Below are 467,204 nucleotides of genomic sequence, written 5' to 3'. Positions count from 1 at the left end.
GTGGGAATGAGGAGGATGGGGAAGGAGGGGGCAGGGCCAGGCAGATCCCTGAGAGGCCTGGAAGCACTTATCCTGTGGGTGGACTTCAGGGCTGCCCAAAAGTCCCTCCAAGTTGTCCTCCCCACACTGCACATGGGTCTTGGTGTCCAGGGCCAGCCTGGTAGCTGGCATCACATTCATGACAGGAGTTCAGTAAATGTTTATTGCCCATAAGAATACATGAATGTGGCTCACACCTGTGATCCCAGCACTTTGAGAGGCCGAGGCGGGTGGATCACAAGGTCCGGAGATCGAGACCATCCTGGCTAACATGGTGAAACCTTGTCTCTACTAAAAATACAAAAAATTAGCCAGGCATGGTGGTGGGCACCTGTAGTCCCAGCTACTCGGGAGGCTGAGGCAGGAGAATGGCGTGTACCCGGGAGGTGGAGCTTGCAGTGAGCCGAGATCACGCTACTGCACTCCAGCCTGGGCAACATAGCGAGACTCTGTCTCGAAAAAAAAAAAAAAAAAAAAGAACACGTGATACATGAATAAAGGCTGGGTGCAGTGGCTCACACCTGTGATCCCAGCACTTTGGGAGGCCGAGGCAGGCAGATCACAAGGTCAGGAGTTCGAGACCAGCCTGACCAACGTGGTGAAACCCCGTCTCCACTAAAAATACAAAAATTAGCCAGGCGTGGTGGCGTGCGTCTGTAATCCCAGCCACTCAGGAGGCTGAGGCAGGAGAATCACTTGAACTCAGGAGGCGGAGGTTGCAGTGAACTGAGATCGTACCACTGCACTCCAGCCTGGAGGATAGAGTGAGACTCCATTTAAAAAAAAAAAAAAAAAGAATGCACGAATGAATGAACATGTAACATCAGGAATCACTCCCATGATTTCTTTTAAGGCATTAATAAAACAGTCTGAAAGACTGTGAAGCTGTGATGATGGGCAAGACAGGAGGGGAATTTAGCCTTTTTTGGGGGGACATGGTCTCACTCCGTCTCCCAGGCTGAAGTGCAGTGGTGCAATCACAGCTTATTGCAGTCTCGACCTCCTGGGCTCAAGCCATCCTGCCATATCAGACTCCTCAGTAGTTGGGACTGCAGGTGCACGCCCAGCTAATTTTTTATTTTTTGTAGAGACAGGATCTCACTTGTTGCCCAGGCTGGAGATATTTTCTTAAGTGAGAAATGGAGGTATAGAATGCCTGGCTATGCAGCAGCAGCACCATCTGGGCAGAGGGCGGAGAGGAATGCTGTAGGGTGAGGGTTTTGCCATGTTGAATCTTCAGACATGAATTCTCTTTTTGTCCCCTTCCTTTGCTTTTATTCTTCATTCAATCAACAAACATTTGTTGTGACCTGACGATGTACTGGCCACCATCAAGGGTCTCCCAGGCAACCAAGGATGACAGATGTACACTGACTTATACAGTAGCAGAAGAGGTGTATCCTCTCAGCTCTTCTCTGTAGGAAGGAGACCTTCCTGTAAGAGGTGATGTTTAGGCCGGGCACGGTGTCTCACGCCTGTAATCCCAGCACTCTGGGAGGCCAAGGCGGGCAGATCACGAGATCAGGAGCTCGAGACCAGCCTGACGAACATGGTGAAACCCCGTCTCTACTAAAAATACAAAAAATTAGCCTGGCGTGGTGGCGCGCCTGTAATCCCAGCCACTCAGGAGGCTGAGGCAGGAGAATCGCTTGAACCTGGGAGGTGGAGGTTGCAGTGAACTGAGATCGCGCCACTACACTCCAGCCTGTCACCGGCTGTGACAGAGTGAGACTCCATCACTCCATCTCAAAAAAAAAAAAAAAAAAAAAAAACCAAAAAAAGAGGTGATGTTTAAACCGAGTCTTGAAAGAAAAGTGGGAGGCTGCTCAGCAAAGCAGTAAGGACAAGATGTGGAGCAGGGGAAATGGATTTTGGAAACATGTAACCTCTCTGAGCCCCCGTTTCCTGCTCTGAAGAATCCTACCTCACCACTGAATGAGATAATATATGCAAGGTACCTAGCATGGGGCCTGGCCGATAGTAGGTACTGAAGAAGTCAGTTCTTTGTCCCTTCAGTATCAAAATCAGTTCCTCTTTGAAGTTTACTTTCCGTTCACATTTTGTTCTTTTCCCCAGTTCCTCTAGATATCTTGACTGTTGGCTTGGGCCTTAAAGTTACTCAGATGATTTTCCAAGATCTGGAAAATAATTTAAAACACCTATCATATTTTCCATCACAAAGAAAATCCCAATAAATTTGAAAACACAGGTGTCATATAGATCACATTCCCTGTTCACATATGCTAAAATTAGAAATTAATGTTAGAGTCTGTGTGAAATTTGTGACTGAAATTTGTGGCAGTGAAAACAATTAAAAAATAAAAATAATTAACTTCAGAAATCAGCTATTAAAAATTCTCCAGACCAGGCACGGTAGCTCACACCTGTAATCCCAACATTTTGGGAGGCCAAGGCGAGTGGATCACTTGAGTCCAGGAGTTTGAGACCAGCCTGGGCAATGTGGTGAGACTCCATCTCTATAAAAACAAAAATACAAAAATTAGCTGGGTGTGGTGGTGCACACCTGTAGTCCCAGCTACTCAGGAGGCTGAGGTGGGAGCATGGCTTGAGCCTGGGAGGTTGCACAGTGAGCTGAGATTATACTGCTGCACTTCAGCCTGGTTGATAGAGTGAGTCCCTGTCTCAAAAAAATAAAAAAAATCTCCAAAATTGCTTTTGGATAAAGTAAGAAATCAAGAATAAAGTGTTTTTTGTTTTTGTTTTGGAGACGGAGTCTTGCTCTGTCATCCAGGCTAGAGTGCAGTGGCACGATCTCGGCTCACCGTAGTCTCCGCCTGCCGGTTCACACCATTCTCCTTCCTCAGTCTCCCAAGTAGCTGGGACTACAGGCGCCCGCCACCATGCCTGGCTAATTTTTTTTTGGTATTTTTAGTAGAGACGGGGTTTCACCATGTTAGCCAGGATGGTCTCGATCTTCTGACCTCGGAACCCACCCGCCTTGGCCTCCCAAAGTGCTGGGATTACAGGCGTGAGCCACCGCGCCCAGCCAAAAAAGTGTTAATTTAGAAAATAACACAGGCTGGGCACGGTGGCTCACGCCTGTAATCCCAGCACTTTGAGAGGCCAAGATGGGAAGACTGTGTGAGGTCAGGAGTTCCATACTAGCCTGGCCAACAAAGCAAGACCCCATCTCAACAACAACAAAAAAGAGAAAATAACACAAACAAGAATTGTACCTGTGAATGGAATATTGTTGACAATAAAAAAAAGGACTGGGCTGGGTGCAGTGGCTCATGCCTGTAATTCCAGCACTTTGGGAAGTCAAGGCAGGAGGATCACTTGAGCCCAGGAGTTTTAAACTAGACTGGGCAACATGGCGAAACCCCGTTTCTACTAAAAATACAAAAATTAGCCAGGTGTGGTGGTGCACGCCTGTAATCCCAGCTACTTGGGAGGCTGAGGCACAAGAATTGCTTGAACCAAAGAAGAACAGGTTGCAATGAGCCAAGAGTAAGCCACTGCCCTCCAGCCTGTGCAACAGAGTGAGACTTTGTCTCAGAAAAATAAAACAAGAAAAAGTAAAATATGGCCCTATTTAATGATTATTGGGAATGTTGCAAATTGTATACAGTTAAGAATGTTCAAATAAATTAAAAATAAAGAATTTTTTTTAAAAAAGAATTGCACCCGGCCAGGCACGGTGGCTCATGCCTGTAATCCCAGAACTTTGGGAGGCTGAGGTGGGCGGATCATGAGCTTAGGAGATCGAGACCATCCTGGCTAACACGGTGAAACCCTGTCTCTACTAAAAATACAAAAAATTAGCCAGGCATGGCGGCGGGTACCTGTAGTCCCAGCTACTCAGGAGGCCGAGGCAGGAAAATGGCGTGAACCCGGGAGGCGGAGCTTGCAGTGAGCCAAGATTGAGCCACTGCACTCCAGCCTGGGCGACAGAGTGAGACTCTGTCACAAAAAAAAAAACAAAAAACAAAAAACAAAACAAAACAAAACAAAACTTCACCCATGAAAACCAAAAGTATACATGCAAAACTTTACTCAAAAATGTATTTAGCCGGGCGCGGTGGCTCACGCCTGTAATCCCAACACTTTGGGAGGACGAGGCAGGCAGATCACTTGAGGCCAGGAGTTCAAGACCAGCCTGACCAATATGGTGAAACCCCGTTTCTACTAAAAATACAAAAATTGGCCGGGCGAGGTGTCGTATGCCTGTAGTCCCAGCTACTCGGGAGGTTGAGACAGGAAAATCACTTGAACCCCGGAGGCAGAGATTGCAGTGAGCCAAGACATGCCACTACACTCCAGGCTAAGCAACAGACTGGGACTTCACCTCAATTTAAAAAAAAAAGTATTTAGATTTTAAAATAATTGTATTATTAAACCTAGAAAAAGTTAAATAAACAAAATAATCATTCATGTAACAATCTAAAATATTAAATCTAAAAATATTAAAAAACAAAATCCTAAGATGAGGAAGGAAGACATGAATAAATTAGAAAATAGAAAAACAGAATTAACACATATGTCTTTCAGCTGGTTTTTTGTTTTTTTTTTTTTAAGAGACAGGTCTTGCTCTGTGGCTCAGGCTGGAGGGCGGTGATGAGATTGGAGCTCACTTGCAGCCTCAAGTTCATTACCTGCTTTACCTCACTATCCTATTAGGTGGATACTATCAATTCCAGCTTCCTGGGACCATCAACAAGTTAATTAATTAATTAATTAATTATTATTGTTTAGAGACAAGGTCTCGCTCTGTTGCCCAGATTGGTCTCAAAGTCCAGAGCTCAAGTAAGCCTCTCACCTTGGCTTCTCAAAGTGCTGGGATTACAGACGTGGCCCAGCAAATGTTTCATTTTGTTTTGTTTTGTTTTTGAGACAGAGTATCGCTCGGTCACCCAGGCCGGAGTGCAATGGCATGATCTCGGCTCACTGCAACCTCCACTTCCCAGGTTCGATCGATTCTTCTGCCTCAACCTCCCAAGTAGCTGGGATTACAGGCGTACCCACCACACCTGGCTAATTTTTCTATTTTTAGTAGAGACGGGGTTTTGCCATGTTGGCCAGGCTGGTCTTGAACTCCTGAACTTAGGTGATCCACACCCCTCCCCACCGGCGTCCCAAAGCGCTGGGATTACAGGTGTGAGCCACTGTGCCCAACCAACAAGTGGATTTTTAAAGGAAAATATGAGACAGTTCCTAAGTTGTTTACCAAGAATTTACATTAAAAAAACATTAACTATTGATTGGCTGTACATTTTTTATCACAAATTCCAGCAACATAGATATGATGGTTAAGGCAGGTATTCAGGAAACTACAGGAAAGAAAAGAAAGAACAAAATGCCAGACTGCTCTAAGCTGTTTTTCTTCTCTCAATTCTCCCTTTTGATAGATATATTTCTCTTCCAAAGGCATTGAGGATCAACATTGTAGGTTTAAGTTTGTCCCGCATCGTTGGGAAGGCTCATTCCCAGGTAATATTGTCCCACATAGGAGGGAAAAAGGAGAGATACTATTGCTTAAGAATTTAGTGAATTCTTGGGCCAGGCGCAGTGGCTCACGCCTGTAATCCCAACACTTTGAGAGGCCGAGGCAGGTGGATCACCTGAGATCAGGAGTTCGAGACCAGCCTGACCAATGTGGAGAAACCCCGTCTCTACTAAAAATACAAACTTAGCCGGGTGTGGTGGTGCATACCTGTAATCCCAGCTACTTGGGAGGCTGAGGCAGGAGAATTGCTTGAACCTGGGAGGCGGAAGTTGCGGTGAGCCGAGATCACACCAGCCTGGGCAACAAGAATGAAACTCCATCTCAAAAAAAAAAAAAAAAAAGAAAGAGAAAAAAGAAAAGAAAAAAAGAATTTAGTGAATTCTCAAGGCCTAATTGATTAGCAGCACAAAGGGACATAGCAATGGGCTCTCAGGCCAGTCACCCTCCACCTACAAGCGAGCCAAGGCATGTTGGTTGGATCATTTCTGTTTTCTTTCTTTCTTTCTTTCTTTTTTTTTTTTTTCCTGAGACAGGGTCTTGCTCTGTCACCCAGGCTGGAGTGCAAAGTGCGATCATAGGTCACTGCCACCTTGACCTGGACTCAAGTGATCCCCCTGTCTCAGCTTCCCAAGTAGCTGGCACTACAGGGGCATGCCACCATGCCTGGCTTATTTTTAAATTTTTTGTAGAGATGGGGGTCCCACTATGTTGCCCAGGCTGGTCTCAGACTCTTGGGCCCAAGCCATCTCCCACCTCAGCCTTCCAAAGTTCTGGGATTGCAGGCGTGTGCTAATGGCACAGCTGAATCATTTCTAAGTGTCTAGCTATCACGATATCGTGACTAGTTGTTTTCATTGTTGACTTTAGATATCTAGAAATACAAAGCATTGTCAATTTAAGAGTAAAAAATATGATGCAAATAAGGACAATTATTAACAAAACAATTTGAAATCCAGATTTGAGTAATGTTCCTATTCCTGAAGGTAACCAAATAAATATTTCATCTACTTCTTGTCCTGGTCTGAAGAACAAGGCAGTAAAGACCTCCAGTGATGAAGATGTCCACTCAGGTTCAGCTGCCTGATACGGTGCCTTCCAGTGTGGCTGAAAGTTCTTTATTTGATGTTGTTTTCTAATAAACAAAATCTCCAGGTTGGAGACCATAATGTTTGATGTCTTCATCTTTCAGGAGCTTGCTGTTGCAAGAATCCTTCATTAATTTAGAATTTTTAATGAGAAGCTTATAAGGCCTTGGCAATGAAGAAGAATATCACCTTTAAGGAAAGCTGGTTAGTAGCATGGCCTTCCTGTTTTTATTTCAAAGGAAGAGAGCTGAAGTTTTCTAGAGTAGAATATAAGTTAAGCAAATGGAGGAGCCTTAGGCCAGGGAAGGTTAAAGGTTTCTGTAAGCTTTGCCAGTTGATTGTTGTGGGTTTTTTTGGTCTTCTTTTTTTTTTTTGAGACAGTGACTTGCTCGTCACCCTGCAATCTCTGCTAACTGCTGCCTCAAACCTCCGGGCTCAAGCGATTCTCCCTCCTCAGCCTCCCAAGTAGCTGGGACTACAGGCATACACCACTATACCCGGTTAATTTTTTTTTTTTTTTTTTTTTGGTAGAGATGGGGTCTCACCATGTTGCCCAGGCTGGTCTCAAACTCCTGGGTCAAGTGATCTCTTACCTCTGCCTCCCAAAGTGCTGGGATTACAGGCATGAGCCACCATGCCCAACCTGCCAATTGATTTTTTATGATGTGTGTTTCACCAGTTGTATAATGTCACAAGTTTCCCACATTATCTCTTTCCCCAAGTTTCCATATCCAATCAGTTTTATGTGTCATTCTTTTTTAAAAAATCTCTTCTATTTAAAACAACATTTAAAAACCTCCAGACAAGGCTGGTGTGGTGCCTCCCACTTGTAATTCCAGCATTTTGGGAGGCTGAGATGGGAGGATTGCTTGAGACCAGGAGTTTGAGACCAGTCTAGGCAACATAGTGAGACCCTATACCTACAAAAAAAAAAATTAGCTGGGTGCAGTGGCACATGCCTGTAGTCCTAGCTGCTCAGGAGGCTGAGGCAGGAGGATTATTTGAGCCCAGGAGTTTGAGGCTGTAGTGAGCTATTGATGGTGCCACTGTACTCCAGCCTGGGTGACAAAGCAAGATCCTGTCCCTAAAAAAAAAAGAAAAAAAATCCCAGACAAAATTACTTTTCCTTGAACAAAAACCACACTGTCATGCCTTCTTTACAATCTTCTTTGCCAAAAACACATCCTATTTTTCTGATATGTTCTGTATAAATAATTGCTTCTCTTAGAACTAGTAGTTTTAATTCCACATATTAACTACAATTTTATCTCTTAGTAACCTTAGTTTCTAGTGAAAAACCTATAAGTTATTTTGAACTATTTTATATCATTATTTATAGATGAAAACCATTTCATAACTTTTTAGGAAGATGTTACTTCATTTTTTTTGTTTATTAACCGATCTAAATGTATTTTAGCTTTTCTATACCATATGAAAATGAGATGCTGCCCAGGCATGGCGGCTCAGGCCTGTAATCCTAGCACTTTGGGAGGCTGAGGCAGATGGATCACTTGAACTCAGGAGTTCAAGACCAGCCTGGGCAACATAGTGAAATCTTATCTCTACAAAAAACAAAAAATTAGCTGGGCGTGGTGGTGCATGCTTGTGGTCTCAGCTACTTGCAAGGCTGAGGTGGGAGGATCGCTTCAGCCAGGGAAGTGAGGTTGCAGTGAGTTGGGATTGTGCCACTGCACTCCAGCCTGGGTGACAGAGCAAGACTCTATCTAAAAAAAAAGAGAAGAAAAGAAAGAAATAAGATGCCCAAGTACATAAGCTTATGTTTAATATTTCAGTATTTTAACTTACTTAGAAATGACTTAGACATTTTATGATTACATATTCATTAATTTAAGATAAGATGACTTATAATATACAAGTACCCTCCCCAGTGTCTTCCTCAGTCATCTTGGGTCCCAAGTACCCATGTGGCACCAAGGATGGCAATGAAGGGCGAGCCCATCTCGATCCTGAATTTATATGCCAGGTGTAGAGCTTAGGATGGAGCTGTGAAGACAATGCCTGGAGGATCTGACCCTTTCCCACATGGGTAGGAAACACAGCTGGGCCAGGGAGGACATATTGGGTTTGTCTCTGCCCTGTCACTGGTGGCTTAGGTGCTATAGACATACATATGTCTTCAGGGCTTACTATGGCCACCTGTGTAGAATCCAGACTCTAAAGGTGCAAAACCAAAGACGGAAGCTCACAGTAAGATGTATGCAATGCTTCAGGGAAGCCTAGCAGCCACTCACACAGCTTTAGCTCACAAATAAATCAAGAAAGTATAAAAAAATTACAGAAGCAACAGCTGTATGACCTTAAAATATCTAGCAAAGACAGTAAAACCCGTCCAACCCATAGACCCAGGCAAAAATGTCTTAACTATATTTAATACCGACAATTCTGAAAAATCCTAATTTCATATTACCAACGATTTTAAAACTAGTTTTATTTATAAAAGATGACTAAAGTCACATGAACTTAAAAAGCATTTGGTAGCCAGGCATGGTGGCATGTACCTGTAGTCCTAGCTACTCAGGAGGCTGAAGCAGGGGATCACTTGAGCCCAGAAGTTCAAAGATGCAGCAAGCTATGATCACATCACTGCATACCAGCCTGCGTGACAGAGTGAGACCCTGTCTCAAAAAAAGAAAGAACAAAAGAAAGAAAGAATGAAGGAAAGAAGGAAGGAAGGAAGGAGAGTGAGAAAGAAAGAAAGAAAGAAAGAAAGAAAGAAAGGAAGGAAGAAAGAGAAAGAAAGAAAGAAAGAAAGAAAGGGAGAGAAGAAAGGCATTTGGATTTACGTATTTAATTTATGAACATTCATTTATTACAAGTCAACTTGGAACCATGTAGACAGTATACAAACAAAGACATGTATGCTGTATACATAAAAAATACAGACAGGCCAGGTGGGTGGCTCATGCTTGTAATCGCAGCACTTTGGGAGGCTGGGGCTGGAGGATCACTTGAGCCCAAAATTTGAGGCTAGCCTGGCCAACATAAGGAGATCCCATCTCTACAAAAATAATTTTTAAAAATATCAGCTGGGTGTGGGTGGTGCTCATCTATTGTCCCAGCTACTTGGGAGGCTAGGGTGGGAGGACTGCCTGAGCCCAGAAAGTCAAGGTACTCCAGCCTGGGTGACACAGTGAGACTTTGTCTCAAAAAACCAACAAACAAAAAATCCAAAACAAACAAACAAAAAAAACCTACACAGACACAAAAATAATGATGTTAATGCTTTTACTTAAAGTTTTAGCCATAAAACTGGTAAAACTCACTAGTTTAAAAGGACAGTTGGATTAAATTGTGCCTTGTTAAATGGAGTAAGTTAAAGCTTATTGAAGCCCTTGTCAAGTTTTTGAGAAAACAGAGTAGCAAACTTGCATCTCAATGCACAGAGAGAATTTAAACATTTTCAGGGAGTTTGGGTGTATTAGAAGAAGATTAAAAATGGATGCCAAAGCCAGGTGTGGTGTCTCACACCTGTAATCCCAGCACTGTGGGAGGCGGAAGTGGGCAGATCACCTGAGGTCAGGAGTTCCAGACCAGCCTGGCCAACATGGTGAAACCCCATCTCTATCAAAAATACAAAAATTAGCCGGGTTTGATGGCAGGCGCCTGTAATCCCAGCTACTCGGGAGGCTGAGGTAGGAGGATCACCAGAATCAGGGAGGCGGAGGTTGCAGTGAGTGGAGATCACACCACTACACTCCAGCTGGGCGACAGAGCGAGACTCCGTCTCAAATAAATAAATAAACCCACAAAGACAACTTACCTTCATGCATCTTTCAGTTTGGAACGGGAATTAGTCAGAAATTCAAAGACAAGTCTGAATTACAATCAATAGGAGGGCTGCAATTTTAAAAGCAATGCTACATTATTTTCTGCCAAGAGAGGTGAAACCACCAGCACCTGACAGCCGATAACTGGATCCTTTTGCCCTGAAGCAGAGTTGGAGAAGGCAGAAGTCCTCAGCAGAGCTCTTTTCCTGAATCTTCTGTGTAGAGACAGAGACCAAAGCCCTGATTCTTAAATGAAAGAGAGGGTTTGAAATTACTGGAGTCAAAGGAACACAATAGAGTGAGGCTGGCACCCAGCACTGAGTCTCAGAGGGAACACTGGGTAGTCAGTGGCGGTCACTCTGAATCCTGTGGATCTGTGCCAGATACGTTAACTTACAGAAAGAAACTGAGGCAAATTAATACAAGTAGAGAATTTATCTGGGGCTAGTTTGGAAACTGCAACTTGGGAGCATAGATTCAAGTTGCCCTGAATATACACTCTGATTAGCAGAAGTTACAGGTGGGTTTTGTTGTTGTTGTTGTTGTGTGTTTGTTTGTTTTAGTACTCAGTGGTTATAGCAACTAGTGGGTTTTTAAATGAAAAACAAAGAGGCAGTTCCTAAATTGTTTACCAAGAATTTGCATGAAAATAATGGCAGCCCTGCGCCGGTGGCCCACACCTGTAATCCCAGCACCTTGGGAGGCCGAGGAGGGTGGATTACAAGAGGCCAGGAGTTCAAGAGCAGTCTTGGCAACATGGTAAAACCCTGTCTCTACTAAAAATACAAAAATTAGCCGGGCATGGTGGCACATATCTGTGGTCCCAGCTACTCGGGAGGCTGAGACAGGAGAACTGCTTGAACCTGGGAGGTGGAAGTTGCAGTGAGCCGAGGATGGCGCTGCTGTACTCCAGCCTGGGCGACAGAGTGAGACTCTGTCTCAAGAAAAAAAAAAAAAAGAAAAAAGAAAAGAAGAACATAGCTATTAATTGGCTATACATTGCTCTTTGTATCACAAATTTCAGGAACATGAAGATAATGGGTGAGGCGGCTAGTCAGGAAATTACAAGGGAGAAAAGAAAGAACAAAATGTCATTGAACAATTGCCGCTGGGCATGGGTGACCCCATCCCATGGGCATGGGATGCAGGACTGAAATCCCATAGTCCTGTCTCTCTAGACCTGATAAATTTTGCATACCTCACATAGCTCGGACTGCTCTGAGCTATTTTTCTTTTTCTCACTGGTAAGCCCCTACCATAGCTCCCCAAACTTCATGGCAGCATTTTGTGCACTAGTAACTATTTAATTGTTTATAACACTGTGTGTCCTGCCCCTCTCATCCTGGCTTGCGGTTCCAAAAGGATAGGGACCATATCTTCCTTCAAACCTCCGAGTCCCAGTGCTCAATCAATACTGTGAAATGAATGAATGAACAGACGTGCAGGCTTCAATCGCCCAGTCAAATAGAGACTGCAAAGTTGTTTTCTAATAATGAAGGAACTGGTAGGGGGCGGGATTTGATTGGACATCCAAGCCAGGAAGAAGATGTTCGAGGAAGCAGGGATTCACTGATACAGGGGCTGTGGGGGCCAAGTGGAAGGGAGTATCAGAGTGTAGCAAGCACCAGATTCATAGTTGGTGTCTTGCTCCCGCTCTAAGGCTGGGGTGCTTAAGTGGAGAAAGCTGACGGTGGCAGGTAGTAAGTGCTTGGTAAACGTTGGTCATTAAAATTAATGCAATAGGCCAGGTGCAGTGGCTGACACCTGTAATCTCAGCACTTTGGGAGGCTGAGACAGGTGAATCACCTGAGGCCAGGAGTTCGAGACCAGCCTGGCCAACATGGCTGTATTAGTCCGTTCACACGCTGCTAATAAAGACATACCTGAGACTGGGGAATTTGTAAAGGAAAGAGGTTTAATTGACTCACAGTTCAGCATGGCTGGGGAGGCCTCAGAAAAACTGCAATTATGGCGGAAGGGGAAGGAAACATGTCCTTCTTCACATGGCAACAACAAGGAGAAGTGCTGAGCAAAAGGGAGAAAAGCCCCTTATAAAGCCATTAGATCTCATGAGAATTCACTCACTGTCACAAGAAAAGCATGAGGGAAACCGCCCCCATGATGAAATTACCTCTTAATGGGTCCCTCCCATGACACATGGGGATTATGGGAACTACAATTCAAGATGAGATTTGAGTTGGGACACAAAGTTTAACCATATCAATGATGAAACCCTGTCTATACTAAAAATACAAAAGTTAGCTGGACATGGTGGTCGGCACCTGTAATCCCAGCTACTCACGAGGCTGAGGCAGGAGAATCGCTTGAGTCTGGGAGGCGGAGGTTGCAGTGAGCCAAGATCAAGCCACTGTACTCCAGCTTGGGCTACAGAGCAAGATCCTGTCTCAAAAAAACAAAAACAAAAAAACACCCATAAAATTAATGCAATAACCATATAGATGGAGCTCCTGGGAAAAGCTGTTTCATTTGCTGGAAAAGGGAAGGATGGAAGAATAATCTAAACAAAAACATAGAGAAATGAAAGTACAGGCCAGGCGCGTTGCCTCATGCCTGTAATCCCAGCACTTTGGAAGGCTGAGGTGGGTGGATCACTTGAGGTCAGGAGTTCGAGACCAGCCTGAACATGGTGAAACCTTGTCTCTACTAAAAATACAAAAACTAGCCACGTGTGGTGGCACATGCCTGTAGTCCCAGCTACTTGGGAGGCTGAGGCAGGAGAATCACTTGAACCTGGGAGGCAGAGGTTGCAGTGAGCTGAGATCATGCCACTGTACTCTAGCTTGGGCAACAGATTGAGACTCTGTCTCAAAAAACAAAACAACAACAAAAAAGATTTGTGATTTAGGCAAAGAAATGTGGCCTTATTGTGGGTGGGAGAAGAAGCACAAGGGAAAGGAGAAGGAGGCAGATATACAATCTGCTTGCTTCAGCTGGGCATGGTGGCTCACGCCTGTAATCCTAGCACTTTGGGAGGCTGAGGCGGGTGGATCACCTGAGGTCATGGGTTTCAGACCAGCCTGGCCAACATATTGAAACCCCGTCTCTACTAAAGATACAAAAATTAGTCAGGCCTGGTGGTGCTAGCTACTTGGGAGGCTGAGGCAGGAGAATCACTTGAACCTGGGAGGTGGAGGTTTCAATGAGCCGAGATTGCCACTCCAGCCTGGACCACAGAGTGAGACTCCGTCTCAAAAAAAAAAAAAAAATCTACTTGCTTCATGGGAGTGGAAACTGCATACAGGTATGTCAGAGAATTGTCCTTAGTGACCAATGTGGAGGAGGGGGCAGCTATTCCTAGGGATAGCTTGGTGGCTGCCCCCATACTTCTAGATAGTCTGAGAGAGGAAATGCTGAGTATTGGGAAGCATGAGTTTTTTGTTGTTGTTGCTTTTGTTTGAGACGGAGTCTTGCTCTGTTGCCCAGTCTGGAGTGCAGTGGCTTGATCTTGGCCCACAGCAACCTCTGCCTCCTGGGTTCAAGTGATTCTCCTGCCTCAGCCTCCAGAGTAGCTAGGATTACAGCCATGGGCCACCACGCCCAGCTAATTTATTTATTTATTTATTTATTTTGAGACAAAGTTTTGCTTTTGTCACCCAGCTGGAGTGCAATGGCACGATCTCAGCTCACTGCAACCTCCGCCTCCCAGGTTCAAGCGATTCTCCTGCCTCAGCCTCCCGAGTAGCTGGGATTACAGGCGACCACTACCACGCCTGGCTAATTTTTTGTATGTTTAGTAAAGACGGGATTTCACCATGTTAGCCAGGCTGGTCTCGAACTGCTGACCTCAGGTGATCCACCCGCCTCAGCCTCTCAAAGTGCTGGGATTACAGGCGTAAGCCACTGCGCTGGCCTTTTTTTTTTTTTTTTTTTTTTTTTTTGTATTTTTAGTAGAGATGGGGTTTCACCATGTTGGCCAGGCTGGTCTTGAATTCCTGACTTCAGGTGATCCCCCGCCTCGCCTCCCAAAGTGCTGGCATTACAGGCATGAGTCACTGCACCCAGCTGGGAAACGTGAGTTTGAATACATCTCATCACAGTGATAAAGAAGGCGGGGACATCTTGCAGCAGGTGCAGGTCATTCCTCTGCAGACCCAGCTCCTCAAGTTCACTTCATGCTTTTCTCCTTCTTCTCAGCGCCTCACCTGCCTTCCTTTTGCCACCTCTTGCCCAGGTGCTGTGAGACAACCTCCTGCTCTCCCCTCCCTCCTGTGGAGTCCACTTGTGAGTAAAAAAAAAAATGGCTGGAAACATGGTGGGGTTGCAAAGATTCACATTTTCTTTGTACACCTGTAAAAAGAAAATAGGAGAGGTGTATTCTCCTAGATACACCCATATTATATATATATAAAAAAAAAAGGAAAACCATATCACATGAAGGAAAATTAAGCATTACAAAGAGACCCGTGTCAACCCCCTGAGCCCTTGGACATGCTCAGAAGCCCCCTTCAGATCCCCTCTGGAGCCTCCATCTGCCAGCTCATTCTCATTAATTAAACGTGCTTTTCTCTAGCATCAGCACTCATAACAAATGATGACAGGGTTTCGGATCCCAAATCTTTCTTTTTTTTTTTTTTTTTTTTTTTTTCTGTTTAACAAAGCACATCTTGCACCGCCCTTAATCCATTTAACTCTGAGTGGACACAGCACATGTTTCAGAGAGCACAGGGTTGGGGGTAAGGTCACAGATCAACAGGATCCCAAGGCAGAAGAATTTTTCTTAGTACAGAACAAAATGAAAAGTCTCCCATGTCTACTTCTTTCTACACAGACACGGCAACCATCCGATTTCTCAATCTTTTCCCCACCTTTCCCCCCTTTCTATTCCACAAAACCGCCATTGTCATCCTGGCCCCTTCTCAATGAGCTGTTGGGCACACCTCCCAGACGGGGTGGTGGCCAGGCAGAGGGGCTCCTCACTTCCCAGTAGGGGCGGCCGGGCAGAGGCGCCCCTCACCTCCCGGATGGGGCGGCTGGCCGGGCGGGGGGCTGACCACCCCCACCTCCCTCCCGGACGGGGTGGCTGCCGGGCGGAGAGGCTCCTCACTTCTCAGACGGGGTGGCTGGGCAGAGACGCTCCTCACCTCCCAGACGGGGTGGCGGCCGGGCAGAGGCGCTCCTCACATCCCAGACGATCGGCGGCCGGGCAGAGACGCTCCTCACTTCCTAGATGTGATGGCGGCCGGGAAGAGGCGCTCCTCACTTCCCAGATGGGATGGCGGCCAGGCAGAGACGCTCCTCACTTCCCAGACGGGGTGGCGGCCGGGCAGAGGCTGCAATCTCGGCACTTTGGGAGGCCAAGGCAGGCGGCTGGGAGGTGGAGGTTGTAGCGAGCCGAGATCACGCCACTGCACTCCAGCCTGGGCGCCATTGAGCACTGAGTGAACCAGACTCGGTCTGCAATCCCGGTACCTCGGGAGGCCGAGGCTGGCGGATCACTCGCGGTTAGGAGCTGGAGACCAGCCCGGCCAACACAGCGAAACCCCATCTCCACCAAAAAAATACGAAAACCAGTCAGGCTGAGGCAGGAGAATCAGGCAGGGAGGTTGCAGTGAGCCGAGATGGCAGCAGTATAGTCCAGCTTCAGCTCGGCATGAGAGGGAGACCGTGGAAAGAGAGGGAGAGGGAGACCATGGGGAGAGGGAGACCATGGGGAGAGGCAGAGGCAGAGGGCAGAGGCAGAGGCAGAGCCCCAAATCTTTCTTATTTATCATCCATGGTTGTAAGACTTGCTTTCTGTTTTTTCATTTCAAAAATTCAGCATTTCCACTATATTACACATTAAATAAAAATCTCTTAGACTGGGAATTTGACAATTGAAAATTCCACCACCCTTTTCTCCACATGGGTAAAAAAGGTGCTAAGTTCTAAACTGATTTACAAATGAATTTTTGGACCATAACCTGTCTGTAAGCTATTTGGCGTATCTGTATGTAACCACGTGTTTGTATGTGAATTTGCTTACCCCAAGTGGGGTTTTTTCCTCTCTTTCTTTTTCTTTGCTTCCATCCTTCCTCCCTCCCTTCCTCGCTCCCTCCCTCTCTTCCTCCCTCCCTTCCTTCCTTCCTTTCTTCCTTCCTTCCTTCGTTCCTTCCACATGCAGCATCCGCTGATCTTGCTTCTTTTTTTTTTTTTTTTTTAATTTTTGAGACAGTTTCACTCTTGTTGACGAGGCTGGAGTGCGATCTCGGCTCACCGCAACCTCTGCCTCCTGGGTTCAAGCGATTCTCCTGCCTTAGCCTCCCGAGTAGCTGGGATTTCAGGCATCCGCCACCATGCCTGGCTAATTTTTTTGTATTTTTAGTAAAGACGGGGTTTCACCATGTTGGTCAGGCTGGTTTCGAACTCCTGACCTCAGGTGATCAGCCTCCCAAAGTGCTGGGATTACAGGCATGAGCCACCATGCCCAGCCTCATCTTGCTTCTTATAATGCATCCCAATTTTGGTTTGAGGGCACTATCCCTTGCCTACTCAAAGTCCATGCAGTTGGGTGGTGTTGATCCAGTCACAAGTGTGGCATGGGCCCATGTCCAGCCCATTAATGCATCACATTTCTTTATGTCACTTTTGAGCCAAGTCAGGCCAGCTAGGGACAGTAGAATTCAATTAGTTGTTGGACTTATTGTACTTACCTTTTCCCGAGAGAGCGTAAGGTTTGGAGCTATGGCCACCATCTTGCAATGACAGGAAAGTGAAACTAGTGTGGAGTAGAGCAGAGAGGGGAAGTAGAGACTTGATTCTTCGATGAAGCTGCCCCTGAAGATTGACTGTACGCTTAGGCTTGTCTGCTTTATGAGCGAATAAGTCCACTTTTTGCTTTAACCAAAAAAGTTTGGGTTGGATTTCCTGTCACTTGCAACCAAAAGAGCTCTCACTGGTTCTCTCTCTACTCCTGCATTAGTGAGTCCCATGGCAGACTCATGGATCCCCTGCTGTTGACCTAAATACCCTGCTCTTCTCCTCCTCTTTGGAAAATGAGCACTGCACACATGTCCTGCTGAAAGAAAAGGAACTGTTTTTAAACAGTCTGAGCTCCAGTCTTTTCTGTACCTCCAAATAGGGAAGTCACATATGTTCCCAGAGTTCTAGCAGACACTCTAGCTGTCATCTGGCACCATCCTGAAACTCAGAGCCGTTCTCCTGTGGGGAAACGCAGCCAGCCCCAGGTAGAACCAAAGTGACAGCGAATTCAGGGTGTTCCGAGTCTCCCGATGGCCAAATTGACCAAACCTGCCTCTCCTGGCCGATCTCCAGAGGCACAGAGAATTCATGTCATGTTTGAAAGAACAGTAAACCTGGCAGGCAAGGTGGGGAGAGAAGTGGTTAAAGACAAGGGCATAGGCATCAGCCAGACCTGGGTCTAAATCCTCAACTCATCACTCACAAGCTGGGTGCTGGTAGCAAGTTACTGAGCCTCCTGGGCCTCAGATATCTCATCTGTAAAATGGGGATAGCAGCATCCACTTCACAAAGCATTTGCAAGGACTGACTGATAAAATGAGGCGACAATGCCTGCATAAGTGCTCAAAATATGGGAAAAAATAACAATATTATTGTCATTCGATAGCTCCAAGCCTGGCCTAACTTACAAGCATGCTAAAGCTTCTTTTTAACTGGAAGGATCCTAAAATGGAGAGAGCAAAAGCTAGTTATAGCTTGGGTTCCCCTCAGTTGGAACCATGGCATGAAGAACATGGGCATTAGCTTCAAGTAGACTTAGGTTCAAGTCTGGCTGTCACTTATAAGTTGTGTGACCTTGAACAAGCCATGAGAGACCTTCTGAGCCATTATTGCTCCATCTGTAAAGTAGGCAAATGAAAACTGACTTCTGAGACTTGTGGTGAGAATGTCAGGTTGTTAACAGCTCAGTAAGTGGGTGGGCTGCGGTGGCTCACGCCTGTAATCCCAACACTTTGGGAAGCTAAGGCGGGCAGATCACCTGAGATCAGGAGTTCAAGATCAGCCTGGCCAACATGGTGAAACCCCGTCTCTGCTGAAAGTATTTTCTCTACTGAAAAATTAGCCAGGTGTGATGACGGGTGCCTGTAATCCCAGCTACTCGGGAGGCTGAGGCAAGAGAATCACTTAAACCTGGGAGGTGGAGGTTGCAGTGAGCCAAGATTGCGCCACTGCACTCCAGCCTGGGTGACAGAGTGAGAATCTGTCTCAAAAAAAAAAAAAAAGCTCAGTAAATGGTGGGTATGCCCTGGGCGTGTCCATGGCTGGCTGTGCAAGTGATGGCCCTCAATTAGCTGAGTGCAGGGGTGAGGCTGCTGTTATCTTTATTTAAGCAGAATTAATGTATTCCTTAGGCAAAGGATATAATTTATGGTGAGAGAAGAGGAAGAGGAAGCAAAAAGAGGAAGAATAATGAGCAAACAACAGTGCTACCGAGGAAGAGCTATGTGGAGTGACATTGCTTGAGATCTTTACGCACAGATGGTTTGCCACTCTGGGAGCCTTGCAATATGAGGGCAGGGCATTGGCAGTGGTGTCAGAAGAGCTGGGTTCTCCCTGGGAGGCAGAGGTTGCGGTGAGCCAAGATCATGCCACTGCACTTCAGCCTGGGTGACAAAGCGAGACCCTGTCTCCAATAAAAAATAAAAATAAAAATAGGCCAGGCACGGTGGCTTATTCCTATAATCCCAGCACTTTGGGAAGCCAAGGCAAGTGGATCACCTAGAGTTAGGAGTTCGACACCAGCCTGGCCAACATGGTGAAACCCTGTCTCTACTAAAAATACAAAAAATTAGCCAGGCATGGTGGCAGGCTCCTGTAATCCCAGCTACCTGGGAGGCTGAGGCAGGAGAATCATTTGAACCCAGGAGGCAGAGGTTGCAGTGAGCCGAGATTGCGCCATTGCACTCCAGACTTGGCAACAAGAATGAAACTCTGTCTCAAAAAAATATATAAATAAATACAAATAAAAGTAAAAAGAAGAGCTGGGTTCTCATCAGTAACTCTGGGCCACCCAGAAACTCACGCCCCTTTAGTTCTGGCTGAGCTGCTTTCCTTACCTGTGTGACCTCAGACCTCTGACAGCTTCTCTGAGCCTTGTGTCCTATTTGTAAAGTGGAACTATTAACACTTAACATCTTTCCCAGGATGGATGTGGAGGTTAAATAAAACATGGAATGTGGAAACACTTTAAAAACTGTCTAGAATCTCCAGGCGCAGTGGCTCACGCCTGTAATCCCAGCACTTTGGAAGGCCAAGGTGGACAGATCACCTGAGGTCAGGAGTTTGAGACCAGCCTGGCCAACTTGGTGAAACCCTGTCTCTACTAAAAATACAAAAACAAAAAAAAATTAGCCAGGTGTGGTGGCGCATGCCTGTAATCCCAGCTACTCGGGAGACTGAGGCAGGAGAATCACTTGAACCTGGGAGGCAGGGGCTGCCGTGAGCCGAGATCGTGCCATTGTACTCCAGCCTGGGCAACAAGAGCAAGACTCAGTCTCAAAAACAAACAAACAAACAAACAAACAAACAAAAACAGAAAACTGTCTAGAATCCTCTTCTGGCCTTAGATAGCCTTAAGGATCTATGGTTTGGGTCCTGCAGCTTTACAATATACATGACATATTTCCTTTTTTAAAAATTTAAAATATTTTATATCTTTTTAAAAATAAAATTTAAAATAATTAAAATAATTTTTAATTTAAGACTGGGTCTCACTGCATTGCCCAGGCTGGTCTCAAACTCCTGGACTCAAATGATTCTCCCGCCTTAGCCTCCCAAAGTGCTGGGATTACAGGCATGAGCCACTGCACCTGGCCACATGACACATTTTCAATGTACTTTTCCTGTGTCTGTTTCATGCCCTGAAGGACGGACAGGGTAGGAACAGAGCAGGGAGGGTAGCAACACAGAGTTTGGCATGGGCTGGCCTCCCTGATGGAGGAGGTGGTTGGGGTAGGGCTGTTAAATGGGCAGAAGTGAGGTGGCAGAAAGGCAGACAGTCTAGATGACCTGAACCTGAATCCTGGCCTGCGACTGGGAGACCTTGGGCAGGTCACTTATAAACTCTCCAGCCTCCCTTAATTCTTGAGGATGAGAATGTTATTGTGAGGATTAAAAAGAAACATGTTTAAAGCACTTAGCATGGTCCTGGACATGTTTTCAATCTCCATGAGTTTTATTTAATTATTAAATAGGAGAAACAAATTAGAAACTCAGGAATACCTGAATGCAGTCTGGGTTCATTCAGAAATGAACATTTGATCCACTAAGGGAGTGTCTGATTTTCAAATGACTTATCTTCATTTAATAATATTTAATTGGCTTAGAATGGCAGAGTATGGGTTCTCTAGGTTGGAAAGGACATTAGGCAGGGCTTGCGGTGTGGCCCCAGGAATCCTGGGCTCAGCAGAGCTGCCTCAGTGTCAGGAAGGCCCAGTGGGCAGAGTTCCAGGGATTTGCCCCTGAAAGAAGTTTGTAAACCCCACAGTTCAATGCATAAACCCATTCTGATATTCCTGGTACGAGACTGAGGCCCTTCTTTGAACAATTCTGTAACATTAGACATCACTACCTTTCTTTATTGGAACAGGAATCTACTGCCCTGTTAGGGCCATCTGTGTCCAGCTTCTAGATCTGATTTCCAGAATTCTCCATTCTTTTTTATTTTAACTTTTTTTTTTTTGTAGCAATGGGGTCTTCCTATGTTGTCCAGACTGATCTCAAACTCCTGGGCTCAAGCCCTCCTCCTGCCACAGCCTCCCAAAGTGTTAGGATTACAGGCATGAGCCACCACACTTGCCTGAATTCTTCATTCTTAAGAAACAGCTTCCAGCATAACCCACAGGAACTGCAGGGTTCTGCCCCATGGGCCCTCCTGAGGAAGCTTGGGGACTGACGGCTTCTGCTGAGCCTCAGAAGAAGGAAGGAACCCAGCATCCTTGAGAATCCGTTTTTAGGCCGAGGTGGGTGGATCACTCAATGCCAGGAGTTCGAGACCAGCCTAGCCAACATGGTGAAACCCCGTCTCTACTAAAAATATACAATTTAGCTGGGTGTGATGGCACATGCCTGTAATCCCAGGTACTCTCAGGAGGCTGAGGCATGAGAATTTCTTGAACCCGGGAGGCAGAGGGTGCAGTGAGCTCAGATCATGCCACTGCACTCCAGCCTGGGCAACAGAGGGAGACCCTGTCTCAAAAAAAAGGGGAAGTCAATTTTTTTTAGAAATTCCTGTTGAAGTCCAATAACTCAGGGACCAGAGGCCTTTGAGACAGTGAGCTCTGTCCTCTGTGAAACCATAGCTTGTTATACAACAGGCTGTAATTAATATCTCCAGGAGTCTGAAAGACACCCCATCACTAATAAAAAATGAAAGCCGTCTGGGCCCAGTGCCCAGAGCCTGCAGACTCCTGCCAGGCCGGGATCCTCCAGCAGAGAGCGCTCACAGGGACAAGACACGTCAACCATGCCCCTACAGTCCCAGCCTCCAAATTGCAGAACACAGCTCTGTCCCACCTGGTTTTGCTCAGCCAGAGCAGGGCAGGCACCAGAAGACCTGCTTCTTCAGGGTGTGAGCCACTCAGAGGACAGACCTGGGCGTGTTGGGGTCAGGTGGGGGAGAGGGAGAATGGGGCACCTGCTTCAGGAGTGAATTTCCTTTGATTCCCAACTTGCACATCTGTTTGTTGCCCATTTTGCAAGGATTGGGCTTCCACTCTGGTGTAGGGCACATGGGTTCAGCCAGAACTTTCCTGCACACTGCTGCTAGATTCACTTGCTGAAAACACCTCTCAAATCGCACCACTCTTTTACTCAAGAACCTGTAACGACCCCATGTCCATGGTATCAGGTGGACTTTTCTGACTGGTGTCAAGGCCTTTGGTAATTTGCCTTCTCTGTTCCAATCTGCATCGTCTCTACATAGGCAGGCTGGTCTCCCTCTCTGGCTGCCCCAAACTGCCACCCAGTTTCTATTCCATAAAATGGCACCAGTAGTGCCCACCTCCTAGAGTTACCGTCGTGTGGCTTAAACAAGAGAACACATGTGAACCACACGCCTGGCATATAATAGGCACTTATAGTATGTTAAATGTTTGTGATGTCGCTGCTGCTACTGAACTCATTCCTTCCTTTGTAACTTCCCCCTTCCCTTCTCCCAGCCAAAACGTTTCTGCCCTTTACAGCTCAGCTCAAAGCTCCTCTTCTTCTTGGAAGTCATCCAGGATCATCATGTAACTGTGTTTCCAAACCTGGGGCACTTCGGAATCACCTGGGGTTTTTTTTTAATGTCTTTTTTTTTTTTTTTTTGCTTGGTTAAACATTATTTTAGTGGTAACAATGCTTTTATTACTTTTTTACCATTGTAATCATTTTTAATGTAAAATTTACCATCTAAACAATTTTTTTTTTTTTTTGCAGACGGAGTTTCTCTCCTGTCACCCAGGCTGGAATGCAATGGCATGGTGTCGGCTCACTGCAACCTTTACCTCCCGGGTTCAAGTGATTCTCCTGCCTCAGCCTCCTGAGTAGCTGGGATTACAGGCACCCACCATCATGCCTGACTAATTTTTGTATTTTTAGTAGAGACGGGGTTTCGCCATGTTGGCCACGCTGGTCTCGAACTCCTGACCTCAGGTGATACATCTGCCTTGGCCTCCCAAAGTGCTGGGATTACAGGTGTGAGCCACCACGCCCGGCCTCTCATAGAGGTTTTGATTTTCACTTGCTGGATGATTAGTGATGTAAGCACCTTTTTATATACCTGTTGGCCATTTTTATGTCTTTCTTGAGGAAATGTCTGTTCAAGTGCTTTGGCAAATCGAGTTACTTGCTTTTCTGTCACTGAGTTGTAAGAGTTTGTTGTTGTTGTTGTTGTTTTGTTTTGTTTTGAGACAGAGTCTCGCTCTGTCACCCAGCCTGGAGTGCAGTGGCGCAATCTTGGCTCACTGCAACCTCCGCCTCCTGGGTTCAAATGATTCTCCTGCCTCAGCCCTCCGAGTAGCTGGGATTACAAGAGCCCGCCACCACACCCGGCTAATTTTTCTATTTTTAGTAGAGGTGGGGTTTCACAAAGATTGGCCAGACTGGTCTCAAACTCCTGACCTCAGGTGATCCACTCGTCTCGACCTCCCAAAGTGCTGGGATTACAGGCGTGAGCCACCGTGCCCAGTCATTTTTTTTTTCTTTTTGAGATGGAGTTTTTGCTCTCTCGCCCAGGCTGGAGTACAGTGGTGCGATCTTGGCTCACTGCAACCTCTGCCTGCTGGGTTCGAGGGATTCTCCTGCCTCAGCCTTCCGAGTAGCTGGGATTACAGGTGCCCGCCACCATGCCTGGCTAATTTTTGTATTTTTTGTAGAGACCTAGTTTTACCCTGTTGGCCAGGCTTGTCTCAAACTCCTGAAGTGCTGGGATTACAGGAGTGAGCCACTGTGCCAGGCCGAGTTGTAACAGTTCTTTATATATTTTGAATACTAATTCCATTATCAGATACATGGTTTGCAAAGATTTTTCTCAGTCCATAGACTGCTTCCCATTTTGTCTTCTTTGCTGTGCAAAAGGTTTTTTCTTTAATCTAGTTCCATTATTTATTTTTGCTTTTATAGCTTGACCTCTTGGTATTATATTAAAAAATAATTGCCAAGACCAATGTCAAGGAGCTTTTCCCCTGTGTTCTTATCTAGGAGATTTATGGTTTCAAGTTTTACATTTAGGTCTTTCATCCATTTCGATTTGATTGTTATGTATGGTGTATGATAAGGATCCGATTTTGTTCTTCTGCATATGAAAATAGTTTTCCCAGCACCATTTATTGTCTTCATTTCTGATTTTATTTTATTTATTTTGTTTTATTTTTTGAGATAGGGTCTCACTCTATTGCTCAGGCTGGAGTGCAGTGGCGATATCATGGCGCACTGCAGCCTCAACCTCCTGGGCTCAAGGGATCCTCCTGCCTCAGCCTCCTGATGAGATGAGACTCTATCTATTAGATTAGATAGAGACAGGGTCTCGCCATGTTGCTCAGACTGGTCTCAAACTCCTGGGCTCAAGCAATCCTCCCACCTCAGCCTCCCAAAGTGCTGAGATTGCACCTAAGCCATTTCTGATTTTAGTTGCTTGAATCTTCTCTCTTTTTTCTTCGTTAATCTAGCTAAGTGTTTGTCAATTTTGTTGATCTTTTCAACAAATCAACTCTTAGTTTAACTGATTTTTTTCTATTGTTTTTCTGTTCTCTATTCCCTTGATCTCTGTTCTGATCTTTATTTCATTCCTTTTGCTAGCTTTGTGTTTACTTTGTTCTTCTTTTTGTAGTTCCTTGAGGTGTAGAATTAGGTTGTTGGTTTGTGATCCTTCTCCTTCTTTTAAAAAATGTAGACACATTTTTTACATACATGTCTTTCATTTTCTTTCTTTTAAACAGAGACAGGGTTTTGCCATGTTGTCCAGACTCTGGTCTCAAACTCCTGGGCTCAGGTAATTCTTCTGCCTCGTCCTCTCAAAGTGCTGGAATTAAAGGCATAAACCACCATGCCTGGCTCTTTCTTCTTCTATTATTTATTTATTTATTTTAAGACAGGGTCTCACTCTGTCACCCAGGCTGAGTGCAGTGGTGCAATCATGGCTCACTGCAACCTCAGCTTCCCAGGACCAAGCGATTCTCCTGCCTCAGCCTCCCAAGTAGCTGGAACTACAGGCCTGCTTCACTGTGCCCATATTTTTTTTTTTTTTTTAGTGGAGATGAGGTCTCACTATGTTGCCCAGGCTGGTCTTGAACTCCTGGCCTCAAGCAATCCTCCCACCTCAGCCTACCAAAGTGCTGGGATTACAGGTGTGAGCCACCTCGCCCAACCTCTCCTCCTCCTTCTCCTTCTCCTCCTCCTTCTCCTTCTCCTCCTCCTCCTTCCCCTCCTCCTCCCCTCCTTCTCCTCCTCCTCCTCCTCTTCTTCTTCCCTCTTCTTCTTTCTTCCTCTTCCTCTCCTCCTTCTCCTCCCCCTCCCCTTCCTTCCCCTTTCCCTTCTCCTTCCCCCCTCCCCCTCCTCCCTCCTCCTCCTCCTTCTTCTCTCTTCCTCTCCCTCTTCTTTCTTCATCATCATCATCACCTTCTTCTTCTTCTTCTTTTTTTCTGTTGCAACAGTCTCGATCCATCGCCCAGCCTGGAGTGCAATGGCACAATCTCTCAGCTCATTGCAGCCTCTCCCTCCTGGGTTCAGGCGATTTTTGTGCCTCAGCCTCCCGAGTAACTGGGATTACAGATGTGCACCACCATACTAATTCTTGTATTTTTAGTAGAAATGGAGTTTCACCATGTTGGCCAAGCTGGTCTCGAACTCCTGGCTTCAAGTGATCCACCCACCTTGGCTTCCCAAAGTGCTGGGATTACAGGCATGAGCCACCACGCCGGCTGCTTTCTTCTTCTTCTTTTTCTTTTTTTCTTTCTTTCTTTTTTTTTTTTTTTTTGAGACAGAGTCTTGCTCTGTCACCCAGGCTGGAGTGCAATGGTGAGATCTTGGCTCACTGCAACCTCTGCCTCCTTCTCCTGGGTTCAAGCAATTCTCCCTGCCTCAGCCTCCTGAGTAGCTGGGATTATAGGCTCCCGTCACCATGTCCAGCTAATTTTTGTATTTTCAGTAGCGATGGGGTTTCGCCATGTTGGCCAGGCTGGTCTCAAACTCCTGACCTCAGGTGATCTATCCCTCTTGGCCTCCCACAGTGCTGGGATTACAGGCATGAGTCACCTTGCCCAGCCTCTTCTTTTTTAATGTAAGCATTTACAGCTATAAATTTCCCTTATCCCATAAGTTTTGGTATGTTGTGTTTTGTTTTCATTTGTCTCAAGATATTTTCTAATTTCCCTTGTGATTTCTTATCTGACCCTTTGGTTATTTAAAAGTGTGTTGTTTTATTCCCACCAATTTATGGATTTTTCCAATTTTTCTTCTGCCTTTGATTTCTAGTTTCATTCCATTGTTTTGAGGTGGAGTCTCCTTCTGTCACCCAGGCTGGAGTGCAGTGGCTTGATCTCGGCTCACTGCAACCTCCCCATCCTGGGTTCAAGCAATTCTCCTGCCTCAGCCTCCAGCGTAGCTGGGATTACAGGCATGCGCCACCACACCTAGCTAATTTTTTTGTATTTTCAGTAGAGATGGGGTTTCACCATATTGGCCAGACTGGTCTCAAACTCCTGACCTTGTGATCTGCCTGCCTCAACCTCCCAAAGTGTTGGGATTACAGGTGTGAGCCACCGCGCCTGGCCTCATTCCATTGTTATTAGAACAGATGCTTTCTATGATTTCAATCTTTTAAAATTTATTAAGACTTGTTTTGTGGCCTAACATGTGGCATATCCTGGAGAATGTTTCATGTGCACCTGGGAAAAATGTATATTCTGCTGTTGTTGGGTGAAGTTTTCTACAAATCAGTTAAGTTGAATCGCTCTACAGTGTTGATCAATTATTTCCTTATTGATCTTCCATCTGGTTGTTCTATTTTTTTCCTTTAAAATATTATGCTATAAATTGAAAGATAATACATTGACATCAGCCGGGTGTGGTGGCTCATGGCTATAATCCCAGCACTTTGAGGGGCTGAGTCATCCTCAGATCACTTGAAGTCAGGAGTTTGAGACCAGCCTGGCCAACATGGTGAAACCCCATCTCTACTAAAAATACAAAAATTAAGGCCAGGCGCTATGGCTCACGCCTGTAATCCCAGCACTTTGGGAGGCTGAGGCAGGTGGATCTCCTGAGGTTGGGAGTTCGGGACCAGCCTGGCCAACATGGAGAAACCCTGTCTCTACTAAAAAATACAAAATTAGCCAGGCATGGTGGCACATGCCTGTAATCCCAGCTATTCGGTAGCCTGAGGCAGGAGAATTGCTTGAACCTGGAAGGCAGAGATTGCCGTGAGCCAAGATCACGCCATTGCACTCCAGCCCGGGCAACAAGAGCGAAACTTCATCTCAAAAAAAAAAAAAAGCCAGGTGTGGTGGTGCGTGCCTGTAATCTTAGCTACTCAGGAGGCTGAGGTACGAGAATCACTTGAACCTGGGAAGCAGAGGTTGCAGTGGGCCAAGATCACACCACTGCACTCCAGCCTGAGCAACAGAGCGAGACTGTCTCAAAACAAACAAACAAACAAACAAAACAAAACAAAGATAATTGGTTGACATAACTCAGACTTTTTTTTTTTTTTTTTTTTTTTGAGACGGAGTCTCACTCTGTTGCCCAGGCTGGAGTGCAGTGGTGCCATCTTGGCTCACTGCAACCTCCGTCTCCCGGGTTCAAGCGATTCTCCTGCCTCAGCCTTCCGAGTAGCACCTGCCACTACGCCCAGCTAAATTTTTGTATTTTTTAGTAGAGATGGGGTTTCACCATGTTGGCCAGGCTGGTCTCGAACTCCTGACTTCATGATTCACCCACCTCGGCCTCCCAAAGTGCTGGGATTATGGGTGTGAGCCACTGCACCCAGCTGACTCAGACACCAGTTCTCCTCCTTAGAAGCGTCTAGTGTTACCTGTTTCTTAGGTCTATTCTTGAGCCCTTTAAACAAAATACATATATCTGGTGTCCTTCCTAGAGTTTTTGATACAGTTAGGTCTGGGATGGGTTTGGAAAACTGTGTGTGTGTGTGTGTGTGTATAGAAAATAGAGATGGGATCTTGCTATGTTGCGCAGGCTGGTCTTGAACTCCTGGACTCAAGCAATCCTCCTGCCTCAGCCTCCCAAATTGCTGGTATTACAGGTATGAATCACTGCCCCCAGCTTCCTCTGTCATTTGTTTTTTTTAGAGACAGAGTCTCCCTATATTGTCCATAGTGGTCGTGAACTCCTGGGCTCAACTGATCCACATGCCTTGGCCTCCCAAACTGTTGGGATTTCAGGTGTGAGCCACTGTGCCCAGCCCTCCCGTGTTATTTTTGATGGGAAAAGAAACTGGAAGCATTCTGAATTCTTTGTGAGGTGTGTTTTACTGTGGGTCAAGCCCGGAGACCTGTGGAATTGGTTTATCTCAGGGAGAGGCATGACTTGGGGGGGTCACAACTGCTGACTTCTAAGAGTCTGAGGAAGATGGTACAGGGACATTTAAGATCTTTGAGGTCCACAGACACATTTACTTTTGGAGGCCCCACCCCAGGTCACACGAAGCATGTTAAAATGCATCTGTACCCACAATTAAATAGAATCTATATCTAACAACATAACAGTCACATTGCCATTGCCTATTTGGCAAGTGTTACATTTTGCAGACAGTTAACATTTATTGTGATTGTGCCATTTTTATTTTTCGGAGTCAATCTTTTCTGTCTTCTTGTTGGTTGTTTTTTAGGTTGCAAACATTTTGTTAGACCTTGGCACTTTGCCACAGTGCCCGGTGGATGGAGCGGTGTGGGGTGTGCCAAGGCCAGTGGGTGGCACTTTAAGAGAGCCTGTGTTGGCTCAACAGAAGGAGCTTTCTAACCATGAGAGAGCTGCCTGTACCAGAAGAGCTTCCTGTTCCTGGAAATAATTTTATTTCAGGCCAGCTAACATCTACTTAGCACCTGGTGCATGCCAGGCCCTGTCCCACCATCAGAAATGCTGCAGGAAGAATTACTGTCCTCAATGGGAAGCAGGAAATGTGGTCTCTGGAGTCCCTTCCAGTCCAGTGATTTCATAGGTATGGGGGCATTGTCTAGCAGCTTGCCAGTCAAAGTGTGATTCCTGGGGCAGCAGCAGCAGCAGGATCAGTCAGGAGCTTCTTATAAATGTGAATCTCAGGCTTCACTCAGACCTACTAAATTAGAATCTGCATTTTTACAAGATCCTCCATGATCATGTACATATTACAGTTTGAGAAACAGTACTCTCACTCCCAGACAAACTTTGTTGATCTTACCAGCAATGCCATTCCTGGGCTGAACACAGCTATAAGTTTGAGGGCTCATTTGTAATTTAGGGAGGAGCATTGCCCTAATATTAACTGATAACCACCAGTGCGTGTCCCACGGACAACTCAGGGCCCCAACAGAGCCCGCCGAAGGCTCAGCCAGGGACCTATATTCTGGGGTCTAGGGTGTGCGTAGGGAGGGGGACTGCTGAGGGCTCACTGCCAGTCTCAGGGTACCCTCTGTGTTTGCAGAATCCCATTCTCTCCTGCCCAAGAAGTCTCCTTGGCTGTCCTGGGGTTAGCATGCGGCAGTCCATGGCATTCTTTGATCTGTAGGCCAAGGGCAGTTGCTGCTATGAGAGGTCTGTCACTGTGGGAGGGCAGAGCAGTGGGCACATGGAACCTGGGCAGGGTAGAATCCTGAATTTCTGTGCTACATTTTACATGCCATACTTGCAGGATGGAATGCCAGTCATAGTCACCTCCTCCCTAGACATCTGTTAACTGCCCTACTGTGTGCCCAGCACTTGGCAAACATCATCTGATTGATCTGCGTAACTAACCTCCCTAAAGTGGGGTGGCAGCTGAGGCTCACATGGGTGAGGTGACTTGCTCAGTCTGCACAGGGGCCTGGACTGCAGGCCTGATTTGAAGATGCCCAGATGTGGAGCCTGGAAGGGCTCAAGGTGGTCAGAGGCAAGCAATGGGGAAGTTATAGATAAAGCAGGAACATGAGCATGTGGCAGCCCAGCACTGGCCCTTGAAGAGTTTGCGGTCCTCAGGGTGTTAGGCAAATGCCCATGTGACTGAAATAGGGTGGAAGAACTCAGAAGGTGAAGCCTTGACTGCTGGGTGGCCACAAAGTTGCCAAAGAGCTGTGATCTCCCTCTCAGGGAACCCCGTGAAGGGCCCCGTGATGAAGAGAATGCTCTGGGCCTTAGCCGGGGCCTCCTGTCTGCAAGGCCTGGGTAAGGCTCCCCACTTGAATGCTTTCTAGTGGTTTCTTTTTTTTTTCTTTATTATTGAGACAGGGTCTCACTCTGTTGCCCAGGCTGGAGTGCAGTGGCACGGGATCATAGCTCATTGCAGCCTTGACCTCCTGGGCTCAAGTGATCCTTCCATGTCAGCCTCCTGAGTAGCTGGGACTACAGGCACATGCCACCATGCCTGGCTAATTCTTGTATTTTTTGTAGAGACAGGGTTTTTCCATATTGCCCATGCTGGTCTCAAACTCTCCTGGGCTCAAGCAATCCTCCCGCCTTGGCCTTCCCAACATGCTGGGATTACAGGCATGAGCCACCGTGCCTGACTATTACTCTTAATATCTTAGCTGATTCTTTTAGATTATTTTAGTATCTCTCTTTTTTTTTTTTTTTTGAGATGGAGTTTCGCTCTTGTTGCCCAGGCTGGAGTGCAATGGCACAATCTCGGCTCACCGCAACCTCTGCCTCCCGAGTGCAAGCTATTCTCCTGCCTCATCCTTCCGAGTAGCTGGGATTACAGGCATGTGCCACCATGCCTGGCTAATTTTGTATTTTCAGTAGAGACGGGGTTTCTCCATGTTGGTCAGGCTGGTCTTGAACTCCCGACCTCAGATGACCTGTCCGCCTCAGCCTCCCAAAGTGCTGGGATTACAGGCACGAGCCACCACACCTGGCCTATTTTAGTATATCTTACCGTTCTGATTTGTATTGTTCCGAATTATTTTTCCTTACTAAATGGTTTCATTTTCTCGTTTATCCTTTCAAACCTTTCAAGCTTTCTGGTTTCCTTTCACGTATCCTTAATTATCTGTTTTTATTGTTATATTTTCCTTTAATTAAAAAAATTGGCCAGGTGCAGTGGCTCACGCCTATAATCTTTGGGAGGCTGAGGTGGAAGGATTACTCAAGCCCAGGAATTGGAAACCAGCCTGGGCAACATAGGTAGATCCCGTCTCCACAAAATATCAATTAATTGGACATGGTGGCATGCGCCTGTAGTCTCAGTTACTCAGGAGGCTGAGGCAGGAGGGTCACTTGAGCCCAGGAGGGTGAGGCTGCAGTGAACCACGATCTTGCCACTGCACCCTAGCCTGGATGACAGAGTGAGATCCTGTCTCAAAAAAAAAAAAAAAAAAGTTATTTTTTCTGACTAGAAAAGTGTAATCTATTTTTATTTCTAATGTTTGAAAAATACAGGAAAGGATAAAAAACAAAATTAAAATATGGGGATAACAACCACTGTTGTTTTATTCCATTGTCTTCGAATATTTTTTTCTTTTTCTCTCTTTTTTTTTTTTTTTTCTTGAGACGGAGTCTCTCTCTGTCGCCCGGGCTGGAATGTAGTGGCACGATCTCAGCTCACTGCAAGCTCCGCCTCCCGGGTTCATGCCATTCTCCTGCCTCAGCCTCCCCAGTTGCTGGGACTATAGGCGCCCGCCACCACGCCCGGCTAATTTTTTGTATTTTTAGTAGAGATGGGGTTTCACTGTGTTAGCCAGGATGGTCTCGACCTCCTGACCTCATGATCCACCTGCCTCAGCCTCCCAAAGAGCTGGGATTACAGGCGTGAGCCACTGTGCCCAGCCAACTATTTTTTCTACTCATAAACACAGACATCACTTTAACACCTTGTCTGCAATATATGTTGTAAATAGTTTTCTGTGATTTGATGTTTGTAGAAAAAAACGTTTTGTTTGTTTGTTTTTGAAATAGAGTCTTGCTCTGTCACCCAGGCTGGAGTGCAATGGTGCAATCTCTGCTCACATCAACCTCTGCCTCCCAGATTCAAGTGAATCTTGTGCCCCAGCCACCCATGTAGCTGGGACTACAAGTGTGTGCCACCACACCTGGCTAATTTTTGTATTTGTAGTAGAGACAGGGTTTCGCCATGTTGGCCAGGCTGGTCTCGAACTCCTGACCTCAAGTGATCTGCCCGCCTCAGCCTCCCAAAGTGCTGGGATTACAGGCGTAAGCCACTGCACCTGGCCGGAAAAAAACTTTATTTATTTATTTGTTTGTTTGTTTATTTATTTATTTTGAGACAGAATCTCACACTGTCTCCAGGGCTGGAGTGCAATGGCACTATCTCAGCTCACTGCAACCTCTGCCTCCCAGGCTCACGTGATTCTCCTGTCTCAGCCTCCCCAAGTAGCTGGTATTACAGGGATACACCACCACACCCAGCTAATTTTTGGTATTTTTAGTAGAGACTGAAAATACCATGTTTCACCATGTTGGCCTTGGCTGGTCTTGAACTTCTGACTTCGTGATCTCCCTCGGCCTCCCAAGGGGAGGATTACAGGCGTGAGCCACCGCACCTGGCCAAAAACTTTATTTTTAAAAATAAAGTTGCATGTGCTTTCTATGGAAACTTCACACAATACTGATGGGTGTACAGCAAGGAGGAAATACTTTTTTCCCTGGGAAAACCAGCCCCAAAGTAACTAACCACTATGAACTAGAGTCTATCTTCCAAATCCACAGATTCTGTATCCATGGCTTCAGCCAACGGTGGGTCAAAAGTATTCAGATAAGAGCACTTTTCAAGGCAAAAGCGGCGGATCGCTTGACACCAGGAGTTTGAGACCAACCTGGGCAGTGTAATGGGAACCCATCTTCACAAAAAATACAAAAAATTAGCCGGGCGTGGTATGTGTGCCTGTAGTCCCATCTACTTGGGAGGCTGAGGTGGGAGGATCACTTGAGTCTGGGAGGTTGAGGCTGCGGTGAACTGTGACTGTGCCACTGCACTCCAGCCTGGGTGATAGAATGAGACCCTGTCTCAAAAAAAAAAACCTATATAAACATATATATAGTTATATATATATATTATATATAACTGTAACAATACATATGTACTTCAGAAAAAAAGAAAAATAATATAATTTTTAAAATGTAAAAATACAGTAAAACAACTATTTACATAGCATTTACATTGTATGAGATATAAGTAATCTAGAGATGATTCAAAGTATACGGTAGGTTGTGCATAGGTTATATGCAAATAAGGGACTTGAATATCTGAGGATGAGGATTTTGGTATCCATGGAGGTCCTGAATCAATTCCCCGAGGATTCTGAGGGATGGCTGACTGTATGTAGCACACATCCTTCTAGACCAAAAATGCATTTTCATGTATGTTTTAAACACTAATTATATTAGACACATTGTTCTACCTTTTGCTTTTTCATGTAACAACACATGAGGAGCATCTTTCTGGTTTTTTGTTGTTGTTCTTGTTTTTTTCTTTTTCTTATTATATGATGAGCCTCTTTTCATGTTGGCCCTGTGTGGGGTGGAGGTGGGGTTTTGAAGGGACCACTGCTGTGTTGAGGCTTTTGCCCTGAGCCAGGCAACCTTGGAAGGCTGCCCTTGCCAATCTCCAGAAAGGTTCCCACAGGAGCCCATGTACGTGGATCAGCAGTCAGATGAGGATCAAAGCACAATTCATTTCATTATTAGCTGAGCAAATGCCTCACACCAGAGAGGCCTGGATTTGAGAACCAGCACAAAATGTGCCCCCTCCTGACACTTCCATCTCATTTTGGTTCCATTTGACTGCACTTAGTGCACAGGAGGCCGGGAGACTGGCGTGTTAGAAAGTGGTTTCTTCAGGCCGGATGCGGTGGCTCACGCCTGTAATCCCAGCACTTTGGGAGGCTGAGGCAGGCAGATGGAGTTTGAGACCAGTCTGGGCAACATGGAGAAATCCCTTCTCTACTAAAAATAGAAAAATTTGCCAGGTGTGGTGGTGGAGGGCCTATTGTCGCAGTTACTCAGGAGGCTGAGGCAGGAGGCTCACCTGAGTCTGGGGCGCAGCGGAGGTTGCAGTGAGCCTAGATTGCACCACACTACTGCATGCCAGCCTGCAGCCTGGGCCACAGAGCAAGACCTTGTCACACACACACACACACACACACACACACACACACAGGCAGTTTCTCCAGTTTCCTGGTTCTCGGTAGAAGTGCTAGGGCAGCCTGCCAGTCCATGGGGTGGAACTCTGCCTGGGAAGGGGTTTTCTGAGACTCTTTGATAACAACTAACTTACATAGTTATGTGCCAGGCACAGTTCTAAGTATGCTTTAGGACATACTCATAAGAGCTCTGGAAGGCAGATACTTTCATAATAGTGTTTTAGTATAATAGTATCTAACAGAGGAGAAAATGGAAACACAGAGTAGTTACATGACTTGTCAGAGCTGTGTTCTGTAGTCCCAGCTACTCAAGAGGCTGAGCTGGGAGGATCACTTGAGGCCAGGAGATTGAGGTTGTAGTGTGCTATGACTGCATCTATGCATAGCTACCGTGCTCCTTCCCGGACAACATAAAGGAGGTCCTGTCTCAAAAATTAAAAATTAAAAAAAGTTGAAAAGAAAAAAGATCACACAGCTAACTAGCAAACATGGAACCTGGATTTGAACCTAGGCAGTTTAAAATCTGTTCTTTGCGTTTTTGTTGTTATTGTGGTTGTTTGAGACAGGGTCTTGCTCTGTCGCCTAAGCTGAAGGGCAAAGGTGCAATCACAGCTCACTACAGCCTCGACCACGGGAGCTCAAGCGATCGTCCCACCTCAACCTCCCAAGCAGCTGGGACTACAGGAATGTGCCACCATGGCTGGTTAATTATTGTATTTTTTTGTAGAAATGGGGTCTTGCTATGTTGCCCAGGCTGGTCTTGAACTCCTGGCCTCAAGCTGTCCTCCCACCTTGGCCTCCCATAGTGCTGAGTTTACAGGTGTGAGCCACCACGCCGGGCTTGTAGTGTCTTTTACTATAAAGTGATGACTGGGTATTGCCTGTTGCAGTCGCGCTGCGACAATGAGTATATGCATTTTCATTTTTCTTCTGGGTCAGGAGGCCGTGGGCAGTCTGAGCTTGCAGGCCTGGCCATGTCTAACACGGCCTCCCCTCCGGACACCGGGATAGGATAGAAGCTGGATTGGAGCACCGAGCCTGGGCTAAGCCTGGGAATCTGGCCAGCCCCATGGTAAGGGAACTTGCAGCTGATCAGCAGTTCCCAGTGTGAAGGCAGGTGAGGCAAGGCCAGGCTTGCCCCAAGGCAGCCTGGGAGCTGCTGGAACAACAGGGCCAACAGGGCAAACAGGGCGAACAGGGCGGGGCAGCCTAGGGAGCATCGGGCATGAGGTATGTTCAACACAGTGACCCCATCCGCTGCCAAACAGGACCCAATTAACACTTAGCAACTCCTCCTCCAAGCTTAGAGCATGTGGGAGGAAGGGGCAGAGAGGCCCTCCGGACAGGTAGAAGAGTGTGCACCAGTAATGCGTTCCTTCAAATTACTGCACGTCGCTCAGTCGGAAGGGTTAACTTACTCATGAATATTTAAGTTCCCTTCCCTGCCCTTTAAAAAATATTAGCAAAGCTGCTGGGAATCAGCCCTCCTACCCTCGACAAAGCTCTCTCTATTTATCTTCTTTTATGTCCTTCAGTAAAGTTGTATCGTTTTTGTCATATAGGCAGGCCACGGTTTTTGTTAAATTTATCCTAGGTATTTCACAACAGTTATTATTGTAAACTTTTTGCATGCACATATATTTATATTTTTATATTGTCAAATCTGTTACTTTGTGCCTGCCAACTTTGTTACTAGGCTTAGAAAGGCCTTCTCCACTCCAAGATTATGGAACTATTTGCTTATATTTTCTTTTAAAACTTTCATGTTTTTACTTAAAATACATACAAGTTTTTTGTTTGCTTTTAAGGAATGTAGGGGCTTTTCTTAGCATCTGGTATGAGATGGAGCTCAACTTTCTCTTCCAAATGGTTAGCCAATTGAACTAACAAAATGTATCGAACTACCCATCTTTTCTCCATTGATTCAAAATCCCCCCTTTATCACACATCAAATTCTTACATCTACTGAATCTCTTTCTCAGTTTTCTATTCTGTTCTATCGATCTGTTGGCTTATTCCTGGGTCGATACTACAAAATGACTTTATTTCTTATTAGAAAAGCAATAAAGGCTTATTACAGAAAGATCAGAAATATATAGACACTAAAAAACAAACAAACAAAAACACTTGTGCTTGCACCCAGGGATTACTACCATTTTACCTGGATGTTTATCACTCCAGATCATTTAATTTATATAAATGTGTATAAATATGTACATTCATAGAGTAAAATTGAGATCACACCATATAAATGGTTTTGTAAACTTTTTTCATTTCATAATACTTCAGGAATATGCTTCCTTGCCAGTAAATAGTCTTCTTTTTAAAACTTCTTAATTGTAAGATATAACATGCATACAGAAAAGTACACGAAATAAACACATTTAGCTCAATGATTTATCACAAAGCGAACACCCATGTAACCACTACTCAAGTCGAGAAGTACAACATTGTCAGCATCCTGGAAGCCCATCCTCTGTGCTCTGTGCTCTCTCTCTCTCTTTTTCTTTTCTTTTCTTTTTTTTTTTTTTTGAGACAGGGTCTCACTCTGTCATCGAGGCTGGAGTGCAGTAGCATGCTTGTGGCTCACTGCAGCCTCGACCTCCCAGGCTCAAGTGATCCTCCCACCTCAGCCTCTCAAGTAGCTAGGACTACAGGTGTGTGCCACCACACCTGGCTAATTTATATATATTTTTTGTAGAGATGGGGGGTCTCACCATGTTGCCCAGGCTGGTCTTGAACTCCTGGGCTTAAGCAATTCTCCCACCTTGGCCTCCCAAAGTGCTAGGATTACAGGTGTGAGCCACCACACCTGGCTTTGTCTATATCTCTTGGTGTATATATGTAAATCCTTCTATTGGTTGTGTACCTGGGAGTGGAATAGCCAGGTTATAAGGTTTGCCTATGTTCAGTTTTCATAGATACCAAAAATAGTTTTCTAAAATGATTGCATCCTTCTACCACCTGTGTAAGAGAATTCTGGTTGTTAATTCTTGATATTGTCAAGAATTTTAATTTTAGCCATTCTGATGATGTCTCATTGTGGTTTTATCTTATTTTTCATGCATAGGCAAAATACTTCTTGTTTAAAAAGATGCCCCCCCCCCAATTTTAAACTTTTTTTTCCCCTTCCCAAATGACCTAATGACTTGTTAGCCTGATGCCTAATAAACAAAATCCAAGGTGGCTGTGTGGATTTCTACTTGGTAGCCTCAATACCGTTCTTGCAACCCAGCATTCACACATGTGCAGTGAGTTTATTGAAAAATAGTCTGTTCTGGTCTGGGCGCGGTGGCTCCCACCTGTAATCCCAGCACTTTGGGAGGCCGAGGCAGGTGGATCACAAGGTCAAGAGATCGAGACTATCCTGGCCAACATGGTGAAACCCTGTCTCTACTAAAAATAATAAAATTAACCGGAAGTGGTGGCACACGCCTGTAGTCCCAGTGCAGTGGCGCAATCTCAGCTCACTACAACCTCCGCCTCCCGGGTTCAAGCGATTCTGCTGCCTCTGCCTCCCGAGTAGCTGGGATTACAGGCATGAGCCACTGCACCCAGGCTGATATGGTTTGGCTGTGTCCCCACCCACATCACATCTTGAATTGGAACTCCCACAATTCCTATGTATTGTGGGAGGAATCTGGTGGGAGGTGATTGAATCACGGGGGCAGGTCTTTCCCGTGTCGTTCTCGTGATAGTGAGTAGGTCTCATGAGATCTGATGGTTTTAAAAATGGGAGTTTCCCTGCACAAACTCTCTCTTTGCCTGCTGCCATCCATGTAAGATGTGACTTGCTCTTCCTTGCCTTCTGCCATAACTGTGAGACTTCCCCAGCCACATGGAATTGCAAGTCCGTTGAACCTTTCTTTTATAAATGGCCCAATCCCAGGTATGTCTTTATCGGCAGTGTGAAAACAGACTAATACACAGCCTAACAAGAATTCTTATGTTTGAATCTTGCACATTTAACCAGCATTGAACCAGAGACGGGGTGATCCAAACTCATCCATGATTCTTGTACAGTATAGCCCATGTTTTCCACCATGTCATAAAGGAGATAGATAAAGGAGATTTTTTTTCACGTTTGCAACTAAACTTGTCTGCCAAGTAAGGACTAGTAGCCAAAAACCTCTTCCAAGTATAAATTGTAGGTTATTGGAACTCTATCACCTTCAAAATGAAAATAAATTCAAGCACTTGGATCAAGCTACACAAGTGTTTCCGCAGTAGAATCAGGAATTATTACAAACACCTAGCACCAAGTAGAGATATGCATTAGAAGGCTACCCAGGACAGCTATAATATTACATTTCATTATGAACTCACCGGTTGTATTATCAGGGATGATATTATGTTTTATTTCAGGATAAAACAAACAAGTAACTATAGTTTTAATCAAGAGTTTTAGTTAAGGCTTTATAAAAGGACTTTATGAAAGCAAAAGGATAACACAATTAGATGCTGTCAACAAAAGACTTTTGAAAGATTTCCATCCCCCAGTCGGGATGCATTTGTCCTTTGATGGTATCAGGGCCACAAACTTCACTGGCCACATTATAAAGGGGATCTGCATCAGCAGGACCTTTGGAATACAAAGTAGGATTTTGATAAATAAACAGAACACATCTTTCACAAGAGCCTAATTTGGATGGTCAGATGCTTTTTAGTTCAGTCAGCAAAAAGATGGAATCCTCCTTCGGCAGGGTCAGAACCCCTTAGATATTCTCTGCAGATATTTATTAAATATAACCAGTTTAATTGATCTATTGAGCATACTCTTGCATGTGGTTTTGAGCACACTAAAACGTTTTGTTTGAATATATTGATTATATTTGAATATAATCACTATATTCACAAGAATCTTCAACCAGTCTGTGAGAACCCTGAGGACACAATTTTCCTTAAAACAACACTGCAAATATATTCACTATACATTTTTTTCTTATGCTAAAAAATGGAAGAATTTGGAAACCACAAATAATAAATAAAATGATTACCTATAGGAGACGAAGGAGACAGGATGGAATGGATGGGGTAGAAAGTATACTTCCTGGAGTATACCTTGTTTTGTACATTTAACTCTAGAATTATGTGAATGTTTAACATAAGAGTAAAACAAACTTAAATCAACATGTATCGGTAATTTGTGTCTTTCTTTTTTCTTGATCAGTCTATCTAGAGGTTTATCAATTTTATTGATCTTTTCAGAGAACCAGCTTTTGGCATCATTGATTTTTCTCTAATGTTTGTTTGTTTCTTATTTTATTGATTTCCTCTCTTATCTTTTTTCCTCCCCTCTACTTTCTTTGAGTTGAATTTGCCCTTCTTTTTCTAGTTACTTAAGGTGGAAAGTTAATTTTAAAAATTTCTTCTTTTCTAATGCTAATATTTGCACATCTATGAACTTCCCTCTAAGAATAGTCTCTATGTGTGTGTGTGTGCATGCTTGCTTGTGTGTGTGTGTGAGTGTGTGTGTGTGTTTGATAAATTGTTTTTGGTTTTGGGTTTTTCTTTTTTCTTTTTTTTTTTTTTGAGACCAGGTCTGGCTCTATTGCCTAGGCAGGAGTGCAGTGGTACAAACTCTGCTCACTATAACCTCTGCCTCCTGGGCTCAAGGCATCCTTTCACCTCAACCTCCCGGGTAGCTGGGACTACAGGGGCACACCACGATGCCCGGCTAATTTTTGTAGAGATTGGGTTTCACCTTGTTGCCCAGGCTGGTCTCGAACTCTTGAGCTCAAGCGATCCTCCCACCTCAGCCTCCCAAAGTGCTGGGATTACAGGTGTGAGCCACTGCATCCGGCCTGTTTTTTGTTTTTAAATTACAAATTCAATTTCTTTAACAGATACACCAATATTCAGATTGCCTATTTCCTCTCAATCCCTTTGGTAATGTGTGTTTTTAAATGACTTTTCAAAGAATGCCAGGGTGTTTAAAGAGATCTGTCTACTCTGGATGGCTAGAACTCAAACATCCCTGAACTCTCATGAACCTTGGGATAGTTAGGCTTATAGCTCTCTGGTAGTGGTTCTTTGCCTGCCTTCCATATCTGAAAATGACACATGTACATAGCTTTAAGGGCCTGCTTCTCCCAGGGCCTCTCAGTGGGCAAAGCTAGGGAATAAAGTGTATATCTATATATGCATATCTATATTCATTTTTATGTCTGTATTGAAAACCATGATTCACATAACACCGCCAGTTCCAATCCAACCCCACAATGTACACTGTAGCTTTCCCCTTTCCATATTTGTAACTGCCTTCTCTGACAATGAGAAACTCTACTCTGTTGTCTTTGACATATTACATGATTTGATCAATTGCCTTACATGTAACCAGCCTCTGACTGCTGCCGCCTCCCTCCCCGCCCCCATGTGGATGGCTTCCTGTCTCCCAGCAGAAGTATCACCTTCCCCACACGAAACTCTCCTCTCCCCTCACCTCATGCCAGGTTGTACTTGGCAGTCCCCTCACCCTGTTTAGACTCCAATGCCCCCCACCAAGCTGTCCCCAGTGGGTACATCTCCTCACCCTGCTCATGCTCTCACTTTCCATATACACTGCCTCACTCTTGTGGACTCTCGGCCCACTCGGACTCTGATGCCCCAAGCCAAGCTGCCCCTCCACGAGCTCCCTGCTCTGCCGGTCCAAGTGTCAGCACTGAATTTTTCTGAAAGGGGAAGGCTGTTATAATGTTAGATATGATTGGGTGTTAAGTTTCTTCCACTATAGTTTTCAATTCATTATTTCCAATTAGTAAGTAATTTTTGTATGTTGATCTTGTATCCAATGATACTGACAAACTCACTTTATTAGTTTTGGTATCTTTTCTTTTTTTTTTTTTTTTTTTTTTGAGATGCAGTCTCACTCTGACTCCCAGGCTAGAGTGCAGTGGCATGATCTTGGCTCACTGCAACCTCCACTTCTTGGGTTCAAGCGATTTTCCTGCCTCAGCCACCTGAGTAGTTGGGATGGCAGGCATATGCCACCATGCCTGGCTAATTTTTGTTTTATTTATTTATTTGAGACAAGGTCTTCCTCTGTGGCCCGGGCTGGAGTGCAATGGCACGATCTCGGCTCACTGCAACCTCTGCCTCCTGGGTTCAAGTGATTCTCCTGCCTAAGCTTCCTGAGTAGCTGGTAGTATAGGCGTGCGCCACCACAGGCCGGCTAATTTTTGTATTTTTAGTAGAGACAGGGTTTCACCATATTGGTCAGGCTGGTCTTGAACTCCTGACGTCAGGTGATCCGCCTGCCTCAGCCTCCCAAAGTGTTGGGATTACAGGCATGAGCCACTGCGCCTGGCCTAATTTTGGTATTTTTAGTAGAGACGGGGGTTTCACCATGTTAGCCAGGCTGGTCTCAAACTCCTGACCTCAAGTGATCGTCCCGCCTCGGCCTCCCAAAGTGCTGGGATTACAGGCGTGAGCCACCTCACCCAGTGGTATCTTTTCTTTCTACTACATTTTATTGGGGCTGCTGGTGGTATACAGAAAACTATTCGTTTTTTCTTTTAATAGAGACGGGGGTCTTGCCATGTTGCCCAGGCTGGTCTTGAACTCCTGGGCTCAGGCAGTTCTCTGGCCTTGGCCTCCCAAAGTGCTGGGATTACAGGCGTGAGCCACCGTGCCCAGACTCTTTTTGATATTTCAACAAAATATTTATACCACAGAGCAGAGAAGAAGCAAAAAAACACAATGAGCAATGTGCATAGGTCCTGGCCCCATGTCAGGCATTGCAGGGAAACTGCTGTTAATGCATCTGGCCTGTGCACTTGCCATTTATGTCCTTTGTGGCTGTGCTTGGGTGGGGGAATCTGGACATGTAGGGAAAAGATATATCACAGCTGAAGGGGGCTGGGAGGACATTTTTTTCCATGGGGACACTGAATAAACACTATGTTGTGTGCCTGCGTTTTTGATTGTGACACACAGGAGGGCAGGTGTGGAATTTTCCACTTGTAGTGTCATGTTGGTCCTTAAAAAGTTTCAAATTTTGGAGCATTTTAGATTTCCTATTTTCAGATTAGGGATGCTCGAGTCGTGTTAAAAATGAATAGTGGCCTGGGCACGGTGGCTTATGCCTGTAATCCCAGCACTTTGGGAGGCCAAGGCAGGTGGATCATCTGAGGTCAGAAGTTCGAGACCAGCCTGACAAATGCAGTGAAACCCATCTCTACTAAAAATACAAAAATTAGCTAGGTGTGGTGGCAGTATGGTCGCCCCATACCAGAGAGCAGGGAACTGGTCTAATTCCTTGCTGTATTTCCAGCACCTAGGAGAAGGGACAGTGAAGCGCTCATAAATATGTTAAAATGAATTAATGGAGCAACAGTTGGCATGGGCCTTGAAGGCTAAGAATACACTAGACAAAGTAAAAGAGGAACAAACCGGCTGGGCGCGGTGGCTCACGCCTGTAATCCCAGCACTTTGGGAGGCTGAGGCGGGCAGATCACAAGGTCAGGAGTTCAAGACCAGCCTAGCCAAGATGGTGAAACCCTGTCCCTATTAAAAATACAAAAATTAGGCTGGGAGCGGCGGCTCACGCCTGTAATCCCAGCACTTTGGGAGGCCGAGACAGGCGGATCACGAGGTCAGGAGATCGAGACCATCCTGGCTAACATGGTGAAACCCCATCTCTACTAAAAATACAAAAAAATTAGCTGGGCGTAGTGGCGGGCGCTTGTAGTCCCAGCTACTCGGGAGGCTGAGGGAGGAGAATGGCATGAACCTGGGAGGCGGAGCTTGCAGTGAGCCGAGATCGCGCCACTGCACTCCAGCCTGGGCAACAGAGCGAGACTCCGTCTCAAAAAAAAAAAAATTAGCTGGGCGTGGTGGCAGGTGCCTGTAATCCCAGCTACTAGGGAGAATTGCTTGAACCTAGGGGATGGAGGTTGCAGTGAGCCGAAATCGCGCCACTGCACTCCAGCCTGGGCGACAGAGTGAGACTCCATCTCAAAAAAAAAAAAAAAAAAAAAGAAGTATCAAAAAGACTTGCAGATCTCCCTGTGGGTAACAGTAAGAAGAAAAAGAGGATAGGCCAGGCACAGTGGCTCACACCTGTAATCCCAGCACTTTGGGAGGCCGAGGCAGATGGATCACCTGAGGTCAGGAGTTTGAGACCATCCTGGCCAACATAGTGAAACCCCGTCTCTACTAAAAATAAAAAATTAGCTGGGTGTGCTGGCGGGTGCCTGTAATCCCAGATACCTGACAGCTGTTCTGCTCATCCTCCCGCTGAAGTTCTCATCAAAAATAGTATTTATCAGCCGGCCGTGGTGGCTCACACGAAAAAAATATTTTTTGTATTTTTTTGTAATCCCAGCACTTTGAGAGGCCGAAGTGGGTGGATCACCTGAGGTCAGGAGTCCGAGACCAGCCTGGCCAACATGGTGAAACCCATCTCTACTAAAAAGACACACTCACACACACACACAAATAGTGTTTATGCCATGTACTTTCCCCCAAATGTGATTTCATCAATTCAGCCACGTGACCAGGATATCCTTAGATCAATGAAGAGTAATTATGAAAACACTTTCTTGAACAATATGCTAGCAGCAGTGAACAGAGGCATGGGGAAGGAAAGTTTTCAAAAGGCGTTTAGCAGGAAGGATGCCATATATGCTATTGCCAGCGCTTGAAACAGTGACCAAAGACACAGCTGTGCATGCCTGGCAAAACCTCTGGCCTGGGACTACGTTCAGTGATCATGATGAACAAAGTGGTGACTTTGAAGGATTTTTTTTTATGTCAAGTGAGAACAAAAATAATGTTTGACCTTCTTACATACGCCAAAAATATATCTTCAGAGTCTGTCAGTAACCTACAAGGAGTGGATATCAAGGAAATTTTTAACACTGCTAATGAACCTCCCGTTGTTCATTCATTGACCAATGGTGAAATAGCTGAAGTGGTTCTGAATCAAGGTGATTGTGATGGTAGTGATGAGAAAGATGATGCTGGCTAGGCATGGTGGCTCACGCCTGTAATCCCAGCACTTTGGGAGGCCAAGAGGGGTGGATCACCTGAGGTCAGGAGTTCGAGACCAGCCTGGCCAACATGGTGAACTCCTGTCTCTTCTAAAAACACAAAAAATTAGCCAGGCATGGTGGCGGGTGCCTGTAATCCCAGCTATTGGGTAGGCTGAGGCAGGAAAATCGCTTGAAGCTGGGAGGTGGAGGTTGCAGTGAGGTGAAATCGTGCCATTCCATTCCAGCCTGGGCAACAAGAGCAAAACTCCATCTCAAAAAAAAAAAAATGACTATAGACAACATGGTGAAAATATGTGATGGGCTTATTGGACGACTAGAGCAGTGTACATTCATAACCGAACAAAAAATCGTGTGAGTTTGTAAAATCAAAGAGAGAGTTCTAAGACAAAGAACCGTTGTTAATGAGGCAGATGACTCCAGAGAAAACATTCAAAAAAAGCCATCCAACAGAGTGCCTCCTTATCCCCAGAGGACCCACTTCCTGGTCCCTTAACTGCTTCTGATGTTTCTTCTCATCTAAAAAATAAAATGCGAAGTACAATAACCTTTTAATCAAAACACAGCATCGTAGGTGGAGACTGAATGCTGTCGTTAGTTGCTGTTGTTTCACAGCTGATACAGATTCTGGTGATGCTACGATGCTGCCTAGTTACCGGGAACATGTTATTTTTTTTCATTGTATTAATAGTGTGTCATATATATATTTTTTTACTGTTAAGTACTTTTGTGTGAATAAGAAAAGACTGCTTATCGGTAACATAAAAATTCAGAGTCAAGAATGGCAGTGATGCCAAACAACCACAGATTGTCCAGATGGGTGGCTGAGAGAGTGACACCTTTGCTTTTTATGGTTCAATATATAAACTTTGTTTCATGCACAAAATTAATAAAAATATTCTATAAAATGATCTTTAAGCCACGTGTATAAAGTGTATATGAAACATAAATGACTTTCATGTTTGGCCTTGGGTCCCATCCTCAATTCCAATATTCCAGGATCCAAAAAAACCCCACCAAAATCCAAAACACTTATGGAACCCAGGCATTTCAAATAAGGGATACTTAACCTACATACGATCCTGTATCTAGCTGCATTACTAGTTTTACTTATTACAGGGTTTTGTTTTGTTTTCTTTTCTTTTGTTTGAGACAAAATCTCACTTTGTCACCCAGGCTGGAGTATAGTGGCGTGACCATGGCTCACTGCAGCTTCTACCTCTCGGACTCAAGTGATCCTCCCACCTCAGCCTTGCAAGTAGCTGAGACCACAGGTGTGTGCCACCACGCCCGGATACTTTTGGTAGTTTTTGTAGAGACGGGGTTTCGCCATGTCGCCCAGGCTGGTCTTGAACTCCTGGGCTCTAGTGATCCACCTGCCTTGGCCTCCCAAAGTGCTGGAATTATAGGGGTGAGCCACCAGGCCCAACCTACAAAATTTTAAAGTTGTTTCTCTTGGAGTGATACAAATAATGACAGCTTTATCTCATCTTTTCTAGTATTTATACTTAAAAAATATTAATGAATTAGCTAGAATATCCAGTACAATGGTTGCTTTTTTTCACTGCTCTATCCGCAGCACCTAGCACAATGCATGGCCTATAGTAGGTGTTCAGTGAATACTTATTGAATGAACAACAACAAAAAAAATAGATTTAGCTGATTCTTATTGTACTATTCAAATCCTCATTTATTTTGGGTTGGAAGTTCTGAATAAGTTTTTCCTGACAGCTGGCATTCACCTTTCGTGTTTATATATCTAAGAGCATAAATCAGCTGTCTATGTGTCTCTGCCCACAAGCTTCATGCATTATTCACAAGTTACTGGAAAGGGGAAGATAAAGGGCGGTTTTTATTGTACCAACATTGCTAGTGCTCAGGAGCCTTAGGTTAGAGAACAGGTTTGGATAGAGAGCAGGAAGTGCTGTGTGTCAGTAGGAGACACTTGCAAAATATGCCACCACAAAATGTGCCACTTTGGCATAAGGATTATTTTGAGCCGGAGGTAAATGAGAATCAACAGATGCAGAAAGAAGCCTTCCTGGAGCTTTCCTTATCTGACTAAAAGCAGAAACTTCTGAGAAAAGAAGACTGCCATAAATTCCCTCTCCCAGGGAAGTTTTATGGCCATGAGAAAGAGGGGAAATTGGCGCTGAGATGGACTTGCACACACAAACCTTATTCCATTAGTTTCCCCCATATATTTACCTTCCCACAGTTTGCTGCCCAGGGAAGCCTAAAACCTATCTCCTTTGTCATGTGACTTCTCTAGAAATTCATTGTTTTTTTTGCTAAGGTGCTGTATAAGCCCAAGTCGTAACCACCAATGTGAGTTACTCATCACCAAGGTTTCTTTCACATCATGTGCACAAGTTAATAAACTTGTTTGTTTTTCTCTTGTCAATCTGTCTTCTGTCAGTCTAGTTTGCAGCGTCCCAGCCAGAGAATCTAGGAGGGTAAAGGACAAAACACTTTTCTTCCCTTAGAACTATAACATCCCAAAGTTTGCATTTGAATATTGAATCCAGCAGTTTACGTAGCCCTGCAAGACTTGTTGCGTTGCTGAGTGACAACCTTTGGCCACAGGCAGTGGGAAATTGTTAAAGTAGAAAGACGCCTCCCCCAAAGCAGGAAGTTTGTTAGGAGAAACAGTTGTCTTGAACTTGAGAAAAACTTCCAACAGAATGTTCATTTTTTGTCTTCTTGATCTGATGATTTCTAAGGTTCTCCCACTATAATGACAGTTTTATCTGCTATTTCTCAAATTTCCGTTTTTCATGTATATACTTGGTGGGATTTTTCTTATTTTTTTAAATGCAATCAGTTTTGTTATTGTTTGTTTTTGTTTTTGCTTTTTTTTGAGAGAGGGTCTCTGTTGCCTAGGCCCTCAACCTCCCAAGGCTCAGGTAAACCTCCTGCCTCAGCCTCCAGAGTATCTAGGATTACAGGCATGGGCCACCACGCCCAGCTAATTTATTATTATTTTATTTTTTGAGATGGAGTCTCGCTCTGTCACCAGGCTGGAGTGCAGTAACACAATCTCGGCTCACTGCAACCTCCGCCTCCCGGTTCTGAGCAATTCTTCTGTCTCAGCCTCCTGAGTAGCTGGGACTATAGGCGCGTGCCACCACGCCCAGCTAATTTTTGTTTTTTAGTAGAGGCAGGGTTTCACCATGTTGGCCAGGCTGGTCTCAAAGTCCTGACCTCAAGTGATCCTCCCCCATCAGCCTCACAAAGTGCTGGGATTACAGGCATGTGCAGCCGCGCCCCGCCAAAAATAATTGTTTTTAAGGATTATTTTTCTTGTTTCTTTTCGTATCATCTGCTGAATTTATCACATTTTCTTTGTCCCATTTTTTTTTTGCAGTTGTGGTTTGCAAGTTATGTATGCTATTTTTGTTATTCTGCTAGTTATCCTTAATTTTTCAATGTTATGCATGAGCTTAGTGGAACAGCCAAATCATCGAATTAGTCTTGTTATGAGAAACAGAAATCTCCATCCTCCCTCTACCATCTCCTTCTCCCCAGAGGAAATCACTCTTATTCCTTTTTTTCTTTTTTTTTTTTTTTATTTTGAGACGGAGTCTCACTCTGTCACCCAGGTTGGAGCGCAGTGGCACGATCTCAGTGCACTGCAACGTCTGCCTCCCAGGTTCAAGCAATTATCCTGCCTCAGCCTCTTGAGTAGTCGGGATTACAGGCACTCGCCACCACGCCCGGCTAATTTTTGTATTTTTAGTAGAGATGGGGTTTCGCCATGTTGGCCAGGCTGGTCTTGACCTCCTGACCTTCAGTGATCCATCCGTCTCGGCCTCCCAAAGGGCTAAGATTATAGGCGTAAGCCACCGTGCGCGGCCTCTTTTTTTTTTTTTGAGACAGAGTCTTGCTCTTGTCGCCGAGGCTGGAGTGCAGTGGCGCCATCTCGGCTCAATGCAACCTCCACCTCTGGGTTCCAGCAATTCTCCTGCCTCAGCCTCCCAAGTGGCTGGGATTACAGGCATGCGCTGCTACGCCTGGCTAATCTTTTGTATTTTAGTAGAGACGGGGTTTCACCATGTTGCCCAGGCTGGTCTCAAACTCCTGAGCTCAGGGAATCCGCCCGCCTCGGCCTCCCAAAGTGCTGGGATTACAGGCGTGAGCCACTGCACCCGGCATAGGCCTCTTATTCCTTTTGATGATTCTTCTCATATTTACTCCTTTATCTCTAAATATTACACATATATTGCTACTTCTTGATCATTTTCAATTTTAGTTATCATCTGTTGATTTTCAACCATAGAGGATGAAGACTGAACTCTTTCACTATCAGTACACATTCACACACATACGCACACACACATGCACCTTCCCAATTCTCCCAAACTGGTAGGAGAATGAATGAATACATTTTGGTACATTTGCACAATGGAATATTATACAGCTTTGAAAGTGAATGAATTAAAGAACCAGGGAACAGCAAGTATGAATCTGGATGGTATCATAATGAGTGGAAAAAGCATGTCTCAGGTGACCACACAGAGTGATACCCTTTTTATAACATTCTAAACCAAGTGAAAGGAAACAATTCATTGTTCAGGCCCCTATAAATGTGATGAAGCTGTTTTTAAAAACCAAAAGGGCCTGATGCTGTGTCTCACTTAAGGCCATGATTTCAAGATCAGTCTGGGCAATATAGCAAGATTCCTTCCTACCAAAAAAAATTTTTTTAAATTAGCTGTGCGTGGTGGTGCACACCTGTAGTCCCAGCTACTCTGGAGGCTGAGGTGGAAGGATTGCTTAAGCCCAGGAGGTGGAGGCTGCAGTGAGCTATGATCACACCACTGAATTCCAGTGTGTGTGACAGAGTGAGACCCTGACTCATAAAATGAAATACTTAAAAAAAAAAAAAAAAAAAAAAAGAAGAAGAAGAAGAAACACCAAATTTAGGATGGTGGTTATCTTTAGTTGGGGGAGGCTGGGAGATGGGAAAGGCAAGAAGCCCATGGATATTATTGGCTAGTTGGGCTGTGGATTCAAATGAGGGTTCATTATATAAATAAATGCATGCATAAATGCACACATAAGCAAATCAAAGTAAACAAAACGAAAGAGATAAAGCATGAGCTGAACAATGATAATGTGTTCTTAACTACACAGACTTCATAGCAGTGCTGCGCATCATGGTAAAAATTCTGGAAATTTTTATCAAATTAAATTGCTTTGAAAATAAACTTCCCCACCTCCACTTTCTCTGTTTCTTCTTTCTTAACTGCTTATTATTTGACCAGTGGACCTCCTGTATTGATTTTTTTTTTTTTTTTTTTTTTTTTTGGCAAAGTCTTGCTCTGTTGCCCAGGCTGGAGTGCAATGACACGATCTCGGCCCACTGCAGCCTCTGCCTCCCAGGTTCAAATGATTCTCCTGCCTCAGCCTTCCAAGTAGCTGGGACTACAGGTGTGTGCCGTTATGCCTGGCTAATTTTTTTTGTTTTTTTTTTGAGATGGCGTCTCACTCTGCCGCCCAGGCTGGAGTGCAGTGGTGTGATCTCAGTGGTGATCTCAGCCCACTGCAACCTCTACCTCCCAGGTTCAAGTGATTCTCCTGCCTCAGCCTCTTGAGTAACTGGGATTACAGGCATGTGCCACCACACCCAGCTAGTTTTTGTATTTTTAGTAGAGACGGAGTTTCACCATGTTGGCCATGCTGGTCTTGAACTCCTGACCTCAGGTGATTTGCCCGCCTTGGCCTCCTGAAGTGCTGGGATTACAGGTGTGAGCTACCATGCCAGGCTTGATTTTATTTTCTATTTTCTCTTCTATTTTCCATCTCTTTGTCTCTGTCTCTTTGCTCTATTTTCTGGGAGATTTCCTCCACTTCAATTCCAACTTTTCATTTCTACCGTCATGTTTTTAATTTCCAAAAACTCATCTTCAGAAAATTCCTGAATGTTCCTTTTCTATGGTATCCTTTCTTTGCAGTATATCTGCCTCCAACTCCTGCTCTAGGACTCAGTCTTCCTGGGTATGCTGCATCATTTACCAGCCGTCCATCTATTTATTGTCTTACTATTGTCCTCTCCACCATTCTCCACTTCTTTATGGGTATATGTCTCTTAAACAATACTTTACCATAATTTAATTGTTTTTTCAGGAAGTTCTCTACCCTGAAATTTTTATGTAAATATTTACAATTGGCTGGGTGCGGTGGCTCACGCCTGTAATCTCAGCACTTTGGGAGGCTGAGGCAGGCGGATCACTTGAGGTCACAAATTTGAGACCAGCCTGGCCAACACGGTGAAACCCCGTCTCTACTGAATACCCAAAAATTAGCTGGGCGTGGTGGTTTACGCCTGTAGTCCCAGCAATTTGGGAGGCTAAGGCAGGAGAATCGCTTGAACCTGGGAGGCAGAGGTTGCAGTGAGCCAAGATTGCACCATTGCACTCCAGCCTGGGTGACAGAGCAAGATTCGGTCTCAATAAATAAATAAATAAATAAATAAATATTTACAATGTATTTATATATCAACCTCTAGATTTTAATAAGAATCTATATCGTACCTTCAAATAAAACAAGAAATCTTTTACTCTCTTTCTTCCCTCTTTCATTTATTCTCCTCTTCCCACCTCCCATGTTGAAATAATCAGAGATTCCCATTGCAGAGTTTTGTTTTGTTTATTTTTAATCCACACCTTCTTGGACATCAAAAAGTTTTACTGGCTTCTTTACCCACCACTCCTTATATCTCACATCTCCCTCTTGGATTCTGTCTTATCAATTGCTGCATTAAAAATTATCAATATTTGGCCAGGGATGGTGGCTCATGCCTGTCATCCCAGCACTTTGGGAGGCTGAGGCGGGCGGATCACAAGGTCAGGAGATCGAGACCATCCTGGCCAACATGGTGAAGCCCCATCTCTATTAAAAGTACAAAAATTAACTGGGCGTGGTGGCACGTGCCTGTAATCTCAGCTACTCAGGAGGCTGAGGCAGGAGAATCACTTGAACTAGGGAGTTGGAGGTTGCAGTGAGCTGAGATCGCGCCACTGCACTCCAGCCTAGGCGACAGAGTCAGACTCTGTCTCAAACAAAAACAAAACAAAACAAAAAATTATCAATATTTAGTGGCTTAAAACAAAATATGGCTGGGCGCTGTGGCTCCTTCCTGTAATCCCAGCACTTTCGGAGGCCGAGCCCAGTGGGTCGTTTGAGCTCAGGAGTTCAAGACCAGCCTGGGCAGCAAGGCAAAATTCCTGTCTCTACAAAAAATACAAAAATTAGCTGAGCAGGGTGGTGTGCACCTGTAGTCCCAGCTACTCAGGAGGCTGAAGTGGGAGGATCGCTTGAGCCCAGGAGGAGGAGGTTGCAGTGAACTGTGATTGCACCACTCCACTCCAGCCTGGTTGACAGAGTAAGACTCTGTCTCAGGTAAAAAACAACAACAACAACAAAAAAGAAACATGTATTATTTCACAGTTTTCCTGGGCCAGGATGCAAGCATAGCTTAGCTGGGCCCTCTGATTCAGGGTCTTTTGAGGCTGCAATCAATGCTGGGCTCTCCTCCAAAGGGTTGACTGGGGAAAGATTCAGAATTTAGTTTATTCAGGGCTGTTGGCCTCAGGGTCTCAGTTCCTAGCTGGATGTTGGCTGGAGGCTTCCCTTGGGCCTTTGCAATATGGATATCTCCATAGGGTAGCTCACAACATGTCAGCTGGGTCCTCTGAGTAAGCAAAGGAGAAAATTTTCTAGCAAAATAGAAGCCAGAACTTTTGCTGTCTCCTATCGGCTAGAAGCAAGTCACAGGCCCACCTACACTCATGGAGAGGGCATTACACAAGGGAGTGAACACCAACAGGTGGGGATCACTGGGGACCCTCTTAGTGTCTGTCTGCCACAAATTCCTAATTTTTCTTGTTGAAACACATCCTCTAATAATTCTTTCATATGTGGTTCTTGGCTGGTAAAATGTTTTAGATCTTGGCCGGGCGCGGTGGCTCATGCCTGTAATCCCAGCACTTTGGGAGGCCGAGGCGGGTGGATCACCTGAGGTTGGGAGTTCGAGACCAGCCTGACCAACATGGAGAAACCCCGTCTCTACTAAAAATACAAAATTAGCCGGGTGTGGTGGTGTGCGCCTGAAGTCCCAGCTACTCGCGAGGCTGAGGCAGGAGAATCACTTGAACCCGGGAGGCGGAGTTTGCGGTGAGCCAAGATCACGCCACTGCACTCTAGCCTGGGCAACGAGAGCGAGACTCTGTCTCAAAAAAAAAAGAAAAAAAAGTTTTAGATCTCAAAGGTCTGAAATGGACGTGTTTTGTTCTCCACTTGGTGGATAGTATATGTGGGGATAGATTTCTGGGCTCATAATGTTTTTCCCCCTTGTAAGGCCGAGGTGGGCAGATCACCCGAGGTCAGGAGTTTAAGACCAGCCTGGCCAATGTGGTGAAATTCCGTCTCTACTAAAAATACAAAAATTAGCCGGGCATGGTGTCAGATGCCTGTAATTCCAGCTACTCGGGAGGCTGAGGCAGAAGAATTGCTTGAACCCGGGAGGTGTAGGTTGCAGTGAGCCGTGATTGCACCATTGCACTCCAGCCTGGGCAACAAGAGTGAAACTCCATCTCAAAAAAGATAATAAGAAAAATAAAAATAAACGTTTTTTCCCCCTCAGACTTTGTCATTATCTTCTTGCATCCAGTGTTACCAAAAGAAGAGCTGATGCCAATCCAATTTTTTGTCCCTTTTTAGTTGATCTGTTTTTCCTCTCTTAAGGAAGGATTTCTTTAAAAAAGTATTTTTAGAGATGGGTGTTTCACTATGTTGCCCAGGCTGGTCTTGAACTCCTGGCCTCAAGTGGTCTTCCCGCCTCAGCCTCCCAAATAGCTTGGATTACAGGCGCATGCCGCCACAACCCACTCCAAGACTTATCTTTTATCTCTGATATTGTGAGATGTCACCACACTGTCACTGGGTACAGTTCATTTGTTTTTTTTTTTCTTTTTTTAATTGACAAATAAAATTGTACATATATGGTGAGCAACATGATGTTTTGAGATATGTAAACACTGTGGAATAGCTATATCAAGCTAATTAATGTATGCATTACTTCACATACTTATTTGTACTAAGAACACTTAAAATCTACTCTCTTAGCAATGTTCAAGTATATAGTACGTTGCTTTCGACTATAGTCACCAGGTTGTACAATAGGTCTCTTGAACTTATATTTTCTGTCTAACTGAAATTTTGTATCCTCTGACCAACATCTCCCCAGTCCCTGGCAAACACCATTCTATTCTCTGCTTCTATGAGCTTGACTTTTTTACAGTTCACATACAAGTGAGATCATTCAGTATTTGTCTTTCTGTGTCTGGCTTATTTCACTTCACATAATGTCCTCCAAGTTCATCCATAGCAACATAGAAAGACTTCACCTCTACAAAAACATTGTTTCTTAATTAGTTGTTGCAAATGACAGGATTTCCTTGTCTTTAAAGGCTGACGGGTGCAGTGGTGCCTGCCTGTAATCCCAGCACTTTGGGAGGCCGAGGAGAGCGAATTGCTTGAGCTCAGGAGTTTGAGGCCAGCCTGGGCAACATGGTGAAACCCTGTGTCTGCAAAAAAATACAAAAATCAGCTGGGCATGGTAGCACATGCCTGTAGTCCCAGCTCCCCGGGAGGCTAAGGTGGGAGGATTGCTTCAGCCTGGGAGGTCAAGGCTGCAGTGAGCTGTATTTGTGCCACTGCACTCAAGCTGGGGTGACAGAGTGAGACCCTATCTCAAAAAAGAATAAAAAATGAAAGAAAGAAAGAAAGAAAGGAAAGATGGAAGGAAGGAAAGAAAGAAAGAAAAGAAGAAAAGAAAGAAAGAAAAGAAAGAAAGAGAGAAAGAGAGAAAGAAAGGCTGAATAGTATTCCACTGTGTATGTATACCAACATTTTCTTTTTTTTCTTTTTTTTTCTTTTTTTTTTTTGAGACAGAGTCTTGTTCTGTTGCCCAGGTTGGAGGGCAGTGGCATGATCTCAGCTCACTACAACCTCCGTCTCCTGGGTTCAAGTGATTCTCCTGCCTCAACCTCCTGAGAAGCTGGGACTACAGGCACATGCCACCATGTCCAGCCAATTTTTTGTATTTTTTGTAGAGATGGGGTTTCACCATGTTAACCAGGATGGTCTTGATCTCCCAATCTCAGGTGATCCGCCCACCTTGGCCTCCCAAAGTGCTGGGATTACAGGTGTGAGCCACCACGCCCTGCCTATACCACCATTTTCTTTAACTATTCATCCATTGACAGTTAAGTTGATGACCTATCTTGGCTATTATGAATAGTGCTACAGGAAACATTGGAGTGCTGGTATCTATTTAACATACTGATTTCATTTCTTTGGGATATATAAATCACATATGGTAGCTTTATTTTTAAATTTTTGAGGACTCTCCATGGGTTTTTTTGTGGGGGAGACAGGGTCTTACTCTGTCACCCGGGCTAGAGTACAGTGGTGTGATCATAGCTCACTGCAGCCGTGGTCTCCTGTGCTCAAGCAATCTTCCCACCTCAGCCTCCTGAGTAGCTGGGTCCACAGGCACGTGACATCACACCCGGCAATTTTTTTTTTTTTTAAGTAGAGACAAGGTCTCAATATATTGCTCAGGGTGGTCTTGAACTCCTGAGCTCAAGCAATCCTCCTACTTGACTGGGATTACAGGTGTGAGCCACGTAGCCTAGCCATCTATCTATATATACTGTATTGTAGTGTATATAATTAATCTAAAGTCTCCCTGATTTCTCTGTTTCCTGAGTTTGGTATCTCTGTTTTAAGGTTGTGTTTTTCCTCAAATATTTTTTGATTCCTGGATGTGCGACTGTCTTTTGTATTTGAGCATCCTTGTTAGCTTTCACAGAAGACCTTGACAATGGGCTAGTCATAGGTATTGCTCACTTCTTGCTTCCTAAAGAGCAGAAAGTTAATTCAGTTTGGGCAATTGCATGTTCAGCCAGCTCAGGTAACAAATCATGATTGTTCTAAATCAATTGTTGTAATTCCAATTCCGTTTTTTTTCCAGCCTCTCTTGCAGCAGGGCTGATGTGTGACAAAGTTCTGGCCAATGAGATGTAAGTGGAAGCCTACTCAGGAATTTCTGGGAAAACTTTTACTTTATCATAAAAGGGACACTTTTATGAGTGAAAACTCAGTGACACCACATCTTTCCCTTCTTCCTTCGACATGATGTTGTGTCCGGAGTTGGTTCCTTCCAGTGGGTTTGTGGTCTGGCTGACTTGAAGAATGCAGCAGCAGACCTTTGCGGTAAGTGTTACAGCTCTTAAAGGCAGCACAGACCTGAAGAGTGAGCAGCAGCCAAGATTTATTGTGAAGAGCAAAAGAACAAAGCTTCCACAGTGTGGAAGGGGACCTAAGCAGGTTGCCACTGCTGGCTGGCCGGGCGGGGGGGGGGTGTGGGGGGGGGTGTGGAGGGGAGCTTTTATTCCCTTATTTGTCCCCACCCATGTCCTGATGATTGGTCCATTTTACAAAGTGCTGATTGGTCCATTTTACAAACCTTGGGCTAGCTACAGAGCGCCAATTGGTGCATTTTTACAGAGCACTGATTGGTGCATTTTACAAACCTCTAGCTAGCTACAGAGCGCTGATTGGTGCATTTTACAATCCTCTTGTAAGACAGGAAAGTTCTCCAAGTCCCCACTCGACCCAGGAAGTCCAGCTGGCCTCACCTCTCAATGTTATATCTGAAGTGCGGCAGCCATCACATGACCATAAGGAAGCTGTATACTAAGGATGATGAAGTGGAGAGGTAGAAAATCTGTTTTCTGTATAGCTTCCTTGAGTTAGAGACACTAAACCTGAAACCACCTATCTCTAGACATCTCGTGATGTAATTTAATTAAATGTCTTTTTTGCTTGAGTCATTATTAGTCAGATTTCTTATTATTTGCTAAACATTACTAACTAATGTGACCAGTGTGTGACACTGTGACTGTTTGCTACATCCTGAATCCAATTATTATGGTAGAGGAATGGGATACTTTGCTGGGTGGGTTGAGCAAGTAGCTTATGTTTTTCTCGTGTTGGTGGTCTTCCAGAGCACTGCCTTACTTTTTGAGCTCAAGTTTTCACCCTGCTACTCCTTTTTTGTTGTTGTTGTTACAAAATATTGAAAACTAATAAGATGTTTATTGAAAGAACAGCAACACAAGCCAAAATAAACCTATAACAATAGACATAATGAAACAAAAACCAAAATTCACTGGGGAGGAAAAAGATTTAAACAAACATCCTGGGAATTCCTATCTAGGGCACTCCTTTGTGTGCCAGGCGCCCATTATGTGTCAAACGTCATCTGATAACATCGGTGAAAAATCTTCATTCACACTTTCTTGGTGCAGAAGACATAGACCTGATGACGAAGTCACTGCGAAGTGGTTTCTGGAAGTGTTTTCTGGTGGCGTCTTAAGGTCGCGGGCCGACCGAAGGCTCTTGGACGCTTGGAACATATTTGTAGGATTTCTCTCCGGAGTGGATGCGCTGGTCCTCCTTCAGATTCGTCTTGTAGGTGAAAACTTTCTTGCAGTCTTTACATTTGAAGGGCTTCTCCCCTGTGTGGCTTCTCTTGTGGCACTTCAAGTAGGACTTCTGGGTGAACTGCTTCTGGCAGACGTCACACGTGTAGGGCCTCTCCCCAGTGTGGGTTTGCTGGTGAAATTGCAGGCCTATGCCCTGCCTGAAGCGCTTCCCACAGAGATTACATTGAAAGAATCTCTTTCCTGTGTGTGATCTCTTGTGGATGGCTAGCTTGCCTCAATACTTAAACCTCTTATTGCACACCTCACATGCAAAGAGCAGCAGTTCCTTAACTTCTTGGCCATCGGGGTGACTGACCGGGCCCGCAGGGCCTGGGGGATAGACTGAATTTATCTCAGCTTGTCCCTGTCACCCTGCTACTCCTGACTGCAGGCAGAGGCCTCTGCTGTCCTCTGTTTGGTACAAGCAGGGGAGGAAAGCAGGGAGCCAGACCCTTGTTCCTACTGTGATGCCTGAATTAACCACCTTCATGGTGCCCCAGAGCTTCCTCCTCTTCCCCGTATCTACCGTCTCCAAGCTTAGAGCCCCTAAGATGCTCTTGACTTGTAGAGCAATCTTTTCTTGCATGTGGTTTAGGCTGTGGTTTCCTCCTGTAGTCTAGCTTCATTCTCCTTCTGCCTTTCAGAGGTTCCTGATCATTTATGGTCTACTGAGAGCACTCTGTTTTCCAGTGTTGCCACTGTGTGTGTGTGTGTGTGTGTGTGTGTGTGTGTGTCTGTGTGTGTCTGTGTGTCTGTGTGTATCTATGTGCCTACTTCACATCTGATCCAAAAAGTGTGATTTGTATTCATGAAAAGAATAGGCCGGGTGCAGTGGTTCATGTCTGTAATCCTAGCAGTTTGGGAGGCAGAGGCAGATAAATCGCTTGAGCTCAGGAGTTCGAGACTAGCTTGGCCAACATGGCAAAACCCATCTCTACAAAAAAATACGAACATTAGGCAGACGTGGTGGTGTGTGCCTGTAGTCCAGGTACTTGGGAGGCTGAGGTGGGAGGATTGCTTGAGCCTGGGAGGCGAAGGTTGCAGTGAGCTGAGATCACGCCACTGCACCCCGGTCTGGGCAACAGAGCCAGGCCCTGTCTCAAAAAGAAAGAAAGAAAGAAAGAAAGAAAGAATAGTCAGCCTTATTTTTAAATATCTAAATTCTCTCTTCTAGGACTCTATCTGAAGAAATAGCAGAATTATAGTCGAAGTTTTATATTCAAAGATTTCCTTTCCAGCAGTATTTGTGTAATAGGATTAATATCTTACAAAGTATCAAAGAGCCTTTCCAAGTACAGAACCTTCTGTGTGTGGCTTGAAGCATCCAGCCTGCCTAGAGGCAGAAGAGGTGTGGGAAGTAAAAGTATTAAGGTTTACTAGAATTCATTATTTCTTTGAAATTGATACGTGTCCCTATAATCAATGTTTGCTGACAATAGCTGTTGGCCAGGCAGTAGTTTCGATATGGTTGTCATTGTCTGCATATATGAAAACTTGATCTGAAAACCTTCTATTAACACCTTCTATAAGATTAAAAGAAGAAAAAGGGACAGGAGGTGCAGCATAAAAACCTGCAGAATGAGGCCAGGCGCAGTGGCTCACGCCTGTAATCCCAGCACTTTGGGAGGCTGAGGCGGGTGGATCACTTGAGGTCAGGAGTTCGAGACCAGTCTGGCCAACATGGTGAAACCCTGTCTCTACTAAAAATACAAAAAATTAGCCAGGTATGGTGGCGGGCACCTGTAATCCCAGCTACTCAGGAGGCTGAGTCAGGAGAATCGCTTGAACCCGGGAGGCAGAGGTTGCAGTGAGCCGAGATCGTACACACTGCACTCCAGCCTGGGTGACAGAGCAAGACTCTTTCTCAAAAAATGAAAAACAAAAAAACTTGCAGAATGAGTGTCAACAGTTGGGAAGGCAATCCCAGAGGCAGTGGTGGAGCACTGGATGAAGAGATCCCGTATCAACAACTCTCTCAATGCACAGGCAGCAATGCTGTATAGAAAGACACGGTCATTATCGACTTTGATATGAAAAGGGGTTCAGAAGAATCAATGTCTACATCAGTCTCTTCTGTAAAGAAGTTATAGAAATACCTTCCAACTATTTCACTGAGATTTTCCTTTTTACATATGCACAAGATGATATATAAAAATATATGTCTAAATAAGTCTAAAAAGAGCTTTTTGAATGAGTGTAAACCAAAATTCTAAATAAGAATGCATTGTTCACAATTTAATTGGCAGTTTGTTTTTCTTTCTTAGGAGTACCTAAAATAACAGTGCATCTTACAACTGATGGTGCTAGTTGTGGTGAAATGCAAAATTATAGAAAGTATGAGGAGAGGAGAAGTAATTAATATCTAGTTCTGACATTCAAAATAGATTATGCAGCAAGACATTAGCCTTGCAAAATAGGTGTTTGTCTTAAGAGATCTTCCAAATTATTTTCTTTTGATCCTACGCACAGATATCCTTTAGCACTTCAACAACCAAGACCAGAGGACTTAGCCTGTAGAGTTGTCCCCTAAGTGGAAAAGAGAGCCCTTTCAGCCTAGATTGTGGGCCTCAAGGCTTGCTGCCTCGCTGGAGGGATGTGTGTGGCAGAGCAAGGTGGAAGCCTGCCTGTTTGAGGCCATGGGGAAAGTGGGAAGAAGAAAGCAGTGAAGGGCCGGGTTCGGTGGCTCACTCCCAGCACTTTGGGAGCCCAAGGTGGGCGGATCACTTGAGGTCAGGAGTTCGAGACCAGCCTGGCCAACATGGTGAAATCTCGTCTCTACTAAAAATACAAAAATTAGCTGGGCGTGGTGGTGCATGTCTGTAATCCCAGCTACTTGGGAGGCTGAGGCATGAGAATAGCTTGAACCCAAGAGGCAGAGGTTGCAGTGAGCTGAGATTGCACCACTGTACTCCAGCCTGGGTGACAGAGCAAGACTCCGTCTCAACAACAAAACAACAACAAAAAAAGGCAGCAAAGGAGGAGAGGGATTCAGGCAGAAATGCGACCAGAGTTAGAGAAGTCAGTAACTCAGCGATACCCATGGTGAGGGGGGCTTTGCCTCTCTTCTGCTTGGAGCCCCTGAAGGAGGCTGCCTTAGAGGAAGCCCTGTAACTCTCCGAGGCACAGTCTCATCAATTAAGGCACAGTTTGAGCAGGCAGAGCAAGGATCTGAGCTTCAGCCTTCCTGAACTTCTGTACAGCCCCCATGGGGTGAATGGGATCCTGATGTCACTAGGGTGGGCTGTGAAGTTGCCAGAGGGGATCACCCTGGATTCAGAAGAGGCCTGAGCAAACCCACAGCCAAAGACCCCTCGGCCTCCCTCCCACTCCTGCCCCTGGGATCTCAGCAGCCACAGTCCTGCCCCTAATACTCCCCGGCTGCCACTTGGGACAGGAGCGGAAGCTGGACTGCTTTTCTTAGAGAGACTGAGACCTGTGTATAAGGCTTACTGGATAGGACTAAGTTTTCAAGGTAACTTTTTCCCCCCACACTAACCAGAGAAGAGAACTTGGGAAGTAGAAAAAATAAAAGAACTGCATTTTTTTCTTTACATCCCAGATATAGTTGAGCTGCATTTTAAGACCCTGCTACATTTAGAAAAATGAAAGTGTGGAAACAAATATGTTGTGATAGGAGAATGATTTAACAAGTTACTACACATGCATAAAATGGATTTTTACACAGTTATTAAAATTATGTTTTTTAAATTTTGAATTTATTTAATTTAATTTAAAAAAACTAAATTATTCAATTTAATTTTTTTAAAAAACTAAATTAACTTAATTTTTTAAAAAAACTAAATTATTTAATTTAGTTTAATTTTTTTGGTTTTTTTTTTTTTAGATTTTAGAGACATGTATGTCTCTCTCTGTTGCTCAGGCTGGAGTGTGATGGCACAATCACAGCTCACCGTAGCCTTGAACTCCCGGGTTCAAGCGATTCTTATGTCTCAGCCTCCCAAGTAGCTGGGACTACAGACACCCACCACCATGCCCAGCTATTTTTTGTATTTTTAGTACAGACGGGGTTTCACCATGTTGGCCAGGCTGGTCTCAAACTCCTGGTCTCAAGTGATCCTCCCACCTCTGCCTCCCATAGTGCTGGGATTACAGGCGTGAGCCACCGCACCCAGCCCTGGCTAATTTTTTAAATGTTTTGTAGAGACAGGGTCTAGCTATGCTGCCAAGGCTGATCTTGAACTTCTGGCCTCAAGCCGTCCTTGAGGATCAAAAAGATAGAGTCCTTCTACAAGACCACTAGCCTGGACTCTGAAAAAAATGTCGATGACATGAATGTTAAAACAAGGCTGTGGGCTCTGAGCTCGGAGATGGTAGGTACAGGGAACAGAAGGAAGCTCTGGGACACCGGGAAGGTGGTTAATTCAGGCATCACAGTAGGAATAAGCGTCTGGCTCCCTGCTTTCCTCCCCTGCTTGTACCAAACAGGATAGCAGAGGCCTCTGCCTGCAGTCAGGAGTAGCAGGGTAGGAACTTGAGCTCAGAAGGTAGGGTAGTGCTCTGGAAGACCACCAACACTTAGGAGCAAGAAAAAGCTAAAAACATAAGCTGCTGATTCAAGACATCTTGATGGAGATGAGTGCTCCCAGACGATGAGGAAGATGACATTGAAGCAGCAATGCCAGAAAACAAATTGCCATTAGACAGTCTGGCAGAAGGGTTTCCATTAGTTAAGACTGCCTTGACTTCTTTTATGACATGGACCCTTCTATGATACAGGCACTGAAACTCAAGCGAATGGTGGAAGAAGGATTGGGACCATATAGGAACACTTTTCAGAGAAATAAAGAAGCAAAAAAGTCAGACCGAAATTCTGATGTATTTCTGCAAGTTGCACTGAGTGTGCCTGCCTGTCCTGCCTCCCCTTCCACCTCTTCCACCTTTGCCACCCCTGAGACAGCAAGACCAACCCTCCTCTTCCTCCTCCTCGGCCTAATCAATGTGAAGATGACAAGGATGAAGAACTTTATGATGATTTACTTAATAAATGGTAAATATATTTTCTCTTCCTTATGATTTTCCTAAAACATTTTCTTTTCTCTAGCTTACATTATTGTAAGAATACATCATATAATACATATAACATATAAAATAAGTAAAATGTTTATGCCATTGGTAAGGCTACCAGTCAACAGCAGGCTATTAGTAGTAAAGCAATTTCTGCTGTTCCAATAAAAAGAAAGAAAAAAAGTAGTTAAGTATCTGGAGAGTGAAGAGTTATATGCAGATATTTTACTGCACTGGGGAAGGGGGATGTCAATGCCCCAACCCCCCGCATTGTTCAAGGGTCAGCTGTATTAAATTGTAAACCTCTTTTTTTTTCTTAAAGAGATGAGGTCTTGCTATGTTGCCCAGACTGGTCTCAAACTCGTAGGTTCAAATGATCCTCCTGCCTTGGCCTCCCAAACTGTTAGGATTGTAAGCATGATCCACCACGCCCAGCCTAAAACGTAATTTCTTTTTTTTTTTTTTTTTGAGATGGAGTCTTGCTCTGTCACCCAGGCTGGGGTGCAGTGACATGATCTCGGCTCACAGCAAACTCTGCCTCCCGGGTTCAAGCAATTCTCATGCCTCAGCTTCCCAATATAGCTGGGATTATATTCTCACGTCACCATGCCCGGTTAATTTTTGTATTTTTAGTAGAGACAGAATTTCACCATGTTGGCCAGGCTGGTCTCGAACTCCTGGCCTCAAGTGATCCAGCCGCCTTGGCCTCCCAAAGCGTTGGGATTATAGGCGTGAGCCACCATGCCTGGCCTATTCACATTGTTGTACAACCATCACCACCATCCATCCATGGAACTCATTTCATTTTGCAAAATGGAAACTCTGTGCCTGTTAAACAACATCCTCCCTTCCTCTTCCCTCTGCCCCGGCAACCACTATCCTGCTCTCTGTTTCTATAAATTTGACTACCCTAAGTACCTTATGTAAGTGGAATCATAGAGTATTTATCCTTTTGCAACTGGCTTTTTTTTTTATCACTTTGCATAATGTCCTCTAGGTTCATCCATGTTGTAATATGTGTCAGAATTTCCTTTGTAAAGCTGAATGATATTCCATTCTGTTGTGTATACCACCTTTTGTTTATTCAATCATCTGTTAATGGATACTTGGGTTGCTTCTATGTTTTGGGTATTGCAAATAATGCCCACTATGAACGTGTATAGACAAATACCTCTTCGAGCCCCTACTTTCAGTTCTTTTGGATATATACCCAAAAGTAGAATTGCTGGACATATGGTGGTTCTATTTTTAATTTTTGAGAAACTGCCATACTGTTTTCTATAGTAGCTGTACCATTTTACATTCCCACCAACAGTGCACAAGGGTTTCAATTTCTCCACATTCAAACTTGAAGACTGATATATACAAACTTATCTGATGAACTAGAGTCTTCCCGCACATGCAGGAAAGAGAATGAAGCTCTGAAAGAAAATCATCATGTGTAAGGAAGATGCTGGCAGACAGGATACAGTAGCAGGGTCAGAGGGCACAAGGATTTCAGGGACCCCATGTGCCTGTGCAGGTCTACCCTGACTCAGACACTCCACGAAGTTCCTGTGGGTAACTGCAAAGCCATTTTTGTGTCGATACATTGATCTTTCTCTTATTAATCAATAACAGCTTCTCATATTTCCCAATTTGTCATTATATTCAGAACTAAATACAACCCTGAAAGTTTATTTGAAATGCCATCTTTGTAATATCCTTTTAAAAAAAGATATACTCTTTTTTTTTTTTTTTTTTTTGAGATGGAGTTTCGCTCTTGTTGCCCAGGCTGGAGTGCAATGGTGCAATCTCGGCTCACCGCAGCCTCTGCCTCCCGGGTTCAAGCGATTCTCCTGCCTCAGCCTCCCGAGTAGCTGGGATTACAGGCATGTGCCACCATGCCTGGCTAATTTTGTATTTTTAGTAGAGATAGGGTTTCTCCATGTTGGTCAGGCTGGTCTCAAACTCCGGACCTCAGGTGATCCACCCGCCTCGGCCTCCCAAAGTGCTGGGATTACAGGTGTGAGCCACCACGCCCAGCCAAGATATGAATACTCTACTTGCAAATATTTCTTGGTTTTTTATTTTATTTTTAAGTAAAAGCAAGTTTATTAGGAAAGTAAGGAATAAAAGAATGGCCACTCCATAGACAGAGCAGCCTCTTGGCTTTTTATACTGGTCCACTGATGTGTACATGTAATGCCATGGTTTACATTTTTTTAGTTTTATGAGATAATCTAATAACCAACAGGGCAAGTTCCCCTTTGTGAGTCCTATCAATCTGAACTTGAATTTTCCTGCTGCACTTATTTTTCTAGGTGTATCTATTCTAGAACGATTAGAGCCCCTGGAGTGACAATTGCCAGGGCTTAGGACATAATGATGCTGGGCCTCCCAGGCAGGTCTCTCTCTGCCCAGCAGGAACCTCCATGGTAATCACAGTCAGTGATGGTAACTTCCCCTAAGGTATTCCCATTATGCCAGACTGACTTGGCTCTCTCTTTTTTTTTTTTTTTTTTTTGAGATGGAGTCTCACTCTGTCACCCAGGCTGGAGTGCAGTGGCACGATCTCAGCTCACTGCAACCTCCGCCTCCTGGGTTCAAGCAATTGTCCTGCCTCAGCCTCCCAAGTAGCTGGGATTACAGGTGTACACCACCACACACGGGTAACTTTTGTATTTTTAGTAGAGACAGTGTTTCACCATGTTGGCCAGGCTGGTCTGGAATTCCTGACCTTAATGATCCGCCCACCTCAGCCTCTCAAAGCGTTGGGATTATAGGCGTGAGCCACCGCACCCAGCCAAGTGCCCTCTTTCAGTGGATCTCTACTGCTGCTCCACCCAATGCGGCTGACTGGACCAGAGCACCTGAAAAACTTCCCTGTTTCCAGGGACGAATTAAACCTTCTTTTCCCTTTGACTAGAGGTCTCCATACTGGGCGCAGGTCTGTCAGTGGGTGGCTGTGGTTTCAGAGGTGCCTGAGACTCCTGTCGGCTGGTATTACATTTTGTTCTTTATCCCTGAAGCTATCTGAAGACAGAGTTTTAGAAAATAATACTTTTCGTAGTCAAAGTTGGAAACATTTTAAGGCTGACTGTAAGGGAAACCCTTTGACAGAGCAGTGTGGCCAGTGTGATTTCTGTGGGCATTGACTCAGGGACCTTCTCCCGGCTCCTCTGCTCTAATTACTGGATATCGTTCTGCCTGATCAGACAGACAGGCTGTCTGCTTGGACATCTGGTCACATTTCGATGGTATTTAAATATTTATTTGTCTTATCTCTGAGGATTAGAATGTCAGAATCAGGGGTTTCTCTTAGAGCTTCCACTGCAAATATTGATCTAAATGAACAAATCCTCAATGTTCATAAAGAAACAGGCTCCTTTGCTAAATGGGAACAATCTTGGAGAAACTCTACCCTGGTATTTCTGCTTTGAGGGCTAGCGTTAGGGAGGTATCCTGTCAACATTACCTTGCGAACTGTCATACTTGCACCAAATATCAGGGATCAGGGAGAAGTAATCATTTCCCAAATTCTGTCCCTCAGCCAAGTCATCCACATCCTGTTGTAGTCAGGTTATGTTGACTGGGAAGAGTAAGGGTCTTCAGAATCCATTTGTAACATTTGCTATATGAAATTATGTTGGTTGGGCAGGGTGGCTCACACCTGAAATCCCAGCACTTTGGGAGGCCGAGGTGGGCGGATCACCTGAGGTCAGAAGTTCAAGACCAGCCTGGCTGACATGGTGAAACCCCGTCTCTACTAAAAACACAAAAACTAACCAGGCATGGTGGCAGGCACCTGTAGTCTCAGCTACTTGGGAAACTGAGGTGGGAGAATCTCTTGAACTCAGGAGGTGGAGGTTGCAGTGAGCTGAGATGGTGCCACTGTACTCCAGTCTGGGAGGCTGAGGTGGGAGGATCACTTGAGCCCAGGGGTTCCAGACCAGCCTGGGCAACATAATGAATCCTCATCTCTACAAAAAGTAGAAAAAATTAGCTGAACATGGTGGCGTGTGCCTGTAGTCCCAGCTACTCAGGAGGCTGAGACAGGAGGATTGCTTGAGCCTGAGGAAGTCGATGCTGCAGTGAGCCATGATCACGCCATTGCACACTAGCCTGGATGAGAGCAAGACACCGTCTCAAAAATTTTAAAAACTGGCTGGGCTCAGTGGCTCATGCCTGTAATCCCAGCACTTTGGGAGACTGAGGCAGGTGGATCACCTGAGGTCAGGAGTCGAGACCAGCCTGGCCAACTTGGCGAAACCCTGCCTCTACTAAAAATACAAAAATTAGCTGGGAGTGGTGGCAGGCACTTGTAATCCCAGCTACTTGGGAGGCTGAGTCAGGAGAATCGCTTGAACCCGGGAGTTGGAGGTTGCAGTGAGCCAAGATCATGCCACTGCCCTCCAACCTGGGCAACAGAGCAAGACTCTGTCTCAAACATAAATAAATTAATTAATTAAATTAAATAATTAAAAAATTAGCCAGGATTGGTGGGAAACACCTATTGTCCTAGCTACTCAGGAGGCTGAAGCAGGAGGATTGCTTGAGCCTGGGAGTACGGGATTATAGTGAGCTATGGTCACACCACTGCACTCCACACTGCACTCCAGCCTGGGTGACAGAAGGAGACCCTGTGTCTAAAAAAAAATAAAAAATAAAAATGTGAATGCCTCAATGCCACATAAATGTACACTTAAAGATAGTAAAGATGGTAAATTTTGTTATGCATATTTTACCACAGTTGAAAAAATAAAAAATTGGCCGGGCGCAGTGGCTTACGCCTGTAATCCCAGAACTTTGGGAGGCCGAGGCTGGCAGATCACGAGGTCAGGAGATCGAGGCCAACCTGGCCAACATGGTGAAACCCCGTCTCTACTAAAAATAGAAAAAAAAAAAAATAGCCGGGTATGGTGGCAGGCGCATGTAGTCCCAGCTACTCAGGAGGCTGAGGCAGGAGAATGGCGTGAACCCGGGAGGCGGAGTTTGCAGTGAGCCAAGATTGTGCCACTGCACTCCAGCCTGGGCGACAGAGCAAGACTCTGTCTCAAAAAAATAAATAAATAAAAATAAACAATAAAAAATAAAAAAAAGCAAGGGACTGATAAACACAAAATTAGGATGGTGGTTACTTTTAGTTGGGGGAGGATGGGGATGGAAAAGGCAAGAAGCCATGGATAGTTATTGGCGATAGTTATTTGCAATAGTTATTGGCAATGTTGTAGTTGGGTGGTGGAGAGTTTATTATAAAAAGTATTATTATTATTTATTACTATTGCAAAAATAACCATGTATGGGGCAAATAATGACAGTGGGCTCTTTAAAATTTTTTTTCAAGTTTTTAAAAATTATACTTTAAGTTCTAAAAATTTTTTTAATTTAATATTTTTTTTTAGGCAGGGTCTCACTCTATTGGCCAGGCTGGAGTGCAATGGCACGATCATTGCTCACTACAGCCTTGACCTACTTGGCTCCCCTCCCACCTTCACCTCTCAGAGTGTTGGGATTTCAGGCATTCACCACTGCACCCAGCCTATAATGTGTTCTTAATTAAGAATTACAGTCTTTTTTTTTTTTTTTTTTGAGACAGAGTCTTGCCCTGTCACCCAGGCTGGAGTGCAGCGGCCCAGTCTTGGCTCACTGCAACCTCTGCCTCCTGGGTTCAAGCAATTCTTCTGCCTCAGCCTTGCAAGTAGCTAGTAGCTGGGATTACAGGCTCCCGCCACTATGCCTGACCAATTTTTGTATTTTTAGTAGAGACAGGGTTTCACCATGTTGGCCAGGCTAGTCTCGAGTTTCTGACCTCAGGTGATCCGCTCACCTTGGCCTCCCAAAGTGTTAGGATTATAGGAATGAGCCACTGCACCCAACCTACAGTCTATTAATTACATGCACTTGAGGCTCAAAAAGTAAAAGTCATTTATAAAATGTGTGATAATAAAGAGACCATAAATCACCCATGATTTATTAGCTCTTGCTAATATTTTTGCAGTCTTTTTTTTTTTTTAAAGTGGAGATGGGATCTCATTGTTGCCCGGGCTGTCTTAAACCCCTGGGCTCAAGCAATCCTCCTGCCTTGGCCTCCCAAAATATTGGGATTACAGATGCGAACCACCATGCCCAGGCTTTTTGTAGTCTTCATATGTGTGTGTGCTAAAATTGGAATGTGGAACATTCTCTTTTGTAACTGTGTTTTTCATCCAACAGCAAATTGATAATATTTTTGTATGCCATTAATATTCTTTGACAGCATTTAAAATATAGTCATACAATTCTATTACATGGATATACCATAGTTTATTTAAATAAATGACTAGTGTTAAAATTTAAATTGTTTCTATCATTTCCCTATTATAAACCTGCTGGAATGAATATCTTTGCAGCTTGATCTTTGCATCTGTTCCTGATTCTTTGGGGAAATTCACGGGCATGGAATAGTTAAGGCAAGGATATAGTAAAAAAATTAAGGCCTTTGATACCAAAATAGTCAAGTGATCCTCAGGAAAGGTTTGCCAATACTTATTCTGACAAATAAAATACACAAACAACACATGAGTCCATTTTCTCGTATCCTTATCAACGATGAGCTTTATGAGTTTTTAAATCCTTCCTGAAATATCTTATTTCCCTGATGTTTTAATTTGCATTTATCTGATTACAACTGAGATTGAATATTAAGATGTTTTCACAGTTTAAATATTAACTAGTTTTTAATCGAAGAAGTAATTTATGTACATGTTAAAAATATCAAACAGCATAAAAAGTACACTACAAAACATAAGTCGCCTTCCCGCCCTGGAGCCCCAGTCCCCCAGAGGCAGCCACCATAATCAGTTTCTTGTTTCTCCCTCCAGAAATATTATGTACATAAAGAAGCAGGCCAGTCATGGTGGCTCACAGCTGTAATCCCAGCACTTTGGGAGGCCGACGCAGGCGGATCATGAGGTCAGGAGTTCGAGACCAGCCTGGCCAACATGTTGAAACCCCATCTCTAAGAAAGATACAAAAAAGTAGCCGTCATGGTGGCACATGCCTGTAATCCCAGCTACTCGGGAGGATGAGGCAGGAGAATAGATTGAACCTGGAAGGCAGAGGTTGTAGTGAACCGAGATCACGCCACTGCACTCCAGCCTGGAATGCAAGACTCCATCTCAAAAAAAAAAAAAAAGAAGTATACATGCAAGAATAAATGCATTTATATACATATATATACAGTTTTTTATGCACTGAGAACATGTTTTCAGAATAAAATACAAATTCTGAGCCCTGCCTACCACTCAGATCTCATCTATGCTGGACTCCCTAAGAGTCACTGTGCTCCATCAGCCTTATTTCTTTGCGCCCTCAACACTTTACATTGTCTCTTGCCCCCTGGCTTTTGTTCTTGCAGGTCCCAGTGCCTCAACTCAAAAGGCACCTTCTAGAGAGGTCTTCCCTGGCTACCTGTCTCCTGACCACCCCAGTGCACGCAGTCTCTCCCTTCCCCATCCCTTTGTTGAGTTTTCTTCATAGCATCTACCACTGCCTGAACCTCTCTCATTTCTGGGTTGCTTTATTTGTTCATTACCCCTCTCCTCTACCAGGGTGTCTGCCTCATGACAGCTTGGATCTGATCTGTTCGGTTCACCTCTATATCACCTAGGACAGTTCTCAGTAGAGAGGAAGTCCTCCGTTAATATCTTTTTTTTTTTTTTTTTTTTTTGAGATGGAGTTTCACTCTTGTCGCCCAGGTTGGACTGCACTGGCGAGATCTCGGTTCACTGCAACCTGCGCCTCCCAGGTTCAAGCAATTCTCCTGCCTCAGCCTCCTGAGTAGCTGGGATTACAGATGCGTTTCCCCACTCCCAGCTAATTTTTGTGTATTTAGTATGGGGTTTCACCATATTGGCCAGGCTGGTCTCGAACTCCTGACCTCAGATGATCCGCCCGCCTCAGCCTCCCAAAGTGCTGGGATTACAGGCATGAGCCTCTGCGCCAGGCCAATATCAATTAAATAAGTGGCTGCTGAGTACACTGTACTGTACTTTGCTGCTTTCAGTTAACAGTAAGTGAAATCATTTAATATTGTGCATGCACACACATACGTACAGTATGCCATGTATGCACATGCTTCATTCTTTTTTATGGTTGCATAGCCTCTCTTTGAATTGATATTTCATTATTTGTTTAGCCAGTCCCCCACTGATGGACATTTAAGTTGTTTCTAGTATTTTGCTATTTCAAACAATACTCACGTACATGTCATTTCGCATTCAAATATTTCTTTTTTAAATAATTAAATTAATTATTTTTATTTTTATTTTTATTTTGTTTGAGCCAGAGTCCCACTCTGTCGCCCAGGCCGGAGTGCAGTGGCACAATCTTGGCTCACTGAAACCTCCGCTTCCTGGGTTCGAGCAATTCTTCTGCCTCAGCCTACCGAGTAGCTGGGATTACAAGCGTGTGCCACCGTGCCTGGCTAATTTTTGTATTTTTGGTAGAGACACGGTTTCACCATGTTGACCAGGCTAGTCTTGAACTTCTGACCTCAAGTGATCCACCTGCTTCAGCCTCCCAAAGTGCCGAGATTACAGACGTGAGCCACCGCACCCGACCAAATTAATTAATTTTTGAAACAAGGTCTTGCTCTGTCACCCAGGCTGGAGTACAGTGGCACAATCAGCTTCAATCTCCAGGGCTCAAGCAATCCTCCCACCTTAGCCCCCCGAGTAGCTGGGACTATGAGCACACGTCACCACGCCTGGCTAATTATTAATTATTTGTAGAGATGGAGTCGAACTATGTTGCCCAGACTTGTCTCAAACTCCTGGGCTAGGGCGATCCTCCCACCTTGGCTTCTCAAAGTGCTGGAATTACAGGTGTGAGACACCGAGCTGGCCTTTTTTTTTTTTTTTTTTAATAGCTGAAACTTTAAGTTTTGTTTACAACAGCCATCCCAGGCCTGGCACAGTGGTGCTACAAAAAGTTTAAACATTACCTGGAAATGGTGGTGTGCACACCACCATTACTGGGGAGGCTGAGAGTTGAGCCCAGGAATTCAAGGCTGCAGTGAGTTACTCCAGAGTGAGATCCTGTCACTTTAAAAAAAAGGTCAGGCACGGTGGCTCATGCGTGTAATCCCAGCACTTTGGGAGGCTGAGACGGGCAGATCACTTGAGGTCAGGAGTTTGAGACCAGCCTGGCCAACATGGTGAAACCCCCATCTCTACTAAAAATACAAAAATTAGCCAGGCATGGTGGCACATGTCTGTAATCCCAGCTACTTGCGGGGCTGAGGCACGAGAATCACTTGAACCTGGGAGGTAGAGGTTGCAGTGAGCTGAGATCACGCCACTGCACTCCAGCCTGGGTGAGAGAGTGAGACACCATCTCAAAAAAATAAAAATAAAAATAAAAATATGAGGAAAGAAATAAAAAAGGAAAAGCCATCCACAATGAAACTATTAAAGTTATTTATTTATTTATTTATTTATTTATTTTTTAGTATTTTTACAGTTCTTTTAAATTTGTATCACTTATCTATTTGAGAGTCAATTGTCCTGATACACTTTGGACCAACTGAAATAGAATTGGATCAAAACTCCATTCACTGCTTAACTTCCATATTCCTTTATTAAGAATGCCATGATGGCATTTCAGGTTTCCTGGTATCAGCGTCAGCTCAGACCCATATTTAACAATCCTTTAAAATTATGGGCCAGGCGCAGTGTCTCAGCCTGTAATTCCAGCACTTTGGGAGGCCAACCGGTCAGATCACTTGAGTCCAGAAGTTTGAGACCCACTTAGGCAACATGGTGAAACCTCATCTCTACAAAAAATACACAAAAATTAGCTGGGTGTGGTGGCATGCACCTGTAGTCCCAGCTACTTGGGAGGCTGAGGTGGGGGGATCACCTGAGCCTAGGAGGTTGATGCTTCAGTGAGCTATGATTATGCCACCGCACTGCAGCCTGGGCGACAGAGTGAGACCTTGTCTCCAAAAAAAAAAAAAAAAATTTTTTTTTGAAAAAAAGCATCGGGCTGGTGGCTCATGCCTGTAATTTCAGAACATTATGGGAGGCTGAGGCAAGAGGATTGCTGAGCTGAGGAGTTCAAGACCAGCCTGAACAACATAGTAAGACCTTGTCTCTATTTAAAAAATTAATAATATAAATAAAATTCTGGGTAGTCTCTTTTCCCTTGTGCAGTTATTTGATTAAATGACCATGATCCCTCTAGGGGCAAGTCTAGAGAACTATTTTTTTTTTTTTTTTTTTTTTTGGAGACGGAGCCTCTGTCATCCAGCATCCAGGCTGGAGTGCAATGGTGCAATCTCGGCTCACTGCAACTTCTGCCTCCCGGGTTCAAGCAATTCTCCTGCCTCAGCCTCCCAAGTAGCTGGGACTACAGGTGCATGCCGCCACACCCAGCTAATTTTTTGTATTTTAGTAGAGACTGGGTTTCACTGTGTTGCCCAAGCTGGTCTCGAACTCCTGAGCTCAGGTATTCCACCCGCCTCAGCCTCCCAAAGTGCTGGGATTACAGACGTGAGCCACCACGCCCAGCGAGGACTATTTACATATATACATGTGATGGTGTTCCTCGAGGGGGCACAGCCTCTCCTTCAATCAATGGACTCTGTGTCTGAAAACTGACTCAGGCCTGGAAATGGATGAGGGAGTGTAATTTTCTATTGTAGTGAGCATCAGTCTTTTACCCATCAGGTCTAGTTTTTGTTTTTATTTTTATTGAGACCGAGTCTCACTTTATTGCCCAGGCTGGAGCACAGTGGCATGATCTCAGCTCACCGCAACCTCCGCCTCTTGGGTTCAAGTGATTCTTGTGCCTCAGCCTCCCGAGTAGCTGGGACTACAGGCGTGCGCCACCACACTGGGGTAATTTTTATATTTTTAGTAGAGACGGGGTTTCGTCACATTGGCCAGGCTGTCTCAAACACATGACCTCAGATGATCTGCCCGCCTCGGCCTCCCAAAGTGCTGTGATTACAGGCATGAGCCACCGTGCCCAGCCTGTGTTTGTTTTTTAATACAAATTGAACATCATGCTCAGAGGCAGTCCACCTATCTTGACCCTGGTACCATAAAGCTTGTCCAGGCATCCTAATTGCCTACTCTAGCCTGGCTGCTCCTTCTGACAATTACATCTACCTTGCCTGGCAGGTAAGTGTGGCCACTAGGCCCCTGCCATTCCCAAATCCCATCATCTCCTTTTACTTGGGAGTCTAGTTCCATGGTAGTATCTATTCTATCAACCCCACAGGGCATCTCAAAGATACCTGACTTCCCTTGTTGCCTCTGGGCTGCCTGGGTATAGTTAGATGGTGGGTCCTCAGGTCCTAGACAATAAATCCATTTTAACATTGCTCTCTCCCTGAGTCTCATAACCTCTTCTTCAATACTGTCAAGGAAGTTCTGGCATCTCCACCTAATTGTTGTGTGCAAGTTTCATATTCAAGTTTTCCAGTTCAGGCTTTTCAGGGTTTTCAGGCTCATCCACCCCAGGTCCCCAGCCCAGGGCCTCACTTTTTTCCTAGAGGAGCCGTGATTTGACAGGAGACCTATCAAGGCTGCACACTCAGGCTTCTTTGACAGCTCTGTCGTCATCAGATACTGAGCCCGATTTTTAGCAGTTGTCCCTGAAGCTTCAGGAAATGAGTCTCCTTAAAAACTGCCACAAAGCTCCCCATGGCTATTTTTTTTTGAGACAAAGTCTTACTCTCTCATCCAGGCTAAGGTGCAGTGGGATAATCAGGGCTCACTGCAGCCTCTATATCCCAGGCTCAACTGATCCTCCACCTCAGTCCCCGAAATAGCTGGGAACCACAGGTTTTTTAATTTTAGTAGATATGAAGTCTTGCTATGTTGCCCAGGCTAGTCTTGAACACCTGGGCTCAAGCAAGCCTCCTGCATCAGCCTCCCAAAGTGCTGGGATTACAGGCATGATCAACACCATGCCTGGCTCCTCTGGGCTCTCTTAATCACTACTTCCCCTTCCACAAAGATAACTTCCTTGCTTTTCTTTTAGAATATAACCACCCAAGCTTTTATTTCCAAACAATATAGTTTAGTCTTACCTAACTTTTTAACATTGCATAAATGAAACGATATAATCTACAGCTCTATGAATTCTTTAGTGACTATCTTCTTTACTACAACATTCTATTTATGACAGTCCTCATGTTGTGAGTTGCAATCAGTCATTCATTTTTATGGCTGTATCATATTCCATCGTAGGACTACATGCCAATTTATTTATAAATTCTACCTTCTCTAGACATTTGAATTGTTTCCAGTTTTGAACTATTATGAAGAGTGTTGCTATAAATTTTCTTTCTTTCTTTCTTTTTTTTTTTTTTTGAGACAGAGACTCGCTCTGTCGCCAGGCTGGAGTGCAGTGGTGCAATCTCGGCTCACTGCAACCTCTGCCTCCCAGGTTCAAGCAATTCTCCTGCCTCAGCCTCTTGAGTAGCTGGGACTACAAGCAAGCGCCACCATGCCCAGCTAATTTTTGTATTTTTAGTAGAGATGGGATTTCGCCATGTTGGCCAGGATGGTCTCCATCTCTTGACCTCGTGATCCTCCTGTCTCAGCCTCCCAAAGTGCTGGGATTACAGGTGTGAGCCACTGCACCCAGCCTCTATAAATTTTCTTGTATATATCTTTTTTTTGAGGTGGAGTCTCGCTCTGTCTGCCCAGGCTGGAGTGCAATGGCACAATCTCGGCTCATTGCAACCTCCACCTCCCAGGTTCAAGTAATTCTCCTGCCTCAGCCTACTGAGTAGCTGTGGGTTTACAGGCGTGTGCCACCATGCCCGGCTAATTTTTTATATTTTTGGTAGAGACAGGGTTTTACCATGTTGGCCAGGATGGTCTCGAACTCCTGAACTCAAGTGATCCTCCTCCTTTTTTTTGAGATTTGGTCTTGCTCTGTCACCCAGACGGGAGTGTAGTGATGCAACCAGAGCTCACTGCAGCCTCCATTTCACTGGCTCGGGGTCCTCCTGTCCCAGCCTCCTAAGTAGGTGGGACTACAGGGATAATCTACCAGGCCCAGCCAATTTCTTTTATTTTTAGTAGAGACTAGATTTCACTATGTTCCCCAGACTGGTCTCAAACTTCTGAGCTCAAAGGATTCTCACACCTTGTGTGTTGGGATTACAGGTGTGAGCCACTGCACCTGGCCTTGTCTATATCTCTTGGTGTACATATGTAAATGTTTCTATTGGTTGTATACCTGGGAGTGGAATAGCTGGCTCATAAGGTTTGCCTATGTTCGGTTTTCACAGATACCAAAACAGTTTTCTAGAAACTGATTTGAGTAATAAATAATAAGGCTCTGGTCTCCCGCAAAAAAAAAAAAAAAAAGTTTTCTAAAATGATTGTATCCTGTCCCCACACCCGGCCTCCCCATGGCTTGTACATATCTAAAGTTGGCTGTTAGCTATCCTGAGACTATCATTTTCTTTTTTGTAAGGTTTCAATGCTGTTAATAAAAGCTGGTCTACCCTACATTTCTTTTCTTTATTTTTTTGATGCAGAGTCTCACTCTGTTGCCCAGACTGGAGTGCCATGGTGCAATCACAGCTTACTGCAGCCTCAAACTCCTGGGCTAGAATGGTCTCGAAACCCACCTCAGCCTTCTGAGTAGCTAGAACTACAGGGATATTTCACCATACCCAGCTAATTAAAAAAAACTTTTTTGTAAAATTACCAGTTTCAATAATAGCTAAAAGTGTTCAAAATGTTAATAAAGGTTTTTGTTGCTTGGCTAAATAAATAAATAAATAAATTTTGTAGAGACAGGGTCTTACTGTGGTGCGTGGGTTGGTCTTGAATTCCTGGCCTCAAGTGATCCTACCTCCTTGACCTCCCAAAGCACTGGATTATAGGCATGAGTCACCACACCTGGCCAAATAAAAGCTAGCCTACTCAACATTTCTTGTAATGATCATTGCTCCATACCAGTCAAATGCCACAGATGCCCCGTTTACCTGCCCAATTTCACTCTCCACCTACAGCTCACCCCCAATGAACTACAGGTGAGAACCTTAATAATTTTGTTGCCACTTCGTGCCAAGGGTTATCATGAACCACTTACCACTAGTAACAATGCTCATATTGCTGTCATGAGGGATTGTTTCCATGTGAAATCAGTGGAGCCCTAGGCAGAATTGATCACTACAGAGAGGTGAAGACAGAATAGGTCAAAGGCCTGGGAAGAATGTGAGGCCAAGAGGCTCTGAATGGCATTAAGAGATGTTTGATCTAGGCCAGGCATGGTGGCTCATTCCTGTAATCCCAGCACTTTGAGAGGCTGAGGCGGGTGGATCACCTGAGGTCAGGAGATTGAGACCAGCCTGGCCAACATGGTGAAACCCTGTCCCTACTAAAAATACAAAAATTAGCTGGGTGTGGTGATGCACGCCTGTAATCCTAGCTGCTTGGGAGGCTGAGGCAGAATTGCTTGAACCTAGCTATTGGGAGGCTGAGGCAGGAGAATTGCTTGAACCTGGGAGGTGGAGGTTGCAGTGAGCTGAGATCACACCACTGCACTCCAGCCTGGGATACAGAGCAATACTCTGTCTCAGAAAAAAAAGAAAAGAAAAGAAATAGATGTCTGATCTAAAGGCATATCATAGATTTTCTTTCCAAACTAGGCTTACTCCATTTGCATTTATTGATGTGATGTGATGGATAGGTTTGGACTTCATTCTGGCATCATGTTATGCTTTCTCTCTTCAGCGATTTCTTTGTTTTTCTTTCGCTCTGTGGTGTGTATGTAATTTCTTCAGGCTTTTTTTTCACTGCCTTGGTGGCAATTTGGCATGCTATTTCTTCTGGAACCACCAGACTTTGTCAGGACAAGATGTGTCAGATATGCTAAGATGCGATCTGATGCATACAGTCTAAGACTCCACACACAAATGCACTTTCTGTTTGTTTTACTGCTAGACATTTGTGTCCTACACAGGAATCCTGATAAATTTGATTTTGCCTGATGCCCATCAAAAGACAGGGAGAAAAATGGTTGGTATGTGTATAATTACATGCGCAGTTTTAGGGAAGACATTCCTGAGAGAACTTTGATTTTGACTACAGTTAAGGAGAATCTTCTGCTTATAATTTCATCTGTCTGATAACTGGAAGAATTTTCTTTTCTTTTTTTCTTTTTTCGAGACAGAGACTCGCTCTGTGCCCCAGGCTGGAATGCAGGGTGCGATCTCAGCTTACTGCAACCTCTGTCTCCCCAGGTTCAAGCGATTCTCATGCCTCAGCCTCCTGAGTAGCTGGGATTACAGGCGTGCACCATGACATCTGGCTAATTTTTGTATTTTTAGTAAAGACAGGGTTTCACCATGTTGGGCAGGCTGGTCTCGAACTCCCAACCTCAAGTGATCCGCCCACCTCAACCTCCCAAAAGTGCTGGGATTACAGGCGTGAGCCACTGCGCCCGGCCCAAAGAATTTTCTACTACACACCAGCTTCTGGCACATTATGATTCACACTTTGTTCCTTCTCCAGCACCCACAAAATCTCAGTGCCAGGCACTGTAGGGCACATTTCTACTGAGATGTGACCTCTGGCCCTGCTCCTTCATGTCACCCACTTTGTGCTCTGTGCCAGATGAGTTGGCACAGAGGGAGGTAGGATATTTCTACACCAGGATGGCTGGCTATAATTTAATTATAGGTGGAGAAGAGTACAGACCACATAAATGTATTCCACTAAACCCAAACTAAATGTATTCCATGTCAGTTTCCCCTCATTCATATTTTACACCACCATCACTTGACATGAGGCAAAAGAGAATTCTGAGCAAAAAAGTAGTCTCTGCTTGAAGCAAAATTGCCTTAACTATGAAAATTTTACAAAAGCGGATGCCCATGTGAACACATTATGAGAACCTTCCAACACTGGCCTCAATAGGGGCTCATGGAACTGAGAGGCCCAAAGTTTTGGTGTCTGTAGCTGTAAATTTGCTTCTGCTAACAATTAAAAAAAAAAAGAGGGCCGGGCACCCTGGCTCATGCCTATAATCCCAGCACTTTGGGAGCCTGAGGCAGGCGGATCACCTGAGGTCAGGAGATCGAGACCATCCTGGCCAACATGGTGAAACCTCGTCTCTACTAAAAATACAAAAATTAGCGGGGCATGGTGGCACATGCCTGTGATCCCAGCTACTCGAGAGGCTGAGGCACAAGAATCGCTTGAACCCAGGAGGCAGAGGTTGCAGTGAGCCAAGATTGCGCCATTGCATTCCAGCCTGGTGACAGAGCAAGACTCCATCTCAAAAAAAAAAAAAAAAAAAAAAAATTAGCTGCACGTGGTGGTGCACGCTTGCAATCCCAGCTACTTGGGAGGCTGAGGTGGGAGAATTGCAGAGGTTGCAGTGAACCAAGATTGCACCACTGCACTCTAGCCTGGGTGACAGAGTGAGACTCTGCCTCAAGAAAACAAACAACAAAAAACTGGACATTTTGGAAAGTTTGATGATGAGGAGGAACACAAAGCAAGAGGAATTAGTGTAGGAATCAAATGTTGAATGGTGTTAATCGAAGATAACTTGATACTGTCTCCATGGTACCTTGTGGTTTATAATTTAATATAGAGACATTATTAAACTGCAAAATACATGGAAGAAAGTCCAACAAAATTCTGGGGTTTTTTCCCGTGATGATTGATGCTTTTTAGGAAATAAATGTCAAAACCTTTCCAAAAATTTTCCTTTTCTTCTTTTGGGTTCCTCTGTCTTGCTGGTGCCTGGCCTGCAGATTGTGCCGATGGGGTGAAGTTGCAGAGCCTAATAAGCAGATGACTCTTCCTGAGAGGATTTAGAGCAGCCCTGTCCAATACAACTTTCTGCAACAAAGAAATGTTCTGTGTCTTGTAGTCGCTAAACACACGTTGCTATTGAGCACTTAAAAATGTGGCTAGTGAAAGTGAGGAATTGAGTTTTACATTTAATTTAGGTTTAATCAGTTAGAATCGAAATTTAAGTAGCCACATGTGGCTAGTGGCTACCATGGATGGCTGTGCAGTTGGAGCCACAGTGAGGGGGAACGTGACACAGAAAAGGGAAAGAGGAGGAGGACATGCCAGCCAGGTGGCTGTGAGCAGCTGGAGGGTTTTGAGCAGAGAGGGCCAAAGGACAGTTCTACCCAGAGGGGCTTTCCAGTAGGGCTTTTCTATGTTTTTCCTTCTCAGACATACACCGGGCAGCCAGGTAGGCCAGCTAGGAGTGGGGCTGACTCATCCATTAGGCCCATCATACTTTTAGCGGTCCACAAAATGTTTTTATTCTTTTAAAATTTAAATTTAATTTCATTAATTTTTTTTAATAGACAGGGTTTCGCTATGTTGCCTAGGCTGGACTCAAACTCCTGGGCTCAAGTGATCCTCCCACTTCAGCCTCCTGAGTAGCTGGGACTACAGGTGCTCTTTCTTCCTAAAAATATGTTTAGTAATGGATGATTGGATGCAGAAAAAAAAATATATGTTTAGGTTGAAGAAAACACTTTAGACTGGGAGCAGTGGCTCAGGCCTGTAATCCTAGCACTTTGGGAGGCAGAGGCAGGTGGTGACATGAAGTCAGGAGCTTGAGACCAGCCTGGCCAACATGGTGAAACCCCATCTCTACTAAAAATACAAAAATTAGTCGGGTGTGGTGGTGAGTGCCTGTAATCCCAGCTACTCAGGAGGCTGAGGCAGGAGAATCACTAGAACCTGGGAGGCAGAGGTTACAGTGAGCCAAGATTCACCACTGCACTCCAGCCTGGGCAACATAGGAAGACTGTCTCAAAAAAAAAAAAAAAAAAATATATATATATATATATAATTCATATATTCATCTTTATGCCAACCCAGTGGTAAGATAATAATTTTTTAAAAAATTTTTAATGGAGAAAGGGTCCTTTGAAAACAAAAGTGCCTAGGACCCAAGAAAGTCATTGTCTGTGTGTGTGTGTGTGTGTGTGTGTGTGTGTGTGTGTGTGTAGCAGGGAAGGGAGAGGGTGCTTTCTTCTTCCAACATTGACAGCTCATGCTAGACTCCTAGGCACCTGCCTGGCCACCACCCCCTTTAAATGCCGCCCCCTCTCCCGGGGTACACCTGGCCTCCCTGAATGGGCCCACCTGCCCCGAGGCCTGGCACGAAGAAGCCAAACAAAAGAACAAAGATTCCTCAACAATCCCAGGGTCAGAAGAATCTTCTGTACCAGGCTTGGAAAATGCACCTGCGGACTATGACATACTTGGGCAAAGGGCATTGTGGGGCCAGGGAGGAGTTCAGGAGCTGTGCAGGAAGAAGGAGGGAGGGCAATGCTATGTTGTAGAAAGGGTGAGCTCATTAAACTTTACAATCCCCCTGATACTGACCCCATTTTACAGACGAAGAAGCATGGGCTCAGAGAGGTTGAGGAGCTTGCCCAAGCTCACAGCTGGGATTCAAACTTAGGCGTCTTTGGTCCGACACCCATGCCCCAGCTCCCTCGTCACAGATCCCTGGGATACCTGACTCAGCCATTGTAGGGCCGCGGGCGGGGCATAATGGACAGCTTCTAAGCTGACCACCCAATCCTCCCCAGTGGCTGTTCTCCATTCCTGCTTCCCAGAAACCCATCCTTCCCGGGCTGATCCTACAAAGGATCTTCTATAATAGGATCTTGGGGCCTCAATTTCCCTTTTGTGCGTGTGCTGGGGCAGGGATCTTCCTCTAGGAATGAGGAAGAGAGAGAGACAAGAGAAAAGCATGGCCTTTCTGCCCCACTGTGCTAAGCCCCCAGCCAGGGTCCTCCCGGAAGCCCAACTCCTGCCGCGCGCGGCCTGGCGTGCAGGAATGGAGCTCGGTCCCTTTAAATCCCGCCGAGGAACGCCTGAGGGCCGGGCCGCGCCATTCCCGGATCCGCCGGCTGGGAATCGCGGGTCCCCGCGCGTCCTGCAGCACTTCCCGCGCCGCGCCCCCAGCCCAGTGCGCCGGCTCTGTGCCGGGGTGCCCGGGCGGTCGGGAGAATGAGCCGCATCTACCACGACGGCGCGCTCCGGAACAAGGCGGTGCAGAGCGTCCGGCTGCCAGGGGCCTGGGACCCCGCCGCCCACCAGGGGTAGGCCTGGGCTCACGGCCTCGGGTCGGCCTCCCCTGCCCCGGCTCGAACCCCGCAACAGGATCGGGTGGGGGGGTGGGATGCGGGTGGGGGAAAACTGGGGTTGCCAAAGCCGCCTCTCCGCCTTCAGTCCGCCCCTCCAGTCCGCCGCTCCCGGCGCCCCTGCCGCCGCGCCCGCCCAGCGACCCCATGACACAGATCGGCTTAAAGCTCCCCGCCTGTCCGCCTGCCCTCGAGAGAGGGTCCCGACCCCCAGACAGGTCTCCGAAGGCTGGGCTTCGCCTCACGCCGACCTCCGGCCCCACCCCACCCGCGTAACTATAAACTCCAGCTACTTGCCGCGCTGCTTTTGCACAGACTCATGCCCTGCCCCAGAAGGGACAGTGGCCGTGCTGTGGCGGGAACAGCGGGCGGGCTGGTCCAGAGCAGGGCCTGCCTGGGTGAGGAGGATTTGGAGGGCCAGGCCCTGTCGTCACAGGGTTATGAGGCCGAAGGGACCATTCCATTTACAACTGCGCTGAAGAATTGTGCTAAGTGAAATAAGCCAGATACAGAAAGACAAATACTGTGTGATCTCGTATATGGAACCTATAAAAGCGTTGAACCATAGAAACGGCAGAACAGACCAGGCGCTGTGGTTCACGCCTGTAATCCCAGCACTTTGGGAGGCCGAGGCGGGTGGATCACTTGAGGTTAGGAGTTTGAGACCAGCCTAATGGTGAAACCCTGTCTGTACTAAAAATACAAAAATTAGTCGGGCGTGGTGGCAGATACCTGTAATCCCAGCTATTTGGGAGGCTGAGGCATGAGAATCGCTTGAACCTGGGAGGTGGAGGTTGCAGTGAGCCGAGATTGTGCCACTGCACTCCATCCTGGGCGATGGAGCAAGACTGTGTCAAAAGAAAAGAAACAGTAGAACAGTGAACAGTGATTGCCAGGGGATAGTGGATGGGGATGGGGTAATGATCAAAGGTACAAACTTTCAGTTATAGAATAAACAATTTCTGGGGACCTAATGTACAGCATGGGGTCTGGTGGGTGTGTTCATTAATCTGTGGTAATCATTACATAGTGTGTACTTAAATCATCACGTTGTGCACCTTGAATATATACAGTCTTTTGTCAGTTAAATATTTAGAAAAATAATTGTGGGGGGTGGGGAAGAATTGGATAGAGACCAGCTAGGTAGAGTTTTCACTTCCCACTCCCATCCCTATTCCACTGTCATCTTCAGCTGTCCCCATGCTTCTCCATTTCTGTGGATGCAAAAAAGGAAGCCTCCACGTTCTGCTTTTATGAAAACCAGAGTCGAGAAGCCAGGGGTCCACTTCCCCTCAGTGAAGGACCGTGTGATCTTGGACTAGTCTCAGACTTCTGAGTTTTGGTTTCTTCACCTCTCAGTAATAACCATTTCCTCGGGTTAATGACCACCTGGATATGAATGAGAAAAGGAATATGAGAGTGTTTAAAAACAGGTGGAAAGGGAAAATAGTTTATTGCAGCTTAGATACCTACCCTCACATTTGGACCAATAAAAAAGTAAAATCTTTTGTATTTAGTAATCACTTAATAGCTTACAAAACACCTTCACACACATGATCTTGTGTCAACATCAGAGGAGCAGAGTGAGGCAGCTGTTTTCCTCCCCATTTTGTAGATAAGACTGAGGCTCTGGTTCCAGTAACTCCCAGTGGCCTTGTAGGAGGGGGCCATAGCTTGATCTTAGGGCAGCCTGACAAGGTTCCTCCTGGCATCTGGGCAATGCCCCAGCCTTTGGGACCCTTTGGAGATCCCTATGTCGGAAGCACGGGGAAAGGAGCTGCTCAGTACCCAGCCTTCTCAGGGCTGGGTAAATAGGAGACACGGGTGAGATTTGCTGAGGACTGACAAAACTGGCTATCCTTTCTTTCCCTTTCATCCCCAGGGGAAATGGTGTCCTGCTGGAGGGAGAACTGATCGATGTATCTCGGCACAGCATCTTGGACACTCATGGCAGGAAGGTGAGGATGCTTCCTCGGTGCTAGCTAGAGGGCACTGACTTCACGGTCATCATCCACTGTGGCATCTCCTTGTGCTGGGTCCTTCCAGTGCCATGAGTTGGGATTCTTGATGGGCTTAGAAAGCAAGTGGGAAGTAGGTCAGGAGATTTATAGCCAAATGGGACCACCAGCTGGAAGAATAGTTTAAGGCTGTGTTGAGCAGCAGACAGGTGGGAGGGCCTGTGTTCTTGCCAGAAGAGCCTGGGTCATGGCTGAGAAGGCAGACCAGGCCCTAAACCCCAGTCTTGCCTGAATGTAAACTCTGACAGTGTCTGGGGCTTCAGTTCCCATGTTGATGTCCTGGCTGCCTTTGCCCTCTCAGCCTCCTGGGGTCATGTCCTGTATCACCACCCCATCTCAGGTGTCTGTGGGTACACCTGGCATTTACCATCCAGTACTAGCCTGTGTCTTTTTTCGGAGCGCTAGTTCCGACTTTCCACTCCCCCTTCAAATAGCCCCACCTAGATGTGCTGACCACCTTATCTCCTTGATCTCTATAACTGAGCTTGGTCTCTAAAAATGCCCCCTCCAGTAGGGCCAGAGGCCTGGTGCTACATGGAGCCTGCATGTCCCTCCTGTACCCCATGAGAACAGCTCAGCACTATTTTCATGTCAGGCGGTATTTTGCTGCACCCTCCCCTCCTTAGCACACAGTGGGCAGGTGGGAACACCCATCAGAGCCCCTAGCTAGCCTGCCCAGGAGAGCCCAGCAGTGTCTCCATGCTGATGTGGGGCTTGCTTGCCTCATCTGCCGTCAGGCAGGGCCTTCTCCTAGCCCCTCTTAAAACTTGCCTCCTCTGAGTTCCATTCCTGGTGATGGTGCAGTTGCCCTCCCAGCCACCGGGCTGGGAACCCTCACTGTCTCCTCCCCAGGTAAGCAATGCCAGGCCCTGCTGGCATTGGGCCCTTGCCCATTCCTCCCCCTCCCTTGCCTTCCCTTCCTCTTTCCATGGCTGCTTACCTGAGATGGGCCCTCAGCCTGTCCTGATAAAACCTTGCACCTGTCCCCCTGCCTTCTGGCTGTCCCCAGAACTCATCCCTGCCCTGCTGCCAATAGGACAAATGTCTTTCCAGAAATACATCTCTGAGGGTCTCACTGCTGCTCAGAAACCTTTCAGGATTCCTTGTCCATCAAATAAAATCCAAACTCCGAATGCCAACTCAAGACCTGTCCTGAACCAAGCCCACTTGCTTTCCCAGCCTGGGCTCCCAGAAGGCCTCCAGGTGCCCTGCGTGGCTCAAACATGCACAAGGGCCTCTTGGCTTTTATTTCCTATACTGTCCCAGGCTTTTAATATTATTCCTACAGCTTCTTATTCCCACAGTTGGCAGACCTCCCTACCCTCCAAGACTTCATCTTTCTTGATTCCACCAGGATGTGGCCTCCTATTCTTCAGGCCCTGGGAGCATTTCACCCACCTGCCTTGAACAACTGGCAAACAGCACTTATAGCACAGTTCACGCTTGGCACTGTGCTTGCCCCTCTGTTATCTCATTGAACCCTCATAATATTCTTAAACACAGACATCACGTTATCCCCATGTGATGGGGAAACTGAGTGGTTTGTCCCAGGCTGTTGGAAGGGGCAGAGTGGCTGCCCTCACCCAGGGCTCCTTTTCAGTGCCCTTTCCATTGCACCTTGGCAGCGCCCATTCCTGCTTCATGGTATTTGCGGTCCTCGGGCTTGGGTTATGGTTTTGTTTTGTTTTGTTTTTGTTTTTTGAGATGAAGTCTCATTCTGTCTCCCCGGCTGGAGTACAGTGGCAGGATCTCGGCTTACAGCAACCTCCGCCTCCTGGGCTCAAGCGATTCTCCTGCCTTAGCCTCCTGAATAGCTGGGATTACAGGCACATGCCACCACACCTGGCTAATTTTTTATATTTTTGATGGAGACAGGGTTTCACCATGCTGGCCAGGCTGGTCTCGAACTCCTGACCTCGTGATCCACTCGCCACTGCCTCCCAAAGTGCTGGGATTACAGACGTGAGCCACTGTGCCCAGCCCAAGTTATGGTTTTCTATATATACTTTTTGTCTTTGGCTGTGTGGAAGCCCTGGGCTTGCCCTGTTAGGAACTTCTAGCAGGGCTCATTATATGCGGCAGGTGCTCTTGTGAACCCATGAATGCATAAGTATTTGGGGGCAGAGGGAGCATCTGCCTAGCTTGAACATCTTTTGGAGCTGAGGTGGGCTTCTAGGGTAGATGTGAGGTTGGCGGGGCTGCAGCCGGAGCCCAGAGTGTGTGTGTTGTGGGATGAAGCCGCCCCCTCACTCTCTGTCTGCCTGGCCCCAGGAGCGCTACTACGTGCTGTATATCCGGCCCAGTCACATCCATCGCCGTAAATTCGACGCCAAGGGAAATGAAATCGAGCCCAACTTCAGCGCCACCAGGAAGGTGAACACGGGCTTCCTCATGTCGTCCTACAGTAGGTATCCTCTGCCCTCCCTCTCTCCCTCAGGGCCCTCCTGCAGTGTGGCGGCCTTTCTCTTCTGAGCCTCTTAGCCCCTGGAAAGTGTCTCTTCAGCCCTCTTGATGTTGAAGCCCTGTATGTGGCCTGAGGCTTCCACATCCACCCCTGGCCTTGCCTCCCATTTACTCAGAGGATCCCCGTTCCCTCCCCTCCATTCCAGGGGCCAGGCTGGCCTTCCCACCTCCTGCCATTTCCTGTATCTGGCAGAATCACCCACAAACCTGGCTTTGGGCTCTAACTGCCTTTGTGCAGAGCCCAGGCCAGGCCCTAGGCGGTCTCTGTTTTACTGCCCAAATCCTCTTTTGGTTCTGGGGTCTCAGTCCGTGCGTGCTATATAACAAAATACCTTAGGCTGGGTGATTTATTAACAATAGAAATGTGTTTGTTTATTTTATTTTTAATTTTTAAAATTTTTGTTTCTTTGTGCATTTTTAGTGGCTGGGTTTTGCTATGTAGCCCAGGCTGGAGTGTAGTGGTTATTCTCAGGTGCAATCATAGCACACTATAGTCTTCAAGTGATCCTCCCTCCTCAGCCTCCAGAATAGCTGGGACTGTAGGTGTGTGCCACTGCACCTACTTAAGAACAGAAATGTCTGGCTTACAGTTCTGGAGGCGGGGAAGTCCAAGGTCAGGGTGCCAGCAGATTCAGTGTCCGGTGAGGGCTTGCTTTGCGCTTCAGAGACGGTGCCTTCTTGCTGAGTCCTCACATGGCAGAAGGCAAGGCGGCTCTCTCTTCAATCTCTTCTGTAAAGCACTCATCCCACTCGTATGCCATGACTCACCTCCTAAAGGTCCCACCTCTTAATACTATCACATTGGTGATTAAGTTTCAACATATGATTTTTTTTCTTTTTTAAAAAAATTTTAGGGTGAGTGTGGTGGCTCATGCCTATAATCCCAGCACTTTGGGAGGCCGAGGTGGGTGGATCACTTGAGGTCAGGAGTTCGAGACCGGCCTGGCGAACATGGTGAAACCCCAGCTCTACTAAAAATACAAAAATTAGCTGGGCATGGTGGCGTGCACCTGTAATACCAGCTATCTGGGAGGCTGAGGCAGGAGAATCACTTGAACCCAGGAGGTGGAGGTGCAGTGAGCCGAGATTGCACCACTGCACTCCAGCCTAGGCAACAGAGTGAGACTCCGTTTCAAAAAAAAATAGTAATAATAATAATAATACTTTTTGATGGCCACTTTACTTCTAGGCATTATGTCCATACTCCATCAGTGGAGGAAAGGCAGCTGAGTTTGACTTTTTTTTTTTCCTTTTCTTTTGCTGTCTGAGACAAAGTCTGGCTCTGTCCCCCAGGCTGGAGTGCAGTGGCTCAATCTTGGATCACTGCAACCTCCGCCTCCCAGGCTCAAGCGATTCTCCTGCCTCAGCCTCCTGTTAACGTACGAATTTTGGGGGATACATTCCAACCATAGCAAGCCCTCCATGATCTTCTTCTTCTTCCTGATTTTGTCTCTGGTTGAGCCTCTTTGCTGTCTGCCCCTGGGTGAGAAGGTTTTGAGGTTGAGTGGGACTCTATCACTTTATTCATTCATACCTTCAGTTACTCATTGACTCTCTGAACATTAGGGACCATCTATATCATGTGCCAGCCCTTGTGCCACATGCTGAGAGGTCCAGGGATGAACAAGACCCAGTCGTATACTTGAAATGTTCTTAGTCCAGTAGAGGAGATGGACAGGCCCGGGCCTGGATCCCGTGAAGGGTGCTGAGCCCAGGCAGGCATGGCTGGGGATGCCCTAGAGCAGGGAATAACAGGACTGAATCCTGAAAGATAAGCAGAGGTCAGCCAGGTGCCAGGGATTTGCAGGGTGTTTCAGAGAGGCAGAGGGTGCCCAATGCCTGGCAGTTGAAGAGTTCCTGACCCAGGTATGAGAAGCCATGCAGGGCAGGCAGCAGGAGGGGCGGGCACTGAGGAGCTCAACTCTAACCAAGGGTGCAGGGCAGCCCTGTAGTGAGGTTTTAAGTAGGCAGGTGATGTGATCAGGTCTGTGTTTGAAAATCTCCAGGGAGGCAAATAGCCTGGAGCCCAGCGATGCCTGTGAAAAAGCTGTTAGGGTCACCTAGGACAGAGATAAGAAGGCCAGGATTAAGGACCTGTCAGTGGGGGTGCAGAGACTGGAGGAGCTCAAGCTAGAGGAGGCACAGTGGCCTCAGTGTTGGCTTGGCTACTGGGGAGGAAGAGGAAGGAGTCGTGATGATGCCAGGGGTTGGGCATCGGTGCCAGACTTGGGGAAATGGAGGGGCGAGAGGTTTGTGGGGAGGAGGTCTGTTTGGAACACACTGAGTTTGAGTTGCCAGGAGCACTGCTGGGTAGAGGTCTACTGAGGCCTTGGAGGATAGTTCTAGAACTTGGGGAGAGAACTGGGCTGCAGCACATCGAGAGTATTGAAGCTATGGAAGTGGACCCAGTTACCCAGGAGGAGAAAAGAAGTGGGCCCAGGAGGTTGTCTTGGGAAATAGCAACAATAGGAGATGGATGGAGAAGGAAGAGCAGGAGATGGAGCCACTGAAAGGTCCGAGGGATGGGAAGGTGTCATGTCTCTAAAGCCCCGCGAAGCCAAGGGGAACAGGCGTGAGGAGCTAGCAGTGGGGTCAGGCACTGCCCACGGGTTAGTTAGGTCTGAGATATGGAGCATCCAAGAAGTTTGCAGGTTAAGAGCTCACCGGTGACTCTGGTGGGGGTACATGGGGTCTGGAGCAGTAGGTGTCAAAGCCAGAACGCAGGAAGGCCTTGAGGAAAGGTCAAGGAGTGGGGAGAGAGAGACAGGTCCTCAGGAGGGGGGAAGGGGTCTATCTGCAGCCCAGATGGAGGAGCTGGCTTGAGGCAGGAGGAGAGGCCTCCTATCCTTTGAGACAGAAGGAAAGAGGAGATGTTTTGTGTGGTCAGACGTGAGTTGATGGCTGGGCGTGGTGGCTCACGCCTGTAATCCCAGCACTTTGGGAGGCTGAGATGGGTGGATTACCTGAGGTCAGGAGTTTGAGACCAGCCTGGCCAACATGGTGAAACCCCGTTTCTAACAAAAATACAAAAATTAGCTGGGTGTAGTGGCACACGCCTGTAATCCCATCTACTCGGAAGGCTAAGGCAGGAGAATTGCTCAAACTCAGGAGGTAGAGGTTGCAATGAGCCGAGATTGCACCACTGCACTCCAGCCTGGGTGACAAAGCGAAACTCCATCTCAAAAAAAAAAAAAAAGGGTTGACAGGTGAGTGGTCAGGGAAGTGAGAGGTCTCACTTGATGGCTTCTGTTACCTTGCAAAGAAAGTGAGATGCTCTGTCTAGAGGGTGTCAGGGCAGAGGGCTGAGGAGGATGGAGCAGTCCTGTGGGAGCAGCCACCTGTGCAGTCCCAGAAGGCACCCCTGGCAGAGGTTGGCTGAGGTTGTACACCATGAATGGAATGTGCTCCATGAAATGTGTTCATGGGTTGGCTGGGATGTTCTCCAGTGAAGTGCGGCCACCTGGGCTTGGCGTGGCGCAGGCAGCCTGTGGGACAAGCTCCGGGGTTGCTGTGCTGGGGTGTGGCCTTGTGAACACACAGTCCTGGGAGGCTGGGCCCACTTCACAGTCCGGGAGTGCCCCTTCCCTAATCCAGCACCTGGATTTAGGACTCCTCCCTTAGTCCATGAACTCTGCCAGGGCCAGGAGAGAGGAGGGGGACTACCAGAGTTTACTCCTGGTTCCAGTAGACCTCACCCCAGCCAGGTAGACCCTGAGAGCCTGGAGAGAACCCTGCCTGGCCACCGGGGTCTCAAGATGGAATGTGTTGGGGTGCTTTGAATCCTGCCTCCTCTACTACTGTGTGACCTTGAGCTAATTACTGAACTTCTCTAAGCCTTAGTTTTCTCATCTGTAAGATGGGAATAGTGAAAACATATGAATGCTTACCTAGGGGTCCATGTGCCAGGCGCTGTGCTACATGCTTTATTTCCTTTATACGTCATTTCAGTCCTGTCAGGTAGGTTCTGATTTTATCCTATTTTTCGGGTACGGAGAGGTGATGTAACTTGCCTAAGTTATTGTGGAGCCCAGATCTGCACCAGGCTGCCTGTCCCCAGCTCATGCCTGTCCGCCTCTGCTGTGGAGTTCCTTGATGAGGACTCGCAGAATGGGCACTGAGTCCCAGCCTCCGGGTGACTGAGCTTGGAAACACTCAGCCCTCACCTGGCTCCTGAGAGGCCCTCCGGAAGTTCTTGCTGCCACAGTGATAATGACCCTCCTGCGCTCTGTGCCTGCAGAGGTGGAAGCCAAGGGGGACACTGACAGGCTCACGCCCGAGGCGCTGAAGGGGCTGGTCAACAAGCCAGAGCTGCTCGCGCTGACAGAGAGCCTCACCCCCGACCACACAGTGGCGTTCTGGATGCCCGAGTCAGAGATGGAGGTGATGGAACTCGAGCTGGGGGCCGGGGTACGGCTGAAGACTCGGGGCGATGGTCCCTTCCTGGGTGAGCAATGCAACCCTCACTGTGGCCCACTGTTCCTGTGTGGCCCATGGGGGCTCTTGGCCTCCCTTCTGCCTAGAGCTCATGGGAGCAGGCAAGGGCTGGCCTCCATGGGGACACGACCAAGCCCTTGAGATTTACTCCTAAATCCCTGCACAAGTGCCCTAGGGCCATTGGGCTCGACAGCCTGGATCCCCGGGTGCCACCCAATCCCATGGTTCCTGTGAGCGACTCTCCCACCATACCTTGGGGGTCCCACCCAGGGGCTCATTGACCACATCTATGCCTGGAGAAAACAGTGGTTTAACCCAGGCCTAGGGGACCCCACCATAATGGGCCCAGCCCTCACTATGTTTCTGCCACAGGGACAGAGGACATTCAATTTCATCTCTTCTTTCAGATTCATTGGCCAAACTTGAGGCTGGAACAGTGACCAAGTGTAATTTCACTGGTGATGGAAAGACAGGGGCATCCTGGACAGACAACATCATGGCCCAAAAGTGTTCGAAGGGGGCTGCAGCGGAGATCCGAGAGCAGGGGGATGGGGCAGAGGACGAGGAGTGGGTAGGTACCTGGTGTTGGTGCAGTTGTATCTCCTGGCAGGAGCATGGTACATACTGGTTGAGGTTGTGGGTAGGATGAGAAGACGACAGGATGAATCTTACCCCCCAGCTTTAGTGGAATTCTGTGAAACACCTGGGAATGTGTTAGCATCAGGAGAATTCCTCTAAGGTATGAAGAATGACAACCTGGGACCTTTCTTGTAGGTGGCTCTGAACCTAACTATTCCCCAAAGATTCCCAAGTGGTAGGAAGGAGGGGGTGCAGAGGGATATTAATCATGGTCATTAAGTCTCAAAACATTTCTACTTCAAGTGAATACATTAACCATGCTGAGGCAGTTGAACAACTGAATGCGTAGTTTTTCCTCCTTTGGTTTGGGCTCCTTGCCTGAAGTGTCTGGAGAATGGCTGACCTGGTCCTTACTGGTTTTTCTTTTGATGAGAGTCAGTCCCCACGTTGATCCTCAGCCTATTCACAGTTGCTTTTCTTTTCATTTCTTTTCTCTTTTTTTGGGAGATGGAGTCTCATTCTGTTGCCCAGGCTGGAGTGCAGGGGCACGATCATGGCTCACTGCAGCCTCGAACTCCTGGGCTCAAATGATCCTCCCACCTCAGCCTCCCAAGTAGCTGGGACTATAGGCATGCATCACCACGCCTGGCTAATTTTTTTATTTTTTGTAGAGACGAGGTTTTGCCATGTTGCCCAGGTTCACAGTTGTTTTTCTGAAGTATATTTTACCCAAAGACTTGAATTGATGTCATAAGGCCCCAAAATGAACATTTATTATTTTATTTTATTTTATTTTTTTGAGACGGAGTTTCACTCTTATTGCCCAGGCTGGAGTGCAATGGCGCCATCTCAGGTCACTGCAACCTTTGCCTCCCGGGTTCAAGCAATTCTCCTGCCTCAGCCTCCCAAAGTGCTGGGATTACAGGCATGCGCCACCATGCCTGGCTAATTTTGTATTTTTAGTAGAGACGAGGTTTCTCCATGTTGGGCTGGTTGGTCTCGAATTCCCGACCTCGGGTGATCCACCTGCCTCAGGCTCCCAAAGTGCTGGGATTACGGGCTTGAGCCACCACACCTGGCCTCAAAATGAACATCTGAAGCAACGAAGTCACAGAAAAATGCACTATTTATCTAGGTAATGGAGATGATGTCTTTTGCCAGAGAAAGCAGGCGCACGCAGATGAGAGTGTCTGGATTCCTTTTTGTCTTCATAAAGCGAATCTTGGACTGAAAAACAGTCCAAGAGCTGTTGGAGCTGCCGGGCCAGCTCTAATGAGGCGCCCAGGCAAGCACTCATGGGCCCCACAGGTACCACGCAATTGAACCCTTGTTTGTCTGATAACTTGCAGTGACGTTTATGACATGTGCTGTCTCCACATCTCTTTACCCCTTGGATTTCTCTAGGATGACTGAGGGACGTGGCTGCCTCTGGGGGCACCAGCACCTTCTGTAGCATTGTGGAACATTTCTTCCATGAACTTCTACTCTGGAGCTGGAGAGAACAGTCTGCCAAGTCTTACCTGGTTCTTCCCCATAGCCACCTTGGAATACTCTTTGAACAAGCTCTGCTAAAACCAAACCCATGACCACTGTGTTGGTGGTGGGGCCTCATGCTGTGGCTCAGGGAGGGCCCCTCCCTGCATGTGAGTCTAGCCTTCCTAGACATTACATGATGACCCTTTAAAAAAAAATTAGAGATGGAGGTCTCACTATGTTGCCCAGGCTGATCTCAAACTCCTGGACTCAAGCGATCCACCCCCCTCCACCTCCCAAGGTGTTGGGATTACAGGCGTGAGCCACTGCACCCAGCCTCATGTTGACCCTGGCCCTGGATAGCAGCTTTGTTTGTAGAGGCAGGTGGTGGGAGAGACCCTAGGACAGCCTGAGAGTAACTGGACCTGGTATTGGTGCGGAGTGGGGAATATCCCTTGTCTAAATGCAGAGCAGCTGAGAGAAGTTAGCGGGGCTCTTCCTCCGTTCTCATTGTTTCCTGCTTTCCTTCCCCACCCACCCCTTCCTCAGCACTCTGTGTTGTAGCCTGTACTATCCTGCTTCAAGCCTCCGTGTCCCTTGTACCTTCCCCCTACCTTGAGTTGCCAGTTCTTTACTCCCTCAAATGTTCCCATGCCACCTCTGGGGTTTCTGTTATCTGACATCCCTGGCTGCTTTCCTGGTAGATGCCATTCCCAGAGAGGCCAACAGCGTTCCCAGGCGTGGCTGGCTGGTCCGCATCTCTCAGACTCACTCTGCCAGGCTACAGTTTTGAGAATACCTTTTTTGTTGTTGTTTTGTACCTGGAGAACTTTTTATGAATGAGTAAATCTTCAGAAAGGAATTCCTCCACCCTTACTGGGTTATTGTCAGGTGTAAACGGCCTTTCAGCTGAGCAATGTTCCTATGAGAAGGAAGCCATTTCTCTTGGCTCATGAACACTGCCTTTTGGGTAGTATACCCACACCCAGATCTGTGAAGAGACCTGGAATTGAAGTCTCCATGTCGTCAGGACTTGGTGGCATGTGGATCTTGCTTGACTTGGGAAAAGAGAGGGTGGTGGTGAACTAATAATTATGGAGTCCCCCTAATGTGTCGAACACAATGCTAGATGATTTCCATGATAATAATTACTCATACTTGTGCTAAGCACTTGCGATATCGTACTTCTCACAACAGTCCATGAGGTACTGATTATTATTCCCATTTTCTCATGAGACTAAAGCTCAGAGCTCTAGGATAGTATACAGTGGCAAGAGGAATTTACATCCAAGCACTCAGATTTCAAAGCCCACATTCTTAACTACCGGACTATTCATATTACAGAGCAGGAAAAGGGTCTCAGACAGGTTAAGCAACCTGCCCAGAGTCACACAGCTAATGAGTAGCAGAATCAGGATTCAAACCCAGAGCTGTCAAAAGCAAACCTTATGTTCCTTCCACTGTCCCCTGCTTCCTTGCCCTTCAGAAAGGTCTTGGAAACAGGGGCCAGAGGATGTGGTAGCCACTTCACTGGTGTTCTGTGTCTGAATGGGACTTTCTCACAGGCAGGCCATGCTGGGACCTCAGCCATGGGGGTGGCCAGGGAGGTGGTTGAGCAGAAGGATAGCTGGGGACACTGACTGGGGGTAGAGTCACCCAGTGTCTTTAGACATCCTGCTGTCTAAAGCACTGTGTCCAAAGGGTATGGCACACTTATATGGACAGGTCACCATTCCAAACAAGGAGGCCCAGTGTGTCAATAGGAGAGGTCCTAAAGCAACAAAAAGGGCGGGGTGTCTTGGATGGGCTTCAGGAAGGGAAAGACCATTGTGTCTGGAGCTCAGAGAATGGGGGCTGGTGTTTGAGATGAGGCTGGAGATTGGGCATGGCATCCTCACGCATGTTAAGGAATTGGGGACTTTATCCTTAACATCCTGGAAGCCAGTGATCCCATGGAGAGTGAGAAGATCTGATCTGTGTTTCAAAGGTCACTTGACTGCCGAGCAGCTGGAGGCGAGTTGCTCCTTTAGGAGACTGCTGCAGTTGCCTGGGTGAGAGGCTAGAGGGGTCTGGTCTATAGCAGTGGCAGGGGAGATGGAAAGAAGAGAATGATTTGAGGGGCATTCGGGGGGCAAAATCAACAGGACCTGGGGGGAGACGAAGGGATCAAGAATGATGCCCAGATTCTGGGTGAGTGGCAGTGCTGTGGTGCACAAGTAGTGATGTTATGTTTCCGGGTGACCTGCTGTTTAGCAGGAGCCCAGCCTGTGGCTAAGAAGTATAGAGAACTGAAACTAGCTCCCTAGGGATGGGAAAACCAAGTGGGCTGAGGATAAGAACAGGGCCCCAGGGCTGGGTGCAGTCGCTCACGCCTGTAATCTTAGCACTTTGGGAGGCCGAGGTGGGCGGATCACTTGAGGTCAGGAGTTCGAAACCAGCCTGATCAACACAGTGAAACCCCGTCTCTACCAAAAAATACAAAAATTACCCGGACATGGTGGCACATGCCTGTAGTTCCAGCGCCTTGGGAGGCTGAGGCATGAGAATTTCTTGAACCCGGGAGGTGGAGGTTGCAGTGAGCTGAGATTGCCACTGCACTCCAGCCTGGGCAACACAGTGAGACCCTGTCTCAAAAAAAAAAAAAAAAAAAAGAATAGGGTCCCAGGCTCAGCAGGTAGGGACACTGAGGTAAAATCCTATTCCCTAGGACTAGGGACTAGGAAGGGAGAAAATAGGAAGCTGCTGTGGCATAGGCATCTGCATGGGCAGATGGTGAGGCCAAAGCCCCTGATTTTGCCATACCTCCTGCCCTGGTCAGGACTGGTTCAGGCATTAGGGCAGGCCCAGCCAGGGCAGAAGCCTTCCTAGATACACCTGTGGGGAGTTGAGGAACTACAGCAGGGCTGAAACCCTGCTTTCAGGGGCCCCCATGTGGCTGGTAGGGGCAGCTTTTGGAAGCTAGACTGGATCCTATTACTCCCCAGATGAAAAGTTCAAATTCCTTAATACAACTCAGAGCTCATCACAATGTCACAACCCTCCTTTCTCGGCTCGCTTCCTCCTTAAGAGCTCTGGGGCGATTCTTTCAGACCAGCCTGAGGGATCTTCCACAGGTTGTTAATAGGGCTAGAAACAAAAAGTGGTGGTGTTTCTATGATCTAATTTGTTGGAACAAACGTAGTGTTAAACTCAAACATTTCTGTAGGATTTCTTGGAGCTTTAACTATACTAACATTTACTGTAACTCTTCAGGACAGGGTATGATTACGTATTTCCCACATTTCTTTGGTCAGAGAACCCGTTTTTGTGAGGAGCATTTCATGGGACAGCTGTTGTGAGAAACAGTTTGGGAAGGGCTGTGTTGGTCCCATGGAGGGGCTGGCTGTTCCCAGAGCAGGTCACTCCCCCACTTGCATTGCCTTGCCTGGACTCTTTTCTTGGAGGGAGGTCCCTTTCCTCTACCCATCTGAATTTTTTTTTCTTCCACCAGTGTCCAGCTTGCCTTTCACCATGGGCCTAATGATGGAAATTACAGTTATTTTGTATCTTCAAACAGAACCAAGCAAATCCTCTGAGCTTCATTCATATGGGAAATTTTCTTTCTTTCTTTTTTTTTTTTTTGAGATGGAATTTCGCTCTTGTTGCCCAGGCTGGAGTGCAATGGCTCAATCTCGGCTCACTGCAACCTCCACCTCCCAGGTTCAAGAGTTTCTCCTGCCTCAGCAGGAGGATTACTGTAATCCCAAGTAGCTGGGATTACAGGCCTGCGCCACCACGACTAGCTAATTTTGTACTTTTAGTAGAGATGCGATTTCACCATGTTGGCTAGGCTGGTCTCGAACTCCTGACCTCAGGTGATCCACCCTCCTCAGCCTCCCAAAGTGCTGGGATTACAGGCATGAGCCACAGTGCCGGACATTATGGGAAAATTTTTTGAGGGACTAAACTAATCTCCACAAATAGCAATGCATTTAGGAAATATATTTAAAGGGGAAAAAAAGACTCATAGTTTCACTCAGTCATGTTCATAATTTTTAGTATTTGGGTTTTTTAGCATGTAATTTGTGTACATAGTTTTGGTTTTTGTAAACTTGCATAGGGGTTTTCTGGTACAAACTGGAAAACCTGCTAGACAAATTCTGAAACATCTGTAATGCTTGTAGGTAGTTGTTGTAACACTATGCCCACACATAATCACTTTCCATATTGCTGCATAGTCTTTGTAACCATTTTTCTTCTTCTTTTTTTTGAGATGGAGTTTTGCTCTTGTTGCCCAGGCTGGAGTGCAATGGCGCGATCTTGGCCCACTGCAACCTCTGCCTCCCGGGTTCAAGCTATTCTGCTGCCTTAGCCTCCCGAGTAGCTGGGATTACAGGCACACGCCACCACGCCCGGCTAGTTTTTGTATTTTTAGTAGAGACGGGGTTTCACCATGTCAGCCAGGCTTTTCTTGAACTTCTGATCTCAAGTGATCCTCACTCCTCAGCCTCCCAAATTGCTGGGATTACAGGCGTGAGCCACCACGCCCACCTGTAACCATTATTTTTAAGATTGCTACCATTGGATAGTTCTGTCATGGTCCAACTTTTGGATATTTAAAATTGATCCCTGTGTGGCTAACAGAATTAATGTTTCCAAAAATGTTGAAAATTATATAGTTCTCTTAATTCCCCACCTCTAACTATATTTTTGGGTTATTTCTTTAGGAACAGATGCCCAGGAGTCATATTACTGAGAATCTAGAAATCTTTTGCAAAGTTCTTGTTATATTGCCAAATTGCTTCCCAAAAGGGTTGTTCTAAACCATAATTTCACCAGCAATGTAGGGGAGAACCATTTTTATGCTGCCCTTGTGAGAATTGGGTATGAAAACATTTTTAAAATGATTTTTGATGAGGTGAAAATAATATTTGAATATATTTTAATTTGCCTTTCCCCCACTTATAGTGAGCTTAAACATTTTTTCCTTTTCCTAGCTGTATTTCTCCCTTTGTTATTCGTTCTTTCGTCCATTTATCTACTGGGGAGATGGGGAGTGTTATCTTTTTAGTTTATCAGTTATTTGCATTTTAAATATAACCATTTGCCATATTTTAACAACGATTTTTCCATTAAATAATTCTTTTTATAAAAAAACTTTATATATCTGTTGATGTTTTGTGATTTTTATTGCTTCTAAGCTAATACAGATTTTTGGATCTTATTCAATTTCGCTTTCTTCTGTTTAGGTTATTATCTGGTTTTATACCTAACTACTTATTTTCAAATTGCTAACCAGTTATCCTAATAGTATTTACTGAATTCCTTCCCACTCCTACATCACATATTAAAATTATTTTATGCCTAAATTATTTATAATATTTCAGTTATTCTTCCTATAATTACAATTTGAACCATCAAAGTAGGTTTTCATAGTTGGCAGAGCTAGTTCTTCTTCATAATTCTGTTTCAGAATTTTCTTTGATATTCTTCCTCAACATTTTAAACATTTTGTCAAGTTTCAGTGCAACTGACTTTTGGTTTTTATTTATTTAAAAACTGGGCCATGCCGGGCGCAGTGGCTCACGCCTGTAATCCCAGCACTTCGGGAGACTGAGATGGGTGAATCACTTGAGGTCAGGAGTTTGAGACCAGACTGGCCAATGTGGTGAAACCCCATCTCTACTAAAAATACAAAAATTTGCTGGGCATGGTGGCATGTGCCTGTAATCCCAGCTACTGGGGAGGCTGAAGCAGGAGAATTGTTTGAACCCGGGAGACGGAGGTTGCAGTGAGCCAAGATTGTGCCACTGCACTCCAGCCTGGGCAACAGAGTGAGACTCCATCTCAAACAAACAAACAAACAAACAAACAAAAAACTGGACTAGGCGTGGTGGCGGTTTGGGAGACTGAGGCTGGAGGATTGCCTGAGGCCAGCAGTTTGAGGTTACAGTGAGGTATGACTGTGCCACTGCACTCCAACCTGGGTAAGACCCTATCTCTGAAAAACAAACAAGCAAACCCCAGAACTCTGGCTGCAAAAGTAGTACATATTTCTTTGAAGGAAAAAAAGGAAAACTTGATAATCCTACCACCCAAAGATGTTTTTAAATCACTTATGTGGTACTCAGTTATGTGCCATGCACTGTCCAAGTGCTTACAAATATTATACTAACTCCCTTTGTGTTTATAACAACTGTCTGAAGTCAGTAGACTCATTTTCCAGTTTTCCAGTTTAGGAAACTGATATTACACCTTTTCTACAGATGGGGAAACTTGCCCAGGGTGCCCAGGCAGTCCGCAGAACCATGCTTTGAATCAGGGCAGTGTGGTTCCAGGGTCCTGTACAGATCAAACACCCTGACTCTGCCATTCCATCAGATACATGATTCATATTTTGGTGTATTTGCCTCCAATCTTGAGCAAAGTGGGTTGTCCCTGTACATACTTTGTGTAATCTTTTAGCTTAACAGGTGTCATGAACACTTCCGTATCATAAATCTTTCCCAGCATGATTTTTATTATCTATTTAATATTTCTCATATTCAATGTAGAACAATGCACTTAACCAATTTCTCATTTTTGTAATAATTTTCTTCCCATTTTCCCCTGTAATAACACTGCTGAGATATATATTTTTTTCTTCTTTTTTTTACTGTTCTGAAGATACTCTGGCAGAAATGTATGTTCCTCAGGCTAAATCTTTTCACACATCCACAATCATTTTATCATAAATTCTAGAGCTGGAAACGCTGAGTCTAATGTTTTATATATATATATATATATGTTATATATCTGTCACCCAGGCTGGAGTGCAGTGTGGTGTGATCTCAGCTCACTGCAACCTCCGCCTCCCGGGTTCAAGCCATTCTCCTGCCTCAGTCTCCCAAGTATCTGGGACTACAGGCGCGCGCCACCACAACCGGCTAATTTTTGTAATTTTAGTAGAGGCGGGGTTTCACCTTGTTGGCCAGGCTGGTCTCGAACTGCTGACCTCAAGTGAGCCGCCCGCCTCGGCCTCCCAAAGTGCTGGGATTACAGGCGTGAGCCACCGCGCCCGGACTGTTATATATTTTAAAGGCTTCTGATCCATATCGCCAAACAGTCCTCTGGATCGATTTGCATCTGTATCCGCTGCTCCATCTGCAGTATACGGACATGCTCCACTTCACCCACACTGGGTCATTAAAAGAACAAACAAAAATAAGAACTTGATCGATTTGGGATTTTAAATGGAAATGCACTAAAAATTCCTTAATTCCACCATTCACCGTCTACCATAGAGGAACAGCCCATCTGCACGGAGAGACAGCTACGTAATTCACTGCAGCATTATAATACTGAAAAATTAAAATGAACGAAATGTTCCATAACCGACGAACGGCCGAATGACCGGCGTCTCCACTCCGCGGAACGTTCTGCGAGCGCTAAGGGGATGGCGGGAGTGCATGATTTGGAGCGGGCGGTGAGAAAAGCAAGCTCCCGCCGCCTCTCCGTTTTGGCAACCCGGCTGACGGTCGTTTCGGCTTCTGGGGCCAGCCGTCGGTCTGGGCGAGGGACATAGATCCGGATTCGCATCCTGACTGGCCAACCAACGCTGGCCGAGGTGACCACTCTCCTCGGCATCCGCACCTGCCCTCCAAGGCGTCAGAGAGGCCGGACCCTTGGGTGCTAGGGCTCGTGAGCGCCGGGGCCAAGTTTCCGAGTGCCGCTCTCAGCAGCGCACCAACCGGAAGTGATCGTGTTGTGGCGGAAGGAGGAGCTTTCTGGGAGTAGCCGGTGCTGAGAGAACCGTGGCTGGCAAAGATGATTCAGGCGATTCTGGTTTTCAACAACCATGGGAAGCCACGGCTAGTCCGCTTCTACCAGCGTTTCGTGAGTGCGGCCCGGCTTCACCACGCCCCTTCAGGGCGCCCACTATGTCTTCCCTCCTCTTTGGCCTCTCGGCGCCCGGGGGCACCGCTCTTTGGTCACCTGGGGCTCCTGCACCGAGCATGACCCTCGCCCTACTTAAGCATTTAATCTAGGCGCAGGCTGGTGCCAGGCCTTCTGTCTCCCGCCCTACTGCCCCGCTCTCGCTGACCCTTTTCTTGATCCTGGCATTTCTGTGCCATTTTGTGACATTTTCCCGTGGGTCTCTGGGAACGAGATAGAAGCGACAGTGGGGAGTGTGCCTCGATGAGAACTTGAGTGATTGAAGTCACATTCTGTCATCTTTTTGGTTGTTGACCACAGTTTCATGAGGAAGAAATATTAAGTTTCTGAAAGTTTTTGTTATAGCCAGAACTGGAAAAGTTCTTTTTTTTTTGGAATTATTTTGCTTCAGTGTTGGCTGGGACTTTCCAGAGACTAGATACCCTTCACTCTTAGGGTTGAAGAAAATCAGTTTAAAAGTGGAAAAATGATGAGAAATTATAAATGCTGCCGCATAAGGGCTCAATAAGTGATTACGTAAATTTGAATTTTCCCAACACGTTCCTTTGCAAACACATAAACATCAGTATTTGCTTCCTGTCTTCGAAGATTATATTTCTTCATGGCAGGGTTTCAAAATGTTACATAATTGGGGGACTGGTGGAACTGAAGAGGGGAAAGAGCCAGAAAACGTGTTCAGGCTTCAGCTCCACCTTTTCTACTCTTGCGTCTGTTGACAAGTTAATAAACCCTTTTCAGACTTTTATTGTCTTTTGTCAATTAGAAATGAAAAAATAATTTTACTCCTTCATAAGATTTTTAAAGCTAGATTACATTTTATTAAGTAGATTACATCGAGGTAAAAATATGAGTATTCAGGCCGGGCGCGGTGGCTCACGCCTGTAATCCCAGCACTTTGGGAGGCCGAGGCGGGCGGATCACGAGGTCAGGAGATGGAGACCATCCTGGCTAACACGGTGAAACCCCGTCTCTACTAAAAATACAAAAAATTAGCCAAGCGCGGTGGCGGGCACCTCCAAGTCCCAGCTACTCAGGAGGCTGAGGCAGGAGAATGGCGTGAGCCCGGGAGGCGGAGCTTGCAGTGAGCCAAGATAGCGCCACTGCACTCCAGCCTGGGCGAAAGAGCGAGACTCCATCACACACACACACAAAAAAGTATATATATATATGTATGTATATGAGTATTCAGCGTAACTATTTGTATTTGCATTTGTGTGTATGCAAATTTCCCCCCTAGTTTTTTTCTAACAGGGTTACTGAGATAAAACTAACATGCCATACTGTTTACTTATTTATTTTATGTTATTTACTTATAGAGACGGGGTCTTTCTATGTTGCCCAGGCTGGTCTTGAACTCCTGGGCTCAAGCAATCCACCGGACTCAGCCTCCCAAAGTGCTGGGATTACAGGCATGAGCCACTGTGTCCGGCCCCAGTTTACTTATTTAAAGGGGACAATTCAGTGTTTTTTAGCATGTTCACAGAAGCTGTGTAACCATCACCACAATCAATTTTAGATCATTTTCATCACCCCAAAAAGAAACCTCTGCCCATTAGCAGTCACTCCCTATTTCTCCATGACTCTCCCAGCCCCAGAGAGTTTCTTTCCCTCTAAATTTGCCAGTTCCAGAATGGCAAATGGAATTTGCCTATTCCGTTGCCTATAAATGGAATCATAAATAAGTGGTTTTTTGTGTGTCTGCCATGTTTCATGTAGTATAATGTTTTCAAGATTCATCCATGTTGTAGCATGTATCTGATGTTCTTCATTTCTTTTATTGCTGAATAATATTCCATTATATGGATATGCCATATTTTGATTGTCAATTTATAAGTTGATATTTCTGCTTTTTGGCTCTTCTAATTAATGCTGCTATGAACATTCTTGTGCAAGTTTTTATGTGGACTTATGACTTCATTTCTCTTGGTTATATACCTAGGAGTAGAATTGCTGGATCATATGGTAACTGTGGTGAACATTTTGAGAAACTGCAAACTATTTGACAAATTTTCCAAGTGGCTGCACCATTTTACATTTCCATCAGCAATGTATAATGATTCCAGTTTCTTCACATCCCTGCCATTCGTTATTTATTTATTTATTTTTGGTTAAAGACATTTTAGTGGGTGTAAAGTGGTATCTCACTGTGGCTTTTTTTTTTCCCTCCGAGACTGAATCTCACTCTATCTCCCAGGCTGCAGTGGCGTGATCTCGGTTCACTGTAACCTCTGCCTCCCGGGTTCAAGTGATTCTCCTGCCTCAGTCTCCTGAGTAGCTAGGATTACAGGTGCCCACGACCATGCCTGGCTAATTTTTGTATTTTTAGTAGAGATGGGGTTTCGCTGTGTTGGCCAGGCTGGTCTCGAACTCCTGACCACAAGTAATCTGCCCGTCTTGGCCTCCCAAAGTGCAGGGATTACAGGCGTGAGCCACCGCACCCAGCTCATTGTGGTTTTGATTTCAGTTTCCAAAATGACTAATGATGTTGAGCATCTTTTCATGTGCTTATTGCCCATTCGTGTATCTTTGGATCATAGGATTTTTATAAGACCTCATGAGCTCATGGATGAAAGTACCTTGAAAACTACAGAGTACTAAAAAGATATGAGGGGTTATTAAAATCACTGAGGCATGTAAGCAATTGGTAGTTTACCTTTTTATTGAACTAGAAATTAGGTAGCCTCATCATTTCGTACCACTTCCCCACTGCTGCCACTTCCCCCAGAGTCAGATAAAAGGCTTTAGTTCAAAAGATGTCTTTGTCAGTTTTAAAAAGTGCTGATGCTTAGCATGTTTTGTATTTTGCATATATAGAGTTCGTCTCCTACAGCATCCTGTCATCTGTGAGCTTTGTTTGTTCTTTAAATGGAAATGAGGAAAATAGTGATTAATTTACTCAAATTTGTAGTGACCAATGATTAGCAAGTTTTCATTCAGTCAGTAAATACTGTGAGCCATTCCATACCCATGTGAGTCAAAGTAATTTCCCCACAATTACGTTTTCCCTTTTTTCCCCTCTCTGTTTCTTTTAAATAACCATTTCAAAGCTAAATTCAGGGCTATAGAAAGAAAGGGATTAAAATTACTTGAACCTATTTTCTAACTCTTGGGGCAAGTCCAATTTGAAGGTTTTCTTATGATTCGTTACTCAAAGTGTGGTCCCCAGACCAGCAGAAATGTTATTGCCTGGGTGCTTACTAGACTTGCATCTCAGGACTTAACCTATACCTGCTAAATCCGAATCTGTATTTTAACAGCATTCACAGCTGATTCATTGCAAATGAAGATTTGAGAAGCAATGCTCTAGAGCTTTAAGTTATTATCTGTCTTAATTGCTGGTTTCTCCCTCTCTTACCCTTTTAACCATACTTCTTCTGAAACTCATATGTATAATTAGAAATCAAAGGTGAGTTATCAAAGTGATTTCATCAGAGTTGAGCTTTCTTATGCACGTAGTAAGTGAAAAAATAAGGCCAGACATGGTGGCTCACACCTGTAATCCCAGCACTTTGGGAGGCCAAAGCAGGTGGATCACTTGAGGTCAGGAGTTCAAGACCAGCCTGACCAACATGGTGAAACCCCATCTCTACTATAAATACAAAAATTAGCCGGGCATGGTGGCACATACCTGTAATCTCAGCCACTGGGGAGGCTGAGGCAGGAGAATCGCTTGAACCCGGAGGTGGAGGTTGCAATGAGCTGTGATCACACCACTGCCTGGGCAACAGAACAAGACTCTGTCTAAAAATAATAATAATACATTTTATTTGTAACTGTTCAAAATTTTAATCTGTAATCTATTTTTCTCAATAATACTTTGTTGGTGAGTAACACAGCATCTTATATGTAGTATCTATATTACCAGTACAAAAGATGGCAGCTGTATTTGCCAATATAACTTTTTAAAACATTTACATGATTACTTCTTGACCTTTTTTTTTTTTTTTTTTTTTTTTTGAGATGGAGTCTCACTCTGTCGCCCATGCTGGAGTGCAGTGGCGTGATCTCGGCTCACTGTAACCTCCGCTTCCTGGGTTCAAGCAGTTCTCCTGCCTCAGCCTCCCGAGTAGCTGGGATTACAGGCATGCGCCACCACGCCCAGCTAATTGTTTTTTTGTTTTATTTTGTTTTGTTTTTTTTTGTATTTTTAGTAGAGATGGGGTTTCACCATATTGGTCAGGCTGGTCTCGAACTCCTGACCTTGTGATCTGCCTCCTAAAGTGCTGGAATTTCAGGCGTGAGCCACTGTGCCTGGCCCACATCTTGACCTTCTTAAAATGTTAGACCTGTTGAGATTTATTATATCTTTGTCATAGATGTTTTCCAGGGGAAGACAAAATATTTCAGGATCAGGCCTTCCAGTTATTCTCTGACTTTGTATGAGAGTTTATCAATGTTCCTTTTCTTGTTTAAATATCAGCTTACCTATAGGACAGTAATGGTTAGTGACTTAGATATTTAGGTAAATATACCCTATCTTAATTCCTGTATCAGAGCATTGTCACCCATCTTTCATAGATTCACTCCTATTTTTTCTCATCATTTTTATCATTTCTAGAAACAAGTACTAAATGTTTAGATGTTCCCAGCTTAGAAACACTTCTTCCCTTGTCCATCCCCATGGATGGGATGTAGTTTTTCAGGCTTGCCCACTGATTCACTTATCTTTTTGTTTCATAGCCAGAAGAAATTCAACAGCAGATTGTTCGAGAGACTTTCCATCTAGTCCTCAAGCGGGATGACAACATCTGTAACTTCTTGGAGGGTGGAAGGTAAACTGTCAGCTTCATTTTTCTCCCCATATATCCACTTGTGAGTGGCCTTCATTATTGCATCTTCTGACAGTACTCAAGTGTCAGGTGGGTACTTGATGCAACTTTAGCTGGTCTCACCATGATCTGCTCAGGGAGAGACACAATTCTCTTTGGGGCGCAGTTCAATTATTGTGCTTCTGATATTGCTCATTTAGATGATTGATCCCCGGGAGGATAGGCAGGAGAAGAGGTGAGGTAAGGTGGCTTTAGGTACCTCTGCCAAACTTGGTTGCCATTCACCTAGTAAGAATGGCCTGCTTCTAGCGTTTGGCCTTCTCCTTTCCAGTGGGTCCTTTCTCATTCTTTGGCACAAGGTTTCTTTTTGATGTGTTTAATTAAGCTGTGGGCATTTAAATGTTTCCCATCTTCTGCAGTTTGATTGGTGGCTCTGACTACAAACTGATCTACCGGCACTATGCTACCCTCTACTTTGTATTTTGTGTGGATTCCTCAGAGAGTGAACTTGGAATCTTGGACCTCATCCAGGTATGTGTAGTCAGCTAATGATGGCAGCAGCTTTAGAGAGTTTCCACGGGATTTTTGAGTAACCAGCCTGTAGAACCTTGTGTCCATCTCCTTATTGATACTAGTAAAAGTTGCCAGATGTCCACCAGATGGTGCTCTGGGAGAGCTCCTGAGAAACCCTCAGCACTTTTAGATTTATTGGTTTCTATCTAGCCCTTGCACTGCCCTTGGTTTTCATTTACAAATTTATACTTTGGCCGGGTGTGGTGGCCCACAGTCTGCTTACAGATTGTCTTTATTACCTTCATGAAAACTGAGATGTGTAGGGACCCTAGCTTGGGAACTATTTATTTAGCATTATTTCATCGTTTTATATGTGAGATTCTAGATGAGCTTCTTTTAAGTACTTGAATAAGCCCATAGGTAGAAAGCACTCAAATAGATGCTACATTGAAAACTTAAGTAACAACAATTGTGGAAAAGAAAATTCTATAGCTATAAAATGTAAACTTTAAATGCTTACAACAGGCCAGACATGTACATTTTACAGCTATAGAATTTTCTTTTCCACCTATGGGCTTATAGGCTCATGCCTATAATCCCAGCACTTTGGGAGGCCAAGGCGGGCGGATCACTTGAGGTCAGGATTTTGAGACCAACCTGGCCAATGTGGTGAAAACCCATCTCTACTAAAAATACAAAAATTATCCAGGCATGGTGGTGTGCACCTGCAGTCCCAGCTACTCAGGTGGCTGAAGCAGGAGAATTATTTGAACCTGGGATGTGGAGGTTGCAGTGAGCCGAGATCATGCCACTGCACTCCAGCCTGGGCAACAGAGTGAGACTCCGTCTCAAAAAAATAATAAATTAAAAATAAATAGGCCGGGTGCGGTGGCTCATGCCTGTAATCTCAGCATTTTGGGAGGCCGAGGCAGATGGATCAAGAGTTCAAGACCAGCCTGACCAATGTGGTGAAACCCGGTCTCTACTAAAAATACAAGAATTAGCCGGGCGTAGTGGCACGTGCCAGTAATCCCAGCTACTCGGGAGGCTGGGGCAGGAGACTTGCTTGAACCCGGGAGGCAGAGGTTGCAGTGAGCCGAGATCGCACCACTGCACTCCAGCCTGGGTGACAGGGCGAGACTCCGTCTCAAAAAAAAAATAATAATAAAAATAAATACATAAATAAATGCTTAGAACAAAATTTGTTTTCTTAAGATAAAAGTTTAAAAGCTAAATATATCTTGGAACAAATAAATTGAAATTTTGAATATATAGTTTTGTAGGATAATTAAAAATTTCATACGTCGTATTCACTTATACATAAAAATATAAATAAAGATGAACCCATCTAAAACAGATGCATCTCGGAGATAATTTTTAAATACTTTCTTAAAACCTGAGTCAGATTGGACATTGATAATCAGCATAATAGAAAGAGCTCAAGGCGGGGTGCAGTGGCTCACACCTGTAATCCCAGCACTTTGGGAGGCCAAGGTGGGTGGATCACTTGAGGCCAGGAATTTGAGACCAACGTGGTCAGCATGGTAAAACCATGTCTCTACTAAAAATACAAAAAATTAGCTGGGCCTGGTGGCATATGCCTGTACTCCCAGCTACTTGGGAGGTTGAGGTGGGAGAATCGCATGAACCCAGGAGGCGGAGGTTGCAGTGAGCCAAGATTGTGCCACTCCACTCCAGCCTGGGCAACAGAGTGAGACCCTGTCTCAAAAAAAGAAAAAAAGCTCAAGATCTAGCATCAGAAAATCTGGGTTTGGGTCATGAATCTACCATCTGAAAAGTGATATTAGGTTGTAGAATTCAAATGTGAGAATGTGCTTTATAGTACTGTTAACTGTATGTAGCAGGCTATAGAAATGTGTACATAATACGAGTTTATTTGAAAATTAAGGAAATATAGTGATAATGTATTTTAAAAATTGGGATGGAGTGCTTGCCTCAGCAGCATATATTCTAAAAGTGTACCAGTGCAGAAAAGATTAGCATTGCCACTATGCAAGGATGACATGCAAATTGGTGAAGCATTCCATATTATAAAAAATAAAGAAAATTTTTTAAAAGAGAAAAAAAAATTGGGCCACAGTTATTAGAGAAAATGGACCTTGGAGATTTGTATTAACAATACAAAAAGACTAACTTTATAACTTTTTTTACTTTTTTATTTATTTATTTTTTTTGAGATGGAGTCTTGCTCTGTTGCCAGTCTAGAGTGCAGTGGCACGATCTCAGCTCACCACAACCTCCGACTCCCTGGTTCAAGCGATTCTCCTGCCTTACTCAGCCTCTCGAGTAGCTGGGATTACAGGCACATGCCCAGCTAATTTTTGTAGTTTTAGTAGCGACAGGGTTTCACCATGTTGGCCAAGATGGTCTCGATATCCTGACCTTGTGATCCGCCCGCCTCGGCCTCCCAAAGTGCTGGGATTACAGGTGTGAACCACTGCGCCCGGCCTCTAACTTTATAATTTAATAGACACTTATTAAATATTTAGTGTACATTGTACATTGGATTTGGTAAGATCAGATAAGTAAAATGTAAAAATAATAGGAACTAAAAAGTTTGATTTTTTTTTTTTTTTTTTTTTTGAGACAAGGTCTTGCTCTCAAACTGTAGTGCAGTAGTGTGATCACAGCTCACTGCAGCCTCCATCTCCCAGGCTCAACCCATCCTCCTACCTCAGTCTCCTGAGTAATGGGGCCTACAGGCATGCGTCACCACATCTGGCTAATTTTTTGAATTTTTTAGAGATGAAGTCTCACCATGTTGTCCAGGCTGGTCTCGAACATCTCAGCTCAGGCAGTCTTCCCACTTTGGCCTCCCAAATTGCTGGGATTACAGGTGTGAACCACTGGACCCATCTGATCTTTGAAAAGACAATAAAAATTAATAAATAGTTGGCCTAATTGATATAAAGAAGATAGAAGTCAGAAATAGAAAACATTGTTTTAAAGGGATGATATATACATAGTTATACTACCAATATATTTGAAATAGCCGACTACAAAAATAACTGCTCTGGCCTGGGGCAGTGGCACATGCCTGTAATCCTAGCACTTTGGGAGGCCAAGGAGGGTGGATCACTTGAGACCAGGAGTTTGAGACCAGCCTGACCAACATGGTGAAACTTCGTCTCTACTAAAAATAGAAAAATTAGCTGGGCATGGTGGCACATGCCTGTAATCCCAGCTGCTTGGCTGTTTGGGTAGCCAAGGCATGAGAATCACCTGAACCTGGGAGGCAGAGGTTGCAGTGAGCTGAGATCACACCATTACACTCCAGCCTGGGCAATAGAGCGAGACTCTATCTCAAAAAAAAAAACAAGAACAAAAAACTGCCCAAATGAGGTCAACATAAAGGCACTGAAATAATATTAGGATGAAATAATAGATGTTAAAAAAAGAACTGACTCCCTAATGGGGTCACAGTAGAATTTTTTAAAGTTGAAGTACATTAAAACCTGGATGTTACATTAAGTTATTTTTTAAAACTTAGAACAAGGAATCCTACTACCTAAGCGCATTTTATGGAATAAATTGGTTATCATCCAAAAACCTGACTCTAAAAAGGAAGATGGGCCAGGCACAGCGGCTCACGCCTGTGATCCCAGCACTTTGGGGGCCGAGGCAGGAGGATCACGAGGTCAGGAGTTCGAGACCAGCCAGGCCAATATGGTGAAACCTTGTCTCTACTAAAAATACAAAAAAAATTAGCTGGGTGTGGTGGCATGCGCCTGTAGTCCCAGCTACACGGGAGGCTGAGGCAGAAGAATCGCTTGAGCTGGGAGGCGGAGGTTGCAGTGAGCCGAGATTGCGCCACTGCACTCCAGCCTGGGTGATAGAGTGAGACTCTATCTCAAAAAAAAAAAAAAAGGGGAAGATGTTCGTCAAATATTGCGTATTAGTACTGGTACAAAATTACTTACTAAGTAAAATCTTAGCCGACAATCAGTTGAACCAAGGGATTGTGAGACCTGCCTTTTTTTTCTTTTTGACTCTGCCATTAACAAGCAGTGTGACCTTAAACAAATCATCTAGGCTTTATTGGCCTTAAGGGTTTTTGTTTGTTTTGCATTTTGTCTCTTCTGTGTGTTGAGTGGTTTTTTTTTAATCTACAAAGATACTAGATATTCTTTTCTAGCCCTAAAATTATTTCTTTAGCAGGAAAACTGCATACTATTAAATAGAAGAATTATACATTGTGTCCAAATAGTATTTATCCCAAGAATGCAAGTCAGTATAACAAAGAAAAATTAATAGTCTATTATAGCAGTAAGAAAAACTAATATAATAAAAATTAGTAGTTGCTGAGAGGAGCGATTATACAAATTATATTAAATACACTCAAACTGGAATAAGAAGCATTTTTGATTAAAAGTACACATTTATTAATGTAACTGTTTACTTTCTGAAGAAATGAATATAGTTATGTGGTTCAGAATTCAGAGGCACACTATGAGTATACAGGTTGAATATCCCTTTGAAATGTTTGGGACCAGAAGTGTTTTGGATTTTGGACTTTTTCAGATTTGGGGATATTTGCATTATACTTATCCTAAATCTGAAAGTCCAAAACCTGAAATGACCAATAAGCATTTCCTTTGAGCATCATGTTGGCACTCAAAAATTTTGGATTTTGCAGTGTTTTGGATTTCAGGTTTTTGGATTTTAAGTGTTCAACCTGTATAGTGAAAAATATCCTTCTTCCCCTTTCCCCTTATCACCTAGTTTACTTTCCTTGAAGCAATCAATTTTAGTTTCAAAACCAAGAGCCAAGAACCAGAGCCAATGTTATCTCAAGGGTGAAATCTGTAGGCATTTATGAATGCTCTTGTTGGGTGTTTCGTCCAGGTGCAGTGGCTCATACCTATAGTCCCAACCCTTTGGGAGCCTGAGGCAGGAGGATCACTTGAGCTCAGGAGTTCAAGACCAGCCTGGGCAACATAGTGAGACCTAGTCTCTATAAAAAATCAGGTGGTGTGCCCCTGTGGTCCCAGCTACTCATGTGGCTAAAGCAGGAGGACTGCTTGAGCCCAAGGGGTTGAGGTTTCAGTGAGCCATATTCATGCCACTACACTCCAGCTTGAGTGACAGAGCGAGATTCTGTCTCAAAAAAAAAAAAGGAGTATCTTTTATTGTTTACTCTAATTTTAACAAACATTTGTAGTGAGTGATACAAAAACAAATGAAGAAGTGACATAGTAAAGAAAGAAAGAGAGGTAAGTTATCAATGTAAGGTGGCCGGATTATGGACATAGAAAATATTTTTAAAGAATTATAAGTAAGGAAATGATATGAGCAAAATGACAGAATATGAGATAAAGCCAACAAAATTAAATTTCCTATTTCTGAGAAAACAGCTAGAAAATTCATAATTAAAGAAGTCTCATTTACAGTAATAATAAAGGATAGTTAGTGCTTGGGAATTAACTTGGTATGGAATACTTGACATTGATTCCAATAAAATTATAAAATCTTAAAGAAAAAACAAAGGAATAGTTGGAACAAATGGAGCTACAAACTCTCCCGTTGTTGGGAAGAGTCAAGCAAAGATGACAGTAGTCCCAAAGGTGGTGAGCAATACATCAAATGGAAAACCAAGTATAATTCCGTCAGGAGAGTTTATAGAACTCAGTAAAGGCAAAATTTATCAGGGAAAAGGAGTGGCCAAGAAATGCAGAAGTATATTTCTAGGGAAAAAGGACAGTGATGGGAGATTTGCTTTACTAGTTTTCAGAATGTATAATAGTTACAGATGAATTGATTATCTAGAAAATCCAAATCAGTTGGAAACAATTGGAACTAATAATAGAGTTCTGTAAGGTGACTAAATACAAGTTTAACATATGGAAATTAGTAGCTTTTGGCCAAGCACAGTGGGTCACGCCGGTAATCCCAGTCCTTTGGGAGGCCGAGGCGGGCAGATCACTTGAGGTCAGGAGACTTTGAGACCAGCCTAGCCAACATGGAGAAACCCCGTCTCTACTAAAAATACAAAAAATTAGCCGAGTGTGGTGGCACATGCCTGTAATCGTAGCTACTCAGGAGGCTGAGGTAGGAGAACCTCTTGAACCCAGGAGGCGGGGGTTGTGGTGGGCTGAAATTGTACTCTGGCCCGGGCAACAAGAGCGAAACTCCGTCTCAAAAAAAAAAAAAAGAGTAGGTCAAAGCAGAACAGGGGGGTAAAATGAGTGTTCTCAGCTGATTCAGGTAGCAGAGCACCTAGGATAACAGACACTGGATACTTTGTTTCTTTTTTTAATTAATATGAATAAAACTACTCTAAGTCTTTATGCAAACGGTTGTGCCTATTCTGCTAAAAACAGAATGCCTGGATCAAAGGGAATTAATATTTCTAATCATAATGCATGTTGCTAGATAGATATTTAGAAAGAGTATGTTAGCCAGGCACGGTGGCTCACACCTGTAACCCCAGCACTTTGGGAGGCCGAGGCGGGCGGATCACCTGAGGTCAGGAGTTCAAGACCAGCCTGGCTAACATGGTGAAACCCTGTCTCTACTAAAAATCCAAAAAGTTAGCCGGGCGTGGTGGTATGCACCTGTAATCCCAGCTACTTGGGGGGTTGAGGCAGGAGAATTGCTTGAACCCGGGAGGTGGAGGTTGCAGTAAGCTGAGATCGTGCCATTGCGCTCCAGCCTGGGCGACAACAGTGAGACTCCATCTCAAAAAAAAAAAAAATGAAGAGTATGTTAATTTATAATGCCTCTAGTACTATATAAGTTTGTTTCCTTGTAACTCCAGTACTGAAATGTGTCATTTTAAATTTCTACCCAGGTAGAGGTACCTCACACATTTGAATTTTTATTAATCATGCTTCCTTTTTCCACGTGTGGGTTTATAATTTTGTTTTCCATGTCAGCCTTCTATAATATAATTGAACCACTTGTCCAGTGAAATCTAGATCCTGGCTTATAATGTCATATTTTGTATATTCTAAGGTGCGCATTTTATCACACTTCAATAACTCTAAAATCTGGATGTGTGTTGTAGTGGGTGACATCTTAACAATTATAATTGGCAGCATTTTTTTTCTTTGTTAGATAAAATAATGGTTTGCCTTATCATCAACAAATAAGTAAATCTGCGTATTTTGAGTTTATTTTAAAACTTATTTAACTAATTATTGTCTAACCTATTATATTAAGTGTAAATAATCCATTTTTACCTCCCCTTGTTGAAGAAACTCTAATGTTGTATACTGTATTAAGTTCAGAGTGAAACCCAAGCCCCCTATTACAGCCTGTAAGGCCCAACATGGTCCGGCTCCTTTGCCTCTCTCTCCCCTCACCGTATACACGCTCATCTTCACTATGCTCTAGGCTTCTTGCTGTTCTTCAAACACAAGTACATTTTTGTGTCTGGGCCTTTATACTTGTTCTGTCCCCTGGAATACTCTCATCTAGGTTCCTTCACTTCAGCTCTTTCAATGACTGACTTTTACCATTTATGTCTCAGCTCGAATTTTAATCCTTGGACAAACTTTCTTAGCACTCTATCTGAAGTAACCCCTGTCACATCATCCTGTTTACTTCCTTCAGGGCACTTAGGACAATAGAAAATATCTTGTTTCATTTGCCTCCTTGTTCTTCCCACACCCAGAATATAAACTGGATAAGAACATGACTTGTTGACTGTGGTGTCAACAATGGTATGTTCCTAGCATGTAGTCATCACACCTTTAACAATGGTTGAATAAACATTTAATACATAATTGGATTTAGTTTTTACCCTTCATTTCTTCATTTTATTCTACTGAGTTAACTGAGTTACATTTTTCTTTCTGCATTACTTTCATGTTGTTTTATTTATTGTTTCTTTTTTTTTTTTTGAGACGGAGTCTTGCTCTGTTGCCCAGGCTGGAGTGCGGTGGCGCAATCTCGGCTCACTGCAACCTCCGCCTCCTGGGTTCAAGCGATTCTCCTGCTTCAGCCTCCTGAATAGGTGGGACTATAGGCGCCCACCACCGCACCTGGCTAATTTTTGTATTTTTAGTAGAGTCGGGGGTTTCACCATGTTGACCAGGCTGGTCTCAAACTCCTGACCTCGGCCTCCCAAAGTGTTGGGATTACAGGCGTGAGCCACTGCACCTGGCTATTTATTGTTTCAATATAGTTTCACATACCTAGTAAGACTAGTTATTTCCCCTTTGTGGCAGTTGTTTTTCAGTACGTTCTCTGATATTTATAACTATTTGTTCATCCATATGTATTCTTGAATAATTTGTAAAGGTCCCAAAAAGTCCCTGTTGGATTATAATTATAATTAGAAGTGAATTAACAGTTAGCATTTCCCTCTTGTTTATTCATTTCTTCTTTTGAATCTTACATTAAAGTTTCTTTTATTTATTTTTTATTTTTTGGAGACAGAGTCTCACTTCGTCACCCAGACTCCAGTGAAGTCTAGATCCTGGCTTATAATATCATATTTTATATATCCTAAGATGCACATTTTATCACATTCTAATAACTCTAAAATCTGAGATCATGCCACTGCACACTGGGCAACAAGAGTGAGACTCCATCTCAAAAAAAAAAAAAAAATGAAGAGTATGTTAATTTATAATGCCTCCAGTACTATGTAAGTTTGTTATATAATTTGGAGTCTCACTCTTGTCGCCCAGAGTGCGGTGGCGTGATCTCAGCTCACTGCAACCTAACTTTGAGGTTAGGAGTTCAAGACCAGCCTGGCCAACATGGTGAAACTGTATCTCCACTAAAAATGCAAAAAAATTAGCCAGGCGTGGTGACAGGTGCCTGTAGTCCCAGCTACTGAGGAGGCTGAGGCAGGAAAATCACTTGAACCCAGGAGGTGGAGGTTGCAAAGAGCCGAGATTGTGCCACTGCACTCCAGGCTGGGTGACAAAGTGAGACCCCAAAAAATAAAAATTAATAAAAATTAAAAGTAATCATACTCTATATATAGTTCTAAAACTTTCTTTTTCATCATTTAAGTTCTGGAGCTTTTTCCACATGCAGTTTTTTTTGACGGTGTGTGATTTTCCATAATATGGATGTATCATCATCTTTGATTCATCATGCTACTTGTGGGCATCTATGTTTTTCCCAATTTCTTGCTATTGTAAAGGATGCTGCAATGACATCCTTCCACGTGCATCTATATGCACATATGTTAATTCCCATAGTACAGATTTCTCAATTGGAATTGCTGCTTTAATAAGGGCATGTGTTTTTTAAATGGATAGATACTGCTGAATTGCCTCCAAACAAAGGCTTTGCCTTTGATACTTGTACTAATGGAATGTAATAAGAATGTATCTGTTTACCCATAACCTCACTGACTTTTGAATATTAAGAATATTTTCACACTGGGTGCAATGGCTCACGCCTGTAATACCAATACTTTGGGAGGCCAAAGCAGGAGGATCGCTTAAGCCCTGGAGTTTGAGACCTTCCTGGGCAGCATAGTGAGACTTTGTCTCTACGAAAAAATTAGCCTGGCTGGGTGCGGCGGCCCACGCCCGTAATCCCAACGCTTTGGGAGGCTGAGGCAGGCAGATCACTTGAGGTCAGGAGTTGGAGCAGCCTGGCTAACATGGTGAAACCTCGTCTCTACTAAAAGTACAAAAATTAGCTGGGCCATTGTGCGGGACGTCTGTAATCCCAGCTGCTCAGGAGGCTGAGGCGGGAGAATCACTTGAACCTGGGAGGCGGAGGTTGCAGCGAGCCGAGATCATGCCACTGCACTCCAGCCTGGGTGACAGAGCGAGAGACCCTGTATCAAAACAAACAAAGAAACAGCAACAACAACAAAAATTAGCCTCGGGTGGTAGCATGCATCTGTGATTCTCAGCTACTTGGGAGGCTGAGGTTGAAGGATTGCTTGAGCCCAGGAGATCAGGGCTGCAGTGAGCTATGATTATACCACTGCACTCCAGCCTGCATGACAGACCAAGACCTTGTCTCAAAAATAAGATAAAAATAAGAATATTTTCAAATGTTTGCCAATCTGATGGGTGAAAAAATGCAAATTCATTGTTTTCACTAGAGTTTCCCTGAATAGTGGTGAGGCTGCGTATCTTTGGTATTTGGAAATGTCTACGATATTTGTCCACTTTTCAAAAGGCTCATTTGTTTTGTTTGTTTGTAAGTTAGATTTTTTCCTAATTGTATGCATATTCTTTTTTTGTTATATTTATTGCAAATATTTTCTCCTACTCCATTGGTCTTTTTGCTTTATGTAGGTACATCTGGAAGTTGTTTTCTTCATAGCTCCCAAGGTATGAAAATATTCTCCTACAGTTTTGCTGTTGTTTTTTTTTTCCTTTGGAGAAAACCATTTTTATTATCATCACCACCCAGCTTATTTGTGCTGGATTATGTACCAGTGGCAAGATCTTCTAACGAACATCTGCATAACATTTATTTTATGTTTTAAAAGATGAAAATAACTGTACAAGGTTAAGTACAAAAGTACACAAGATAACAGACACAAAAAAATGCATGTATGAGATTTCATTCTACCTACAGCACTTTATGTTCAAAAAGTAGAATTCACGAACCAAAAAATATTGTCCTTCTATAGTCCTGTCAGGTTTAGTGAAAGCGAGTCTAACATGATTACAACACCTATATCACTGATCTGATATTTATGAAAAAAATCTTATTTTTCAATAAATTAAAGCCAATGCAAATGGGAATAGCATTTCAGTTTTTTGGTGTTTTTCTTTTTTTTAATTTTTTTTATTTTGAGACAGAGTCTCACTCTGTTGCCCAGACTGGAGTACAGTGGCATGATCTTGGTTCACCGTGACCTCCACCTCTCAGGTTCAAGCAATTCTTGTGCCTCAGCCACCTGAGTAGCTGGGGGTTTTCACCATGTTGCTCAGGCTGGTCTTAAACTCCTGGCCTCAAGTGATCCACCTGCCTCGCCCTCCCAAAGTGCTGGGATTACAGGCATGAGCCACCGCGCCCGGCCATGTTTCAGGTTTATAAAATAGAGATATGAACATGGATGGTGGTGATGGTTGCACATTATGAACGTTATCGAATGCTACTGAATTGTACACTTAAAAAATGGCTATGATGGTAAATTTTATGTTACGTGTATTTTACCACAGCTTAAAAAAAGAGAGAGGAAGAAAAGCCAGTGCAACACCCTACAAACTGGAACACTAGCTCTTTGGGAACAAGGACCTGACATCAGAACAAGAAGGCTATAAGTTCCCAAACCTTAAAAGTATGATCTTTTTCAAACTGCATCCATTTCTCACGTTGAAGATGTGAAACCCAATCCCGTTCCTCTTTATGTGTGGGTCTGTGATCTTGCCTTTTCATACTGAGCATCTAAATTTCTAAATACAGTACTTCCTATTGCTTCAAAGTCTTCTAACTTTCTTCATCAAGTGAGCTACATCTAGCTTCATCTTCACTCTTAATACCCACTAATTTCCATATATATGACATTTTGGTCCTTGTTTCCCAAAGTCATAGTTCAGCAGACGGGGAGTTTGCCCAGTTTTTCTTGCCTTGACTTTTTTCCTCTTGTTCAGCAAATTTCACTGGATTTCCAGCTGCTGTGTCATAATCCCTAGGTACAGCTGTTCTGTCTCTGCCAAAGCTGTTGCTTGCAGGGCTCCCATTTGAGCTGCCATAGCTATCTGAGTTACTGGCATTCCTGATGCCAACAGGGCAGCAACATTGAGAACAAAATCTCTAGTAACTGGAGCTATTTCTTGTTTTTGTTTTTCAATGATTTCTTTTTCTTTTAAAAAATTTTTTCCCAACACCCATCCCAACTATTTCTTTTTCTTGCTGTTCTTGTAATTTCTTTGCCTAGTCCATCCTCCCAGCTAAAGCTTCTTATGCATCCTTTGCTGTGCCTCTGCCTCTGAAGAGAGATGAACTGGAAATCTGGCTTAAACTTCTGCTAAATCTTAGTTTCTCAATGCTCTTCTTTCTCTCTTGTCTTCTGCTTCCTGTACTACTTCTGCTTCTTTCCTATGCATGTCATATTTATTTATTTACTTATTTTTCACACGCAACACAGATGTAGTTTTTATCTTGAACAGGAGCAAGATCTGATCCATGGTTTTCTTTCTTTCTTTTTTTTTTCTTTCCTTTTTGGAGACGGCGTCTCACTCTGTTGGCCAGGCTGGAGTGCAGTGGTGTGACCTCAGCTCACTGAAACCTCCACCTCCTGGGTTCAAGTGATTCTCCTGCCTCAGCCTCCCAAGTAGCTGGGACCTCAGACATGCATCACCACGCCTGGCTAATTTTTGCATTTTTAGTAGAGACAGGGTTTTGCCATGTTGGCCAGGTTGGTCTCAAACTCCTGAATCTCAGGTGATCTGCCTGACTTGGCCTCCCAAAGTGCTGGGATTACAGGTGTGAAGCACCATGTCCAGCCCATGGTTTTCTTTTCCTGCTTCTAGATCATGATCGTTCTTCTCTCTGCTTCTGGATTGAGACTACTTCTTTTCCCTCTACTACGATGATGCCTTTCACGAGACCTGTATCTTGAGTGACTTCTGCTTCTTGATGGCTTTCTTTGTGTTTGTGTCTGTCCTCATCATTTTCAGATGAATGTATTTATTTATTGAGACAGCATGTCACTCTGTTGCCCAGGCTGGAGTGCAGTGGCACAATCACAGCTCACTGTAACCTCTGTCTCCCCGGCTCAAGCTTCTCACCACAGCCTCCCGAGTAGCTGGAATCACAGGCACACACCACCACGCCTGGCTAACTTTTGTGTTTTTTATAGAGACAGGGCTTTGCCATGTTGCTCAAGCTGGTCTCAAACTTGTGAGCCCAAGCAATTTGCCCACCTTGGCCTTCCGAAGTACTGAGACTACAGACGTGAGTCACTGCGCCCAGCCCATTTTCAGATGAATTTAGTCCCTCTCTTCCTTTATCAGAATAATGTTCTTTGTCATTATGCTCCTCAGAAGTGTATTTCTTAGAGGATTTGTTGTAGGATTCCTGTCTTCTTGCCTCATCATGAAATAGGCTTATTATTTTCCTACCTGAGTCTGCAATGTCTTCAGTTCAGCCTCTTTGCCCATCAGCATGCGCTTTGTGTTTTCGTCCTTCGTTTTCTTTCTTGTTTTCTTTCTCTTGACCTTGATTGTGATCTTGAATAATATTTTGAGTAAGAAAAACAGATGCATCTGACAGTTCTTTTTCCACCCACTATCTGGGGATGTCTTTTTCTGGGGCTAGTCCATCTTGTCCTGGATAACTACCCTATCTTGAGAACCCAGTCTTAGTTTCATGAAACATCTTTAATGAAAACAGCCTTTTGGGATGGTGCTGCTGCAAACTGTGGTCTGGCTCTCCTCGCATGTGCTCTGGCTGCCGCAGAACAGAGCTCAGGCCGCTAGGGGGCACCTCCACGTGCCGCTTTTAGCAGTACCAGCCACCTCAAAGCTTTGCCACAGACTGAATAGCTCCTTCCGGGGGCCTGGATGGCACCCAGGGGATCTGCCGTTGCTTTTTTAATTTATTTTTTTACATTTAGCTCATTAATATCTGTTAGATATTTTTATGTCTGCATTGAAATATGTAACTTTATTTTTCCCCCAAAGGATAACTGTTCCAACATTATCAGTTAGCTTGTCTTTTCCCCACCAACTTAAAATACGACTCTTATTTTTAAAATTGCATTTTATAAACATGTATGTTTCAGTAATTTATATTCTGCCCCACTGATCTATATTCCCATCTTAGAATTATACTTTTATTTTATTTTTAAAATTTATTTAGAGACAAGGTCTTGGTATGTCACTCAGGCTGGAATGCAGTGGTGCAATGATAATTCACTGCAACCTTGAATTCCTGGGCTCAAGCAATCCTCCCACCTCAGCCTTCCAAGTAGCTGGGACTACAGGTGTGTGCCACTATGCCTGGCTAATTTTTTTATTTTTATTTTTTTGTGGAGACGATGTTTTGCTATGTTGCCCAGGCTGGTCTCAAACTCCTGGGCTCGAGGGATCTTCCTGTCTTGGCTGCCCAAAGTGTTGGGATTATAGGCATGAGCCACCTCACCCAGCCTTAGTATTATACTATTTTAGTTAACAAAGCTTTACAATGAATTTTGATACCTAGAAAGACTGCACCCAGGTGAAATAAACAGCCTTGTTTCTCACACAAAGCCTGTTTGGTGGTCTCTTCACATGGACACGTGAGACAGATTTCGCTAGGGAAGCAAATAACCATGGAGGTGGGCAAGAAATATCCATGATTGTAGAGCTTTCAATCAGCCTTTTATTCTTGTAACAAATGAAAAACAAAGGATTATCAGACATCTGCGGAAAACCTCTAACATAGAAGAAGGAGATAAAATGAACAAACAATAAAAAGCAACTTAAAAATGGACACCATATAAAGAAAGGAAAACAGTTTAAAAAAAAAAAAAACCCAAAACCCTATTCTTAAGCTACAGAGAAAGCCTGGCCAACATGGTGAAACCCTATCTCTACTAAAAATACGAAGTATTTTAGCCAGGCATGGTGGCACATACCTGTAGTCCCAGCTGCTCAGGAGGCTGAGGCAGGAGAATCACCTGCACCCGGGAGGCTGAGGCTGCAGTGTTCTGAGATCACACCACAGCACTCCAGCCTGGGTGACAGAGTGAGACCTTGTCTCAAAAAAAAAAAAAAAAAAAAAAGCCACAGAGAAATAAGACATTTATTTTAAATAATAATAAGACCCATTTATTAATTAGAAATAAAATAAGACCCATTTATGTCTTATTGCTAAATGGGTGCTAAACAAAAACACTCACAGCCTTGTTGCTCACACAAAATGAACAAAATGGTCTCTTAGAAATAAAAAATGAGAGGAAATGGAAACAAACAAAAACCCACTTCAACTGAAGTATTAGAAAATCAAGTTAATCAATTGTCTCAGAATGGGCAGAGATGGAAAATGGGAGAGAAAAGATGAGAAAATAAGACAGAGGCCGGGCACAGTGGCTCACGTCTGTAACCCCAGCACTTTGGTAGGCCAAGACAGGGGGATCACTTAAGGTCAGGAATTGGATATCAGCCTGGCCAACATGGTGAAACCTCGTCTCTACTAAAAATACAAAAATTAGCCAGGCGTGGTGGTGCATGCCTGTAATCCCAGCTACTCAGGAGGCTGAGGCAGGAGAATTGCTTGAACCCAGGAGGCAGAGGCTGCAGTGAGCCAAGATCGTGGCACTGCACTTCAGCGTGGACAACAGAGCGAGAGTCTGTCTCAAAAAAAAAAAAAAAAGAAGACAGACAGAGGTCCAATACTTGAATATAAGCAGCTCCAAAAAGATTGATTAGGAATGTGGAAAGGAGGGAATTCTCAACAAAATAATTCGATAAAATTTCCCAGAACTGAAGGACTTGAACTGCAGGATTATAAGGGCTTACCAAGTACCCAGCATAGTGATTGAGAAATAGACCCATTTAACTATGTGTCCTTATAGTGAAATATTCTGGCACTGTTAAAAATGTAAAGATTTATGAATGGCACTAATATGAAATTATTGTATGTGGTTTTTGGCATACATGTATATATCTGTTAGATATGTTATCTGGGAGTAGAATTCCTAGATCATAGAGCATGCATACATAATGTCATAGTTTTCCAAAATGGTTGGTATCTGGCAAAATACAGTGCACTGGTTACCAGTCTCAAGAAAGGAATCTAAATGCTCTTGCCCATTGCATCTTGGTATCAGAGTCGGCAAGGAAAAAGTGCAAACACTGGATAAAGCTTTACTTACATAGAGAAGAGACAGAGCAGGATCAGCTCCAATAGTGTGCGTTGGTTCCTCATGGCAAGTGGGTCTGTCTCCCCAGCAGCCGCTGCAGGGTGGTTTGCCTATGAGCACCCATCTTGTGCTACAGTGGAACGGTGTGCCTGGTCTCTGTCACTTGCTGGCCTCAAGTAAGACCCATTTTCATGCAGTGCCGAACAATTCATGACACTGCTGACAATGAGATTGTTTAAATGAGGTCATTGTCTGAGAGAAATTAAACAGTTATAGATAGATACCTAGGTTGTAGTTACATGGTGTGTTCATTCTGAAAATTCATTAAACTGTGCCCTTGTCATTTGTACACTTTTCTGTTATGTTTTATTAAAAGTTAAAAGGTTCTATAGAGAAGTAAGCTCAGGGCTTTTAAAAAAAAATTTTAAGTTGTAAACACGTCAATTAAATTTATTCATAGGAAGGTATTTTGTAGGCTAAATAACTGACCAAAAAAATTAAAAAGGGAAGATGTTTTGAAGTTAATTTTGGCTGAAATTAAAACACAGCTATGTTAACCCTGTAATAATGAAAAATTTTTTGTACATGTATTCATTGAGGACATAGTATTGTAAGTAGTTGGTTTTTTTAATTTGTTATTCTTTTATGTAATTTTTTTTCTTTTTTCTTTTTTTTTTTTTGAGAGACTCTCACTCTGTCACTCAGGCTGGAGTGCAGTGGTGCGATCTCTGCTTATGGCAACCTCCACCTCAAATGATTCTCATTCAAGCTATTCTCGTGCCTCAGCCTCCCAAGTAGCTGGGACTATAACAGGCTCGTGTCGCCACACCCAGATAATTTTTGTATTTTTAGTAGAGATGGGTTTTCGTCTTGTTAGCAAGGCTGGTCGTGAGCTCTTGGCCTCAAGTGATCCTCCTGCCTTGGGCTCTCAAAGTGCTGAGATTGTAAGTATGAGCCACCATGCCCTACCATAAATTAGCATCTTATAAAGGGGGAAAGAGCCACATGTGTCTGCTGGTTGTGTTGCTATGCTGAAAACAAGGTTTTCCTGTCCTAGATTATTCCCTCTAAATCGAGATAAGTAGGGTGATCAGCTAATGCTGGAGACAAAAGGTAGGTGTTTTAATTTTTGAGATTTATCATAAAGTAAATAGTATTGTGACAGCCCCTTTTACTTTCAGATGTGACATTGATAAAGCTGTGAATGTGTTCCTATTTCTCTTCTTTATCTATTTCTCCTTGTTTTCTAGGTTTTTGTGGAAACTCTGGATAAGTGTTTCGAAAATGTGTGTGAATTGGATTTGATCTTCCATATGGATAAGGTATATTCTCTTGCAGTTCTCTTCCAAACTAGGGTTACTAGAAAACCAAGAGCCTTGGGCATCTGTAGCCACCTCTACATCTTCATATTGTTTCTTGTTTTTTTTTACTCTTAAGATAGTCCTAGAACATGTTTTATTTAATAGATTTAATAGTTTGGGTTTTGTTTTGTTTTTGCTAAGATCTACTAACAGTTTTAACGTGCATAAGATTATTACTAGGCCTATATCGTGGTTCATCTGTTCACAGACTGATTTCTTGATATAGGAGAATGATGTCACTGGCTACTTGGCCAAAGGTGAGATAAATAGTTTTATGCTGATTATAAAATTAGTTTCCTAGTCATAGGCCAGTGACAATGAAACTTTGGAATAATCATGACGCAGGGGCTTTGACTTAGATAGTAAAATTTATATCTTTCCTAAAGAGTAATATAGTGACTAAGAGATCTGTAATGTAATTCAAGGTCAGGTGATATTCTATAGGAAGGTAGACTATCAGAGGCAGAATTAAAATGGCCCCAAGTAGGTGTTCTCAGATTTGTTTTGCTAGGATAACTGTGACATGGCCTATGTCCTCATATGCCAAATTAAACTTGGGCAATAGCCAGCAAGGGAATAGGAATTGCCATGTTTATTTTATTCAACTTACCACATGCTGTCCCCTGTGCAGTTTACTGGTGCGTCTTTGGTTTGCTTGGTCCTGGTTTTTCTTCAACTGATTGTTGTCATTATGATCCCTGGCCCTTGGAGAGAGATGATTTTTTAGGAGACTGCTGCTCATTGCTAAGCCATGATCCTTTATTAACCTTTTCATCATGATGAAGTAGGAGTTTTTAGATCCATCGTTGCTAGCATTGCTGTCTAAAGGACTTTCTTGTTGTTTTTCAATAGGGTCTTCAGTCTTAGTTGACTCTGTTGAGGTTGGCAGATCCCCACTTTCCAGGCTAATGTAGTGAATGCATTCTTGAGTTTGGATGACATTAGAATGGAGTAAAGTTTTGTCTCTCACCATCTGACATGGCTCTGTGACTCTATCAGCATCCTAGTGCAGGAACATCATGGAACCCTTTTCCTTCTTTAGATACTTAACTTTGGACTCCCTGACAACCTCACGGGGCTTCCAGTATTTACTGATGCTTTTGAGTCACCCTCCCTTTCATATGAAAGGGTTGTATACTTTTTGGAAACTTCAGCGATCTCTTAGCACCCTTTCTTTGCAAGCACTTAGAGTTGTTTTGTACTTTTCATATGTTAAAGATTTGCTATTTTGCAACTTCTGTCAAGGAGAGCCATAGCTCAAATCTAGTTCCCTTTTGTACTAGAGGAACTAGAGTCCCTTTCAAGTATTAAAGAGACTTGAAAATATAGGGGGAATGGAGAGGTGCCTTCTGTAGGCCTTATTGTTATGATTTTAAAATAATATTGTTAAATACAGGCCGGGCGTCGTGGCTCACACCTGTAATCCCAGCACTTTGGGAGGCTGAGGTGGGCAGATCACTTCAGGTCAGGAGTTTAAGACCAGCCTGGCCAACATGGCAAAACCTTGTCTCTACTAAAAGTACAAAAATTAGCCAGGCGTGATGGTGCACGCTTGTAATCCCAGCTATTCAGGAGAATCGCTTGAACCCGGGAGGCGGAGGTTGCAGTGAGCCGAGGTCGCGCCACTGCTCTCCAGCCTGGGCAACAGAGCGAGACTGTGTCTCAAAAAAAAAAAAACAACCAAATTGTTAAATACAAGGTGTTACTTTCGAAGTTACCACCTAGTGTGCAAAGTGGGTTCTTTGAAGATGCCACCTGTTGCTCACCAGGCTGCAAATGAATTTCTTAACATCTCAGGTGTAGATTCAGGGATTCAAGGATAGATTTTACTAGGAAAGGGGGAGTTTTCTTTTTTTTTTTTTTTTTTTATTGATAATTCTTGGGTGTTTCTCACAGAGGGGGATTTGGCAGGGTCATGGGACAATAGTGGAGGGAAGGTCAGCAGATAAACAAGTGAACAAAGGTCTCTGGTTTTCCTAGGCAGAGGACCCTGCGGCCTTCCGCAGTGTTTGTGTCCCTGATTACTTGAGATTAGGGATTGGTGATGACTCTTAACGCGCATGCTGCCTTCAAGCATCTGTTTAACAAAGCACATCTTGCACCGCCCTTAATCCATTTAACCCTGAGTGGACACAGCACATGTTTCAGAGAGCACAGGGTTGGGGGTAAGGTCACAGATCAACAGGATCCCAAGGCAGAAGAATTTTTCTTAGTGCAGAACAAAATGAAAAGTCTCCCATGTCTACTTCTTTCTACACAGACACGGCAACCATCCGATTTCTCAATCTTTTCCCCACCTTTCCCGCCTTTCTGTTCCACAAAGCCGCCATTGTCATCCTGACCCGTTCTCAATGAGCTGTTGGGCACACCTCCCAGACGGGGTGGTGGCCGGGCAGAGGGGCTCCTCACTTCCCAGTAGGGGCGGCCAGGCAGAGGCGCCCCTCACCTCCCGGACGGGGCGGCTGGCCGGGCAGGGGGCTGACCCCCCCACCTCCCTCCCGGACGGGGCGGCTGGCCGGGCAGAGGGGCTCCTCACTTCCCAGTAGGGGCGGCCGGGCAGAGGCGCCCCTCACCTCCCGGACGGGGCAGCTGGCCGGGCAGGGGGCTGACCCCCCCACCTCCCTCCCGGACGGGGCGGCTGGCCGGGCAGAGGGGCTCCTCACTTCCCAGTAGGGGCGGCCGGGCAGAGGCGCCCCTCACCTCCCAGACGGGGCGGCTGGCCGGGCGGAGGGCTGACCCCCCCACCTCCCTCCCGGACCGGGCGGCTGGCCGGGCAGAGGGGCTCCTCACTTCCCAGTAGGGGCGGCCGGGCAGAGGCGCCCCTCACCTCCCAGACGGGGCGGCTGGCCGGGTGGAGGGCTGACCCCCCCACCTCCCTCCCGGACGGGGCGGCTGGCCGGGCGGGGGGCTGACCCCCCCACCTCCCTCCCGGACCGGGCGGCTGGCCGGGCAGAGGGGCTCCTCACTTCCCAGTAGGGGTGGCCGGGCAGAGGCGCCCCTCACCTCCCAGACGGGGCGGCTGGCCGGGCGGAGGGCTGACCCCCCCACCTCCCTCCCGGACAGGGCGGCTGGCCGGGCGGGGGGCTGACCCCTCCACCTCCCTCCCGGACGGGGCGGCTGGCCGGGCAGAGGGGCTCCTCACTTCCCAGTAGGGGCGGCCGGGCAGAGGCGCCCCTCACCTCCCAGACGGGGCGGCTGGCCGGGCGGAGGGCTGACCCCCCCACCTCCCTCCCGGACGGGGCAGCTGGCCAGGCGGGGGGCTGACCCCCCCACCTCCCTCCCGGACGGGGCGGCTGGCCGGGTGGGGGGGCTGACCCCCCCATCTCCCTCCCGGACGGGGTGGCTGGCCAGGCTGAGGGGCTCCTCACTTCCCAGTAGGGGCGGCCGGGCAGAGGCGCCCCTCACCTCCTGGACGGGGCGGCTGGCCGGGCGGGGGGCTGACCCCCCCACCTCCCTCCCGGATGGCACGGCTGGCCGGATGGGGCGGCTGGCCGGGTGGGGGGCTGACCCCCCCCACCTCCCTCCCGGACGGGGTGGCTGCCGGGCGGAGCCGCTCCTCACTTCCCAGATGGGGTGGCTGCCGGGCGGAGAGGCTCCTCACTTCTCAGACGGGGCAGCTGCCGGGCGGAGGGGCTCCTCACTTCTCATACGGGGTGGTTGCCAGGCAGAGGGTCTCCTCACTTCTCAGACAGGGCGGCCGGGCAGAGACGCTCCTTACCTCCCAGACGGGGTCTCGGCCGGGCAGAGGCGCTCCTCACAACCCAGATGGGGCGGCGGGGCAGAGGCGCTCCCCACATCTCAGACGATGGGCGGCCGGGCAGAGACGCTCCTCACTTCCTAGATGTGATGGCGGCTGGGAAGAGGCGCTCCTCACTTCCTAGATGGGATGGCGGCCGGGCGCAGACGCTCCTCACTTTCCAGACTGGGCAGCCAGGCAGAGGGGCTCCTCACATCCCAGACGATGGGCGGCCAGGCAGAGACACTCCTCACTTCCCAGACCGGGTGGCGGCCGGGCAGAGGCTGCAATCTCGGCACTTTGGGAGGCCAAGGCAGGCGGCTGGGAGGTGTAGGTTGTAGTGAGCTGAGATCACGCCACTGCACTCCAGCCTGGGCACCATTGAGCACTGAGTGAACGAGACTCCGTCTGCAATCCCGGCACCTCGGGAGGCCAAGGCTGGCGGATCACTCGCGGTTAGGGGCTGGAGACCGGCCCGGCCAACACAGCGAAACCCCGTCTCCACCAAAACCAGTCAGGCGTGGCGGCGCGTGCCTGCAATCGCAGGCACTCGGCAGGCTGAGGCAGGAGAATCAGGCAGGGAGGTTGCAGTGAGCCGAGATGGCAGTAGTACAGTCCAGCTTCGGCTCCGCATGAGAGGGAGACCGTGGGGAGAGGGAGAGGGAGAGGGAGAGGGGGAGGGGGAGGGGTAGGGGGAGAGGGAGAGGGAGAGGGAGAGGGGAAAAGGGGGAGTTTTCAAAGCAAGAGAAGAGCCCATGGAGAGGTGTATTGAGGTGTCTCTGCTGGAATGACTCCCATCACCCACCTCCTCCAATGCTGTCTTTTTTATCAGGCACCTGTGAGAGTAGCTTTGCTAGTGGAGAGATAGGCAGAATGCTTAGACACCACGAAATCTGTATTTGTGTGCCAGCTGCTTATAGATGTTGTCTAGGGGCCGGGTGCGGTGGCTAACGCCTATAATCCCAGCACTTTGGGAGGCCTGAGGTCGGGAGTTCGAGACCAGCCTAACCAACATGGAGAAACCCCGTCTCTACTAAAAATGCAAAATTAGCTGGGCTTGGTGGTGCATGCCTATAATTCCAGCTACTCAGGAGGCTGAGACAGGAGAATCACTTGAACCCAGGAGGCAGAGGTTGCAGGGAGCCGAGATCATGCCATTGCACTTCAGCCTGGGCAACAAGAGCAAAACTCCATTTCAAAAAAAAAAAAAAAGGAAGTTGTCTGGGAATGCCAGCTGCCCAACACCTGGAAACTTAGGGACCTGTGGGATAATACACACCTGGAGAAGACAGCTGTAGGTGCTGTGGGAAGTTGTGCTTGGGTGCAGCCCCTCTCACTGGGAGAAGGGGTAGCCTCCCAACCCCCTAGTCTAAGCTAGTTCATTGTCTAGGCAACGTGGAGTATACCTCCATGGTGACTTTTTTTTTTTTTTTTTTTTGAGACGGAGTCTCGCTCTGTTGCCCAGGCTGGAGTGCAGTTGTGTGATCTCGGCTCACTGCAACCTCTGCTTCCCGTGTTCAAGTGATTCTCCTGTCTCAGCCTCCGGAGTAGCTGGGACTACAGGTGCCTGCCACCATGCCCGGCTAATTTTTGTATTTTTAGTAGAGACAGGGTTTCATCATATCTGTCAGGCTGGTCTCCAACTCCTGACCTCAGGTGATCCACCCACCTCAGTCTCCCAAAGTGCTGGAATTACAGGCGTGAGTGAGCCACCGCGCCCAGCCTCCAAGGTGACTTTGAAAGTCAACATTTGTTGTTTTGTGTTTTACCTTCTTTGCTCCGTGTTATTTGTAAGAATCACCCATTTTGTTACATGTGGCCTTAGGAAGTTTAATTTCATTGCTGCATAGGATTTCATTATATGAATTTATCCATTCTATGACTGATGGAATTAGATTGTTTTGAGTTTGGAGCTTTTATGAAATATGTTGTCATGAATATTCTTGAAAATGGATGCTATTGTACATTTTTGTACATTTTCTTGAAACATCTATTTCTCTTAACAGTGCAATTCCTGGGTCATAGGTGAGGCCTCTAGAAGGAAGAAACAGGCCTCTAGAAGGAAGCACAAAAGCACCAGCAGGGCTGCAGCACTGGCAAAAGAAGTCTGAGGCTCAAGGCCTCTGGACTGTAGACCATAGTATCTGCCACTTTGTTAGATAATGCCAGAGTGATTGTATCCATTTATACTTCTACCAATCGGGGGTGAGTGTTCCCAGTGCTCTGTATGCTCACCAAAGGTTTATATTCTCAGTGTGGTAATCATTAGAACTGTTAACTAAATATTTACAGTTCTTTCCCCTTCGAGAAACATGGTAAAATTATACTAATATGCCTTCCTGAAGTTAGGTGTAGCCATGTGACTTGCTTTAGCTAATGAAGTGTGAGTGGAAGTGCCATGTGTCACTTCTAGGCAAAACTTAGGAGCCAGTGCTAATATATATAATAATGGAATATATATATATATATTCCATTTGTGGAAGCATGGACACACAGCCTTCCAGGGCCTGGGTCCCTAACTGAGGATGAGGTAGAGCAGTGCTCCCCAGTGGACGCACAGTGGATGTGTGCATAGTATGAGAGAAATAAACTTGTTACTTTAAGCCATGAAATGTTAAAATTGTTACTGTGACTTAACCAAGCCTGTCCTGACTGATGGATATAGAACTTAATTTTTATCCAGCTAGTAGGTATGTACTGGCATTTCATTGTCATTCCAATTGCATTTCTTATGAAGATGAGCATCTTTTCTTGTTTATTGCCTATTAGGAGGTCCTCTCTAGTGAAATGTTTATTCAGGGCCTTTGTTCTTTCTTCTGTGAGGTTGTCTGCCTGTGATTTAAAAACGTATTTGTAAGGACCGGGCACAGTGGCTAATGCCTATAATCCCAGCACTTTGGGAGGCTGAGGCGAGTGGGTCAACTTAGGTCAGGAGTTTGAGAACAGCCTGGACAACATGGTGAAACCTTGTCTCTACTAAAAATACAAAAATTAGCTGGGCGTGGTGGTGTGCCTGTAGTCCCAGCTACTTGAGAGGCTGAGGCAGGAGAATCACTTGAACCCGGCAGCCGAGATCACACCACTGCCCTCCAACCTGGGTGACAGAGCGAGACTCCGTCTCAAAAAAAAAAAATGTGTTGGTAGAAGTTGTATTGAATAGAAGTAGTGACAGTGGGCATCTGCTCTGATTCCTGGTTTCAAAGGGAAGCTTTCATCCTGTCACCATGAAGTAGAGTATTTGCTATAGGTTTTTTTGGTAAAGATTGTCAGGTTAAGGATGTTTCTTCCTTTCTCTTCCTACTAAGGATTTTTAATCATAAAAGGATGTTAAAATTTATCAAAAGCTTTTTTTCCAGTTCCTGAGGTAATCATGATTTTTTTGCATCATCATTCTAATACTGTTTTGTAAACATCTGTAAGGATGCCTGCTAAAGCAGTAAAGTAATTCCAGTTCCAGCCATTTTATTGGATGTGGCTTTTAGAAGGAAATAAAAGGCCATAAAAATGTTGTTCTTCCTCATATGTCTTATCTTCAGATAAGTTCCATAAAGTATTTTGCTGCCACTGCAAATTTTTTTTACAGTTTATGAAACTATGTATTTTTGTTGTTCATGCAGTATTAGGAAATAACTGTTCATATCTCCTGAGATTTTTGAAAACAAGTGATGCAAGGAATCAGAATCCTACCCTATTCAGCTTTAGAATGTCTGAGGCTTCCAATAGGTGGCTTCCTTTTCATAGGATTTCAAGCTTATCTTTGCCCTCATAGAGAGCAGTTGCTAATTCAAGTATAGCTTCTTCTGTTGATAATAGAAAATGATCTTTTTACTAAGATAGGCAAAAGCCTTGTCCTAAGACAATAGGAACATCACCTTGAACTCTGTTCTTTTTAACTAAAGAATCTCTTCACCTTGAGGTCAGAAACTCTCATCAGTTCCTAGGTCTTTAAGATCTTCATTAGATAGTCATGGATAGATGCCCCATCACCTTAAGCAGATGTGGCCGGAGTAGTAGGCCTGTGTAAAGACCAGCTATGACTGAATTCCTTGGCTCTGCCAAGTTGTTTATTCCTAATCTTGTGATTTCTTGTTTAACCTCCTAAGTTGTTTTTGTATACTCTTTTTATCACTGCTTCTCTCTTTTTCACCTCCTCTCTCTCCTTTTCTTCCTGTGTTAAAGGAGGGTTTATTTCATTCCATTTCTAGAGCCAAGTTATCTTTCTGTCTCTCCCCGACACACACCATAATGTCACTTCTTGCACTGGTCTCTAAGGTGTCCTTAGTGTTTGTTCTTCTGTGTCTACACAGAATGCCCTGGTCTCGGAGTGAATACAGCCCTTCCCATGGCTCTACTGCCCCACTAACTGTAGTTCCATTTCCATTGTTCTCATGCAAGGTGAACTTGAATTCGTGGGTGATTTACGCCCAGTCTTTAATTCTACTTTCTCTGTTCTCTTTCTAGAGTCCCATAGCCTGGTTTTCAGTCCTACCCAGAATTCACTGATGATTTCCCAATTTTCAAATCCTGTGGCCGTTTCCTAGTCATCACCTTTTTTATTGTTTCTGTGGTATCTGATACTGTTAACCCTTCAGTGGAGCACTCTCTTAATCTTTTTCCACCTTTCTTTCTGTCATATAGAACCCTGCTGATTTCTTTCCTATTCTTTTCCCACTCTATCAGGAAGTTATGTTGTCAGTCATCTCTCACCTCTCTCTTCTCCCTCTCATATTTCTAGCATAAATCTCATCCATATTTCATGTTCTAGGTCTTGAAGCAAAACTTGGGTATTTAAAAAAAAATTTTCATGCTCACACTATTATCTATGTAGGTAATTCCCAAATGGGTAATTCTAGTCTTGATGTATGGCTCGAGTCCTATTCCTGTATTTCCAACAGCCTGAAGGCATTTCTCCCTAATGTCATTCTCACATCTAAATTTCTTCTTGCCACGTATCCAGAGCCAGCTTCAGCATATGTCTTCTGAAAACCATTTCTCCCTGCAGCTTCCCTTTTCCAGGAGTGTTACTACCATCCTCTGTCATCTACATTCAAAACCTTTTCTCCCTCTTCCTCGCTCCCAAGGTCCAGTCAATCACTAAATCTGTTGCTTTTTTCTGTAATGTCCTTCTTTATATCTTGTTCTTAGATTCACCAACTATTAACATTTGGCATACTTGCTTTTATGTCTATATACATATATACTTTTTTTCCTGAACGATTTTGAGAATTAGTTGCAGACATCATAACTTTTCATCCCTAAATATGTCAATAAATATCTCCTAAGAGCAAGGATATTCTTATATAATACATTGTATGTAATTCTCTAATGATGCACAACACAATTAACATAGTTGGGAAATTTAACATTAATAAATATTGTTTTCCAATATATAGTTCATATTTAAGTTTCCCAATTGTCCCAGAAATGTCCTTTAGATCTTTTTTTAAATCTCAGTTTCAGTTATGAGTCAAACATTGTCTTTAGTTGTCATGTCTCTTGATTGTTTCTGGCAGGTTTTCTAACCTTATTCTCTCTTCCTTCTTGTTGATCCCACATACTGAAATTAGTTTTTCTAATGTACTTCTTAGACTAGCCTTGACTCCTTGGCCGGACACATTCAAGGCTCTCCACAATTTGTGCCCATCCTATCCTGGCTTTACTTCCGTAACTACTGGCCAGACACTTTCTGCTCTAGCCACAGTGGACCACTCCTACTTATTTTGTAGTTCCTGCCTCAACTCTCTGCCTGAATTGTCTTTTCATGTACTAAATACTGCCTGTCATTCAAGTGCTGCTCAAATCCTACCACCCTAAAGCTTGCCCTCATGGTCTAGCCTATTGTGATCTCTTTGAACCAGGTATAGTATTATTTTTATCCTTCTGTGACCTTAATTTATGTACCTTTCTATGTTTTCCCTGCTTGGTTAGACTGCCTTATCTTTGTATTCCTCACTGAATCTAGTGTGGTACCTTTTACTGACTGGGGTAATCTTCAGGTGACTGTCACTAAAGAGTTCCCAGGACTCTAGTCTCATAAGGTTGCTCATGATTTAAACTGTTGGAGGCTGGAGTAAGGTCTGATTTCATAGTCTCTGGGGTAACCATCAGCTCTCCTGGCTGTGCCATTTAGAGCCTAGGGTACTTGGTTCCCTTTTGCTTTCAGAAATCCCTAAACACAGCTCAACATTATGACTGAGCTGGGTGTTGGTGTTAATTATGGTGAATTGAATTTTGTTCAAAGAAAACTGTGTGGGTGACCTAACATTCTGATCTACCAGTATCTAATAGCAAAGCTGGATTTAGAATTCAATTGGGCTTTCAAGATTTGGTCATCAGAGTCACAATTCAATGGCTATGTCAAGGGAATTTATCCAGCGCTTTATTTTTTTTTAAATAGATTTCAATTTGCAGTGGGCCCTCTCAAGAGAATTGAAACATATGCTTCTGAATGGTGCTGAACCCAAGAAAACCTCATAGTATGGAATTTTAAATCTCTGCTAAGCATAGGCTGCTAAAATGGAAAAATGCTGAGAGTTCAAAATTAACTCGTGAGCACTAAGATGAAAGGATCATAAACAGTAATATTGGGTTTTGTTTGCCAGATGTCCCTTCTGTGAACAGAGCTTGTGATAACAAAGCTCATTAATACCTGCCACACCCTGTGACGTTGAAGCAGATGTCCTGACTGCAGGTCTCCAGGAATGGAGGGACAAGTGAGGGACAGACAGTTTGTGTTTTTGATGATGAAAGAGGAGCTATTTGGTCTGGAAGAATAAGGTATTCTGTTTGAGTTTTAGTTCTTGTAAAAGGTGCGAGTTAACATACCTGACTATCCCTGGCTGCCTCTGTTTCTCTATCTGGATGTGCCTAAGAGAAGAAGAGAGCTGAGACCAGCCTTGTGTTCCATTGCATCTATAAAGCCCTTCTTTACTGATGCTTGATAGGTAAGAATTTTGTGGCAGAATTTTTTTTTTTGGCTTAAGTAATAAGGAAATTTATTATCTTACATACAGAAAGGCCAGTTGTAGGGCAGAGTTAAAGCGTGGTTAAGACAGACAGTTTTATCTGCAGTTTCACTTTCTGTAGTTCCAGTTATGCACAGTCAACCATGGTCCAAAAATATTAAATGGAAAATTCTAGAAATAAACAATACGTTTTAAATTGCATGCCATTCTGAGCAGCATGATGAAATGTTGCTCTGTCCTGCTCCAGGATGGGAATCATCCCCTCATCCATTGTATCCGTGCTGTGTACACTAGCTGCCCACTGCTTACTTAGTAGCCATCTTGACTGTCACAGTGTCACGGTGCTTGTGTTCAGGTAACCTTTATTTTACTTCATAATGGCCCCAAAGTGCAAGAGTAATGATGCTGGCATATTGTCATAATTGTTTTTATTATTAGTTATCGTTGTTAATCTCTTACTGTGCCTAATTTACAAATTAGACTTTATCCTAGGTATGTGTGTATAGGAAAAAATAACGCATCCACTGGGGGTCTTAGGACATATTCTAGGCAGGTAAGGGGGGACTACTGTACTTTCTGTATGTTATCTTCAATTCTTAGTGTTGGCTGTAGAATATTTTTTTCAGAGGCCAAAATCTTATTCCCTCAGGGTAACATAAAGACAGAGATCGGCTGGTCATGATGGCTCATGCCTGTAATCCCAGCACTTTGGGAGGGCCAAGGCGGACAGATCACGAGGTCAGGAGATCGAGACCAACCTGGCTAACACGGTGAAACCCTGTCTCTACTAAAAAATACAAAAAATTAGCTGGGCATGGTGGCAGGTGCCTGTAGTCCTAGCTACTCTGGAGGCTGAGGCAGGAGAATGGCATGAACCCTGGAGGCGGAGCTTGCAGTGAGCCGAGATCGCGCCACTGCACTCCAGCCTGGGTGACAGAGCGAGACTCCATCTCAGAAAAAAAAAAAAAAAAAGATCAGCAATAATGATTTCTTAAATTTCTAAAATCCCTGTAATTTGTTTAGAAAAAAAAAGAAAGAAGGGCTGGGCGCGGTGGCTCGAGCCTGTAATCTTAGCACTTTGGGAGGTCAAGGCGGGTGGCTCACCTGAGGTCAGGAGTTCGAGACCAGCCTGGCCAACGTGGTGAAACTCCGTCTCTACTAAAAATACAAAAATTACCCAGGCGTGGTGGCGTGCACCTTTAATCCCAGCTACACGGGAGACGTGAGGCAGGAGAATTGCTTGAACCTGGGAAGTGTAGGTTGCAGTGAGCCGAGGTCGCGCCACTGCACACCAGCCTGGGCGACAGAGCAGGACTCCATCTCAAAAAAAAAAAAGAAAGAAAGAAAAGGAAGGAAGGAAGGAAGGAAGGAAAGGAAGGAAAGAAGGAAGGAAGGAAAGGAAGGAAAAAGGAAGGAAGGAAAGGAAGGAAGGAAGAAAAAGAAAAGAAAAAAGGAAAGAAAGAAAAGAAAAAAAGGAAGGAAGGAGGGAAAAAGAAAGAAAGAAGGAAAGAAAGAAAGAGAAAGGAAGCAAGGAGAGAGGGAAGGAAGGAAGAAAGGAAGGAAGGAAGGACACTTGGGCTGGTTGTGGAGGCTCACGACGATAATCCCCAGCACTTTGGGAGGCTGAGGCGAGAGGATCACTTGAGCCCAGGAGTTTGAGAACAGCCTGAGCAATAAGTGAGACCCCATCTCTTTAAGTAAAAAAGAAAAAAAAAAAGAAAAAAACAAAAGCAAGGATTGTTCCAGACTATACTGAATATCTGCTGCCATATACACACTCGCTTTCCTTACTTGAACTTTGGATTGCCTCAGTGCACAATCTCATTGATTACCTGCTGCTTCAAGTTTGGTGTGTTAGTCATTCCTTATTACTGGTTAGTAGAATAACAGTGTACACAAAACAGCACAATTTGACCTTTAGAGATATTCATTTGATATGCAGCCGTTTTCAGTAAAACCTAGTGTTTGTCAAGGTTGTAGTCAGTAAACAAAGCTTATTACCCATGGTATTACTTGGATATGTTGCAGATAAAACGAATTGTATTTTGCTTTGGTTGCTGATTTATAGGCACCCTGAAAGGCTGGAATTGAGATTCAATTTTATTGTTCTTGCTATTATTCCTTATATTGCAGAAGAGGATTAGCCTACTCTAAGATAAGAAGTAGAGTTTCTCTTTCTTTCTTTCTTTCTTTCTTTCTTTCTTTCTTTCTCTCTCTCTCTCTCTCTCTCTCTCTCTCTCTTTCTTTCTTTCTTTCTTTCTTTCTTTCTTTCTTTCTTTTTCTTTCTTTTTTTGAGATGGAGTTTCGCTCTTGTTGCCCAGGTTGGAGTGCAATGACGTGATCTCGGCTCACTGCAACCTCCACCTCCTGGGTTCAAGCAATTCTCCTGCATCAGCCTCCTGCCTAGCTGGGATTATAGGCGTGCGCCACCACACCCGGCTAGTTTTGTATTTTTTTTTAGTAGAGACGGAGTTTCTCTATGTTGATCAGGCTGGTCTCAAACTCCCAACCTCAGGTGATCCGCCTGTCTCAGCCTCCCAAAGTGCTGGGATTGCAGGTGTGAGCCACCACACCCAGCAAAGCAGAATCTCTTGATTCCTAACTAAGAACCCTTTTCCAGGCTTGATTTTTGTATCAATCAAGGTAGGCTAGGTAATGCATTACTCCAAAATCCCAATGGCTTATGAGAGCAAGGTTTATTTTTTCACTCGTGCTATGTGGCCATTGTGGTGTGTCTGCTGACTGTAGTTCCTCTGAGGTCCAGGCTGATGGAAATCTCCTCAACATATGCTTCTACCTGGGCATGTGTGTGTTCCGGCTCTTGAAGTGACACATCCTCGTACACTCACATTTCAGTGATCAAAATCAGTCACATGCTCCCACCCAAGGGATGGGGAAATGATCCTATTATGTGCCCAAGAGGGAGGAGAACCTGAACTAGTTGAATATTACCAATGATGACCATGGTTTTTTCATGGATTTTCTTAGAGGAAAAGTTAATGTTTGATTTTTATTATCACTTTGTAGAAGGGAAGCTAGAAATTTTAGTAACAGAAAAATAGAGGAGTGCTCTAATAAGAAGAAAACATGGTTGAATCTTAGGAAAGGTATCCCACATGGCAGCTTTTCAGTTTCTCTGATTATTGGGCATTTATATCTTCTATACTTCCCAAATGAATTTAAGATGACTTAAAATAAAATTTCTTAACAGAATAAATGGTTTTTATATGTGGGAGGCGAGTGCCTCCCTCCTTAGAGGCTTTCTGCAAATCATTTGTCTTTACCTTGGCTCTCTGACCTTGATGAAGTACTGATGTCTGAGAGTGTTTTTGTCTTTTCTCTGATTACCAAACAACAATCATTTATTAAGCATTCATTAGGAAAAAGACACTGCGCTAAATATAGAGATACAAAGATATAAAACTCAAATTTTCTACCTGTAAGAAGCTCATAAACTAGGCACGGTGGCTCACACCTGTAATCCCAGCACTTTGGGAGGCCGAGGTGGATGGATCACTTGAGGTCAGGAGTTCAAGACCAGCCTGACCAACATGTTGAAACCCTGTCTCTCCTCCACCGTGCCCAGCCCCAGCCCAGTTTTTACTTTTGATGAAGCTTTCTCTAAACTTCGGTATTGTAGTTCTCCAAACTGTTTGTCTTCTTGCTCATGCTCTCAAGTTTTTAATTCTAACTGTTTCTAGTAGATTGTAAACGCCTTTGGAATAGTGTCAGTATGTAATACTTTGTTGGTTATCCAAACAATACAGGACAGTCAGAGTTGATTAGTTGATGTGAAATAGATATGTGTCCCAATTTTGTGGGTTTCTTTTTCTTTTCTTTTCTTTTCTTTTTTTTTTTTTTTAAGACAGAGTCTTACTCTGTTGCCCAGGCTGGAGTGCAGTGGCATGATCTTGGCTCACTGTAACCTCTGCCTCCCGGGTTTAAGCAATTCTCATGCCTCAGCCTCCTGAGTAGCTGGGACTACAGGTGCGCACCACCACGCCCAGCGAATATTTTTTTTTTTTTTTTTTTTGAGATGGAGTCTCACTCTGTCATCCAGGCTGGAGTGCAGTGGTGTGATCTTGGCTCACTGCAATCTCTGCCTCCTGGATTCAAGCAATTCTCCTGCCTCAGCCTTCCGAGTAGCTGGGATTACAGGTGCGCACCACCATGCCTGGCTAATTTTTTGTATTTTTTTAGTAGAGACGGGGTTGCACCATCTTGGCCAGGCTAGTCTTGAACTTCTGACCTCATGCTCTGTCCACCTCGGCCTCCCAAAGTGCTGGGATTACAGGCGTGAGCCACCACGCCCAGCCCTAATTTTTGTATTTTTTAGTAGAGACAGGGTTTCGCCATGTTGGCCAACCTGGTCTCAAATTCCTGACCTCGAGTGATCCATCCTCCTCAGCCTCCCAAAGTGCTAGGATTACAGGCGTGAGCCACTGCACCCAGCCAAGGCCCATTTTTTAAAACCAAATTCTAATTAGACCTTGCCTTTGAAGGTTATGACTTGTGCATACTGGCTAGTTTCGGGGTGGGCTCACTTTTCACTTTGCCTTTGCTCCCTTGGGAGATAACCTCTGGGTGCACTCAGGAGGAACTAGGAACCCTGTGTTCCTCAAGTGGGATTCTGCATGAATTGCCTTTGTGGGCTTCTGACTCTACCAGATTCTAACTGTGTAATTTATGCAACCCTCTTAAAGACCTCTTTGTGCCTCAGTTTTCTTCAGTTGTAAAACAGGGATGATATCACATTTCATTGATTCTTTTTTTTTTTTTTTTTTTTTTTAAAGGACATATCATATTTATTCATACACATGCTGGAATTATTGGTGCAGACATTTAAATACATTTTCTTTGAGAAAGTCCTTTTTTTTTTTTTTTCTGATGGAGTTTCCCTCTTGTTGCCCAGGCTGGAGTGCAATGGTGCAATCTCAGCTCACAACAACCTCTGCCTCCTGGGTTCAAGCAATTCTCCTGCCTCAGCCTCCCAAGTAGCTGGGATTACAGGCATGCACCACCACGCCCAGCTAATTTTTTTTATTTTTAGTAGAGACGGGGTTTCTCCGTGTTGGTCAGGCTGGTCTTGAACTCCTGATCTCAGGTGATCTGCCCGCCTTGGCCTGCCACAGTGCTGGGATTACAGTCGTGAGCCACCACAGCTGGCCTGGGAAAGTCCATTCTTTTTTTTTTTTTTTAATTTATTCTTTTATTGATAATTCTTGGGTGTTTCTCACAGAGGGGGATTTGGCAGGGTCATGGGACAATAGTGGAGGGAAGGTCAGCAGATAAACAAGTGAACAAAGGTCTCTGGTTTTCCTAGGCAGAGGACCCTGTGGCCTTCCGCAGTGTTTGTGTCCCTGATTACTTGAGATTAGGGATTGGTGATGACTCTTAACGCGCATGCTGCCTTCAAGCATCTGTTTAACAAAGCACATCTTGCACCGCCCTTAATCCATTTAACCCTGAGTGGACACAGCACATGTTTCAGAGAGCACAGGGTTGGGGGTAAGGTCACAGATCAACAGGATCCCAAGGCAGAGGAATTTTTCTTAGTGCAGAACAAAATGAAAAGTCTCCCATGTCTACTTCTTTCTACACAGACACGGCAACCATCCGATTTCTCAATCTTTTCCCCACCTTTCCCGCCTTTCTGTTCCACAAAGCCGTCATTGTCATCCTGGCCCGTTCTCAATGAGCTGTTGGGCACACCTCCCAGACGGGGTGGTGGCCGGGCAGAGGGGCTCCTCACTTCCCAGTAGGGGCGGCCGGGCAGAGGTGCCCCTCACCTCCCGGACGGGGCGGCTGGCCGGGCAGGGGGGCCAACCCCCCCCCCCCCCACCTCCCTCCCGGACGGGGCGGCTGGCCGGGCGGGGGGCCGACCCCCCCACCTCCCTCCCGGACGGGGCGGCTGGCCGGGCGGGGGGCCGACCCCCCCACCTCCCTCCCGGACGGGGCGGCTGGCCGGGCGGGGGGCCGACCCCCCCACCTCCCTCCCGGACGGGGCGGCTGGCCGGGCGGGGGGCCGACCCCCCCACCTCCCTCCCGGACGGGGCGGCTGGCCGGGCAGAGGGGCTCCTCACTTCCCAGTAGGGGCGGCCGGGCAGAGGCGCCCCTCACCTCCCGGACAGGGCGGCTGGCTGGGCGGGGGTGCTGACCCCCCCCACCTCCCTCCCGGACGGGGCGGCTGGCCGGGCGGGGGGCTGACCCCCCCCACCTCCCTCCCGGACGGGGCGGCTGGCCGGGCAGAGGGGCTCCTCACTTCCCAGTAGGGGCGGCTGGGCAGAGGCGCCCCTCACCTCCCGGACGGGGCGGCTGGCCGGGCGGAGGGCTGACCCCCCCACCTCCCTCCCGGACGGGGCGGCTGGCCAGGCGGGGGGCTGACCCCCCTACCTCCCTCCCGGACGGGGCGGCTGGCCGGGTGGGGGGGCTGACCCCCCCATCTCCCTCCCGGACGGGGTGGCTGGCCGGGCTGAGGGTCTCCTCACTTCCCAGTAGGGCGGCCGGGCAGAGGCGCCCCTCACCTCCCGGACGGGGCGGCTGGCCGGGCGGGGGGCTGACCCCCCCACCTCCCTCCCGGACGGCATGGCTGGCCAGGCGGGGGGCTGACCCCCCCACCTCCCTCCCGGATGGCACGGCTGGCCGGGCGGGGGGGCTGACCCCCCACCTCCCTCCCGGATGGGGCGGCTGGCCGGGCGGGGGGCTGACCCCCCCCCCACGTCCCTCCCGGACGGGGTGGCTGCCGGGCGGAGACGCTCCTCACTTCCCAGATGGGGTGGCTGCCGGGCGGAGAGGCTCCTCACTTCTCAGACGGGGCAGCTGCCGGGCGGAGGGGCTCCTCACTTCTCAGACGGGGTGGTTGCCAGGCAGAGGGTCTCCTCACTTCTCAGACGGGGCGGCCGGGCAGAGACGCTCCTCACCTCCCAGACGGGGTCTCGGCCGGGCAGAGGCGCTCCTCACATCCCAGATGGGGCAGCGGGGCAGAGGCGCTCCCCACATCTCAGACGATGGGCGGCCGGGCAGAGACGCTCCTCACTTCCTAGATGTGATGGCGGCTGGGAAGAGGCGCTCCTCACTTCCTAGATGGGATGGCGGCCGGGCGGAGACGCTCCTCACTTTCCAGACTGGGCAGCCAGGCAGAGGGGCTCCTCACATCCCAGACGATGGGCGGCCAGGCAGAGACACTCCTCACTTCCCAGACGGGGTGGCAGCCCTCATTGATTCTTTAGACTCACTTTTTGGGTACCATTTATAATTTTAACATCTCAAATCAAGATTTTTCTTATAATCAATGGTATGTCATTTTTCTTTTGTAGTAGCACATAAAAATAGTATGTTTTACAATCAGTGAAGTCTTAGATTTGATATAATACAGTAATATCCACCATTCAATTATTTGAGGATCGGAATTAGTGAATAATTGCTTAGTTCAATAAATGGTGAATTTGTCTTTATTTTTACTTTTTTCCTACTAGTCTCTCTGCCTCCTATATTGTGCCTTAAGACTATCCTTTACACACCTTCCTAATGATATATTTAAAAATGTATTTTTTACTAACTCCCTTGCTGATGTATACCCCCAGCTGCAGTGATTCTTAAGGAGAAGGACATGCCTCACTCCCCTCCACCACCTTCCTCAAAACCTTATGATAGTTCAGTGACACTGAGTGATTGAGGGAAGTGTGTTATTTAAGTGAATTTTCATGAATTTTTTTTTAAGTTGGGGACCACTGCCAAAAGGGTGAAGCTGCAGCCCCTTCTTATGTACAAAGACCTCCATGAGCATGCCCAGCCTGCCTGTCTAGCCTCACCTCTTGCTTTGAACTTTACACTCCAGTGATACTGAACTATTTTTGTAACTTGTGTTTAGGGATGTTACAGCTTTGGAAGTCTTTGAGCCAGCATGTAAAGGGCGAGCAGGTGGACTGGGGCACAGGGCTGTTCCATGGGCAGTGATTTAGAAGGAGCAGGAACTGTGGGGATGGAGATGGTCTCCTTAGAAACAGTTTTATGGGATCTAGGTGTGGCATTTGGACTTTTTTTCTTTTTTTGTTTTATGGCCAAATTGTGCTTCACTTATCTGCCTGCCTATGTGGTTGCCTTAGGCAGAGTGATAGAATCCCAGGGTAGAGGGCAGGGACTTACTCTGTGTTGCTCCAGAAGACACAGGTAGGATCGGGGGTGGAAATTATTTGATGCTTGTTGTAGCTCAGTACAGTTAAAAACTCTCTGACAGTTGTTGCTGCTCAACAGCCCACTGAGCAGCTTGGAAACAGTAGTGAGCTCTCTTCATGGAGGCGAAGGATCTGTCACCAGAGTGAAGGATCTATACTGTTGCAGGAGCCAAAGAACAGAATCCTGCACTGGGAAAGAGGTTGGTCAAGATGACTTTGATTATAACTACCAAATTAACCAACATCCGAGTACTTACTAAGAACTAGGCACGTAATAGATAGCTAAGTGCTTTATATACAGTGTCTCATTTATTTCCTACATCATCTTTTTTAATCTTTAGAATAAGCCTGGCAGCTAAGAACTCTGGTTCTCCCCATTTTACAGATGAAGAAACTGAGGTTTATTGGTAGGAAGCCTCAGTTTCTCTAAGGTCACACAGCTGGTAAGTGATAGAGCCACATTCAGATCCTGGACTCTGATTATGGACCCGCTCCCTCTACACTCTGCAATGCTGCCTGTAGTATTCCCGCCTGCTTTGACATCCTAAATGTGGGGAAATGTGTTTGTGTCATGTTTTCTTAGCAGATAAGCAACCAAGGAAGGATGAAATTCAAAAGGACAAGGTCTGGATCTTTTTCTGTACTTAGCACTGTGCTTGGCATTTGGGATCAGCAGTGCAAACAGGTAGTAGCCAAAGGAGGATGAAACACTGGGTTAGAAAGAAAAAGTCCTGCTAGAACATTAAAAAAAAAAAAAATGATTTCACGGAGAACCCTGACTCATAATAGGAACTGGTTTTTTTAAAAAAGGAAGTAATAATATGTAGTGAGTATACTTTACTGCAGTCAACTATATATATTCAAAGAGCATAAAATATGAAGCCAGTGAGTGAGTGATCCTTTTATTAATTAAAAAAGAAGTTGAGTTGGGCGCGGTGGCTCATGCCTGTAATCCCAGCACTTTGGGAGGCCGAGTTGGGCAGATCACAAGGTCAGGAGTTCAAGATCAGCCTGGCCAACATAGTGAAACCCTATCTCTACTAAAAATAGAAAAATTAGCCAGGCGTGGTGGCACATGCCTGTAATCATAGTTACTCAGGAGGCTGAGGCAGGAGAATTGCTTGAACGCAGGAGGCGGAGGTTGCAGTGAGCTGAGATCGCACCACTGCACTCCAGCCTGGGGGACAGAGCAAGACTCTGTCTCAAAAAAAAAAAAAGAAGATGAATTAGTAGAGCATGAAGAATAATGAATGAGTTGCTAGGTAATTTGCCATTCCCTCTGCCTGGATGCCTTTTCCTCCAATTGCCAGTTAGTTTTAAGGCCACCCTTCTCTGAAATAACATAGTACTTTGTACTTGGGTCATGGTATTTATCACAGACTTCCTTTTATTATAGTTAATTCTGTACATGTTTAATCTTTCTTACTTGATTCTAAGCTCTTTAAGGACAGGGTCCACATCTTATCTTCATTTCCTTCTTCCAGCTCTTAACAATCTGTGATGTTAAGCATATTTGAAAATAGACATTGTTAGAGATTATGTTCTTTTAGTGAAAAATCGGCCAGGTGCTGTAATCCCAGCACTCTGGGAGGTTGAAACAGAAGGATTGCTTGAGCCCAGGAGTTTGAGATCAGCCTGGGTAACATGGTGAAACCCTGTCTCTACAAAAAATACAAAAATTAGCTGGGTGTGGTGATGCAGGTCTGTGGTCCCAGCTACTCTGGAGGCTGAGGTGGGATCACTTGAGCCTGGGAGGCCATGGCTGCAGTGAGCCATGATCACGCCTCTGCTCTGCAGCTTGAGTGATAGTGACAGAGCAAGACCCTGTCTCAAAAAAAAAAAAGAAAAAAATCAGTGAATGCCTTGAACCTAACACACTGCCTTTTATGTGGTAGGTACAGTGGGCTCACTGAAACATTCAACTTGTTCAACTCTATCCATTTGTCCAAAAACAAAAAGGAAATGAAAAATTCTAAATACAGTACGAATATGCCCTCAATTCTACTTAATTAGTATATGTCTGGAATGAGTGTGACATGGAAGATTTGAATCTGCTCTTCTTTGCCTCTGCTCTCATGTGCCTGTGCTCATGTGTATCGTAGAGTGCTTAGAGTGATTCTAATGCTTAAAACAAATTTTCAATCTCTGTGGCCCCTAAACCAGCCAGCCGTTTCATCTGATGTGTAAGACAAGGCTCCACTGGATTCATTCATTGCCCACTGAAACAATGTATGATCCTGTGAGTGAAAGAGAGAAAGAAATCAATGGCTAGGGATTGAATGTCTTGTGGAATTTTATGACAAGAAGACATCTAGGGAAAACCATGGAAATGTCCAGTCTGAAGATCAAACAGTTCATAAAAGTGATTCAGAAGACACTAAGAGCAGGTGAAAGGGAAAAACAGAACTTTACAAAGCAAAGTTGCTTTCTTGGCTTGCTTTCTTCAGAGCTGCTTAGGACCAGACAGCTCTATGTGCCTGAGAGTTCCTGAAGGAATCTTAGCATTAAAATACAATTTACCATGAAATACTATGCAGCCATAAAAAAAGGATGAGTTCATGTCCTTTGCAGGGACATGGATAAAGCTGGAAACCACCATTCTCAGCAAACTAACACAAGAACAGAAAACCAAACACGACATGTTTTCACTCATAAATGGCAGTTGAACAATGAGAACACATGGGCACAGGGAGGGGACCATCACACAACAGCACCTCTCGGGGGTAGGGGGCTAGGAGAAGGGTAGCATTAGGAGAAATACCTAATGTAGATGACCAGTTGATGGGTGCAACAAACCACCATGGCACGTGTATAGCTATGTAAAAACCTGCATGTTCTGCACATGTACCCCAGAACTTAAAGTATAATTTTTTTTTAAAAAAGTACAATTCATAGGCTGGGCGCAGTGGCTCATGCCTGTAATCCCAGCACTTTGGGAGGCCAAGGTGGGCAGATCACTAGGTCAGGAGATCGAGACCATCCTGGCTAACATAGTGAAACCCCCGTCTCTACTAAAAATACAAAAAATTAGCCGGGCGTGGTGGTGGGCGCCTGTAGTTCCAGCTACCCAGGAATCTGAGGCAAGAGAATCACTTGGACCTGGGAGGTGGAGGTTGCAGTAAGCCTAGATCGTGCCACTGCACTCCAGCCTGAGCGACAGAGTGAGACTCCATCTAAAGAAAAAAAAATACAATTCATTACTTAGATATTAACAATGAGCTGCAAAAAAAGCACTCCCCCCAAAAAAAGCCCAATTACATTTAGAATATTCTTTTTTAGAAGTCATGGGAGTGTGTAATACGCTTTTAAAGTTTTCTGTTAAAATGATTTAATGGTGATTTAATGTCTCTTTCATGCATATTGTTTTGTCTCCCTAGCTAGAAGTCAACTTTTCAATGAAGTCAAGTATGCCTGGTACTTGTTAATGTGTTCCATGTTGTTCACTGTAGTTACACCTACATAGACATCCAGCCAACAGTCATTGAGTCTAATTACCATATGTTCATTTTTAGGTAAAAGAGATGCAAGGGAATGAGGATAGTCAGTCCTTTGCTTGTCTTAAAACACCGATAAAACATTGGACTTTGGAATGAAAGTACGAGTAAGAGAGAAAAAGGCATATGTACCAGGTCCTCAATACTACTCATAAAGATATCTTCTTCCTCTTTTCATTTCTTTCTAAAATGTATAATATGGGAACTAGAGTCTGACTCTGGGCCAAGATGACTCTCAGATGATTTTCTCTTCCCGTCAGTGCTGAGTCACCTCAGAGCGTCGTTACCCTTTGGCTCATTAATAGCCACCATGCCCCCAAGTATAGACAAGAAAATGATGCATTTCCCATCTCTCAACAATCTCTTCCCTACTTATTTTCTGAAGCCCTTTCCTAGGAATTAATGAAACCAGCTATGCCACGAAGGAGTAGAAAAAGCTATCAGCCTGGGAGGCCAAGGCAGGCGGATCACAAGGTCAGGAGATCGAGACCATCCTGGCTAACACGGTGAAACCCTGTCTCTACTAAAAATACAAAAAATTAGCCAGGTGTGGTGGCGGGTGCCTGTAGTCCCAGCTACTCCGGAGGTTGAGGCAGGAGAATGGCATGAACCTGGGAGGCGGAGCCTGCAGTGAGCCAAGATCACGCCACTGCACTCCAGCCTGGGCGACAGAGCGAGACTCTGTATCAAATAAAAAGAAAAAGCTATCAGCACTCAGCTTTTTATATAGTAGACTAGAGTCTTGTCAGTGATTAACAATTCTTTTTCAAAACTTGAGTGTTGCAGTATTGGCATCCTCATGTTTTAATACAAGCACTGTGACCATGCTCTTTTATATTTGATTAGTGTTTTTGTCTTCTATGTATAACACAGTTATTTTGAGAAAGACTCCACAGTAGGAATGTGAGCCTCTGTCTTTTGTAGCACAACAGGCATTTGCCCTACAGTGCAAGGGACCTGGAGAGGGATTGATCTAGATTAGAGGTTTCTATGGATTCGATTAAGCTTGGGATGTGGCATGCATTAACATGCTGCTAGTGTCTCAAAAGATTTTACTTATCCTCTCTGCCTGTGAAATTTTCGGTTAGATGGAATCCTGCCATCCCAATACAGAACTGCATTTTATTATAGAAACAGTATTGTTCATATTAGGTGTAGTGGCAGGGGTGCTCTCTGGTACCACATTTTGGGTAGCTTTATGGATTTAAGTCTGCTTTCATGAGCTGCTAGCCTTGAAAATCTTACTTATTACCTTTATAGAAAAATGCATTGTAAATTTAAATACTTAAACATTTGGAACATGACCAATTTAAGGTTTGGAGACTGTGTTTTTACTAGAGTAAAAGGTAATTTAAATACCTTGCTTATGCCTTCTTGTTTATTATCTTCAGGTACCAGATCAGTCTGTTTTTAAGTGATCTCTGTTGACATGGGATTAGATTCAGAACTTTCTTTGATTTCAGTGAGAAACAACCAGGGATGGAACCCTTGAAGAGCATGGAATCCTCTGTCCTTCCGGAGGGTTGTTGCAACTGACTTGTCCCCACCCCTAGTAGTTCTAGAGCTAGGTTCCTGAGGCACATCTGTATCCTTGAAGAAACACTTTTATTTTTCTTCTTAGATTCAATTCTGATATGAAACTAGCAGACTCATTTTAATCTACTTTTTTTTTTTTTTTTTTTTTTTTTTTTGTAACAGGGTCTCGCCCTGTCTCCCAGGCTGGAGTGCAGTGGTGCAATCACTGAAGTCTTGACTTCCAGGCTCAAGTGATCCTCTTACCTCAGCCTACCGAGTAGCTGGAACTACAGGCTTGTGCCACTATGCCCAGCTAGTTTTTAAACTTTTTTTTTTTAGAGAGACAGAGGTCTCACTATGTTGCCCAGGCTGGTCTTGAACTCCTGGGCTCAAGCAATCCTCCTTCCTAGGCCTCCCAAAATGCTGGGAATACAGGCATGAGCTGCTATGCCTGGTCTTAATCTACTTTTGTCTGCAGAGGTTAACTTTGTGTTGCAGACAGTAAGTAGGTCCAGTTATAGAAGCAAGTACCTTCAAGGGATGGAGGATGAGGTGATAGCATCCTAGAAAAGAAAAAATGAGGCCAGGCGAGGTGGCTCACACCTGTAATCCCAGCACTTTGGGAGGCTGAGGTGGGCGGATCACCTGAGATCAGGAGTTTGAGACCAGCCTGGCCAACATGGTGAGACCCCATTTCTACCAAAAAATACAAAAATTAGCCAGGTGTGCTGGGCGCAGTTGCTCATACCTGTAATCCCAGCACTTTGGGAGGCCGAGGCAGGCGGATCACAAGGTCAGGAGATCGAGACCATCCTGGCTAACACAGTGAAACCCTGTCTCTACTAAAAATACAAAAAATTAGCTGGGTGTGGTGGCACACGCCTGTAGTCCCAGCTACTCGGGAGGCTGAGGCAGGAGAATTGCTTGAACCCGGGAGGCGGATGTTGCAGTGAGCCGAGATCGCACCACTGCACTCCAGCCTGGGCCACAGAGCGAGACTCCGTCTCAAAAAAAAAAGAAAAAAAATTAGCCGGGTGTGGTGGCATGTGGCCTGTAGTCCCAGCTACTGGGGAGGTTAAGGCTGTAGGATCGCTTGAATCTGGGAGGTGGAGGTTGCAATGAGCCGAGATCATGCCACTGTATTCCATCCTGGGCGACAGAGTGAGACCATGTCTCAAGAAAAAAAAAAAATAAAGAGACACAGATGTCCAGAGGTGTTGGGGGAGAGTGGAGAGACTCGATAACAGGTTAGATTGTCTTTAGAGGAATTGACATTTTGACTACAGTACTCATTCCTACTCTTGACTATTTTCAGGGGTTCCAAGAGAAAAATTTAAATAGGACAGAGCTAAAAACACCGACTTTCACTCACTAAAATGTTGTCATAAATTTATGTATCTTGATCTTGGAAAACATCAGTATCTATGCCTCATTTTACCTTTTAAGATTTCAGATTTATCACCCGAAGCATTTTCTCTATTGCCTTCCCCTTATATCAAGATATCCTGTTGGTTTATTGGGGTTATCCTAATCTTTATGTCAGATGAAACTCATCCTGGTTGTAATTATTTTTAGGTTGAATTACCATTGGATTTGCCAAGTACTGAAAAATCAGTAGCACTTTTGTTTAAACTCTGTTAATAAACACTTCTGAGTGAATTTTGCTAGTGTCATTATTTCCCATGCTTGCTGAGTAGAAGGTTGAATTATTATTACTTCATAATTCATATTTGTTCAATGCACACTGTGTGAAGCTGAGTTTAGGCCTCTCGAAGACTTAGCCTCTTTCTTTCTGTTCCTGTGGTTTTGAATACCATTTACATGACTCACGTCTCAGATTTTCTTTCCCTACCAGCCTCCCTGTGTTGGTTTGTGACTTTATCTGTCAGTGTTCTCTCAGGTATTTACTTAGATTTCTGCAGGCATCCTCAAGGTCAGCGCATCAGCCAACTTCTGTTGTTTAACAGAACCCTTCTTTGTGCCCTGACTCTATCTCCAGTTCTTTAGGTACATGAGTTCAGTGTTGATTCTTGACTGCTTGCTCCCACACCCATGCTTGGCAGCCTCCAACTTTCTTAAGTCCCATCTATCTCCAATCAGAGAAATGTTAGCCATCTTTCATGGTCAACTTCATATTCAGTGGACAAGGTCTGAACTGACTAGCAGGACTAACACGGGCAGCTGTTCGCTCATCCATTGCTCACTTACACTTGAGTCATTTTGCTTACCAAAGGTCAGTTGTGATGTTTCCAGATCTCTTTATGCCAGTAAACTGGTACTGTAATTATGTAATTTGATTAAATAATATACAGATTAAATTATGAGGGAGAAAAGAAAATTATTCTGGCTGTGCATGGTGGCTCACGCCTGTAATCCTAGGACTTTGGGAGGCCGGGGTAGGCAGATTGCCTGAGCTCAGGAGTTCAAGACCAGCCTGGGCAACATGGTAAAACCTCGTCTCTACTAAAAATACAAAAAATAAGCTGGGCGTGGTGGCGGGCGCCTGTAGTCCCAGCTACTCAGGAGGCTGAGGCAAGAGAATCGCTTGAGCCTGGGAGACAGAGGCTGCAGTGAGCCGAGATCGTGCCACTGCACTCCAGCTGGGCAACAGAGTGAGACTGTTTCCAAAAAAAAAAAGAAAAGAAAATTACTCTGTGAAAAGTAAGAGGAATGCTTTGGAAGGACAAGTACTTTAAAAAGGAAATGAAGCTGAATTAGGTTTGGGCAAGATAACTATGGAAGAGTAGAGGTGGAAGGATCTTAAAAATCTAGGATTCTGTACTTACTGTTTCACAGCAGTTTGAGTTCTAACTTTAAGAAACTGGAAATTGTAGATGATGCATTCTGGGTGAGTTTTTTGCAATAATGGCAAAAAACTCTAATCAGCAGAAGAGATCCTTCTAGGTTGGGCACATTGGCTCACACCTGTAATCCCAATGCTTTGGAAGGCTGAGGCGGGAGGATCCCTTGAGCTCAGGAGTTCAAGACCAGCCTGAGCAATATAGCAAGACCTCATCTCTACTTAGAAATTAAAAAAAAAAAGAAAAAAAGCTGGGCATGGTGGCACATGCCTATAGGCCCAGCTACTCATGAGACTGAGGCAGGAGGATTGCTGGAGCCCAGGAGTTCAAGGCTGCAGTGAGCTATTATCATGGCACTGCACTCCAGCCTGGGTGACAGAGCAAGACCCTGTCTCTAAAAAAAGAAAGAAAGAAAGAAGGAAGGAAGGAAAGAAGGAAGGAAGGAAAGAAAAAAGTAAAGAAAGAAAGAGAGAGAGAGAGAAAGAAAGAAAGAAAGAAAGAAAGAAAGAAAGAAAGAAAGAAAGAAAGAAAGAAAGAAAGAGAAAGAAAGAAAGAGGGTTTTTTGGCCCTAGCCAAAAGTTCAGTGGCTCTCAAAGTTTTGTTGTTTATAACAATGATGGTAGGCTTGAACATTCACGGGAAAAGTCACAGTAAAAGTCAGATTAACCATATCTTTATTACTTTAGTTTTAAATGCTATCCATGGACTCTCAGTTACTGAGGGTGAGGAAATCAGTGTTCGTATTCTACCTCCCTCCTTTTTCCCCTCTTCTCTTCCTAGTTTTTGCTAGCTGGAGTTTTATACATCATCAAAGCATATAGTATTGACGATCTGTTGTTACCCTAATCCTATTTTAGTCTTAGACCTACAGTTAAGTAGTTTTCAGTGCTCACCGTAAGTTTTTGCCGTAGTTTTTTTGTTTTTGTTTTTGTTTTTGTTTCTGAGACGGAGTTTCACTCTTGTTGCCCAGGCTGGAGTGCAGTGGCACGATCTTGGCTCACTGTAACCTCCTCCTCCTGGGTTCAGGCGATTCTCCTGCCCCAGCCTCCCAAGTAGCTAGAATTACAGGCACATGCCACTTCTGCCCAGCTAACTTTTGTTTGTTTGTTTTTTTCTGAGATAGAGTCTCGCTCCATCACCCAGGCTGGAGTACAATGGTGCGATCTCAGCTCACTGCAGCCTCCACCTCCCGGGTTCAAGCAATTCTGCCTCAGCCTCCTGAGTAGCTGGGATTACAGGTGCATGCCACCACACCTGGCTAATTTTTGTATTTTTAGTAGAGACGGGGTTTCACCATGTTGGCCAGGCTGGTCTTGAACTCCTGACCTCAAATGATCCACCCACCTTGGCCTCCCAAAGTGCTGGGATTACAGGCATGAGCCACCAGGCCTGGCCCTGCCATAGTTTTTCCAGTCACCTGTTAGTTGGCACAAGTGCTTCCTTTTGTAGATTCCTTAAGAAATACTTGGCTGGGTGTAGTGGCTCATGCTTGTAATCCCAGCACTTTGGGAGGCCAAGGCGGACGGATCACCTGAGTTTGGGAGTTTGAGACCAGCCTGACCAACATGGAGAAACCCCATCTCTACGAAAAATACAAAATTAGTCAGGCGTGGTGGCACATGCCTGTAATCCCAGCTACTCAGGAGGCTGAAGCAAGAGAATCGCTTGAACCGGGGAGGCAGAGGTTGTGGTGAGCGGAGATCGCGCCATTGCACTCCAGTCTGGATAACAAGAGTGAAACTCTGTCTCAAAAAAAAAGAAAAAAAGAAATACCTGGGAATAATGGTCCCCATTCTGTTACCCTTGCTGGACAGTTGACTGGGTATAAAGTCCTTGAGTCTTCTGGGCACAGTGGCTTACGCCTGTAATCCCAGCACTTTGGGAGGCCAAGGTGGGCGGATCACAAGGTCAAGAGATGCAGACCATCCTGGCCAACATGGTAAAACCCCGTCTCTACTAAAAATACAAAAATTAGCTGGGCATGGTGGCGCATGCCTATAGTCCCAGCTACTTGGGAGGCTGAGGCAGGAGAATCGCTTGAACCCAGGAGGTGGAGGTTGCACTGAGCCGAGATCGCGCCACTGCACTCCAGCCTGGCAACAGAGCGAGACTCCGTCTCAAAAATAAAAATAAAAATAAATAAAGTCCTTGAGTCACACTTTCTGTCCTTGAGAATTTTGTAGGTGTTGTTCCATTTTCTGTTAGCATTAAATATTAATGTGGAAATTTTCATTATTTTGTTTCTCTTTTAAGTGATTTGATCTTTTTGCCTGGTTGCAGGAACCCAGAAACCTTACCTAAAGGTGTATCTTGGTACTGCCTATTCTGAATTTGTTTCCCCTGGGATACAGTGTGACCTTTCAGTGTGTAGACCCCAATCCTCTTATAGTTCAGAAACACCTTAGATTCTATCTTTATGAACATATCTTTACATATTTTTCCCATTCATGTTAAAGTTTTCTTTTATGCAAATATTACATCTCCTTTGCTGTCTTTTGTAACTGTTTCTTCTCTATTTCTTTTAGCCCTTTTTGGTTTCATTTTTTTTTTCCATTTCTCTCCTTTTGTTCCTAGTGTGTTTTTAGCAGTTTCTTCTCCCTTTGCTTCTTCCAGTTTCACCTTCATTTCTGTAACAGTATTTTTCCTTTCACTTCTTTCCTCAGTTCTGCCAGTATGCAGCTTGTCTTCTCTTCTCGTCTCCCTACCTCTGCTAAAGTTCTTGTATTTCTGCTTTGAGCTCTCATTTCATAGAGACAACTATTTTATCAAGTTTTCTTTTTTTCTTTGTGTAAAATATTTTATTACCATTGTATCTAGTCCATGGAGGCCCTTTTCCAGTCTGTGGTCTTAGTCTGCCATTTGGTTTTCCTATTTCTTTCCTAATTTTTTCTCGTTGTATATTTATATAGATCCTGTTTAGATTTTTTGTATACTTATCTTTAAATAGGCAAGTTTTTCAGGGACCAGCTGTTTTGCAGGATGTTTGTTGGAGGAGCTACCAAAACTCTGTTCTGGGCTAGCTACAGTTGTTCCCTTGATTTAGGGTTCTGGGTGAGTCCGTTTACCCTTAGTCTCTAGCCAGCCAATCGAGATAGGCAAGGCGTCTCTTAGCATCTCCACAATGCAAAGGATGTCTTCTCTACTACCACAGACACCACCTCTGTGAGGCAAATGTAGCTTGCGTGATTTCTCATTTAGCCTCAACTTCAGGTCCAAGGAAGTTCCTGCCTTCCAAAAACAAGGAATTAATTTGGTGCTGGAGTGTGTCCTTTACCCACAGGAAGTACATATTTTTGCAGATCTTTCTGAGATCACCAGCTTCCCTGTCCTCTCCCTGTAGCATCCTTTCTTCTTTTTCTTCTGTGAAGCAAAGGAGTCCCTGCCTGAGCTCCCTGCTTTTGACAGCTTTTTCACCTGTTTGGGGGTTTGGAATTTTGGATATCCTGTAGTTATAACAAAAATGGAGTTTGCATTTTTATTTCTTCTTTTTGCATTTGGAACATATTTTGAACAGCATTTGAAAATGCTGACTTTATGATGCAGTGTTAAATAAGAAGTTTTAACTGACTTTTTCTGTTAACCAGCCACTAGTCTCCACGACATCATGTGTTAGGCCTTTTACTATACCTTCTCCAGAAAGCCCCCACCACCACACTGTTGTCTATCTTCGAAGTCCCTAAAGCCCAAGGAATATGCTACTTAGATATATGGAAAGCCTTTCATTCATTTAGCATGCCTACTCTGAGCGTTGTTCTAGGCCTTGGAGATAAAGCATGGAAGAATTAATACAAGATATTGACACACCAAAGACAAGTCTTAAATGATTTCATGTGGACTAGGGGTCAGGGATGAATAGAGTGGAAGACATAGTTTGGGATTCTGAGGAAGTATGATATAAAGGGTAGAACATGAGCTCCGGAATCAGCACCATTCTGCTGCTAATATACATGACATTGGGATCATTTTATTGCCTTTTCCTCATATATAAAATGTATCAATTTCTTCATATATAAAGTGAAGTCAGGCCAGGCGTGGTGGCTCACGCCTGTAATCTCAGCACTTTGGGAGGCCAAGGCAGGGGGATCATCTGAGGTCAGGAGTTCCAGACCAGCCTGGCCAACATGAGGAAACCCCGACTCTACTAAAAATATAAAAATTAGCTGGGCATGGTGGCGGGTGCCTGTAATCCCAGCTACTCAGGAGGCTGAGTTGGGAGAATCGCTTGAACCCAGGAGGCGGAGGTTGCAGTGAGCCAAGTTCACACCACTGTACTCCAGCCTGGGTGACAGAGTGAGACTCAGCCTCAAATAATAATAGTAATAATAATAATAAAGTGAAGATTATATTACCTACCTTAGATGAATGTTGTAAAATTAAGGTAAGTTACATAAAGTACTTGGTTCATAATAGATACTCAACAAGTACTACTTTCTACCCACACAGGGATTGGCTAAATAAAAGGAATAAATACTGAAAGTGCAGGTATAGAGGACTATTTCTCTCCTTTTTTGTTAAATTGTGGTAAAATATGTAACATATAGTTTCCTGTCTTCACCATTTTTAAGCTTACAGTTCTGTGGCATTAAGTATATCCACATTGTTGTGCAGTCGCCACCACCATCCGTCTCCAGAGCTCTTCATCTTGCAAAACAGCACCTCTGTACACATTAAACAATAGCCACCACTGTCCTCTTCCCCCTGCCTCATGGCAGCCCCCGTTCCAGTTTCTGTCTCTGAATTTGACTACTCTGGGTACCTCACAGGAGTGGAATCACACAGTCCTCATCCTTTTGTGTGTGGGTTGTTTCACTTATAGTATCTTCAAGGTTCATCCGTGTTACATTGTGTCTCAGAATTCCCTTCCCTTTTACAGCATCTCAATTCAGATGAAAAAAAAAAAAAGAATTCTTTTCCTTTTTAAGGCTGAATAATATTCTGTTGTATTTCTATGGCACATTTTGTTGATCCAGTCGTCTGTTCATGGACACTTGGGCTGCTTCCACCTTTTGGCTGTTGTGAATAATACTGCTATGAACATGGGTGTACACATTCTCTTCAAGTCTTTACTTTCAGTTCTTTTGAGTGTATATCCAAAAGTGGAATTGCTGGGCCATATGGTAATTCTGTTTTTAATCTTTTTGAGGAACCACCATACTGTTTTCAGAGGCCTATTTCTTGATGGGGAAGTATAAACAGTGGAATTCCCCCAGGGAATAATTTTAAAACCAGTCTTGTTTAACATTTTGTAAATTATCTAAATATGAGACTTTTACCATTAAATCTTCATTTGCATATAGCTAATGAATAATTCATATTGTATAAAATGTAAGAACACCTCGTGAGAGTGTGTGTGTGCGTGTGTGTAGACAGAACAGTGGTTAATAAAGCTCAATGTGGGCACACACGCAAGGGAATACATTTGATTTATTATACTCTGTCCTCAAGATCAGAAGTTCCCTGCACTTACTGAGGGCAAAATACAGGGAGCCAATGCCAGAGAACTTCAGATGTCAGAAGTGCACAGTGCCCAGATATGCAGACACATCTTTCTTCTTGACTCTGCATTGCTGACAGAGTAAACTGGTGGTTGACTCTAGACTCTGGACCAGTGGTTCTCAGCTGGGGTGAATTTGCCCCCTGGAACACATATGACAATTCTGGAGACATTTTTGATTGTCAAGCTGGAGGAGTAGAGACCAGGGATGCTAGAGAACAGGCCACAGTGACAGGACAGCCCCACAGCAGAGGATTATCTGGTCCCAGATGTCACTAGTACCTAGGCTGAGAAGCCCTGCTCCAGACCCAAATTACCTTCTCAGCCTTGTCTTAGCCTCTCTCCTGCATAAAGAAAGTTGCCATCCCAGCCAGACCCAGGAGCTCCCCATACCTGCCCATACACCAGCTGAATTGCTCCTTCCAACATCTTCTACCTGAAATTCTTTCCCCTACCTCTCTAATGTCAGAGCCCAGCTTCCATCCTCCCACTGTCTCTGTGAAGCTCTCTGATCTCTCTAGCCACTGTACCCTTTCTTCTCTGACTTCCCCAGGACTATCCCAGTCATTTGGCACTTAGTTAACAATAGAAGGTTGTACTTGCTGTCTTCCCAACTTGACCGAAAGCACCTTGAGGGCCATTTGATGTGATTTGGTTTGAAATATGGAGTACCATTCCTTATGAACCACAGTGGGCATCTCTGCTTTGACCCACCCAGGGCTTTCTGTGACAGCTTTCCTACCACAAAGGGGTACAGTAGTTGAGTCACCTCCGTCCCATCACAGCAGTTAGGTACACTGAGATTCAGCTTTGTTTAGATGACTGCTAGCTAGATGGAACCTAAGCCCAAATGTGACCCTTATGCTTAGAAAGGTGTTTATGCTGAATCTGCTTTCTAATCTAAGCAGTAAGAAATGAGGTGAGGAGAGGTGCAAAGGAATTGGGCTCTATCTTGCTCTGATCACGTCCCTTCAGTGGAGCACAGGCTGGAGGATCTGCCTTATAGAAGGTGGAAGACATTCATTTCAGTTGCTTGGACAGGGATTATTCTGTCATAGCTGGACCTACTTAATGACAGTCAGTGTTGATGATGGTAATATTAATAATGAAAGCCACCATTCCTTACTTAGAACCCAGTGTGTCCTGGGCACCAGGCTAGGTGCTTTACACACATTTATCTCATCCAGTCCTCACTGCAATCCTGGAAGGAGGCTGAAGCACTTTAAAGGTCATTTGCCCAGGGCCACCCAGCTAGCAAGTAGCAGAGCCAGAATTTAAACAAGAGCTGTCAGACTTTGAAGCCTGTGCTCATAGCTACCACCTCGCTGCTGAGGGGAGAGATTCGTGTTGCCATGTGCCAAGACCTGGGAGAGACCCCTCGTTGTGTCACTGGGCAGGGGGGTTTGAGTGTCTGAGTTGTGAGTCAGGACAGGTCATATCTGACCACTCTGCTGCTGCAGGAAAAGGAAACCTCGTGGGTTACACTCTGACCACCACAGAGTATTCTGACTCCTGATTTTTGCTTCCCTTTTAGGTGCACTACATCCTCCAGGAGGTGGTGATGGGTGGGATGGTGTTGGAAACAAACATGAATGAAATCGTGGCTCAGATTGAGGCTCAAAACAGGCTGGAGAAATCCGAGGTGAGTAAGCAGCTGTGCTCTAGCCCTGGCTGGGTAGAGAAAACCTGGGCAGAGGCAGGAGTGTGTACATGTGTTGGTTTGTGTTGCTGTGAAACCTCGGGAAATGATACTCATCTTCTTTCTTCCTTGAGTCCATTGAAACTCATGGATTTGAAGGTCAGCCAGCCCTGAAAATTAAACAGGTAACAAGTTTGAAATCTCAGATTTTCAGGGTAGAAGAGCAAATAGAAAAGCCAGATGGCAGAGGAAGGCAAACAGCTTCTGGCTTGGGGGTTATGGCCCATGTTTGTGGTTTGTAATTCCTCCTTTGAAAGCCACTCGTTCCCTGGAGGGACCCAGAACCCTCTTCCCTAGTCCAGTGTGGTTTCCTAGTTTGTGTGCTCTAAGAGTCTGATCTCCCAGCAGCCATTTCTCGTGGTGTCTTTCAGACCTCAGAGTTGCCAATTTCCTTATTTCCAGTTAGCTTTATAAAAAACTACAGTAGAGTTTGGGCTAGGCTTGAAAATAACATACCCCAGTCCACCCCCACATGGTGCTGGGCTTGATAGAGATGTTCACATAAATTCTGTCCTATCCCTCTGAGGTCTCGCCGTCCCCTTCCTCAGCCTTCCCAGAGCACAGAGGTTACAGACGTATACTTTCACATGCAGAAATAGCAGAACAAATTACCTCTTTAATTATCTGAGTGTCTTAAAGAGCTTCTTTGCCTTGTATACGGAACTTGATCTTGCGAAACCAGGAATTCTTCTTTCTGTGAGGACTGGCAGTCCTGTGGAAGAAGCTTTTCCAGACCACAGCTATTGGTGGCAGCTATAGTTCTTTTAGAAATGTAGGCTGGGAAGATTCCAGGAATAGTAAGTGAGTCAGAGGCAAGGGGGTTGGAAATGAGAAGAAATGGAGACTTGCTGGGTGAGGGCAGAAGCAGAGTTGGTATCCGGAAAGAAGGCAATAGGGGAAAAATGATTGTGAGAGAGTTTTCATCCACTTTTGCCGTTCCCTCCACGTGGGGGTGAGCCTGCCAGGTGGGGGTTCACTGTAGATGTGCATACTCTTTGCGTTTTGTCACCAGCTCTTCTTTATCTGTGATACCCCCCACCTTCTCCCAGCTTGTTGCCACATGACACTTCCAAAGCCAGCTCTTTTCATCTCACATTATTAGTTGGCAAGCAGTTGCCCTAGAGCTGTGACTGTCCTTTTCCTTTTAAGAACTTCCCGGTGACTTTGCACGTTTCAATAAGAGTCTTTGGTCTCTTGAGGAAAGGGTTTTGTTTTGTTTTGTAACCAGAAAAGTGCCCCTGACAAATCACCTTAGATTATTTCAGCATTTATTGGGTACCCACCATGTGCCAGGTACTGTGAGAGGCTGGGGCTGTGAAACTGTATAGGCCACACTCCGCCTCTGAGGAGCTGGTAGTCTAGTAGGACTGCAGGCTTTGGATCCCTGTGCCAAACCCCATCTAACCTCAAGATTGTTTTGTTGGCTACTTTTGAGGAATAAGGGGGGAAAGTTAAAACTTCAGTTGTGTGTGCTCAGTTTGGAATTTTTCTAGGCATCCTTCACCTGTTATTTTGTTTGTTTGTTTGTTTGAGACAGAGTCTCACTCTGTTGCCCAGGTTGGAGTGCAGTGGCGTGATCTCAGCTCACCGCAACCTCCGCCTTCTGAGTTCAAGCGATTTTCCTGCCTCAGCCTCCCTAGTAGCTGGGACTACAGGGGCCCGCCACCACTCCTGGCCAATTTTTGTATTTTTGGTAGAGATGGGGTTTCACCATGTTGGCCAGGCCTATCTCGAACTCCTGACCTCAGGTGATCCACCCACCTCGGCCTCCCAAAGTGCTGGGATTACAGGCGTGAGCCACCACACCCATCCTGCTTGTTTGTTTTTGTTTTTGCTTTTTTTTTTTTTTTTTTTTTAGCATTAAGCAGATAACAGTGAGAATTTGTCTCATACTCGCCTCTCATTTCTTCTTAGGGTGGCCTTTCAGCAGCCCCTGCGCGGGCTGTGTCTGCTGTGAAAAACATCAACCTGCCAGAGATTCCTCGGAACATCAACATTGGCGATCTCAACATCAAAGTTCCCAACCTGTCCCAGTTTGTCTGAGGATCAAGTATTGGCCTGAAATAGAGTCCTTAAGACAAGCAAAGACAAGCAAGGCAAGCACGTCTGGAAACAGAACCCATTTTGAGCCTTAGAAGAGTCAAGCCTCAGGACCTGGAAACTTTGTGTCTGGGGAAGACTGTTTGGCATGGAATAGGGAAGGGATTCCTATTGACACTGCTCGGGTGCACCCAGTTCTCACATGTGCAGTCATGCCGTTCTCTGATGCATACGGCCACTGCAGATGTGAGGGGCCCTGCCTTCCTCAGTAGGGAGTCAACATGCCCAAGTCATTTGCACCTTTACCTCTCACATGGATGCTCCCAAGGGTTAGGGACTGCATTGAGCAGGCCCACCTGCTTCCCAGAACCTCCTCACTAGGGCTGAGCACCTTCTCTGAGTAGAGTCTTCATCCTTAGCACCACAGACTTCTGAGGTCCTGTGCCCTTTACTTGCTGGTGAGGTGTCATAGGTAGAAAAGGGCTGGCCCTTCAGATCTGGGGGTGTGGTGAGTGGCAAGTAAGGGCAGAATTTTAGGAGAACCAGAGTCACCCGCTGGCTCTACTGAGATTGTTACACCCAGAATCCTTTTGTGTTTTTTTGTGGTTTTTTTTTTTTGAGGTGGAGTCTTGCTCTGTCACCCAGGCTGGAGTGCTGTGGTGCAATCTCGGCTCACTGCAACCTCTGCTTCCCGGGTTCAAGCATTTCTCCTGTCTCAGCCTCCCCAGTAGCTGGGATTACAGGCACCCACCACCATGCCCAGCTAATTGTTGTATGTTTAGTAGAGACAGGGTTTCACCATGTTGGCCAGGCTGGGCTCGAACTCCTGGACCTCAAGTGATCTACCCGCCTTGGCCTCCCAAAGTGCTGGCATTACAGGTGTGAGCCACCGTGCCCGGCCACCAGAATCCTTTGGTATAGCCAAGCCTTTTGGTTACCGCCTCATGAAGAATATGCTTCCCGCATTGTCCTAGTCCCAGTTGTATTCTCACAGGTGTTATGTGCAGGACACAATCCAAATCATAAACCTGGCTCATGCCCAACACATTTCTGCTAATAGGGAGAGGGACCCACCACACACCCACACATGCCAGAGGTCCCTCCTCACAGAGGAGAGGGCCTGTGTCTGTAGAAGGTTAAAGCTGACAACATGTGAAACATCCCAGAATTATGACTCTTCCCAAGTTTAAAATACATTCTCCTCATGAGAGCAGAAGGTTTGTTGCTGTGTTGTGAATGATGAGCTGCCTCCATAGGGAACCCACTGCCACCTGGGCCAGCTTCTGGAGCATGAGAACCTGAGCCAGGGTCACCCTTGTGGGGCCTGGACATGACGCACGCTGGCTGCGACTAGGAGCAGGGCTGCCTCTTCTCCCTCCCCAAGGTCTGCTTGTGGGCACGCTCTGTTCCCTCAGGTGCCATTCTCCCAGGGCTTAGGCGCCCATAAATGTTCTTTCTGTGGTGGAGTAGGGCCTCCTGCTTCCATACTGTCGCATGGGCTAGATCTCAGGTGTGGTGTTGAGCCACCTTAAGATGAGGGCTGCTTCGCAGTAAAGTTTCCAGCCTGGGCCCCTCTTGGGCCTTCTGGCTGGGGACCCTCAGCCTCCTGATGCTGTTGCAGGGCAGGTCTGAGAGGGTGCCCAGCAGCACCCGGTGTCAGGGCCACCTTGTTTTCCATTTTTGAACAGCGCTCCCTGTGGTTTGTGCCCACTGCTCAATACAGCCTCCGATCCTCACTCTTGAAAGCTCCATGATAAGCACAGAGATGGGCAGTGTGGGTCAGAAGGTGGGCCGCTTCCTGTGGAAGAGGGAAGTGTAGGTGAATAGATATCAAAACCCCTGATGTCATTCTTTTGAGGGGTTGGATTTTCTTTTTTCTGGCAGACATTTCAGTACATTCACATTTCTCTCACATTTGCTGAATGTGAGATCAGAATAAAGGAGATCGGCGTTTATTTCGTACCTTCTGTAAGTTGGCATGAGCAAGATCATTCAACTGTCCTTACAACAGGCATTCTTATCCCCATTTTGCAGATGACGAAAGTAGACCCAGCTCCAGTAACCTTCCCTTAGATTACACGGGGCTGAGATCTGAGACTGTTCACTTGACTCCACTGTCCTTTTCTTTCCTCGCTGCTTAAGATGGCTTCTCCCAATGTTATCATCTTCTTTTTTATAGATAAGGAAACTGAGCCTCAGAGAGTCTGACTTCTCACAAACCGTGGTCTAAATAGGCTTGATTTTCTAAGGTGGCCAGTGATCATGTCATAGAGTATAAGAGCCAAAGAGTCGTCTGTGTCCCTCCATTTAACTGATGTTGAAGCCGAAGCCCAAGGTGGTAAATGTTATGTTGAGGGTCACAAATCCAGAGCCACATCCCTCTTCTTGAGTTCGTTTGTTACGTGGTTTAATGCATTACTGCAGGACAGCCCTTATGCTAGATTTCCTGGGATAGCCTAGATTTTGAATGTTTTGCCTGCCAGAAACCAATGGTTTTAAAAAATCATTGAGTGGTCCTACAGATTCAAAGCGAGCATCCAAACATCCCTCACATGGCCTCTTACAATGACATAAAACTGAAGCCCACTTTTTTATTTGGAAAACTCAATCCCTTTGGACAAGCCACAATAATTTTTCATTAACTACTTGAGGTTGCCTGCAAATTCAGCTAGCTTTCCAGCCTGCTATCAGCAAAGCCATAAACATCTTTTTTAAAAATAGGTTAAGGTTGGCCAGGTGCGGTGGCTCACGCCTGTAATCCCAGCACTTTGGGAGGCCGAGGCGGGCAGATCACGAGGTCAGGAGATCGAGACCATCCTAGCTAACACAGTGAAAACCCATCTCTACTAAAAATACAAAAAATTGGCCAGCCGTGGTAGTGGACACCTGTAGTCCCAGCTACTCAGGAGGCTGCGGCAGGAGAATGGCATGAACCCGGGAGGCAGAGCTTGCAGTGAGCCAAGATCGCACCACTACACTCCAGCCTGGGCAACACAGCAAGACTCCGTCTCAAAAAAAAAAAAAAAAAAAATAGGTTAAGGTTGTATAGAATACTAGGCTTTCCTTTTTTTGTGAGATGGGGGTCTCACACTGTGGCTCAGGCTGGAGTGCAGTGGTGTGATCATGGCTCACTGCAGCCTCGAAGCCCCGGGGTCAAGTGATCCTCTCACCTCAGCCTCCTAGGTAGCTGGAACCACAGGCACGCAACCACCACTCCTGGCTAGTTTTATTTTTTTAGTAGAATAAGGTCTCACTATGTTGCACAGGCTGGTCTCTAACTCCTTACCTCAAGCCATCCTCCCGCCTTGGCCTCCCAAACATGTTGGGATTACAGGTGTGAGCCACTGGACCTGGCCAAATACTGGGTTTTCAGTGCTCACTGCCACTAATAAAAATCTGAAATTCTTTCATTATGCAATTTCTAAGTGCCTGGTGAGGGCCAAGCTCAGTTCTAGGCTCTGAAGATTAAGAGAGAAACAAGGCTCTGTCTGCTCCTGTTGTCTCTGTGAGCATCTTTGACAGAGTGCTCAGATTGTTGGGATATAGTGCATCGGACTGGCAGCCTGAATTTGTGGAGACCGCAGTCAGTAACTTTGTGATATATGGAATATTTAGAGGACAGTAACCCATTTCCCTACGCCCTACCTGATCACATCGTGCCCTGCTGGGCCATACCCCAAACAGCCCACCTTCCTCTAGGCCTGGCCATGGCCCTGTGCCTGCCACATTGAGGATTAAGTCAGGATATCTTGAGCCCTCTCAAATCCCTGTTTATTCAGGCCTCTGCCACATATAGAGCCAGCCTTCTGTCCCCACCACTTCCACTACCATGGAGCCCACTTAGTAAAACGCTCTCTGGGCCCAGCTTCGCCAGAAAAGACACCAGGGGAGCAAGGCTCAAACCAGGGGCAGCTAAATCTGATCTTGTGGACCAGTCTCTAGTAAGGGCTTTCAGCGTGGCTGTCTGTCCATTGCTTTCCAAATAGGATGCAGCAATGATTGGTACATGGGTATTAAGATCGGTAGTAGGGGCTAGTCCAAGTTTAGCAATAGCCAAACTGGAGAGCCTCTGAAGTATGAGAGTCCCAGAGGGATTTGTCAGCTCCTGGCAGACATCCTGATTTTCACCTTCCTGAGTCTACCCTACCCCAGAGGGTGCCAGTCTCACTGTGGTGATGGTTAGCCCAGTGTGTGCTGCACTCACACACCAGCACGGGGTCCGTGCTTGCAGGCTGGTGGATGCTGTCCTCTGGGTTAAGACTGTCTCCCTTCTCGGGAGCACTGGAGGGTTCTCCATCTGCGTGTTTCAGTGGAAGTTGGCAGATACGAAAACAGGCCCCTATAGGGAAGCAGTTCCATGAAAATGATTAATTCTTTCCAAAAGACTTAAAATTTTTTCCTATTTCAATTTTCCTTTCAAAAAAGGAAATACATTCATGTAGTTCAAAACTTAAGAAAACAAAAGTCTGTTCAGCAAAAGACTCCCACTCCGGTTCCCCAAACGCTGAGCCCCACCCCCCATCCCTGGTAGCAAGAAGTGTTTCCAATTTTAAGGTTAAGAAACAAAGTCCCTGGATTTGTGTTAGGGATGTCTTCCTGAGAGTGGGTTGTGTTCCGTTTGACCCTGGCGGTTGACCTCGGCCCACTAGGATCATGCCGCCCTCTCCAGGGAGGAGGGCCTCCCCATCACCCTGTACAGTGGCACCCCAGCCCTGGCACTGCCCGCCCTTGCTCAGCGTACCTTTCCCATGGCACTCTGACGTACTGGATGTTTGGTTTCTGAAGTTACTGGCTGTTTACCCTGCCGGGATGTAAGCCCCTCCAGGGCAGGGGCTTGTCTCGTGTTCAGTGCTGCATCCCAGCTGCTGGGCACGGTACCTGGTCCATGGCGTTCAATAAATAACTGTTGGATGAGTGAACGGTTGAGGCAAATGGCAGTTCATTCTAACAGTCTCAGCATGTGCTCTCCAGGTCCCTGTGCTCAGCACTTGGGAAGGAGAACCAGAATAGTGGTATTGGAAGCAGGAAGTGGGAAGGACCCGATGATGGCTCGTGGAGGCTGAGGGAGAGGAGAATGGCAGAGCTGGTGTTGGCAGGTGGAGCCCGTGTAACGAGGAGGCGCAAGGATGGGGCTCTCGAGAGAGGGAGGGGGTTTGGGAGGGTGGCAATCAGGAGTTTGGATGTGGAACGCATTCGGTTGGGGTTGTCCAAGCATCTCTGGGGGCAGATGTCCACCAGCCAGCTGGGAAACTGAGTGGGCAGGAGAGGAAATGAGTCTCCACCCAGAGATGATGATTGGAGGTGTGGGGGTGAGCGCTGTGGCCGAGGGACAAGAGGGTTGAGGACTGAGCCTGTGGGCAGGGGAGAGAGGAGCATCTGGACAGCGGGCGACTTCAAGTCAAGGAAGCACTTTCAGTGGGGAGGGGGACCAGGAAGAGACGGCCTCTCTCAGGCTTCCATTGGCCCCAGCCCAGCCCCCCGAGTGAGAACTGTGAAGAGATGGCTCTAGCCTCATGGTGGGGCAGGTCCAAACTTAGTGTGGGTCACAGTCCAGCTCTGCAATGTGCAGTCTGAACCTTCGGAAGATTCAGTTTGCTCATCTGAAAAAGAGGGTAATGATTCCTGCCTTGTAGGTTACTGTGTGGATTCAGTGAATCACTGATGCGGACGATGAAGGACTCACTCAGTCAACATTGGCTACTCTTATCACTGAGACTTGCAGAGGGAATGGGAGTTGAGGAGGTGGATGGAATAAGTTCGATGATGCTGGGAAGGAGAAAGAGCTCAGGTCCTGGCAGAAGGGGAAGAGGAAATGAGGGCAGCAGAAACCAAAGTGGGCCTTAAAGGAGGGCACTGCACGGGGATGGTGATGCACACTGGCCCTGGCCTGGCCTGTCAGTGGGGTCCCACACCCGTATCCAGAGGCACAGCTAGATAAAATGGTTGAGGAGGTGGTGGGGTCTGCAGAAAGTGAATCTTAAGATGGGGAGCGTCTGAAGACATAGAAGAGCAACTAGCAACTGGCAGGACCCACGGTATGGGGGTCAGAGGGGAGAGGAGCCTGGAACTTCCTTTCCCTGGAGTCAGGAGGGACATCTGGCAGTCCCAGCAAGCACGGCGGGAGCTCGAATCTGGGGACCAGTGAGAGGGCCTCTGACCTCGCAGGCCTGGATGAGAGTTGGGGCCCCTGCAGGGACTCCACGCTTCCCATGAGAAGTGGGATCTTTGAGCCTTCTCAAGAGCAAACCTTACATTTTAGTACAGCTCTGACAGCCTGGCCTCCCGGGAGCACTTGGAAACAGGGGTGTCCCCTCCCCCAGCCTCCAAGGACCAGGCTGCAATTTCAGGAGAGACAAGCTGGAGGTTGCCTTCTGCATTGCTGAGAATGAACGCCCTTTGCACACTGTGAAAGAAAGGCTAAGCTAAAATTGATAGACAGGAGTTCCAGGTAGTTTTCACAAATGAGTCCCCTGGTTCCGCAGAATGAGGTGATGCTCAAAATATTTACCAACCAGCATGGCTCAGGCATTGACCAATCAGGATGGAGGTAGCTGATTTAGGGGTTGGGGGTTACTGGTGTCACATGTGGGCTCTGCCGCCAGGATCCCTTCCTCTTCCTTCCGCCGGGATCCCTTCCTCTTCCTTCCAAGGCAACATTCCTTCCGAGGCAACAGCCACATCTCAGGGCTGCTGCAGTCTGCTCCTTTGCTTGCCTGGGAGAGTCAGAGATGAGGCCTGTGGGTTGTGTGTGTGGCTGCATGGGTCAGCGTGCCTCCTCCCACTTGGGCACTGTGGTGGGAGGGACAAGTCATCTCATACTTCATCTCTCTGGACACTCCCAGGCTAGCACTGAAACTGGAGGCCAAAGGACAGCCCCAAACCCAGGGCACTTTGTGCTGCCAAAGATCACCACCTTTGCCCTAGGCAACCTGGAACTGAAGGTTTTCTCCGGCCTCTTGGTCCGGGGCACTTGACATGAATGCCCTTTCCCTGACCCCTGTCCAGCCCTGAGTGGCTCCCCAGCTGGGTGTGGGCTGGCTAGAGGGAGCTGCGGACCGAAGCCAGCAGCACCGAGGCAAGCCAGGATTTAAACTGTCAACTGCCGAGCCAGCTCTACTGGAACTTCCTTTGTGTGGCTGGACCTGCTCCCACAACACCCGTCAGTTCACGTAGAGGGAGCTCCCGCAGGACTCAGCTCCTTCGGGGTGTTTTTTGCTGAGATTCCCCTTCTGAGTTCCCGGCCTCTAGCTGCCTCTTCTCCACCATTTGGGCCCTGCCTCAGCCCTAGAAACTGTCAAGCAGCCCAGTAGCTGTTTAAAGTACATAATGATATTACAGGGTTGGAAGGAAATCCTTGGGTCCAGACCCTGTGTCAACCAGGTGAGGGTTACGGTGACACTACCTGGCCTTGCAGCCTGAGCCTGGTACAGGTTGACACCCTGAAGCAAGTCCTCCTTGTCAGGTCCCGCCCAAGCCTTCTTGTCAGCCCAACTGGCTCAGCCCCAGCCCAGCTCTGCCCAACTGCCCTGGGCTCCCCTGCCCTGGAGAGGCCAAAGGCCACCCTTTCTCTGGGTGTCACAGCTCCCCTTTGCTCTGGGCCCACAGTCCCCGGCATCCCCAGCCCCTGTCTTCTCATCCCTGACACGAGTTTCCCTCCCTGAGAACTCACTGCCCCCCAGCACCAGATCCTGCACGATAGTCAGTGGTCCTGGAGCCCACATGTCACCACTGCATCCTCCACCCCAGTGTCCCTGCCCGGACACCACCACAACCCCTCAGGCCCCTCAGCAGTGTCTCTGCCTCCCCCTCTGTCTCCTTGTGGCTCATGTCATCGCTCCACCGCAGAGTGAACCACCTCATGCATTCATCAGACCCCCACTGCCCTGCAGCCTTTAAAGCCTCCCAAAAGCTTCCCACCAGCCTCAAAGAAACCCAAGGCCCTGCTTAGCTGCCCCCACCCACCCCACATCCTCATCTTGCACCCCTGCCTGGCTCCCTCCTTCCAGCCACACTGGCCTTTATGCTTCTCAAACCTGCCGGGCTCATTCCCACGCAGGGCCTTTGTCTTGCCATCCCCTCTGCCTCTGTCTTCAGGTCCCCCTTGCTCCTCACTTCTCTCAGCCTTCACCTGCAGAGGACTTCCCGGTCCCACCTGGCTGAAGCAGCCACTTCTCCCCTCACTCCCCATCCCTCACCCCACTTTGTCCTCTGTGGCGCTTGTCACCCGATATGACAGTGTGTGCCATGTCGACTCTCTTTTTCACTGTTGTTTTGCTGCTGCCTTGCTGGTGCCTGGGACAGTGCCTGACCCATATTCAGCTGTCAGTAAGTACGAGATTGCTCAACAAATCAATGAATGCATTCAACTCCTTCCATTTCCCTCTCAACATGCGTGAAGCTCCACGCTCTACTCAGCCTTGAGGGCAGGAGGCACTGTGTGGTGGGGGCACAGGCCCAGCTTCCTGTCTCACTGTGTGACCCTGAGCCAGTCCCTTATCTGCCCACTTCCAGGTGGTCAGAATGGTGTGTGAGAGGGCATTTTACTATGATACATAGTCCTAAAGCCCTGAAGGAGACGTGAACTTGGTTTGATCCTGCCTCTGCCACTTCCAACTGTGTGACCTTGGGCAACACACCTAACCTCTCTCTGTTGTGTTTCCTCAGCTGGGAAATGGGAACACAGCGGCTCCCTTGCACCAGTCAGGATTCCCAGTGCAAAGAGAACCAACCCAGAAAGGCACTCGCTGAAGGGCTGTGGGGAAGCTCTCACAGGCTCAAAGGGAAGGCGGAAAGCCTAGACTGAAACTAGCCAGGCTGCAGACAAAACCAAAAGTCCACCTGGCATGGTGGCTCACACCTGTAATCCCAGCACTTTGGGAGGCCAAGGTGGGCAGATCACGAGGTCAGGAGTTCAAGACCAGCCTAACCAACATGGTGAAACCCCGTCTCTACTAAAAATACAAAAAAAAAAAAAAAATTAGCCGGGCGTGGTGGCACATGCCTGTAATCCCAGCTACTTGGGAGGCTGAGGCAGGAGAATCGCTTGAACCTGGGAGGTGGAGGTTGCGGTGAGCTGAGATCGTGCCACTGCACTCCAGCCTGGGCAACAGAGCAAGACTCTGTCTCAAAAAAAAAAAATTCTACAAAATGCAAACCAATCTATAGTGACAGAAAGCAGATGAGTGGCTGCCTGGGAATGGAGTTGGGGAGACGGGTGGGAGGGAGGGACGACCAAGAGACTCAAGGAAACTTTTTTGAGGTGACCTGTCAGTGAATTATCCCTATCATACAGATGAGACAAATGAGGCTCTTTGGGATTAACTTACTTGCTGATGGTCACACAGCTGTGAAAGGTCAGGTCCAGAATGGGAGCCAGGTGTGCCTGAATCCAAACGCTGTGTGCTTTTTTTTTTTTTTTGAGACAGAGTCTCGCTCTGTCACCCAGGCTGGGGTGCAGTGGCATGATCTTGGCTCACTGCAACCTCTGCCTCCTGGGTTCAAGCAATTCTCCTGCCTCAGCTTCCTGAGTAGCTGGGACTATAGGCGCACGCCACCACACCTGGCTAGAAACCCTGTGCTTTTTAACCTTGGGTGGAAGGTGACTAGCAGACAAGGGGCCAGGAGTGAGGGTCCTTAGGATTGAACACGGGCTACACAAAGAAACCCAGAGATGGCCCCTGCTTAAACATGGTGTTCCAAAGAGTGACACGTGGGATGAAAACAAGGTGGGCTGAAGCCAGGCCCCACAGAGTTTTCAGAGCAGGTCCTGGTGCCCTGGGCGAGACGGCACAGAACAGCACCGCAGGGGGCTGGGGCCAACTTGGACTTGCTTGGGAGAGCCAGCTGTCCACATTTCAGTAATGTCATGGGTCAGTTGTCAAGCATAGCCATCATTAAAAATTAAATTGCATATGCTCACAAAGTATGTCAAAAGAGCAAAGGTAATATGCAACACTTACCACTTCCTGATTATGTTAACATGTTTGACTATCATTTCTGCTTTTGGGGTTATCCACGCCTCTTGTATCTGTGCGGTGGAGACATCATACCCTGGTGTGCCACTGGGCATCTGTTCCCAACTCCACATCCACAGCAGCTTGAAATTGGACAGGGCAGGGTTATTTATTTACACCATGGAAACTGGTAAATGCTAAAGTCAGGGCCAACGCCCTGCACCCTGCGCCCACTCTCTGCCGGTTGCTAAACACTTTTGTCATTACATCATTGAGCCCTAGGGTCTTGGGCCACCCCCATGGGGAGCAGGAGGCCTGGGACTGTGGCTGAAGGAGGACGCATGGAGTCAGAGGCTACGAGGCCCGGAACTGCCTGGAATGATGGTATAAGATGGCCAGGATGCACCGAGCCCTGCTGCCCGGCACGTTTCTCATGCATTTGCTCACTGCTCACTACCACCCTGAGAGGCAAAGCATCGTTACCATCTGCTGGTGGGGAAACTGAGGCACAGAGAAGTGACTTACCCAGGGCCACTCAGCTAATAAGTGTCACAGCCAAGATATGAAGCCTGATCCTTAACTGCCACGCTCTGCCCCCTTCAAAGGTACAAGTGTCGGACTGGGGATCTGGCCTAACCCTTCCCTGAAACCTCCAGCTGTGTGCAGGCCCCAGCCCCCAGAAGCCTGGAGTGAATTTCAGTGACCACTCAGCCTGTGGCCCCGCTTCCCCTGTAGGCAGCCAGTAGTGGGAGCCACGTTTCATGCAGATCTGAGGGCTAGGGAGGCCAGATGCAGGTGGGCCTCTTCCCAAGACAGTCGGGGTCCTTTCTCCAGGTGCCCTGGAGCAATATGGGCCAAGTTGGGTGGGTGGAACCGCTACGGCCTCCTGAGGGCTCAGAAGAAGAGAAATTCCAGGAATGCAGCCACCTGAGGGACCGCTCAGGTGACAGAACCCCCGAGCACCACCAGCCCGTCCTCAGCCCTCTTTTACTGGCAGTCTGCCTTATGCCGGTGCCGGGCACACTCAGGAGGGAGCAGACTCCATGCGGGGGAGCCTGCCGCCAGTCCCCCTCCCAGGGGAGAGAGGCAAGGGGGCTGCTGCAGGTCCAGGGAAAGGCTGATGCATTGATGGTGGGAGAGGAGGCAGCGTGATGCTTTGCATGGAGTTTGACCTTGGCATTGGTGGAGTCCTGAAGGATTTTCAACAATTTAGGGGAGAGAGAGGGAGACAGTGACATCTCCAAAAGGTCAGTCCGGCTGCCAGTGGAGCAGAGGTTGTGGTGAGGGCAGGGGGACCACCTAGGAGGCTGGAGTGGCCAGTGAGCGGCTGCCGCGTCCTCCCCTAAGGCAGAGCACAGGGCAGTGGCTGCAGAATTGAGCAGAATTGAGGCCTATTGGATAGGGGACAGGGAGGCAAAGAGCCTGATGGGCGTGGCACCCTTGGCCAAGGTGTAGGGGCAGGATGGCAGGGTCAGGTTTGGAGGTATATTTGAGAGCCCCCAGGATGCCCGGTTCAGATGACTACAAGGAGCTGGTTCTGTGGAGGGGGCTGGGCAGGACGTCTTAGGCCATGGGTGAAAATGGAGGATGGTGTCCAGGGAGATGGTGAACCCGTGGGAGTGGGTGGGACATCCGTGATGGAGAAGAGGAGACCTCATGCCCAGGACAGATCGGAAGGCATGAGGTCTCCTCTCCCACCCCCACCCAACCCCCTCTGTAGAGGGGACAGCTTGGAGGTGTGAGCCACACCACCTGGTCAAAGACCCACTAAGACAATCCCTGGGGGGCTCCTCTCCAAGGGCTTCTTAAGGGCTGGGCATTGCTAAATGCTGTACAGGATTTTTCTCATTTAATTCTTACAACAGCCCCAGGGATTGTCCCCATTTTACAGAGGAAGCTGATGGCTCAGGCGTGAGTAACCACCCCAGGCCAGTGCCCAGCTTGTGTCAGACCTTCTGAGGAAGCCAAGTCTGTCTGACCACAAAGCTGCCTCCTACCCAGCATTCCTCTGCAGGGTCCCTGCCCTGCCCTGCCCTGGGGGACTCCTGGGGGAACCACATCCGTGCTTAGGTGTGGCATCCAGGGGGCACTGGGGAGGGAGCCCGCCGAGGGGTGCCATGCGGGACTTGGCGTCCCCACCTGCCTGGTCCATTCCTCCCCCCACCCCACTCTGCCCTGCCCTGCTGCCACCTCAGGGACCTCTGTGGGCTCTAGGTCCTTTCCATCCCTTCCACAGCCTGGACAACAACAGGCCCTTTCCCACTTCCTGAGAAAGTTCCCAAAGAAGTTCATTGTAAAAGCTACTCTTTGTCTTTTTTTTTTTTCCAAAAAATGTGTTTTTAATCAATTTTATAATAAAATCCAAACTGAGTTCTTGAAAACAACAGCAATAAGAAATTGAAAAAAAAAATCTCAGTGCCAGGAAGTACTGACTCTAGCACTGCCCTCCCCAGCCCCAGCAGCAGCCCTGGTGCCCCATTCCCCTGACTCCCTCCCCCACTGCTGGTCACCAGGCCTCCTGAAGCCACCTCTGGAATATCCCTGAACTGCTCTCCTTCTGTCTCTGGAGGGCACCCCACCCCCCCACCCGCCACCAACTGCTCTTCCTGCCTCCTACCTGGCACCCTTCCAATCTGGTCCCCAAACTGTCCCCAGGGGCTCTCTCTAAAAGGCAAACCTAATTCCATCAGTGTCCTTTTCTCCAACTTCATCAGGGATTCAGGATTCCCAGGAATAGAGCTCAATTCCCTAGCTCGGCATTCAGGGCTCCACTGTCCCTGAGCACTCCAGCCTCCCCCTCGCCATGCACCGGACCCCCTGCTTTTGGAAATGTTGGTCCCTCTGCTACGGACACCCTCCCTCCACCTGTCCATCTGACAATGCACCTCATTCCTCAACAGTGCCCCATGGACACTCACCTTCTCCTGCCCTCCCTCGTCACAGTGTGGGGGTTTCTGTCATCTCACCATTCTATCCAGGCTGACCTCGAAGGCCTGGGCTCCAGCGATCCTCCCACCTCAGCCTCCTGAGAAACTGGAATGACAGATGCACACCATCATGCCCTGCTTTGGTTCTTTAGTTCGCCCTATATGTGCCAAGTCCTGTGCTAAGTGCTGCATACAGTGGAAAACAGCGCAGGCAGGAACCCTGCGCCCACGGAGCTTATTATCCCTGCTGTTGTTGCCCAGGTAGACCAGTCATCCTCGGTGCACGGGAGCCACGCATACACACAGCTGACCAAAGTGCCTGCAGGCAGCCTGTGCTGCTTAAGCTTGTGGGGAGAGGGAGGTTTAGAAACAGCTGCTCCCGTCCTCACCAAGGGACTCCAGCCTAGAGAAGGAGTCTTTGGGGAAAGTCCCCCACTAAGCTGCCACGCCCTGAGATCACGCACCCTCTCCCAAGGGCTCTTCCGAGCACCACGTGGGGCTGAGTTACTGAGATGGAGGTGGCAGCAAGGGATGCCACGCAGGATGAGCAGGGAGGCATCATTCTGAGTCCTGCCTGCCCCTCCCACTTCCACCTTTTCTTTTCTCTCTTTTTTTTTTTTTTTTTTTTTTGAGACAGAGTATTACTCTGTCGCCTGGGCTGGAGTGCAATGGCACGATCTCAGCTCACTACAACTTCTGCCTCTTGTGTTCAAGCAACTCTTGCGCCTCAGCCTCCCAAAAAGCAGGAATTACAGGTGCATGTCACCACGCCCGGCTGATTTTTGTATTTTTAGTAGAGACAGGGTTTTGCCATGTTGGCCAGGCTGGTCTTGAACTCCCGGCCTCAAGCAATCCAACCTCCTCTGCCTCCTAAAGTGCTGGAATTGCAGGTATGAGCCACTGCACCTCACCCTTTAAGCAGTATTTTAATGGTTTTGTAGTGGTGGGTGGTTGCTATGAAAATCTCACGTTTGTTCTAACAATTCAAAGAATAAACAAGCATATAAGGAAAAAATGGATAGTCTCTCCCCTGTCTCCCTCCCCCAGCCCACCCCTGGCTCAAGTCAACCTCACTGAGGCAGAGTGGGTTAATAATTTGGCAAGTTCATTTCCATTTCATCCCAGCACTCATGACAATACACCCGAATGACGCACCCAGAGAGAGGACCCTGCAGCTTTGCTGGGTCAGACAGATGTGGCTTCCTCGGAAGGTCTGACACAAGCTGGGCACTGGCCTGGGGTGGTTACTCACGCCTGAGCCATCAGCTTCCTCTATAAAATGGGGACAATCCCTGGGGCTGTTGTAATAGAGGGTGAGATGAAATGCATTGCTTGGAACTTGCTTTTGAACTTAAAAATGTACGAACAGACATCATTCCAAGGTGATACATACAGAGTTAGCACACACGCTCTGTGACTGTGTACACTGTTTCCTGTGGACCTTTATTCACTTGTTTAAAGGGTGCTCTACAGACATTTTGGCTTATTTTTCTTCTCGAACAAGGAATGCTCTAATAAGCCTCCTCCTGCATGAATGGTTTAAGCAGTAGTTTCGTTACTCCCTGGGTTTAGGATAAATTCCCCAAAACAGGATCACTGGATGAAAGGGTAGCTGTGGTTAAATTGTGAATAGGGCTTGCCATTTTATTCATAGCGATTCCCATGTGCCCCAGGACTGTGGGGGGATCCCAGTTCCCCACACCCTGGCCGACTCTAGATGTTATCCGTTGGTCTAGACCTTGGCCAACATCATAAGTGAAAACTGACATCTCATTGTTTTGAAATTGTGTTTCCTGAGTATGACTAAGGTTAAACATCTTTTCACCTGTTAGTTGGCTTTTAAAATTTCCTCCTCTGTGAAGTTTCAGATCTAATCCTTTGCCCGGTTTTCAGTTGTGTTGTTTTTATTTTATTTTATTTTCCCAAGTCCTATTCTGCCCTAATGTTTGTTTGTTTGTTTATTTATTTATTTTGAGACGGAGTCTCACTCTGTTGCCCAGGCTGGAATGCAGTGGCATGATCTCGGCTCACTGTAAGCGCCGCCTCCTGGGTTCACGCCATTCTCCTGTCTCAGCCTCCGAAGTAGCTGGGAGTAACAGGCTACCACCACCACGCCCGGCTAATTTTTTGTATTATTATTATTTTTTTTTTAGTAGAGACGGGGTTTCACCATGTTAGCCAGGATGGTGTTGATCACCTGACCTCGTGATCCTCCCGCCTCAGCCTCCCAAAGTGCTGGGATTACAGGCGTGAGCCACTGCGCCTGGCCTGTTTTTATGTCTTTTACAAACACCTTGTAGGACCTTTTTAGGACATTATTGATATTAATCTGTTGTTGTTTATATGTGTTGCAAATATTATTGTCCAGTGTAATATTTGGCTTTTGCCATACAGAAGTTTGTATATATTTAAGTTTTCCTTTTGTTATGGAAATTTGAAAACACACTAAAAAATAACAGTAATAATGAACCCTCAATATACCCATCTCTGAGAGTCAACAGTTAGCAACATATAGCTAATTTTCCCCTGTTATGGAGGGTTCTTTTTGACTTTGCTTGTGGTGGTTGTGCAATGCAGAGATTTTTACCTTTATGTAGTCAACTGTAGCGGTCTTTTCATTTGTGGAGTATGGATTTCATATACCTAAAAAGGTCTTCCCACTCCACGATTATTAGCAAAACAAAACAGAAAGTACTCTTTCAATACTTCTAAAATATGATTTATTATTATTATTATTATTATTATTATTTTGAGACAGAGTTTCGCTCTTGTTGCCCAGGCTGTAGTGCAGTGGCGCGATCTCGGCTCACCGCAGCCTCTGCCTCCTGGGTTCTAGTGATTCTCCTGCCTCAGCCACCTGAGTAGCTGGGATTACAGGCATGCGCCACCATGCCCGGGTATTTTTGTATTTTTAGTAGAGATGGGGTTTCTCCATGTTGGTCAGGCTGGTCTCGAACTCCCGACCTGAGGTGATCCACCTGCCTCGGCCTCCCAAAGTGCTGGGATTACAGACGTGAGCCACCGCGTCCAGCTATGATTTATTGTTTTTAGAATGGTAGCATAGTACTTTTTTCATATAGAAGCCCATAATTTATTTAACCAATCCTCCATTACTGAACATCTAATTGTTTCTGATTTTCCCCTATTTTAAATCATGCTGTATTGAGCATTCCTGACTTCTCCACCCCTTCTGGATTAGGTCAAAGCAAACCTGAGACATCAAATCATTTCATCCACAAATATAAGTTTATAATTTTTATTTATTTTTTTTTTGAGAAAGAGTTCTGCTCTTGTCGCCCAGGCTAGAGTGCAATGGTGCGATCTCAGCTCACTGTAATCTCTGTCTCCTAGGATCAAGTGATTCTCCTGCCTCAGCCTCCTGAGTGGCTGGGATAACCGGTGCCTGCCACCATGCCCGGCTAATTTTTGTATTTTTAGTAGAGACAGATTTTCACCGTGTTGGCCGGGACTCCTGACCTCAGGTGATCCACCTGACTCAGCCTCCCAAAGTGCTGGGATTGTAGGCATGAGCCACTGCGCCCAGCCAAGTTAAAAAAAGTTTTTAAAATAGAGATGGGGTCTTGCTATGTTGCCTTGGCCTCAATCGATGCCCCTGCCTCGGCCTCCCAAAGTGCTGGGATTACAGATGTGAGCCACCTCACCTGGCATTCAAATTTTTATATTATAGCCAGGCGCAGTGGCTCACGCCTGTAATCCCAACATTTTGGGAGGCCAAGGCAAGTGGATCACCTGAGGTTGGGAGTTTGAGACCAGCCTGACCAACATGGAGAAACCCTGTCTCTACTAAAAATACAAAATTAGGTGGGTGTGGTAGCACACGCCTGTAATTCCAGCTACTCGGAAGGCTGAGGGAGGAGAATCGCTTGAACCCAGGAGGCGGAGGTTGCAGTGAGCCAAGATTGCGCCATTGCACTCCAGCCTGGGCAACAAGAGCAAAATTCCATCTCAAAAAAAAAATTATATTATAAAGCCTGTTAATCTTCTGGTCTTTCGTCTTCACTTTTAATTTTATTTATATTTTGATTAGACACGGTATTCACATGGTTCAAGATTCAAGAGAACAAAAGGATATGCTGAAAAATGCGTTTCCCACCCTGTTCTCCAGCTCCAGTTTCCTTCCTGGGAAACAACTCGTGTTATCAGCGCGTGCACATATAAAAGCAAATTGTGTGTCTCTGTGCTTTTTCCATTTAAGTACAATTGATAAACGACTTGAACACGGCTCTGCGTCTAGGTTTTATTACTAAACAACCTGTCCTGGGGAGCGTTCTGTAAGGAGAATCCTAGTTATTTTTGATAGCCATATGCATTCCATTGCAGGGCATACAATAATCATTCATTTATCCCATCTCTATTGGTGGACATTTAGGTTGTCTCCAGCTATTAGATTGGTGCAAAAGTCATTGTGGTTTTGGCTCAATGTTGCAGCGATGCAGTGGAAAGCCTTGTGTATTCCTTTCACTTACGTGTGAGCATTATCTGTAGGATAAATTTCTGGAAGTGCCAAGTCAAACAGGACATGTGTTTATATGTTTGATAAATACTGCCCAAATATTCTCTTTTGAGGTCGAGTCAGTCTACACACCAACCAGCAATGCAGGGGGTTGCCTGTTTTCCTCCCACCCTTGCGAATAGTGTGTTACCAAACTTTTTTTTTTTTTTTTGAGACAGGGACTCACTCTATCGCTCTGGCTGGAGTGCAGTGACACGATCATGGCTCACTGCAGCCTTGACTTTTCAGGCTCAAGCAATCCTCCCACCTCATTCTTCCAAGTAGCTGGGACTACAGGCACGTGCCACCACGCCTGGCTAATTTTTTTTTTTTGGTAGAGACAGGGTTTTGCCACGTGGCCCAGGCTGGTCTCGAACACCTGGTTTTAAGTGATTCTCCTGCCTCAGCCTCCCAAAGTGCTGGAATTACAGACATGAGCCACTGTGCCTGACCTACCAAACTGCTTTTTATCTTTGCTGATCTGGTAAGTGAAGAATAGTATCTTTTGTAGTTATAATTTTCATTTTCTTAATAAGTGAGTTATTGAACATCTTTTTACATGTTTATGAGCCCATGAATTTTCTTTCTGCAGGAGCAAGCACTGTCTCTTCATCTTTTTTTTCACAGGGGGTGGACAGAGTCTCTCTCTGTTACCCAGGCTGGAGTGTAGTGGCGCAATCTCGGCTCACTGCAACCTCCACCTCCCGGGTTCAAGCGATTCTCCTGCCTCAACCTCCCCAGTAGCTGGGATTACAGGCACCCACCACCATGCCCACCCAATTTTTGTATTTTTAGTAGAGACAGGGTTTCACTGCATTGGCCAGGCTGGTCTCGAACTCCTGACCTCGTAATCTGCCTGCCTTGGCCTCCCAAAGTGCTGGGATTACAAGCATGAGCCACCACGCCCAGCCCACTTAGGCTATTTCTGATTTTCCAGTATTATAAGTAATACTGCAGTGAAAAGCCTTGCATATAAATATTCTATTTCCTTAGGCTAAATTTATTTATTTTTTTGAGACAGTCTTGCTCTGTAGTCGAGGCTGGAGTGCAGTCATGTGATCTCAGCTCACTGAAGCCTCTGCCTCCCAGGTTCAAGCGATTCTCGTGCCTCAGCCTCCCAAGTAGGTGGGACCACAGGCATGCGCCACCACACCTGGCTGATTTTTGTGTTTTAGTACAGACACAGTTTCACCAGGTTGCCCAGGCTGGCCTTGAATTCCCGACCTCAAGTGATCCACCTGCCTTACAGGCATGAGCCACCACGCCCAGCCTCTTCAGGCTAAATTTCTGAAAGTGATCTTCATTCCTAACCCCAAACTGCCCTCCAGAAAGCTGGGTTGCACTTCTGCCACAGCAGGATCTTTACTCCTCTTAAAATCTCCGCGGAGCCTGGGTGGGAGAGGCAGAGCTCCGGGGGGAAGATTCTCTCCTGGCCTGATGTAGTGTTTTCCTTGGCTTGTCAGACATGGAGGAGATTATGCCAGATATGATAGTGGAGAGAGTCAGACATGCATGAGACTGGAGAGAGAAAAAAAACAAAATAGCCTCTGAGGTCTCACTCACAGCCTACTTACTCTTACTTTACACACAATTCTATATTCCGATATGTTTGTGACCTGGTTTTTAAGAGTACAGAGCAAATTAGGAAGGAGAAGCAAGGCTGCTACCTAGAGGTACCCTGGTCCTCCATGAAGTTTCCAAAAGAAGAGCAAGTGCAAGTAAAATAATAAAACACAGCCAGTCACAAAGCCATCAATTTGGACCATGCAGTGCAAGGCTTTAACTGTCCCAAGGATTCCAATCATGGATAAGGAAGAGCTTAAATTTGATTATAAATCTGAAAGTCTGGAAGTCAGCTTGAATATTGTGGTAGACATAATCATATCCTCCTCCTCAAAAGATGCCCTGGTTCTAATGCCCAGAATCTGTGAATATGTTATGCTACCCCACGAAGGGAAATTACAGTTGCAGGTGGAATTCAAGTTGCCAATCCATTGATTTAAAATAGAAAGATTACCCTGGATTATCTGGGTAGGCCCGATGTAATCACAAAGATGCTCACCAGTGGAAGCAAGAGGCAGAACAGTTGGTGTCAGAGTGACAGATTGTGAGAGACTGGTGGGCCACTGCTGGCTTTGAAGATGGATGGGGCCACCAGCCAAGGAATGTGGGCAGCTTCTAGAAGCCAGAAAAGCCAAAGAAACAGGTTCCCTTCCAGCCTCAAGAAAGCTGTATCCCTCAACCCCCTTGCTTTTAGTCCAGCGAGACCCATTTTGGACTTCTGATTTTACAAAACTTGTAAGATAGTAAATTAGTGTTGTTTTATGTTTGTGTTACGGCAGCCACAGGGAACCAATACAAATATTATCTGGTACCGCCCATTAAAGCTGCTCAGAGACAGGGAGCCCCACCCTGGCGGGGCTCCGGTGGCTGCACAACCTCTGCAAGCAGGATCAAGATGAGAGGCGCAGGCCAGGTGTGGTGGCTCACTCCTGTAATCTCAGCACTTTGGGAGGCCAAGGCGGGCGGATCACTTGAGGTCAGGAGTTCGAGACGAGCCTTACATGGTGAAACCCTGTCTCTACTAAAACTCCAAAAATTAACCAGGCGTGGTGGCGTGCACCTGTAGTCCCAGCTACTCGGGAGGCTGAGGCAGGAGAATCGCTTGAACCCAGGAGGAGGAAGTTGCAGTGAGCGGAGAAAGTGCCACTGCACTCCAGCGTGAGCGACAGAGCGAGACTCTGTCTCAAAAACAAATAAAGGAAAAAGAAAAAAATGAGAAGCGCGTGTTCCCGACTCCGGTGCTTTTTCGCAAGGTCGTGCTACTGCGCCTTCTGAACTACGAGTCCCAGGTACCAAGAAAGTTGAATTGCGTGCTGTGGCGGGTCCGTTATCTGCACCACCCGTCTGCACGGGATGCGCTGGCTTCCTGCCCCGGATGCACAAGGCTCCCTGCGGGACACTCAGGGCGAGGCTCTGAGCCCCTCCCCCGCGGCAGATGCCGTCCAGATGTGGCCGGCGGGTCCCGCGGGCTGCGGCGACAGGGACCCCGTCGGGGGCAGCAGGAGCCCTGGTGCATCCCAGGCCCCGGGGGGAAGGCCGGGCCGTCGGAGGAGCGGAGGAGCCCTGGGGGGCTCCCGGGAAGCCGCGGGCGGACGGGGGAGGAGCCCGGGCGGAGCTGCGGGCGGGCGGCCCGCTAGGGGTGAATCGGGTGGAGTAGTGGTCGGGTCCGGTTACTTCCCTTTAAAAAGACGGGAAAGGAGGAGTCCAGTGCTGGAGGGGCAGGGACGGCGGCGGCGCAGCTCGGAACCCGCCAGGGTCCAGGGTCCAGGTTCCAGCGCCCGGCGGCCCAGGCAAGTGGGGCGGGAGGGCGGGGGCTGCGGGCGCGGGTAGGGGTCGTGGGGCAGTTGGGTGCGCGGGAACCGAGGGAGCTGCAGACCCAGCGCTTGGCGCGTGCGGAGCTGGACTTCTGCGGCCGCGACGCCCCTCTTCCCAGATGGGTAAACTGAGGGCCAGGGAAAGCGAAGAATTCTTTTGGCCGAGCTCCCACTACGATCTCGCGGTCAAGTGGGTCCCCAGCGGGCCTCGCAGGGGTCGGAGGGGCTCCCATCTGGGGAGGGGGCCCCAGGGTGGGCGAGGGCGACGGGAGCCTGGGGAGGACGGACGGGGAGGGCGGCGGAGCGGAGCTAAGCTGCGGCGGGTGGACCCGGCTCGGCCGCGGCCACTCTGTCCCTGGTGGGTGGGGCGCGGCCGAAGGCAAAGGGCGAACCCGGCCCGCCTGTGGGGTCTCTGGCCAACACTGGGCTCAGAGGCCCTTTCTTTAACCTTAGATCTCGCTCCTCGGTCTAAAGCCTCCGCCGCAGCTCTCAGTGAAGAGGAAGGGGAACTCTAGGTGCTCAACGCCCGCGTTACAGTCGCGTTCTCCCTCGCTCCTACAACCCGGCCAAGATGCCGGGGCATGGATGGGGACCGAGGTTTGGGGGTTGTGGAGCCTATTCCACGCCCTCCCTGGTGAGCAACTGAGACAGATCCAGGGCCCCATTGCAATCCACTCTTGGTCTGGGAAAAGGTCCCCTAAACAGGGCCAATGGGATCCTTTCCCCAAATGACTCCAGAACGCACCCCCCCCCCCCAGCAGTGCGGTGGGCAGGGACGGCCCAGGTGGGCTATGTCCTGGGGTTTTGTGACTGGATCCCCACTCCTCCCCCACCTCAGCCCCTGGACTGCAACCCACCAGGCCGTGTTCGGGGGTGGTCAGAGCCCTGGTCTCAGCCAGACCTGAGGTCTGATGTGGCTTCATCCCTGAGTCTCTAAACGCCCTGGCCTTACTGGGCCTCAGTTAATTCACCTGTGAAAGGGGAGGCTTGGACCAGAGGGCCCCTCAGGGTATGTGTTTTGTGGAGGGGAGGTGGGCGTGTGGGGTAGGGGTGACCAGGAGGAAGTGGGGACAGCCTCTGTCCCACAGGAAGGCTGGCTAGCCCCAGTGGGTATGGGGGAGCTGGGCAGGGAAGAGGGTGGACTCCCCTCTCCCTGTGGGAGGGTGTGCTGGGCCCATGAGGCCCTCATCCACTCTCAGCCACCTTCCTGTGGAGCCCTAGCCTCGAAGGCCACACTATGAGTGCAAGGAGGCCACCCACAGCGCTGCTCCCGCTTCACAGGTGGGGAAACCGGCCCAGTGTCTTGAGGCAGCCCAGCCGCCTGCCCTGTGCTTCCCCCAGAGCCTTCTGGGGAATGAGACCTTCGTTACACGCTGGCGCTCCTTACACCCCTACAGCCTTTAAGCTAAGGCCTCCAGCCCCATCGCTGTAAGAATTGTATGCTAGGCATTCTGAGGACATAGATGGGGGTCCCCATGTCGGAAGGAGCCAAGGTGTTGGAACTGGGTCCAGTTCCTGGGCTGGCTCTGGTGGGAGATCTGGAACCCTATGCTGGGGCTCCTGGACAGCCCTGGAGGCATGGCATGGACAGTGTGTCAGCCGCACACCGAGGCCCTGGGGTGTCCTTATTCACATAGGCTGGCAGCCATCTATCCCTAGCCCGGGCTTCACCCCGGGTGCCTGTCACTCCTGGCCCTACAGTGGTCCCAGTCACACCTTGGAGGCAAGATGTGGGTCCTCCACAGGCCTGTGTCTGGAAGCAGCCCCCAGCACTCCCTGGCTAACAAGTTCTACTTCTGAGAACTACCCCCAGCTCCCAGCCCTGGTCTGGCCAAATGGGTGCGTGTCTTCTCCTGTGGTCTTCAACTCCCCTTGGCACGGCCACAGTAGATGTGAGGGGCTGTATGGGAGGACATTTTTAGGAGGCATATGTAGTTAAGCTGTGGAACCTGCTGCTAACTAGCTGTGTGGCCTTGGGCAAATCACTTAACCTTTCTGTGCCTCAGTGTCCTCATTTGCCAAATGGGGGTGATTATCCTGGTAGGGCACATAGTAGGTGCTCAGTTTCACCTACCATGTGTCTCACCAGGATAATCACCCCCCATTTGGCAGACAGGAGTTGCCAGGCAGGATCTGTGGCCCCACACAAACCCTATGTGTACTTCCCCCACCCACAAATGCCTCTGCTCCTTCCTCCTGTGTGCCCTGCATTGGGCTGAAGAGGCTGATGAGAGGCAACTTCCCATTGGGGCCTTCTGAGGTTCTTGCAGGAGGGGCAATGTCCAAGGCTCCCAGAGGAAGCACCCTGGGGTGATGCAGCTATGGGCGGAGGCCTCAGAAGCCTGGGAGAAAGCCAGGGGCCTGCGGGGACAGAGTGTGCCCTGGCCCAGGCCCAGCCTCGTCCCTACCCTTCTCGCTCACTGCTCCCTCAGAGCAGACAATGAGCCCCAGGTTGTCCCTGAGCTCCCAGTCTCATAGTTCACAGTCAGGGACACTGAGTGGGAGTGGGTGGGGCCTACCCAAGGACCCAGTGGTCGGGGATGGAGCATGGATAACACAGCAGCTCACCCGGCCACGGGTGCTCAGCTCTCCCGGCCACAGCCCCTCCCAGGCTCCTGGAGTCTTCATATTAGAGTAGAAAGCCTCTTGCACTTCACATCTGAGACCAAGGAGCCTCTCCCCACCCACAAGTGTGGGTGTCTTCCACACTGTGACTGTGACTTAGTTATGCCCTGGCATGATCGTTGTCAACCTTCATGTTTTTTGGTTTTGGCTTTGGTTTTAGTTTAGAAGAACTTACGTTTTCTGGACTAAAACATAGGCAGGGAAGAAATACATAAACCCATAGAAAGGCTGCTTTAGTTGAAGTGGGTTGAGAGCTCGGCTTCTACCCCGTCAAGAAATTCACAGCGAAAGGAACACATGCATTTTGCTCACTGGCAGAAAGAGCCTGCACCAAAGACAACCCGCAGGGCCAGCAACCCCAACATCATACAGGGTGGAGCAGCAGTTCCCAAAGCGGGTGCAACTGGACAGGATCCTTTTAGGAGCTACCTAGAGGAACAATTTTTTCTTTTTTTCTTTTTTTTTTTTTTTTTACTTGAGATGGAGTCTCACTCTGTCGCCCAGGCTGGAGTGCAGTGGCACGATTTCGGCCCACTGCAACCTCCGCCTCCCGGGTTCATGCCATTCTCCTGCCTCAGCCTCCCGAGTAGTTGGGATTACAGGCGCCCACCACCACGCCCGGCTAATTTTTTGTATTTTTAGTAGAGATGAGGTTTCACCGTGTTAGCCAGGATGGTCTCGATCTGCTGACCTCGTGATCCGTCCGCCTCAGCCTCCCGAAGTGCAGGGATTACAAGCATGAGCCAACACGCCCGGCCCAGGAACAATTTTTAAACCAATAGTCATGAATTGTTAATATAAATTAACACATCCAACCATGATTTTATCGCTCAGAAGGAGGCTAAGAAAGTGAATTGATTTAAAGAAAAATACGAAGTAAATAATCACAAAGGTGGATCACGAAGGTGGTTTGTGCACAGCCCAGAAGCCCAGGAAGGAATGTCGGGTAGAGAGGGTGGAACCTGTCCCGAGGATCAAGGCTCTGAAGTTCCATCCTTAACTGCTGTCTCTCATTCTTGCACTGATGCCCCATTCCACAAGCACGTGTTGCCCTCCCACTGCACGCCAGGTGTAGAGGATACGGCACACCTGGTGCTACCCTCATGGAGGCACTTGGAGGGCTGCCTGGGGGCAGCACCACTGACTTGTGTCTCCAGGGCAAGTGGGGAGTGGATGAAGCAAAGGCAGGAAGCTTTCCAGGCCCAAGGATCAGCTTGTGTGTAGGGAGGAAGGGAGAATGAAGCGGGGAAAAGCAGGTTGGATTTGAACTGAAAGAGGCCACTGGGGTGGAGCACAGAAGTGACAGGGGAGAGCGTTTGAGATGAGGCCAGAGAATCACTGGGGGCTGGATCACACAGGCCCTGTAGGTCACGGCAAGGACTGTGGGTGTTGTCATTCATTTGGCCAACATGTATTGGGCTCCTGCCTTGTGCTGGGCATGGAGGGGCATACGATGCCACCAGGCCTTCCTTTGAGGTGCTTGGGTGCAGCAGCAGGCTTTTGAACACACTGGTAGCATTTTTCTTTTTCTTTTTTTTTTTTCTTTTTTGAAACAGAGTCTCGTTCTGTTGTCGTCCAGACTGGAGTGTAGTGGCACGATCTCCGCCCACTGCAACCTCCACCTCTTGGGTTCGAGCGATTCTTCCGCCTCAGCCCCCCAAGTAGCTGGGACTACAGGCGTGCGCCACCACGTCCAGCTAATTTTGTATTTTTATTTATTTATTTATTTATTTATTTATTTTTTGAGACAGAGTCTTACACCGTCCCCCAGGCTGGAGTACAGTGGCACAATCTCGGCTCACTGCAACCTCTGCCTCCCGAGTTCAAGCGATTCTCCTGCCTCAGCCTCCTGAGTAGCTGGGATTACGGGCACCTGCTACCATGCCCAGCTAATTTTTTGTATTTTTATTAGAGACGAGGTTTCACCATGTTGGCCAGGCTGGTCTCCAACTCCTGACCTCGTGATCTGCCCACCTCAGCCTCCTAAAGTGCTGGGATTACAGGCATGAGCCACCGCGCTCAGCCTCAGTGGCATTTTCCTAAGTGCTGTGATAGAGGTGGGAACTGGAGACTGGGGAAGCGCAGAGGGGAGTGGGGGCTGGTGTGCATGATAAGGCAGTGACATTGAGTTGGGTTTTGAAGGATGAGTAGGAGTTTGACAAGAGGGAGAGGAAAGGCATTCCTGGCAGTGGGAACAGAATGAGCAAAGTCACAGAGGTATGAAAAAGCCCCGATGATCTGGGGAGACGCTGGCAGCTGGAGCCACAGTGGGCAGTAGAAAGAGGACAGGCCAGAGGGTCAAGTTCACAGAAGGTATTAAGGCCCAAGCCAGAGTTAAGGTTTCACTCTGCAGGTTGGGCACCAGGTTTGAATGGGAGAGTCCCACCCACACTCTTAGGCAGAGCCCTCTGCTGACGTGTGCTGGTGGGGTTGGGTGACAGGGGAGGGTAGCATAGCCGCCACTGCCCGATGGGGTGTGGAGGTGGCCAGGCCTGGGCTGTGGCAGGGGACTGGACGAGGGAAGCCCTTTTGTGTGTTCCTGAAGGTGGGGGCTGCAGAGCATGGCTGTCTCTGTGCCCCCAGCCTGGGTTGGCCTGGTGCCTAGAGCAGGGACCTCTCATTATAGAGCCAACTTTGGGCTACCTGCTGCACCAACTTGGAAGACCAGAGGCCTTGTCCAGAAGAGTAAAGATTCCAGCCAGCTGGGCCTATGGTCTGAATCCAAAGCAAACAGGAAGAGAGTATGGTGGGCCAGGCAGGGCCTCTTTCTTTGTTTAGAAAAGGGATTAGTCCAGGCCGACTTGTGGGTCTTTCTGCTGCAAAGGTGGGAGGGGGCTGCAGGCTCCGTCAGGGACATATCAAAAGGCTTTTCAGGGGCAGGCATGGTGCCCCAGTGCCAGCCTGGGGGGTGCTGTAAAGATGGGCTCCCTTGGCGAATTCCATCCACCCTGATGGGAGGAGCCTGGCAGCATGTGCTGGGAGCCACTGCTCCTTCTCTCACCACGCCCAAGCTGGAGCCCTTCCTGACACCTGATTTCGCACGATTGCCCCTTGGGGTCATCACCCAAGCCTAATGGGGTGTCTGCTAGTCACTGCAGTGGGAGGTCCATCCTGGTCCCAGACCAAGGCCCCTTGGGGAAATGCCAAAGGCTCAGAACACCCTCAGTCTCAAAGGTGGGCACCCAGGACTCCCCTAAAGACCCTGGGCTCAGACTCGGCCTCCATACACCAGACGAGAGGCGGCAGGTATTTGTGTTTTGCTTATGCCTGATTGAACTAATCCACGTGTCCCTTCAGTTCACACATTGCATTTATTTAAGAAGCCTTCCTGCAAGCTCAGGGGTGGCAGGGGTGGCAGGGGTGGCAGACGAGTGAGGCCCTCAGGGAGCAGAGCTGAGGGAGCAGGAAGGCATGTGGGGCCCTGACATGCTGGGGCCTGGCACGAGTCCGGCCTGCCTGCCATGCTTGGAGAAGGGCTCAGAAGAGGCAGGCACTTCTTCTGGGGGCAGGTGTGGGGTGGGGACAAGCTGGGAGACAGAGGCCAGAAAGACTTTGGTAAGGAGTTTCTCCTGGACTGACTCATTCATTCATTTACTCAATCCTTCGTGCATGTGCGCATCCACTCAACATCTCAGTAATGAGGACCTACTGTGTGCCAGGCACTGTGCTAAGTGCTGGTGAGGCCCTGCTGTCATGGGGCCTGCAGTCCAGGACTCAAGTTATCACCACACAGATCAAAGGGAAAACCACGCTGAGTTCTGGGGCTTTGCAGAACAGGTCTGTGGAGCTAATGGAGCTCATAGGAGCTTGACTTGGTCAGGGAGGTCAGGGCGGCTTCGCTGCGGAAGACTTGTAGGATGGAAAGGAATTAACCAAGGCAATAGGGAAGAGAAGATCCAGGCAGAGGGAACAGGTTGTGCCAAGGCCCTGGGGCTTGATGAAGGCCAGAGTGGCTGGGGTACTGCAACAGGGGGGAAGAGGCCAGGAAATGGGCAGGCTGACTGTACCCGGGCTTGTGGGTGCCTTTAGAAGGTCTGGTCTGGACTCTACAAGCAAAAGGAAGGTTTTTTTTAGCAGTGGCATAAAATGATCCAATTTGTGTTGAGCAGGTTCAAGCAGGCCCGAATGGAGGCAGGGAGTCCATAGGGGCGCTGCTGTGTCCACATAAATGATGAGAATGGTTTTGACCAAGTGCATCTTGCGATGGGGGAATGTGGGTGAATTGGATGTGGAGTGAGGTCAGGCGGTGTCGAGGTCTGAGAAACTGGGCTGGTGGATGGGGAAAGTGACAATGAACATAATTTTCCTGTAAGGTGTGTATTTTATTTTGTATGGTAAGTAATATCTTCATTTCTACCAAGGATAGAAAGAGGCAATTGTTGAGCTTTGGGTAAGAAAGAAGGGAACGATTTTTTTCTTTTTTCTTTTGAGTCTCACTCTGTCACCCAGGCTGGAGTGCAGTGGTGCGATCTCAGCTCACTGCAATCTCTGCCTCCCGGATTCAAGCAATTCTCTGCCTCAGCCTCCCAAGTAGCTGGGATTACAGACGCCCGCCACCACGCCCAACTAATTTTTTTTGTATTTTTAGTAGAGACGGGGTTTCGCCATGTTGGCCAGGCTGGTCTTGAACTCCTAACCTCGTGATCCACCCACCTCGGCCTTCCAAAGTGCTAGGATTACAGGCGTGAGCCACCACGCCCAGCCGGGAATGATTTTTAATCATTCTACTATTTGGTGTTTAATATGTTTTCTCACTAAATCTGTTCAACAAACCTGAGAGGCAAATACTGTTATTTATTTATGAGGAGAGAGGTTCAGAAGGGTAAAGTTACCTGCTCAAGGTCACAGCTGGAAAGAGGTGAAGCCTTCAGCAAAAAAAGCAAAACAACTCATTTCATTTTATTCCGTGAGCTGATAATGGAGGAAAAAGTATTTGGCAAGAAGCGGCAGGGAGGGGAACCTGGAGGAACTCCCTGCTCTTGAAGAATGCAAGGGAGGCTGGGACCTTGTCACTGAGGAGCCCCTGGCATCCTTCCAGAGATGCAACCAAAGGGGTGACCCCAGTGTGTTCTTAATAGGAGCCGGGAACCCCTTCTCTGTGCACCTCCCACCTCTTGCCCCTGGGAAGTCCTTCCCTGACTCTAACCTCAGTTCTGATGCTGTTCCCACCCTCTCAGCTCTCAAGCAGATCAATGCAATGCCACCTGGCCGCTTGCTTTGCCCACTGGGCCTACAGCCGGAAGCCTGCCCTTCAGCCCTCGGGCCTGATCCCAGGCCGCCTGCAGCCTGTAACCAGACACTGTTTGCTTCCAGCAGGCACCCCCCGAGCCCAGCTCCACACACCGTTCCTGGATCTCCTCTCCCCAGGCGGAGCGTGCCCCTGCCCAGTCCAGTGACCTTCGCCTGTTGGAGCCCTGGTTAATTTTTGCCCAGTCTGCCTGTTGTGGGGCTCCTCCCCTTTGGGGATATAAGCCCGGCCTGGGGCTGCTCCGTTCTCTGCCTGGCCTGAGGCTCCCTGAGCCGCCTCCCCACCATCACCATGGCCAAGGGCTTCTATATTTCCAAGTCCCTGGGCATCCTGGGGATCCTCCTGGGCGTGGCAGCCGTGTGCACAATCATCGCACTGTCAGTGGTGTACTCCCAGGAGAAGAACAAGAACGCCAACAGCTCCCCCGTGGCCTCCACCACCCCGTCCGCCTCAGCCACCACCAACCCCGCCTCGGCCACCACCTTGGACCAAAGTAAAGCGTGGAATCGTTACCGCCTCCCCAACACGCTGAAACCCGATTCCTACCGGGTGACGCTGAGACCGTACCTCACCCCCAATGACAGGGGCCTGTACGTTTTTAAGGGCTCCAGCACCGTCCGTTTCACCTGCAAGGAGGCCACTGACGTCATCATCATCCACAGCAAGAAGCTCAACTACACCCTCAGCCAGGGGCACAGGGTGGTCCTGCGTGGTGTGGGAGGCTCCCAGCCCCCCGACATTGACAAGACTGAGCTGGTGGAGCCCACCGAGTACCTGGTGGTGCACCTCAAGGGCTCCCTGGTGAAGGACAGCCAGTATGAGATGGACAGCGAGTTCGAGGGGGAGTTGGCAGATGACCTGGCGGGCTTCTACCGCAGCGAGTACATGGAGGGCAATGTCAGAAAGTGAGTTCCGGCTGGGCTGCCCGGTGGGGTGGATCCGAGGTGCTGAGGCAAGGCTGGATTCTGAGGGCCAAGGAAGGACTTAGCTTGCAGGCCTTTGAACCCTGTGGAGCCCGAGACTGGCCCATTGCTTCACCTCCAGCTGCTGGCAAAGCAGCTGCAAATGCACCGAACTGGGAGGGCTTCCCCACCCCTCACCAGGGAGCTGGGGATGAGGGACAGAGCGTCCCTTGGACAGACAGGAAAACCGAGGCTCAGAGGAGAGAAACTCACCCGAGGTCCCTGAGAGCCTGCTGGCACCCCGAATCCAGAAGGAGCCCCAACCCCCACGAGTCAGCTGGCCTGGCAGGGCTCCGGAGGCTCCCGGCGAGGCGGGGGTGGGAGCAGGAGCAGGGGTTAGGCTGGGGCAGCCTTCCATGTACCCCTTTCCCTGCATGCCTGGTAGCATCCTCAGAGCCCCTCCCACACCCCCAGCTCTGGCACACCCTCTAACCTTCCTGTTGGGGCAGGGTGGTGGCCACTACACAGATGCAGGCTGCAGATGCCCGGAAGTCCTTCCCATGCTTCGATGAGCCGGCCATGAAGGCCGAGTTCAACATCACGCTTATCCACCCCAAGGACCTGACAGCCCTGTCCAACATGCTTCCCAAAGGTGAGTGGGCCCTGCCTGCGGCCACAGGGCCAGGGGGCAGGCACCCTGGGCTGGGGTGTGGGGCAGGAGGGTACGTCCTCACACACACATGCTCCCTGCCCAGGTCCCAGCACCCCACTTCCAGAAGACCCCAACTGGAATGTCACTGAGTTCCACACCACGCCCAAGATGTCCACGTACTTGCTGGCCTTCATTGTCAGTGAGTTCGACTACGTGGAGAAGCAGGCATCCAATGGTGTCTTGGTATGAGGCTGGGCCCATCTCTCCTTCACGTGGGCTGGCCCCGGCTTGAGGGGTCTTCCCGTTCTCTTCATCCCTGTGCCAGTTTCTGAATTGTTAGGCCAGGGTTGGAATCCCACCTCTGAGTGATTTCAGGCAAGTGTCTTGTTCTCTGGTTCTCCATTTCTGCACCTGAAAAATGAAAACAATGGTTTCTCTTCATGAAGGGAGTTCCTGACCCACCGGTTACCAGACAGACGGTGGCTATGATGATTGTTATTCTCCAAAGGCCCTTCTCTAGGACCCACAGCCTCCAGACCCCAGTAGCGTTCCCCTCTGCTGACCAGGCCTCTAGGTTTAGCTTGATTGGCCTCCAGCCCTGGCCCATCAGGGATCCCCCCAGCCCACTGGGCCCTGGGACCCAGCCCACCTGCCCCAGGATCAAACAGGAGCCCCTGGTCTGCTTCTTCCTCACACCTTGCAGATCCGGATCTGGGCCCGGCCCAGTGCCATTGCGGCGGGCCACGGCGATTATGCCCTGAACGTGACGGGCCCCATCCTTAACTTCTTTGCTGGTCATTATGACACACCCTACCCACTCCCAAAATCAGGTGAGTGGGGGTCCTTGAGGAGGGAGGCAGTGGATGGAGCTCCACTCCCGGAGTTCATCCTGCCAATGGCATCGCCTCCCCAGACCAGATTGGCCTGCCAGACTTCAACGCCGGCGCCATGGAGAACTGGGGACTGGTGACCTACCGGGAGAACTCCCTGCTGTTCGACCCCCTGTCCTCCTCCAGCAGCAACAAGGAGCGGGTGGTCACTGTGATTGCTCATGAGCTGGCCCACCAGGTAGACCCCCATCTCGGGGAGTGCGGAGAAGGAAACAGGGGCTCCGAGAGGAGACGGCGCAAGTCCAGGCTCTGCCCCGGGCTGCTGAGAAGGGAGGAGGGTGCCGCCTGGCAGGGCAGCAGGAAGGGGTCACGATGGTGTTGAAATCCCCACTGTGCCTGGCAGATGGCCAGCCCTGGGGAGGGTAGTTCTGGGGATTCTCAGTGCCCAGCCTGGGCGTGGCTTGCCCAGCTGACCCCTCCCCCCACAGTGGTTCGGGAACCTGGTGACCATAGAGTGGTGGAATGACCTGTGGCTGAACGAGGGCTTCGCCTCCTACGTGGAGTACCTGGGTGCTGACTATGCGGAGCCCACCTGGAACTTGGTAAGCCAGCTGCCCAGGGGTCTGGTGCGGGGGGCATGGAGGGAGACCTGGGCCACCGCTACCAGGCCAGTCTCCTGATGGCCCTGGGGAATTTGCAGAAAGACCTCATGGTGCTGAATGATGTGTACCGCGTGATGGCAGTGGATGCACTGGCCTCCTCCCACCCGCTGTCCACACCCGCCTCGGAGATCAACACGCCGGCCCAGATCAGTGAGCTGTTTGACGCCATCTCCTACAGCAAGGTGCAGCCCGCTCCTCGTGGGGCACGGGGAAGGAGGTGGGGACTTGGCCTGGAGGGGCCTCACTGAAGGCAGGGTCTGGGGGCACAGGGTCCTGGTGGCTCTGCACAGCCTTCTGAGCGCCCCCTCACCCCCACCCCAGGGCGCCTCAGTCCTCAGGATGCTCTCCAGCTTCCTGTCCGAGGACGTATTCAAGCAGGGCCTGGCGGTGAGTACTGCACCCTGGGCCAGCCATGAGGGTGGGTCTCCTTCTGCCCCTCGCCCTTGACCCGGGCCTCTGCCCACCACAGAGGGGGAGCCTGGGGGGCTCCAGCTGTGCTCTCACTGTGCCCCGTCTTTCCACAGTCCTACCTCCACACCTTTGCCTACCAGAACACCATCTACCTGAACCTGTGGGACCACCTGCAGGAGGTCAGTAGCAGCCAGCCCCTCCACAGCCATCCTGTTGGGGTCTTGAGATGCTGAAGGTACCTGGGGGCAGCACATGCGTAAGAGAATGGGTCCAGCTCCGCGGCTGACCAGCCCTGCAGGGTGGATGGAGCCTCTGTTGCTCCTCCCTATAGTGGAAGCCGGGATGGCTCCTTGCAAGAGGTGTCTGAGTGAGGCTGTGGTTGAGGTCCTGGCCAGCAGCTGACCTCAGGCTACAGCGGGCTTCTTGATGGGAGCTGTAGAGCCCCTTCCTGGTGGTGAGGAAACTGCCCTCATGGTTCCCGCCTCTGCCTGGAACTCTGGAGCCTGACATTCAACCTTCTCCCCACTCCTGGCTGCCCTGTGCCCCCCGCTGGCGCCACGGGCATGTCTCTGCACACAGCTCCACCACCCTCAGCAGGAACTCTGCCCTCTGCCCCTGCCCCGGCTCGAGTTCCTCTCCATCAGACCCCGCACAGCCCCTGTTTGTAGGGCAGATCCCCAGACTGCCACACCCTCCTGCCTTCCCCCAGAGGCCGCCGCTCCTCTCCCTCCCCCAGGGTTGGAGTCCACCTCCTCTCCATCCTGCCCCCATCATTTCCGCTGACATCATTTCCCTGACAGCTGCCCCCTACCCCTTCCCTGCAGCTCTGCCCAATGCTAGCGTCTTAAGCCAGAGGACAGACATGTCCTCTCCTCACCGACAGCCCCTCCAGAGTTCCGAGCCTCAAATTCCCGTCCAGCTTCTACCCCACTGTTGCTGCTGCACTTCCAGTCCAGGCCTGTCTCACCAGGGAAGCGAGACCCAGGATCTTGTCACAGAGTCACAGCTGAGGTCCGGGTCCCTGCTGGGCAATTTCCAACCCCCTAGACCCCAAGATGCTGCTGACAAAATGACACTGTCATTGCCTGGGTCTCCCCCACTACCTTCCTTGCCCTGCCCCAACTTCCCCTTTGCGTTCCCTCCTAAGCCAAGCTCTCCTCCCTCTCACTCCTCTTTCCTGAGACCCTCGGCCGGCAGCCCCCAGCTGGTTCCTCCCCACATGCTCTTCTGCCCTCTGTGTGGCCCCGTTCTTAGGTGATTCCTTTCTTCAGTTATTAACAAATGGGGTTGGCTTTCTGTTGTGATGACAAAGGCAAGGCAGGTGCATGAGCAAAGATCCAAGAAGACAAGAAGACAACAACAGTGCCCCTGAGTCCCGCCCCACACCCCAGTCCGAGTGCACTTCCCTCATGCGACCCCCAGGGCCCCGTCCCCCACCCCTGCCTGTGACACCTGAACACTGGCTTTCTCTCATCTCTGTCTCCTCTTTCTTGTCCTCCTCCCAGTGTTGTTCAGGAAGAGCCATGGGCATCCTGGGCACCCCCTCCCTGACATACACACCTCAGGGTGGACCACAGAATGGAGGGCCTCATAGATTTGCTGGGAAGTTCTCCAGCTCGTCCAGCACTGAGCAGCCGAGGAGAGGCAGAGCTGGACGGTACCCTGGCTCCCGGCTCCCAGCCCAGTGCCCTTCCCAGGCCTCCCATACAAGTGGCCCCCCGGGGTCGAGGCGAGAATCTGCAGGAGATGCCCTGGATGGCAGGGACTGGAGGGTCCCACTGATGGCCACGCCCTCTCGCTCCACCCACAGGCTGTGAACAACCGGTCCATCCAACTCCCCACCACCGTGCGGGACATCATGAACCGCTGGACCCTGCAGATGGGCTTCCCGGTCATCACGGTGGATACCAGCACGGGGACCCTTTCCCAGGAGCACTTCCTCCTTGACCCCGATTCCAATGTTACCCGCCCCTCAGAATTCAAGTGAGCAGATGGGGTCACTGAGGCATGGTCAGGTGGGTGGGGTAGAGGGCAGTTACTAAGGGACCATAGTAGGACTGGCCTCCTGTGGTCCCAGCCCCAGCCACTGTAGACAGACCCTCCCTCCAGAGCCAGGAGTTCAGGGGCACTCGGTGCCAGAGCTGGGCAGAAGCTGGGAGCCTGGGCAGCTGCTCCTCACTGGCAGTGACCACACCGCCATCTCTCACCACCTCTGGATCTTTAATTGCAGCTACGTGTGGATTGTGCCCATCACATCCATCAGAGATGGCAGACAGCAGCAGGACTACTGGCTGATAGATGTAAGAGGTAATCCAGCCCTGCCTTATGGGCAGCAGCCCCCACCCCATACTCCTAGCTCCTGGCCCATGTTCTGAGGGCTGTGATGGGCCATTCCATTCAACAAATGGACTTGACTTCTTTGGTTCCAATCTCCACTTTGCTGCTGCTTCGCTGTGTGACTCTGGGCAAGTTACCATCCCGCTCTGGTCTCTAGTTCCTCTTCTATAAAATGAGGCTAAGAGCAATACTCCATTAGTTATGTGAGGATTAAAGGAGAGAATCCTAGGCCAGGCATGGTGGCTCATGCCTGTAATCCCAGCACTTTGGGAGGCCGAGGCGACCTGGGGTCAGGAGTTCGAGACCAGCCTGACAAACATGGAGAAACCCCATTTCTACTAAAAATACAAAATTAGCCAGGTGTGGTGGTGCATGCCTGTAATCCCAGCTACTCTGGAGGCTGGGGCAGGAGAATTGCTTGAACCTGGGAGGCAGAGGTTGCAGTGAGCCAAGATCGCACCATTGCACTCCAGCCTGGGCAACAAGAGCGAAACTCTGTCTCAAAAAAAAAAAAAAAAAAAAAAGGAGAGAATCCACATAAAATGCTTAAAGTAGTGCCTGGCACATGTTATGAGCAGCCCTACTCAGCAAGGCACTGAAGAAGCGAAGGGCATGACAAGTCATCCTTTGCCTTGGCCAAGGCTACAGATGAAGGAAGGCAAGAAGTTGGAGGCATTCTAGTGCTGTGCTGAGTGCTTTCAGAGTGTATGGTTGGGGCTAGTGAGGTATGGGGACATGGAGCAGGGAATAAGGGAGATTCAAGTTCATGGAGAGGTCAGGGAGGGCTTCCCGGAGGAGGTGAGCTGAGTCTTAGAGGAAGAGTAGGAATCAGACAGGCTAATGTGGCAGAGAAAAGAATTCCAGGCAAAGGGAATAGCAAGTGCCAGGGATAGAGGTAGGAGAGAGTGTGGGGACTGAGTGTAGCTAGGGCAGAGGTGTGCCCAAGAGATAAAGCTGGTCCCCAAGGGCCCCAGGGGCTGCAGGAGACAGTGGATGGGGCAGGTGGGAAATGAGCAACCTATTGGCCCTGACCTCTGGCTGCTGAAACAAAGTATGAGAGGAGTGAGGGAGGAGGGGGACCCACAGGGAGGAAGGGGCACTAAGCCCCAGAAAGAGACAGCAGCACTGGGGGTCTGGGTGAATGGGAGGGGAAGGGAGAGGAGGAGCTGCCTGTGGTTCCCACTTGGGTGACAGGTGTGATGGAGTGTGGAGGAGGGCAAGGAGGAGGAACAGCCTGGATTGCTGAGTGTGAGCGGCCTGGCAGCTGGCCTGGCCGTGCAGAGCCTAGGGAGGCAGGGCAGGTTCTGAGGTTTGGGGTGGCATGTCATCTTCATGGGTTGATGGTCTGTGAAGCCACTGGCAGCCCAGTTCCTCATCCCTTCCTTCCCCACCCTTAGCGTCTCCCCAGCAGCTTGAGGGTGAGGTGGTGCCAGGCTGCGGGGGCAGCTGCTCTTGCAAGAGGTCCAGGGGTCAGCCCATGGCCTCTGAGCAGCCCTGCCCAGGTCTCGTCCCTCTCCACAGCCCAGAACGATCTCTTCAGCACATCAGGCAATGAGTGGGTCCTGCTGAACCTCAATGTGACGGGCTATTACCGGGTGAACTACGACGAAGAGAACTGGAGGAAGATTCAGACTCAGCTGCAGAGAGACCACTCGGTGAGTGTCTGCCACCCCTCGCCCTGCCCCCTGCCCCAGGACAGGCACCAGACTGCAAGGCCTGCCACCCACAGCCAACCCATGGTCACATGCTGTGCTTCGCATTCTAGGCCATCCCTGTCATCAATCGGGCACAGATCATTAATGACGCCTTCAACCTGGCCAGGTGAGTGCTCCGCTGCCTGGCTCAGCTGCAGAAGCTCGTGACTTCAGCAAGTCTGAGTCCACAATGAGGGCCCCTGCTCCTCCTGCTGCCCTTCCCATATGCCACGTGCTGTGCCCTGAGCTCCTGTGCTCCCTGGACGTCCCTCCCTGGGTCCCCACACACCCATTTCACAGATGAAGAATGTGACACCTTGCCCGAAGTCACACAGTAGTTCATGACAGCCAGACAGAGGCTTGTCCAACTCCAAAGCCATCCTCTACTCCACAGCACCAAGCTTTTTGTTTTTGTTTTTGTTTGTTTGTTTGTTTGTTTGTTTGTTTTGAGACGGAGTCTCGCTCTGTTGCCCAGGTTGGAGTACAGTGGCGCGATCTCAGCTCACTGCAGCCTCCACCTCCCAGGTTCAAGCGATTCTCTGCCTCAGCCTCCCGAGTTGCTGGGATTACAGGTGTGCACCACCATGCCCAGCTAATTTTTGTATTTTTAGTAGAGATGGGGTTTCACCATGTTGGTCAGGCTGGTCTCGCACTCCTGACCTTGTGATCCACCCACCTCGGCTTCCCAAAGTGCTGGGATTACAGGCATGAGCCATGGCACCTGGCCATGCCCCCCCGCTTTTTTTTTTTGAGATGGAGTCTTGCTCTGTCACCCGGGCTGGAGTGCAGTGGCGTGATCTTGGCTCACTACGACCTCTGCCTCCTAGATTCAAGCGATTCTCCCTTCTCGGCCTCCTGAGTAGCTAGGATTACAGGCATGTGCCACCATGCCCAGCTGATTTTTGCATTTTTAGTACAGATGGGGTTTCACCATGTTGACCAGGCTGGTCTCAAACTCCTGACCTCAGGTGATCCACCTGCCTTGCCATCCCAAAGAGCTGGGATTATAGGTGTGAGCCACCGTGCCCAGCTGCACCAAGCTTTTCCTGAAGGCTGACTATGCTGGGCCACTGTTCTAAGTGCCAAAAATCTGGGCTGGACAGGGCAGGAGGGATGCAGTATGGATAAACAGGTACTTATTGAGCACCTACTCTGTTTGGGGTGAGGTACTCTAAGCTCTTGGACATGAGTGATGTCACCCACAGACAAGGACATTTGTGAGCTAAATGTGTACAGAAGGCAGGAGGAAGAAAGGCCTAGAGTGCCCAGAAAGTCAGAAGAGGTGGTCAGAGTTAAGAACACGGGCTTCTTGCCCTTTTAAATCTCAGCTCTGTCTCTCGTGAGGTGTGTGACCTTGGGCAAGTCACTTCACTTCTCTGAGCCTCAGTTTCCTCATCTGTAAAATGGGGATAATAAGCAAAGGAGTGGAACTGCCAATGGGTGAGGGTGGGGCCTTGTTTGTGGCACCACCCAGCAGCCATGTAGCTCTTTTTCCATGGCAAATGCCTGAGCTGGCTCAGTTGGGAATCTGGGACCTCCGGCTCCAGGAGTGGATACAGGGGGCCTAGGGGTGTGGAGCATCTTTGAGGGCCTGGGTTGGGGTTCCCAGGCTGTGGCTGGGCTGGGTGGAGGTGCTTTACTTGGGCCCCTCTGTTTATTCCCAGTGCCCATAAGGTCCCTGTCACTCTGGCGCTGAACAACACCCTCTTCCTGATTGAAGAGAGACAGTACATGCCCTGGGAGGCCGCCCTGAGCAGCCTGAGCTACTTCAAGCTCATGTTTGACCGCTCCGAGGTCTATGGCCCCATGAAGGTACGGAGGTGCATGGTAGGGTTCAAGAACCAGTTCGCCCCAGTGCCTGAAAGTGCACTATTAGGAAGTTAATAGACTATTGCCTACTGGACTCCTGGTCAGGGAACCTTCAAAAGCAAAACAAAAAACCAAAAAAAAAGAAAGATTGCCTTGTCAGGTTCTCTCCTGAGAGCACGCAGGTGAAAGAGCGAGCCGGAGGGACATGGAGGTGAGTGAGCAGGCACTGAGGAGGTGAGTGAGGAGGCTGCGTGGGGCAAAACAATAAAGGTCGCGGAGACTTCAGCAACGTTTGTTGATTTGAAATATGGGGAATTAACGCTTTCAGAAGGCACAGAAAAGGCCACCATGCTGAGGGCCAGAAGACCTGTCTTTTGCCAGCTGTGTGGCCTTGGGCAACCCTTTCTCAGACCCAGTTAACTTCTCTGTCAGATGGGCAGGCCTCTACCTGCCCGGCCAGCCCACCTGCGCTATGAGAGAGATGTGGGTATTGGCTGCTTTGGAGTATCTTAAGGCTGAGCATAGGGGCCTATTTGAGGGCTGAGGCTCCCGCTTGGGAGACCAAAAGGAAACTCGAGCTTATTCTGGATGAATAAGCTACATCCATAGGATGCTCACTGCAGCAGTTTATAAAAGACAAAAAGCAAACAAAACACAAATACTTAAACGTCTAAAGGTTGAAGATTGGTTAAACTGTAGAATATCCATTTCAGGGTGTGATATGTAGTCATTAAATCATGCTTGAAGAGATCTTTTTTCATTAAAAAATGTTCAATTATCAGGCCGGGTGCAGTGGGGCTCATGCCTGTAATCCCAGCACTTTGGGAGGCCGAGGCAGGCGGATCACGAGGTCAGCAGATCGAGACCATCCTGGCTAACACGGTGAAACCTCGTCTCTACTAAAAAAAAAAAAATACAAAAAATTAGCCAGGCGTGGTGGCGGGCACCTGTAGTCCCAGCTACTCGGGAGGCTGAGGCAGGAGAATGGCATGAACCTGGGAGGTGGAGCTTGCAGTGAGCCAAGATGGTGCTACTGCACTCCAGCCTGGGCAACAGAGCAAGACTCCATCTCAAAAAAAAAGAAAAAAAAAAAGTTCAATTATCTGTTAATATCCATTATGGTAAATGAGAGATTTTGGTAAATGAAGTTTCAACCCTCTTACTGCTTTCCCCACATTCCCCATCCTCCTAATGTAGTTAAATCATAATATTTAGTCAAATCAGTGTTAAGCATTTGCTTTATTGTGATTATCTAAATAGTATTCTCTGCTGAGCCATGTAGAGCACTATGTTTATGTTTCCTTTTTTGTACACAGTTACAAATGTATCACACAATAGGTCAAGTTTTTGTTTGTTTGTTTAGAGACAAGGTCTCACTCTCTTGCCCAAGCTGGAGTGCAGTGGTGCAATCAAGCTTCACTGCAGCCTCAAATACCTAGGCTCAAGGGATCCTCCTGCCTCAGTCTCTCCATTAGCTGGGACCTCAGATGTGCACCACCATGCTCTTTTGTAGAGATGCATCTTTTGTAGAGATGGGATCTTTCTGTATTGGCCAGGATGGTCTGGAACACCTGGCTTCAAGCAATCCTCCCTCCTTGGCCTCCCAAAGTGTTATGATTATAGGCGTGAGCCACTGTGCCCAGCCCAGTTTTGAGACTGGACTCCTCCTGGAGTCCTATTCTGCCTGCTCTCTTCCAGAGCTGCCACACAGCTCCCATGCTTGGAGGTGCCTCCCTCTACTGTGTTTCCTGCATCCCATGGATTCTTTGATTTTTTCCCCTCTCATAGGGGAATACATCTTCCAGGAGTTTTTGAGAAAGGGTTCATGAGAGGTGACTTTTCTGGGGTAGATCATCTGAAATGTCTTTATTCCACTCTCACACTGGATTGAGCGTTCAGCTGAGTTTAGAAGTTTCAAGGTGGGAAATTATTTCTCTGAATGTTTAAGGTCTTGCTCCACTGATGTCAGGCTTGCCATGTTGCTGATGCGATGCCCAGAGCCATTCTTATTTCCAGTTATTTGAATGTGACCAGTTTTCCTCCCTTCTGGAAACTTTGGGAGCTTCTCTCGGTCCTGGTGGGCCTTGGTTTGGGCCTCGTCTCCATCTACCTTTTCCAATCAGGACTGGCATTCACATCATCTAGTATTGGAAGATTTTGTATTGCTTCTTTAAACTTTATTCCCTTCACTTTTTCCAGTTATCTCTTTCTGGAACCCCTGTAATCCAGCTTATTTCTCTTGCTTTCATCCTCTAGTTTTCTTTTTCTCTTCTGTTTTCCAGCTTGTTGACTTTTTATTCTGCCCCCTGGGAGGTTCCCTCAGCTTTGCACACCACCTCACCTAGAAATTGTTTTCATTTCTTCTGTCGTATTTTTAAATTTCCAAGTGTTCTTTCTGATTCCAGCATCCTATGCAATATCTTCTCTTCACTCTCAGAGGATATTTATTACAGGCTCTTATGAAGTTTTCCTTTTTTTTTTTTTTTCCATTGACTCGTTTCCTCTTGAGTTTTGTGTTTGTTTTGGCCTCTTTTCAAGTTGGAGGCTGAGCCACCCCTTTGGGTTTGAGACAGACACAAACAAAATGCAAGTGGAAGCTCCATGGGAAGGTGGAGTGTGTTGTCCGGGGGATCTCATTGCGAGGTGACTGGGTGGCCAAGTAACTCTTCACTGGGGACCCTCAAAAATTAGTCCATGGGTTTGTTCTCTCGAGACAAGGCAGTTTTTCCAGAGAGTAAGCCTCTGTATTGTGCAATGAGGCTGGTAGTACTCCCATTCTAGGACACAGGAGGGAAGGGAACTGGGGTGCCACCTTTCAGTATGGAAACTTTCACCTCTGACCCTCTTTGCAATCCAGCAACCCTCCCACTGTGGTCTGGTGACCCCACTTTCTGAGCCCCCTGGTTCAATCTCTCTCATGGGGTGGTGAGGGGTGCTGCCCTCTACAAGGAGGGAAGTGGGGACTTGGGGGTTGAATGACTCCTTCTGTAGACTTTGACTTCATCTTCCTGTTTGCAGTCCTTACCTCCCCTCTGTCCCTTGCTGACTTGTCCCTTTAATTTTTTTATTTATTTTTATTTATTTATTTATTTTTGAGACAGAATCCCACTCTGTCACCCAGGCTGGAGCGCAGTGGCCCGATCTTGGCTCACTTCAACCTCCACCTCCCAGATTCAAGCGATTCTCCTGCCTCAGCCTCCTGAGTAGCTGGGATTACAGGCGCCTGCCACCATGCCTGGCTAATTTTTGTATTTTTAGTAGCTTCGGGGTTTCACCACGTTGGCCAGGCTGGTCTCAAACTCCTGACCTCAGGTGATCCGCCCGCCTCAGCCTCCCAAAGTGCTGGGATTACAGGCATGTGCCCCCATACCTGGCCTTGTCCCTTTAATTCTGAGTCTTGTCACAGCAAGTTCCCTTGCTTCTGTCTCCCCTTCTGCAGATTCTCAATTGCAAATTCTCCCACTCTGCCAAGCCTGGTACATCTCCCTTTCTGCGCGTCCCAGCTGCCTAAACTATATTGACCTTGCATCCGCTGTTGCCTCTCCTGTTCTTTGTTATTGGGGGTTTATTCCTTTTACATTTGGACGTGGATCCAGGTGGGCACAGAAATCAACCTGCCATGTCAAACCAGAGTCCACAAAGGATTTTACTAGCATGGGGTGGGGCTTACACTACAATGTTAGGAGAAAAATGCCATGTGAAGAATATGCTAAGTAAAAAAGAAAAAACTATAGAAAAAAGAAGGTGTAAATGCATCAATGTGGAAACTGTAGTTTTGGTGAGCTCCTGGGTGTGTTTTATTTTCTGCATATACTTCTCTGTGTTTCCCAAATTCCCTACAATAAGTCATGGAATTTTTTTTTTTTTTTTTTTTTGAGATGGAGTCTCGCTCTGTTACCCAGGCTGGAGTGCAGTGGCGTGATCACAGCTCACTGTAACCTCTGCCTCCCGGGTTTAAGCGATTCTCCTGCCTCAGCCTCCCAAGTAGCTGGGAATACAGGTGTGCACCACCACACTCGGCTAATTTTTTTGTGGTTTTAGTAGAGACGTGGTTTCACCATGTTGCCCAGGCTGATCTCGAACTCCTGGACTCAGGGGATCCACCCGCCTCAGCCTCTCAAAATGCTGGAATTACAAGTGTGAGCCACTGCGCCCAGCAACTCATGGAATATTTATGATTGTGTAGGGAAAACCCAACATTTTATATTAAGAAATGGTGACCCGTAGACAAAGAATATTGCAACTGACTAAGGCTTTAAGCAGAAAGAAACTCAGCTCAGTTATTTGAACTCTAGACTTCTATGGGCCCCTTTGAGCACTGTTTGGCCTCAGGTGAGGCCCTGACCTCTGACGTCTCTGCCAGCGCCTGCCCCCCAACATCAGAGGCTCTGTGGGGCTCCAGGCAGGTCAGGCATGAGTCTTTGATGAGATTCATATTTTCTTTTCCCCAGAACTACCTGAAGAAGCAGGTCACACCCCTCTTCATTCACTTCAGAAATAATACCAACAACTGGAGGGAGATCCCAGAAAACCTGATGGACCAGTGAGTGGGAGCTCTCATGGGTTTGGAAGTCCTGGGCACCCCGGGGAGTCAAGAGCAACATCCTGGCAGTGTTCTCTGCCGCAGCTCTCAATGCGGGGGCACCAGGCAGGGAGAGACCCCCACCCAGGAGCAGGGAGGTCCTGCCCTGAGGCTCCATGTGGCCTGAGGGCCCATCGGACCTCTTTATACAAAGACCCAAACTGAAACTCTAGCTCACCCCACTGGCTTGAGGTTATACAGTTTCTAGGTGTTGAAACTGGGGCTGGAGCCTGTTCCTGCCCTTCTGGGTCACAGGGCTGCTTTGGGGACCAAGGAACCTCAGGCCCAAGGCACAAAGCACATACAGCGGGGGTCAGAGGGCCAGTTAGGCCACAGAGCCTTAGGCAGGGTGCCGGCCTGGGGTTGTGTGTCAAGAGGTGAATCTTGGCTGGAGTTCGCCAGGTGTGCTAACCGCGTGTCACCCCTGGGGCAGGTACAGCGAGGTTAATGCCATCAGCACCGCCTGCTCCAACGGAGTTCCAGAGTGTGAGGAGATGGTCTCTGGCCTTTTCAAGCAGTGGATGGAGAACCCCAATAATAACCCGTGAGTGTCTCCCCTGCGCCTCCTCTGCCAGTCTTCATCTGCCCCCAACAGCCCCGTCCTCAGCAGAACCCTGTCCCACCCTCCCCGCTGCTGTTCCACACCTGACCTCCCTACCCCACACCAGGATCCACCCCAACCTGCGGTCCACCGTCTACTGCAACGCTATCGCCCAGGGCGGGGAGGAGGAGTGGGACTTCGCCTGGGAGCAGTTCCGAAATGCCACACTGGTCAATGAGGCTGACAAGCTCCGGGCAGCCCTGGCCTGCAGCAAAGAGTTGTGGATCCTGAACAGGTGAGTCTTGGCGCAGGGTGGGACTGCGAGAGCCCTCTCCCCACCTGGAGAACCAGGCAGGCCTCCACACTCCTCGCCAGATCCTTCACGTGACCCCCACAGACCTGTTGAGGTGGAGGCAGTATTTCCAAAGTAACCGGTGCAGACTGGAAGCTTTAATAAGTGATAGAGACAAGATATGGACTCAGGTCTGGGTCCATGTCCTCTGTTCCTAGCTGCTGTGGCCTCTTAGCCTTTACCTGACAACAACTCGTCTTCCCTTCTGTCAAAGGCTCTGGTGTAGCTGGACCTGGGTCTTTTCAAACATCCAGCTGGGCACCCCCTCAAGCCCTTGGATGAGGGTCCCCACCTCCCACCATGTGCCTCATATGCCATTACCTGGATGCAGTAAAGAAGAGCCACCCTTGGGCAGGGTGTGGTGGCTCATACCTGTAATCCCAGCACTTTGGAAGACTGAGGTGGATGGATCACCTGAGGTCAGGAGTTCGAGACCAGCCTGGCCAACATGGAGAAACCCCGTCTCTACTAAAAATACTAAAAATACAAAAAAAAAAAAAAAATAGGCATGGTGGCACATGCCTGTAATCCCAGCTACCCGGGAGGCTGAGGCAGGAGAATCACTTGAACCTGGCAGGCGAAGGTTACAGTAAGCCCAAATCGCTCCACTGCACTCCAGCCTGGGCGACAGAGTGAGACTCCGTCTCGAAAGAAAAGAAAAGAGAAAAGAAAAGAAAAGAAAAGAAGGGCCACCCTCAGTGTCAAAGACGGGAGTGACCACCCACCTGGTGCCAGGGCTTGGGGCGCTAGGACTCCTTCCTTCATTGATTCATTGTCAAATATTTCTATGTCAGGCATGACACTAGCTTAGCCAGTGACCCTGTGACCCTGCTTAGGTGACTCAGTTTTCCATCTATAGAGGGAAGAAGGACCAAGGGGTCCCTCAGCCCCTGGCAGGCCGAGGGGATGTTGAGAGGATGCAGGCATAGGTGATGTGCGTGGGACAGTCCAAGTTCTCTCCTGAGTCACCTGAATTAGCAGTAGCTGAGACAGCATCTGGCCCTCTTAGGTACCTGAGCTACACCCTGAACCCGGACTTAATCCGGAAGCAGGACGCCACCTCTACCATCATCAGCATTACCAACAACGTCATTGGGCAAGGTCTGGTCTGGGACTTTGTCCAGAGCAACTGGAAGAAGCTTTTTAACGAGTGAGTCTGTGGAATGGGTGTCAGGGACAGCGAGCGCCGAGGCTGGGGCCCCGGGGGGTGGCCTGTGCGGGTAAGACACGCCGGGGGCACTAACCAGAAGTGGACAAAAATCAGCCAAGCCTGGGGGCTAGGGTGGGGCAGGAATGGAAAGACAAGCTGGGGTATGGGCCGTCCCTTTTCCCATTTGGAAGGAAAACGTGGCGTGTGGGCGTATTCTCCAGAAGAGAGGGGAGTGAGGAACTCGGCAGTCAGACCTGTGTTCAAGCTGTGACTCCCCCACATCCTAGTGGGGTCTCCCAGGGCGTGTCATTTCATCTCCTCTATAATCATGGCTCCCTACCCAGTAGGTGTGAGGATGAGCCTCCTTAGTTCCCGGCCTCCCTCACAGTTCACCTCTCTCCCTCCCTGCAGTTATGGTGGTGGCTCGTTCTCCTTCTCCAACCTCATCCAGGCAGTGACACGACGATTCTCCACCGAGTATGAGCTGCAGCAGGTAAGAAGTCATTCCCCAGACCTGGGCTCTGCCTACTTCCTTCCCAGGCCAAAGGGGCACTCCATTCTTCTCCCACGTGGCCCTGAGGGAGCACAGGCTCCACGCCGCCAGGCCTTCCTCATTTACAGAGGAAGCCGAGTAGCCAGACTTTGGAAATGTTGATAATTCAATTTAAAAAATTCATCTTGGGATTTTTGTATAGGCACAAAAGGGAAGAGTGGTATAATGAACCTCCATGTACCCGTTACCCAGGTTCAACAATTATCAACATTTTGCCAGTACTTTTTCCGGGCGGGCAATTTTTAAGCAAATCACTGATCATGTAATTTTACCTCTAAATAATTTAGTCATATGAAAAATAAACGCATTCTTTTATTTTTTTTATTTTTTATTTTTTTTTTGAGATGGAGTCTTGCTCTGTCACCCAGGCTGGAGTGCAGTGGTGCGATCTGGGCTCACTGCAAGCTCCGCCTCCCGGGTTCACGTCATTCTCCTGCCTCAGCTTCCTGAGTAGCTGGGACTACAAGTGCCCGCCACCGCGCCTGGCTAATTTTTTTGTATTTTTAGTAGAGATGGGGTTTCACCATGGTCTCGATCTCCTGACCTCATGATCTGCCTGCCTCGGCCTCCCAAAGTGCTGGGATTACAGGCGTGAGCCACGGCGTCCAGCTTTTTTTTTTTTTTGAGACTGAGTCTCGCTCTGTCATGCAGGCTGGAGTGGTGCAGTGGTATGATCTCGGCTCACTGCAACCTCTGCCTCTGGGGTTCAATCAATTCTCCTGCCTCAGCTTCCCGAGTAGCTGGGATTACAGGCATGCGCCCCCACACCCGGCTAATTTTTGTATTTTTAGTAGAGACGAGGTTTCACCATGTTGGCCAGGCTGGTCTCGAACTCCTGACCTCAAGTGATCCACCCACCTCGGTCTCCCAAAGTGCTGAGATTACAGGTGTGAGCCACTGCGCCCAGCAATAAAGGGATTCTTAAAACATAATCACACTGTCCTTAGCAAACCCAGGAAAATGATTATCTTCTTACTATCATATACCCAAGGCATATTCAAATTTTCTAAGTTGTTTATAAAAGGTCTTTTTACAATTGATATATATGCTTGAATTAGAAGCTTGACAAAGTCAACTTGGATTAAGTTAGTTTGTCTTTTTTAAAAATTGAGATATAATTTGCTGGGCGTGGTGGCTCACACCTGTAGTCCCAGCACTTTAGGAGGCTAAGGTGGGTGGATCACCTGAGGTCGGGAGTTCCAGACCAGCGTGGCCAACATGGTGAAACCCTGTCTCTACTAAAAATACAAAAATTAGCTGGGTGTGGTGGGGGGTGCCTGTAGTCCCAGCTACTCGGGAGGCTGTGGCAGAATAATTGCCTGAATCCAGGAGGCGGAGGTTGCAGTGAACCAAGATTGTGCCACTGCACTCCAGCTTGGGCGACAGAGTGAGACTCTGTCTCAAAAAAAAAAAATTGATATATAATTCATGGACCATCAAACTCACCATTTTAAGTGGTTTTCAGTAAACTAACAAGGTAGGGTGGGTGGGGTGCTTCATGCCTGTAATCCCAGCACTTTGGGAGGCCAACGCAGGAGGATCCCTTGAACCCAGGAGTTTGAGACCAGCCTGGGCAATATCATAAGATCTCATCTCTAAATAAATAAATAAATAAATAAATAAATAAATAAATAAGCTGGGCATGGTGGTGCATACCTGTAGTCCTAGCTACTCAGGAGACTGAGGTGAGAGGATCGCTTGAACCAGGAAGGCAGAGGTTGCAGTGAGCGGAGGTGGTGCCACCGCATTCCAGCCTGGGTGACAGAGCAAGACCCTGTCTCAAAAAACCAAAACCAAACCAAACCAAACAAACAAACAGAAAAAAACCATGTGGTACAACCATCACTACTGTCTAATTCCAGAACATTTTTATTACGCCAAAAAAAAACCTTGTACTCATTAGCAGTCACTCCTTATTCCTACCTGGTCCCCTCAGCCCCTGGCAACCACTAATATACTTTCTGTCTCTATGGATTTATTACCTATTCTGGATGTTTCATAAAATGGAATCATATACACACAGCCTTTTTGTGTCTGTCTGCCTTCTTTCACTTAGTGTAATGTTTTCAAGATTCATGCATACGGTAGCAGGGATCATTCTTTTTTATGGCTGAATAATGGTCCATTACATGGATGTACCACATTTTGTTTTCAGCTCATCATTGATGGGCATTTGGGTTGTTTCAGTCTTCTGGCTGTGATGAATATCATGGACCTTCACGTGCAAATTTTGTACAAACATGTTTTAATTTATCTTGGGTATACACCTAGGAGCGGAATTGCTGGGTCATTTGGTTACTCTGTGTTTAACTTTTTGAGAAACTGACAAAATGTTTTCCAAAGCAACTGTACCATTGTCCATTCCTATTAGCAGTGTATCACATGAGGGTTCTAATTGCTCCATGTCTACACTTATCTCTCTTTCCCTCTTTTTTTAGTATAGTCATCTAGTGGGTAGGAAGTGGTATCATTATGGTTTTCAGTTATATCTCCCTAATGAGTAATGAATGACATGATGTTGAATATTTCATGTGCTTATTGGCCTTATACACATTTGTGTATCTTTGGAGAAATGGGTAAAACTGACTATTTTTCTTTTCGAGAGAGGGTCTTACTATGTTGCCTAGGTTGTCCTTAAATTCCTGGGCTCAAGCAACCCTCCCACTTCAGCCTTCTGAGTAGCTTGGATTACAGGCATGTGCCACTGTGCCCAGTCTTTTGCTATTTTAAAATTGGGTTGTCTTTTTATTGTAAGAGTTCTTTATATATTCTGAATATTAGACCCTTAATCAGAGATAGGGTTTGCAAGTATTTCTCCCATTCTATGGACTGTCTTTTCACTCACTTAATAGGTCTTTTGATACCCAAAATTTTAAATCTTGATGAAATCCTATTTATCTGTTTTTTTTCCCTTTGGTTGCTTATACTTTATGTATCATATCTAAGAAAGTATTGTCTAACCCAAGGTCATGAAGATTTATACCTATTTTTTTATTTCAAAAAAATTTTTCAAACCCACAAAAGACCTGACGATGTTTTTTCTAAGAGTTTTATTGGCCAGGCATGGCGGCTCACGCCTGTAATCCCAGCACTTTGGGAGGCCAAGGCAGGTGGATCATGAGGTCAGGAGTTCAAGACCAGCCTGGCCAAGATGGTGAAACCCCGTCCCTACTAAAAAATACGAAAATTAGCTGGATGCAGTGGCGGGCGCCTGTAATCCCAGCTACTCGGGAGGCTGAGGCAGGAGAATTGCTTGAACCCGGGAGGCGGAGTTTGCAGTGAGCTGAGATCGCACCACTGCACTCTAGCCTGGATGACAGAGCAAGACTCTGCCTCAAAAAAAAAAAAAAAAAAAAAAAGAGTTTTATTATGTTTTCACTCAAACGTAGGCATTTGATCTATTTTGACTTAATATTTGTATATGATATGAGGTTGGGGTCCAACTTCATTCCTTTTGCATGTGGATATCCGGTTGTCCAAGTCCCATTTGTTGAAAAGACTGTTCTTCTCCCACTGAATGGTCTTGGCAACCTAGTTGAAAATCAATTGACGGTAAATATAAGGGTTTGTTTTTGGATTCTCAATTCTATTTCATTCATCTATATTTGCATCCTTATGCCTGTACCATACTGTCCTGATTACTATAGTTTTGTAGTGAGTTTTAAAATTGGGAAGTGTGAGTCCTCCAATTTGCTTTTTTTTTTTTTGAGAAAGGGTCTCACTCTGTCACCCAGGCTGGAGTACAGTGGTGAGATCACAGCTCACTGCAGCCTCAACTTCCCAGGCTCAGGTGATCCCCCCACCTCAACCTCCTGAGTAGTTGGGACTATAGGCACATGCCACCATGCCCGGCTAATGTTCTGTATTTTTCTGCAGAGACAGGGTTTCACCATCTTGCCCAGGCTGGCCAACTGTGTTCTTTTTCAATATTGTTTTGGCTATTCTGGGTCCCTTGCAATTTCTTATGCATTTTAGGATCACTGATCAATTTCCGCAAAAAAAAAAAAAAAAAAGTAGTTAAAATTTTGATGGGATTGAATCTCTAGAGCAATATGGGGACTATTGCCATCTTAATGATGCTAAATCTTCCAGTCCATGGACACAGATTTATTTGGGTCTTTTTTCTTTTTACTTAGGTGTTCTTTAATTTCTTTCAAAAATGTTTTGTAGTTTTTGGCATTCCAGTCTTGCACTTATTTTGTCAAATTTATTCCTAAATATTTTATTCTTGTTGATGCTATCGTAAATGGAATTGTTTTCTTAATTTCATTTTCAGGTTTTTCATTGCTAATGTATGGGAATACAATTGATATTTGTGTATTGCTCTTGTATCCTGCAACCTTGCAGAAATCATTAGTTCTAATAGATTTTTTAATGGATTCCTTAAAATTTTTATGTATGCAAACATGTCATACACATAGTTTTACTTCTTCCTTTCTGGATTCCTTTCATTTCATTCTCTTGGCTGATTGCCTGGCTAGAACCTCCAGGACTGATAACTCTTCTAATTTGTAGGAGTATTTTTTTTTTAAACCCATTTATTTACTGAAGCAACTGGATCATTTGTGGTATAGAAATTTCCACATTTTAGATTTGGCTGGTTGCTTCATTAGCCCCTCTCTACTCTCTTGATTGGATTGATATTATAATAAAATATTACACCTGAAGGCCAGAATCTCCCTGAGCCAGGTTTTGCCTGGGATTGTCATTTTGCAACCTCTGTGTTCACAAGGACTTTGCCCGGGAGCAAGGTGGACGTCCTGCCTATCCCTGGAACAGGGTGTGGTCCCATCCATGGGGACTCTAAAGTGGGAGTGGAAAGCCAGAGGCCTGAGAGAGCTCCTCCTCAAGGCTGTTAGGGACCCAGCCGGACTGAGAATCTTTTGTTTTTCTGGCAGCTGGAGCAGTTCAAGAAGGACAACGAGGAAACAGGCTTCGGCTCAGGCACCCGGGCCCTGGAGCAAGCCCTGGAGAAGACGAAAGCCAACATCAAGTGGGTGAAGGAGAACAAGGAGGTGGTGCTCCAGTGGTTCACAGAAAACAGCAAATAGTCCCCAGCCCTTGAAGTCACCCGGCCCCCATGCAAGGTGCCCACATGTGTCCATCCCAGCGGCTGGTGCAGGGCCTCCATTCCTGGAGCCCGAGGCACCAGTGTCCTCCCCTCAAGGACAAAGTCTCCAGCCCACGTTCTCTCTGCCTGTGAGCCAGTCTAGTTCCTGATGACCCAGGCTGCCTGAGCACCTCCCAGCCCCTGCCCCTCATGCCAACCCCGCCCTAGGCCTGGCATGGCACCTGTCGCCCAGTGCCCTGGGGCTGATCTCAGGGAAGCCCAGCTCCAGGGCCAGATGAGCAGAAGCTCTCGATGGACAATGAACGGCCTTGCTGGGGGCCGCCCTGTACCCTCTTTCACCTTTCCCTAAAGACCCTAAATCTGAGGAATCAACAGGGCAGCAGATCTGTATATTTTTTTCTAAGAGAAAATGTAAATAAAGGATTTCTAGATGAGTGAGACTCATTACTAAACTAAAGCAGGAGTGGGTCAATACAGCAGCTGGGGAGGCCGGGTGGGGGAAGCTGGGTGCATGCGGAGCACCGTGGAGTCTGGGACCCCAGAGCACAGGAGGGGAGACGTGCCCAGCCTGCCGGCCCTTCCTGCAGGTGCCCTGCGCCTGTGCCTCCATGTCTGCCTGCAGGACTCCGGGCTCCTTTTCATGCTCTATTGACTGAGCTAGCTGGGTGGTTTGCAGGGCTCCTTTTATTCCTATTCTGATGGCAGCTGGAGCTGCTGGGTGGTGGGGAGCTGTGGACCCAGTGCTCCCGCAGTGAGTGGTGAGAGGGGCCCTGGCAGAGCGCAGGGAGTGCTCTCCAGGAAGCACCCTCCTTAACATGAGGCAAGGGTGCAGGGTGCTGGCCGTGCCCCTCTTCCTGCTCCACGGGAACACCTGGGATACCTGGGACAATGCGGGACAGGTCTGTGCAGTGAAGGCAGCAAGCACAGGGTCCCATACCTGGTGCCACCCTTCACTGGCCAAGGGCACGCCCCACCGTCTTCCGTGGTGGAAGGGTGGAGTGGGGTGTGGGTACCAATGCATAAAGAGGTTGTTTTCTAGAGCAGCACACAGGGATGGGCTGGGCTGAGGAGCAGGCAAACCATGGGGTGGGGACAGCTTTGCCAGGCTCATAAAGTGGGGGCTGTGCCCTCCACATCGCCTGGGGCAGAAGATGGTCAGGGCCAACTCTGAGAAGGCCTGGGACCAGCGCAGCTCCACGCACACATTGGCCCTGGTGAGCATTTCTTGACAAATGGAGCCCCACTGTGGCAGGCTCCCCTCAGCCTCTGCCCCGCAAGGCCCAGTTGAACATCCAAGGCTGAGAGGAGGGGGAGAAGGCGGGAACAGCCACAGGGGTCCTTAGGAGTCACCTCCAACAGACACCCACAGCCAGCTCCGCAGGCTGGAATCATGGAGTCCAGCAGGTCTGGTTTCAGTTTCTTAGACAAGGGACCCACATGCCCAAGCCTAGGTCTCATCTGCACAACGAGGCAGTGTCAGAGCTGTTGGGCTGGTGTGTGGATTGAAGGAGATACATGTACTTAGCAAATGGCCTGACGCATAAGGAGAGCTGGGTTTTATTATCACCCTTGGCCCTCTTCCCCCTTGTGAGAAGCAGGCAGGCCTGGGGCCAGGAAGGCCCCCCATCCCCCACCACCATCTGCACATCAAAGAGTAGGGTGAGCTAAGGGCGGAGGCCAGCCCGGATGATGGTGCTCTGTCCCTCCACCAGCCAGGAGGCTCCCTGGGCCGCCCCAGATTAAGCTCCGCCAGCCACTTTGGGCCAACCCTTCCTGTCGCCAGTACCCAGCGGCCGTGGCTGGCACTTGACCTTCTGGGGACCAGCTGTGGGAGGGGCCGGCCTCACCATCTTGAGTTTCTAATGGGCTCTAGGATCCCTGGACATTGCAGAGGAGAGAGCTGGCCTGCCAGGGAGAAGAGTTTATGCACATTATTTCATTTAGTTCTAAACCGTACCATGAGATAAGGAATATCTTTATGTCAGCTTTACAGATAAGGAAACTGCAGGGCAAGGAGATGAAGTCACAACTCAGTAGAACTGAACTGGAACCACTGTCTGGCTTTACTCCCTGCACAGAAGTGGAAGCCAGTTCTCCATCTGGAGCTGGGGTGGAGTGCGTGACGTCTATACTGCCATGCTTGTGCCGTTACTGGAAAGAGGTCTCGATCCTTGGAGCCCATGCAAGAAAGAATTCAGGGCAAGTCCATAAAATGAAAGCAAGTTATTAAGAAAGGAAAGGAATCAAAGAATGGCTACTACACAGGCAGGGCAGCAGCATGGGCTGCTCAACTGAGTAAACTTAAGAGCTATTTCTTGATTTTTTTTTTCTTTTTTTTTTGAGACGGAGTTTCATTCTTGTTGCCCAGGCTGGAGTGCAATGGTGCGATCTTGGCTCACCACAACCTCCGCCTCCTGGGTTCAAGCGATTCTCCTGCCTCAGCTTCCCAAGTAGCTGGGATTACAGGCATGCACCACCATGCCCGGCTAATTTTGTATTTTTATTAGAGATGGGGTTTCTCGACCCCAGGAGATCCGCCCACCTCAGCCTCTCAAAGTGCTGGGATCATAGGCGTGAGCCACCGCGCCCAGCCTTATTTCTTGATTATATGCTAAACAAGGGGTGGATTATTCATGAGTTTTTTGGGAAAGAAGTGGGGATTTCCCAGAACTGAGGGTTTCTCCCTTTTTTAGACCATACAGGGTAACTTCTGCATATTGCTGTGGCATTTGTGAACGGTCATACGCTGGTGGGAGTGTCTGTTAGCAGCTAAGGTATTATAATCAGCGCATAATGAGCAGTGAGGATGACCAAAGGTCACTTTTGTCACCATCTTGGTTTTGGCGGGTTTTGGCTGGTTTCTTTACTGCATGCTGTTTTATCAGCAAGGTCTTTGTGACCTGTATCTTATGCCGATCTCCTGTCTCATCCTGTGACTAAGAATGCCTAACCTCCTGGGAATGCAGCCCAGCAGGTCTCAGCCTCATTTTGCCTAGCCCCTATTCAAGATGGAATCGCTCTGGTTCAAACACCTCTGACGATGCCACCTGGCAGTGTACAATGCTGGCACTCATCAGGACCTCCATGGCTGATCCTGGAATGCAGTGAGGATACACAGAGCCAGAGGAATGCCTGCAGAGCCTTGGTCAAGGTCAAAGAGCAGGAACCAACTAGAACTCTGGCGGCTGATTCCCTGCCCAGCGCTCTTGCCTGCCCTCAGCACTCAAGTCCAGCAGGAATGGAAGGTGCTGAGGCTCTGTAGGCAGCAGCCTTGGTGGCTCCTCTGACTCAGCCTTTCGAGACTGTGGAGTCAGCATAGCTAACGCAATCTTTCATTTTCTTTTTCCTTTTTTTGTTTTGTTTTTTTTTTTTTTTGGAGACAGAGTCTCACTCTATCGCCTAGGCTTGCAGTGGCACGATCTCGCTCACCGCAACCTCCACCTCCTGGGCTCAAGCGATTTTCCTGCCTCAGCCTCTTGAGTAGCTGGGATTACAGGCGCTCACTACCACGCCAGGCTAATTTTTTGTATTTTTAGTAGAGACGGGGTTTCACCATGCTGGCCGGGCTGGTCTCAAATTCCTGACCTCAAGTGATCACCCCACCTTGGCATCCCAAAGTGCTGGGATTACAGGCGTGAGCCACCATGCCTGGCCTCAGTACTCATTTTATTGAGCACTTACTATGTGCCAAGTATTAAAACCCTGAGAGGTAGGTCTATTATTGTCTCCACTTCACAGTTGAAGAAACTGAGGCTCAGGGAGGTTCCAAAGCTTATCTGTCAGTCTCACTTGGTTACACAGCAAGTAAGAGCCGAGTAGAATGCGCAACCTGGGCCCCAATGCTGTGTGTCTACTCTAACCTTGCCTGGATTTTTCTCATCCTTCCAGCTGTGGCTGACAGCCCCTCGGGACAGCAGGGCCCTAAGGGCAGAACCAGAGCACTTCTGGAAGGTTAGAGGAAGAAGGTACCTCAGCACCACCCAAGATAGTTCCTCCTTTAGGAACTGTGAAAACTGAAGCTCAGAAAGAGTGACTTGCCTGATGCCACAGGGCGTGTCAGAGGCAACGGGCAACCTTGCAGGATGAGAGGGGAAAGCCCCACACGCCAAGAGCTCAAGCCCAGGAAATCAGGCAGCTCATGCTCTGTGCTGCCTCTCCCTTTCTCTCAAGCTGGACTGTTGCAGTGGCCTCCTGCCTGGTTCCATTTCTATGAAGCGGCCGAAGGGACTGAGAGCAGACTTCTTACCAGCTCACCCCCAACTCCCAACCCTCAGTGCTGCCCATCATTCGGGAAACGGAGGCCAAAACCTCATCACCCACCACGTGGAACTCCCCACAAACTTGCCTCCAAGCCCCTTTCCGGCTCTGTTTGCCACTTTTCTCTGTCATCTCTAGACACTAGACGCTTCTGTTTCGACTTGGCTCATGCTGTTGCTCCTGCCTGGACCTCTCTTCCCTCACTCCTCTTGATAAACTCCTGCATATCCTTCAACACCCAGCTCCAAGGTCACCTCTTCTGCACTCTCTCCTCCCTGAGTCAGCAGATACAGAAGGAAGTTACCACCACTGCTGGCTCCCATGCCCACGGGAGCCTTTGCTAATAGATCTTGGCATCCTTTTCCCAAGATCCTGGCAGTGCCTCTTACTCTTAAGACACCGCAATCAAGGCAGCAGGACTAAGGAATCAGGTAACTCAAGAATGAGATGGTACTGCCAACCTCGCCTCCCACCAGGTTACCGCATCCTGGTCCCTAAGCACCTCACACAAACCCCCATCCTTGTGTTTAGGACCTGGGCTCTGATCATTTATTTCCCTGTAATTCACATTAGTTGGGGAATATTTTCTCTCTGGCACCTAACACATGGTGTTATGGGCTGAATTATGTCCCCATAAAATTCCTGTATGGCTGAGCGCAGTGGCTCATGCCTGTAATAGCAGCACTTTGGGAGGCTGAGGCGGCTGAACTGTGTTCCCATAAAATTCCTATGTCTGGCTGGGCGTGGTGGCTCACGCCTGTAATCCCAGCACTTTGGGACGCCTTGGCGGGTGGACCATTGGAGGTTAGGGGTTCAAGACCAGCCTGGCCAACATGGTGAAACCCTGTCTCTACTAAAAGTACAAAAAGTAGCCAGCCATGGTGGCAGGCACCTAGGCCAGCTACTAGGGAAACTGAGGCAGGAGAATCACTTGAGCCTGGGAGGCAGAGGTTGCAGTGAGCTGAGATCATGCCACTGCACTCCAGCCTGGGCGACAGAGTGAGACTCCCTCTCAAAAAAAAAGAAAAAAAAAATTTCCTATGTTTGGCTGGGTGTGGTGGCTCACACCTGTAATCCCAGCACTTTGGGAGGCCGAGGCAGGTGGATCACTTGAGGTCAGGAGTTCGAGACCAGCCTGGCCAACATGGTGAAACCCTGTCTCTACTGAAAATACAAAAATTAGCCGGGCATGGTGGCAGGCATCTGTAATCCCAGCTACTCAGGAGGCTGAGGCAGGAGAATCGCTTGAACCCGGGAGGCAGAGGTTGCAGTGAGCCGAGATTGCACCATTGCACTCCAGCCTGGACGACAGAGCAAGACTCTGTCTCAAAAAAAAAAAAAAAAAAGAAGTTTCTTATGTTTAAGCCCTAACATCCAATACTTCGGAATGTAACTGTGACTGTATTAGAAGAAAGATCCCTAAAAGAGTAAATACAGTTAAATGGGTCCCTTAGGGTAGGTCCTGATCCAACATGACTAGTGCCCTTATAAGAAATCAGGACACAGACAATAGAGACAGATGTGTGACCATGTAGGGGCTCAACGAACAGGCAGTCATCTGCAAGCCACAGAGAGAGGCCCCAGAAGAAACTGAACCTGCCTACACCTTGATCTTGGACTTCTAGCCTCCAGAATTGTGAGAAAATAAATTTCTGTTGTTTAAGCCACCCAGTCTGTGGTTGTTGTTTTTTTAAGTTTTTTGTAGGGACAAGGTCTTGCTATGTTGCCCAGGCTGGTCTCGAATTCCTGGCCTCAAGGGATCCTCCCACCTCAGCCTCTCAAAGTGCTGGGATTACAGGCGTAAGCCACTGCACTCAGCCCGTGGCATTCTAGTATGGCAGCCCTCGCAAACTAATACACTGGGCCTAGCACGTAGGAACCACTCCCAGTATTCTTTGAAGAAAATTTCATGTCATTGTGAAAGAGCCCTAAATGACAGGTCTCTGGGACTGTGGTCTCCCCATTTGGGGCTCCTGTCTGTCTGTCCACAGCTGCATGCACCCACCCCAGCAGTCACCAGGAATGCACCCGAAGAACACAAAAGGGCAGTGGTGATGTGGCTGAGGCAAGTGGGCAGGCCCAAGCTTAGCCCACCTGTGCTACCTTGCACAGCAAGCCAGGTGGAGCTTTTGGCCCTGGAGCTCCAGTGCAATAAATATGGTCAAACTGACAAATGAGGGCCCACCCAAACCTTGGCAGGCCTGGATTAGAGAAGGAAAGAGCAGCAGAACTTGTTCCCCACAGAAGGAAAACATGTTTCCTTTTCCAGAGGCAAGAAAAACCCAGGTTGATGAACAAAAAACAAGGCCAAACCAAATTTTTGTTGTGTGTGTGTGTTTTTTCTTTTTAAGTACAAAAAAATCAAAGCATACAGGGCTCTGGCCAACTGTCACCAAGAAGCAGAGCCTGGGGCCTGCCTCCTACACCCATTCTCCCACCTGTCCCTGCCCAGCTGCCTTTAGGGTAAAGGAGACCCCTTCTTAGAGCAGCTCAGACTGTGCTCTGCAGAGCGCCAGGCATTCTGGGGGTGTCTAGCAGTGGAGGACAGTGCCCCCGCCCTGACTCCATCCAGGGAAGGTACCCGCTATCTATTTCAAACACTGCTTCCCTGAAAGACATCACTTGGAAAAAGGGAGCCTTGGCTAAAGGAGAACATGAAAAGCCACTAATTAACAAATAAGGAGGCACCCAAGCTACAGGACTGATTCCTGGATGGAAAGAGGGAAGCCGAGGCCATTTAGTAGAAGATGCCCAGGCGGGCCCCCTCCAGATCTTCTTGCCAAAGTTCAGGGCAGCCACTGAACCGCAGGCCTGAGCTCTGGGGAGGGCTTGCTTCACTGAGCTGGAAGGCGGCGCCCGGTCCCTGGTCCTCTGAGTTGGGCACCACCTCTGCACTGTGGCTCCAGCACCTCCCGGGGGTCTGAGGCTGCAGTCTCTGGCATGATGGGTGGGGCAGGAGAGATGGAGCTCCCAGCGACAGACAGGGCTCTGGAGACACAGAGAGACCCTGCAAGAGAGATGAGAGCAGCCTGGTTAGTGGGCTACTCCCTGATATCCAGAGATCTTGAATCTGGCTGGTTGCCATGGTATGGCTGGCAGCATCCGGACAGCCCTGGTGCCATGAATGCAGCAAAGCCAAGTGGTTAAGAGGACTGGCTCGGGAGACACTCTGCTAAGGCTTAAATCCCAGTTCTGCTACTCACTAGTAATGAGAACTCAGGTAGCTTCTTTTAGTCTCAGTTTTCTCACCTGTAAAATAGAGATGCTGATAATACCTACTTCCTAGGGTCATTACTGGGGCTGAATAATACATGTAAGGTGCCAAGAATGATGATGGGCACATAGAAAGTGTTCAACAAATTTTGGTTAATATGATTTTTTATGGACGATGAGTCATTCATGAGCCTCATGAATGAACGAATCTTGAAGAAAACTTGAAATCACCAGCTCTAGGCCCATCTACTCAGGAAATGCTGCCCTTACCCTGGGACTTCCTTCCCCCACTGCAGTCTTAATAGCACTTGAAGCCAGCACGCCCACCCTGCTACTTTCCACCCTCTGAGAAAGTCGGCGGGCTCCCCCTCTTTCCCATGGCTGTGAAGACTGCTTGTGGTGACTGTGGAGATGGCCTTAACTTCCCAGGGTCCCATCTCTTCTCCCACGGAGCCGGGGGTTCCTTCCATTCTCCCCTCCGTTAGATAATCCTGGAGTAGATAAGCTGGGATCGAAAAAGTACGAGATTCTCTGCAGACTGGAGGCTGGGGAACACAGCAAGGGCCTCCACACATACCTGGTACACTGCGGCCAGCTCCAAAGTTGCTGGGGCCGCCGTCCAGGGCACTGGTGGGTTCCGGGGCTCTGGGGACGACTGCGTCCAGGGACAGCCTTGGGGTGGCGTCCAAAGAGACGCGTCGGAGGTTGTCCCTTGGGACGAATACGGGGGCGACTGTATCTTGGGGCAGTAAGGGGGTGTTGCCCAGGGATCCGTGTCGTGGACCCCCCTCCCCAGGCGCTCGGGTGCGGCTTGGGCTCCGGGGCAGGCGGACGGGGATCCCCAGGACGCCTCGGCGAGGACGGCGGAGACCAGGCCCGGCCTGCGCCCCTGCCCTTGCCCCTGTCCTTGCCCCTGTCCTTGCCCCTGCCCTTGCCCCTGCCCCTGCCCCTGCCCTTGCCCCTGCCCCTCCGCCTGCGTCTGCGCCTCTGCGGGGCCACGGTCGGGGCACAGCGGGCAGCCCCAAGGGGACCCCGCGTCCCCGCGCTGCCTGCGCCGGCACTGCAGACTCTCCTCGCTGAGACCCAGCACGGCCGATAGGTGGCCGATGTAGCGGATGGCCAGGCGCAGCGTCTCGATCTTGGTCAGGCTCTGGCCGGCCGGCGCCAAGGAGGGAGGCAGAAAGCGGCGCAACTCGTGCAGGGCGCGGGCCAGCGTGCGCATGCGCAGTTTCTCCCGCTCGCTGGCGCTCTGCCGCTGTCCGCCCGCTGGTCCGGTGCGCGCTCGTCTGGGCGTCGTCGCGGCTGCCTCTGCGGCTCGGGAGCTGCAGCTCGGAGGCTGTGGCTGCGGGAGTCCGCGGGCGCCGTCGCAGGGGCACGAACCCGACGAATCGGAGGAGGAGGCCGGGGACGTGGAGTCCCAGTGGCCGGCCCAGCCCCAGCCCTGGGCGAAGATCCAGTGGTCGTGGCCGAGGAGGCTCTGCGGAGGAGGCGACTGGGCCATGGCCGGGCTGCAGGCTCTGGGAGGCTGGGTTGGCCACCTCCAGGCCTGAGCTTTTATGTTGACCAAAGGTGCGAGGTGGCCCCCCGCCAGGTTGCAGAGAGGTGTCAAAACCCACAGAGCCCAGGGAAAGTCTGGGCAGGGGGCCCCTGGGAAAGCGGGCCCATTTGCGGAGGTGTGGATTCTGACTCCTTGGGGGCTCTAAATGGAGGCCCCTGCAGCCCGGGAAGTATGGGAGGGACAATTCGCATCTGGATGGAGCTGCTAAGCTTCTCACCACGCTCCCACCCACGCCCCTGCCCCGTCCACTGCTCACGGTGAGTGCCCGGGAGCCCAACAGAGGCGGGTAGTGCCATGGTCTGTGGGTGCCTCAGGGACCCCGTGAGGAGTGGGTGCCTCTCTCATCACTAACCTCCCGGAGGTCTGTGCCCAGGACGCTGTGCCTACTGTTGTATTAAATAAGGCATCAAGACAAGCCCGGAGGGCCCTGCCCATGGTGGCTGAGGAAGAAGTGCAGGTGGGCCCTTCTGGGGTCCCCAAAATCCACAGTTTCTGATTTGTTGAGTGACACACCAAGAAAGGCATCTCACTGCCCATGGTCTGTATCTACTCTTGAGAAATGGAATAGATTAGGTTGGGGAAGAGGAGTTGGGTACCCTAGGTGATGAAAACCGGCGAAAATGGGTCCCCAAGCCGGCCTCTTTATTGGCTGTGACCTTGGTTAAGTTATTTAGCTCCTCTGAGCCTCAGATTCCCTCATCGGTACCAATAGTGATACAAAATACCTATGCCTAGGATGGTTCCTGGACTAAGTACAGCGATCCCTGTAAAGCACTTAGGCCCTGGCAAGTGAGCTGAAGGTTTGCCATGATCGTTTTATAAAGAAGGTACTGGCCAGGCATGGTGGCTGATGCCTGTAATCCCAGCACTTTGGGAGGCCGAGGTGGATGGATCACCTGAGGTCATAAGTTCGAGACCAGCCTGGCCAACATGCTGAAACCCTGTCTCTACTAAAAATACAAAAACCAGCCGAGTGTGGTGGCAGGCACCTGTAATCCCAGCTACTCGGGAGGCTGAGGCAGGAGAATCGCTTGAACCCGGGAGGCGGAGGTTGCAGTGAGCTGAGATCGTGCCACTGCACTCCAGCCTGGGCGAGTGCGAGACTCCGTCTCAAAAATAAATAAATAAGTAAATAAATAAATAAATAAATAAAATAAAAGGAAAGTACTTAGATTTCAAGGCACTAATGGACTTTATTCATTTAATTCATATTTATTTATTTATTCTCTTTTTTTTGTTTTTGAAACAGACTTGGTCTATCGTCCAGGCTGGAGTGCAGTGGCACCATCTCAGCTCACCGCAACCTCTGCCTCCTGGGTTCAAGTGATTCTTCTGCCTCAGCCTCTCAAGTAGGTGGGACTACAGGTATGCACCATCACGTCTGGCTAATTGTTGTATTTTTAGTAGAGACTGGTTTTTGCCATGTTAGCCAGGCTGGTCTTAAACTCCTGACCTCCAGTGATCCACCCGCCTTGGCCTCCCAAAGTGCTGGGATTATAGGCGTCAGCCACTGCGCCTGGCCGAATTCATATTTAGCAACCAGTAAATGTCGAGCACACAGGGTGAATGAGCTAGTCATGGTCTCTGCTCTAATGAGATTTCAGTCTTGTGGGAAAGAAAAGTGAACAGGCCATTGTATGACAGTAGCTGTATGCCCTTAGGCAGAGCCCTTAACCTGTTTGAGCTTGAGCTTCTGCTCAGTAAAACAGGAATAATGATAGTATCTACATGGGATTGTGTAAGGGATAGTTGAGATAGTAAAATTTATAAAGTAAATGATATTCTCAGCAACAATTACAGTTTAAAGGAGATTGTCAATGTCCTGTGTGGTCTTGGGGAAAGGGCTGAGTCCTGAGGCTAAGAGTCAAAAGAAGACCAGGGACATTAGGGTTCTGGCCACAGAGGTGAAGAAGTCATAGCTGGGCCTTGAACCATGCGTAGGATTTGAGTAGGGAGAGAGGCAGGTGCCGTGCTTTCCGGATGGGAACTGCATAAGCAAAGACCTGGCCTTGGGACCTTCCAAGATGCCTTAGGAGCAGGGCACTGGGGTGGTGATGTGGAAGGCCAGAGCACACCTGGGCTGGGGCCAGGTTAAGGAGTTGGTTTTGGGAGCCATAGGGACTTTTGAGCGGAAGGGTGATACAATTTTAAAAATCATTAGCTAATAACTAACTAAAGATCAACATGACAATGGTGTTCAAGAAGAGATTAACCTGCAGCAGCCTGAAGTAGCAAATGGCTTCGTAATTATTTAATCATTATTATCATTTTTTGTGGAGTTGGGTTTTACCCAGGCTGGTCTTGAACTCCTGGGCTCAAGTGATTTGCCCTCCTCAGCCTCCCAAAGTGCTGGGATTACAGGCATGAGCCACCAGGCCCAGCTGCCTTGTAATATTTTTGTGGCTGATTTTATTTTATTTTATTTTATTTTATTATTTGTTTTATTTTTGAGACAGGGTCTGTCGCCCAGGTTGGAGTGCAGTGACAGCTCACTGCAACCTCCGCCTCCCAGGCTCAAGGAATCCTCCTGCTTCAGCCTCCTGAGTAGCTGGGACCACAGGTGCACGCCACCATGCCTGGCTAATTTTTGTATTTTTAGTAGAGATGGGGTTTCGCCATGTTGGCTAGGCTGGTCTCGAACTCCTGGCCTCAAGTGATCGCCTGCCTCAGCCTCCCAAAATGCTGTTATTACAGGCGTGAGCCACTGTGCCCAGGCTTCATTTATTTTAATTTTAGAGACAGGGTCTCACTCTGTTGCCCAGGCTGGAGTGCAGTGATGCAATCTTGGCTCACTGTACCCTAAAACTGTGTTCAAGTGATCCTCCTGCCTCAGCCTCTCAAGTAGCTGGGACTACAGGCGCATACCACTATGACTGGCTAATCTTTTTTTTTGTTTCTTTCTTTTTTTTTGAGGGAGGGCGTGGCTATTTTCAAAAATTAACTTTTAATTACACAAATTATGTAACTACTACCTTTCACTGTGAGAAATGGAAACATTACAGATAAAGTTGGAGTCTCTTTAACCAACCCCATAAACCCCCAAAAGGTAACAGCTGTTATTAGGCTGTGTGTGTAGTTCCAGACCTGGCCAGTGGGTTAACATAAACGTGTATCCTTAGCAAACACACAGTAACCCTCCAGTTACATTATGTACATTGTTATGTGTAAATGTCAGCTTGTAATTTGTTTTTCTTCTTTTCTTTTTCTTTTTCTTTTTTTTTTTTTTCATTCAACAGCATGTTTCAGAGCATTCCATGTCAGGACATATTTTGCTGACTCACCCTTTAAAAAAATAATGGATCAAATTTTTAGTGGGGATAATCCCAGCACTTTGGAAGGCTGAGGTGAGAGGTTGGCTTGAGCCCAGGAGTTCAAGACCAGCCTGGGCAACATAGTCAGACCCCGCATCTAAGAAAAAAAAAAATTAGCCAGGCATGGTGGGGTGGGCCCTGTAGTCCCAGCTACTTGGGAGGCTGAGGCAGGAGGATCCCCTGAACCCAGGAGTTTGAGGTTGCAGTGAGCTATGATCGTACCACTGTGCTCCAGTCTGGCCACAGAGCAACACCCTGTCTCAAAAAAAAAAAAAAAAAAAAAGTACTGCCTGCGAATACAGATTTAACCAAAACCTTGGTTATAGTTGATCTAAATGTTTTAAATGTTTATCTCTTTAAATAATTTTTTTCTTTAGACAGGGTTTCACTCTGTCACCCAGGCTGGAGTGCAGTGGGGCAGTCACCGCTCACTGCAGCCACCACCTCCCGGGCTCAGGTAATCTTCCCACCTCAGCCTCCGGAGTAGCTGGGACTACAGATGTGCACCATCACTCCGGCTAAAATTTGTACTTTTTGTAGAGACAGAGTTTCACCATGTTGCCTAGGCAGGTCTCATACTGCTGGGCTCAAGCAATCCATTCGCCTCGGCCTCCCAAAGTGCTGGGATTACAGGTATGAGTCACTGTACGCAGCCCATGTAAATAATTTTAACTTTGGAAAAAAGGTAAAATGGCAGAAGGTACGGATACACCTTCAATAATGAAATTATGTCACTTTTTCTCCTCAGAATTTATTTTGAAATATATCGGAGAAAATATGCCCAAGTCACTGCTCTAACGTTATGATGAAGTAACACTTGGTGTTGAATAACTCTGGGCAAACAACTATCGTTTAGTTTATTCTAGCTGCTATGAATAAAGAAGAGAAAATTTTAATTGGTCCATAACATGAAAAGAAGGTGGGATAGATTTCAAACAGGCTTTCTTTGGAGAGAAGCAGTTAGTTATGGAACATTTCATGGCTTAAAAGGGTTTAAACCAAAATTTAAAAAAAACAACAACAAAAAACAACTATTTCCTAAGGGGAAATAAGGGACAACTTGTAAAACATTCACCCCTAGACTTTTTGGGTTGAAATAATGGCACATGTAGTGTAGGTACATCATTTATTGGTCCGAGGCCACACAACACTATAAAGCTCTTGACATACTGTCTATCAGGGAACTTGCATGTATCCATTCAACAGTTATAAACAAAATTCATCAGGCTTCATAGATATGTCTTGATCTAGGTGCTGCATTTCAGATAGAGCAGGTGCTGTTTCTATTGGTGTTTCTTTATTATTTATTTATTTTTTTTGAGATGAAGTTTCGCTCTTGTTGCCCAGGCTGGAGTGCAATGGCATGATCTCAGCGCACTGCAACCTCCGCCTCCTAGGTTCAAGCGATTTCTCCTGCCTCAGCTTCCCAAATACGTGGGATTACAGATGCCTGCCACCACACCTGGCTAATTTTTTGTATTTTTAGTAGAGACAGGGTTTCACCATGTTGGCCAGGCTGGTTTTGAACTCCTGACCTCAGGTGATCCACCTGCCTCGGCCTCCCAAAGTGCTAGGTTTACAGGTGTGAGCCACCACGCCTGGCTTCTATTGATGTTTCTGACTCACACCTTTATTTTTGTTTATTTTTTTATTTTTTGAGACACTCTCTCTGTTTTGTCCAGGCTGGAGTACAGTGGTGTGATCTCAGCTCACTATAACCTCCGCCTCCCAGGTTCAAGCGATTCTTGTGCCTCAGCCTTCCAAGTAGCTGGGACTACAGGCATGTGCCACCGTGCCCGGCTAATTTTTGTATTTTTAGTAGAGACAGGGTTTCACCATGTTGGCCAGGCTGGACTCGAACTCCTGACCTCATGCAATCTGCCTGCCTTGGCCTCCCAAAGTGCTGGGATTACAGGCATGACTCATGCCTTTTAACTGCTATATGGTAGTCCATGGCATGCACAGCCACTTACTGATGCACCTTTATTGTATTTTTAGTTTTTGCCCAGCAGTGCTGCTTTGTGCATAAACAGCTAGGAATACAGTGGTGGATGGTCTTGTGATCTCCAGGAAGCTTCTGAATATCCAGAATTATTTCCCCCCAACCTCCTTAGAGCCAGCCTGAGGGATTTCTTGTGGAGGGATTTGGTATATAATGGGATTCCACCACAGGCACAGAGCCCTGCACATGGTACATACATCCTTTCCTCTCGGAGATTGCCTGGTCTCCTTCTACCTTGGTTTGAGCTAGCCTGGAGCCTAGACCCTAGGCTGACTGTGGGTTTTACAGTGTAAGTTCTGGAAGGTGGGGCCCTGGGCCTGGTTTGTTGTGGCCCCTGGCTCTTCCCTGTACTCCTCAGCTAGGCTCTGGAAGCACAAGGGCACTCTATCTGCTAGCCTCACTCACCAGGAGGGAACCCCAAGTGGATCCCCCAACTGGGCCTCCACTTAGCACAGGGAGGCAGTGCAGCTTAGTGGTCAGGTGTCTGGGCTGCAGAGTGAGACAGGCCTGGTTTCTTACCAGCTGGGAGAACTTGGGCAACTTACTCAATCTCAGTTTTCCCGTCTATAAGTGGGTATTCTGATCTCCAGGATAACTGAAGTAAAATAAGATAATGCATGTGATAACGTTTAGAACAGGGCTGATGTTATGCTTACAGCAAGTTCAGGAACAGCAGAAAGAAGTGATTAAAGGAATAGGTTGGACTGTGAGTAAGGGGAATGATATCTTCAGCCTTGGTCCCAGAAGGAAGTGATTCCTTGCTTTCTGGGAACTGCTCCCACACCAAACCAGGGCATCCTGCCCTCCCCACCTCTCCATATCCAGCCTTTCTCTTCTGTTGGGCCCTGGCAGGGATGCCTGTCCAACTTGCCTACAGCCCTGGGGCCCTTAAGGGGTCCACTTCTGGATGGGTGTGGGGCCACGTATTTACTCTGTGCTGGAACCTGCCCTAGGTGCCGAGCAAACAAGCCAGGTTTGGATCCTACCCTGCAGCCCCTTTTCAGTGTTTCCACCCTTCATTTGGTTCCCCTGTTAAAAAGAGGGCCTGTGGCTGTGTGCCATTGGGTAAGGTGATTACATTCTGGGCTTCAGTGTGCTAGTAGCACCAGGTTCACATCTTCCTTTCTGTGATAGGAATGGTGGCTAGATCAGGGAAACGTGATCAGAAGAATGTATTTGGGTTTCACAAGTGTGGCAGACACTGCTAGTTGCCCACACAGCCTTTATTTGCCTTTTTCTTTTAGTAATCTTGTGTTGTGCATGGTGATACACCCTGCTAAAAAAAAAAAAAAAAAAAAAAAGAAAGAAAAGAAAAAGAAAAATCACCATCTTGTTTAGGTCAGTGTCATTTTAGGAGGTACTATGAGCAACGAAACACAATTCCTACCCACATAATAGGGAAGTTCCCAGAGTTTCCTTATCACCAATGGGGCCATGTGAGCTGGATGACGGTTCAGTTAAGTGAATTCACAACAGATTCAGGGCTCCCACAAATGAATGAGCGGATGTTCACTGGGAGGAAGGTCTCTAGTGAGGGGCCACAGGCACTGTTCCCAGCCTTTTCCTGGGCAGTATTATGATCTTGAATGAAGATATGAACTGATCTAATGTGGGGTAAGACCCAAACCCAAAAGTGACTTGGGAAACAGCCAGTATCTAAATAAATCCTGACAGGCTGGAACAACCCATCAGACCTGATCAAATAGAACGAGCAGGTCCCCTGTACCCTTCTCCAAGTTCACGTCAGGAGGCATCCTGTAAAATCAGCACATGTGGGAGGGCATGGTGGTCATTGCCTTCAAAGTATGAGGGGCATAAAAGTAAATGTGATCCAAGCTGCATGCAAATTCACAAGAAGCAGGCCAGGCGCAGTGGCTCACGCCTGTGATCCCAGCACTTTGGGAGGCCGAGGCAGGTGGATCACTTGAGGCCAGGAGTTTGAGACCAGCCTGGCCAACATGGCGAAACCCCATCTCTATTAAAAATACAAAAAAGCTAGCCAGGCACGATGATGCGCACCTGTAGTCCCAGCTACTCGGGAGGCTGAGGCAGGATAATCCCTTGGACCCAGGAGGCAGAGGTTGCAGTGAGCTGAGATCGCGCCACTGCTCTCCAGCCTGGGCAGCTGAGCAAGACTGTCTCAAAAAAAAAAAAAAAAAAAAATCACAAGAAGCAGGGGTGGGGACGGGGGTGGGGGGGTCTTCAACTGAGGGGGGGTCTTCAACTGAGGAGTGATGGTGATGGTTCCTTATTCTCCAGACAGGATGGGCCCTACCTGAAGTAAGTGGTGAGAACTGGAGGCCACTGTTCATGAGGGATGGGGACAAATCCCAGCTTAGGGAGGCTGGTGAGAGGGCTTGAAGCCAGGTCACCAGTGAAATAGCTGGAGGACCTGGGAGCATTGAGTACAAAAAGAAAAAAGTGGAGGGGATGTGACGGTTGTCTGCAGAGGCACGGACCCAGGGGAACGCTCCAGAGAGAGTCTGAAGAACTTTCTAAGTCAGAGGCTCTGTCTTGTAGGGGAGGGAGTGGCCTGTTCCTGGAGCTAATCAAGAAAAGGTCAGATGACGACACGTTAGGCACGTGCAGGAGCTGGAGCAGATGGCTGCTGCGGCCTCTGCCAAGCTCTGTAAAACAGGGGGTTGGACCTGATGACCACTGATGTTGTTTCAGAGCTCAGGCCAACAACTAGGGAGAGAACAGGAGCTGCTGCTTCAGGACTCCTGGTAATCCCAGGGCAGGAACACAGGGGAGTCCTCAGGGTGTCCTGAGTAGGGGGAGCACAGCGGGAGGCCTCCCAAGTGCCCAAGCTCAGGCCACCTGCACACCTACTCTTGTCGGTGCCTGAAGCTCAGTGGCTCGGCTAGGCCTGCTCTCAGGGTTGGAAGCACAAAGCTGCCATCATCTTGTGCAGGTCTTGCCTGTGTGGCATGGGCCAGCTTGGCCCTGAGGCAGGTAATGCCCGTCTGTATTCCTTCTAGACAGTGAGGAATCTTGAGACCTCCATCCCACCACCCCTTTATGGGCCTCCCAGCACTTCCTCCCCAACCAGCAGTGGGGTGGGGAGGGCAGAGGCCTCAGGTTGGCCCCCCAAGATGTGCTCATTCGGCCCTGGCCCTGTTACAGGGTGAGAGAGGGCAATGCCCTTGGTCCAGCCCGCCTTTGGTGGCTTAGCACAGGCCCCTGCAGCCACCTGGCTGCCCACAGCCCTGCGCACAGGAGCTCTGCACCTGCTCTTTCTCCCTGGGTAGGTAGTGCAGGGCCCTGGGAGCAGGTCCAAGGCCCTGGAGCCAGGTTAAAGTCTGGCCCTGACCCACGGGTCTCCTCTCCTTTCCTTCCCCTTGGATCCCTTCCAGGCCCTAGGGGGTGAGAAGGCTGTGGGAATGTGGAAGGGAATTGGGGGTGCTGGGCCCTGAGGGAGCTGCAGGGCCGTGTGGTATTCTCATTACCAGCGAGGCAGAGAGGGCCAGCCCAGCCTCCCCCCCACCGGGCCACTGTGGCTACCTTCACACCTCCTGGCTGCCTGTTGACACAAAGGCCGCCTCCCTCAGGGCAGAAGGTGTTGACTTGGGAACCAGGGTGAGCAGGAGCCTCCAAAACAGCCCAGCAGCAGGTCCCCTCAGAAGCCCCAAAAAGTGCTTCTGGGGTGGGGGGTGGGAGGCTGCAGGTCCCAGCCCCAGGGGGCCAGGGTAAGGCCAGGGCCTATGTTCCTGGGCTAGGGATGGAAGGAGTGTGGGAGGACTCGGGTCTGGATGGACCGCTCACTTGGGGAGCCCAAGTCAGCATCCGCTGGCCCCAGGGGCTGGTACATGGGCATAGCCATGGAGGCCCTGCCAAGCAGAGCACCTCACTGGGAGGTGTCACTGGGAGGCCCAGAGACTGACAGCCACTGGGGCAAGGTCACAGAGCAGCCACTGGAACTGCTACTCGCCCCGACTGCGTGTCAGGCCAACCTCGTCTTCTGAGCCCTTTCCACAGACAAGCCGAGTCTGTGCCTGCTGAGCCTGCTCTGCTCAAACCCTGTGCCCTGCACCCTGCGGCTTTCCCCTGGCTCAGCTCAGGAAACAGGCCCCAGAGAGGTCACATCACTTGCTGAAGGTCCCTGGAGCCAGGACTCCAGCCCACTGGTATCTGGCTTTGAGTCAAAGACTGTGCATAACACCAGTGGGAACACTGCCTGGCTGGGACTAAGCCTCCAGGAGGACGAGTTGCCCGCTTGGGAGTGGAAGGAGAAGGACTGACAAGTTGGCACTGAGTCCGGTGGTGGCCTGGTGTGCAGGGTGCCTGTGGAAGGCAGGGAGGTGCTCCCTGCTGGGGCCATCAGGGCAGATTCTGGGGGGAAGGAAAGGACCTGAGATTGTGGATTTTCTCCAAGTGATGGCGGGTGGGTGTTCCTGGCAGAGGGAAAGGTGTGAGCCCAAGGCTGGAAACAGGGATGCCCAGGGCGAGCTTGCTGGCAGTGCCCAGTGGGCTGGTGCCTCAGGCTGGCAGGGATAAGCAGGAGATGATGTGGACAAGCAGGAGATGATGTGGACAAGCAGGTGGGAACTGGACGGGGTGGGGAGGTCCTGCTGAGTGAGGAGTTCAGACTCAGGGAGGCAGTGAGATCCACACGAGGTTTGAGGAAAGAGAGAGGTTGGAAGGCAAAGATCCTGAGGCAGGAAACTGGTCCAGAGGCTGCGCTCATCTCAGGGCAAGGGCTGATTGCAGCCTGGCAGGGGCCTGGGAGTGGGCCCAGCCGCCACTGGAGAGAATGTGGAAAAGGGGGAAGGACTGGCTGCTGTTGGCTGGGGAAGTAAAGGAGGGGCTGGGAGCCACAGGCATGGGGAGCTGCCCAACAGAGCTCACTCTCTGCTCTTCCTCCAAGAAGGCTGAGCCAGGGAGTCCCAGGACTACCTGGTCCAGTTCCTGGGACAGCAAGGCCCATGGAGGCAGCTCAGGCCTAGGGCCAACAGTGCCTGGGGTCAGCTCCCCATCTAAGCCTCAGTCTCCTCATCTGAAATGGATGTCCTTGCTGGGAGGATTAGATGGAGGACCACATGTTGGGCACCTGGGACTCCACAAGTCCTGCCTGCCTGCCTGCTCTGCTGGAGAGGACCACCCCAGGCCCTGCAGCTCTTGGGAGGACAAAGGGCAGTGCCCATTCCAGGGGCTGCAGGCTCTGGGAAGGAAGACCCAGCCTCCCAGGACTTGTCTCCAGGCTTGGGCTTATCCATTGGAGTGTGAACAAGATGGATAGCGGGGCAGGGGGGTTCAAAGTGTTTTCTCCTCCCCTCCCCTCCCCTCTTCTCCCCTCCCCTCCTCTCTTCTCCCCTCCCCTCCCCTCTTCTCCCTTCCCCTCCCCTCTCCTCTCCTCTTTCCTTTTTCTCTCCTTTCTCTCCTTCCTTCTTCCTCCTCCTCCCTTCCCTTTCCTCTTCCCCTTCCTCTTCCCCTTCCCTTCCTTTTCTTTCCTTTCCTTCTTTTTTTTCACCAAAGCAACACATCCTCATTACAGAAAAGGGAGAGAATATACACATACAAAAAGAAGGGAATTTAAAAGGCCCCCAGTTCCATCAACTCAGAGAGAAGCACTTTGGCCCATGTCATTGCATCTTAACCTTTTTTAGGCCTCTCTACCAGCACAGGAACATAGAGATAGAGGCATTGAGAGGCAGCATGTCACTTTCTGGGGTTGTTTTTCTGTTTTTTGAAGCTTCTAACATATATATTTTTTTCTCTTTTTTTTTTTTTTTTTGAGACGGAGTCTCACTGCTCTGTCACCCAGGCTGGAGTGCAGTGGCGCAATCTCTGCAAGCTCTGCCTCCCGGGTTCACGCCATTCTCCTGCCTCAGCCTCCCGAGTAGCTGGGACTACAGGTGCCCCCCACCACACCTGGCTAATTTTCTGTATTTTTAGTAGAGACAAGGTTTCACCATGTTAGCCAGGATAGTCTCGATCTCCTGACCTCATGATCCACCTGCCTCGGCCTCCCAAAGTGCTAGGATTACTGGCGTAATCCCAGGCCCACGCCTGGCCTATTTTTCTCTTTTTTTTTTTTAAACAGCTTTTTTGATATAGAATTACATACCATACAATTTGGCCGGGCGTGGTGGCTCATGCCTGTAATCCTAGCACTTTGGGAGGCCAAGGTGGATTACTTGAGTTCAGGAGTTCGAGAACATCCTAGGCAACATGGCGAGACCTTGTCTCTACCAAAAAAAGCAAAACTTAGCCAGGTGTGGTGACGCACGCCTGTGGTCCCAGCTACTGGGGTGGCTGAGGTGGGAGGATTGCTTGAGCTTGGGAGGGTAAGGCAGCAGTGAGCCATGACTGCGCCACTGCACTCCAGCCTGGGTGACAGAGCCAGATCCTGTCTCAATAAATAAATAAAGTGTACGATTCAAGGTTTTTGTATATTACATTTTAATTATTTAAAAATTGTAATATTCACCTGAGGTTAGGAGTTCAAGACCAGCCTGGCCAACATGGCGAAACCCTGTCTCTACTAAAAATACAAAAATTAGCCAGTTGTGGTGATGCATGCCTGTGATTCCAGTTACTCAGGAGGCTGAGGCAGGAGAATCGCATGAACCTGGAAGGCAGAGGTTGCCATGAGCCAAGATTGCGCCACTGCACTCCAGCCTGGGCAACAGAGTGAGACTCCATCTCAAAAAAAAAAAAAAAAAAAGTAATATATATAACATAAATTTGCCATCTCTGCCATTTTAAAGTTTGCAATTCGGTGGCATTAATTACATTCACAGTGTTGTGCAACTATGACCACTTCTATTTTTAAAACGTTTTATCACCTTAAATGGAAACTCTGTAACTCTTAAGCAATAACACTCCATTATTCCCCACTTCATTCCTTGGTAACCTCTTACCGGCTTCTGTCTCTGAATTTGCCTGTACTTGGTACCTCATATAAGTGGAATCATGCAATCTTTGTCCTCTGGTGTCTGGCTTCTTTCACTTAGCATAATGGTTTTCCAGTGCATCCACATTGTAGCATGTATCAGTACTTCACTCCCTTTTATGGTTGAATGATATTCCATTGTGTGGATAGACCATATTATGTTTATCCATTCATCCTTCAATGAACATTTGGGTCGTTTCGACCTTTTGACTACTGTAACTAGAGCTATGCATTGGTGTACAAATATCTGTTCTAGTCCCTGCTTTCAATTTCTCTGGGTATATAGTGTGCTGTTTCATGACCAGCTTTTCTCACTGATATATCGAGAACATTCTCCATACCAGTAGATGTACTTCTGCAACCAGATTTTTAAGGCATGCTCTGTACTCCACTGGTGACGTGGTGGTGACAGTTTAGTTAACAAAATATGTATTCTGAGATCCCTTAATAAAGTTTTCCACATAAGTACATCCTTATGCCTATATTTTAAAATTTATTTCTATTTTTATTTATTTATTTTTTAAGACTGGGTCTTGCTATGTTACATTGCCCAGGCTGGTCTCGAACTACTGGGCTCGAAGCTGTCCTCCTACCTCAGCCTCCCTAGTGCTGAGACTACAGTAATGTACCACCATGCCCAGCAATAAAATTTAATTTAATTTAATTTAATTTTTATTATTTATTAATTTTTGAGACGGGGTCTCACTCTGTCATCCAGGCTGGAGTGCAGTGGTGTAATCTCAGCTCACTGCAGCCTTGCCCTCCCAGGCTCAAGGTATTCTCCCACCTCAGCCTCCCAAGTATCTGGGACTACAGGTGCACACCACCACACCCAGCTAATTTTTTTTAAAAAAAGTTTTTTTGTAGAGACGGGGTTTCACCATGTTGCCCAGGCTGGTCTCAAACTCCTGGGCTCAAGCAATCCATTCGCCTCCACCTCCCAAAGTGCTGGGATTACAGGTATGCACCACTGCGCCTGGCCAAAACTTATTTCTATTTTTTTAACTTTTTAAAAAAATGTTTATTTTTTCAGATGGAGTCTCACTCTATTGCCCAGGCTGGACTACAATGGCATGATCTTGGCTTACTGCAACCTTCACCTCTTGGGTTCAAGCAATTCTGCCTCAGCCTCCCAAGTAGCTGGGATTACAGGCATGCACCACCACACCTGGCTAATTTTTGTATTTTTAGTAGAGACGGAGTTTCACCATGTTGGCCAGGCTGGTCTCAAACTCCTGACCTCAAGTGATCTGCCTCGGATCCTCGGCCTCCCAAAGTGCTGGGATTACAGGCGTGAGCCACCATGCCCAGCCTTTTTAATTTTAAATAATAAAAAAATAATAAGAAGAAAGAAACCTAAACGATTCGGTATTCCCAGGCTGTCTCCCATCCTAGTACTTAGCTTCTGAGATAAGACAAGATTGGGCGCGTTCAGGGTGGTGTGGCTGTACACCAGAACTTATTTTTAAATTGCACATGTAATACATGAATGTAGTCTTCTTGTGAAAAATGTAAACACTGAAGACAAAATTCAAGCTTGACCAGCCCCCAGAACTCAGACCTGCCCCCACCCACACTCCAAACAAGTCCTGGTATGTTTTTCTATATTTGGTGTGTACCCAAGGCCTCTGTCTATGTACATATACACATATATACGATAGACCCTTACAGAATACATGGTATCATACTATGACTTTCTGTGTAGACGGGCTGTTTTTCAAATTTCATTTTCTTTTGCCTTTGCTTATATCAGTGGTGCCATACTGAATGAAATTTCTGCACCTTGATTTTGTCACTAAGCAGTCTGTCTAAACTTGCACTTTTAATCTTTTCCAATCAGGATGAATTGCTGTCAGGGGAATGGCTGGGCAAAGGGCATGGTGAGGCTGTTCTGAAGCTTCAGCCCAGCCCTGTCGAGTCCAGGAGGTGCATGGTTGAGGCTGACCTGGTTAATGGCAGCCAGCAGCACTGCCCACACACCTGGGGCACCTTGGCCAAGGCACCTGGCCATCCTGTGTGCTCCCAGGGCCTGGGGTGGAGCATAATCTACAAGGCTGAAGAAAACTTCCTTGGCTCAGGCCAAGCGCTGGATCGTGGATTTCTCTTGGTGAGGGGCCTTGGGAGCTGAGGATAGAGTTCCTCTTGTCCTCGGTCTTTGGCACGTGGTCAGTACAGATCATGTAAGACCCCTCTTTTTATTTCACATCTGGCCAATTTAAGCTCTCTCCCCCTTCCCTTCAATGTTCTCTAGCCTGTCCAGGGATGCCCTATCCCCAGCCTCTGGCAAAGGACCCCCGCCCACTGGCGCTGCACTTCCCCAGGTCCTGCCCAGGCATTCCAGCTAGGCCCCGGGAGCCCCACTCTGCTTTTTACTGGGTCTAAAGTCAGATACCTTGGGGGCATTCTCCTAACCTCAGATGGAGCACCCGGAGCTAGCCAAGGGCCTGAACCAGGCAGCTCGTATGAGGTCCCAGGCTGGTGACCTGGGCCGGCCCTGCACTCTTCATCCTTCTGCCCGGGGCTGGCCACCCTCCCAGCACCTCACCACTGTTGCGGGCAGTCAGTAGGGGAGAGGGGGCACTTAGGGCCCAAAGCCTCCACTTCCTGCCTGGATACAGCTCCATCTTGGGCTTTTCTGGAGGGCCTGAGCAGGCTGGGCACACCCAAGTTGGCAGCTGAGCCAGGTCTGCAAACCCTCACCCGAGAGCTGGCAAGAGTTTCGAGTTTCGGTCAGCTTGTGGTCTGGCCTCTTTCTACCTCAGCTGCACCTGGGGCATGTGTGTGTTGGGGAGGGGTGTTGAACTCTGCTTGGCTCCTGCCTTCCTGAAACTGTCATCCTTTTCCTCATTCTGATGGGCTCCCATCTTGCTCCACGTCTCTGCACACAGATGCGTGCTTTTCCTGGTGGACAGACGGGCAAACGTGTCCAGAGAGGGCAAACGGCCTGCCTGGGGTCACATGCCCTGTCACACAGGCACTGAACCGGCCTTCATCTATTTCTTAAGCCAGCCCAGCATCCCTGACACATCTACACAGTTCCCAGCGCACCCCCAAATAGAGCCAAGCCTGGGTTCTGGCCCTAGCCCCAAAAAACGTCCTTAAGGATTGGAGGAAGAGCTGTCCAGCTCAGACCCAAAGATCCCACACGGCTGGGCAGCGCCCTCTGTTGGCTGTGGTTGGGAGTGCGTGGACACTGGAAAGCCAGGGGTGAACCCTCTGTCCCGACTGGGGCCTTCCCACCAAGGCAGGCAGTGTCTCCCAGGACATCTCAGCAGGCAGTCGGGAGCCCCTGCTCCATTTTGCAGGTGGCATTGTGTGACAAGTGTGCCTCCTCTCTTTATACCTCAAGTTTCCCCACTTTTCACTCTAAGGCTGAGACCCATTGGCACTTCCCTGGAGAAAGTGAAGGAGCATAAATGCTACGTCCCTTAGGAGAGACGTGCTATCTGCTTACCCTGCATTGTCAGCCAGCTCCAGACCCACCAAGACGCGGCACTTCCTCTTGAGCCTTTCCTGGAATCTGCCAAGTCTCTCTCTCCCACCCCCTCCCTCCTCGTCACCCCTGGGCTGCCTGCGACTTCCACTGGCTGAGCACCCAGCTGATCTGTAGCCAGATAATCAGATTATTGTGGGTCTAGAATAATCTATTCCATATGGCTTGCCAGCTCAGTGGCTCCGAGAGCTGAAGGTGTGAGGGGAGGGAGTGATCGTCCTTGGAAGGGGCTGCCCTGGGAGCTGCGGAGCCTCAGCGGGAGGCTGATAGGAAAGGAAGCACAGGTGGGGGAAGGTGAGCCCGCCTTGCTGGGCCCTCTGACTTCTCTGGGCTTCAGCCCAAGCATGGCCTCCAGGCCTCACGATCTGAGACCCACAGGGGCTGGGTGCTCCCCAGGGCCTTTCCCACCTTTTGATTGGGGTGGGGTGTTCACCGTGGGGCACCGCTGCATAATTTCAGGGAGATTTTATTTTTTATCCTCAGGCTGCATCCTCCAGGGATCTGGTCCATGAAGTCCAGATGGGGCCTGCAAGCTCTTCTTCTTCTTTCTTCTTCTCTCTTCTTTCTTCTTTCTTCTCTCTTCTCTCTTCTTCTTCTTCTTTTCTTCTTCTTCCTCTTCCTTCTTCCATCTTTCTTCTTCTTCTTTATTCTTCTTCTTCCTTTTCTTTGTTTGTTTGTTTTTTTTGAGACAGTTTCACTCTTGTTGCCCAGGTTGGAGTGCAGGGGTGTGATCTCGGCTCACTGCAGCCTCCACCTCCCAGGTTCAAGCAATTCTCCTGCCTCAGCCTCCCGAGTAGCTGGGATTACAGGCACCCACCACCGTGCCTGGCTAATTTTTTGTATTTTTATAGAGATGGGGTTTCTCCATGTTGACCAGGCTGGTCTCGAACTCCTGGCCTCAGGTGATCCACCCACCTCAGCCTCACAAAGTGTGGGGATTACAGGCGTGAGCTACTGTGCCCGGCCTCTTTTTCTTCTCAGTCTCTGTGATGTGAAGCAAGGCTTAATGTGACCGGAGGGGTCCCCAACCCCTTCACTCTTAGGACCTCCCTCCAGGATGGAAGGAGCCACTCATCCTCCGAAGGAGACATGGGAGATATAGGGAGGACAGAACAGAGGCTTTGGCCTCTGACAGAGACAGATGGATGCCAGCTCAGCCCCTGCTCACCCTGTTAGGTGGGACAATCTCTCTGAGCCTCTGTTTCCTCATCTACAAAGTGGGGGCCACTACACCCACATCAAAGTGTGTTGTGAGTGTGAGCAGCGACCCTGCAAAGCTCCAGCCCAGTGCCAGACCTCGGGGGACAGTAGTGTGCACGCACGCTCCATGCAGCCTGAGTTGATCCGCACATGCTCAGCCCAGAAGGCAGGAATTACCCTGTGGCACAGCAACAGACAAGACACTGAGGCCAGAGATGGAGAGCGAGGTGCCCAAGTGGCACAGGTAGTGCATGGCAAGGCAGGGCCTCATGCCCACATTGGCCAGACTCCAGAGGAGTGTCCTGGGCTGTCTGAAGGCGGAGGCTTCACTACTAACAATCTCTCCCCTGAGAGGGTTGCTGCAGAGGTGTGGCGGGAAGATCCTTGGCTGTGGGGGACACCCAAATTAGGAGCTTCCCAGGAGATGCTAAGTAGGCTGGCAGTAGGAGAGCCGCTTCCTTCTCCTGGGGCCTCTGGCTCCGGCAGGGACAGGATTAGGGTCTGCAAGGGGACGATTTACATAGCACCTCTGATTAGTACTCCTATGTCAGAGGGACTGGCTGGGAAATGAGGGCCTTGGGGCTGGGAGGGGGGCCGGGCAGTGCCCAGGACCCAGGTTTGGCGTGAGAAGCGGGCTGGGTAGAGTGGGGAGGCTGAGGTCCAGGCCTGAGCCTGAGAGGGTGCTGCCCTGTCCAGCCTGCCCCCCATGCTGGCCTCAGCTTGCTCTGTCACCTCTGCTCCTGTGGGGCTGCCCCAAGGCCTCATTTCCCAGCCTTACACGTTTGGCAGAGGGTAGGCTCGGGCCAGGGGAGCAGAGGCCACTAGCTCCGGCACTTGTCAAAACACAGGCCCCAGAGGTGTGAAGGCCTCACCCCAGTGGGAGAGCGTGTGGGCCCTGCCGCCCGGAGAACTCATTAACTCAGGCAGCCCCCACATGAACCCACCGGAGAGGCTGGCCACAATAAGGAGATCAAAGGGGAGACAGGCAGGGGACAGGGAAGAGGAGGCTGGCTGGTGGGAGGCGGCAGGGACTGGGCTTCAGGTTGGGGTGCCTCCCATCCCTTAACTTGGTTCCATCAGGCCCACTGACCATTGCCCTTGCACCAGCTGGGCCCCTGGGGCGACTTCCCAGAGACCCCAGGGGAGGGAGGGACTCCATGTGTTCCCTTCAATTTGTCAGCCTTGAGGGCTGAAGACCCCAAAGACGGGACTGGGGATAGAACCTTCCCATCTGCCCCACCTCTCTCTTGCCATATTTGTGGGTTGTCTCCACAACTCACCCCTGTGCCTTTCTAACCCTACCTCAGTGGTGACACGAGGGATCTTCCTGTCACAGGCCATTCCTGATGTCCCTCTCCTGCTCCATATCTCTTGGTGGCTCCCACGTGCTCACTTAACATTAGCTATTAGGTTTCAGATCTGAGAACTTCTAGGGGCTGTGGTTTCAACATAAAGTGTGCTTCCCACACATATGGTCTCTTGTCCAAATATGTGTAGTTGATTTTGTACTTAATAAAATACAGGCTGGGCATGGTGTCTCATACCTATAATCCCAGCACTTTGAAAGGCTGAGGTGGGAGGATCACTTGAAGCTAGGAGTTTGAAACCAGCCTGGGTAACAAAGTGAGACTCAGATTCTACAAAAAAAAATATATATATATTTTTTTTTATTTATATATATATTTTTTGAGACAGAGTCTCGCTCTGTCACCCAGGCTGGAGTGTGGTGGCACCATCTCGGCTCACTGCAACCTCCGCCTCCTGGGTTCAAGCAATTCTCCTGCCTCAGCCTCCCAAGTAGCTGGGACTACAGGCACCCGCCACCATGCCTGGCTAATTTTTTTGTATTTTTAGTAGAGACGGGGTTTCACTGTGTTATCCAGGATGCTCTCAATCTCCTGACCTCCTGATCCACCCACCTTGGCCTCCCAAAGTGCTGGGATTACAGGTGTGAGCCACTGCGCCCGGTCCAAAATAATATTTTTTAATTAGCTGGGTGTGGTGATGCACGGTGCCTGTGGTTCCAGCTACTGAGGAGTATGAAGTGGGAGGATTGCCTGAGCCCAGGGGATCGAGGCAGCAGTGAGCCAAGATTGCGCTACTGCACTCCAGCCTGCGTGACAGAGCAAGACCCTGAAAAAGAAAAAGAAAATAAACAAACAAACAAAAAAACCCAAAACCAAATTCATTTCAAAGCATTGTTGACAACCCAGTAATGGCGGTTTCTTCTGGCACAGGCAATTGGGAGCCCCAGAGCAGGATGGTAAACAGGTTTGCTCTACCTTCTGCACGTGTTGACTTTGTAACTATGTGTAAAGCAAATGCTCTACTTGCAAATAAAGATACGAAGATAAAACACGAGTTTGTGGTCATTCTGAGTTTACTCAAGTAAAGCTACGAAATGAAGTCACAATCATGCGAGAATCAGGGCTTTCTTGGCATTGAGAGGCTTAGCAGTCCCTGGACCACAGGGCACCTGGAGCCTCCTGAGGTCCAGCCTTTCTGCTTTCTGGCCTTTTCTTTTCTTTCTTTTCTTTTCTCTCTTCTTTTTTTCTTTTTCTTTCTTTCTTTCTTTCTTTTTTTTTTTTTGAGACGGAGTCTTGCTCTTGTTGCTCAGGCTGGAGTGCAATGGTGAGATCTCAGCTCACCACAACCTCCACCTCCTGGGTTCAAGTGATTCTCCTGCCTCAGCCTCTCAAGTAACTGGGATTACAGGTGCCTGCCACCATGCCCAGCTAATTTTTTTGTATTTTTAGTGGAGATGGGGTTTCACCATTTTGGCCAGGCTGCTCTCGAACTCCTGACCTCAGGTGATCCACCTGCCTCGGTCTCCCAAAGTGCTGGGATTACAGGCGTGAGCCACCATGCCCGGCCGCCTTCTGGCCTTTTCTCTGCACCCACTCCCACCCCGGCACACAGAACACTTTACCAATTCCCAACCGCATGTTCCCTTGGGGCCTAGTGGCATCAAAGAGGCCCAGTCACTGGGCCCCCATGCCAGTTTCCTGAGTTGGCTCTGGAGCCCAGGAAGGCATCCATCTGCTGCAGTCCAGGAGTGGGCTCTGCTGACAGCTGCAGGCTGAGGAAGTGCCTCTTGGGCCAGGCTGTCCTTGGGTGTAGATGGATCCTAGGGCATATGCACAGGGAGGGGGCTTCTCCCCTTCTCCCCACTCTAGGGGTTGGCTGGCACTGCTTCTCCTGGATGTGATCCTGGGCATAGGCATTCTGGGGCTGCTGGGACAGACTGCAGAGGAGGAGGAACAGAAGGTGTCAGAGGAGGCCAAGAACAGCAGGAGACAGAAGAGATCCCAGGAAGGAGGGGTGGGAGACATGCCCAGGGAGAAGGTACCATGCCATGGGGCCATCATCGCTACAAACCAGCTCACCCATCAGGCTCACTGGGCTGGAAGCTATGGGGGAATGCAAAACATCAGACCAGCAAAACTGGAATCCCAGCACTTTGGGAAGCTGAGGCGGGCAGATCACTTGAGGTCAGGAGTTCAAGGCCAGCCTGGCCAACATGATGAAACCCCATATCTACAAAAAAATACCAAGATTAGTCAGGCATGGTGGCATGCGCCTGTGGTCCCAGCTATTCAGGAGGCTGAGGTGGGAGGATCGTTTGAGCCTGAGAGGCAGAAGCTGCAGTGATCCCAGATCATGCCACTGTGCTCTAGCCTGGGCAATAGGGCAAGACTCTCTCTCAAAAAAAGAAAGAAAACAATCAAACACAAATTGGGACACATATCTATTCCACATCAGCTAATCAACTCTGAGTGTCCTGTACTGCTTGGATAAGTAACAAAGTATTACATACTGACATTATTCCAAAGGAGTTTACAATCTACTAGAAACAATTAGGATTTAAAACATAAGAGCATGAACAAGAAGACAAATAGTTTGGAAAACTACCATACTAAAGTTCAGAGAAAGCTTCATCAAAGGTAAAAATTGGGCTGGGACTGGGCACAGTGGTTCATGCCTGTAATCCCAGCACTTTGGGAGGCTCTCTTGAAGTCAGGAGTTCCACATGGAGAAACTCCGTCTTTACTAAAAACACAAAAATTAGCTGGGCGTGCTGGCACACACCTGTAGTCCCAGCTACTTGAAAGGCTGAGGCAGGAGAATCGCTTGAACCCAGGAGGTGGAGGATGCAGTGAGTCGAGATGGTGCCACTGCATTCCAGCCTGGGTGACAAAGCGAGACTCCATCTCAAAATAAATAAACAAACAAATAAAAATAAAAATGTTGAGCTAGGTTTTGATGTTTAGAAAGCTTGCTAAGTAGGAATGAGGGCACTACAGGGTGGGGCAGTGGCATGGACAACGGCAGAGAGGTGGGACTTGGTGTGTGCGTGTGTGTGTGTGTGTGTGTGTGTGTGTAGAAAACAGAGGAAGACAAGTCTCATGTGCCAAGGGGTCTGTGTCCCAGAGCAGAGACAGCCTGAGGGCTGAGAGGATCCACATTCCAGAGATCTTGGAGGCCAGAGGAAAGAATGTAGATTGAAGGGAAGATGGAAGAAATGTTTCCTACAGAAGATTAGACTGGGTGAAGGAAGTTGGGAGAAAGACTGGATTCGGGTAATGGAAAGAAAAGCAAAGAAAGAGGTGGACCTGAAGAAAATACAGAAAGAAGGGATGTCATCTGGTGACGGCTTGGAAGGAGAAGGTGAAGTGGGAATCCCTGCAATTTCATACCATGAAGAAAGCTGGTATTGCTGAGAACCAGGCCAGTTAAGCAGAGAAGATGGGCGAGGGGTGAGTGGAGGGGTAGGGAGGAAAGGGGGTGGAGGAGGGAGGGGACGATGAGTGGTTTGGTGTACACCAAGCTTGTCCAACCCACGGCCCAGGATGGCTTTGAATGTGGCCCAACACAAATAAACTTCTTAAACATTCCGTAAACTCCTTAAAACATTATGAGTTTTTTTTTTTTTTTTTGCAATTTTGTTAGTGCAGTAGCTATCATTAGTGTATTTTTTTTTTCTTTTTTTAGACAGAATCTTGCTCTGTCACCAGGCTGGAGTGCAATGGCACAATCTCAGCTCCCTGCAACCTTTACTTCCCAGGTTCAAGCGATTCTCCTGCCTCAGCCTCCCGAGAGCTGGGACTACAGGCATGCGCCACCACACCAGGTTAATTGTTTGTATTTTTAGTAGAGACAGGGTTTCATCATGTTGGCCAGGCTGGTTTCGAACTCCTGACCTCAAGTGATCCCCCTGCCTCGCCCTCCCAAAGTGCTAGGATTACTGGCTTGATCCCATGGTGCCCAGCCTCATTACTGTATTTTATATGTGATTCAAGAAAATTCTTTGTCTTTCAATGTGGCCAGGAGGCGGAGGTTGCAGTGACCCAAGATTGCGCCACAGCACTCCAGCCTGAGCGACAGAGCCAGACCCTGTCTCAAAAAAAAAAAAAAAAAAAAAAATCAGACATCTGGCACTGAAAGAAACCATTCCGCTTGAAAACAGGTAAAGATATGATGCCAGACACCCAGACACCAGGTACTTCACAGTCTGGCTGGAGAGCAGATAGCCATGCACGAAGTACCTATTAAGACCAGGGTGCAAACTCAAACTCCTGAGGGGCCAGGTGAAATTTCATCCAGGCTGCAGTGCAATGGAGCGATCTTGGCTTACCATAACTTCCGCCTCCCGGGTTCAAGCGATTATCCTGCCTCAGCCTCCCGAGTAGCTGGGATTGCCGGCGTCTGCCACCATGCCTGGCTAATTTTTGTATTTTTAGTAGAGACGGGGTTTCGCCATGTTGGCCAGGCTGGTCTCAAACTCCTGATCTCACGATCCACCCTCTTCGGCCTCCCAAAGTGCTGAGATTACAGGTGTTAGCCATTGTGCCTGGCCCTTTTCTAATATTCTTTAACAACTCTGCTTTCTTGGATGGGAATTCATGAGCTCTAGTACTTGAGGAGATTTTCATCTGTAGATGTTAGGATTTTCTTATCTACTATATTCAGCACCCATCCTGGAGCAAACTCAAAGAAAATCTGCCTTGGATCCTTCTGAGTACTGAACATTTGAAGAGTTCTTCTTTCGTGATATCCAGTAAATTAGAACTGTCCTTCCTGGCAAGCTCAAGTTGTGCTTCAGGAAATTTGGCAGGATCTGCCAGGTTCCCACGATTCTTTGCATTGGTGGAATATGGTACCAGTGCTTCAGAAGGAAGCATTCTTTTTGGAATGGGTTGTCTCCAAAAAGAATGGAACAGGTTTGGATAGAATTTCCAGACTTCTTGGATCCTGTAAGGCTGTAGTGACACCACCACCATTTTTTTCAATTGCAGCAATAGCTAGTTCTGAAGCCAACTGTACTTCAATATTAACTTTTTTTTTTTTTTTTTTTTTTTTGGACAGGGGGTCTCACTCTGTCATCAGACTGGAGTGCAGTGGCATGATCTCAGCTCACTGCAACCTCCACCTCCCGGGTTCAAGTGATTCTCCTACCTCAGCCTCCCAAGTAGCTGGGACTACAGGCACGTGCCACCATGCCTGGCTAATTTTTGCATTTTTAATAAGACGGGGTTTCACCACGGTGGCCAGGGTGGTCTCAATCTCCTGACCTCATGATCCACCCCCCTTGGCCTGCCAAAGTGCTGGGATTACAGGTGTGAGCCACCGCGCCCGGCCCAATATTAACTTTCACCTGAAAGGTGTCTGCGGCCTTTTCGACCAGCTGAACACCATAATCCTCTTTAAGTGGCTGAATGGTCACACCTCTTCCATTGACAAGCTGGGTTAAGTCAATAGGTTGAGTAGGATCAACACGACCCAAATCAGTAACATATTACAGTCTATTGATACTTAAAGGTTGATACTGGTGTCTGAAGCTAAGTCCTTCATTAAATCTGTATTTTGGGATTCCGATGTAAAATAGAGTCTGGCCATCCCCAAAGCCCAGCAGAGCCAGTTTCCTCTCTGCCTTTCTCTTTTATGGCCTCTGCCGCATTTTCTACCTCTTCTCCGACCTTTTGGTCGTCTCATGGGTTTCCTGGAGCCAGGATTCCGCTTTAAATTGGTCAGGCTCATGCGCAGCAGGGCCCAGAGCTGCCATAACCTGCGAAAAGAGTTTTATTTCTTCCTTTCTGACCTGTATGTCTTTTGTTTCCTAATTGCATAGCCTAGATCCTCCATCTGGTACAATGTTGAATAGGAGTGGTAAGAGAGACACCCTCGCTTTGTTCCTGCAATCGGGGGGTGGGGGGAAGATTTCAGTCTTTCACTACTCAGTATGAGGCTACCTGTAGGTTCTTTGTAGGAGCCTTTCATCAGGTTGATGAAATTCCTCTCTATTCTTAGTTTGCTGAGAATTTTCATCACGAAGGGTGTTGGATTTTGTCAAATGCCTTTGCTGCGTCATTTCCACTCACATTTCATTGGGAAAACCTGTTATACCTGTCCAATAGCGGCAGAACATCAGGTAAAGGCCAGTGGTGACAGCTGTGGCAACAGGCCAAGCTCCAGACCTTGCCAGGCTAGAGGTGGCCTGGGGTTGGAGCAGGCTTAACCCCCTCCCTCTGCTCAGAAGGTCCAGCATCCTGACCAGACTCGGCAGCTTATTGAATTTGCCGGGGTGCAAGCTTCCTTGCACTGTCCACATGTTCTTACCAGGGAAGGGTCTACCCAGGGCCATCCTGCCTCAAAGGAGAAGTGGTTTACTGTTTTCTCCACCTTTAGAGGGAATGAGGGTCCCTGCTCCTGGTCCTTACTCTACTCCACTGTCCAATTGGCGCATGCCCTGAGGCTCTCATTATACAAATTGGAAGCTAAGGTGCAAAAGAACTAAGAATTTGCATAAGGTCCCCAACAGGTGAAGGCAGGCCCCAAACCTAGGATCTAGATTTCGTTTTTCTGACCCCGCTTCCTTTAACCTGCAGGGCTGGCCCAACGCCCCGGGCTTCACCCAACACTGGGCGCAGGCGGGAAGGCCGAGAGGCTGGGTCGGGCGCCCAAGCGAGGGCCCAGGTGGGGCGAAACAGGCGCAGTCAAGGGGCTGGCACCTTGGCCCCCCGCCGTGGATTCAAAGGGTCAGGCTCCGCCCCCTCCAAGCCCCGAGCCCACTTTGATGTGCTGATGCGGCCTGGAAGGGGCCACTTCACACCTCGGGCTCGGCATAAAGCGGCCGCCGGCCGCCGGCCCCCAGACGCGCCGCCGCTGCCATGGCCCAGCCCCTGTGCCCGCCGCTCTCCGAGTCCTGGATGCTCTCTGCGGCCTGGGGCCCAACTCGGCGGCCGCCGCCCTCCGACAAGGACTGCGGCCGCTCCCTCGTCTCGTCCCCAGACTCATGGGGCAGCACCCCAGCCGACAGCCCCGTGGCGAGCCCCGCGCGGCCAGGCACCCTCCGGGACCCCCGCGCCCCCTCCGTAGGTAGGCGCGGCGCGCGCAGCAGCCGCCTGGGCAGCGGGCAGAGGCAGAGCGCCAGTGAGCGGGAGAAACTGCGCATGCGCACGCTGGCCCGCGCCCTGCACGAGCTGCGCCGCTTTCTACCGCCGTCCGTGGCGCCCGCGGGCCAGAGCCTGACCAAGATCGAGACGCTGCGCCTGGCTATCCGCTATATCGGCCACCTGTCGGCCGTGCTAGGCCTCAGCGAGGAGAGTCTCCAGCGCCGGTGCCGGCAGCGCGGTGACGCGGGGTCCCCTCGGGGCTGCCCGCTGTGCCCCGACGACTGCCCCGCGCAGATGCAGACACGGACGCAGGCTGAGGGGCAGGGGCAGGGGCGCGGGCTGGGCCTGGTATCCGCCGTCCGCGCCGGGGCGTCCTGGGGATCCCCGCCTGCCTGCCCCGGAGCCCGAGCTGCACCCGAGCCGCGCGACCCGCCTGCGCTGTTCGCCGAGGCGGCGTGCCCTGAAGGGCAGGCGATGGAGCCAAGCCCACCGTCCCCGGTTAGTGTCCCCTTCCCCGCGCCCCCTTCGTCCGTGCCCCCGCGCACAGCCCCACCGCCCGCCAAGGTGAGGACCAGGCACCCTGCTGCTCCCCGCCGGCAGCCTGGCCACCTGGCCACCATAGTATGCCCAGGGCTCCAAGAAGCGAAGGCAGGGAAAGGCCACGCAGAGGACTGGGTCTCCCCTCGCTAGGGGCCCCCTGAGAGTGGAGCCCACGAGCGCGGACACCCGCACAAGGCCACCAGTGCTTGAGGGCTGCGCTGTTCCGTCTCTCCCTACAGCTCCTTCCGGGCGACGTGCTGGCTCTGTTGGAGACCTGGATGCCCCTCTCGCCTCTGGAGTGGCTGCCTGAGGAGCCCAAGTGACAAGGGACAACTGACGCCGTCTCTGTGAGCACCGAGGCTTTTTGGCCTCAGCACCTTCGAAGTGGTTCCTTGGCAGACTGCCTTTCCTGGAAGAGGGCACGGGCGATCCCGACGGGGGCATTCCTGCGGGTGAGAGCCGTCCCCACCGCGGCGGCCCTTCTCAGCCCCTCCCTCCATGGAGGGACCCATAGGGCTAGACACTTTGAGGCAAGCAGGAGGCTCTGCCTAATGTGAATTTATTTATTTGTGAATAAACTGTACTGGTGTCAGTTGGCAATTTCTTCTTCCTACCCGTGGACACAGAGCTCCCTCTCTCCCTCCAAAGAAGAGCATGGGAGAGGTGGGAGGGGTTCTTGCAATCTTTAGCCCCCCGACCCCCACAGGCCCAGACCCCTTTGGCCTTACCCCCAGCCCTGGCTCAGCATCTAGTCCAGATGGGTCAGCCTGGAATGGGTGGGGAGGGACGTCCTGTGAGAAGGCAGCGGCAAGTAGAATCTGCTCATCTTTTCTTTGAACCTGGTGGGGAACTGGTTAAAACCAAAATATCTGTGTAGAAATACAACTCCATTATTGAGTATTTATTGTATGTACATCAGGTACCTATTATACTCAAGTAACCATTTTACAGAAGGATGAGGATCAGCGCTCAAGCCCAGGTAGGCCTCCAGAGTCCCAGCGCTCAGCTCTTGTGGGATTTTGCCAGCTCCATACATGTTGGGGCCTGAGGGATAACAGCTCCAAGGGGTTATTTTCTTGCATCCTGTGGTCTTATTCTCCATGCACGGGAGCATCCTGGCCTTGGAACTCCCCCACCCTCCGCCGGCATTTTCCCATCTGCCTTTTCTCTGGTTTCCCCACCTTGTGGCTTAGAGACATAAATAATGGTGTGGCGGTCCTGAGTTTATATAACCATGACCTCCTACAGGCCTAGATGGGGTGAGATGAGGGGCCCATGGGGTTGCATCGGAATCCACACAGGCAGTTGCGTGCCTGTCTGCATTGGCTGGATTCACATCAGGGAGCAAGAAACGGGAGGCTTGAGCCCAGAAAGTGTGTCCTCATCCAGCCAGGGTGTCTGGGCAACAGTCATGATTAGAGGGTGCGGTGGGGAGAAGGGATGTGTAGCCTCTCTGCCAAGCGTCCTTTACCCTCTATGGATAGATACCCAGTTCTCCCCTCCTCTCCTTCAAGTGTCTGAAACACAGGCTTCAGTGTCTGTTTTTATAAGAGCTTTATTAGGATACAATTCACATACCATAAAATTCACTCTTTTAACAACTGAATGGCTTTAGTACATCCACAGAGTTGTGCAAGCATTGCCACTAATTTTAGAACGTTTTCACCCCCCAAAAGAAACCGTATACCTGTTAACATCACTCCTCACTATTCCCTACTCCCAGTCCCTGGCACTCACTCTTCTAGTCTCTGTCTCTATAGGTTTGCTTTTTCAGGACATTTCATATAAAAGGAATCGCAAAATACGGCCTTTTGTGTCTGGCTTCTTTCACTGAGCACAATGTTTTTAAGGCTCATCATGCTGCCTCCTGTGTCAGAACTTCGTTTCTTTTTATTGCCCAATAATCTTCCATTGTTCAGCTACATGACAGTTGGTTTATCCGTGGTTCATCCGCTGATGCCGCTCGGTTTGTTTTTCAACTGCTTCAGAGATCACTTCCAGTACTCCGGCCCGGGCCAGGAGGGGCGGTAATGCAGAGTGGGATCGAGTCCCTGATCTGCAGTTCAGGGGTCCAGGCCAGGCAGGGCACACCCGGCCTGGCGCTTGGCCACAGAGTGGGCTCCAAAAGTCAGGCCTGCAGCGGGGTGGGACCTCACACCTCCGCGGGTCACCCCCTTTCCTGCTCCTCTGTCCCATCTCTCACTCCCCTCCCAGGACCCTAACTGGGGTAGAGTGGGAAGTTTTCTGGAGCCGACACAGCTTAGAAGATCTATTTGCATGGCAAAGGCCCTGCGTTTTAGAATGGGGAATTAAAGTTATTAGCAAGTCTTTTCACAGATAAGTGGGGCTCATTGGCTAGCCCCCTTCCCTGCAGAGGGCTTCTCCTCCGCCTCTGAGCCTGGGAGTGGCCCAGTGTTTATTAGCACCTAGGTGTGAATTTTCATTAACAAGGTTCTGCTAATAGCTGCCCAGACTCAGGACTGGAGATAGGCAGGGGACATCTCCCACTGCTCCAGCATCCCCAACCCCCATCCCGGGCAGCCCCATCCCACACCCGGAGGAAACCCTGTGTGCCTGTTCACAGAGCCGACAACAGTAGCCAGCGTCCAGGTAGGCGCCCCGTGCCGGGTGGTAGTGGAGCCTCCCTCACCTCAGTTCTCAGCCCCGCTGCAAGGTAACCCCAGCTGCAGGGCCACTTTAAGAACAGGAGCGTTAAGAAAAAGGCTGCAGATGGTGGGTGGCAGTGTTGGGATCTGGACCCGGCTGTGACTCCAGACCTGTGTGCGTAATCACCAGGTGTGCTGCCTTCGCTTCGGCTGAACACCAGCTTGTCTCAAGAACAGAGGGTACTGGGGGGCGCCTCACCTCCCCTGAGGCCCAGTCAGGGTGCCCCACTGTGGAGTGGTCTGGGCCAGGCCCCACGTGCCGTGGAGGGAGTAGTGAGAAGGACTGCACCGGCACAGGGGTGCCCGCTGAGGCCAACTAGCTGCCCGCTGGTCCCCACTAGTCCCCAGCCGCCCTCCTCTTCTGGGGCTCTGCTTTCACAGGGCCACCTAGTGAGAAGGCCAGCGCAGGGAAACCAGCATTTCCAGAGCAGCGACCCTTGGCCGGGCTGTGTGCTTGGGGCTTAAAATTTGGGCTCAGGGCCGCTGGCAAGGTGGGTAGGTTTGCACTCTCTCTGTTTTACAGGCAGAAGCTGACGCACAGGGAACTCGAGGAACTTTCCATAAGGCTAGTGTGCAGCCCCTGGGGACGGGCCAACTGTGGGCTGGTGGTTGGTGAAGCCTGTCTTTGCAAGAGCCCTGGCAGCAAGGTAGGGGTGTGTGTGTGTGTGTGTGTGTGTGTGTGTGTGTGTGTGTGTGTGTATGTGGCAGTGGGGCTGTGTGTGTGGCGGCGGGGCTGTGTGTGTGTGTGTGCATGCGCATGTGTGTGTGGTGGGGCTGTGTGTGTGCGTGAGCATATGTGTGTGTGTGGCGGCGGGGCTCTGTGTGCACGTGTGTGTGGCAGCGGGGCTGTGTGTGTGTGTGTGTGTGGAGGTGGGGCTGTGTGTGGAGGCGGGGCTGTGTGTGTGGCTGGGGCAGCAGGGCTCTGTGTGTGTGTGTGTGTGGCGGCAGGGCTGTGTGTGTGGAGGCGGGGCTGTGTGTTTGTGGAGGTGGGGCTGTGTGTGTGTGTGTGTGGGGAGGTAGGGCTGTGTGTATATGTGTGGGGAGGTAGGGCTGTGTGTATATGTGTGGGGAGGTAGGGCTGTGTGTGTGTGGAGGCGGGGCTGTGTGTGTGTGTGGAGGTGCGGCTGTGTGTGTTTGTGTGGGGAGGTAGGGCTCTGTGTGTGTGTCTCTGTGTGTGGAGGCGGAGCTGTGTGTGTGTGGAGGCGGGGCTGCGTGTGTTTGCGGAGGCAGGGCTGTGTGTATGTGTGGAGGTTGGGCTGTGTGTGCGTGTGTGGAGGTTGGGCTGTGTGTGTGTGTGGAGGCGGGGCTGTGTGTGTAGAGGCAGGGCTGTGTGTGTGTGTGGAGGTGTGGATGCTGTGTGGAGGTGTGGATGCGGTGTGGATGTGTGGAGGTGTGGATGCTGTGTGGATGTGTGGATGTGTGGAGGTGTGGATGCTGTGTGGATGTGTGGATGTGTGGATGTGTGGAGGTGTGGATGCTGTGTGGATACTGTGTGGATGTGTGAATGTGTGGAGGTGTGGATGCTGCATGGACGTGTGGAGGTGTGGATGCTATGTGGATGATGTGTGGATGTGAGTAAGTGAGGATGCTGTGTGGAGGTGAGTAGGTATGGATGCTGTGTGGAGGTGTGGATGCTATGTGGATGCTGTGTGGATGCTGTGTGGATGCTGTGTGGAGGTGTGGATGCTGTGTGGAGCTGTGGATGCTGTGTGGAGGTGTGTATGTGTGGAGGTGTGGAGGTGTCAGGTGTGGATGCTGTGTGAAAGTGTGGATGCTGTGTGGAGGTGTGTATGTGTGGAGGTGTGTATGCGTGGAGGTGTGGATGTGTGGAGGTGTGGATGTGTGGAGGTGTTGGTGTGTGGATCCTGTTGGGAGGAGTGGAGGTGTGGATGCTCTTTGGAGGTGTGGATGTGTGGAGGTGTTGGTGTGTGGATCCTGTGGGGAGGAAAGGAGGTGTGGATGCTGCACCTGGGCATTGGTATGCCTTGCTCTAGTTCCAACCATACCCTGAGAAGACATAAGGTTCTTTTTTTTTTTGACACAGAGTCTCGCTCTTTCGCCCAGGCTGGAGGGCAGTGGCGTGTTCTTGGCTCACTGCAAGCTCCGTCTTCTGGGTTCATGCCATTTTCCTGTCTCAGCTTTCCCGAGTAGCTGGGACTACAGGTGCCCATCACTACGCCTCGCTAATTTTTTGTATTTTTAGTAGAGACGGGGTTTCACCTTGTTAGCCAGGATGGTCTCGATCTCCTGACCTCATGATCCGCCCGCCTCAGCCTTCCAAAGTGCTGGGATTACAGGCTTGAGCCACCGCGCCCGGCCAACACAGGTTCTTGATGTTTCCATGGGGTCTGTCACCCAGAGGGCAAGGACCTCTTTTGGGCCCACAGGCATGGCCAGCTCTGCCTGGGGCTGCACAGGCGGAAGTGGCTGGAGCCCTGGCAGCGCAGCCTACCAGCTGGGGAGCACTAGCCTCGTGCTGACCGGCCCTGGTTCCTTCTCCCTCGTCCCGCTGGTGGGACCTGGCACATAAGACGCCTTGTGAATGCCTCAGATCCCCTCTCCCCACCCGCTCTCCCCTCACACGCTGGGAAAGGAGAAGGTGGCCAGGTGTGGGCAGCACATGTCTTGGCAGAGGGTGGGCTGGGCTCCCTGCTGCCTCTGCTGGGCCGGGTGCCTCTGTTGTCTGCCTGCTCAGTATCCCTCCTGCCTTCCTCCCTCATGGCCCTGTCATTTCCTTTCCCCAGAGAGCTCTTCCCCTTGTCAGTCCTTGGTTTGGGGGTGGGAATACCTCTCCCTCCCTCCAGGGATGGACACCTGCCGCAGCCCTGACCATCATTACAGTGAGTGGTTCAGGAAAGAGACTACATGCAGGCCAGTGAGGAGCAGGCTCAGGGCTTTGCCGGCACTATTGGGAAGGGGTGGTCCACCGGGTGCTTCTGGTGTCACCCAAGTGGAAGGCCTGCCTGAAGGGGGAATTAGAACTGAGAGGCGGAGGGAGACTCCAGGTGTGATCTCAACACCTGGGGTTGGATCCAGCCACACCAAGAGTGTGACTCCTGGATGGCTAAGTTATCTGAGCCAACACATCCCCCTTTTTGCTAAAGGTAGTTTGTGTTCGGTTTCTAGCATTTGCTATGGAGAAGCCCACGGGGACTGGACACAGGCTGTTCTACGCTGTCTCACCTGAGTCTCAGTTCCCTGCTCTGTAAAATGGGGATAACAATAACATCTATGTTTCACAAGGTTGCTTAAAGCTTAAATGTAAAATACACCAACCACAGAAATGTTGGTTCCCCAACACCTTAGGTGGTGTGTAAGCCAAGACCATCTTCCTAAGTTCTCCTTCCTCGTCTCCAGAGAGCTGCCAGAGCACCTGCTGTGTAGAGGGAATTACTGCCAACAGGTATGTTGGCGGCTATATTTCATTCCCATGGTGGGGTGTGGAGAGGGCCAGAGTGTCTCAGGCGGGGATACCTTCATCCCGGGGGACAGTCAGCTAGCCAGCATCAGTGCCACATGGAAGTTGTCTGGCCAACAAGGAATGTGGTATGTGACCCAGGGAGGAGGTGGATGGGGCTGCAAAACAGCAGCCATCACAAACTCTGAGTGCAGTCACCCTCCCAGGTAGTTTCTCACCCAAGAGACTGAGCAGGCCTAGGACCAGGCTGGGACACTTGAGCCCCCTCAGCCTCCAAGGTTCCACACAGGGTCCTCACGGATCCCTTGGGCTGCTGGGGACCCCTCCGTCTGTTTTTTGGGGGAGGACAGTTTCTAGAGAAGAACAAGGCATCTCTCTGCCCAGCCACCTCTAGCGTTCCTGAGCCAGCAGGCCAGGGGCAGCAGTGGCCCAGCTCCTGCCTGCCACCTCTCCCTCCCACTCTGCCTCTCGTACCTGTGTGGCCTCAGGCCCTTACGCCACCATCCTGAGCCTCACCTCCTCAAAGCTATTCTATAAAGGTGTGAGCCAGCCGTGGGAGGGAGAAATGGGTGGGGAAAACAGGTGGGCGGGGTGTCTTGCTCATCTGAGGACAGTGGCTCTCCAGGGCCTAGGAGGTGAGTGGTCCTCACCAGGCCGAGGACTCTGGTTGAAACCATCATCTGGGCCCTGCTGGGGTCTGGACTGCGTGGGAACGATGAGTTATATACCACAGCAACTTGGGAGTCTGGAGACAATATCACTGTTTATTTGGGTGACACATCTGCCTGCCTGAGGGCTCTGACAAGAGGCTTAGTGGTTGAAGGTCCCCCAGATTATACTTTTCCCCTTGCTGGCTCTGCAGAGGCCCCAGACTCCGAGTGCAGGCCTGTGGAGCTGTGGCTCTGTTACATTTCTCTTGGCCTCAGTGTCCTGGGAGCAGCTGCCTCGTGGCTGAAACCTCCTTTTCAGAGATCCCAGGGCGGTGGCAGCCTCACTTCTTGAAGTTCTCTCTCTGGAGCGACAAGGAGTACCTCTGAAGCCGGGCCCAGTGCTCCTCCTCCTTCTCTGGGTTCTTCTCCAGCTTCCGATAGCTGAGGGCCACACAACTGTGATGAGAGGAATCTCCTCTCACTTCCCCAGCTCCCGAGCCCCCAGGGCAGACCTCGACTACCCTGTGCTCCTATGAGAAACTCTAAGAGGACACACCTGCATCGCCTCTGTGTCCTCAGGGCTCAGCCTGGTACACAGCAGGTGCTCAGAAGGCCTTTCCTGGAGGAATGATGGGTCTAGCATTCTTACCTGTGAGGTGCATGTGGGTAGACAGGATGGCGAGCTGAGGAACTAAAAGGCTATTTGCAAACAAGCTGTGGTATTACACACAACGGAACATTCAGACTGAAAAGGAAGATGTTCTGACACATGCTCCACCATGGATGACTATTGAGGACATTACGCTGACTGAAATATGCCAGTCACAAAAAGACACACTGTATGATTCCAACTTTTATAAAGACAGTTTGAGTTGGGTCTTTTAAAAAGTAAGAGTTGTTGGCCAGGCGCGGTGGCTCACGCCTGTAATCCCAGCACTTTGGGAGGCCAAGGCAGGCGGATCACCTGAGGTTGGGAGTTTGAGACTAGCCTGGCCAACCTGGAGAAACCCCGTCTCTACTAAAAATACAAAACTTGCCAGGCGTGGTGGCACGTGCCTGTAATGCCAGCTACTCAGGAGGCTGAGGCAGGAGAATCGCTTGAATCTGGGAGATGGAGGTTGCAGTGAGCCAAGATAGCACCATTGCACTCCAGCCTGGGCAACAAGAGCAAAATTCCATCTCAAAAGAAAAAAAAAGTAAGAGTTGTTTAAAAAAAAATAATAAGTGCATGTTCACTACAGAAAAATCAGAGAAGCCCAAGATTCACCCCTCAGAGTGCACACAGAGACGGGCACGCTTAGCAGGGTGGAGGGGGGGCTGTCAGTGGGGTTGTGGTAGGGAAGGAGGTGCAAGTGAATGATGTTAAAATGCTTAGGCAAACAGGAAGAGGAGTACTCTGGGGGAGAAAGACAATGACCATAGCTTTGATTTGTTTTGAGGCTCTCCATCTATGTGGAGATAAGATTTTAATTAATTTAATTAATTAATTTTTTATTTATAGATGTAGATGTAGAGATGGGGTCTCACTATGTTGCTCAGGCTAATCTTGAACTCCTGGCGTCAAGTGATCCTCCATCTCTGTCTCCCAAACTGCTGGGATTACAGGCGTGAGCCACAGCACCTGGCTGGTAATGTCCAACTTTTCACAAAAATGGTGAATGCTATCTTAAAAATGTATTGGAGGCCGGGTGTGATGGCTCATGCCTGTAATCCCAGCACTTTGGGAGGCCAAGGCGGGTGGATCACAAGGTCAAGAGATCGATACCATCCTGGCCAACATGGTGAAACCCCGTCTCTACTAAAAAATACAAAAATTAGCTGGGCATGGTGGCATGTGCCTGTAGTCCCAGCTACTTGGGAGGCTGAGGCAGGAGAATCACTTGAACCTGGGAGGCAGAGGTTGCAGTGAGCTGAGATTGTGCCACTGCACTCCAGCCTGGCGACAGAGCGAGACTCCATCTCAAAAAAAAAAAGTATTGGAGATAGGTTTTATATTTAGATTTATATAACCGGTTATATGAATATATTTAAACACTGGAGAAATTCCTTCACTGTCTCAGAACCAAGCAAGATGCACCATATTTTGTGTTGATTTGCCTCTTAAAGGAAAGGGCTGAAGGTAAAGTAGCAATGTGTACTTTATATTTTTGACCTTAACTCTGCCAATCTAAGTAGAATTCCCTGTATCTGTAATGGTTTCTTTTAGGCTGAGAATGGTGGCTCACACTGATAGTCCCAGAAATTTGTAAGGCCCAGGTGGGAGGGTCACTTGAGCCTAAGAGTTCAAGACCAGCCTGGGCAACATAGGGAGACCCTGCTTCCACAGATAATAAAAAAATTAGCTGGGTGTGGTGGCGCATGCCTGTGGCCCCAGTTGCTCGGAAGGCTGAGGCAGGATTGCCTGAGCCCGGGAAGTCAAGGCTGCAGTGAGCTGTGATTGCACCACTGCACTCCAGCCTGGATGACCCTGTCTCAAAAAATAGACAAAATAAAAATAAAATAAAATCCCTTTTACTTATTGAAAGAGATTCTGGTGTGATTTATGTGTAATAGCAAATAAAGAATATTTAACACTTATTTATTTATTTTTTTTGAGACAGATTCTTGCTCTGTCGCCCAGGCTGGAGTGCAATGGCATGATCTCAGCTTACTGTAACCTCCACCTCCTGAGTTCAAGCAATTCTCCTACCTCAGCCTCCTGAGTAGCTGGGATTATAGGCACCTGCCACCGTGCCCGGTTAATTTTTGTACTTTTAGTAGAGACGGGGTTTCACCATTTTGGCCAGCCTGGTCTCGAACGCCTGGCCTTAGGTGATCCACCCGCCTTGGCCTCCCAAAGTGCTGGGATTACAGGTGTGAGCCACCGCGCCCGGCCAATTTAACACTTTTTAAAAAAGTAATCTATACATTTGCAGCTTTTAAATAAAATCAGGCCAGGCGTGGTGGCTCATGTCTGTAATCCCACCACTTTGGCAGGCCGAGGCAGGCAGATAATCTGAGGTCAGTAGTTCGAGACCAGCCTGGCCAACATGGAGAAACCCCATCTCTACTAAAAATACAAAAATTAGCCGGGCGTGGTGGCGCATGCCTGTAATCCCAGCTACTGGGGAGGCTGAGGCAGGAGAATCGCTTGAACCCGGGAGGCAGAGGTTGCAGTGAGCCGAGATCGCGCCAGTGCACTTCAGCCTGGGTGATAAGAGTGAAACTCTGTTTCAAAAACAAAAACAAAAACAAAAAACAAAAACCCTCCCTGTGAAGAATAGTTGAACATTCTTGGTAGACCTTTAGAGAGGGCCAATGTCAACCATCGCCTTCTTCATTGCCTCTCTCTCCCCAGAGACTCATGAGACCATATTCGTCTCCTGACGAATAGGCACATTTCCCTCCGGGAGGTACCGAGAGCCTCCCAGCGACCCACTACAATGCAGGAAGGACTTGAACGCCCCTGTTAAGTGCAGGTATGAGCTAGGAAGCGGAGAGGAGCTATGGTGCCACCTAGTGGTAATGTTTAGAATTTTCCCAGGCATGAACTTGGATTAGCAGGGAGCCATCATCATGGTCATAACTACCATTTACTGAGCAACCACTCTGTGCCTGGTACTTTCCATGTATCATCCCACTTAATACCTTAAGCCAAAAAAAATCAGGCATCATTAAAATGGTCAGAACACAGCCTGGCATCTCACAGGTGCACAATATGTGTTTTTTGACTGAATGAGGAGGCTGAGTAACTCGCCCAAGGTCTCATTGTAAGTGGTAGTGTCAGAATCAAACTCAGGTCTGTTTGGCTCCAGACCTGCATATCTTAACCAGTCTACTTCAATCTTCCCTGAGTAAACAGTCTACACAGAGAAAGGGGGAAATAGTCGTGAAGTGACTCTTCCCTGAGTAAAGAGTCTACACAGAGAAAGGGGGAGACAGTCGTGAAGAGACATTATGGTGATTGGAGAGATCACAGAATCTCAGAGGTCACGTTACATACATAGGAACATCTAGGCACTGGAAGGAAAGGAACCTGCCAGAGCCACCTAGTTCTGTAGTGGCAGGCCCGGGACGAGGATCCAGGACTCCACTGATGACCCCAGTCCACCCGAAATGTGTGGTCAGATCCCAAAAGGAATCATCAACAAGGATTTGCAAATCCCCAGAAATTTATTGTGAGATGGATTAGAAGAGACACCTATTTCTCCAGAATGGCCTGAGTACTGTTCCTTATGCTTTGATAGCAGAAAGGAGGGCAAGAAAACAGTGCTTGCAGGATTAGGGAGAGTGGAAAGAGGAAGGGGAAGAGGAGAAACACACACATAACGGTTTATCTGAATGATGGGTAAAAGAAAGGGGTCTTAGATCATGGGTTGGCAAACATTTTCTGTAAAGGCCCAGAATGTAAATAATTTAGACTTTATAGGTCATGCTGTCTCCTTCGCAGCCTTCAATCCTGCCATAGCATACAGTAGCCATAGATAATACATAAACAAATGGGCACGGCTGTGTTCAAATAAAACCTTATTTACAAAACCAGGCAGTGGACTGGATATGGCCCACAGGTCATAGTTTGCCAACCCCATCTTAAGGATTGTGTCTAATAATCCAAACATACTTTTTTTTTTTTTTTTTGAGGCAGGGTCTGACTCTGTCACCCAGGCTGGAGTGCAATGGCACGATCTTGGCTCACTGCATCCTCTGCCTCCCAGGTTCAAGCAATTCTCCCCCACCTCAGCCTCCAGAGTAGCTGGGACAAAAGGCATGTGCTACCACACCCAGCTAATTTTGTGTTTTTTGTAGAGATGGGGTTTCGCCATGTTGGCCAGGCTGGTCTCAAACTCCTGAGCTCAAGCAATCTGCCCACCTCGGCCTCCCAAAGTGCTGGGATTACAGGCATGAGCCACCGGGCCTGGCCTAAACATACTTTTAAGAGGGAATTGAGAAAGTTAAAAAGATGATCTTGACAGGAAGAAAACACCAACTGGAAGCCCTTCTTTTCTCCCAGCCTGAATTAATGACTCTTTTTCTACCAATCCACATGTGAGGTGGAGTGCAGCTCATGGGCTATCATGGGGTAGAACCCTTCACTTAGGGGAAATTTCTTTTTTTTTTTTTTTTTTTGGGACAGAGTCTTGCTCTGTCACCTAGGCTGGAGTGCAGTGGTGCGATCTTGGCTCACTGCAACCTCTGCCTCCCAGGTTTAAGCAATTCTCCTGCCTCAGCCTCCCGAGTAGCTGGGATTACAGGCATGTACCACCACACCCAGCTAATTTCTGTATTTTTAATAGAGACGGGGTTTCACCATGTTGACCAGGCTGGTCTTGAACTCCTCACCTCAGGTGATCCGCCTGCCTCGGACTCCCAAAGTGCTGGGATTACAGGCGTGAGCCACCACGCCCAGCCAGGGGAAATTTCAATGCTGAAAGGATTTACCATGAAAGAAACTCCACTATCCCTCAATCCAGAGACAACCTCAGATGTGGGAGGGGGTGAAGACACAGAGCTCTTTACCTCTTCTGGAGGAAACGCTCACATCTCTTCTCCAGTGGCAGTGCTTGGGGGAAGGCCATGTTATCCAAGTCCCTTTGAGGAATGGTACAATTTTTTGAGATATTTTCCAGGAGTGGGCAGGCCTCAAAATTAAAATAGAAAACAGAATATTGGATTCCAGCATCGTCGGTGGACGCAGTTTCATGTGAATAGTCTCCTGTGACGAGACAAGAACACCATGTTCTGTGTAACAATCGCTTTCTCAGTGGGCTCTGTGGTCCAGGTGAGCAGGTGGGGGCTGCTCTCTGCTTATAAAGGCTGGGTCATCTGGGTTGAGCTGTGACTTCAGAGAGAAGACCCTGCTGGCATTTTATCTAAGTGCCCTGTGAGGACTGAGCTGCGGTACCCTTTGGCCTATGGTAGAGGGGGACACAGAGTGGGGAGGAGATCGGAGGGGCTCTCTCTGTTTGTGAGAGAACTAAGTCAGGGAAATGGTCAGTGGGCATCAGCCCTGGTCCCTTTCTGTACCTCGGAGCAGGAAACATGGATGGTCTGGAGACACAGCAAACACTGGCTTCCAGGGGACCTCCAGAGGAAAGGCTCCCGGAGGGGCAAAGGCACAGATGATTTCACGCTTGGCCACATCCATAAGGCACACAGAGCCATTCTTGGAAAAGATGAGCACCTGGGAAGCAAAGAGATGGTGAGGGGGGCTTCTACTGGACTCTGTCCCTCACAGGAAGGTCGTGTAGAGGTCACCCCAGTAAGGAATGAGAGAAGCAGCTGGACATAAAACCTCTTGGGCCCCAGCCTCTGGATCCATCCAGGGCTGCTGGAGACCTGCACACACATGTGTGCTTGGGGTCCCCCTCAGCCAACAGACCCTCCTCCACATGCTGTCTGCTCCAGGGCTATGCATTCCTCCCCTTTTTCCCAGCCTCTCTTCCAAGTTCTCTGCTTCTCTGCTGAAGAGCTCACCCTCCATGTAGCCAAGATTCCATTTCTCACCTGTGCTCCCAATGCCTTTCCTTCCCACTGCCTCAGGGACCTTGCTCAATCTAACAGCCCCTCCTGGCCTGAGATCTGAGCTGGGGATGCTCTCTTGCCTGGGCTCTTTCCTCTGCAGTGAACATACTAAACTCTCCCCATCCTTAGAAAGTCCCCTTTGGCCGGGCGCGATGGCTCATGCCTGTAATCCCAGCACTTTGGGAGGCCAAGGTGGGCGGATCACGAGGTCAGGAGATCGAGACCATCCTGGCTAACACGGTGAAACCTCGTCTCTACTAAAAATACAAAAAATTAGCCTGGCGTGCTAGCGGGCACCTGTAGTCCCAGCTACTCGGGAGGCTGAGGCAGGAGAATGGTGTGAACCCGGGAGGCAGAGCTTGCAGTGAGCCAAGATTGCACCACTGCACTCCAGCCTGGGCGGCAGAGCGAGACTCCGTTTCAAAAAAAAAAAAAAAAGCCCCCTTTGACCCAACAGCCTCCTCCAGCTGCCACACCACTTTCCCCTCCCCACACAAGAGGGTCTCTCCACACCCTGTCCACTCCCCCACCTCCTGCGTCTGTCTCCCAGCTTCAGCCACTCGTCTCCACCATGTTCTTGGTTTTTCTGCAGCACAGGACACTGCTCTCACTTTCTTTAGACTCTCCTCTCTGCTTGCAGGACTGTCCCCATGCAGTTTTCCCTGGGGCCCCTCACGGTCACTTTGTGAACTGATTTTCCAGGTCCTGTAAGTGATGGTAGTGCCCATGGGAACCTCTTCTCTATTCACTCCCTCTCTTTAACAAGGGGAACCTGCTGTACGCCCCACTTCAACCACCTCTCACTAACTGTACCTGGCTGGTGAGCATGGAATCTACATTTTCAGCCCTTGGCTCTCTTGGAGCCTCCCCTGGGGGTCCTGTAGGCCCCTCACCCTCCGTAGGGCCACACCAGGAATCACAGACTTTCTCTCCAGGCCTGAAGTGGGCCCTGTAAGGACTGGGGAATCACCTCTGCAAGCGAGGATCAACCGCGCACGCTTCCCTCTCCTTTGGCAACAGCCACAGGTAGTGAAGAATGTGGAGTCCATCGCCGAACTGAGATCTCTCAACTCTCCATCCCTGCTCTAAATATGCTGTTCCCATTCTCTGACCTCTCTGTTTGAGCCCCATCCCACACAGGGACACATCTGTATCCTTCTGCGCAGTGTACAGGACCTTCCATGGTCTGGCCCACCTGTCTTCCCGCCCCAGCCTCCTCCCTCTCCACATTCCACAGCAATCTCATGTGGCAGATACTGGGACTTCCTGCAGTGCCCGGGACACGTGGTGCTCTCTTGCCTCCATGGTGTTGCCTTCTCAACTCCTCTGGCTCAGCTCAGCTGTCACCTCCTCCAGAAAACACAGTCCTCCCCTGCTGCCAACTTCTGCAGGTTGAGTTAGGTGACCCTCTCTCTGTTCCATGCATCCATTAAAAAATCCCTATCACAGCCTTTCTCATGTTCTAAGGCAGCTGCCTGGTGACTTCTCTGTCTTCCCAAATGAGCTGTGTGCTCCATGAAGGCAGGTTCTTTCTCTTTCTATTTGTAAACCCGAAAGCTAGTCCAGTGCCTAACACATAACAGGCCTTCAATAAGCATTTTCTAAAGGACAGATGAACACATTCACAGAAGAGAAATGAGAGGCATGGGGCATTTACAGAGAGGCATGGGGAACCTACCATGCCAGGTAAGGCTGGGACTGGGGCCACGGCACAGATGGTTTTATCCAGGTGCTTTACAGGCCTATAGGACAGAAAATATACAGACATTCTCCTACTTTAAGAGTTTAAAAGTTTTGATATCCTCTTCTAGGCATATATCCTGGAGAAATTCAGAGAAATCAAGAAATATGTGAGGAGGCTGTTCATAGTAGCAAAAAATTAAGAACAATCCAAATATCTATTAGGAGGATGCTTAAGTCATTGTGGTATCTTATACAATGAAATATAATATGGTAATGAAAATAAAAGAACTGGAGCTACATGCATCAACATGTATGGCTCTTGTGAACAATGTTGCAAAGCAAGATGCAGAATAAATACCATTGAAAAACAAGTTGGAGGCTGGGTGCAGTGGCTCACACCTGTAATCCCAGCACTTTGGGGGCCCAGCACTTTGAGCCCAGGAGTTCAAGACCAGCCTGGGCTACAGAGTGAGACCGTGTCTCAAACAAAACCAAACAAAACAGAAAGAAAGAAAGGAAAGAAGGATGCACGGAAGGAAAGAAGGAAGGAAGGAAGGAAGGAGGGACGGAGGGAAGGAAGGAAGGAAGACAAGTTGGAGAATATATAGAATATGGTTTGCTTTGTAAGTTTCCTAAATATGCATAGCTAAATAATATACTGTTTAGAGATACAGTCATACAAATGTGGTTAATTCTTTTTCTTTTTTTAATAATTTTTGTTCTTTTCACAGAGAAGGGGTCTCACTATGTTACCCAGGCTGGTCTTGAACTCCTGAGCTCAAGTGGTCCACCCGCCTTGGCCTCCCAAAGTGCTTGGATTACAGGTGTGACCCTCTGTACCTGGCCTAAATGTGGTTAATTCTTAAGGGAAAGCAAAGGAATGATGAATTTAGAAAAATGGTGTGGTAGATTGAAAAGCAGTTGGCTGTATTTGGCAGTGACTCCCATCAAAAGATGGAGTCTGTTTTTCTACTGCTTGAATGTGGGCATGGATGTGGGATGTGCTTTGCCCAATGGGACATTAGCAAATGTAACATGAGCAGAAGCTTGAAAAGCATTTGTGTGCTATGGTTGCCCTCTCCTGCTGCTAGGAGCCCTTAGACTACCATGTGAGAAAGGCTGTACTAGTCTGCAGGAGAGACCATGAGGAAAACCGAGGTGCACTGGCCAATAACCTGCCAACTGCCAGGTGTGTGAGTGAAGCTATCTTAGAAGAGCTGTGAGCTGCCTGAAGGCACATTTGAGAGCCCAGGTGAGACCAGTAGAAGAAACGGACTGAGTCCAGTCCAAATTGCTGACCTACAGACTCAAGGACTAAACACTGACTATTTTCTTAAACCATTAAGTTTTGGGGTGGTTTGTTATTTAGCATTAGGTAATTAATAAGGTGTTTGGGGCGGAGCAAGAAGGATTGATGAGGGAGAGCCATGCAGGGAGCCCAAATGGAACTGGAGATTATCGATTTCCAACGGTTTCAGGGGAGTTGATCTCATTATTCTTTATTACACACACACACGTACACACATGCGCGCGCGCACACACACACACACACACATTATACAGGTTCATTTGCATGCATTAGGTATTTTTAAATGTTTAAAAGAGAGAGAGATCCCTGGAGAAACTGATGGAAGTTTACTGTGGGAGAAATGAGCCTCTTCTTGGCCGTATGGGATGGGAAGGATGTTGTCTTAATCCATTTTCTGTTGCTTATAACAGAATACCTGAAACTGGATAATGTATAAAGCAAAGGAATTTATTTCTTACAGTTCTGGAGGCTGAGAAGTCCAAGGTCAAGGGTCCACAGCTAGTGAGAGCCTTCTTGCTGGTGGGGACTCTCTAGAGAGTCCCGAGACGGCATAGGGTGTGACATGGTGAGGGAATTGAGTGTGCTCATGTTCTAGCTCAGGTATCTCTTCCTTTTCTTATAAAGCCACTATTTCCACTCCCATGATACCCATTAATCCATTCACCTATTAATCCATTAATGCATGAGTGGGTTAATCCATTCATGTGGGAAGAGCCTTCATGATCCAATCATCTCCTAAAGGCCCCATCTCACAGTACTGCCACAATGGGGATTGAGTTTTCACATGGGTTTTGGAGGGGAGAGTCAAACCATAGCAGATGTCATCTGTGCTATCATACAATTTTGTTAGAAAAAATTGTAACATATATGTGACATTGGTGATCTTCAGAAGCTCACCAGGAGAGTGATGACTATACAAAAGGTGGACTGTAGTCAGAGAGGCTGTCAGATTTTACTATCAAATAGCAATTAAAATAATCTGGCCAATTATTTACCCCGTCCCACCCTCAAGCTACTGACCTCTCAACAAGCACACTGATGGTGGGTCCTTGGGTCCCGCTAGCCTCCACCAGATGGAGGGAGGCGTCTGTGCACAGCACCACACATTTCATTTGGGATTTCACTTGACCTTCAGGATACATATTCTGTCCTTTGTGGACCGAGAAATATTTTAGGAAGTGAATGCTTTGGCAGAAACATCCCTGAGGAAGAGCAGCGACCCCAAGAGGGAATCCTAGAGAAAGTAATCACACAAGCCGGTCAGAAAACGGGGTAGGGGAGGAGGCCATGGGCACAGGGGCTGTGACCAGCAAGTGTGTGAGGGACTTGTAGGATGTGAAGGCAAAATCAAGCAATGAGCACCCTGTGAGAGAAAATCAGTAAACCTAGTGCCCAATGGGAGAGAAAAGCCCCCTGCAGGGGAATGCTGCTGTGTCTGGAGAGGAATTGGGGAGGGGGAGAAGCAAGAGCATGGAGGAGGGCAGGGTCAGCACTGGAGTGGAAGGAAGCTACAACCCAGCCAGGGACTGAGGCGCAGCTGACCATGGGATGCAAAGGCGTATGGGCAGGGGGAGGCACAGCTGTTTCAGAAAAGGCGGTGTGTGTGTGTGTGTGTGTGTGTGTGGCCAAACAACAAGAACTTAATATCCAGAAAAAAATGAAAACAAGCTATTTTGGTCAAGGGCTTATGAAATCATCATCATTCTTCTTTCCTTGAAATATCTTTTGCTTCTATAATAATGCTGTTGGTTCAATAAGTAAAATAAAGGAGGGTCTTTAGTGGTGTTTATCTTAGCAGTGTGTGGGGAAAATATCCTCCAAAGTTGAAATAACCACTGCATTCTTCAGAAAGTGATAGCCAAGTGAGGAAGGCAATTTGCTAGCTTGACAGACACCTCCCTGAGAACAGTCAACTCCCTGGTCTGATCACAAGCTACCCAACAAACAGGGTACTATCTCTGATGCTCTGCACCTGCCAGGAGGGCTGCCCAGTGAAGGTGGCCCACCTCCACTCTCTAGGTAAATACATCTCCAACTGCAAAATGGCAAACCACTGAGTCATTACTGGCCTTTAACAAAGTCCGGTTAGAGGGAGCTGCTTCTCTAGAGGCTGACGAATTTAGGAAGCAATATCATTGATTTCTGTATCTGCAAAGCTGGACCCAGGACCCTAGAACTCAACCACAGTGCCACCCACCCAGAATAGCTGCTGGTCTCACTTTGACTGCTTTATAGGTCTCTTAGCTCTAATACAATAGAGTTTGCGCTGACTGGGGATGAGACAGAATAGCAGGGAAGAAGACTCACTTATTTAGAGAGCTTGGGGGCTGGGAAGAGGAAGGCTGAGGCCACCATGATCACTTGTACTGTGCCAGACATACTTCTTCACTGGAGTGTAATAATGAAGGCAATGATCATACTTCCAGAGCCTAGTACAGTGCCAGGCTCAGAGAAGTCACTCAATAAACACATGGGCAGTGGGAAGCATTAGCACATATTATATCCAATAAATGTTTGTTGAATAAATGAATGAGAGGGGAGTAGGACCAGTTCCCCAAGGTGACTTTAAGAACACAGAGGTAACAGAAGGCCCAGGGCCTGTGGGAATTCCAGAGCTCCCAGACTCATTGCCCAGAGTCCCACCCAGGTACTAGGTAGAGAGGCAGGGAGGACTTACCTTTGGCCAGGTCCCACAGCGTGAGCACACCATCCTCGCAGGCCAGCACCAGGTAGGAGGAGGAGCAGCTGAGCTGAGAGACTGCAATGGGCGCAGCACAGGGCCACACACCCTCGGGGTCTAGGGGGAAGGACAATACTCAACCGGTTCCCCCAGACTCTGCACCTACCCATCACTTCTACCTGGACAACCTGTGACTCAGACTGGTCTGCCTGTTCAGGGAATGGGAACCAGGAGCACCTGTCTGGACTCACCATCATCCTTCTCTTTATGAAGTGCTATTCTCCTTGCCTAGGATGATAAGATAATGTCACACTGTTTATTATTACTCTACAGCTAATGTTTAATGAGTATGTCCTAGGTGCTAGATACTGTGTTAGGCACTTTACACACATAATTTCATTGCATTCTCACAAGGGTTCTATAAAGTAGTCTTATTAGTATCCCCATTTTATAGATGAGGCAGAGAAGTGACTTGCTCAAGGCCATACAGTCAGTATAGAAGGAGATTAGAAGCCAGGTTGCCTGGGAAAGGGACGGAAGAAAAGAAACTCCTCCTTTGTGAATTTTTTAATGTTACTTTTGAAGTGTAATATAAAGTATAACAAGTGTACAGTTCAAGGAATTATCACAAAGCAAACTTGCTCATGTGACTGCTTCCATTAATTTTTTTTTTTTTGAGACAGGGCCTCACTGTCACCCAGGCTGGAGTGCAGTGGTGCAACCTTGGCTCACTGCAGCCTCAAACTCCTGGGCTCAAGTGATCCTCCTGGCCCAGCCTCCTGAGTAGTTGGGACTACAGGCTCATGCTGCCACGCTTGGCTATTTTTTGTAGAAACAGGGTCTCCTATGTTGCCCAGACTGGTTTCAAACTCCTGGGCTCAAGAGATCCACCTGCCTCTGCCTCCCAAAGTACTGGGATTACAGGCATGAGCCACCACACCTGGTCACCTCCATAAATTTGTAAAACAACAACAACCTATATTTCCTTAGTGCGTTTCAATTTCGAAGAGCTTCACATACAGAAACTCTCTGGATTTTGCTATTTTCAACAAACGCATGCACTAGACAACAATGGTGTAATTAATTAGCTCTATGTTCTGCATGAAAAGTGGGTTGGGGTGTGAAGCGACTGGCCTGAGACTACATGGTTTGCAGACAGCTGGGCTAGGATTAGCACTGACCTTCTGATTCCAAGCCTACTTTCTCAATCTCTCTCTTTTTTTTTTTTTTTTTTTTTGAGATAGTCTTGCTCTGTCACCCAGGCTGGAGTGCAGTGGTGTGATCTTGGCTCACTGCAACCTCTGCCTCCCAGGTTCATGTGATTCTCCTGCCTCAGACTCCCAAGTAGCTGAGATTACAGGCGCATGCCACCATATCCGGCTAATTTTTGTATTTTTAGTAGAGATGGGGTTTCACCATGTTGGCCAGGCTGGTCTTGAACTCCTGACCTCAGGTGATCCACTCGCCTCGGCCTCCCAAAGTGCTGGGATTATAGGCGTGAGCCATTGCGCCCAGCCAAGCTTACTCTCTTTTTACCTTAGCTGCTTAAGGAGCCCTGTGGACCTGACTGTAGACTTTGTCCCTATTGACCTGTTGTCTTTAAGGAACATGACATTTCAGAGACAGATTCTTGCGGTCACACTACACCCACCAAACCCCCTACTGCCTGCCTAGATCTGGTCCCTAAAGTGACACTTGATGTATGTCAGTCACATGCTCTTAGCTAAGCTGGAGAAGGACATGTCTGCAAGTCCTGAGCTTAGGCGACTCCCATCTCAGCAGTAAAGTACCAGCTTTATCCTTTAGAGTTCGGTTTAGTGAATACAGGAAGAAATTGTGACTTCTGGTCCAGTGTATACCAAGGACACAGGCCATTCCTGGTGGGGGGGCGGGGGAAAGACAGAAAATGGGTGTTACACAGGGGGAAATCTGGGTGGCCTTTGGTTTGCACAGAAGGTGTTTGCCCAAGAGAAGCTGGTTTGAAGTCTGAAGTGGTTTGTTTTAATGGGCAGCACCCAAGAGAAGGGTGAGTTTCCCAAGAGAGAGGGACTGGGCAGCCCCATGAGGGCTGTTCCTGGGGCCCACCCGCCTTCTTGCATAGGGAGGACAGTCTCAACTCCCCCTCGGCTGCTTTCACATCTAGAAAATTCACACCCTCAGTGTTTTAAGTAACATCTTCTACAAGACAAACTCATATCCAGAAGCAGCCCGGTGGATGTGGGCTCATGCCTTCTCCTATGGCAACCACTCCCTGAAGGCAGTGCCAGCCTTTGTGATCAGAGAACCTGTGCTCAGGGGCCACAGATGCAAGCAGAAACTGACAGGCTACAGCTGGCAACCAAACTCCCCTCTTCATTCCCTCCTACCATGCGAGGTTTGTTGGGGAACATCTCTGTGGGGGCTTGCTGAGGGGTTTCCCCAAGGTGACTCCTTGCTAGGACAACCACCCACTTCATGTTCATTTACCTGAGGGGCCCTTGACTTCCGGTGGCATTGCAAATAGGCAGCTAGGAAGAAGGAAATAGAAGGTGGCCGTACTGGGAAAGAAAGACACACGAGTCAGAGCCATGTAGACTCCCTGGCAAGGAGAGCTGCTGGCAGAGTCTTGGTCCTAAAACCAGAATAGATAGTTAGAATGGACCTTCCCAGGGGTAAGAAGGCCATGAAGCACATCACATTCTAGGTGCTGGTCCTGGTGGGATGCGCTGACCTTGGATGCTGGTGAGGGCAGGTTGGGTGGGGCTGGGAATCACTCCTAGGCCAGTGTGGTGTGCAGAGCTCTTGCCAGAGACAGCTGTCTTTTGGAGAGCCACTTCTGTTTTGGGGAAGATGTCCTTAAAGAGCAGACTCGGGTGATCTACATAGATGTTCTCTTATCCCAGGGGCAATACAGCCAGTGTTGTGCTGATAACTGGGTCTCTTAAATAAAAGAGGCCCCAATTTATAGGGTTTGCAGATTTTCATGGTGTCAATGCTCCCACAATGGACAACTAACAGTGGTTTAACAACTGGCTTGCAAAACCCTAATTATCTCACTATGCAGTAGGAGCCAGCCCCAGCATACCACTGAATCTTGACGTAGTTCCAGACAGTAACAGGAAGCTGTTGTCAGGGATTAGCCTTAGGACTTTGTGTCCTGAAGTAAGAAAATTTAAGGTCCACTTGACAGCACGAGAGATTTCACTTCCCATGTGAGAACAAGAACATTCCTGAGATCCACAGTAGCTATGAGGAGACCTAATTCCTAAAACCAGCTCCCTCATTGATACTTCAAAGACTGGGGCTCTCCAACACAACTTGGAGCTAATGACACCTAACTGCTCACCAAGATGGGAAAGTCATATATTATAATAATTATACACCTATGCTACATTACATTTAGAAAGGCAGGAAGGAAATGGAGAAAAATTTTAGTAGTGGTGACTTTATTTGTCTTTAGGATCTTCTGTGTTTTTTATTATTTTTTTTAATTATTATTTTTTGAGACAGAGTCTATCTCTGTCCAAGCTACAGTGCAGTGGCGTGATCTCGCCTCACTGCAGCCTCCATCTCCTGGGTTCCAGTGATTCTCCTGCCTCAGCCTCCTAAGTAGCTGGAATTACAGGTGCCCGCCACCATGCCCGGCTAATTGTTGTATTTTTAGTAGAGTCGGTTTCACCGTGTTGACCAGGCTGGTCTCAAACTCCTGGCCTCAGGTAATCTGCATGCCTCAGACTCTCAAAGTGCTGGGATTACAGGCCTGAGCCACCGTGCCCAGCCTCTGTGCTTTTAGATAACTAGAAAAAAAAATTTAAAAAGAAAAAAAAATTTTTAGAGCTGTCATGTATAAAACTGAAATAAATTATATTTCTCATTTCCATAGATATCTATTTCTTCTTTTAACTCCATTATTATCAGCCTTTGTTCTAACTATATAGTAACAATCTCCACACAACATTTCAAAATATCTGCTGATGTTCGCTCAAAATTCTCCCAAACCAGAAAGAGCTTATTTATTTTAGAGATAAGGTCTCGACATGTGGCCCAGGCTGGTCTCAGATTTGGGGGCTCAAATGATCCTCCTGCCTCGGCCTCCCAAAGTGTAGGGATTACAGATGTGGGCCACTGTCCCGGCCCCAGAAAGAGCTTTTAAATCTCAGATTAATTCAGGTCCCTGGGTTGATTCCTGCATGTGCCAAGACAGCAGAAGCCTGGGGATGCTCCCTGGCTTTCCCGGGATTAGGAGGCTCACCTGAGTGGCTCTTCCTCCCACTCCCTATCTAGGTACTTCTTGTAGGAAGCGTTGAAGATCTCAGCTTGCTGCTCCCACTGACTGTCCTTGATGAAATGATTCTGCCCGGAGCCCAGTCCGTAGCAGTCCTTGATCTTTGCAAAGACTTCCAGGGGGCTTTTGAATGTGGTGCCTAGGTTGAAAATATTACAGAATTAGTCAAGCCATGTGACTCCCCCTTTCCTGATTTTCCCCTACTTCTTCCACTCTTCCCAGCTTCCTGCAGAATCCCTCAGCCTCAGAAATCGATTCTTGCTCTGCAATTGGTCTGTATTCAGTCTTCTCCCGGCCTCTCCTGTACCCCACCAGCTCACAGAGCCCAGGCAGAGAGCAGCTGCTGTCCTCCTTCTTCTGTATCTTCATCCCAACATCATTCTCTCTGCTTTTGGATTACAGAATATTTGCAAAGGCCAGGGTGTGGGGGGCGGTGGGGCAGGGAAATGTTCACAATGCCACTGGAGACTTTAGATCACTGTCCCTGTCTCCCCAGCTGAGGAAGGCCCCAGATCTGCCAGTTACCATCACTTTTCAGCCACTGCTGAACACTCACATAATTAGGCAGTCTCAGTCTCTTCTTATGCCAACATTTACCCAATTACCTTCCTTTAAAAAAATCTTTCTCTGTCAGTCACTTTTCTTACTACTTCTCTTCCCAATAACCTTTCATTTCCTTCTTTTTCATCTGTTCCTAAATCCACAGTAAAACTGGATGACTAGTTTTCTGGATTTGCACCCTGAGTTTCAGAATTCTGTTCACTTTGGAAGGTACCTGCGTCCCTCAAGTTGCCCAGGAGATTCCACAGTGCCCTTGACTGCTTCCTCAGAGACAACTGCATAATTTTCTAGAGGCAGACACCAGTTTTATAAACACATAATATCGTATGATACACTAGCTCTCAAAGGACGATGCCAGATCAGCAGTGGCAGAGTCACCTGGGAACTTGTTAAAAATACAGATTCTCAGGGCCCACCCCAGACCTACTGGAATAGAAGAAACTCTGTGGTGGGGCCCAGCAATCTGGGTTGTTTTTTGAGATGGGGGTTGTGTTCTATTGCCCAGGCTAGGCTTGAACTCCTTGGTTCAAGCAATCCTTCCATCTCAGCTTCTTGAGTAGCTGGCACTATAGGCAAACAATCTGGGTTTTAATGAGTTCTCCAAATGAGTCTGATGCAGCTAAAGTTTGAGAATTGCTATTATACATTATTCCCCTTGTATTTTCACTTACTAAAATGTTTTAGAGATTATTTCATATTAGTACTATAGATCCTCTTCATTGTTGCTTATCTTTAGTTATTAAACCTTTTTCTTATTGTGAAGTGTAACATACATTCTGAAAAGAGCATAAAATATATACCTTAATATACCTTAATGAGTTATTATAAAGCAAACCTCTGGTATCATCTACTCAGGTCAAGAAATAGAACATCGGCTGGGTGCGGTAGCTCATGCCTATAATCCCAGCACTTTGGAAGGCCAAGGCAGGAGGATCGCTTGAGCCCCGGAGTTTGAGACCAGCCAGGCAACATGGCAAAATCCCATCTCTACAAAAAATACAAAAATTAGCCAGGCCTGATGGCATGTTCCTGTAGTCCCAGCTACTTGGGAGGCTGAGGTGGGAGGATTGCTTGGGAAGCAGAGGTCACAGTGAGTCGAGATTGTGCCACTGCACTCCAGCCTGGGCGACAGAGGGAGACCCTGTCTCAAAAAGAAAAAAAAAAGAAAAGAAAAAAGAAAAAAAAAAAGAAATAGAACATTGCCATCTCACTAGAAGCTTCCCAGGGGCCCCTTTCTAATCACAATTCTCTGGGAAGAGTGGCAACCACTCTCCTGACCTTTATGGTAGCCACTTCATTGCATTTATTTATGCTTTTATCACCTAAACATGCGTCCTCAACACCATAGTTTCATTTTGCCTGATTCTAAACTGTACATAAGGGGAACCATGCAGTATTAACTCTATGGCTGTCCTCTTTTGCTCAATATTGTTCATGAGATTTATCCATTTTGCTGTGTGTAGCTGCAGTTTGTTCATTTTTCATTGCTGTATAGTATCCCACTGAATAAATATAGTACAATTTATCTGTTCTACTACTGATGAAAATTTAGTTGCTTTGTGTTTGGGGCTATTAAAAATCATGTCACTATCACCATTCATGCACATGTTTCCTGGAACACACTTGCTTGCAAATCTATGGGTACATTCCTAGAAGTAGGGTGACTAACTCAAAATGGCTTGCTTAGGAGTTTCCTAGTTTTAGCACTGAAAAATCTCACATCCCAGGAAACCCCTCAGTCAGGCAAACTGGTATGGTTGGTCACCCTATCACCTAGCAGTGTAAATACTGTGTCATAGGACACAAATTATTGTCAGCTTTACTAGATAATAGCAAACACATTTTCCAAAGTGGTTGTACCAGTTTTCATTGCTAAATGCAATGTATGGGAGTACTGATTGTTCCACATCTTCACCATCACTTGGTGTGGTCAGTCTTTTTAATTTTACCCATCCTAGTGAATGTGTTACGCTACTTCACTGTGATTTTAATTTGCACTTCCCTGCAGACTAATGATGGTGAGCACCTTTTCATGTTTATTGGTCATTTAAATAATCTTTTTTTTGTGAATAGCCTGTGCAATACTCTTGCATGTTTTGTACTGGATTCTCCCTCTTTTTCTTAAGAATCTGTAGTAATTCTTCATATATTCTGGACATGAACCATTAGTGGGTTTTATGTGTTTTGCAAATAACTTCTACCTCTATGTGGCCTGATCTTTCATCCTCTTAATGATGTCTTTGAATGATCTGAAATTCCTAATTTTAATGTAGTCAAATTTATTCAATTTTTAAAAATTGTAAGTACTTTTTGTGTCTTATTTGAAAAGTCTTTCCCTACCCAGAGGTGATAAAGTTATTGTTTATATTATTTTCTTTTTCTTTTTTTTGAGACAGGTTCTCGCTCGCTGTGTCGCCCAGGCAGGAGTGCAATGGTGCGATTTCAGCTCACTGCAACTTCTGCCTCCCAGGTTCAAGCAATTCTCCCGCTTTAACCTCCCAAGTAGCTGGGACTACAGGCACAGGCCACCATGCCTAGCTAATTTTTGTATTTTTTTTTGTGGAGATGGGGTTTCTCCATGTTGCCCAGGATGGTCTCGAACTCCTGAGCTCACAAGCAATCTGCCTGCCTCAGCCTCCCAAAGTGCTGGAACTACAGGTGCACGCCATCACGCCCAGCTATTTTTTTTTGGTATTTCTAGTACAGACGGGGTTTCGCCATGTTGGCCAGGCTGGTCTTGAACTCCTAGCTTCAAGTGATCCACTTGCCTCGACCTCCCAAAGTGCTGGGATTACAGACATAAGCCACTGCACCGGGCCTGAAGAGTATATTTATTTTCTAAAAGCTTTACTGCTTTGCCTTTCATATATTTACTTCTACAGTTCATCTGGAATTTAGTTTTGTGTACGACATGAGGCAGGGGTTAAGTTTTATTTTTGTCTCCACATAAACAGCCACCACCACTTATTGAAATGGCCACCCTTTCTCCAGAGCTCCATAGCGCTGCCTCTGTAATGCATCAAGTGTCCATTTATGCCTGGGTCTGTTTTGGTCTCTGTATCCTGCTTCATTCACCTATTTTTCCTCTATTTTTCTATCTGCTATTTCTATCTATCTATATTTCTATATTTCATCTATATTTCTATTATTCACTTATCTATTTTTTATCTTAATAACTGCAGCTTTATAATAAATATTGATAGAGCAAGTCTGACCACCACATTCTTTTACAAGAGAAAATTGTCTATTCTTCGCCTTTGGCATTTCCCTTTTCGGGGGGTTGTTCTTGATTTTGAACCAGGGTCTTGTTCTGTCACCAGGCTGGAGTGTAGTGGTGTGATCATAGCTCACTACAGCCTCAACTTCCTAGGCTCAAGTGATCCTCCTCCTTTGGCCTCTCAAAGTGCTAGGGTTATAGGCTTAAGCCACCACACTTGGCCTCTCTTTTGTTTTTTTAATGGTTGCAAAGTATTCTTTTGTATGAGTGTACCAGATTTATTTATTTATTTATTTATTTATTTATTTATTTATTTATGACGCGGTTTCACTCCCATCTCCCAGACTGGAGTGCAATGGCACAATCTCAGCTCACTGCAACCTCTGCTTCCTGGGCTCAAGCGATTCTACTGCCTTAGCCTCCCAAGTAGTCAGGACCACAGGTGCATGCCACTCTGCCTAATTTTTGTATTTTTTGTGGAGGTGGGGTTTTGCCATGTTCCCCAAGCTGGTCTTGAACTCCTGAGCTCAAGCAATCTGCCCACCTTGGCCTCCCAAAGTGCTAGGATTATAGGCACGAGCCGCCGCACACGGCCCAGATTTTATTTAACCAATTATTCACCTCTGTACATAATGCTACCGTAAACATTTTTCTGGTTTTTTTTTTTAATCGTAACTACTAGTCCACCAGGGGTGAACATTCTTATAGATATGTCTTTGTGATCATGTGTGAATGCTGAGAGGATATCCTCTGTATTTGCCGCCTACAATAGCTAGCCTCTCTGCTCCTCTTGACCAAGTCCCTTTCTTTGAAACTGTGCCCAAATGTCCCTTACTCCCTAGCAAGTCAGTCGCTTCTTACCCTGAGTTTTCACAGCCCTTGATGGTCCCCATTGCTGTACTTATCACATCCTACTATGGTGGTTTCTTGTCATTCTCCCTTAGTAGACTATCAACTTCTAGAGTGCAGGAGAGGAGAGGTGTTTTACTCATCTTTGTGCTTGGTGCATTATGGGCATTCAGCAAATAATAATGAATAAATTAACACAAGAATGTAGGAATGAATGTATTACAACTAGCAGTCAAATGAATCAGCACAGAAATGTAGGAATAAATGAACTCAACCTGGCAATTCAGAAAAGATATCTTTTTCTCCTGACCTTCCAATTCTGTTAGTTAACTGTATGTAATACAAATGCATTACTTACATTTTTTGTTTTAATGTCTCAGAGCTTATGGGTTTAAAAAAAATTTCCTCTTCATAACTATGTTTGTAATTTTGATATCGTTGCTAATAAGTTGAAAAGATAAGACATGGGGAAAGGAAGAAAGAACAGATAAATCAATGGCAAAAGGAGAGAGATTTGAATCACACTTACCTGTAACAGGCTTAGGTGGTTTGATCTTCATTATGTAAACTGGAAGACTCAATTTAATGTCTCCTTTAAAACTAACATTTGCATCCTAAAACAAGGAAAAGGCATAGTTAATAAGCCAAGAGAAGAGAGGAAATAGAATAATTAAAAATACTAATTTTAAAAGAAGGTGGAAAAGAAGGGGAAAAAGAAAAATAAGAGGACAAATAGAAAGTAAATAGCAAGATTGTAAAAGTAAATAGCAAGACTGTAGATTTAAACCCAAACATATAAATAATCACATTAAATGTATATGGTCTAAATAACCCCAGTGAAAAGGCAGAGATTGTCAGACTCTATAAAAAGGCTAGACCCTTACTGGGCATGGTGACACACTTGTAGTCCCAGCTACTCTGGAGGCTGAAGTGGGAAGAACGCTTGAGGCCAGGAGTTTGAGGTGGCAATGTGCTATGACTGTGCCTGTGAATAGCCACTGCATTCCAGCCTGGGCAACATAGCGAGAGCCCATCTTTGAAACAGTTTTTTTAGAAAGGGCAAGACCCAACTATATGAGGTCAAAAAGAAACTTTGTGTGTGCGTGTGTGTGTGAGAGACAGGATTTTGCTCTGTCACCCAGGCTGCAGTGTAGTGGAACAATCACAGCTCACTGCAGGAGCGACCTCCTGAGCTTAAGCAATCCTCCCACCTCAGCCTTCTGAATAGCTGGGATCTCACAGGTGTGCACTACCACACCTGGCTAATTTAGTTTTGCAGAGATGAGGTCTCGCCATGCTGCTCAGGATGATCTTGAACTCCTGGGCTCCTGTGATCCTCCTGCTTCTGCCTCCCAAAGTAATGGGATTACAGGTGTGAGCCACCACATGTGGCCAAGAAACTCATTTTATGAAACACTATCTGAAACCATAGGGAAAAAGAAGAAACTCGTTATATTAAATATAATGACACAAACATGTTAAGAATAAAAGTACAGAAAAAGATATATCTTGCTAAAATGAATCAAAAGAAAGCTTGGGTGGCCATATTAGTATTTGACATAGAAGAATTCTGAACAGAGAATATTATCAGGAATCAAAGGGTCAGTGAATAATGACAAAACAATCAATTCATCTGAAGACAAAACATTCCAAATTGTTAAGCATCTAATTACAAAGCTTCAAAATACACGAAGCAAAAATTCGTAAGAGTGAAAGAAGAAAAAGATAAATCTACAATCTTAGAGACTCCTTTTTCAATAAGTACAGAATAAGTAAACAGAAAATCAGTAAGAATATAGTAAGGATATAAAAGGAAAAACAGAAAGGAGAAAAACTTGAATAGCCTGACCAATAACAGCTTTATTGGTCTTCAAACATCCTTTTCAAGTACATATAAACACTTACCAATATAATCCACATTGTGGGAATAAAACAAATCTAAATAAACTTAAAATGATTCAAATATATAAAGTATGTTTTCTGATCGCAATGGATTTTCTGATCACAACGGATTTTATGAGAAGCCCATAAAAAAAGCCAGCTGTAACATTTCCAATATTTGGACACTAAATAACATACTTCTAAAAATCTACTAGTCGGCTGGGTGCAGTGGCTCACGCCTATAATTCCAGCACTTTGGGAGGTCGAGGCGGGCGAATCACGAGGTCAGGAGTTCAAGACCAGCCTGACCAATATGGTGAAACCCCATCTCTACTAAAAATACAAAAATTAGCTGGGCATGGTGACATGTGCCTGTAATCCCAGCTACTTGGGAGGCTGAGGCAGGAGAATTGCTTGAACCCGGGAGGCAGAGGTTGCAGTGAGCCAAGATTGCACCACTGCACTCCAGTCTGAGCAACAGAATGAGACTCTCTCTCAAAAATAAAAAAATAAAAACCTACTAGTCAAAGAAGAAATACAAAAGCAAATTATAAAGTACTTTGAAATGAATGAAAATAAAAAAATCAAATTTTAAAGCAGTACTTAGATACAAGTGTATAGCATTAAATGCCTATATCAGAAAAGACGATCTCAATGATTTGAGCTTCTACCTTAAGAAACTAGAAGAGGAGCTGGGCCCAGTGCTCAGGCCTATAATCCCAACACTTTGGGAGGCTGAGGCAGGTGGGATCACGAGGTCAGGAGTTCAAGACCAGCCTGGCCAAGATGGTGAGACCCCGTCTCTACTAAAAATACAAAAATTAGCCAGGCGTGGTGGCAGGCACCTGTAATCCCAGCTACTCGGGAGGCTGAGGCAGAGAATTGCTTGAACCTGGGAGACGGAGGTTGCAGTGAGCCAAGATCATGCCAGTGCACTCCAGCCTGGGTGACAGAGCGAGATTCCATCTCAAAAAAAAAAGAAAAAAAGAAGAAAAAGAAAGAAAGAAATTAGAAGAGGAAACTAAACCCAAAGTGAGCAGAACAAAGGAAATAATAAAAACAAACTGGAAATCAGTGAGATAGAAAACAGAAAAACAATAGGGAAAAATATATGAAACTAAAATATTGTTCTTTTGAGAAGATGAATAAAATTGACAAACCTTTAGCCAAACTGATTAAGAAAAAAAGAGAGAAGACACAAATTACCAATATCAGGAATGAGAGGGATGACATCACAATAGATTTTAAAGACAATGAAGGGATAATAATGGAATGTTATGAACCACTTTAAGCCAATAAATTTGACAACTTAGACAAAATGGACAAATTACTCGAAAGACACAAGGTACAAAAGCTTGCTCAAGAAGAAATAGATAACCTGAATAGTGCTTTATCTATTAAAGGAGTTGAATTTGTAGTTCCACAAAGAAAGCTCCAGGACTAGATGGACACATTAGTAAAGTCTACCTAACATTTTAAGAAGAAATAATGCCCAGCCTGAGCAACATGTTTTTCTATAAAAATTTTTAAAAATTAGACAAGCATAGCAGCACACAACTGTAGTCTTAGCTATTTGGGAAGCTGAGGTGAGAGGACTGCTTGAGCCCAGGAGGTTGAGGCTGCAGTGAGCCATGATCATGCCATTACATTCCAGCCTGAGTGACAGAGTGAGCCCCTGTTTCAAAATGAAAAAAGAAAAAGAAAAAAATGTGCAAACAAATTGATGAGTAAAAAAATGCAAGTTTATAAGAAAATATATACAGTATGATGCCACTTATGTAGAAAAAAAATTCCATGAAACAAAACTGTATTTTTCAAAATAAACGTAAGATGTAAATACACACTAAAGATCTAGAAAACACACATCAACTGGGGCTGGGCGCGGTGGCTCATGCCTGTAATCCCAGCACTTTGGGAGGCCAAAGCGGGTGGATGACCTGAGGTCAGGCGTTCGAGACTAGCCTGGCCAACATAGTGAAACCCTGTCTCTACTAAAAATACAAAACAAACAAACAAACAAAAAAACATGTCAAGCTAATAATGGTGATTACCTCTGGAGAGGGCTGTTTATCTGAATTCCTTGACTTTTCCAAGAGTGATATATTCATATATTATTTGTACAATGTGAAATATAACTATTTTTATTTTTATTATTTTTTGTGAGACAGGGTCTTGCTCTGTCACTCAGGCTAGAGTACAGTGGTGTAATCTCGACTCACTGCAGCCTCCACTCCAGGGCTCAAGCCATCCACCCACCTCAGTCTTTTGAGTAGCTGGGACCACAGCCACATGCCACTACACCTGGCTAATTTTTTTTTTTTTTTAGACAGCTGTCTCCCAGGCTGGAGTGCAGTGGTGTGATCTCGGCTCACTGCAACCTCCGCCTCCCGGGTTCAAGCGAGTCTCCTGCCTCAGCCTCCTGAGTAGCTGAGATTACAGGCACACGCCACCACATCCGGCTAATTTTTGTATTTTTAGTAGAGATGGGGTTTCACCATGTTGGTCAGGCTGGTCTCAAACTCCTGACCTCGTGATCCACCTGTCTCGGCCTCCCAAAGTGTTGGGATTACAGGCGTGAGCCACTGCACCCGGCCATTTTTTGTATTTTTTGTAGAGGCAAGGTTTTGCTGTGTTGCCCAGGCTGGTCTCAAATTCCTGAGCTCAAGAGATCCTCCTGCCTTAGGCTCCCAAAGTGTTGGGATTACAGACATGAGCCACCCCACCTGGCCTAATGTAACTTTGAAAGGGAAAAAAGAAGGGGCTCTAGCGAGATACTTCCACTTCAGAAGTTCACCACTACTCTACTGACACGCCTGAGTCCTCCAAGAGCCATGCTTTCTGAAGACATGGTATGTTCCTGGTCTCAGAGGAAGAGCCAGGAAGCTCCAGGGAAACTGCTCTGTTCTCTAAGGTATTCCAAAACAAACACAAAACCCCCAAGTTACTCGGCTTGGTGAATTGGGCTGTTATTTTGGTAGAGGCAAATCCAGGATTCATAGGACCCTCTTTTAAGAAAAAGAAGACAGAACTATGAACACAAAATGCCCATGGCCACTGTAATTCCATCTAATATGGAGGAAATTGTGACAGAGGAAAGCTAGAGTGAAGAGGTAGTGGAATTAAGTGATTATGGTTACAATATGTTACCTTTGCTAATTTTACAAAAATATATAACCATATGAACACATTGCTAGGGCCCCTTCCAGGGGCCCAAGTGAGGGGCCCTGAAATTTAAGCTCCCTTAACTTCAGGTAAACCCACGTCTGGCCAAATGACTTGGGTCAACTGTCCTCAGGGACGGGAGGTCATCTTCAATGGATATGAGGCACAAGATTAAGTCACTGAGAATTGAAAATAGTGCCCAGGTGGAACATTTCATTAGCATATTTGACATTTAGGGTAAATTTCAAGTAAAAATCAAAATCTTGGGCCCAGTGTGGTGACTCACGCCTATAATCCCAGCACTTTGGGAGGCCAAGGCAGGCAGATCACCTGAGGTCGGGAGTTGAAGACCAGCCTGACCAACATGGAGAAAACCCTGTCTCTACTAAAAATACAATATTAGCCGGGCGTGGTAGTGCATGCCTATAATCCTAGTTACTCAGGAGGCTGAGGCAGGAGAATCACTTGAACCTGGGGGGCAGAAGTTGCGATGAGCCAAGATCGCTCCATTGCACTCCAGCCTGAGCAACAAGAGCAACAAGAATGAAACTCTGTCTCAAAAAAAAAAAAAAAAAAAAAAGAAAGAAAAAGAAAAGAAAAGAAAAATAATAATTTTTAAAAAATCTCTAAAATACAAACTTAAGTCTCTCTGGAGATTTTCTTTAAAGTTTCTTACCATTTCTAAAGGATCTGCAGAAATGGGACCAAGGGAGTTCTGAGAAGAAAAATGAGAAATTAATTCACAATAGGTTTGATGTATGTTTACCACCCCCTTTAATCTTCTGGCATGCTCTCTCTTCCCCTCAATTACTCTTGTGAGTGAATTCATGCAACAGATGTGGAGGGCCAGTATTTGTGTGGGCCTCTGGCCTGCAGAACTTCAACACACGATCCCTATTTTTCAGGATCTTAAAAGGTAGGTGGGGAAACAGGAAATAGTTAATAACAAGAGGAAATCTGAATGAATAGAGTTGAGGAGATCAGTCAGAACACCATTACAAGAATCCAAATTGAGGCAAATATTTCTGATTGGCAAAACATATTGGTGATGTTGAGAATTACATTTAAGTAACTCTAAATATAATTCGTAGTAAAAGAACTACCACTGTAACTGGCATTCATTGGCTGCTTCTCAGTGTATGAAAAAGAAGTGAATTATGGTGAGAAACCACCCCATTCAAGGTGCTTTTCCTATTTGGATAACAAATTAGTCCAAACAAAAATATATCTTTTTGAGTACCAAGTATGATACTATGGAATTTGTTGATAAAAAGCAGAAGGTATGATCTTAACAATCTAGAAATTTATTATCCATTGAAGACAAGAGGATTTTCATGTATAACAGGATAACTACAAACCTAGGCAGTATGTGAGAAGTGTCAAAAAATACATACAAATAATAACATTCTGTAATAGCTTAGAGGAGGAATATCTCTGGGCTAGTAACTTTCCCAGGGACATAGGACTACACTCCATTATGAAGATATTCACTGGCCATAAAGGCATTTATTCAAAGCCACTTGAGCTCAGCAGTGAATGTAACTCTCAATCTTGGTCTCCTATATTAATAATTTCACTAATTTATTTAGCACCTAATACAATGTATTTTAAAGGGATGCTCAGTTAATATTAATATATTAATGTTGGTGGTTTAAAAGTAAAAATAATAAGCATACACTGTATAAATAAGCAAATTAAGTCTTAATATTTACTGAGCAACTATATCTTAAAAACATAGCACAGGCCGGGTGCGATGGCTCATGCCTGTAATCCCAGCACTTTGGGAGGCCGAGGCGGGCACATCACGAGGTCAGGAGATTGAGACCATCCTGGCTAACACAGTGAAACCCCGTCTCTACTAAAAATACAAAAAAATTAGCCTGGCATGGCAGCGTGCACCTGTAGTCCCAGCTACTCAGGAGGCTGAGGCAAGAGAATTGCTTGAACCCGGGAGGCAGAGGTTGCAGTGAGCAGAGATCGCACCACTGCATTCCAGCCTGGGCAACAGAGCGAGACTCAAAAAACAAAAACAAAAACAAAAAAACAGCACAAGGCCCAGTCATCATATATAAATAAACTGAAATGGTAGAGTTTCTACTTTCTAAGGATAATAGAAAATATATATATATTTCTGTATATTGAGAACAACCTCTTTATACCATAGTCTGGAAAAATTTAATGGAATTTGAGGCATGAAAAGATTATTTCAGCCAGGAGGGAAAAAAAGATTACCAGTGAAGCAGGAGTCAGGACAAAAGACCCTCCTTCCAGAGAAATGCCTGGGAGTGGTCTCAGTGGAGAGGCAACTCCCAGACTAGAGATACTGCGATTCCCACTACTGAAGACACCTCTACTTTTTAATATCTTATTTTAACCAAAGGAAATTGACTTGGGAGACAGGGGCCAATATTCCTGTTGTCCTCTCTTATAGCCCAGAGGCCTCATTCACCATAAGTTTCCAAGGACTTGGGCTAGATGTGGGTCAGGGGTAGGGAGAAACATATCAGCTGAAAGCAGAGATATTTCCTACCAGTTGCGGCTGTCTGACTTTTTTCTTTGGATTTGAAGTGAGTTGGGGGTGCTCTAGTTTCTTGAGCCAAGTCTCCTTGGGCAATTTATACACATCCAGCCAAATATCTCCGGCTCCTGCATTGGGAAACCAGAGAACCATTGAGCAACTGTAAGAGAGCCACAAGTTTCCTCTGAGAAATGGCCTGTCTTCTTCTTAGAACTGCTGGCAAAGAGACCAGCCACCTCCATACCAGGCAACTTTGACATACTGAAGGAGAAGTAGTTCTGCAATGGTTATTGCAAGTCCTCATGCCCCACATAACTTTCCCATGGAGAGTTATCCCCTCAACCCACCACCACCTATCTAAGAGAAACAGGGGCTTCTCACACTAACAGCACTCATGCAACAGCTTTTTAACCAAATTGTTCTGCCCAGCCCCCACATTTTCTTTGTTGCAAATGGTAAATTCCATTGACATTAAAAAAAATATGGGGCCGGGCATGGCGGCTCACGCCTGTAATCTCAGCACTTTGTGGGGCTGAGGTGGGTGGAACACCTGCAGTCAGGAGTTCTCAGCCTGGCCAACATGGTGAAACCCCATTTCTACTAAAAATACAAAAATTAGCCGGGCATGGTGATGTGTACACCTGTAATCCCAGCTACTCGGGAGGCTGAGGTGGGAGAATCACTTGAACCCAGTGGGTGGAGGTTGCAGTGAGCCGAGATCAGGCCGTTACACTCCAGCCTGGGCAACAGAGTGAAACTCCATCTCAAAAAAAAAAAGAAATGCTTCATGAATTTGTGTGTCATCCTTGCAGAGGGGCCATGCTAATCGTCTCTGTATCGTTCCAGTTTTAGTATATGTGCTGCTGAAGTGATCACATCCACTGACATTTTGCCTTCAGTTTTACCTGTCTGGGGAGGAGGGCAGCAAATACAGAATCAGCAACTGAGAGAAGTGTGTCTGAGGAAGGGTTAGAATTGGGAAAGATGTACCTAAAGAATTCTTCTGACCAATATTTGAGGAGATAACAACCCATGGGTTGGCTGTGGGACTTTATCTTGTCAAAGAAACATGCTCAGCTTCTATAGCAAATATATGTTAACCTAGGAAAGGTTGTTCTCCCATGGTATGGGATCCTGGCTAAATTTTTTTCTTAAAAAGTAATCTTCTGGTCACCTTAATTTCACACTTCTGGCCTCTAGGACTCTGAGGGAATAAATATCTATTGTTTTAAGCTGCCCAGTTTGTGGTACTTTGTTATGACAGGCTCAGGAAACCAATACAGATGGTGCACAAGTTTCCTTGAATACACAAAGCATTATACAATGCATATCCTTCGCCAGGCGTGGTGGCTCATGCCTGTAATCCTAGCACTTTCAGAGGCCGAGGCGGGCGGATCACCTGAGCTCAGGAGTTCGAGACCAGCCTGGCCAACATGGTGAAACCCCGTCTCTACTAAAAATATAAAAATTAGCCGGGCATGCTTGTAGGTACCTGTAATCCCAGCTACTTGGCAGGCTGAGGTGGGAGAATCGCTTGAACCTGGGAAGCAGAGGTTACAGTGAGCCGAGATCATGCCACTGCACTCCAGCCTGGGTGACAGAGCAAGACTCCTTCTCAAAAAAAAAACAAAATAAAATGCATATGTTCCTCAAATACCTGACATTGGAGGGGGCTTGGACAAGAGTATAAAATAGAGGCCAATATACCATGTATCTAAATATTTAAAGGTTAAAAATCAAGGCAACAAGCATTTGAATAAAATATGTTCTATTGTCCCAGTGATAACTGCAGCAGGCAAGATCCAATGATGAGTGCTGAGATTGGTGGGTAAAACATTAAAGAGAAACAGCACATCAGCATCCTCTCAAAGTATCTCCCTCAAGGTGTTTATTAATTACTGTGGTGGTTTTAACACATGTCCAAAAATTCTTTGATTCTCTTACCTCCAGGAGACGATACTTTTTTTTTTTTTTTTTTTTTTTAAGATGGAGTTTCGCTCTTTGTTGCCCAGGCTGGAGTGCAATGGCACGATCTCGGCTCACTGCAACTCCGCCTCCCAGGTTCAAGCGATTTTCCTGTCTCAGCCTCCCCAGTATCTGGGATTACAGGTGCCCACCACCACGTCTGGCTAATTGTTGTATTTTTAGTAGAGACGGGTTTCACCATGTTGGCCAGGCTGGTCTTGAACTCCTGACCTCAGGTGATCCGCCTGCCTTGGCCTCCCAAAGTGCTGGAATTACAGGCGTGAGCCACCGCGCCTGGCCAGGAGGTGGTACTTCTATCATTTTCCCTTGAGTGTGGTCTGGATGTAGTGACTTGCTCCTTACAGAGGATGGGAAGGGGAAAACAGTAGCTCTACAGTGGAGAAACCTGGCGGACACCACTTGAAGTGATCAAGGTTAGTATTAGCAGTAGTGAGTCATGCTGCTATCATGTACCCCTTGATATGATGCAATGAGAAAAGCTTGTCACCTCTGTTGTATCTTCCCCCAAATCCTTAACCCCAGTTGAATTATGAGAAAAATATCAGACAAGCTGAAATTGAGGGACATTCTACAAAATACCTGACTGGTACTCTTTAAGGCCTTGAAAAATGAGGAAAGGCCAAGAAACCATCCTAGGTAGGAGGAGACTAAGGAGACACAATGACTAAATATAATATGGTATCCCAGATTGAACTTTGGAGCAAAAAAAAAAAAAAAAAAAAAAAGATTAGTGGAAAAACTAGTGAAATCCGAAAAAAAAAATCTGTAGTTAAGAGTTAGTTAATAGTACTGTACCAATGTCATTTGCTTAGTTTTGACAAATGTGGTGTGGCCATGTTGAACATTAATATTAGGGAAGCTGGGTGAAGGGCATAAGGGAACTCTGTAATTTCTTTGCAACTCTTCTTTGAATTGAAAATAATTTCTAAATAAAAGGTTTGGAGGGACAAAAGCAATCATTTGGAAGATTGGAAGAGACTGAAAATTTGAACCTTAACAGTCTTTGGTTAATCTTGCCTTGTAGGAGGAAGGCTGCAAAGTCCCCTCCTTGAGAGATCTCCATCTTTATACAGGTAGTTTGCTTGCTGGTATCATCCTGAAAACAAAAGAGATGTTGATAGAGTAGGCATAGCCTGCTGACAGAGAATGTATTTCAGGACCTTCTGTGGTCTGCACCCAGGAACAGAGATCCTTTTAAACCTTGGGACATGAAAAGATGCTTCAAACTGCTTCATACTTCCCATTTTTGTACAAGAATTGGACAAGATGATATGTAAAGAAGTAGAACTCGCTTTTCTATGTAAGGTTTTTGAACTTATTTCCTGGTTTCTTAAATGCTCCTGGTGACATCTGGCATACTATTGGATCTCCTCGTCAGGTGTGCAAACCCTAAAGCCTATGCTGGCATCCAATTATTCAACTAAATGGAAATAAATTCTACATGACACTGAAAACTCTGGTAGTTGCTGGACAAAAGGCTCTATTTAGACTATGGTAGAGACTGAATGTAACCTTAGTATGAAACCTGCTCAAATTGTGGATAAGGTCAGAGGGGCTCAATGTGAATGGTTATGCTATCTTTTTTTTTTTTTTTTTGAGACTCGCTAATTTTTAAAAATTTTAAGAGAGACGGAATCTCACTTTGTTGCCCAGGCTGGTCTTGAACTCCTGGCTTGCAAGTGATCTTCCCAAGATGGCCTCTCAAAGTGCTAGGATTATAGGGGCATGAGCCACCATGCCCGGCCTAATGTATCTCCTAAGTCTCTTAATTTATATTAGCTCCCTCATTTGTTTTTCTGTTTGCCATTTATTTGTTGAAGAAACCGTGTCATTTGTCCTATGGAATTTTTCGCATTGTGAACTGGATTGATTGCATCTCCATGGTTCCTGTATTTCCTGTAAACTGATAATCAGATCTACAGCTTTGATTAGGTTTAGGTTCAATGTTTTGGCAAGAACACTCCACAGGTGCACTGTGTCCTTCCTACTGCATCATATCAGGAGGCTCATAATAGCTGGTTGTCTCTCTTTTAGTAATGTTAAGGTTGACAGTTGAGAACAGTTATCATCCTGACTCCTTTATTACAAACTTCCCCATCAGCCATTGGTGGTTATTGCCTAGACCATTCTTTGTAATAGGCAACAAAAGTAGGATACCTCAGTTCTATCATTCCTTCTGCATTTATTAGAATTCTTCTATAAGGAAGATCTTTCCATCATCAACCATTTTGTTGCCTTGAAATTGGTTGCCCATATGAAAAAGTCAGAATAAAAGCTTGATTCTTTCCCTTATCAGTTTTCAGAATACTGAGTTTCTGAAACTTCCCTCACAACTTCCAAAGTTGTGACAATAAAGTATTTAAAATATATTATCATGAATTAATGGATTTTAAATATTTTTATGTGTTTTAATCCACCAACAGTACTTTTTTTGTAACATCCCTGATAATTTGAATATCATAGTTATGCTGGTCTCATAAAATGAGTTGCGGGACATTCCCAGTATTTTTTTTTTCTTAGGAGAGTTTATTTAAAGATAAAATTTAAATATAGGTAAAGGCACAGGTATTAAATGCATAACTTGATGAGTTTTGACAAACTTATACGTCCCTGTAACTAACACCCTGTCAAGGTATAGGACGTTACCATTATCCTAGAAAGTTACCGTATGCCTGTTTGAGCCAACTACACTTCCATATGCAACCAATGTTCTGCTTTCCATCGCTAACACAGATAAATTTCGCCTGTTCTTAAGTTTCATATAATTTCATAATTAGAACCTACTCTTTTGTGTCTGGCTTCTGTCATTCAACTTGATGTTTTTGAGTTTCATCTGCTGCGTTGTAATCATCAGTTGTTTATTATTTATTATTGCCGATTAGTGTTCCATTGACTTAGTCTACCACAAATTTTTATTTGTTCTCTGATTATGTTTTTTTGTTTTCGTTTTTGTTTTTGTTTTGAGACGGAGTCTCACTCTGTCGTCCAAGCTGGAGTGCAGTGGTGCGATCTCAGCTCACTGCAATCTCCGCCTCCTGGGTTCAAGCAATTCTCCTGCCTCAGCCTCCCAAGTAGCTGGGACTACAGGCGCGTGCCAGCACACCCGGCTAATTTTTTGTATTTTTAGTAGAGACGGGGTTTCACCGTGTTAGCCAGGATGGTCTTGTTCTACTGACCTCGTGATCCGCCCGCCTCAGCCTCCCACAGTACTGGGATTACAGGCAGGAGCCACTGTACCCGGCCTTGATTATTTTTTTTTTTATTACAAATACAGCTGCTATGAACATCTTGTACAAATCTTTTTGTGAACAAATGTTTTCATTTCTTTTGGGTAAATACCTAAAAATGGGCTTGATGTATCATAGGTTTAACTTTGTAAGAAACTACCTCACCTGTAATCTCAGCACTTTGGGAGGCCAAGGTGGGAAGACTGCTTGGGTCCAGGAGTTCAAGACCAGTCTGGGCAACATGGCGAAACACTGTCTCCTTTTGTAAATGTCAGTTTAAGTCTTTTGCCTATTTTTTATTGGGTTGTCTTTTTATTACTGATTTGGAGTTCTTTATATATTCTGGATACAAATACTTTGAAGGATATATAAATATATATAAAGTATATATATATAAAACAGGTATTTTCTCCCAGTCTTTGGCTTGTTTTTACATTTTCTTATTATATTTATTATTATTTAAGGCCTTTATTAGCAGTTTGCAGTTTGGCTTTTTAAAAACCAGATGCTGCACTGATAATGCAATTAGTTCTAGTTATCTGGTTAACAGGCAAAAAATAAATAAATAAATCACCCCCACCCTGCCCAGCCTCAGGATCCAAGGCATTCTCAGCTGGTGGATCCCTTGCTTTTGTCTCTGCCACAGTGGGGTTTAGGATTTTCTGGACATCTACATCTGTAACTGAAGTTGCAGTTGTTGACCTTGTGTCTCATCTTGATTTTCCTTTTCCTCTTCATTGCTGACCTCTCTGTCTTTGGTGAGAAGGGGCCCTGGAGAATTGTGGTGTAGGATTGTGTCACTGGTCCACCTTGTTCTCCTGCACCCTGGTTATCAGTACCTCCATCACTTCTCCCTGCACCGGACGGCTGCAATAGTGTGGGCACCTGGCCGTCACAGCCACAATAGTGGTGCACCACAATAATGTGGGTACCCACAGGGTCGCCACAGGCTAGAAGCCCATGCCTGGGCCAGCTGTTGAGCCTGGCCTTCAGGAACACTCTCTGACCTTTGGTCATTTCCCCACTCTCACTGTTCTGATAATTCGGCTGGTGAGTGAGTGGAGGACTGGCCCTACAATGCGGACAGCATTCATAATGGTTAGTCTGCTGCAGATCTACTTGCCTTGCATAGGAATGCAATTAGGGCCTGTAACATTTGCGACCTCCATACCCTTCAATAACCTCAAACTCCATCTACTACACTGGGAAAGCACTTCCTGGGGTTATTCTTTTATGACTGTCTGTGTCCAAATACACCTCCTTGATGTCCTTTCTGTGGATGAAAACATAGCCATTCCTGACATTGAATCATCTGTTTCCGAAATTTTCATTGCAATGACGCTCTTGTCCTAGCCACCCTAGCAACCACTTCTTATGGTGCAGATGTGGGCACTGCTGAGGACTGGCAGCTGCTGGGTCTCAGCCTCCTTGCTCAGGGTAGTGGTGATGGTGACTAGAGCCAGCTGCGACAACTGTAGCTCCTCCAGGGTGTGACTGTCACTAGGACGGGTGGAGGTGGGGCTGTTCAGGGCTCTCTGGGGTCCGCTCTCTGCTCCTGCTACTGACTGAACTCTAATAGCATCTTTCGATGAGCAGAAATTTGAAATTTTTTAACAGCTTTATTAGAGGTATCATGACATAATAGCATGTTTGAAGTGTACAATTAGATAAGTTTTGACATATGTGTACCTCTTGAAACCAACACCACAATCAAGACAGTGAACATATCCATCACCTCCAAATGTTTCCTCCTGCCTGTGTTGTGTTGCCCCAGGCAACAACAGATCTGTTTTCCATCACTAGGTTAGTTTGCATTTTCTACAGTTTTATAAAAATGGAACCAAACAGTTATGTATTTTTATCTGACTTCTTTCACTTAACATAATTATTTTGAAATTTATACATGTTATATGCATTAATAGTTCACTCCTTTTTATTGAATAGTATATCCCATTGTATGGATACACCACAATTACTTATCCATTCACCTGTTGATGGACATTTGGATGGTTTCCAGTTTTTGGCTATTACAAATAAAGCTGCTATGAACATTCACGTACAAGCCTTGGTATGGGCATACACTTTCATTTCTCCTGGATAAATACTTAGGAGTGGAATGGCTGGATCACATGGTAAGTACATGTTTAACTTTTGAAGAAACTGCCAAAGTGGTTGTACTATTATACTTTACCACCAGCAGTGCATAGGAAGAGTTCCAATTGTTGCATATCTTTGCCAACACTTGGTATGGTGTTTTTATTTATTTTTTTATTTTCCTTTTTTTCTTTGTTGTTTTATTTTTTATTTGTGTGTGTGTGTCTGTGTCTCTGTGTGTATCTGTGTGTTTTGAAACAGTCTTGCTCTGTCACCCAGGCTGGAGTGTAGTGGTGTAATCTCAGCTCACTTCAACCTCTGCCTCCTGGGTTCAAGTGATTCTCCTGTTCAGCCTCCTGAGTAGCTGGGATATAGGCGCCTGCCACCATGCTCAACTAATTTTTGTATTTTTAGTAGAGATGGGGTTTCACCATGTTGGCCAGGGTGGTCTCAAACTCCTGGCCTTAAATGATCCACCTGCCTGCCTCCCAAAGGGCTGGGATTACAGGCATGAGCCAGCGTGCCTGGCCTATTTTTGGTGAGTGTTTTTAATTTGAGGATTCTAATACATGTGTAATTATATCTCATTGTGATTTTAATTTCCACCTCCCTAATGACTAATGATCTTGAGCATCTTATTTGCCTTCCATACATCTTCTTTGGTGACCCCTTCTTTTCAAATCCTTTGCCCATTAAAAAAAAGTTACATCTTTTCTTGTTTTGAGAGTTCTTTATATATTCTGGTTACAAGTCCCTTATCACATATGTAATTTGCAATGAATTCTCCCAGTCTATGGGTTGTCTTTTCATTCCATTAACAATATCTTTTACAGAAGTTTTTAATTTAGATAAAGTCCAGTTTATCTTTTCTTTTATGGATCATGCTTTTGGTATTGTGGCTAAAATATCTTTGCCTAACCCAGGATCACTTTCTCCTATGTTTCAGCCTAGAAGTTTTATAGTTTTAGGTTTTACATACAGGTATATGATCCATTTTGAGTTACTTTTTGTATATGGTGTGAGGAATGAAGTCCAATATTAATATTTTCTTTTATGATTAGTGCTTTTCATTTTCCTAAGAAATCTCTGCCTGCCCCAAGGTAGCAAAAAAATTCCTCTGTGGTTTTTTTTTCCAAGAAGAAATGTTTTTAGCCTTTACATTTAGATCTAAAATCTCTATCAAATTAATTTTTATATATGGTGTGAAGTAGAGTTGAGGTTCATTTTTCCATATTTGTTTTTCCAGTGTTTTAGCATTATTTGTTGAAAATACTCTCTTTTGGCCCCCACTGAATTGCCTTGGTGCCCATCAATAGTATTTCTTAGAAGACAAATTATAATAAAAAAATCTACTATGACTCACACCTGTAATCCCAGTACTTTGGGAGGCTGAGGCAGGAGGATCACCTGAGGCCAGGAGTTCATGACCAGGCTGGGCAACAACATGGCAAGACCCTGTCTCTATTTAAGAAAAAAAAAAAAACCTTACTCTGAGTAATACCCTCTCTTTCGGGAATTCATTGATTTGAAAAATACTTTCTGAGAACTTACAGTATTGTAGGCAATGATCTGGGAAAAGGGGATTCAAAAGGTAAATAAGACAGGTCCTCTTCCCTCAGGAGAAGCAGTCACATGAACAAACTAGGGTAGAGGGTGCGGGAAACACTGTGGTAGAAACTGTGTTCTCTTTGTCAGTGGCACAAAGCAGGGAGAGATCAGCTCCTCTTGGGTATATAAGGGAAAGTATCTTAGAGGAGATATTTGAGCTGGTCTTGAAGAATGGGGGAAATTTTGGTAGGGAGACAAGGCGGCAGGGAGACAAGGAGAGCATTTGAAGCAGAAGGAACAGCATGGGCAAGGGAAGGGGAATGTGAAACAGCCCAGGATATTTAGGGACTTTTGAGTACTTATTAGATATGTTGGTCTGATTCTCAAAAGAAAAATCTGGAGTTCCTTTGCTAATTTTCTTTTCTTGACAACAGGGTAACTAAATCCAAGGAATTCAGCATGTACCCTTTGATGGTCGCGGATCTTTTAAATGGATATTTTGGAGGAGGCTCTCTGGCCATGGAGGTCTCTATTTCTTTCTAATCTAGGCCAGCTATCATTGCTTCCATATTAAAAATAAACTTAATTTGCTACAGCTTTTGGCCCAGCTAATGGTGAAAGAATAGGAACTCACCACTTCATTGATGGCTTTGACTAGGTAAAGTCCTTCCTTATAAAAATAAAAGAGTCTAATGATACCTGAAACAGAAAAATAAGTGAGAATGTTAAGACAGACAATTGAGCTGAAGAGAAACTGGAAATTTTATATTGGACTTTGTGAACTTACCATCATGAGCTCGCTCATTCTTAGGCCTCCTTCCCAGCCCCTCCACTGCCTATGCTGCTCTTGGTCTCCCTGCCTTCCTCCACCCCTCTTGAATGTTCGGGTTGTTTTCCTTCCTGGGTCCTCTCCACCTACCCTGGCTCCACCGGCATCTCCCAGACGTCTCCTGTAAGACATGGGCTACATCCATCCACTGGTTGATTCCTATCTGCCTGATTGAGCACACCATCCCTTACTGCTTCACACCATTATCCAACTGTTTCCTGCAAATGTATTGTATTCCTCTTGAGAATTCATAGATTCTTTGAGGGAAAGATCATAGCTCACTGTTCCATGTGTCTTGCCTCTCAATCCCAACAAGCTCCTCGTGCAGTTAATTTTGTTGAATTAATAAGTAAATATGTTAATCTAATTCTCATTTAACCTAATGGCTCCAGTATACAACCATCACCCACGATGAATTCTTACCTCTTTCTTGAGGTGCCTCCCACATACTTATGACTTGCCTCTCTATACTATAATATAACCTTGTAAAGGCATCTGGCCCACTGTGGGTAAACGTCTAACTCAACCCAGTACAGATTCATGGGATATCTCATTCATGCCAACAAATGTGCTAGGGACACCAAGACAGTCTACCTTCAGATTCATCATATTCAGGGTTACACAGACTTGAAACCAACTAGTATAATGTAGTGTGATACATATGATCCTATCTTTACACTAAACTCCTTCTGAGTATCAACATTCCCACAGAGATATCCCTAGATGCCTCAAGTCTGCACATGTTCAAATGGAATTCTTCAACTCACAGAACCCTGAAATCTTATTTTCCCATAACTGTTATCAAGAAATGACATCATCATCCACCCAGTATTCTAAGGCACAAAGGGGGAGGCATTCTCCTTCATTGCCCCCCAGGCACACTTTCCCACTACTTGACCCATATGCATATTCCATCATTCCCTAAGTTTTTCCATTAAACATTCCTTTCATTTTTTAAGCTTTTTATTTTGAACTAATTTTAGACTTATAAAAAAGTTACAAAAATAGTACAGAGTTTCTTTGTATCCCTTGTCTTGCTTCCCCTAATGTTAACATCTTACATAACCATAGTACACTTTTTCTTTTCTTTTTTTTTGAGATGGAGTCTCATTCTGTCACCCATGCTGGAGTGCAATGGTGCGATCTCAGCTCACTGTAATCTCCGCCTCCTGGGTTCAAGCAATTCTCCTTCCTCAGCCTCCCGAGCACCTGGGTGCCCACCACGCCTGGCTAATTTTTTTTTTTTTTTTTTTGTATTTTTCGTAAAGACGGGGTTTCACCATGTTGGCCAGGCTGGTGTCAAACTCCTGACCTCAAGTGATCCACCTGCCTGGGCTTCCCAAAGTGCTGGGATTACAGGCATGAGCCACCACACCTGGCCTTTCTTTTCATTTTAACAGCCCCTGTCTTGGTTCAGATGTTCAGAATTTTCTCTCCTTAATGACTGCATAGTTTTTCTGCCTCTCATTTTGCCTTTTTCAAACTCCTGCTAGAGTGCCCTTCTTAAATGCCAGTCTGGTCAGGTCACTCTCCTGCAGAAAGTTCTTCAGTGTGCCTGTGCTGGTTGAGCAGAGCCTGAGGTCTAGAGAGATGCATGCCTTCACAGATGATCTCCAAGTGAGCAGGCACTTTCCGCTCTGCCTGCCACAATATGACACAGCCACCTCACTCACTTCCAGCCAATGCTGACATTTGCCTTCTCATCCTCCACAAAGTAGGAAAGCTCCTCAAATCCAGAGGTAACAGTCTGTTTCACCCAAACATAAGGACAGGCTAGAGGGAGCCTAGCTTTTGGGGGGCAACCAAGAGTAACAGCTCACCTATCTAGGACACTGTCTACAGTTTTCGATACCATACTCCTCATGGAGGCCTGGTTCATCCTCAGGCTGAGGGAAAAAGAGCAAGCTCTGGTTTGTATGAGAGGACTGCTGAGTGCTGGAAGGGTGTGGACTCCAGGGCCATACTGCCTGGTTTGAAGCCTGACTTTCCATGTTACCTCAAATAAGTTATTTAGCTTCCATAAGTCAGTTGCCTCTTCTGAACAGGAATAAAAAATTTTACTTCCCCCCTAAGGCTGCCATGAGGATTAAATGGGCTAGCACATGTGAAATGGTAGAACAGTATCTGACCCACCATACCTGTTCTGTACATATAGTTACTATTACATGACCAGGGAGAAGTCTCCATGCCTGGCCCCACCAATACCTCAAAAGGAGATTAAATTGACAACAGTCTACAGGTACCTGTAAATGAGGCTAAAAAGGAAGATGAAGAACAATACCCATTTCATCCACAGGAGCAATGAGTATTTCATTCCCTAAATCTGTGGCCCAGATGGAAGTGACATCAACCTTAAGCTTCTCCCACGCATATATTTGTTTAGCACTGTACAGATTATAAATTGAGAATCCTTTGGCTCCTCCAATAAACACATAGTCTTGGGAAACAGCCATACAATTTGGCATTTTGTTGAGCTGGGAAAACAAAGAAAAAATATTATTTTCAGTTGTCACTGTCTTCAAATATTATGAGTTAGCTTCTCAGAGACATTCAGGGGCCCTTCCTAGATAATAATAACATTTCCTGGCTGGACGCAGTGGCTAACGCCTGTAATCCCAGCACTTTGGGAGGCCGAGGTGGGCAGATCACATGAGGTCAAGGGTTCGAGACTAGCCTGGCCAACATGGTGAAACCCCATCTCTACTAAAAATATAAAAATTATCCGGGCATGGTGGCATATCCCTGTAATCCCAGCTACTTGGGAGGCTGAGGCAGGAGAATGCTTGAACCTGGGAGGCGGAGGTTACAGTGAGCCGAGATCACACCATTGCACTCCAGCCTGGGCAACAAGAGCGAAACTCTATCTCAAAAAAAAACCCCAAAAAACAACATTCCCAAACATAGTGCTCATCTAAAACTCTTGCCTAAGCATCAAGAAATTCATAGTATTTCACTGTTAGGGCAAAGAGAATAGAGAAAAACAAATAAGTTGAGAACAAATGCATATTCACAACACTAGGCATGACCACAGGCCCTGCACTTTATTCAGCTTGTGCACTGTGGGAGGAATGGTAGCCAAGGCACTGGCAGATCCTCAGCCATCCAGCAAGAGAGTAGATTAATACATTAAGAAGATTTTTCAGTAACAACCACTGAATATAAAGGGATAGTATTCAATTAACCAGAACACCCCATATTTCCCCAGGCAATTACCAGATCATTTTAATCAACATCAGCATGCTTCTAATCTTTCAAAAATGCACTGACTTATTGAATGCAGCTTTCTAGTAGGAATTCCTTCCTGGATCAGGGGATTTCATTTATTAACACTCAACTGAGAAACAGGGGCTCCTGGTCAACTGCTTACTCCATACCTGGATTTCTCCAAGTGGAGGGTAGACGGTGGGCTGGATCTGGCTGCTCTCAGCTTCCCTCAGTGCGTTTCTCTCTTCAATAATTTCCCAAGACTGGTCAAACAGAAGGTTCACCAGCTTGTTGATCATTCGATAAGGCTGAGGCAAGGAATCCAGCTCCTCATCTGGATCCACGAGGACATGATCCTGTTCATCGTCTTTAGGCCAGTCCTTCTCTGTTGGGGGTGGCACCTCCAATGGTCCCTTTCGTGTACCAATGGGGTGCTTTATTTTCTGGGTCTGACTTCCTCTTGGGAATGACATCACAGAAGGTGGCACTGGGAACCTCTATGAAACTGAAAAGCTGATAAGAGAAGTAAACAAAGGAATTCTGGAAGAAAGGAAGCAATGAGAAGATAGCACATCATCCTTTTCTAGCACAATAGCCTATAGGGACTGCTTATTCCACAGACTGGCATTTTCCTTAATTACCAGAGGACTATTACCACATTCTTAGGATATGCTCTTCATATTAGTAAGGACATTAGAGGAGGCAGGTATTTTCCAGGCCAACCCTAGATGATGTGTACTAAGAAGGAAAGAGGAATTTTATACCCTTGTTGATAGGAGGGCAGATGTCTTTCTGTCCCAAATACAATTCACCCTCTCTCCTACAACTTATGCCTTCTCCTCATTCTCTTTCTCTCTGCAGATGGCTGTGCCCAAGCCAGGTGGGCAGTGAGCCACGACTCTCCTCCCTTTCTTTCCTTTACCCCCCATCAGATGCAGTTCAAGCACTCCCAATCCCGACTGTCTGATTTGTTCCCTTTTCTCCTTTCCCGCTGCTGCTGCCCAGAAGTTCTGCAGACACAGTGCTCAGGGCCCATGAGATTTTTCAAGAGCCTCCAGAAATGTTTGAGACATTAAAAAAAGAATTGACCAAAATAAGACCCATAAACTTCCACTTCTATCTGTGCCACAGATTTGAGGAATGAAATACTTATTGCTCCTGTGGATGATAATTAAATATTTACAAAAATATTTACAATTTATTAGCTCCACTCTGTGTGTGTGTGTGTGTGTGTGTGTGTACACACACATATATATGCATACATCAACTTATAAATATATAAAGTCTGTATATGTATACAAATAAAGTTCATGTCTACAAGAAGAGAACAAGTAATCTTTACTTCAGAAAATTCAAAATTGTAGGGCCTGTGGGGTGGTTCATGCCCATAATCCCAGCACTTCAGGAGGCCAAGGTGGGAGGATTGCTTGAGGCCAGGAGTTTGAGACTAGCTTGGGCAACATAGCAAGATCCCATCTATACAAAAAATTTAAAAATTAGCTGGGCATGGCAGTATGCATCTGTAGCTACTTGGGAGGGTGGGGTGGGAGAATTTCTTGAGCCCAGGAGTTTGAGGTTGCAGTGAGCTAAGATTGTGCCACTGCATTCTACCCTAGATGACAGAGTGAGACCTTGCCTCAAAAAAAAAAAAAAAAAAAAACCCTCAATATTGTGTACATTATAAAAAGGCTTTCATATGTTACAGTTTTTAAAAAAATATTTAATGTAGAACATGAGATAAATTTTAAGGTGCTTAATATATAGTGGAGTAGGGTCTTGGACTGTGTGAGTGCCTAGGGTCCATGAAGTCTCATAAAAGCCCTGCTGCCACTGTCATCTTTTTTTACCGGCTGGAGTACATCTGTGATGCTTTCAATGTGTGAGTATGAGGACACTAGCTGACACTGGGGGAAGAACCACCTGAAGTAATTAGTGGGGAGAGTAAGCTGAGCTCACAGAGGGCCAAGAATAATGCCTGTTTCCACCAGCAAGACTGGAAAGCCTCATAATTCACAGGGATTATGTAGAGTAGTCTGAAAAATCTTGCCTCGGTCGTGGGAAAAATTAGCCCTAGAATAAATGCTCCTCTGTTGTCACCCATCAAATCTTAGAAGTTAGATAATCAAACTATTTCTAAGTAACATACTGCATCCCAGAACAAAGCTCAAGAATATTTAGAGGAATGTAAAAATATCCAGCATTCAATGGAGTAAAATTCCCAATGTCTAGGATCCAATAAAGAAATTACTTGGGCTATAGAAAGGCAAGAAAATATAAGCCATAATAAAGAGAAAAATCGATCAACTAAAGCTGAACCAGAGTCAATAAAGATATTAGAATTAGCAGACAAAACAGTTATAACTTTTTCCACAAAGTTATAAAGCTGTAACTGTTATATCTATATCTTTCTAAATCCATATTGAGCTTTTAGAGACACAGCTACAAGGTCTGAGATGAAAAATACATCAGATTAGATTAACATGAAGATTTCAGAGGAAAAATTAGATGGCCAGAAGAAAAGATTAGTGAACTTGAAGACACAGCAATAGAAACAAAATGAAACGAAGGAATAAAAAAGACTGAAAAAAAGAGAAGAACTGAGGTGTGAGATCATTTGAAGTGGCCTAATAAAGAGTGACTGAAATCCCCAGAAGAGAGAAGAAACAGAAAAAAATTTTGTAGAAATAATGAACAAAAATTTTCTAAATTTGATTAAAACTATGAACCCACAGATTTGAGAAGAAAAACTATATAAAATTATGGATAAAGAGAAAATTTGAAAGCAGCCAGAAGAAGAAAGGCATCCCATGTACAGAGGAACAAAGTAAAAAATAACAGCAGACTTATTGAAGGAAACCATGCAAGTGAGAAACAGTGAAGCAACATCTTGAAAGTACTGAAAGAAAAAAACTTGTCACTCTGGTATTCTATATCCAGAAAACATATTTTTCAGAAAATTAAAGTGAAATAAAGCCTTTTTAGACATACAAAAATTGAAAGAATTCATCATCAACAAGCTAGCATTAAAATAAATAACGTAAAAGAAAGGCTTTTAGGCTGAAGGAAAAGGATCAGGGTATAGTAGCTCCCAGGACTTTGGGAGGCTGAGGTGGGAGGATCACTTGAGCCCTAAAGTTCAAGACCATCCTGAGCAACAAAAGGAGACCTTTATTCTATAAAAAAAATTTTTTTTAATTAGCCAGGCGTGGTGGCATGTGCTTGGAGGATCACTTGAGCCCGAGAGGTCAAGGCTGCAGTGAGCCATGATGGTGTCACTGCACTCCAGCCTGGGTGACAGATATCCTGTTTCAAACTAATTAATTAAATAAATAAAATAAAATGATATCAGGTGGAAATAGAAATTTACATAAAGAAGTGAAAAACACTGGATGCATTAGGCAAATTAAAATATTTTTCTTATTATTTAAATCTCTTTAAAAGATATTTAAAATGCTTAAACAAAAAAATAAAAATGTAGTGTAGGATTAATAACATATGTAAAGAAAAATGTATGACAATAATAGTACAAGCACTAGGAGGGGAGAAATGGAAGTATATCAATATCACTTGAAGGTAGGCTATGCTAGGTTAAAGATGCATACTCTAAACCCTAAATTAACCACTAAAGAAATAAAACAAAGAGTTCCAGCCAACAAAAGCAATAAAACACATGAAAATACTCAATTTAAATACTTAATTTAAAAAAGCAAAAAAGAGGAAAAAGGGAACAAGGAACAGACGGGACAAACAATGTATAGCAAAATCTAACCATATCAATAATCACATCAAATGTAAACACTCCAGTCAAATGATAGAAGTTGTCAGAATAGATAAGACTCAATATATGCTGTGCACAAAAACCCCACTTAAATATTAAGACACAAATATGCCAAAACTAAAAGGGTGAACAAAGGTATACTATGCTAACACTAATCAGAAGAAAGCTGGAGTGACTACATTAATATCAGACACAGTATATTTCAGAGCAAAGAATATTACCTGCGATAAAGAAGTTCATTTAATAATGATAAAAGTGGGCCGGGTGCAGTGGTTCATGCCTATAATCCCAGCACTTTGGGAGGCTGAGACGGGCGGATCACGAGGTCAGAAGATCGAGACCATCCTGGCTAACACGGTGAGACCCTGTCCCTACTAAAATTACAAAAAAAAAAATCAGCCGGGCGTGGTGGTAGGCGCCTGTAGTCCCAGCTACTTGGGAGGCTGAGGCAGGAGAATGGCGTGAACCCAGGAGGCGGAGCTTGCAGTGAGCCGAGATTGCACCACTGCACTCCAGCCTGGGCGACAGAGAGAGACTCCGTCTCAAAAAAAAAAAAAAAAAAATTATAAAAGTGTCAATTGATCAAGTGGGTATAAAAGTCCTAAATGTTTATGCACCTAATAACAGAGCTTCAAAATACACAAAGTAAAAATGGATAGAATTTAATGAGAAACAGGAAGATCCACAATTATAGTCAGAGATTTCAATACCCTCTTCTCAATAAATTATAGAACACATAAACAGAAAAATCTGTGAGGATACAGAAAACTTCAATAACACTATTAAGTAATTTTTTCCAATTGACAGTTACAGAACGCTCTACCCAAAACAGCAGATTGCAAATTATTTTTAAGTGCACATGAAACATTTACCAAGACAAACCATATTCCAGGCCATAAACCAACTCTTACTAAGTTTGAAAGAACTTAAATAATACAAAGTATGTTCTCTGACTGCAACAGAATTATTTTAGAAATCAATAACAGAAATTTCGATGGTTCAATGTATACAAGACCTCAAAATATTAGGAAACTAACACGCTTCTTAATAACCCATGGATCACTTTTAATAGTTTTAATGCTCCTAGGGTAGATACTCAGGAATGGGATTGCTGGGTCATATGGTAAATATATGTTTAAAATATTTTACATACATATTAGAATGGCTAAAATAAAAAAAATAGTGCCAGGTGTGGCAGCTCATGCCTGTAATCCAAGCACTTTGGGAGGCCAAGGTGGGAAGATTGCTTGAGGCCAGGAGTCTGACACCAGTCTAAGCAACACAGTGAGACCCCATCTCTACAAGGAATTTTAAAAAACCACTGGGGTGGGGGTGGCGTGCACCTCAGTCCCAGGTGAGGTAGGAGGATTGCTTGAGCCAGGGAGGTCAAGGCTGTAGTGAGCTGTGATCATGCCACTGCACTACAGCCTGAGTAACAGAGTGAGACTTTGTCTCTAAAAAACAAACAAACAAACAAACAAACTGACAATACTAAGCACTGGTGAAGATGCAGAGCAACTGGACTCCCATACATTGCTGTTGAAAATGCTGAACAGGACAGCCACTCTGAGAAAGGATTTGACAGTGTCTTATAAAGTTAAACATATATTTACCATATGACCCAGCAATCCCATTCCTGAGTATCTACCCTAGGAGTATTAAAACTAACCTATCATCCGAGCACTTTGGGAGGCCAAGGCAGGCAGATTGCTTGAGCCCCGGAGTTCAAGACCAACCTGGGCAAAATGGCAAAACCTCATCTATACAAAAAATACAAAAATTAGCTGGGTGTGGTGATGTGCACCTGTAGTCCTAGCTACTTGGGAGGCTGAGGTGGGAGGATTGCTTTAGCCAGGGAGGTCAAGGCTGCAGTGAGCCATGATCACACCACTGTACTCCAGCCTACGTGACAGAGTGAGGCCCTGTCTCAAACAAAAACAACCACCACCACCACCACCACCACCAATGTAAGTTCACACAAAAACCTCTACACAAATGTTTATGACAGCTCTACTTATAATTGTCAAAAATGGGAAACAATCCAAATGTCCTTCAACAGGTTTATCAATGGATAAACAAACTGTGGTATATCCATATAATAGAATACTAATCAGTAATAAAAAGCAAAAAACTACTGATCCACACAACAACATGGATGAATCTCAAAGACATTATGATGAGTGAAAGAAAACAGTCTCAAAATTTATATGCAGTCCAATTCCATTTATACAGCATTCTCAAAAATGCAAACTGAGTAATGGGGAACAGATCAGTGTTTGTCAAGAGTTATAAGCAGGGAAGGGTGTTATTCAAAAAGGACAGCATGGCTGGGCATGGTGGCTCATGTCTGTAATCTCAGCACTTTGGGGGGCCAAGGCGGGTGAATCACTTGAGGTCAGGAGTTCAAGACCAGCCTGGGCAACATGGCAAAACCCCACCTCTACTAAAAATACAAAAATAAGCTGGGTGTGGTGGTGTGTGCCTGTAATTCCAGCTACTCAGGAGGCTGAGGACCAATAATCGCTTGAATCTGGGAGGCAAAGGTTGCAGTGAGCTGAGATTGTGCCATTGCACTCCAGCCTGGGTGACGGAGTGAGGCTCTGTCTCAAAAAAAAAAAAAAAAAAAAAGGACAGCATGAGGGAGTTTTTTGGAGTGATGGAACTACTTCATCAGTGGAAAGAAAAACATAAAGCTGTCTTTATCTCCAGATGATATGCTTATATAGGAAATCTGAGGAAATCTACAAAAACATTTTCTAGAACTAATAAATGAGGAGAGCAAGGTGGTAAGATACAAGTTCAATATACAAAAACTGATTGTATTTCTATGTACTGGCAATAACAAACCAAACATTGAAATAAAAATACCATTTACAACAGTATCAAAAACATGAACTACTTAGGGATAAATCTGACAAAAGATATATAAAACCTGTATCCTGGGCTAGGCAAGGTGGCTTGCACCTGTAATTCTAGCAGCTCAGCAGGCTGAGGTGAGAGGATTGCTTTGAGTCCAGGAGTTCAAGGTTGCAGTGAGCTATGATCATGTTGCTGCACTCCAGTTTGGGCAATACAGCGAAACTCCCTCTCTAAAAAACACCCACCCACATACTGAAAACTATAAAATATTGCTGACAGAAATTAAAGAAGACCTAAATAAATGGAGAGTGTGATACCTTATTTATGAGTTGGAAGACTCAATTTTGTTAAAATGTCAATTCTTTTCAAATTCATGTACAAATTCAACACAATCCCTATGATAATCCCAGGTGGCTTTTTTTTTTCCAGAAATTAAGAAGCTAACTTTACAACTCATAATTGGAGGACTAACACTACTTAATTTCAAGACTTATCACAAAGTTACAATATTCAAGACAGTGTGGTATTGGTATCAAAATAAACAAACAGATCAATGAAATCAAATAGGGAGTCCTAAATTAGATGCAAACATATATGGAGAACTTATTTTTGACACAAGCACAAAGACAATTCGGTGGAAAAAGGATATTCTTTTCAGCAAATAATGCTGGAGCAATTAGATATCTATATAGGAAAAAAATGAATGCCGATCCATACCTTGCACCATATGCAAAAATTAACTCAAAGTAAAATCATACACCTAAATGTAAAACTGAAAACTATAAAACTTCTAGAAGAAAACTTTGGCAATCTTCTCTTAGACAAAGATTTCCTAGATATGACATTAAAGTATAACCTAAAAAGAACAAACTGGTCATTTAAACCTTTTCAAAAATAAACTTGTGTTTCTTCAAAACACACTGTTAAGAGAATAAAAGGTAATCCTCAGATGGGGAGAAAATATATGTGCAAGTCACTTATCTGATAAAGTACTTTTGTCCAGAGTATTTTTAAAACTCTCAAAACTCAGTAATAAAAGAAGTAACCCGGCCGGGTGCAGTGGCTCACGCCTGTAATCCCAGCACTTTGGGAGGCCAAGGCGGGCAGATCATGAGGTCAGGAGAGCGAGACCATCCTGGGTAACATGGTGAAACCCCATGTCTACTAAAAAATACAAAAAATTAGCTGGGCATGGCGGTGGGCACCTGTAGTCCCAGCTACTCGGGGGGCTGAGGCAGGAGAATGGTGTGAAACCAGTGAGCCGAGATCGTGCCACTGCACTCCAGCCTGGGCGACAGAGCGAGACTCCATCTCAAAAAAAAAAAAAAAAAAAAGAAATAACCCAACAATTTTTAAATATGTGCAAAAAATTTGTACAGATACTTAACCAAAGAAGATATACAGATGGCAGATAGACTCATAAAAAGATGTTCAGCATCATTAGTCATTTGTGAAATGCAAATTAAAATCATGAGATACCACTACACGTATATTAAAATGCCTAAAGTTAAAAAGATAGACCATGAAAGTGTTGTTGAAGATGTACAATAAGAATGCTCATACACACTATTGGGAAACCAAAATAGTACAACTGGTTTGGAAAACAGTTTGGCAATTTCTTAAAACGCTAATGTGGAGGCCAAAGCAACTCCATCTTAGATGCTAATCCTCCATGTTAACTTCTGATTATCCCCAGTTCCAGAAAAACCTCTAAGATTTCCATTTGACTCATTCCTTGTGTAAGAGCACCACTTACTGTAAATATTGCCCTTAGGTCAAAACAACCTTGATGTTATCATTCTTGCCATAAATTCTGTCCTTAAGCAATTATCTTACACATTCCTTCTGAAGCACCTTTCTCTATAGCACAGAAACCCTGGGTCTGGTGGATAATGGCAGGGATCCACCATCTTGTCTTGCTCCTGAGACATGGCTTCTGTTTGTTTGTTTAAATTGTATTTATTTATTAAATGTTTGTTTCTGAGAAACTGGGTATGTCAGCCTCTTGCTTTGGCCTCTCAGCTTTCTCAGACTTTTAGGGGTAGGTTTGCATAGGCCTGTCCCCTGCAGGACAGTTAAACACATTATCTACCATCATATCCAGTCATTCCACTCTTAGGAGTGGTAGAAGGGAACTGAAAACATATGTCCATACAAAGACTTGTACACGAACAGTCATTACAACTTTATTTGTAGGAGCCCCAAAGTGGAAACAACCCAATGTCCACCAACAGGCAAACAGATAAGCTCTCACGCATTGTCAGTGGTAATACAAAATAGGATAGCCACTTTGGAAAACAGTTTGGCAGTTTCTTACAAAGTTAAACATACCATATGTTTCAGCAATCACATTCCTGCATATTACAGTAGGAAAATTAAAACTTATGTTTCACATCAAAATCTGTACTTAAATATTTATAGCAGCTTTATTTATAATGGCTTCAAATTAGAGACAACACAAATGTACTTCAGTGGGTGAATGGATAATGAATTATAATACATTCACATTGTGGAATAAAAAATTACAAACTACTGATGTGCACAACATAGATAATCTCAAATGCATTATGCTAAGTAAAATAAATCAGAAAAGAAAAGAAAACGCTACATACTATATGATTCAATTTATATGATATTGTGAAAAAGGCAGAATTGTAGGTATAAAAAACAGATGAGGCCAGGCGTGGTGGCTCACACCTGTAATCCCAGAACTTTGGGAGCTCGAGGTAGGTGGATCACCTGAGGTCAGGAGTTCCAGACCAGCCTGACCAGCATGGTGAAACACCATCTCTACTAAAAATATAAAAAATCAGCCATGCGTGGTGGCGCATGCCTGTAATCCCAGCTCAGGAGGCTGAAGCAGGAGAATCGCTTGAACCCGGGAGACGAAGGGTGCAGTGAGCTGACATTGCGCCATTGCACTCCAGCCTGGGCAATAAGAGCAAAACTCTGTCTCAAAAACAAAAACAAAAAACAGATGATACACATCTGTGTTTAGAAGCACCCTGTGCTCACCTCTATCATCTAACATATCTCTGTGTTGTACTTATCAGTTTACTGTGTTCCTTGTTAACCTATTACCCTACGACTAGAGTTTAGCACAGTGGTTGGTATATGGCCAGGACTCAATAAATTCTCATTGCTTGCAGAATTGCCCTGACCTGGGCCACGTATTTAGAGAAAACTTCTGGCTCTCTTCGAGGCTCTTTCCTCTACAAAAAATGAGTAACCCATGGGGCCAAGGAGATATGCTCACCCAAAGCCTAGTTTCCCTCTTCTGGAGTCTAGACCATGTTCAGGGTACCAATACCCCTGGAATTTACTGCCCAAATGACACCATGGCCTGCATGAGCCCTTCTCAGCTTTCACCTGAGGGCAGACCCAGCTGCTAATGTGAGCACTCCTCGATCTGAAAAGGTGGCAAAGGCATGGCTGCTTGCAGAGGTACGGGCAGACGTTGGATGTGGCTTGGAGTATCAGGATGGTATACAAGGCTCCTGGCAGGGAATGCAGGTGGGCACCAGAAACCAGAAAAGAAAGGGAAGTGGGAAAAGACTGGGAGCCATTTCTCCCCACACTGCCATATTCCAGCTGTGTTTCCAGGTATTCTAAGGAGTCTAGGGATTCTGAAGATGAACCTGGCCTTCTACATCATTATGAGGGTCTATTTGTCAATGTAGGAAAACAGACTATATTTTACTTTACAATTTGTTGCTTGATTTATAACTAAAATATTTAAACATACGGTGTGCTGGACTCCATTTGTACTCTTACCCAGGGCCTGCAAATGTTAGGAGCTGGCCTGACCAAGGGAATAAAGATTACGAAAATGTTCACCTTATTTTATTTTATTTTATTTTTTTGAGACAGCGTCTCGCTCTGTCGCCCAGGCTGGAAAGCAGTGGCACAATCTCGGCTCACTGCCACCTCCGCCTCCTGGGTTCCAGCGATTCTCCTGCCTCAGCCTCCCGAGTAGCTGGGATTACAGGCGCCCACCACCACGCCCGGCTACTTTTTTTGTATTTTTAGTAGAGACGGGGTTTCACCCTGTTGGCCAGGCTGGTCTCCAACTCCTGATCGCAGGTGATCCGCCCACCTCGGCTCCCAAAGTGTTGGGATTACAGGCGTAAGCCACAGCACCGGCCGACCTTATTTTGTGGTTATAGAGGGTACATTTTATAAAATTACTGCCACGGAGTGGGTAAGGCTCCTTTTCTTCAAGCCGCACAGAACGAATGTTCAGCGGTGCAATTTCATTGCAATCTATTTTTGCTTCACTTTGCTCATAATGACTCTTTTAGGATTTCCTCAGGTAACAATCTTCTTTCAATGTTCAATAATCCAAGCAGAACATTTTCTCACTTCATCCGCCTCCCATGCTAGGTTCACACTGTGAAATTGGCTTATCTCTGACCTAACCACTTCCTTCACCAGACATAGAGCTGGTGTAGCTCAAGGGAAAGAGGCACGGCGCTGGGAAATGATTAGGCCCCACCGTCCCAAGCAAGAGCTCAGGGGAGTTCTGAGGCTGGAGAGACCATTCGGGATATCACCCCGGGTTCCTGAGAACCTGAGATCTGCGGGGAGGCGTCAGGCATCCGGAAACGCCCGAGTCTGGGGAGACGGACCCCCTCAGACTTTCCTCTAGGAGACTCTACAGGTAAAGGGGAGTCCTGGGACTCGAGGGGAGCCCCGGCATCCAAAGGTAAGATCAGTTTTGCTCACCTGGCCGGGCGGCGTTGCGTCGCCTTGGTAACCACAACTTCCGGCTTGAACCGGAAGTCCGCGAAGTTGCTCTACAGAAAGTGTGCCCGCCCCCTCTGGGGCGGAGAGACTCAGCCCCTCCCCCTCAGCGGATAACCTGGGACTGACCGTTCCCTGGGGATCCGACGGGCCCCAGAGGACCCACGCCTGAGCCCCGTGCGACTCGTGGCCTTTGGGCTAGAAGCCATGGACGCCTTCACCCGCTTCACCAACCAGACCCAGGGCCGGGACCGACTCTTCAGGTGAGTCAGGTGCCAGCGGCCTCCGCCCCTTTCTCGCCCTAACTCGGCTCCCGTGCCTATTCCCCTGCACCCGGGAAAAAGGAGGTGATAGCCTAGTAGATGGAAGCAGGAAGGACGTTGCCAGCTCCTACGGAGGGAGTTTAGTATCCGAGCCCCTCCTTACCCTAAATTCAACGTGAGTGGGCCCAACGCACCCGCGTCCCGTCCTAGCCCCGTGCACGAAAGCCCCAGTGCCTGGCACCCTAGCCGCCTCGAGACCGCCGACGACGGGACACCGGCTGACAGATCCTCCTCCCCTCCTAACTTTGCTCTCCGGGCACAGAAAGATTGGTTCTCTCCACTCAACATTCTTCCGAGGGATCTCCTTTAAAGAGAAACTTTGGATTAGTATTTGTGGCTAGGGAAGCAAACCACTTGGTGTGACTTCAAATATCTCTCTTTTTTTTTTCTTTTGAGACGGAGTCTCGCTCTGTCGCCCAGGCAGTGGCGCGGTCTCGGCCCACTGCAACCTCTGCCTCCCGGGTTCAAGCGATTCTCCTGCCTCAGCCTCCTGAGTAGCTGGGATTACAGGCGTGCACTACCACGCCCGGCTACTTTTTGTATTTTTAGTAGAGACGGGGGTTTCGCCATGTTGGCCAGGCTGGTCTCGAACTCCTGACCTCAGGTGATCTGTCCACCTCGGCTTCCCAAAGTGCTGGGATTACAGGTGCGAGCCACCGCGCCCGGTCTCAAATACCTCTTGAAATGTTTGAGGAGAGACAGAAGTTCTCTTCCATTATTACCCAGGCTGTATCATTGAGATACTGCATGTGGAATAGTTTTGTAAATTGTAAAACAAAATATAGCGGGGATGAGACCACACCAACTGGATTGGGGGGAAATACAGTGGGGAGAAGCTCAGAAAGAACTAACTGCACCTCTAAGGTTCATGCTGTGCTACTGAAAATATTAAACAGAGATTGTGTCTCTTTTTCTTTTGGTTCCATAAGAAACGAAAAGAACTGAGAGATTGTATCTTTAATACGAATACAGTACTAGTTCATGATGTTTTAGAGATTTGGTTGATTCTTGCTTAATGAAAAAATATTTACAGTTGCAGTTTTATTTAACAGCTCTGCATTCTCTTCTGGGTGTGCAAGTGCTGATACAAACAGATCAATTAGAATGGCCCCAATAATGAGGCTTTTGGAAGCCATCTTTATGACAGCTATTGTTCCCAGTGTTTTGCAACTATGAACTTATATAACCCTCATCACAACCCTATGAGGTAGATACTCTAAATATTTTACCCACTTCAGATGGAGAAACTGAAGCAGAAAGAGGTTAATAGGTACTACAATGGCAGAACTGAGGGATTCACATCCACGCAAATGACTCCAGTGCCCACTTAACTACCAAGCTATACTGGCTTTCTCATTAGTTTGATAGGTTTTTTAAATGGTTACTTTATATACAAGCTTCATTAAATAGAAATTTCATTAAATAGAAACCTGTAATTCCAGTGTACCTAGAATGTACCCTGCAGGGTTTATCAAGGAAGTTGGTTAAAAAAATAATCATTTAGGCCGGGTGCAGTGGCTTACACCTGTAATCCCAGCACTTTGGGAGGCTGAGGTGGGCGGATCACAAAGTCAGGAGATCGAGACCATCCTGGCTAACATGGTGAAACCCTGTCTCTACTAAAAATACAAAAATTAGCTGGGCGTTGTGGTGGGCGCCTGCAGTCCCAGCTACTCAGGAGGCTGAGGCAGGAGAATGGCATGAGCCCAGGAGGCAAAGCTTGCAGTGAGCCAAGATCACGCCACTGCACTCCAGCCTGGGCAACAGAGCGAGACTCCTTCTAAAAAAAAAATAAAAACATTAAAAATAATAATCATCATCATTTAGGCCGGGTTCAGTGACTCACACCTGTAGTCCCAGCACTTTGGGAGGCTGAGGTGGGCAGATCATGAGGTCAGGAGTTCGGGACCAGCCTGGCCAACATGGTGAAACCCCATCTCTACTAAATATGCAAAAATTAGCTGGGCGTGATGGCACATGCCTGTAATCCCAGCTACTCAGGAGGCTGAGGCAGGAGAATCGCTTGAATCCGGGAGGCGGAGTTTGCAGAGAGCCAAGAACGCACCACTACCCTCCAGCCTGGGCAACAGAGCGAGACTCTGTCTCGAAAAATAATAATAATAATAATTTAAGATATGTTTATTCCAAAAGATCTGAGATCTCTAGCATTCATTTCCCAACCTCCTTGATGATCTGTATAACCTTTATGACCACACTGGCATTCATAAAATAATACCTTGCTTTCTGTGCCAATAATGCTCATGCAAACACGGTGAACATTCCTAAAACCTGTCAGACTGTAAGAAGTGTGGCAAGCACCAACCCCACAAAGTGACATAGTACAAGAAGAGCAAGGATTCTCTGTATGCCCAGGGAAAGCAGCATTATGACAGGAAGCAGAGTGGCTGTGGTGGGCAGACTAAGCCGATTTTCCAGAAAAAGTCTAAAACTACCAAGAAGTTTGTGCTAAAGCTTGAGTGTGTTGAGCCCAGTGAAGATCTAAGAGAATCCTGGCTATTAAAAGATGCCAGCATTTTGAACTGGGAGGAGATAAGAAGAGAAAGGGCCAAGTGATCCAGTTCTAAGTATCATCTTTTGTTTTATTATGAAGACAATAAAATCGAGTTTATGTTCACTTCAAAAATAAATAAATAAAAGTAATGTCTTACTGTTGGCCTGATCCTTATTATTAGACCAAAGCTCAGAAAGGCAGAATCATTGACATGACCAGTCCTGTAACCAGGAAGGACACTTAAAAAAGAGAAAGCGATTGTTTATGATTCCAGTCTTCTCTTTTTATTTCATTCCTAGTAACAAGTTCACTATTTTAGAAAATGAAAATGTACCGCATTTTTATTGAGAATAATATTTATAGCATAAAGGGATTCAAATGCACTTACAAGACAGTAGGAACCAGGCACCTACTTTATTAGTAGATTGCCAAATGGATTTGGATGTGTGACTATGTGATGTAAAATTTCTCCTACATTTATATTAGTAAGTCATTGTTATTTGTAAGCATGACAATAATCACTTTATTAAATATATAGTATTATTAAGCAGGATTCTGCCTGTATTTTATGTAAAATACGAATAAGTTTTGAAAGACAACTATGAAAACATATTTATACTAATTTATGTACTGATGTGTATTTGGTCCTTTCGTTTATAAAAAATTAAACAATCTTTAAACTGTGGACTTTTCATTTGGTTCTGGTTTGAGTTTGTGTCCTGTCACATAGATGGTAGGTTAAGTACATGGTAGAAAAGTTCATTTTAGAAATCTGAAAATCAGGCCAGGCACAGTAGCTTATGCCTGCAATCCCAGCACTTTGGGAGGTTGAGTAGGGCAGATCACGAGGTCAGGAGATCGAGACCAGCCATGACCAAAATGGCACAACCCCGTGTCTATTAAAAATACAAAAATTAGCTGGGCGTGGTGGCACACACCTGTAATCCCAGCTACTCGGGAGGCTGAGACAGGAGAATCGCTTGAACCAGGGAGGCAGAGGTTGCAGTGGAGCCAAGATCACACCACAGCACTCCAGCCTGGCGAAAGAGCGAGACTCGATCAAAAACAAACAAAAAAAAAACAAAGAAAGAAATCTACACTGGGGAAGAGAAGGAATATGGATCTTTGTAGACTTAACATGAGGGAGATTTTGTACAGTTTCTCACTTTGACTATATCCATTTCTCTGTGCCAGCAAAAGGCCTTTTGGAGGCACATTGGCTGCATTATTGCAGAATTTGTTTTCATTACCTTTGTGTTAAATTTCCATGACATGTTCTACCCTTTGGCTCTCCTGTAGAATGACTGTTGCAGAATTTTGCTTTTGTAAGAGTTGCTACATGAGAAATGGTCTTGGAAATGTTGTCTGGAGGCATGTGTTTCTCTTTCCCTTACTTCCTGAATTAAGTTTTATTTGGTTTGTAAATCATTCTTCTCAATTTTTTTTTTTCCATTTCAGAGCCACTCAGTACACATGCATGTTGCTTAGATATTTGTTAGAGCCCAAAGCTGGCAAAGAGAAGGTGGTAATGAAGCTCAAGAAACTGGAGTCCAGTGTGAGCACTGGTCGTAAATGTAAGTACCCTGTTTCTTGAGGGACAGTGACTCCTGGTTTAGAATCCTCAGCCTCAGACCCTGTAATTCACGGAGTAATTTCTAGGTCATTAATTTCTAGTCAATCAAGTTTATTGGTGAAATTGACCAGTAAGGCTGTCCTCATGGCACAACAGGTTTGAATGTGTTGCTGCAGACCATTCATAAACACCCTCTTATGTTCACATCTGGTGCTACACCTTATCTTTCTGCTGAATCATAACCAGTGAGACAGACAACGTGTTAGTTCACCTTTAGTTCTTAGAATCATAGTATGTTTTAGCAGTCTCTGACATGAGCTTCTGCTCCTGTGAGCCCCTTTATTCTAAACAAGAGTGGAATAGTTATATCCTAGACCACCTGCCTTTTTCCTTTATTGAGGAGTGCTAGAGGATATATAGGTGGATACATTTTTGTAGACCATGTTTGAGGTAGGTTTCATGCCAAAGGTAAAAAGTGAAATCAATATTTTGTGTTTATTAAATTTACTTTAATAATATGTCATACTGGGAAATCCAGTACTTTTCATAGCAATTGCCTTTCTGAGTCTTTGTTGTTTGATGAAAACCAGATGTTGCTATAGTAGGTTAGCAGAGGCATTAGAATGGAATGTAGAGCATCACATATTGATCAGTTGGTTTTGAGCACCTATGTTATATAGGTACATTCCTGAGCCTTATGGGAGAAGTAAGGTGCTTTAAATAATGATATATAAGATTTAGTGCCAAACTTGTTGGCTGAGGTAGAGGAAAAGAAAGGTGTTTTAGAGGAGGTGGAACTTGAGGTGAGGCTAGAGAGAAGGAAGAAGAGAGTTTCGAAGGGCAGTTTTCTCTAATAAAGGCTCAGAACTGAGTAAACCATTGTATGGGAGGATCATTGTCAAACTACAAAACTAGTTTGACAGATTTAAATTGTCAAGCAGAGGGATGGGAAGGGTAGGGCGAGCTTTTCTGGATGGCACTGAAGGCCAAGATTAGAAATTCTATTTAGATTATTTAGAATGTTGGAGCTGAAAGGTCCTTTAGAGGTCACTAGTCTGTAAGTCCAGAAGGGGCTTATCCAGGGTCATTCAGCCAGTTAGTGCAAGGGCCAGAACTGGAACCCAGAATCTATATACTAAAATAGTCATTACATATACTATTTTACTATTTTATGTTATTTTTGATAACATAATACAAAACATTCTTTTTTTTTTTTTTTTTTTTTTTTGAGATGGAGTCTCACTCTGTTGCCCAGGCTGGAGTGCAGTGGCATGATCTTGGCTCACTGCAACCTCCGCTTCCCAGGTTCAAGCAATTCTCCCACTTCAGTCTCCCTAGTAGCTGGGACTACAGGCATGCGCCAATATGCCTGGCTAATGTTTGTTTTTATTTTTTATTTTTTTTAGTAGAGACGGGGTTTCACCACGTTGGCCAGGCTGGTCTCAAACTCCTAACCTCAGGTGATCCGTGCACCTTGGCCTCCCAAAGTGCTGGGATTACAGGCGTAAGCCACCGCGCCCAGCCCCTTCTGAGATTATAAGTTTTCTGAGAGTAGCTACTTCTGAGCACCTCCTGAGTCTAAGGTATGATCCTTCAAGGAAAAGTACTTCTTTTGTATCCTCCGTGACATTTAGTACTATAACTCTTTCTCAGAAGGTGTTCAGTAAGTACCTATTGATTGATGCATCCCTGATTAATTGAATTACGTGCTCACATAAGGACGTGCCATTGCAATGGTTGATTTAATTCAACTAGGAGCTCTGTGACAATATTATTAATTGTTCTATCCATTAAATTCTACCATTTCTACTTTATCTTCTTGACAATAGGTAGCCAAAAGGGGTTTGGACCAGAGAAATGGCAAAATGATAATAGTGTTTTTTAAAAAGACAGTCTTTTGTCTGGAAAATAAATAAAATGCAAGGCATCAGACTCTCCAAGAGAGTATTGCATCTGGAGTTCATGTTATCATAGTACCTTCCTTCTAAAGAAGTGTAGCTGGTAAATAATCAAATGTAACAGTCCACACTCATGATTGACCTTGCCTGGAGTATGCCGTCAGTCAACATTAAGGTGTTCATTACAATGGAGGAGGTAAATTTAAAGAGTCACTGTATTTTTTGCCTTCCAAGATCACTTTAGGTGTCCTTAATGTACTGTAAAATCTTTCTCTTTTTCTGAACAAAGGCTGAGCCTTTAATGACCATCAGTTGTTAAAAAGACCAGTGCTAAGCTGGGCACACTGGCTCGTGCCTATAATCCCAGCTACTCGGGAGGCTGAGGTGGGAGGATTGCTTGAGCCCAGGAGACTGAGGCTGCTGTGAGCTGTGATGGTGCCGCTGCACTCCAGCCGGTGTGACAGAGCAAGACCCTGTCTCAACAAAAAACAACAAAAAGCTGGCTCCTCACCCTGATACAGGGATTCTATCTTCCTGTTGTGTACTAATGAAATAACTGTTCACTATTGTGGGTTCTACTTGCAGGGTTCAGACTAGGCAATGTGGTACATGCTATACAGGCAACTGAGCAGAGCATTCATGCCACTGACCTGGTACCTCGCTTATGCTTAACATTAGCCAACCTGAACCGTGTGATTTATTTCATCTGTGACACCATCCTCTGGGTGAGGAGCGTAGGTCTCACCTCTGGCATCAACAAAGAGAAATGGCGAACGAGGGCTGCTCACCACTACTACTATTCTCTTCTGCTGAGCCTGGTCAGGGATCTGTATGAAATCTCCCTGCAGATGAAACGAGTTACATGTGACAGGGCAAAGAAAGAGAAATCAGCATCCCAGGATCCTCTTTGGTTCAGCGTGGCTGAGGAGGAAACAGAATGGCTCCAATCCTTTCTACTTCTTTTATTCCGATCTCTGAAGCAGCATCCTCCCTTGCTCCTGGACACAGTGAAGAACCTTTGTGATATCCTGAACCCTTTGGACCAGCTGGGGATCTATAAATCCAATCCTGGCATCATTGGACTTGGAGGTCTTGTGTCCTCTATAGCAGGCATGATCACTGTGGCATATCCTCAGATGAAGCTGAAGACCCGTTAGGGTGTTTTTAGGCTTGGAACTAGTACCTACTTTAAAAGATGGCCTCTTGGTGGGACAGACATTTGTATAAGTCACAGGCCATGTCATACTGTGCTTAAGTTCTTGTTCATGTGAGCATTTAACAACCTGTGATGTGGGCAGAGATGAGGCCAAGAACGGAGAAGGGAGGAGCATGAAGAGTTGTATGTTTTTGGAGTGCTGGAGTGACTTGTGAATTTCTGAATATTTTCCCTTCATCTAACATTGATTGAACATCTCTTATGTGCATAGTGGGAGCTTAGTATTTGCTGAATGAATAAAAATTGAAAGGAAAAAATTTAAAAAGACCCAATCGCACTGATCATTGAACACCAGTATACAATAACTTTAGGGTCATATGGATCATTGGTTTCACGATTACAGTAGGTCTGGTGCATGGCACTCTCAGATCTAGTAGAGGCTCTGATGTCAGTAGCAGGATGGAGGAGAGCTGGGCTTACAGCCTCTCAACTTGTTGGCCCTTATACCATCACTGCACTCATGTCCTTGCTCTGTGCAGAAGTAGAATCAGAAAAGCATCAGGCACCTTCATGGTATAAATTGTGTCTATGGGTGCAGTGAATAAGCAAAAATCAGAAGCAGACCGGAGGGACTTATAAAAATAGGTACAGGGTCACAATGGGTGCCTATATGTAGCCTGTGACAGATAAGAAGCTGACAGTGAGACAAACAAAAAACTGAGGCTAGAGCCTCATTCCTCTGACTCCTAATCCAGTGTTCTCTCCATGCTCTCCCACTGTCTTCAGAATTGAGTAGAAATGTGATCCCCTCCTGAATCCTGTTTTTTGCCTCTTACTCTCCCATAATTTGGAAATTTCCTTGTCCAGTGGTTTATATTCTTTTCTAGAAAAACTAAAACTGGGTGGAGTGTGGTGGCTCACACCTATAATCCCAGCACTTTGGGAGGCTGAAGCGGAAGGATTGCTTGAGGCCAGGAGTTCAAGACCAGCCTGGGCAATGTAGTGAGACTCCTTCTCTACAACAAAGTGTTAAAAAATTAGCCAGGCATGGTGGAGTATGCCTGTAGTCCCAGATACTCTGGAGGCTGAAGCAGGAGGATCACTTGAGCCCAGGAGTTCAAGGCTGCAGTGAGCTTCCACCGCACTCCAGCCCGGGTGATAGAGCAAGACCCTGTGTCTTAAAAAAAAATTAAGACAGTATTTAGACTTATCAGTTAGATTGTTTTATTTAAATCCTTCTAACAATTTAGGCAATTCTACATTAATTTTCATCAAAATTTATCCAGTCAAAAAAATTTCATGAATACTCCAGATGTAAGAGAGTCACAATTTTCTACGATAAATCAGACATCTTATTTCTAGGGTGATTGAGGGAGGTGGAAAGCGCAGGAGGAAGCCAGTGAAGAGGACAATGGAATGCTGAGTCAATGACATTGACTTGTGTTCCTATCTGCCATCTTGGGTGTGGGTCTTTATATGTGGTTACAGATCCTTTAGTTTGAGGGAGGTGAGGTAGAGAAATAGGATGCCAGCAGGTAGGAGGCCGATGTCAGTCCTCCCAGCAAAGCTGTGTCATTTATCTGAATGGAAATGAGAAAATAAATATGTACTCAATAAGTCACATTTCCCAGAAATGTGATTGAGATTCTCAAAAAATAGACTCAGATTCTTGGCTGTCTGTTTAACCAATCACGATATGGGATTTGAGAAATAAAATTTAGGGAATTTTAAGAGACATGAAAGCTACTAGGTCAGGGAAAATAAAAAGCTTAAATAACTATTTTTATTGTCCAGATCCTCTACTGTAATAGATTAACTATGTTCAATAAATTTCTAGACAAAATTGACTTGTGTCTGTGAGTGTGTTCTGGGAAGAGAGAAGAGTTAAACATAAGGCAATCCATCAGATAATCCTCAATCAGCCTACACAGTTGGTACAGCGAGCTCTGGGCTAGAAGATCCAGGCTGAGGAGGAGGATGGAGAAAGATTGAGATGTAGAGCCTCTGGGTTGAGAGGGACCTCTGAAATGAACTCATCTAGACTGCTGCCATGGAGATGGTGCTCTACAGTAGCCCTGTCAATCGCTGGCTGGCTTCTGCCTAGGTAAGTCTGCCTTGAATTCATGGTGGTATGTTATGTTACAGTGGTATCCATCTTGGTACTTTTGTCCTCTGCAATGGTGAGTGGTGGGGAGTTTGGGAAATACTACCTCTTCTAAGAGGTTTGTGTAAACCTTAATGGTGTCCTGGTACCACCCTGTGAATCCTTCTTTGTAACTAATGTTTTCCACCCCAGAGCCTCCACATTCATGAGGGATGCCAAAAATCGAAGAAGTTCTTCGTAGATGTACAGCCCAGCACATTCACAACTGAGCATTGTTGCCTGACAATTCATTTATTCAACAATGAATGTTTGAGTGCCATGCATGGTTTTGGGTATCCACTTGTGAGCAAGATGACCTAGGTCCCTGCTCTCACTTGGTGGAGGGGTAGGGAAAGCAGGTAGGTACGGAGAAGGAAAGAAGATAGAACTCTATGCCCTGCAAGCTACTGCTAGAAAACTAACACTTCTGTCTTCCCTCGGGACTCTCCTAGGCCCTTTCACCACTTCTCACCTCTCACCCACATTCTGCACTCCCAGCTAAAGCAGCCAAAGGACTATTTGATTTGGCAGAGCTTTCAGGCACAAAGCCCTATGTTCCCTCTGGCCCAAAGCCACTACTCTGAAGGCTGAAAACTGCCCTTTGGCTCAGGTTGCTGTCCAGTCACAGCCTCACAGATAATTTGTGCTGAACCTTGAGGTGAGGGCAGAGGCCACTTCTTTAAATACTTTGTCTTCTCTACTGCCTTACATTTGAAAAGCACAGGTTGGATCAATAAGTATTAAACGTATAGCGTATTACTCCTTTGAAGCCTCCCTGCTTGACTCCTCCCTTTCCTGCCTTCTCATTCCCTACTTTATTGCATCACAGATACGTAATTTATTACCAAGGATCTTTCATAATTCCCCACCCCTGCCTCTTTCTTCTCTTGCCCACACTGTGTGACTTAACAGAGTCAACAATACATATAATTCCACCAGCAACAAAGAAAATAAGTTTTGTTTTCCTATTGTCTGTTTTCATGAAGAGGCCCTTCTTAGTTAATCTGAAAGCTATGGCTTATACCATAGTCCTCCATCATATCTAAAGCCAGGAACTAGAACTTGGGCTTGTGCTTGAGTCCTGGGTAAAGAAGGGTTGAGTGGTGCTAATTCTTGGCTGTCTGGGTGCTCTTGATTAGTGATAGAATCCTAGTCAACACTGTCGCTTATCCAGACCCAGGAGAATAAAAATCTACTTGGCTCTCCTACTCTTCATTCTGGTAGCATCTTAGGCCAGGTAAAGTTCAATAAATTTTTTTGAATTCTAAGAAGTGGGAATTCCTCCCTCAACTCAAAGGCTATATTGTCAAAAACTCAACTCCCGGCTCTGTCGCTTCTTCACTGAGGGCAATTTATCTCCATAATCAAAGATGAATACATTCAGATGAACTCTTCTGTGTGGGTTTAAATTTTACTGTTCAGCATTCAGTCTTGCTAGTAAATAAGAAAAGATGAGAGAAATGGATTGAAAACTCCCACAAGACCCTCTATGGAAAAGGAGCCAAAAGATTGCAGAGGTATATAGAACTTTAGAGCTTTTGAGTTTAATGATGTCTATCCCTATACCTTCTTTCTGGAAAGCAGATTTTTGTGAATTGAGGGCAGGAACATTACAGAACTGATGCTTCATGGCTCTGGAATACTAAGTCCTCTGAGCCTGGATCTCCTTCAGCTCTGCCACCTACCTCCTTGTTTGCTAAATGTCCTTAGAGAAGTTAGGATATGCCTGGGGAACCCTGGGTCATATAACCATGACAACTGGCTGACCCTGTTGTCTCTCCCTCTCTGCCCTCCTCTAGCTGGGAGGTGGAAGCAGCATTGCCCAAGCCTCCCAGGAGTGACAGGAATTGTTTCTGCCTGAGGAGACACTCTGCAGCCTGGGCTCTGTGAGACTGAGGTGGCGGTCAGCCGGAGTGAGTGTTGGGGTCCTGGGGCACCTGCCTTACATGGCTTGTTTATGAACATTAAAGGGAAGAAGTTGAAGGTAAGGGCCTCTTGGGGATTTTGCTGGGGATGAAAAACTCTGCAGGGAAACTACTGAGGGAGAGATTCTGGTATAGATACCAGAATCTAGAAATAGAGGAATTGGATAGGCACAGTGGATCATGCCTTTAATCCCAGCACTGCAGGTGGCCAAGGCAGGTGGATCACTTGAGCCCAGGAGTTCAAGAACAACCTGGGCAACACAGTGGGATCCTGTCTCTATAAAAAAAGAGAAAAAATTAGCCCTGCATTGTGGTGCATGCCTGTAGTCCCAGCTACATGAGAGGCTGAGGTGGGAGGGTACCTTGATCCCAGGAGGTCAAGGCTGCATTGAGCCATGATCGTGCCACCACATTCCATCCTGGGCAACAGATTGAGACCCTGTCTCAAAAAACAGATAGGGAGAGGGGGAGAGGGACAGACAGAGAGAAAGAGAGAAATAGAGGAATTAACCCAGAGCCTTTTCAAAGATGAAACCTTTAACTTGTTTATTTATTTTTTTAGAGATGGGCATCTCACTGTATTGCCGAGGCTGATCTCAAACTCCTGGGCTCAAGCAATTCTCCCATGTCAGCCTCAGTAGCTGGGATTACAGGTGCTTGCCAGTGCACCCAGCTTGAAACTTCTTGTTTTAGTCTCTTTTGGACCCTCATTTAAGAGCCTTAAGATTTTATCTAAAACTTTTTATCTCTTATGGCTACCTGCATTTTTTATTTCCTAACCTGAACTCCTTTTTTTTTTTGAGACAGAGTCTCCCTCTGTCACCCAGGCTGGAGTGCAGTGGCAGGATCTCAGCTCACTGCAACCTCCACCTCTCAGGCTCAAGCGATCCTCCTGCCTCAGCCTCCCAAGTAGCTGGGATTACAGCTGCCCACCACCACGTCTGGCTAATTTTTGTATTTTTAGCAGAGACGGAGTTTCACCATGTTGCCCAGGCTGGTCTTGAACTCCTGAACTCAGGTGATCTGCCTGCCTTGGACTCCCAAAGTGCCGGGATTACAGGCCTGAGCCACCGCGCCTGGCCTCTTAACCTGAACTCTTATAGGAAACATTATTCTTGGCCGGGCATGGTGGCTCTTGCCTGTAATCACAGCACTTTGGGAGGCCAAGGTGGGCAGATCACTTGAGGCCAGGAGTTCGAGACCAGCCTGGCCAACATGATGAAACCCCATCTCTACTAAAAATACAAAAATTAGCCAGTGTGGTGGTTCATGCCTGTAATCCCAGCACTTTGGGAGGTCTAGGCAGGTGGATCACTTGAGGTCAGGAGTTCGACACCAGCCTAGCCAACATGGTGAAACCCCATCTCTACTAAACAGAAAAAAAAAAAAAAACTAGCCGGGCGTGGTGGTGGGCGCCTGTAATCCCAGCTACTTGGGAGGCTGAGGCAGGAGAATCCCTTGAACCCGGGAGGCGGAGGTTGTAGTGAGCCGAGATTGTGCAACTACACTCCAGCCTGGGCAACAGAGCAAGAATCCATCTCAAAAAAAAAAAAAAAGAAAGAAAGAAAAGAAAAAGAAAGAAACATCAGTCTTGACAAGTAAGCTATGGAGCAACTCATTGCTATGGGACCCTAAGGAGTGGGGCTATTGTGTGTGATATTCACCCTCCAACCTAATGCCTTCTGTTCAGGGCAAATGGGCCCCCAGGCAGCCTGGGCCTAGTTGGTGGCCATGAGAGGTAGGGAAGTGACCCAGTGGAGCTCAAGCCTGAGGGCTTCTGATGGGACCTGGGACTCTGTTTTGCAGCTTGAGGAGCGAGGATGGCAGTCAACAAAGGCCTCACCTTGCTGGATGGAGACCTCCCTGTAAGTAACTTGGGCTCATCTGTGACAGGGGATGGACAACTGAGGGAGGAGGAAGAAGCAGGGAGGGGAGATGCAGGGGACTTAGAGCAAGATATTCCCAGATTATAATCCTAGTTCATTGACTACCATGGCTTAGTTATTCTTGCCCTCACCACCTTTTGTAGGGGGCAGTTGGAGGATCTGGGAGGGGAAAAAAAGATGCCTATTAAAAATTAAGCACCTTGAAAAAAAGGGACAGAAATCCTGGCTTAGGGACGGGGGGAGTGGAGAGGAAGGAAACTACTGTTTAAACCCTGACGCAGAAGCCCATGCTCTGTCCACCACCCAGCTGGATGTGCATTCAGTGCAGAGCCACTGTATTCTGTGTCTCCAGCATCATTCATAACGGCAAATGTCACCTGTCGGAGTTAGACGGTGCACAGCCTGTGCTGCTGTGTGGGGGGAAGGGTGGGATATTCCATGTGTCTGGTGTTCTATCTCTGACCTGGTTTTCACTGTGACTTGAAGTGATTTGATACTTTTAGGGATGCTTGATGGCTCCTGGCAAGGCATCTCAGATTTGGGCACAGTTCGGATAGTGAAACTTAAAAATTATGAACCTGTGCAATATCCACCTTGCCCAAGTTACGCTTTTACTAACTCCTGCACTAGGAATCACTTTGTTTTGTATTGAATCATAGAACAGAGAGAGGCGTAAAATGGTCAAGTACATGGTTAAGCCATTCTAACAGACGGTGGTTTATTCCCTTCCCAGGATCTCTTTCCTCCTTCGGTTTTGTGTAAAACAACCTCTGAAGCCTCGTCCAAAATGTTAAAAAGAATGTTTTCTTGTTTATAGTCATAGTCTATTTCTAGTTCAAATTTCAAATTCACCTGCAGGATAAAAAACTAAGATATTGGCCAGGTGCAGTGGCTCACGCCTGTAATCCCAGCACTTTGGGAGGCCAAGGCGGGCGGTTCACAAGGTCAGGAGATCAAGACCATCCTGGCTAACACAGTGAAACCCCATCTCTACTAAAAATACAAAAAATCAGCGGGGTATGGTGGCGGGCGCCTGTAGTCCCAGCTACTTGGGAGACTGAGGCAGGAGAATGGCATGAACCCAGGAGGCAGAGCTTGCAGTGAGCTGAGATCGCGCCACTGCACTCCAGCCTGGGAGACAGCGAGATTCCATCTCAAAAAAACAAACAAACAAACAACAAAAAAAAACTAAGATATTGTGGGCTGCTCTGTCTTAGTGTACATGTAGGTGTCATTGATGGGGGTCTTTGAACTCTGCCTCCTACTAACAGAACAGGTCAGGTCTTCACTTTGCGAGCAAAACCATGCCACAGTGTCATATTCAAAGCTACAGAGAGCCTGAGCATCGGAATCTGACCTGGGTTTTTTTTTCTTTTTACTTTTGATATGGAGAATTCTCAACATTCATAAGAATAGACAGAAAAGAACATAGGAAGCCCCACGTACCCTTTATTAGCCCCGAAGACCATGAATTCGTGGCCAATCCCGCCTCGTCCTCACTTCCATTAATTCCCCCACTTCATGTTATTTTGAAGGTAATCCCAGGTAGGCCATTTCCAACTTGTGTTGGAATCCTGGCTCTGCCACTTATCAGCTGTGGGATCTTGGGTAAATCACTTCCTGTTTCTGATTGTCAATCTCCTCATCGACTCAGTGTTGGTGACAGTGCTGACCCCAGAGGATGGCTGTTAGAATTAAGTGAGCTCATGTCACCAAGGCACCCAGACCAGTGCCTGCAGCATAATGGCACCTGGCAAATGTTCTTTCCCTCTGCATGCCTAGAATTTGTTCTTTTAATTTTATTTATTTATTTTTTAGATATAGAGTCTTGCTCTGTCACCCCGGCTGGAGTGCAGTGGCATTGTCATAGTTCACTGCAGCCTCGGACTCCTGGTCTCAGACAGTCCTCTCACCTCAGCCTCCCCAGCAGCTGGGACTGTGTAGTCCACATGCCATCAAATATTAGCATGGCCAGCTTTTTTTTTTTTTTTTTTTTTTTTTGTGGCTCAGAGTGGTCTCAAACTCCTGGCTTCAAATGATCCTCCCGCCTCAGCCTCCCAAAGTGTTGGGATTACAGGCATGAGCTTCTACACTTAGCCCTAGAATTCATTCTTTTACTCAAAGACCAGTGTTTTTTCACTAAGGTTCCTAGGTGACCTAAAACTTAATTATGTGACTGCTGCCAAAGGTGCATTACTAACAGCACAGCACCCCGGAAATGATAAACGATTGTTCCACTACACCCAGCACGTGCAGATCGCACCCAGAGTGCTGTCTTTGAGTGTTGTTTGTTTGTTTTTTGTTTTTTGAGACAGGGTGTCATTCTGTCATCGAGGCTGTGGTACAGTGGCGTGATTATGGCTCACTACAGCCTCCAACTCCCGGACTCATGCGATCTTCCCGCCTCAGGTTCCCGAGTAGCCGGGACCACAGGCACACAGCACCATGCCCTGCTAATTATGTTATTATTATTTATTATTTTTTTTTGTAGAGACGGGGTCTCCCTGTGTTGCCCAGGCTGGCCTTAAACTCCTGGGCTCAAGCGAGGGTAGTATATTTTTAAGAAAGATAATGTAAAACTGTAGCATGTCCAGGAGAGGGGGTCACCAGACCACAGTGTGAACCATTTGTAAACGAAGTTAGGAACTGGAGCCATTTAACATGATGGCGGCACTTCTAAAGGGAGACATATTTGACTTCAAATATGTGAAGGGCCAACCCATGGATGAGGAAATAGGTTTGCTCAGTTTTGTTCCAGAGGGCAGAGTGTGGAACAGGGGGGTGGAGGCAAATTTCAGCTCAGCAAAGCTGTCCAACAAGGGACACAGGCCACTTTGTGAGGGGGAGAGCTCTCATTCAGGGAGACATTCAAATATAAGTCTTGGCTGGGCGCAATGGCTTAGGCCTATAATCTCAGTGATTTGGGAGGCTGAGGCAGAAGGATCACTTGAGTCCAGGAGTTCAAGACCGGCAAGACCCCTCCTCTACAAAATAAAAATATTAGCAAGGCATGGTGTCACAGGCCTGTAGTCCCAGCTACCCAGGAGGCACAAGTGTGGGGACTGTTTGAGCCCACGAGTTGGAGGTTACAGTGAACTATGATGGCACTAATGCACTTCAGTTTGAGCAACAGAGTGAAACCCTGTCTCTATAAAAAATAATAAATAAATAAAAACAAATACAAGTCGACCAGAGGAAGGATGGAAAGGATTCTTACTACAAAGTCCCCTAAGATTCTGTGATTCTGTGCAGTTGGGCAGATCTAAACCTACACATTCTACTAGGCACAGCCCTGACTGTGGTTCACGTATTCAGCTAATATTACTGTGCCATGTTTGGCCTACACTCTGGGGATGCGGAGATGACAGTCTACGGGGAGTGAGATGAACACACATAACCACAGCACGGTGTGACGAATGTGGAGAGAGCCAGGGAGGGAGTGGTTTCCGACGTGATGGAGGAGAGTCTGGAAGCTTCACAGGGGGAGTGCTGGTCAAGCAGAGTCTTGAAGGAATGGCATTCTGCCAGGCAGCAAGGGCTGTGGGAGGGAAGGTGAGCGTTCTAGGCAGTGGGGTCGGGATACACAGGCAGGGAGGCAGTACCCCAGAAAGACCAGAAAAATGTTTGGAGAAGCCACCAATCAAAGGTGGACTAAAACTCTAGACATTAACAACACTTGCTCTCTACCAGTAGGTATCAGGGGAGTGAGCTGAGGTGGGGGTGGGAGTGATGGGATCTGACTTGGTCCCTGGAGAACAGAGATTGCCTTGGCAGCTCTCCAGCACCCCGGATGGTGACCAGGAGGACATGGCCGGCTGACTCTTGTTTTCCCCATGGGCTCTCCCACGCTCCCATGATTGGGGCATCTAGAGACCTCTTTGGCCTTGGTTCCTCCCAGGTCGCTTGGACTCAGGCTAGTTGCACCATTGGTCCCCATGACCCCGGGGTCAGCTTCCCGGGAGGCTGGAGAGGGAGGTGGGACAACTTGAATGTGTTCCTTCCGCACCAGGAGCAGGAGAATGTGCTGCAGCGGGTCCTGCAGCTGCCGGTGGTGAGTGGCACCTGCGAATGCTTCCAGAAGACCTACACCAGCACTAAGGAAGCCCACCCCCTGGTGGCCTCTGTGTGCAATGCCTATGAGAAGGGCGTGCAGAGCGCCAGTAGCTTGGCTGCCTGGAGCATGGAGCCGGTGGTCCGCAGGCTGTCCACCCAGTGTGAGTCCTTGCGGCGCTCAGCAGCTGCCTGCTTGTTCACTGCCTACCTTCCAGTCTGTCTGTCCGCCTCTCAGTCTGTCTGACTGTCTGATAACTTGCTTGTCTGTCTGCTTAACTGCCCACATCCCATTGCATGGTCTTCTTATCTATGGCTATAAAGGTATACATACAGATCTCTTTTCTTCTATAGATGCCTATCTATGGCCCAGCTGGCATTTTCCTAGGATAACAATGATGGCCAGAGAATCTGCAGGGGAAGGGAAGGCAGAGCTGTGCAGGCAGTGGTGAGGGTAGGGCCCATGGCAGACCAGACACTCACTGTCGCAGCACAGGCAGCAGCAGCAGCAAGAACCAGCAGAGTCTGGCAGAGGCAGAGGCAGCCGGCACTAGGGGGCCTGGCAGGGCCGGAGGGCACGGAGGGAGGGGAAAGCTGGCTGAGCCCAGCAGCTGATGGTAGCGGCTCATGACGGGTGGGGGTGGCAGAGAGCCTCCAGCCAGGGCCCTAGAGGCAGAAGATGGCTCTCCTACTGGCCTTACCAGATGTGCACCACTCAAATTGTTCTGCCCCATCTGAAAATGTGGTCTCCAAGGCATACACAGGGCTGAGGGAAATCGCAGCAATGCCAAAAAGTCTGGTACCTTCCACCATCCTAATTACAGAATTATGGGTAGCTGAGGACTCCACACAGCAAACAGGAGAGGACCGATGTGAAGTAGGCCCAGGCCCTGTCCCTGGCTACAATCTCCTTAAATAGTTTCCTTGAGTCTCATTCTGCCCAACTGGAAGACAGCCAAGTCATCTGGGCTCTCTGCTGCTTGAGAATTTTGTGAAGAAAAATAAGGTATCTGGCAAAAGAATATATGAAAGAGTATGAAGAACTCTCCTTGAAAGCTGTGGCCCCCATTGGCCATGGCTGCAGAGCCGATGTCCCGGCCAATCCAGGCGGGATCCCCTTGAAGCAGGTGCATCTCTGATGCATGCCCACTCTCCGGGGGCAACTCTTTTCCCTTCCCTGTGACCCTCTTCGGACAGTTGACCATCTCAACACCTAGTGGTTAAAAAGAAGAGCATGGACGGCCTGGGGCCTGCACTGGCTGTGCTGGGAGTTTGTCATGTTGATAGCTAAGCAGGCCCAGCCCCAAGGCCTCACTGCCATCTGCTTCCCTCTCACACCTCTCTTCTCCCTCCTCATGCTCACTCAGAGCCCCCTTGCAGGTCAGGAAGGAAGAGAAGGAGGGAAAGAACGGTACTTGTTGGTGATTCATATAGCTCCCATCATTCTTCTTCACAAAAATCCTGCCAGGCAGGCACCATTAATTCACCTTTTACAAGGTAGGAAGCAGAGGCTCAGACAGGCTGTGACTAGCTGAGGCCACAGGCTTCTTAGATGTGGTCACTTGGCCTTTTGAGTGCAGGTCTGAGCGACTCCAGAGTTCCCACACAGACAGAAGAAACTGGCCCGGGTCTTGAGGAGTCCCTGCAGACAAGGGCGAAAGAGGGCAAAGGGCCTGGGGCCCAGAGATGCTGGGGAGGCAGCAGGCCTTGGGATTTGAGGGCTCCAAGTCACTTCCTTGGCACAGAAGCCACTGCTAGATTCTCATGGGGAGGGGCAGGGCTCACCCAAACTTGGCCCTTTCCTTCCAGTCACAGCTGCCAATGAGCTGGCCTGCCGAGGCTTGGACCACCTGGAGGAAAAGATCCCCGCCCTCCAGTACCCCCCTGAAAAGGTGAGCCCTTCCCACCTCTCGAAGCCTCCCTGCACTCTGTCGTCACCGCCTCTCAGGGAGGAGAGGGCAGGGGCTGCTGATGCCGTGACTGGAAGTCTGTGTCCCATGGTGAGCACCCTCCAAGGCTGGCGGAGAGTGCCTGCTCCCAAGGCCACACAACAGGCTCCTCTTCTCCCTGTGAAGCTAAACGGAGGTGGGGTTTCTGGGACCAGCAGGCACGAGCCCAGAGGCAAACCCAAACAGGAGCTTGAGGCGGGTCCCACTGCCTCCCGATACCGCACCCTGGGATCTGAGGTTCCATAGTCTGCCCTGGACCACTTGGCAACTACAGCTGCCTAAGATCATGAGTCACACTCATTCAGATCCCAGGAGTGTCATCCCATATCCTCAAGATCCAACCTTTTATGGACCATGAGATTGAAGGTCACTTTACCTGGCTACATATTTATTGGGTAGTTGCTATGATAAGGACTCATTTTTGGTGCTTCTGGGGAATAAGCTTCAGTCTCTGACCTCATCTATCTCACTGACCAACTATCTACCCTTCCCACAAACAGGTACTGAGCCCTACCCTATGCCCGGGGCCATCACCTATGCTTTATCAAGCGCTCTTCTTTAATCCACTTGTCAACCCTCTGGGATAGGGGTTGTTATCTCCATTTTACAGAGAGGAAACCAGTGTCTCCCCCACGGCCACACAGCCTTAAGTGGGGACAATGAGAGCAGGTCTATTCAGCTGTGAGACCTGTGCTCTTTGCTCCCCATTTTTCCAGATAAAAGGCAACATTTTTGTCACAAAAGAGCTCCCAGAATAATGAAGAAAAAGACAAATTATTTCAGTGCAGAACTTGTAGGAAGATCAAGCACACCTATAAATCAACAGAAATGCTGTGTTCTGAGGAAAGGATGGAGGAGATTCCTTGTGAGCCCAAGGGTATCAGGACAGGTGGCACCAAGGACGAGCCTTTGGGGTCATCCTCACAGGATGGGAGGGATCTTGACAGGCTGTGATGCGGGGTGAAGAAGCCAGGAGATCCAAACAGTTGGCACAGGGAAGGTTGGAGCCCTCTCCTCTAAAGCCCAGCTTAATTCCAGGTACCTAAATATCAGTACCAGTTCCCTGGGCCTTTAGGTGATGCCTTCCTGGGAGCTGGGCTCAGGCCACCAGACCCCGGAAGGGCAGCCCTTGTAGGGCCTGCAAGACCACATGCCTAACACCCCCACCAACTTCCCCCAGATTGCTTCTGAGCTGAAGGACACCATCTCCACCCGCCTCCGCAGTGCCAGAAACAGCATCAGCGTTCCCATCGCGAGCACTTCAGACAAGGTCCTGGGGGCCGCTTTGGCCGGGTGCGAGCTTGCCTGGGGGGTGGCCAGAGACACTGCGGAATTTGCTGCCAACACTCGAGCTGGCCGACTGGCTTCTGGAGGGGCCGACTTGGCCTTGGGCAGCATTGAGAAGGTGGTGGAGTACCTCCTCCCTCCAGACAAGGAAGAGTCAGGTACCTGCCATTCGGAGGCTCGGCCTGGGAGTGAGTTGTCACACACACTGCCTGGGAATCAGCAGGAGGTGGCTCAACCAGCCACTGCTCTGGAATAGGGAAGGCCAGTGGGATTTTCAGATGGATTCATAATCATTTACCCCCCCCACCCCCACCCCATCTGTAAAGAGGGAAAGTGAGTTGTGGAACTCACCAGTGAGTTTGTGGTGGACCTAGAACACCTACTTTCCAGTCCTAGACATGACCCAGATCTCTCCGGCCCCTCTCTGACCTGTTTTCTCTTCTTTCCCCCCAAATCCCTACCCAGCCCCTGCTCCTGGACACCAGCAAGCCCAGAAGTCTCCCAAGGCCAAGCCAAGCCTCTTGAGCAGGGTTGGGGCTCTGACCAACACCCTCTCTCGATACACCGTGCAGACCATGGCCCGGGCCCTGGAGCAGGGCCACACCGTGGCCATGTGGATCCCAGGCGTGGTGCCCCTGGTAAGTATCTGCCGTGAGCTCTGACTGACCCGGTGCCTGGGAGCCCTGTGGGCCTCCTAGTCCCTCCCATCCCCCACCCATCACCCCTTCCTGTCCTGAGAACATTCTCTCTTCCAACGTGGGCTGGGGCTTCAGTTCTAAGAGGACTTGAGAGGGGTAGAGGGATGGCCTTCCAGACCACAGGGAAAGAGAAGGGAGAGGATGTTAAGCAAGGGCAGGCCTGCCTTGCTAGAGTGCTCCTTCCCCACCACTCACTTCTATCTCCCCCATTTCCCTCTGAGTCTCCCACAAGCCCCAGCCTTCATACCCCCAAGTGGACCTCTTTCTATGGGTCTTCCCACCTATAAGACAGCAGGACCTCCATCTGCTATGCAAGCACTAGGGACTGTCATCCTTAAATAAACAAAGTATACAACCCATTTTGTCAGGGAGAGTGTACCCAGCACCAATGCACCCAAGGTGAAGTTGCCCTTTCTAGGCCCAGGGAGAGTTAACTCCCCACCACTCCCCACCACTCCCCACCTCCACCTCTCTGTATCTTAGCAGAAATAGGCTGGATGTTTTTCATAAGGAATTTTAGTAAGAAACTAAGGCCAGAAAAGAAAATAAAACAATACTAAAGCATAAAGGCCAGCAAACAAGATGACTACTTTTCAGCCATCTTTTGAGCAGTACTTTTAAAAGCATCATCAGGCGTGGATCATTCATTCAAGCAAGTGTTGCCCCTGCAGGAATACAGGAGTAGTAGCTCCCCTCTGTCCCCTGCATCAATAACAGCTGAGACTGAGTCACATGCCTGGACCCCGCCTGCAGTGGGCAGAACCTCACGTGCCACCATTCGCATGGAATAGAGTGGCATCCCCAAAAGCTGTGTAATAAGGAGTCTCTGTTTGTGGGGCTCCCTAGAGGTTTAGAATGTGCCTCAGGAGATACCAGCCCCCTTGCTCAGTCAATTTCTTCCCATGGGACACTCTGGTTCATTGAATTTTTCACTCTTAAAAGATCTGGGAGGAGTATCTACCAAAGCTAACATACATATATCCTATGGCCCAGCAGTTCCACTCTTAAGTGTATACCCAACAGAAATGAGCACTTAAGTCTCCCAAGACAAGTGAAAAATGCTCAGATCAGCAATATCCTTAGCTAAGAACTGGAAGCGATGATAATGTCCATCAACGGTAGAATGGGTAAATTACAGGAAATTCGTATGATGGAATATTACACAGAAATGAAAAAGAAGGAACTACTTCCATTTGCAGCAACATGGGTGAAACTTACACCATCATATTTAACTAAAGGAGCTATTAATAGATGAATACACATGGTGTGACTCCACTTACATGAAGTTCGAAAATAGGCAAAACTAAGGCATGGTGACAGAGAGCAGGACTGTGGTCACTCTTGGGGGAATGTGGACTGAGTGGGGACACAGGGAGTCTTTGGGTGTTGAAAATGGTCTATGTCTTGATCTGTGGTGGTTACACAGGTGTGTTCTTATAAAAATTCATAGAGCTTACACTAAAGATGTGTGCACTTTAGTGTATGTAGATTACCAACTCAATAAAAAGTTTCCAGAAAAGTCTGCTGGGGCTGAGCCCTGCTCACCACCTGGCCCGGACCCTGGGGGCGAGGGGCTTGGGCTGCTGGGGCTCCCTGGCCTTCAGCAGGGGCAGTTGAGCCAGCTATCTGCTGCCATCCTCCCTCAGAGCAGCCTGGCCCAGTGGGGTGCCTCAGTGGCCATGCAGGCGGTGTCCCGGCGGAGGAGCGAAGTGCGGGTACCCTGGCTGCACAGCCTCGCAGCCGCCCAGGAGGAGGATCATGAGGACCAGACAGACACGGAGGGAGAGGACACGGAGGAGGAGGAAGAATTGGAGACTGAGGAGAACAAGTTCAGTGAGGTGAGGGGGAGAGTGGGAGCCTCAAGGTCCCCCAGCCCACAGAAGGGGTGAGAAGCAGAGGCATAGGGTGAACTCAGGGCCTCTGCCCCAGATGCAGGGGCACGGCATGTGCGTGCAACACCCTTCACCCCACCCCCAAATGCCCAGCTGGCGAGGGACTTCCATGTCATTCTCTCAGCTGACCCTTGCAACACTCTGTAAATAGGCAGGGCAGAGATTATTGTCCCATTTTGCAGGAGAAGAAACAGAGGTTCAGAGAGGGAATGTGACCTGTCCAAGGCCACACTGCTAGTGGCAGAATAGGCCTGAAGTTTTGTAAATTTGGTATTCTCATGCTTTCCCCTCTAGCCCTGGGGCTGGTGGGGAGGGAAGGGTCAGGGGAGTTACCACAGGAGGCACTGACCCTGCTTTGGCCCCCAGGTAGCAGCCCTGCCAGGCCCTCGAGGCCTCCTGGGTGGTGTGGCACATACCCTGCAGAAGACCCTCCAGACCACCATCTCGGCTGTGACATGGGCACCTGCAGCTGTGCTGGGCATGGCAGGGAGGGTGCTGCACCTCACACCAGCCCCTGCTGTCTCCTCAACCAAGGGGAGGGCCATGTCCCTATCAGATGCCCTGAAGGGCGTTACTGACAACGTGGTGGACACAGTGGTGCATTACGTGCCGGTGAGTACCACCCCTGGCAAACTGTTAGTGTCCCAAGGGGGCCTGGACATGGCAGATAAAGTAGATTTGACTGAAGGGGCTGCAGTCCCCCTCCTTTCCCCTACTCCTCTGGAGACCGCCCCCCACTCCAGTCCTCAGTGCCCTGGCAACATTTTAACATACTGGGCCTCTCCCAGCCCCAGGAGTATAGAGGCCCATGGCTCTGGCCTGAGGCCTCTCCCCACGGCCCCTCCCACCTGCTGGTAGAGGAGTCTCCAGCCATCAGTCCCAGGATCCCAGTGGCTCACCTTCACCCCTTTGCTCTCAACTGAAGGGCTGGGCGGGTTTGCATGCTGCTGCCTGGGAAGGGGTTGGAGAGGCTTCCAGGGCACCCTGAGGGGTGGGCCATGAGTTCCAGGGGACAGCAGCAGGCTCCACCCAATTCTATCACCTGTCACCAATAGGAAAAACCCAGGGGATACCAATGCCATCCCTTTGGGAGCCCCTTTCCAAAGCAGGTTACAGATTATGCAGGCCTGGGGGGCGGGGCTGGTCAGGGCAGAAAGCACCCTTAGAGCTGGTAAGGGGGTGGGTTACTCAGTCACTCTACCAAGCAGCATGCCAGGGATCTTAGCAGCCCGCCTGTTCATCCTGCGCTCGGGCCAGCCCCAGGAAGGTGTACCGGTCCCTGGCCAGGTCACTGTGTGGGCTGCAAGGAAGAGTTAGGAAAGCTGATGACCTCCCATTGAGGGTTCCCCTCAGGAAGGCCTAGGGGATCCTGAAACTTTGGGAGGCTTGGCTTGCCTGAGCAGCCTGGTCCATGGAGAAGCTCAGAGTGGGCAGGACCTCAGGGCTTTCCCCGGTGCCCCCCAAACTACTGAACCGCTCCCCAGCCTGTGTCCTCCTGACGGCCGCTCCCGGGGGAACAATCGAGGGGCCCGGGAAGGGGCGGTGGGTCAGAGGCGCAGGGCCCAGGGCCAAGCCAGGACTCTAAGGCGGCTGCCGGGCCCTCAGCTCCCCAGGCTGTCGCTGATGGAGCCCGAGAGCGAATTCCGGGACATCGACAACCCACCAGCCGAGGTCGAGCGCCGGGAGGCGGAGCGCAGAGCGTCTGGGGCGCCGTCCGCCGGCCCGGAGCCCGCCCCGCGTCTCGCACAGCCCCGCCGCAGCCTGCGCAGCGCGCAGAGCCCCGGCGCGCCCCCCGGCCCGGGCCTGGAGGACGAAGTCGCCACGCCCGCAGCGCCGCGCCCGGGCTTCCCGGCCGTGCCCCGCGAGAAGCCAAAGCGCAGGGTCAGCGACAGCTTCTTCCGGCCCAGCGTCATGGAGCCCATCCTGGGCCGCACGCATTACAGCCAGCTGCGCAAGAAGAGCTGAGTCGCCGCACCAGCCGCCGCGCCCCGGGCCGGCGGGTTTCTCTAACAAATAAACAGAACCCGCACTGCCCAGGCGAGCGTTGCCACTTTCAAAGTGGTCCCCTGGGGAGCTCAGCCTCATCCTGATGATGCTGCCAAGGCGCACTTTTTATTTTTATTTTATTTTTATTTTTTTTTTAGCATCCTTTTGGGGCTTCACTCTCAGAGCCAGTTTTTAAGGGACACCAGAGCCGCAGCCTGCTCTGATTCTATGGCTTGGTTGTTACTATAAGAGTAATTGCCTAACTTGATTTTTCATCTCTTTAACCAAACTTGTGGCCAAAAGATATTTGACCGTTTCCAAAATTCAGATTCTGCCTCTGCGGATAAATATTTGCCACGAATGAGTAACTCCTGTCACCACTCTGAAGGTCCAGACAGAAGGTTTTGACACATTCTTAGCACTGAACTCCTCTGTGATCTAGGATGATCTGTTCCCCCTCTGATGAACATCCTCTGATGATCTAGGCTCCCAGCAGGCTACTTTGAAGGGAACAATCAGATGCAAAAGCTCTTGGGTGTTTATTTAAAATACTAGTGTCACTTTCTGAGTACCCGCCGCTTCACAGGCTGAGTCCAGGCCTGTGTGCTTTGTAGAGCCAGCTGCTTGCTCACAGCCACATTTCCATTTGCATCATTACTGCCTTCACCTGCATAGTCACTCTTTTGATGCTGGGGAACCAAAATGGTGATGATATATAGACTTTATGTATAGCCACAGTTCATCCCCAACCCTAGTCTTCGAAATGTTAATATTTGATAAATCTAGAAAATGCATTCATACAATTACAGAATTCAAATATTGCAAAAGGATGTGTGTCTTTCTCCCCGAGCTCCCCTGTTCCCCTTCATTGAAAACCACCACGGTGCCATCTCTTGTGTATGCAGGGCTATGCACCTGCAGGCACGTGTGTATGCACTCCCCGCTTGTGTTTACACAAGCTGTGGGGTGTTACGCATGCCTGCTTTTTTCACTTAATAATACAGCTTGGAGAGATTTTTGTATCACATTATAAATCCCACTCGCTCTTTTTGATGGCCACATAATAACTACTGCATAATATGGATACGCCTTATTTGATTTAACTAGTTCCCTAATGATGGACTTTTAAGTTGTTTCCTTTTTTTTTCTTTTTTGCTACTGCAAACGATGCTATAATAAATGTCCTTATCAAAAATGTCTAGTGTACATGTGTGGCTATGTGTATATATATATATATATATATATATATGAGATAGACGCATGACTTGTAACCATGACATACTGGGTGAAAGAATATGTGCATTTTAAGCATTACTAGATAATACCAAGTAGCCTGCCAAACCAAACCCTATTTTTCTAGTTATTTTCACCTGCAGCTTCAGAAATATGCACAGAAAATTATGAGTCTTCAGTCAGTCCTTTTACACATCCATATATTTATACTCATCTTCCACAGGTCCCCCTCAGACACATAAGCACCCACTCTATTAGCTCCCACTCTATTGCACACCTGGAAGCCCCGCTCCCTGAAACTGACTCTGTGGCCCTGGAACTGACTCTGTGGCCCTGGCACTGACTCTGTGGCCCTGGAACTGACTCTGTGGCCCTGGCACTGACTCTGTGGCCCTGGAACTGACTCTGTGGCCCTGGCGCTGACTCTGTGGCCCTGGAACTGACTCTGTGGCCCTGGCGCTGACTCTGTGGCCCTGGAACTGACTCTGTGGCCCTGGCGCTGACTCTGTGGCCCTGGAACTGACTCTGTGGCCCTGGCGCTGACTCTGTGGCCCTGGAACTGACTCTGTGGCCCTGGCGCTGACTCTGTGGCCCTGGCACTGACTCTGTGGCCCTGGAGCTGACTCTGTGGCCCTGGCACTGACTCTGTGGCCCTGGAACTGACTCTGTGGCCCTGGCACTGACTCTGTGGCCCTGGAACTGACTCTGTGGCCCTGGCACTGACTCTGTGGCCCTGGAACTGACTCTGTGGCCCTGGCACTGACTCTGTGGCCCTGGCACTGACTCTGTGGCCCTGGCAGATCTTTGGTGTAATGAGTCATGGGCCTTTATCTGTGGTTTTGGAGTCTGAGGATGCCAAGAATGGTGACAGGAGAGAAGCTGGTAGATATACACATAAAGACGTGGCCAGGCCCCTGAACCAGCCATGGACCCTGACCACCCCACTTGCACGATATAAACTACACCCAGCAGTTCCCTGGGGGGTGGGGAGGGAAGATGGGGGGTGAAGTTGGCAAGAGGGGTTCTTAGAAGCTGATAGAACAGGGCTGAGCAGACAGAGCCCAGCACAGCCTTGGCAGAGCTCCCATGGACAGATGCTGGAGAAATGACCTCAGGCCTAGATGTGCAGAAAGAAACGCCTGCCTGTCCTGGGCCTCACCCACCCATGCAGCTTTCTTCCTGGTGCTCCGGAAACCACATTCCTAGCTCTTTACTCCTCCCCGGTCCTGCGGCTCCTCCTGCTAGGCTATACTCCGGAAGGCAGGAAAGCTGCCTCCTCAGCCGCCTGAGGGCTGTGGCCGCCAACATGCCTGCTGGTCAGGCCCAGTTCCTTCACCCAGCCCTGGGCCTGAGCACGGGTGCTGGAGGCCGCATATGGAATAGGACAGCCCAGGAAGCAAACAGTGTAAGTTATAAGTTTCTTTTTGCTCTTAGAAACCTCTTGATTAGGCAGCAAGGTACACTAAACCTGCTTCTCAGTATTTTGAACACATCTTGGCCAGTAACAAGGGCAAAGTAGCTCCTCTAAATGGCAGACATTTGCTTCCTTGGCTCTAGGCTCAATGGGGGACTTTCCTCTGTTCTGCGGGGCATCACTTTGGCAAGGTCCACCCATACTCAGTATCTTCAGTGTAGCTCAGGACCTAGCAAAGACCTCCACTTCACATCGGGTTGCCCAGGGTCCTTCAGAGAAATACCCAATGCCTTCCATCCTAGCTTACAAAACCCGCTTCTAACTCAGCCACAGCTTTTGGAGATGCAAACAATTACAGACAATAACATACATTTATCCAGGCAATTATTTACCCCTTTTCCCTCCCATAATTTTATTTTGAGACCGTATCACTCTGTCACCCAGGCTGGAGTGCAGTGGCAGGATCTCAGCTCACTGCAACCTCCATGCCCCCAGGCTTAAGCGATTGTCTTGCCTCAGCCTCCTGAATAGCTGAGATTACAGGTGTGCGCCACCATGCCCAGCTAATTCTCACATTTTTAGTAGAGACGGGGTTTCACCATGTTGTCCAGGCTGGTCTCGAACTCCTGACTTCAAGTGATCTGCCCACCTTGTCCTCCCAAAGTGCTGGGATTACAGGTGTGAACCACCATGCCTGGCCTTCCTCCCATAATTATCTAGGATCTTAATATCCAAGGGACTTCCGGGCATGGAGAGAGAGATACCACTATGACTTGTGCTTCAGTGCTCATTGTCTTAAGCATAACTTTCCTAACCATTTAATACTTCACACTTAATCAAAATTTATAAAATGCATACATCAAATTATTTTAAATATTTAAATGTTGATTAGGTGGCTCACACCTGTAATTCCCAGCACTTTGGGAGGCCAAGGCTGGCGGATCACGAGGTCAGGAGTTCAAGATCAGCCTGGCCAACATGGTGAAACCCCATCTCTATTAAAAATACAAAAATTGGCCGGGTGTGGTGGCACGCACCTGTAATAAGTGTAATAATTGCCAGCTACTCAGGAGGCTGAGGCAGGAGAATCGCTTGAAACCAGAAGGCGGAGGTTGCAGTGAGCCAAGATCACGCCATTGCACTCCAGCCTGGGCAACAAGAGCGAAACTCCATCTCAAAAAAAAAAAAAAGTTAGTTACAAACTAAAAAGTCAAATTCTTCTAAGCTTTTCTGTAAACTGGGTCAATGGAAACTTCTGCATACCTTGTTAGTATGTCATTAGAGCTAGTGCGGTCATCTAGAGGTTCCTCTGTGCGCAGAGAGGGGACCAAGACTGTGTGGTCAGCTCCCCATCTAGGATATACTATTGGACCCTTCTATTCACTGCTCTACATCCAGAACACAAGCAGTACCTTTAAAACATCCTGCATGACATCCACAATCCCTCCCCATCCCCAGCCCCAACCTGCCAAAACCACAGTCCTGAATTTTTTTGTTTCTCATTCCCTTGCTTTTCTTTATAGATTTACTTCCTATATATACACCCCAATACAATATGATTGAGTTTTGCATGCCTTGAGCTTTATTTAAGTGTGATTATATGTATTCTTGAGATTTGCTTCTTTTCACTCAAAATTATGTTTCTGAGCTTCATTTGTTTTCACTAGAGATTTTTATTCTAAAACTCTATATTTAATGAGTATATATAAATATGCCATAATTTATTCAGTCATTTGCATTAGAATGGATTCAGTTTTAAAAGACAGAAGGCTCCCAATAACAATGTATACTAGTCAGCTTTTGCCATGATACTGTTGCATAACAAACTATCCTAAGACTGTGGCTTACAACAACATGCATTTATTTTTATGTTCATAGGTCAACTATGGTTTAGCTCATCACTGTGGTACTCCCAATGGCTCTGCTTCAGCCTGCAGATCAGCTGAACTTGGCTCCAGGCTGTGCATGGGTTCAGTTCTGCACCAGGGGTGCTATTTCAGGGCTGCAGGATAAGGGCTCAGTGGCTATATGGGGCATACTCTTCTCACAACAGATCACTGGAGCACAGAACCAAGTCTCACCACAAGTCCTCTCCTTGTATCATATGTACTTACATTCCATTGGCCAAAGCAAGTCATACAGCCAAGTCCACATCAATGGGACAGGGAAGTAGACTTCTCCCCTAGTGGAAGGGGAAAGGGAGCAACTCTTTGCTGAACGATAGTACAGTCTAGCACACAGTGATAGGAGTTTATTTCTGTCTCCTGTAAAAGCCCAGAGATGAGTAGTCCAGACTGGGATGACACTCAGCAGTGCCAGGGGTTGAGGTTCCTTCTATCTTACTGTTCTGTCGTGAATGATTTCTTTTCCTAAACTCACCTCATGAGCCAAGATAGCTGCTCCAGCTCCAGCGATCAACTCCATATTCTAGCCACAGAAAAGAACAAGGAGAAAGGAGAATGGCATGCCTCCACACCAGAAATTACAACTACTTCTGCTTATAACCCACTGGACAGAACTTAGTCACATGACCACTCCTGGTTTAAAAGGGGGATGGGAAATATAGTTTTCATCTGGAGTGGCTATGCACCTAATTAAAAATCAGAAGTCCTAAATGGAGGGGAAGTAGATCCCAGGGATGGGGGTAACTTGTAATCTCTGCCACATCACTCTCCTGTCAATAGACATTTGGATTGTTTCCATATATATGTTTTTTGAGACCAAGTTTCATTCTAGTCCCACAGGCTGGAGTGCAGTGGTACGATCTTGGCTCACTTCAACCCCCACCTCCCAGGTTGAAGCGATTTTCCTGCCTCAGCCTCCCAAGTAGCTGGGACTACAGGCGCTCGCCACCACGCCAGGCTAAATTTTTGTATTTTCAGTAGAGATGGGTTTTCAGCATGTTGGCCAGGCTGGTCTCCAACTCCTGACCTCAAGTGATCCACCCACCTCGGTCCCCCGAACAGCTGGGATTACAGGCATGAGCTACCATGCCCGGCCTGTTTCCGTATTTTTACTGTTACATACTTTGTGATAATGAACATTCTTATAAGAGTTTCTCAGGGAATATGACTAAGAGTGGGATTCCTAAATGATAAAGTGTGTGTATCATTAACTAGATATTGACAAATTGCCATTCAAAGTGGTTGCTCTGATTGACATTCTCACCAGAAGTATATGAGTCCTCTTACCAGCATCCTCATCAGCACTTGATATTGTCTAATTTAATCACTTCATAAATCTGAGGAGAGTAAAACGGAATCTTGTCATGGACTTAATTCCCTGATTAGCAATGATATTGAACATTGTTTATTTAATATTTGCATTTCCTCTTTTGTGAAGTATTTGCCCTTTCTCTTCTCTTTTCTTTCTTCCCTCCCTTCCTCCCTCCCTGCCTCCCTCCTTCCTTCCTTCTTTCCTTCCTTTCTTTCTCTTTCTTTCTTTCTTTTTTCTTTCTTTCTCTCTCTCTTTCTTTCCCCTTCCTTCCTTCTTTCTTTCTTTCCTTCTTCTTTTTGAGACAGGGTCTTGCTCTGTCACCCATGCTAGAATGAATGGTTTAATCAATCATAGCTCACTGCAGCCTTGAACTCTTGGGCTCAAGCGATCCTCCTGCCTCAGCCTCCAAAAGTACTGGTATTACAGGTGTGAGTCATCATGCCAGGCCTAGTTTTTCTCAGTGATTTTTAGAACTTCTTTATATTTCCTGAATACTAACTCTTTATCAAGGATAAATATCACAAATATCTTCTTCCAGCTTGTTGCTTTTGTTTTCATTCTCTTTCTGGTTTCTTTGTTCATCCTTTCAATGAACAAAAGTTCTTAATTTTGATTTAGTCCCAATTACCACTCTTTCCCTTCGTGGTTTGCAGTTTTGAGTTATGATTTTTGTTTGTTTTTAACCTTTCCTGTGGTGCTGAAAGTTATGTTTTAAAAGCTCTCCCCTACCATGAAGGTATGATGATGCTCCCCTAATAATATTTGCCATGATGATTTTCCTCTAACGCTTTATCCATTTTACATTTCATTAATTATTATTATTATTATTATTTTTGAGACAGGGTCTCACTCTGTCACCCAGGCTGGAGTGCAGTGGCGCCATCACAGCTCACTGCATCCTTGACCTCTCGGGCTCGAGCTATCCTATCACCTCAGCCTCCAGGGTAGCTGGGACTACAGGTGCACACCACCATGCCCACCTGATTTTTGCATTTTTTTGTAGAGATGGGGTTTCGCTGTGTTGCCCAGGCTGGTCTCCAACCCTTCAGCTCAAGTTATCTGCCTGCCTCAGCCTCCCAAAGTGCTGGGATTATAGGCATGTGCCACTGCGCCTGGCCCAGCCCTACATTTAATTAATTTTTATAAGTATGGTTTAAGTAGGAATCCAATTTTTTTCTTCCACGTGGATAACTGTCTTATACATTTCCTAACTGAATTTTTAGTTGTGTTTTCTCTCTCTCTCTCTCTCTCTGGAGATGGGGTCTCTGTCATCCAGGCTGGAGTGCCGTGGTGTAATCACAGCTTACTGTAGCTTTGACCTCCCAGGTTTAAGCAATCCTCCCACCTCAGCCTCCAGAGTAGTTGGGACCACAGGTGCACACCACCAGGCCCAGCTAATTTTTTTTTATTTGTAGAGATGAGGTCTCGCTATGTTGCCCAGGCTGGTCTTGAACTCCTGGGCTCAAGCTATCCTCCCACTTCAGCCTCCCAAAGTGCTGGGATGACAGGCATGAGCCACCATACTCAGCCTTGAGTTTCTCTCGAAATAAACTGTATACTGCAGGAAGCTTAAGAGTTCTCTCGAATGTCAGCTGGAAACTTCTCATTTACTGATATCTGATGAACAATGGACCAGGTTCGGCCTGATGGATTGAATAGCTTTCCCCTACTGATCTGCACTCTCTACTCTGTCATAGATCTGGTTTCCAGATTTGTTCTATTTGTTATGCCTGTAGCATTAGCACATTGTCTGAATTACAATAGTTTCAAATATGTTTTCACATCTTCTTGGGCAAGTCCACCCATACTGCCCTTCTGCAAGTGTCTTTTGCAACTTCCGGCACTTTGCTTTTCCATGTAAGTAGTAAAATCAGCTTGTCAAATTCCACAGAAGGAATTTTTACCGACTCAATTTGTTTCAAGTAACTATAATTATTCTTTGCTCTTCTGAAGCTCATGATGTCACAAGTTGGCTGGTAAGAACCCCTTTAAGTTGGGGCTTTTGTCATTTCAGGCCTACAGTATACATTTTAAAAGCATCTGAATTTTTTGACCACAAAATAATTATTCCAGTTCTTACCCTAATACATGGAATCAGCTACTTTTAATGGAAAATAGTGATAAAGGCCACAATTTGGACACTCGGGTACACACCAGATTGTTGCATATGAGTGCTACTGATACACAGAAAAACACTGCACATCCACCAGAAAGAGCAAGAAAAAAGATAAATCTTTCTAAAATCATGAACATTGATAGTTCCACCATCATGAAATTCTTTAAAAATTTATTGTAACATGAAAGTTTTTATTTTCTCTACAATTTAATTACTATAATTGTAATTAGAATTGTACCTCTGTCTCTCTCTCTTTTTTTTTTTTTTTTTTTGAGACAGGGTCTCACTCTCTCACACAGGTTGGAGTGCAGTGGCACCATCTCGGCTCACTGCAACCTCCACCTCCCAGGCTCAAGCCAGTGTATCTTCCTACTTCAACCTCCCAAGTAGCTGGGACTATAGGCCCATGCCACTACGCCTGCCTATGTTTTGCATTTTTTGTGGAAACAGCTTTGCCCTATTGCCCAGGTTGGTCTCAAACTCCTGGGCTGAAGGGATCTGCCTGCCTCAGCCTCCTAGAGTGATGGGTTTACAGGCATGAGCCACCTTGGCTGGCCCAGAATTGTACCTCTTAAAGCATGATGTTTCATTAATCATCATCACCTTTTATTACATTTTACACATATGAAAATCCAAGTTCAGTTTTCAGCTTCTTCACATTTTCAGGGTCTAAAATGATTCTCTTTGGGCATCACGGCGGCAGGCTGCTCTGTGTTGTTCTTGTTCAGGACCCCAATTGATTTAGAATATTTGGGAACAACAGTGTCATTCTACAGCATGTCAAAGAACACTGGGGTTTCATGTGCTCTTTCCAATTGCTCGAGGTTTTAGTTTCTCCTTAATTGAATTGTCTATTGGAGGAAATGGCACAGCTCCTGGCATCTGACAGATAGATGCTTGGTACCTGAATCATGGTCCTTTGTGATACACGAATCAGTTGGCCAGCCTCTCCTCTATGAAGCTTCGAGGATGTGGTTGTGGAGATTGTGGATGACTTTCCTATATCCACGCTGTCTCACACTGGTATTGCAAGCCAATCATGGTAGTTCCATCCCCTTGACAGTGATTAGTTTGGGGGTGGACAGGCCTAAGCTGTGTGGTACATGGAATGGGAAGGAAATCAGCTTGGAGTGCTCTTGATCCAAAGGGCATGCTTCACCACACACTGCTGTCTTCTTCCTCTGGACGTTTTGTGTCTGAAGTTGATGGCAAAAAAAAAAAAAGAGTTAAAAAGGCCACCTCCTTGGTAATGTTGCCACTGACTCAACCTGCCCAGGAGCCCTCATCCCTCTGGGTTTCACTGTTCCCCGAGATAACACATGACCTTATGGTTCAAGCCACTTCAAATTGTGGTTTCTGTTACTGGAGGCTGAGGGTTTCCTAATATAGATCTATCTGACGAGCCTGGCAATTTCTATGGCCTTTAATTATGTTGCCTGTCTATGACAGGTAATCTTCTATATACATAATAAAATTTCACTAGAAACTACACTGGAGTTTACTTTTTCTAATGGCGTTTTAAGTGACAAATATGTTTTCAGATTTTAAAATTCACCCATTCATGGTGCTTCCAGTGCAAACAATGGATCAGAGGTCTCAGAGGTGAAGACACCAACCATCTCTTTGAGGCTGCCGTGGACACCCCCAGATCACCTCTCCTGCCCCTCCTGGTGCCAAGTTTCCCTTGACAATGAGTGTAAGATGGAACTCAATTTTAGGAATGCTAAAATGTGAGAAAAAGAGAGTCTTATAACTGAGAAAACTTTTTTAAACGTGGGGAGATTAAAGTTTCTGCCGGCTGTGTGAGTGGCGTGCAGGAGGCGTGGTTTGGGACTGGGAGTGGAAAACAGAGACCGGGGATGAAGGTGACTCGGGGCTGAGGACAGGATGGTCTGGAGTCCAGTTTGGAGACAAATTCTAGAAAATAAGGCGATGCCATCATGAGGATGCTGCACACTCTCCAGGCCCAGCCCTTGAGCACGGGCCCCGCCCGCCCTGTCTGCGGGCCGACTCCGCGACGCCGACCGGCTCGCGCCTCCGCCCCCGAGCGCCCCGGCGGGCGGAGTTGCGGGTGAGGGGGGGGCTGGTTTGGGGGGCGGGGGTCCCGATGACGGCATCGGAGCGCGCCGCACTGGGGATGGAAACCTGACTGCCTGGCCCGGGACGGCGCTTGCAGCCAGGCAGGTGAGTGTGGGCCGGAGAGCGGGTTAGGGGCGAGGACCGGGTGGGTGGAGGGAGGCGCGCGCTCCCTCCTCGCGCAGGCCTGGGCCTAGTGGCCCTGGGAGCCGGCACTCCTGGGAGACCTGACCCGGCATGAGGAGCCCGGCACCCTTGCTCCCCAGCCTCCTGGAAGCTCTTCCTTGGACTGGCCGGCGCCGTCTTCCCGACATCTGGGGGCTGAGGCCGGCATCCCGGGCCTGCGTGGAGGGGCGAGCGCCAAGGCTGCGAGAGTCGGGTCCCGATTTGTAATCACTTCTTCCAACTTTCATGGAGCTCCGTCCCGCGCCCGCCGCCTCCAGCCCCAGCTGCCCTGCCCCGGCTCCGAATAGCGCCTGCGGGGTTGTCAGAGCACCTTCGGAGCGGGAGCGCTGTGCGGAGAGCAGGGGCGCGCGGAAGCCGGGACTGCACCGGGCTCGGAACGCTCACGCGGAGGGGTGCGCGAAGGCCCACACGGTATTGCGAGGCAGAGTTTACCGCTGTGTGCCCAGGGTCGGGAGCCCAATAGGGGCTGGGTGATTGAATTAACGAAAGGTTACTGTGCTGAGAGAGAGGTTGAAGGGTAAAGAATGAAGTGCCGGGCTGGCGGTGGGGGTGAGGAACGCGGTAGGAGGAGGGAGGGCAGGGAAAGTTCCCTGGATGAAGATTATCCATCACTATCTGTTGGGCAGCGTGGGACCTTGTGTTGGGCGCTGGTGATAAAGTGCAAAGTGGACCCAGAGGGTCCCTGCCTTCCAGCTCCTGGTCTGGGAGGTCGGGGAGAGAAGCGGGTAGTAACCTGCAGTTGGAGTGGTCACGGGCGGGTGGAACAGCACTGGGGGTTGTGTGCGTGTCGTGGTGGGGTTACAGAGGAGGGGAGCTTCCGTGGCTCCCTGAATTAGAAGGTGGCTGCAGCCTCAGCCGGGAGGGATGAGGAGGCTTGGGTAACACCTAGCCGTTGCAGGCAGAGAGAGGAGGCGAGGAAAGGCCTGGGGTGTGGGAAGTGAGTAGTCCAGGGAGGCAGGGCCTGATTTAAGGCTTGTCTTTTTTTTTTTTCCCCTTAATATTTTGAATCCCAGGCCGGGCACGGTGACTTACGCCTGGAATCCCAGCACTTTGGGAGGCCGAGGCGGGCAGATCACGAGGTCAGGAGATCGAGACCATCCTGGCTAACACGGTGAAACCCTGTCTCTATGAAAAATACAAAAAATTAGCCGGGCGTGGTGGCGGGCGCCTGTAGTCCCAGCTACTTGGGAGGCTGAGGCAGGAGAATGGTGTGAACCCAGGAGGCAGAGCTTGCAGTGAGCGGAGATCGGGCCACTGCAGTCCAGCCTGGGCAACAGAGCAAGACTCCGTCTCAAATAAAAAACAAAACAAAACAAAAACAAAAACAAAAATATTTTGAATCCCAAGGGCAGTGGAGAGCCTTTTTTTGGGGGAGTTGGGGTTAGGCAGGGAGTGAAATAATTGCATTTGCATTTTGAGAGATGCCTCTGAGGCGCAGTGGCTGATGCCTGTAGTCACTGCACTTTGGAAGGATCCCTTGAGCCCAGGAGTTCAAGACCAGCCTGGGCAACATAGCCAGACTGTCTCTACAAAATACTAATACTAATACTAATACTAATACTAATACTAATACTAATAATAAAATTAGCCAGGTACATGTCTGTGGTCCCGGCTACTCTGAAGGCTGAGGTGGGAGGATCACTTGAACCTGGGAAGCCTTGGCTACAGTAAGCAGTGATCATGCCACTGTACTCCAGTCTGGGTGAAAGAGAGAGACCCTGTCTCAAGAAGAAAAAGAAAGATGTCCCTGGTTGCCCTGCGGGAGGGGACAGGGAGACTGATGCCAGGGGGAAGGCTGCTCAAAGTCATCCTGGCACGATGTCAGTGGCCAGGACCAGGGCTTTAGCAACAGAATGGGAAGCAGCAGGTGAACTTGAGAGATATTTAGGAGATGGAATTGGCAGGATTTGGTGGTGAGAGCTTGGTCTTGAAGGATCTGTTGACTTTTTTGAAGAAGGTGGGGCAGGGGATGTGAGTGACTTGACACAAAGACTGTGGTAAACCCAGTGGGTGTTAGGGACAGGAGTTCCCTGGTGTGGTGTGGTGCTGTGTGTGTGCGTTCTTCTAGGAGATGGGGCCATAGGGGCCATAGGGAAGAGTGCAGCTGAAACACTGGAGTTCAGGAGTTAGGGCCTCATTTCGCCAGTGCCGGAAGCCATGACATGTTCCTGTGGGGGACTATATATATCATGGCCCTTGCAATTTTTGAGCACCAGGTTGGACATGGGGATATTGTGAACTTTGACCACCCTCCCCCAATCCCTCCAAGGTCAGGAGCTGCAGGATCTGGCTCGAGTCCCCTGCAGGGTGAGTCCAGCTCCTGGAGTACAAGTGCTGATGGCCAGGGCTTCTCTCTCTCTCCACAGGGCCCAGAGCAGTCCTCCCTCGGCATGGGGCTGGAGGCTCAGAGGCTGCCAGGGGCTGAGGAGGCCCCAGTGCGGGTTGCCCTGCGAGTTCGACCACTGCTGCCCAAGGAGCTGCTGCACGGGCATCAGAGCTGCCTGCAGGTGGAGCCAGGGCTTGGCCGCGTCACTCTGGGCCGTGACCGACACTTTGGCTTCCACGTGGTGCTGGCCGAGGATGCGGGGCAGGAGGCCGTGTACCAGGCCTGCGTTCAGCCCCTCCTTGAGGCCTTCTTCGAGGGCTTCAATGCCACTGTCTTTGCCTATGGTCAGACGGGCTCAGGGAAGACATACACCATGGGGGAGGCCAGTGTGGGTGAGTGACCCTGTTCGTGGCCCTGTGCCCACTTTAAGGAGCCTTAGTTCCTTCCTGGATTTCTGCCTTGTCCTCTTGCTGCCTGTTCTGTGGAAGGTGGGGATGCTGGGGGAGGAAGAGTCGATTTCCTAGACAGGGATCTGTGGCCCAGGCTGGGACCAGCCATGTCTGTGGGCTAGGCAGGGCAGGAAGGAAGGGTCGTTGGAGGTGAGTGGCCTTCTCACCTCCATAGAGATGGCGCCATGCTGCCTGGCTCTGGGGACCTCAGCAGAGGAAGGGCACGGGAAGGTGGCGTGTCTCTAGAGGTTGTCAGGCTGGCTAGGGAAGGTCAGGAATCTGTTCTAGCTGGAGCAGTTGGGAATGGGGGCCGTGTGTCCTGGAAGAGGCTGCTTTGGATACTGCACAGCAGGGCTGCAGGGTGCTTCAGCCAGGCTCTGGAGCAGTTTCGAGAAAGATCCTTTGGGCCAACTGAAGGAAGTGTCCCCTTTTAAGTAACACAAGCTGTTTTCTGTCGGGTTACTGCCTTGCTCTGCTCCCTTCACTATAACAGAATACCATAGACTGGGTGGCTCCTCAAGAGAAATTTATTCCTCACAGTTCTGGAGGCTGGGAAGTTTAAGATGAAGGCACCAGCAGATTGAAGGGCCTTCTTCCTTACAGACAGTCGCTGTCTCTCTCTAAACTCACATGGTAGTACACAGAAGGGGTCTCTCTCAGCTCTCTTTTATAAGGGAACTAATCCCATTTATGAGGGCTCCCCCCATCCACTTCCCAAAGCCCTCACTTCCATCATATTGGAGGTAAGGATTTCTACATGTGAATTTTGGGGAGCATAAACAAATTCAGACCATAGCAGTTACAGAAAGATACTTTGTGTAAAAAAAATTAGGAAAATACAGCAAAACACATGCACGAAATAAAATGTACTTGATAATTGCCTTTCGGAAATCCCCTGCCCTGTTAGCCTTCCAGTTTCTTTCCCTGGGAAGATTATTTTACTTTTCAAAAATGGGATTATATTATATACATTCTTTTGTGTCCTGTTTGATTTTCTTAATAATGTATCATTGGCCAGGCACAGTGGCTCACGCCTGTAATCCCAGCACTTTGGGAGGCGGAGGCAGGCAGATCACCTGAGGTCAGGAGTTCGAGACCAGCCTAGCCAACATGGCAAAACCCCATCTCTACTAAAAATACAAAAACTGAGCCGGGCGTGGTGGCTCACACCTGTAATCCCAGCACTTTGGGAGGCCGAGGTGGGCAGATCATGAGGTCAGGAGATCAAGACCATCCTGGCCAACATGGTGAAACCCTGTCTCTACTAAAATACAAAAAATTAGCTGGGCGTGGTGGTGCATGCCTGTAGTCCCAGCTACTTGGGAGGCTGAGGCAGGGGAATCGCTTGAACCTGGGAGGCAGAGGTTGCAGTGAGCCGAGATCTGGCCACCGCACTCCAGCCTGGTGACAGAGCAAGACTCCGTCTCAAAAACAAACAAACAAAAAACTGGCCAAGCATGGTGGTGGGGGTCTATAATCCCAGCTACTCAGGAGGCTGAGGCAGGAGGATTGCTTGAACCCAGGAGGCAGAAGTTGCAGTGAGCCAAGATTGCTTCACTGCATTCCAGCCTGGGCAACAGTGAGATGCCATTTCAAAAACACAACAACAACAACAAATGTATCATGAACATTTCTCTGTATCATGAAATATTCTTCAATCTAACTTTTTAGGCCAGGCGCAGGGGCTCACACATGTAATCCCATCACTTTGGGAGGCTGAGCTGGGAGGACTGCTTGGGCATAGGAGTTGGGAGACCAGCCTGGGCAACACAGCAAGACCCTGTCTCTACCAAAAAAAAAAAAATCTAACTTTTTAATGGCTACCTGGCATTCCATTGTGAATATAAAATAGTTGGTTAGGTGCGGTGGCTCATGCCTGTAATCCCAGCACTTTGGGAGGCTGAGGCCGGCGGATCACGAGGTCAGGAGTTTGAGACCGGCCTGGCCAACATGGTGAAACACCATCTCTACTAACAATACAAAAATTAGCTGGGCATGGTGGCAGATGCCTATAATCCCAGCTACTCAGGAGGCTGAGGCAGGAGAAGCGCTTGAAACCGGAAGGTGGAGGTTGCAATGAGCCGAGATCACGCCACTGCCCTCCAGCTTGGGCAACGAGAGCAAAACTCAGTCTCAAAAAAAAAAAGTTGATTTGGCCAGATCTCCTATTGGATCTTCGGATGGACACTTAGGATGTTTGCATTTTTTGAAGTCATGAGGAAGAGTGCTGCTCTGAAGTTCCTCTGATTATTTCCTTGGGATAAATTTAGGAGGCCCTTTAGATAACTGAGCATGGATTAGGAGTAATCAAGGCAAGGTTATTTGATAATCTGTTGAGGATGCAGTGAAGGGGATGCTTACAGCATGAAAGGGGTTGATTGAATCAGGAGAGGTTGCTTCCAACTCTTAAATTTTATAATTCTGCCTGACCACGCTGGAGCATGGCCAAGCTCAGGCCACCTGTCCCATCCTGGCCTCGGCCACTGCCTTCTCCATCCTAGAGCACCATCCTCCAGCTCTGGCAGGGGCCTATGAGCTTCCGGGCCTGGGGGCCATGGGCCGTGTCCAGCTGAAGTGGCAGGAGGCCCTGCGGTGTCTCCCCAGCCTCCCTCCTTGAGGATGAGCAGGGCATTGTCCCGAGGGCCATGGCCGAGGCCTTCAAGCTCATCGATGAGAACGACCTGCTTGACTGTCTGGTACATGTGTCCTACCTGGAAGTGTACAAGGAGGAGTTCCGAGACCTGCTCGAGGTGGGCACTGCCAGCCGTGACATCCAGCTCCGGGAAGATGAGCGCGGGAATGTTGGTGAGGAACTCTGGGGTCCTCCACTGACGGAGAGGGGCTTAGGGGGGCTTCACCTGTTTGGAGTGGAGTGCTTACCTGTCTGGGAATGGCAACTCCTCATGGAAAACCCAAGCCCTGGGAGGTTTTGCTTTAGCTTCTTGCCTCCACTGAGTTCAGTACATGCTTCTATACCCAGAGTGAGAGGCACTGAGGTGGGCCAGTGGGAAGCCGGAGCCCCTCAAGCCGGAACTAGGAAGGGCAGTACCCCGTGGGCATGGGGAGGGAGCAGTGGGTCAGGAAGGGCAGGTTTGGGGCTAGTTCTGCTCTGCCTGCCCTCCTGGCTGGTCAGTCTGGCGGCCCCTGCCCTGGGGCTCACGGCCTTCTGTGCCCGCAGTGCTGTGCGGGGTGAAGGAGGTCGACGTGGAGGGCCTGGATGAGGTGCTGAGCCTCCTGGAGATGGGCAACGCGGCGCGGCACACGGGAGCCACGCACCTCAACCACCTGTCTAGCCGCTCACACACGGTCTTCACCGTGACCCTGGAGCAGCGGGGGCGCGCCCCCAGCCGCCTACCCCGCCCCGCCCCGGGCCAGCTGCTCGTCTCCAAGTTCCACTTCGTGGACCTGGCGGGCTCAGAGAGGGTGCTCAAGACGGGCAGCACCGGCGAGCGGCTCAAGGAGAGCATCCAGATCAACAGCAGCCTCCTGGCGCTGGGCAACGTCATCAGCGCCCTGGGGGACCCTCAGCGCCGGGGCAGCCACATACCCTACCGCGACTCCAAGATCACCCGGTGAGCTGCCCCCTGGCTCCTATGTGGCCTGGGGGCCGGGGAGGCGGGGAGTGTCCAGCACACCAGTGGGGGTGGAAGCCCAGGTCCCCTGAGGTCTCCAGCCCACGGGAACCGCGCCAGGAGCCGGTCCCAGGTCTGGCCCGCTGGCCCTGGGCCTGGAGCGTCGGGGCCCCTGAGAGCCTCCCCCTCGCGCCCTCAGGATCCTCAAAGACTCGCTGGGCGGGAACGCCAAGACGGTGATGATCGCCTGCGTCAGCCCTTCCTCCTCCGACTTCGACGAGACCCTCAACACCCTCAACTACGCCAGCCGCGCCCAGAACATCCGCAACCGCGCCACGGTCAACTGGCGGCCCGAGGCCGAGCGGCCACCCGAAGAGACGGCGAGCGGCGCGCGGGGTCCGCCACGGCACCGCTCCGAGACCCGCATCATCCACCGCGGCCGGCGCGCCCCAGGCCCAGCCACCGCCTCCGCGGCGGCCGCCATGCGCCTGGGCGCCGAGTGCGCGCGCTACCGGGCCTGCACCGACGCCGCCTACAGCCTCTTGCGCGAGCTGCAGGCCGAGCCCGGGCTGCCCGGCGCCGCCGCCCGCAAGGTGCGCGACTGGCTGTGCGCCGTCGAGGGCGAGCGCAGCGCCCTGAGCTCCGCCTCCGGGCCCGATAGCGGCATCGAGAGCGCCTCCGTCGAGGACCAGGCGGCGCAGGGGGCCGGCGGGCGAAAGGTGGCCGAGGGACAGGTTGTGGTTGTGGTTGTGGGCAGTGGGGAGTGGTGGAGAGGAAGGAAGAGGGTCTTCAGACAGCAGCTGCGCCCCTGCCTCCTGCCCATTAGCAGGGCACGTTCGGGATTCGGTCACTTCTGCTGATTACCGTGGTCACTTCCTTAACTTCACCGAGTCTCAGGTCTCCAGCTGTAAAATAGGGATAACCGTAGGACTTACCCCATCTCTTAGTGGGGATGTTGTAAGGGCTGAGGGTGTCACATGTGCCTAGCATGCCGGTGAAGACGCAGTAAATTGTTCCTAATAATAGTGGTGATATTATTAATACAAATACGATGGATAATTACAAGAGATGACCCAAATGGCTTGCAGAGGGCACCCAGGCCAGCTGGGGTCTGGGGTTTCCTCCCACCAGTGGGTCTGGAGTTCCCACTGCAGGTAGGGCTTGGAAGAGTAGATAGAAAGCAGGGCTAAACAAGAAGAGGCCGGGTGTCCAGCTCGCCCTGTCAACCCCCGCCCCTGAAGCCCCTCTCCCTGCCCTATAGGAGGATGAGGGGGCGCAGCAGCTGCTGACCCTGCAGAACCAGGTGGCGCGGCTGGAGGAGGAGAACCGAGACTTTCTGGCTGCGCTGGAGGACGCCATGGAGCAGTACAAACTGCAGGTGCGGCGCCCGCTTCACAGTGCGGGGAAGGCTTCCCAGAGGAGGATGAAGGGAAGGCAGAGCTGAGTTTCTCAGGATGGGAGGGAGTTAGGGTAGGGTACTGCGGGGTAGGGGTGTAGAGTCAGGAGGTGCACATGAGCGAAAGTGTGGAGGTGAGCATCACAACAGCGCAGGTGGGTGTGCAGGACCGCCAGGCAGGGCAGCTTTGCTGGGTGGTGTGAGCTTGGACGGGAGAGGGGACAGGAGGGGCAGCAGCGGGGGACCTTGGAGCCGGGCGTCACCAGGTCAGCATTGCTCCTGGCGCCCTCTGGTGGCGGCGGTTGGAGGTGGCGGTCTGGCAGGATAGGAGTGTGATGGGATCTGTGGGGTGAGTTTGAGTCTGAACTCCTACAGAGTTGTTGGGGAGGAGAGGAGTATTTGACACTCCTCATTTTCAGCCCAGAGACGGTGGAGTGGCCTCAGACCTGTTCCTCAGTTTCCTACACTCCTGCCTGTCGGGGCATTCATGCCCCCTTGGCACCTGGACCATGTCTTGCAGAGCGACCGGCTGCGTGAGCAGCAGGAGGAGATGGTGGAACTGCGGCTGCGGTTAGAGCTGGTGCGGCCAGGCTGGGGGGGCCCGCGGCTCCTGAATGGCCTGCCTCCCGGGTCCTTTGTGCCTCGACCTCATACAGCCCCCCTGGGGGGTGCCCACGCCCATGTGCTGGGCATGGTGCCGCCTGCCTGCCTCCCTGGAGATGAAGTTGGCTCTGAGCAGAGGGGAGAGGTGAGAAGAGGGTGAGGCTGGGTGTCTGTGGGCCCTGCTGGACTGGTCAAGTTCGGGGCAGGGGAAGGGGGCACTGGGGCACGTGTCCCCCACTCATGCTTTCATGGGACTGGCTGTGAGATGCGAGAGGCTGCTTTCAGCTGTCCCCAGAGGAAGAGCCAAGATTTGAATGACTCTGGGCCTCTCAGAAGGGTGCAGTGCCATCGGGCATCCCTGGGGTAGCTGAAGATCGCTTGGAATGAGGAGGTTACAGAGGGGGTTCAGGCTTCCGGCATCGGGTGGAAACCTTGCACACTTCTGCATACGGAGAGCTCATCACCTTTCAGACCACCCCCTCTGTCTTTGGATGGCTCTCTTTGCAAGTTCACTTTTCCACGTGGGGAACCTTGTTTGGACAAAGGTTACTCCTGCCTGAAAGTTCTGGGTCCTCTGGGGCTTTTAGGCCTGGGTCATCTCAGCTCTCAAAGCTGGGGGTTGGCAGAAGTCTCATGTTCACCCATCACTCTGGCAGGGAATTGGTGGTGAGATAGGACTTGGGTGCACATGACCTGTACACAAGGTAGAAAGGGCAGATTGTCACCTGAGGAGTACCAGGTATCATGGGAGCCAAAGCAGGCGGGAGGGGAGGGGAGGGAGGAAGCTCTCACCCCAGCTTGAGATTCAGAAGGCTGCCAGAGGGGTCATTTGAGCTGGATCACGAAGGTAAGGCAGGGCTTGAGGAGGGAGAGATATGAGGAGGGCAGGCAAGGTGGGGTATATCGCAGGGATGATGACTTGGGATGGGAAATGGCTCACTCCCCTAGCAGGTGACAAATGGCAGGGAGGCTGGAGCTGAGTTGCTGACTGAGGTGAACAGGCTGGGAAGTGGCTCTTCAGCTGCTTCAGAGGAGGAAGAGGAGGAGGAGGAGCCGCCCAGGCGGACCTTACACCTGCGCAGGTGAGTGGGACCCACTGCCCCCACCTGACAAGGACCTGCTCAGGGCCCAGGGCTAGGCAGGCTGGGGATCGCACCGTCTCCTCTCCTGACAGCAGTGGGGAAGCCTCTGGGTCCTAGGATGCCCTCATGTTGCCCTGGCCAGCCCCTGGGGGAGAGCTGTGGGGCACTGAGCCGAAAGGTCTCACTGGAGCGAGTGTGATACAAGGTGGGCCCAGGCCTCCTGACTTCAGCCTCCAGGGTGGCCCTCTATGCCCCCAGCTGCCCTGTACCTCCTAAAACTCTGCCCCTGGACTCCTGATTCTGCCAGACTCACATCCTGGGTTTATATTGACCCTGGGAGGTGGAAGACCCGGTGGCCTCTCTTCTTCCCTCCAGGCCTGGGGGTGGCTAGGCTGGGGCAGGGGCTGGGGAGGAGCATGGCCTCCTGCTTCTGTCCTCCAGAAATAGGATCAGCAACTGCAGTCAGAGGGCGGGGGCACGCCCAGGGAGTCTGCCAGAGAGGAAGGGCCCAGAGCTTTGCCTTGAGGAGTTGGATGCAGCCATTCCAGGGTCCAGAGGTAAGCTGGGTGGGATGCAGAGAGGGCCTCCTCCCCACTGCCCCTCCACGGTTCTGGGCCAGCCACCTTGGGACAGTCCCACCCACCATCCCTGGCAGCCCCTGCTCTCCACTCCTCTGTCTCCCCCACTGTCAGTTGGGGCAGCAACCTTGACAGGCTGCCTGTTGCAGCAGTTGGTGGGAGCAAGGCCCGAGTTCAGGCCCGCCAGGTCCCCCCTGCCACAGCCTCAGAGTGGCGGCTGGCCCAGGCCCAGCAGAAGATCCGGGAGCTGGCTATCAACATCCGCATGAAGGAGGAGCTTATTGGCGAGCTGGTCCGCACAGGTGAGGCGTGGGCATCAGGTGGGCCTCTCACCCGAGGGGGACTTCTCATCGTTACTTCTGCACTGTTCTAGAGGGATTTCAACAATGAGGTGGTTAGGAGCAGGGGCCGGATGGCCTAGGTTTGATACTCAGCCCAGCCTCTTCCAGCTGTGTGACCCTGAGCAAGTAGCATAAACCCTCCGTGCCTCAGTTTTTTCATCTCTAAAATGGGGATAGTCGTTATACCTACTGAATAGGGGTGTTGTGAGGGTGAAGTGAGTTAATTCAGGTGAAGTGCTTAGAATAGCTCTTAGTAAGCAGTACTTCTTTTTTCTTCTTTTTCTTTTTTTGAGAAAGAGTTTCACTCGTCACCCAGGCTGGAGTGCAGTGGCGTGATCTTGGCTCACTGCAACCTCTGCCTCCCGGGTTCAAGCGATTCTCCTGCCTCAGCCTCCCGAGTAGCTGGGATTACAGGCGCCCGCCACCACACCCACCTAATTTTTTTTTTTTTTTGTATTTTTAGTTGAGATGGGGTTTCACCATGTTGGCCAGGCTGGTGTTGAACTCCTGACCTCAGGTGATCCACCCGCCTCAGTGTCCACAAGTGCTGGGATTACAGGCGTGAGCCACCATGCCCGGCACTTCTTCTTACTTATCGAGTGCCTGCAATGTTTCAGCCATTGTGCTGGGCGAAGTATCTCTCAGTCCTGGGGAGCACACAGTGAGTGTCATGGAGGACTGAGCGTCTCCAAATTGTGTTATGCCTATGACTGGTGATATGAGTGAAGGAGGGGACACGGGGTAGTTTTAGGTGCTGGCCAGTGGAGCGTTTATATTTTAATAGTTAATGAATTTGTTACCAAATTCATCATAAATATTTTCAACCAGACATGAGACGAGTACCATGGGTCCCATATACCCATCCTCCAGACTTAGTAGTTACCAAGAGTTTTCCACAGTTGTTTTACCTCCTCTCCCTTTTTTCTTTGCTGAATATTTTGAAGGACATGCCAGACTTCATGTCCTTTCTTCCCTACACCTCCCAGTGTGCTGCTTTAAAAATAGGAACTTTTTTTTTTTTTTACTTAACTGTAATACCATCAGCACACCTAATGAAACTAATGTCCTCTTTTTTTTTTTTTTTTTTTCTGAGACGGAGTCTCACTCTGTTGCCAAGCTGGAGTGCAGTGGCACGATGTTGGCTCACTGCAACCTCTGCCTCCCGAGTTCAAGTGATTCTCCTGCTTCAGCCTCTCGAGTAGCTGGGACTACAGGCGTGTGCCAACACAACCAGCTAATTTTTGTATTTTTAGTAGAGACGGGGTTTCACCATGTTGGCCAGGATGGTCTCGATCTCTTGACCTCGTGATCCGCTCACCTCAGCCTCCCAAAGTACTGGGATTAGAGGCGTGAGCCACCGCACCCGGCACAGTCCTCTTAATGACCAGAGCATAAGCACATTCTCTCCATTATCAGCAGTGTCTGTTTATAGCTGGATCGCTTGAATCAGGCTCCACATTTGTTCCACACACACATCATACAGTCGTCACTTGATATCTATGTGGGATTGGTTCCAGGACCCCGTGAATGCCAAAATCTGTGGATGCTCAAAAAAGGTTTAGTAAATAATGTGGTATAGTATTTACAGTAACTGACCCACATCTTCCTTTAAATCACTTTAAATCATCTCTAGATTTCTTACAATACCTAATACAATGTAAAAGCTGGGTAAATAGTTGTTTTACTGTATTGTTTAGGTAATGATGATAAGAAAAATCTGTAAATGGTCAGTACACATGCAGCCATTTATTTAGAAAAATATAATTTCCATCCATGGTTGGTTGAACCCATGGGTGTGGAACCCACAGATGCAGAGGGCCGACTGTATTTGTTTCTGAGGTCTCTGACATCTCCCTTCTCTCAGTCATCCTGCTGAATGTCCCAAACCCCACGTTTGGGGTTTGTCTGTTTGCTTTTTTGTGGTGTCATTTAGCTCATTCTTTTGTCCTCCAGATTTCCTGGAAATGAAAGTTAGTTCTAAAGGCTTAATTATATACAGGTTCAGGTTACATATTTATTTTAGAATGCATTTGGTAAAAATAAAACTAATTTGTAATTTCCTTGGGTCGCTGCAGTGGATGAGGCTTATTTAAAAGGTGAGTTGAGGCTGGGCGCGGTGGCTCACGCCTGTAATCCCAGGACTTTGGGAGGCCAAGGTGGGTGGATCACCAGAGGTCAGGAGTTCGAGACCAGCCTGGCCAACATGGCAAAACCCAATCTCTACTAAAAATACAAAATTAGCCAGGTGTAGTGGCACGTGCCTGTAATCCCAGCTACTTGGGAGGCTGAGGCAGCAGAATCACTTGAATCTGGAAGGCGGAGGTTGCACTGAGCCAAGATTGCGCCACTGCACTCCAGCCTGGGCAAAAAGAGCAAACTCCGTCTCAATAAATAAATAAATAGAGTTGATTTGAAGAAAAATATTAAGTAAACTGTGGTACTGGTGGTGCAAAGGCTTGGTGAAACCCACACAGGTGTCCAAGGGCTGGGAAACCTCCCAGGGGGACAAACAGCTGGCCCTCTCGGTGGAGCAGGGCTGCCTGTGCTGACATTCCCGCTTTCTTCCAGGAAAGGCAGCTCAGGCCCTGAACCGCCAGCACAGCCAGCGTATCCGGGAGCTGGAGCAGGAGGCAGAGCAGGTGCGGGCCGAGCTGAGTGAAGGCCAGAGGCAGCTGCGGGAGCTCGAGGGCAAGGAGCTCCAGGATGCTGGCGAGCGGTCTCGGCTCCAGGAGTTCCGCAGGAGGGTCGCTGCGGCCCAGAGCCAGGTGCAGGTTAGTCTCGGGGCCTCAGGGTGGGGTGCTGGGGTGACTCCTGCCTCCTAGGCTGCCATCCTTGGGACCAGGACATGTGGGCTCTGAGGCCCAAGTTCACTGTGGAACCTTGTGCTCCAGCCCTGGCCCTGCAGGGTGAGGCTGGTATAGAAGCTGGGGGTCCGCCCAGCTTTACACACAGTAGAGGCAGGGGGCAGGTCCTGCCTGAAGACCACCTGGGAGAGCAACGAGAGGGTGAAGGGTGGGCGTCTAAAGAAACCTACCCTGCAGCGTGCAGTCCTCTGTCTCCCGGTCCCCCTTTCAGCTCTCCATTCGCTTACCCCTCCATCCCATTCTCCCTTGTCTGTCTATCCGTTGGTCCATGTGTCCGTCAAACCCATGCCATCGGTTTAGTCTTTCTTTGAGACAGAGTCTCACTCTGTTGCCCAGGCTGGAGTACAGTGCCACCATCCTGGCTCACTGCAACCTCCGCCTCCTGGGTTCAAGTGATTCTCCTGTCTCAGCCTCCTGAGTAGCTGGGATTACAGACACGTGCCACCACGCCCAGCTGATTTTGTATTTTTAGTAAAGACGGGGTTTCTCCATGTTAGCCAGGCTGGTCTTGAACTCCTGACCTCAAGTGATCCGCCCACCTGGGCCTACCAAAGTGCTGGGATTATAGGTGTGAGCCACCACGCCTAGCTGGTTTAGCCTTTTATCAGTGGATTGACCACCTGTCCATTTATCCACAGGTGCATCCACCCCTTCCATCCCCTTTTGTTAATTCATGCATTCTCTGTCTTAGTTTGCTACAGCTGCCATAGCAAACTTCCGTAGACTAGGGGGATTTAAACAGCAGAAGTTTAGTTTCTCCCAGCTCTGGAGGCTGTCAGTCCGAGCTCAAGGTGTCTACAGGTCTGGTTTCCCCTGAGGCCTCACTTCTTGGTGTGCAGACGGCCACTTCCTGGCTGTGTCTTGACACGGCCTTTCCCCTGCTTGTAGCCCTGGTATCTCTTCCTCTTGTCATGAGGACCCTGGTCATACTGGATTAGGGCCCACCCTAATGTCCTCATTTAAACTAATCACCTCTCTAAAGACCTTCTTTACAAACGCAGTCATATTCTGAGGTGCTGGTGGTTAGGGCTTTCATATAGGAATTTTGGGGAAACACAATTCAGCCCATCACGGTCTCCATCCTGTTGTTTTCATTTTTTATTTTTTGAGACGGAGTCTCACTCTGTTGCTCAGGCTGGAGTGCTGTGGTGCAATCTCAGCTTACTGCAACCTCCGCCTCCTGGGTTCAAGTGATCCTTATGCCTCAGCCTCCTGAGTAGCGGGGTGCCACTACAGGCAGGTGCCACCACACCTGGCTAATTTTTTTCTTTTTTTTTTTTTTTTTAAGTAGAGACAGTGTTTCACCATGTTGGCCAGGCTGCTCTTGAACTCCTGACCTCAGGTGATCCACTTATCTTGGCCTCCCAAAAGTTCTGGGATTGCAGGCATGAGCCACTGTGCCTGGCCTATCCTATTTTTTTACCTTCATATGATCTCGCCCACCTAGCCATCTGTCCCTCCCACCCTTCCATCCGTCCATCCTTGCAGATGCCCACCCATCCTTATTTTCTCAGTTCAAATGTCCAAGAGACAATATCGTGGAGTGGTTGAGAGCATGGGCTCTGGAGCCTGACTGCTCAGGTTTGAATCCCAGTTCTACCACTTACTAGCTATGTGTCGTTGGTCAAGTTTCCTAACCTCTCTGCCTCAGTTTTCTGATCTGTAAAATAGGGATAATCATAATTACACTTTTTGTAGGCTCATTAGGACCATTTAATATACACAGAGCTCTTAGTGTGGTGCCTGGTGCGTAAATGTCGTAGTATTTACCATTATTAGTATACTGTTATTATTATTATTATTTTTAATTTATTATTATTATACTTTAAGTTTTAGGGTACATGTGCACAATGTGCAGGTTAGTTACATATGTATACATGTGCCATGCTGGTGCGCTGCACCCACTAACTCGTCATCTAGCATTAGGTATATCTCCCAGTGCTATCCCTCCCCACTCCCCCCACCCCACAACAGTCCCCAGAGTGTGATGTTCCCCTTCCTGTGTCCATGTGTTCTCATTGTTCCACCCCCACCTGTGAGTGAGAATATGCAGTGTTTGGTTTTTTGTTCTTGTGATAGTTTACTGAGAATGATGATTTCCAGTTTCATCCATGTCCCTACAAAGGACATGAACTCATCATTTTTTATGGCTGCACAGTATTCCATGGTGTATAAGTGCCACATTTTCTTAATCCAGTCTATCATTGTTGGACATTTGGGTTGGTTCCAAGTCTTTGCTATTGTGAATAATGCCACAATAAACATACATGTGCATGTGTCTTTATAGCTGCATGATTTATAGTCCTTTGGGTATATACCCAGTAATGGGATGGCTGGGTCAAATGGTATTTCTAGTTCTAGATCCCTGAGGAATTGCCACACTGACTTCCACAATGGTTGAACTAGTTTACAGTCCCACCAACAGTGTAAAAGTGTTCCTATTTCTCCACATCCTCTCCAGCACCTGTTGTTTCCTGACTTTTTAATGATTGCCATTCTAACTGGTGTGAGATGGTATCTCATTGTGGTTTTGATTTGCATTTCTCTGATGGCCAGTGATGGTGAGCATTTTTTCATGTGTTTTTTGGCTGCATAAATGTCTTCTTTTGAGAAGTGTCTGTTCATATCCTTTGCCCACTTTTTGATGGGGTTGTTTGTTTTTTTCTTGTAAATTTGTTTGAGTTCATTGTAGATTCTGGATATTAGCCCTCTGTCAGATGAGTAGGTTGCAGAAATTTTCTCCCATTTTGTAGGTTGCCTGTTCACTCTGATGGTAGTTTCTTTTGCTGTGCAGAAGCTCTTTAGTTTAATTAGATCCCATTTGTCGATTTTGGCTTTGGTTGCCATTGCGTTTGGTGTTTTAGACATGAAGTCCTTGCCCATGCCTATGTCCTAAATGGTAATGCCTAGGTTTTCTTCTAGAGTTTTTATGGTTTTAGGTCTAACATTTAAGTCTTTAATCCATCTTGAATTGATTTTTGTATAAGGTGTAAGGAAGGGATCCAGTTTCAGCTTTCTACATATGGCTAGCCAGTTTTCCCAGCACCATTTATTAAATAGGGAATCCTTTCCCCATTGCTTTTCTCAGGTTTGTCAAAGATCAGATAGTTGTAGATATGCGGCGTTATTTCTGAGGGCTCTGTTCTGTTCCATTGATCTATATCTCTGTTTTGGTACCAGTACCATGCTGTTTTGGTTACTGTAGCCTTGTAGTATAGTTTGAAGTCAGGTAGTGTGATGCTTCCAGCTTTGTTCTTTTGGCTTAGGATTGACTTGGTGATGCAGGCTCTTTTTTGGTTCTATATGAACTTTAAAGTAGTTTTTTCCAATTCTGTGAAGAAAGTCATTGGTAGCTTGATGGGGATGGCATTGAATCTGTAAATTACCTTGGGCAGTATGGCCATTTTCATGATATTGATTCTTCCTACCCATGAGCATGGAATGTTCTTCCATTTGTTTGTATCCTCTTTTATTTCCTTGAGCAGTGGTTTGTAGTTCTTCTTGAAGAGGTCCTTCACATCCCTTGTAAGTTGGATTCCTAGGTATTTTATTCTCTTTGAAGCAATTGTGAATGGGAGTCCACTCATGATTTGGCTCTCTGTTTGTTGTTGGTGTATAAGAATGCTTGTGATTTTTGTACATTGATTTTGTATCCTGAGACTTTGCTGAAGTTGCTTATCAGCTTAAGGAGATTTTGGGCTGAGACAATGGGGTTTTCTAGATATACAATCATGTCATCTGCAAACAGGGACAATTTGACTTCCTCTTTTCCTAATTGAATACCCTTTATTTCCTTCTCCTGCCTAATTGCCCTGGCCAGAACTTCCAACACTATGTTGAATAGGAGTGGTGAGAGAGGGCATCCCTGTCTTGTGCCAGTTTTCAAAGGGAATGCTTCCAGTTTTTGCCCATTATGATACTGGCTGTGGGTTTGTCATAGATAGCTCTTATGATTTTGAGATACGTCCCATCAATATCTAATTTATTGAGAGTTGTTGAATTTTGTCAAAGGCCTTTTCTGCATCTATTGAGATAATCGTGATTTTGTCTTTGGTTCTGTTTATATGCTGGATTACATTTATTGATTTGCGTATATTGAACCAGCCTTGCATCCCAGGGATGAAGCCCACTTGATCATGGTGGATAAGCTTTTTGATGTGCTGCTGGATTCGGTTTGCCAGTATTTTATTGAGGATTTTTGCATCAATGTTCATCAAGGATATTGGTCTAAAATTCTCTTTTTTGGTTGTGTCTCTGCCCGGCTTTGGTATCAGGATGATGCTGGCCTCATAAAATGAGTTAGGGAGGATTCCCTCTTTTTCTATTGATTGGAATAGTTTCAGAAGGAATAGTACCAGTTCCTCCTTGTACCTCTGGTAGAATTCGGCTGTGAATCCATTTGGTCCTGGACTTTTTTTGGTTGGTAAGCTATTGATTATTGCCACAATTTCAGCTCCTGTTATTGGTCTATTCAGAGATTCAACTTCTTCCTGGTTTAGTCTTGGGAGAGTGTATGTGTCGAGGAATTTATCCATTTCTTCTAGATTTTCTAGTTTATTTGTGTAGAGGTGTTTGTAGTATTCTCTGATGGTAGTCTGTATTTCTGTGGGATCGGTGGTGATATCCCCTTTATCATTTTTTATTGCATCTATTTGATTCTTCTCTCTTTTTTTCTTGCTAGTGGTCTATCAATTTTGTTGATCCTTTCAAAAAACCAGCTCCTGGATTCATTAATTTTTTGAAGGGTTTTTTGTGTCTCTATTTCCTTCAGTTCTGCTCTGATTTTAGTTATTTCTTGCCTTCTGCTAGCTTTTGAATGTGTTTGCTCTTGCTTTTCTAGTTCTTTTAGTTGTGATGTTAGGGTGTCAATTTTGGATCTTTCCTGCTTTCTCTTGTGGGCATTTAGTGCTATAAATTTCCCTCTACACACTGCTTTGAATGTGTCCCAGAGATTCTGGTATGTTGTGTCTTTGTTCTCGTTGGTTTCAAAGAACATCTTTATTTCTGCCTTCATTTCGTTATGTACCCAGTAGTCATTCAGGAGCAGGTTGTTCAGTTTCCATGTAGTTGAGCGGTTTTGAGTGAGATTCTTAATCCTGAGTTCTAGTTTGATTGCACTGTGGTCTGAGAGATAGTTTGTTATAATTTCTGTTCTTTTACATTTGCTGAGGAGAGCTTTACTTCCAAGTATGTGGTCAATTTTGGAATAGGTGTGGTGTGGTGCTGAAAAAAATATATATTCTGTTGATTTGGGGTGGAGAGTTCTGTAGGTGTCTATTAGGTCCGCTTGGTGCAGAGCTGAGTTCAATTCCTGGGTATCCTTGTTGACTTTCTGTCTTGTTGATCTGTCTAATGTTGACATTGGGGTGTTAAAGTCTCCCATTATTAATGTGTGGGAGTCTAAGTCTCTTTGTAGGTCACTCAGGACTTGCTTTATGAATCTGGGTGCTCCTGTATTGGGTGCATGTATATTTAGGATAGTTAGCTCTTCTTGTTGAATTGCTCCCTTTACCATTATGTAATGGCCTTCTTTGTCTCTTTTGATCTTTGTTGGTTTAAAGTCTGTTTTATCAGAGACTAGGATTGCAACCCCTGCCTTTTTTTGTTTTCCATTTGCTTGGTAGATCTTCCTCCATCCTTTTATTTTGAGCCTATGTGTGTCTCTGCATGTGAGATGGGTTTCCTGAATACAGCACACTGATGGGTCTTGACTCTTTATCCAATTTGCCAGTCTGTGTCTTTTAATTGGAGCATTTAGTCCATTTACATTTAAAGTTAATATTGTTATGTGTGAATTTGATCCTGTCATTATGATGTTAGCTGGTTATTTTGCTCGTTAGTTCATGCAGTTTCTTCCTAGTCTCGATGGTCTTTACATTTTGGCATGATTTTGCAGCGGCTGGTACCGGTTGTTCCTTTCCATGTTTAGCGCTTCCTTCAGGAGCTCTTTTAGGGCAGGCCTGGGTGTGACAAAATCTCTCAACATTTGCTTGTCTGTAAAGTATTTTATTTCTCCTTCACTTATGAAGCTTAGTTTGGCTGGATATGAAATTCTGGGTTGAAAATTCTTTTCTTTAAGAATGTTGAATATTGACCCCCACTCTCTTCTGGCTTGTAGAGTTTCTGCCGAGAGATCCGCTGTTAGTCTGATGGGCTTCCCTTTGTGGGTAACCCGACCTTTCTCTCTGGCTGCCCTTAACATTTTTTCCTTCATTTCAACTTTGGTGAATCTGACAATTATGTGTCTTGGAGTTGCTCTTCTTGAGGAGTATCTTTGTGGCGTTCTCTGTTATTTCCTGAATCTGAATGTTGGCCTGCCTTGCTAGATTGGGGAAGTTCTCCTGGATAATATCCTGCAGAGTGTTTTCCAACTTGGTTCCATTCTCCCCGTCACTTTCAGGTACACCAGTCAAATGTAGATTTGGTCTTTTCACATAGTCCCATATTTCTTGGAGGCTTTGCTCATTTCTTTTTATTCTTTTTTCTCTAAACTTCCCTTCTCGCTTCATTTCATTCACTTCATATTCCATCACTGATACCCTTTCTTCCAGTTGATCGCATCAGCTCCTGAGGCTTCTGCATTCTTCACGTAGTTCTCGAGCCTTGGTTTTCAGCTCCATCAGCTCCTTTAAGCACTCCTCTGTATTGGTTATTCTAGTTATACATTCTTCTAAACTTTTTTCAAAGTTTTTAACTTCTTTGCCTTTGGTTTGAATTTCCTCCCATAGCTCGGAATAATTTGATCATCTGAAGCCTTCTTCTCTCAGCTCGTCAAAGTCATTCTCCATCCAGCTTTGTTCCGTTGCTGGTGAGGAACTGCGTTCCTTTAAAGGAGGAGAGGCGCTCCGCTTTTTAGAGTTTCCATTTTTTCTGCTCTGTTTTTTCCCCATCTTTGTGGTTTTATCTACTTTTGGTCTTTGATGATGGTGATGTACAGATGGGTTTTTGGTGTGGATGTCCTTTCTGTTTGTTAGTTTTCCTTCTAACATACAGGACCCTCAGCTGCAGGTCTGTTGGAGTACCCGGCCGTGTGAGGTGTCAGTCTGCCCCTGCTGGGGGGTGCCTCCCAGTTAGGCTGCTCGGAGGTCAGGGGTCAGGAACCCACTTGAGGAGGCAGTCTGCCTGTTCTCAGGTCTCCAGCTGCGTGCTGGGAGAACCCCTGCTCTCTTCAAAGCTGTCAGACAGGGACATTTAAGTCTGCAGAGGTTACTGCTGTCTTTTTGTTTGTCTGTGCCCTGCCCCCAGAGGTGGAGCCTACAGAGGCAGGCAGGCCTCCTTGAGCTGTGGTGGGCTCCACCCAGATCGAGCTTCCCAGCTGCTTTGTTTACCTAAGCAAGCCTGGGCAATGGTGGGCACCCCTCCCCCAGCCTCGCTGCCACCTTGCAGTTTGATCTCCGACTGCTGTGCTAGCAATCAGCCAGACTCTGTGGGCGTAGGACCCTCTGAGCCATGTGCGGGATATAATCTCCTGGTGTGCCTTTTTTAAGCCCATCGGAAAAGCGCAGTATTCTGGTGGGAGTGACCCGATTTTCCAGGTGCCATCTGTCACCCCTTCGTTTGACTAGGAAAGGGAACTCCCTGACCCCTTGCACTTCCCGAGTGAGGCAATGCCTCGCCCTGCTTCGGCTCGCGCACGGTGCGCGCACCCACTGACCTGCGCCCACTGTCTGGCACTCCCTAGTGAGATGAACCCAGTACCTCAGATGGAAATGCAGAAATCACCCGTCTTCTGCGTCACTCACGCTGGGAGCTGTAGACTGGAGCTGTTCCTATTCGGCCATCTTGGCTCCTGTGTCCTGTTATTATTTTTTGAGTCAGAGTCTTGCTGTGTTGCCCAAGCTGGAGTGCAGTGGCACGATCCCGGCTCACTGCAACCTCTGCCTCCCGGGTTCAAGTGATTCTCCTGCCTCAGCCTCCTGAGTAGCTGGGATTAGAGGCACCCACCACCAAACCCAGCTAATTTTTGTATTTTTAGTAGAGACAGGATTTCACTATGTTGGCCAGGTTGGTCTCAAACTCCTGACCTCAAGTAATCCGCCCGCCTCAGCCTCTCAAAGTGCTGGGATTACAGACGTGAGCCACCGCACCCGGCCTCTGTTATTATTATTGGTCTATCACCCACCTACCCATTTGCCCTCTATCTGCCTGCCCTTGTTGAGTGCCCAGCACTATGGCAGGCTCGCGGTAGCCCCGTGCATGGCCCAGTGAAGACTGTGTGGGTCCCAGGTGCTGAAGGAGAAGAAGCAGGCTACGGAGCGGCTGGTGTCACTGTCGGCCCAGAGTGAGAAGCGACTGCAGGAGCTCGAGCGGAACGTGCAGCTCATGCGGCAGCAGCAGGGACAGCTGCAGAGGCGGCTTCGCGAGGAGACGGAGCAGAAGCGGCGCCTGGAGGCAGAAATGAGCAAGCGGCAGCACCGCGTCAAGGTCAGGCTCACGGCAGGGTGGGGACCTTCTGTCCAGGCCAATAGGCTGAGCTGGCGGCCCAGCCAGGGGAGCCCAGGCAGGGTTTGCAACCCACAGCCACGTGACCTTAGAAAGCAGGTCACTTAGCCTGAGTCTGTTTTTTCATCTGAAAATGTGGAATGTTATAGGAAACTCAAGGCCAGGGTGAGACTTCAGTGAGATGAGGTATATGAGGTGACTGGCATCTTGTGGGGCTTATTTCTAAGTGTTTGCGTCTATTTGCCGGTCTCCAGGGAGATTTGTGTGGGATGGGTCTGGGGGACACTTCGCAGGGCCCTCTTGGGAGTGGGCAGGCACTCCTGGGGGCTTTGGGATCGGTGGCAGGCTCTGGTAAGATGCTGGCACCATAAACAGCCCTGCCCACTGAGCTCCTCACCCAGGAGCTGGAGCTGAAGCATGAGCAACAGCAGAAGATCCTGAAGATTAAGACGGAAGAGATCGCGGCATTCCAGAGGAAGAGGCGCAGTGGCAGCAACGGCTCTGTGGTCAGCCTGGAACAGCAGCAGGTGGGGCCAGGCTGTGTCCGCACCCAGGGCTCCCCTGGGGGCTGGCTGGTGGGTGCACCTTTCTCCCCAGTGAACCTCGAGTGGCGGCTGACACAGCCAGAGGTGGGCCCTGAGTTCCCTCCCTCCCTCCCTACTTTTCCTTAGAAGATTGAGGAGCAGAAGAAGTGGCTGGACCAGGAGATGGAGAAGGTGCTACAGCAGCGGCGGGCGCTGGAGGAGCTGGGGGAGGAGCTCCACAAGCGGGAGGCCATCCTGGCCAAGAAGGAGGCCCTGATGCAGGAGAAGACGGGGCTGGAGAGCAAGCGCCTGAGATCCAGCCAGGTGAGGCCCTGCCAGGAGAGATCCTGCCAGGTGAGGTCCAGTGAAGTGAGGTCCAGCCAGGACAGATCTTGCCAGGTGAGCTCCTGCCAAGTAAGTTTCTGCCAGGTGAGGTCTAGCAAAGTGAGGTCCTTCCAAGTGATAAACCTGCCAGGTGATGTCCCTGCCAGGCGAGGTCTAGACAGGAGAGTTTCTTCTAGGTGGTATCTCTGCCAGGTAAGTTCCAGACAGAGGAAGCTCTGTCCTACTGGGTTCTATCCTGTGCATCCCCATGAGCTGTAGGGCTTCAAGATATTTATGACACAGTTACAGATGTATGCATAGAAGAACCTCTCTTAAGTGTCCATCCTCCAATTCATTTCACTCATTAACCCCCTCCTCAGGGCCTGTGCAGGAAGAATGAGGAGGCGCAGGTATAGGAAGGTGGTATAGCCAAATAGAAAGAGACTTCTCCGCCTGGCATCATTACTCCATCTAGAATAGGAAGGTCAGCTTCTGAGCCACAGCGTTGTCTTCTGTCAGATGGGATCATAATGTTACCATGATGGCTGGAGGGGGATGGCCGTCATTGATGCAGGGCCTGTTCCAGTACAGGGGCTTGGGCCACACGCCCAGTGTCCTAGGCCCGCAGAGGCCAGGAGCCTTGCTCCTGCCAGCACGCATCACTCTGATGTCCAGGAGGATCCAGGGTCCTACTGGAATGATCCGTAACTTCCCTCCGCCAGGAGAGCCCTCACTTCCTCCCGCATCTGGCTCCCAGAAAGGCCTTTAGGGCTTGGCCAATTCCTATCACTGTCCAGTCCGGTCATCTCAGTGACAGATCATTCCTCCCACCCCTACCCATTGCCTGTTCTTGCCAGGAGGGCCACGTCCCTCTGGTCCTTATCCTCCTCTCGCCATCTCTGAGTGCCCCTCTGCAAATGCTCTGGTCCCTTTAGCCCCGCCTCCTGGAGTCTCTGTGAACTAAGTCTGGTCTCCCTGCTGAGCAGAACATTTGGAGTGTTGGTTTCTTGAGGGAAGGACGCAAGTCCTCCTTAACATCCGGCCCTTTCTGTCCCCCCTGTGAGGACAGTGCCTGTTCCTTCTCTAATCCCTGGTGATTCTGCCCCCAGGCCCTCAACGAGGACATCGTGCGAGTGTCCAGCCGGCTGGAGCACCTGGAGAAGGAGCTGTCCGAGAAGAGCGGGCAGCTGCGGCAGGGCAGCGCCCAGAGCCAGCAGCAGATCCGCGGGGAGATCGACAGCCTGCGCCAGGAGAAGGACTCGCTGCTCAAGCAGCGCCTGGAGATCGACGGCAAGCTGAGGCAGGGGAGTCTGCTGTCCCCCGAGGTACCCTGCGGCCCCATGGCTCAGCCCCTTGGTGCCATTGTATGCCTGTCTGTCTGCTCTCCTCAGCCCTTGCTCCAGCCCTCTGCGGGTGCTGGGCCTTGCTGTCGGCAGACCCAAGTTTTCACTGTTAGGTGGAGGTGGGGGCTGGGGAGGGCTGGCCTGGCCCTTCTGCCCCTGCTTTGGCCTCATTGGCTGGGACACAGGGGCCAGGCTGTGCTGACCTCTCAGCTCTCTTCTGGCTGGAGCCTGGACTCCTGTTCTGTGCTGCATTCGAGTACCTGCCCACACGTCTCGGCTTCGTGTGTGGAGTGTCAGGCGCATACTCAGTGCACCTCATGCCCACACATCTGTGTTCCCTGAGCAGAGAGAAAGCCTATGTGACTATAGTCATGTGCTGTGTGACATTTCAGTGAATGACAGCTCATACAACAATGGTGCTCCCAGAAAATTATAACACCGCATTTTTACTGTGCGTTTTCTATGTTTAGATACACAAATACTCACCATGGTTAACAACTGCCTACAGTATTCAGTACAGTCACATGCTGTCCAGGCTTGTAGCCTAGGTGTGTGGTGGGCTATACCATCTAGGTTTGTGTGAGTATATTCTGATGTTTGCACGACGTCGAAAACGCCTAATGATGCATTTCTTAGAACGTATCCCCATCTGTAGAAGCTTACCCAGCAGACACCGTGGTGCCTCCGTGGCTGTCCCAACCATGCCTTTTGTTTGGTTAGGGTGCTCTGAACTTCCTGAATGTAGATCATTCACAGAGGCTTGCAGTTGAGCAGGCCACCTCTGAGCAGTGCCCCCAGCTCACCCTGGGGTTGGGGCTGTGACAGTGAGCAGGGGGCACCTCTCTCGATGGGCTGACTTGGCCCTTGGGACGAGGGGACCCTTAAGGCCCAGTTGTGGCTACGTGTTGGCTGTTGCATGTCTGCCCAGGACTTCAGCATTCAGGCAGTGGGTGCTGTTCCTCCACGCGTGCCCGTCTCTGCAGGAGGAGCGGACGCTGTTCCAGTTGGATGAGGCCATCGAGGCCCTGGATGCTGCCATTGAGTATAAGAATGAGGCCATCACATGCCGCCAGCGGGTGCTTCGGGCCTCAGCCTCGTTGCTGTCCCAGTGCGAGATGAACCTCATGGCCAAGCTCAGCTACCTCTCATCCTCAGAGACCAGAGCCCTCCTCTGCAAGTATTTTGACAAGGTGGGCCAGCAGCCCATGGCCCCCCAGCTCCTCCTCAGCGGCACGTGTGGGGAGGTGTCTCATGGCAGCTGCTCCAGCGGATATCCCGTTTCCTCCCAGACTGGGGGACAGAATCAGGACCAACTCATCTGCAGGGCCGCCTGACCTTAAAGCCTATTTTACTTGTGAAACTAAGACCCAGTTTCCTACCCGCCCCCCACTTCTGCTCTGATTGGCTAACCTCAGGGTGGTCCATGGCCACAATAGTAGCTCTCAGTAGGGGAAGTTTTTGCCCTTTTGTGACATTTGGCCATGGCTGGAGATACTTTTGGTTGTCACAGTGGTGGGGGTGGAGGCCAGGGATGTTACTAAACATCCTATAACACACAGGACAGGCCCCCACAACCAAGAATTATCTGGTCCCAGATGTCCATAGTGCTGAGGTTGGTCTAGATGAAATCCCACAACTTGACGCTCTGCCCAGCTCCATAGTGTGTGGCTAGGAAAGGGTTTGTGGCAGAGATAGCAGATAAGGTGAGAGCCAGCTCTGATCGTTGGAAGATAACTAGAGCACTGCTGAGGTGTCTGAGGCTGAGTCTTGGCTCAGCAGGGAAGACCCTGGTGATTTCTTAGTGCCGTGGTGGCAAGTGTGCCAATACTGTGTCTGTGATTGAGGATTAGCTGGATGAAGAGGGGTCATGATGAGGGCTGAGCCTGGCTGGGTCTTGGGACAGGTGGTGACGCTCCGAGAGGAGCAGCACCAGCAGCAGATTGCCTTCTCGGAACTGGAGATGCAGCTGGAGGAGCAGCAGAGGCTGGTGTACTGGCTGGAGGTGGCCCTGGAGCGGCAGCGCCTGGAGATGGACCGCCAGCTGACCCTGCAGCAGAAGGAGCACGAGCAGAACATGCAGCTGCTCCTGCAGCAGAGTCGAGGTGAGCAGCCCGGCCCATGGCTCACAACCCCGGCCCCCTCCATCCCCCCCACCCCCATCTTCCCCGCCCTGCACCCCCCTCCCTCCCCCCACCGCCCCTGCCACTCACAGCCCCTGCACCTACAGCCCTGGTGGCCCGGCCCACCGCTCACAACCCCGGCCCCCACCCAGCCCACAGCCCCCACCCCCACAGCCCTGGCCGCCTGCCCCGCCTGCAGCCCTCACCACCCTCTCCTCGACCTTTCCACTCTAGACCACCTCGGTGAAGGGTTAGCAGACAGCAGGAGGCAGTATGAGGCCCGGATTCAAGCTCTGGAGAAGGAACTGGGCCGTTACATGTGGATAAACCAGGAACTGAAACAGAAGCTCGGCGGTGTGAACGCTGTAGGCCACAGCAGGGGTAACTCCTCGTCGCGCTCTGAAGTCAGACCTGTTCCCTTTCTTTGGGGAAAGCTTAGAGACCACTCTCCCTCGAGCCTTTATTGGCTCAATTCACAGGTTGCTTATTGTGCTGGGGCACTGGGGAGCTAGGGCTTCGGGAAGGTGTTGCCACCTGTTTCTGATGAGGACACGTTACTCTCCATGACAGGTGGGGAGAAGAGGAGCCTGTGCTCGGAGGGCAGACAGGCTCCTGGAAATGAAGATGAGCTCCACCTGGCACCCGAGCTTCTCTGGCTGTCCCCCCTCACTGAGGGGGCCCCCCGCACCCGGGAGGAGACGCGGGACTTGGTCCACGCTCCGTTACCCTTGACCTGGAAACGCTCGAGCCTGTGTGGTGAGGAGCAGGGGTCCCCCGAGGAACTGAGGCAGCGGGAGGCGGCTGAGCCCCTGGTGGGGCGGGTGCTTCCTGTGGGTGAGGCAGGCCTGCCCTGGAACTTTGGGCCTTTGTCCAAGCCCCGGCGGGAACTGCGACGAGCCAGCCCGGGGATGATTGATGTCCGGAAAAACCCCCTGTAAGCCCTCGGGGCAGACCCTGCCTTGGAGGGAGACTCCGAGCCTGCTGAAAGGGGCAGCTGCCTGTTTTGCTTCTGTGAAGGGCAGTCCTTACCGCACACCCTAAATCCAGGCCCTCATCTGTACCCTCACTGGGATCAACAAATTTGGGCCATGGCCCAAAAGAACTGGACCCTCATTTAACAAAATAATATGCAAATTCCCACCACTTACTTCCATGAAGCTGTGGTACCCAATTGCCGCCTTGTGTCTTGCTCGAATCTCAGGACAATTCTGGTTTCAGGCGTAAATGGATGTGCTTGTAGTTCAGGGGTTTGGCCAAGAATCATCACGAAAGGGTCGGTGGTAACCAGGTTGTGGTTTAAATGGTCTTATGTATATAGGGGAAACTGGGAGACTTTAGGATCTTAAAAAACCATTTAATAAAAAAAAATCTTTGAAGGGACAAATGGGAAGTTTTCACTTAGAGTTTGATTTACAAGACAATAGGAGGAATCAGATTTGGGAACACAACAGGCTTGAACACTTTCTGGAGACTGAGAGACAGTTCAGAGTCAGCCCTCACCGTTAGCCAGACCCCTGGCCAGGACCCGCAGCAGGCTGGTCCAGCGGGTCTGTGGGGCACTCCTGTGGGGCACTCTTGGTGGAAACGATGAGCCAGGTGATGGTCTCCCCAGGAGTGGGCAATGGGTGAGGCCTGAGCCCTGAACTGGCTGGCTCTTGGACAGTCCTTGAAAATGTGGCTGCTCCAGAAGCCACTCAAGCTGGACCATGGTCACAGTTAACCTCAGGCCCAACATTAAACAAAAATGTACTGAGTGCTCAGTCACTAGAGATGATTTTACTGTTACACAGGGAAGGCAAAAAATAGCTTCCACTGCCCAATGCACTCTTCAGTTTCACGTATATGGCTTCACAGTTTACAAAGCGCTGCCTGTGTCGCAGCAGCCCAGCCTTACAGCAGCTCAAGGGACCCCAGGGAGGGCGCCTTTCTCCATTTGCATAAATGAGGCAGAGTGGCCCCCTGACTTGCCAAGGTCATGGTTGGGGTGAGGCTGGAATGGGATTCCTTGTCTGGGTTCCTGACTCCCAGGCTGCCTGAGTTATAGCACCAATCACATTGCCATCCACCTCTCCTCCTGCAACTTCCCCAACAAGGGGCAGGGCCAGGAGATGGATTGGATCCATAAGGGGAATTAGAAAACCCTAAGGCATTCTAATGGCAATCTGAACACTGACCATGGCAAAAGAGGCTTGGGACCAGGCATCCAACTTCTTTATGTCCACAGGGTCCTGGCTGACTCCTTGATCTTTTGGGCTCAGTAATGTTTGTGGCTATAAGTCCTCCAGCCAGGTTCCCATGAGCTTCTTCCGTGTATAAGTTCTGCTGATGGGGCGCCTCCTGGAGAAAGCGCGACTGAAAGGAGAGTCTTCTACAGTGGAGGGAAGAACATCCACATCCTCATCTAGAAGAAGGTAGAAAGGCTTAGCATGCAGGAGTCACAGAGGACCGAACTGAAAAAAATTGGCTTAAATTGCAGAGGGTTACACACAAAAACAGACTTTAAGAAAATCAGCACTGCTTGGAGGTTCGCTTATCCTACAGAAATGGTACCTACACTTTTTAGAAGGACCCTGCCCTTAACAGCTATGCACCGTGCTGGCAGCAAGAAGCAGCTCTGAAAATGCAAAGTACCTGTGGTTTGAATTCCCTCAGGTTAATATCCTGTATTCTTTCTAGGTCTCAGATCTCTGGGGTTATGCTGTTTTGCATGATTTATATCATGGTCTTGAGGGAACTGAACCACCAAAGGCCCCCTCCTCCTGCACTCCCCCTTTGATTCTAGCAGCAGAAGGCAACATTGCTAACCAGGGCAGTTAACAGGCCAAATCCTTGTCTTTTGGGAATAGGATTTGGAAGGGGAAGGGGAATCCTAGAGCCTGCAGGCTGATTATAACTACAGTCAGTACTGTGTCCCACCGAATATACAGAACATGCGGATAAACCCGCTGTGGGGAACTAGCTCTAAACAGGCCTATCACTCGTGCTGCTCAGAACGCCTTCCTGTTCAGATTCTTAGACTGCAGATGAGCAGCATGTTGCGGCAAGCCCACGACTGTCAACATTTTCAGGAGGACCGAGGAATTTTAGCAGGATTTTGAGGGGCTTCTGTTCACATGCACACAAGTTCTAATGTGGAGTTTCTCTGGGAAGGGCACACATGACGCTGTAGGCGCGAAGTCACCTATCCCACACTTGGCACTCCCTGGGGCTCCTCTAGAATCGAGCTGCCTGGCAACCCTGGTGAATTCAGACAGTCTGTCACAGGAAAGGGTCCTAGACCTTCAACAAACATTACCTCTGGGGTCTTTGCTCTGAGAGGAAGGTGTTTTCCCCTGGAACAGCAGCGGAGACTGGGTCAGAGCCTGGAGGGCACTGGCAGAGAGGCAGCTCCGCACGGCACAGCTGGGAGGTGGGGTGGAGCCTAAAGAGATCCCACATAGTAAGAGCAGCGTCCCCAGACCCCCAACCGGGAAGCCCAGGCCTCCCAAGAAGCAACTCCCAAGTGCCTCCTTGTCAAGCACTCTGACCAAAAGAAACCATGAGGAAACTGGGTTTCAAAAACGAACTCACCGGAAACAAACACCTCTTCGTCTCCCGTGGAGGGTAGCTGCCATGCACTCCAACTTGGAGACCCCTCTTTACTCTTACTAACTTCTGAATCTTCTCTCAGGTCACAGATCCTTTTGGCTCCACGGTCAGCTTCTTCCTTGGCCAACAGGACTCTCTTCCTGGAACTCAACCCAAACTGTCCCCAGGAAGAGGCTTCCTCGGCCTTAGGCATGCTGTTCCTGGGAGGCGACTGGTCTGGGAGCTGGCACACTCCCTCGAGCTCAAAATCCTCCAAGATGGGCGTCCTGTGGATGCTGAGTTCAAGGCCGTGGTCCTTGCCCTCTGACTCAAGCAGTGACAGGCTCCCAGGAAGGTCTGCACCGACCTCGCCCCTCCCGGAAGAGGAGCCGGCGCCACAGCCCACCGCCCTCTTCCTCCTGGGCCAGTCTTTAATTATGTCTGGAGTTGTCTTCCCACTGTGCTTGGGGGATGGTGTCCAAGGAACCCCATCTGTTTGAAATGGAGAGGGGGTACTAGAAGGGCCGTGGGTGGGGGTACAGGCCTGGCAGATGTAGGTTTGCCCCCTGCTCTTGCCAGGTGTGCTGTGGGAGAGGCGGGGGCAGGGGGGTGACACATAGGTGGGTTCAGGTTTGCTTAAGGACCTGCTGGCCCTGGGCATGCTGAGAGCAGGGAGGAAGCTCTCTTCTCCCAGAGAGCTCTCCTCCTTGCTGAGGGGCTCAGCCTCTAATGAAGAGCTGGGGTCTATCTTCTTAATTCGAAGTTTGGGAAGGCCAGAAGCTTGCATCTCCAGCTCAACCTCATAGGTCTGTGGGCTGGCAGAGTCTGTGGAATGCCAAGCTGATGCTGGCAGGTTGTCTAGTTGTGCCGAAGCCTGGCACTGTCTCCCATCTGTGGTACAGTGCACGTCACGGGAAGGCATCAGAGGAGAGCCAGGCCCACAGGAAGGAGGAGATGGGGGAATCCCAGGGTGAGACAGAGAAGACTTCTCAGCATCTGCTGTCCTTAGCCCCTCACCCTCTTCCACTGATAAGACGTTACTTTTCAAGTCACCAATGCCATGGTGTTCGGCTTCACTGAGGAGAGTGACATGCTCTGTGTCACTTGTAATGAGCAGAGGAGAGGATGCATGCCAATCACTCCTGAGACCAGGGCCTGGGTAGCCCCGTCTTTCAGGAGGAGACTGAGGAGAGAGGCTCAGTCCCTTCTGGTCATCTCTAGAGTCTGTGGGGGCAGCTGGGCTGTCAGCTGTGCCAACCCCAGGAGTAGCGGAGGCATCAGGCTGACACTCCACGATGCTCCTTCTGGGATCAGAGGTCTTTCTACACCGTTTCCCAACTTTAGAAGGGGGTGGAGGAGGGACGGTGTCCAATGTAGCTCTCTGTGAGAGTTCAGGGGGAGTTGAGGGAACAGGGCAGGAGAGAGATGCAGCTACGCTGGGTGACATCTGGGGCTCTTTCTGATCCAGTTCTCCTGGGGAAGGACACTCTATTTTAGATTTCCTAAATGGACTCTTCTTGGAGACATCACATAAAGGAGAGGTAAACAGTTTCTTTGGCGTAACAGGTGGGGAAGAAGTCACAGTTGAATTCCCTGGTCTTTTTGGAGTTTTGATAGCTTTATCCTTTAGTTTCTGGGCTGGTTCCTCTGCCCGAGCAGCTCTGAGGACATGGGGCTGTTGGTGTGTTTGATTCTGAGGCGTGCCCATGAAGGCTGCTGCTCTCGGAGGTGTTCTGAGAGGGTCTCTGATGGGAGTGAGACACTCTCTCCTGGGCTGGGCAGTCGATGAAGTTGGAGGGGCTGGACAGGAGGGGCTTTCTGGACTGGAATTCACTGAATGTGGCCAAGTACAGTTTGGCAAAAACCCAGGCGGCTGAGTACCTTGCCTCTTAGGAGTTCTTGGTGTCTTCGTTTCAAGAGAGGTACCTTCTCCTGCCTGGGTATGTCGTTTTTGAGGAGTGATTTTTGAATCCAATGGTGAGTCATGGCCGGGTGAGGAGGAGTCTTTTAAGGACTCCTTAAAAGCTGCCTGCTTTGTAGGGGTCATTTTTGCAGGGGACTTCTGCAGCCTTTCTGGAGTATACAACGGAGTTTGTGGTGTATGAGAGATCCTTCTTGGTGTAGTTTTAGAAAAGCTCAGAGATTTCTGGTGACTCTTCTTGGGAGTCTGAAAAGAGAAATGCTTATTTCAGTCCTTGAATATTATAACTCATGATCTCTGAAGTGTTTTAGTAATCTCTAAGACCAAATGGGAGATTTATAGTCAGCCAAAGGAATGATCTAAAGATGGAAATCTCAAATAGTGACCCGTTTCCCTCTCCAAAACATGACTCAGATTTTACTTGTCTACTTTTTCTAGGACCAAACACTATCCAAGTTTAGTTTGTCCTAGAACAAATAATTTTAATAATCTACATATTGCTAAACCATGCTTTTTGCCTCTAATGGAATCATTCTACCACTGCAGCTACTCTCTAGCTCTTCCTTCTTTTCAGATAAGGCAGCTATTTCTGATCTTTGCCTAAAGCAGCCTCCAGGAGCCACCTCATCTGCTGCTCACCCTCATTCAACATGTGCTTACTGATCACCTGCTATGTGCCAGGCACTGTGTGTTGGGGGCATGGAATACACAGATATATAAGGTGCAGCAGCAAAGATAATGTCTCAGAAAAGACACTCCCCAATAAAAAATTTCCCTGCCTTCTTGCAAAAATACGTAGTGAAAAGCTCCAACAGGTAAGGAAATCAATGCTTATCTTTCCTACAGCCTTCCTTCATCCCGTCAGGGGACTCTCAGTCTAGCTGGCATTTCCTGTTCAGTGGGGCATACGCAGGTGAAAATACAATGTGATTGGTGCAGTGACAGGGACATGCGAGGGGCATCACAGAACACAAAGAAGGGCTGCCTAACCCAGCCTGGATCAGGTCTTCAAGCTTGGGTGTCGGCAGGGGAAGGCAAACACAGGAAAAGTGGGTGGGGTGGTGGCGGCCTGTAGGCATAGAAAACAATACTAGCAAAGGCCTGGAAGTGAAAAGCAGTGGCTGTGCAGGATGGCACCCAGCCTGATGTTGCTGGGGAGGTGGAGCGGGGAGGGGTGAGGCCAGAGGGAACAGACCACGGAAGACCCTGCCTGCCTGGGGGAGGAGACTGATCTTGGTTGTGTAGATCTATGGTTTTCAGACCCTTCTCCAGAGCTCTATGTCTTTCCCAACCTCCAAGCAATTTACTGAGTTTCCAAACAAAGGTGATTATTTTTGAACCCAAGAGTTCCACTTAGGAAAACTTAAAGCCTTGCTTTAGCGGACGGGGAGTCTATAGAGCTTTAAGCAAAGTGAACATTTTAAGCAAACTGAGAGGAATGTTTCAGAAAGATCACTCTGACCTCTGGGTGGAGGATTTCCCTTTGAGAGGGAAAAGCCTGTTGAAGTGTTCCAGGTAGACCTGAACTAGGGTAGGAATTGCAGTAGGGGAGAAGAGGGGGTGGGTACAAGAGTCAGTTTGTAGGCCGGGCGCAGTGGCTCATGCCTGTAATCCCAGCACTTTGGAAGGCTGAGGCAGGTGGATCACTTGAGGTCAGGAGTTCGAGACCAGCCTGGCCAACATGGTGAAACCCCATCTCTACTAAAAGCACAAAAATTAGTTGGGCGTTGTGGTGGGTGCCTGTAATCCTAGCTACTTAGGAGGCTGAGGCAGGAGAATCGCTTGAACTGGGAGGCAGAGGTTGCAGTGAGCTGAGATCGTGCCACTGCACTCCAGCCTGTGCAAAATAGTAAGACTCTGTCTCCAAAAAAAAAAAAAAAAAAAAAGAGTCAGTTTGTAAATAAAATGGGCAGGACTCGACTGATTGGCTATGCCTGGGGAGAGGGAAAAGGATGACTCCCAGGTTTCTAATGTTGGTGACTGGATGGAGTGGGCAATCAAACGGAAAAGATGAGTGTCACACACTCCAGAAAGGTATCTGTGCAGTATATAATATAAACAGTAGACAAAGCCAAGAGAACAGATGAGATCCTCTCTATCTCCTCCTCCACCGCCCCCACCGTGGCTTCAGTCAAACCTGCTGCTTGAAGTTCCCACGTGTCTAATAATCATTCATGTGGCTCCACCCAGTCACCTCCAATCTCTAGTATTATCTAGAGGTCACCTGCTTTCTCTTCCCTAATGGACTCTGAGTTCCTTGGCCATGTCTCTGTGTTCCAGGAGATTATATTATTTCAAACATTACAGAAACATTATACCTGGTAAGCTGCAGGTACCTCCGAATCCAAAGTGTTTCTTGAACGCTTTTTCATTCGAGCTGAACCCTTTTCTGAGGGGCTGATCATCTCAGACATTGCCCCAAAAAGAAGACTCTTGGGAGACCGAATACTTTGGACTGGAGAATTTTCTCTTTGGTCTGCAAGTCAAAAACAGCAACAATATTTAATTCTTTCTCAATTCCTGTTCTTCCAATACTATTAAAACAGCCAGCCACGCATGGTGGCTCACGCCTGTAATCCCAGCACTTTGGGAGGCCGAGACAGGTGGATGGTCTGAGGTCAGGAGTTCGAGACCAGCCTGGCCAACATAGCGAAACACCATCTCTACTGAAAATACAAAAAATTAGCTGGGCGTGGTGGCAGGGGCCTGTAATCCCAGCTACTCAGGAGGCTGAGGCAGAAGAATTGCTTGAACCCAGGAGGTGGAGGTTGCAGTGAGACGACATTGCACCATTGCACTCCAGCCTGGGCAACAAGAGCACAACTCCATCTCAAAAACAAACAAACAAGGCCGGGCGCAGTGGCTCACGCCTGTAATCCCAGCACTTTGGGAGGCTGAGGCGGGCAGATCACTAAGTCGGAGATCGAGACTATCCTGGCTAACACAGTGAAACCTGTCTCTACTAAAAATACAAAAAATTTAGCTGGGCGTGGTGGCGGGCGCCTGTAGTCCCAGCTACTCAGGAGGCTGAGGCAGGAGAATGGCATGAACCCGGGAGGCAGAGCTTGCAGTGAGCCAAGATTGCGCCACTGCACTCCAGCCTGGGCAACAGAGTGAGACTCCATCTCAAAAAACAAACAAACAAACAAACAAAACATAAGAAAAACCCAGCCAGTTCATAAAAGAAAGAAGGCAACAATTTTTGAGAGCAACTCGGGAAAATCCCACCTATTTATGTCAGCAACTACAACAACTGCTGCCTTTTTTAATTTTAGTAAGACGGCATATTAACCCCAGCTCCTATGTTAGAAAATGTAGACAACTGAACTACTTTAATTTGTAAATATAAAAACACATATCTGGCTGGGTGTGGTGGCTCACACTTGTAATCCCAGCACTTTGGGAGGCCGAGGCAGATGGATCACTTGAGCCCAGCAGTTCAAGACCAGCCTGGGCAACATGGTGAAACCCAGTCTTTACTAAAAACAAAAAATCAGCTGGGCGTGGTGGTGCATGCCTGTAGTCCCACCTCCCTGGGAGGCTAAGGTGGGAGGATCACCTGAGCCTGGGAGGTTGAGGCTACAGTGAGCTGTGTTCGTGCCACTGCACTCCAGCCTGGGTGACAGAGTGAGACCTTGTCTCAAAAAAAGATAAAATAAGAAACACAAATCTATTAGCAAGCTAACCATGGATAGAAGAATGAAGAACGTAAACACAGATATCACCTTCCACCTAAGATAATGATGTGTAGGTTCTGTCCTTATGGGAAATTATGGGTAGCTTCCTCTTGAATGAATGAGCTACCTATAATGATAGCATGGATGACCAGTTGTAGGAGTCCTAGGGATGACTGATTACAAAGTCATGGACTGTCCATCTAGCCATCACCCTGAACCTCAACTAGACATACCTATTCTACTTCTCCAATGTCAAGAAAGAAAATGTCAAATTTCTTGCTTCTTTTCCCAAAAACACTTCTCACCAAGTCAGCACGGACTTGTGAAGGCAGAGGGGCCCGTATGTTACCTGACTTATCTTGCTGGAAAGAGTGGACTCTTTGCACACTTCGAGACTTCGGCTGAGACACAGAATAGAAGGAGGCAGAATGTGTCCTGCTAAATGACAACTGCTTGATTCGAGGACTTCGTCTCAGACTTATTTCTGTAAAATCAGAACCACAGTAAGTAACCAAAGACAACTACAAGCTTGACATTTTCTCATGTTGTCCAAAACCGGGCAAAATTTACATAGTACCACATATAAGATGGAAATTCAGCAAGCTATTAGCTTTAAGAGACTTCTGAAGTGTCTCTTAACAAACTAAGAGGGGTTTGATACATGGTCCCAACAAGGTATTAAAAAAACACTGACCCACTAGACTATTACCTTCAGAAGTCTTATTTACTGCCACCTTAAGAATGGTGTAGCCAGCCTGACCAACAAGGTGAAACCCTGTCTCTACTAAAAATACAAAAATTAGCCAGGTATGGTGGTGGGTGCCTATAACCCCAGCTACTTGGGAGGCTGTGGCAGGAGAATCGCTTGAACCTGGGAGGTGGAGGTTGCAGTGAGCGGAGAGCATGCCAGTGCACTCCAGCCTGGGCGACAGAGCAAGAGTCTGTCTCACCAAAAAAAAAAAAAAAAAAAGAAGAATGGTGTAGGGCGAAAACAAGTATTTATGTTAGGTTTCGTATGTATATGTTACATGCATTTATATAGAAATAATAGCAGTAAGAGTATATGCTAAAATGTTAGAGTATTTCTGAGTTGTGGAATTACCAAGTGCTTTAAAATTTTTGGCTTCATGTTTCCTGTTTTTTCCACAATAAATGTGAATTACTTGAGCAACTTAGAAGTTAGTTTTTTAAAACCCCTCCTTCATCATGTATACTTTTATTATTTTATTTTTTAGAGACATGGTCTTGCTCTGTCGCTAGGCTGGAGTGCAGAGGCACGATCATAGCTCACTGCAGCCTTGAACTCCAGAGCTCAAGAGATCCTCTCACCTCAGCCTCCCGAGTAGCTGGGACCATAGGAGTATGCCAACATGACCAGCTGATTTTTTAAATTTTTTATAGACACAGCACCTCACTGTGTTGCCTAAGATGGTGTCAAACTCCTGGCCAGTGATCCTCCCCACTTGGCTTCCCAAAGTGCTGGGATTACAGGCGTGAACCACCACACCTGCTGCTCACCCTCATTCAACATGTGCTTACTGATCACCTGCTATGTGCCAGGCACTGTGTGTTGGGGGCACGGAATACACAGATACATAAGGGGCAGCAGCAAAGATAATGTCTCAGAAAAGACACTCCCCAATAAAAAATTTCCCTGCCTTCTTGAAAAAATATGTAGTGAAAAGCTCCAACAAAGTTATATATACTTTTAAAATAAGTCATAGCACTTTGTATAACACAGTTTAGCCCTCATCCTGAATTTCATATCTGTTGTGCAAAAATATTTCTTTTCCAGAATTCTCTCAGTACCTTCTATGCAGAAGAACATTCACTTATAAATATTTACTGAGCTGCATTGTGGACTCAGAGCCATCACAATTTCTGTAAAATATCTTAGGATATGCCAAGTAACAATACATACAGAAAGGTTTTCATAGAAGCTGGGTAGATTGCATTAAAAACAAAAAGAGATAACACTCACCATCTCCTTTTTCAGGGGACTCTTCAACAACACCAATATCAGGACCAGGATCAGAGGACCTCGAGGAACCACATGCACAAGGATTACTCCATACCACTTGTAATTAACACTTATTAAGGAGACAGGCAGCTTCTCACTTAACAAGATCACAAAGATCACAGGGTCTGATAACACCAGTGCTGGTAAAGGGCTCTCATACGTGATTATTGTCAAGAGGGAGGCTGGCCACAGTGTCTCACGCCTGTAATCCCAGCACCTTAGGAGGCTAAGGCGGGCGGATCACTTGAGGTCAGGAGTTCGAGACCAGTCTGGCCAATATGGTGAAACCCCGACTCTATTAAAAATACAAAAATTAGCTGGGCGTGGTGGCATGCGCCTGTAGTCCCAGCTACTTGGGAGGCTGAGGCAAGAGAATCGCTTGAACCCGGGAGGCAGACGTTGCAGTGAGCCAGGATCGCGCCACTGCACTCCAGCCTGGCGACAGAGCTAGACTCTGTCTCAAAAAAAAAAAAAAAAAAAAAGATAGCTGGGTGCAGTGGCACACACCTGTAGTTCAGCTACTCTGGAGGCTGAGGTAGGAGAATCACTTGAACCTGGGAGGCAGAGGTTGCAGTGAGCTGGGATTGTGCCACTGCACTCCAGCCTGAGTGACAGAGTGAGATTCCTACTCAGAAAAAGAGTGAGATGGTTAGAATGTGGTTTTGTTTTGCTTTTATTTTTTGGAAAGCAATTTTACAACATCAGAATTATAAACCCCATTAATATATTAAAAAATTATACCAAACTATCAGACTATCACAGTAATGAGCAGCAACATTCAAGTTTCTGTTTAAGAGCCTTAATTTCTGCCAATGTGTCAAGGATGTTATAAAAAATTTAATTAAAAATATATATGCCTCTGACCCACCAATTTCACTTTTCGCAATTTAACCTATAAACTTCACAAGTGTGTAAAATCCATATACGAATAATGTCGAGATGGGTTTCTGACAAAATAGAAGGAGGTGTGCTTCTATTACCCTTGAAATCAAGCTAAAAACCCATGACATTATCTATACAATGAGCAGGAGACAATTCTGAAAGGCAGAGAGAAGAAGGCAGCCTGGCTGGGGACTTTGGGACCTGAGGAGGGCAGTGAGCTAGCTCCCTGGGTTTTCTGTTTGCTGCCTACACCCCTAGACTGGGTGCCAGAAAAGCTGACAACCCAGGTATACCAGGAGCAAACTACAGATGCCCCAAGGAAGGAGAGCTCTCAAGCCAAAGAACTAGGAAAGGGTCAGCCAAGCAAGACAGAAAACTTTCAGACAATAACAGCCCTACTCCAACCAATCGCTGCAGAAAAAACTGCAGCCCCACCCACACCTCTGTCAGCAAAGGCTGAGTTGGGATCCCAGACTTCCACCTTCTCTATGTTCACAGATGAATGGATTTAAAAACCGTGGAGTATCTATTCCATGGAATACTTCTCAGCAATAAAACAGGATGAACTATTGCATGCAACAACATGGATGAATCTCAAAATAATTGAGGCCAGACAAGTGTATATTTTATATGGTTCTCCTGCTCCCATGGAGAGCTTATAGAATGCTCTTTGGTTTTAAGCAACATAGTTAAGATTTAAGTCATGAAGGTCAAGAGAAGCGAAGTAGTGGCCCACAAGGCCGCTTTGAGGTGGTGTGGGTGTATGAAGAAGCCCGGATGGGGATGTCACTCACCTGCCCTTGATTTGTCTGTGCAGCAGCCTTTTGGAGATCTGCTTATGCACTGGAGTCTCGGCCACACTCTTAGTCAGCAGTTTGTGATAACCTAAAATGTAAACACAGCTTAAATCATAAATTTCATTTAACCTCATCAAGAAGCAGCAGTAAGGCCAAGGGAGCAGTTTGAACTTCTGTATGGCTTATTACCTAGCTGGAGAGGATCTTAATGGTCTTTGGGCTAAGTTCTATGGTTACAGGACTCAACATGATAGAAGTTTGTCAGCACTATTAGAGATTAAAAAATGACATAAGACAATGTAAATATAGGCTGGGCACAATGGCTCATGCCTGTAATCCCAGAACTTTGGGAGGCTAATGAGGGCGGATCACTTGAGGTCAGGAGTTCAAGACCAGCCTGGCCAACACGGTGAAAGCCTATCTCTACTAAACATACAAAAATTAACTGGGCGAGGTGGTGCGTGCCTGTAAGCCCAGCTACTTGGGAGGCGGAGGCAGGAGAATCACTTGAACCCAGGAGGCAGAGGTTGCAGTGTGCCAAAATCATGCCGCTGCACTCCAGCCTGGGCAACAGAGGGAGACTCCATCTCAAAAAAAAAAAAGACAATATAAATATAAAATTTTATCTAATAAGCAATCCTGAAAAAATGAAAATTGCTCACTTGTTAAGACTAACACCTAGTTGGTGGTTCTAGTATTTATGATTAAATGAAATATGTGAAAATGCCGATATGCCACATAAATGTTAATTATTAAGATAAACGTAGGTGGCATAAAATTTCTTAGTAGAGTAGGCAGCCAAGCTACTTATGAGAGGACTGATTTAAAGTGAGCTTAAAATGATTAGTAAAGAGGAGTGATGCCAGTAAGAATGGTGAGGTAAGGACCTCTGAACACTCTCCTCCATAAAGGAACAGAGATCACTGGGAAAAATGGTCAAAAATCTTTTCCAGAACTCTGAACATTAATTAAAGGTTTGCAACAATCTAGGGAGTATTTGTTCAAGAAAAATGGTTGAATCTCAGGAAGCTTTAACTTGCCTTAGTCCCTGCCCCTTCCCCCTAGCCCTACGGTAGCTTTAAAAATCAATTTCCCACAATCACAGTGAAAACCAACAGCCCAGCAGCCTCTGGACAGGGCAGAATGGGGTTGGAGCTCCTCCAAAACTCCATTCTCAGATAACTGTCATCCATTAACCTGTCTGGCAGTTCCCTGGAGAATCCTACTCAAATCAAGGCTTGTCTTGCTTTGACCTGACTCAGAACTCATACAGTGTAAACCACCTTTTTCCCTGACAGCATTTACTGAAAACAATCAGCAGCAATTGTTAAATGTTACAGCTGCCTGAGGTGGTGGTAACATTTGGTGCAATAACAAGCTGGCCAAAAGTTTAATTGGGAAAATTGGGGAATGAGACATCACAGGGGACTTTGCAAATCTCTGATGACATTCTTAGGCATCCAAAAGTCCACACACGTGTAGCACTGTGCATGTGCCGAGGATAGACTTGAGAAGCCTGTAAGCTGCCACCTATGGCTAACCTTGAGGCTCTGGCAAAACAGAAAGTGAAGTGGAATTCTAAACTGCCTGGCTGAGTGTTGAAGGCATGACCCAACACACAGAGCCCCTCAGTAGGGGCTGTGAAACTTATGGGTTCCAGGCATTTAAGGAAATCTCTGTCCAATCATTAGTTGACCACTAAGACCACTGAGCAGAGGCTTTAGTGGCCACACATGATAAAGAATACAAAATTTAAACAAATAGTTTAGAAAAGTGACTAAACAAAAACAATAACAAATCCTGGCAGGGTTGGGGTGGATCTGATTGTTACAGCTGCCTCATTATATTGTTTAAAATATCCATGCTGGGTGCAGTGGCTCATGCTTGTAATCCCAGCACTTTGGGAGGCTGAGGCAGGCGGACTGCTTGAGTCCAGAAGTTCAAGACAAGCCTGGCCAACGTGGTGAAACCACATCTTTACAAAAAAATACAAAAATTAGCCAGGAGTGGTGGTGCATGCCTTTAGTCCAGCTAGCTACTTGGGAGGCTGAGGTGGGTGGGAGGATTGCTTAAGCCAGGAAGTCAGGGAGTTTGAGGCTACAGTGAGCCAAGATCATACCACTGCACTCCAGCCTGAGTGACAGAGCAAGACTCCATCTCAAAAAAAAAAAAAAATCCAGTTGTCAACAAAATTATGAGTCATGCAAAGAAACAAAACAAAAAAGTATGGCCCATACACAGGGGAAAAAAAATCAGCCAACAGAATCTGTCCCTGAGAAAGTCCAGACATTGGACTTACTAGAACAAGACTTTATTTATTTATTTATTTATTTATTTTTGAGACAGAGTCTCGCTCTGTTGCCCAGGCTGGAGTGCAGTGGCGTGATCTCGGCTCACTGCAACCTCTGCCTCCTGGGTTCACGCCATTCTCCTGCCTCAGCCTCCGGAGTAACCAGGACTACAGGCGCCCGCCACCACGCCCGGCTAATTTTTTGTATTTTTAGTACAGACGGGGTTTCACTGTGTTAGCCAGGATGGTCTGGATCTCCTGACCTCGTGATCCACCCGCCTTGGCCTCCCAAAGTGCTGGGATTACAGGCGTGAGCCACCGCGCCCGGCTAGAACAAGACTTTAAATCAGCTGTTTTAAATATGTTCAAAGAACTAAAGAAAATCATACCTAAAGATCTAAAATATGAGTCCAATGACTTGCCAAACAGAGAATATCAACAGACGGAAAAAAAAAAAAAAAAAAAAAAGCGAATAGAAATTCTAGAGTTAAAAAGTATAACAAAAATGAAAAGTAAATTTGAGGTGGCAAAGAAAGAGTCAACAAATTTGAAGACAAGGTTAATTGAGATGATCCAGTCTAAGGAAGATAAAGACAAAAGAATGAAGAAAAATGAACAGAGCTTCAGATACTTGTGACACCATCAAGCACAACACACACATACCGGAAGTCCAGAAGGAAAGGACAGAAAGGAAGAGGCAGAAAGAACATTTGAATAAATATTGGCTAAAAATGACCCATATTTGATGAAAGACACTACACATCTAAGAAACTCAATACAAGTAGAATAAAGTGAAAGAGATCCAAAACCAGACAAATCATAATCAAACTATCAAAAGTGAAAAAAAGAAGATCTTGAAAGAAGCCAGAGAGCTATTCATCGTGTACAGATCCTTGATGAGATTAGCAGCTGCTTTCTCGTCAGAAACAAAAGACAAAAGGCAGTGTGATGACATATTCAAAGTGCTGAGAGAAAAAAGACTGCCAACCAGGAATTCTATACCCAATGAAAGTATTCTTCAAAAATGAGGAGAAATCATCACATTCTCAGAATGAAACAAAATAAAACAGAATTTGTCATTAGCAGACCTACACTATAAATAATACTAAAAGGAGTCCTGTGGGCTGAAAGGAAAGGGCACTAGGGTAACTCAAGTCCACATAAAGAGTTAAACAGCATTGGTAAAGGTAACTATATAAGAAAAACATTATAAAAGTGTTTTTTATTTGTAACTGTTCCCCCCTGTTATTTAAAATACAAAGTAATGATTATAAATCAGTGTTGATGGGCATACAATGTATAGATGTAATTTGCATGACAATATAGAACTAAGAAGGGATAGTCAGTAGAACTATACAATAGCAAAGTTTTTATAAACTGTCAAAGTTAAATTGGTATCAATGAGAACTAGGCTGTTATAAGTTAATATCTTAATTGTAATCTCCAAGGGGAGTGAGGTTATGCAACATGATGGAGAAGAAAGCTCTAGGGGTCAGTCCCTCAACCCAAATAACTAGTAAACTAGAAAAAAAGATCAGAATTCACTATTTTGGAACCTGGCAACTTGATTGAACACCTGTAATAACCTAGGAAGTGCTTGATGATGGGAGAGACTGATGATCTTTAGGAAGGGAATGATGTGCATGAACTGGCTACCATTTCCCTTTTCTCATCCCTGCTGTAGCTATTGGGATAGCAGCCCACATTCCAGGAGCAGCTGGCTGGTGCTAGGGCAGACAGTGAAGACCTCGTCCTCCAAAAATTGGGGGTTGCATGCTTTGGTCAACCAGGCAGATTCCTGTAGGAGCAGTGCAGACACTGCCTTGGTTTCAGCTCTCTTAGGCTACAGTGGGTTTCTCCCAATTATCAGAAGTTTAAGGGACAGACACACCTTCCCCCTCCTCGTTTCTTGAATCAGACATTTAAGGAAATCCTTCTTAGGTCATTGGCTGACCACAGAGATAATAGACAGAAACTTCAGTGACCACACACAACAAGGTATACATACTTTACACAAATAGTTCAGAAAAGGCACAAATGAATAGCTGAGATCCTTAATAAGCAAAGAACAGGAATCCCTGAGGGGTGACAGGATCTGACCTCCATGCAGTTACCACATTATAATATCCCTAATAACTAGTCCTCAACAAAAAACTACGAAGTATACAAAGAAACAAGAAAGTATGGCCTATTTACCAGAAAAGAGAAATTTGGCAAAAACCGTCACTAAGGAAGCCAAGACATTGGAATTACTAGTCAAAGATGTTAAATCAACTTCTCTAAATATGCACAATGAGCTCACTTAAACCATATATAAGAAACTAATGGAAATCAGGAAAATAATATATGAACAAAATGAGAATATCAATAAAGCAATAGAAATGATAAAAAAGAATCCAGTAGAAATTCTGGAGCTGAAATGAAAAAACTAACTAGAAGGGTCAACCACAGATTTGAGCTGGCAGAAGAATCAGTGAACGTGAAGATAAGGTAATTGAAATTATCCAGCCTGAGCAGAAAGAAAAAATAATTAAAAAAAAAATGAACAAAGTCTGAGGGACCTGTAGGACACCATCAAGTGTACCAACACATATATCATGGGAGTCTAAGGAGGAAATGAGACCAAAAGTGGCAGAAAATTTTTTGAAGAAATAATGGTTAAAACCTTCCAAAAATCTGATGAAAGACATGAACATATACATCCAAGAAGTTCCACGAACTCCAAGCTGAATAAACTCTAAGAGATTCACACTGAGACACGTTGTAGTCAAAGTGTTGAAACCCAAGGACAAAGAGAGAATCTGGAAAGCAGCAATAGAGAAGCAGCTTAATAAGATTAATAGTTGATTTCTCATCAGAAATTTGGGAGACCAGAAGGCAGTGGATGTCACATTTGAAGTCCTGAAGGGGGAAAAAAAAATTGTCAACCAAAAATTCTATGTCCTTCACAAATAAAGTAGAAAGTAAGACATTTCCAAATAGATAAAAGCTGAGGGAGTTCATAATCAGTAGACTTACCCTGTAAGAAAAGCTAAAATGAAAGGTAGTAGACAATAACTCAAAGCCATGAGAAGAAATAAAAAACAACGGTAAAGGTAACTAGACAGATAAATATAAAAGCCAGCATTATGGTAATTTTGTTTTTTTTTTAAACCCTATATAATTTAAGTCTGTATTAACAGGTACACAATGTATAAAGATGCAGTCTACAACAATATAAAGAAGAAGAGACAGAAATACATAGTAGCAGAGTGTATATTATTGAAAAGAGGTTGGCTTTATTCATAAAGCCAGGTTCTTTTAAGCTTAAGATGCTAACTGAGGTAACCAGTAGCTGGGTTAACCAAGGTAACCACTGAGAAAACAACTTAAAAATACACAGAAAAAGAAAGAATGGAATTAAACTAGTATACTACAAAAAATCAGCTAAATACAAAAAAACAGGAATTGAGAAACAAAAAAGCATAAAACATAGAAAATGACAGTTGTTCCTTATTAGTAATTACATTCATAGAAGTGGATTAAGCACTGCAATTGAAAAGCAGAGATAAGAAGAATGGATTAAAAAAACATGATCCAACTCTATGAGGTCTATAAGATATTTAATTTAGATACAAAGACACTAAGGTTGAAAGTAAAAGGACAATGAAAGATATCCTATGCAAAAGAGCTGGTGGGTGGGGAGCTGTATTATTGTCAGACAAAACAGACTGTAAGCCAAGAAAGATTACAAAACACAAAGTACATTACCTATTGGTAAGAAGTTTAATTGATCAAGAAGACATAATAATTATTGACATATATACTTAAGTACAGAGTCTCAAAATACATGAAGCAGAAATTGACAGAACTGAAGGGAGAAATAAATAATTCAACAATAATAGCTGGAGACTTTAATATGCCACTTTGAATAATAAATAAACAATAAAACAGAAGCTCAACAAGGAAACAGAAGACTTGAATAATACCATAAATCCACTAGACCCAACACACATCTATAGAATGCTTCACATTCTTCTCAAGCACACATTAAACATTCTCCAGGATAGACCAAATGTTAAGCCACAAAATAAGTCTCAAGTTTCAAAAGACTGAAATCATACAATGTATGTTTTACAACAATAGAATGAAACTAGAATAAGCAGAGAAGAGAATTTAGGAAATACATATATGTGGAAATTAATGCGCTCCGAAATAACCAATGGATCAAAGAAGAAATCACAAGGGAAATTAGAAAATATTTTGAGATGATGAAAACAAAAACAAATCATATCAAAATTTATAGGATATGCCTAAAGCAGTGCTTTATTAAAAAAGATCTCAAATCAATAGCTTAAACTTCACCTTAAAAAAGTAGAAAAAGAGCAAACAAAAACCAAAGCCAATAGAGGGAAAAAAAAAAAATGAAACTGAGATTAGAAAACCAATAGAGGCCAGACGCGGTAGCTCACACCTATCTCAGCACTTTGGGAGGCTGAGGCGGGCAGATCACTTGAGGTCAGGAGTTGGAAAGCAGCCTGGCCAACATGGTGAAACCCCGTCTCTACTAAAAATACAAAAATTAGCCGGGTGTGGTGGTGCACACCTATAATCCCAGCTACTGGGGAGGCTGAGGTAGGAGAAGCGCTTGAACCTGGGAGGCAGAGGTTGCAGTGAGCCAAGATCACGGCACTGCACTCCAGCCCAGGAGACAGAGTGAGTGAGACTCTGACTCAAAAAAAAGACAAAGAAAACCAATAGAGAAAAAACAATAAACCAAAGTAAATTCTTTGAAAAGATTAACAAAATTGACTGGGTGTGGTGGCTCATGCCTATAATCCCAGCAACTGTGGGAGGCCGAGGAGGGCAGATCGCTTGAGCTCAGGAGTTTGAGACTAGCCTGGGCAGCATGATAAGACCATGTCTCCACAAAAAAATTTTAAAAATTAGCTGGGTGTGGTAGTGTACATCTGTAGTCCCAGCTACTCAGGAGGCTGAGGTGGGAGAATCACTTGAGCCTGGGAGGTGGAGGCTGCAGTGAGCTGAGATTGCGCCACTGCACTCCAACCTGGGTGATAGAGCAAGAACCTGTCTCAAAAAAAAAAAAAAAAAAAAAAAAAAAAGATTAACAAAATTGACAAACCTTTAGCTAGACTGAAGGAAAAAAGAGGGAAGAAGACTCAAATTACTAAATCAGGAAAGAAAGACGGTACATTACTACTAATCTTACAGAATCTCCCTTTCCTTTTTCCTAGCTATTCTGAAATGTGGTACCTTTGTTCTTCTTGAAGTTGTCAAGTTTATCCTCTAGACCATCCACAGCTGACACAGAATGGCTTCTAGGCAACCCCCGCTTTAGTGATCTCTTTGAAGGGGAAAGCAATTCCTGGTTGAAAAGATTTCTTCGAACTTTGGTCACTTCTGAAAGCATCAAAAATTAAAAGAAAAAGAAAAACCCAAAGATTATCATCAATAAATGCCGTATCTGAGAAAAGATAACCAAAACAGAGAAGCTCCTTGAGGAAACTACAGATTGCTATTGTCACATATGCTAATAAGGTTTCCTTAAATAGCATATTCCCATAATGCATTAAAAATATTTACTTTTGCAAATTAAAAAAAATTTTATATGTTATTTTGCATGAGGTAGGGGTCCAATGTCATTCTTTTGCATGTGGATATCCAGTTGTCTCAGCATCATTTGTGCAAAAGACTATTCATTCTCCATCAAATTGTCTTGGTACCCTGAATATCAGTTGACCATAATAAATGCTAGTGCTAATTTCTTTTTTAAAGGCTAGATAGAATTCAGCAGTGAAAACTTCTAGTCCTGGGCATTTCTTTGTGAGTAGTTTTTTGATAACTAATTCAAACTTTTTACTTGTTATAGATCTATTCTGATTTTCTATTTCTTCTTGAGTCTGTTTTTAGTAGTTTGTATCTTTCTAGGAGTCTGTCCATTTCATCTAGGTTATACAATTTGTTGGTATACAGTGGTTTGTAGTATTCCATTACGAATTCAATTTAAATCTAACTTTTCAGGAACACAAGGAAGGCCCCCACCACTTATTGAGTTAGAAGCTACTCAATGTAAGATGGACATAATTCTTAAGTAAGAGGATGGCTAACATAGGTCATCGTCCTTTTAATATATCCCATGTTATGATTATTTTTCTCACTTTGGACATTTTTGCTGCTGTGTATTCAGCTCAGCATTGAGCAAAGAATTGTTCAATTCTATAATTTCTTTCTTCTTCTTCTGACTACTTTACTAAGCTGCTGGGACATTTTAAATTTTATTCTTGACTCCAAAGCATGAAAGTTCTCATCATCTAGACTCAAAGTTAGAAAAAAATAGCTGAAAAGTCAAGAAGTACGTGGCAAAGCCAGCAAGACAATACCTTAATCTTAAGATAGTCTGGTGGAAGTGATCCAAAAATTCACCAAGGGTGAATTCTTCAAAGATTAATCATTTAAACCCAAACCAAATAATCTAGGATCCACAAACTGGGAGCAACCCTTGTGTTTACCCATCAATGACATAAAGGTTCACATTAAGGTTATTAAGGACATCAATAACACACACCAAAGTTTTAAAAATTGTTTCCTTATCTCCATTATAAGAGTTCCTGTTACCTAACTTAGGCTGTTGGTGAAATTGATTTATGACCTGAAAGCCAAATTTGGTTTGTTATTCTCTATTTTCCCAATGTTTTGAAAAGCTTAATTTCTATAGCAAGTTTCAAATAATAATAAAATTAAACATACGCCCATCACTAAAGTTCACCAACTGACAATATTTGTTTTCTCCTTCCTTCTCTCTGTATGTACGTTATTCCCCTAAACACTGGAGAGTAAATTGCAAACAACTGTTCACTTCCTAAAGGTCAGCATGTATCTCCTAAAAACAAGGACATTCTCCTCCATAACCCCAACGCCATTATTACACTCAAAATATCTTTAGCATTGATACAATATTATCTAGCATACACCGCTTCTTCAAATTTCTCTAGTTGTCTCAGTAATATCCTTTCTAGTATTTTTTTCCCTAAATTTAAGATCCAAGCAGGGATCATGGAATGCATTTAGCTATCATGCTTAAACTCCATTCATCTGAAACAGTCCCACTGCCTCTTTTCTTTTTCCTTTCTTCCAGCTTTCATGATGTTTTTTTTAATTTTGTTTTTGTTTTTAAAGATTTCAGACCAGTTATTTTGTAAAATACAATATTTTGAGACTATTCCTAGGGGACTATGTCCATGGTATTTGGACATATTTTATTAGCCAACAATCATACAAAGCCTTAATTTACACCTGTAAGCAGCTGCTTAAATACATACAATAAAAATAAAGTTGTCATGCTAGTGAATAAATACATACACTGAGAAAACAGTATACCTTGCACTGTATCTTTCACTGGCTGGGAAGGCTGCTGAGGAGCAGGGTGAGAGTTCTCCTGAAACATGAGAAAATCCAGAAAGAAAATTTAAATAGGCATTCATTGAAATAAAAGAATAAAGATTTCACATGAACTCTTTGACTCTTGTAATTCATTTATAGGGATCCATAATAGAAATAATAAAATGTACAACAGAAATGTTCCAAAAACACTCAATGCTGCACTATAGTAATAACACAAAATAAAAAACACTATAAATGCCCATAAAGAGTGAAACAGTTAAATAAATTACATACCCATCCAATGCAGACATTACAAGAGTAAGGAAGGAAGACCTCTCTATATATGGTTGAGCATCCCTAATCTGAAAATCCAATATGCTCCAAAATCCAAAACTTCATGAGTGCCAACACAACACTCAAAGGAAACACTCAGTGGAGCATTTTGGACTTCTGGATGTGGGGTGCTAACCAGTAAGTACATGTAATGCAAATGTTCCAAAATCCAAAAACATCTAAGAATGGAAACACTTCTGCTCCTAAGCATTTTGGGTAAGAGATACTCAACTTGTACTAACATAGAGATCTGTGATAGGGAGGAAAAAGGAAAATATTAAGTATTCTAAGTTATATCATTTATATATATGTATATAACGGATCTGCATAAATCTTTGGTGTTATTGGTGCATATAGAAAAGGGCCTGGAAATATACACAACAAACTATCATCAGTGATTACTTCTGATGAATGGATGGAGAAGGAACACCCTAACTTTTAACTTTATATGTTTTAACTTTTTAACGATAATCATGCATACCTTTTATACCTAATAAGGGAAAAGCCATATACATTAATTAGAGGGAGGCTATACTCTCAGAAACATTTCTTTATCAGACTGCTATGTACTTGCTATTACAATAGAAGATTCAAGAGTCTAAACCCCAGATGCATCAAAACAAGGAAACTGTTTTTTTAAAGATTTTTTGTTTTTTCAATTCATCATAATAATTGAAGAAGCCACCACATATGGGCAGAAACTTAACAAATGGTCTCAGTGATATAACCAAGGTCTTGCTGATAAGACATGAGATGTGATCATTCTTACTTATATTGATTAATAACTCTTATAAAGAGATAAACTATAATTGTAAAAATATGTCACACATCCGGCTGGGCGCAGAGGCTCACGCCTGTAATCCTAGCACTTTGGGAGGTCGAGTGGGCGGATCACGAGGTCAGGAGATTGAGACCATCCTGGCTAACATGGTGAAACTCCATCTTTACTAAAAAATACAAAAAGTAGCCAGGCGTGGTGGTGCACGCCAGCTACTCGGGAGGCTGAGGCAGGAGAATGGCGTGAACCCGGGAGGTGGAGCTTGCAGTGAGTCGAGATCGTGCCACTGCACTCCAGCCTGGGCGACAGAGGGAGACTCCATCTCAAAAAATAAAAATAAAAATAAAAGTCATACATCCAATTTCCTATCCAGGGTTCAGTAAACTACAGTGTACAGACCAAATCTGGGCCACCTCTTGTTTTTGAAAATAAAGTTTTTACTGAAACATAGTCATGCTCGTTTCTTTCCATAATGCCTGTAGCTGCTTTTCCACTATAGCAGAACTGAATAGATGTTGCAGAGACGTATGGCCTGCAAAGGCTAAAACATCTACTATCTGGCCCTTTACAGAAAAAGTTTGTCAACCCTTGTTAATCCATGTAATTGAATGAAAAACTAGGAGAGTATGTCCTGAAGGTATTAAGGCAGGATCAAATATTTTTTTTTTAATCCTTGTGATCTTCTGGAGTTAAGATACGTAAAAGAAATTAATATACATTAATGTAATTAATACTATATGTCTACGCTTAAGTTGTAAGTTCACTGCTTCCCGAGTTAACTATATTGGTCCTTCAGAGAACTGAGATTTATTCTTTTAAAAATGTAACATCTGGTCCTTTCAGTTAAACAATTGTCACTTATCTATGGTACCAACTTTGACATGAAAAAACATTACTAACCACAATCAAATCCTGACCTCAATTTTTTTTTTTTTTTTTTTTTGACAGAGTCTCTCTCTGTAACCCAGGCTGGAGTGCAGTGGCTTCATCATAGTTCATTGCAGCCTCAAACTCCCAGGCTCAAGCGATCCTCCTACCTCAGCCTCCCGAGTAGCTGGGACTACAGGAGTGCACCACCATACCTAATTTTTAAATTTTTTGTAGAGCCAAGGTCTCACTATGTTGCTTAGGCTGGTCTCCAACTCCTGGGCTCAAGTGATTCCTCCTGCCTTGGCCTCCCAAAGTTCTGGCATTATAGGCATGAACCACTGCGCCCAGGCGTTAATTCTGATCTTAGAGAAGAAAACTGTCTTGTCCAATCTAAAACCAAAGTTTCAAAGTGTGCTAGAAAGATCTGCAAATCATTGTAAAATCTAGTGAGAATAAAGGCCTGGCAACTTTTGGCCATTCACTTTCGGATTTTCCAATCTTCAATCAGGATTGTGAGATATATAAGATATGCATTTTATTCACAAAGTATAAGAAAGTGAACACCATTAACCATTTAAAAGAAATCCCACCTCCAATTCCAAAGGACTGCTACAAATATCTAGAAACAGAACAAACCACTATTATAATAATTAATGCTTCTAAAGATAGTTCTTATTGAATTTTAACTCTTCTCAGATAGTTCATGCAGTTGAAAAGTTTCATTGTGTTTTTAGTCTCCCTTTTTTCCTCAGCGAGACATTAATTCTACTTAGTAAACAGATTCCAGCTAGGTTTATTTTTTTTTCAACCAATAAAAACCTCAAGTCCTTATATCAACTGCCATGAAAAAAACAACAATAGTACCCCATTATCTGTGATTTCACTTTCCATGGTTTCAGTTTCCCATAGTCAACCATGGCCCCAAAATGGGTGAATATAGTACAATAAGATATTTTGAGAGGAAGACCACATTCACATAACTTTTATTATATTATATTGCTATAATTGTTCTATTTTACTATTGTTGTTAATCTCTTACTGTGCCTAATTTACAAATTGAACTTATGCATGCATAGGAAAAAACAGTACTATATATAGGGTTCAGTACTATCTGTGGTTTCAGGCATCCACTGGGGGTCTTGGAACATATCTTCTGCAGATAAGGGGCGACTACTCCACCTCCTGGCTCCATGATGGTCATCATCTTTTTCAAAAAACTTGTTATTCATTCATTTATTCATTCATTAATTCACTTAAGAGATGAAGTCTTGCTTTGTCACCCAGGCTGGAGTGCAGTGGCACGACCATAGCTCATTGCAGCTTTGACCTACTGGGCTCAAGCAATCTCCCTGCCTTAGACTCCTGAATAGCTGGGCCTACAGGCATGTGCCACCATGCCTGGCTAATTTTTTCTTAATTTTATTTTTTGTAGAGACAGGGTCTCGCTATGTTGTCCAGGCTGGTCTCAGACTGTTGGTGTCAAACTATCCTCCCTCCTCTGACTCCCAAAGTGCTGGGATTATAGGTGTGAGCCGCTGTGCCTGGCCTAAATTTGTTATTAAAGTAAAATATAACATATTGAAAAGCACCTTCTGGTATGCAACCAAAGTCCACTTACAATTGTATATTCTCTTCCAGTGACTGCTTTGCTTATTTTAGTTATTGTTTTATGAGTTTTCCTATCTACATTAAAGATTTTGAATTAATTCATTCCTAACTTTTACTTGCCATTTTTCTTCACATTACCTCTAACTATCACACTCTTGAGTAAAATTGTTAATCTCTTGACAAGTTTATATTTCTTTATTCCTTGGATTATAGTTTTATACACATTCATAAAAATATTTAATATTATTTCTGTATCCTCCAAAGTTCATTTTCCTAAAAGTAGGGACACTGCCTTTTTGTTCTTATTTACTGTGTCATCTCAAGCTGGAAGGTTTACTTACTTTTTTCGTAGCTCTCTTTGACACTTTAGGAATTTCAATTTGTCGAAGATTCTGTGAAACCTCAGCAATGCTTTTATGTCTTATTAATGCATTTTTCCTTTTAAAAATAGAAATAGTTAATACATACTAGATAGAGGTTATATATAGTTAAATTCAAATGGAACTGGAGTCTAAGTAAAATAAAATATGATTTAAATAAAAGCCAGTTATCTTAAGGTTGTTCTGGGTTTATAATAAAACAAGTCACCCCAGAATTTTCAAAAGTAACAAATTCAACCAGTTATGAACAACGAAAAGCATCAAGGGAAATTTAAAAAGCTGAAACTCTAAGCTTATTTCATAGAAGGCCTAGTTTCTGGAGACCTCATGTGGACAGTAAAGAAGACTTTGTGAAATAGGAAATAAACACTATACAGTCATGCAATGTTTCCTTCAATGACGAACTGCATATATGACAATGGTCCCATAGGTTATAATGGAGCCTATATAGAAACCTAATAAATGACACTTGATATTGGCATTACAGATCAAGTAGGGGAAATGACTGCTATTCAGTAACAATGCTGGAACATTAGCTTTTCCATATGAAAAAATATACATAAATGAAAAAATATATACTATCTAGGTTTTGGTAGGCACACTCTGATGTTAGTACAACAAAAATTGCCTAACAATGCATTTCTCAGGATGTATCCCTGTTGTTAAGCAAAACATGACTATATATTTCCTAGATAATATAAAGATTGTCAGATGCTCCTATTAGGAGCTCTAATAGTTGGCTTCTCTGATTCAGACATAAGGGCAGCTATTAGTTCAACAAATTATATGGACAAAGATGACTGGACTGTAGTTTAAACACATCTTTTATCAGAACTATAACAGTGCAAATAATTCCTTTGATTCTTTGACCTCTTACCTTCTCTTCTTGGCTGATCTGGTACGAAGTTCCTGCAGTTCATCAGATTCAGGGCTGCCTGACACTGATCTACGAGCACTTGACAAAAAAGGCACAGAAAGAAGTGGTGATTTGTTCTCTTGTGTCATGGAGTCATCACTGAAAAAATCTGTAGGAAGGACACCAGCCAGCTTCTGAGGAATCACAAACCCTAGGCTGTTGTAAAGATTTCCAAGTGTCTTTGGGATAGAGTCAATATACCTGTGGAACAGATTGATCGAATACGGAACAGTTACCATCTTACCCTCTCTATTCCCTCCCTCACCCAGCCTAAAAAGTAGTCCTTACAACTCCAAAATTCAGAGACAACACCATACATAGGTTTTGACAAAACAATTTTAAAGTTAAGTTAGTAACCATCAAACTTACAATCTCAAAATTTCCTCCAGAAACTCTGCTAGGTACGCTGAATCCTCAGTTAAACACACCATGCGCAGCAAATCTGTCACCTGAAGGAGATTTTAGAACGTTACTATATAGATGCCCTCTGCAGGGAAGCTGAAAGCATCTAGGGCGTATTTCAATGGCACGAAACTATATACTTGCCTCCTCCACTACTTGTTCCATATCATCTGTACTTTCATTTATTGAAGGGCATTGCAGACACATCTCCAAACGAAGAAATACCTGAAGCTGGCACCTTGAGAGAAAAAAATACTTGGTCATATCTACTTTGGATGTCACTAAACAAAAAGCTCCTTCCGTAAGCATAGATCTATTTATATAAGACACAACAACCAAAAAGGAGGAGAGCCAGTGCCTTTTCTAAAAACTGATGTAGTTATTAGATAAATAGGTGATTCAAGCTGCATATTATAACATAAAAAAGAATTGGCTACAAAAGCATCTTCATGCAGTTGGTAATCTTTTTTTTTTTTTTTTTTTTTTTCCTGAGACAGGGTCTTGCTCTGTTGCCCAGGCTAGAGTGCAGTACTGGGATCATAGCTCACAGTAGTCTTGAGCTCCTGGGCTCAAACAATCCTCCAGCTTCAGCATCCCAAGTAGCTAGGGCTACAGGTGTACACCACCATGCTCACCTAATTAAAAAAAATTTTTTGGTAGACACGGTCTCACTATATTGCCCAGGATGGCCTCAAATTCCTGGCTGCAAGCAATCCTCCTGCTTTGGCTTCCCAAGGTACTAGGATTACAGGCATGAGCCACCATGTCACGAACAATCTATTTTAAACTGATACGAGCTAATCTCACAGCTTTTAGAGTGATGATTTTTTAAAAAATGGTAGTTACTTACTCTCTAACTTTGTCTTCCTTATCCAGTTTTTTTCCTAGATTCTGTCGAAGACTTTTACTAGTTTTTAAGAGACTACTTTTTACTTGATTCAGGCAGTTCACCTAAAAATACAAAATTATTACATAGGAGAATAGTGTTACTTGTCATTATTTCTAATTTCTTTCACAGTTGACTAAAGGGAAATATATTCCCTTATAAACTTCTCTATTCTTTCATTTGAATGAAAAAGTGACGTGAATATTCTTCTTTTATATCTTTAAAAAGAACATGGTAAAAGTTATTTTGAGAGCTAGTGGGCATGGATAAAACAAGCCTGCCCTAAATAAAGTGTCTTAAAAGAAACGTTCCATAAAGCAGTGCTTAAGAAACCTAAGTATCATAAACAAATCCTCCTGTTTGCTTTAGAGAAGGAGCTCCGTGATGGCCACTGAACATGAATAAAACAACAACACGGTCTAAAACAGTGGTTTGCAACACTCCCAGTGCAAAAGGATTATCCAGGGGGCTTTTTAAAAGCGCCAACCCCAGAGATCTGTTTCAGTTCATCTGGAGAGAGCAAGGCATATATATATATTCTTTGGAGATGGAGTCTCGCTCCGTTGCCCAGGCTGAAGTGCAATGGTACGATCTTGCCTCACTGCAACCTCCACCTCCCAGGTTAAAACGATTCTCCTGCCTCAGCCTCCCGAGTAGCTGGGATTACAGGCACCTACCACCACATCCAGCTGATTTTTGTATTTTTAGTAGAGACGGGGTTTCACCATGTTGGCCAGGCTGGTCTCAAACTCCTGACCTCGTGATCCACCCACCCTGGCCTCCCAAAGTGCTGGTATTACAGGCGTGAGCCACCACGGTTAGTTGGCATATATATATTTTTTAAATGCTGTAAGTGATTCTAAAGTATAGCCAGGGTTAAAAACCACTGGCTTAATCATGCAGCTAACATATAGCTCACATGAGGAAAGGCTTTTCATTAGGAGAGAATTATATGTAATTATCCCCGCTCACCCCATCTCTTTGATTTCTGCCTTACCAGTTCACCATATCCACCTTCTGAGATCTGGAACTGTACTTACTCCCTTACTTATCTTACCATTTTTGAATCACATATGACATAACAGACATTTTCCAAGACACTAACCAAATCCACCACCAACCAACCAACCAACCACTACATCCATGACAAACAACAATATCTGGACCCTCTTACTTCTAATTCCTTGGTGCCTTTTGATTTTAGGAACATTTTAACGGTTGAGATCATGTTTCGAGCACATGCATACAACATGATTTCTCCTGTGGCCACAGTCTTTTGGTAATTTTCACGTATATATGATAGCAGCTCTTCCTCAGTTTTAAAATCTGAGAAAAAAATAAAATAAAATGGATTAATCATATCTTGCTCAAGTCCTTGTATTACTTAGGCCAGTTGTTGTCCACTGGGGAAAATATTTCCTTGCAGGGAACATTTGGCCTTGTCTGGATTGTCATGACTGATGGTGGTGGGGGCGGGGGTGGCTGCTGGCCATCTAGTATGTAGGAGCCAGGGATGCTGTTAAACATCCTACAATACATAGGACAGCCCTACAACGAAGAATTATCTGGTCTAAAATGTCAATAGTCCAGAGACTGAGAAACTACAGAGATAAGTGATTAATTTTATTTCATTTTATTTGAGACAAGGTCTTACTCTGACAATCAGGCTGGAGTGCAGTGGCACAATCTCGGCTCACCACAACCTCCACCTCCCAGGCAGGCTCAAGTGATCTTCCCACCTCAGCCTCTGGAGTAGCTGGGACCACAAGCATGTGCCACCACACCTAGCTTATTTTCTGTATTTTTGGTAAAGACAGGGTTTCACCATGTTGCCCAGGCTGGTCTTGAACTCCTGAACTCAAGCCATCTATCCGCCCTGGCCTCCCAAAGTGCTAGGATTACTGGCATGAGCCACCATGCCCAGCCAAGTGATTAATTTTAAGGCTCTGTATACCAAGTTTAAGTGTTAAAAATTTAAAGGTAGGAGGCCAGGCGTGGTGGCTCACGTCTGTAATCCTAACAGTTTGGGAGGCCGAGGTGGGTGGATCACCTGAGGTCAGGAGTTCAAGACCAGCCTGGCCAACATGGTGAAACCTCTTCTCTACTAAAAATACCAAAAATTACCCGGGCGTAGTGGCGGGCGCCTCTAATCCCAGCTACTCAGGAGGCTGAGACAGGAGAATCACTTGAACCTGGGAGGCGGAGGTTGCAGTGAGCCAAGACCGCACCATTGCACTCCAGTCTGGGCAATAAGAGTGAAACTCCGTCTCAAAACAAACAAACAAACAATTTAAAGGTAGGAAGAAATAAAACTGTCTTTGGTGATATGACATGATTAGAAAATCTGAAAGAACAAACAACAAAACTCCTGGAACTGGGCCGGGTGTGGTGGCTCACGCCTGTAATCCCAGCACTTTGGGAGGCTGAGGTGGGCAGATCACGAGGTCAGGAGATCGAGACCATCCTGGCTAACACGGTGAAACCCCATCTCTACTAAAAAAAACAAACAAACAAACAAACAAAAAACTCCTGGAACTAACAAGTGATTATAGCAAATTTGCAGGATACAAGATTAATACATAAAAGTCCATTGCTTTCCCATATGCCAGTAATGTACAAGCAAAATTTAAAATTAAAAACACATTACCATTTAAATTAGCACCCCCCCTAAATATGAAATACCCAGGTATTAAATCTAACAAAATTTGTATAAGATCTATATGCGGAAAACTACAAAATTCTGTGAACAAAATCAAAGAACTAAATAAGTGGAGAGATATTCCATGTTCACAGCAAGAAAGACTCAATACTGTCAAGATTTCAGATTCCCAATTTGATCTATAGATTCTATGTGATCCCTATCAAATAAGTTATTTTCTGCATATTGACAAACTGATTCTAAAGTTTATATGAAGAGGCGAAAGACCCAGAATAACTAACTCAATATTGAATGAGAAAAACAAAGTTTGAGGACTGATAGTACCAACCTTCAGGACTTACTATAAAGCTACAGTAATCAAGACAGTTTGTGTGATATTAGCAAAAGAATAGAGAGATCAATGTAACAGGAGAGCCTGGAAATAGACCTACATAAATATAGTAAACGGATTTTTTTTTTTTTTTTTGAGACAGAGTCTTGCTCCGTCACCCAGGCTGGAGTGCAGGGGCGCAATCTCGGCTCACTGCAACCTCTGTCTCCCGGGATCAAGCGATTCTCATGACTCAGTAACCCCAAGTAGCTGGGACTACAGGCGCCTGCCACCACGCCTGGCTAATTTTTGTATTTTTAGTAGAGACAGGGTTTCACCATGCTGGCCAGGCTGATCTCGAACTACTGACCTCGGGTGATCTGCCCGCCTCAGCCTCCCAAAGTGCTAGGATTACAGGCATGAGTCACTGCACCTGGCCTCCACTGATCTTTGACAAAGGAGCAAAGACAATACAATAGTGGAAGACTAATACAATCATCTTAGCAATAGATAAAAGCAGCAGAAAAAAATTACTAAAAATGTTGAATATTCAAACATTAATAAACTTGATGTACAGACACGTATAAAACCAGATATTCAACAATTAGAGAATACCCATTATTTTCAAGTGCACATTAGGTCAGTTTCAGCAAATATTAAAGAATCAATCTTACAGACCACATTGAGCACAGTTCAAAAATATTAAAAGCTAATTATAAAACACTCCCTTATATTATGGATGTCAGAAAATATTTATAAATAAGTATCAATGAAAATAGAAAACAGTAAATACATAATGCAGTTAGTTATACTTAAAGAGAAAATGTACAGACTTTAGACAAGTGATTATTTTTGTAAAGCAGACAAATTAAAAACTATTAACTATCTAAGGGTCCAACACGTGAAGTAATATGAGAGAGTAAACCCCAAAAATAAAGGTAGGAAGGTAATCATAAAGAACAGAAATGAATTGAAAACAAAGCAACAACAGCAATCAACAGAAACAAAAGACGGTTCTTTGAAAAGCCAAATAAGGCCAGGCGCGGTGGCTCACACTTGTAATCCCAGCACTTTAGGAGGCCGAAGCAGGCTGATCACCTGAGGTTAGGAGTTCGAAACCAGCCTGACCAATATGATAAAACCCTGTCTCTACTAAAAATACAAAAATTAGCCGGGTGTGGTGGCATGCGCCTGTAATCCCAGCTACTCGGGAGGCTGAGACAGGAGAATCGCTTGAACCCGGGAGGCAGAGGTTGCAGTGAGCCAAGATCATGCCAGTGCACTCCAGCCTGGGCAAAAAGAGCAAAACTCAGTCTCAAAAAACAACAAAAAAAGAAAAGAGGAATAAAACAGAAAACTCTATAGCAAGATTGAGCAATTAAAGAGAGAGAGATGGAAGGCATAAATATTAAAAATAGCAGGAATACAAAATACTATTAAAAGTAAGGTCTAATTTTGTTTCCATAAAGGTATCTAGTTGTTCCAGCATCATTTATTGAAAAGATTATGTCTTTCTCACGGAATTATTGGGGCATCTTTGTCAAAAATCATTTGCCCACTATTGTGCAGGTCTACTGCTAGACAGAATCTAGTCCAGAAATTATGTTCCTGCCACACTGTCTTCAGTACTGTTGTTTCAGCCTTCCCTTGCATGTATCAAGCACATTTCACACACCTTTACTAGCCCACTAAAGGTGTTCTGTCCCATTCAAACTGATTATCATCTATGGCTCTCACATTCCACAGGAAAAAAAAAAATCTGTAAAGCAGCATAAAATTTACACCTCAGAATTTTCTTTCTTTTTTTCTTTTTCTTTTGAGACAGAGTCTCGCTCTGTCTCCCAGGCTGGAGTGCAGTGGTGCAATCTCGGCTCACCACAACCTCCGCCTCCCTTATCTTTGTAGCTAGATCATAAATCTAAGAATAGCACATTATCTTATTATTTACTGTATTCACCATAACACCTTTTTGTGCATGTAGCAGATAGTCAATAAACTAAGGGTACGATTAAATTTTATTTTTAAAAAAGCGGGGTATAAAAGAGTAAATTATAGACTAAGAGGAATACCTTTAGGTTTAGAACTTCTTAGTGTTCTTCCTCTGTCTTCCAATTTATCCACTGTTCTCCCACTAGGTATCTTTTGGATTCCTTTCTCCCCAGCCACATCCGGACTGCCATCTGGATGTAACTTCTGGGCCTTCACATTCAGCCTTGCGACATTCAACATCTTTAAGGAACGGCACATGGTATTCATCTTCTGTCTCACTGGAGTACGAGGGACCCCTCCTACCAAAACAACATCAGAGGAGGGAAAGTAAATTGCCTTCCACTTCTGTGGAAAGAAGAACTACTTTAATTCAGATTACTGTGAAAGAATATCAAAATGAAGCATATCCCTCCAGAATGATTTGAATTAGGAAGTTCTTGCATCTCTTTCTGCCCACACACAGGGTAGAAAGAGAACCTTTCTTTTAACCGAAGTTTAGGAACTAAACATCTCAATGTGATTGGATTGGAACTAAACATCTCAATGGATGGTTTTCCCATAAGGCAAATGCCAAACAGACTTATTTTGGTGTTACCCAATGGCCACGAAAAATGGTGATGAAAATTTCTGAATGACAATTTAGCAATCTACATAAAGAGCCAGTTTTCATACCCTGACACAGTAACTGGTTCCTGGAAACTTCTGCTAAGGTAATTACTTAAAAAACAAATTATACGCATAATGTATACTACAGTATTATTTATAATGATGAAAACTGAAAGCAATCTAAATGTTCAACAACATGAGAATTTTGTAAATTTAGTTAAGCAATGAGATGGAATAATATCTAAAAAGGCAAGGTAGCAAAAGAAAAAATACTAATAAGCAGAACACAAAGTTGTATTTGAATTTCTATCATAATTAAAAATGAAGATGGCTTATTCATTAGACAGATAAGACTGGTTGATTTTTTAAAAATCACTATTGAACTAATGTAATTATTTTAAAATTTAAATATAAAAATTTGCCCTTCTTTATTTAGTTACCATTTCAACCTCATTTCAGGAAATGCCCATCTTTTAAAACATACAGTCTCAAAAAAGAATGCCTTAAGAAACAGCCTTTCTAGGTACATACGTTTCTTTTTGCTGTCTTCTTGATGAGCTATAGTGGATTCTTCACGAGATTTTCTCTGGTAGAGCTCGGCAAGGCAATGTATTAATTCGCCTTCAGTTTTGGAAGACTCTTCCTTATTAGCTGAGGCAGCCTGTAGTAACCTGTGAAGTCAAGATGTCTAGAATAAAACCAACATTCTAATTTTGCAAAATGCTTTAGAAATAACACCAAAATACCCACTATCCTCTAAAAAGCTAACCAAAAAGATGTCCCCACAAGATGCCTTCAAAAATATATTTTCTTAGGAGAGAAAATGTCCCTCCTCTCATTTTCGATTTGAACGAATGCAGGAACCAAAGCTGTCTTGTTCACAAAACCATTAACCATTACATATAATATTGACTTTTATTAATAGGATTCTTCATGAATTAGGATGCAAGTCTAATTATGGCAACTATTTCACTTCAAGCTTCCATAGTTATTTTTTACTCAGTTTCCATATATCAAAGTACAAAATGATGTTAACACATTGTAGTAAGTATTGCAATGACTTCGAATAATTCTTTCACATTGTAATAAACTAATTTGGGATTGATGAGAAGAGGAGGAAGTAGGGCAGGCAGGAGGGGTGATTAGTTATTAAATCCTTTTCCACCTAGAGCTAAATATCTGTCATTAAGGAAATTATGAAAATGGCACAACATTCAAAATGTGTTATTTGTATTTTAATATTTTCCATTATCTGATATAACTGATTAAAAAGTGCAAGAAAGTTACGGTGATATTAGTTGAACAGATATCACAGGGTGGAATATGTGTTGGGTCTATCAGCTTCATTCATATAGCCAATATGAAGCAGATTAATCCTCCCTAAGTGTGTGGTGCTCTGTCGCCCATCCTGGAGTGCAGTGGCGCGATCTTGGCTGGCTGCAACCTCCGCGTCCTGGATTCAAGTGAATCTTGTGCCTCAGCCTCCCAAGTAGCTGGGACTGCAGACATGTGCCACCACGCCGGGCTAATTTTTTTGTATTTTTAGTAGAGACGGGGTTTCACCATGTTGGTCAGGCTGGTCTTGAACCCCAGGCCTCAAGAGATTCACTGGCTTGGCTTCCCAAAGTACTGGGGTTACGGGTGTGAGCCACCATGCCGGGCCTGGATTTTCTATAAAGACAATCATACTATCTTCAAACTCTTCAATATTTACATCTCATAAAAATACTTAGAGATAATTTTAAAAAATAACATGGGCCACATTTGTACATTAAAAACTACAAAACACTGAGGGAGATTAAAGAGAGACCTAAATAAATGGATAGCTGCACCATGTTCATGGATCGGATGACTCAACATTGTTAAGATGTCAGTTCTTCCCAAATTTATCTATGATTCAATGCACTCCTAGAGTTTCAACAGATGTTTGTGTGCGTGGAAACTGACAAGCTGGTTCTGAAGTTTATATGAAAATGCGAAGTATCTAAAATAACCAAAAAAATTTTAAAAAAACGAAACCAAAGTTTAGAGGACTTACACTACCTGATTTAGTGACTGGTGCTATAAAGCTACAGTATATGGTATTGCTATAATGCAATATTGAAGATAATGTGGTATTAACATAGTTTCTGGACTGTATTCTGTCTAGAAATCAATCTGCACAAAGGTGGCCAGTTGATTTTTGACAAGGTACCACAGTTATTAGTGGGAAAAGATAGTCTTTTAGCAAATGGTGTTGGAACAACTGAATGGATATATGTGTGGAGAAAATAAACGTCAACCATACCTCTTAATAATAGTTTGAATTTCTGCCATATCGTTTACATTTCTAATATTGTTCGTCTTTTAATTGCTTGATCTTGCTATAGATTATTTTATTTGGCTTTTCAAAGAACCATCTTTTGTTTCTCTTGATCACTTACATTTATTTGTTTTCTATTTATTTCTGTTGTTATCTTTTGTAGGGTGGAGGTTACTTTCTTATTTACTTCTCATGTTGGATTCTTAGTAATCGGTTGTTAACTTTTTTCCTTACAAAAACGGTCTGCAAATACTTCTTTAAGTATAAATTCAGCTGCATTATTCAAGTTTGCTGTTTTCTATTTGCATTGATACTTAGTTATAAATATTTTCTCACTTTAAGGGAGTATTTATTTATATTTAACTTGACGAATTACTTTGGTAAATTTTAAAGAATTTTTGGCAGGTATATATTTATATATTGTTAACATATTATCTAGCTAACATACTCTCACAATATATATTAAGTATGAGAGTATTTTATTTTTGTAACTACTTTTTAATATTATTAGACTATACTCAGAGAATGTGGTCTGTTAAGAAAAAAATGCAGATAACTGAACGTTGATTTTAATAATCAATATTCAAGAGATATAAAAACGTTTTACCCAAATGACTCCATCAAATCGGAACTGGCACCACTGATGTTACAGAAAGGAAACCACTTTTCCACAACAGCTGGACTCCAGGGAGTGGTGTGGCCAAGCTCCTGCTGGGCCCACTCTGGAACAGGAGAAGCTATTGGAGCAAAGGAGCAGCGGCAGGAGAGGAAACAGCATGAGAACCAAAGCAGAGAATTCTAAGCACTTGCTCCTCCCCTGGACTGACTGCATCCCTCCAAAGGACATACAAAGTGCACAGTTAACATTTGTTCTCCGGCACCACAAACTGCTACAGGCCTATGTGGTAAATAAAAAATGCTACTGAAAAACATACAGACACAATTTAAAGTCTTTTGTTCTTATTACTGGCTATAAATCCTCTCATTTCTGAAATGTTCCTCTAAACAGGTTAAAAATATATATTGTTCTTCTTTTTATTTATTTATTTTTTTGAGACAGAGTTTCGCTCTTGCCCAGGCTGGAGTGCAACAGCACGATCTTGGCTCATGAGCCGCAACCTCCGCCTCCCGGGTTCAAGCAATTTTCCTTCCTCAGCCTCCTGAGTAGCTGGGATTACAGACACGTGCCACCACACCCAGCTCATTTTTTATTTTTAGTAAAGACGGGGTTTCTCCATGTTGGTCAGGCTGGTCTCGAACTCCTGACTTCAGGTGATCCGCCTGCCTTGGCCTCCCAAAGTGCTGGAATTACAGGTGTGAGCCACCGTGCCTGGTCCTGTTCTTAAAAATGGCTTTGTATGGTTGGGTACGGTGGCTCACGCCTGTAATCCCAGCATTTTGGGAGGCCGAGGTGGGTGGATCACCTGAGGTCAGGAGTTTGAGACCAGCCTGGCCAACATGGCAAAACCCCGTCTCTACTAAAAGTACAAAAATTAGCTGGGCGTGGTGGCAGGTGCCTGTATTCCTAGCTATTCGGGAGGTTCAGGCAGGAGAAGCTTGAACCCGGGAGGCTGAGGTTGCAGTGAGCCGAGATCACGCCACTGCACTCCAGCCTGGGTGACAAGAGCGAGACTCCGTCTCACACACACACACACAAAAATTGGCTTTGTACAAGAATAAATATACAGTAACAAAACTGCAGAATATCACAGTTCTGCTGCACTGAGTAGGAAAATTGGAAATAAGAAGATGTGGCTCTGTATTGGGGAGTGTGAGGGTAGAAGGCTCTCTTAAAATAAGCCTGATGGAGGAGGTGGTTGGGGGAACAGTAACAGAAATTTCAGTGAACTCTGTAATTCTGAGAGATCCATCTAAGACCCCAGACAAATGAAATGTTAGACATTAATGAAGTCTTGGGGAAAAAAACCCAAATACTTAAAATGTATTCAAACTTATTGAGACAACCAAGTTCTAGGCTTTCTATCAGTGAAAGAATTCAGAGATAAATACAATGCATACTTCGAAAGGAGCTCCCAGTATAGGAAGAGTAGATCCACTCTTGTGAAGTCATGGAGATACGTATAAATGTTAGCACATGCTAACTCCGTCTAGATGGGCAAGGAAGGTCTCATGGAGAATGCAGTATTTGGGCTAGGTACCAATGCATGAATAGGACCTCACCCAGATGGAGCATGGTGGGGAGACTGGACAATAAGCCGGCACACTGATTTATAACCTGGAAGAAACTGTGGGCCATGCTACAGCAGAGAGTACTGGTAAAATACTGCAGTTCTTCCTTTACCAGATTCCAAAATACAGTTTTCTGAGCTGCTTCCAAGACTATATAAATAGTCAAGATACAGTCTGTTCTACAATACAAAATTTTCTACAAATAGCCTACACACAATTGGTAAGTAAGGTAGTGACAGTAGTACAAAATATTACGTTGCTTTGGTTATGTGATCATTCCTAATGTGCTAATATTTTATACCACCAAGTAGCAGCTGAATTCAAAGTGCACAAACATAACTAAATACAACAAGCCAGAGGAGCGCAGTGCTGTACACTACGTCCTTTCAACCCGTATTCTTCTCCTTTTCTTCTCCTTGGCTGTTTGGCCACGTGCACTTTCTTGAAAGTGCTTATGATATAGTTCCCTATCTTTGTCATTGGCCCCTGTCTCCATAATACCACAGCCTCAACCCTTCCATCATGCCATCTTCACCTTTCTTTTAAAGGACAAGGTATATTTATTATGGACTTTACTTATTATGGATTTAATGTGTCTTTTAATCAAACTAGAATTTTTATTAGGATTGCACTTTTTTTTGTTGTTTTTAATTGAGACAGGGTCTTGCTATGTTGGTCTTGGACTCCTGGGCTCAAGCGATCTTCCTGCCTCAGCATCCTGAGGAGCTGGGATTACAGGCATGTGTCCCCACACCCAGGATTGTCTTAGTTTTTATCACTACCAAAGATTTTGAGAAGTCTGCCCCAACTGTAGTTTTCCCAAAGCTATTATTTTTAGTGTAAGATTTTGTAGAATTTTTTAAACAAGCAAAAGAAACTTCACATCACAGGACAGCATAAATGCCTATAATTGCATTTGCTGTTATATTACAAAATTCAGACAAGTGCAGTAAAGGTCTATGAGAATAAACATGACATGATTTCTTCTCAAGTCGTTGTATGCTGGATTAGGGGAGAAAGGCCAAAAATACCTGCCTCAGGCCTCCAAGTCTCAAGCCTCCCTCTGCATGGAAAGAGAGTGCCCCTCAGAGTTACCTGCACCTCTTCCAGCAAATGTCAAGCAGGAGCCCCATGCTAAAAACAAGGCCACCCTCCACTGGCCGCCTGGGCAGGGCTTTGGAGGGAGCCCTAGGCCCTCGGAGTTAGATGCCCTCCTTCTAGTCTCCACGCCGACATGGGCAGGAGTGGGGGTGGGCCAAACACCCACCCTTCTTACCCCCCAAACTCACAGGTTCAGCACCATTAGCTGCGTTGAAACCATCAGGAATCAATCTCATGCTCCCCTTCATAGCTGCTTTTTCCCGTCAGGCGAAGCCCTAGACCCCCAGGTCACTCCAGTCTGCCCACTGGAATCTCCTCACTGCTCCTTCCGTCTCCCATCCTGGCACCACAGCCTAGCCCTTCCACACGTAAAATCCTCCCACCCTGCCCTCTGGAACTCACTGACCCTCATCAGCAAAATCCCCTATGTCCTCAATTCCATCTCCTCCTGCCCTGAACACACTGCTTCCCCTGCAGCGCTGGAGAGAGCTTGCTGTTCCCCCGCCATGCTCTTTTTCCACTTGGCCCTGAGGTGGGCTGGTATCCTCCTTGCCTCTTCCAGATCATTTTCCCTCTACCTGCTGAAAATAACGACAAAAATCCAGCTTTGAGTCTCACATCAAAGGCTACACGCTCATAGTCATCTAACAAGCCTGGATCATTCCCCCTTACTCCTCAAAGACTGTTAGCTCCCGACTCACCACCGTCAGTCTCTCCAGTACTACTCAGTCTTAACTCTGGATAACTTCCATACACACATTTGATGCTACCAACACTCTGGCCTTTGTCCCCTTGAATTCCTCACCTCTGGTGCCCCAGCGTGTTGCCCTCCTTCAGTCACTCTCTCCCCCTGGTCACCACCCTCTATGATCTCAAGCACCCCATTCTGACCACCTCCACCTATTTTTTAGCTCTCTCCTTTGAGCAGATTGGCTCCAGAAATCCTGAGACCCCTATAACCCATTGATCTGATCGCCTGTCCTTCCGTTGTCCTCACTTCCCTCCTTACCCTGCCTCGTTCCATGGACAAATCCTGTAATCTCTTCCTGTTCACACTTTTGAATCCCTGACCCCTCTCTAGCTTTACCACCCTCATTTGGGAAAATCCCAACCCTGGTTAATCCAGCTCCCTGCCTACTCTGCAGCTGTGCCAGCTGGTGAATGTGGCTGGAGGCAGGCAAGCCCACAGAGGGATCTCACTTTACCTTCACGACTATCCCGGCAAACTTCCTCCACCTTCCTGCTATCTTCACCCTCTCAAGAGCCACTTCCTCCTCCCCTCTCTCCTCAGCCTCCAGCATCTCCTTAAGTCTTCATTTTCAGCTGATGATGTCACTTCCTAACTCACTAAAAAAACTGAAGCAATCGGAAGAGAACCCCGTACACTCACACCAACATCACTCACCTTGGCATCCCAGCCCTTACATTTTTGCCTTCCCCCAGTTGTCACAGATGAACTGTGCTTGTTCCCAAGACCAACCCCTCCACTTGCACTTCCTCAAAGCCCTCTAACTAGCAATTCTCTCCATCCCCTGCATTAATTTTTACCATATTATCTCATCAACATGCAAGCAGGCTATTATTATTTCTAAAAATCAAAACCAAAAACCTTGACTCTTCTTCCCTCTCTAGCCACTGTTTTCATTACTCTAATATCTTTTAGATCAAAACTACTCCAAAAAATTGTCCACACTTGCTGTTTTCCTCTTTTCACAGTCCCTCCTGAACGTATTCCCACTCACACTTCTACCCTCACAATTCCACCAAAACTAGTATCACAACCATCACGTTGTGATGGTATCCCGAGCATCCACATTGCTCAGTTGAATGTCAGCTCCCAGCCTTCATCTTCCTTGGCCTGTCAGTAGTAAATAACCCAGCCAAGCATTTCCTGTCTTCACTTGGCTTCCAGGGTACCACAATCTGGGTTTTCTTTAACTCAGCGACTGTCCCCCTTTTGTCTCCTTTGCTGGTTTCTCTCTCCTCATTCCCCAGACTGCTTAACATTAGGGTGCAGGGGTTAGTCCTTAGTCCCCTTCTCTTTCCCATCTACGCCCACCCCCATGGTGATCTTAACCCATCTCATGGCTTTAAAACATCACTGATGACTCCCATCATCTCTAGTCCAGACAAATCTCCCAAACTCAAACATGCATAGTTGATGCCTACTCAATACCATGTGTGGATGTCTAATGAACAACTCAGACTTACCATGCCCAAAACAAACCCTCCAGTCCTCACCACCCCAGCCCCTGGTTCTCCCACAGCCTTCCCTATCTCAGAAAGAAACTGCTTTCTACCAGTAGCTTAGGGCAAAAGTCTCTGGAGTCACTTTCAATTTCCCTACAGCTCACTCTACACATTTAATCTAACAGCAAATTTTGTTGGCTTTACCTTCAAAATATATCCAAGAGCTCCAACTACTTCCAACTCCCTACATTTCCCACCATCTCTTGCCTGGATTATTGTAATATGTCTGACTGGTTCTATCCTTGCCTTTCTATAGTCAAATCTCAATATGGAAGCCAGAGTAATGCTGTTAAAACATAAGTCAGATGGTGTCACTGCAGAAAATCACCCAAAGGCTTCCTCTCTCACTCACAGTAAAAGCCAAAGTCTTTTCAGTGCCTGTAAAGCCCTGCCCAGTTTGGTCTGCTGCTGGCTCTCTGACCTCACCCCCTCCTACTCTCTCCTTGCTCCTTTCACTGCAGCCACAGGCTTCCCTGCCATTCCTCTAACACCCTTCTGAGCCTTGGCACTCGCTGTCGCCTCTACCAGCAACTCCCTGCCATCACTTCCTTCATGCCTTTGCTCAAATATCATTTTTTCAGCAAGGCCTTCCCTGACCACCCTACTTAAAATTGCAACCCTCCCTACCCTAACACACCCCATTCCTTTGTTTCTGCTTTACTACTACAATTTTTGTCTCTTTAGACTAAACCGTAATTTTCCTGACTTATTGTTTTGTCTCCCTGGACTAGATGGTCAGCTCCATGGGAAGACATCTTTGTCCATTTTGTTCTCTAATATAGTCCCAGTACTTCAAACAGTGCCTGCCATACAGCAGGTACTCAAATCTGTTGAATGAATGAATGAATTAAAGAAATATCAAGTTGATTTTATATATATATATATGTATACGTATATTTAAATCTACCTAGCTTACATAAGGTTTGTAATACTAACATGATACAAACCTTATTTATGCTAGGTAGATTTAGTAGTAACAATGCATTTAGTTGCAATGCTAGTAGTAACAATGCAATGCAGGGTAGACAGAATCACTACAGTTTTATATGCAGTATTTCTTAAATATATTAAAAACCATGACTTCGATTTCAGACTGGTTTCATGGAACCTGCAGCCTCCTCAGAAGTACTTAAGGAATTCTATAAATAATAATGATTTAAACTGCCTGAAGTATTATAGCTTTCTTTCATCTGTGTTATAACATATTGGGGTTCTACTAACTGCACAGTGAAAAAGTCCCGATGCTTGAAAAGACTGCAAACCACCCTAGACTCTGTTAGTTACTAGTTTAGGAGCTTACCAGCAGAAGCAGTATCTGCAAGCGAATCATGAGTCTGATTCAATATACTATCCACAACATCTGAGAAAAGGGAAGCTGTGTCCCGGGGGCTGTCAGCCACAGCTGTTTGGAGAACATGTCGTTGAAATTCAGCCTCCTTGGTGCGGCACACAGTGAGGATCATAGCACTGGCAGAGAGTGGGGAAATAACTCCAGTGATGGGGGGCCGGCCTTCACCAGGGTCCACATCAGCAACCTACGTGAGAAGCCCTAATTAGTTGAGAATATTATTGTCAATATGCCTAAAGAAGAATGTAGTGTACTAAAAGACAGAATAACCATTTTCCCAATTATTATTAACGTGAAAACTATGAAAAAGATAGATTTGATCATTAATAGAGGTAGAAGGGAATTTATTAATCACAGAGTCCTCATATTTCTACTTACAAATAAGTAAAACCTGACATTACCAGGAATATTTACTAGGTATTTACTATGTGCTTACTGAATCCTCACAATCGCCCTGAGGTAAAAATAATTATTATCCCCATTTTATAAAGGAGGGATTGAGGCTGAGGCAGAAGTAACCTGTTAAAGCCACCTACTTAGTAAGAGAAGATGCCAAGCATATGTGACTTTGAAACCCATGTACTTAACCATGAGGCAGAAATACCACTTGAGTGATTTATCCAGAACATACAGTAGGCAGCAGAGCTGAGACCTAATCCAGATCACTGACTCCCAAACCCAGTGCCCTTTTCCTCAGAGCACACAACTCTCAGAACAGCATCTGTCCAATGACTACCGTATTTTTCTCTAGAATATTTTACAATGGGAACCAGAATAGAGACCCCTCCTGAGAGTATGAAGGCAAAAGACAAAGTAAGGTAAGGAATTTGCTGGTAGTTTAAAAATAATTCTCACCGTTAAATCAAATCTGGGTATGTATATGTTCCTTTTCAGAAGACATTTCTACATTTGTGTAACTACTGTCCAACTGCTGAGTTACACAGACAATTATATTACATTGTATATAGTTACACAACTATTATACTATTACATCTAATTTTACTGTGTAGCAGCTTTTTCTTAAATACTTATATAAAAGTAGTAAATATGTAACAGAATATTTAAAAAACAATGAGAAATCACTCATCACATTACTACCCTAACATAAGCACTTCATCTGGCCAACTGCCTTCTTCCCTATGTGAATATAATTTAACTTAATTGGATTCTTGGTACATGCAATTTTATAAGTGATTTCTTCTCTAATAAGCATTGCTGTCATGATACTATAATGTCAACAATATTATTTGCAAAAGCATAATCAGTTTTACTAAGACTATATTGTGTAGGGCATTTATAAACACACTTATTTCACTTTACCAGTGTGTTGTTAGACAAGAATAACTTCCCGTGTGGAGGATACCTACCAGGTGTAACTCTTCAGCAGTCAGCCTGCTTACCAACTGCTGAAATAACAGCCTTTGAGTTGCTGTGCTCTCCTCTGGACTTCCTAGCATCCAGCTGTCAGTGCCCAAAGTGCTGCTCGTTGGGAGAGACCACTGGGCCACTGAGCCTTTTAGAAAAATTCTGACTGGTTTCTGAAAATGTCTCTGATGCATGGCCAAGGGCTCTAGGGTGACTGTCCATGTTTCTTGAATCTCTTTGCCTGCTAGAAATAAAGATTAATTAGACCAGGATGCCAAATTAAAATTTTAAAAAAAGATTAAAATTCCAATATAAGGAATAGATACTAAAAAGAGATTTAATAACAATAAGAAAATAATCAAGTTGTCAATTGAGATACTGTCACTTAGTTGAACACTTCAACACTTATTCTACTGCCAAGTCATCATAGCAAGTTCATTTAGCTCTATAGAAAAAGCTATAAACAAATGGAGTTACAAAGGCAATATGTGATGGCAGAACTTCTCAGAAATTATGACTTAGAAATAAGTATAAGTATTGAAGGCCAGGCACGGTGGCTCATGCCTGCAATCTCAGCACTTTGGGAGGCCAAGGCCAGAGGATCACTTGAGGTCCATGAGTTGAAGACCAGCCTGGGCATCAAGGCAAAACCCCATCTCTACAAAAAATACAAAAATGAGCCAGGTGTGGTGGCTCATGCCTTTAGTCCCAGCTACTTGGGAGACTGAGGTGGGAGGATCCCTTGAGCCCAGGAAGTCGAGGCTCAGTGAGCTGCGATCTGAGCTATGATCGTACCACTGCACTCCAGCCTGGGTGACAAAGCAAGACCTTGTCTCAAAAAAAAAAGAAGTAAGTATTCAAGCAATGTTTACTACTTATAAGAAAGAAGACACCACTTCTTAAATCCATAAAGTACAGTGCATCATATCTTATGAGGAGGTTAAATTCTAAAGACTGTGTAATGAAATTATATAAACAAAACTACTCTTGAAAATTCCTTAAACTGCACATAATGTACAACAGTTTTATGTACATATCTCTATAAAGTATTATTTCTGTGAATATACAATATATTCAGAAATGAGATTTACCATATAGCAAATCATATGGTGAAACTAATGTAATGAAGATTCCAACATGTTTGCTTTTCCTGGTAACAAGCATCATTCTGGGTTTCTGTAGACTAATTTATTTCTTCTTTTAGTCGACCATTGTTTCTCTATGGTCTTCAATTTATCAATCTACTCTATGAGGCAATGAAATCGTATACCCATGTGCTTGGGCACCTGAATAATATTACCCTTCTTTGGGAACAGCTGGTAAACTTTAAAATCAATCATTCACTTGTTTTTTTGTACAAAGGCTGGCAGTTGTACTGAATTAAGAGTTCAACTCTTTCCTACAGTATCTCTGATTTTGCCTTGATGTCTTTTAATTCTTTCATGACAAGCATTCGTTGAGTGCCTGGGCTGTGAGAAATGCCAAAGAAGTTAAAAGCTTCTTTGAAGAAATTAATGTAACTGAGATTTAAAAAAAAAAAAACCTTAAAATATTATTTGCTTACCTTCAACAGGGAGAAATAACATTCCTTCCATTCGTGGAAACGAGGCCTCATACTCAGGAGAATTGTAGAGCAAACGGTTTAAAGTGGCATCAGTTGGCAGCATTGAAATCCACGGAGAAAGATGAGGTTCACTTGACAGCTTTATTCCACTCCTGAGCAGCATTTCCCCAGCTTGAGCAAAATCCCAGCTGAAAGATTCAGATGGCAAGACAGTGCCACCTCCGTGGTGGAGCAGTTCACAAACAGTCCAGTATCCAAGGTGGTCTGGGGATTCCCACAACTAAAATAAAACGACAAACAACCTTAGGTTACTATAAATTAGGCATTCACAAATAAAAGTAAAGGAAATCAGGAGAAAGTAAAGTTGATACCAATATTAAAGGATCGAATTACACAACCAATGTATTTGCTGAGCTAAATAGAAATAATGGTCAGCATCAAGCTACTGTGCAGCCCCAGAACAAATTACTACCTTATATCCCTTTGAGAAAGCATTCATTTAGTAAAAATAGTACCTCATTTATATTTTTTGTCAAGGAACAGAAAGAAGTGACACAAATCACTGGGTATAGATCATAAAATGTTAGAAGGAACATAGAACCATTATACATTAATAAAAATAACCTTTTTTTTTTTTTTTTTGAGTCAGAGTCTTGATCTGTCACCCAGGCTGGAGGGCAGTGGCATGATCTCGGCTCACAGGAACCTCCACCTCTCAGGTTCAAGCGATTCTCTTGCCTCAGCCTCACAAGTAGCTGGGATTACAGAAATGCGCCACCATGCCCGCCTAATTGTTGTATTTTTAGTAGAGACGAGGTTTCACCATGTTGGCCAGGCTGGTCTCAAACTCCTGACCTCAAGTGATCTGCCTGCCTCAGCCTCCCAAAGTTCTAGGACTACAGGCAACAGCCACTGTGCCTGGCCTATTAATAAAAATAATTATGTCCTATACAGCACAACACAATAATGGCCAGGTGTCATGGGAGTGAGGCAGGAGCACCTCCCCCAGACGGTGACCATCACTCTGACTTGCCCACCCACAGGCCTGTGCAGAGACGAGACAAACCGAGGCCTCGTGGCATCTTTTGCCCTAACTGTTACCATAGCCTGTAAAGTCTGTGCTCTGCCTCTAATCGTTCCTCCATGGTGCTCTAAGTATTCTTCCAAATCACTTCTCTGGTCACGCTACTTCTCTGAAATTCTGAAAGGCTTCCCACTGCCTCCAGAATAAAGTAACTCTTCAGCATAATCACAAAGCCCTTCACAAGCCAACCCTAAACCACCTTTTGGAACACATTATCTTCTACCCCTCATCCACCCCCACTCCTTCTAGGCATATTGAACCATTTGCTATTTCCTGAACATGCCATATTTTAAGGCTTCCCTGTTTTTGCTGATTTCTATTTCCTGGGCCTCCCCTTCTTTCTTCACCAACTGAATGGTTATTACGCTTCTGTATCTGGCTCAAATCCTGCTTTCTTTGTAAAAGCCCTGCTTCACTCCTTCACACACAGCTGACTCTTCAGTCAACCTTCTGTCAACAAACTTTTATTGAGTAACTTCTATGTGCCATGTCTAGGATCTCGAAGTGGGGCGGGGGGTGTGAATAAAACAGTACCAACATAAAATGTTTAACGTGGCATCACAGTATAACAACAATATTCAGCTACTATGGGAATATGAAGGAGCACACCCCTTAGAATATGCTCATCATGCCGGGTAACAATTATAAATTATAATTGCTATGTGAATGTTAGGAATCAGAACTAGAAGGGTCTCGAAAGTCAACTAGGTCATTCCCAAACTTCCCATTGTAGTCAAGTTCAAAGACAAGCAGGGAATCGTCCATGGTCCCAGCAAGGCAATGATAGACAAGTCCAAGAACCCAGGACTGTTCTGAATAGACTGCTTTCATTTATTTTTATTTTTTGAGACAGGATCTTGCTCTGTTGCCCAGGCTGGAGTGCAGTGGTATGAACATGGCTCACTGCAGCCTTAACTTTCTGGACTCAAGCAATCCTCTCGCCCCAGCCTCCTGAGTAAGTAGCTGGGAGTACAGGCATGTGCCACCACACCTGGCTAACTTTTGTATTTTTTGTAGAGATGGGGTCTCACCATGTTGCCCAGGTTGGTCTCAAACTCCTGGGTGCAAGAGATCCTCCTGTCTCAGCCTTCCAAAGCTGGGGTTACAGGTATAAGCCACTAGGCCTGGCCTAGACTGCTTTTAAAATTCGGATCATGACCATCTGACGGACTTTGATAGATTCTCTGATGGATTGAGTGGTTTATGATCAGCATTAAAAACAAACAAAAAAAAGATCCCATGTAATGAAGATAAACAATGTATTGGAGCACATTATCTTCTAATCTATCTAAACTTTTCAGTCATGAATATCAATCTGGAAAATGCTGTATTAGATTAACCAATTAATTAGTATGTGATGTTACCACCCATGTATCTATATCTGTGTTCACTGCTATGGAGAGAATGGTAACCTAGTTCAGACGCCATAGATCCTGATTAGGATTTTCTGCCAAATGGACACAAAAATTTTGTTGAAATTGTTTCAGCCAGAAGACCAGCCAGGAAAACAAACAAAAAAACCCTGTTAATAAAATGAAAGGTTAAGATGTAACTTTATGGCCGGTTGTGGTGGCTGACGCCTGTAATCCCAACACCCCTCACTTTGATCCACAAGGCAGGTGGATCACCTGAGGTCAGGAGTTCAAGACCAGCCTGGCCAACATGGTGAAAACCCATCTCTACTAAAAATACAAAAATTAGCTGGGTGTGGTGGTGGGTGCCTGTAATCCCAGCTACCAGGGAGGCTGATGCAGGAGAATCACTTGAACCTGGGAGGTGGAGGTTGCATTGAGCCCAGATTGTACCACTGCACTCCAGCGTAGGTGAAAAGAGTGAAACTCTGTCTCGGGAGGTGGGTGGGAAGATGTAACTTTAATAAGTGTTGAAAAGGACCTTAAGTTTCTATTAAAGGTAATGTGTGCATGGCGTAGTCTGCTTAATGTTGCTTACAACAGAATAGCTGAAACTGGGTAATTTATAAAGAAAAGGAATGTATTTCTTACAGTTATGGAGGCTGAGAAGTCCAAGGCCAGGGGGTTGTACTTTGCAAAGGCCTTCTTGCTGGTGGGGACTCTGCAGAGTCCCAAGGCAGCACAGGGCAAAGCAGGGCGATGAGGCTCAGCAAGTGAGCTCAACACTTTCTTCCTCTTTTTATAAAGCCACCAATCCCACTCCCATGACACCCATTACTCCATGAGTTTTGGAGGGGACAAATATTCAAACCATAGCAAAACATGTGATTAAAAAAAAATAACAGCCTGTAATCCCAGCACTTTGGGAGGCCGAGGTGGGTGGATCACTTGAGGCCAGGAGTTCGAGACGAGCCTAGCAAACATGGTGAAACCCTGTCTCTACTAAAAATACAAAAATTAGCCAGGCGTGGTGGCAAGCGCCTGTAATCCCAGCTACTCGGGAGGCTGAGGCAGGAGAATCACTTGAACCCAGGAGGCGGAGGTTGCAGTGAGCCGAGATTGCGCCACTGCACTCCAGCCTGGGCGACAGAGCAAGACTCTGTCTCAAACAAAACAAAAACAAAAATACAAACAGTATACTATAGAGTATGGTCACATTTTTCACTCGTATGCGTATTATAGGATAAGTGACAGACATGTCCTAGTGGTAGTTTCAAATTTGGGGATCTGTAAATGTCCACTAGACTATAAGCTCCAAGAGGGCAGGGACCACATCTATTTGATTCCTTAGCATACCTGGCAGGTATGGAACAAATATGTATTGAATAAATCTAAGGCATAAAGTTGAAAATGTGTCAGAGGTCTCTTATCCTCCATTCTGTCCTATATCTTTGCAAATATGATATCCTGTTTTATGCGCTTGGATCCCTCTGCCTCCAATGTAAGTGCAGGTTCTGTTTCTCCCAGTTCTACTTCCCAGACTGCACGCTCCCCAAGGCAGGACCTGGATTTTCTCTTCCTCCCTTCTCCCTGCTCCTGGACAGAGCACTCCCCAAGGACACAGCCCAAACCTTCCTTTTGCCCAGCATGGCTGGGCAGGTTTTTGAATAGAAAATGATAGATCTTCAGCAGAAGAAAATTCCAGAAAAACTTGAGTATCTGATGGGCATTTTCTTAGGGGATACAGCCGATGTAAGAAGGGAAGCCTCAGAGATGACCCATCCCCTCAGTCGACGGTACATCAGACCTGGAAGGGATCTTTAAAAAGATCCAGTCAACCCACTTATTTCAATGCTATTCAAAAAAAAAAAGAGAGAGAGAGATTAAAGAGAAAAAAAGAGAGACAAAGAATCTCCAAGATCCATCAAGCCCCATCTAACTTATTTCTAGCCAGTATTTAACATAATAAAATTCCAGAAGAAAGTCTTTGATGTGATATCAATTGTTTCCAGCTGAGCAATGTGTTGTATACTGTGTCTAAGGCTTGACTGGCTGCCTTAAATTTTAATATATCTAGGATTTCATTTTCCCCATCAAATGTTTACCATCCCCTTAAACACTTTTTGTCCCTTCCTTTTCTTGACAAACCACTGCTGCCTTATTTTGCATTTGCCACGCCTTTTTTGGGCTTCGCATGTGAAAGCACTTTGAAAATTTTAACATACCATATTATTATTTAAATGCTTGCTCATTTTCCATCTGTAATCTTGCAATTTAACTCACTCCTGGGTTAGTGACATGTATTTCCATTAAGTGGAATCACATCTTTCACTTGGTTAAACCACATTCCAAAGCCTTCCCATTAATTAATTAGAACAAAATCCACATTTTTGACCTTGGCCCTACAGATCGGCCTCTCCTGCTTTCTGACTTTCTCTCACACTGCTCCCCTTGCCTACTAGGTCTCAGCACTCCTTGCCTTTTTGTTTCTGAAACAAACTAAGTTCATTTCCAGCTGAAATCCTTACACCTGCTTGTCTCCTCACCTGGAATGTTCTTTACCTACCTTTGAGTTCCTCCTCCTTCACCATTCAATTCTCTGCTCAAAAAGGCCTTCCCTGCCAGGCACGGTGGCTCATGCCTGTAATCCTAGCACTTTGGGAGGCTGAGGTTGGCGGACTGCCTGAGCTCAGGAGTTTGAGACCAGGGTGGGTAGCATGGTGAAACTCCGTCTCTACTAAAAATACAAAAAAATTAGCCAGGCCTGGTGGCGCCCGCTTATAATCCCAGCTACTTGGGAGGCTGAGGCAGGAGAATTGCTTGAACCCAGGAGGTGAAGGTTGCAGTGAGCCGAGATCACGCCACTGCACTCCAGCCTGGGTGACAAAGCGAGACTCTGTCTCAAAAAAAAAAAAAAAAAAAAAAAAAAAGGCCTTCCCTCACTACCACTCTGTATACAATAACCACCTTCTACTCCCATCCTCTCACCCCATTTTATTTTCTCCAGAGCATGATTTGAAATTGTCACTTGCTTATCTGTTTAATCTGTTCCCTGCTTTGGTTACCATGTCCCCAGCAGCTCAAACAGTGTGGTAGGCACTCAGATGTTACTGGCTTCTCAATGAACATTTGTTGACTAAATGAAGTGCAATGAGAAGGATGAAGGCAAAAGTATATACTTATCCTAGCACTTAACAGGAGCAGGGGGCCTCACCGCCTCAGCAAAAATCCAAATTAGCCATTTAAGACTTTAAGTTTGCAAGAATGTACGCAAGAATGTACTCATTTAGTCAGCCAATACTGACTGAACACCTACAACGTTTAATACACATCTGGGTGGCTGGGCGTGGTGGCTCACACCTATAATCCTGGCACTTCGGGAGGCCAAGGCAGGCGGATTGCCTGAGGCCAGAGTTTGAGACCAGCCTGGGCAGCATGGAACCTGGTCTCCACTGAAAATACAAAAAAATTAGCCAGGCATGGTGGCGTGGGCCTGTAGTCTCAGCTACTTGGGAGGCTGAGGCATGAGAATCGCTTGAACCCGGAGGGGTGGAGGTTGCAGTGAGCCACTGCATTCCAGCCTGGGCGACATACACTGTCTCAAAAAATAATAATAAATAAATATATATATGTATATAAATAAATGTGTATATATATGTGTGTGTGTGTATATATATATATATATATATATATATATATATATATATACACACACACATACACACACACCCCTGGGTATTGTGTTAAAACCTGCTGCTTGCCTCTGAGGTATTTTTAGACTAGATGGAGGGTGAGAGATGTGCATAATCAAAACATATGGAGAAATGGTTAAGTGCCACACAAAATGTGTATGGCAATTCAGACGCTGGACTGAGCAGTTGTCACTGGGAGAAGAAGCCTTAAAGGGTAAGTGAAGTTAAGACTGGCCTGGAAGAGTGAGAACTGGCATTCCAGGCAGATTGAACAACACACATAACACAAAACAAGCAGTCCAGACCTGTTGATTTTCTGGACTGGACTTCAATATGCTAGAGTAGATGTAGTGTGTAGGAAAATCAAGTCTGGGAAGGCAGGTAGGGCCCAAATTGTGAGGGGTCTTAAACAGTAGGTAGTGAGGAACTACCCATTTTGTTGTGAAAACTGTTCCTATTTATTTGTTTCCTTCCGAAGGGACGCATAGTCATATTAGTCTCATTCGGGGTCTGTGGCTGTTCTAAGGACGCTGCCAAGTTCTGGTTAGCAAGGAAAGCACCGTGCACGCCATCTGAGACGACAGTAACCTTCCTTACCTTAGACCATTCGGTGGTATCCACCCAGTAGAAGGTGATTTTTCGGGCGACCATGACTTCCCGGACTCTCTTGGGCAACAACTTCTCCATCACCTGCTTAGGGGTGGGCGGCAGGCGCTGGGCCTGGGCCTCGCACCCAGACACGAACTGCAGCAGCTCCCTCTGCGAGTGCGGACAGGGGGCCAGGAGGAAGACGGCGTTCACCAAGCCCCCGAGCGCGGCCTCGGCCTCCTTGGCCTCGCTCTCCACGTCCAGCAGTCTCCTCCCGCTGCTCCGCAGGATCGGCTTCGTGGGCGACGTGATCTCGGGCCGGTCCCACTGGTAGTCTAGCAGCGTCTCCATCAGGGCGCCGTGCGTGTGGGTGGCCCTGGGCGCCGGGCCGGGCAGGTGGGCGCGATCCTCGAGCCTGGCCTCCAGCTCCTCCTCAAAGTCCTCCCACGAGCGGGACCCCAGCTCGCGGAAGTCAGACACGCGGGACGGCCGGCTCCGCGCCCCCTGCGAGTCAAAGAACTTGAAGGCCCAGTGGACCCTGGCCAGGCCGAATCGGCAACTCAGATAGGTGAGGAGGCGCAGGGCGGCCCGCCGGACCCGGCTGTGGCGGGCGGCGCCGCCCGCGGTGTCCAGCAGCAGCATTACTTTGTGACAGCATGCCATATCGGCCGTGCCGCCGCCCCGGGGCCCCGGTCCGGGCCCGCGCCACCGTCCCTTAGTCCCTTCCTTCAGGGAAACAGCACCACTCACTGCTTTCCTTTGGGACCCTGGTCGAAAGGCTCCCGCGCTCTCCAGGAACTGCTGCTATTGGGGGAGCTAGTTTCCAAGGTTTGCTCCTATTGGCTGCTTGCCTTACGTAAGTTACGAGAGCAACTTCCATTTTTGGCGGTGATTGGAGGGGCAGTGGAGAAAACTTCAGTCTGATTGGTGGAGGGAGTGACGGTGGGCGGGTCTCTGTGGTCCGAGAGAAGCTTAGCATTCATTGGCCTGGGCCTTCGTTTTAAATTTTAAAGAGGTGGTGCCTCGGGGGCGTGTCGAGAAGTTTCGCCATTGGAAAGAGGCCAGCGTTTGTGCGCAGTCGTGAGTGCGGACTGCGGGGCCACGTTTCCCAAGACCGAGGAAAACTTAGTGCCGGGAGGGAATTTGGGATGGTTTGAATCGAACTTGTTGAAATCCCTGTGGACCGCCTAGGAAGTAGAATCTGACGACTACGGCTTTTTCTGTAATTTAAAAAATTTTATTAAAAATTAAAGGTTCACTCCCTTTGCCCCAGTAACTTCTAGGAGTTTATCTGCAGAAGGTAATCGGAGAGCCAGATAAAAGACGTCTGTACATCTTAGAGTTTATTTAACATCAGAAAAAATGGAAACAGTTTGGGAATGGTTAAATAAGGTATGGTACACGCCCAAGGGGAGCATCGTGCAGCTCCTTTTTTTTTTTTTTTTTTTTTTTTTTTTTTTTTGAAACGGAGTCTCGCTCTGTCTCCTAGGCTGGAGTGCATTGACACGATCTTGGCTCACTGCAACCTCCACCTCCCGGGTTCAAGCGATCCTCCTGCCTCAGCCTCCTGAATAGGACTACAGGCGCACGCCACCACCCCAGACTAATTTTTGTATTTTTAGTAAAGACGGAGTTTCACCATGTTGGCCAGGCTGGTCTCAAACTCCTGACCTTGTGATCCACCCGACTTGGCCTCCCAAAGTGCTGGGATTACAGGCGTGAGCCACCAAGCCCGGCCTAGTGCAGCTTCTTAAAATAGTGTTTTATTATGTAATGTTAGGTTTTAAAAGTGGACTGCAAGCAGCACCTGCAGTGAATTCCCTAAATTTTCTATCTACATGTATATATAGATAGAAATCACATGTAGATTTGCATTACAGATAGAAATTATATATCGCTATATAGATAGAATACATAGAATTATATATAGATAGGCCGGGCACGGTGGCTCACGCCTGTAATCCCAGCACTTTGGGAGGCCGAGGCGGGCGAATCACCAGGTCAGGAGATCGAGACCATCCTGGCTAACACAGTGAAACCCTGTCTCTACTAAAAAAAAAAAAACAAAACAAAAAAAAAAGGAATTATATATAGATAGATAATCATAGATAGAAGTTATATATAGATAGAAATGCATTTATATGCATATTTTTAAACTGTTAATATAATATTGTGTACCGGAAGTTGTCTGTGATGGTCTCTCCATGTGATTTTTTTTGAAACTTTTTTACACTTCCTCTTGCTGGACACCAGTGAACAGGCTGATTTCAGAGATGTGAGATGTGCCTCTAGGATCAGTGGAATATGGTATTTGGAAAGAAGAAGGGGACAAAAAATGAAGGTCGGTTACCTGAATATGTGTTTAGGGAGATTGATCCAATACTCCACACCATTGAATTCTGCTTGCTAAGTAATTCTGTTTCCACCTGGAAACAGAACAACTTCCTTTATATGCTTTGGCTACAACTTCCTTTATGTGCCTTGGCTTCTCCAATCAAAGTCCTCAGCAATTACTGCCTCATGTACAACAATTTTCTCTTTTGGTTGAGTTTTCTAGGGCTGCCTGCCATAACAAAGGATCAAACCCAAAAATTGCCTCACAGTTCTGAAGGCTTGATGTCCAAAATCAAAGTGTTGGCATGCACTTGCTCCCCTCCAGCCCCCATGGCTCTAGGGGAGAATCATCCTTTGACTCTTCTAGTTTCTGATGTTTGCTGGCAATTCTTGGTGTTCTTCCTGTGTGTCTTCCCGTCATCTTCCCTCTGTGCATGGCTGTCTCTGTGTCCAAACTTCCCTTTTATAAGGACACCAGTCATGTTGGATTAGGGCCCACCCTAATGACTTTATTTTAACTTGCTTACTTCTACAAGACCCTATTTTCAAATAAGATCACATTCTGGGGGATGCTGGGGGATAGGAGGACCTTAACATATCTTTTTTTTTTTTTTTTTTGAGATGGAGTCTCGCTCTGTCGTCCAGGCTGGAGTGCGGTGGCGCGATCTTGGCTCACTGCAAGCTCCACCTCCTGGGTTCCCGCCATTCTCCTGCCTCAGCCTCCCAAGTAGCTGGGACTACAGGCGCCAGCCACCACACCCGACTATTTTTTTTTTTTTGTATTTTTAGTAGAGACAGGGTTTCACCATGTTAGCCAGGATGGTCTCGATCTCCTGACCTCGTGATCCACCTGCCTCGGCCTCCCAAAGTGCTAGGATTACAGAAGTGAGCCACTGCACCCAGCCAGGACCTCAACATATCTTTTTGGGAGGACACAGCTCAGCTCATAACACCTTTCATCCTTATGCCAGTCATTCATTTCACTCATCCAACAACACTTACTATATACCAGGCACCATTCCTGCCCTAATGGAATTTCCAGTCTAATAGGTAGGGGATCAGACATTAGACAGATAATAATACAGATGAACATAATATGAAAAAAATTTTTTTTCCGAAAAGAGGTTTTTTTGTTTTGTTTTGTTTTGTTTTTTGAGACGGAGTTTTGCTCTTGTTGCCCAGGCTGGAGTGCAACAGCGTGATCTTGGCTCACTGCAGCCTCCACCTCCCGGGTTCAAGCAATTCTCTTGCCTCAGTCTCCCGAGTAGCTGGGAATACAGGTGCCCACCACCATACCCCACTAATTTTTTGTACTTTTGGTAGAGATGGGGTTTCGCCATGTTGGCCAGGCTGGTCTGGAACTCCTGGCCTCAGGTGATCCACCCACCTCAGCCTCCCAAAGTGCTGGGATTACAGGCATGAGCCACCACCCGGTCTGAAAAGAATTTTAAGGGGAAAGTGAAGCATAGGATAAGGGACTACAATGGGTGAGCTGGTTAAGATTTTTGTTTAAACTTTAATGTATTCACATATTGCATTTTGTGACATATTGCATCACAAACCTTACTGAAATGTATATTGTGCCTTGAGGTGTTAAGGGATAAGCAACAACCTAACGCAGTGAGATTTAAACTGAGATTTTAGGGGTAAGCAGGAGTTTAACAATGGCGGGTGAGATAGGGACAGGAAAGAGCAGGGAGGAAAAGTGATTGGGGCATCTTTGAAACACCCAGACAGGAAGGAACATAGAGAGTTTGAGGAATGGAAGGAGGGCAGTGGGGCAGTGGGGCTGGGTGGTGGTGAGCAGGTGGTGGGATGAGAGAAAGGCCAGGGAGGCAGTGGGGCCAGTGAGAGGCTCTGGAGACCACAGAGGTAGCTTGGATATTCTACTGAGAATGTTAGGAAGCCAGGGGAAGGTTTTGAGGACGGGAGGGACTTGATATGATTTGTGTTTGGAGAAGAGCGCTCTGGCTACTAGGTGGAAAATTGAATATGTAGGGGCAAGAATGAAGCAGTGAGACCTGTGAGGACATGCTGCAGACCATGTTGGGGACTGTTTTCCAAAGGGAAGAGCTAACACACAAAGAAGTGCCCAAGGCAATCAACCCACTGGGTGCAGGAAGAAAATATTGAACTTCCGTTTCTCTTATTTTTTATCTGACAATGCACTCATTCATTGGGTACCAGTGTTTTGTGACTACTGCATTTTTCATTAATCTGATTAAATGGATTGAAGGATTATCCAATTGAGTTTTAACTAAAACGAGTCTCAAAAAATGAACAAGTGTGGCCGGGTGCGGTGGCTCACGCCTGTAATTCCAGCACTTTGGGAGGCTGAGGCAGGCGGATCACCTGAGGTTGGGAGTTCGAGACCAGCCTGACCAACATGGAGAAACTCCATCTCTACTAAAAATACAAAATTAGCTGGGCGTGGTGGCGCATGCCTGTAATCCCAGCTACTCAGGAGACTGAGGCAGGAGAATTGCTTGAACTTGCGAGGCGGAGGTTGTGGTGAGCCAAGATCGCACCATTACACTCCAGCCTGGGCAACAAGAGCGAAACTCCATCTCAAAAAAAAAAAAAAAAGAAGAAGAAGAAAAAAAAAAAGAAAAAGAAAAAGTGGCTTTACAAGATTCCTGCTAAGAAGTCGTATGTTGGAAGTTGTATTATTAATATTAACAATACAATCACAAGCAAATCACATGAAAATGGTGGATCTGACATTCTTGTTTTCCTAGTATGAGATCTTTTTTAGCCACACTTTGAGATTAAAAAAGACAATTTGATCAAATCTTACACTTGTGTCCAAGTGAAATGTGGAATAAATAAAAAGCCTACTTGAAATGCGTGTTTTTATTATAGTTAATCACAAACCTTACCTAAGTGTATATTGTGCCTTGAGATGTTAGGTAAAATGATCATATGAAGCTATCACAATTAGTAAGACATTTAAAAACTGCCTATTTTCTCTTTATGTCATCCTTTATAAATTTCTATTTTATGTTTTATAATACATATTAGTAGGTATCTGCATATAATTTGCCAGTTAGTAAATATACATATATTAGGGGTGCAGGGTCAGCTTCTATTTCTATATATTTCAAATTACATAAAGTATAATTCTGTCTTCATCAGGGAAAATACCAAATAAATGTGGAAACCGCTGGTCTGCTTATGATGGTGGCCTTGGTACAAGTGATGGATATGGTGAACCGTTGTTGAATTCTGGATATATAATATTTTGAATGTGGAGGTGACATAACTTGCAAACAGATTGTGGAACAGAATAATGACTTCTAGGCTTAGGGCTGAAAATGGAATGAAGGGTGGAGAAGACTCAGTGAGGAAGTGATGGGAAGGAGGGTGCAGAATATCAAAGGTTCTAGTTAACCCATGTTAGCTTGAAGATACCTAATGGACCTCCAAGCGGAGATGCCAGGTGTGTATGCAGTTAGATATATGAACTGGGCCAGGCACAGTGGCTCATGTCTGTAATCCCAACACTTTGGGAGGCTGAGGCCAGTGGATCACTTGAGGCCAGGAGTTTGAGACCAGCCTGGCCAACATGGTGAAACCCTGTCTTTACTAAAAATATAAAAATTAGCCAGGCATGGTGGCTCATGCCTGTAATCCCAGCTGCTTGGGTGGCTGAGGCATGAGAATCGCTTGAACCTGGGCAGCGGAGGTTGCAGTGAGCCAAGACTGCACCACTGCACACCAGCCTGGGTGACAGAGCAAGAGTCCATCTAAAAAAAAAAAAAAAAGATAATGAACCTGGAGCTCTGGGGAGAAATTGAGGCACAGAGGTAATTTGAAAGGGATGAGTACTTAGCTGTCATTGAAAGTCCCAAGCCTGGATGAGAGGTTGGAAAGAGGAGTGGCCACTTGGATAGGAGGATGCTATGGTCTGAATGTTTGTAGTCCCCTAGAATTCATATGTTGAAACCTAATCACCAAGGTAATGGTATTAGGAGGTGGGAGGTGATAGGGTCTGAAGGGCAGAGCCCTCATGAATGGGACTAGTACCCTTACAATAGGCCCTAGGTGTGGTGGCTCACACCTGTAATCCTAGCACTTTGGGAGGCCAAGGTGGGAGGATTGCTTGAGCCTAGGACTTGGAGGCCAGCCTAGACAACAGAGCAAGACCCTATTTATGCAAAAATTAAAAAAAAAAAAAAACTAGCTGGAAGTGGTGGCACATGCCTGTGGTCCCAGCTACTTTGGAGGCTGAGGTAAATGGATCACTTGAGCACGGGAAGTCACGGCAGTGAGTCATGATTGCACCACCTCATTCCAGCCTGGGCAACAGAGCAAGACCCTGCCTCAAAAAAAAAAAAAATAGACCTAAGGGAGCTCGTTTGCTCCACCCACTATGTAAGGACACAGCTAGAAACCTCTGTCTATAAACTGGAAAGTGGGCCCTCTCCAGACAACAAGTCTGCTGGTGCCTTGATCCTGGACTTCCAGTTTCTGGATTGTGAGAAAAAAAAAATGTTGTTGTTGATAAGCCACTCAGTTTATGGTATCTTGTTAAAGCAACCCAAAAGGACTAAAACAGTAAAATCAGGAGAATTTGGTGAATGTAAATCCAGTGAAAAATGGGTTTCAAGAATGAGGGAGTGGAATACTATGCAGCCATAAAAAGCATGAAATCACGTCCTTTATAGCAACATGGATGCAGCTGGAGGCCATTATCTTAAGTCGATTAATGCAGGAACAGAAACTCAAATACCGCAGGCTCTCGCTTATAAGTGAAGCTAAACACTGGATACTTATGGACATAAAGATGACAATACCAGACAGTGGGAACTACTAAAGCAGGGAAGGAATGAGGGGAGCAAGGGTTGAAAAACTGTTGGGTACTGTGCTCACTATCTGGGTGATGGGATCAATTGTACCCCAAACGTCAGCATCACACAATATAGCCAGGTAACAAACCTGCACATGTACCCTGTGAATCTAAAATAAAAGTTGAAACTATAAATAAGTAATAGATAGAAAAAATTAAAAATGAAGCTGGGAAAAAAAGAATGAGAGAGTTGTTTACATTTTTAAAAGTTATCTTTTAGAGATGCCGAAATATTTTACCAACAAAATGATATAATGTGTAGGATTTGCTTCCAAATAATAGGGAGGGGAAGATGCAGAGGTGAGTCTGGGCAGGACTTCCCTGGCCGTGGGTTGGAGGTGGTTAGGCTGAGTGGTGTGTATGTGAGTCTCATTGTTTCATGCCCTCTCCTTCCTTTTTTTTTTTTTTTTTTTTTTTTTTTTGAGACAGAGTCTCCCTCAGGCACCAGGCTGGAGTGCAGTGGTGCGATCTCGGCTCACCGCAACCTCTGCCTCCTGGATTCAAGTGATTCTCCTGCCTCAGCCTCCCGAGTAGCTGGGATTACAGGTGCGCGCCACCATGCCTGGCGAATTTTTTTGTATTTTTAGTAGAGAAGAGGTTTTACCATGTTAGCAAGGATCGTCTTGATCTCCTGACTTCATGATCCGCCCGTCTCTGCCTCCCAAGGTGCTGGGATTACAGGCGTGAGCCACCGTGCCTGCCTTTTTTTTTTTTTTTTTTTGAGACAGAGTTTTGCTCTTGTCACCCAGGCTGAAGTGCCGTGGCGAGATCTCGGCTCACTGCAACCTCCACCTCCTGGGTTGGAGCAATTTTCCTGCCTTAGACTCCTGAGTAGGTAGCTGAGATTACAGGCGCTGCCACCAGGCCCAGCTAACTTTTGTATTTTTAGTGGAGACAGGGTTTCGCCATGTTGGCTAGGCTGGTCTCGAACTCCTGACCTCAGGTGATCCACCGGCCTCAGCTTCCCAAAGTGCTGGGATTACAGGTGTGAGCCACCACGCCCAACCTCATGCTCTCTCCTTCTGTACATGTTAAAATTCTCCGTGATTAAAGGAGGCAGCAGCGGAGGAACACAGGGCATGATTCCCTCTGCCACAGGCTGCTGTGAGGTGGGATAAAATGAAGGCTGAGAATGGACTGTTGGGTTGGGCAAGGTGACGGGCACTAGATTGCTTTGACAAGAGGAGTTCTGCTGGAATGGCGGGCATCCAGGGATCAGGGCACTGGCAGAGGGGGTATGAGGAGAGGAAGGCAATGAGGACAGGCCACTCTCTTGAGCAGAGCTTTTTTTTTTTTTTTAATATAAAAAGGAGAGCTGAGAAATGAGGTGGTAGCTAGGGGACATGAGGAGTTTAGGAAAGGGTGTTTGATGTTTTGTTAACATCAGAATATTGCAGGAGATGTTGCAGTGTGTTTGTACTTGGTTGGAAATGACAGAGATTAAATGAAAAGCTGCTGATAGAAAAACAGCGTTGGGGAGAAAGAGGACTGTGGCAGTGCAGTAGCTGGGTCCGGGGTCGGCTCTGTGACAATTTTAGGGTTCTGTTACAAAAGAGAGAAGGGGAGAATGGATATTGAGGAATAACTAGCAGCCTTAGACACACTAGGATTTGGGCAGGAACAGGGGTGAAAAGAGGAGGGTGAGTGGCTTGAGGATGGGACCCAGGGACAGGCAGTATTGATGAGAAATTATTAGGAATTCTTTCAGCTGTGAAGGCAGGAAATTGGACCAGAGTGGCTGAAGTAGATTGAAGATAGGTGGCTGCTGGTGTAGGGTCATTGGTTCAGTTGTGTCAGGGCCAATGACTGTGCTGTTCTCCCGTTTACACAGGCTCATTAACCCAGGGAAGCTGCATACACCCTGGAAGGCAATGCTTTCATAGAAACCAGCCCTCCTTTCAGATTTTGACTTCCATCCCATTTGACTGAAATGGGTCACATGGCTACTCCTAGCTGCAAGGGAGGCTGGGACATTGGGGGAGATTGTCATGCTGGGAGTTGAGGTGTTGGATGGATCGTTTGCACAGATCCCAGGGTGCTAGGAAGGTATGAAGAATGATGATGGGGCAGTGGCAGAGAGACACAGTTAGCCGTGACCAGAATACTTAGTGAATGAGGAAGAGACCTGAAGAGGACTGTGACAAAGAGGCAGGGTGTGGCCTAATGTCAATTGTTTCAAAAAGGCTGGGGGTTTATGGAGGACCGGAAGGGAGGACAGCTACCCCTATCTCAGGCCAACTGGAATGAGGATCATGAGAGGGAAAATAGCCCTCATTTGAGGAGGCCATAGGGGAAGGGTTGCCTGCAGGCATCAGCCAGTTTTCCTGCAAGGCAAGAAGGTGAAGGGAATATTCAGAGTGAAGGCGGAGGGCACAGTGGGTTTGTGTAGGGGTGCACTGCAAATTCCAGAAGACACACTAGGAAGGCTGAGGAAGGGTGGGAGATGGGGTCAGCTTATGGCTATGCAGAGCTGTAAGGGGTTAAAAATCTACATGAGGAGGATGACCTGAGCTTGAGGGTGTCCCATCTGATAGTTTTAACTTTCTCTGAGGAAGGAGGCAAGACTGAGTGAGCGGGGAGTTGGAGGAGTAGGAGTTGGGGGAAAGAGGAGAAGGTTAAAGCAGCTTCTCCGGAGAGTGGAAGGCGAGTTGGCCAGGCAGCCATGAGAAAGGCCCTGGCTGTGTTGAGGGGCCTGGCTGTAGCTTCTCTCTCGCTCTTCCTGAATTCCCCAGGCGGAATTACCACACCCTTTTCTGCATTCCTATGGCATTTTTCTAATGGAAAAGTTTAAGAACAGCCTAATAGCATGGAATTTCTACCCCTGAAAAGCATATTTGTAAAAAAGCAAAAATCGAACCTGGGTTATGGCTCTCATACCTTCGGTTTACATCAGTGATTGGATTGAAATTGTTTTCAGTTGGCTAAACTGCTCCAGAAAAAAAAAAACAAAAAACAAGTGTGGCGAGGTGGCGAGTGTTGTGTCCCAGCCAACTAGTAAACTCAAGATATTTTAATTAAGATGAGAAAAAGAAAGAATAGCGAGAATGGGCCGGGCACGGTGGCTCATGCCTGTAATCCCAGCACTTTGGGAGGCCGAGGCGGGCGGATCACGAGGTCAGGAGATTGAGACTATCCTGGCTAACACGGTGAAACCCCGTCTCTACTAAAAATACAAAAAATTAGCCGGGCGTGGTGGCGGGCGCCTGTAGTCCCATTGGGAGGCTGAGGCAGGAGAATGGCATGAACCCAGGAGGCGGAGCTTGCAGTGAGCCGAGATAGCGCCACTGCATTCCAGCCTGGGCAACAGAGCAAGACCCCTTTTCAAAAAAAAAAAAAAAAAAAAAAAAAAAAAAAAGAAAGAATAGCCAGAATGAGTTGAGGAGAGGTTTAATTACGCTTGGAGCTAAATGCAATCAAATAGATTTTTAAATGGTCTGTGTGTGAGTGTGTGTGTACACTAGAAAACTCACACACAAAAAAAGAACTATAAAAGCTTGAACTGAGGAAAAGAGTCTTTGTTTGCATAAAAATAATGAACTTGGACCACCAGAATCCCACGTAGGGTGTAATAGATGGTAAGACCCCCAGAAAGCCATAACCCCTAATGGCCCTACAAATGAAGTCAGACAAGATAAGGAAAAACTGAGGATCTGGCATGGATAGCTATGGTCAGAGAGCAGAAACCGGCCTCTTCAGGGGTAAAAACTACCCTTAGATCAAGGGAGCTCAAAATATCTCCCTGCCAGGATCTTGGTATGCTGTGGCCCAGTGAGTGTAGTGTTCTTCCTCTTCTTCCACCCTATAAATGATAGTGTTTATTGCACATGTCCAGTCCTTGTTCCAACTATGTGAGATAGATATGGGCTGGCTGACAACATGAGTTCGTTGTTTTTCTTTTTAACTTTTGAATTTTAATTATAGATCAAGTTTCTCTCTCTCTCTCTCTCTTTTTGTTATGGATACCCGGTGGCTCACACCTGTAATCCCAGCACTTTGGGAGGCTGAGGTGGGCGGATCACCTGAGGTAGGGAGTTCAAGACCAGCCTGACCAACATGGAGAAACCCTGTCTCTACTAAAAATACATAATTAGCTGGGCATGGTGGCTCATGCTTGTAATCCCAGCTACTAGGGAGGCTGAGGCACGAGAATCACTTGAACCCAGGAGGTGGAGGTTGTAGTTACCCGAGATCGTGCCATTGCACTCCAACCTGGGCAACAAGAGCAAAACTCCATCTCAAAAAAAAAAAAAAAAAATCAGACCAGGCGTGGTGGCTGATGCCTGTAATCCCAGCACTTTGGGAGGCTGAGGTGGGCAGATCACCTGAGGTCAGGAGTTTGAGACCCGCCTGGACAACATGGTGTAACCCCATTTCTACTAAAAATACAAAAATTAGCCGGATATGGTGGCACACACCTGCAGTCCCAGCTACTCAGAAGGCTGAGGCAGGAGAATTGCTTGAACCCGGGAGGCGGAGGTTGCAGTGAGCCGAGATCATGCCGCTGCACTTCAGCCTGGGCAACAGAGCAAGACTCCATCTCAAAAAAAATAAAAATAAAAGATAGACCAGGCACAGTGGCTCATGCCTATAATCCCAGCACTTTGGGAGGCAAAGGCGGGCGGATTACCTGAGGTCAGGAGGTTGAGACCAGCCTAGCCAACATGGAGAAACCCCGTCTCTACTAAAACTACAAAAATTAGCCAGGCATGGTGTTGGGCGCCTGTAATCCCAGCTACTCAGGAGGCTGAGGCAGGCGAATTGCTTGAACCCGGGAGGTGGAGGTTGCAGTGAGCCAACATCGCGCCACTGCACTCTAGCCTGGGCAACAAGAGTGAGACTCTGTCTCGAAAAATAATAATAATAATAAAAATAAAAATAAGTAAAATGGTTAAAATATTCCTATGTGTAAAAAAAGGAAAAAATATGTATATATAATAAAATAAAAAGAAATACAATGGCTAAAATGGTCAGCTTTATATTATCTGTATTTATTATAATAAAAAATCTTCAAGCTAGAAAAAAATCAATTGAGCATATTTGTATGGTCTATTTCTAGGTTTTTAATGTTAGTTCACTAACCTATGTGTCTGTTTCTCTGTTAGTACCACACAGTCTTGATTACTGTAGCTGCATAATAAATCTTAAAAGCAGGTAGTATGATTCCTAGCACTTTATTACTTTGTTGTTGTTCAAAATTGTTTTAGCTATCCTAGTTCCTTTGTCTTTCTATATAAATTTTAGAATAAGCTTATCTATATCTAGAAAGAATCTTGCTGGAAGTGCTTGAAACTTACAAATCAATCTGGGGAGAATTCACATCTTTGCTATGATCCTCCCAGTATGAGAACATGTGTATCTCTTCACTTAGTTAGGTCTTCTTGGATATTTTTTCAGTGTTTTGTAGTTTTCAACATACAAGTTACGTACATGTTTTGCTAGATTTATATCTAAAATACTTTTTTTTTTTTTGAGACAGAGTCTCGCTCTGGTGCCCAGGCTGGAGTGCAGTGGTGTGATCTTGGCTCACTGCAACCTTCACCTCCTGGGTTCAAGCGATTCTCCTGCCTCAGCCTCCTGAGTAGCTGGGACTACAGGTGCACGCCACCAAGCCTGGCTAATTTTTTGTATTTTTTAGTAGAGACTGGGTTTCACCATGTTAGCCAGGATGGTCTCAATCTCCTGACCTCGTGATCCTCCCACCTCGGCCTCCCAAAGTGCTGGGGTTACAAAATATTTCTTTTTTAAAACAATCGTATATAGTATTTTATATATATATATATTTTATAAATATATATACACACACACACATATAAAGGAGGAAAATGTATATATATATATACACACATACACATATGTATATATATTTTCCTCCTTTCTTTTTATTTATTTTATTTTATCTTATTTTTGAGACAGGTTCTGGCTCTGTTGCCTAGGCTGGAGTGTAGTGGTGTGATCTCTGCTCTCTGCAACCTCTGCCTTCCGGGCTCAGGCGATTCTTGTGCTTCAGCCTCCTGAATAGCTGAAATTACAGGCTTGTGCCACCACGCTCAGCTAATTTTTTTCTATTTTTTTGTAGAGATGGGGTTTCATTATGTTGCCCAGGCTGGTCTCAAATCTCTGAGCTCAAGTGATCTGCCCACCTCAGCCTCCCAAAGTGCTAGGATTACAGGTGTCAGCCACCACGCCTAGCCCCCGATTTTTCCTCCTGTCTAATGTATGAGTTTAGTGCCATGCATTTTCTTCTTAGCACTGCTTTAGTTGTGTCTCACAAATTTTCACACATTATATTTTCATTTTCATGCAGTTCCATTTAAAAAATTTCCCTTGAGAGTTCCTCTTTTGACCCTAGGATTGTTTAGAAGTGTATTTAGTTTTCAAGTGTTTGGAGATTTCCCTGTTATCTTTCTGTTAATGATTTCTGGTTTTATTCCATTGTGGTTGGTGAATATATGCTGTATGATTTCAGTTTTTTAAAAATTTATCGAGGTTCATTTTATGGCCCAGGATATGGTGTATCTTGGTATAATGTTCCATGGGTGCTTGAAAAGAACGTGTATTCTGCTGCTGTGAGGTGGAGTGTTCTTCTATAAATGTCAATTAGATCCTGTTGGTTACTGGTGTTTTTGAGTTCTTCTATATTTTGATTTTGAGTTTTTTTTTTTTTTTTTTTTGAGATGGAGTCTTGCTCTGTCACCCAGGCTGGAGTGCAGTGGCGCAGTCTCGGCTCACTGCAACCTCCGCCTCCTAGGTTCAAGCAATTCTCCCACCTCAGCCTCCCGAGTAGCTGGGATTACAGGTGCCTGCCACCACACCTGGCTAAATTTTGTATTTTTAGTAGAGATGGGGTTTCACCATGTTGGCCAGGCTGGTCTCCAACTCCTGACCTCAAATAATCTGCCTGCCTCGGTCTCCCAAAGTGCTGGGATTACAGGCATGAGCCACCACTCCCGGCCTATATTTTGATTTTCTATATAGCTGTTCTATCAATTGTTGAGAGAAATGTTGAAGTCTCCAACTATAATTGTGGATTTGTCTGTTTCTCCTTTCAGCTCTATCAGTTTTGCTTCATATATTTGTACAGCTCTGTTGTTTGGTGCATACGAATTTAGAATTGTGTGTATCTTTGTATTCTTGGTAGATTGACCCTTTATCATTCTGCAGTATCCATTTCTAGACCTGGTGATTTGCTTTGAAGTACTTTATCTGTTATTAACGTAGCTATACTTTGTTAACTTAGAATTAATTAAGATGTTTGAGTCTTTTTTCATCTTTTTACTGTCAACTTACATATATTATTATATCTGAGATGAGTTTCTTGTAAATGACATATTGTGTCATATATTTTTTTTAAATCCTTTCTCCCAATCTGTCTTCTGATATATTTAAACTATTTACATTTAAGGTAATTATTGATTCATTAGGGCTTAAGTCTGCCATTTTATTGTTTGTTTTTCTGATTTTTTTTCTCTTTTTTTACCACTTGCTTACCTCCAGGTTACTTGAACTTTAAAAAAAAAATCCATTTTGATTTATCAATTGTGTTTTTAAACGTATTTCTTTTGTATAGTTTTCTTTTAGTATTTTATCTAAGTATTCATTATGTACATATAACTTACCATGGTCTCCTGGTGAAGTATAGTAAAGTATAGAAAGCGTGCCTCCTTTTGGCCAGGTGCGGTGGCTCATGTCTGTAATCCTAGCACTTTGGGAGGCTGAGGCAGGTGGAGCATTTGAGGTCAGGAGTTGGAAACCAGCTTGGCCAACATGGTGAAACCCCTATCTTTACTAAAAATATAAAAATTAGCCGGGTGTGGTGGTGCATGCCTGTAGTCTCAACTACTCAGGAGGCTGAGACAGGAGAATCACTTGAGCCCGGGAGGCGGAGCTTGCAGTGAGCTGAGATCACACCACTGTACTCCAGCCTGGGCAACAGAGCAAGACTCTGTCTCAAGAGAAAACAAAGAGAGAGAGAAAGAAAGAAAGAAAGAATGCTTGCTTCCTTTTAAGTCTCTTTATCCTCTCCCACTTATAATTGTCTTAAATATTTCCTTTACGAATATTGATAACCACATTAGGCAATATTGCAATTTTTGCTTCAACCATCAAACATTTAGAATACTCAAGAAGAGAATGAAAGCTTATTGTATTGACTATAGTTTTACTCTCCCCATTGTTCTTTCTTCTTTCCTGATGTTCTAAGATTCCTTCTTTCATTATTTCCTTTCTGTTGTAAAGTCTTCTTTTAACCATTCTTTTTCTTTTTCTTTTCTTTTGAGATGGAGTTTCGCTCTTGTTGCCCAGGCTAGAGAGCAATGGTGCAATCTGGGCTCACCGTAACCTCCGCTTCCCGTGTTCAAGCGATTCTCCTGCCTCAGCCTCCTGAGTAGCTGGGATTACAGGCGTGTGCCACCACGCCAAGCTTATTTCTGTATTTTTAGTAGAGACGGGGTTTCACCATGTTGGTCAGGCTATTTTTGAACTCCTGACCTCAAGTGATCCACCCGTCACTGCCTCCCAAAGTGCTGGGATTACAGGCATGAGGCACCGCGCTCGGCCCTTTTAACCATTCTTTTAGGAAGTAGGTATCTGGGGGTGATGAACTCTCTTAGCTTTCCTTCAGTAGAGAATGTCTTAATTTTTCCTTTATTCCTGAAGGATATTTTCACTGGATGTAGAATTCTTCACATAAAACTTCTAGACACAAAACAGTTCTCAAAACAATATTCGAAAATATTGTGCCACTTCTGCCTGGCCCCATGGGGCTTCCACTGACACCATGGGTAGGGGAACCTCCTTACCACAGAGAGATGGAGGGAGTTCCAGCTTCCCACTCGGCCTTCTCTGACCACCTCCAGGCAGGGAGGAAGAGGGGTGCCTCGTTCTCACTTGGTTTTGGTGAAAGTCCTGGCTCTCCACCAGGCCTCCTCTGCCACTGTCCCAGCAGGGAGGGAGAGAGCATCCTAACCTTTGGATGGATGTGGTTCCCCAAGTGGCCTCCACTGACTTTGCAGGGGCTGGGCCTCATTGCCACTGAATGGAGATAAAAGTGCCAGCCTTCCACTTAGGCTTCTCTGACACCACCCTGGCAGAAGAAGGGGCCGCCTCTTTACAGCTGTGCGAGGGTGGAAGTCCAGGCTCCCACTCAGCTTTTCCACCATTTGTTTACTCTGTGGAGTTTGGCTGCACTAGAGTGATTATTGGCTAAAAGTTTCTGTCTTGCTAGGCTGCTCCTTTCCTGGTCGCTTGACTAGAGAGCAGCCCTTCTTGGGGCTTCTCTTGTCTGTGTCCATTGTTGTATTAAGTTGTCAGCTTCTCCAGGATCCAGTTAAGATACAATTAAGGCAAAATTAAAACCCAGAGGCTGGGTGTCATGGCTCACACCTGAATCTCAGCACTTTGGGAGGCTGAGGTGGGAGGAGCGCTTGAGCCCAGAAGTTCGAGACCATCCTAGGCAACATAGTGAGACCTCATCACTACAAAAAAAATGGGCACCGTGGCTCGCGCCTGAAGTCCCAGCACTTTGGGAAGCCGAGGCAGGTGGATCACCTGAGGTCAAGAGTTTGAGACCAGCCTGGGCAACATGGTGAAACCCTGTATCTCTAAAAAACTATATAAAAAATTAGCCAGGCGTGGTGGCAGGCCCCTGTGATCTCAGCCACTCAGGAGGCTGAGGCAGGATAATTGCTTGAACCCAGGAGGCAGAGGCTGCAATGAGCCAAGATCATGTGCCATTGCACTCTAGCCTGGGCAACAAGAGCGAAACTACATCTCAAAAAATAAAGAAATACATACATACATAAAAATTAAAATGTATTAGCTGGTTATGGTGGCACATGCCTGTGGTCCCAGCTCCTGGGTAGGCTGAGGTGGGAGAATTGCTTGAGTCCAGAAAGTTGAGGCTATAGCGAGCCATGATTACACCACTGCACTCCAGCCTGGACAAAAGAATGAGACCCTGCCTCAAAAAAAGAAAAGAAAAAGAAAACTCAGAGAACTCCCGCTGTGTCTTTCCCTGGGTCCCAAGTTCCCCAGCCAGTCTCCTTTCCCCTCAACCTTTCAGAGTCTTCTTATGTTTATTATATATGATATTCAAGAGTTTTTAGCTTTACATAATGGGAAGAATAGGAATAAATGTGTCTACTCCATTTTGTGTAGAACCAGAAGCTGTGGGAATCATTGTTCTTATTAACACTTATCTCCTGGAAGAGCATTCCATGCTCATGGATAGGAAGAATCAATATCGTGAAAATTGCTATACTGCCCAAGATAATTTATAGATTCAATGCCATCCCCATCAAGCTACCAATGACTTTCTTCACAGAATTGGAAAAAACTACTTTAAAGTTCATATGGAACCAAAAAAGAGCCCGCATTGCCAAGGCAATCCTAAGCCAAAAGAACAAAGCTGGAGGCATCATGCTACCTGACTTCAAACTGTATTACAAGGCTACAGTAACCAAAACAGCAGGGTACTGGTACTGGTACCAAAACAGAGATATAGACCAATGGAACAGAACAGAGCCCTCAGAAATAATACCGCACATCTACAACCATCTGATCTTTGACAAACCTGACAAAAACAAGAAATGGGGAAAGGATTCCCTATTTAATAAATGGTGCTGGGAAAACTGGCTAGCCATATGGAGAAGGCTAGCCATATGGAGAAAGCTGAAACTGGATCCCTTCCTTACACCTTATACAAAAATTAATTCAAGATGGATTAAAGACTTAAATGTTAGACCTAAAACCATAAAAACCCTAGAAGAAAACCTAGGCAATACCATTCAGGACATAGGCATGGGCAAGGACTTCATGTCTAAAACACCAAAAGCAATGGCAACAAAAGCTAAAATTGACAAATAGGATCTAATTAAACTAAAGAGGCTCTGCACAGCAAAAGAAACTACCATCAGAGTGAACAGGCAACCTACAGAATGGGAGAAAATTTTTACAATCTACCCATCTGACAAAGGGCTAATATCCAGAATCTACAAAGAACTTGAACAAATTTACAAGAAAAAATCAAACAACCCCATCAAAAAGTGGGCAGAGGATATGAACAGACACTTCTCAAAAGAAGACATTTATGCAGCCAACAGACACATGAAAAAATGCTCATCATCACTGGCCGTCAGAGAAATGCAAATCAAAACCACAATGAGACACCATCTCACACCAGTTAGAATGGCAATCACTAAAAAGTCAGGAAACAACAGGTGCTGGAGAGGATGTGGAGAAATAGGAACACTTTTACACTGTTGGTGGGACTGTAAACTAGTTCAACCAATTTGGAAGACAGTGTGGCGATTCCTCAAGGATCTAAAACTAGAAATACCATTTGACCCAGCCATCCCATTACTGGGTATATACCCAAAGGATTATAAATCATGCTGCTATAAAGCCACATGCACACGTATGTTTATTGAGGCACTATTCACAATAGCAAAGACCTGGAATCAACCCAAATGTCCATCAATGATAGGCTGGATTAAGAAAATGTGGCACATATACACCATGGAATACTATGCAGCCATAAAAAAGGATGAGTTCATGTCCTTTGTGGGGACATGGATGAAGCTGGAAACCATCATTCTGAGCAAACTATCGCAAGGACAGAAAACCAAACACCGCATGTTCTCACTCATAGATGGGAATTGAACAATGAGAACACTTGGACACAGGGTGGGGAACATTACATTGGACATTACTTGGACACAGGATGGGGCCTGTTGTGGGGTGGGGGGAGGGGAGAGGGATAGCATTAGGAGATATACCTAATGTAAATGATGAGTTAATGGGTGCAGCACACCAACATGGCACATGTATACATATGTAACAAAGCTGCACGTTGTGCACATGTACCCTAGAACTTAAAGTATAATAATAAAAAAAGAATAAAGATTGTGTCTTACAGACTAAAAAATAATAATAAAAAAACACAAAACTTATCTCCTTTGGGCAAAAAAAAGAAAAAAACCTTATCATATTGGGTTATATTCAAGCAACCTCTTTAAGAGTTTGCCGCATTTTCTAAACTGTAAATTCTTAGAATGAAAGAACTGCGTTTTATTTGTCTTCATATCCCTAGTTCTTAACAGAGTAGGGACTCAATACATTATTTTTTAAATTGTGTTGTAGTATGTTATTAAGTATTCATTACTTACCCAAAGGAAGTTGGGAATTTGTGCAGATACCGACAAGTTACCACTAGAGGGCAGCAGCAACAACTCTTTACAAAGGGCTCTGAAGCCTGCATGCCACTCCGGAATTAAACCTTTCCCAAGAACTGCCTATCCTTAGTTTTCATAAGACAAGCAGAAGCCTGGGAACTGATTGTAGTTGAGCCTCCCAGGGAGACAAAGGACTCTGGGTGACTGACAGGCTGCACCTGGAACACTGGGGCCCCATTCTTTTGGAGAAAGATGCTTCTCCCTCTTCCCTGTAAAGGGAAGAGAATTCACATATTTCCAGCATCTGGTGGGACAGTCATGATGTGCTGGGTTCTCCTCATAGTGGTTCTGCAAGGCGGGCATTATTTCTTCTTCTTCTTTTTTTTCTTTTTGAGATGGAGTTTCACTCTTGTTGCCCAGACTGAAGTGCAATGGCACGATCTCGGCTCACCACAACCTCCGCCTCCTGGGTTCAAGTGATTCTCCTGCCTCAGCCTCCCGAGCAGCTGGGATTACAGGCATGTGCCACCACGCCCGGCTAATTTTGTATTTTTAGTAGAGACGGGGGTTTCTCCATGTTGGTCAGGCTGGTCTCGAACTCCCGACCTCAGGTGATCCGCCCGCCTCGGCCTCCCAAAGTGCTGGGATTACAGGTGTGAGCCACCACACCCGGGCTATTTCCTCCCTTTTACACATGAGGAACTGAGGCTCAGAGGACCTCTCATAGCCAGTAAGAGGGAGTGCTGAAGTTATGACCCGGGCCTGACTGATCCCAGTCTCTTTCCAGTAGTCTACACTGCTTCCCCCAGGAGATGCAAGGACAGCCTCTGCCCTGATACAGTAGAGAGGAGAAGGGAGTTCCTTGGGCAATGGAGGGCCCAGCGTTGTGGCGGTAGAGAGCCAGGCTAGGGGACATGCGCAGAGGAAGCTGCATCCCAGCCCTCCCTGCCCCACACCCTGCAGCCTCTGAGCCCTGAGCCCTGGGGCGGGTCTCCTGGGGACATGGATTTTCCTCTACATCATCCATTCTGCACAGAGTCTTAGGACTCCAGTGGTACCTGGTGGTCTCTGGGGGAAGCCATCCCTTTGTGGCAGTATTTGTGGGCATGAAGAGACAGGGTTGGCCCTGAGCCACCTTTCTTTAATGCAGTGATGATCTACTCTGTGTTTAAGAGTTGTGTGATCTGTGGCCAGTGCAAAGTGAAAATGCAGGACCTCTTGTTTAAAAATTAAGAATTTCAAGATGGCAACATCAGAGCAAGAAACAAAGCACAGGTGCCTGCGAAGCATGCGAGCCTGTGCCATGATACACGTCACATGACCATGAAACCAGCCATGTCTGGGGCACTATTTCTAATTATGACATGATAACAGTGTCCATCTTTTAGGCACGTACTTTGCGCTATAGTCTGTCACTTTAAATATTTTATTTCTTTTAAGCTTTCTAGGGCTGTTTTTCCCCGCTGTGTGTTTTTATCCCTACAATGAGGAGGTTGGACTAGACCAGTTGTTCTTAACTCTAGTTACACATTAGAAGTACCTACGGACATTAAGAAAATACCCAAAGCTGGCCCCATCCCCAGAAATTCTAATTAAACTGGACTGGGGGAGGGGTCTGGGCATGTGAGTAAACGGCTCCCTTGTTCTAAGACTCTAGTTTCTATTTGAGGGTGATGATGACAAAAATATCCTTCCCCTCCTTTGAAAAAGCAGCTGAGGGATCTGGACCACTCTTGCTGCAGTTGGGCAGGGAGTCTTGAGGTCTCAGGTCTGTGAAGTTTTGCTGACAGTCACACGATGAATATGTGTCCCTGGTGGGTCTAGCTAAGGGGCAGGTCTCCTGGGGACATGGATTTTTCTCTACAGCATCCACTCTGCCCAGGGTCTACTCCAGTGGTACCTGGTGGTCTCTGGGGGAAGCCATCCATTTGTGGCAGTATTTCTGGGCATGAAGAGACAGGAGCGGCGTTCCTTCTGTTTCTGGGATCTTCCAGCTTGCCTAGCTTCCTTTGTAAAGCCAGAGCAATTTGTGAAAAGCTGTTATAGAGAAGAAAGCAACAGGAAAATAAAGTTGACCACACACTTTCTGAGTCCCTGGCATTGTGCTGAGGAGCGTTTGTATTTGATCCTCCAAAAACTCTTCCGGATGAGTCTTTTTTTAGGTCTCCGTTTTTATAGCTCAGAAAGGATACGTTGCTAGGCATCACACAGCTGATGAAGTGGTCCCTCTACTGACTGCGAGGCAGGGGCCAGGACTGTGGTTCAGAGAGGCTGTGGAGGTGGACTGGGGTATAGAAGTGGTCAGAGAGGTGCCCTGTCCTCTATCTGACCCCTGCTAGCCTGAGGCCTCGGACCCTATGCTCTTCCTCATGCTCCACCCCCTCCTACCCCAGCAGTACTCCCTGGCCAAACAGTGTCTACAGGCCAGTGTAATCCCAGACCGTTGTGGGACTGGCCCTCCTTTTTCTAGCCAGGGGAGCTGAGCCGTGGCTACAGCCAGTGAGTTGCGGCCCAGGCCTGTCTTATCAGGACTGCACAGAGCCCAGAAACCCCTCACCTGTGAGAATGATCTGGAACACTGGGTCCATTCACCGATCCGGGAACCCAAGGACAAAAGGCAGGTCCCCTGGGGAGGCCGCCCAGTCTCCTCATGGGAGCCCGTCAGGAGATGGGGCTAACACAGACTCAGGCTGAAACTCTGTATAAAATCGAACACCTTCTCTGAATCCTAGTTACGCTGCAAAGAACCAGAGTGTGGCAGCCAGGGTGGGAGCAGGCCACACCCTGATGGCCATCAGCCTCTGGCTCCCCTCAATGGGGGTTAGCCTCACTTTTGAGGAAGGAGCTCAAATTCCCCTCACCACAAACACAATACTCAGAGGGGCTTATAGAGGTTCAGGGGAGCTGTGAGGTCCCGGGTGAAGGAATGAGAAGGAATGGAGACCTCAGTTTGAGTTTCGGGGAGCGAGCAGGATTGCAACCTTCCTAATAGAGCCTTGGCCAGAGCAGAGGGGAGGGCTACAGCTGAGGCCCCACCCTCCTAGGAAGCCACACCATCCCCTTCAGGACTGTGGACCTGCAGTTTCACAACCCTGAGCTGGGCTAAACCAGTGAGACCTGGACCAGCTAATGGGAGCATGAGCAAAGATTTCTATCACACTGTGAATTCTAGGGCTGCCAAGTGGTTTAGGAGTAAAGGGCTGGAGGATCCATTTTGAATTCATTCTTCAAAAGTGTAGGGTCAAATGAAAAGTGTTTCCTGAGATGAAACTATGATATGGGTTGGACGGTGGTGATGATCGCACAACATTGGGAGTATATTTCGTGTACAAGAATGTTTATAGCAACCTTATTCATAATAGCCCCAAACTGGAAACAGCCTAGATGTGCATCAATAATAGGAAAATGGGTAACAGTGCTAGAGTCACACAATGAAATACTACTCAGAATAAAAAAGATCAAACTACAGATACATGTGGTAACATAGGTGACTCTCAAAATCATTACGTTTAGTGAAGGAAGCCTTACACAAAAGAAAATGTTCGATATAATTCAATTTATATAAAGTTCCAGAACAGACAAATCTAACCTATGGAGGAAAAGAATTACAAGAGTGGCTTTGTCTGGTAGGTGGGGCAGGGATTGACTAGGAAGAGGCAGGAGGGAATGGTAATGGGGTTAGGTACTGCTCTATATCTTGGTAGGGATTGGGTTGCACCGGTTTATTCATTTGTCAAAATTTGGAAAAGTTTCACTTAAGATGCTGCATTTTTTTGCTTATGAATTTCACCTCAAAAAATTAAACAAGGCTGGCCGAGGTGGCTCACACCTATAATCCCAGCACTTTGGGAGGCCGAGGTGGGCGGATCATGAGGTCAGGAGTTCGAGACCAGCCTGGCCAACGGTGAAACCCCGTCTCTACTGAAAATACAAAAATTAGCCAGGTGTGGTGGCGTGCACCTGTAATCCCAGCTGCTCAAGAGGCTGAGGCAGGATAACTGCTTGAACCCGAGAGGCAGAGGTTACAGTCAGCTGAAATCATGCCATTGCACTGTAGCCTGGGCAACAGAGCAAGACTCCGTATCAAAAAAAAATAATAATAATAAATTAAACAATACTGAACCCTAGTTAATGAAAGGCATGCTGAAGTAATTAGGGGAAAGGGTGTCGATGTCTGCAATAGATTTTTGGATCCATAAAAAATAAAGTGGATTGATGGATGGATAGAGATGAGACGTAGCAAATGTAGTAAAAATTAATAGTACAATCTGGGTGATGGGTGTAGGAATTTTGACTGTAAAATCATTATGTTTAAAATTTTCTATTTAAAAATGCTGAGAAAAGATACATTGCTATATCATGGAGTAGCACGTAAAATTTATGTGACTTCCGTGCTAGAACAAGAGTGTTTCAGCAGACCCTTCAATAAGTTTGGCCTAAAGCACCTGCTGTTCCCCACAGTTACGTACCATTACTGATTTTTTTTCCTTTCTTTCTCTTGGGAAACAAATGAGCTAGCAAACTGTGCCTGATATGTGGTCTGTCTCTCTCTCTCTGTGGCCAGAAATTCTACCTGTTTGCTGTTTTAACAGACTCAAGAGGGCTGCCCACTGTACTTGTCTGAAAGCTGTAACCAAGTTATGGTTGGTTATTTGTATGTCACTAAGGCCCATAGTTTCTGCCTAAGGAAAAGTAATAAAATAGGTCAGATCACCTCTCCCCTTTAAAGCAGCTGCGTTAATGTGAGCAACATGGCTGAAGGTTGGCACGCAAAATTCTGTGTCCACATCCTAAGATTGAGATGAAATAAGTAGAGATCTAGACTCTTCAGAGTTTTTCTTGTTGTTGTTTTTTGTTTTGTTTTGGTTTTGGTTTTTAGAAACAGGGTATTGCTATATCGCCCAGGCTAGTCTCAAACTCCTGGGCTCAAGCAATCATCCTGCCTCAGTCTCTGAAGTAGATGGGACTATAAGTGCACACCACCACACCCGCTGGACTATTCAGACATTTGAAAGACACTATTGTATCCGTAGAAGCTGAAAAACCAGAGTGGTTATTATGTGAATATCTTGAGTATTGTCTTAGGCAGAGGATAAAGAGAAGAAAAGAAAACCCCTGTGACTGGAGTCTGCCCCTTGGTGGACTAACTCTTCTGACTCATCGTTTCATACCATAAAAAGTGGAACTACTGCCTTCCTGAATTGAATGCAACAAGGGTTTCAGACAATGAACTTCAAAGAAACACTGTGTTCCTTGTGGACTGCTTGGGGCATGCCCTTCGACCCCTGAGAGTTATCCTCACTCTCTCTTGTTCCTAGGGCCACTGTATTAGTTTCCCTGAACTGCCTTAACAAAGTCCCCAAGACTAAGTGGCCTAAAACAGCAGCAATTTATCCTCTCACAAGTCTAGAGGCTAGACATGAAATCAGTGTTGGCAGGGCCATGCTCACCCAATGGTACAGGAGAGACTCTCTCCCTGCCTTTTCTAGATTCTGTTGCTGGCCCTCCTAGTGTTTCTTGGCCTGTAGATGCATTGCTTCAGCCCCATGGCCAGCTTCTCCCTGTGTGTCTTCACATCCTCTTCCCTCTCTGCATGTCTTCTGTCTCTGTGTCAAATTCCCACTTTTTTTTTTTTTTTTGAGACAGAGTTTCACTCTTGTTGCCCAGGCTGGAGTGCAATGGCGCGATCTCGGCTCACTGCAACCTCTGCCTCCCGGGTTCAAGTGATTCTCCTGTCTCAGCCCCTCGAGTAGCTGCGATTACAGCGCATGCCAGCACGCCTGGCTGATTTTTGTATGTTTAATAGAGACAGGGTTTCATCATATTGGTCAGGCTGGTCTTGAACTCCTGACCTCAGGTGATCTGCCTGCCTCAGCCTCCCAAAGTGCTGGGATTACAGGGGTGAGCCACTGCGCCCAGCCTCCCACCCTTTTTTTTCTTCAACTTTTATTTTAAGTTCTGGGGTACATGTGCAGATTTGTTACACAGGTAAACATGTGCCGTGGTGGTTCGCTGCACAGATCAACCCATCACCTAGGGATTAAGTGAGCATCCATTAGCTATTCTTCCTGACGCTCTCCTTCCCCCATCCCTACCAACAGGCCTGAGTGTGTTGTTCCCTGCAACCCATGTGTCCATGTGTTCTCATCATTCAGCTCTCACTTAGAATTGTGATTATGTGGTGTTTGGCTTTCTGTTCCTGCATTAGTTTGCTAAGGATAACAGCTCCTAGCTCCATCTGTGTCCCTGCAAAGGATATGATCTCATTCCTTTTCAGGGCTGCATAGTATTCCATGGTGAATATGTACCACATTTTCTTTATCCAGTCTATAATTGATGGGCATCTGGGTTGATTCCATGTCTTTGCTTTTGTGAATAGTACTGCAATGAACATATGCATGTGTGTCTTTTTCAAATTCCCCTTTTCGTAAGGACACCAGTCATATTGGAGTAGAACCCACCCTGATGACCTCATTTTAATTTGATTACTTCTATAGAGGTCACCTCTACAGGTAGAGACTATTTCCAAATAAGGTCTCATTTATGAGTACTGTGGGTTAGGACTTGAGCTTCTCAGGGGGACACCATTCAACCATAACAGGCACTTTGGAAAAAAAAGATTTGAGGAGCTTTGCATTCATTATCTCATGTAATTGTTAGAATAATATTATGAGGTGCATTGTGGTTGTTTTTAACATCTGAGGAGACTAAGGTGGAGAAAGGCATTAGATGACTTGGTCACTATCACCACAGTGGACACTTACTGTCATAATGCACAGCATTCATCCTTTTCCTTTAGTGACGGCATCCTCATTTCCGTAAAGGTAGAAATTGCTTCCCCTCAAGTCCCTGGCTGTGCCCCCAAGCTCCTTCATCTCTAGCTTGTACATGTAAGCCATATTTAGACAGGATTGTTTGAGAAGGGCTGCCTATGGACATAAAAGTAAAATAATAAATTTTATACAGAAATGAGGGTATCCTGGTCATCATTTTGTTAGAGGCCCTCTTTATTCAGAAATAGCATCAAGATGAATATATTCCAATATTTTGATTTGCATTCAGAAATTCAGGTTGAGCCTGGCACAGTGGCTCACGCCTGTAATTCCAGCACTTTGGGAGGCTGAGGCAGGAGGATCACTTGGGCTCAGGAACTCAAGACCAGAAATCTAGTTTGTTTCTACTATTGTCCAGTGGAATACTGTATGCCCGAATTAATTGTTCAAGTGGGGAAAAAAGGCATCTTATAGTCTACTTGATTATTTTCAAAATAGAAATATTTTTTAAATCAGAAAATAAGAAATCAAGTAAATGCTATTATTTAAAAATTTCAGATGACACAGTTACAAATATCATCCAGAATTCTACTGCTATTAACATTTTGACGTATATATCTGTGTATGTAGCTATTCTTTTAAAATGGGAGCATAGTATGTTTATTATTTCATAATTTGACTTTTTAAACTTAAAATTATATTATTAGTAACTTTACATGCCAATGAGCAACTCCACATTATCCTATTTAAACAACAAGATGAATTGCTTGGAGAAAAATTCCTCCAGGTATAAAACCCAAACCTCGGCCAGGTGCAGTGACTCACGCCTGTAATCCCAGCACTTTGGGAGACTGAGGTGGGTGAATCACTTGAGGCCAGGAGTTTGAGACCATCTTGGCCAACATGGTGAAACCCTGCCTCTACTAAAAATACAAAAATTAGCTGGGCGTGGTGGTGTGGGCCTGTAGTCCCAGCTACTTGGGAGGCTGAGGCAGGAGAATTGCTTATGAGCGGAGGTTGCAGTGAGCCAAGATCGCACCATTGCACTCCAGCCTGGGAAACAAGGGCGAAGCTCCATCTCAAAAACAAAAAACAAAAAAACCCAATCCTCCTGTCCAGGCAGCAGGACCTGGTGGCAGTATCTCGGGGCTGCCTCCACCTCTGCCCTCTGGCCTCATCTTGGTCCCTTTCATCCTCCCTTACCCACCTAACCAGCCTTCATGCCCCTATGCAGTCACTCCAACATCAGCCAAGAATCTTACCTAGACTTTCTATACACTTATGGAAACACCCAACTTTATGTAAATAAACATCAACAGTGGCTTTACCAATTCCAAGTTTATTTTTTTCGCTTAGCAAGAGGTTTGAAGGAAGGCGATCCAGTGTGGGAGCAGCATTTCCACAATGTCCTGAATGTTTCAGGCCACTGTCTTTCCATTCCAGGGTCCTTGCCATTTGGCTTTACCCTCTGTGTGGTCACTAAGTGACTACTTCACCTCCAGCTTCATGTCTGTGCTCTAGACAGGAAGAAGGCAAAAGTAAGGAGGAAAGAGAAGAAGGAGGAAGTGGTGACACCTGTATTAAGAAACCAAAAAGTTGACCGGGTGCAGTAGCTCAAGCCTGCAACCCCAGCCTTTGGGAGGCCAAGGCGGAAGGATCACTTGAGCCCAGGAGTTTGAGACCAGCCTGGGCAACAAAGTGATATCCCCTCTCTACAAACAATAAAAAAATAGCCAGGCATTATGGCATGCACCTGTGGTCTCAGCTACCTGGGAGTCTGTGGCAAGAGTATCCCTTGAGCCCAAGAGGTCAAGGCTACAGTGAGCTGTGTTTGTGCCACGGCACTCCAGCCTAGGTGAGAGAGAGAGAGAGAGACCCTGTCTCAAAAATAAATAAATAGAAAAAGAAAAGAAAGCAAAAGCTGTCCCAGAAATTTCTAGAACATTTCTACTTAGCAGAACTATGTCACATGGCCATGTAGCTGCAAAGGAGTCTAGAAAGCTGAGTATTTTGTCTGGATACATTGTCATCTTTAAAAATATCAGGCTTCTGTTAGTAAGGAAACAAGAGAGAATGGATATATATATATTTTTGTTTAGAAACAGTGTCTCATTCTGTTGCCTGGGCTAAAGTGCAGTGGCATAATCATAGCTCACTTCAACCTCAAACTCCCGGGCTCAACTGACCCTCCTGCCTTAGCCTCCCAAGCTCCCAAGTAGCTGGGACAACAGGTGTGCATCACCACATCTGACTAATTTTTTGTATTTTTTTTGTAGAGATGGAGTCTTGCTATATTGCCCAGGCTGGTCTCAAACTCTTGGCCTGAAGCAATCCTCTCATCTTGGCCTACCAAAGTGCCAGGATTACAGGTGTGAGCCCCTGCACCCAGTCTCATTTAATCTTCACAACCTTTCAGGGGTGAGAAACTGAAGTTCAGAGAGGTCACATAACTTGTTCAAGGTCACTCGATAGTAAGTGGTAGGTTTGTTTGTTTGTTTGAGATGGAGTTTCCCCCTTGTTGCCCAGGCTGGAGTGCAATGGCACGATCTCAGCTCACTGCAACCTCCGCCTCCCAGATTCAAGCAATTCTCCTGCCTCAACCTCCCAGGTAGCTGGGATTACAGGCATGCACCACCATGCCTGGCTAATTTTGTATTTTTAGTAGAGACAGGGTTTCTCCATGTTGGTCAGGCTGGTCTTGAACTCCCAACCTCAGGTGATCCGCCCACCTTGGCCTCCCAAAGTGCTGGGATTACAGGCATGAGCCACCACACCCAGCCTAAGTGGTAGATTTTAAGTCAACTTTGTGTAACAAATTACTCATGCTACACCTTAAAATTATCTCAAACTCGGCCCGGCGCGGTGGCTTACGCCTGTAATCCCAGCACTTTGGGAGGCTGAGGCAGGTGGATCACGAGCTCAGAAGATCGAGACCATCCTGGCTAACACGGTGAAACCCCGTCTCTACTAAAAATACAAAAAATTAACCAGGCATGGTGGCGGGCGCCTGTAGTACCAGCTACTCGGGAGGCTGAGGCAGGAAAATTGCTTGAACCCGGGAGACGGAGCTTGCAGTGAGCAGAGATTGTGCCACTGCACTCCAGCCTGGGCGACAGAGCGAGACTCCGTCTCAAAAAAAAAAAAAAAATTATCTCAAACTCATCCGTGGGGAAGATACTTTGGTGGAGAACCATGACTCTGACAGTTTATTGTCTAGTAGGGGCAACAGACACAGACACAACTGATCATAACACAAAGCAGACAGAGGTGAGCACTTTAATGAAGGGACAAGGAACGTGCAGCAATGCCTCAAGGACAGGTGAGGTTTGAGCAGAGCTTTGAAGTATAGACAGGACTTGGGATTTTTGTAAGTTTCATTGTGGGAGGGTGTTCCAAGCAGAAAGAGCAGTATGGACAGAAGCAAGGAGATGGGAAGCTGAGTTGAGCAGAGGCATTCACATGAGGCAGAGTGGGAGATAAGGGTGGGAAGCTGTGCTATGGGTGTGTTGTGGTTCTGTAACTGCCCAGCTCAGGAGTCTGGGCTTTATCTTTATTCTCTGTAGGCTGGGAAAGATTTTGAAAGAGAAGATTTTGAATGAGGAGAGAACTGAAAGAATTGCATTTCGGTTTTCACTGGGGAGGAAAAATTGTGAAAGGAGAAGAAAAAGGGAAAGGCATGGATCCCAAAGATGTAGCCTTTGGAGGACAAATTTGTCAGCATTCCCCAAGTGCTGGCAGCCGAAGAAGACTCAAGCCTAGAAGCCCCACATTCACCCCAGCAGGCACCTGTGCAGACGCTGACTTTGGTTTGGAGCTGATGGAGGGTGGGAGAGGAAAGCCTTTTATCCAAGCCTCTGGGGAAGTAGGGGGAACAGAGCTGGGATGGTGTCCATAAAGCCAGGGCTGGGGACCAAGCATCAGGCCAAGGGGACCCTCCCAGGTAACTGCCTGTACCACCCTGTCCCCGGCCCACTGACTTTTACTGCCAAGTTGGGTGACTGTGCATTTAACCCGAGAGTGGCCTGGGTCCAGCCTGAGCTGCTCTTGCCATACTGGCAGGGGTTGAGGTGGAGACAGGGTTGGCTTGGAAAGACTTCAAGTCAAATATGAAGATAATTTGATTCATTCAGCTAATGGCCAGTTGGGATGGGCAATTAGTGCAATTAGTGTGAGAACTGAGTGGTGTAGGAAGTGTGGTCAGCATTGTTGGTTCTTAGCATAGACACATTCCATTTGAAGATGACAGGGAACACTGCACAAGTCAGAGGTGCTGAGTAGGTGACATTGTCCCCACAGGCACCTACAGGCCTAGCGTCCTCTCATCTGAGCATCTCTGACCTCATGGGTGTAGTCCTGGGGCAGCCCAGTTCTTTTTTCCTTAGCTGTTATGTTTATTCATTGAGTGTCCTTGTGTGTTTATCCTGATTACATTCATACACACATACACATACACATACGTATATATAACCATACACATATACCTATATTTTTTACTAAAAGCTAATACTTGCTTATCACAGAAAATTTAGGAAATATGCATAAGCAAATTGAATAAATTAAAATCATCACCCAGAGTTAACCTCTATGAACCTGTTATGTAGTTCCTGACAATGCTTTTTTCCCAGTGGGAACATACCACAAATAAACATTGTCAGGAACTACATAACATTTAAAAAATAGATTATATCAATTTTAATCAATTTTAAAAATAGATTATAGGCTGGATATGGGGGCTCACACCTGTAATCCCAGCACTTTGGGAGGCCTAAGCAGAAGGATTGCTTGAGCCCAGGAGTTTGAGACCAGCCTGGGCAACATAGTGAGACCCTGTCTCTACCAAAATTTTAAACATTTAGCCAGGCGTGGTGGTATGTGCCTGTAATCCCAGCTACTTGGGAGGCTGAGGCAGGAGGATTGCTTGAGGCCAGGAGTTTGAGGTTGCAGTGAGCTGTGATTGAACCACCACACTCCAGCCTGGACGAGAGTGAGACCCTGTCTCAAAAAAAAGAAGGAGGAGGAGGAGAAGGAGGAGGAGAAGGAGAAGGAGGAAGAAAAACACCATCTTGCAATCCCTAATCCTAATGAAGTAATTGATTCAGGCAAGTAGTATCAGTGGATGTTAAAACCATCAGGTAAAAAGTTTCTAGGGGGAAAATGACTGGTCTAAGGAAGAAAATACAGTTACACTGGAGGGAATTGTGTCCACCATCTTAGCATTACTGCTAGTAGGATGACATCCTGTGCTTTCCAAGGCGATGGATTAGGCAGTCCACATCACCTGGGATATATTCTTCCCAAAATATTAACCTGAGATCAATCAAGACTTTAAATCTAACTTCCAGTTTGTAGGAAATGCAAGGGATATGGAACATATTAAGTGACACCACAAGGAAAGAGTCAGATACATAGACAGAACAATTCAACTGGACACCGGCGTGGGTTCTTCAAATCAATGTTAAAACACACACACACACACACACACACACACACCACAAAACAAAACCAGTGGGGATTCCTTGAGATTAAAGACACATAAGTTACATGATAACCGAATCCAATTCTTGGTCCACAGTTGGAGGCTGCTTTGAATAAACCATCTAAAAAAATCATTTTTAGGGTAGTAAAAGAAATTTGTGTAAGAACAAGGTATTAGATGATAATAAGAAATATGTTGATTTTTTAAGTGTTATGGTAGCTTTGAAAAGATGCCTACTGAAGTATTTAAGGATGAAAACATTTTAATAGCTCCTTTGATGTTGTCACTTTAAAAACTTAAGCAGAAAAAAATAGATGAAAAAATATGGCAAAATGTTAAAACTGTTAAATTTGAGTAATGAGTATATTTGGATGATGGGTATTCACTATAGTATTCACTGTATTTTTCTATATGTTTGAAGTTTTTCATATTAAAACATTTTTAAAAATAATAGTATTTGCTCAATGGCAAATTTGCTCAAACATTAAAAAATCTGGAGATGTCATATAGAGAATGCCTGGCCAGATGCCTGGCTTCTCTGGAAAAATCAGAGTACCTGGCTGTTGGGCCCATATTTTCAAATGGAAACATCTGGCCCTGAGCAGTGGCTGCTCCTTCAGGTCTCCTCTGGTCCCCAGCAGTTCTCCTCTGCCCGCTTCACTCAGTTTGCCTAAAAAGGCCCAATAAAACATAAAAGCAACAATGAAGCCATTGCTTCCAGGATACGTGGAGAAGGAAGGGCCCTGGTAAGAAGGAGGGACCAGCTTTATGCTGATGACTCCTGCGGCTGAATGAGAACCTGAGGCGATGCAGGTGGGTTCTGTCCCAGGCAGCAGGTCAGTACCCAGAGGCATTTCTCAGGGTAGTGTGGTTGGCTCTGTGGTGTGTCTCAGTCATGTGATTTTAGGTCGCTGATATATGTGAACATTTATCATTATTCTTGGCTGCTCATGCACACTCTTCTTCTTTTAGGGTGTCCTTCACATTTTGAGTCTGTGCCTCCCAGGAGTAGGAACTGGAAACTTACTTCCCCAGCTTCCTTTGCAGCTAGGGCACAGACATGTGACCTGCTCTCCACCAATCAGATGCAACCTTGGAGCCTAGGAGTTGGGAAGTGAGAGTGGTTTTGACAGGGTGGTGGCAGAAGCACTCAGACTTCGAAGGCAGCTGTGGCAGGGTTGCGTGGTGGCATGTGGAGCCCTGCATCCACTACATGAGGGGCAGCGTGGCCTATGGGCAGCAGAGTTGTTTCCTCATAGTGGCTCTGCCTTGTCACAGCTGTCAAGCCTGACCTCTGCCTTCACAGAGATTCCTCAAGAGGCACAAAAAAGCCTTTTCTGCTTAACTTGCCAGAGTGGGTTCTGTTGTTTGCAGCCAAAAACTCTGAGTGATTTGCCACTTAATCTCTCTAGGCCTCTTACTGTGAAGAATGAAGGAGATAACATAGCCTGGAAGCCAAGCTCTCTACTTCCCCCAGACCTGGTCATTCTGAGAGTCAGCCCCCACTGAGATGTGGAGCCCCAGGGTGCTGAGAAGGCATCAGCTGGGAAGGTGCAGAGAGAGGAAGCTGTTGTCGTCTTAGTGAAATCTCCAAAAGGAGCCTTGTCTTGGCTGGGTGCAGTGGCTCACGCCTGTAATCCCAGCACTTTGGGTGGCCGAGGCAGGTGGATCACTTGAGGTCAGGAGTTCAAGACTAGCCTGGCCAACATAGCAAAACCCGTTTCTACAAAAAAAAAAATACAAAAATTAGCCGGGCGTGGTCTCAGCTACTTGGGAGGCTGAGGCACAAGAATCACTTGAACCCGGGAGCCGGAGGTGGCAGTGAGCCAGGATTGCACCACTGCACTTCAGCCTGGGCGACAAAGCGATATTCTGTCTCAAATGGGAAAAAAAAAAAAAAAAAGAGCCTTGTCTTGTCTACCTTGACATTAAGCATTTGATTCATGTTTCTTGACAAGGAAGAGTTAGTCTTGCTAATCAGATAGGGCAAATGAGAACTGAACTTCTTCCAAGCCACTATGAGCTGTTCCCTTTGGGTCCTTTTGAAACTCAAGAATCTCCTGTGATGAATACTTCTTTCACAATGCTCCCAGAGCTTAATGGATTAATATTACCTTGGTCTTGGGACTCTATGTTCCTTTGATCGTTTGATCCCCAAGACTCCCAGAGAAAAACGAAAGAAGAAGGCCACACCACAAATTCTGGTGTTGAGAAAGAATACATTGGAGTTAGCCAAATCAATTAGCCACGTGATATATAGCAGCCATGTCTAAACACTGTTTTCTCTCATTTTTTAAAAATTTATGAATAAAAAATGTCCTCTTTGGCTTCCCAAAGTGCTGGGATTACTAGCATGAGCCACAGCGCCTGGTCTAAACGAGGCTCTCTGACTCATCTGTACTGGTACCAATCGGGAAGAAACATCCACCTCAGAGCCCCCTTTCATCAGCCCAGGGGCTACTCACAGCACGCAGTGAGTGGAAAGAGGAAGACTTCCACTGCCCTGACTCAGTTGCATTTTCAGCTCACCCACCCCAATCTCCTTCTTAACCACCTGGGTCTGCCCACCTTCCTGCCTTCCTCTGGGATTTGATCATGGAGCTTAATCCCCAAGGATCACGTGGAGACGACCCAGCAACCCAACCATCCAAAAGTCAGGAGCTGAGTCACTGGGGCCACTTAGACTGCAGATTAATAATAATTTACTACTAATAATGACAGCCAACATATAGTGATGACTGTATGCCAAGCACTGTTCTAAGAACTACACATACATTAACATTTCATTTTCATAATAACTCCATGAGGTAAGTACCATTATCTCCATTTAATGAGGTAGAGAAGTTAAGTGACTTGCCCAAATTTACACCATCTCATTCCCATGCTCCCAATTGCCTAATTACTCATAAGGGTAAGAGGCAAAGTGGAGAGTGAGTTTATAGAATTGTATCATAGTTCCCAGGTGAGCTTTTCACTCTGAGAAGGTCTTGGAGGATGAGGACATTTCTCTGGACTTTCTGTGAACACGAGACAAATCTTTTCTCAGTATTTTCAAGGGTTTGCAATGGCCCTCTGGGTGTTCAGTTGCCTAGACAAGCAGCCAGAGGCGTGCAAGGAACCTGACATCTTAGTGAGATGGCTCGGCTCTCCTGTGACCAGGTGTACAGTTCACTTAACCTCTTTGAGACTCAGTTTCTTTCTTTTTTTTTTTTTTTTTTTGAGATGGAGTCTTGCTCTGTGGCCCAGGCTGGAGTGCAGTGGCGTGATCTCAGCTCACTGCAACCTCCGTCTCCCAGGTTCAAGCAATTCTCTGCCTCAGCCTCCCGAGTAGCTGGGATTACAGGCGCCCGCCACCATGCCTGGCTAATTTTTGTATTTTTAGTAGAGACAGGGTTTTACCATCTTGGCCAGGCTGGTCTTGAACTCCTGACCTCATGATCCACCCTCCTCAGCTCCCAAAGTGCTGGGATTATAGGAGTGAGCCACCACGCCCAGCTGAGACTCAGTTTGTTTATGTGTTAATCAAGAATGAGAGTACTACTCAGCTCATGGTGTTGCTGTGAGGATTAAATGAGATTATGCATGGAGAGTGTTTACGCAGAATAAATGAGTATTCATTGTAATTATTAGCTGTATCGTGTCTTCCCCATTGTCCATTATCCACACGCGAGAGTTATATTCTATGTAACAAATACCAGGAAGATGGAGTGGCTCCAAGCCACGTAACTCTGCTAATCCTGTGAGAAGACTGTCAAACCTCTGAAGGTCAAGGTAAAGCAGAGGTCACCAGACAGTGCTAACCTTGAACTAATACCTGCAGGATGTTAGCCACCTGTTGGGTGTCACAAAAGTCATGAAAAAATAGAAGAAGACAAAACAAACCAGGAAGGGAGGCTTGTGACAGCCCTACCTTAACCATAAAGAAGGCACTAAAGGATAAGAAAATAGAGAAGACACTATACCTATTCAGGGAGAACCAAAGGGGAGAGAACAAAACAGGCTTGGTTTAAATCATCCTTCAGCTGCAGACGTCAGCGCTGAAGCCGGTGCCCTGCATTGCTCACCCCTAGTCCTTTGGATAGTTTAATTTTAACACCTTCTTTACAATTATGTTTTTCTTTCTTAAGAAAGTTATGAGTGTAATTATATATTTCATACATACAAAATATATTAAAAACTGAACAGTTTTAAAGAAAAATAATAGAATGAGTACCTATATACTCACCATCCAGCTTTAAAAATGAAGTTGCCAGTGCCCTAGAAGCCACTGTGTGTCCCCCTTCCGTGATTCCACACCCCTCCCTCCTCACCATTCTTTTTTTGTTTTGTTTTGTTTTTTGAGACAGAGTCTCGCTCAGTCACCTGTGCTGGAGTGCAGTGGCACGATCTTGCCTCACTGCAACCTCCGCCTCCCAGGTTCAAGTGATTCTTCTGTCTCAGCCTCCCGGACTACAGGCGCGCCACCGTGCCTTGCTAATTTTTGTATTTTTAGTAGAGACGGGGTTTCAGTTACTATGTTGGCCAGGCTGGTCTCGAACTCCTGACCTCAGGTGATTTGCCCACCTCAGCCTCCCAAAGTGCTGGGATTACAGGTGTGAGCCACCACGCCCAGTCCCGCATGACTCTTCTGAATTCTGGGTCACTCATTTCTCTGATTTTCTCTATCTGTGAACCACTATATATGCTTCCCTAAACGTTACGCTGTTAGCTGTGCCTGCCTCTCAACTTTACCTCCTTTCTTGTTTTCTTTTCATTTTTAAAAACTTTTTATTTCATTCCCCCAACCATCCTACTTGTTTGGGATTTATATGGTTTATGTCTGGTCTTTTTAGCGGTTATCCTAGCTCTTTATTTTTTTATTGTGGTAAAATATATATAACACAAAAGTCACAATTTTAACCATTTTTGAGAGTTTAATTCAGTGTTGTTAAATACACTCACATTGCTGTGCAATTGTCACCACTATCCATCTCCAGAACTTTTTCATCATCCCAAACTGAAACTCAGTACCCATTAAGAAGTAACTCTCCTTCCCCAATCCCTGGTGACTACTATTCTACCTTCTGTCCCTAGCTTTAACATGCATACCTAACATAATGAAGCCAAAAGTCAATCAATATCTGTACATTCCTCCCAAATAATATAGGAACCTTGGAATGCTTTAATTCCAATCACACTTCCCTGACTTATATGGTATTCTCCCACAGCATTTGAGCTTATTTCCCATGTCACACACACAGATTTCAGCGTATTTAATATTTTTGTAAGGACAATATAAACTTAATCTTGTTCACATATTTGCCAACATCTTTGCTCACCGTTTCTTTTTCTCCTTCTTTCCTTCCTTCCTTCCTTCTTCCTTTCCTTTTCCCTTTTTCCCTTTTCCTTTTCCTTTTCCTTTTCCTTTTCCTTTCCTTTCCTTCTTTCTCTTTCTTCCTTTCCTTCCTTCCTCTCCTTCTCTTTCTCTTCCTTTCTCTTTCTTTCCTTCCTTCCTTCCCTCCATCCTTCTTTCCCACTCTCCCTCCCTCCTTCCCTCCCCCCTCCCTCACTCCCTTCCTTCCTTCTTTCCTTTCTATCTTTTTCTTTCTTCTCCCACTCTGTCACCCAGGCTGGAGTGCATGGTACAAACATGGCTCACTGCAGCCTCCACCTCCCAAGGCTCAGGCAACCCTCCCACCTCAGCCTCCTAAGTTCCTGGGACTATAGGTGTGCAACACTATGCTCAGCTAAGTCTTAAAAATTTTTTGTAAAAATTAGCCGGGCGTAGTGGCGGGCGCCTGTAGTCCCAGCTACTCGGGAGGCTGAGGCAGGAGAATGGCGTGAACCCGGGAGGCGGAGCTTGCAGTGAGCCGAGATCCCGCCACTGCACTCCAGCCTGGGCGACAGAGCGAGACTCCGTCTCAAAAAAAAAAAAAAAAAAAAAAAAAAATTTTTTGTAGAGACTGGGTCTCGCCTTGTTGCCTAGGCTGGTCTCGAACTCTTGGGCTCAAGTGATCCTCCTGCCTTGGCCTCCCAAAATGTTGGGACGACAAGTGTGAGCCACTTTCCCAGCCCCATTTATTTTTCTATCTCAGTTCTTCCATCTGGGATACCTGAAGTACATTCTTTAAATTTTCTTTAGTAATAATTTTTTTGGTAGCACACTCTGTTTGTGTTTGTCTGAAAATGATTTTATTTCACCATTCTTGAAAGATATGGAATCTTGACAGCTGTTTTCTCTTAGGACAGCAAAGATAGTATTCTGCTCTCTTCTGGTTTCAGTTGTTGCTGCTGAGAAATTAGCCATCAGTCTAATTGCTATTTATTTGCAGGTGACCTGTGTTTCTCTCCAGCTGCTTTTTGGATTCTATCTCTCTGACTCTTGTGTTTGTGTTATAGTTTTGCTGTGAGGTACCTGAGTTTGGATTTCTTTTTGTTTATCCTGCCTAGGATTCACTGAACTTCCTGAATTTGAGGATTAGTATCTTTCAACAATTCTAGAACATTCTCAGCCATCATCTCTGCATATTACCTTTTTCCTATTTCATTACTTATTTCCCATTGAAACCATTATTTTATATAGTTGAGACTTTTCACTGTATCTCTTAATATTTTTTATCCTCTTTTTAATATTTTTCATCTCACTGTCTTTCTGGGCTGTATTTGTTGTATTTTCTTCAGCTCCGTATTTTCAATTCACTAATTCTTTCTTCTACTATATCTAATCTTAAATTTGAAACAGGTTGGCAAATCATATCTTATGAGCCAAATCTGGCCCATAGCTTGCTTTTAGGTTTTTTTGTTTGTTTTGAGACATGGTCTTTATCACCCAGGCTGGAGTGCAGTGGCACAATCACAGCTCATTGCAGCCTTGACCTCCTGGGCTCAAGCTATCCTCCCACCTCTCAGCCTTCTGAGTAGCTGGGACTACAGGCATGTGCCACCATGCTCAGATAATTTTTGTGCTTTTTGTAGAGGTTGAGTTTCACCATGTTGACCCAGGATGGTCTCAAACTCCTGGGCTCAAGTCATCTACCTGTTTTGTCCTCCCAAAGTGCTTGGCTTACAGGTGTGAGCCACCATACCTGGCCTTTTTTTATATGGTCTTTGAGCTAAGAATGTTTTTTAAATTTGTAAAGCATTGTAAAGAAAACCAAATAATATGTGACAGAGATCTATATCACCCATGAAGCTTAAAATATTTCTTACCTGGTCATTTGCACACACACAAAAAGCCAACTAATTTAAATCATTCCCTGTTGAAAAATCTTTTTTTTTTTCTTTTTCTTTCTTTTTTTTTTTTTTTTTTTTTTTTTTTTTTGAGACAGACTCTCACTCTGTCACCCAGGCTGGAGTTCAGTGACGTGATCTCGGTTCATTACAACTTCCGCCTCCTGGGTTCAAGCAATTCTCCTGCCTCAGCCTGCCAAGTAGCTGGGATTACAGGCCCTCACCACCATGCATGGCTCATTTTTGTATTTTTAGTAGAGATGAGGTTTCACCATATTGGCCAGGCTGGTCTCGAACTCCTGACCTCAGGTGATTTGCCCACCTCAGCCTCCCAAAGTGCTGGAATTACAGGCATGAGTCACTGCGCCCGGCCCAAAAATCTTTTTTCAATTATAGAAAATTTCAAACATACAATATATAGAAAAGGATTGTGACCTAAATTCTTGCGACCTAAATTCAAGCAATTTAATGTTTTGCCATATTTATTACATTTATATATTTTTTTGCTGAACTATCTTAAAATAAACACTAGACTATTAAGTACTTCAGCATGTATCTCTTTTAAGAAAGAACACTCTCCTAAATAACCCAATATTACTATCACACTTAATTAAATTAATAATAATTCCTAAATACTGTCTAATGTCCAGTCCATTCAAATTTATCCAGTCATCTCCAAAATAGCTTTGTTTGTTTGTTTGGGTTTTTCTTTTTGTTGTTGTTTTTTGTTTGTTTGTTTTTTGAGACAGGGCCTCACTCTGTCACCCAGGCTGGAGTGCAGTGGCATGACCTTGGCTCACTGCAACCTCCATCTCCCGCATTCAAGTGATTCTCCTGCCTCAGCCTCCCGAGTAGCTGGGATTACATTCCTAGGTATTTTATTCTCTTTGAAGCAATTGTGAATGGGAGTCCACTCATTATTTGGCTGTTTGCCTGTTATTGGTGTATAAGAATGCTTGTGATTTTTGCACATTGATGTTGTATCCTGAGACTTTGCTGAAGTTGCCTATCAGCTTAAGGAGATTTGGGGCTGAAATAATGGGGTTTTCTAGATATACAATCATGTCAACTGCAAACAGGGACAATTTGACTTCCTCTTTTCCTAATTGAATACCCTTTATTTCTTTCTCCTGCCTGATTGCCCTGGCCAGAACTTCCAACACTATGTTGAATAGGAGTGGTGAGAGAGGGCATCCCTGTCTTCTGCCAGTTTTCAAAGGGAATGCTTCCAGTTTTTGCCCATTCAGTATGATATTGGCTGTGGGTTTGTCATAAATAGCTCTTATCAAACCAACAAAGATCAAAAGAGACAAGGCCATTACATAATGGTAAAAGGAGCAATTCAACAAGAAGAGCTAACTATCCTAAATATATATGCACCCAATACAGGAGCACCCAGATTCATAAAGCAAGTCGTTAGAGACCTACAAAGAGACTTAGACTCCCACACAATAATAATGGGAGACGTTAACACCCCACTATCAACATTAGACAGATCCACGAGACAGAAAGTTAACAAGGATATCTAGGAATTGAACTCAGCTCTGCACCAAGCGGACCTAATAGACATCTACAGAACTCTCCACCCCAAATCAACAGAATATACATTCTTCTCAGCACCACATCGCACTTATTCCAAAATTGACCACATAGTTGGAAGTAAAGCATTCCTCAGCAAATGTAAAAGAAAGAAATTATAACAAACTGTCTCTCAGACCACAGTGCAATCAAACTAGAACTCAGGATTAAGAAACTCACTGAAAACCACTCAACTACATGGAAACTGAACAACCTGCTCCTGAATGACTACTGGGTACATAACAAAATGAAGGCAGAAATAAAGATGTTCTTTGAAACCAATGAGAACAAAGACACAACATACCAGAATCTCTGGGACACATTTAAAGCAGTGTGTAGAGGGAAATTTATAGCACTAAATGCCCACAAGAGAAAGCAGGAAAGATCTAAAATTAACACCCTAACATCACAATTAAAAGAACTAGAGAAGCAAGAGCAAATGCATTCAAAAGCTAGCAGAAGGCAAGAAATAACTAAGATCAGAGCAGAACTGAAGGAGATAGAGACACAAAAAACTCTTCAAAAAATCAATGAATCCAGGAGCTGTTTTTTTGAAAAGATCAACAAAATTGATAGACCGCTAGCAAGACTAACAAAGAAGAAAAGAGAGAAGAATCAAATAGACGCAATAAAAAATGATAAAAGGGAGATCACCACCAATCCCGCAGAAATACAAACTACCATCAGAGAATACTATAAACACCTCTATGCAAATAAACTAGAAAATCTAGAAGAAATGGATAAATTCCTTGACACATACACCCTCCCAAGACTAAACCAGGAAGAAGTTGAATCTCTGAATAGACCAATAACAGGCTCTGAAATTGAGGCAATAACTAATAGCTTACCAACCAAAAAAAGTCCAGGACCAGATGGATTCACAGCCGAATTCTACCAGAGGTACAAGGAGGAGCTGATACCATTCCTTCTGAAACTATTCCAATCAATAGAAAAAGAGGGAATCCTCCCTAACTCATTTTATGAGGCCAGCATCATCCTGATACTAAAGCCTGGCAGAGACACAACAAAAAAAGAGAATTTTAGACCAATATCCCTGATGAACATTGATGCAAAAATCCTCAATAAAATACTGGCAAACCAAATCCAGCAGCACATCAAAAAGCTTATCCACCATGATCAAGTGGGCTTCATCCCTGGGATGCAAGGCTGGTTCAACGTACGCAAATCAATTAACGTAATCCACCATAAAAACAGAATCAAAGACAAAAACCACATGATTATCTCAATAGATGCAGAAAAGGCCTTTGACAAAATTCAGCAGCCCTTCATGCTGAAAATGCTCAATAAATTAGGTATTGATGGGACGTATGTCAAAATCTCATCTTATAGCTCCCATAATTCCCACGTGTTGTGGGAGGGACCAGGTGGGACATAATTGAATCATGGGGGCAGGTCTTTCCCATACTGTTTTTGTGATAGTGAATAGGTCTCACAAGATCAGATGGTTTTAAAACTGAGAGTTTCTCTGCACAAGCTCTCTTTGCCTGCTGCCATCCATGTAAGATGTGACTTGCTCCTCCTTGCCTTCTACCACAATTGTGAGGCCTCCCACCACAATTGTGAGGCCTCCCCAGCCATGTGGAATAGTAAGTCCATTAAACCTCTTTTTCTTCCCAGTCTTGGGTAGGTCTTTATCAGCAGCATGAAAACAGACTAATACACATACGTCATTGTCATCTCATTTTGTCTTTATCCTTATCATAAGCATCAACCAACATTCCTGTTAGAGTTATGGTGAATTGCAACAATAGGTTGGCTATGGATATGAAAAAATGTTCAACATCAGCAGTCACCAGAGGAATGCAAATTAAAACCACAATGGGCTGTCATCTTACACCGGTCAGAAAGGCTATTACTAAAGAGACAAAAAAATAACAGATGTTGTTGAGAATGTGAAGAAAAGGGAACTCTTACATTGTTGGTGAGAATGCATATTAGTACAACCTCTATGGAAAACAGTATGAAGATTTCTCAAGGAACTAAAAATAGAACTACATTTAATCCAGCAATCCCACTACTGGGCTTCTACCCAAAGGAAAAGACATTAAAAAGATACCTGCACTTATATGTTTATCCCAGCACTATTTATGATAGCAAAGATATGGAATCTATCTAAGTGTCCATTAACGAATGACTGGATAAAGAAAATGTGGTAGACATACATATTGGAATGCTATTCAGCCATGAAAAATAGTGAAATCATTTGCAGCAACATGGATAGAACTGGAGGGCATTATCTTAAGTGAAACAATTGAGACACAGGTAAATATCACATGTTCTGACTTATAAGTGGGAGCTAAATAATGTGTACACATGGATGTAGAGTGTGGAGTGATAGACAATGGAGACTCAGAATGCTGAGGGGTTTGAAGGGGGTGGATGACAAGAGATTACTTAATGGGTATAATGGACATTAGTTGGGTGATAGATACACAAAAAACCCAGACTTCACCACTACGCAATTGATGCATGTAACAAAATTGTACTTGTACCCCATAAACTTATAAAAATAATTAATAAATAAGTAAATAAAAGCAAACATTGAGAACAAAAAAAATAGGTTGGCTATGGATACAAGAGTTTGGCAAAAATCAGCAAAAGTATGTTATAATAATCAGTTGTCTATATGGAATTTACAACAAAGAGTATTATATATTTTATCGTTATTATTTGTAAATTATGTGCTATACATCCTTTATATCTGTACAATTTATGTGTGTATATATGCATGCTTTTTTTGCCACATCGTGGGGTGGACCCTAAGACTTATCTCCTGACCTCCCATCTGGGGCAGCCATCAGAGTGCAAGCTAAAATCTCCAGGATCCTGCAGAAACCCTCAGAGTACCAGCCAGTTTCAAGTCTCCTTAATCCTCAGTTTTGGGGTCTATGGATTACTTATGTTTGTGTCAGTTCACAAGGATATACCTAAGAGGATATACCTCAGTTCACTGACGATATACCTGAAAATATATTTTATTTAATTTTTTTTTTGTTTTTTTTTTTTTTTTGAGACGGAGTCTTGCTCTGTCGCCCAGGCTGGAGTGCAGTGGCGCGATCTTGGCTCACTGCAAGCTCCATCTCCCGGGTTCAGGCCGTTCTCCTGCCTCAGCCTCCTGAGTAGCTGGGACTACAGGCGCCCGCCACCAGGCCCAGCTAATTTTTTTGTATTTTTTTAGTAGAGACGAGGTTTCACCACGTTAGCCAGGATGGTCTCAATCTCCTGACCTCATGATCTGCCCTCCTTGGCCTCCCAAAGTGCTGGGATTAGAGGCGTGAGCCACCGCGCCCGCCCTTGTTTAATATTTTATTCAGCATTTAGGTTTTTCTTTAGGAGGATCATTCAGACTCATGCTTTCCATTGATTCCCAGCTACACAGGGCTTGGCTAACCTTTAGGATTTGCTTATTAATTATACCTGTTCACTCCACAAGGATGCAGACTCAGCCCTCTAAGTACGTGCAGCAAATGAGCAGACTATATCTGATTGTTATGCCACTTCCTGTCTCCTCATGAAACATGCTTGGATTTAGGGTGTGAAGCTTTGGGTGGCTCCATTGTTCTGAGTTGCTTTGTTGTGCTTTCATTTTGTGAATGGGTACAGGTAACTTTAGCTTGGGTGTGAGTTATGATTAGTAGTAGTAGTATTTTGGTTCTTCTGCAGTCCTGCTCAGGTTGAGTAGAGCAGCATTCCACAAAAAAGGGGGCGGGATTCATTTTAATTGGCATCCTTGGCTGGCTGGTAAGCAGCTGGGCCCCTGTCTTAGTCTGCTCTAGCTGCCATCACAAAATACCACAGACTGGGTAGCTGAAACAACAGAGTTATTTCTCCCAGTCCTGGACGCTGGAAGTCCAAGATCAAATGTCAGCCAGCTCACCTCCTGGTGAGGGCTGTCTTCCTGGCTTACAGACGGCTGCCTTCTCTCTGTGTCCTCACATGACAGTGAGCGAGCAAGCTCTCTAGTGCCTCTTCTCCTAAAGACACTAATGCTGTGGGATCGGGGTTTCACCCTTGTGGCCTCATTGAAACTTAATTACTTCTTTACTCCAAATACAACCACATGGGGGATTAGGGCTTTAATATAAGAATTTAGAGGGGAGAAAATTCAGTCTGTAGCAGGCCCTCTGAAGAGGAGGCCCAGTATGAGTTCTAGAGTCAGACAGATCCAAGTTCAAAGCCCAACTCTGCCATTCACTAACATTGTGAAATATCTTTCTGACCCTCAGTTTCCTATTCTGAAAAGTAAAAACAAAAAGTTCAATTTCAGAGGGTGACTGTAATGATTACATTAGAAAACGTATAAAAAGTAGCCAGCACAGTGCCTGTCACACCACAGGGGCTCCACAAATAGTTGCCAAGATGATGTTAGTTAAAGTGTGGTCCGCGGACCAGCAACAGCAGCATCACGTGAGGTCCTGATAAAAATACAGAATGTCAGGCTGCATCCTGGACCTGCCAGATCAAGATCTGCATCTTAACACCATCCCCAGTGATTTGAATGCATGTTGAACTTTGAAAAGCACTAAAGTAAATGCTATGAGTTGGCCCAGTTTGGCAATAAGGCATATTGGGAATGCTGTGACATAAATCAGGGGGCCATCAGGAGGAGCCAGGGCCAGCCAGCATTGTGATTTCATTTGGCCCAGCTCAGCCCTGAGCAATGCTTGAATGGAGGAAGGGAAGGGAGCCAAAGCCTGGGGACGGAGACTCCTGAGAGCTGACCGCGCGCAAAGTTTCCCAACCATCTAACTGCATCGTCTCTAAGGGCAAAGCTGGGTGAGGCCCCAGCTGGTGCTGCTGCTATCTAGGGGCTCTGGCTGGTGGGCTGGGTCAGTGGTCAGCAGTGGATACAGAAGACTTCCTCAGCCAGTTTCTTTCCCGCCTTGTCTGAGCTACCGGCTGTTGAGAGAACCTCCCACTTCTCTATCAACTCTGGGCCTTTGCACCTGATGCTTTCTTCAGTGCTTTTTTCTCCTGGCTCTTTCCTACTCATCTTTGAACACCCAGCTTAAAGCCACTTCCTCCAGGAAGCTGTCTCATAATAATAATAATTAAAAACCTGTCTCATAATAATAATCCTCAGCTGCTCCTGTCCTCACAGGTGTCTATCCAGGGCTCACTCTCACCACACTGCCGTATGGATGACTGTGCCCCTGTCTGCCTCCCTGCTAGCTCCTTGAAAAAGTCTAAACAGGCTTGATGTCTGGTCGGTGAGCTTAGGATCCAACAGTGCCTCTGCCACTTTCCATCTCCATGACTTTGAACAAGTCTCTGAATTTCTCAGAGCTTCACTTTCCTCATTGGTAAAATGGAGACAGCTCTTTTGAGGCTTGAATAAGATTAAAGGAAACACACTACGCGAAACTTTGCAGCCACAATTCAGGTGCGCAAGAAACATCACACTTACTTATTTTCTTTAGTTCAGGTTAAGTCTGACTGCAGTAGGCTGGAGGGAAGTTTCATTGCCCCTACTGGGCCTTCCTTCCTTCCTTCCCTCTCTCTCTGCTCACACAGTAATATTGGAAACTTTCGTGATGTGCAGAGAATGAGAGAAAGGCCTGAGATCTGGAGTCCCACCCTGGACATCAGAGATTTGTGCACTGGAGTGTGCAGGATGAGGTAGCAGGTAATAGGAAGCGGTCCCACCTCCATCACACACCAGCTATGTAGCCATGGGAAATTTGCTTGATCTCTCTGACTGTCAGTTTTCTCCTTCTTAACATGGGGATGATGATAGTGCCAACTCCACAGGGTAGTTCAAAGCACACAGCTGATCTATAGAAAGCTTTTAGCATAGAGTGAGTGCAAAGCATGTTGATTTAAGAAAGGTTAACTAGGCCGGGCACAGTGGCTCACGCCTGTAATCTCAGCACTTTGGGAGGCTGAGGCGGGTGGATCACTTGAGGTCAGGCGTTCAAGACCAGCCTAGCCAACACAGTGAAACCCGTCTCTACCAAGAATACAAAAATTAGCTGGACGTGGTGGTGGGCACCTGTAATCCCAGCTACTCAGGAAGCTGGGCAGGAGAATCGCTTGAACCTGGGAGGCGGAGGTTGCAGTGAGCCGAGATTGCGCCACTACACTCCAGTCTGAGTGACAGAGCGAGACTCCGTCTCAAAAAAAAAAAAAAAAAAAAAAGGAAAGGTTAACTATTGCTATTATTAGTATGTATAATGGGAGTCAATGTAAATTAAAATGATTATTATTGATGGTATAGTCAGCCATCTTGCTAATTCTTTTGTTTCTAATAATTTGTTTATTGATTCTTTTGGTTTTCAATGTGATCGCATAATCTGCCACTATAATTTTGTTTCCTCCTGTCTGAACTTTACTCCTTTAATTTCATTATCTTGTCTTATGACCTGACTTTGACCTCTGCAGCCATGCTAGGTAGAAGGGGTGACAGTGGGCATTGTCCTCATGTGGATTTTAAAGGAGATGCTTCCTATATTCCCCACAAAGAATGATGTGTTCCCATAGCCTAGAATTCCCCAAACTTTTTGGTACCAGAAACTGGTTTTGTGGAAGACAATTTTTCCATGGAGGGAGTAGGGGCGGCGGGTATGGTTTCTCATAAGGAGCATGCAACCTGGATCCCTCACATGCACAGTTCACAACAGGGTTGGAGCTCCTGTGAGAATTGAATCCCGCAGCTGATCTGACAGAAGGTGGAGCTAAGGTGGTAATGCTCGCTAGCCTGCCACTCACCTCCAGCTGTGCAGCCTGGTTCCCAACAGGCCACAAATCAGTACAGGGTGGTGATGGGGGACCCCTGCCACAGCCTTTCAGTAAATTAAGGTAATCAGTGTGTTTACCTTCTTTCATGCCTGTTTGTGGATCTCTCTCCACTGACCTTTAGACCCTTGACAACAGAGACTGCATCTGCCAAGAATTGGACAAATTCCCCCAGGGTTGAACTTAGCAGAGACTGGCATTAGCCAAGGGTCTAGGCTGCCTGCTCCATCCTGAGGCTGCCCCTGAGTCCAGCCTTCCACCCCATCTCCTAGCCCTCACCTCTCTCGCCAGATACTGAGTCCACCAGTGTTTTGATCTTGGACTTTCCCGCCTCCAGAACTGTGAGAAATAAATTTCTGCTAAGCCATCCATTTTCATTATAGCAGCCCGAGCAAGCTAAGACACCAGGTGAGGGGTCTGGGGCCTGGAGGACCATTGGTAGAGTCAGGGCCTTGGGGACTTGCTTTTGGAAACCCTGCCTGACATTATGTAGGAATGTGAAATCCCTAACATTTCTCATTAAATACAAATTTGCCATAAAATAATTTGAAATTATCCGGGGACATTTCTTGCTCTTCTTTTTGCTACCAAACCATACTTTTAAATTTTGTTACAACATTTTTCATATGTACAAAAAGGAGACAAAGAATAATACAGTACAAATCTGTGGGATTCACCACCTAACTTAAGAAATAAAATGCTACCTAGAGGGTTGAAACATCCTGTGTGGCCTCTCTGATCCACTCTCCTTACAGCAGAGATAACTACCACCCTAAATTTGGAGGATATTGTTCCCATTTATTTCCTTAAACTTTATATATATTCCTTACAGAGATCTAAAGTGTTTGCCTTTTTTTCAATTGTTACAATGATCTATTAAAATAATTTTTGTAATTTTGCATGTGAAGTTCTTTTGTTACGAGTTACATAAGTTATGCTTGTTCTGATTTTTTAGTCATCGTTAGTCACTTAAGTTCTTGAAGAAGGAGAATAATCTAGCCAATAAATTGATTTCAAGTGTTATGACATGTTTCAGACATAGTTTATAAAGTTGAAGTAATAGTGTGTTTTGTGGACATTTAGCAAAAGGGTCACTAATTTTGACTTTGCAGTTTTCCTTTCATATTTTGAAGCCAGTAATTTTTTTTCTCTAGTCTTATAAATGTTTACGTGAGTACGAAGACCTCCTAGGACCTAGCACTTTAAGGACTTCACACTACTGCCTCTCCCAGTCTTGCCATGAGAGTCCTCGATGGGTACACAGCAGCATTGATATCAGAAGCCAAACTAAAGGTGGTGGTTTGGAGCACCCACTGAGCCAGGCCCCTGTCCTAAGCATTTTGCATCTGTTAATTCACTGACTCCTATAAGGTAGGTGCTACTGCCAGCCCATTTTCCAGAAGAGGAAATAGACACAGCATGGTCACGGCTAGGTAGAAAGGGGTGGGGCTGGGATGTGAACCCAGGCAGTTTGGACACTTCATGATGCTTGCTGCCTGCCATTTTCTGAGCCCCAAATGCACACACATGTACATGTATTTTCTCAGACTCCTCACAAGAACCAGGAATCATCCCCATTTTACAGGAGAGGAGACTGGCCCAGAGAGGCTCAGGGACTTGTTCCAGGTCACACAGCTGAAAGTGACAGATTCTGTGATTCCAAACACTGCCTGTGCCTTTAAGTACTCCACACGACTGCCTCTCCCAAACTTGCCACAAGGCAGCCAGGGTGAGTTCCCTATACCCACTCACTACCTCCATCTCACCCCTCTTTCTGCTGTACAACCTTGCCGGGGAGGGGGGCAGGCGGCGGTCCTGCACGTGTTAAGAGAGGGCGTAGACAGGCACCAGGTGCCAGAGGACCTGACCTCACTGCAGTTCTCTGCCTCTATTAGCCCAGGGCCCCTGCAGTCAGGAGGAGGCTATTTGCAGGCCCTTGGCCCAGGCCTGGCCTCTCCTCACCCCTCCCCACCATCCTTCTCTTTCTCTGGGCTGCTGTCCTGCCCAGGGCAGGTGGCAACCTGGCTGGTTGCTTCCCAGGTGCGATAGTCTCAGCTGACTGCCTCTCCTCCCCCAAGATCGAGACTTATCGGTCATCAGAATCATTCCTGCCATCCAGACCCAGCTCAAGGTCATCCCCAGAAGGTTCCAGCACCTGCTTGCTGCACGGGCCCCCTTCTGCCTTGCCTAGAAATGGGGAGAGAGGGGGTGGCTGGTTTTTTTTTTTTTTAAGAGCCAGATCCTTGCCTGGAGTCCTCTATATTCCAGTGCAGGGAACAGAGCCAGAGTAAAGTTAGAAGGTGAAAGGACAGCAGGCTTTAGATCAGAAGACCAGGGTTTGGTCCCAGGCTCTGTGCCTCCCTTCTGTAACCTTGGACTAGTCACTTTCTCTTTCTGGGCCTCAGTTTCCCAAACTAGAAAGGGTGTTGTGGGGCTAGACACTCTCCAACATCCTTCTCTTCTAGGAGTGTGTGACTAAATCTGTCCCCTGAACCAGAATATTGGGTTTGTGACAGTATTGAGTTTATTATATTAACATATAATAAAAATTATATAGCATATTATAAATTAATTTTTCTTTAGTTAGAAATACTGGCAAACTCATCCCTTGCCATTTCAGGAGGAAGCCTCACGACTGTTCAGCCAAGAAGGAAAGAGGAGACTAAGATGGACCCAACATCTAGAGAAGAGAAGGTGGAAGCAGAGGCAGAAGTGAGAAGTGGGAAGCAGCAAGTGGGAAGGGAAGCCCAGCTTTCCAGTTCTGGCAGTGCAGAGCACTAGAAC

The 467,204-nt window shown here is 46.5% G+C and overlaps 11 protein-coding genes, 3 long non-coding RNA genes, 2 other non-coding genes and 7 pseudogenes across 52 annotated transcripts, besides 59 other annotated features; 14 read left to right on the top strand and 9 right to left on the bottom strand.

Moving 5' to 3' along the window:
* Positions 10,567 to 11,288: an enhancer, noted in NCBI's record as "OCT4-NANOG-H3K4me1 hESC enhancer chr15:90525469-90526190 (GRCh37/hg19 assembly coordinates)". NCBI's record gives its function as "activates a minimal SCP1, AML or CMV promoter by ChIP-STARR-seq in primed H9 embryonic stem cells {active_cell/tissue: H9 hESC(primed)}" and the evidence as "EXISTENCE:reporter gene assay evidence [ECO:0000049][PMID:30033119]".
* On the bottom strand, positions 56,319 to 57,034 carry LOC100421368 (zinc finger and SCAN domain containing 5A pseudogene; annotated as a pseudogene).
* Positions 80,573 to 98,519, top strand: ARPIN (actin related protein 2/3 complex inhibitor). Of its 2 annotated transcripts, none has more exons than NM_182616.4 (6): positions 80,573 to 80,781; positions 82,706 to 82,781; positions 85,113 to 85,245; positions 89,542 to 89,748; positions 90,146 to 90,309; positions 91,722 to 98,519. In NM_182616.4, the coding sequence occupies exons 1-6, from the start codon at positions 80,690 to 80,692 to the stop codon at positions 91,728 to 91,730; spliced, it is 681 nt and encodes a 226-aa protein (NP_872422.1). In that variant the 5' UTR covers positions 80,573 to 80,689; the 3' UTR covers positions 91,731 to 98,519. The 2 variants fall into 2 exon arrangements, with proteins under 2 accessions (NP_872422.1, NP_001269309.1); NM_001282380.2 differs by lacking the exon at positions 80,573 to 80,781 and adding an exon at positions 80,838 to 81,473.
* Positions 80,573 to 162,926, top strand: ARPIN-AP3S2 (ARPIN-AP3S2 readthrough). The gene is made up of 10 exons (NM_001199058.2): positions 80,573 to 80,781; positions 82,706 to 82,781; positions 85,113 to 85,245; positions 89,542 to 89,748; positions 90,146 to 90,309; positions 104,385 to 104,476; positions 104,893 to 105,004; positions 121,979 to 122,050; positions 155,803 to 155,910; positions 157,882 to 162,926. The coding sequence occupies exons 1-10, from the start codon at positions 80,690 to 80,692 to the stop codon at positions 158,008 to 158,010; spliced, it is 1,185 nt and encodes a 394-aa protein (NP_001185987.1). The 5' UTR covers positions 80,573 to 80,689; the 3' UTR covers positions 158,011 to 162,926.
* Positions 84,228 to 84,412: a silencer, noted in NCBI's record as "fragment chr15:90452345-90452529 (GRCh37/hg19 assembly coordinates)". NCBI's record gives its function as "represses an EF-1alpha promoter that drives an FKBP-Casp9 reporter gene in an ReSE screen in phorbol 12-myristate 13-acetate-treated (for megakaryocytic differentiation) K562 erythroleukemia cells {active_cell/tissue: K562(+PMA)}" and the evidence as "EXISTENCE:reporter gene assay evidence [ECO:0000049][PMID:32094911]".
* Positions 95,888 to 95,949, bottom strand: RNU7-111P (RNA, U7 small nuclear 111 pseudogene; annotated as a pseudogene).
* Positions 98,249 to 98,996: an enhancer, noted in NCBI's record as "H3K27ac-H3K4me1 hESC enhancer chr15:90437761-90438508 (GRCh37/hg19 assembly coordinates)". NCBI's record gives its function as "activates a minimal SCP1, AML or CMV promoter by ChIP-STARR-seq in primed H9 embryonic stem cells {active_cell/tissue: H9 hESC(primed)}" and the evidence as "EXISTENCE:reporter gene assay evidence [ECO:0000049][PMID:30033119]".
* Positions 99,351 to 99,500: an enhancer, noted in NCBI's record as "active region_10058". NCBI's record gives its function as "activates an Ori minimal core promoter by ATAC-STARR-seq in GM12878 lymphoblastoid cells {active_cell/tissue: GM12878}" and the evidence as "EXISTENCE:reporter gene assay evidence [ECO:0000049][PMID:35858748]".
* AP3S2 (adaptor related protein complex 3 subunit sigma 2) lies at positions 99,531 to 162,926 on the top strand. 3 transcript variants are annotated; one of them, NR_023361.2, is made up of 7 exons: positions 99,531 to 99,644; positions 104,385 to 104,476; positions 104,893 to 105,004; positions 116,101 to 116,219; positions 121,979 to 122,050; positions 155,803 to 155,910; positions 157,882 to 162,926. NR_023361.2 is itself a non-coding variant. In NM_005829.5 (6 exons), the coding sequence occupies exons 1-6, from the start codon at positions 99,576 to 99,578 to the stop codon at positions 158,008 to 158,010; spliced, it is 582 nt and encodes a 193-aa protein (NP_005820.1). In that variant the 5' UTR covers positions 99,531 to 99,575; the 3' UTR covers positions 158,011 to 162,926. The 3 variants fall into 3 exon arrangements, 1 of the variants encoding a protein (NP_005820.1); NR_037582.2 differs by lacking the exon at positions 116,101 to 116,219 and having other exon boundaries at positions 104,389 to 104,476; NM_005829.5 differs by lacking the exon at positions 116,101 to 116,219.
* Positions 100,493 to 101,242: an enhancer, noted in NCBI's record as "H3K4me1 hESC enhancer chr15:90435515-90436264 (GRCh37/hg19 assembly coordinates)". NCBI's record gives its function as "activates a minimal SCP1, AML or CMV promoter by ChIP-STARR-seq in primed H9 embryonic stem cells {active_cell/tissue: H9 hESC(primed)}" and the evidence as "EXISTENCE:reporter gene assay evidence [ECO:0000049][PMID:30033119]".
* Positions 106,934 to 107,040, top strand: RNU6-1111P (RNA, U6 small nuclear 1111, pseudogene; annotated as a pseudogene).
* Positions 109,495 to 109,594, top strand: MIR5009 (microRNA 5009). Its single transcript, NR_049807.1, has one exon. It is a non-coding gene; the product is annotated as a microRNA 5009 (primary transcript).
* Positions 116,119 to 116,732, bottom strand: LOC100631255 (arginine and serine rich coiled-coil 2 pseudogene; annotated as a pseudogene).
* Positions 141,759 to 141,808: an enhancer, noted in NCBI's record as "active region_10057". NCBI's record gives its function as "activates an Ori minimal core promoter by ATAC-STARR-seq in GM12878 lymphoblastoid cells {active_cell/tissue: GM12878}" and the evidence as "EXISTENCE:reporter gene assay evidence [ECO:0000049][PMID:35858748]".
* Positions 142,804 to 142,888, top strand: MIR5094 (microRNA 5094). Its single transcript, NR_049817.1, has one exon. It is a non-coding gene; the product is annotated as a microRNA 5094 (primary transcript).
* Positions 144,120 to 145,319: an enhancer, noted in NCBI's record as "CDK7 strongly-dependent group 2 enhancer chr15:90391438-90392637 (GRCh37/hg19 assembly coordinates)". NCBI's record gives its function as "activates an origin of replication core promoter dependent on BRD2, BRD4, P300/CBP, MED14 and CDK7 cofactors, with strong dependence on CDK7, by STARR-seq in HCT116 cells {active_cell/tissue: HCT116}" and the evidence as "EXISTENCE:reporter gene assay evidence [ECO:0000049][PMID:35650434]".
* On the bottom strand, positions 154,181 to 157,616 carry LOC124903552 (uncharacterized). Its single transcript, XR_007064754.1, has 2 exons — positions 156,580 to 157,616; positions 154,181 to 156,077 (listed from the first exon to the last, which is right to left on the bottom strand). It is a non-coding gene; the product is annotated as an uncharacterized LOC124903552 (long non-coding RNA).
* Positions 155,481 to 156,680: an enhancer, noted in NCBI's record as "CDK7 strongly-dependent group 2 enhancer chr15:90380077-90381276 (GRCh37/hg19 assembly coordinates)". NCBI's record gives its function as "activates an origin of replication core promoter dependent on BRD2, BRD4, P300/CBP, MED14 and CDK7 cofactors, with strong dependence on CDK7, by STARR-seq in HCT116 cells {active_cell/tissue: HCT116}" and the evidence as "EXISTENCE:reporter gene assay evidence [ECO:0000049][PMID:35650434]".
* Positions 165,283 to 166,174: an enhancer, noted in NCBI's record as "H3K4me1 hESC enhancer chr15:90370583-90371474 (GRCh37/hg19 assembly coordinates)". NCBI's record gives its function as "activates a minimal SCP1, AML or CMV promoter by ChIP-STARR-seq in primed H9 embryonic stem cells {active_cell/tissue: H9 hESC(primed)}" and the evidence as "EXISTENCE:reporter gene assay evidence [ECO:0000049][PMID:30033119]".
* Positions 168,058 to 168,107: an enhancer, noted in NCBI's record as "active region_10056". NCBI's record gives its function as "activates an Ori minimal core promoter by ATAC-STARR-seq in GM12878 lymphoblastoid cells {active_cell/tissue: GM12878}" and the evidence as "EXISTENCE:reporter gene assay evidence [ECO:0000049][PMID:35858748]".
* Positions 168,071 to 170,341, top strand: LOC124903551 (uncharacterized). The gene is made up of 2 exons (XR_007064753.1): positions 168,071 to 168,565; positions 169,826 to 170,341. It is a non-coding gene; the product is annotated as an uncharacterized LOC124903551 (long non-coding RNA).
* Positions 168,157 to 168,830: an enhancer, noted in NCBI's record as "H3K4me1 hESC enhancer chr15:90367927-90368600 (GRCh37/hg19 assembly coordinates)". NCBI's record gives its function as "activates a minimal SCP1, AML or CMV promoter by ChIP-STARR-seq in naive H9 embryonic stem cells {active_cell/tissue: H9 hESC(naive)}" and the evidence as "EXISTENCE:reporter gene assay evidence [ECO:0000049][PMID:30033119]".
* Positions 170,748 to 171,248: an enhancer, noted in NCBI's record as "H3K4me1 hESC enhancer chr15:90365509-90366009 (GRCh37/hg19 assembly coordinates)". NCBI's record gives its function as "activates a minimal SCP1, AML or CMV promoter by ChIP-STARR-seq in naive H9 embryonic stem cells {active_cell/tissue: H9 hESC(naive)}" and the evidence as "EXISTENCE:reporter gene assay evidence [ECO:0000049][PMID:30033119]".
* Positions 171,249 to 171,749: an enhancer, noted in NCBI's record as "H3K4me1 hESC enhancer chr15:90365008-90365508 (GRCh37/hg19 assembly coordinates)". NCBI's record gives its function as "activates a minimal SCP1, AML or CMV promoter by ChIP-STARR-seq in naive H9 embryonic stem cells {active_cell/tissue: H9 hESC(naive)}" and the evidence as "EXISTENCE:reporter gene assay evidence [ECO:0000049][PMID:30033119]".
* Positions 177,583 to 178,737: a promoter, noted in NCBI's record as "1.15 kb XbaI/HaeII fragment used in reporter constructs". NCBI's record gives its function as "drives ANPEP expression in transfected NIH3T3 fibroblastic, KG1a myeloblastic, U937 myelomonocitic, 293T embryonic kidney, 1F6 melanoma and Jurkat T lymphoblastic cells {active_cell/tissue: NIH3T3 | KG1a | U937 | HEK293T | 1F6 | Jurkat}" and the evidence as "EXISTENCE:reporter gene assay evidence [ECO:0000049][PMID:1675638, PMID:7721782, PMID:15138629, PMID:12917399, PMID:16685268, PMID:11029758]".
* Positions 177,583 to 179,104: a biological region, named in NCBI's record as "ANPEP distal promoter". NCBI's record gives its function as "regulatory_interactions: ANPEP".
* Positions 178,249 to 178,377: a transcriptional cis regulatory region, noted in NCBI's record as "-411 to -291 region present in the -411luc construct but absent in the -291luc construct". NCBI's record gives its function as "positively regulates the -411 to +65 ANPEP distal promoter in transfected KG1a myeloblastic cells {active_cell/tissue: KG1a}" and the evidence as "EXISTENCE:reporter gene assay evidence [ECO:0000049][PMID:7721782, PMID:9566892]".
* Positions 178,249 to 178,377: a protein binding site, noted in NCBI's record as "Ets-1 binding probe". NCBI's record gives its function as "binds Ets-1 in COS-7 cells {active_cell/tissue: COS-7}" and the evidence as "EXISTENCE:protein binding evidence [ECO:0000024][PMID:7721782]".
* Positions 178,249 to 178,737: a promoter, noted in NCBI's record as "-411 to +65 fragment used in the -411luc reporter construct". NCBI's record gives its function as "drives ANPEP expression in transfected KG1a myeloblastic, U937 myelomonocitic, Jurkat T lymphoblastic, HL-60 myeloid and NIH3T3 fibroblastic cells {active_cell/tissue: KG1a | U937 | Jurkat | HL-60 | NIH3T3}" and the evidence as "EXISTENCE:reporter gene assay evidence [ECO:0000049][PMID:7721782, PMID:10477683, PMID:9786929, PMID:9566892]".
* Positions 178,282 to 178,299: a protein binding site, noted in NCBI's record as "CD13 myb probe". NCBI's record gives its function as "binds Myb in COS-7 cells {active_cell/tissue: COS-7}" and the evidence as "EXISTENCE:protein binding evidence [ECO:0000024][PMID:7721782, PMID:10477683]".
* Positions 178,290 to 178,292: a transcriptional cis regulatory region, noted in NCBI's record as "bases mutated in the Mybmut construct". NCBI's record gives its function as "positively regulates the -411 to +65 ANPEP distal promoter in transfected KG1a myeloblastic, U937 myelomonocitic and Jurkat lymphoblastic T cells, important for cooperative Myb and Ets effects in C33A epithelial cells, and necessary for inhibitory Myb/Maf complex formation in immature myeloblastic cells {active_cell/tissue: KG1a | U937 | Jurkat | C33A | immature myeloblast}" and the evidence as "EXISTENCE:site-directed mutagenesis evidence [ECO:0005528][PMID:7721782, PMID:9566892]".
* Positions 178,310 to 178,339: a transcriptional cis regulatory region, noted in NCBI's record as "-330 to -360 region deleted in the Etsdel construct". NCBI's record gives its function as "positively regulates the -411 to +65 ANPEP distal promoter in transfected KG1a myeloblastic cells {active_cell/tissue: KG1a}" and the evidence as "EXISTENCE:reporter gene assay evidence [ECO:0000049][PMID:9566892]".
* Positions 178,331 to 178,350: a protein binding site, noted in NCBI's record as "Ets C probe". NCBI's record gives its function as "binds DMP1 in KG1a myeloblastic cells {active_cell/tissue: KG1a}" and the evidence as "EXISTENCE:protein binding evidence [ECO:0000024][PMID:9786929]".
* Positions 178,338 to 178,341: a transcriptional cis regulatory region, noted in NCBI's record as "bases mutated in the -411 Luc Ets C Mut construct". NCBI's record gives its function as "positively regulates DMP1 transactivation of the -411 to +65 ANPEP distal promoter in transfected NIH3T3 fibroblasts {active_cell/tissue: NIH3T3}" and the evidence as "EXISTENCE:site-directed mutagenesis evidence [ECO:0005528][PMID:9786929]".
* Positions 178,605 to 179,104: an enhancer, noted in NCBI's record as "H3K27ac-H3K4me1 hESC enhancer chr15:90357653-90358152 (GRCh37/hg19 assembly coordinates)". NCBI's record gives its function as "activates a minimal SCP1, AML or CMV promoter by ChIP-STARR-seq in primed H9 embryonic stem cells {active_cell/tissue: H9 hESC(primed)}" and the evidence as "EXISTENCE:reporter gene assay evidence [ECO:0000049][PMID:30033119]".
* Positions 178,629 to 178,634: a transcriptional cis regulatory region, noted in NCBI's record as "bases mutated in the pMyo/mut construct". NCBI's record gives its function as "positively regulates the 1.15 kb ANPEP distal promoter in transfected Jurkat T lymphocytic cells {active_cell/tissue: Jurkat}" and the evidence as "EXISTENCE:site-directed mutagenesis evidence [ECO:0005528][PMID:11029758]".
* Positions 178,673 to 208,630, top strand: ANPEP (alanyl aminopeptidase, membrane). Of its 3 annotated transcripts, none has more exons than NM_001150.3 (21): positions 178,673 to 178,753; positions 186,719 to 187,555; positions 188,062 to 188,204; positions 188,308 to 188,447; positions 188,908 to 189,034; positions 189,118 to 189,272; positions 189,523 to 189,636; positions 189,735 to 189,878; positions 190,018 to 190,083; positions 190,221 to 190,286; positions 191,918 to 192,090; positions 192,338 to 192,414; positions 193,966 to 194,099; positions 194,210 to 194,265; positions 195,803 to 195,950; positions 200,399 to 200,490; positions 200,963 to 201,073; positions 201,198 to 201,365; positions 202,432 to 202,572; positions 202,984 to 203,065; positions 208,024 to 208,630. In NM_001150.3, exons 2-21 carry the CDS (start codon positions 186,942 to 186,944, stop codon positions 208,174 to 208,176), a joined length of 2,904 nt encoding a protein of 967 aa, NP_001141.2. In that variant the 5' UTR covers positions 178,673 to 178,753; positions 186,719 to 186,941; the 3' UTR covers positions 208,177 to 208,630. The 3 variants fall into 3 exon arrangements, with proteins under 3 accessions (NP_001141.2, NP_001368852.1, NP_001368853.1); NM_001381923.1 differs by having other exon boundaries at positions 186,716 to 187,555; NM_001381924.1 differs by lacking the exon at positions 178,673 to 178,753 and having other exon boundaries at positions 186,897 to 187,555.
* Positions 184,058 to 184,202: an enhancer, noted in NCBI's record as "145 bp enhancer 170 fragment used in the MPRA reporter construct; PK_construct_1033". NCBI's record gives its function as "activates an SV40 promoter by MPRA in HepG2 cells {active_cell/tissue: HepG2}" and the evidence as "EXISTENCE:reporter gene assay evidence [ECO:0000049][PMID:23512712]".
* Positions 184,124 to 184,135: a transcriptional cis regulatory region, noted in NCBI's record as "FOXA motif; enhancer activity is reduced when this motif is scrambled". NCBI's record gives its function as "necessary for full activity of MPRA enhancer 170 in HepG2 cells {active_cell/tissue: HepG2}" and the evidence as "EXISTENCE:site-directed mutagenesis evidence [ECO:0005528][PMID:23512712]".
* Positions 185,197 to 186,989: a promoter, noted in NCBI's record as "1.8 kb SacI/BamHI fragment used in the hAPN transgene". NCBI's record gives its function as "drives ANPEP expression in transgenic mice {active_cell/tissue: kidney | small intestine | liver | lung}" and the evidence as "EXISTENCE:transgenic organism evidence [ECO:0001131][PMID:15840518]".
* Positions 185,933 to 186,941: a promoter, noted in NCBI's record as "1 kb BstXI fragment used in reporter constructs". NCBI's record gives its function as "drives ANPEP gene expression in transiently transfected NIH3T3 fibroblastic, KS1767 endothelial, EOMA endothelioma, 1F6 melanoma and HUVEC epithelial cells, and in stably transfected EOMA cells {active_cell/tissue: NIH3T3 | KS1767 | EOMA | 1F6 | HUVEC}" and the evidence as "EXISTENCE:reporter gene assay evidence [ECO:0000049][PMID:1675638, PMID:12406907, PMID:14507917, PMID:17897790, PMID:16685268, PMID:11157481]".
* Positions 186,547 to 186,828: a transcriptional cis regulatory region, noted in NCBI's record as "-350 to -68 region present in the pGV-B-APN construct but absent in the delta pGV-B-APN construct". NCBI's record gives its function as "ATBF1-mediated negative regulation of the -350 to -68 ANPEP proximal promoter in transfected Caco-2 intestinal cells {active_cell/tissue: Caco-2(+ATBF1-A)}" and the evidence as "EXISTENCE:reporter gene assay evidence [ECO:0000049][PMID:10623580]".
* Positions 186,547 to 186,938: a promoter, noted in NCBI's record as "-350 to +43 fragment used in the pGV-B-APN reporter construct". NCBI's record gives its function as "drives ANPEP expression in transfected Caco-2 intestinal cells {active_cell/tissue: Caco-2}" and the evidence as "EXISTENCE:reporter gene assay evidence [ECO:0000049][PMID:10623580]".
* Positions 186,789 to 186,826: a transcriptional cis regulatory region, noted in NCBI's record as "38 bp -153 to -115 sequence present in the -153 construct and absent in the -115 construct, and also deleted in the delta38bp mutant 1 kb promoter construct". NCBI's record gives its function as "positively regulates activity of the -153 and 1 kb ANPEP proximal promoters in transfected KS1767 and EOMA endothelial cells {active_cell/tissue: KS1767 | EOMA}" and the evidence as "EXISTENCE:reporter gene assay evidence [ECO:0000049][PMID:14507917, PMID:17897790]".
* Positions 186,789 to 186,941: a promoter, noted in NCBI's record as "-153 promoter fragment used in the -153 or 153/luc reporter constructs". NCBI's record gives its function as "drives ANPEP expression in transfected KS1767 endothelial, EOMA endothelial and HepG2 liver cells {active_cell/tissue: KS1767 | EOMA | HepG2}" and the evidence as "EXISTENCE:reporter gene assay evidence [ECO:0000049][PMID:14507917, PMID:17897790]".
* Positions 186,808 to 186,826: a protein binding site, noted in NCBI's record as "Ets-binding oligo". NCBI's record gives its function as "binds Ets factors in KS1767 endothelial cells {active_cell/tissue: KS1767}" and the evidence as "EXISTENCE:protein binding evidence [ECO:0000024][PMID:14507917]".
* Positions 186,811 to 186,814: a transcriptional cis regulatory region, noted in NCBI's record as "bases mutated in the GGAG mutant constructs". NCBI's record gives its function as "positively regulates activity of the 1 kb ANPEP proximal promoter in transiently transfected KS1767 endothelial cells and stably transfected EOMA endothelial cells {active_cell/tissue: KS1767 | EOMA}" and the evidence as "EXISTENCE:site-directed mutagenesis evidence [ECO:0005528][PMID:14507917]".
* Positions 186,822 to 186,854: a protein binding site, noted in NCBI's record as "-120 to -87 oligo that competes out c-Maf binding to a 153 bp probe in epithelial cells". NCBI's record gives its function as "binds c-Maf in KS1767 endothelial cells {active_cell/tissue: KS1767}" and the evidence as "EXISTENCE:protein binding evidence [ECO:0000024][PMID:17897790]".
* Positions 186,827 to 186,941: a promoter, noted in NCBI's record as "-115 promoter fragment used in the -115 or 115/luc reporter constructs". NCBI's record gives its function as "drives ANPEP expression with reduced activity compared to the -153 promoter in transfected KS1767 and EOMA endothelial cells {active_cell/tissue: KS1767 | EOMA}" and the evidence as "EXISTENCE:reporter gene assay evidence [ECO:0000049][PMID:14507917, PMID:17897790]".
* Positions 186,838 to 186,841: a transcriptional cis regulatory region, noted in NCBI's record as "bases mutated in the mutant -113 construct". NCBI's record gives its function as "positively regulates activity of the -153 ANPEP proximal promoter in transfected EOMA endothelial cells {active_cell/tissue: EOMA}" and the evidence as "EXISTENCE:site-directed mutagenesis evidence [ECO:0005528][PMID:17897790]".
* Positions 186,868 to 186,873: a TATA box, noted in NCBI's record as "TATA box motif conserved in mammals". NCBI's record gives the evidence for it as "EXISTENCE:sequence similarity evidence [ECO:0000044][PMID:1675638]".
* Positions 188,388 to 189,587: an enhancer, noted in NCBI's record as "CDK7 strongly-dependent group 2 enhancer chr15:90347169-90348368 (GRCh37/hg19 assembly coordinates)". NCBI's record gives its function as "activates an origin of replication core promoter dependent on BRD2, BRD4, P300/CBP, MED14 and CDK7 cofactors, with strong dependence on CDK7, by STARR-seq in HCT116 cells {active_cell/tissue: HCT116}" and the evidence as "EXISTENCE:reporter gene assay evidence [ECO:0000049][PMID:35650434]".
* Positions 200,738 to 201,238: an enhancer, noted in NCBI's record as "H3K4me1 hESC enhancer chr15:90335518-90336018 (GRCh37/hg19 assembly coordinates)". NCBI's record gives its function as "activates a minimal SCP1, AML or CMV promoter by ChIP-STARR-seq in primed H9 embryonic stem cells {active_cell/tissue: H9 hESC(primed)}" and the evidence as "EXISTENCE:reporter gene assay evidence [ECO:0000049][PMID:30033119]".
* Positions 208,476 to 209,138: an enhancer, noted in NCBI's record as "H3K4me1 hESC enhancer chr15:90327618-90328280 (GRCh37/hg19 assembly coordinates)". NCBI's record gives its function as "activates a minimal SCP1, AML or CMV promoter by ChIP-STARR-seq in primed H9 embryonic stem cells {active_cell/tissue: H9 hESC(primed)}" and the evidence as "EXISTENCE:reporter gene assay evidence [ECO:0000049][PMID:30033119]".
* Positions 209,139 to 209,800: an enhancer, noted in NCBI's record as "NANOG-H3K4me1 hESC enhancer chr15:90326956-90327617 (GRCh37/hg19 assembly coordinates)". NCBI's record gives its function as "activates a minimal SCP1, AML or CMV promoter by ChIP-STARR-seq in primed H9 embryonic stem cells {active_cell/tissue: H9 hESC(primed)}" and the evidence as "EXISTENCE:reporter gene assay evidence [ECO:0000049][PMID:30033119]".
* Positions 209,801 to 210,463: an enhancer, noted in NCBI's record as "NANOG-H3K4me1 hESC enhancer chr15:90326293-90326955 (GRCh37/hg19 assembly coordinates)". NCBI's record gives its function as "activates a minimal SCP1, AML or CMV promoter by ChIP-STARR-seq in primed H9 embryonic stem cells {active_cell/tissue: H9 hESC(primed)}" and the evidence as "EXISTENCE:reporter gene assay evidence [ECO:0000049][PMID:30033119]".
* Positions 211,528 to 211,587: an enhancer, noted in NCBI's record as "active region_10055". NCBI's record gives its function as "activates an Ori minimal core promoter by ATAC-STARR-seq in GM12878 lymphoblastoid cells {active_cell/tissue: GM12878}" and the evidence as "EXISTENCE:reporter gene assay evidence [ECO:0000049][PMID:35858748]".
* MESP2 (mesoderm posterior bHLH transcription factor 2) lies at positions 214,771 to 217,193 on the bottom strand. The gene is made up of 2 exons (NM_001039958.2): positions 216,244 to 217,193; positions 214,771 to 215,460 (listed from the first exon to the last, which is right to left on the bottom strand). Exons 1-2 carry the CDS (start codon positions 217,165 to 217,167, stop codon positions 215,191 to 215,193), a joined length of 1,194 nt encoding a protein of 397 aa, NP_001035047.1. The 5' UTR covers positions 217,168 to 217,193; the 3' UTR covers positions 214,771 to 215,190.
* Positions 216,770 to 216,929: a silencer, noted in NCBI's record as "silent region_6806". NCBI's record gives its function as "represses an Ori minimal core promoter by ATAC-STARR-seq in GM12878 lymphoblastoid cells {active_cell/tissue: GM12878}" and the evidence as "EXISTENCE:reporter gene assay evidence [ECO:0000049][PMID:35858748]".
* On the top strand, positions 216,916 to 221,431 carry LOC124903550 (uncharacterized). Of its 2 annotated transcripts, none has more exons than XR_007064751.1 (2): positions 216,916 to 217,235; positions 218,474 to 221,431. It is a non-coding gene; the product is annotated as an uncharacterized LOC124903550 (long non-coding RNA). The 2 variants fall into 2 exon arrangements; XR_007064752.1 differs by having other exon boundaries at positions 216,951 to 217,481.
* Positions 225,172 to 225,889: an enhancer, noted in NCBI's record as "H3K4me1 hESC enhancer chr15:90310867-90311584 (GRCh37/hg19 assembly coordinates)". NCBI's record gives its function as "activates a minimal SCP1, AML or CMV promoter by ChIP-STARR-seq in primed H9 embryonic stem cells {active_cell/tissue: H9 hESC(primed)}" and the evidence as "EXISTENCE:reporter gene assay evidence [ECO:0000049][PMID:30033119]".
* Positions 232,052 to 232,141: a silencer, noted in NCBI's record as "silent region_6805". NCBI's record gives its function as "represses an Ori minimal core promoter by ATAC-STARR-seq in GM12878 lymphoblastoid cells {active_cell/tissue: GM12878}" and the evidence as "EXISTENCE:reporter gene assay evidence [ECO:0000049][PMID:35858748]".
* On the bottom strand, positions 239,981 to 241,181 carry MRPL15P1 (mitochondrial ribosomal protein L15 pseudogene 1; annotated as a pseudogene).
* Positions 242,226 to 242,655: a silencer, noted in NCBI's record as "silent region_6804". NCBI's record gives its function as "represses an Ori minimal core promoter by ATAC-STARR-seq in GM12878 lymphoblastoid cells {active_cell/tissue: GM12878}" and the evidence as "EXISTENCE:reporter gene assay evidence [ECO:0000049][PMID:35858748]".
* Positions 242,276 to 261,079, top strand: MESP1 (mesoderm posterior bHLH transcription factor 1). 6 transcript variants are annotated; one of them, XR_001751351.2, is made up of 6 exons: positions 242,276 to 243,016; positions 243,298 to 243,510; positions 243,978 to 244,037; positions 246,248 to 246,371; positions 249,031 to 249,127; positions 250,069 to 250,151. XR_001751351.2 is itself a non-coding variant. In NM_018670.4 (2 exons), exons 1-2 carry the CDS (start codon positions 242,294 to 242,296, stop codon positions 243,379 to 243,381), a joined length of 807 nt encoding a protein of 268 aa, NP_061140.1. In that variant the 5' UTR covers positions 242,276 to 242,293; the 3' UTR covers positions 243,382 to 243,650. The 6 variants fall into 6 exon arrangements, 1 of the variants encoding a protein (NP_061140.1); XR_007064473.1 differs by lacking the exons at positions 243,978 to 244,037; positions 249,031 to 249,127; positions 250,069 to 250,151 and adding exons at positions 258,708 to 258,800; positions 259,068 to 261,079; XR_001751352.2 differs by lacking the exons at positions 243,978 to 244,037; positions 250,069 to 250,151 and adding an exon at positions 258,708 to 258,745.
* Positions 242,716 to 243,005: a silencer, noted in NCBI's record as "silent region_6803". NCBI's record gives its function as "represses an Ori minimal core promoter by ATAC-STARR-seq in GM12878 lymphoblastoid cells {active_cell/tissue: GM12878}" and the evidence as "EXISTENCE:reporter gene assay evidence [ECO:0000049][PMID:35858748]".
* On the bottom strand, positions 249,887 to 303,177 carry WDR93 (WD repeat domain 93). Of its 16 annotated transcripts, none has more exons than XR_931869.2 (17): positions 302,668 to 302,714; positions 291,476 to 291,818; positions 290,383 to 290,575; positions 287,907 to 287,971; positions 281,421 to 281,499; positions 278,430 to 278,545; positions 276,576 to 276,614; positions 271,386 to 271,470; positions 266,197 to 266,368; positions 264,432 to 264,502; positions 263,756 to 263,842; positions 261,963 to 262,082; positions 260,306 to 260,519; positions 257,972 to 258,035; positions 255,796 to 255,952; positions 255,289 to 255,410; positions 249,887 to 250,233 (listed from the first exon to the last, which is right to left on the bottom strand). XR_931869.2 is itself a non-coding variant. In NM_020212.2 (17 exons), exons 2-17 carry the CDS (start codon positions 291,776 to 291,778, stop codon positions 250,134 to 250,136), a joined length of 2,061 nt encoding a protein of 686 aa, NP_064597.1. In that variant the 5' UTR covers positions 291,779 to 291,818; positions 302,668 to 302,714; the 3' UTR covers positions 249,887 to 250,133. The 16 variants fall into 16 exon arrangements, 14 of the variants coding, with proteins under 14 accessions (NP_064597.1, NP_001271324.1, XP_011520096.1 ...); NM_020212.2 differs by having other exon boundaries at positions 255,289 to 255,484; NM_001284395.2 differs by having other exon boundaries at positions 255,289 to 255,484; positions 260,306 to 260,435.
* Positions 279,187 to 279,293, bottom strand: RNU6-132P (RNA, U6 small nuclear 132, pseudogene; annotated as a pseudogene).
* PEX11A (peroxisomal biogenesis factor 11 alpha) lies at positions 302,771 to 311,990 on the top strand. 3 transcript variants are annotated; one of them, NM_001271572.2, is made up of 3 exons: positions 302,771 to 302,948; positions 306,979 to 307,094; positions 309,670 to 311,990. In NM_001271572.2, exons 1-3 carry the CDS (start codon positions 302,893 to 302,895, stop codon positions 310,146 to 310,148), a joined length of 651 nt encoding a protein of 216 aa, NP_001258501.1. In that variant the 5' UTR covers positions 302,771 to 302,892; the 3' UTR covers positions 310,149 to 311,990. The 3 variants fall into 3 exon arrangements, with proteins under 3 accessions (NP_001258501.1, NP_003838.1, NP_001258502.1); NM_003847.3 differs by having other exon boundaries at positions 309,577 to 311,990; NM_001271573.2 differs by lacking the exon at positions 306,979 to 307,094 and having other exon boundaries at positions 309,577 to 311,990.
* Positions 302,847 to 302,936: an enhancer, noted in NCBI's record as "active region_10054". NCBI's record gives its function as "activates an Ori minimal core promoter by ATAC-STARR-seq in GM12878 lymphoblastoid cells {active_cell/tissue: GM12878}" and the evidence as "EXISTENCE:reporter gene assay evidence [ECO:0000049][PMID:35858748]".
* RPL36AP43 (ribosomal protein L36a pseudogene 43) lies at positions 305,245 to 305,648 on the top strand (annotated as a pseudogene).
* On the top strand, positions 314,158 to 329,158 carry PLIN1 (perilipin 1). Of its 2 annotated transcripts, none has more exons than NM_001145311.2 (9): positions 314,158 to 314,203; positions 316,022 to 316,080; positions 320,111 to 320,315; positions 321,961 to 322,043; positions 323,281 to 323,545; positions 323,853 to 324,025; positions 325,732 to 325,923; positions 326,344 to 326,589; positions 327,583 to 329,158. In NM_001145311.2, exons 2-9 carry the CDS (start codon positions 316,036 to 316,038, stop codon positions 327,940 to 327,942), a joined length of 1,569 nt encoding a protein of 522 aa, NP_001138783.1. In that variant the 5' UTR covers positions 314,158 to 314,203; positions 316,022 to 316,035; the 3' UTR covers positions 327,943 to 329,158. The 2 variants fall into 2 exon arrangements, with proteins under 2 accessions (NP_001138783.1, NP_002657.3); NM_002666.5 differs by having other exon boundaries at positions 314,158 to 314,274.
* Positions 320,113 to 320,407: a silencer, noted in NCBI's record as "tiled region #3473; HepG2 Repressive DNase matched - State 12:CtcfO, and K562 Repressive DNase unmatched - State 20:ReprD". NCBI's record gives its function as "represses a minimal TATA promoter and a strong SV40 promoter by Sharpr-MPRA in HepG2 and K562 cells {active_cell/tissue: HepG2 | K562}" and the evidence as "EXISTENCE:reporter gene assay evidence [ECO:0000049][PMID:27701403]".
* Positions 320,949 to 321,213: a silencer, noted in NCBI's record as "fragment chr15:90215543-90215807 (GRCh37/hg19 assembly coordinates)". NCBI's record gives its function as "represses an EF-1alpha promoter that drives an FKBP-Casp9 reporter gene in an ReSE screen in HepG2 liver carcinoma cells {active_cell/tissue: HepG2}" and the evidence as "EXISTENCE:reporter gene assay evidence [ECO:0000049][PMID:32094911]".
* Positions 327,667 to 327,776: a silencer, noted in NCBI's record as "silent region_6802". NCBI's record gives its function as "represses an Ori minimal core promoter by ATAC-STARR-seq in GM12878 lymphoblastoid cells {active_cell/tissue: GM12878}" and the evidence as "EXISTENCE:reporter gene assay evidence [ECO:0000049][PMID:35858748]".
* On the top strand, positions 330,476 to 376,216 carry KIF7 (kinesin family member 7). Of its 7 annotated transcripts, XM_047432481.1 has the most exons (20): positions 338,058 to 338,126; positions 340,571 to 340,922; positions 343,584 to 343,784; positions 344,158 to 344,551; positions 344,751 to 345,270; positions 345,813 to 345,929; positions 346,468 to 346,695; positions 347,502 to 347,632; positions 348,074 to 348,189; positions 348,360 to 348,512; positions 351,120 to 351,322; positions 359,642 to 359,839; positions 360,259 to 360,384; positions 360,529 to 360,705; positions 361,815 to 362,030; positions 363,032 to 363,238; positions 363,952 to 364,150; positions 364,403 to 364,549; positions 364,739 to 364,924; positions 375,330 to 376,216. In XM_047432481.1, exons 2-20 carry the CDS (start codon positions 340,595 to 340,597, stop codon positions 375,419 to 375,421), a joined length of 3,939 nt encoding a protein of 1,312 aa, XP_047288437.1. In that variant the 5' UTR covers positions 338,058 to 338,126; positions 340,571 to 340,594; the 3' UTR covers positions 375,422 to 376,216. The 7 variants fall into 7 exon arrangements, with proteins under 7 accessions (XP_047288433.1, XP_011519833.1, XP_047288437.1 ...); XM_047432477.1 differs by lacking the exons at positions 338,058 to 338,126; positions 375,330 to 376,216 and adding an exon at positions 330,476 to 330,601 and having other exon boundaries at positions 348,363 to 348,512; positions 364,739 to 365,548; XM_011521531.3 differs by lacking the exons at positions 338,058 to 338,126; positions 375,330 to 376,216 and adding an exon at positions 330,476 to 330,601 and having other exon boundaries at positions 347,499 to 347,632; positions 364,739 to 365,548.
* Positions 337,153 to 337,447: a silencer, noted in NCBI's record as "tiled region #5394; K562 Repressive DNase matched - State 10:DNaseD". NCBI's record gives its function as "represses a minimal TATA promoter and a strong SV40 promoter by Sharpr-MPRA in K562 cells {active_cell/tissue: K562}" and the evidence as "EXISTENCE:reporter gene assay evidence [ECO:0000049][PMID:27701403]".
* Positions 337,881 to 338,020: a silencer, noted in NCBI's record as "silent region_6801". NCBI's record gives its function as "represses an Ori minimal core promoter by ATAC-STARR-seq in GM12878 lymphoblastoid cells {active_cell/tissue: GM12878}" and the evidence as "EXISTENCE:reporter gene assay evidence [ECO:0000049][PMID:35858748]".
* Positions 363,562 to 364,761: an enhancer, noted in NCBI's record as "BRD4-independent group 4 enhancer chr15:90171995-90173194 (GRCh37/hg19 assembly coordinates)". NCBI's record gives its function as "activates an origin of replication core promoter dependent on BRD2, P300/CBP, MED14 and CDK7 cofactors, and independent of BRD4, by STARR-seq in HCT116 cells {active_cell/tissue: HCT116}" and the evidence as "EXISTENCE:reporter gene assay evidence [ECO:0000049][PMID:35650434]".
* On the bottom strand, positions 365,502 to 418,056 carry TICRR (TOPBP1 interacting checkpoint and replication regulator). Of its 2 annotated transcripts, none has more exons than NM_152259.4 (22): positions 417,285 to 418,056; positions 410,560 to 410,839; positions 408,998 to 409,239; positions 407,583 to 407,817; positions 401,349 to 401,478; positions 398,971 to 399,110; positions 397,914 to 398,132; positions 394,050 to 394,201; positions 392,840 to 392,940; positions 392,134 to 392,227; positions 391,957 to 392,036; positions 391,549 to 391,788; positions 390,633 to 390,729; positions 386,700 to 386,757; positions 384,576 to 384,722; positions 377,030 to 377,120; positions 375,315 to 375,373; positions 373,683 to 373,817; positions 371,975 to 372,132; positions 367,739 to 369,902; positions 367,464 to 367,589; positions 365,502 to 366,569 (listed from the first exon to the last, which is right to left on the bottom strand). In NM_152259.4, exons 1-22 carry the CDS (start codon positions 417,936 to 417,938, stop codon positions 366,439 to 366,441), a joined length of 5,733 nt encoding a protein of 1,910 aa, NP_689472.3. In that variant the 5' UTR covers positions 417,939 to 418,056; the 3' UTR covers positions 365,502 to 366,438. The 2 variants fall into 2 exon arrangements, with proteins under 2 accessions (NP_689472.3, NP_001294954.1); NM_001308025.1 differs by having other exon boundaries at positions 408,998 to 409,236; positions 417,285 to 417,938.
* Positions 417,129 to 417,657: an enhancer, noted in NCBI's record as "H3K27ac hESC enhancer chr15:90119099-90119627 (GRCh37/hg19 assembly coordinates)". NCBI's record gives its function as "activates a minimal SCP1, AML or CMV promoter by ChIP-STARR-seq in naive H9 embryonic stem cells {active_cell/tissue: H9 hESC(naive)}" and the evidence as "EXISTENCE:reporter gene assay evidence [ECO:0000049][PMID:30033119]".
* Positions 417,779 to 418,068: a silencer, noted in NCBI's record as "silent region_6800". NCBI's record gives its function as "represses an Ori minimal core promoter by ATAC-STARR-seq in GM12878 lymphoblastoid cells {active_cell/tissue: GM12878}" and the evidence as "EXISTENCE:reporter gene assay evidence [ECO:0000049][PMID:35858748]".

Source organism: Homo sapiens, chromosome 15 (assembly GCF_000001405.40).
Source record: "Homo sapiens chromosome 15, GRCh38.p14 Primary Assembly".
Taxonomy (NCBI): domain Eukaryota; kingdom Metazoa; phylum Chordata; class Mammalia; order Primates; family Hominidae; genus Homo; species Homo sapiens.
Note: the sequence above shows the minus strand (reverse complement) of the source record. Positions and strands in the feature narration are given on the sequence as shown.

Bases quoted from the DNA above. Each gene is read 5' to 3' on its own strand.
- ARPIN (NM_182616.4), top strand. From the start codon at position 80,690: ATGAGCCGCATCTACCACGACGGCGCGCTCCGGAACAAGGCGGTGCAG. The intron at 80,782-82,705 runs GTAGGCCTGGGC...TTTCATCCCCAG, and splicing joins GACCCCGCCGCCCACCAGGG to GGGAAATGGTGTCCTGCTGG. The intron at 85,246-89,541 runs GTAGGTATCCTC...CTGTGCCTGCAG, and splicing joins CTTCCTCATGTCGTCCTACA to AGGTGGAAGCCAAGGGGGAC.
- ARPIN-AP3S2 (NM_001199058.2), top strand. From the start codon at position 80,690: ATGAGCCGCATCTACCACGACGGCGCGCTCCGGAACAAGGCGGTGCAG. The intron at 82,782-85,112 runs GTGAGGATGCTT...GCCTGGCCCCAG, and splicing joins TGGACACTCATGGCAGGAAG to GAGCGCTACTACGTGCTGTA. The intron at 90,310-104,384 runs GTAGGTACCTGG...TTTGTTTCATAG, and splicing joins GGGCAGAGGACGAGGAGTGG to CCAGAAGAAATTCAACAGCA.
- AP3S2 (NM_005829.5), top strand. From the start codon at position 99,576: ATGATTCAGGCGATTCTGGTTTTCAACAACCATGGGAAGCCACGGCTA. The intron at 99,645-104,384 runs GTGAGTGCGGCC...TTTGTTTCATAG, and splicing joins TCCGCTTCTACCAGCGTTTC to CCAGAAGAAATTCAACAGCA. The intron at 155,911-157,881 runs GTGAGTAAGCAG...ATTTCTTCTTAG, and splicing joins ACAGGCTGGAGAAATCCGAG to GGTGGCCTTTCAGCAGCCCC.
- ANPEP (NM_001150.3), top strand. From the start codon at position 186,942: ATGGCCAAGGGCTTCTATATTTCCAAGTCCCTGGGCATCCTGGGGATC. The intron at 188,205-188,307 runs GTGAGTGGGCCC...CTCCCTGCCCAG, and splicing joins GTCCAACATGCTTCCCAAAG to GTCCCAGCACCCCACTTCCA. The intron at 192,091-192,337 runs GTGAGCAGATGG...CTTTAATTGCAG, and splicing joins ACCCGCCCCTCAGAATTCAA to CTACGTGTGGATTGTGCCCA.
- MESP2 (NM_001039958.2), bottom strand. From the start codon at position 217,167: ATGGCCCAGTCGCCTCCTCCGCAGAGCCTCCTCGGCCACGACCACTGG. The intron at 215,461-216,243 runs GTATGTGTGGAG...TCTCTCTTGCAG, and splicing joins AGCTGGCCGCAGTGTACCAG to GGTCTCTCTGTGTCTCCAGA.
- MESP1 (NM_018670.4), top strand. From the start codon at position 242,294: ATGGCCCAGCCCCTGTGCCCGCCGCTCTCCGAGTCCTGGATGCTCTCT. The intron at 243,017-243,297 runs GTTAGTGTCCCC...CTCTCCCTACAG, and splicing joins AGCCAAGCCCACCGTCCCCG to CTCCTTCCGGGCGACGTGCT.
- WDR93 (XM_011521794.3), bottom strand. From the start codon at position 291,778: ATGTCATTCCCAAGAGGAAGTCAGACCCAGAAAATAAAGCACCCCATT. The intron at 278,546-281,420 runs GCAAGATTAACC...TTCCCAATGCAG, and splicing joins TGCAGCCTTCCTCCTACAAG to GAGCCGGAGATATTTGGCTG. The intron at 255,953-260,305 runs GTCAGTAGCTTG...TTTGCTTCCCAG, and splicing joins ATCAGTGTGCTTGTTGAGAG to GTGCTCATCTTTTCCAAGAA.
- PEX11A (NM_003847.3), top strand. From the start codon at position 302,893: ATGGACGCCTTCACCCGCTTCACCAACCAGACCCAGGGCCGGGACCGA. The intron at 302,949-306,978 runs GTGAGTCAGGTG...TTTCCATTTCAG, and splicing joins GGCCGGGACCGACTCTTCAG to AGCCACTCAGTACACATGCA. The intron at 307,095-309,576 runs GTAAGTACCCTG...TTCTACTTGCAG, and splicing joins TGTGAGCACTGGTCGTAAAT to GGTTCAGACTAGGCAATGTG.
- PLIN1 (NM_001145311.2), top strand. From the start codon at position 316,036: ATGGCAGTCAACAAAGGCCTCACCTTGCTGGATGGAGACCTCCCT. The intron at 325,924-326,343 runs GTGAGGGGGAGA...TTTGGCCCCCAG, and splicing joins AGGAGAACAAGTTCAGTGAG to GTAGCAGCCCTGCCAGGCCC. The intron at 326,590-327,582 runs GTGAGTACCACC...CCGGGCCCTCAG, and splicing joins CAGTGGTGCATTACGTGCCG to CTCCCCAGGCTGTCGCTGAT.
- KIF7 (XM_011521531.3), top strand. From the start codon at position 330,503: ATGCCTGCTGGTCAGGCCCAGTTCCTTCACCCAGCCCTGGGCCTGAGC. The intron at 346,696-347,498 runs GTGAGAAGAGGG...TCACTCCCCTAG, and splicing joins GCTCTGAGCAGAGGGGAGAG to CAGGTGACAAATGGCAGGGA. The intron at 362,031-363,031 runs GTACCCTGCGGC...CCGTCTCTGCAG, and splicing joins GGAGTCTGCTGTCCCCCGAG to GAGGAGCGGACGCTGTTCCA.
- TICRR (NM_152259.4), bottom strand. From the start codon at position 417,938: ATGGCATGCTGTCACAAAGTAATGCTGCTGCTGGACACCGCGGGCGGC. The intron at 407,818-408,997 runs GTAGGTATCCTC...CTTCTCACGTAG, and splicing joins CTGCTGAAGAGTTACACCTG to GTTGCTGATGTGGACCCTGG. The intron at 401,479-407,582 runs GTAAGCTCCTAA...TTGCTCCAATAG, and splicing joins TGCAGATACTGCTTCTGCTG to CTTCTCCTGTTCCAGAGTGG.